Source organism: Lepisosteus oculatus, chromosome 26, assembly GCF_040954835.1.
Source record: "Lepisosteus oculatus isolate fLepOcu1 chromosome 26, fLepOcu1.hap2, whole genome shotgun sequence".
Lineage (NCBI taxonomy): Eukaryota > Metazoa > Chordata > Actinopteri > Semionotiformes > Lepisosteidae > Lepisosteus > Lepisosteus oculatus.
The window spans coordinates 7,122,583-7,684,697 of record NC_090721.1 but is presented as its reverse complement, the minus strand read 5'-3'; the positions used below and the strand labels follow the sequence as shown (position 1 = coordinate 7,684,697).

Genomic DNA, 562,115 nt, shown 5'->3' with positions numbered 1-562,115 from the left:
CACCCCAGCGGCCATAAAACTGCTTTACATGAAATGGCTCAGAGCACAAGGCCTGAGCGGGCTCGCTGAACCCAACCGAACCGATTCCAAGTGCAGGGCAAGAGCAGCGCTGCCACCCCAGCGGGTAGCGCCGAAAACTTTGTCGCGTCACAAATCGTCTCCCTGGCCCCCCGAGTTCGGCAGCTCTTTGATGTCTGTTTGCAGGCAGATGTCATTGTCAGTGTGGCCGGAGGGCAGGAAGAGGGACACACTCAGCACAGCTTCTTACTGGTTCTGTATTTCTACCACACAAATAAGCAAAGTTCAACCTGGAGGTTGTTTTGAGGTTTGAGGTTTTATTTTACTTTCAGATGTTAACAAGGGGAAGATTTAAAAAAAAAACTGGCAGAGCAAATGCCAAGCCTTTTTGGCTCCATGCACAGCATGCTCTTCTTTTTACTGGCTTTACATACGAACCCTAATTATCAAAGACTACAGCCATCCAACAGAGCATATGACATTCAGAAGGTTTTGGTTAATTTGGAATTATTATTATTATGAACTACAGGACATAGAGGGCACAGACTTGGGGCAAATACTCTAGATGGGGTGATGCACGTAATGCAGACATCGGTATGTGGACCACTGCTCTTACTAATGTATTATCAATGGTCATGATTCTGGTACTGTACAGCTAGCAAACTGGTTAAGTTTCCAGATGATAACAAACTAGGAAGAACAGCAAACGCTGTTGAAGTTGTAAAAGAAGTCCAAAAGGGCTTATAGCAAACCGAGGACTGCACACACACCTGGAGGGTGACAATTAATATGAACATGTGATGTCTATTGTGTGCAAGTAGAAAAAACAACTACCATCAGAAAATGGGAAACACTGAGCTTGAAGAGACTACTTATGAGAAAGGCTTAGGTGTTCATGTTGACATTTCGTTTTCCCAGGTTTCTTTGATCACTTAATACAAAGAATTTGTCACTAAAATATATTCATTTAAAGTTCGGCACCCAAACATTCAATAAATAAAACAAATAAACAGAACAGTCTGCAAATCATAATCGGCTAAAAGCCTAAATAAGGAAAAAATATTTGTAAGCTTACCTTACCTGTGCAAGACTGGACCCAGAATGCACCCCTTTATATACAGTACATACATTCTTTTGGGAAACTGTTTTGTAATTTATGCAGCACTTTCCAGGAAAGCATCTGTAGTGTGAATAGAGAACTATCGGTACCTGTATCTCTCTCCCTTTTGTTCCTAGATTGTCGGAGGCATGTTTTCCACTTTTAAAATGTGTACAACTACTTTCAATACACAAGGAACACAAGAACTAAACGTTTTTTAAAAATCGGCAACATGGAAAAGAGGATCGGAGCCCAGAGAGGCAGTCGGATCCCTCCTGCCCTGACGGCCACAGACAGCACAGTCCCTGCAGCATGCTCTGGAAAGGGGTTTGTGTGCTTAATTAAACAGTCGGTCAGTGCAGGTTCATATTTCCCTGCCAGAAAGATATCAATAAAAGCACCAGAAAGGATGAGACACCTTGCAGTGGGCCTGCTGTTCAGCTTGGAGTCCAGGCTCTACACAGCTTGCTGTGGCTGGCTGATGACACGGATTTTACCTTGGGTTCCTCCATGCACACACAGCAAGAACAGACACAGCAAGGACTACAGCTGTTGCAGATGGTAGGACTCATCTTCAGAAGATTTCAATCGGTCAATCATTTGTTCTGGTATTGCACTCTTTTCAACGCTTTGCCACAGAGCGCTTTACAGATTTCTATGGCAGTTAAGTGCCATTGTGCTTAATTGTGCTATAACACTATTTCAAGTTGCCATGCTTTTAAACCTTTCAAAGTAACTTTATTCTTTCATTCTAATTTGCTTTTACAGTGCACTTAAAATCCTAATGTTTAAGCACTTTGTGTAAAGGGTCATTGCATTGAGGATAAGAGCTTACAATTGTGTGCTACAACTACTGTAATATCAGTCTCATTTATTTAGAGAGTTAATTAAAAATCAGTATACATGCAATTTACAAATGCCCAACTTCACTCAAGGATTTTTGGTATTTTGAGTGCATTCTATCACAAAAAATAACAAATCCTAAATGTAGAAATTATTTCAGATATACATAACTAAAATCTATAATTGTTCTGCACAATCACGACAAATGCAGCAAAAAACTCTCAGTTCACCCGCTAGAAGAAGAGAGAAGGTTCTAAGAAACTGGCAATATTTCAGAGCACTTTGTACCTGCTGTTTTATTAAGTTAAAAAAGCCCACTGTAAACAGCACTGCAGAAATGGGAAATTGAAAAGGAACTAAGAAAAAAAGGAAAGGGAAGGGAAGAACGGGACTAAGGGAGACGAATGAACAAGTCAAAGAGCTGGAAGGAGTGAAAAGAGAGAGTGTGCAGGGAGAGGCAGCAGTGTGAGAGAGCAGATGGCTGGGTCCTGGAATTGTCATCTTCAGAAACACTCGGTTAATCTTCCCAGGACTGGGAACGGGAAGTCTAAATTCATACTCTCTAGCCACCTTTGATATTCAAGAGGATTACACCTTGTGTTCAAATAGAGAAAAAAGGGAGAAAGGGAAAGAAAGGCGACACGACACAAAATGGAATTAGTGCCTGCTTAAGGAGTTCTTCATTATTGTTAACTCCTTCCAGTTCATTAAGCCTAATCCTTATTAGGGTGTAAGCAACGCGCGCCTGAAAAGCCTGGCTCTGGCCACAGGGACATGTGTGTCTATTGTACCAGAGCGGGGCTAATCCTGCCCCCGTGGTGGGGCCCTCGCTGGGGCCGGGGGATGGCCGGGGGTCCCCGACTCAGCCAAACGGCCGCTCTCCCCCGGGGACCCCCGGCCTGGTCCGCTGTGATCCGCTACTCCGCAGAGCACGCGGCGGCGCCTTTGTTAATCAATCTGCCATTCCCTCTCCAGCCCGGACACAGAGGGTCATGTCGTGATGTTAATACAGATGTAAATGCCAATAATGCCTCTTAATAAGGCCACAAAAGAGAAAGAAATTGACTTTTTTTTTGAACATACACACGCTTATCAACCCCACCCCCCCTCCAAACCCCACCCTAGACTCACTCCTGCTCTGATACAGGTTTCTCCTTGCTTTAGGAATCACGCACAGCCCCGGCACTGGCCAAACAGAACAGGCCAGGCCAACACAGGCAATTTTTAATTAGGAAACAATCTTTAATCTTTTAATTAGGAAACGGACAGTAAGCAAATTAAGATTATTTGCACACTGTAGCTAACACCACTTGAAATGTCAATTACAAATTCCACATAAATAAGCCTGGCCTCTGTCCATTTGGCAAAGGCCTGTCAGTCATCTGGAGGGACAAAATCAACATACTAGGCTGTAAATTGAGTTTGTGTTCTATAGATATTGGAGGTTCTGGGAGGTTTATGGCACAGACTGAATTTTTATTCTCACTGAGCAGGGGACGTTTCCAGCAGTTTGCGCTGTGCCCGAGGCACGACTGTGTTGCTGTTCTCCACGTGAAGAGTCGACCTGGCTGCTCTGTCCCTGTTCCAGCCTGACACAGCTCAGGATGGGCACTGTGGCACGCGGCTGGCTCACTAAGCCAAGGAGCAGAGAAAGCAGAGAAAGCAGTGGGTGGCAGAGAGTTTCAATCCCCCTTGAGGATCCTCACGTCCTGAGGGAAACTGTACCTTGGCCTTGTCCGCTTTTAAATAATCTCTCTGCCAGGCTGGTAAAACACCACTCTCTACATTTCCCTCTGCTGCAAGGGAGACTTTCTAAAGTCCAACAGACTCATTTGACTCATTTCAACATTTTAAATGCTGCAGCGTCAAGGAGAAATTGCCCCGATGAATAAGAATAGTAAAGATTTTAGGCTAAAATATTTCCTCCATGTGTTTCTTTGCACGAAGTTTACTCACAAGAAGCCAAATCGCATGAATCACTCAACACTTGTTACAAAGCTGTAAGACAAAGCTGTAATACACAATCCAGCAACTTGGAAGCTCAAACTGCTATACAGTGGGAGCCCATCCATGTCCTGTTTTCCTGCTGAAAGAGGGCAACTCTTTCTGTGTGGTAGAAGGGAGAGAGAGGCCCAGAGATGCCATGAGCAGCGTGGAGCGCGCAGGTGCTGCTCTGACAGCTCATAACACTTAGTTTATCGCTGCAGAGGGGGGACTGATTGAAGCTCCTTCCAGGAGCAGATAGAGACACTGTTTATAGACAAGTGCAGTTATGTATTATGCAGCAGCCCCATCTCTGCCCCCCCACCACACACACACAAATATAGCCCCCCCAACCCAAGCAATCACACTGCAAGTTTAGCACCAGATATATATTAAAATCCAAGGAGCTATAAATGTTAAGAGGCAGCATGCCGACACTTGAACACATTCGGAAAATCCAACAGATGAACAAACACAAGGATTGCAGGCTGATGCCAGTGGTGTTTGATCCAGTTTAAGGCATCTCCCAACTGGGTACAGAGTCCCGACAGCGCACTCCGGACGAAAGCGAGATTTAACCCGGAGAGATGCGCAAAAGAGGAAACATACCGTACATAAACAGCACGGACACCAGCAATGCTGTACCGAAGAGGCGCTGGAGTCTCTCATGCACACGTATCTTTAAGGCGGGCTTCAATTCCCCTTCCCCTTCTGGTTTGAAAGCGTACTTGCAGAAAGAAGAAAGGAAGGTTGCCGGCCACTTAATCAGGCTCTAACAATGTCATTGGAAACAAATGCCTTTGAACTCCTATGAATCAACGCACGAATAAGAATAATGCCTTCGGAATTCAAACCGATTTGCAGCCATTATTTCAACATGTAACCAGTACGTGCATATTAAGATCATCGTTTAACACCGTTTAACAAGACAGAAATCCCAAGTTCTAAATTGGAAATTCATTCCCCCAGGTAATTTTAATATGAGAAGCTGGAAATGCATTTGATCTGCCCTAATTTCAATTAATTAGATGGGATGACTGTTTCTGTAGACCCAGAGGGTTTCTAATGTGGGCTGGGGGCTGGAGGACCACATTGGAAAGTATAAAAGTGCCATCAATAAACTGCTGGAGACTAATTATTTCACAAATCTGTTTCCCAAAGTCTCGACATTTTAACACAGGATTGTACCCTAATTACTGGTCACATCATCTATTACCACAGCTCTGCCCAGGGTGAATACTCTGCACAGACTTTTAATGACATCTCCACTGCCTGCTATTGCAAAGAGCCTTTTGAAGCAACAGAGCTTGGTGTAATAGACTTAACACTTTCACCTCAAGCCACTTCTAACACAGCTGCCAGTCCAGACAGAAAACAAAACAAAACCAAGCCAGAAAACACCAATCAGGTCAGTGTCCACCTCCAATCCAGCACTATTAATTATTATAATTCATTTGTCTGACACATGCTTTTATCCCAGGTGAATTGCATTTGTATCTAAATATACAGCTGGGTATTTTACTCAAGCAATGTGAGTGAAGAATCTTTGTTAAGGGTACAAACAGCAGCTCCACACCTGGGATTTGAACCCGCTTTCCCATTATAGATCTAATCACACTACCGCATACACATAATAGCAATACTGGTAATGGCGGCGATGAGCGTAGAAAAGACAGAGGACAATGACATTTTCAACTTATTGTAATTATTAACCTATGTACTTTAAACACTATCTTCCAGATGTTTAGATTTTAGCTGCATTTTTTCTGTAAAATTTAATTTGGCATCATCTGCAAAACATCAGGCTTACACTGGCTTTTTCACAAGAGCGGGGAAGGGGGAAGGAACCAGACGGGGCTCCGTGCTTGCACAATCCTGCCTCCCTGAAGTTCCCCCTTCCATTCAATGGGTGAAGTACTTCCTCACTTCTCCAGCTGACCTTCTGTGCAGTGGGCCAGCTGGCACAGAACGGCCTCCACGTGTCACCCAGGTGGAGCTGCACTTCAGGGGTGGGTCCTCTATATGTAAAGTGCTTTTAGGGTCCCTTGGGATTAAAAGCAAATTTATTTCAAATGCACAACACTATACAATACGAATAATAGGGGTGGCTTTATAATATACCGAAACTGGGTTAACACCCGGTGATTCCTGGAAGAGCAGCTTGGGTCGGAAATTAGGTCTGACCTGTCGTACAAAAGGCACTGCAAGAGTGGATAAACAGAACTGCAGCAGCAGACCTGTAGGCAGCAGCGCGGATCAGAAAGGAAACTCAGAAGAGAAGGGGAAGAAAGAACTCTGCGCCATACTGTGCTCTCAATTCTCCTGTTGCATCAAAACCCAGTGAGGCGGGAGGGGGCTCTTCCCTCCCCGGGGCTCCCCCATTCTCCTGTACTGAAGAACAGTCACCCACTTCCAAAAGGCTGCTCCTTAATTAATTGGGATAATTGGCTCGGTGTGTGAATAGGCAGCTGGCCCCAGCTCTGTGCTACAGTATGTGTGCGCATGTGTGCCGTGGTATAAAAGGCAGCAGCAGTCTAGAGTTTGCTGTTTTCCAGTATCTATTCATCTGCCCTGAAAGGCACTCGGGCTCCATTGAGAGAAAAAGGCTTATTCATTGGAAAATAAAACCTATCTAATCACAGCAGATTATCTGGCTCTAATAGTGGGCTGAGTGGTCTTCGTCCTTCTTGATTACGGCGTGACAAAATAAAATCATTGGCTTACAACAATGTGGGAAATGTGACCTGGTAACACTTGAAAATTAGAAAGTACAGTGAATTAGAACACACACCTGGTATACACAGCATCTCAGTAATGGGAGTGGGGGGTAACTGCTAAGACGTCAGAAAGACAAACTGTTGCTCTGAGTCCTAAGCATGATGTGAGCCCCTGGGCTTCAAGACGTGTGTTTCTGCAGCTTTACAGGAGGTACTGGGCTTCAGGCTGATTTCATCACAAATTGGCCGCCGTGTTTGAAATGGAACAGTCCGGAGTTCTGGCCGAAAGAGAGGCCTGCCTTTCCGTGCTGCTTCTTCCTCAGATATTTTGTGAAAGATAAAAATATAGGGATTTCTTTCACAAAATATGCGAATTGAAATAGGAGCCGAAAAACAGAATGGACCATCCTTCAGACCTGAAGTGGATTTATCCCACACCCTCTGGAGTGCTGCTGTCAGAAAGAATGCACACAAACTCAGACAGATGACAGAGACACAAAAATGTGTGTGCGCCCACACATACCACTGTACAGAGTGGTGCGCAGTAATCGGGCTCCCAATATTATCATTCATCCCCACTAATGCCTGGCCCGGGGTCTCCACACGGGGCACAGGAGCAGCCAGATCTCTTTACCTCCTGGGGTTTTCATTATCCTGACACCATTTTCTAAAATGGAGGTCATATGAGGTGCCATTTTCCACCCGCTTTTTTAAATGCACCATTTTCAGACAAATGACACACACATTATGCTTAAGTGGAGAAGCTAGACTGCAGAATGCCGAACTTCCACTGTGGCTTAAACAACAAAAAAGCATAAAACAAACAAAAAGGCAAGAAAGGCTGTATTACAAATGAGGGAAAGGGATTTTTGTTACACTCCAGAAATGCAAAAGGTCTGTTCAGCTTCCACACACATTTTACAGCTAGTGTATATACTAATGTAAGATGAATGGCATTACCTATATTTCTGATTTATAACCTTCACAAAAGCAAATTACAGATCGCAAAGCTACATACCAGCAGCACTGCTGTTCATATTCAGGGACAGTACACTGTCAGATGGCCTCAGGCTCTGCTTTTTAAACTGCTACATTTGTGACATTAAGACTCACAAAAGTAGATCCAAATTATATTCGGCCTCTCTTTTTAAAAAAGATACAATGCTTTGCTTATGTTTTTCTCTCTAGCTTCAGGTACATACTTTTCAGTTTTATTCAGTGGCAACAGAAAATCTCCCTGAAGCCACTTTTGTCCCTTTTGGAAAACAAAATCTTGACAAAGGGCACCAGTAAACCAGCACAGCTCCTAAGTGGAGCTCTGATGAATGCAAGCAATTTCCCTGTTCTTTACCACCACACCAGATTTCACACCATTTCACCACAAAAGACAAACTTCCATTTCACACCAGCAGGAGTAATTTCATTCCCTTTTTGTTGTGGCCTTACATCTTTTCCAACGCAAAATGTCCTACAATCAGTCTTTTCAAAAAGTGTCATTCACCTCTTGTGCATAAAGCCAATTAGCTATGCAAACATAGCTGTGCTCCTTCGGATGAGAATGTGAAAGAAATCAAATCACCAGCTCTCTCTGCATCTCCCTCTCTCTCCTAGGGTACCCTATGGCACCCAGAGCAAGAAGGGAGTCTCTGAGGAGAATCAGCTTCTCTCTTTATTGCTCAGTTTCATAATGAAGGGTTTGGACTCGTTTTAAATTGTGTGAAGCCAGTGTGTGTCAGACAATTAGAAGTGATAAGAGATGTGCAACAGATACAAATAAAACAATGAGCAAATGTCACTATGGGCTCCCACAGCAGTCGCCCCCCCCGCCCTGTAAAGTGATAGAAAAATTCAAGTCTGTAGATGTCACCGCTTATTGCGATGTGGATATGGCTGGCCACACACATGCTGTGCTGGTTTGTCACTCACCCTCCATGGCTCTGGCCTCCACAGGAAGAAAACAGAGTTTGCTACTCTGAGAACCTGAGAATGTCAACAGAGCAGAGCCTTGGGGACTTAAAAAGAAGTTCTCCCAAACACAGCGTCACCCCAAAACCTCCATGCCTTCTGCATGACGACCTGCGCCAGGCCCTGCAGTGCTAAAGACCACTCCGCTCTGTGCTTTGTTCCATGTTTCACATGCTAGTCTTTCAAATAAAATGTGGTACAATCGCCAATTATTTTTCTTAATACACCCAACACATTCTGGAGTCGACAACTGTGTCTTTGCATCACGGCTCCCCTCTGACCACCTGTCCTTAGTCTCAAGCCGAGGCGCTACAAGCTCTGCAGTGACACACAGGAGGCCGAGCCCAGGAGGTCACAGGGGTCACTGTTTCGCTGGGAGCCAAGAGCGATCTCTAAACCGATCCCAATACCTTTTCCATACTGAGCAAGGGCAGCAGATAAGGCTTTCGATATGTAACACAGTCTTCTGTGCTTCTGCTCTGATTTCAATGTCACATAACTTTAGTTGTCAGCTTGTACAATCTGATCAGTTTCACAATCGAATCAAGGCCACAGAAAATTTGTAACAAGGGTACGGGGAGGTTCATAACTACTAAACTGATGTCAACATCATGTGAAAATATACAGTACTGTGGCTCCTATGAATGTCAGATATTCCATATTGGAATTTCCTTACACCCTGTCACATTTTATTTTGTGACACAGTGCATTTAATTTCCATAAACTAATTTGCATCCAAAGTGAAGTGAAATGCTGTACGAATACAGTTAACTAGCTACAGATTACAGCTCTGCAGGAATCAAGGAAAAGTAATCTATGTAATTCTGTGTGTGCCTGCTACTTCAACAGACAAATATCTAAAGGCAAATACAAAAGTTATGTCTGTAACCTGGCACAGAGTAAGTGCATCTACAGCATGGCACAGAGAAAAAACATTTTTTTTAGTCGTGAAATTTAATATTAGCACCATATGGAAAATTGCTAATTTATCATGATGACACACTGTTATTTTTATGGCATGGCATAAACATTTGTCTCGTTATAATTTCTTGCTGCTTATTTTCAGCTATTTCTGTAAATTGTAATTGTGGTAAGAAACAGCAGGAAGGTTGCTAGGCTTGCACTGCATGTCAAACAAATGCAACATTATGGCTGCCCTACTCTGTTTTGTCACAGAGCACAACGGCTTTCATCGTGAAAGACTTTATGCTGCACTGGGTTCACACCTGTCTTTCTCATTAGAACAAAAAACAAGATATTAAGTGGTTTTTAATATTCATGGGTTTTTAAGTCCTTGCATAACTAAAGAAGTATTTAAATGGTTTCTTGTGCTTTTTGTAATACACTAACTTCCCAATGACAAAAGGAAAAGTGCAGTAAGTTCAGTTTGATTAAATCAGCATACAGTGTTCTCAGTCTCTGTTGCTGTAATACTGCAAGTATTACACGTATGAGGCTTTATCGATAAAAGACAAGGCAGTGGCCACTTAGGACTAGTACCTTTTTTTATCTTTTTCTTTCAATCTTCCCGCAATATGACCATTAACAGGTTTGTTCTTTCAATGTGATGAAAGACGCCTGAGAAATAAGAGTTTTCTAAAGCAAAGGCTGTGTTGGCCGTAAATAAATCTGTATTCCAGAACTCTGTGTCGCACGAGCTCTGCCTTGTGCTCTATGCAGACCTGTGTCCCTAGTCTAATAGAGCTGAAGGGTGGACAGCATGGCAAATCACTGCAGCGCCACTCACACTGCTCTCAGCAGCACATTGATCCATAGTTCATTCTGGTCTTCTGAAACAAGCGTGTTTCCAGTCATTTAACAGACGGCATTGTCTATTTAAAACGACTAACTCTGCCCGCTCAGTCTAATGGCTTTCTCAACCTCTCCCCGTGCATTATGTAGATAACCTGGGACGATATATATCCCGCATGGGTCAAACAGAGGTCGCAATCACACACTGTGACAGAGGCAGCCAATCACAGTAAATCAGAGCGCAGGGGGAGGAGGACCCTGCAGGGTGGCCGCGGTGTGCCTGTAAGGGAATCGTGCGGTCCGGGGGCGGTGGGGACTGAGCCGGGAGAGACCACAGGAAATCCGGTGGCAGCTTTGATCACTGAGGAGAGAAATTAGAAGGAAGGAAACCAGAGAAATAACCGTGGCTTGGAAAATAAAACCTGAAATGAACGAGGAAAATAAATAACGACCGACGGCCAATGAAATCTGTGATTTCGGAGCTTTTTCCCAAAAGGCAATTCCTTAATGTATCAACTCGCAGTATGTATGTGTTTATTTATACAGTATATGCTAACAGGACAACAAGTTAATCATATGACTATCCCCCACTGCAACTCACTGGCAAATGAATGCCAGTTGCTGTTAATAATTCTGATGATTAAAGTGCAACCTATATTAAGACAGCTTTTCATTTCAAACTCTGATATAAATGAAGAAATACTTGCAGAAGTGACAGACATGCATGCCTGTTTATACACATGGGAGTGATTTCCTATTATTTTAGCTTAATTAAACGGCAGGAAAAGGCCTTGGATGCTGGGGCTGTCTCCGTGAGATGTGACATACAGGTGCGGAATGGCAGGGAAGCCTGCGAGTCGGATTGTCCAGGGCTCTGGTCCCTCTGGTCTTCAGTGAGACCTGCAGACCGGGATGCCTGCTGCACTCTCCCAACCCTCCCAGACAAGCCAATGTATGACCACACTGGCCTCCACACTGGCTTCACTGTAATAGGCTCCTAGGAAGCAGAGGACAGAACCTGCCAAATGCGGAGCTGAAATTAGCATCTGGCTCTAATTTTCTGCACACTTTCTGGTTTATCTGCTTTGAACTAATCACAGACTGTGACAGCAGCGTTTAGAGAATGAACAACAACAAACCTGCTGCATAATTTTCACCTGCAAAAACTCTTCACTCAAAGACTGAGAACAGTGTTTGTGAAAAAAATGTTTGGTGTGCAAGGTGTGTTTATATGTACCACCATGTCAAATTTAAATATGCATCCCACTACTGCATACAAAAGAAGATAAAAAACAGGAAAATCTAGTAGTTTGGCCTTGTACCTCACGTAGATGCTCACAAATAAGACTGATGCTATGAAGCATGGAAGCACTGGAGAAAGCCATACCATTCCAATGTGTTCTGAAGACACTCATTCATTCATTGTAATGTGGCAGGGCTATGCTTTTCAACATTTATTTGTGAAACCTAATAATTGCTGGTATCTGCCTCCTTAGAGCAGAAATGGAGCAGCTGCTCTGTGTTTCAAGGAGAAGAGTGTGTTGGGACACTCACTGTGAAACCCCAATGAGCCAAATGAGAATTCTTCCTCTGTGGTGCAGATTGTGGTTGTGGCTCAATGGACACAGTTTATTTGCAAATTTGTTGCCAAATTCATAGTATTTTTAAAAGAAGAAAAGCTGAGTCTGTACACTGACACTGCTGCCCAGTATTAGTGCATCTTCAGTACAGTCTTGAGAGCACGATTGCTGTGTACTCTGCTGCCCCTGGTGGAGAAAGCAGACAGTACAGCGACAACAGAGTCATTTCCATTTACAGTAGCTGTTAAAGTATTTAATAAGGGATTCTAAGCGCATATTTAAGTTCAAGATGCTCCACAGCTCTCATTATTTGACTGATAATTACATTCATTTGCAGAACACCCAGAGAAAGCGCCATTAAAAGAGTTTCATGTGACTTTTTCTTTCTATTCCACTGAGGTGAGAATTGAAGAGCACCAGAGGAAAGGTTCAGGAGCAGTGCACTGGAGGTGCTCAGGGGAGACATTTTAGGAGGGAATAGAAGGATTTTTTAGCATCACCAGAGAATTTGAATCATCCACTTCATCACTAAGCACCCTGAAATAATGCATGCACAAGGGAAAGAAGCAAGGCTCCATTGTGTGGCAGTTTCATTCATTTCAGGTTTTAGCACCTGCCCATTTAAAATATATGATTTGAACTCTGCATGCCTATCTATGTAAATATATTTGATGAGAAGGTAACAAGGATAAAGTATCTAGGCAATATACAATATTCAATATACAATATGCAAGCTGCAGCTTGCAAAGTGCTGTGTCTTTTTGGAAACTCTTTTAATTTGCCTTAACATTTCATCGGCCATTGAACTTCCAAGCACAAGCACTAAGACGAAGACCCTCTCTTTGGGAAGTGTCTGTTAGCAAGTATCATGCTCTTCCCTACATTCCCTTCTGATGGGCAAAGTGGCCTCTAGCTTAAATGTGGTCAACCTGGATCACTGGCAAGTACATCCCAAGATCAAGCGCAACTTTGCATATTCCCCCTTAATCAGCCAGCAGAGAGCACAGAGCCTTAATCCTGAATTTTAGAGGAATCAGTGCGGGAGGATTTACAGTATTGGAGAGCAAACAGAGCCGGGTGTAATTAGCAGGCGAATTTGTCATGCTCTCCAGCCTGTGTGTGGATGAGAGGTGGTGCACAGCAATCTTCTGTCTGTTTGCTCAGAGAGAGAGCCCGTCGTCGTGCTCGCCGCTCCAGCCACGCGCAGATTAATATTTGATGCCGTGAGAGAGATGTGTGCTCTGTTCCTGTTTATTTAGGATATTGTGAAATACTCGGGGAAATTTGCAATTTTATTGGTTTTTGCCCGGCCGTCCCGCGGCAACAAGGACGGACCTCCCTGCTCGGCGCCGGTCTAACCCGGCGGCTCGCTCTCGGCCCACACGGGCCCGGCACCGCTCTGCCTGGCCCCAGCACACGGTCTCACAGAGGACAGAGAAAACACCTCTTTGTAAACTGCTTACTTCTGATACCTGGAAAAGTGTCCCCTCAGGAACTTGGGAGTTGGAAAGGCGGTAGCTTCAGTCATCACTTTTCGCTCATCAGTTTTCAATTCTTAATGATTTCCGACAAACAGAAAGTCACCCTCCCGCCATAGTTTTGAAGTTTTTCATTCATAAATACACAATCAATTCAGCATCAAGGCTTCCCCCACTGCTGCTCACAGCACAGCAACCTTAGCACTAGACGTTTTAAAGCAGTAAGCGGCTGAATGCAGTGCCTGTGATCAGTGCATGTCTTTACCTCACATGTATGTACACAGATACAGGTGAACACGCGATACTAAATCATATACATGACATGCTATTCAGCATTCATATATGAAACTTAATAATTGCTTGTATCAGCCTCCATCACTTATCATCAATTTGTAATTCTTAATGATTCTGAAGTGCTGCATGTCACCTTCCTCCATGATGCTGAAGGTTTTCATTCATAAATACACAATCACTAAAGCATCAAGATTTCCCCTTCTGCTGCTCACAGCACAGCAACCTTAGCACTAGACTTTTTAAAGCAGTAGGCAGCTGAATGCAGTGCCTGTGATCAGTGCATGCCTGTACCTCACATGTACAGTATTTACACAGATACAGGTGAACATGGGATTCTACTGTATATCATGCACTGGGGTGCATTTTCTAAAGCGCAGCAATTACAGACTGGAGAGGAATCCAAAACCATCAGACAGATCAGGGAATGACGTGGATTGGGGGAGGCTACAAGGGTCAATACAGGTTTGAAGAATCACCCTCAGATACATGTCAAACACTCCACCTTCTGCATTCTGCTAGTACTACAGCTACATAGACAATGGCGGGGTGGGGGGGCAGACATTTCACAAACAACCATAACAAAATTCTAATAAAATAAATAAATAAGAGAGTATCCGGCACCAGCCTGCATGTTATTAGTATTCAGGATACATGGAACAACCGACAGCAGTTATGTATTTTTGCAAGTATGCATATAATTTATTGTGGGGAACACAATTTACATGGGTAGTCAATGCCTGTTTTATAGCCTCACAAATAGATGTATGAACTGAAGCATATAATGGCTGAAAGCAGCAGGCGCAAATACGTTCTAAATCTTCCAAATGTGTTCCACGAAAAATGTAACCAAGGAATATAAAACAGATTAATTCTTGCATGTTATATATTGGTTTTTGATTTACAAATCTAATCTGGGAAATTTGCTGAGAAACGTGGCCGGGGTTGCTAAAACGACCTGCTGCTGGGGTGGCTGGTCTGCGCGCTCTCCCTCCGCTATGCAGCTTCACGTGCAATTTTGTGTAGATTTGAAATGATAATTTACAGGCAATATTAGGCAGAGAGAACAGGATAGTTAAATGGGCAATGAAAGCCTCTGAAATGATGCCTTTTATCCCAGGGTGCAATGATGGAAACAGTCTCTTTTCCGAGTGCTTTTCAAACGACATTCTGGTATTGTACACTCCAGTGAAATGCTCGCTGGAGTCATCTTCATATACATTATGACCTGGAGGGAAAGGACTGGCTCAGTGGATGGGGCAGGTCTGTTTGATTTTGACATTTATCTCTGAATACAATAGGAGCTCCGAGAAGGGTTATGGCTTTCTGACGATGACCTGTGACCAATTCCCATTTAATTTAAAATAAAACAGCCATAAACTGCCTCCTCTAAATACGAGGGGTGATGTGTGGAGGTGGTGGTGGTGGTGGGGGGGGCTTATTTCCATGTCCGTGAAAATTTAACAATTGCCCAGATTAATTCAAGCATTATCACAGATACCCAGGAATGACAGAATAGTGTGACTACATTTTTTTTTACTCTTGTCACAAATTGATTAAGGGAAGTATTTTCAATTTATGAATAGATAAAGGTTTACAACAGTACACACTTAAAAAAACTGTAAATCTCTTCCAGTATTCCCATTATGAAATGTGAAGGGATCCTGTCATTGGAAGAAAACTGCATGTGTTAATTGACAGCTTAACGGTCAATAATTGGTGCAGGGGGTAACCCCAGGAGAATGCATGCAAAACACAGGACTGGGATGGGTTGCAAAATTAATCACTGCTGACAACAAAGCGCGACTCGGCTTTACAAGAGACAAGTCAATCGTGAGCTCCATGGATAGCCCAGTCACTCTTCGCTCAGAAGGGTGTCAATATCGCTCAGGATCACAGCGCGCAAGGCCATAGCCAAAAAAGAAGACAAAGGCATTTGATGCAAATATCCTGCACTGGTAGGGATTCAAAGGAAACAACATAACACCATGTCAAAGACAAATGGATTCCGATAGACATAAGCAAGCCAACAACAAAGTCAGGCTCCAAACGCCGAAGCTTGCACACAGTGGACAGAGGGGTTAGCTGGAATCTCATCCCGGGGTGTCGAAATCCAAGTTACTGGTTTCATTGTGCAGTCTTTGACAAGGCAGTAGCAGTCTACAAAAAATGTGCACTACCTTTAGATGGGCCTGACAAAAAAAAAAAGGTCCAAAAAATTGCTTCTGCTAATACTACTTTCCAGTCTGAACATTGTACTTTGGGCTTGGCTCAAATTGCCAGAGCCCCTGCACCTACAGGCTTCTGTCACTCTGCAGATAACTGAGATTTAACCAAAGACCGCACTTCTATTTTCTCTGAGACACAACCAATCGAGACATTATCCTCTAAATAACACAGCTCCAGTTTACGAAAGAGTGAGACTCTCTTCTCACTCCTCCACACAAATCGACAAAGGGCCCCTGTAATGACAGGCCTCAAACAAAAAAAAAAATGCAGTTTGGGCTTCAGCTGGCTGTTCCTCCTTTTCCTCTGTTTTTTTTTTTTGAGGTCTCCATCACCGGTCTTCGCCACGCTCCACCACACTGCATATCTGTCCCTGATTACACCCACCTGCCCCGGCTGGCCAATCAATACTGGGACAGGATTCTATCAGCCCTTCAGGCTCTCTGCAGTGCGCAATTCCGCACCTTCCTCATGGCAGAAAGTGATCACACCTCTTCTTTTATTAATACTTAAAGAAGCAATTTCCCAAAACACTGGATGTGGGTAGGGGGGGAGGGTGTGTAACCAAAAAACACATGAAGATCAAAGACACATGCGAACTGAAACAGAAGCTTAGCTTTTCCTTTCACAGATGACTTACTTGGCTCTCTCCGCTGTACTCAGTGAGTGAAAGAATTTATTATGGACAATCGTGAAGTTTTATATCATACTGCGCCTTCCACTCTCTACTGCGGATTTGCTGCTGTTAAATTTCAAGGTTTGGGTAATAATTTCATCTCTTATAACCTTCTAAGGGTTTTTCAGGTATTCTTGAAGTTAAGATAAACCAGATTTTTTTTTCAAAGGGTTTTTAAGAGTTTATGGATGCACAGAGCTTTCCAAAAAAACATGATTCCAGATTTGTCAGTTGTGAAGGAGCTCAGGCACACAGCATTGTTTCAGTTTATTCTCTGTTGCTCATTGAGACCAGAATGAAACAATGCCTCACCAAGAGCACCATCTGCTGTGATCTCTTAACTAAAACAACAGTAGTCAAACTGTAATAAAATCAAATCAGTGTCCACTGTTAATACATTACACAGTGCCATATATTACATTTGGACAAGGGTGGCGTGGTAAACCTGAAATCAGAACAGGCACAGGGGAACACAGATGGGATTGTTCCTTTAATTCTAGTCTTGATCAATCACAGTTTTAAATTACACTTTGTCCTTATTGGACACCAGACTACTAACAAACTATTAAACTATTAAATGCAGAAATAAATTATTAAGCAATATTTCACCCACATTTTACTTTGAAAACAACATAATAATTGTGAAACTGTGCGTGCCGTGGTGGTAATTCTTGCTGCTTTACGCTTCTGGGTTGGATTAAAGATCCTTGTGTGTGGAGTCATTCAGTCTACATACATTCAGGTAGGGTTTCTCCAGGGGCTCTCCAGCTTCCTCACTCTGACTAGGGGTGATTGGCAGAACTAAACTCTTCTATTTTTCCAAGGCTCTGAGATGGACAGGTGACCTGTGTTTATAGGATATGCATTGGCCTGCCACAAACCTGTGCATAAGCAGAGTTCTGATAATGGATGTATGTTTCTGTTCATCTTCCAAAAAATCATACATAAAAATCAAAAAGTCTTTGATCAATCCCCTTTCCAACTTTAAAAAAGACATAAATAAATCAAAGCTAAATACTCTGTCTTGTCTTTAAAAAGGTAATTGTTTCTTTCCCCGATACAATTTGAAGGAATAATAACCCCCACATTAAGAGAGTATTGCTGTGGCGAATGAGTCTGGCTGAGCTCGAGAGCGAACAATCCTGTAATCTAGTGGGGAGGACCGTCAGCAAAATGAAAACGAATGGGAGTGTCATTCCGGGGAGGAAATCTATCCCAGTCTTTGCTATTTTTAGCCATTCATTGCTCCAGCTGCACACTTTCAGGCCTGAACACAATGTGAGCGCGCAGACACACCGGTTAGACACACGGCAGTGCAGGGCAAGACAAACACTCTGAATCTTCACACTACAGGCTCGGCACACAACCAAACCACATCTCCATCTGGGAATGGCTGCTGGAGAGGAACTTGATTGGTAAACAGACAGAAATAAAGGGGTGGCAGGGGCAGCGGTGTGGAGCAGGGGTTCTGGATGTCTAACAGGAAGGCTGCGAGCTCAGATCCTGTTTGAGACACTGCTGTCGAACCCTTGAGCAAGGTGCTTCAATCAGATTTCTTCAGTAAAATACCCACCTTTTGTATAATGAACAGGTGCAAACTTAACGTTGATGTGGATAAAAGCATCAAATGAATTAGCAAGAATAAATATAGGGTTAGAAATCAGGTATATTCTATATCAGTATTTCTTTCATACAATTTCTAGGCTAATATATATTATTTTTACAAAAAAGGTATAAATTACACATTGATCTGCCTTGCAGTCTGCACCTTCCTATGCACAAATGTCTGTAATTTCACTTTAAGAATTACTGTTCGTACTGAACACCTGAAGGGCACTGTGCAAAATGGGTGTTTCAAAGATTCAGTTTCAGATCAAATTGTCGCTTTAAAAATGAAACTGACAAAACAGTAAAGTGTGTATATATACAGCATATCTTCCACTTTCACTTTGTCCTGAAACCTCAAGCATCCTGACTGTGTTTCTGTAAAATAATTACCAAAATAGTGGGGGCAAAATGTTTTTGAAAAAATACAGGAAAAAACCCTCCTCATCACCCTGCCTTCTAATTAATTAATGGTTTAAATGTCATGATGATGGGAAGCACTTGACAGGAACTAAAGCCCAGCGACTGTGATTTACAGCTCTCGCCTCCAAGCTCTCTCCGCTCAGCCCAGACACCCCAGGGTTCAAACTTAATTCAAAACGTAAGGCACTCAATCCTCCCTCTTAACAACCTCTCTGCCAGCCAGCCCCATCTGGAGAGACGGTGGGAAGCTCTACCAGGACTGCAGCCTCTTCTCCCCCTCACACTGTCGCTCATCAGCAGCCCAAATATTAAATTAGAAATTAGTGCCTTTCGTCGCCTTGTTACCAGGTTTGTGGAGGATGGTAATCGAGGGTTTACCTGCTGAGTTGCTCTGAGTCTCCTGCCTGAGAAGACACTGAAAGGAGAGCCAGTCCTTTCTGAAAAACTGCGCGCCCCGGTGTAAGAGCCCTAATCTGCTTGAACAGGACGGCTGTACTCGCAGTGCAAATAATATCCCGTTCAGAACTGAAATGTATACACATATATAATACACACACAGAGAAAGCACGCTGCCATATTGCAATGAGGAGCTGTGACAGAAAACATACATACAGCTAAACAAAATGCAACAATTCATAAACTGACCAGATACGTTTTTGTAACTCAGAGGACATGGTTTTATGCAGACAACTAAAAAGAACACACATAAGGATTGGTTAAAACTTGGACAACTGCCCTGTTTTTAGCTTTTAAAACTCTCCAGTAAATGTACTGCACTCCATAGTCATTAGCAATGATATTTCATAAGAATATAAGAATGACTATGAGTAAGATGTGTATTTGGCTACTGATTAGTTGGATACGTCATCTAAAGATCTTACCTGGCTGTTTTATTGAAAGATAAAAGTCAACTCCAACAGCATGAGTGGAAAGGCTCATTCAAATGCCCATGACCCTTTCCATAAAGAAGTCCTTCCTGATAGCATGTCCACCTATGGTAGATTACAGCAGGTTAAAGCAGTAGACTTTCACCTTTCCTCCCTGAGATCTGGGCAAGAACTCCTGAGCTGGCCTGCTATACTGGGTAAAACTTTATTAGCAAAGTCTCAAAATGAGGTCAGATCAAGTCAAGAGTCAGATGGAAGACATGCATTTCACCATGTATATAGAAAGCGCAGTGTACTGGGCCTGTGTACAAAATTAACTCCTGAGTTCTTCTCAGGAGTCTGGGTCAGAGCAGAGTGAATATGTTGACTGGACCCTTCATAATTACTTCCTCAACACCACACATTCCAGTTTATGCCTAAAGGTAACTTTCCCAGATAGCTAGTAACAGGGGTAAAACTGTTCTTCTAATGCTAAATTCTATTCTGAAAATTGTACTGTTTTCTCTTCAATGCCTTTTAATAAAAAAAAATCAGATTTTTAATTTTTTTTTTGCTACTGTTCAACAGTTAACACCAAGCTTCATTGCATTTAATGCAAATACAGTAGCACCCATGTAGCAATATAAAATAAATAAAACTAACAGCAATTTACAAAACAGGCTGCTCTTTCAGCACAAGAAAGTGGTGAATAAGAAATCAGTAAAAGATATGATTCCAGCAGCACTTCGATTTTAGCAACAATAATATAAGCAACAACAATAATATTATAATTCCAGCCCATAGAGGAAAACGTGATAGAACAATGCACTGGACGCCTCTCACAAAGACAAAAGAAATTAAGTACTGGAGAAACTAACAAGCCCCAATTTCCAGGAACAATGGGTACACACTTTAAAACAGTGCCGGCTAGCATGCTGGTCCTTTAAAAGAGCGATTTTTATTCAAAGCAGGCCGATTTTTTTCTGCTCTCAGATAAGAGGTTTGAAAAACAGGAACCCAATTCACATTATCTGCTTCCCTTATTGTCTATATTAACCTTCCCCATGGTAACTTGTTCCCTGTAATGTTACACTTGTCTAGCCGCAACACATCAGCACAGAGAGCCAATTGTGTCATGCAAATGAATTCAGTCCCATTGTAAATGTTGCAGGAGAGCACTAGTTTATCAGGAACATGTCTCCCTGCATAGCCAAAGACTGTCCATTCACACTGACGCAGGAGGCAAGACTTGTGTTATTTACAGCTAAATGGTCATCGACTGCTGTAGAAAATAAAATATGTTGAAAAATGTGTGGTACTTGCAGTATAGTAATTCCTTGTTCTCCTGCAGGACAATATTATATTTTAAATTCTTCTTCTATTTTTGTGATTTGCAGTAGAAAGAGTTGCTGTCAAGTTCACAAGAACAAACTCGTCAAACTGTGGCTCAGTGAAATGCTGCGTTTCTGAATAAAGTACTGGAGAATCTATACAGTGTTTCTTAGAGAATTAGCTCTTTACTACACCACAGCTCCTGTTAAAAGTGTAGCCCACATGAGACTTCATCAGACATGTTCTGCGATGGCAAGAGTACAGTTCACCTCATAAAAACATTTCTGAAGTCAGTAAACTGCACAAGTGCATGAGTGCATAAACTCAATCTTTGGCCATTCAACTGAACACAAATCACAGAATGGATCTGATTTTAGTTGAATGGGTTCAGCATGAGAATTCTATTTTAAAAAATGAAGATTTTAAAAAGAAATTATTCAAGGGCCCGTATAGTTCCCAGACTTAACCCTGAATTGATGGGCAGTGACAGATTATACCTGTAGAAACCTAGAAAACCTCTATGCTGCTCAATTGTGGTTCCAGGGTAGTTACTAGGCTTTTTCACACCAGGGTTGAAGTTGTAAAAGACTCTTTCATTTTTGCAGGGATGTGCATTGTGTAGAAGTAAATTGTGTAGTAAATTTATGACTGCCCCAGAAATGACGTCCGTTTATAACCTGTTCTCTGTGAGAGGACACAGAAATGGTTCGGTCTCCTTTTCTCAGACCTGACCAGAACAGCCCCCCGTCGTATCGGACTTGAGGAACCCCATTTTCTCTCAGTGTTGGGGTTAGTACAGTTCCGCCATTCTAAAAACGCCCGCATCACACTTCCCAAGCAGGGTAGCCGGTGAGTTTTAAGAGTTATGATCTTTTGCCGTCCCCACGAGTCTAGAGTCCGCACTGTGGAGTGGCCCCGTCTTATTTCGTTGGTCCTCCGAGGCAGCGGGATCTGCACCCCTGCCTGGGGGAGAGGCAGGCATCAGGGTTAACCCACTGCCTCACCTTCCCTTCCCTGAGTCACATCCTGCTGCCTCCCCTCCTCACCCACCCCCTGCTTTTCTTTTTCCTTCGCCGCTTTTAATTTATGCCAGGCATACTAACCACTCAATACTGGCAGTGTCTGCAGAGCTGGAGATAGCTGTTAATGAGAAGAGGTCCCTCCTTTATCTCTTTTATGCTGGCGCTATTATCTGTGCGCAGTCTATAAGCGGCGCAGTTACCTAGCCACTGATAAAGCCCAAAAGGTAACAAGCTCCGATGAGCGTCCTATACAGTGAAGTCTGCACAATACTCTATCAGAGGAGCAGGCTATGGAAAACGGGGGAGAAAAAAAAACCGTGAACCCCCAGTGACAGACAAGCAGGGCAGGATTCCTGTGAATATCCAGTGAATTTACAACCAGGCCCCCTCAAAACATGACTTCTCTCTCTCCTGCAAGCCGTATTCTCTTCCAGCTGCTGCAGTTTCTTATCTGCACTCCTCCTCTTCTGCCTCAGAGATAACAGTAATTCTTCTCTATGCTGTATTTTCTCCGACAGCAGCCCCCCAACCCCCCCCCCCCACCGCCTCCACGCCACCACCACCACCACCACCCTACTGCCACCTCCCCAACACAACGCCAAAAATTACACACACAAAAAAAAAAAAAGCTCAGTGAGAAGATGCTGCAAATGTCTTTCTGCTGGGGAAAGATAAAGGGTTAAAGACTACAGTCGGTCTGCCTCTCTGTGAGACAAGGGGAGAAAAAGAAACGAAGGAAGGGGGAAAGAAATCAAGTATTCAAGCAGAGATTTTTTTTATCAGTTGTACAGCGTATAAAACAGTAATTTTTGCCTCTTTCACTTAGTTTTTTTTTTTATTATGAATGTGCCTGCTGCCTGGAGTGTTGAAGCCAGATAAAAGAATTAGCGGTTGCACAGAGGGACCAGGGCGCTAAGTACAGCCGCGAATTAGAATGTCTATCTCTGTCGCTCTTGGCTCATCCGCTCCAGCCAGCCAGGCTTCGAGCTCGTAAACAATTTAATCTTTTCAGTACAGTTTAAAAAAAAAAAAAAAAAAGAGCCGTGGACATTACTTCTCTTCTCTGCTCTGCTCTCCCTTCTTAGTGGTTTCTCTCTTAAACAAGAAAACTGACGTAAACATTTGTAAGGTGCGTGAAGATTGAATCAGCTTTCTTTTCTCTTGTCTCTTTTTCTTTCTTGCCTCTTCTGTCCCCGCTGTGCTAAAATTAAAGATGTGCTGCGGCTGCTATCGTGGCTCCTGCTCTCAGCTGGGACTTGTTTTGGAGCCCTAATGTAATTCATAGCCTATTAAAGTTCAGATTCGGGGATCTATCGCTCAGCCACACAGCAAACCCGTATGGAGTCTGTATGAAACAGCTCCTTCAGAGGCCTCGTGGAGCCTGGTCCTCCTCCTTCAGTGCTCAAAACCGACACCAGGAACTGTGGTGATGATAAAGAGAAGTTCTGCCATTTGTCTGCTAATAGGGTTGACCATGGAAAACACCCTTGAGTTGTGGCATTTATTTTACAATGGTGTAAATGAAGCACCTTCCATGCTTCTCCCTGAAACTATTCAATACCTCTTCAGATTGGCAGACTGATGCTATGCGGTGGATTTCTGTATCTTTAATAAGTTACTTCACTAGAACATTTTTATGGACACATTGCAGGAGGATCAGTGTCCACTAAGAAATGAATTAACAATTTTGGTTCAGTCACAGGATGTCAATACTTCATTCTGCAGGCATCTGTGCACTGTTCCTCATAATCATCCTCCTGAGCAGCAGTGTTATTACTACTCTTATAATTAGCATTTTGTTAAAACTGATTTGAATTAATGAATTATGAATTATAAAGTCCACGGCTTAACGCATCTCATGCACTTCTCACTTGTGAAGCACAGTTGTCACTGCAGAAGACCCCCAAAAGCTGTATCTCTAGAGGAAACCCAATATCACAATCAAAGACTATACAGAGCCACCCCACCCATTCCCCCTGCTTGGTAACAAGATGCTTTATTGGATGGCTGTAGCCTCCTAGGGCACAGACTACTGTACTTCTCTTCCAGGAAGTCGCCTCCTCCTGAAACGTCTATCTGCAAACCACCCACAATGGCCACAACTGTTGTCAAATGCTTCTTTCACACCATGGTGGTTCCTGCGATTTGAAGTTTGGAGGATTCATGCAAGTCAGACCTGTGTGAAGCGAGAGCAGGCCCCCCTGCCTGTTGAACCTCTCCTCATGACCAAACAGCTGTTGCAGAACCCCAATACAGACTTGCAGAAGAACGTTTTAGGATAGAGTGTGAACTCACTCTAAGGCTCCATATTCATGTGATTTTAGAACCCATACGAGCTGGCAAGCCTGGTTTCTCTTCTCCAACCCCGGTGCAGGAAAGTCTGTCTTACAACAGTGTCAAACTCCAGCCACGTCTGACAAATCCAGCCAACTTGCAGGATTTGTTTGCCAAACAGAAGACCTGGCGAGTTTGGGAAGAAGAAAAGCGAGCTGATCGATAGCACCCTGCGAGGTCCGTGATCAGGACGCTTCATTTTAAACGACCATTAAAGCAAAACAACTGGACAAAATACAAAAACGAGACAGGGGGGGGGAGAAGCCTGTAATGTGTCAATCTGTGAGGGCAAAATACACACAAGGGGTGTTGCTCAGGTAATTCCCATTTCAGATTCCCGTGTAAGGGGCAGTGCTGCAGAATGAGGGGCAGTGGGGAGCTCTGCAGCGGGCTGATAGGCCTGCCCTTCTGCGGCGCCAGAGGATTTGTGTGGAGGAGTTAATTTACTTCCCTGTTCACAGGCCGCGACTCCCGCCCCGCCGGAGAGAGAAAGGTGAGGCTACATACAGGCCAGGTGGCTTTCATTCATTTATTTCCAGGTCTTAAAAATATTTATTTATTTACACGCCCCCCGCACTCTTTCTCTCTGATTCTGGGCTGCTGTTCACACGTGCGGGCCGGAGCTGTATTCAGGTCAGGAGCGAGATGCGCAGAGAATGCGATTTCAGCCCCCTGCTGGGAGGACATGTTGAGGGTGAGAGATTTGAGGGGAACAGAAGCAGGCTTGGGGGGGGGGGGTCTGGTGGAGAGCGGAGCACCGCTGGCTCAGAAATATACCACAATGACGGGGTCTGCTTCACATTTTAGTGCTGAAAATAAATAAAAGCACATACAAATACAGACTTATTCTGGAGGCTAAGCTATGCAAAATACTACTTTCTGTTCCTCCCTACATAAACATATAAAACAGCATTTTGATTACAATGATGTCTGTTTTATTTCAATTTAAATGCTAACAGAAAGCTGAATTTTTTATTTTAAACTCATGCTTTTCACAAGGAATTATAAAACTTCAGCAGGTCTCTTATTCATTGCATTATACAGTATTTTTTTTAACGCAGCCCGTCTGGCTACATCTCTGTGCTTTCCGCAGGCACGGCTTAAGAGGTGGACAGAAAACAAAACACGCTGCCGAATCAGCTGTAGTTCCTGCAGGCTCCTGCAGGGGCAGTGTGGCCTGAGAGGTGAGGGTCAGCAGGCAGCCAAAGGTTAGCGTGGCTGCAGCGAGCTGGGCAGTGCGCCTAGCGTCAGGGGATAATGAAGTCGCCTGGCCAGGCTGAAAGGAAAACAGGTGCAGTTAAACCCGATCAGATCCCATCTCAAGGGTCAGCCCCTTTCCACCTAATCTCACTGCTGCTGATGAAGGTGCGATTTAAGGGGGGGGGGGGGGAGAACTCATTGCAGGAGTGGATAAGACTCAATTTGAAAACCCTGTTGTGGGAAATGACCGTTTTTGGCCCCATCATGTCATACAGTAAGAGCACTTTACTGTGCGGTTAGCTGGGTGGATGTAATTTTACAGCTCTTTCTGCAGTGGGATTTACTGAATGTGCAGTTAATAGTTTATATAGTTCACGTGGAGCGGCAGGGATTAAACTGTTGTTTGGAGCAATAGCATGGGAGATATATTTATCGGCAGCCAGCAAGGGCAGGAACTGCACAGCATGGCCCCATGACCTTCAGGAGTGTGGACATCACTTCTGTTCCACATCCCAGCAATTACACCAGCGCTTGTGCTCCTGAAGGAGCTCCTTCATCACCAAGCCCGCATGCATACGGCAGGAAGCTAAAGGCCATCATAAAACAAACATGCCTGACACCCAGTCTGACCATGAAAGGTGTCGCTGATTGTTTGTGAAGACTAGAGAAAATCACTTCCGACAGAATACCTCTGAAAGGACGCCGTACCTCAGTGTTAACTGTTGTAATGTTGCTGACAAACTTAACAGGGAGGATGCAAATTAAACAGTCAGGTTGTGTGTGAGCTGCTGGAGGTGGGAGGGGGGCAGGAGAGCCATGTGGATCTGCTTACTCAGGTCCTCACATCAACGTGTTGTGGCCTGGCTGTGTGGACACTGCAAATATGCTCCTGGCGCCAGATGAGCAAGACCCCAGCAAACAAGCACTTTCTCTCATGTTTGCTGCCTTACCCACCTCCGAGCCACACCAGACAGTCACAACAGCAAGAGTGAAGGCAGGCAGTACAGCAGTACCCCTGCCCCTGCCCCCAAACCACCCACCGCGAGTCTGTGGCACTGCAAGATGCCTTTGACCCAATGAGCAAACTACACAGTAATACAAGACTAAAAGTATTCGACAGCTTGACTGAAACCTGACATGGTTTTGGAAAACCAGTTCAGTAACAGGAAGTTGTATCAAAAACAGCCACCTAGGATCAGACAGCTACCTGAAAGGCTATTAAGATATTCACTAAGAAATTAAACACAGAGACGAACTGAAACGCAACTGTGTTTAAACACCAGTTTCACAAGAGCTTGATTCCTGACGGAATGTGTGCTTGATGTCGACAACCCTGCAACAACGCTAATGACCCAAAATTAATTCCAAGCTTTACAGTTGGAACCTTATGCGTAAAAGTTGTTTCCTAATTGCAAACTAAAAAGAACAACCACAACACAGATAAATTAACATCGAGGGCTGAGGTCTTCAAAATGGAATTAGTACGACCTGCAGCTGAGAGAACCTTTACTATACTGGCTGGAGACCTGAGAAGTCACACTGCACTTTGTACTTTTCAAACGGATTCAATTAAATTCTGCGCTCAAAGCTTTATTTTTATGTCCGTCTCCTATAAAGATGATTGTGAGCCGCATTAAAGTTTATATGCACGGGTATGGATCCCGGCATGGTGAAAAGTTAGTTGTCAAAAAACGTTATAAAGCACTTCTTTGATGGTGAATTAGCCAATAACCCAGGCAAGCGCTTTGAAGGTGACCCATATTTTATCTTTTTTCCTTTATTGCTGGCGTATTGAAAATGAAATATAGCCGGGAGTCAGCACAGGGCATATGAAGGGCACAGGTCTTTTCAAAGAACTCACGGTGCCGAGGTCTGTCCTGAACACAATAGCCACGGGGGTCTGTGGTGGACAGACTGCTCTAGCTCACAGGCTTGTCACCACTCTCACATCTGCTTTCTGATCTAGCTCAAACCTGAAGGATGCTCCATACTGTTGTGAGTTTTAGCATTCTGGCACAGGTAGTCCTGCAGTTGTCTAATGAGCTCAACTAATTCCGTCACACAATGCAGGACCTGGTTGTATCTTACGGTCAAGCAACACATTGCGAGATCCAGGGTTCAGCTATCCCTGGCCTCGGCTTTGAAGTTGCTGGACCAACAGTGTTACAATGCTGCTGGACAACCTGTAACAAGCAGATTCCTCCTGTAACGAGGAACTGGCAAAGGCCTATAGCCATTGGAAGCTTTAATTGTTTGCGAACCTTTATCTAGACGGGATGCAATCCCATTGGCACAGAACGTCTGCTTGTTACAAGATGGTTACAAAGGCAGGGAGGTCCTGCATTGCAGAGGTCACTTAAGGGAGCTTTTTCAAGAGAGAAAAACACACTGAAATGGAAGAATATCACCTTCAAGGGTAGACTGCGAGGAACAGCCTAGTATACCAGTGATCTTAAAATAATCATTAAAACCGTTACAACCTATGAATTTTAGCTACTAGGCCAAACTGGCTTAATTTCACTACCAGAATTAGAAATAACAGACTGCGTACTCAATGTTAAAATTCTTACAACACGCCTTTGTCAAACATGTGCAAAGTAAAAGAACACTGTTCTTCACTGAAGGCTGTGACCGAAGAGGAAGGGAAGCGGCGCTTCACCAACAGCCTCTGCCAGGAAGAAAAGCAATTAGAAGTCCCCAAAGCTCTGGAAAGAAAAAAAGAAAATCTGTGGAATTGACTTTTGAATCTTTTGTGCTTTTGTTTTTCTGTCCCCCTCTTTCTCTCTTCCTTTTCAAAAAAGGCTGGTGTGGAAGAAGCACTGCACGGTGTTTACACCGCACAAACCGGGGGTGAATTATGCTGTCACAGACACATCCACTGAAGAAGGGACGATTTTAAAATTTCACTGTTCAACACCTTTAATGACTTGTAATGCAAGAGGTGTGGCTATTCCTATTAAATGTGTGGCTGAATCAATAAGAGGCATAATTGGAGCTGTTAGAGCAAATTATAACACGGCTGTTATGTTGCAGTACAATGTTGCTCTGTAAACTGTTATTACTGGAGAAGAGGTTTTCTCTGCTCGGTGCAGGAGAAGTGGGGGGGCTGGGGGTGAGGGAGGGGGTATATGCAGTAGTTGCCACTTTCTGCTGTAATCACCCCTCGCTTTATTGATGGAGACCTCACTTTCCCCTCCGTCTTTTGTGAAGTCTGCAATTTCCTGCACTTTGCAGGTTTATTTATATATATATGTATGTTTTTATGGCTGGGAGTACTTGTTAACCTAACCTCTATGTAACTGCAGTGAAGTTTCTTTATGAGTGATTATGTATTGTTTGTATTTACTCTGCGTGGATGACATCTAGAGTGGAGCAAAGCTCCACAAATAGAACCTAACCTTTCTCCTCTCTCTCTCTCCCTCCATCATTATTTCTTCCTCTTTTTTGTCTCTCCCAGGCTGAGGGGGAGTTGCGGTACACAGAAGCTGATATTGTTCTGTTAAAGCTGTGCTGTTTGTAAAGGTTTTTGTCGAGTTGCACCCAAGCTCAGGAATCACCAACGGACACAAAACGGGATGCGTTTCCTGATCAAATGCAAAAGCACCGGAAGAACAAGCCAGAAAACGTGAAAATTACTACTGCAATATTACATTATTTAACAAATTGGTCAAAAGGCCGAGTCACTCTAATTATACAGCAACAAACACCATGATCCCCGAGTAATAGGCGTGTGATAATCATACAGCTATTAGGTTATGTGAGCCATATAATTTAATGCACATTCTACATTGTCAGCAGTATTAAACACACAGTAATAGACCCGAAACCTGGGTCAGATATTTCAACAGGGGGATGTAGCAGCACCGGATCTTCTGGCAGAAATCAATTCAGCTTAATTAGTGATGAGAACCCTTCAGTTAAGAACATCTCATTGACAAGGGGATCCTTTCAGCAAAGGCACAAAGTTACAGCAATTACTGCAATTATACACACGCAGTGCTACTCGTAATTAAGTAGTTTTAATACACTGAGAGGATGGATAACAAACGCACTTCACACGACAGGTAATAACGAGGCACAATGTGGACAGATTGCTGGGTCAGAAAACATTGCTGGACAATTGATACACTGACTTCCTTCCCTGATTTACCAGGAGTAACCTGTGACCTGCGCTAATAATAAGATGCTCTGACTTCAGGTCTGATTAGCAGATAAAAAGAATGGAATTCACCCTCATGACCGCCAGGTACAGTGATACACATAGAAACCACTAAAGGTGCACAGCTGTTATCGCTATCACTTATTTTCTTGTATGGAATTTACAATAATGATCATGTACAGTATATGAGACAAGCCAACAAGTCGAAAAATAAGGCAGACACAAGTCGGAGGAGCAGTGCGAGCTCTGTGCCAAGCAAAAAGAAACAGCACGCAGACTGAGTGGAGGCTGAGCAGCAACAGCAGCAGCCAGGTGGCCTGAACTCCACATCTACAGCCAACAGCAGCAATACAGACATACAAGAAACATACCCTTTCGCTGGACATGCGCCAGGCTTGGATGAAACTACAAAAAATCCAGATACAAAGATATAGTGATATACAGTACTTGTTTTTTTATTCCCAAATAGTCCGGAAGACTGTTACGCGTTCAAGATGAGATTAACTATAGAAGATGCCTTAATGCATCCTCTAGTTTCTCAAGCCCTTATTAGCATTAATCGAAAGGCTGCTTACCTACATTAACAAGAGGCCGGCAGAGAGCAGTGCTAATAGGTTTCTGGGGACAATGTACTGAGCTGTGTAGATTTTGTTTTGGTAAGGTGTGGCAACCTGCAGTCATGAAAAACGAGCATGTGAGGGCACTGTGTTTGCATTTTTGGGGGGTGTGCATGGGTGGGGGGGGTGGGGGTGGAGGGGAGACATCACAATTATTCAGACAACTTTCAAAGCTTTCTGCAAAACTTTACCAGGTTAATTCATCTTAGAATCAGGGTCCACATAAAATGCTCTCTTCTTCCTATTTCACTTTGGCACACCACACCTATAACCTGTAGCCTGCTACAAATCCCCTTCCTTATAAAGATGAAGAAAAGGGTGGGGTGCTTTCAGGTGTCGGGGCCTCCTGCAGCACGCACTACCCCACTCTCCATGCCCTCTCCCCCACCCCTCTGGTTTGACAGATCTTCTCGAGCCAGAAAGGAACGCCTCCCTCGGCGTTACAGAATTATAGCAGAACCAAACGGCTCATTATAGAGGAGAAAGAGCAGGGAGTAAACATCGTTCCCCCTTTGGGTCATTTATACAGCTGGCGCTAATTGCCACTTTGGCAATCCATTGAAATGAGTTCTTATATTAATATTTTACATTCAAAGCGCAGTATGGCACTTTCAGTATCTTAAAGATGTGCTGTGTGTGCCGTTGGAGGTTCACGCATTGCAGGGAATGGCTTAAGAAAACGATTCTGGGAAATGGCTTTCCAGGGCTTCTAAACTTTGCGCCAGCAACATCTAATCCTGCCTGAGAGCTGTGTGACAGAACAGTTAGCGGTGCCTTTATCTTCAGCAGTTTCAGCAAAATAATCTAGTCCAATTTAATTGAGTCTTAATTGTGAAAAAGCGTCTGAGAAAATATGACATATGATGAACAACAGAGTTTGGAGAAGGAATCATTTTTAATTTAATGCTGACATTGTGTAAATCAATGTGGAACCGGCCGTCCAATGTTCATCATGTTATGATTTTTCAGTGGAGTTAACTTTCTAAATACAATCCATAACTTGGTACTTTTTACTACCCCTATCATACTCCCAAATCAAAACTTGAAAGGTATTTCTTATCTTTACTTCACAAGAATAACCTTTTGTTATTAAAAGCATAAACACTCATTTGTTTCTGTGAAAAAAATATGTGGGGAGCACATATGCAACATTCTGTTTTCTATGTATGGCAAGCATTATTATTTTTGATTTAACTACTCTAACTGTGTGCTCTCCTGCCATTCAAGATGCTACCGTGTCCTTTGTATGTCGAAAATAAGTGTGTGCTTGAATCCATGCTCAATAAAGTGCACTCCAATTCGTTGCACTCTCTCCTCTCTCCTCTTCTTTTTTTGTCAGACAGAAGTGATGTCTGCAGACAACAGAGCAAGTGAACTGCAGAAAGGACACACTCAGATGAAAAGTTACCTAGCCAGACCACAGCGGTATTTGCATGCAACTATTAAGGCTGCATTTATTTCTTTATCTCCATTGGAGCCAGGATCAGCTGGCCAGTGTGTTAAGTGTGCGAGGGTGCCTGTGTGTTGTATGTGTGTGTGTGTGTTGAATGGGGGGGGTGCAGGTGGGCTAAGACTGGAAGGAGGGAGAGAGGCACACGGAGAGAGAGAGAGAGAGAGGTTAATAGCAAAGCTGAGGCTCGGGGCTGATAGAAATGCAGAGCTCGTCTGTTACCGCGCCGCGTGGTGATGGGTTCGAGCTGAGATCTGGCGCCTGATATAAAGGAGCTCATTGAAAATAATTCAGAGTGACGGCTGTGCAGGCAGGGATACAGGAAGCCAGAGAGAGAGAGATTGAGAGAGCGCGAGGCGGGGTGCATGGGGGAGAGAAGGGAGAGTCGAAGAAGAGAGAAAGAAGGAAAGAGAAGGAGATTAAGAAGGGGAGAGAGAAAGAGATCTTTAAAGAGACACGAGTGAGAGAAATAGAGGTGAGAAAAGGTTTGGTAACAGTACAGAGTGAGCACTCCTGGAAAAAGTCTTAACACACTTTAAAATATGGGAAACATGCACAGAGATTTCAACCATCCAGGAGAAGTCAAGACACACAGCCAAGTTTGAAAGAATTAAAAAAAAAAATAATTGTGGCCACAGCAATCCATTTTTTCTTGGTCTACTATGTCCATCATGTTATATTGGCATGTTTAACATGAAATGTAAGAAACTAAATGGAATAAAAAAATCATTCAAGTACAGACTTTATATGCAATTTTGGCAATAGTAAAGGATAACGTGTGATCAATTATGATCGGAGCACCTGCATTAGTGAATTACATTAACTTCAAAGACTATCTCCGCACTGAAATATTGTTAAATATGACTTTATTTGCCTATAAAGTTACTTTATCTTTCTAAATGATCAAAACCCCTGTATGAAGAAAAAAAAGACTGCTTAAGCTTGTAATGTAATAAGAATTAATGCTATCCAGAATGTATCGCAGTCCATGCCACATCAAGGCAATGATCCAGACCCGACAGGCAGACGTACAAACAGACAGACAGACGACTGCGTCACCATTGCTCACATCAGTAAGAGCAGAGTGTCACACTCTAGCATAGTCATTATCAGCCCTATAGGGGGTTTGAGGGGGGGACATTGCGCAGGTATCTCTCTCCTACTATATTAATGTGGACCTAAAGACCTCTATTAAACTGCTCAAAGCTCATTCCAGACACCAGGACATCTTTTATGATAACGCTGGTGCTTAAACACACAGCGGCCCCACAGAAAGCCATCCGGGGGTTAATGGTGCCTGCAGCTCTGGGGGGGTTTATAAGGTGACGAGCAGTGAAGCAGAGCCCTCTCCAGCTGAGACCACCCCCAACCTCCTCACCCACACACACTCAAACCTGCAGCAGGTCCGCGATCAGGGTTTCTCCGGACAGGTGGGACCCCCTGAGACAGGCACACGGCCCACACACCTCTCTGTGCGAAGGCCTGGTACCCTAAAAAAGGATCAGGCAACTACACTCTAACAATAAATCAATGTGTCAGGCACATGCCCTCTAACACCACTGTGTGGAACAAGCACATGGGATAATCTGAAGCAGCAATGCATGCTATATATATGCAGACTGCATTTGCCATGAATCAGTCACTAGTATTAAACTCACATCAGGTTTGCAAACTACAAACATTTGAAGTAGGGAACTGCGTTAGCATGCGTAGGTTGCAAAAAAACAAGCAAAGGTTTGTTTCATGCCGAAAAGAGAAGAAAATAAATGCAACGTTTCAGCTGTGGAGCCTTCTTTGTTGTGTTTCTTTTCTTCTCTTTTCAGCATGGAATCAACTACAAACATTTACTGAAATGCACAGGCATTGTGTGCTCTTGTAGGAGGCATAAGGGGAAAGAGTTGGACGTATTTTGCAACTGGACACAGCGTGGAGCGAAGCCATTTCAGCTCCAGACCATTTTCTCATCGCCTGGGCACGAAATTTCTATATGCTACATACTACTGGACAGAACGGCACATCTTGTGTTTTTTTACTGTGATAAAAGATTGAGAAAATTCTGGATTTCTGCACGTGTTCCTCCCTCCTGCTGTGAGTTTCACCTTTTGTTTTGCAAAGCCTTCAAAACTGCAGCAACATAGGGAAGATCTTACTGTGGACACTTTCAATAGAGACTACAATCTCAAAGGGGAAATAAGACTCCTTGATTGTTAGGAATCACTGTAACAAATCAAGGTATGTATTTCTTTCACTGAAGAATAGTGAAGCTAAACAACTCAACACAGGAATAGTGCTGGAATGGAATTTTGTTATGGAATCAATTAGAAATGTACTGTTTTCAAAGGCAGATCAATTTAGCATGCCCTAGAACATGCCAGTAAACATCGACAAAGTCATTTTCAGGGGTATTAATGTTTATAACCAATTAACATATGTGAGGACTGCACATTTCACTTGATGAAAAAGTGGAATGTGCTGAAGGCATGAGTTTACCAAGAGACCGAAGATAATTGATCGTCTGGAACCTTCTTCGTTTGAATGACTCTGTTAGTAGCACTTTTAAACATTAAGGTCTCAAAATGCAAAATATAACTAAAAAAATATCAATTTTCTTTCAAACAAAATTTGCCTGGAAAGTTCGGACGGTGAAAGCAAAACCTATCAAATGCCTCTCTCTCTCGTCAATTTCACTTCAGAAGTCAAAGCAAAATCAGCGTGCAGCAAGTCGATTTTTAAAATCTTGGCAATCAATGAATAATCAATGACATTTGTGCTGGAGAATGTGATGATGGAGGACGGCAGGACAAATAAAGATGCTGGTTCCCTCTGGAATTAGTCACCTGCCACACAAACCCGTTTCCTATCTCCACAGACAATGCCAGCAGCCTACTGAGGTAAAGAGGGCAACTGGAAAAATACCCAACACTGATTTAACAAAAAAAATTACTAGCAAAACAACCGAAAAAAGCATTCTGCCCCGACTTTATCTCTCTGTCCCCATGCACCCCCCCCCACACCCCCAGCCCCTGTTCTTGCTCCGCAGACTCGCCTTGCTCCTTGCTTCCCTCCCCGCCTGTGAAAAATCAGCAAATAAAAAGTTACATTAACCCCAGCCTGACCTCTCCCACATAATACACTGCAGGCTGATGGGCTGGCATGGGAGCTTCATCGAAAAGCTGTCACTCTCCAGCATCCCAAGCACTGCCTGGGGAACATTTACCGGATAATTAATATATTAAATGCATGAAAAATAGTTACACAGGGGCCTCTCGTCAGCTCTTCCCAGGCACAGAGGGAAGAGGGATACAGCCTGTGAACCATCAATATACAAGCATCCCCCTTCAATGGGCCATCATAAAAACTGCTCATAATTTTATGGCTTCATTCACGGCCCTCGCTGTAAAGGAAGGCCATATTTCCTCGTAATTCACCGGATCTCTCTCTACTTTTATTATTCTGCGTTTGATGCCGCCACCAGCCGCGCTTATAAGGTGGTCCTCACTTTGTGTGAAGGACATCCAGGGGTCAGTGGTGAGCACCATGATGACAGGACACACTGGGGCTCTGACGAGTGGGCAGTAAACCCAGGCCACGCTGCCGGTACGCATGTTGACATGTCCCGCACATTGCAACGTGTGCAGCTCCTGTGCTCCGGCCCTCCTCCTGTTGTCCACAAGCTGCATGTAGCACCAGCAAGATCATAATATTCCTTTCAGTTACACAGTGCTCCTATGGACACTCTGCTCAAATGCTTTGCACCACCAGTGCGTTGCCCCCACTTGGATGATGCGAAGGCATCCAAAGTGCACCAGTCCACTCCCCATACATCAGCTATCAGTGGGGAGGAGAGAAATGAAGCCAATTCCTAGATGGGGATTATTAGGAGACCATAATTGGTAAAGGCCAGGGGGGAAATTTTGGCCACGACACCAGGATAACACCCCTACTCTTTTCAAGAAGCTTTCTGGGATTTTTAATGACCCACTCTCCCGACGGAGAGTCAGGACCTCGGCTTTATATCTCATCCGAAGGATGGCACCTTTTTACTGTATGCTGTCCCCATCGCTATACTGGGGCATTAGGACCCACACAGACCGCATGGGGGGGCGCCCCCTACTGGCCCCACTAACACCTCTTCCAGCAGCAACCTGAGCTTTCCCAGGAGGTCTCCCATCAGGCACAGGCCAGGCTCACACCTGCTGAGCCTCAGTGGGCTGCCAGTGGTGAGCTGCAGGGCACGAGCTTGCTTGTTCTGAGAGTGCTTCTCAGCGGATTGATTCGTATGCACACAAACACCGATTCTAGAAATACAAGGACCCTTTTGTTGGAAAATCTGTCCACAAGCTGTTGGTATATGCAGGTTCACAGAACATAGGATGCACCCTTCAGTACATAAATGAGTTTATCACTATAATTTATTAGATACAAACGTTGTTTAATTATAGTTATTTTTAATAATATCTCTTCAAAGTTTACTGCACATTAACTCATCCTAAAGATTGTTAGTTGAAATTTCAGGCTGATGAACTAGGCTCAGACAGAGAGTAGCAACGCATATAGCTGCAGCTACACAATTATGTCAGTTTTCCCAAAATGTACTGTGGGTGTTTCTGTCGTACATGCATACAAGAGGAAAGTGATCGTTTGTAAAATGTTACCCTTTTGGATAGAATTTCAGTTATGCTCTGCCACGTCCTGCATTCCTGATTACTGTGAAATGAGGAGGGCTCAGATGAGATGAAGAACTGTGAACTGTAATTGAAGGGCTGTTTTAGATCCCCAATTTGTGCATTTTGCATTCTGAATCTATATCCTTGTCATTTAAAAAAGTAAAAAACAGAGCTAAATGCATGCTGATGCTTAAATCCTATTGTGTATTTCACTTTAAAAACTCATGGGCAAGTTTGTATGAAAATCAAAGGGCTCATGTGATTCAGAGGTACACTGAAGGCACATCAAGTTTTCCTTCCCCATCCCTATAAATATGCCATTTGTTTTTTTACAAATGAAAAATTCCTTTATTAGGAATATTTAAATAACTACCAAGTTCATGGGCTGCCTTTTCCCCATAGTCCGTAATTAAACTACTGCCTGCTACTTTCACGGAACATTAACTTGTGTTCCACGTGATCATCATCTACACACAGACACACTCTCAGACACACAGTGAATCACAGAGCGACACATACAGGCACACAAACACTCAGAAACCAGCGGAAAACACACCCCAGCATTCAACACACAGCTCAGTTTTCATACCAAGATGACAAACACCTGCCGACACGCACAGAGAAGAGCGATGCTCTCAAATGCAGCAGAAAATGCAAATATTCACAATCCAATCCAAGCATGTTAAAAAAAACCAAGCGCACACAGACTCACACAAATATAATCTTGTCTACGCCTATCGGTTACCTAGAAAGACCCCTAGAGACCTCAGCAATATTAATAGTCCTATTCATTAAATATTACTCTTGTCAAAGGAGTAGCATAATACTGGCCTGGAGACAGAAACGAGGCACGAGAAGTAAGCCGAATTAATTTTCTGGAGCAAACGCCCCAATTCCATAAATGACATTCTATACTGTTAGCATTTTAAATGTGACATAAATGGCACAAGACACAATTTAAAACCAAAATACTGAGCTGAATAGTCTGGAGACATTTGCTCAGAGTGAGCGTGACATGCTATACGGAAAAGCTACACTAATGCCAAGCGTCTGTAATGCCACTGCGATGGATAGAGAGCTCAGCTTTCGGCTCTGGCTTTCCAGGTTTCCTTGTTCAAGTCTCGCAGGATGAATGTGAACAGGCATCATGGCTGCATGCAAAGGACAAAGTCTTGTTCAGAATCAATAGGCTGGGCTATTGTGTGCAATCCCCCCCACCAATACCCCCATCTTTCTGTTGCATTGCCAGTGCAGTACAGACCCTGCCTCTCTGCCACTCTCCTACAGTACAGAAGGACTCTTTGCTCCCCCAAAACAAGTTGGCGAAGAGCTTTGCAGGTTTCAGGTCATGCTGAGGGAAAACAGACATCTTGTACTGTGAGGGCACTCGCTGCCGGCTAACCCTGCTGCTGCACTCAAACCCAAAACAGTCATTTTCGCATTCTTTTCCACCAAACGGCTCTTTCTCTATGACACTGAATAACGTGAACATCCTTTTTCTCCAGGTACAAGGAAAAAACTGAAAACTAAAAAAGCTAAAACTGAAAACTGAGCACACTGACAATCTAGCAGGAAAAAATAGTGGGACAACAGCTTTCTTAACTCGAGACGGCTTCAGCACAGCTGTCCAAAGTATTGGCAAGTACTTTTTTTAATTGAACAGCTTCCACGTAGATTCAATGCACAACAGTACCGATAGCAATGAACTACTAACAGCTATAAATGAGCATGATAACAGATGTATATTCACATGAGCATGATAACAGATGTATATTCACATCTCAAGATCTGCATGATCTTATGAGGTGTTGCACAACAGTGAAAACACACATTTGTTTTCTGCCAGAATTCTTTGGAAAGTCTGTTAATGTATCAGTGTTAAACTAAATTTCAAAGGAAAATGAGTGCACATTGCAGGCATTATTTGTATTGAGGCTGAATTTGAAACGCCATGTTTATTTCAGTACAGCCGCACAATGGTTAGCAGGGCTTGTTTGGTGTGGTACATTTGTTCTGATCAGTTGTCACAGTCTTTCTGCTGCCTTGTGCGTTTCGTTTTTCTTATGCTCTAGTCAATCACGTCAAAATAGTGAACGCCATTCAAAGAGGCTTTCCTCACAGAGCGGTTTTAAGAAGTAATTAAAAAAAAGGAAAAAAAACACTGACATACAACGTTCCCTTTTCTTTTTATTTAATCCTCCGGGCAAATGGAAAAATTCTCAATAACTATAAGCGCTTCTCAATTGTCATTTAAAACGAGTTCAATTTAAGGTAATTTTTTGTCATTTCTTTAAACCAGCAGGGGAATGCATTGTATACAGCGTGCCTAATGAACACAGGCATATATTTGGAGGCATGGTCTAATTTCTGAGAATTATTTTTGTAACCAACCCAATAAAATGAATTAAACAACAAAAAATCTTAGCCAAACTGGCGAGCCTGTATTGTACACAGACAATGCAGAGTAGAGGTTATCCCAGAGAGCCAGCAATAAGCAGACCTAATCCTGTTGAAAAAGAATGGGCACAGGGAGCAGTGCCAGAATGCACTGAGCTCAGTCTGCTAAGAGCACAGGGGAATTACTCACCAAAGTAGGGTGGTCCTCAAAGAGCTGCCTCTGGTGCCAGCAGGCACAGGCAAGGGGCTGGCAGACGACTGCTCTCCTTGCCCTCAGGGCCACCCTTTCCGTTACGAGCTGGAATAAGGCGTTTTCACAAATTACACCACGATACAGAGTTGCAAATTGCTCATGGATCATGATGTTTTTCGGGCTTGCCATGCTTTAATTAAACAGCCACAGAAGGAATTACCAGAGATTACAGGCCATCTTATTTGGCAGAGGCGAGCTAGAGCCGCAAGCACATGCCTGCGATCACCAGGTTAAAGCTGCCAGATGAGGGGAGGCAGCACTGAACCGAAAGAGTCCTTTCTTTCGCTTTGCAAATTAGCTTCTCTTTAAAAAGGGAGACCTCTGACAGACTTTGCAACCTCAAGGAGCCAGAGTGACACAGCGTCAAACTGCACGAATAAACATGTGCCTCACTTTACCTAGGATGTATAGAAACATTGCAGGTTGATGACTTTAAATCCTCCACTTTGAAATCTGTATCACATCAAATGAAGCCAGTCAGAAGGCATGGGGGCACCACAGACTGATGTTTTTTACAGCCTCCTGTCTGTCTGGGACAGTGTGCAGCAGGAGAGAAGCCCACTGAGGCAGGTGCAAAGCCAGCTGGGTGCCTCAGATACTAGTGGACAAGTCAGCACCAGATGGCGTTGTCCTTCTCGCTGGATCACAGTCCAGTGTAGCAGGAGAAATGCTACTGCCATGGTGTAGCACAGTGAACTGTTTCTGGGTTCAAGAGCTGCAGGCACCTGTGCAAATCAAGCCGAAGAAATAGAAAAGAAATATGGCAATAAAGGGATTTATATTCAAAGATCCTGAGTCCTCACTGTGATCTTTTAGGGAATTAGGCGTGTAAATGCTTCAAATGCAGTGCTTGAAGTTTGGATTAAGCCCATACGTCTACACACGTTTTCTCAAAATAATGTCAAAAGTAATAAATATCTGGTAATTGTTCTTTGTTTATATAAAAACGTTTGCAGTTTAGAAGATGCTAAATGGACCCAACTGCTTTGCAATGGGACTCCTATTTAAATCCCTGCAGTGGAACTTGGACTCGACCTGCTATGAGATTCTCTCTGCTTTATATCTCTGATACCCAGAGGCTGAGAACAGAGAGGACTGCGAGAATCTTCTCCTGTCTGTGGCAGAATGTGGCAGCGATTCCACTGACTAACTTGCAACACTGCAAGAATCACACCCTGATAATTTTACAATGAAAAATAAAAGAAAGAAAGACTGGTCTTGACATTAACTATCCAGGTGCATTGTTGTTTGCACAGCTTGCTCAAATAAAGTATGAGGCCCCTGTGTTCTGCGACTACACAGACTCATTTAACGGTACGTTTAACTACATCACAGCCAATTTACTAGGGAGGTTGACAGCAAGGAGACTAGAGTCCTTTTCCTGACCAGCAAACAAGAAAAGCCACATATGTATGTGCAATATATCCGATCAACATGAAAGAGGAGTAGATGGCAGAGAAGTGCCATTCTGTCCTGGCTTAAACCCCACAAGGTACTGTGGCATTGGGCATGAGGCCATGCTCTGCCCACCCAGAAATCCACCATCCTCACAACCTGACAATTAGGAAACATTTCAAATTTTATGCCACCTGACATTCCTTGCATCTAGATTGAGTTGTCTAGATAAGGCCACACTCCAGTCCACGAAATGCATGCATCATCCGTATCTGCTCAGCGTTGACTGAGGAGCACTGAGGTACAGCAAACTGCACTGCTGCACAGGGCTTCTCAGCATAGAGGGACTTCATGCTTAGCTTCGCAATGCTGTGCTAAGATTTTCTTAAGGCATTACAACAGTGTCACCATTTAATACGATGATCTAGATTATAACTATCTAGAATGAAAACTGAAAAGAAATGATTAAGAAAAGGTCTCCCATCCCTGCCATGGCTCAGTTTTTAAATTATGGAATATTAGCTGTTTAATCAGCTCAGCTCTGGGTTACGGAGGCTATGTACCAGAACACCTCCTTGTGTCACAACGAAAGCAGTCATAGGCCATTAGGCTACAGTAATATGTATGAGGGGCAGCGATTCCATGGGGGGCCGTAACCAGATTCTGCTCCCCCAGTTGTTCCCCATTAAATCATTAAACCTCCTGAATGTCCTTTATGAGGTGTGTCCTGATCTTTAAGAGGCAGCGCGGTAAAGGCCAGCAGTCTCACTTGGTTGCTCAGCCCCAGAGCACAAACCAGCCTCTCACAGATATGTGGGAAAGAGAGGGGCTGTGGGGGAGTACCCTCTCTTCCCCAACCCTAAAAAACTTACTCTTTCTGTTTCTCTGTTCTTACACATGACCGAAGACACTAGCAGGTCCACCCAGTCCCCAGGACACCTGGAGAAAGAGAACTAAACTACACACAAAAAAATTGTGCCTGTCGTTCCCTAAACATAGGGTTTAAAATCTAACAATATACTGCAGAAGGTACAACAGAACCAATCTTGTTTCCTGCAATTTCCAGTGCTGTCAGAACACAGAACCAGGCAAGTTCAGCTCACTTTGAATGCGGGGCTGAGAAAGAAGCATGATCACTGCTCTCCATTTCAGTGGTTCTCAACCAAAGGTCCCCAAAAACAAACAGACAAAATTAAACCCTCACACCAGCTGTATAAAATCAACACCGTTACACGGTTCTTTTTTTTTTTTTTGCTCTCATTTATGACTTAACTTTGAGGAATCTTAGCTTTGCTTTTAACATTTTATAAGCTAAAAAAAAAAAATTATAATTTACATACTAAAGAAACTGGGAGATCATACCAAGAAGGATTGCTTGAAAAAAAGATACCCATCTATTCACCTCAAAACAACCAAGTGATCCCCTCTTTGTGTCACTTCAGAGGAAGGTCTCACAGCATGTATTCAGTGAGAGATTAAGCCCATGAATGCAGTGCACAGAAATAGCCAACCAGCATTAATGTAAATTTAGCAATGGCAATTCAGCCCAAAATAAAAGTAAACAGCACTCCATGTTTCCTAAATGCTGTTTAGTTAGTTTTTATTATATAGCCACCCCTTCTTTGAAAAACGCCTTAAGGCTTATGTACTTCAAGAGGAGGAGAGGCGCTCTGACACTTTTATGCAACCTTTAAAAGAATCTTGGCCACCAACAGTAAGTGACCCAGGCTCAAACCAGAGACACCTGAGCCAGTTCAGCCCGCACTCTGACTGGGTGCCTTGCTGGAGGAGCCACTCAGGAGCCCCTATATGGGCTTATTTGAGAAAAGGTACACACACCCCACCAACCTTGCACATTCAGGGAGGGTGCATATCTGTCCTCCGTTTGCAGCGCCACACTCGCATGTGCCTCTCTGCATGCAAGCTGTTTAGCACTTCATCTGTGGTTCAGAGAAGCTTACTGGGTGTTATTCACTGCAGACGTACCAAAAGTTTCCCACACTGTTCCACATCATAGAGCAATACCTGAGGTATGAAATAATGGCATTGGATGATGATAGGTAGGATGGTGTGGTATGCCAGACAGAAAACAAGGAGGAAAAAGAGCAGTCATTCAAGCAGGTTATTTCACAGAGGCTTGAACTGCTAATTCACAGACTCTGCAAGAAATCCAGGGCTGCACAGCACAGGATCATCAAAAGCAGTAGAAGTGCATTTTTAAAAAGGCGAGATGGGCAGGGATGAATCCACAGAAAAGCAGGGTCTTTACCCTACAGAATCTCTACTGTACAGAAATACATCAGGCCACAACTGATTCAACAAACTGAACACTTCTGAAACTTACCACGGCAAAGATAAACCCAAAATATTTGGTAAATGGGCTTCATACCCCCTATTTCACTCTATGCCTTGATATTTTATGATTATTTAAGGGGTTATGTATCTCTTTTTTACATCAGTTATACAATACATTACAGGCACTAGTGTGTTCAAAGGAAGTGTAGCCCAGGCACAAAGTACGTCAGTCTTCCTGTCTGTCTGCCCTCACAGCAGTTAGGGTGCTGGGGTGGATGTGTGTTTGTAAAGGGGGGGTGGCACACTGCCTGGCAGCCATGAGCAGATGTCAGCATAAGTGAGAGGGGACCTGGGAGAGAGGAATGCAGTCCTAGGCCAGCCCTCCACTTCACGCCTGAGTGGAGCAGCACCACTGATATTTACATTTAAATTGATGTTTCAGATACTTAATTAAAGATGAGGGCCGGACACATTCTGTTCTGCGGCTGCTTCATCCTGAACTTCCTCTTCCTCTCTCTCCTTTCTTCAGGGGAGCTCACATGCTGCTGCTCGCTGGAACCTGGTGCACGACCAAGCCTGGGTTTACACTGTGTGCTCCACTAGAACCGTGCTTCAATTAGGCAACAGGGATCGCAACAGTAGTGCTGAATCCACAGTGCCCCCTGGTGGATCCCTCTTAACCCCTGCCCCCATAAAGACAAAGACATCCTCTTCTCTTCTCTATTTGCCCCATCTAGGGTATTCCCAGATCAGTTTCACTGAGATGTCCAAAATTATCTAGCCCAAATTGGAGGTAAGAAGTTTTTTTTTTAAATAGGCCAGTTTAAACAATACTTAACTTGCTGCAAATGGCTCTGAATTTAACAGGGCTCTTCTGTTTGGCTTAGAGACAACGGAGAGAAACAAGTGGAGCTTGGGGCCTGATGAGTCGCGATCCCAGCATGCTCCAGTCTTCTGCACTGTGCCTCAGAGGGCACAGCAGCCCACAGGACCTCCTCCTCAACCACTTCTTTTCCAACTGGCTTTTTAATAGATTTGAGAAGAGGGTTATTAACATTACCTGCTAATTATGTTAAGGACCTAATTAGGGAAAAAGGTCTATTTTTTTTGTCTAATTAGGTTTTCTTTTTAAAAGCACAGATAACCAGGGGAATGTAGAGATCTCTGTAGGAATGAGGAAGCAGTGAGAGAGTGAGATGCTCCTACGGAAAGACGTTAACCCTTTCATCAGAAGAATTGACTCCATTAACGGAACCCGGTAGAGTGCAATCACAGAAGAAATCGTTTGCTGAGAATGTGTTTATCTGGAGTGGGCTGCATCATTTAGCTCCTTATAAACTCAATACTTGGTTCATTAACGATTACAGTCTTTGGGTGGTAATACCTGCCTGATAGTGCTCTCAAGCCTGATGTTATCAGTTCACAACTGAATTAAAAGATGGGGTCTAATTTTTCAGCAGCTCTTCTGTTTCCTGTATGCAGAACTTCACCTAGGTTAAGAAACCACATTCAGAAGGGTAATGAGATCTGCATTCACTTTTTAATTCTAACACACGCATGCAAAATTTCACTCTGAAATGCTGTTTTGGTTTTACTAATAAAACACTTAGAGATCACAGGATAAACAATTAAACTAAATCAATCAGATCAATGACATAGTAGAAGAGATTGTTCTCTGCGCTAACAGCATTCTTCAGTTTTGATATGAATAGCTTGCTTATTCTTACACTCTGGTTAAGCTACATCAGACACTGCTGCACATAACTGGTGGGCTTTCAAGGCCATTTGGCATCAATGAGAGACAAGGTTCAATGATCAGACTCTTTGAATTTGTATATTTCGAATCACCATATCCCAAGTCAAACTGTGAATGGAAAGAAAAAGAGCTGGATGGAGACCCTGCTGCACTTTCATGTACAAGGAGCTTCGTACCCAAGAGGGTGCCCTGGTTTGTACAGTTTGCACACAGCACAACTACAAGGTGAGAAACAAGCTGGATACGGAAGAGCACCGAGTCTCCTCACAGACTTTCCCTGAGTGAAAAGAAGGATAAAAAAAGGAAAAAAGAACAGAGAGGAAAAACCCTAGCACTGGGAGAGGCCCCCTCTGAATCCACTGAGCAGACCTCGGCGACGGAGTGAAAGGGGAGCTTGTAAAGTGCTTCCTGCCTGATTACATGTTTAATTTGCTTCACATCTCAAAATTGTCTGGTATGACAGAGCCAATTTGTCGTAATCCCGCACAAGTGTCAGTGAAACTGGGGGGCTGCCGACTCCCAGAGTCTAATGGAATCTCAATGAACCCAGACCTGGAGGTCCGGCAAAGCAGATGGCCCTCCCTCACCTGGACACCTTTCACACACGCCTGTTATTATCGCTTCAAGATTGCGGGGTAAGGAGCCGGGCGACCAGGAGAAAAAACACAGAACAAAAGAGGTTACCATTACTTATCCGGCATGTACCTTGACATTTTCTAGATCTAGTTTGTGGAAATAGCAGTGTTTTAAATTGACACAGTGCCGGACACTGTGTTTAAAATGATAGCTGATCGCAGAGTAGCGGTAATGTCCAATTTTATTTTGAAATCCTGATTCATAAATAGACAGGTTTGCACTGATATTTATACTACAGGTGTCTCTTTGCTGTCATTTTGATATGTATTCTGTTTTTTCCTTTTTAAATGCAGTACTGCAAAATCCTTTCTTATCTGTTTTTTTTTTAAATCTCCAGTATCTCAAAATGATATGGAAATTAATGTAGAAAAGTAAGAAAACTGGCAATCAGATTTTTCATTTTCCTACATTTACAAAATAAAAAGAAATTGATGCACAGCAATTTAAAGCTGTGTTCTTATGTCATAGCTATAAATACGTTGTCATTAAAAATGTTCTGCACTTTGAAAGCGTTGTAAGTATTTGCATATTACTTTTTAATACATCACATACTGAAAACTCAAATTAAGCACAGCGTGCTTTTCCAGTGATGCATGAAGAAAATTAAATTAAATATAAACAAGTGTAAACAACTAAATATGAAAAGTTAAATATATGTAATTGAATTTTACTTTCTTTATCTGAATGTCTGCTAAGAAAAAACTTGCAATTAAATGCTGCATGAAACAAGGTATAACTCCTATTAAAAGTTATCACGCTCTCTTCTGATTTTTCAATCCAGAAATCAGTGGCAACCTTGAAGCATGTCTTCCTGCGTGTTCCTGCTTTAACACTTTCCTTCTGAGAGCTTCACATTGCCTCACTGCACCCCAGACAACGCTGCATATACAAAATCCAAATCAGTTCTTTTGTTCCTCGATTTCTAAGCCAGTTGAGGTGATACCTGGTCCTGCAAAGCCACATCCTCAACTCATCAGCTTGTAAAACTTAGGTCTCATGTGAGTTTTTACTGATCTTTCGTTCCTCAGGCTGTTGGTATTTTCAAGTAATTACTGAACTGCTTAACTGAGCAAATCACCTGTTTTGGGGGCGATAAAATACTGTTACGTTACTGTTAAGTGTTTAGAAATCAATCAAGTGCGACACATAGAAGAAGTATGATCAGGACCAGTGCTGGTCACCTCTGTTCTAGTGTACAATAATAACAATCACTTATAACTCCTAGATGCACACACAACCACACTCACAGCCTGACCCATTCAAAGTCCCATAAACTGCAGGCTCATGTACAAATGACACCACAAAGCAGACAAGCAAACAGTTTTCAACTTTGTATTTCAGTCTTTTTGGGGATGTGGGTGGGACAGACACCCAGGTGTGACTCCCTTGCCACCAGTGGTTTCACAAGCCAATCCAAAGAAAGCTCCACTGCCTACGTCAGCCCTAATCCCATCAGCCTATTTACAGTGAAACAACAGGGACGAGAGGCGTTCAATCAGTAGGAATGAACCCTGAACCCCCCCCACAAGCTTTCACAAACCCAGCTGGATTGTGTGACAGGTTCTCTGCCATTCTTTCATCTTCTAGTTGGTTTCAATTTTAAAATTATGTGTTTTCTATACAGCACCTGTATATAGTCTAACAGTGAGCCACTTCACATAAATAAAAATCTAGAAAAAGCTGAATGGTATCAGTGCACTACACGGAGAAATGCTCAACAGCAGCAGAATCTCAGACTGCAGAGAGAGGAACGACAAGGTTCTTTCATTCCAGAGGCACATGGCACTTCTGTCAATGCCTCCGACACTGTACCCCTCATACAGTTGTGTTTCCCCACAACCCCAAAAGGCTTCACTCCCTTTCCTGCCATGCAGGGCAGTTAATGTTTCAGCACAGAGAGCATATCAGGGTCTATGCCGTAGTGTCGTTAAAAATGTTTACTGTTTGCTCAGCCCAACCCGGGACTGAGAAGACAAGATGAATTTGACAGTTAATGTAAAAATAACAGACGATCATAAATCATGGAAGTGGGAGTAAGTCGATGATGAGAGTTAATCAATACAAGCCTGACTTTGCCATTGTGTGAAATGGCACTCCATTTATTACTAAGGACTTTGAGGAGAAACATTATTCACATTAGGATATGCATGGCAGAGGAGAAAAGCAGTGAGAGTGTGCTTAGTCATCTGGTCCATATGGGTCTCACGGCCCAGGGCTGTCACCTCACCTGCCCCCCCTGTTATTTCTGCTCCCCAACAGAGATGGGAAACATGTGAAGTGTAATCTGGGGAGCTGGAAAACCCTTAGCCACCAAATGTCTAAGACTATTTTTTTTACAAAAAGTTCCACCATTTGGATCATTATGTTTTTATTCTGGGCTTCTGAGGAATTCACTAAAACCGTAGGAGGCAGTTAAGGTTTTGAATGTCTCTATACCACAGCACACAGAAATGCTTCAGTATGATCCTGTACATCATTATCACCATATTGTTTTTCACATGTACAGCGCTTTTCATCCCAGTGGATCACAAGGCACTTTGACTATAGGAGAGGGCCCACGTCATGCACCACTGAAGTGCAGTACCACCTGGGTGATGCGCAGCACTCCCCACTTCTCAGCAAAATCAGGGGGAGCGGGGAGAAAATGTGCTTAATCAACTGAATTCAAAGAGACATTTAAGGAGGCAGGAACTGTGCAAACCCCCAAGAGAATTTAGCCAGAACACCATCGTTAACACTCTTGCTCTCGTGAACAGTGCCATGCGATCTTTAATGGCCACAGGTAGTCATGAACCTGGTTTAACGTATCACCTGTAAGACGCTGCCTCTGACACCACTTGACCACATTGGGCAGACTGGAAACTGTGGGTGAGAGGGAAGCGTGCCACCTACTGATGCACCAATAATTAGTGCTCGCAGAAACAGAAGTGCTCTGCTGGATTTCCTTACCAGGTACTGACGAGGCCCAGCCTTACTTTGTGGCATCCAAGATCTGATGAGATCAGACAACAAGGTTATTACAATTATGGTACTAATCCTCAATGGACTCCATTTAAGAACCATTTAAAATCCCAACATTCTCCGGTTCCATCCCTCCTTGTTAAGAAAACTGTCTGAGGTATTAAACACACCCTCTGTGTGTAAACTCCATATTTATATCTCTTACTAGATTAATTTTTCTGCGTCCTCATTGAACAGCAGTGAACTTACACTCACATAATCACTTTTTAACATGACAGAGTTAGTGCAGCTGAAAATTTATATGCTTTTGATTTCCCACTCAATCGAAAGGTAAAAGTTTTTTTTTTTCCCATCTCGAAAAAGTGTGGAAAGTTAGCTGATTTGAGTCCTTCTGGCTGAAGCCCCTCGGGAAATATAGCCCGGAGAGCTAGATGTGATTTACTCTGGGTGCGCTGTCCTTCTTAGCTGATGAGCTCGAAGTGTGAACAAGACACACCGAATGTGCTGGGGCAATATGTTCCCTTCCAGTCTAAAGGACAGGGGTAATGTGTGGTGCTGCTGTGAAATGCTTTTCCTCCCCATCTCTCTCTCTTTGTGCTATTGCTTGGTGGTGCAGTCATTTATTCTCACCTGAGTTTCATTCCCAGGTCTGTGGGAATGTATGGGTTTATTTGTACAGTAGAGTACTTTTATTGAATTCCTATTGCACTGCAACATGAGAACCCGTTTGAAATTCGTCAAGTGCCAATTTAATTCAAAATTCATGAAGTCTGCATTTGTCAACTTGGTAGATGAAATGCACTATATGCTCTCTTTTTGGCTATGGAACATCAGTAAAACCAGTAAAGCACACAAAAGTATGTTTTCCAAGCACATTATAAAACTGGGATTTATTTCTTATTGCTCTGCTATTATTCCTATTGCTTGGTAAAGTACCTTAACATATAGATAATGACAGAATTCCACCCTGAGCAAATTTAATTACTGGCCTTAGGAATTTGGTGTTGGATTCAGGAAACAAGCACCGAGCTAGCTGCACCATCTATAGAAATCCATGTATGCATATTGACTAGGGCGCCAGACACTGAACTAATTTATCTATCTCCCAATCTATTCCTGAAAGTCTATCCTGAAAAATCCATTTACAGATGAACATTGGCAGGCAGGGGCGGAGGAGTGCAGGGGACTCAATGAGGCCGAGCACAGGCCAGCCAGGAGAGCCCTCTCCTCCACAGAAACTATTTCTCAATATCACATCACTTGCAGGCTTTATTTCACAATGTATTAAAACACGGCAGTGCCAGATTTCAGTCCATCCCAGTATGATATTTTGTACATTCCATATCCATTATACTTACTAAAAAAATAAATGTTTTTTGCATGGACACCTTTAGAACAGAAAACCTCAGTGCATATATGTAAGCCCCAGCGCTAACATATATGATTAAGACAACATGGACAGTCAATGAAAGTACATCCTTGTGCTTATCTTATTGAGTGGTGAACGCACATTACCTTCTCAATAAGTGTCAGTGTATGACTAGGCATACTAACTCCAATTTTCAGGGGATTATTTATCTGCACCGAGACTCACCGAGCCTGCACATACTGTGTTCCCACTGCTGTTTGAACAGGGGAGCACATATGTCCATGGGTGGGATCTCAATTTTTTTTTCATCCACTCCCGATACTATCTGTGCTTGATTTCGAGAGCAAACCAGCTGCTGAAAGGTGATCATCAAAAGCCATTCATGTTGTGAAAGCATATTTAACGTATTGATCATGCTCATAATAGCTTTCTTGCATAGATTTATCTTGCTAATATTTTGACTTAACATGCTTTAAAACAGTTGGTATGGCCACTGCCTTGTCTTGAGTTATGATGTTCATTTGGCTTCTTCAGCCTTCGGTCTGGAATGCTCAGCTCTCTTCTTCCCATTAAGCGTGAATGCAGGAATAATGCTGGTCCCAAAAAATGACTGGCCCAGCTACCGTCTCCTATTCCATTTTAAGAGGCCCATGAAGCTTTCACAGCTGTCATACTTAAACGAAAAACAGTGCTGTTAATTCAGTTATTTCTCTAATTTCTAAAACTGCCTTTAATTAAAAAAGGAGAGATTATTGAACTGAAAGGCCATGAAAGGTGGGAACTCCTGCACAGGAAGCTCCAGTAAATTTGTAGTGCTACAAAGGAAACTAAGCTTTCCTGTTGCCTCATCACGGTGCCTGCTGGCTGACACCTGAAATATTAATGTCTAATTATACAGAAAGGGGTGGAATTAAATATTTACAACATTTCATTATACATACATTAGTTCAAATCACATCTTTTTTAAACAAAAAAACCTTTCACTGTTTTGTGTAAGATTATGGTGATTCTGAACACTTAGAATTTTCCATGTTGTTCTTTTCGGAAAAGGGGAAAATGTTTGTTCTGATACAATAGAAATATCCTCATATATATTGATCCTGATCAATACATGTGGAATTGGGGTTGGGGGAGTGGAAATGCCAAACTGCGAGGAGAAAACACCCCAGATGTACTCAGTAAACCTTTAAAGCTTCAGGACAATGAATAGGATGTCTTGCGTTGCAATGACTGGGAAAATAAACTGGGGAAACACAGGTGGGCGGATTCATCAGTAATTATGGCAGTTGTCGTAATTAATGCATTTCCCATATAGCTGCAGACCCACAAAGACGCCTTTTGCGGTGTCAAACTGTTGCACTGCTCCCCAAAGAAAAACAAGAACAAAGAAAGCGAACTTCAGATTTTGTTTTGCTGTGCGTTTCAGACGAGGCGGCATGAATGCTAACGCCGCCATCCCCTCACCGTTCTGCGTTAACCCCCCTCTCTCTGCAAAACAGCATCCCCCATTGCTGCCTCCTCCATCCTGACCTCTGAAACCTGTTAGAAATTTCACACAATTTCCCTGCACAGCAGTGGCTGTAACAACGCTGGGAGCCAATATGTTTCCATAATTGGGCCTGTAGCGGGGGCAGAGTCCAAGGCAATTAATCCTTTCCTCCTCTGTTGTTTGCACCCGAATAGCGGTGACAGGGTGCAGAGTAATTGGAAGGGAGCGCCCCTTGTCCCCTCCGCTTTACATTAATATCCCTCTGCCCTGTTTTAATCCCGCCCCAGCTACGGCCACTCGCCCCAGCCCCGAGTCAAGTGGCTGAGTAATCTGGCAGTGGTTACTTGAAGAAGGCAGGACGGGGGGGGGGGGAGAGAGGGTTGCCTTTTGGATTTTATTGCGAATCGCCCCAGCAAACAAACACATTCTCACACAACAAGAACCACACAGACCCGGGCACCACGGCTGGTTCACCCAGTCACCCAGTCAAGACACAGGGATTCTAAAATCGACACTACTGCGGTACGACTGCAATATAGCTTTTTGTACCCCTGCCCCTCTCAAGCCCCCTCTCCTTAAAACCACATCCTTAAAAATCACAGGCATACACGCTCTTCCATGCTCTTCCTTCAGCAGCTTGTGCGCAGAGGAGTAATTATTCTCCAGCTCTCTTGTGGTATGTTTGTCAGTGTCCACTCTGTCACCCTGTAATCATCACCCACGTCACTCCTCAAAGCCGACAGCCTGCCACGCCGCCTGTTTACCAATGAATTCAGAAAAAAACACACCATATCAGACAAACCATACTACACTCCTGCATATACTTGGGCTAAAAATGATGCTTGCTTTCACGGTGCTGGCAATGTAAATCGTAATTATACCTGCAGTTTGTTCAGGTTGACTCGGTATTGGCAGAATTTGTAACCTATTCTGTCACAGTGGCTGCCGCGACAAGAGAGTGATATTTAAAAAAAAAAATGTCAAGTTTAAAGATGTATAGAAAAAAAGTTACCCTGACAAGCAGCCACCTTGCAGCTAAATCCAATACCCTTATGTGCAAAAAAGAAAAGGTCACCTAGGGGTCTGAGTTCAAAGTTCAATCCAAACAGTGCAAGCTGCTGCAGTTCCCGGACTGCCAGGGGCAGCTGTCTGAGACACACAGGACATTGCAGCACAGCTAACAGGCGAGGAGGAGTGATAGTGGGGCTGCACTCCTCCTGCCTCTCTGTCCCTTTCTGCTTCCTTGTTTCGCCCCATTCTCTCTTTTCTAGGCCATTTATAATCTCCTCCAGCACCTCCTATTATTCCGAGATGCAGTTCAAAAACAAATCAATAGACGTATAATAATACCAAGCATGCTTTGTAATTTTTATATCATTAGTTCTCGTGGCCCGACCCCCCCCGACTCGTCATGCATCAAAAAAAATCTACAGCAGACTCGTAAAGTTTATTTAGTATTCTATGAATTCCAAATCAGTTTCGTTTCATAATGATTCAGGGGGCAGGCGGCTGAAAAGGGAAGGCAGAAGAAAAAAAAGAATCGATAAAACTAACACACTTTTCCCCACTGTGGCGGAGAAGGGATCTATTGTGGGGGAATTATGATTTATGTCGGGGGTGGACAGGCCGTCAGACCACGTCAGGGACTGAGGTGTTCGCCGATAATGATTAATGCCCCCTTCCGTACGACAATACCGGACGGCCGCTTGCTGCTCCTTCTCCGTCTCTCCCTCTTTGCACGCGAAACCCCGCCATATTAAAATGTGCGGTTTTGACATGGAGATATTACAATGGCAACAAAACACCCAGCACAAACCGGAACAGGCACCACCCCATTCGCATCTGGCTGCTTGGCTGCATATCTCAAGCAGGGACTGGCGTAGAAAGTCATGCAATACTGCTCTAATGCAGGGATCTACGAACTACAGTATATACCTCATCCACTACCTTCATCTCTCTTGCTTTGTCGCTAGTACCAGCCGGCACAAGCCAACAGTGCCAGATTCCCCCGATCAGCTCCCAGCTTTCCTGCGATGAAGGCGAGCGGACAGGAGCAGTCCTTTACATTTGTCTCTGCCAGCACCGTCAGCTCTCAGAATAGAAGACAGGGAGACAGAGAAGGATGGGGAAGACGGAGAGACAATGACAGGAGACAGAGAAGGTGGGAAGCGAGAAAGACAGGCAGAAAAAGATAGGAAAGCAAGACAGAGAATTGGGAGTCAGGAGCCGGCATGAGAAAGAGATAAAGTAAAAGGAGGAGACACAAGGGAAAGACAATAGGAGACCCACGTCACTCCCAAAAGCAAAAATAAATCATTTTGGTCTCCGTATGAAACTAGTGCACAATATGAAACTGAAGCCACTGAAGTTGATAGTTGAAATCTAAATGGTTCAACAGGCCCCACTGTACCATCAGTAGCTCGAATGAACCCTACACAAAGCTCGAATCACAATAATCACAACGCCTCCATCACCATCGCTTGTGAACTTCAACACACGCTGAACAAGCTTGAGGTGCCGAGGTCGAGCCCCAGTCCTGCACATGAACTGAAACCGTGCTGCAGTGATTCATCTCAGCCCCTAGAGGGCAAGCAGAGGTCACCAGAGGAAGGAAGGCAGGGATGGAGGAAGAAACAACAAGAAATATGAAAGGAAAGAAAGAAAGGAAAAGGGTAAAATAGAGAAGGGAAATAAATCAGTAAACACAATTCTCTTCTGTTTCATCAAATCTGGTCAGCTTATTCCACAGCTGCAACACTGTGGAAAAGGAGCAAAGCACAGACACAGAGGCACACACAGCCAGTCAGTCCTTCATCAGAGAAGAGAGACGGATGGACTAGGAAGAAGGGAGGAGTTGGAAACGTAGAGAGATGAGGAGTATAAGAACACGAGGCAGAGACAAAAAAGGAAGGAATGAGAAACACGTGTAAGGAGAAAAGGGAGAACGGGAGAGGTGGGCAGGCAGGCAGAACACCTAATTTCCACCTTCTGCAGATTCTCTCCATCTGGTGTAAAAGATCACCCAGCAGTGTGAGAACACAGCGCCGCCACCTCCGCAGGCGCGCCGAGGCAGGGAGGGAAAGCGGCATGCCCAGACGTGCAGAGGTGGGCACATGCTCACACAATCGGAAATCTGGCCTTCGCTATCATGCTAAAAAAAATACACAAATAAAGGAATGAAATGAGAAACTGCTGGGCATTTTTTTTTTTGCGATAACACTACGAATAATTCTTTCTAAATTTTCAGAAGCCACTGATACAGTACTTCGTTTTTACAATGCTGTCATCATCTTGCGTTCTGCACTCTGTGATGCCCATTTGGGGCACGGTAAGCACCAGGTCTTGAACAAGAGCATCCCAGAGGCGCCTGGAGCTCGAGACTGTGGGGATTGCAGCAGTGTGGAGGGAAGGCTGTCATCTAGGGTTCAACGGGGCCCTGCTGCTCTGTGGGTGCAGTACACACAGCAGAAGAGGGGAAGCAACAAGAAGTAGGATGGCTAATGAACACAGGGTCACCAATTTTTTCCCCCAACAGCCTCTCCGCTCTCGCACTCAGCAAATAACCTTCCAACACAAGAACTGAGGGATTTTGAAAGCAGTGCTCAAACTCTGCAAGACATTGTATTCAGAAATATACATTGAAACACAGGCCTTCCACAGGAAATTTAAAAAATGTCCCTCCTCTGTCTCTCCTTCACTCTGCACATTCATGGAGAAAATAAAAGAGCACAATGGCCAATCCAGGGAAGACAGAACAGACTCACGCTCTAGTTAGTGACAAAGATCAAGAAAATAGCTTCTTCCTCCAGTGTTGTCAATCACAGCAATTAAGAGATAGGGAATGAAATGTGCGCTGCGTAGACAGCCTCAGCCTTGAACTTCCAGCTTGCCTGATGCTGCATTGAGGGGTAGCGGACCCCACGGATCGATAGCAAATCAAGGAGGCACGGAAAGTGCAAAAGAGCAGGCAGTGAGACAAAGAGAACAAATCCCCCTAGCCTGCACAACAATTGACACTCTCGCAAACCTCGCCTGCTCTTCACAGTAATGGAAACCGTTTTTAACAGCCCTGAATACTTAGAAGGACAAGGAAATTCACGCCTAAATAATGGACTCTACTACACTCCTACCTGCTTTTAAAAGCAAACACTAGCTGTACTGTTATTGTCTGGTATCTTTACATCAATCCCTATTCTAGCCTTTAATTTTACAGCAGCATTGGCATTCTTTTGTCAAGGGCCAGGCAACTGCATTAGCACAGTTATTTCAGCCCACTACATACAGTATATGTAAAGGGTACAAAAATCATGGTATTGTTAGTGTTGCTGAAAAACAGCGGCACTGAAGACCTGTAAGATGCTTTTTCCCTTCTGAAATGTGTTTTTGTCCAGTGTTTGCATTCATTCAATAAATGTATTTTGCAGCACTAAAAATTAGCTCAAGGATTCTTCCTACATTATCAATACAAAAAAACACTATAACAAGGCAATAAATAATGCAGATCAGAGATATTAGTGCAGTATCAGCTATAAAGTGATCAGGCCTGCACTCTTACGTAATTATGCCCCTGGCAGTGGATTTTGTTGGCTCTCGACTGCTCTAAAAATGTGTTTTGACTGTCTTTATGTTTTGGTGGCAGCTACAATCAGTGTATAAAACTGCCCAAGCACTGCAGCAAAGCACTGCATGACTGAAAAGCAATCTTACCTTGTCCAGGATGAAACTTAATTTCAGTTTGCTGCACAAAAGAATTGAGGCACTTCAAAGCCCTGTGGAAAGACCCAGGTCGCTGTAAAGAGACCGCAGTTTGGATTATTTGCTCTAGGTCATGTAAACCAGTGGCCTTTCAACCTGATGACTGAACCCACCCTACAGTCACTATGGAGGAGCAGGCTGGGGCTACACTGCCATCCGGCCTCGAAAAATCAATCATATCACTGTAGTCACACATCAAACACATAGGATTTCTTCAAACAGACTCTCAACGCATTTTTAAATACTACATCTATTAAAAATGAACATATCCAAATAAGGTGATTATTTTGATGCAAGTTAAAAAAGAAGCATTTCTCAATACGAAGTGTCTAATATCCCATCAGTCACCACAAAATAATAGTGACAGCAAATTCATTAGGCATTCAGGTGGAGTAGGAGGAACTTATCTCATGCACTTTCTGATTGCAGGTACAAACCTTATCCCACACCTTCAACCCTCATCTAGTCCGTTACCCCTTATCCAAACCCTGAACCCTGATTCCAAATCCTAATCCTAAATGTCCTTCAGAAAAGGACACATGAGAAGGACACGAAACACATGAGAAACTCGGACAAGATTTCTGCTGCATTCATGCACTGTGATTTAGTTGCCATTGTTTTTAAAAAGCAACAGTATTATTATTATTATTGTTATTATTATTATGATAGCGTGCATCAGAGGAGAGAGGCGGAAGGCGGGGAGGGGAGTAGGCCAGCGCCTGTCAGTCTTCACAGCCCAGCAAGGAGCAGGAGAGCAAGAGAAAATAGAACGGATCCCAGCGGTAAAACTATTAGAGCCTGTGAATTATAAAACTATTAACCAGAATGTAACTCCCAATTAAAAGATGATTTAACATTGAAATCTGATGGATGAATTTTGATTAAATGGAGACCCCATTAGGAGCAGAGGGAAATGGACTTCAGCTGTCTGGAGCTCCAGTTAAAAGGCAGCAGTCTAATAAAGATTTTTTTTGGGTAAATTAAGGTTAATTACTTTAAATAACATAGCTGGAAGCACTAAAACGGAAATGTATTATATTCTCACGAGTTTTTAACTGAATAAGATAGGTGTCCATTCTGTTACAGCTTGAAGTCACATGGAATGGCTTGGATCTCAGCCACTGCAGAACCAGTCACACTGCAACGTTTGCTACTAACGCACAAACAACCCCACAAAGGCACATTGGAGATTTAAACCAGACCTTTACATTTCCAGTCAAGTGGAATGTGTCCCTGCTAACACGTGCTGTAGTCAGGAATGACTCACGGCCACTTTTCGGAGAAATTAAACTGGGGACTGACCGGTTGGCCTCTCGTTGTCCGCGCTGGGAGTCTTCTGCTTTCCGTGCCTCCAGCCATTCTGAACTGTTGTCTGTCCTCTCGCAGCAAACGCAGTGTCAAAATATAATTAAAAAGACAAACTCCGTTCCTCTTTCAGAGGAAGGGCGATCCGAGGAGACAGGAATTCAGAGGGGACGCTGGCGTGGCAAAAGAGACACCTAAATTCAGACCGTTGACTGGAAGTATGTGCATGTCGGCAGGTAGCGCCACAAAGAACAACTGGAGAGGACAGGAAGAGTGTAAGAACACAGCTGAGAGGGAGGAAAACAATCATTTCTAAGCATCTCACCAGGCAATTTACTGAACATGGAAAATGTGCACCTTGTAGCAGTGCTTTTCCTCTGTCAGCGACTGCACTGGCTCCTGACAGGGGATGGAGGGAGGAAAAGCAAGTCACCTACGAGCACCTGGACAGTGTTTTTGCATTTTATTTTGTCTGAGGGAGGCGAAAGAGTTTAGAGGTGTCGGGTGATTCACCGAGTCTCACCACACCTCACAAGGGACAGAGCACATGGCCCCAGCCCTTGGCTGAGTTCTCATGCCAGAAACAAAAGCAGAAAGACACAATCGCAGAGTTACGCCACAGCAGAACTTCACCTCTCACACAGCAGCACAGCAAGCAATATTTTAGTGGGCAGACAGATTCAGTGGATATCTGTGATAAGTCCCCGCTGTCATAAACTAAGAATTAGGATGGCACGTACACGGCAGATCTGTCTCAGGCATGTAAAACATTAAAAGCCAGGCATGTACAAGCTAGCCCAGCTTCTCTGAAGTGTCTGTGGAGCAATCTCTGTGGACAGCACATCGCACAATTATGATTGTTGATGAGGTCTGCCATTGATTAGCCAAACACAGGGGGAAACACAGGCACAGAACTGCAAAGCTCTGCCCGCCAGGCAGGTTTTGAAACTCATACAACCTAAAAGAAAGTCATTTCATCTGGCTGGGAGATAGAATTGTAGGTGGTATATCGTTCTATAGTTTATATTAACTTAGATTTTCATCTCTTCCATCACCCAACAGGGAAATATCATTATCACTATATTATTATTATTATTATCATTATATTATTATCACTAACTGTGATACCCTAAAATTGCTTAGTGCTGTTTTGTTGATTATAATAATGCTGTGCATTTATATAAAGCACTTTGCATGTATTTTGGGAAGATCCCATTTTATTGACTTTTGAAAAGCACCCACCTGGGTTGTGCACAGCAGCCATTATGCATCAGTAGACCCACCAAGATTAGGTAAAGTGAGCAACTGGTAAATTTAAACGAGAATAAAAACATCACTACTTTTTTTAAAGTGCAATGGGCTCTTCAACAATCTACTAGTCAAGAACTTGGTTTAACTTCTTATCTGAAGGATGTCATCTCCTGCAGCACAGTGTATCCTGTCACCACACTGGGTGGATAGAAAGTCTAGGTCTAGAGTGCTACCTTTTTATCCATACCAACACGACTTGCAGCAGAAAAATGGTTTTCACTACCTGCTACTGACCAGGCCAGCCTTACTTAGTGACTGAAATCTGGAATAGGCCAGAGCCCACAATACAGCACATATTACATATGAAACAATACTGAACTAAATGGGGGAGTTAATTAATAACTAATATTTTACTAATGTAGTTAAAATGAAACACACTTTAGCTTTTTTCATTGAGAATCTGACACTTATGCGTCACAATGAAAGTTTAAAAGGCTTTCATTGTTCTAGAACTGTCACCAGATTAACACACATCTGGTTTCTTCGATACATTTCATCTCCACAAGAACACGAGGGCCACATGAGCCAACTCTCCATTCGTAAAGGCGTGCCATCGAAGACGCAATAACTCACACTCCTTTTCAATTTGCTGGTGTTACAAAGCCTCCGTCGGGCCTTTCAGGGGAACGCAGAGGCATAATTGACAGTGACAGAGAGCAGTCGAACGCGATTAGCGAGGCCTCGGTAAGCATTTCATCATTTGCAAAGCAGATGAGTGAAACGGTGAAGGGAAGCTGCTGCTACAAGCCTCCAAGCCTCCAAGCCCCCAGGTGCACTATGGGAAAGACCAGGGTGCAGCAGCATGCAATGGTGCTCAAGGCTCTGGACTTCTGACACGAAGGTTATAGGGTCAGTCCCAGGTAGGACAGTGCTGTACTCTTAAGCATGGGACTTTAGCATGGTTTCTTTAGTAAACAAAACTGTACCAATAACAACTCCAGAAGCAGGTTGGTATAGTCTAGCACGATTTAATTTATGGGTTGTTTTGATTTCTTTTAAAGGTAGTTCTATTTTATGTACTTGAAATGTTATTTTAGGTGTGCAGACGTGCACATGGTCTTTATTGGCTTTTCTTTTTCTGGAAGGGCACAGTGACTCTAAATCTGTCGGTAAAGCTCTTGTGGTTTAGTGTTCATTTGTGTCATCATATCAAATAAAGCATATATGCTGGCTCTTAGGTTTGATAATAAAAATGACTACAAACCAAATGAGGCTATTTTTCCCATCTAGCCTGTTTGGTTGTCAGTAGCTAATGGATCTGAGCATCTCATTCAGCCCTTTCTTGAAGGAAACCAGAGTATCACTTTCAACACTAATCAGAAACAAAACTGACACTCTGAACTGTCTTCATCACTCTGCCCTCCTCCCCACTGAGAGCTGGTGTGTGGTGAGCGTTCTGGTGCACTATGGCTGCCGTCACATCATCCAGGTGAGGCTGCACACTGGTGGTGGTGGAGGGGATCCCCATTTACCTGTAAAAGCGCTTTGAGTGGAGTGTCCAGAAAAGCACTATATAAGTGTAAGCAATTATTATTAATTATTATAATTTGTAGATGGAATATGTAAAATATGCATGCACTGTATAATATTAATGGCCAGCGCTGTTCTAATGGTTCAGGATGATTCCTTCTTTTACAGGCTTAGAGCTTTTCAGACCATTCAGGTATATAATCGTAACACTACTGCATGCTGAAGGCTTATACATGCGAGTTATTGGAGCTGAAAATACAATTGAGTAGCATTAAACCCTGATGTGTCCTTTCTGATTTCTCCCGTCAGAGCAGGCTGGGGAAGGTGCCCGGTGGGTGTACTGCCGCAGCATCACCTGTTTGCACTCTGTGCTTGTGTACACAGCAGTGTGCACAACGCCCCCTCACTCGGGCTCTGTAATGGGATATTTCAGGAGGGAAGAAGGGAGGTGAAAAGGTGGCGGTCACAGCAGCCACTCAGCAAATAACTTATGGAAGTTTTAAATTAAAAATGTGCGCAATGCATGGGCAAATACCACTACTGCCATATTTACTGCCATAAATCACGCTCTAATGCACTATTTGCAATACTGGTACAGATACATCCCTGCACTAAGCTCCTGGCAAAACAAAGATTTTGCATCAGCGTATGTCATAGAGTGGAGCAAATAGAATAGGTCTTCCCTTCATACTGCTTCTTCCATGTTGGTACAAGCCAGGAGACATACCATTATCCCCTTCAAAATGTCATCCAAGCTGGGACAGTAAGTTAAGAGTTACATCACCTTTATAGACTGCATGCAACCTGTCTATCCATAAATGTTATTAATACGCAGATTAAGTCAGCAAAGAAGATATTAGTTAGACTGATGATAGTGAGTACCTGTTAATATACAGTATCTGTAAGTCAGTGTGTGCATGTTCAACACGTGACAGATAAGCAGAGAGTCTAAGACCTAATTCTGGGTTTAGTGTATTTCATTAGATATGGACACTACTTCTTCAGAAGAAAAGGAATCTCTTTGTTTGATACACAGTTTTTTTCTTCCATCTTAAATATCCAAACATATATTGTCATGTTGCTTGACAAAGTATAGAAAATTAGTCAGTAATATGGGATGTAAAAGGATGTCTGACTAATTATATGGATTGGCAAGGAAGCAAATAAGACTCCTTAGGTTTTAAGAGCTGTATGCTTTTGTACAAACAGCACCAAATGTACACCAAAAAACAATACTGTAGCACATTTGGCAATCTGATCCATATGAGCCCTGAGTGTTGGCAGTAGTTCAGGACCCAGTGGCAGGAGGCACTCCGGACTGAGGCGCGAGTCCGCTGTAACACTCGTTGGCACCAGGCCTGACAGCCGGCTCTGCCACCCTCGCTCACTTCGCCCACAGTGGCCTGGGACAGCACGGCAGCAGCTTTTCCACCTTGTAGCCTCTTGACAAATCTCAGACGTTAAGCAAGGCTGGGCCTGGACAGTACTGGGATAGGACAACTAGCAGAAAAAGCTGGATCCTGCTGTAAATGGGGGACCAGTAGGTGGCGCTCCTCACTTCGGACAAGCATTTCCAAACTAATGCCCCCGTATGGAGGCCAAGGGCACTGCACTGTAGGGGCTCTGATCTTTGGATGAGATATCAAACCAAAGGCCTTACTACCTGGTCAATAAAGTTTCTATGGCACTGCTGAGGAAATATAGGGGTGCTAACCCCCATGACTTGGCTAAATTTCACTCTGGGCTTGTACAGTCTGGTCTCCCTAAAGGTCCCCTTTACTTTGACTGGTGATGCAGTTTCTCACTTCTCCATATGATCTGCTGTGTAGGGAGGCTGAGGACACAGAAAGGCTGATACGACACAGGTGGTGCTGCACTGCAGTGGTGAATATAGTGGGTATCTCAGTAAAATATTGTGGGATGAAAGCTGCAAAATTACGAATTTAATAAATGAATTGGTGAACATAGGATTCTTTTTCACACAACACTTCTGCAATGGTGATCGAAACACAACGTCCGCAAGAGCAACTGTGTCAGGTCCTGCAGAGCACACAACAATAAGATGCTGTATGTTTGTGCCTGTTCCTCATGTTTAGTGTTGTGTCACAACAAACTGGTCCTCTTTGAGTGTATTTTATGGTATTATTGATCATAAAATAATACTGAGGTATAGCTTGGAATGGGCTCTCTTTACTCCAATTGTAGGTACAAGTCACACAGGCCTCCTAGCAGAACAGCTCAGGTTTCAATTGTGGAGCACAGGCTCCAAACACTAATCTGTAGTAAGGTTTTGTTTTCCTTTCCCCTTATTAACACTCTGTTCTGAGACGAGCTCTTCCTGGATTCAGGAATCAAGTTGGGGAAAAAAAGAAAAAGAAAAATAGGTGAGTTAAAAAGAGATAAAGGAAGAGAGAGAGAGAGAGAAAATAAGCATCAGTAAAGGCAGCTTGAGAAGAATTGCAAAGCCTGGCCTTCCAAGCAGCTGACAAAAGGCCTGTCCCGAACGGTTACATGATCTAAATTCTAATCAAACATCATTTACAGCTTGTTTTATTTGGGCCTCTTGAGAGACTGTCCCTCCTGCCTCTTTGCCATGGCAACCAGTGTCTCATTTCAGAAGTGTCATGCCACATTATCATCTCGCCAGCTCACACACTCTGCCTGACAACTTCTCCCAGCCCCTTGTGAAAAAACACCGACTCTCACACAGCCCTGCCTCTCTCGTCCACCTCACTGCCTCCCTCTCTCTCCCTCTCGTTCCCTCTTTTTTTTTTTCACTGTAGGAAATGCGGCGTGTTTCGTTCGCAATTAAAGAACGTGCCATGCAAAAGCACCTCACACTGATGAGAATTTGCAAAACACAGAGAAAACTGAAAAAAGTAAATAAGGCAAATAATTCTGAGTCACACCTAACACCGATAATGAAATGAATGCAACAAAAAATAAACACGGAAGTGTGTATTCACACATTTATAAATAACTGTATACTACGTCATGCTTTTGAGAAGGACCAAACATTTTAAAATACACATTAAGAAAAAGCAAACACATTTTTCCTGAACTATATCAGCTTAAAGAGTAGGTGCTAAATGTTCCTGCTGTTGCTGTAAGTACTGCACTGCTAACTGTCATGACTTGTTAATATTTAAATTGGTACAAGATCTTAACCCTTCTTATAACGGATTTGTCATCTAACAGCCTGCCAATTGACTTATTTCCCAGAAACAACGGCTGGCAGTTTCTCCTGAAAGGGATTACAGCAAAACTTTGTATTGAGAGAAGCCCCAAAAATTCTGCTCTCCAAAAAAAAGTATATGTGCAATAAAGGAAGCAAAATCAAGTTTTTCTTTCTTTAAGTGGGCCAGGGTGAAAGTTTTTACTGTGGCATGCAGATTGCATGATGTCTTCTCTACCTTCTTAAATAAGAAGCATCGTTGCAGGGCTCAGTTTGGGAAGAGGGGATAATTTGAGAAGATATTTGCTTACATGTGTATTGGTAATTTTGTGCATTAGGAGGCACCCTACGTGCGCGAGAGAGTGCGAGTGGAGACGTGTGGCCACACATCGCCATGCTGTGGGACGGCTGCTGTTTCATTCTCGCTCCGTGCAAATTAGATTTTCATCATCAGAGGCTGTAATTTTCACAAAACAATGTGAAATCACACGGCGGCATGTCTTAACAGTCCGCATCTCCCGAGGCGTGTGGTGCATATGCAGATTGGTGGATTAATGTCCCTGTCGTGTGAAATGAAAGGCAGGCGCAGCGCGAGAGGGCCAGAGCCAGCTGCAGAGGAGTGTGACGGGGGGCTGTTTCAGAGATGGGGTGCTGTGGGGTGCAACGTGGAAATGCGCTTCCACATGGCACCCTGAAATGTAAACTGGGCCTACGAGGAGGTGAATTCCTCACTGCCTCTGTCACCTTGAAGATCACAGGTTTCAAAACAAGCAGCAACCTGATGAGTCATGGGTTTTGCAACACCTAATTTGGAAGCAAAAACGAATCAGTAAGAAGCAAATGTAACGGCACAATGTCCAAGCGGTGCTGAATGGGAAAACTGCCACTTGTGAAATGTTAGGGGACGCTTTTCCCCAGCTTTACACAATGTGGTGCAATACTCCATGCTCTTTCTGTAACAGCAACTGGCGACTCATGGAAGGAAAAGAGGGAGGAAAGGTGGAAAAACGCTACTGATGAGATGAGAAATTAGCCAAGTGGCAGCAGACTAGCTTTGCTCTGTGTGGCAATCCACTGAGTGTGGGCCAGTGTCGAGGCAGACCAGAGCTTCCTCTGGTTTGGACAGGCCCCCTCTGCTGTGTGGTGCACAGCGCCAGTGTCCAAGCGGAACTGGGAGCACTCCTGCGAAGTAGCAGCGCCATGCGCTTTCAAGCCCCGCGTGGTCACGGCTCTTTCGCAGCGGTGCTTTTCCATTCGGGCTGGCAAAGCTATGCTCGTGCAGCTCCGGAGCGCTGGGACCATGGGGAGCCGGGGCTGTTCCAGGTCCCCGCTGTAATTTTCTTTCAGGCTGGCAGGATACGCCTAGCCCCGGGCCATGGCGGCTGCCTGCTGAACGAGCCTCCAATCAGGGATTGAACCCGTCACCCCGCTGACCCTCTGCGAGTGCTAAGCTGCTCCGTCGCTCCGAGAAAGAGGAGGGGAAGGGGGGGGGGGGTTGTACCTAACACCCTGATATTAGTGCCTTTGAGAAGAGAATGACTCACATTTAGGCAGCTCAGGCCCTTTACTGTGACCTACACAGCCAGCTCAGGTGTTGGAGCTGCAATCAGAGCAGCTTGCACAACTGAGCACTTTATTCTGGGGTAATGTATTACTCTTTCCGCTAAGCCCTTTCTAATGCCTCTGCCTTACATTGCATTGACACATTAACAGAGTGCGGGAAGAAAGAAAAGAAGCCTTTACCAACATCAGAGACAACAGGCTTAATACCCTTCCTCTCTCACTTCCTTTCCTGTCTAAGAAAAATCACTACTACCTATAGCTAGGGTCCCAGGCTAAATCCCCTGGCCTGAGCTCATCATAGTCTTGGGCTTGTCTCCTAGCAAACCTACATACCGTCAGGAAAATTGCACACCATGGATTAGAAGGTTAAAGGAATGGCAGAATGCTTCAGTTACAGTATTTTCCTAGAGTTCCTGGGCTACAGTTTAATACACCTCCCCCATCTCATTCCCATGCCCTTCTCAATCAATTTGATCAGTGCAGAATATTTCCTGAGCTCCCTGGCACAGGGTTTTCCAGAGCAGCAACTCTTCCCATCTCAAGGGGCTATCAGTTCCATAGAACAGTGAAGTCTGAAAACCTGCAACATCCCTGCTGCATATGACCACAGAAAATGACCACCAAACATTAATCAAGTACTGTATAAGCTTATAGGCATCAATGCAGCCATATAACACTGAGACCACAATCGTTCTGTTTAACAACCACTTTTATTAAATCAGTGTTTACCAATGAGTGCAGTGGTGTTCTCATTTAAGTAAAAAATTAACAAAATTATAAATGTCCATTGTTCACCTGCAGCTCCAGCCTAAGAGCCCATGCCTGGGTCAGCAGAGCAGGGGCTGCTGGGAAGGCACAAAGTGGGCGGCAGTGAGGACAGAGTTACAGGTCAGTGGCTGAGATGGAGCGCAGGTGCTGGGGGAGCACTCTGTCCCTCCGCTCGGCTCAAAGATTGATGAAGCCTTCGCCCTCGCCAACTGTAAATATACCAGCAGCCTTGTCAGAACAGGTTTCTAACACCCTTCCCTGACAGCTTGGGCTGCTCTACCCCCTCAAACTCCAAACATGCAGCACAGCAGAGCCCTGTACACACGGCACCTGCAAGAAACAGTCCTGTCAGTATCTGCACTCTCTCCTGCAGGCGGGGGAGCTCTCCATGACAGAGGGCAGGCTGCCTCCACAACCACACAATGATAATTATTCTGTTTCTCGTTAGAGTCACACAAAATTAAGCAGCAGAAAAGAAGAGGGAAACACGACACATTTTACAGTATATTGATAGACGTATTAGAGCAAGTGTAATGGATTTTGCTCTCCCCCAAGTATTTAATGACGTATGCAGTCTTTCCTTTTGGGTCTCATTTTTGTTTTTTCCAGGAAGCAAGTTACAGGCTGCGCAAGCTTTCTGCCACTGTTCTCCTTTCCTGGATTTAAAAACAAAACATGGAAGTTGCCGCCGATTTTTTTTAAATGCTTCAAAGATTATACTCTTCAGACAGTTGCGATTTTTAAATGATTCTAAACATCTCCTAGATCCAATAGGACTTACAGCCTGTTACTTAATCATTTCCAAAGAATTATTTGAAATGTTTACATTTGAAAGAAACTGACCCAGAATCAATAAAAAACATTACACATCAAAAACAGTGTAATTCTGAATAACAATCACATTGTTTCTCTTATAATGAAATATATTAGAAATAGAGAAAATACAGCGCAACCCTGGTTTTGCCCAGATCAGGGAAACAAAGAGCCCTCCCCACCTCAGTAAATCCAGCAACTGCTCCCTCCCCACTTCACAGCAACAGGAATCTCACACACTGCATTTAACTCATTTCTGACACACCAGCTCACTCAAATTGACTGCAAATTTCATGGAGCAAATTAGCTAATAACTCATGATCCGTAATGAACTAAAAAACTGTCATGTAAAATTTATGTAGTATTTTCAATTGTGTGTGAAGGAGTCATTTAACACAGGGAGTAGATAGGAGGGAAAAAGAGAAAGAGAAAAAAAATGAACCTAAAAGAGGTTCCACCCTCCTTGTGTCGAGCTTTGTGCGAAATCGTTTCTCCATTACTGCGAAGCCTTCCAGAGACAATCAATTATATTACAGTGCCTTCGAAGTGTGAACGGACTGTCTGTTGGAGTCGTTCTGCTGTGCGCTTCTTCCAGGCCAGGCACTGGTGAGGAAGCCCAGAAAAGTGGCCCAGCTTTCAGGGGAAAGGGCATGCTTTTGCAAAAGAAGAAGCTTGAAAACACACTGCTACTTCTGTAACAGAGCTGTTGCATACGATGCACTAGCCACCCAATGACAAAATGATGACAGTCAACACGCGCGTCACGTGTGTCAGTTACTGTATTGTACATAAAAGATATAAAGGTTAGAAAACAGCCTGGTCCACAAACAAATCACTTCTGAGCCACCCGAAAGAAGACTACTAGAAGCGCGGTTCTTTTTCTCAAGCACACAAACACATAAGAAAACACACAAATGCATGTGCTGGGGACACAGATACAACGAAAGGTGTAGGAGGAAGCCACTACAGCCATTCTGCCTGAATCCGTGGCAGGGCTGTGCCTTCAGGGCCCCATCAATGTAAATTTAGCCAGCGTCAACGTGAGGGGGGACAGAGCAGCAGCTCTCTCAGATTTACTGTGCATCTGAACGGCTGAAAAAATAAAAATATCAGTTTCAAAGAAAAAGCCCAGGACATGCACAGACAGCTATACTTGTTTCAATCAGGTGACATTTGTTAGTAACTAACACTGGAGAAGAGGCAGCCACCAGCTAACCTTTCAGCAGTGAATTATGAGAATTTACCTTCATGCCTCAGTGCTTTCGCTGTTCAGCTGCCTTTAGTATCTAAATCAAAGGCGGGATCTGCTACATCGGCACTTTCTCTGGCAAGGGCAGCCATCGCACAAGCGCCTGACGATCAGTGACATTTACCGCGCTGCACAGGCTGCTGGCACAGAACCCAGTGGGTTTGCACATGTCAGTTCACACTGCAAGCTTCATTCCCAAGAGCAGCTCCAGTCATAAATATATACAGTACATACAGAAAACTACAGGTTTTTTTATAGATGTGAGGAGAGAGAGAGATGGACAGACAGGGAAAATGGTAGATAAAGTGATGGACAGAACAAAAAAAAATACGATATATTAAGTATGACTAGAAGTAATTTTTCGCAAAAAATGGCTAGAGAAAATGTTGAGAATGGTCATCAGAAAGAATCCTGATTCTGCAGACATACTGAAACAACCAGCGTTTACATCATTCAAGTAAAACAAACAGGGTAACCAGACTAATCATGTGACGCTAAATGAGCTGAAACGGGGAGAGATGAGGCAGAATGTGGTCAAGCAAACCGAGCCCCTTTGTTCTGGCAAGACATGACGTGGTGGTCGTCTTGAGAACTTGCGAATCAGTTGTGCCTCGATTACAAGTTGGGTGGAGAAATAGGAAACGTTAATCTTTAATCGAGGAGGAGAGTGAGAGAGAGAAAATGGAAAATTCTAAACGTAAAACGGAAGAGTGTCTGCTCAAACAATGCTTAAGAAAGTTGCACATCTGGTTCAGTGAAGTCCTGTCCATCAGTCACCAGACATTTCTAATTTATTTATCAGCTCAACAGGTAATTTTCTAGTAAAATGCAGATTTTTTTCATTCTCTTCTCTTCAGCATGTATTCTAATTACCTCTGGTTCACTTTGATCTGCAGACTGCACTTCACACTACTTCAGCTTCCCCAGGATTTCATTTCATTAGACCAGCTCATTCCTTTTTGGCATACTACTTATTTCATAGATTCAAATTCGGTTACAGGCAGATAAAGCTGGCTTTATTAAGAAGCTGCACAGACGAACACTGTCAGTAAAATTAGCAGTGTTTCTGCATTTGCAGAGCTAGCAAGCAACTCTTCAAAACACTTCCCACTACATGAAGGGAAAACACAAGGAATACCATACAAAAATCAGGTTTAACTTCTAATTTAGGTTCTAATTGCTTTATCAAAAGATGGCCTAAGGACTGGGATGACTCTGTAAGTCCAAGGAAGTTGCTTCTATAACTTAAACGGCACGTCCTGTACATATAGACAAAAAACAGTCTGGTCAATGAAAGATGGCATTATTTCAAACTTCATGAACATTGTCATAACATTTGCACCTATCACAGCCACAACGTCTTTCTGAAAAGTGAGGGCATGTACAGATATCAAAGGTAGTGGGGACTGAAAGTGAAAAGTACCTGCTCTTTCAGTGGGATGATCTAACAAGATCGCTGCTTTTTAAATGCTAAAGAAAGAGAAAGAAAGTGCTACTGTGGCAGAAATTCAACTAATTACTTTATGGCTGGAGAAAAGCCTGTCAGTAAATCTGACTCTTGTAACTTTGGCACTAAAACACGCAACTCAGTTATGGTCAAGAGCAGAATCTACAGGATGGCAATACATTAACAAGCACCTTCATGCACCTGTTACACTGTCAGGTCTGTCTTTGAGGCCATTTATCCCAGCACTCTGCTCCTTGCTCCCTGCATACGCATCCTCCACATGGGAAGTGAACAGTCCGCTTAGGACAAATGAGAGTGTAGAGTACTGACACCAGCCACAGCTCCCATATGGGGTTAAGGAGAGGTTAATATTCTTGTACCAACTCGCAAGGTGTAGGACATCAAAGGGCGCTTCTGGCAAATTAGAAGAGCCTTTTGTATGATTTTGCATTAGCAGTGGGGCATCCCAGCAGCATGGAGAACAGCCAGGATTGAGCTCTGATGGAGCACGGTGGAGGTTTAAGACGCACCAATCAGTGAGAGACACGGGTCCTCTCTCACAAGAGGCTTCCTTCACATGTTACAGAGCTCCTTATAGAAACCTAACCAGGACTTTTCATCAACATTTTGCTGCATTAAGTCTGCTGACTAGCTTTCACAGCAATTTTTCTTTCTGGTTTTCCCATTATGAGCTTCACAGAGAATACAAATTTGATGTTTCAAGGAAAGCAAACTAATGAGAGACGTGAAGGCAAAGTCCCAGTCCAAAATCTACAGCAAAGTCGTACCCAGCAATTCCAGAGAGTCAAATACCTTGCACTGCATTGTCTCCATTCTTTCAAGGGTATATAGCTAAAAAAATCATTTTTCCACGGCTGTGCCATTATAAAACCCTCACACTGACACTGAGATATTCCACAATAGGCATAATATTACTTCAAGGCTGTTCCAAAGGAATGGTTTTATTTCCATCTTAACCATCAAGAGCTAACCCAGTTTCCACTCAGCAGCTGGACTGTGCAGGGTCTAGGTTTCGCAGTCTGTAGCGTACAGCCCATCTTATCTGTTGGTGACAGCCAAGATCCCAGCGCTGTACCTGTAACCTCACACCGTACAGCTATTAACACTGGGTTAATTAACCAGCAGCCTGTCTTGTTGTTGTTCTTGTGGGGGGGGGGGGCATAATGATGTTTCTTCCTTTACCATTTTATAAAATTTGCATTTACTGAGCATGCATCTGTAAGCTGAGCTGCAAACCCATGTCCTTTTATAAACAGCAAAACATTTTTTTAATCACTTCCGCTGTGCTCTCTCTCCTTTCCTTAACATTAGCGCTATGGTATTCTGTTTTGGTTTATTCCAGCACAGAAGTAACACACAGTAGGGATTCGCCTTTCACCTTCACCAACACGCATTTACCTCATCCTCATACTCTAAGCAGGAACTATTAAAATAACTACAGTATTTCAAGGAGATTAACATCACATACAGTCCATTGATGTTACCTTTCTGTTTTTTAAAGGGATGCCCAAGGACAGGTGCACATCTTTAGGTGCCGCCATTAATGCACGACAGAGAAAAAGGTCATTACTGTACAGAGAACTCAGTGCTCTTAATACACAGTGTGGTGTAGCCAGGCCCCACCACACAGTGAACGACTAGAAAAATGGGGCAGGAGGTCTGTTTTTCAGGAAGTGTCGCTTCCTGTCTGGCGCTCTGTCCATCTGCCAGTCTTTATCAGCGGACGGCCACAGTGGGGTGCCCGAGCCTCGCGCCCCTCTGGTGCCCAGTACAGTGCCACGTTGCCATGCAGAGAGGAGGTAATGCGACCAGTGCCCTGCGCGCTGTCAGGATATGCAAGCCTGCTTTACCTGCTGCGATTCCATTACCAGGCTGCCTGTTCCAGCACTCGAGTGTTTCTGTAGCATATTAAACAGATTAATAGAACAATGCTCCGGGGAGAGCGCGGCCTGTCAATCTCCGCTAAAAACACAAAACCAGAAAATTAAAAAAGCCCATGGCTGAACTCCAGAGCTGATAAAACACACTGGAATCTCACATGGAAAAGAAGAAAAAAAAAACACACACACAGATGGTAAATATTTATTCTATCTTTTGCTTGTTAAAAACACACACACACACACACACACACACACACACACACAAGGCGGACAACGGGAGCAGTTGCAATCTGAATAGCTACCAGGCACACTAGCCCAGGTGAAAGGGGCCAATTAACAGAATAAATATAATTCGTACAACAGTAGATGCCTCCTGTACTGGCCGACAGTGCAAAAGCCAGCAAAGACAACATTCTGGCCTACTGACCCTGATCCAAGTATGTAGTTGAAGTTCCACAGTTTCCCTGGTTGTTAAAACGTTTTAATGCATGAGGCAAGAATCTGATTTTAACCACCTAAAGCTCAAATTTCTATTAAAGTGACATACAGTAAGCATACCCTTATTGAGAAACAATCTCCAGAATTTCTGATATTTTACCGTTTTTACAGTTTTGCAAGGGGTTAGTGTTCAAGCATCACTTCAAACATGCCAGGGACTTACTCTCCTGATGGTCACTGTGCATTGTTTAATAAATTGACTTAAATCAAGCAAGCAAGAAAAAGCAGATCTGAGTCAGCAGCTGCCTCTGTGGGAAATTCCGACTGCTTCTCCAAGTGAACCTGAACGCGTGCACCTGACTTAGATGCAACATGGGAAGAAATGAATGACAATGAAAAAAAGTCAACATCCTCCATGCAGTGTAGCCGACACCTGTGTATTTAATATATGGCACATGGGTTTGGGTAACCTTTCTTTCCTCCATTTACAGACTCAAAACCAGCAAAACCAGCTCATCACTCTGATCTAAATTTTAAGGAGAGGGTTAACAGCCATCAAGAAACAAGCAGTGACAAGAAAAGGGAAAGAAATCCCGCTGTAGTTTTACACCGCAAATCATTTTTAATAGTCAAAGTCATCGGATGGCTCATTACATTAAACTATCTTTTCTAATATCCTATAATCCAGTGCCTCTCCCATGTCCTCAGGCTACGAGAAGAGACAGAGAGATCTAATAGCCCAGTGTATTAGTGGGTTAATTGCCCTGTTGCAGTCTTGGCTGGTTCATGAGTGGAGCCCGTTTTAGTTTAATTGTGAACCGTCCTGTTCTGTAACCCTTCTGAGCAGGCGGTCTCTGGGGTATCAATTCAAGCTAAATGACTAATATATACTGCATGACACGTGGCGCACCACTGAGCAGCATTTGGCAAGCAGCGCCACCTTATGGAAGAGCGGCGCGCCTCTGCTCCAGTTCCCTGGTTGTCACCTGCAGTCCGGGTGTTTGCTTTCACCAGCAGATAAACACACACTCCAGTCCTTAACTGTGCATTGTTTACTAACGGACGTGAGACAGACCCAGAAAACTATTACTGTGCTCAGCTGCAGCAGTCCCTCGGCATGCATTTGAGAATTTCAACATAGCTCAGAAAATTGGAAGTGCTAGCAATATCCTGCACAGTCGGAGAGGAGAGTAGATAACAAGCACTGCCTCTTTATATGTTCTGCATACAGTTCTCTGTAGGCTTGGGCTTGTTATTTTTAATCCAGATCCAGACATGTGCAGGCTCTCATCCCTTTTCGCTAAAAAAGGTGACTTATCATCACTTTCCCCTCAATCTCCTCTACTGTGCCATCCTCTCCCCATGCTCTCTTCTCCTTTTTTTATTATCCTCTCTTCTGCCTCTCCATCCCTCCCTACCCTTTCCTCATCCCTCCATGCCCTCTTCTCTCCCTCCCTTTGATTCTTTCCCTCCTTCTCCTCTCCTTCACCTCCTCTCCCTCGTTTGCATTCCTCTCTGCCTCTCCCCAGATCGTCCCTCTCTGCCCGCCAAGAAGGCCTGTCTGTTCTCATTCTCCTCCGAGGGGACAAGTAATTTGGGAGAGAAGAGAGCAGATGACCACTGGCTTCTGACCTTTTCTCCCTCAATTTAACTCCTCGGTGCTGCTCGGAGAAAGTGGCAATCAGCCTGGGCAGAAGTGACACCCTCATCTGTGCATCGCGGAGGCCCGTGCACAATCACAGTGTCACTTTCCATCAATAAACTGAACCCGGCGAGGTGAGAGGGGGGTTAGCGAAGATACCGCGTCAAGGCAGCAACCTCCCTCGCTGCTAAAAAAAAGGCATTAATAAGCTCTTGGAGAACTGCATCCCAAGTGCCGAGAAACACATTTAGCAGCACAGCCAAGCTCTTGTTCTTGCATGTTTGTTAAAATAATTTAGACAATATAAACCACACAAGGTGGGAACTTCTACACAAAACAGCAATGCTTTTACACCACGTGAGGTAGTTAGCTTCTTTTCAGTTGCCAAGGAGCTATTGCTTACAAATTTGTAATCACCTACGCTACTTCAACAGTAATCGCCCAAACACTTTTCATCTCCACGCAGTGGAACAGGGTAGATTCCACCGGGCACCCTGAAACACAGACAACACTCCCGCTTGCCATTCTTAGGACACCCACCATTCGGCGCCCCCTGACAAAGGAACAGACAGGTACTCACAAAAGGGCTTCCCATGGCCAAACCCAACACCTTCTTAATACAGCACCATCCATTGGCAGAGTCCTTGCAAGCAATCAATAACAGGATAAAACCGGACAGAATCCAATGCTCTACTCAACATGCTGAACGTACACTGGTATGAAAACTGTTAAATTTACAACAGGGACTGTGCAGCATAAGCCAGTGTAAAATAAAGTGAATATATCGTACTGAAGGGAGATGTAGAATGAGCAGCCGTGAAATGTATTGAATTTAGTGCAGATCTCTACTGGGTGGACACTGGCATGAAATACATATTGCACAAGGTGGCTGAGAAGACAAGCCAGACCCTTGCAGACTAGGGACTACTGTAAATTGTGTGCTTTTCAACAATTTCTGCAGGAACTGAGCCATGTGGCGCCTTCCTCAAAACTGTAATTTACATACAGAATTGCAAGCTGATGGATGATTTACACCTGACGAGCAGAAACAAGCATCCAGCACGCCAGACTGGATGTCTAAGAGGAAAGTGTCCTGATAATCGGCCAAGCACTGTCATCTCCATGCCATGGAAGAAGGTAGATTCTGCCTGGCACCATGATATAAAATTACAAATCACAGCAATGACTTACTACCACTGTACATCAGAGTTCACCGAAAAACGAGCCAAATATACATGCAGTGCATAAATAAGGAAGGTAACAAATGAAGTTCAGTTCAAGCAACACATTGCTATTCTTCTTCAGGCATGAGTTTGTATTTAAAAAAAAAAATCTAAATGATGACATGCCTCAAAGGGGGGGATTATCATTTGAAAAGATCCAGGCATTGTGTTGTGCGTCCCCTCTGCGCTGAAAATGAAATTGTCTGATGTGCAAGATTTACCTTTGCTGCGTTCGGCCCCAATCAGGGGAGAGGGTCGCGGCACAATGTGTCATCTCGCGGCACCATCGCCGCGGTTCCAATTTACACACAGAGCCGCTCTGCATTTCAAAGGAGCCCAGCGCGAGCCTCCTGTTAGCGATCGCTATCTCGGCCCCGCGGAGGGGAGATTAGGGCAGCTGGAAAACCGCTCGCTGCTTTCGCATTTACATTTTCATTTTCATATTAGATTTCACCCTGTCCTCCCCCTCGTGGAGACTTAACTAGCCTGCCTCGTCTGCCTGCTTAGTCACCGAGCATCAACTTCAGCTCCGCTCAGGAGACGGAGCTGGGAGTGCTGGCTGTTTCTGCATCCTGCAGTCAGCGATCGCCAGCACCTGTCACGGCACCAGCCGCAGGTTTTACTCCAATTAGACGGGCAGGGTAATTATCTCAGCGTAAAACAACAACATTTGGCAGGTGTCGACAAAATATTTACTGAAACGTATAAATAATCCCGGAGATTTGTATGACCCCTCTGATAAAATCTGTTTTGCAAAAGAGTCAAATCAAAGCTGGGAAACAGCCACCGGAAAACCCTGTTGCTTAATTATGCTATATTTTACGCTCAGCTTTTTATATAGATATGTTAAGAGTCTTTACAGAAGTCAAACAATAACAATATTTATTGGTTTTTATTTTCACAGATTTAATATTAAAATTACAGTATTAGTTAAAACAGCATTTCTAAGAGGTACGTTTTCACACTCACACAGAATGGCATATAAATTGCATGTCAGTCTGTAATAGACTTCAGAATATATGCAAAAAGGTTACAGCAACCCTGTCAGTTCCTGTATGTTTTCTGCTGGATTTCCATGGACCTAAGGACCACATGTGTTCTTCAGCAGACTTCAGAATACAGCCTTTCGAACCCTCACACTCCAACAAAATGGGGAGTGTCTTGCCTGCTTCTGCCTTCTGTACAATCATGGCAAATTTGCAGGAGTGATCTTGAGTAAAAAAGAATGTAGTGGCATTAAAAAACATAATTCAAAATACAAACCTGCTGTGAAGATTGTCTTTGGCTAAGCATTATTGCTTGTTGACGACTTCCAAGCAGCACAAAGCAATGCCTCAGAGCATATTTACATTGAAACCAGCTTGTGTGCTAACAGCTCACAGAGACAGTATTATTATTATTTGGCGGACTAAGAATTGTGTATTCTGAGCGCTACTGTCTCTCTGGCAGATCTTGTTTATGCTGTTCAGTCTGCAACCTCTGATTTAAAGCGGCATTCAATGGACTTAAAAGGCTCGAAAGGTACAGTGATGCATTGCACACATAAACGTCAGTGACTTAGCCAGCTTTTTAAGGGCAAAAAGCATCACACCCATGCATACACATATCCAACTAACAACCAGGAGGCCAGGCACTCATTCATGAGCAGTACTAAGACAGAGAAATGGCAAGAGACAAATAGCACTCAGTCAAAACACAGACAGCTATGAAAAACTCAGAGATCCTAATATCCATTCTAAAAATGTATTAATAAGTTGAATTAAGCAACCCAGGAAGCATGGCCCATTACATGAGAAATGTTTGCTGGAGCTTTTGGACATCGCATGTGAAAGTTTTAAGTGCAGGAGACTGATTAGGGTTTATTATACAAGCAATAAAGCATCCTATTCAGAATCAAGAATCTGAGCCCATTAATACAGCAGTACAGTGAACAGGCTTTATAAGAGATCTCTGAATCTAGCAATTGTTAGCAAAGGCACGCTCATCTTCCAGAGAAGCTCTACTGCAGTAAAAATGCACAACATGTTCCTATATCTGCTACACATATCAGCTTTAGTGTTGCTTCAGTGCTTTATTGAAAGCTGAGCAATACAACTTCATAACTTAGTTCAAATTTTGTTTCTAATGTCTCTGCAAATAAAGGTTTTTGAATGAACAGACAGAACACAGGACAGCACGATGGCGAAGTGGTAGGGTCCTGGGTTCAATTCCGGACCCCAGGTGCTCTCTAATTAGTTTGCATGTTCTCCCCGTGTTTGTGTGGGCGTCATCTGGGTTATAGGGTTTCCTCCAACAGTCTAAAGACATACTAGTAAGTTCATTGGCTTCTGGAAACATTGGCTCTGGTGTGAGTGCGTGTTTGTGTCTGTGAAAGACCAGCATCCCAGACCAGCCAGGGCGTACCCCACCTTGCACCTGGTGCTTGCTGGGGTGAGGCGCTAGCTCCCCCGTGACCCTACTCTGGATAAAAAAGGCAATCGCCTCTGTCTGCTTCTTTTTCATGTGGGCATGTTGACACAGGAATAAAAAGACTAACAGCATCACAGTGCAATATAATGAATACAAAAATCAGGCGGCTTCATCTCAATATTAATTGGCTGGTTTCCATGAAGTTGTCACCTATCTACACTGTGTGATCCACAAATGGACAAAATGTTCTATCCTGTCTGCACTTCTTGTAGCATTCACCTGCCAACATTCCCACTGACACTAGAACCCATCAGCTTTACTTTTCTGTCACCTGTTCAGGTAATTCCTCTATTGCACACAAGGACTGACATTTCCGGTGTTTATTTTTGATCATGTGACACCCCCTTCACCCTTACTGTGAGCCGAATCAGTTTGCTAATCAAAACCAAAAACTTCAATCCATTTAGCTTCTCCTTTAGTTAGAACACTGAGAGCCAACACTGATCACTCACCCCCGAACCATTCTTCATTTGAATTTCATTTTCCAGTAATTGTTAAGTTATTTAGTTTCCTGTGTGCGTCTTTATGCTTTTAGTTATTTTGGCCATAAGCTGTACAAAATACCACGGCTCACCTTTAATGCTCTGGATGGCTGGGTTCCTCACAGCATCAATACAATTCTAACTCCACACACCTCCGCGTCGTTTACACTCTTTGGACTCTGGTATCTTTGCAGTTCCTAAAACTTTCTGTCCTGTTCCACTCTTCTGTGGAATAACCTACCAACCCAGATCTGAGGTTGCAAGTTAGTCACATCCTTTAAATGTCTTAAGATTTACTGTTATTTCTGCTTATATTCTGTATTAATTGGTGTATACCTGTCCAATGTGTTCTTGCAAAGTGCCTTGAGGTGATGTAGCATGAAAGGCACTATACAAAATAGATAATGAGATCTGCTTTAGTTAGACACATTATTTCTGCGTAAAGCATTCATATACTGGAGTTTTACATTGCACAAAACTGAAGTGTTTAAAATTCGGAAGACCTAAAACACAGGAGGCATTCCTCTAAATAAGGACCCTGAGAGCACCGAAAAAGCAGTAATGACTGCCTAAAAGAGAGCTTGAAAATAAACACAGAAAGCCTCAAAACCAATGTTTGAGAAATATTGCCAAGAATCAGCCAGAAACCCCCCCCCCAAAAAAAATCTGCCTTCTCTCTGACTGTTCCTTCAAATCGTTGTCACAACAGTTAATCTCCAGCCTGCGACTTCCTCAGTGACCCCAACTCCTGATTCTGCTGTATTTACTGGGCCTTTGCAACCCGGATGACAAAGGTACGGACAGATACAGACTGACACCCTTCCATCTCCCACAAATCAAGCCAGCTTGCATACAAACACCCACATAGCCTCACATACATTCACTTTGGAAAAACAAGCACATTTGTACGTCAAACCAGTAATAGAATTTGGTCTAAAAAAGTTTACACTATTGCAACAGAAATCGGAGCAACTTGCACTACAGTTTTGTTCGCTGAGCAAAATCTATTTGGTCTGAGATGTCTTTTTCTGCTTTAATTGGTTTTTAAATGATCTGGGCTCCACTGAACTTACATGCTGAGCTCACACTTTGCCTCCTGGAAATCTGTGCTTACATCACATTACAAAACGACCACAAACAAAAAAAATACAAATAAAAAGCAGAAAATCCCCTTACTCTATAAAGTCCAATAAGGTCTTGAGTGGCAGGTCTCAAACACTGGACTATCAAAGGACCTACAAGTGGAGTAAAAAACAGCCAAGGCAGCAAGAAGGGGAGTAGGGAGCTAGAAACTCACATATGCATAGCTATACATAAAAATGCAAAAAACGTGAAATGATTTTTACACTCCACTCACACAGATTAAGAATCCAGCCATTTGGTATCTAAATATATATAGCAGCCCTGGGCAGGGTAATTATTCTGTCCCTGCCTGTACTCAAGCCAGACATTGTAGGCTCTACAAGAGAAATAAAGCATTACTTTGAACAGATAAATAAAAATAAATCTAAGAACAAAAGAAATTAATCGAGGCCTAGTGCTGAGCAGGTTCAGAGAGGACAAACAGGGTGATCACGGCTGTGCAGTTTGATACGAGGACTGACTAATTTACTGTACACATGTGACAGCTTGATTTTACATTTTCTGCATGTTCCTGTTCGCAGACAGCTGACCTTCAGTGCAGATACGCTTGGGTGAGTAACAGCGCTCAAATTACGTCCGTTCCAAAGGACTACATGAAACAGCCACAAAGCTTTAAAGTTGTTCAATTAGATTATCCTTTACATGTCTTTATTCTGGGGTGCAATCAGAAGACAGACACGTACAACCATACATGCACAAGCAAGCAAACACACAGCCATCTTCTTGGGGGGCTGTACCTTTTCTCTGCCTTACGAGAGAGATATTGCCAATTTTACATCAAAATCAAAATGCGGCTGTGTCTACATCGAAGGAGCACGGGCTCTTGAATTCCAATGGGAAATTCTTTTTAAGTAAAAGAAACAACACCAGAGGAGGGAAAAACTCGAATGCAATTAAATTCAGATCACGGGGAGCCAACTTTGAGGATTACTTAAATGAAGCATGTAACTAAAAATAAACACACACACACACACCCTACAGGAACGGTTTTAACAAATAAACCTTCAGAAACCGAAAATGAATATTTTGCCTTTCTAAATGTTGTCCGAAATGTGATTGCATAAGACTTCATTATATATACAGTAAGACATCATTTTCCTGTTTAAAGCTAAAATGTTGTTCTTATAGTTTTTCATAAAACTGCCACACGACTGTTGCCAACTTTGGGAAGGACAGTTTTTGTGAAGCGCAGCACAGCAGCGTGCGAAATATTTGGTCAGTCAACGTGTAAAATGCTTCAGGACAGAGAGTTTTGTCAAGAGCAGGCCAGTGCCATCCACACAGCAGCCCTGCTCTGCTCTTCCTCAAATTTATTTTTCCGATTCCATTTCGAATCATCTTCATTGTGAGAGCGGAGGCTCAGGCAGCAGCACATTACTATTCAGACGGGCGTTGTTGGGGGAAATTTTCAAGGGATTTGCAGTAATTATATGACAAAACGCTTGCAAATCTCACTCAGCGCTGAATAGAAACACACGGGTCAGAAGACTGAGCACTTTCGGCTGGGTAATTTGTAAATGTCATTCAGGTGGGGTCCTCTGTCAGCACGGCGGCATCGCGCACAAACCCACAGAAACCTTTCTCATGCAGATCGTTTTTAAACAGATGCTGTGTCCCCTTCTGCCAGCTTTGCTCCCTCTCCTCTCTGATTTTTCAAAGCCTGCACAGCCAGTGCGTTTCCGCAAACAGGGAAATCCAGATTGCAGAGAAACGTCTAGCATAACGTGTCCTGGATGGTAGAAGATACCATATCTCGAGATCTGTTTACTACAACAACAAAAGTGTTAGCATGATGCTGCACGGCATTTCTTTAGTTTTATCACTTACTTACTGGTAGAGAGCCTGCTTATCGCACTATTCCACAGAAAACTCAGAATAATATATAATTCTGCTGCTCTCATCTCTTATCTGTCAGGGTAACACTGTTTAGGGTCTTTTCTTATTTTTCTATTTCAGTATGCAAGCTCAGATACTGTAGAAGTAGGCCTATAGTGTAACAAGGAATCATTCAAGCCATCAAAAGCAATGTGGGAGTCATGATATCCAATTGGGAGACTATAAGCCGTGTATTTTGTTATTGTCATTTCTTCATAATTTCTGAAAGAGTGAGAAATGGTTTAAAAGACAGAAATCCATCAGTCAGAATAAAAGGTATGAGAATAGATGACCTAAGTAAATCCTGGTTTATAACTGTCCTCAGTATGAAATCATCAAGAAGAAAAACACAGGCTTGCAAAAACAAATAAAGGAACTATTTAAACTGAAAAAAAGTTTAAATGATTTATTTAAGAAAGTCTAAATACTTTATTTAAAAAGCTATTTAAAATGACTTGTTCACATAGAGGTAATTTTTAAATTGCTTTTAGGCCCAAGACATTAGAATGTAAATAAAATATATTCAATCAATAGGCACGCTTTTTGACCGATTTTGCCTTTTGTTTTATGAGGAAAGAAATCTTCTAGTAAAAGCAAAAATGATAAAAATGTTCATCATATTTTTAGATTGGGTGTTCAAATACAAGACAGTATTATGGAATGATAGTTCTGTTATACTCTGGGTAATAACTGCTTTCTTTTCTTTAAAAATATTATGGAGCATTCGCCCCTCATTAATACAGTATGGTGGTAAATGACACAGACTCAGCACATACTCCAGTCCCATGAACAACCACTATTTCATTTCTAGACATGAACAGCATCTGCAGACAGGTCTGAGAGGTGACACATTAGGTCTATAATCAGGTGGGGGTGAAACACTCCAACAAGGTGTTTGGGCTTCTTTAAGTATGTTGCTTCACTTCCAACAATCACTGTAACAGATGTCCGGGGAAATCGATGAACTATAACCATTATCTTTAAAACAGCCATCTCATTTTAGTGTAAGTGACCCATCAGCGCAGCCTCCCACCCGTCTGTTAAGAACTCCAGCCAAAGTTGTAATCTTTGCATCTCAGAACAAAGTACTGAAGCGCTTGTTTCAATGACTAAAGCCCCAGTACAAACCAGTTCAGCTACATCAAGATCATCAGTGCAGTCCCTGTGCAACCAGACTCTTCTGGTTCCACAAGCAAGGTTGTCGAGTGTTCAGTTCTGTTCAGAGCACAAAAGACACTATTTCAAATGCCTTCATTTAAAGCACTATGTCCTAGACAGCATTTTTAATACACGGATTTCTAATATCAAAAGTATACTTAAGACATCACATCAGATCTGTATTCTTATAATTCGCATTTTTTTCGTAGGAATTTTTCTACATTATTAATTAAGTCCCAAGCTCAGAAAATACTACAGGCTATGCATGATTCAGCTATATAGCTTCATCCTGATAGTTTCTCGCTTGGTAAGTTGTGAAAACAATTGCATACTTTCGGGAAAACCAGACAAATCAATTCATTAATTTAATTAATGTTCCACCCACAAACAGAAAGACCTCCATCTGTACTCTCAGTCTCATATAAACATACAATCTGACTGTTTAGATGCACAGTTATCATTGAATCAGCTGTTTACAATACATTATGACTAGTGTGTGTACTTTAAAAACTAAAATAGTAACCTCTGAAACATACAAAAAACAATAATATTTTTAAAAGATTGTGCTTTAGTGGAACAATCTGACATTTCAGAAAACAGCAAAGAATTCCCAGAGACACAGTTTATTTTGGTTCAGTGACCACATTCTCTTAAGAGTCCAGCAGAAGCTTTTAAAAAAGGCAATAATATGTATTACCTTTGTGATACAATACATATACACAGGAAAAGAATAAATACCTATAGATGTTTCTTTCTGCAATCTCAGTTTTCTCTATTGACCTTTATTGCAATGTACAATGGCAGGCCCGCACTGCAAGACTATTCAGTTTTATTAGACAGAATATAATGGGGATGCTGAAGTGATTTGATAGTTCCTCTGTTTATGAACACTGCACTGCTTTTTGCCATTTGCTGTTATTGTAGCGTAGATGCAGGCAATGTCCATTATACTGCTGAGCTTAGCCTTGACCATGTACTTCTTCAGAAACGGCTGTTGATTTTGCAGAACTCTTAAAAACAACCTCCTACACCTAAAAGTGCCTAAACAGGAGGTCTTATGGATTTCTAGCCCAGGTTAATCCTGTAGATACCAAACCAAAATAGACTGCAGTAAAAGAGTTTGATGCAATTATAAACAGAGTCGGGGGAAAATATTTTTTAAACCGATTCATAAGAATTACAAGTAAGGGATCAGTGTTTTAAATGAGTAATAAATTGTGGGGAAAATGCTTTTAAAGGTAACATACTACTTTGTATGGTAACTGTAAACAAACTACATAGAACACTGCAACTGACTGCTTTCCAGAATAATTATTTCCCCATTTGACATTTATTTTAAAAAGCTTTCGAGAGCTTTTTTACTTGACTAAAATAAAAACCTTTCCTCAACAATGACTGGAGGGCGGTCAGTCCTATTCCTGAAAGCTAGAATTCCACAGGTCTAATAGATCACCCTTAAATTCTCAATTTGTAAAGACTTGGAACATGTTGTTTTTCAGTACTTTAGAAGGTAGTTCAGGGAAGCCAGGCATGGCCAACTGTGGTCATTAGAGATTGGTGATGTTTAAGCTTGAAATGATCTATACAGAGCTTGACTGAATAAATCACCTGGTAAATGCAAAACTATTCCAAGTGTTTTAGAAAGTGAGGATTTAAGGGTGATCTGTGAAACCTAGTTCTCAATGATACACATCTATATTTTACACCCAACTGTTGAATTATATATGCAATAAAATAATATTCTCAGTAGCACACAATGTTGAGCCTGGTTGCGAACTGAACCAATGCATGTAGGCTTTTATGCCGTTAGATTAAAAACAGACTTCTTTTCATTTGAAATTGGAGAAAAGGAAGGGTTAATAAAGACGGAGACACTACCAGCACCCACCTTACAGAAAAGCCCTACCAAGGCCTGGTACAGTATACATTTAATGCCATCAGGGACCGGCCCATTTGAATGCGCTGGCTTTTTTTTATCAGTAGCACAAGTGGTGCAGAAAAATTGCTTGGGATTAATTTGGGGCCCTGTGAACACACAGCTGGGATCAGTGCTTACAGCTTTTTCGTGTGCAGCTCCTTAAATGCTAGGTTTGCATTGGGCTTTTATTAACGCTGGGCTGGGCTCGGATTGAATGGGGCTTTTGGTCTTAGTCAGTGGTGCAACTTTAAATGGCATTTAGGAAAATAATAACTTACATGCTCAAAACGATAAGAAAATTAAACCTTATAGCATTCAGTGCTGTACACGGAGAGCCTCTTAATGTACAGTCTTTCACCCTGATTGGCATGCATATTAAACATACACATTGTTTTGAAAGGTTTAACAGCAGATGTCAAATACAGTAAAATAAAATGGGTGTGTGGGCAAGTATAAAATCTAAAGAATTTTATCACACAAAGTATTCTGTCATTTGCCATGTTTTAAATGACTCAAAGTGCCAAAGACTCTTACCTGTCCACAATAAACTTTTTGAGCTCTTGCTTGTGAGCAAACAACTTTTCCAGACTCAAGCACATGCACTCTGACATCTGGCAAAAACAAACTAAAACAGACTTACAACAGATATGCCAAACCCTAAAATACCCCCTTCTGAAATACAAATTAGTCTATAAAACTCCCTTCAGCATCTCGTGCTTTTTCATTCATTCTCTCACCTCAGACTGAGCAAGGCAGAGCAGAGTGAGCGGAAGAACAGAAGAAAGGTGATGAATGAGATGGGGCCATTGCAGTCAGCAGGTCGGTGATCTGAGAATCTCACCCAGGCAATATCTGAAGGAAGCCAAAACATCAGCCTCACTCACACCCCTTGGCCCTTAACTGCTCCGAAGAAAGAATGGGTGGCGCACAGTGTAGCTTGAACCCTGTCCTGCAACCAAACCTAGTGTCTCTCTCATTCAGCCCCAAACGCTGGCCACCTCTCCAGGCCTCCGTGACCTATGCAGTTGCAATGGCAGCGCTCAGTGGCCACCAGAAGCCCATTATTTCCTTCCTCCTTCCTGCCTCACGTTCACATGCAGCTGACCCTTCTGGCACATTTGACTATATGGGGAGGATATCAAAAGAACTACCCTGGAATGGAAATCAAATCTGAGAACATTGTGTTTCCCATTTCAAAGTCATTTTCCCCTGATGTTTTTGAACACTTTTAATATCCCAAACACTTTTTTTTATGATGCAATGAGACACTCGGAAATCCCAAGCTCGTTGCCCTGAGGCGAGACAGGAAGATGTGGCCAGAGTCCAGACGGCATTTCAGCACAGCTCGCTCCACCAACCCACTCTGCACTGCTCCGAAAGGTCACACACAAATAAGCTTTGCATTGCAGTTTCCTGTACACACTCCACATATACATAATGCTGATACTAGTAAGCACACTTATGCACTAAAGTGGAAGGTAAAAAAACAGGACAGCAGAGCCACTGATTTCGATTACACTTTGTCTTTTACAGTAAATGCTTTGTGTAGGATTAAACCGACGAGAGGTTATTTCTCTAAAAGTTAATTGAAAAAGTCCCACCTCTAATTTCAGGCTTTTCTTACAATTAATTAAGAGTTTTAATCAATTATACCCTACACCATCGCACTGTAATCTAAATGTTTCATCTCTTTACAATTCAGCACTGGAAAAAAAAAAAACATATTGCAGAAAACCTCAAGTCACTTTCCAAAACTGACAAAACCTTTATTTACAGGAGGAGGCAACTGAAACAGATCTCTTATCTGGATTTTTAAATGGGCTGAAGGATGAGTAATTGATTGTTCAGCCAGTTAAAATGATAAAAATCGTGAAGATTACAATCCCCCCAATGGCTTCTCTGGAAACCACATATAGGATGAAGGCAGAGTCCAACAGACATTTAGGATAAACGGAAAGAAGGGAGTGACCAATGGTATCTTGCTCGCTCTCTCTTCTTGACTATGTAGAAATCTGACTCATTAGTCCTGACCTGACTTGAGCGAATTTTAAATCAGACACCTGTGATTCTACATGACATCTCAGAAATAGCCGAGAGATGGGAATAACATAATCAGGTATTGCCACTGGACCACAAGTGGTATGGTCATAAATTGGTCACGAACGGTGACGAGTCCGCGTACAGGGAGGAGGTAGAAACGCTGACAGCATGGTGTCAGGACAACAACCTCTTTCTGAACACCAGCAAAACTAAGGAGCTGATCGTGGACTACAGGAAGCATCGAGGAACAGACCCCGCACCCATTCACATCAGCGGGTCCGCAGTGGAGAGAGTCAACAGTTTCTAACCTGGACCTACCACACCAACCTCGTAGCCAAGACAGCACAGCAGCACTTATTCTTTCTCCGCAGACTTAAGAAGTTCGGCATGCCGTCACACATCCTAACACATCTTTACAGGTGCACCACTGAAATCATCCTAACCGGCTGCATCACTGCCTGGTATGGTAACTGCTCAGCTCGAGAGTGCAAGGTGCTCCAGAGGGTGGTGAAACTGGCTCAAAACACTACCGGCCTCGCGCTACCGAACATCAAGGATATCTACTCTGTTAGATGCCTCAAGAAAGCTGGGTCTATCCTCAGGCACCCCAGTCACCCTTACCACAACTTGTTCTCTCTACTACCATCCGGAAAACGGTACCGAAGTACACAGACCAAGACCACCAGGTTTCGGAACAGCTTCTTCCCCCAGGCAGTAAGACTGCTCAACAGCAGACGCCTGCAGTTACCCAAACGGCCGCTGGCGAATAGAGAACCTCCTTGAGCTGACAGGTGCACCAGCGCTGCACTCTCTGCAGTCACTTGCACTCTCAGGACACATACTAAGAGCGCTAAATACCCCCAACCTTGTGTTACTTTCGCACAATCTGTAAATTGTATTGTAAATTGCAATTGTGTAATTTATTGTATCCTAATGTAAATCTAATCCCTCTAAATTCCTGTCCTTCTACTCTTCTGTCCCTCTTAATGAGCTCGTGGACAAAGCACTTCATTGCTGACAACACCCCTGTATGCTGTACTGTTCGTGCATTGATAAATAAACCTTGATTGATTTATTGATTGATAAATCCCCATCCATGGTAATAACATAACAAGGATTTGGGGCTATAAAACCTTCCAGAACACTGTTGTAAACTGGGGCAACACGAGAAACATACCTTGTGTCTCCTTCAATGTTCGCCAGAAATAGCCATTTTCATCAGAATTAAACTCATCTCAACCCCTCACATCCCTACAGCTGCCAGGCACCAGCTCTCCCCTCCCTTTCATACACCATAGCCCCAGTCACCGTCACCTACAGCGCAGGTCAACCCACAGAAATCTCAGTGTCATCCACGCCAAATGAGCACACTACACATCTAAAAGACGAAATAAAGAAGGTGGAAAAACAATGTTGTTTTTTTTCTGGTGCGGCACCTCGAAAAACGGAGGAGCCCGCGTGCGAGGCGGATTGAGCAAATATGTCTGAGAGCAGTCAAACAATGTCTAGGCCGATGCCCGAATCATCACAGCGAGAGGCAGGAGTGAGGCAGGTTGTGTAACGGGCAGCTCTCTAATCAGAGGCCGGACCGCAGTAATTGCCTGCTACAATCTATCTCTGCCACTGCCGGTTCGCCCTTTCAGAAGCATTAGACAGGGCCCAGTTAATTTCAATACGCCGTGCGCCGTCAAGTGAAATTGGCAGAGTAAATAGGAACTGCTGTTTATTTCCTACTTCCCCCTGTCGTATTCAGCCTAAACACAGAGTAAAAGAGAGTGCTATTAGCTCAGGCAGAATCACACAAACCACAGAAATTACTGTCAGCAGGCAACCCACCACAAACAGCAAACAACGGAGAGCATCCAAATTAAACCACAATAAATCACGATGTGTTTAACTGAGCAGAGAGCGCCGGCACCCTCTTCTCTTTCTGGGGGGAACTAATAAAGGCTTTATGTTTCATACGCAACAGTCAGATACACTACTTGTACAGTTAACCCTGTGTTGTTATGACAAGACAAAATCAACATTAATTCACAGGGCTCCTAGGGGTGAGAATAATCTTCAGCGTATTACTCTCTGGGCTTATTTTCAATTTAAATATTGAAAGGATCGCTAATGAGGCAGGCATGAAAGCATCCGAGACACCATGGTGTGTTTGCATTTCTTCTCTAAACTGGAAGCTGTTGTTTTTTTATACAAAAGATACTAGCATGTACAGAACTACTTCTCTACATTAAAATTTGAATTGTCACTAAATAAATTCTTAAGTATTTTGGACCTACAGAAACAAACACAGATTATATTAGACATAGTAAAATTGAGGTGTAGTATGCAGGATTTGTCCATGTTACCACTTTATCATTAGTGCAAACACAAGGGTGGCACAGAATGTAGTATTTAATGGTCAAAACATGTTTTTCTCTGTGTCTCATAATGACTCTACAGCCCACAGTTGCATGACTGGTTTATGATCAGGCCCATGCAAGACCACTGAGCCGGAAGCAAGACCACTGAGCCAGGCTGAAGCAGGAAGGACTGAGCGATCCTTGACATATGGGAACAAGCATATACAGCTGTGAAAGATTAAAATATTACATTGTCATTGGTGCTGCTGTAACAGTGGATGCAGCACCGATCTCAAAAAGTGGACTGCATAATCCTAGTCAAGAGATTACCTTCAACAACAGCATGCCTACTTCTATGCTCCTAAAATTGGATTAATTAAGAACATAAGAAAGTTTATAAAAGTGAGGCGGCCATTCATCCAATCTAGCCTGCCTGGACGTTAGCAGTCTATTGATCAAAGGACCTCATCTAACCAGTTCTTAAAAGACGGCAGGGTACCAGCTTCAAAACCATGGCCAGCTATCTTAAATGTACACTCCAAAACCCTTTGGGAAAAGAGGTGCTTCCTGCTTTAAATTTTAAGAGCAACTTGCGCATACAGTAGGTTCCACTTGTGTTCTCTGGTTCATGATTCAGTGATTCTTCTGAAGACATTGACTGAGCTGACTTTGTAAATGCCCTTGAGGATTCCAAATACTTGAATGAGGTCTCCTAGTAGTCATGTTAGAAAGGTTCATCTCCTTCAGCTTCTCAATGTGGGGGATTTTCTTAAGTCCCAGAATATGTTTTGTTGATTCCAGAGCAGTAATACCTTTTCATACGCACATATGCCTTTGTGTGTGCACCATCTACACACTTGCAAACTTACGAACCCACATTTCCGACTATGAAAAGCAGTTTTTGTCACTCTTGCTTTCAGTTCATACTCAGTAAGCAACAAGTAGTTCAGAAAGGACATGTGGGCAAAAAGATTTTCGCAAAGTATCATTCATAACCATACGCCTACGGATAAGTATTACGTAGTAAACTAACAGGACTCGTTTTTCTGGATATGATCCTTAGAGAACAGTTTCTAATAACGTCAGACTCCAGTTTGTAAATATCTGAAGTGAGACACCCTGAATTTCATCACTGCTTGTTTTCTGGATAGCAGGGACAGGCCTGGTAGGTGGTGCAATATTGCTTTTAGAATACTCCAGGTATACCACCAATCTAGAACGTGTCAGTGATCCGAACTACATCTGAAATGGGTGAAGAATGAAAGACTATAAGACGTCTGTCCACCTCTTACCTGAAGAAGCACACTGTCCCTCCAGCTGCACACACGTGCGTCCTCTGGGGCCATTCTGAGCTGTCCAGTAAAGCTGAAACCGCAGCTGCTATCACTCTATTAGTGTAAAAGAGAGCGGCATAAAAGAGTTTAATAGTCCCTTTCCGTTATATATGAAGCTGCACAGAGAAAAATCACTATATAGACCGAAAAGGGTTTCTCAGTGAATTATTTCAAATGGCGTCACTCAGGACTATTTTACCAGCAGAAAAACTGACAAAACGAAAAGGAAAGGGACGCTTTTCCTGAAAAAAAGCAATCTTTAAAAGGAGCAGTAAACTGAAATAACCATCGGAAGGGACAGCGCTCTCACTCCCAGCCCTCTTTTGTCTCTCAGACAGGCGTACCAATAAAACAGCTTTTTGGGATCTAGTAATTTTGTTTGGAGTCTGGATGATGTGAACTTAAAATGTGCAACACAACATTTGGACAAGAGGGACAGCAGAGTATTTTATATCATTTTTCTGGGGCCACTCTAGTGGTTTTACAAGAGTCCTTGTGGTTTTTCAATCAGCAATAACGGGAGTATTTGGCAATTACTACTCGGAGAAAGACTGCAGCAATGATATTTGAACTCGGGGTTCAAAAGACCTGAAAATCATTTTGACGCAAGCGTGTTTTTTCGTGTGGTCGGTTGGCTGGCCGTTTGTTCAAATGATTCAAACTGAAATGTTTATTTTTGAACAGCATTATCTGTAGCACTTTCATTTTAAAACGGTTTATGTACTCCTCTTGAAGCTTAGTGCCCCTGAAGTGGACCGAACTGTAAACGTTGCTCTAGTCACACTGCTGGTTATTCTTGATCGGGATGAACCCCTTTCTCTCAGCACCCACAGGTCAGAGACACCCGGAAACGGACAGAAATGGCAGCTTTCTGTCTTGACAATAAACACTTTTCATCAAGCTTAGAGGCTTCAATCAGTTTTATAAGTGCAAAACAAACTAAACCACACAGTCCATACAACATCATTATTTTAAAAATGGCCTTTTTTGCAATAGGGGTGTTAACCCTGGTGCCCCGGCTTTTTTCCACACTGGACTTGTACAAATCTGGCACAATCTAAATTCCCCCCTTTATTCAACTGGGGGAGCAGTTTCTCACTCCTCCCTCTGATGTACTGTGTAGAGGAACTGCTGGAGCAGAATGGCCATCGGGCATCACCCAGGTGATACTGCTCATCAGTGATGGATGAAGAAGGCACATCCCATTCAATAAGTATTTTGGGACCTTTTGAAATGAACAGTGCTATAAAAAGTGCAGGAATTATTACCATCAAAATAATTACAATAAAACTGAGCTGTCTTTTTAAGATGTGAAATTACGTTTCACCAGCTAACTCTGAGCTGACAGCTAAAGCTCACCGTTATGAAAGACAGCAGAGTTATTTTGTCCTCTCTTAAATTCACCTAGCTAAATGGGATTAGCAAATGACATTATCTTGCTTGCTGATCCTCAGATGCCTCTTTAGCCTCTTCGGTATCAGTCGGAGCCTGATTTAGCAGGAGAACGTGCGGATTTTACGAGGAAAATGCCGAGGTGCAACGGATGAGTCTTCTGAGGTGAAAAGAGAAGGCTGTGTCGCCACTTGAGATCAGAAGTGCAAGAAAATCGGAATTCTGTCAGGGAAGATATCGGGGCCCGAACTGGGGAGAAGGCAGTTCAAAGTGCCACCAGAAAGACACTCAAACCGAAACAGCGCAGAAAGAAAACGGGGAACTTCGTCTTACCTCTGAGGAGCGGAGGGTGGTGCCATCACTCCTTTCCCTTTGCCCCGGTGTCCAGCAGAGTAGGTCGGGACGGGCTCTGTAGGCTCACCTGCAGGGGACAGGGACCCCAAGCTTAGCTGACACAAGCTGCAAGCTCCACTACCTGGTGGGCAAGAGTTAACTCAGCTGTGACAGGAGCAAAACCTGTCCATCCATGCCTTTTCAAGATCACAACCTGGCTCTCCCCATGCCCTCAATGGCTTATCTGGTACTGACAAAGATCAAAAGAGCAATTCAACACAAAGCAACAGATTCGGGGAACAGAACGCCGCAGATCCAGATTGTTGGCACAGTTTTGTCCGTTTTGCTTCAATTCTGTTTGGTGCAAACCCTAGCAGAAGGGAGATTATACTTGAAACTATGATGAGGAGAGTTGGATCAGTATTATAAAAACAGTAATGCAGCAATTTCCCAATTTAGGCAAAGATGGAGAAGTGCCACATCTGTGCAACACTGTAGTCTTTGACTAAAAAAGCTCAAATGTAGGTTTACACAGAAAAGCTTCAAAAACGTGATAGCAAATGTAAAGGGTGCAGGCAGGGAGTATGACCAGATGCACAACAGAGCCGACAGGTTATTGGCAGGAGCATTAGCAAAGGTGTCAATAGTTAACCTTGGGCCCAGAGGAACACCCTGAGAAGAGAGTCTGACTCCGTTCATGCCTTGCAGAAAACTAAAGGTATCAACACACAAAAAACAGAAGTAATGTAAATACTTCCAGCGGAGGCAATGTCACCTTGTGGCAATACTGGCCATGAAAAAATACCACCTGGATTATCTGACCACAGCCACAACATCAGAAAAATGCTCTGATGTCTTTTATCAGTGTGTGTTCCTTAGAATGATAGTGGTAAAGTGTTAAAACATATACAGACAGAAGAAGCTGCAGTTAACATAACCTCGGACTATTTAATTGTCACTAATTCCATAGTGAGAGCTCCGGCACTTACAGCAGTCCTTGTAGAACAAGGAAACAGTGCACTGACATGTATCCTAAATAAATCAGATTTTAACTGCTAAATCAATGCTACTTATTGTAAAACAATGGGCAGTAGTGCAGTTAAAGCAAGACTGCAGATTAGCCCCTGCTATCCTTTACAGGAAAGACCCCTGAGAGATTTAATAATACTGTCCTCACTCTATCAAATCCCCTGCAAATCCTGGTCTTTTCTACACATCAAAAGACTGGTAGGACGGAGGTATAAAGAGGAAACCCAGGGGTTCTTATTGCATTTTACGAGGAGTGTAGGTGTTGCATTGGTCCCTCTCACTGTTGGACGGCTTTGGATGAAAGGTCATCAGAAGATCGCTCGTGACTTTAAAATAAAGTAGCTCTGTGCTGTTTTTTTCTCCCCCCCCACCCTTAATGGCTTTAAATATCACAGAATCTTTGGGAGCAGCATCTTGCCCTTCTTCACCACACACAGCCTCTAGACATTTTAAAGACAGATTTTGGAGCGGCTGGGGAGCAGCAGATATCTGCTCCCATTTCACAGACAAAAACGAAGCCACACAGTTAAAGTGAAGGCAAAACAAGTTGTGTCTCATTTCTGTCAGCTGTTATCATCGCGTGTGTTTCCACAACAAAGACATATCGCGGGGTTTTTTTTGAGTAAGAATTTCGGAAAGGGTGCAAAATTCAAATTCTTCACATAATTGCACCCTTCAGGTAAGCTCCTGGACAAATACTGGACTGAAACCATTTGTTTAAAAAAAAAGAGCATAAGCAGTTAAGCATTTAAAATGCATTAAACTAAAATCCGCTAAGAAACATGCAGATGAAGCACCATTTTCGGCCAGATTTATTACACACTGACCAATCTTACATTAAAAAAGTGGAATATATACATTAAAAACTGCTACTTACATTTCCTTGCCATCACTTCACATGTGCTTTGGAATTACTGTAACTTTGACTGTAGCGGGTAAAAGCAGGAAGGGCAAAGGCGATGAGCCTAATAAAAACAGTACAGAAAACGTGTTAGCAAATCTGACGAACCTTTGTGTGAGTTTGCATTCAAACAATTTGGATTAAGCTGATACCTTTTACCAGATAAAATATCCCAGAGTCATTCGGGAGTTGAAATCTTTCTATACATCTCTCCTGGGACAATGCACATTGTGGCACAGATATTAAAACCTAGCTCAAGTTTGAAGCACTTTTTCATTCTAATGATAACGAGGGAATCCCCCGGTGGCCTTCAGATCCCAGCACCTCTTCCCTGCCCTCCGCTGTACGTGTCTTTTAAAACAGGATTCATTCTGAGCTCCAGCAATCTATCATAATTAGACATGCTATGAAGAGTGAAGCCATGTCAATACAATGAAAAGAGATTTTATTTTCATTTATAAAAATACAGTTAATGCACACCCTTAAAGTTTTTTTTTGTTCAAACCCAAGACCTCATGTCGAACTTATGTTACATGGTTTAAAGATGCAGTCAGACACACTGTATAGTGTACCACATGGGAATTTTGACCATGGGCTCTGTTGAGATCACAGCGCCATCTAGTGCATACGGAAAGGAACTGATGCTACTTTCTCAAGATGCTGTGTAAAATTGGTAAGTAGTCCTAATTTACTTACAGGATGTTTTTTCGTTTTTTTCCGAAACAATAGTAAAATCATAATTTACAAAGAACAGGAAAACCACAGATATCTAAGTATTTACCAAACTCCATGACGACGCCAAAAAGGTAAGGTCTTCTCTAGGGTATTTTTGGAATCCGAGTGTTGTTCTACAAACATAAAAAAAATAAACCAATGAAAAACTAAATCGTTTTGGGAGAAAGATAATGTAAATGCACGATACATATAAAGATACAACGAGATAAAACTGAAATAAACACGCATTAAAAAAATGACCGACCGAATAAAGCAACAGGTCTCTATAAAAACACCGGCGGGAAAAAATGCAACTAAGGAGTTTCTAGCCTTGCCTTTGGGGGGGCGAGATTCCTGTCGCTGTAAAATGGAAAGCGTTGTTCACTTGTGGGGTTTTTTTTGTGTTCTTTTTCTTTTCATACACATTATATTATTTTGTCTAAAGGTACTACGGTAATCCAGAGCGCCGGGTCACTGCGCTACAGGAGCGTGTGGACCCGGAGCGGGTTGCCATGGCGACCCTGGCGAGGCTCGCTCCGCGGAGAGCGCGCGCGCGCGCGCGCTGCGGGGGTGGGGGGAGAAAGGCGCGCGAGAGCGCTGGCACCAGCCCTGCCAGGTGTAGTCAGGAGCAGCGCATTGACAAAGGACCAACTCAAAATCCACCTTCATTCTATAAAGTCATGCATCCGACAAGGAATGCCTTAAACGTGTTTATGAAATATGCAGTACCGTACCGGAAAGTTGCAATACATGCTTTTGCTTTTTACACAATTATACAAATACTCAAAAATCCACCGTCTGCAATACCGACACTAGTCGGCTCCGAAGAAACAGGAAAATTAGGATATTCGCAGTGAAAGCGCGTTTCAGGAAATTTTCAAAAGCCCCATCAGGAGATTTGATTTTATCACTGAGCCTGAAATTCAAAGAGATAAGATAAACCCATTTGTTGTAGCTGTTAGGCTATCGAGAATATTGCGATCTATTACGCTGGGTTAGTTTTTAGAAGACCTAAAGAATATCTTAATTAACTTAGCGCCAAGTAACAGCCTTTTTAAACCTAGTATGCGTTTAATTAAAGATCTAATATCATACATTTAATTTTAATACACTAATCCGTACAAACTCGCGAAAACACAACCTCGTAGATTTCGCTAAAATAGTTTCTGTACAAATAACGGAAAATACAGTAATGCACAGTTTTTGCAGTTTTATTCTAAACGAATTATGTTTATATAACCAAACAAATCGGTGGGGGGGATGAGACAAACGGTAGGCCTAGGTCGTCTGGCGGGCCAAGTGAGCCTAATACAATTGTAAGTATATTTTAGATGTAAAGGTGTAAATCAAATTTCCGTTACCTGTCAGACAATCCGCTACGCAGCTTGTTTACCACAATTAATTAAAGATCATTTTAGAACATTTTTCGCCCAACCCAAACACCTCCAGCGTGCGACTGTTGTTTTGGTGCAACAGACGAAAATGTTCCCTGGAGTTTCCGTTTAATATTTGTTTGTGGCGAAAACGGAAAAACAAAACCAAACGAAATAGGAGAGCACACCCCCTCCTAAACCCTATAATGTTATTAGAACTCGTATGAAATGTTAGGGTAAATGGTTACTCCGTGTTTTTAATGCCTGGATGGGGCAAGGCCTTCGGGGCAGAATTTTTCAAAGTCAATGTCGGAACCAGAACGAATATCAGCTACTTCCCGGCTAAACTATGATTTCACCCACCTCAGATATCAACTGAATGTCTAACAGAACCCCCCCGAAACTGTGATTTAAATCCTGTTATCACATAACGCTTATCATGTCTAAAAGCATCAAACTTATACCAGACAGAACACAAAAATATTCGACAGGCAGACCTCAAATAGCACAATCAAGTATGGGCCCCCGACCACTGACGCCGTATTTTTAGTACAGCCAAATAACAAAATGGACACTTTTAGACTGCAAGTATCACGTCTCACGGAAGCACCTTAACGTAAGGACTGTGCAGTTAGGAGACGATGTCTCATGGGGAACGTGACCGCAGAGGTCTCTTTGATTCCTACGGAAACGGTTTCCTGAGACGTGTGCTCGTCTGCGGAGACGAGGGACAGGAAGGCTCTCCAAGCCGAGAGAGGGAGGACCCATCTGGCTGGAGGGTCAAGGTTATTGTATTCCTGTCTTAGCCAGAGCACACCAACAATCTCAGGGTCCCAGTATGAAAGCGGAGCCAGTTAGGAGGATGATGCTTATCTCTAATAAGAAAAAGACGGAGCGAACGAGCAAGGGGGAAAAAAAAAGACTCGCAGAGCAGGCTGCATCACAACAACACAATCAAAATGTTCTTCAGCGTTTTAAAAGAGCGGGGGGGAGCGTATTTCGACGGTCTTAATGCAATTCCAAAATACATCCCGTCCATGAGAAAATTAGGATTTTTTTTCTCCCTTTTTTTTGCAAGGAGCACACACAGCTGAGCCTGCGCTTCAAAGTCGCTCCGGTAACAGCCCGACGGTTCACTTCGGGCGGCGAGCAAGAGGACGGGCAAGGAATATCTCCATCTCTACAGCGCGCCCCCTCTCTCTTCACCTGCTGAGCATAACGGCCTAGCCGGCCCTCGTATGCAGAGGAGGAATTTACATATTAATAGATAGAGCTGGAGGAGCGAGGTGTATCCGAAGGAGGGTGCGCTCTTGGCTGAGCGGCGGGAGCGAACACACCACGAAAAGTTTGGACTGCTCCCCCTCCTCTTCCTCAATTATGCAAAAGCCTTTGTGCGAGGAAATTGCTCAACCAAAAGATGTAGGATTAACACGCGGGGTTCTGTCCGCCGGGGCCTGCCGCCACTGTCACATCGCACAGGGTTCTCGGGGGCTGCAGTATTATGGAGACGGCAAGAGGGTGGGGAAAAAAACAACAACCTGCGATGTCTGAAGGCAGAAAATGTGAAATTTGGGATAAATCATAATGGTTATAAGAATCTGCCGAACATTTTCATCGGCCTTTACTGTAGCCTAAAAGGTATCGAACTAAATCTAAACAGAAATACTAGATTCCAGCACAGCAGGGACCACTTGCATTCAACGTCAGGTCCAAGCACACTGAACATGCCAAATCTCAGGGGGTTCGAGAAAAAAAAAAGGTTTTCTCACTTTTCATGTTTACCACGGTCAGACATGACCAGATATTTCTTTCTCTTGTCGTGCAGGTGTAAAATTTCACAGTTCAGGGATCCTCTTAATATATACATAATATATATATATACACTGTGTGCGCACAAATGACAAAGATAAGGGCGGAGAGAAAAATAAATATGAAATATTTGCTTTCGCTGTTTGAAAGAAGAAAAAAAAGGCTAAGGCAGGGCTTTATGTAGCTGTCACACGAATGACCTCTGGTGTTTCCTTACAAGTAGGCCCAGAATTTTTTCCGCATCCTTCTCGCATATAAGCATATATACAGACACCTAAATCCATGCATATCTAGAAATGCCTATAGTATAATATCAAGCATCTGGCTAGCACAGTATGTAGATTTCACACGAGACCGGCCATGTGGTTTTCTCCCACCTTGGCTCACAGCCCGTGCTCACTGCACCATGACAGTTCCATCATTGCTGTCATTAACCACCAAACAAAGGAGGCAGAAATCGGACGAGAAAGAGAGGGAAAGGCTCATTATTACCACTGTACTGTCAGACGCCCCTGAGTCAACAGTTAGCAAAGGGCACGTTCTGAATCAAAGCACTCTCATCGTTTTAAAGGGCTACTGCCACCCGAACCAGAGGGCAAAACGGAGCTGGGTCTGTGCAGACTAACAACGTCCCGCGCCTGGGGGTCACAGCGCTCGAGGGAGAACACGTCGCCGAGCGTGCATGTTACAGACGGAGCCCCCTTTTCAGCACACAGACACTGGGGGGCAAGGGCCGATCACTGTTCTCCGCTTGCTGGCAGGCAGAATATCGCCTGTGACGGAGGTACGGAAATCGTAAATGTTTTGTTTGTTTTGACCCGTCTTTCCTCATGCAGGTGGATGCTGCACATTGGTGGAGCTGGAGGGGATCCCCATTACCTGTAAAGCGCTTTGAGTGGAGTGTCCAGAAAAGTGCTATATAAGCGTAAGCAATTATTAATTATTATTATTATTATTATGCGAGACGTCAAGTGGGAAGAGTTTGGCGAAGGCCCGCTGGAGCGGGCGGCCCAGTCCGGGTGCCGAGTCAGTGAGAGTGCTCAGCGAGGGTCTCCACAGGGTTCTTGAACCATTAAGCTGCCGACAACTGGATGAGCCAGACGGGGTGAACTGCTCTCTCTCGATTGGGTCTGCTTTACCAACGGCGTTAGCTGAACAATTTCCTGCGCAGCTAGCCCGCTGGGTCTTTAATCCTTGAAAATGACCTTTTTTGGGGTTAGCGGTTCAGTACATCTACGCCACACGTGGCTTGCCAAAGTAGGAAAGTGCACGAAAAGACAACGCTCGGGGCATGCAATCAAGTCACGCGCCCCTCCCCGCCCTAATTAATAATTATTGAACATGCTAACAACAATCAACACTAATTAAATCTGCGCTTGTTGACAAGTGTACAGGCCTTATCAAAAATCATAAGACGGAGGGAGATGATGGCTTCTGTTTTCTGTAATTAGTTAACGAAGCGCCCGGGGCAACGCTTTATAAGTCAAAGCCCCCGCGCCGCTGCTGTCTGCCACGCGGAGCTGTCAGCTGTCGGCGGGACAGGCCCTGCAGCTGCGGCAGGCCGCCGGGATCGCCGTCTCCGCGCCGCGGAAGAGGCCCGGGCAGCCCTCCGCGCAGCAGGGAGAGCGGCGGCCCCGGCAGGAGAAAACACACAGTCCCTGGCACAAAAGGGAGCAGCCACAAGCACCCCGGCGCCTCTGATCTCTGCGTGGCGCGCTGCGCAAGGCCTGATGCAGGCGCTCCCCCCTGGAAGGCTTGGGGGACATCTGACCGAACGGCAGATTTCGTACGCACCAGGCTCATGCTCAGACGCAGCTCCAAAGCACGCTACTGCCACGTTTTCAAAACTCTTCAATCACGAAACGGCTTTCGCTGACAATGGTGAGAATTTTTATTTTTTTTTGCCCGTGCAATATTACCTCTAACTCTTGTGGATGGAGGTTCGTTATTATCAGGGCTGCCTGGACGTGTTTTCAAGGTTCTGGGAAAACATTTTTTTTTTTAATTCAGAGTGGGAGTAAAATACATATAAAAGCCAGGATTACAGTAATGGAAATCATAGTTAGAGAGAAGGATTAGACTCTTACTTGTGTAGGCTTGAGGTGGGTCATGCTGAGGGACAGTGCTAAATGCATAATCAGATGCGCAAGAAGAAAGGGAAAATAGCATTTCTTAAATGAACCCCCCATGGCAGAATGCCCTTGACAGTGTGCTGTTGTGAAGCTGGGCTTGTATTACCATCCACTGCGCAGCAGAGCTGTGGATGACAGCAGTGCTTGAGCTCGTTGTGCGATTGCCTGTATCACAGTCATGCAGAGCCCTGCTGCAGCACACGCATATTCACATACTTCCGTCATGCAGGTCACAGTGCAAACACCTGGAGCCACCGGCGACTGGGCCAACCACTCAAGCCTACTGGGTTGGAAAGTCTGGAGGGAGTTTAAACTCACTCCCAAATGTTCTCTCGCAGCCTCGAGTAACGTTAGCGTTAATTTTGGGAGGCCGAAAAATGATCTTCGTTTCTGTACCTTACCCTCTTGTGCGGTGTCGTGATCTGTCTGGACAAGCTGTTCAGCTTTCAAGATCAAGCGTAAGAAGGGCTTTTATCGAGCCATGATGGTGGCGATACCGCACTCCTCATAATCTACCTTCATATTAGTCATTTACAATATGCAAGCAGTAATACAGGTCTATCTCTTCAATCTCTGCCATGTTTTGGCAGAACACTAACATATTATAGCTGTATAAAATACTAACACTCAACACAGACTATAGCTTTTGTATCTGTACAAACCCCGTCGGACATCAATACAGAAGCAACAGGTTTTTAGGTCAACCAGTGCCGAGACTGAGGTTATGCCCAAACGGCACCCATTTGACAAAAGAGCCTTCTCACTCTGCTGAATTCCAGGCTCTGCACACTGGACAGCACAGCCCAAATCCACCGGATTGCAACTTCTGACATTTTTAAAACTCTCTGACAGCTCTATCTTTTCACTAAAGCTATTAAACGTACAATTTAATTTTACTCCTGGATGTGTTGTGTCAGTCCACTGTGCTCTGTTTTTATTTTTTTTCTGCAACGTGCACACCCTTGTGCAGCAGGGCTTTGTGGTTTTTGAACAGGGGTTATTAATTATTGTTGAGGTTTATGACACTGCGCATTGCAGCATCAGAATGAGGTTAAAAGAGAGGGCCTCAATAGAGGAATTGAAAACTGACTACTGTATTCCTTTTCTCAGTGCATTGGGGACACAGTGGATAATGGAAACGGAAAAACCCAGAGAGCAAGCTTTAAAAGCTAAAGCCGGGCTTATTTTCCAACCACCTGTCTGAAAAGCATGTACTGTGCACCTCGGCACAGCATGGTGTCATCATATGTCATGCTTCACGGGACACGCTTGTTAAACTGTTTTCTTTTAATCCAGAGAGCAATCCGCAAAGAACTGGCAATTCCTGCCCTGTCTTCCGCAGGTCTCCGGCGTTCCCCAGTGAAGGAGACCTCGAGTGCAATAGCAGCTCCCAGAGGAGGATACATCAGTGGCACTCCAACAGATCCCCCAGATCCGCAGGGAAAAGGGTGGGGGCAGTCCGGGCAGGAATCTGCTGCCAAACCCGGAGTAATGCCGAGAGACAGCTACCACAGGGCAGGGTTAGCTTATCGACAGCAGGCGTTTGTTCCCATGATCGGCTCCCGATAGGCAATTGAATCTGTCAGTGACCCTAAACAATCGCCGCGCTGAGGCTCCGCCCCCCTCTCCTCTCTCAGCCTCAGTGCCCATCCTGATCAATACGGCCTGGTCAATACCCAGCGCCCGATATCGATGACTCTTGGCTGCTTGTTTTCCAGGAACTGGGGAGCTGCAGTGACATGTGTGCCCTCTCTCTCTCCCTCACTTGTTGATTTACAGTGGATTGAACACTTGCGCGCACACACACACACACACACACACACACACACACACACCTTGCCCACCGGAGCTCAACAGAGGAGTAACACCTTTATCTCTATAATCCGTGCACTCCCTCCGGTACGTATGTATTCCTGTTTTGGGCAAAACATTTTCTCCACTGTTATGCTAAGCGTGACAAATGTTTTGTAGGCAAAGGCAAGCTGCAACTGCCTTTTAATCTTTATTGAAAACGAAGATAAGGGAAAGGGTTCTGACAGCTGGGATACTGCATTCTATAGCTCCTATTAAAAAAGGAGTTCCGCTGTCAAAGGAAAACAATTAGCAATGAAAAAAAAGGGAATTATTTGATATCCAATATCCAGCCTTGCAAACAAACCCTCCGGTCAGGACTTCATTAGTTTCAGCAGCAGGTTGGTCACAGAAAAGGACCCATGTACATTACACACAACAGGATGACCTGAAATCACATTTCAAAATTCCCGCAACGTCATCTGCGCGAACTGCCTCTCTAATTAATCCCCTGTAAATGAGCACCATCTCCTCCACCCGAGTCAGCTGTGGCTCCGGACTCTTCTCTGCAAGCAGCGCCTCTTCGGAGACAGAATGCCCAGCCTCCGAGTCACATATGGCTGAGGATGTTCGCTTAAATGAGCTGTGAAGAAAAAACGGGATATAATCCAGGATTCCAACCTTAAATGACCAGGCACAGAAGGATTTGTACCTTCTGAACCCAGGTAAAAACAGCTAAACCAAAGCGCAAGAGCTACAGCACATGTGGGATAACCCAAGACTAACCCACTGAGTGCATATCCAACACTCTCCTGCACCACAACGATGAATCGTATGGACTGAAAGGATGCACTCTGGTAGGACAGCAAATATGTCCAGGGCTGGTATTGCTCAGGGTGATGCATATAACTGATATGGATTTGGAGAACTCTCAAGTGACTCATCCAGTAAAAACCTGCAGAGCACAGGTGGGGCAATACAGTCTGGTCACTTTTGATCCGAACCTGAGCGATTCCGATCTCCCAAAATGACTGAGATTCCCCTAAATAACAGTTCGCAACTGGCCAGGGCTGGGTGGGCTTCCAGGGAGCTAAGCAGATGTCCTGAAAGCCCACAGTCCCAACAGTGTGTCTGTGTCGCGTTTGTCGACTCCTGTGCTCATGCGAGAGAGCCGGGGGACAGAGAGGGCGGGAGGGATACGTACCGATATGAAAAAAAGAAGGAGAAAAAGTTTTGTTAACCAGGTGCTTGCGGATGAGGTGCTTTCCAGTGAAACTCTACCACACCAGCGAGTCCAGTCCAGGAGAGGGGGATACTTCCAGGGACACTCACCTGCTCCCTCTCCTTCCAAGCCCCTCGCTTTCTAAAGTTGCAATCAGAAGAAATGAAAGAACCAGCTGTGACCTTCAACAAAATAAACAAGCTTTTATTGAAGACACTTCTCAAGGATGTAGCAAACAGCTGAAATTAAACATAAAGACTTCTTATTCAGTACCTTTCTGAACGCCGCATCGCACTAATTGCACAGATGATGGCTAGCTTTGATCTTCTCTGGTCTGAAAGCACTACAGCCTTTCTTAACCTTAAGTGTAAGGCATAATTAGAGCACAATCAATAACCTGCGAGTTCTTTCTTGGAATGCTTGTGTCATTACGATCTAAATAAAACTTTTTTTTTTCCCCAGAAATATAACCTTGAGCGTCTCTTTTCGGACGGTGCAGTGATTATATTAAGTGGTACAGTACTTATTGGCAAAATTTAAACATAGCTGCAGATATTTTGTAAGAAGAAATTATAGGCTTCAGTTAGCATGCCATGATCTTTACACTAACAGAAATGAGAATTTAGGTAGTCATATAAATATTTGTTGAAGCCTTTTGTGTGAGGGATGTACATGACCGATGAATTCCTTTTTTGAAGATTAATTTTCTTAAAGCTTTCCCATTGTAGTTTTTTTATTCTACAATTTTTTACAATTCATTTTAAATTGTATTTACTGCTCCTGCTTTGGATTTCCATACATGTTCTATTTTTGGCACCTCAATTAGATGAGCAAATGGCAGGTAAAATAATTGATAAATTAAGTCATAAAAAACCCTTTGCTGGTACAACAGGCACAGTGGCTCATGAACCTCTAGGGACAGCCCCGAAGTGAGGCTTTCCCACTGTCCTAGCACAGACAGATTCTCTCTTCCAGGACAGCGCCCCAAAGACAAAGTGAGCTTGTGGCTTTCCCGGGCGCCACCTCCCGCAGACCGCCCTTCGGAAGTGGCTCTTCGGCCGTGGCCGTACCCGGCGAGAGGTCTACAGGAAAGTCGCTGAAATGCGTGGAAAGGAAATGGCCTTTAGAGGCAAAGAACGACAGCAGCCAACCGCCCATGACGACAGCGCCTCAAAGGCAGGGCCACCTCGCCACTCGCAGCTGGAGCCGTCACGCCACCCCGCGCCTCGTTCTGCTGCGTCTCGGGCCCACAGGATCTCCAGGATCTACAGCACCTTTTTACTGCCTTGATAAGCCCAGAACTAAGCGACACTCTCTCTGAAACACAGCTTTGCCCGATGATAGTTTTTGTTTCCCTGGCAGCACTAGAACCAGTCATTTCTCCGTTAGGCTTCTCAGTCTCCACTCCCTGCCAGTCGAGGGGAACGTAGAGGCGGCAGTGGGTTGTTGCTGTTCCCCTCTCAGCCCCGGCCTGGGTGAACAGAATTGTGGGTGCTCTGCCGCCGCACACACTGAGCACAGCCTGAAAGAGCTTTTATCGGGGCCGGGTTATTTCCTTCAGAACCAACAGTGAAACACCAACCAGACTGTGCAAGTGGAAACTAAGCGGAACAGCATTCAGATTCTGGAACAGGAGACACTTCTTCATACAGAGGGTGGACTTGCAAGTGTGGCCTCGTTCAAGAAGATCCTGGATCGACGAACTGCTATCTACAGAACAGGCTAGCTGGGCTGCATGAACTCCTCATGTCTGTAACCTTTCGGATCGTGCCTCTTCATTCTCCGCATGTGGACTGTTGCTATGAGCCCAGATGTAAAAACAATCTTTGATTCTAAACCAGGTGGTATACCAGAAAAAAAGCTGGAGATGCTAAATATAAAATTCACAAATATGTGAGGATTCAGGATCTTAAATATATCAAAATCCCCATTTGATTCTGGGGTGTAAAAGATGCAAAAAGGGATAAAATCCCTAGAGAGCTGGGGTCCAAAAAATGATCTAAAAATATTATCTAAAAAAAACATTTGCGCCAGTTTCTAAATACTTCATACTTCACTAAATTTACCTTCTTGGTGAGCAACGTAGGTCACTGATAAAAATGAAGCAAGATGCTACTGCACAACTCTCCAGTGTAACAGCCAGCATATTAAAGCATCTTCGTAGTTATGACTTACTTATGACAGGTTTCTTTATTGTCTTTTCCGTACTTTACCTTTGCTTCCAAACCCATGTCTGCAAACCGACAACCACTGTAGGGGAGCATCTCCTAAAACAGATCCTTTACAAAGAGCACAGCTTGGGGAATATCACCCCTGCAGCAGACTTTATACTCCCCGGTTTTATAAAGACTTCTGATTGTTTAGGATATTACTGCACAAAACATAAATAACGGGATACTGCTGTTCCAAGGCAGCAAATTGCCAATTAGTAATACAGTTGTGAAATTCAGTACTTTCCCCTAATTGATATCCGTTAACAATATTCGCCAGAGAGAGCCAGCTACACAACCAAGCTCAGCAAGCTACATTTCTTCATTAGGCTGCCGCAGGTTCATTTACCTAAGTGGTGCAGTACAGTGTAGGTTTACGAAGCTTTTATGAAGCCGACATTTCGTTAGAGCTCATCTGTCTTTACTCTTCTATCCCGGGCTCCCATGATGCCCGGTACGGCAGCGGCCAGGAAGATGATGGCTCCACTGTGCCGGCAATCTCCTTCCACTCTTCCCTGGTTTCTCTGGGCCCTTTCCCTCTTGGATTCCGCGTGTCTGGAATTTTCCTCAGCCTGGAAGGGAATAGAGATCCGACTGTTCACTCCCGGGAAATACCAAATCTCCAGCCGTCGTCCATTTTCTTTCCCTGACGTCCACAGCTGGTTTGGCGTGCTTTCTTTCTCTTGTGCTGACTTGACCTTTTGAGCACGCGCTGCCGGAGGGCGGGAGAGAGGGGGAATGGGGTCTCCTTTCCCGATTGTTGTACTCTGTTGGTGGGCGTGATGTTTTACAATAAAAAAAACAAACAATGGTTCACGAAAGGCGGTTGTCCAACGGGTGGACTGGCACCGCGTCCGCGCAAGCGCCGCAGAGAGACATGCCTTCCGTTACCCTGAGCGGCCGCAGGGCCCAGGCGACAACGGTGGCGGTGTGCTCCTAGGGGCTCTCCTCTGCACTGAGGGTGCTGTTCTAGTAGCATCCTGGTCCAAACGCAGAAAGAACCGGCGGGTTGGGTCCGATATCATGCGACCGGCACTGAAAAGTGGACCCAACCCGAGAGAGAAATCACCAGGCACACAGCTCTTCCTGCGCCATTCAGAGATCCACTGTGTGTGTGACAATACACTCCACACGGTACATTTTTCCTAACACAAATTATCCCCCGGACTGTTGCTGGACCTCTCCCGCCATCGCCAGGAACCCCATCCCAGACGCAGGCCTGCCTGGCTCGCTGACCCCCGAACAACTCCGCAGCAGCTGAGCCCGGATCCCGTCCGACACACACACAAGCGCACTTTCAGGAGGGTAAAAAAAATTAAGTTTGGCTAATTGACGCCAGGACGCCGGCCCACCCTCGCAGATGACAGGGCGTCCGGTGGCGAGAGGCGGGAGACGCAGCGATATTTGTAAACATCGTTAATCACCGGTGAGCAGATGGGAGACGTTAATTGCACCTGAGGAAGTAACAAGACCCCGAGGATGGTCCTGTTTACGGACGGCTACTGTTGCTGAGGAGGAGCCAGGTGGAGTGGAGTGGGGGGGCTGTGTTTGGCTAAAACAGACCGTGCTACGCCACTGCCCCCCCCAACCACCGCCTCAATCTTTTATTTTCTCATCTATCGCTCCTGCGTGGTAGCAATCCGTTAATTGAGGTTCAGTGCCCGCGTGGGCAGGCCACCTGCTTCCTGCACCAGATCGGAAGACGAGAGAGAAGCCGCAGAGGGAGAACAGGGACAGGTGACGTTCTCGGGCAAGCGGCGGCAGGACACGGCCCGCAGGCTCAGAACCGACGCCGGAAATGGCCGGAGAGAGGAGACCCAACAACACCGACCCCCTGCGTCTGCAAGAGGCAAATGGCATGAATACAACGCTTAAGCCATCCCGAAGAGCAGGACAAACGAACTCGACTTCGGTCAGCAAAACGCATCCGGTTACATGGAGGAAAAAATCATGTTGGCACTGCCGTTTCAGAACGACTCATTTATTTTGCTGTACAACGGCCGACTTCTCCTCCGTGCAGAGTTCAACAGGTAGAAAGTCCCGCACCATGCTCTGCATTGGAGGCTGTATCCAAGTGTGTACAGACGCAACATTTGCCCTGAAAGGACACAGGTCTTTCCCGACCTGCCCTGCACCAGATCGGAGGAGAAGAAGAGAGAGAAGCCGCAGAGGGAGAATAGGGACAGGTGACGTTCTCGGCCAAGCGGCGCCCGAGCGGCCAGCTGCTTTCTGGGTTCGTCCCCGGAGTGACGGAATGCCGTGGCTCAGCATTCTGGGACCGGCCCCATCACAGCTGTTCAAACAGCGCGGCCTGCAGCCCGCAGCCCCGCCAGCACGCCGCACAGCATTAGCAAAGTCAATCAATCAGGTCCCCGAATGCTCCGATTGCTAATTGATGCCGTAATCCAGTCTTTAAGCACTGTAGCGCGGACTGGGACCGCATCCAAAGCAAACACAGTACAGCGGTCAGCACCGTTCCTTCCTCCTGCTGGAGATCAGAGAGTGCAACAGAATACCTATGAGGTAATGAAAGAGGGAAAAAAAAATTAAGGATTAAACACTAAGGATTAGGCGCAGAGCATGGGGAGACCTGGAGAACACACCTGCAAGCCAATCTGGAGAGCAGGTTTCTCATAAACTCCTGCGCATGTGGAACCACTGCTGTGGAGCCAGGGAGTACCAGGTACTTTTTGACTGGTGCCTCTGACATCGGCCATAGCGGCAAGGCGATGCCAACCTCTGCGAGCCGCGATGAGGTTAAAGCTAAACAGCATCAGTATTTCGGAAGTCGTGTGCGACACTACTGAACCAGCTGGCGTTTCTCCAGACACTGCGGGTGGACAGGAGGGCACACCCGCCTTGGGAGAGAATCACTGCAGTAAAAAAAGAGCGAGCAAAGGCAACAGAGCTGCTCTCCTTGGCACTGCTGAGCCAGGAGTGTCTGCAAGTGCTTGACCGTATTACCGTAACCCTACACGCATGCATTTACTCCTCCCTTGTAGAGACTCCTGCGCTAACAGCGAAACCGCGGGCAGCAGCCAACAGAAGATACCCAGAGGGGATGAATTCCGGACCGAGATCTCTGTACAAATTGCTGGGGAGCAAGAAAATCCGCAGCTGCTCTAGTAAACCTCGGAGAAATGACTGGGTGGGATTCGGAGAACTGATCAGTTACGAGCAACAGCAGCCGCATGGTCTCCGGCCCCCGACGGCCCCCCGACAGACGAGTGGAGGGGTACCTGCGGCCACGGAGACGTTGAGGGACTCCACGCCGGGGTGCAGGTCGCGGCGTGGGGCGATGGTGAGGTGAGCCTGGCACAGCGCCCTCAGCTCGGGGGTCACTCCAGCGCCCTCGCTGCCTGAGGAGACACAGGTGCCGGGGTCAGAGCAGGCCGGCATGCTCACCTGACCTGCGCTGCCCTCTACAGGCTGCCCTGCTCCTTGTTTCAGGCTCTGGGGAGGAGCTGAGCTTCTTGAGGCACTTGTGTGTCCAGAACAGACAGCAAAGAAGAAGACACCCAGAGACCAGACTCTCAAATCACACTTGGTCATATAAGAACACAGGTCACATTTGATGGCAAAAAGCAATTCTTTCGGAAAGAAGTACGACTATTTTTTGCAGAAACCTATGCTTGTCTGCAATACAGTATACTCTTTCCCCCTTTCAGAATATCAATTATTCTCCCTTTCTCTTTGCGTGAGCACCTCCATTTCATTTCTGTATTTGTGTTAATTTTTAAGGCATTTTATTGAAGAACCAGGTAGCCATAGACAGAAGATCCTGCCACATTTTATTAAAGACGACTTTACTGAATGGTAATATGAAAAAGGAAGATGGGACAGCAGAGCTCACACCCGGGAGGTTACAGGTTCTAATCCCAGACAGGGCACTGCTGTGCCCCTGAGCAAAGGACTGAGACTCTCAGAGTGAAACAAGGTGTCTGGCTGTAGTCAGGGGTACTAATGCAACAAAAAAACAACAACAAAACCACACTTGAGATCACCTTGCTGTTCTCATTTAAAGCTGAAGGGTACCATTCTAAAACCTCTGTAGTTCACATGTCTGGCTGCTGCAAAAACTGCAAGTCACCAGTCTGGGTCAGTTCAAACTGATCACGAGAACATCAGGATATTCATTTAGAGAAGACTGCAGTCTTCCTCTTCAATTAGTGGTTACAAAATCATACAGAGAGTGAAGGCTGTTTGTCAACAACTGGCAGCGTTATTAATGAGCATGAGCAATCCCTGGAGTCCCCAGAAAAAGAAATTTATGTATAATAACAATAGTTCTTTACACTAGAAGTCACACGTTTGAACTGAAGAGCTGAATTAAAAGAATGTCGGGATCATCAAAGGCAGAGAGGGCGAGACTGCAACTGCGTTTTATTTCCTGAAGCTAAATTTTAAAGGATGAAAAAGAGGCGTTTCCAGTGGAAACTGTTGGAAGTTCCCTAACCCGGAAGAAAGGCGACAAAGCCGGCGTGTGAAAATGCAGTCTTACCGAGAACCAGCAAAGTGGGCTTGGTCTGCTGGAATTCAGAACATGACAGGACAGGGATGCCCATATCTGCCTCGGCAGCACCCACTGTGCCAACAACATGCCAGCCCCTGCTCAATTTTGCCTGAATCGGAGAAAAACAAAAATCGTATCGGACACAGACAAAACATGCAGATGATCAGACATTACCATGCAGAGTACGCAGATAGAACTGTGCACACCACAGATGAGATAATTACCATAAGAGAAAGGTCCTGTACCAGTATGGTAGTGTTTCAAGACTTAATGGAAACCAGTAAAGCACTCGTGAGCGACAGCCCTGCTGAAAGAGCCCAGAGGAGTAGAAGCAGTGTAATGACAGGTTGCTACTGGCCCCTGGTGGACACATAGGACAGCACAGCCCAGGAGAGCCAGACCACAAAATGAGCTGATCTTTCATGCACCTGTGAATTTTTCTGGGATGCAGTGCGTGACCGTCATTCATTTTGCTTAAAAATAACGTTAGGCCTGTTTACATACAACAAGGATGAAACAATCCACTCTACATAAACCCCAGAATTCAGACCTCCACCGTAGATCACCACAGGGGTGACATCTCACTGATGGTAAAAACAGCACAGCGGAAAGAATATCAAGATTTTCCAAAGTGATGCCTGCTGCAGTAGCAGATGTCAAGCACACCAGCCCTGTCCGTGGTCCCTGCTGATGTTCAGGGGGCTTCACTGCTCTGTAATGCAGGTGTCTTCTGTTAATAACTAGAGGAAATCTTTCAGCCAATCTAGCTTAGACCATGAATTCCTCCACCAGTTACACTAAGATAATGCACTTCATATACTGGAACAATTCCACAATGAGGCACCTTGTGTAATTAACAAAATGCCGCTGTTAAAGCAAGTTATCAGCCCAGTAAACGCTCCTTTCCAGCCCTAAGAAAGAGCAGCCCTGCCAGTGCAGTGAAGGCAGGAGCTCACTACCATGTGTCCGCAGGGGGAGGGAGAATCACCTTCAGCACATCCGCCAGGCTGTCGTAGCCGTAGACTTCAAGGACCTCCATGGCTCCCGAGCTGGCCTTGCTCACCACCGGGGTCAAGGGGCAGCTGAGGTGCGCACACAGCGGAGACAAGCAAGCACAATGCAGGGGTAGAAAGAGCACATGGAGGTCAGTGAGGTTTGCAGACTAGTCCACACATTAATGATGCAATGCACAGGTGTCTTCTTGTAAAAAAAGAGAAGCCCCTTAAGATTGCACGAGGTTGTGTTCACCTGCAGGCACTGCTCTCAGGGAAAGAAACACGGCTAAGGTACTTTTCCGCACTCGCGGAACGCGGTTAGATACTTGTTCTTGTCTGGAAAACCTGCTACACTGACCGCTTTCACTCTGTGGTACTGTGGTCATTTGTGCATGCACGTCCCGCATTTTGAAAAATAAAAAAAGAACCGTAGGGGGGGGTGCATTTAATCTTGTTCACCCCAAAACCTCAGATCTTCGCTCAGAACAAAATGCAATCTGAGCAAGCGACAGGAAGGGGCAGCTCACTGCAAGAGGACCTGCTGCCCAGGCTGTGGGTAAAGAGGAAGAGGTGCCACTTTTCCCCTGATGCAGTTCAGACAATATTCAAGGCGGACTGTAAGGCCATCTTTATATTTCAGGGTCAGAAAGAATCGGCATTTTTGAGTGCATTTCAAACCACAATGAAAGCACAATTTACACAGTAACTTGTAAAACCTCCAATTTACTTCACAAAATAGAGCAGATTTCAAGGTCTGCACAGCATCATATTCTGTGACTCAGAACAAGGTAACAATATGTACGGGAAGGTGAAGTGGCTCTTAGACATGACATACAAGCAGGCTTGTGAACACGTCTTTTAATCCAACAGAAATATTACGAGGAGGTTTTACTGACAAACACTACTTGTTCATTCCGCACGCAGATGACGGTGAAACACTTCTGCGGTGAAATATCTGCTACACAACCTGTATTTATTCACTCGTCCAACACATTACGTTAGCCATTACAGTGACTAGTGAGCAGGAAGGGCCGCTTCATGTTGCAGTTTGCACGAACTCTCACTCTCTCCCTGGCGAGACAAAGGGGTTTGCAACATGGCGACTTTTTGCTTCCCGGTTTTGTGCTCAATTCTGAATTTGTAAGATTTTGCGATACCGTTAATTCATTTATTTTGTGACCGAGATTTACCCCCTGGTCCGAGAAACTGGGGCTGCAGCTCCCCTTTGGAAAACAGGTCTGGAACGTACCTGTTCCGCAGGCTGCTGGCGATCCTGTCCACCCCCAGGAAATAGGCAGAGCGCAGAATGGCTCCCAGGTTCATCGGGTCCTGGATCCCATCCAGAACCAGCCAGAGAGGGGGCCCTGCCGAGTCCCGGCCTGGCTCTCCCTCCAGGGCGGGATCGTCTGTCTGGTAGCCCAGGGGACTGGCCTCCAGACACAGGCCCTGGTGGACCCTGCCTGAGGCCAGCCTGTCCAGCTCCTTCCGGTTCACCTGCTGGACCTCCACCTGCTTGCTCTGGGCCTGCCGGCACGCCTGCTGCAGGTCCGGCCTCTGCAGGGCAAGGCCCTGCTTCACGAAGAGCCTGCACAGCCTCCTCCTGCCCTGGGAGAGAGCCAGGAGGCAGGGGGCTGCGCCAAACACGATTTCAGTGCCCCGGAGTTCAGCCTCAGCCGGGGCTTTTTCCCCACGAGCCTTCGGCTTCCTCCTGGGGAAGTCCTCCTCGCTCAGGTTCCGGAGCTCGCTGGAGAGCCGGCTTCCGGTTCTGCAGCCCAGGTCAGCTGTGGCTGAGCCCCCGAACCTCATGCTCTTCCTGGAGGTCGGCTGCCCCACTCCCGAGCGCTCAGACTGACCTCCCAGCCTACAGGGGGCGCCATAGCCATCGCGGGCCCCTCCGCCGGGACCTCTCCGTGACCCCCCGTCCTTGTCTCGCGCAGAGAGGTGTGGCAGGGAGGCATGATAGGACTGCCAGGGGGGACTACGGGTTATTGATTCACAGATCACCCCCGTGGCTCTGTTCAGACTGCTCACACAGAGTACGGGTGCACTCCTCCCCAGCCACAACCTCATTCTCAGGACACGCGTCGCCGGGCTCAGACTGAAACAGAACAGCAGGCCACCTCTGAAACATGCGCGATTTTAAGCATGTTCCTTTGCAGCCTACGCATGCTGACGCAGCTCCCCACCATAATTAATCCTTTACACTTATATAGCACGTTTTCTGGATACCCCACTTCAAGTCACAAGTTTGAACTGAAGAGCTGAATTAAGAGGTTCATCAAGGGCCGAGAGGGCAATACTCCAACTGCGATTCATGTTCTGGAGGTAAATTTTAAAGAACCCCCAAAAAAAGAATTTCTAGTGCTTTTCAATCCTGGAATGCCTAGAAAAATAAATCATTCATGTATAATAATTATTATTAATTTCTTACACTTATATAGAGCTTTTCTGGACACTCCAACTCAAAGCACTTTACAGGTATCTGGGATCCCCTCCACCACCACCAGTGTGCAGCATCCACTTGGATGATGCGACGGCAGCCATAGTGAACCAGTACTCTCACCACACACCAGCTCTCGGTGAGGAGGGGAGCAGAGTGATGACACCAATTAAAAGATGGGGACCATTATGCATGAAAGATCTGCTTCAAATTTCTGTATAGTTTGAAATGACTACACAGCGGATCTTAATTCAGCTCCGTTTACACATACACCCACACGGACAAGGTCTGGCTCAGGTGAACCCTGTCATCACTCCTCAACAGATCTCAGTGAATTCACTCATCCCCTCTAGGATAGTCTGCTTGTAACCAACTGAAACCCTCATTACAACACCACCTTGTGTAACCTGGTTAGCAGGTTACTCCATACGAGATATCAAAGGAGGCATGTTCTTAAAGAATCTGAGCATACTATTTGTAAAGCAAGGACACCGAGCTCTTTATCGATAAAATGGGTCAGTCTTTGGCAATTGGCAATGTTTTATTAAAAGTAAAAATTAAAAAGGGACTCTACTAATAAATCAGATATACATGTGGACCCTTTTAGAGTACGTGTAAGGTTTAGCAAAGGTAGGGTTTAAACACATAATGTATTTTGGAACACTGCTCCTGATGCAATCAATGACCAGGACACCCTCGTACTTCTGTTGTTCAATTATCCCAGCAATTTTACACGTGGAGTGAAACGTCGCGCAATACAGCTATGCAGCAGCGTTTCTCGATCTCCGAGATTAGTCTTTTAAACTTTCTAACGGACAAACCCGGCACCTTTCAGGTTATTTGCCCATATTCCAATTTATGTAAAAGAAATGCCACCCCTTTTATAAAAAAAAAAAGACGGGACTCACACACATCACACTCCTTCCTGCAACACCGCCGCGAGGAACCGAGGAAACAACTTCCACCCTCTGCGCTCACGACAAATTAAACAGCGCCCTCTTCCGTCACTCCAGAGAAAAGACGCCCATTTAATTTACCCCATTGCCATTGACCAAACAGCAACAATTAAACACATAATAAAAATCAGGGTTCTCGCGTTTTTTTTTTAATGGTAAATGTTACCGGTTTGAAAGAAACTGCAGGAATATAATAATATTGGGTTTTACTTCACTCAGGCAAGAACATCAATGAGATGCCCAGTTTCATACAGGTAACTCAATAACACTGCTCCTCTGAATATTTCTGCAATACATAAAAGAGCTATATATTGTATCTGAACTGAATTGGTTCAACGTGAGAATTTACAGGATACTCTGCATGTCCCTTACCACTGAAAGAGTGCCCCTCGACTTAATTTTGTTCCACTCGTTACAATAAACGTGCAACAGTGCCCATACTCAGTGAAAATCAACACGAAGAAATAATCTAAGAGAAAATCAACTTTTTATTCAGTTTCAGCCACAGCCGCTGGGCAGACAATGTGGGCAATACAACCGATTTTTAAATTTCTAAAAAAAAAAGTCTTAACCCTCCTTACACGGAGAAACACGGGCAGAAATTCCAGGGTTTTTTAGCTTGTCCGACCTGGAAGAAGCGGACTTAGCAGACAAGACACCGAGGCAGAAATAACCAGACGCGTGCGGAGACAGAAGAATTAAGCACAGCAAGCAGAAGTAGCGTGCGGCTCAAAAAACAAAAACCAAAGTCTCCCCTTCTAAGGACAGCGCACCTTCTAAGACCTGAAAAACAAATGTCCTTGTGGTCACGGACACAGAGGTTTAGAAATGTGATTAAAATGCTCAGCCAGAAGGCAACAGTATGAGTGAATTTGCCACCACCCATGTTGGATCAAGTTAGAGGCACCATAAAAACTATGATGTATGCCAACAGGTAATTCCTAACCAGTTAGCAAAATAAAAATATAATCAAATCTCGAGTAAAATCTAAACTTGCTACATTCTTATTAAAGTGCCGCCCATCCCTTGAACAGCCCTGTGTTACAGGCCCATCCAGCACAACCGGAAAAACCTCCCACACTTGTCCCAGTGCCTCTCTGCACTCTTGAAACCTAGCCTGTTCGAGGCCCCCACACCAATTTCAGAAGAGCACCATGCAAAGGAAAGGCCGTCCATACGAGGAAGGAAAAACGTTTCATTCATTTACATCCACCATCCACATTTCGGGGGCTGTGGGCGCTGAGATCGTCCAGAATTCAGCTCCAGGCTGTGAGAGAATCGGCCAAGCCTGTTGTCAATCAGTGCAGTAATTGCATCACTACAGCCATGCTTTATAGTGTGCATAGCGGTAACTTTTCTCGTTTAATCTGGTCCTCAGCATTTAGGAAACTCAAGGTCCAAAAAGCCTGTTCTCATCATGAAATGTATGTAAACCCCAGAGATATATTCAAGTCATGTTTGACAAGAAGTCTACTCACACACTCTCTCAATTTAAGCATTTGAACACACATGGAAGAGTAGTTTCTCACAGCATTGCAGTTTCCCTAACCCTAAACCGAGCTCTGGCCAAATCCCGACGCCCTCTCCTCTCCCTCGTCTGCGGTGGAGATCCTATGTGCAGTCAGGCCAGGCCGGTCAGCCTCTCGCTGACCTCCCACAGCTTCCTGGCCACCGCGTCGTCCCGGGCCTTGGCCCCCACCTCCTGCACGGAGCAGCAGGAGAAGTAGCGCCCGCTGAGGGGCTCGATGCCCTCCTGCAGGGCGCAGTGCAGGGTGGTCTGGGCGCCGGCCTCCGCGTCCAGGAAGAACAGCCTGGCCACGGGCAGCAGAAGAGGCACCACCCCGCGGGCCAGCTCTGTGTCCACCACTCCTGCAGCCGGCAAGCACAGGACAGCAGGGTCAGCCCTCTATGTCACAACCACGACTGCAGACCGCATCACAAAAGAGCCTCCCAAGGCACTGAAAACGAGATGACTTCGTTTTACGCTTCTATCTCTCGTGCAACAACGAACAAGCTGAAACGTCTTTTTGTTCGCTGCTGATTACCAGAAGTCAGGCAGCCGAGACTCCTTGCTATCCTTAATTTAAAAACACACGTTAAAAGGAAGCTGCAGCCTCAGATTCTCAGATCAGCTATTAAATCTCGGCTACAAAATAAAATTCGCCGACGGTAATTTTACGAATTCTGAATTCAGCACAAAGTCGTGAACTTTGTGAACGTACTGTACGGTCGCCATGTCGTTGGAAACCGCTGGTCTCACCACGGGCGAGTGAGAGGATTCATGTGAACCGAGATGCGAGGCGGCCCTTCCTGCTCACTAGTCCCTGCGATGACTAATGTAATGAGATGTACGAGAAAAAGTATGGGTTGTGCAGCCGACATTTCACTGCAGAAACGTTCCAACGTGATCTGCAGGCGCAGTTAACAAGCAGTATTTGTCGTCAAAACTGTGTTACATAGTGAAATGTGTTACATAGACCCCTGTGACTTAAGCACAAGACATTGCACATTGCATTTTCAACTGTTGGCGGATGGCGTCAGCACGGCAGAGCTGAGATGAGTACACTGAAAGCAGATTTGGAGCAGTGGGCGTGTTGGGACTGCACTGACCTGGGTGAAGACTGTAGCAGCTGACGCTGGTGCCCTCCAGCCTGTTGGCCAGCTCACGGGTGAAGAGCAGGTTGCACAGCTTGCTGTGACAGTAGGCCCTGAAGTTCTGCCAGGCGGACTGGTGGGGCACCAGGTCTTTGTGGGTGCTCAGGGTGCCGAAGTCGATATCGCCCAGGCGGTGGAGCAGCGCCGCGACGTTGACCACGCGGCTCGGACCCCCCTCCTTCAGCCGCTCCAGCAGGAGAGAGGTCAACAGGAAGTGACCCAGGTGATTGACCCCAAAGGCCATGCCGAAACCATCCGCAGTCCTGCCTGGACCCATCATACCTGAGGCAGTCAGAAAGCCATGGGAAGACTGTTAAATACACAGACACATATCCTTACATACTGCTGATTTATGTATGGTAGCTTGACCTTATTCTATACCCCATCTCCCAGAAGCTAATTTCAGTATATGTGTAGTCGGAACAGGGATGTGTGGTCGTATCTTAAATTACCCTCTAATTTTCAAGCAACGTCATACGGTCTCATTGCACCAAGATGTTCGAGTACAGGGAGAAACACCCAAAGCATGCAAAAGCAGTCTAGATTTCCATGTTATGGGTGGGCCCTGCGTGCTTCTGCTCTGTTGCTGAACTCACGCACTGCCAGCACAGAGGAGTGTCGGCGGAGCTCTGTCCCAGCACACTGTCCGCTGCCTGTCTGGAGGAAGGGCAGCGGACTGGAAGCGTTTCGACCGAACAGACAGCTGTGCCTCATGTCCCTGGTCACGGGTCTGTGGTGGAAACCTATTTTGAGCGGTGTGTTCTGAAGGGCCGTACTGCAATACAAAGTGTGGCTCTACCCCTCCAGGAGCCCAGCTGTGTCTGCGAGGCCGAGCCCAGTCCTGCGGGTCTCCTCCTCCCCGGGCCCCACCTGCGTTATTGATGAGCAGATCCAGCCTGGGCTCCGTCTTCAGGAAGGTCTCGGCGAAGGAGCGCACAGACTGCAGGCTGGCCAGGTCCAGCTCCATGAACACCACCTCACTGCTGCCGGTTTCCTGAAAGACAAGCGTGTGTGCAGGCAGCGAGGCCCAGGGAGACTGTCACAGATCCAGCAGGCCCTCCGGTCAGGGGCTTTGACAACGGGACGGGTCACTCTTAATTCTGTAACGCGCACTGCCAACCCAGACAGAACTACTGCACACCGAATTCCTGTGACAAATTCCCAGCTAGTGCAGTTCTTCACTCCCCTTCACTGCTGTGTGAGACTGCCCGACAACACAAAGAGGAAAAGACCAGGTCTCTTACCCTCCTGATGTCATAGACGGCCGCCTCTGCCCTCTGCTTACTGCGGCAGGCCAGGACGACCCTGGCCCCTCTCCTGGCCAGCTCCAGAGCCGTGGCCTTCCCAATCCCTGTGTTGCCACCTGGAGGAGAAACACACCGAGGACATTAGGTGTCAGAAATCAGAGGTGGGGGGGTCAAAGGTCAGAGTTCATACATCGACACCGTTGCAAGACTTACCTCCCTTGTTAATGCGTGCAGTGGAAACGGACAGCGCTGCAAAAGTTTGCTAGATCCCAGCCTGGAAAGGTTATGTTCGAATGTGCGGGTTGTGTTGCGTTTTTGTGCTAACATTTTTAAGGTTGTGCGGTCCTCAGAAAAGGAGGGCGCGTAAATGGGTCACTAGACATGACTCATGTCAGCAGAAACACTCAACACTACAGCTACCATTTCAACTGCACAGGTACAATATCATCTTCCAGGAGTACGAAATCGCCCCTGACCGAACAGACCATGGACTTCAGGGAGTAAAATATTCGCAATACATCTTGTCATCTTAATATGAATATCCTGTATCCAAAAAAAAACTGAGAAAAAAAGTTTTAATGAATGAACTAAGAATTTTTTGGAGGTGAAAACACGCGATCTAGCTTTAGAAACAACACGCTGCAGAGAACAGGAAAGCACGGCTGAAGTTAAGGGAAAACCACAGAGAGTGGCATCAGGGCTTTCACTAGGAGAGCTGGTCATAGGAATACTCATTCACGCGTCTGGCATTATAATTAATAACAGCTTGGCTCACCTGTTACAATCGCGGTTTTTCCCTTCAGCACCGCGGTGCTTTTGCACACCTGACCTTTAAACACGCCGTAATAAATGAGCAAGTAAACAAAAACCACCAGGGCAATCGCAGTTAAAAAAGCGGCCATTTCTCCTTCGGCTCTTCAATCACCCGACTCCGCGCTGCAGAGTTTAACTGTGCTGTTTGGGTTGTTTCAGAAACACTGTCCTCCCAGTTTTACAACCACCTCCCTGCGAGTGTCGGATTCACTTCCTGTTTTCCTCTTTATTTACGTGTAACACTGCTTTTCTCCAGTAGATGTCCCCATTTCACACTTCAAGGCTACTCTCTTTCAAGCACTTGATTGGTAATCGCAAGATTTTGATCCCGTCTCACACACAACTGCATACACAAGTCTTCAATGGAATCGATTTGAATTCAGGCAGTTAAATCCGTCAAGAAGTCTTACAAGGCAAATAAAATTGGTTCCCGTCCTCAAAAGGTTCCGTGCAGTCGGATCGATGCTTTCAAGTCGAAGATCTACCACTGCTTCAGATAAACCATTTAATGAATTAAATTGCTATGCTGCATGATGAATGAATAAGCCAGTGTATTGCTGGTATATCCCAGAATAACAAAGACCACAATGAACCATGGTGCAGGGCGTGATGATCAATATCATAGCTTTAACCGTGGAAGAGACTTTTGATGAGTCTTATTAACCAAATTTTTCAAAAGAGGAGAAAATATTTATTGAGCCAGCAAGCAGACATGGAAGCCGCACAATTCTAACACACCCCACACTGTGGCAGTAGCAAGGGGAGGTCACTTCACAGCAAAGGGAGAAACATCAACACACAACTATGCAGCTCAGATACCAACAGCACGTAAAAAAAAAAAAAAAAAATCAGAGTGCAGGGCTTGGTAGTGGTTCTCCTCAGGGGGAGGAGGCAGTCCCAGGTGCCTCATTTAATCAAGGTATCGTCTGTGGCAAATACAATCATTAATGTCCCCGGTGCCTGGACTGCTAAAAACAGGGTAAAGATAGTGCTGCACATTCACTGCTGTGACTCTGCAATAATGGATTCACATGAACACACAGCAACCAGACCTGATTCAACAAAACAGAAGCTCGGAAGAACCCGTGTCAATCAAACTGATCTCAAACACACCGCATCCGATTTCCCACTTCCTTTGCGGATGTGAATTTTCGGTGGAGAAGGCGTGGGAAGCAAGCTCCCTGGCAAACTCCGGGTCCCCTGCATCCGTCACAAAGAGGACGGCTCTCGGGATTCAACCGCACTGCGGGCGCCCATCACAGAGGGGCTCGGCCCACCCATGCCTCCAGCTACAGCGCGGGCTCCGCTACGGCGCCGTCATCCCGATCAATAAACCCGATCAGGCGCCAGCAGCGTGTTCGTGAAGGAATGGCGGAGCACGGCAGTTCATCGTTGGCAGCACTTGTGCCACAGTGAGAGGTGGGTGCCAGGATCCGCGCCAGTAACCCCGGCTTGGATTGAAACGGGAAAAAAAAAAAACAGACGGACAGATTACAGACAGTCGGACGCAGCGGTAGTGAGACCGGCAGACATCTTACAGACTCGCCTGCCCGCGAATCCCAGCCTCGGACATCGCTGAAGCAGAACCAGGGCCAAAACACAAGGTGTGATCCGCGCTGTAAGTCCACTGCGTGCTGGCGGATTTGTAAAAAAACTTGTAAAACATTTATCACCAAGCAATCGCTCCCCAGATCTGAGATATTATTGCTGCACTGGCAGCTCACTCTTCCCCCTGTGATAATACATTTCCAGCTGTCAACATTTGTGCGGTTCCAAAAAATAAATGCATTTCTTTAACAGCCTCGATCGGTCACAGAAAAGTGTTTCAAAACAAAAGAATGATTCAAACGTTGTCCTCCGACAGACAGGCATAAATACGTCGTCAGCCCTCTTCTCAGGAAACTGGAGTTTGATGGTGCTGGCTCATCTATTGTCCCCTGTGTGCAGTCAGGCCAGGCCGGTCAGCCTCTCGCTGACCTCCCACAGCTTCCTGGCCACCGCGTCGTCCCGGGCCTTGGCCCCCACCTCCTGCACGGAGCAGAAGGAGAAGTAGCGCCCGCTGAGGGGCTCGATGCCCTCCTGCAGGGCGCAGTGCAGGGTGGTCTGGGCGCCGGCCTCCGCGTCCAGGAAGAGCAGCCTGGCCACGGGTTCGATGAACACCTTCTGCCACAGACTGACATGCCGGGACAGCTCAGTTCTCACTATCCCTGGGGGCGACAAGCATGCGCAAGGATCCATGACTATAAAGGACACTTTCCAAATTTGTTTATACATTTATGTCAGACGTGCTCTGTAGAAGCAGAATTTGATTAGAGCAGAACGTTTACTTCATTTTACTGGAACGGATATTTAATGCATCACAGGGGAAACCCAATGCATTATAATTAGTAGATCCACACTGACCTGGATGAACACAGTAGCAGGTGACATTAGTGCCTTTGAGCCTCTTGGCAAGTTCATGGATGAACAGGACGTTGCAGAGTTTGCTGTTGCAGTAGGCCTGGAAGAACTGCCAGCTATATTTGCCCGTGCCCAGGTCTTTGTTGCTCATCATGTTCTCAAAGTTGATTTTGCCCCAGATATGGGCAATGGAGGACACCGTGATCACCCGGCCAGAGCCTCCTTCCTTGAGCCTGTCCAGCAGCAGGCAGGTCAGCAGGAAGTGCCCCAGATGGTTGACCCCAAACTCCACCCCAAAGCCATCCGTGGTGCGCCCATCAGCCACCAGCCCTTGGACAGGAAGAGAGCAAAGGATGACACAAGCCAGCAAACCTCAGTGGCTTTAGTTATCTTCAGCAGCGCAGTTAACGAGAGGGAAAGTGCAAGATGTACACAGCCCCTGCAATGGTGTTCACCTGGCCAGCCGAGGCTGCTGTTCTCTTTGTACATTAATATCCTTATATAGCATTTTTCTGGACGCTCCTCTCGAAGCAGTTTGCAGGTAACGGGTCATCAACACCTGAAGACCTTTGAACAAGAGCTAAATTGGTCCAGCTAAGCTCGTAAGAAACTCACTTTAGTTATTAAGTGTAGTGGTGGAGTGAAAACCTTCACACACTGCTATCTTCCGGAACTGGATTTGCATACCACCGCTGTAAACTATACTACAGCATCGCAGCCCTCAGCTAAGATCCAACAGAGCCACACACCTGCACATTAACCGGGTTAATGGGTGTAAACACAAAAACCATTTAAGTAATTAGAAGCTCAGAAAGAATAAGAACAAGAACATGAGTCAGGAAACCCAGTGGAACTGAACTGGAGCTGCTGCCCCTCTGCTGCAGTCCAGTGCGATATCCTCTTTCTCTGCAAAGATCCCAGCGTGCTGCTCAGCGAGGCCGAGCCACCTCCTCCTCCGCCTCCTCCTCCCTGGGCCCCACCTGCGTTATTGATGAGCAGATCCAGCCTGGGCTCCGTCTTCAGGAAGGTCTCGGCGAAGGAGCGCACAGACTGCAGACTGGCCAGGTCCAGCTCCATGAACACCACCTCACTGTTGCCGGTTTCCTGAAAGACAAGCGTGTGTGCAGGCAGCGAGGCCCAGAGAGACTGTCACAGATCCAGCAGGCCCTGTGTGGTCATCGGGCGAGATGGGCCGAACGAGCACTTCCTGTCTGCAAGGCTGCACACGCCTGTGCCGACTGAAGCCCTCAGAATGGCGTCTCTTACCCTCCTGATGTCGCAGATGGCCGCCTCTGCCTTCTGTCTGTTGCGGCAGGCCAGGACGACCCTGGCCCCTCTCCTAGCCAGCTCCAGAGCTGTGGCCTTCCCAATCCCCGTGTTGCCACCTGGAGGAGACGTGCAACCCAGGTCATTAGGGGTCAGAGGTCAACTCCGCTGTTGTGCTTCTCAACAAAACCTCTGACCCCTATCCTTCCCTCTTTACCGCTTCTGGGTTTCAAACCGCTCGCTTCTGGACAAATCCGTGCAGTGAAGAAACGTTATCAGGGGCCTCCGACAACTCTTAAATCGCACAGCATGCAAACAACCCCAAAAATATGGCCTTTTTCTTTCGGCACGGATTGCTTAACCGTTTCGAAAGAAACGTACTCGCTTATTGTAATACCTGTATGACGCTAGAGCTCACTGGTGTAACTTGTGATTAATAAAAAAAACAGGACCGGTTTTTAAAAATAATCAGTATTATTCCCGTAACTGCAAGTTCCTACGTGACGTTCAAAAGACGCCAGACCCCCTCGACTGATCTCAAGGGTTAGAAAACGCACCGACTCAAGTCGTCCCAAGTTTATTACTCAAGCTAACAGTTAGGCCATCGTGAGATACTGAGAGACTTTGCGTTCATAAGAAACACGCCGCCGGACAAGACTAACGAGACGCCGGCTACAGGATGGTCGTCCATGGGGCTGTATAGAGCAATAGTACAAGGATGTTTCTTCACATGAAGTAACTGGTTCATTCTTTAGAGACTTTCTTGAGATAACTAGTCGCGTTTTATTAAATTTGACACAACCATTTTAATCACTACACTGCCAACGTCCCGTAATGTGAGGATAAACAGGACAAATTCCCACGAATAAAGACGCTAAGCAGGCCTTTCAGTGTAATATTATTGCCTGGACGATGAAGTCCGGAGTGTTTCGCCTTTGGTAAGCGATTCAGACTTTTAACAGAGCCTTTAAAATAGACAATTACTGGAAATCAGTTTCGGGCTCCACGCGTATGCTCTCACCTGTTATAATCACAGTCTTTCCCAACAGCCTGACAGGGCTTTTGCATCTAGCCCTCTTGAAGAGAGTTTGCTGCAAGAAAAAGTAAATGCCGACCAGTCCCGCCGCTATAACAAAAGCCGACATCGCTCTCTGCGCAGTGAGGACCAGCTCTGTGGCAGGCAGAAGCTCCCCCGGTAACGCCATAACGCAGTACGGACGTTGCGCACCTGCTTAAGAAGGGCAGATTTCTTCCTCGTCCGCGTTTGGCTCGTTTTACCAGTTTCTCAATCTGCGATGACCCCCTCTGTGAAGACAACCAGCTCAGCACTGCAGCCCAACCGGTCCCGAAGAGCTATGCGCCCCACGCCTCGCCAAGCGGAGCCGCGTAAAATTCTTGCTCGATTAGTCACAGTGGCTGTCTGAGCCAAGGTCTACGAGCTTCACACCCCCCCAGTCCAATTTCATACCTGGGTCAATGAATGAACTCTTCCCCAGGATTACAAAAGTTTATTTTGGCCCTGTTCTCAAAACAACTGTTCGATTGAAGTAAACGCGGCCCCGTATTGCAGTTGTTTTACCTGAATTAAAAAAAATATTTTAAATCTTTGTATTGCGTTCGCATCAATCTCAGTTTATATAACAATAGAATCTTCACCAAATATCGTCATTTTTCTGGTGAATGAAGACTCTTTTCCCTCATCCATATACAGTATATCGTAGCAATCTATATTCTTATTCAGGAACTATATTAAAATTGGTCTCTGTATTATTTTTGTAGTACAAACTAGGTAAAACAATTGGCATAATTATTGCCATTTACGTATTATTCATTTTACTTTTTAGATTAATTATATTTGTTTTTAGTTTGAATTCATAATGAAGAACTCTTACGATCTGCACGGGTTTGGAATTCTGCATTTTACTCCTTTAACCTATTTCTAATTTAATATGACGTATTTCAGACCAAAATGAGTCGAAGAATGTTTTTTATATACATTTTAATTAAGAATTCCCAAAGTATTCACCCGCCAAAGAACCCTGGAAGGTACAGCCAACTTATTTCCCAGGAAAATTCCAGGCTGGGAGGTGTGACTGTACTCTGGATCCTAACAATTTTGCCGAAAATGAACTCACTCACTTCTCATCAGCAAACACAGAAGGTCACTTACCTGGAGCAGTCAGAGTCTTCCACCAGACCAAACGTCTTTGTGAAGAGTGCTGTATACAGTATGTACTGTACACCCCTGTCTCAGCCCCAAGAAGGAAACCAGCCAGAAACGATTTTACTGCTAGCCTGGCTTTTCAGTTCTGAAGGTCTTGAATCCCCACAGGAGCCTGGGCAGGCCTTACAATGGGCACTGTGTACATGCTACCGTACATGAAACTGAAACACTCCTAAATCACAGCAGCCCGACTCGGTCAAGGTGTAATGCTGGGGTACTGTGGACAGGACAGTGCAACGTGGACCATGATGGATTGTTAATATAACAATAAATGTGATACAACTGCACAGGCAAGCGTGGCTGAACACCTTCTCTCGGCACATTTGCTCAGATCGCTGATGTTAGGAAAATGGATTCTCAGTCAGTTACTGGGTCTTAACCTTTGACATTTTAAATGCCTAAAAAAGGTCAGGCTTTTTACAATGTAACAGGACAATTAGCCTGGCCTTTTCAAATCTAACCTCTTGTTTTGAGTCCTTAGGGGTAGAAACGGGCGACTGCAGTGTAATATCAGCTCAAGGTTATGGCTCTTAGCCATGAAAAAGACAGGAATTATGTAGCGTTGCCCCGTGCAAGACCCCGAAAGAGCCAAATGGAGACATTCCATAATGACAAGACTTGACAGATTATGAAGCAAAGTTCCTGTCCCATCCAGACACACCTATGCCTGACAAAGAATTCGCATAGCAAAACCTCTGTACAAGCTGCCTCCTGCACTGTTTAAACATAGAGCGGCAAATTCAAATATAAAAAATGGAAAAGCAGAGCTCTCTGCTTCAACTTGCTTCAGTGTATGAGATCGCCATCTACCGGACAGGCCCGGTCTTGCAGCTGCACTGTTACAAAGGTTAAACTGAAGTTCAAAACCAGCTTTCAGAAAGTGAACACAGGCCTCCCTGTTCCTTGCTGTGCGTGTATAAGCCAAACAAAATGTTTTGATTAGTGAATTAAAGTTGTAGTGTTGTTTAGCCTAATCATTTAAAAAGCTCCACAAAAAAGGAACACAAACAGTACATATTAAACTAAAGGTCACCTGTAAGGATATATTTTGTTGACCTTTCCTCTGCCTTTAATACAACACAACCATTGTTGCTTGCACAGAAACTCCCAGAGAACTTCAAGCTAAACAGTAACTCGATAAGATGGGTTCTAAATGTTTTAAGAAAGAGAACTCAACAGGTCAGATTGAAGAACTGGCTCCGTTTTGTCCCCCTTACTGTACATTTTGTACACTATTGTGAAAGCAAACACACAAATAGACATCTCATTAAGTTTGCCGATGTCACAACCCAGGTTATCTTTTTAAGGGACCCAGAAAACTACCATGGACCCATTCTAAATGACTTGACTAAATGGTGTAACGAGTTCTCTCTGAAGGTAAGCGTTTTAAAACAAAGGAGCTGGTCACTGATTTTAGGACAAACGAAACGCAGCCTGAATTGAACTGAACTCAGTAATGCTAACGTGCCAAACTGGCTTCTCGTCACTTACACTTCAGCAGTTTGCCAGCTGCTCTGTGTGCATCCTGTGATGAAAGAGTACCTGCATTAAGAAACTGGCTCAGCACAGAACAAAAAGGCTAAATGTGCAGGTGAGGTTTTGGGGTGGCTAACACACAGGAACTGCCGTGGTTAAAAGCGTGCAGTGCATTACCTTATAAAGTAAGAAGAAACTGGGGCTGCAGCCACAGCTGCTGGGGTTCCTACAGGGGTTAGCACAGCTGTTTCTATGTAAGGAAATGGAAAGCAAGCCAATGCATGTGCAGTCTTACACCAGATGCCACTGGCAGAACACAAGAATGGTTCCAAAAGACAGGCCACGAGACCCAGATCTAACCCAGGTGGCAGTTTAGTAAACTGATCCCAGGATGTCATCCGGCTGTCTTCTGCAAGAAGTCAGGGTATCGGTTTCAACAACATGGTCGGGTAGCTTGTTCCCCACTCTTACTGCCCAGTCCTACGAAAATGAAAGGGGTTTTGGCTGGAACTGCGACAGTTGCCAATGGGTTTGTTAAAAGAGAACAACATTTTTTCCCCATTTCTCAGTGAGGTGAAGGCTCAAGTATTTCAGGAACCTCTTGGCCCAATGCAGCTTCTGTCAGGTCCAATAAATTAAGTCTACTGTCCCACCTGGGGGGGGGCTTGTATACACTGTACCCAGCTGTACTCCAAATGGGAACCCCAGCAATGCTGGCACTGGCTGCACATACATCAGGACTCAGGACCATCAGTCAATCAGATCACTCACATCCCCACCAGGGGTTGAACTCCGGTTAGTGTCCAGAGCTCTAACCTGCTGCTTCTCAAAGACTTCACTCCACAAAAATCCACCCGGGACACGCAAATCCCGACACCTCCCAGATGCCCGGACTCTCCACGGCCGATCTTCAGGAGAAGCAACAGGACGCGGGATGTTCTCCTCCTTCTGGAGACTGCCGCGAAGCTCCTGCTGTTTTCCGAATCAGGAAAAGGCCAGACGTGGTTTGAAACATGTTCTTAAAAAAATCTTTATGTATTTACACTGTTATAACAGACAGGCAGAAACAGAAGTCAAAGTTTGTTATATATGTACAGGATTTTCATGAAAGTGTCCAAATGTAAAATCTAAAACAATACAGTCACTATTTACACATGAACTACAGTATTGAAAAACCAGGACTTGGTACAAGTTTTACGACAATGTTTTTTTTAAACGCTACAGAAACATCACGACTGGAGCCCATGTTAAAGCCCTGAAGCACTGTACACATTTAAAAACCAACAAAACACCATTTAGGGTGTATATACATGGAATCCAAAGCTTCTTTGTTCTTATTGAAATCGATAATTCACAAATATCAAAGAAAATCTGAATTTTCTTTTTGTTGATTTTTATATATATATAACAATATACGGTAGCTACCTGTAGTGCAAAAGTAGCAAGAAAAAAATATTGATAGCATAATTTCACATACATTAAATAAAAATGACAAAGAGTAAATAAATGTTTCTGCTTATGAAAAAAGCATGTTTATATAAAAACTATCCTTACTGGCACAAAATAGACCAAGTCTTTTGATTACTTTACAAGTATAATGGAAACTGACTTCTCTTCTCAACGCAGTTCAGAATGTTGAGGACGATGAAAGAATCCCTTTTTATGCAAATCTAAGTAACTGTTAAGTTTCGCTTTTTTTAAAAAAAAAATAGAAATTCTATGTGCAACTTGCCCATAAAATCTGAGCCCCAAAAAAATACTTCATATCATGCAAATGTATGAACGATTCTTTAAAAAAAAAAAAAAAAAAACTGTTCCGCCGTCCTGGTCCGGCTGCGGTCTCTGGATCCCCGCGGGGGCTGGGGGGGGCAGTCCGAGGGGCGGTTAAGGGACCGAGTTGGAGCGCAGCACGGGCACTTGGGGGGGGTTTAGTGTTTGCTTGTCGGACAGCTCGGCCCCCTCCTGGGCCGAGGGCGCCAGCTCCTCCTCTTTGGGCTGCCTGCTGGCGAACTCGGTGATGCTGAAGACGAACTGCAGGCAGCCCAGCTTGATGTAGCTGCCGTGGTGGAGCAGGGCGGTGCCCTCCCAGCCCGCCCCGCCGCCCCCGATCAGGCTGGAGCTGCTGGCCTTGCAGTTGCAGGGGTCGCGCCGCCCGCCCTGGGCCTGGCAGCTCATCACCCCCACCTCCTGCGCCGCCTGCGCCGCCGCCGCCACGCACTCCTCCTCCGCCTGCTTCCTCTTCTTACAGCGCCCTGCGCCACACACACACGCCGTCAGAGCGCTCGCGGGACGCGCCCCATCGATCGGATCGATCAAATCGACCGATCGGGGGCGTGCCAGCTCGGGGCCGGGGCGAGCCTGGTCCTGCAGGGCAAGCGTCTGCCGGCTGAATTTCTTTTCTTCAGGAAACTCAGCTCTTAATTTAAAACAACTCATTAAGGGTTCAATGGAATCGGTTGAACAGCTTCCCCCCAGCGACTCATGCGCTGCTGGCTTTGAAGAGACCTAGGAGACCTGCAGGCAGACCGGCCCCCCCAGAACCAGCTCACCCCTGTTCTAACACAAGCCGACAAGACATACACGCACACACGCAGAACTATCACATTTACCAGAACTGAAAAGTCCCATTTTTAAGGTCTTGATTTCACCGAGAGGTGGTTTTAAACTTGAATTAATGTTAAACAACTACCCACATATAAGTGTAATAGAACTAAGTAATTCTTTATTCCCAAGGATATCAACCTGTTTAATCTGGATAACGGATTGCATATTTTACTTTATTTTTAAACCACGCATGTATCTTATGCATTTCACACATCGATGACCCAAGTTCATTGTTTTTTTCTAAATGGTGAAGAATACTTTAGCTGTTAACTTGCTTTTGTCATCTATACATGCATGTTTCTTATTTGTTCACGGATTTATGTTGTGTTGCACGTATAATGTATTCTGTTAGGTCTTTTTCCTGCTTGGAAAGCAAATTTCCCATCTGGGACGATGAAGTTAATTTTTCATTTTTCAGAATGGAAGTACTCACGGATAATACTCTGCACTTTGGAGACGACGCTGCTGGAGGGGCTGGGAGTTGTCTTCTCTGAGAAGTCGCAGGAGTACAGCACGTTGTCCACGGTGGTCCCATGCTCGCTGTAGTTGAGCAGCTCGTAATGCTTTGTGTTCTGAAACCGCGAACAAACTCACTCAGTATCAGCACTCAGAGAAACCAACTCTTCACTGCAGGCATCTTCTGGTTTAACTCGGAAAGACAGCCCTTTTGTACAATATTACCGAATGAGTTACATAAATTAAAGGCTACCTTGGATCTTTACAAGGTTTCAAGTTTACAAATTACACTGTAATAATACATTATTATGGGACATTTAACTTTGGATTTAGAAGCAGGCCACTTGGACATTCTGACATTAAAGTACAAAAATTCCAGAAGCTATAAGTACGACAGCATATTTATACATGAAAAAGGTTTGTTTTTTCTTTTTATTGTGAATAATGGATAGGAATAAAACAATAAAAAGGGTTAACAAACTCAGTAATAAAACAACTGCAGGGCTGCAGATTGGCTCAGCCAGTAAGGGGGCTTGTCTGAGCGCATGTTTAACTCTATAATGTTGCAGGTTCAAGCCCGGGGCATGTCACTGGCCAACTGTGACTTGGGATTCCCTATTCGGTGATGGTGACATTGGCCAAGTCTCCCCAAGGGTAGGGTGGGACTGGCTACACAGCGCCCCCTGCAATCCCACTGAGCACTGCACCCATGCGGTGCTGTTGGCGGGGGGCACACCTGTCCTCCACTCGGTGCTGAACGCCCTGCACGGGGCTGTGGTGCCTGTGATGTGTTTAAGAGAGTAGCAGGATGGAGGTCGAGTGTGGCGGGGGGGGGGGGTGGCATACACTTTGTCACTCTACCTTGTGTGCGGCTACAGGGTCACACCCATGAGCAGAGAAGGGGAAAAACACATCACTTATCATTGCCAATCAGGTGTGAACATAGCACAAATAGCATTCTAAATGTAAAACAAATCAAAATGCAAATCAAATCATTTCCCGCAGGAACGTCCGGTATAAGGCTAGGAGACTCGGGCGTCCTGCTCTGATCAGTTACGGAGCACGAAGTAAAGGATTTGACGGCCTACCTCATCGTAAAAAATACAGGCGTGCTTTCCCGATACGTAATTACAATGACCATAGTTTGTAAGGCACACGTCCATGTCAGCACCTGAAAGAGAAGTCAAGACTGTTACAAGAATCTGGACGAGCCCATGGAACAAACCAATCAGAGCACATAGACGCACTGTTGAAAGATCAAACGGTCCCCCAGGTGTGAAGCTTACCAGTTCCTATGTACAGGGTCCTGTAGCACATGTTGACAGCCACTCCTTTTCCCACCAGGGGGTAGAACACTGCCCGAGCCTGCACCTCTTTCCTTTGTGCTGCCAGGACACAGACAGAACGGCATCAGAGATTTCAGGTGCCACCCCGACCCGTGCCAGCAGGGCGGAGGAACCCCTGTTCTCCCCAGGGTGGCTGCACGGCCCGCACCGGGCAAGCGGGGCGACGGCGAGCGAGCGAGAGGGCCCCCTACCTTCCGCGTGCAGCGCCTGCGGCGTGGCGGCGCGGGCAGAGGAGGGCGGGCTGGCGCAGCCGGCCTGGGAAGGCGGCGCAGAGGGAGGAAACAGCTGCTGGATCCTCTGCCAGGCCAGGAGCTTAATGAACTGCTCGTCCAGCTTGTTCAGCTCGATCTCTGCCGCAGATAAAAACGACAAGAGAGGTCAAGGGCTTGAAACACAACACTCCTGAAAGTGGGGAACCTCAATAAACACCTGCACAATTCTCCTGGCGGGGAAAGGCTCCCCCTCCTAGACCAATGCTGCTCCACAATGCCCCGATATTGAGTTTATTGATATTTAAACAGCATTAAACATCAACTGTCGCTAGTTATTCTTCTCCTTTATACTGTCTTTACCTTCCTAGCTTTCGGGTCTTCTGCTACTGTTACACCTGGATCACCTCTTGCACTCTGGACTTCCTCAAAGGTTTATAAAGCAGGAAGTGGACAGGAAAAACCTCACTAACACAGGTGTAGACACTGAAGGCTGGCGATACGCAGGTGATGTATACAGAGGAAAGTGAATGTCACGCAGACAGACACCCAGACTCACCCCCATCGCCCTCCATCACCTCCTTCATGGAGCTGCTGATGTCGCCCATAGCAGAGGCGGCAAAGCTGGGAAAGGGAGTCCCGCTCCCGGGAGACACTGCACGGGGACTGGCTTTTCCATCTGGAAAGCAAAAGCGCAGGCACTCAGAAAGTCAGCCCCCCCCTTTGGGTTTTCTGGGGTGCCTCTCCGGCCTCCGAGGCCGATTCTGACTCGCTGCGCCCACGGCGGAGGGGCGGGCTGTCTGGGTCACTTCTGCAAGCCTCACCTGAGGGTGGCGTGGATGAGCTCAGCCTCCTGGCGGTGCCGGAGTCCAGAGCGGTTCTGGGCGGGGTGAGGGCTCGGGTCCCAGCGGTGGGCGACGCCACGCTGCGGCTCATCATCGCGGCGGCCTGACCGCCCCCTGAGCCGGGGGCCGCCCCATGGGGCTGCAGGGGGACAGGGGGGTCCGGGTTGGCACAGGAAACGGAGGCGGCCGTGGTTCCTTTGTGGGTGCACGGACTGCGGCCGGCGGAGCCCTCCGTCTTTATCACGGGTCCCCCAACGTGGTTCTGCAGCCCGGGGCCCAAGGGCGTCTGCGGCCGGGCCCACCCGGGCCCGCCCGCGCTGCTCAGTCTGTGTTGCAGCTCGCCCTGCCTGCAGGCCTCAGGACCGTCGCTGCAGGGGTGAGGGCCGTTCACCCTGACCAGGGGCTCCAGGGGTCCGTTGGGCGTCCCGCAGCTCCGGCAGGGCCTTTCCAAGCACGCGCCACAGCCCCCCCGCTCCTCGGCGGGGCCGACAGAGTTCAGCACAGGGGCCCCCTGGGGGCCAACGGGCGTGCCGCAGGGTTTGGGGCAGGAGGCGGTCGGGACTGTCCTGTCGGGGGCGCAGAAGGAGCTGCCGAGGGCGGAGGAGCTGTTCCCGTCGCCTCGAACGCAAGGCTTGACGTCAGCCTTCTCCGTTTTCTCCGAGTCCCAGTAAGAAGACGGCATCTGCTTAGCAGATAAATGTCTGAAAATGCTGCACTGGAGTGCAATGACGCTGCGAAGCCACTATGCAATAAGGGGGAGGAGGAAAAAAAAAAAGGTAAGACTCAGGAAGCGGCATTCATCACAAACACAACCAACTTCTAATTGCATTGAAAAGGGAGCAAGAAACATTTTGCATTTTAAGATGAAATAAAAAGACACTGAGCAAAGATAAATGTTAAAATAAGCGGTGCATTAAGAACGCTGGTGACTGCACGCGTTTTGCAGCAGCGGCGCAGCCGGCTCAGGAACAGGCCCAGTACCTCCTGCTGCTCGGCCTCGCTCGCTAAGTGCTGTGACAGGGAAAGGTGCTGGCGAGGCGCGCCGGGGCCCCCGCTGCAGATCAGCTCCCCGTTTCGGATGCCGGCGGGCGCCAGCAGGGGAGGAGGGCAGTGGTACTGAGACTTGATGGCATCGGGAACCTGCGGGGAGAGAACAGGGGGGCGGGCAGCCTGAGTCCACGGAACCCAACAGATCGAGAGTTCTTAATACGCAATGCGCATGCTGCCACAGCCAGTCAGTGTTTGGAGAATTATTCCCTTTGAAACTTTTTACAAAACAGATAACCCCTGCATAACTAAATGCCAGCAACCTGTAGACACGGAGCCCCTGTCCTCTATATTTCACAGCTCAAACCACAGCGTCAGCTACAATGATCACTCCAATGGGGGAAAAAAGGTGTTTGCGAGAGGACAGCGGTTCAGCACAAACTCGGGGCTCGTTCTGGCTGAGTGGCGCCCTCGCGGGTCGTGGGTCAGATACCTTGAGAGTTTTCTTCCTGTTGGACGGGGTGCCCCGGCGGTTGGGCGGGTATTTGCGGTGAACCCGGCGCAGGAAGTCCACCTTCACGGCGTGCTGCGATATCCTGTCCTGGAACTGGTCGAACAGCTGGCAGCGGTTACTCAGCGTCATGTTCTTCTGATTCAGCTGAAACGGCAGCAGATGCCCAGAGAACTGAGGACCAGCACAAACCTCCTCGTCTCTCAGCCGAGAGCCAGAAAAACAACTGGCGCTGAAACACTAGGGACTTCAACTGTTCACTTGAACAAAACAAAAAAATCACCAAGATTTGCCAAACTGAATATTTAGCACTCATGAACATCACACTAGTGCTACAGAGCCTGAAGAATAGGTCCTGCACAGACAAGTAGCAGAATAATAACCCTTCTTTGTAACGTCGTCAGTTCTATACAGTTGAGATCAATTTACACCTTTCAAAAGACTCTGTGCTTTTGTTTGGTCAAAAAAAGTTCTTGACTGTTTCCCTCCTGAATAAACATGAAACCTGTCAATTTCTATAAGCTGAGGTTAAGAGGATTAGCATAATTATCCCCCACTTACCGAAAGTAGCTATTGTACTCTCCATTCACAGTCAGCAAGTAATTACAGCAGCAGGAAATCAGATACCATTCATGGTGTCGGATGCAAACGCCGGGACAACTTACCACCAAGTGCTCGATGTGATTGGGGCACATCCACTTGCCCGTTGGCATGGCAGTGAGGGGGGGGTCCAGGCAGTCCATGTGGAAGAGGAGAGGACAGTAATCGCACTGGATCAGCGGTGCCACTCGACAGCTCCTGGGGAAGGAGAGAACCGAGCGCTTATTACCCCCAGTCTCGCCAGGAGCACCGTCGCGATGGCGGCAGGAGGCTTCTGTTCCGTTCCGGTCAATCGAGAGGCCCGAGAACAAGCTCCTGCGTTTTCAATTCACCCCCTGCAGAACTGAGCTGTGAACTGCCGGAGCTCTGACACTTGGTCTACTCTCACCCCCTGCAGGGCAGATATGGTGTAAGAAAGGTGTGGCGCCTTCTGAGCCTTCACCCTGCCGAGATCAGGCAAGGAACCGAACACAAACGTGCCACTTGCCAAGGGGAGGGGTCCTGCTGAGCTCGGCACGACGTTCTGCAAACGTGAAATCCAACCGAATCCCTCAGCCTTTATCTAAATCTCACTTCCCATTCCTGAGGAAAAGAATTCTCGAGCGCTATCGCCAGATCCTTTAAATACAGATTTAACAACCTGAGCGACTTTTTGTTGCACACCACAGATTTTCAGCCCCACGTCTAAGAGCCAGAGTTTTTTTTTTTGGGGTTGCAGGAAAATCTCAGGTATTCAGCTCCTTCTGGCCAACAGCCTGCGAGACCACCCGTCAAAGGGCACGTCATTTGGAAATTTGAAATACTCCACGCAGGCTTTCCTTTGTGCTCGTTTCTGCGGTCCCCAGGATTCCTCCTGCGGTTCAGAGGCTAGTCACAATGCCAGACACCCCTACAGCGCCCACATGCCAGGGCTACAGTGGCGCCCGACAAGCACTGGTGCCAGAGAGCCCTCAGCTGCGTTTCTAGGGATTTGGACTGTGTCTCAAGGGGACACCCGCTGCCAGAGGAGTTGGGATACCGGTGGCACAAACCCACATTAAGTCCTCTCCTGCATTGGCAAAGCCTGAAAAATACCGTGCCAAGAGGAGTTTTACCGCAAGGGCAACATGCTGAGAGATGGTGCTCTCAAACACAGGCTTCCGCATAAAAGCAGAAACAAAAGCTTATATTCACACTGCTGCAGAAAAAAACAAACCAGAGAGGCCAGAACTGCTCACGACAGTTTGCTTCAATCAGCCCAAACCAGGGGCTGTTCCATAGAGAGCCTTCAAATAAAACACTGAAGCAATTAAGGCTAACGAGCTGTGGGTCCCTACAAGGGCGCTCATTTCGTTCAAGCAGCTGTGCGGGATGGAAACTGTTGCTTCACGTTCTCCAGCAGAGCAACACAGAGACACAGAGGGGTCTACTGAATCCCCCAGGACAGCAAGGGCCGCTGACCCGAGGAGGAGGATAAAAAAGGGAAAAATCGAGCACGATCTCCGGCCTCCCCTGTATCGGCTGTGCTCCCTGGAAGATGATTGCCTGTATGATTCCTTTCTCTCCCTTTAAGAGTTTGCAATTTTCCCTGTAATTACAGCTCTTTTATCCAAAAGCAATTCAGCGCTAGTCAGCGTTTGCTTGATTGCTTTACTTACCAGCTAGCAAAACACCAGTCTACAATTTCAAAAATAAATTACATATTGTACACTTTTCTGATACACCTGTTAAATCATGCAATTATTTTAATGCATTTTTCATAAGTTTATAATAGCAGCAAAAAGCTGTGGGTAAGCTCAGAACTGCACTGAATGAGGACTGCATATACTGTTTTTTTTTGCTTCCCATTACTACTCAGAAATGAATTTAAAAAGGGCTAAAAGCTCCATTTCATTAAAATAAAATTAATGTAACCTTTTCTCATCTCCGTAAAAAAACGTAATGATTCGTAAAACAATCTGTGCCAGAGTGGACTTTCAAATGAGACATCCATGAAAAGTCTCCTAAAAAAAATTTGAATTATGATTTAAATTACACAGCTGTTACTTTATCACTTAAAAACTCAATTTTGGGGTGTATACGATTGGACCTGAAAAAGTCCTCACAATATTCTGCAATTGCAATGGCTGTTATGCATCCTGTAAAATTCAATTTGTATGTCACACGGGTATGACAGGATATATGACTGATTTTTGAAATATTGCACAAATTGTCTGGCAATCACAAAGGAAATGAATCATTTTGTTTGACTTTGTTAAACACAATGGGTTAAAAGGGTGTTTAAAATGCAATCACACTTTGACAGACAGAAAAAAAGTCTAGTTTTATCTTTTCCATTTTTTGAAGTTCAAAGTAAAGTTCCAACCCAGGAATAATCTCTTCCTGCAAATTTGTGTCCCATCCCAAATTCATCATCCAGTTGTCCCTTTTCACTTATCTAACGCAAGGCAGCATCAATCCTGCCCAGCAGCCATATCACCCTGCAACTCACAGCTGGCCGCCCACTGAAGGTCAGCAGGTGGGAGCCTGGTCAGTACTTGAATGGGAGACCTCCTGAGAAACACTAAGATTGCTGCTGGAAGAAGTGTTAGTGGGGCCAGTCGAGGGCACTCACTGAGTGGTCTGTGTGTGTCCTAATCCCCCGGTATAGTGACACTAATGGACACTAATGTAAAAAGGCGCTCTCTGTGGTAATTAAAAATCTCGGTTGTTTCTCAGAAAGAGTAGGGGCGTTACTCCAGTGTAATGGCTAAATTTCCCCCTAGCCTTTACCAATCATGGCCTCCTAATAATCCCCATCTCTGAACTGGCTTCATCACTCTGTTGTCCTCCCTGTTCTCCACACTGGTGTGTGGCGAGCAGACTAGTGCATCATCCACGGGGGGCTGCACACTGGTGGTGGTGGAGGGGATCCCCATTACCTGTAAAGTACTTTGAGTAAAGTGTCCAGAAGAGCACTATACAAGTGTAAGGAATTATTATCTGGCTACTGCAGAAATTACAATGAAAACACAAAATGTGTGTGTTTACCCAGGCTGAAACATACTCGAAGTCTGGAATACAAGTCTCAAGAACCTCAAGAGGATTCTAGAAGGCATGTGGTTATATAGGAACAAGGAATAGGTTTATTCCATGCTGAAAAGAGAAGAAAGGAAACAACTTTTCAGCTGTGGAGCCTTCTTCAGGTGTATGTGGTTATATATGCACTGCAATAAACCCATTGTCACGTCCTCTCATTCTGGACTCTCCGAGCTACTGTTAATACAACAGCCAATCAAAACACAACTGGCGCATGCGGCAGACGGCAGCGCGCGATTGGCCACTGGGGAAGAGGCGGGGCTTGGGCGCAGCGAGGACGCCTGGCCTACCTGCCACAGGTGAAGCACACCTTCACCGGCAGTGGGACCAGCCCGTTGTGGTCCAGCTCGTGCTGCGGTTTCTTAACATTCTTCCCACTTGTTTCCTCTTTCCTTCTCCTTTTACTGGTTCCTAAAAAAAAAAAGAGCAACAACACGTTCCTTAGACACCGAATACCAAACTCGCGCCCTCAGCGTCACTCACCAGAAACCCAGGGGAGAGTACGAGTCAATGAAACAAAAAGAGGGTCAAATAAAGAGCTCCGTTCACATGCGCAGGCTTCAAAGGAACAGTGTGCTCCTTTTCTTTACCTTTCAACACGGAAAGAAGCTTTACCTGATGCAATGACAGAACAAGGCTACACATTTAACACCAAGAACTCGGATATCTGACGTCAGTGAAGAGTGACCAGCACTCAGGTGGGTCCTCTCTTCATTCACAGATACATTAACACTCCAACATTCAGTTTCTGCAGCCCATTGCTTCACAAACGGGCCACTCTGACAATCAAGGCCTAAGGCTGCATTCGGCACAAAAGATGACCTTCGCATCATATTGGAAGCGCAGTGTTTAACCTGCAGTCTCATACTCTAGCGGACTATGTAGGAACGTTTCATAGTACAAGGATGCAAGGTACAGTAGATAAGCACAAGTTTTCTTTATAGTGTAAAGCCTTTAATTCTGGATGAAATATTACGTATGAACCAACAATGGAAACTTTCATTACTGAACAACTTTTATTTTGTGCACCTGTACAACTTAGAGAAGTAACGCAATGCTATTGTATTAAAGACGTCAAGAAACAGAACCCATTGTTCTTATGTGCACTTATGTGAGCGTGTGGACTATTAATGAGCCCCCAAGCCCAACCCTCCTCTTTCCCATGAATGCTCATGGGGGAAACGGAGTCGGTATCCGTTACTTCTCGGCGCACTGGGCGTTTCGGGAATGCAGGCCCAGTGCACACTGGGATAGCCATGTATATGAAACGAAGGGCGGACAGAGTGAACCCACACGTTCCCGATCCCAGCGCATCGCGGCCTGACCTGGAAGTGCGGTGGTGCAGGTGAGGTCGTTGGGGAGCTGGAACTGCGTGGGGTTCCTCTCCATGGCGGCGGCGATCAGCAGCTCGAAGGGCCTCTTGAGGTGCGGGGTGGCGCAGTCGGGCTCCGAGCCGGGCGCCTCGTCCTCCACGTCCAGCAGGTCCTCGTCCACGTCGTTCTGCTCCGAGGGCGTGGGCGTGTCCGTGCTGGCGTTGGAGGTGGGCGTGCCGGGGCGGCTGCTGGCCCGGCGCTCCAGGAGCCGGACTTGGGCCACGGCCACCCGCAGCCCCCCCGCCCCCGGGCCCCCCGGCCCCGCGTCCAGCCGCACCGCCCCCAGGTCCAGCTCCGCCGCCGGGGAGGACGAGCGCTTCAGCAGCTGGCGGTCCAGCAGCCCGTTGATCTGCTGCAGCTCTTTCCTCTGCTCGCGTTTCTGCGGGGGGACAGGGAGCGCAGCGGTCAGGTCAGCGGTCAACAACAGGGCCGGGGACGTTACTCCAGGCCCTCGGGGTCAAGAAGTGCCTCCTGTTCCTTGTTTATCAGAAACCGAGAACATATAGCCCCTTCGTAGTTATTCATTTATGAATCCCAGGATTTTATCCAGCATTTTCTTAAACGGAGCCAGGACATCGGCTTCCAAAATATGGCAGGGTACATTACACCAGGCCTTCAGTGTCAGGAAGTGCCTCCTGTTTCTTATTTATCGAAACTGAGGACGTGTAGCCCCTGCGGTAGTTCAAAGTCATTGAAGGCCCTGACAAAGTTACCCCAGCAGACTGCTTCAGGATCACCCGTGATCAGCCATCAATCCCAGGATCTTATCCGGCATTTTCTTGAAAGGAGTCAGGACATCCGCTTCAAAAACACATCCGGGTACATTACACCAGGCCAGTGCCTCCTGTCCTCGGTTTTAATAAATAAGAATGGTTACAAACACCAGGCGGCCTTTCGGCACATGTAGCCCCTCCGGCAGATAGCAATTTCTTAATCCCAAGATTTCATCCAGCATTTTCCCCGAAAGGAGCCAGGACATCGGCTTCAAAAACATGACTGGGTGGGTTATTCCAGGGCCACTCCATATAGGCATGCCTCCTGTTCTCCGGTTTTAAATGCTCTTCCATGAAGAATCCGCTTGTGTCCCCTGGCTCGTGCGTCACAGGTGATCCTGCAGGAATCTGCTGGGCTGGCTGTGTCAGGGCCTCCTATGACTGAGTCCTCGCAGTCCCCTCTGTTCATGACTAAGAGGTTCAGGAAGCAGCTGAGGGAAGCGTGGGATATTCCCCGTAAGCCCCAGTGTATCCGATTGCTCCTACAGCTGCTGTGAAATCAGTCCAGAGATCTTTTCCGCATCACAGTGTTTCACACCGTCATGACAAACAAGGAGTCCCCAGCTGTAGACACACAGCTCTAACCCCTGCTGTACGGCTCTCCAGACCCTGGGGACCACTAAGTATCAGTTCCCTCTACTGTGAAATCTACTTTGTTTCACATCAGGCCGGAAGAAGGCTCAGCAGCTGACACACTTATCTCTTTCACCTCCTCTTATTGAGCCCTGTGCTCAGCAATGTCATCAGTGTGCCCTGGTAGAACTGACATCAGTCAACTGGTAGGGTGGCAACGCTCTCACACCTTGAGCACCTGAAACCTGCCGAGATGGGCGAGTTTTGATGCCACCACCGGTTTATCTCTGTGATGTCAGCTGTGCCAACGTGTGGTTTGCTGGCTTGACGCAGCTGCTGTGCATGTTTATTTCTCGATAAAGGATTCAGCTGCAGTTTCCAAGCCACTGGAATGATGGGCTGTCCTGCTTGAAAAGCAGAAATAGTTTAAGGTTTAGAAACCAATTCAGTGATCCTGACGAATGTGGGCACAAGGATAAACCCTTCATGCTGACATTCATGAAGCAGCGCTGGAGGATTTTCCTTTACGGTTAGAAATGGCTGGAAAACACATGGCTGCAGGCAGGCCTGGTCAGAGGCTGTGCTGGGCCCTTGGGGAGTTTAGGCAAGAGGTTTGCTTGGCCTTTCACCACCTCCTTCGGCACCATTAACCCACTGAAACTAACAGGTGTGAGCCTGGCCAATACCTGGATGGGAGACCTCCAGGGAGAAGCCAAGGCTGCTGCTGGAAGAGGTGTTAGCGGGACCAGTTGGGGGCACTTGGCATACAGTCATACAGTCTCTGTAGGTCCTAATGCCCCAGTATAGCAATGGGGACACCGTCATTTAGAGGAGACGTAAGACCGAGGTCCCGATTCTCTGTGGTCATAAAAAAATCCCAGAGTATTTCTCTGGTGCCCTGGACAAATTTCTCCTTGGCCGTTACCAATCATGGTCTACTAATAACCCCCATCTATGAATTGGCCTCATCACTCTGCTCTCCTCCTCACTGAGAGCTGGTGTGTGGTGAGAGTACTGGTGCACTATGGCTGCCGTCGCATCATCCAGGTGGGGCTGCACACTGGTGGTGGTGGAGGGGATCCCCATTACCTGTAAAGCACTTTGAGTGGAGTCTCCAGAAAAGCTGTATATAAGTGTAAGGAGTTACCTTTTGAAAAAGAGGCCCATTTGTGCTATGCGGAAGAGCAGGCTTACCTTCCTGCGCACTGTGCAGCGATGACACATCCAGTCACCAGGGGGCAGCATCTCCTCACTGAGGGGGGGATTACTGTGGGTAGAAAAATCAAAGAGGATCAGACAGATAGCAAGCTCCCCAAGTCCACTCAAGGTCAAACCCCTAATGGTCAAGACAACTTGTGCAGCTTTATTCTTTGATATTGCAGTCACTGCTCCTGATGCAATGCCGAGTATAACCTCTTAAATTATTTAAAAGAACAGTTAAAGGGGATCTGCAGTCTCAGGTTACAGAATCTCGATAACAAAATTAATTACATTGACGGTATCCCAAAGTTTTGTGAAAACGTTGTGAAATTACTGTATAGTCACTATGTTGTCAAGAGTTTGCAATGACTGTGACGTGAGGTGGCCCTTCATGCTCACTAGTCACTGTGATGACAAATGCAATGAGATGTACGAGCGAGTAAGTGCAGGTTGTGCAGCAGACAGTTCACCGCAGAAATGTTCCAGCATGACCTGCATGCATAGTTAACAACCGAGTAGCATTTGTCAGCAAATCATCTCGAAGTTGATTTCCAATATTTCTATTGGATTAAAAGAGAAGTATTCACAAGCCTGGTTGTTAACAGTATAATAGAGCTGCTTCAAGTCACCGGATGTTTTGCTACCTTGATCTGAATCACAGAATATGGTGCTGTGCAATACTGGAAATTGAGTCTATTTTGTGACGTAAATTGGTGGTTTTACATGTTACTGTGTACATGTTACTTTCATTGTGGATTGAAATGCACTATCAATGCCACTTCTTTCTAAACCCGAAATATAAAAATAGCATTGTAGTTCTCCTTTGATAACCCATCTGACATTTTTATTTTGTGGAGAGACTACATGTCAGGATCATTAAAACCATTCTTGGAACACACTGTAGGCTTAACCTTTAAGCCGTAGTAATAGAGAGAGTTTACTCCTTAATCTTGCTTCACTATTATGGAAAAAGACAGACTATAATCACCACCTTGCACACCCATTTGCCCTGTCTCACTGTCCTGTAGACAAAAGAACAAGCTCTTAAATGTGATTTGAGGACCACTGATAGGTCATACACTGTATAGGAGATGATGAAGGGAGCCAAAAATAACACCCTCTAGTCATGCACACAAATGCATATGCTTTGACCAGAAGACCTTGTACAACAGGAATGCACAGAAGAGCCCACTGGGACAGCTTTCAGTGCACCAACTACATGCCTTCTGCACAGGTTGAAACAATGCTCACAAATTCCTTGGTTGTCTGCCAGAGCAGGCAGACGGGTTCCAGGCAGAGGACGCAGGAATCAGGCTGAGGGGTACATCAGCTCGGACGGCGCAGACGCTCGAGGACGTCCCAGGATTCCCTGCAGACTGCACTGCAGTGCTGCTGGGAATGCAACACGTGCAGTCACCCAAGCTAAGTCCGCACTGCCCTGGGGCTGTGCTGAGACGTCACCTCTGCACAAGCGCATTTTCCAAGTTTGCACTTCTAAAATTTGAAGGAACTGCAGAAGGGCGCAATGCAATGAAACGTTCCATAAAGAAAACCAAACTATTGTCTCCTTTCTCTCAAGCAAAAAAAAAAAATGTGTAATGAGTCTGATGTAAAGAGCAGATTGAGCTGCAAATCCTGTTTGGCCCAGGGCTGACATGTAGCAAAAGACACATTTGCTCTGAGGATATCTTACACATGGACCATGAACCACATTACCTTTTAAGGCATGACTGTTAAATGCTCCAAAATCAGAACGTTTTGAAAAGAATCGGATAAGGTAAATGGATGTTAGAAACAAAAAGGTTTAGGATTTCATAGTCCAGTTTTCGAGTATGTTAAATTTGCCAGATGAGCAGAAAAGACTCATGAGTAAAATTGCTTATGAAATACAGTCCTACTGGGAAAAGCGCAGACGCCCCCTATGTGTCACTAGGTGTCGGTGCAAGATAAAAATGAACTGTACCTAAGCTCCACATGAAAGAGCCAAGCTTGGTGGAATTTTATTACTTTTGCAAAACTAAACACATTTAGTTGGATTTTCTTAGAAATCTAGGGTGTACATCAAACCCTTCTGAACCTCAAGACCCACAATTAAACCAAAGAATATTTTCAACCTGTTAAGCATCTACTGTTAAATGCAGTACAGGAATTTCACATCAGTTTTTGCCATCAAGAAATTTAAAAAAACATCTGAGTGGCTACAGTAAAGGGTGGACATGTGTATTTTAGAAAGGGCTGTTTCTTTTTTCACCTTGTTTTTTAAAGGCACAATTCTAAAGCTTTTCAAAAGAATTTTTTTTTATTTTAATTAAGAAACTAGAAACAAAACAAGGCTTCAGAATTTCAAATATGCAGCCTCAGAAAAGATCTAAAAACACTAGAACCAGGAAAGTAAAAAAAAATCAACAACCTTCACTGTACAGATGACCAGGCCCGCATTTACAGACTAGGCTTTCTAAACTCCAAATCATAGGGTTGTGAGTTCAAATCCCAAGCAGGACACAGCTATTGAATTCTTGAGCCAAGGTAAGATGTAAACTCCATTTCAAAGGACAGAGGCTCATTGTAGTAATTCTGCTATTTCCTCTCCTTGTGTGCTTCTCTTTAAATCTTGCCGAGAAGGCACTATATAAAATTAAGTCATCATCACCACACCAGAGCTCATCCTGGGTTCTGGACCGTTGGACTAGACAGTGCACCCTCCACAACCCAGCCAATCTTGGGGATCACCCCCCCAACAATGCTGGCCTCCACTTGTACAGCTGAGTAGACTGGTGCTACTGGGAGAGAGTTCCTCACTTTCTCCAAGAGTCTTCACTCAAACTGCTGCAGTAAATCCCAGCTGTACTAATGGGTCTCAAAGGCGCAAACTGGGAATGAGAACTTTTTCCTAATTGGCTTATTGGGTTCAAGATAACCAGCAAATGTAGTTCAGCATTCAGCCTGCAGAGAAATCACTATATCCACATGGTTAATGGTTATTAACCCAGCCACTATGCCTCTCATTTTTCCTAACCTGGGAACCTTATATCAGACTCCCATGGTCAGAAGCCTGTAACTGAAATCAGGGAGTCAAAACCCCCCGTCCCCTTAAAACCTCATGGGGTACAGTACAGGCAGGATACATATCTAGTACCCCACTGGCCTGGTGAGATCCACACACAGGATGGCAAAGTTAAACTCTGCACGGCTTCACATCACAGAGGCTTGCTCTCCAAAATATCCCGATACCACCCTTATAAAGAGATAACTCTAAGGGCCTGAGGGTTAAATGAGAAACGGTTTCAGGTAGGTATCGTTGACAGAGCACACTGCGTCGCACAGATGTCTGCAAACTATCACTTTAAGAACAAACCACAAAAAATTATACCAGCTGTATGCAGTTTATGTTTGTTTTTCTTGAGAAGTGCTTATTACCCCAAAGAACAAAGTCAGTTCTTCACCACCACTTTCCTGTGCTACTTCGAGTTTCAATTACAGCTTCTTTTGAGGTACACAGGACCGACCATTACGCCAGCTTAAACCCGGCAAGAGCACAAAGCAAGTCTTTGCCGTTTCCAACCAGCGGTGATCAGCAAAAGTGATGTCACCCCCACGTGGCCACAGGTCGAACTGCAGCTCAGCCTTCACCAAAGGTGAAAAGGGAAAAACAAATTCTGACTCGCCATTATAAAATGATTGAAGCGGCCGTCTTCTCTCAAATCACCTCCTAGGCGATAGTTCGCGTTACTGCCCGCACCTTCCAAGCCTCATTTGCGATTCAGATTAATATACAAAGAGCACTTCTAAAAACCAAACAGGATGACAGTGCCCAACGCCAGCAGAATTTCTTCTTTTTAAAGAAATTAATGAAACCCACAAGGATTGTTAAAATGCGTCTCAGCCGCTTGCGTCTGCTTCTTGTGCTGGCACAGTGGGTTTTGTGGATAAAGAGCATTTTTTCCTCAAATTTGCATTATTGAAACCAGGCAAGAGCCAGACATTCCTTTCTGTTCTGCACAAAACGTGCGAGGCTCGGCCTGAATGATACAGTACTAACCAATACGGAATGGTTATTATCCTCATCCTCTACACAGATTCAACCATAAAGCCATCGAAAAAACAGTATATACATTTGGGAGAAATGCTACTTTCTCTGACATTATTAAGGGTAAAAGATTTAAAAAAGAGTCTTATTGCTGTTGCATGAAATGACAATTACATTTGATCACATGTTGCAAAGTAGAGCTCATTTCAGTTGTGACAGGCGGATTAACAAAGAAAAGCCTGCCCTTGAAATGATGTAGTTGGGGGAGGAAACGTAACAAATCGTAGTGTAATGAAAGAGACCACTGCCTGGATCAAGCGACGGTGCCAACTCAACAGAAGGCGTTATTTTCCCTAAGACACCCGAATGAAATCGGACAGTCTCGTCAGAGACCACTTGGTCCGTCACTACCAACGCTGTCACTGTGCATTTATTGTAGCACTGGGGCTTCTCTTGAGAAAAACAGGCCAAACTGCCCTGCACTTTAACTCGGATGTGCTGCAAATTCGAAGCTTCCGATTTTAGGAGGTAATTATACGGAGTTTCCAGTGTGGACAGATTTGTCTGTTTACTGTATACGTCAGCTGGTGCCACGGAAGGCACGTCCCTTCTCATCCAGAACACCACAGACACGCCACGGTATCTCCCATACCCCTTACACTGTCACTATTTTAGAATAAATATCACTAATACGCAGAATGACAGCAAAATGGCGCTGGAATAAAACATTTTAAAGGGAGGTCGCCATATTGTAAACACAAGCGCAGGCGAACCGCAGCGCAGACTCCATTTTTTTCCCCCAAAATTGCCAAAGCCCCGTTCAGTGAAACCCCGGCCAAGAAAGAAGAGGGGAGGGGGGAGAGAACTACCCCCGGGGATTAAAGCAAGGGCGCGGACACGCAACACTGATTAAAAAACAAAAACAAAATGAAAGTGGCTGATATTTCACTTATGGGTGGACATCATTCGGTTCCGAGATAAGGAGGCTCGATTCGCTCCGGCAGGGACTGTTGCAGCCTTAGCACGTAAAACACTGGAGCTCGAAACCTGCCCCGGCCTGCCTCCCCCCCCACACACACACACCCACCCGGGGGCAAAAGTCCACTTGCGGCGTTTCGATGGCAACCGAACGGAGCCATTTCCTTTCCGTAACCTCAACGGCCGAAACCTTGAAATCCCAGAACGCCAACACCCCCCCCCCCGACTCCCCTGAAACGCAACCGCCACACACGCCCGTATCTTTCCTCTTCCCCCGCGTCCCCAGTCTTAAAATTGAAACCGTGTTGTTTTGGTAAACGAAACCAGGGCGGAGGGTCCGTCTGGCCGAACAGGGGCCGCCGGCTGCCTCGGAGCCCAGAGCCGGCCGCACCGCCAGCGCGAGACTGGCGGAAGGGCCGTGTTTGCCGTCGCGCCCCCCCCCCCCCCCTCGCGAGGGGCGCTCGAGCCGGCGGGGAGAGCCGGTCAGCGGGCCTCACCAGCACTGTAAATGGAAGGCGGCCGGACAGTGGTCGCAGCAGAGCAAGTCCCCTCCCTCCCGGCAGCTGTCGCAGGTGTCGTGGTTGGTGGCCCTGCCGCTCCTCCGAGCCTCTTTATCCGGCTTTCGGCTCCTCTTCTCCCCGTCCTCGGATTTGGGGGGAGCGAGGAGGGTTTGGATTTGCTGAAATGTGACAGGGACACAGACACACACACAGAGGGAATCAAAAGTTAAGGGGAAAAGCGAACCAGTTCCTCCATACGCGATTTCCTACATATATGTAGCTGCACATATCGATTACCAGACCGCGGCTACTGCTGCTATAAGGGCTGAAGAGAGAAATTACCACGACTTTGACATGCCCGAACTTCACTTTTTTGAGTGACTCTGAAAAACAGACAATGAACATGGCGTTTGCCGTCTGGGGGCTCAGTGCCATTCAGCTAATGTTTAAATGTGCAAAGATTAAAAAGTTAAAAACAGCCGTCCGACACACGGCTCCTGGCCCGGGTGCGTAGTCCTATGGGCCCGGCGGAGCACAGTCGCCAGTGATGGTCCAGACCGAGCAAAACGTAGCTTGCCCTGTCAACATGTGTCGTTTTAATAGCTGTCACTCGGTCAAAGCCGAGACAAAATTCAAGGGGAATTACTACATTTTGAGAATTCGTGTCACCTGCAGGTTTGTATCACTTTTGCACGCCTAATCCCGATTTGAACTTTTCAAATCTAGCCGCTTTTGCCTACCTCTAATGCAAATTAACAATCCCAATTCTACACGACGGTGTTTTCTTTAAATAAAACAAACGCACTTGGGTCAGGATCATCTTTAAGGCCTTACCTCCATCAGACCTCCAGTGGTATCCAAATCGTATACAATCGTTGGGGTCTCCATTTTGTCCCACATTCATACAGCAGTCAGTTCCTTCGGTATTAAACGGAATCCTTACTGAACGCCGCGGCTTTCCAAGGTAAAAAGCAACGGTCCCAACATACAAAAGTATCCAAATGGCCAGCTGTATTTTCACCCGCAAACGTGTCCCACCGTGGGCTTGCAATCCGTGGATTTAGCGGGCTTGTTTACAAACGCAAGAATATGCAATATTTTTCCCCCAATCTGATGACTATCGCACGGCGGCGAGTCCTTTCTTGACGAAATCCACCAGCGAAACCAAAAAAGCACCGGAGCCCGAAATTCCGTCAGTTCCACGCTTCCCGACGGCTCCAGTTCACAATGGCGAAGGTGCTGGTCGCGGGACCAGGTCCAACCATAAAAAGCAGAAAGAAAACCACAGGAATACAAGAGCGTGGCCTTTGTGAGGCCTAACCTACATGGTTCTTGTTTCTGCTCCTGCAATTATAGCTGCTGCTAGCAAAGATGCTCTTCAGATCGGCAGAACCGTTCCCTTCCATAATATATATATATTTTTTAAAAGCAATAAAAATGCACCAGGGTAATCGATAGGCCGACCACACGTGGCTACAATCGGGGATACCCTTGTTGTTATTTTTCCACAGATCACTGCCGTTATTGCGAGATAAATATTATTGTTGTGAATCAATCCTGTGCATCTATCCCCGACACTGCTAACATCCTCTCCATGGAGTTGGCGCAAACTTGAGCAAAGCGCCGTCTGGGCATGCGCAGTCCCGTAATGGTGGATGAAGTCTCAGGTAGCCATCTTGGTAGGGTATCATGTCGCTTGAGCTTCCAGCAGATGGTTTACAAAACAACACGTTTCACTCCGTTTTACAAAAACAACCATTAAGGCCACAGGAAGTTTTCTAATTTACTAATCTTTATGTACCCGACAGGGGGATATTTTGCAGGAACAGGACTGACTGTAAGATTTAAAAATAGGAAAATTCCGCACATATATCTATGTCGTCATCATCCGGGTATCTGCCACCACTGCGCAGACGCTTAGCATCTTTGCCACTGAAGGTCGGAGACGCCATATTGGTAATGGCAAATTCCTTCTCGTCTGTGGAGGTGCATTTTTTTGGCAGTTGTTTTTTAACTGTCACCCGTCCTACAGAACAGTGACAAGCACACCAATACAAGCTTTGTACTTTCCGTGTTGCAGACAGGGGATTTAAAGCTGTGACCTCTTATCGGGCCGAAACACGATTTACGGCACAGACCCTGCTGCGGTGGCATACTCTAAAACGGAAGTGCTTTCTACTTCAGAGGGAAAGAGCCTGGTCCTTTCCGGTTTTGCTTTGTAAATAGCGTGAAAAAATATGAATATCCCCGATTTCTCTTTTTATTTAAATAATGTTTAAGAAAAATAAGTCTAACACCTTCGCCCTTAAAGGCGAAACCCGTTTCAAGACCAGTTACTGTTTTAATGATCGCTTTAAAAACAGTGACGTACTTCAATTTCAGAGACGGAGACCAACATTCGATTTAGGTCAACAGAAAATGTCATTCAAGGGGGACCACCGTACCTAACCCGCCGATGGTGTAAATTCAGATTAAACGAACGATGGGAAAGTAAAATTGACTGTGTTTTTCAGGCCGATGGGGGGGGGGACATTTCGGCTCCCCCTCCATTGGCGCTGACCAGCCTCTCACGCACGCTCGACGTCCTGCCTCGCTCCCGGCGCAGAAGCTGCGTCTAGTTCTGCGGACCTGGTTGTGCTCCTGTGACGCGTCACACGCGCGAAAAGCTCTTCTAATATAAAATAGTGTAGTTAGAAACGGTGTTATAATATTAGAAAACAAGTTACAGAATTATGATAGTTAAGAAATACTAGCGCAGTTTCGCACTTTGCCGGATTACACATAACATGGCCACAATTGTAGGGTTATTTTGTAACACTGTTCCAAGAAAACCCGTTATGGTCTTTTCTGCACGTAGACATATTGCAATGCCTTGCATCCATCTGTGGTAGTGTGATATTAAAAGCATTTGCACCTTGAAACAGATTACATAGGGACTTCTATTTCAGTCGTGTTTCGTCGAGATACAAGAAGTTAAGACTGGCACAGAATGAAAAAATCAGAACCATTCTCTATAGATTATTTGGAAAAAGTTTTTTTTTTCTTAAAATGAATGACACGTCAATGCTTTCTAACCATGAAGCTGACCTACTGCTGAGGTCACTGCAAGAGTAGGAGAGTAGGCAGCAAAACAGAGTAATGAACCAGTCTTTGAAACCAGTAAAGACGTCAGCGTTTGGTGTTGGTTTGCCCCCACGGTCAATGCAAGCATTTTTCACCTCCTGTAAGCATATACCATAAAAAAAAGTAAGTGTTGTGTGTTCGTTTAAAGGGTAGGATCTGAGAACACTTGATGATCTAATACACATCACAAGGCTATGTGAGGATTGTGTGTATCCACTACTGAGGGATTCCCACTTGAGAGAGTCTCTCAGTAATGGACAATGTCCTCTATTGTGGACATTTTTACAATTTGCCGTCTCACAAGGAGTATTGCCAAGGACAACATCCTGGTGTCTCTCTTTTCTCTCCCCCGCCCTCTGGTAAGCTTTATAGGAGTAAAAAAGGCACAAGATTCCAGATTCAGAGACAGCTGCTTCCCGCAAGCTGTCAGAGTATTGAATTCTACCTCTGCCACTCACAGTGAGGTTCTTTTGCAATTGCTTGTGCTGAATTTTAAGTAGAGTGTTATTTAACATTGTTTTTATTGCTACTATTGTTCTGGTTTTTTTTGGTGTTTCCTTAATGTCTTTGTATTGGAGCATACATGCAGTTCAGCATTCACACTTGTGCATATGACAACTAAACTGAACTGACTAACGTCTTTCTCAATTGCTGGATCTCAGCATCTTGAGCCACCAGCAACCTTACCCAGGTCATCGCAGGTCACTTTATCCTGGCTTTCCTTTTCACTCTGTGCCTTTTGCATTGAAAAAGTGATTTTGACATTGAAACAGTAAAACCCTTTGTTTTCAAGAATTAAAATTTTATTGAAGAGATTTTTTTTTACCATGATGTGGTTTAGTCATTACATTGTACAATGAATCAAAAATAGATACAGAATTGTCATTTTCATCATCATCAGTTTGTTTTGTGGTTTCTACATATTCCTTTTCCCCCAAGCCATTATAAAAACATTTTGGAACAGTTAATTAAATGTAACGATTTCATTACTGACTGAACTTTGCCGTATTTCCCGTCTTTTCCATTTCTGAATAACAACAAAAAAGTACCTGAATATCTCTGAATATAGTTATATTTTCTGTTTAACCAGCATTTTGTTGTTGTCACTTTAGAAAATATTTTACAATACCATTTGAAAACATATCCTGCAGTGGCCTTTTAAATCCACAGAAAGAGGAGCTGAATAATAAAATATATGACATCTTACATGGTATTATTCTGAGTACAGTATCTCTTTTTTGGTGCACAGGGTTATAGAGTACAATTGACTGCACTGCTTATGCCCTGCAATGAAGAGTTTGTGAGCATGAGAAGATTTTCATCAGATATTAACGACGTTTCTCGTTACCCCAGTTAACACCACGATCTATCAGGGCTGTCATACCATTAAAATAAAAAAAATGTAACTATGACGCACATATTTCTCAGACATCGCAGAGGTTACAAAAAGATCTGTTCTGAAGAGATAGTGGGTTATTTTCAAAAACATCTCGGCTTCTGTCACCCTTTCCTCCCCCAATCATAAAAAATCTAATTTGCAAGTAAAATGTGTCTCCAGCCATTCTGTGTGATAATAAGGTCTTCAGTTGTACAGTCTGTATCTGTGGATGCAGTTCAGAGAGGGCGTGTCGTGCCAGGCAGCCCGATGATGGCAGAACTCACAGACCCATCCTGTCCATCCATTTTCTCACCTCTTTCACCAACAGAGGGTCACAGGGCAGCTGGAGCCTATGCCAGCAAGCAACGGGCACAGGGCAGGGCACACCCTGGACAGGATGCAGGGTACACACAGACACACTCACACTGGGGCCAGTTTTCCCAGAAACCAATTAACCCACCTACCAGCCTGTCTTCAGACTATGGGAAGAAACGCTCGGAGCTTTCAACGACAAGCAGTAACACTACCGCTAATAGCCGCCACAGGCCTAGGCTGGAACACGAGAAACAAGAAGCAAGTTTAAGTGCTCTATATGAGTTACAGGAAAGAGTACGGTGGTAAGGCTATTAACAGAACTAGTGTGGTGACAGTCCCGGTAATCTTCTGCAGGGCCTATCGGCATAGTTCCTGCCGGGGACTTAATCTGTCTCTCTCTCTCGTACTCTGTAGGCTGCCTTTTCTTGTTTCCATATTTACAATTTCAGTTTTCTCTGCGGTTCAGAACAGCTGAGGGCGGGTTTCAAAGCGGTGTGGAAGCTGCACTGCATTATCGCGCTTTTTGCCTCTTGCGCAGCCGGACGGTGGAAACTCCGCCGTGCGATGCGCTGAGCACCGTCCTGAACACAGCTGTGTCTCAGCTTGCACAAGACAAGTTACTCGGGTATACTGGGACCTTTAATGCTGGATTTGGTTCATGCGATGTCACCGGCTCGATTTTCGTGGGAGAGTATTTGTTTCCTGCGATTTTTAAACATTAGTGGGGGGGGTATTTCCTGGGAGGTCGATTCGGAATTCGATCTCCTCAGGTATCCGTTTCGGAGGGCGTCGGCACCGCGAATTAGCGGAGTTTAAAGAAACACGCACACGCGGGACACGAGCTGAACAAAAAGATCGCGCCGCGCGGTGTAACCTTAAGAGCACTTGATATGCGTGTCGCGATGGTTTCGATTCGCATTTCCCGGCCTTGTTTGCAAGACACAGGAAACAGCCCTCGAGATAACGTGGTTCTGACAGGAGGGTGGCAGGAAATGAACAGGGTGGCAGTTTCGGAGCGATGTGCTCGACTGTACGCATGGTGAAGCCGCCCGTGGGAAAATAAACTCCCGACGCAACAGATAGGCTCACACCCGAGATACACGGTAAATGTACACGGAATGTTATCTCCTTCCACGGCAGGTGGCTTGTGTCGTTTGTAACAGTGTAACTGCACAAAAAACATCCAAATTCATGCATACCTCCCATTTTTTTAACTAATCGTCTCTCTCCCTCTTTAACAATACTACACCATTCTTGATTCATGTGAGAAGTTTTATTTTCTTACCAGACTCTGCGATTACCCCCCAACGGGCACAGCTGCTGGCTGTGGGTAATTAAGGTTTTTTTGCCCACGTGAAAACAATGACGGTGCTTCATTGACTGGTCACAGGTTTTTTCCAACAGCACACGCCATTAGGAAATAAAGTGATACACGACCACAGGGAATGTTACCCTTACTTTCTGAAAGAGCTGACGTTTTGTAGCAAGATTCCAGCTGAAGATTCTGTTTCCGGTTTATAAATCTCTGAGCTCCGGCACGTTTGTGAGCCACAGAAACTTCCCATATTTCTGTAATGTGTCTACTAAATGACAACGTGGGTATCAGGAGCTAACGGAGTTAGGAAGATCCTCACCAGAGACCTTAATGCCTGCTCCACATTTAATATGCTTAGATTTAGTTGTAGGATAGACGTTTGTTTCTCTAATACTTCCCTGGTATCAAAGTGAAGTCCAGGCCAGAGCCACACTGGCTCGTTGGCCTTAACTCATCCTGGTTTCTGTACTGTTAAGGTAACCAGAGAGCAAGACACCCCCCCGGCTGGTCCAATGTTAAAAATGATCACCCAATGATCACAGCTGGGGTAAGGTACCTCATTCAAGGTGCTTCAACTGAGCAGTGTCTGCAGAAACCACAACTCAAACCCACACACAACCCGTCAGAGAGGAGTCAAAGAGCTGGCTGCTATGTCATGCTGCTCTCAATGCAGTGGTAACTTTCTCAATTTAACCTTATCTCTTCTTTAGTTTTTATTAGATTTTAATTGACTCAGCAATTGTATATGAAATCTTTTTATAGGAGATTTATCACACTGCAAAGTAGATTTGTGGATGTAGAGTTTCTTGCATGTGGTGCGATATAAAAATAGTGCCTAACTATTGCTATATAATTCTCCATTGTAGGGGAAGGGTCAAAGGTGTTGACTGGCAAAACAGGGTGTCCACCCTCTGTCCACTGACCAGCCCTTGAAAAAAAGTGGAAGTAAATTACAGGTGATGCAAAAACATCATGCCAGATTAATTCCTCTTCCCTGTCATGCAGTCTGGAGACCACCATCTTTGTGGTCATTGCACACAATATAGCACTGCTTGGTTTTTGCAGATGAGACTGCATGTCAGGTCTACATACACATAGTTCCACTACCAGGACGAAACAGACTTCGGGATCTTCAGTTAGACTGGAGGACAAGCCTTTCAAAAAGAGAGGAAGTTTAATTTTATTCCCACCATACGAATTATGTACAAATCCCTCCCCCCCACCCCTTTATCCATCATCCACAAATTAAACAGCTTTTATGTACAATGCAAAACTACAAATTCACATGCAGGTATCCCATGATACACCTCTCTAAAATTTAGAGAAAGTTCTATTGCCTTGTTAACCGTGTGTACTGCATCTCCTACACACAGTGCTTAAAATAAAACACTCACAGAAAACATGTGCTCTGCACCAAACAACCCTTGAGTATGAAGCAATCAGTCCAATAGTCAGGCATCTCTCATTAGCTGTTAGGACGATAACTGATCTTGTTTAAATCATGGGAAAAAAATAAAGAAAGAAAACTGTTTTCCCGCCTTTAGGTAACACTTTGTATTCATAAGCTTTACCACAGGATCGTATTGGAAACGAAGTACAGATTACTGCAGCTAGGCATTGCTACTGAAGCGCTACAAAAAACATCACATTGTCCTTGCTCTTGGGGGGGGGGCTCCCAGGAGTCTTCAGGAGAGGAGAGTATTTACAGCAGACAGGAGACGGGGGGAGAGAAAAGAGGAGGACGGGAGACAGGAGTCGGTTGAGTCACAGAAGAGGAGAAAGGCGCTGAGCAAGTCCCACAAGGCAAAAAGGCTTTGATTCTCCCACCCCAGTGCTGAAAAGTGTCTCGTCTCTAAATGGAAACCTCGTATTCTCTCGTTTCCTGGAAGAAATCCAAACGACACACGTCTGCAGATCACGTACAGGCCGAGAAACCTCAGCCCAGGGTGAAAGGGGGTTTTACAACCACACCTGCTTATTTTTTTTTTTGTTTGTTCCTGGGCATCAAAGAAACATGAACATGGTGGATTTCCGAATGTGCCCTCACATGATAAAAACAACAGGAAAATTAATAGAAACTGAGGTATAACGATGGAACAAAAAACAAGCACAGAAATGTGTGTAATAAAGTTTCACCTGTGTTGCTACCATTTCATCAAGCCTGGCTACACAGTAATGCTGAAATAATACAGCAGGAGTCACCTGCGAGACAGGCACACTTTCCTTCCCCGGGACTTTTCATCTTTTTGTCAACACAGTCCTGCAGAACTGGATCTACCAACTGCATTAGAACAATTCAAACCGAGCTGTTCTGCTCAGGGACTTCAGGGAGTGGGTCAGTTAACTCAGTAAGGGCTAAACCTTTTCAGCCCTGAGCACAAAATACCACGAGAGCATCCTGACAGAGGCGCTGAGAAAGTCGGCACAGTCGAAGGGCGGGAGTGGAAATGGCCTAGAAGCGTGTTTAAAACAGACGGGAGGAAGCGTTTCTGTGCACAGAGGGCTGTGGCTGTCGGGAACAAACTACCCAGTCGTGTTGCCGAGACCCAGAGCTGGCTCAACGGGATGCTCTGATCAATTCATGGCATCAACCAAACGAGCCAGAGGGTTAATGGCCTCCTCCCCTGTCCCAGAGGGACTGAAGCCCTTCACATGTGTTGCTTAAACAGGTGAGTGCTGGAGAGCGTGTGATTGCACTGCGTTTGCGCTTGCTGTCCGGTGATGACCATGGCAGACCTCTTCTTCAGCACTGAATAACACGGGGTGGATGCAGCCGACATGGCGATGGAGAGAAACCACTAGGCTTCTGATGACTTAATAATAATAATAATAAATAATAATAAAGCCAAAAAAGGAATGAGAAAATAACAGGACATGTCAAACATATTATTTAATACTGAATTATTACATTGAAATAACAAGCAGAGATTTGGATGTGAAAACAAGAACTGAAAAGCACATTGATCACACAGGCCTGGGGCAGACTATTCTGATCATCACGGGTGGAAAAACATGGTAAAAAAATGCATGGCTATGTAAACAAGAGGACATTCCAGAGAGGCATAATTCATTCCCACCCCCACTCCCCCCAAGGGGCAGGTGCATGATGCCAACACACCCCGTGCCCTTTTGCGCATGCCAGGCTCTTCCGATGGGATGCCCATTTCTGGGTTTGCCACTGCTGGTGTCCCACCTGAAGGAGCAGGTCTGCCCTCCTGCCCTCCTGCTCCTTAAATTCACATGTGCAACTCCCCAGGCGAGACATTAGGACCCACACAAAGCTGACTGAATCCTGCCTGGGTGGCTGCTCTCCATTAACACACAGCTGTGGTCTGCCCACTTCACCTGCAAAAGGGCAGTGCACCTGTGGGAGCCACAAAGCTGTAAAATAAAACAGAAAGCTTGCAAAATGCATGGAAAGCAACAAGGTTTCTTGACTGGGATTGCTGGCCTTAGCTCCTCCTGAATTGCCGAGTGCTGGATTGCTGGATCTCGCTGTCTGAGCCAGCGGCAGAGACGCACAAGCCGACTTTGTTACATTGGTATCAAGCCTGGGGAGAGACCGCGAGTCAGTCTGTCGGTGCCCTTGTTGCTGCGATGGCTTCTGAGGAAGCTCTTGCAGGAAATCCCAGGCTCTCCGGTGGCGGTGGGGGATTGCTATGGGGGGGGAGTTTTCATTTGCAGTCTGGGCAGCAGCAGGGCAGGAGAACAGACACGAGTGACTGCGGAGAGAGTGGGCGATGGCTAACCTGGAAACGCTGCACCAGTAACTTATCTCACCTCATTGTTCTTCAATGGTCCAGCCGCAGAGAAACAAACAGACACAGTCGTTAACAAAAGAGGCAGGAACCTGGGACTGAGACGGGCCTTTGAAGAATGGAATGGTGGGTGAAGCAGTGAGTGATCTAGACTTGAAATCACCAGCCAAGAGTCGGAGGGAATCAGTAATGCGATATAGCTCAGGGAGAGAGGCTTGGCGCAGTCAACAACATATACTTGAAAACATTTGGTTGAAATGAAATGTGGAAGAACAGGCACGATGCTCACGAGTCACAGAATGAGGGAGATAAGCTGATAAGGTTCAAAGAAATTTGAATGCTTTGATGTATTTTCCTCCATCAAAATTTAATCTCCGATTTTTCTCCTTTCTTTTCGGTGTGTTCAAAAATGTTACACGTGAACTCTGTTGCAATTCAATAAACAAATGCAAAAACAAGCTTGAATTCTCCCTAACTCTGCAGCTTATATGGCAAAGCAGTTAGGTGATTTATTCTTTTTTCCTCCCAAACTCAACAAGCCTTAGACAAATACCCCTTACATGGCATTGTGTCACTGGTTTGTAAAAGTATTCTGGTGTTGTAAATGTATTGCACAAGCATCCAGGCTTCTATTTAATATTAAACTGGACGTTAAGGGAAAATATTAAGTAAATGCTACAGGAAGAATCTGGTCAGGGTGGATGTCAGTACTGGCATTGCCGATTTAAGTAGCTCAATAAAAATGTCCTTCCTGAGTCTTTACACTGCCGAACGCCTGAATGGCTCACTGTAGCGAATTATTTTTGGATGGTGAGTCTGCAACATGCTGACACATATCCCTGAAAGACAGCACCTGAAAGGAACATGACCCTGGGGGAGAGCACAATGGTAACATCGTGTTCAAGTCATTAAAAGGACATTTCCTTCCCTTCTCTAATTATATCTCACCAATTGCACTTGGTCTCCTGCCACAAATAACAACAGCAGTAATAGTAACTTACAGTATAAGCTGCAGCTTATGTTTACATAGTACTTTGTATCCCAAAGCTATTCACATACAGCAAATACATAATACAGGCAGATGTTCTGCACCAGCAACTCAACTGCACAGCAGATCAGGTGGAAATGATGTGAAATGACTCCACCAGTTGAAATAGGGAGCAACACTAGGCAGGTCAGGTTGCAGAAGTCCAAAGAAGAATTGGACAAAGGCTCCAGCATTTAATATCCCACTACTGTCACAAACAGTGCCATGGGATCTTTAAAGCCCAAGTGGCTGGGGCTTCAGTTTAACTTCTCAATTGAAGATGGTAACACCTTCAGCACAGTGGCCTCCTTCACCATAACGAGGTTATTGGAAGGTGAATTCTGAACCAGTGGGAACTGCACCACCTGCTGGTCTGACAATGCTACTTGTAGCAGTAAATCTGGTCTTGTTTCATTTTGGGTCTCCAATCCCAGTACTGACCAGGCCCAGTTTGCTTAGCTTCTGAGATCTGATTGCCTTCAGTAGGCAGACAACAAGCATATTGTTTTACAAGGAGGATGACTCCACAGTTAAAATAGTACCATCTCTTGCTCAGTTTTCTGTCAGTTTAATTTAAATGCATTTGTCATAACACTTTCATATTCTTTCCACAGTGCTGATATTGAGAATGCATCTATGCAAAATGTAATTATTGCGTAACACGCCACACAGCAGAGAATTTAAAAATCCTTTCCTAGGAGTACACACAGAAAACACATCCCTTTAACACACAGAGATAGTCTTAATACAACAACTGTTTCAAAATACAGTACATTCATAGCAACTGACATTTCAATTACTGTTATAAACGAAAAAATCAAATCTTAAGTGTGGTTCTTCAGCAAAACTACAAAATTAGACTGCAAAAATATGTAATTTATAAGAGATATATTACTTACACTTCTGATATACATTAATGCTTGCATGATATAACCTAAGTATATTTAATATTGCACAAATACTGTTTTACCAAACACTGCAAATCAATTCTTCAAGATTAGATACTACAGAAAATACATTTGTATTATTTTTAATACATTATTTTTAATTAAATATTCTAATATTGCTTTTAGAAACGTCAATCTCTCTACTACCTATAAACTAGCATTCTCCAGAAACTGCTCCAGATTACTGCAGGGGTTGATCACTTTGAAAAGAAAAAAAAATGGTAGCAGATCTGTAAGAGGCCAGGTTGACAATGTAAGAACAAATCAGGAGGACAGTACTGTGAAGCCACAGAACAGACAAGCCAGGTCACACAGTAGAGGAGGTCAATGTTAGGGGCTGTCGCTCAGTTGTAAACACAATTTGCATCACATGCATTGTGGGTGACCAAAGCTGACATAGATCAGCTAATATGATTACATCAGTACAGCTCTGGAAGGTGAACTATATCAGCTTACAAGTGTGCTTTAGTCATGCTAAGTAGCATTATTAAAAACGGATTTTCTGTAGCCGTCAGTAACTGTTCTACAACACTGTAGGAAAATTCTCCCCATCCCTAGGCCTGTGCTCTACTTGTATTCTGTCTGGTACTGTCCTTCATGTATACTGCCCATCCAAGCACTAATGGATAACTGCTTCCATATTCCTTGTGGGATCGCAGAAATCCGGAGCCTATTCTGGGAAGTACGGGTTCAAGGTGGGACAATGCCCTGGACATACTCATGCAATGAACCTTTGCAGGGCACATGTACACACACATACAAAATACATAGAGAATTGCAGTGTGCAGAACATCAGGCACATCCCCAAAGTCTGCTCTGGTGCAAAGGGTGTTAATATCATTGAGACAAATTTTCCGGGGTGTGAATACACTGTTGCCAAGCATTGCTCCAAAAGTGAGGGGCACAATTTTGGCTAAAAGGATCCAGAACGAGCTATGAATGCACCACATACAAGTACTGCAAAAGCTATCAACCACATCTGGCATTAAAATAAAGATTAAGCAGCAGTAGAGGGAAGATTTAATAAAAAGTCTTGTCTTATGCTGTGAAGGCATGAGGCTACACTTAATGCCTGTAATGACAAAGTGAAAGTGCCTCCGATGGGGATGGTAGATGCCCAACAAGGGAGCAGATAGCCGGGGCTGTGTGCTGAACACTGCGCTGGCCAGAGCCCGTGTAGGATAATCCTCCCTGACCTCCGCAGCTGACCAGCATGCAGGGGTGTGAGTGAGTGGAGCCCTCTGCTGTTCAGCCCTGAGATGGCAGGCAGGCAGCAAGCAGCGGCAGAAGAGGGGGTGATCAAGACAGGACGATGGTGTTTTGCGAGTCCACGTCTCTCAGGTGCATAGAGTCGGTACTTACTCCAGTCTCGTAGATGGGGTTATCGAAGGCCGACTCCACTGTGATGTGGTCGTACGGGTGTGAGGTGGACAGAGGAAGCCTTAAGGATTTGCCCTGGACCCTGAGGCACAGCGGAGATGGAGAGAGAAAGAGGGATGCAAAATCATTATGAAAAAAGAAGATAAGAAACAATCTTGTGTTCCTTTTCTTCTTTTTTGCATGGAATATACCTTTACTTGTTCCTTTGCAGCCTACGCATCTCCCTACTTGAACTACAAAATCATTATTGTGCTGGATGGCAGCTCTCCATTTAACATCTTCTGCTACCCCAAGGAAACCTGTCACCATGAATTTACAGCTGGCGTGCAGATGACTTCCTCTGAAATTAAGTGGGGACTGCACTACAGTGTTCTGAGCCTAAATCCTGACAGACGTGAACAAAGCCAACCCAGACAATTGATTCCATTGTGAAGCTGCGATAGTGATCGTAAGGAACTCACTCTGTGGCTGTTCACAGTGTGACAGAGGCCTCACACACAACTGTAGTCAAGTGCAGCTGTGTGTGTGTTTTTTTTAAGAAAGGTGCACAGATCTTTGCAGAAAAAGAATAAGGCATTTTTTGGCAATGCTACTTAACCACGTTGTGGAGGCTGTTTGAATTTGACTTGGTGTGGGTTGTCGCAGTCCTGCTGATGTCGGAGTACCAGGAGACAATACAGAGAGGCGACACTTACTTTGAGAAGTAGAGGTACATCCCCATGATGAGAATGGCGATGATCACCACCGGAATGAGGACTGCAATCGCGATGTTTGTCCCCTCCATAGGGTAGTCAGCTGATGCCTTCGCAACTGGTTCGATAAGCAAACAATTGACCAATCGCTGTCCGATCATCTATCTTATGTTTATTTTATAAACTGTATCTGTCTGACCTTTTTTAAATTTATATCTAATGGCATGCAATCCCAATGCCATCTCAGCCCAAGTTATTAGGATTATCTTTCAGAATGTGCTTATTCTGATGTACTTTTTATCACACATCACATGAGCTGTCTGATATCATACCTCTGTATTATGACTGAGGTGACCAGTCCATTTGAAAAAAGTTGTGCTTCAATATCTAATGACTCTATGATCTGTTATTCGAGGCTTTATGACAAGATCAGTTATTGTGTTTGTAGGTCAAGGTGTAGAAACGAATATCAATTACTTACCGTCTAATCTCCGTTCATTTAAATACTCGGAACTGGAAGCTAGGAAGGAGCAAAGACACTCGTGTGAGCACAGAGGAAAATGAAGTGAAATAAAGTGAAAGATTAATGTTGTCAAGGTAAACTGCTTGAGCATTAAATACAACTGGTAAAACTTTACAGCAGCTGTTGCAAAATCCATTTCTGAATTATTTATAGTCTGTAACGCATAAACCGATCATTAAACTACATAGTTGTGCACAATAGATTATTTTAATAAATATTTATTCATGCAGATTTTAGAGATCATAACGTAAAACGGGCTCAAGCAGGATCTGTTATGTGTGGGTCTCAATTCGCGGATTAATTGCAAACTTAAACTGTTTAAAAAGCAAAGAACAGGGCTATCTTGTCCCCTCAGATCCATCATTTCTCACTTCAAACAGAATTTCATTTGCTTGTCAGCTACTGAATTTGCGCACGCAATTCGGATGGGAAACGTGTCGCGCTTCGCGAAGGATCAACGAGCTCAGCGCGTGGTCGCAAGGATCACTCCGGGGAGGAAGTGACGGCAGAGGCTGGTCGGTCTTACCTCTGCAGGAGGGGGGCGTGCTGCTCCACTGCGAGGGGCGGCCGGGGAGGCAGCGGAGGGAGGGCTCCCCCAGCAGATCGTATCCATTCAGGCAAGAGTAGCGCAGCGTCTCGCCTGCCTGGTAGAAGCGCTTCTCCGTGCTCTGTACGCTGAAGGGCGAGACACCGGGGTTCCTGCAGGGCTCGTAGGTCTCTGCTACAGAACGGAGAGGGGGAGAGGGAGAGAGAATAAGGGCACAAGCCAACAGGCTGCTCCTTCTCCATGAGCTAATGTTCACAGCCTGCAGCCACATCACCCTGCAACTCACAGCCGGCAGCCCACTGAAGCTCCGCAGGCCACTACCTGGATGGGAGACCTCCTGGGAAAGCTAAGGTTGCTGCTGGAAGAGGTGTTCGTGGGGCCAGTAGGGGGTGCTCACTCTACGGTCTGTGTGGGTCCTAATGCCCCAGTATAGTGACGGGGACACTGTACTGTAAAAAGGTGCCATCATTCAGATGAGATGTAAAACCGAGGTCCTGACTCACTGTGGTCATTAAAGATCCCAGGGTGTTTCTTGAAAAGAGCAGGGGCCAAATTTCTCCCTGGCCTTTGGCAATCATGGTCTCCTAAGAATCCCCATCTCTGAACTGGCTTCAGCACTCTGTTCTCCTCCCCACTGAGAGCTGGTGTGTGTGTGAGTATACTAGTGCAGCACCCAGGTGGGGCTGGTGGTGGTGGTGGAGGGGATCCCCATTATCTGTAAAGCGCTTTGAGTGTCCAGAAAAGTGCTATAATGTGTAAGGAATTATTATTATTATTATTATTATTATTAATATGCCTGGATTTGATTTATTCTGGATTTTAGGTGTATATCCGTCCTTGTTTTCCTTTTCAATCTCTCCCATCCTTACCGTAACATTACGTTCCTTCCAGTTCAACTGCTCATGTTCTGCAGTCAGTCGCTTGAACGGTTATTGAAAAATCTTTCACAGAAGTGAGTGTTGTACCTCTAACGTCCAGCAGGTGGCAGAGTTGTTATTGAGAGAAAGCTACGACTGGCTGTACCTTCCATTTATTTAATCCATTTGTAAATGAAGAGTGAAGATAAAGACTTTAGCAACCAACAACTGTCTTGGGCCACAGGCCTGTTTTGTCCTCGGGACTGATTTCAGAGGTGCTGGGTTCTGTTATCAGAGACACGACAGCCCTCTGAGCTGTTTAATTAGAGCTCAGCCCAGTGGAAAGAAGCAGGATCAAGGCATCGAGGAGTGGTAAAGGCATGCTGGAAAGGGTGTCCGCTCAAACCAGTGCTTGCCGGCGCTTTCGGAATACAGAGCCTTGTGTTTGTTTCCTAAAACGTTAGTTCCTGCCCTCGTGAGCTTGCTGTGTGAACCGTGAGACAGGAGGGCGAGGCAGACAGGCCTGCCCGGGATCTGTCTCCTCCTGCTTCCTCTTTCCATCCGCAGCCGCGCTGACACGGAATGATCAGAGCACACGGGTGACATAACAAGCGCCAGCCTCTTCCCGGTTAGAGCAGTTACTGTACAGCCTTCAGCTTGCAGCCTGAATCGCCAGAACACCCTAACCCTTGGCAGTACAATAAATTGGATACCCACGCCTTTGTGGATGTGAACAAAATCTGATACCCAAATGTTTGTGGAGGTCAATAAACTGGATACCCCCATCATCGTGGATGTCAATAGAACAGATACCCCCATATTTGTGGATGTCAGTAAAGCAGATACCCCCATCATTGTGGATGTCAATAAAGCAGATACCCCCAGATTTGTGGATGTCAGTAAAGCAGATACCCCCCATATTTGTGGATGTAAAAAAAAAAGATACCCCCATATTTATGGATGCCAATAACATGGATACCTCCATCTTTAAGGGTGTCTCTTCATTTTAACCACCACAGCAGCTACACATGGGATCCACACCCACCCCTCTCTGCCTGAGACGCCCCCGGTCTGGGCTGGGGGGTTCGCACTTACCAACACACTTGGGCAGCCTCTCGCTCCACTTGGGGCTCCCAGAATCCCGACTGTAGCAGGTGAGCAGGCTGTTGCCCGACAGCACGTAGCCCTTGTTGCACACGTACTGCACCGTGGAGCCCACCGTGAACCGGGGCCCTGACATCACTCTGCGGCTGTGCTCCGCGGTCCCGGGGTCTGCACACGTGACCACTGGAGCACAAACATGGGAGACAATCCTCACTGCTGCTGCAGCTCCGCAGGTGGACCTGTCCTCACACACACGCGTGCACACGCGCACGCGCACTCACGTTCACGCTCAGACATACACACGCATACAAACAGGTGCACACACGCTCACACATGCACACACAAACATGCACGTGCACATACATGTACACACGCACGCACACGCTCACAATCTGCTCTGCTGCACAACTTGCTTGTTTTCAATCACCTCCTTAATTACTTATTTACTTAACTGAGCCAAGCAGAAAAAAAAACAGTTGAATTAAATAAAGGATGTTCTGGATTAAGTTGCTGTGGCAAGGGGTAGAACATACTCTCTTTAATAGCAAATGACGTGGGACCCGTTTCAAGTTTAAAAGTCCTGAAAGGCACCAACAAAGTTGGTCCAGTAGATTTCGAACAGTGGAACATGAACCAGAGAGCCCATGTGGGCACTAGTGGAAGGGCATTTAAAACCGAGCGCAGGTGGCACTTCTTTACACAGAGGGTGGTGGGTGCTGGTGCCCTGGCTTCTTTTCTGGAATAGCTGGATGAGATTCTAGGATCAATTAGCTGCTCTCGACCAAACGGGATCCATGGGGTAAACGGCCTGTTGGTTGTAAGTGTTCTGAAATTCGGTTTTGCAAACTCTCCATTTTGCCTCCAGTGTGTGAATTTGGTATTAGGTGGAGGTGGCAGAGCCGCAGATACACAGACCCAGCAGGCACCCAGGCGGACTGAAGAGGCCATGCCCTGCAGTGGGGGATTTAAGCACCTCTGCTCGCTCTGTGGGGACTGAGGAGGTATCTAAAGCATAAGCGATCATCGCTCCAACACAGAATATTACAAGCCTACAGCTCCACAGTGCACTTTGCTCCCCTGTTTTATAGCCATCGCATCTCCTCATCAGTCCTGGTAGACAAAGCATACATGCTCTAATTTCCCAGGGTTCTGTTTTCCATATGAGGACCCTGTTTCTGGACTTACAGTTTCAAGTTTACTGCATGACCCTGCATTTACTGCACTACATGTCCTAAATCTATATTTTAACAAGAACAGCGTTTTCCCATCCTCTGATGTACTCTAATGCAGTACTTATTTCTAAAACTCACTATTACTCAGCGTTTCAGATGTGGAACCCAGGCGTTTGCCTCAGGACTTTTAAGTCTTGAAAATGTCAAATCCATGTTGGAAAAGCCCGGTAGTACATCATATGACCACAAGGTGGCGCCCCTGCCATTTGAGTTTACCAGAGCAGAAAAGTGCATCGGCAAGCTGCGTTTCCACCACAGTAATTAGGCATACCCAAATGATTTACGGTTTTCCATTAACGTTTTGATTTTAAATGTCTGCTTGTTAAATGCAGCGTGACCATTGTTTTGACATAAATTACTTTGGTATGGTTATAAAACACTTTAAGCCATAATGAAAAAAATGAAGAGTTGTGCCCCCGGTGCTTTGCAATGGCCTTGTCAACACTGTTAATCCTTTCACTGTAATGGCTCAGGCTGGACCCCTGCCAGGGGAGGCCAGGGGAAGAGACCATGCTGTCGGGTGGAGAGTGTGAGCAGAAGCAGGGCTGTGCCCTTCTGCCTTGCAGTTCTGTGCCATCCTAGGGGTGGCATTGCAATGGAAGGGTGGGTGGGAGATAGGTGTATAACTGTGTTAACAGAGCTGGATCTATGGTTCATAGACTTTGCTGGTATGTGTTTCAAAATGCACAGCAATGCACTGAAATGCTGCTTCAACAGGGTTTGCAGATGCTGCTTGTCGCATCTTATTTAAAAAGCATGAACTGGAAAGGGGCTGGTTGTGTGTGTGTATGTGTGTGTGTGTGTGTGTTGGGGGGGGCTTGCACGGTGGAAAATGGAAAACATCGTAGATCCCACCCCCCAAGCTCACATCAGCCAGGGACAACAGGTGTTGCACACATAGGTAGTGACTTCGCCTTGCACCCCTGAGCTGGGACACCAAGAGAGAAATGGCATCCTTCTGTTCCTCAGCAGTGCTGAGCACTGTGCACATGGTTCTCCATCCATCTCTCACTCATCTGCTTGGCTCTTGAAGGGCACGTTACTGAGCGCTGCATACATTAAAGCACACAGCTCAGGGCTGCAGATGTAAATCCTATTCAGCTACTATAGTAGAACAAGCATGCAGGCCAATTTGAAGTCTATTGTGTACCCTTGTAAATGTCAGCACAACAGAATTGTTTTATACTAAGCATACATTTTATGGTTATAACATTGTTAAAGCATGTATTAAATTATACAGGGATCAGTGTTTAAACCAAGTCCATGATGTGCTTTTACAGTGAAGTAGTGTAAAGGAGCAGCTACTTGTCTATGCTTTCAGGACTGAGCTGCTGGCCAGTGACATATCCACTCAGCAGCGTGAAGGCTGGGCTTACTTGAATGATTGCAGAGGACTGTACCTGTCTCAGCTAAAACATTTCTTACCATAACAGCTAAGCAGGAATGGCAGTGCAAAGCAACTAAGATCCGGGCGGTTTCCTACAGTTTGAAAGCTAAAAGGTATGTTCTGAGACTGAGAATGTTCTTGCATATTAATTTGCCTGTTGCAATGCATATAGTAGACTGAGCTTTATGAGTTTTCATGAGCATGTACTGATTTATTCCAGACACCTTAGCTTAAGGAGGCGTTAAGTACAATTCATACCCCTGTTTCATTGCAGGAGTTCTGAGTGGTGTGCAGGAGTGAGGCCTGAGTGAAAACACTGAATCCTTTAGGTCCTTGGACTTCCTTAAAGAAAGCCACAAAGCTCTCCCCGTTACCTCGGCCAGGAGCTATGGGACCTCATTCTCAGAGAGCAACAGGCAGCATCTGGCCAGTGCGAGACGCAGGGGACCCCCACAAACGCAGAACAGCAGAATAAAGAGATTACCTTGCTTTCAGTCTTGGTTTCACAGCTGCAGCCCAGAACCCATTTCTCTGATCAGCAAGAGAGAGCCAGTGCATTAAAAATGCTGGTACAGGAAGTGATGACATTGAGCGGGAGTCTCTTGAGTGCGAGTCAGCTGTTCACATTTGCCTTTGTGCTGCCGCAAAATGTAATGAGATTGGCAGCAATGTCAAACTCCTGTAACCACCTCTTAGCTAAGAGAGACAATGGCGGGGAGGCACAGGTGCTAAGAGCAGCAGCTCAGGTATCTGTCTGGACTTATTTATTAGTTACTCAGTCTCACACCACTAGGGTATTACAGAAGAGTCACGAAAAAAGGAGTGTGCCACATGATGGCTATAGATCTACACAAATTCACAAGGAAAATGACAATATGTCCAGTAACAGCTGGATAGCTGACTTAAGTTGTTTTTATTCTGCACTGTATTGTGTACTTCCTAAAGGCCTACACAGTGGCAGTGAAGGAAGAAAATGTTTTTTGAATGACATCTGAAATAGAATGACCCAAACCTCACAAAAGCCGCATTGTGTGTCTGAATTACAAGATTGCAAGCGGTGGAGTTAAGACTTATTGAAAAGATGCATAGAAGTGTTGCCTTGTGGGGTTCCAAAGAAAACAGCATGTCACACAGGGACTGATGGCGAATCGACGGCTTGGTGATTGGAATTTTCTTTCCCTGTGTTTTTTTTTGGTAACTTTGCAGTTGAGTTTGTGTTATCAACCAGAAAACACTCATCAACCTGCAACGTCTGGCATGTGGGTGGCACTGGTATGTGGGCGATGGACAGAGCGGATATTCTCAATTAGAAAACAAATGCATGGGAGTAAAACGTACATCTGACAATCTGAAATGAAAAGAAACAAATAAAAGCAAATAACACGCACAACACAAGAACCCGACTGGGAACTGGCTCTTTCTTCTTGTCTGATGCAGCGCCCTGCTGTGTTATAATGACAAACGCCATTCAACACCAGGCACAAAAAAAGAGCATGCACAAACACTGCAGTTTTCTGATCTCCTGGAATGGGGTTGGTAGCCTTGTGGGGAAAACAGCTAGCGCTCCACCCTCCAGTTCATGCTTTTTTAAATAAGATGTGACGAGCAGCATCTGCAAGCCCTGTTGAAGCAGCACGTCAGTGCATTTCTGTGCACTTTGAAATGCATAACAGCCAAGTCAATGAACCCTGGATCCAGCTCTGTTAAACACCTGTCCCCCACAATTCCATTGCAATGCCACCCCTAGGATGGCACAGAACTGCAAGGCAGCCTTGCTTCTGCTCACGCTCTCCACCCGACAGCAAGGCCTCTCCCCCTGGCCTCGCCTGGCAGAGGTCCAGCCTGAGCCATGACAGTGAAAGGATTAACAGCTCAAATACAGCTCCTATAGCTGGGCTCTATGGAGGCTCCCTTACCTTTTTCACAGCTGGGCAGGTCCCCGCTCCATGTTAGATCCCACTGGCACATCAGGATCTCTGTCCCCACCACATCGTACCCAGGATAGCACTGGTACGTGACGACTGTGCCATGGATGAGCTCTGGGTGTGAGGTGGTCTTCCAGCCATTGGGAATCTCGGGGAGCTCTGGACAGGTGTCATTTCGGGGGACCTCTGAGGATGAGAGGAGAGGGGGTGACCTGCTGTGTCACTGTGGGCAGGGGCCACACGGACCCCTTTGTCACCTGATAGGACTGATGTCTGCAAGTCCAGGTGAAAACAGTTACAGACAAAAGCTCTGAGAACATATTCGAGTGCTACACATGCAAACCATGCTCAAAAAGAGACAAACACAGTCTCACAGCAAGCAGGAGGGATAAACGAAGCATTGCTTTTAAAACATACACTAACAATGCTGTTTTTTTAAAATGTTTTGTGCCTTCAATTGAACAATTTAATTATGTTGTCCTGTCTTAGCACCATAGGTTTTCTATTTCATTCAGGGTCAAGACAGAGGACAGCTGTTGCAAATTTCACATCTATCACGCTCCCCCTCCTGTCGGGCGCTCTGCTGCCGTGGTGCCTTGGTACAGCGTGTGTGCCAGCACCCACAGTACGGTGCAGTGCATACAGTAGGTCACCCTGACTGCGTGACTCACGATCTCGTGCGTTTTGATTCACAGCAGAAGGCCGACAAAGTGGAGCATCAATGAGTTTAATCGATTGGTGGATATTGACTCCTCTCTCTGTCAGGTATGGAATCTCCTTTTCTCTGCTTGTTAATTGTTCAAATGGGCTTTATGATAGATAATGGTGTTCGCGCTGCTGATTAGTAACAGCTGTCTCCACAGAGCTGACGGCCAGCCCTGGTGTATCACCTCACCACTAGGAACAAAGGCTCCGATTGTGTCAGGACACATGAATAGCAGCAAATAGCAGGGTGTTTTTGGAGAATTGCAGGACAATTAAGTTGCGCATTGGGCTTGCACAATCTCTCCCTTAATTCAAGTAGTGAACCAGGTTCCCCCTTCTCCACCAGATCCGCTGCATCACAAGGGCTTGTGTGGCACAGAACAGCTGCCCTGTGTCAGCCAGGTGGGTGCAGGATCCCCATTCCCGTACACAAAACCCTCTGGGAAGAAAGGTGCCACACGAACACTATGAAATATGAAATGCTAGAAGTTTGGAGAGCTGCTGCAAATGAACCTCGGACAAATAAAAAGGATGAGACCGATCTGTGTAATTGCGAGGGCTGCTGCGTGCCAGGGGAGGGGTGCCAGGTCGTTTGGCATGCCCCACTGCCCAGGCAGAGGCTCACACGGGTGGCATGGGCGCACAACCGAGCAAATATGGGTAATACTGACAAACACGCACTGTAATTGTGTTTGCACTGTGCATAACCTGCTGCACCTGCATAATTCAGTCTGCCTGTGTGCACTGTGAAAAGAATACAAAGTGCAGCCCATCTGTGGAGCTCGGTCTGCAGTTGCTCAGCTATACCCCTCTGCTATTGCAGCTCTCCCCTTTTCTTTTCCTCCTAACAGCCGGGCTTCCTGGCTGCCTGTATCCAGACAGTCCTGTGCATCTCTCTTCACTGGGGCTGAGGGTGCGAATCCAATCTGTCACTCCGCCCCCCACTGTAGCTGCCTCGGACAGCGGTCTGTTTCAGACGCGTGACGCCGCTCCAGTGGGTCGGGTTCAGCCAGGGGGAAAAATAGCCGCAAAACAGATGATAAAACGGCAAATGTTTATTTCCCTAACTGTCCTTCCTGAATCTGTGTCGATTAACAAGCACATTAGGCGGCAAGGTAGCTGCGGAGGACAAGGTTAACAGCTCTGATCGGATGTGCAGAAAACAAGAATAGCAAAGGAGGCTATTGTTCTGAACAAAATGACTCTTCTAGTGCACTGTTAAACTCTGATCCCCAGCTGGATGTCTGTCTAGGCCAGAGTGTGCAAGCAGCAGAGGATCAACTCGAGGTTAATTCCATGCTAAAAGCTAACCTGAAGAAAGCTCCACTGCTAAGTATCTTGTTTCCTCTTCCTTTTTTGTAGTTTTATTACAGCGCAGAATTAACCTCTGCATCCACCTGTCTAGTAGAATTATGGATCAGCATTTTACCCTCTCTGTTTGGTGATCCGCAGTCCTGTTTCTGACATCTTCCTGCGCGATTTCGTTATCCTGCCTTTGCAACCTCTCATTCATTCATTTTAGTTCACATTGGCAAAGCTCCAGAAGCTCAGAGGAAAGCGTCGTTCCCCCGGTACTGTGTAATTCAGCCCACATTACGATGATTGCACCGAGCTCAGCATTGCCCTGAGCACAGCCAGCATCTGGCCCAAGTCCTCTCTCTCGCCCCCTGGAGGCTGACGCATCTTTTGTTCTCTTATAGAGTGCCGCAGACATGCTGACACAGGCGAGTCCTTCGGCACCACTGCAATGAATCCCTGTACTTCGAGGGAACTCCCTACAGTGCTTCGTGCCATTTCTGTAATGAGCTTATAATTAAATACTTCACTTTAATTAGCTCTTACACAATATTTTGTGAATTGTTGCCACAATGCTGGAAGACTGGGACATTTTATGTGGAGAATGTAATTGTGCTCAATTAGTGCTAGTCAATGCTATTACCCTTCTACATGATTTATTAAGATTCAGATGCACAAATGTTAATATGCGATTTGAAATAAGAGAACAATCTTTCTGCAATGTCTTATTGTTTTGCCTTCGGTTCCTCATGAATGGAATTTTTCATTTTTCACTGCTTTTTAACCACACACCCTACAGCATGGCTCCTTCATCCAATCTTTACTGCATGTTAAATACAGCGGATGGCCTTACACCTGCTGGCCACAGGGTGGCACTGTCTACTATTTGACAATCATATTAAAGAAGTAAGAATTGCACTTAAATCCTGTTTTTACAGGATGGACGGAATCGAATGTATATCCCTACCAAAGAAGTGGATGACAAATCCATTGTGGTAGCCAAAGATGTTAGTGGCAGGATCAGACTGGAACTGGATGGTGACGTCAGCCATAGAGGTATAGAGCTTGAAGCGGCCATGGGTACCACTGTACTGTCCCAGGATCTTCGCTGTCAGGTCATCTCCATCGTAGAACGTCAACACGTCGTTCTTCCCCACACGTAGCCTGTTGACAACATGCAAAGGTCTTTGAATCAGCGTCCTATTCATACCAGCAATGCTTGTGTTATAAAGATGTTATCTCCCGCAATTACAAAACTATGCAAAACACTTTTCCCAGCTTTTCCTGGCAGCTCTGTCGAGATGCCTCGATCACCCTTTCTTGCGTTCCTCCTTTTAGAAGGACTTTCAGAATCTGCAATGTGGAATGACAATAGCTCTGGTCACCCCCGAGTGGAGTCATGTCAGGATCACAATAGACAACCCCATGGGTTTTTTTCTTCATCTTCTGCAGACAGACAGAATGTGATCCAAGTCACCTAGGTGCTGCTAGTACTATACACATTGATTAACGCAAGGGTTACTTCCCCTCTGTGTTTATTAAAGGGTAGAAAATCAATTATATGTGGTACACAATACTGGAGCCCCCTATAAAGCAATTTAGCACTACTCTTCTGCAAACTCCAGGAAACTGCAAATTCTCCGAACTGGAAATCGGAAGCAGTATTTTTCACCTTCACAGAATGTTGTCTTTCCCCATTCGCTCCTAAGATATTCACACTGCAGTGTGCTGTTATCAGGTGTCTGCTATGCTTCCTGGAACTGAAATTATTAGCAGAAACAGTGCAGCCGAAGTCTGTGCCTGAAGTAGGCACAGTGTGAGGTGCAGGAACCTGTAATTGGAATTTAAACAGGTTCAGGCTGGGACTGATCCTCTATTTTTTATTCCACTCTGGCATTAAGCGATAGTATTTAGCTAGGATTACTTGTATATGGTCTGAGTGGTATTTTGCTACCACCTTTTTTGTGAATTTTTCTGTTGGCCTGTATCTGATATAGATTTAGGTTTCTTAGATTAAGTCTAAGTCAGAAACAGAACCCTAAAATAAGGCTATGTCAAAGTTTCCAGAGATCAGTTCAGACTGATGACTAATGATCCCCCAACCCTAACCCTAGCTCAGGCCAAACCACAAGTTTCCAGTTAACACCTTTTCACCACTGTCTTTAATGTCAGCCCAAAAGTCACTTCTAAGATGGAAAATATTACTTGACAACAAAAGAGATTTAGTCTAAATGGTGTTAAACTGGTTTTTGAGCTCCTGAAGAATAACACAGGAAGTATATGGGTCAACAGTGGAATCCAGTACAGTTACAGATACTGATATTGCCTTTACAGCTGAGTTCACCTACCTTATTGGAGCATATTTGCTACCTTATTTGAACATTTTCATACAAATGCTCCTTTTTCACAGGCTCTTAGTTAATTCTTTAATCTCCCCACTGTGCTTCATGAAAGAAACAATTATTCAACAGTTTTGCTGTCCTCCAAGCCGTTACCAGCGCTATTCGCAAGTCCCAGGTCAGAGGGAGAGAAGCAAAGAAAATGAAAGAGTGTGAGAGAGACAGTGAAATGTAAAACATCTGCCTGGTAACTGACAGGAACTACAAAGAAGAAAGAGAGCTGTGTCTCCTATGGACAGTTTGCACTTCAGGTACTCTGTGACAGACTCTTACCCCTGTTGCACACATCTTTTCTTTAAATACACCTGGCTTTCAGTATCTCTGGGAAGCACGAAACAAACCATTTGCAGTTCAGAGAAGGAGGGCCGCCTTTCTAACCCAGGAGCGCACTCTGCTTAATCCCATCCTCTCCTGCCTCCTCTCTCTCATCGTTGCGTTAGGACAGGGACACTTATCGCTCAGATGATGGAGTTACTGTAAGAGCTTTCAGGTACCAGAGAAAAACTTTCACAAGAAGTCGGATTGAAAAGTTAAGAGGCCTACGCCCTGTGCCAGACTAGCAGCTGAAGTCCTTGATTCTGTTTTTATAAAAACTGACAAAGGCTTTTCTTTTTTTTTCATCCACTTCCAGCCTTCACACACAGAGGCAGGAGGATCTGAGGGGTTTTTAGGGACAGCTAAGCTAATGCAGCTGTTAATATAGACAAACACATTACACTCCAGTTGCCTGCAGCGATTTGAATACTGTTATGCAGCTGGATTTCTTTTAAAAAATTTGTTCTGTTGAAAATTCTAGATAAGGCTGAATAATTTATCATTAATTTACTGTACACAAAAGCTTTACTCATGAATACGTGATTTCAAAAACATCGACCCCATCTTTGCATAGATCATTTTAATGAGCAAACTTTAAAGTCAGAAAATTCAGCACCACTCTCTATTCTCACACATAAATATGAGGATGGGTAACACTTCAGAGATAGCAAGAAGCTGAGAAACTCTGTGAACTGCCTGCTAAGTATGAGATTTATCAAGGTTAGAGAGTCACGTTTACTGACACAGCAACTATTCTGTTAATAGAACAAATTAAGAACGAATCGCCCTAAATATCTTGGACAATGATGTTAATTCCCCAAGATAATGAAATCGATAATGGGTTATTTTCCTAACAACTTTTCTTCTCAAAACCTCTAGGCTATGACTGTATTTGCTGTCAAAATTAGTCAACCTGAAACTGACAACGCACATTTTGCTTCAAAGCTGCTGTGGAGTTCAGATACAGGCAAGGAAAGGGCCAAAAATCATTTTTGTATTTTTCCCCTACCAGAGAAATATTTTGTCCTTCAAAAATTAACAACAAACAGAAAAACGGAAAAATTCAGAACCTGAAGGCCGTATAACGGCGCTGCAGTGAAGTGTCTTAGTTTCTCACGTGAGAAGTGCAGTCTTTTGGGGGGGACTTTGTTTTAAAGGGGTGAGGGCTGTATGTTTGTGCCTTTCCAGTGAATGTGCATTTCCAAGATGCTATGTGGCTTCTTGAGATCTGCGCTGAAAAGGATGAATAATTACCCTCAGAGTATGAGCTCATTATGTAAAAAACATAAGCTGACAAAAACAGGAGGATTTGGGGGAATTCCAGAGTTAAACCCTTCACTCCATTGATCTGCTCCAAAGCTGGCTGTTCACAGTGCTGTGCCCCTGTCCAGCTCAGCCTGGCATATTGCAGAGTGCCACCGGCTTGTCTTCCTGCCAGCGAGGATCATGGGAAGGACCATAAATCTTACAGACACCTGCAGCACACCATGCCCACAGGAGTGTGGCTTTTCTCCTCTGTGCCTCCTGCAACACTGGGGACAGACGGAACTGACTCTTCTACTCTACTTCTTCCATTATAAGACTTAACTTCCACCAATTCGTTAATAAGCACATTGATCTTCATCGGTCCAAATTAACTGGAGACAGTGATAAAACCAAATCCTGGAGAGGAACAAACTAGCTGTGATGCAGCAGTTGATAAGCTTTAATTTCAACATCACTCAGCACACAGGGCTTTGGGCAACAGTACTGTTCGGATCGACAATTCCGCTAGGAAAAAAACCCCACCACAATCCCGGTAATTTTACGATCACAAAAATGAACAGGAGCTGACAAGGCGCCTTTCAGGTGTATTTGATGTTAGCCAAGCGGTCTATGAAAAAACATTCAATTTAAAAAGTGAAATAAAATAATACCGAAAAAGCAAAAACTACACAACCCAAGACATGCCAGACCACAGTACTCTCAGCTACATCATGAATTCCACCTCTGAGAATTTACTGATGTGAAAGGACAGCCTTTAACCTTGCGTCTCATTCTTTCTGCGCCTTTAAAGTCTGGCGTCATTTGGAGAATGATGTTCTGGGAGTGCTTACCTCTACTGAGACTGAAACCACAATATTGTATTCAAAACTCAAACAGAAAATCACCCCCTGCTCACACTGGATTTGTCTTGATAAAGTTAAGCAAGGCCGCAAGTAGTTGTTCACCGTATCTGCGGTGAAAATCAATAATGTTTTCCATTTGGTGGCAGTAATTTAATTTTATATAATCAAAAACACGCTCAGCTTGACTTGGTTTGCGAGCAGAGCTGCCAGTGCCTACCCTCAAAACGCATTAACCTTTAAAAATGGTAAAGTTAGGAAGGCATTTCCATTCCTGGAGCAAGAACAAAGCCTGCAAAAGAGTGCAGTTTATTTAAAAGAAAAAAAGGAGAAAAATAAGCAGTAAAAGGTTTTTGCCCGCCTCAGCTCTCGGTGGGTACCTTCAATGTGCTTGATCAAATTTCCCACTGTACCCCGCTGCAGGCATCCTGCTTCCCAGTAGCTTTGCCTGAAAATCTAAGCCTGGTCCAAATTAAGATTCCGCACACCTTTGTGAAAGCACTCTGGGGTTCCTGAGGGGGGCGCTGTTCTCCCTCTGAGTAGGAGACATCAGATCGGGCCACCTGCTTGTAACCAATCAATCATCTGTCATGAAAATCCTGTGCAAGATTTATTAAGCATCCAGATTGCATTTACATGACTGACTGCACATGACTTTTTGAGGAATGGATACCCAGAGGAGCAATCTTTAATGGTCATTAGGATTTTCTCCCCCCTTTATTCCCGTAGATTAATCTACCTGACTGACTGCGCTGCCGGCAATCACATCTCTAATCAATCCCCCTGGAACTCAGCCACCCTGACGGTCAGCGGTATTCTCAATTAGGGAATAGTAGGGACGGTGCAGTTCTTTGCTGCTGGCTGTGTCAGGGCAGAGTCTGATTAATAATAATAATAATAATAATAATAATAATAATAATAATAATAATAATAATAATAATAATAATAATTCTTTACACATTTGTGTTTTTCTGGACACTCCACTCAAAGCACTTTACAGGTAATGGGGATCCCCTCCACCACCAGTAGTGTGCAGCCCCCACCTGGATGATGCCCTGGCAGCCATAGTGAACCAGTACACTCCCCACACACCAGCTCTCAGTGGGGAGGAGAGCAGAGTAATGAAGCCAGTTCAGAGATGGGGATTATTAGGAGGCCATGACTGGTAAAGGCCAGGGGGAAATTTGGCCAGGACACCAGGGTAACACCCCTATTCTTTTCAAGAAATGCCCTGAGATTTTTAATGTTGTGAGATGTGGTGATATAACTGCTGATTGCATCCTTTTTCCTCTGCAGCTTATCATCATCAATCAGGCCTTTTCTTTAGAATGCCTTTTATTGAATTGTTGTGTCTGCCCCTTTGCATCTTCTGTGAATTATAAACCCTTCTTTGTGCTAATTTTATCTCCCGTCTTTATTGCTGTTTCCATTAATTTAACTTTTGTTTTTTTACTTTCCTGTAAAGCGCCGTGACAAGTTATTTTAAAAGCGCTGTACAAAATAGTTTTATTATTTTCTCACAGGTGTGCCGATTCAAACAGAGGGGTTTGTGTGGGTCTGAGTCACACTTGTCATGAAGGAGATCATGGAATGAACAATGTTACTAGGAAATGCAAAGCAGACACCAGTGACAAAATCATAGCAGGGAACTTCTGCTGACTCCTCCTCGTTAATAAATACCTTTGGCTGACAAATTGATTAGTAAGGAAATAAACTGGGTGATTTCCATTCTGAGAATTTTTCCTTGCTCTTCCATTATGTGCGATTCCTTGCAAAAGATGCTGAAAAAAACAGCTGGGAGTGCCTCCCCCCCCATCCCCATCTGCCTGGAAGGAGCAGGGTGCAGGATTTGAGACATGTCTTCAAACAGCAGGGAGCTCAGGCTGGAAAGCAAGGATGGCTTACAGCTGCCTGAGATGATGGAGGAAAAGCATTCTCAAGGAAGAAAAAAACCAGATAGCGCTTTGAACAATACGTTTCTGAGAAGGTACCATCGGGATGCAATCGGCAGGCTTTTTGTCGGCGAACAGGGTGTTATTATTGTTTTGTTGAAAAGGCAGAGGCCTGTTGAGAGAGGAGGCGTGGAGCTGTACTGAGGGAGCTGTCAGTGATGCTGTGCTTCTCACTGGTGCAGTTACACCGGCTGGGTAGAAATGAGCAGGTAACCGAGAGAGCTCGCTGGACTCAGTTTGTAGTGCTTGGCCTTTTTTGTTCCTTTGCTTTTAAAAAAAACTGCATGATACAAAACAAAAACACACATACAATATTGATACAAGGAACGGAGTTACTTCTCTTTCCGAAGTTTCACTGCTCTTTTGCAAGGTCTTCCAGAAAGGCGGACAAAATTGGAATGGCTTTTGTAAGGGCTTATACACCACTAAGCTGGACTATGTGGAGGACAAGCCAGCAGCCAGACCATGTGCTGAGAACTTCAAATGTGAGACGAGGCTCTGTCCTGTACCCATAATGTTAATCTCAGGGTGTCCAAGTCCTGAAAGTCTTGAACTGTATATCCCCCTAAATCATCTTTTGCTTAAGACTTCTGACCTTGCTAGAGATATCTGACCCATTGTCTGCTTCATTCAGCAGTTCTGATGAGATTGTCTAAACACACGTAGTGTATGTTTCTAGTGCATATGCCACTCCTGTCCGGCTTGATTCGAGATTCCAGTTACACTGCTCTCTCATAGTGAAGAACTGTTTCCTTTATCCTGAGCCTGTGTCCAAACACATCCTACTGGAACATCTGGAACATTGACCTTTTGAGAATTTGGTCTTCTTACAGTATAGCTGAACAGCATCAGTGTGAAGGGGTGTGTCTGGAAGGAATACATTGTGCTGGAAAAATGGTTTCAGAAAAAAACAAAACTTTAATGCATTTTTGGAGCATTATGAGGAAATTTCAACTTGAATGGGAGCTGTGTGTTCATACGTGGGGGAGGGTTTAAAGCACATTGGGCCAAGTGGTTAGATATGCGTGACACCTCTGAGAACCTGTTAGATGAGGCCCTTGTCCTAAATCTCCTTATCGTCCTCAGACGCAGCAGAGCTTCTGTTTAAATCGCCGAGCTTTCATCAGAACAGCCAAGCTTGGAAAGGTCAATCACCTAGCGACGGATACTGTTGGCTTTTGGAATGGACAGGTGAACACGGAACAATTTAATTTTTTTTACCGTGTGTGCATTACTGTCATTTAAACACAGAAATGAACTAGACTTTTTTTTTAAATTAGAAAGTTCAATATTGGTTTTAAAGTACAGCCATCTCTTGGCACACTGCCTGGTTTGGGTGGCAGAGAGGAAGTTCATTGATAAGATTAATCAGATGAAGAACTGTCCTACAGTCTAACCACAAAGTTGCCCTGCAACACTGCCCACAACTCCCAGCCGTGTCTGAATGTCTTCTCACCTCCATCAACGTAGAACATGGAGCATCAGTCATTAGTCCAGTTCAAGAAACAGTATTAGGAAATATTCTTGTTTCAGGCAGATGGTGAACACACTAATGTCTTCAGCAATGTGTCTATGTATACCATATATGAATAGGATTAAGAGCAGCACCAAGGGTTCTACAAGTACCTACAAGTATTTCCCATTGGCCCCTACCAATCATGCCCTCCTAATAATCCCCCTCTGTGAATTGGCTACATTACTCTGCTCTCCTCCCCTCTGATAGCTGATGTGTAGTGAGCGTTCTGGCGCACTATGGCTGCCGTCGCATCATCCAGGTGGGGCTGCACATTGGTGGTGGTGGAGGGGAGTCCCCATTACCTGTAAAGCGCTTTGAGTGGAGTGTCCAGTAAAAGCGCTATATAAGTGTCAGCAATTATTATTATTAAGTGGCAGCTAGATTTACATTATACCCGGTGAAACGGATCCAAATACTACCTGTACTTCACGACATGACCACCAGAGGGCTCTACCACCCCAGAGCCTTGTCAGCAGTTAAAAACGAGTACCATACAGAAGTCCGTTCCGGTTGGGGAAAAATTATTTTATTCCACTCTCCTTATTTATCATTCTCCTCCCTTTTCCCTTCTGTCTTTATATCTTCATTTTAAGCATGAAAACACTTTAAATTTGCACTGGATTGAAATGAAGCAGCTCACCATTAACAGAGGATACAGAAATGGGTTTGATACTTGAAACCACTGACGTACCAGGATTGCAAAAACGTTCTAAAGCATTCGTATGCTTTCGTGCACACAGGTGCGCTCTGCTTTGCTGTCACCTGCTCTGCTCCGCATGGCTCCTCATCAGCAAAGCTGCAGCTTATTAAGTGCCAGGCGAGCCCTCCTGTTTGTGTTAAATTAATTAATCAGCCGTCATTACGCACTGTGTTCCCTTGTAATTGCGTGCAAGGCTACAGTGATGAATGATTATGGAGGAATGAAGGCAGTCTCATTACCAGGGAAAGTGATCTTAAACCCCTGTAATGAGACTCCTCTGTGCACACTGCCACATGGTTGAAGTTTATTATTATTATTATAATACTATTTAATATCACCTTTAAAAATGGCTTCTTAGAGTGCTTTAGAATATGATGAAAGTAATAGGAGATAAAAAGTTAGCGCATTAAAAAAATAAATCTAGGGTTTTGAATGCAGGGTAAGAGGCAAATTAATTAAGTAAAAACTTTTCTGAAGAAGAAGAATTTGAGTATGAATTGGAAAGTGTCAGAGAAGGGGACTGTATGTAGACAACCCTGGGGGACAGACAGGAGACCAGAGGCAGACAAGCAAAGTAATGTTCCCACTAAAGACAAAGCCCGTCTGTATGGCACACTTCGGCATATAAAGTCTGTCCTGCACAAACAGCCCTGGTGTGCAGATTACTTTTCTTTTTTATAAAGGAAGGAAAACATCCCAGTAGGTGGGAAAGGTGTGATATCAGTTCACCTGTTCAAGATGCCGTGCAGGCCTGTGCAAAACGTACGTACTTTTCTGAATAGCCGATTGCTATCAGACGGGGACACTGGGCTCAACAATGTGTTCTGCTAAGAAGCCCAAGCACCGATCCACAGTGCACCCCAAGATGAGACTTGTATTTGTATCATTTGGGGTGCATATTTCCTTTGACAGATTTGGCAATTCAGAGACAAAAGAGGAAAGGAGGTTTGCTTTATATAGTTTGGCACAGACTCCATCTGCTATAGTTAATTCATTTTAATTTTGTTTGCACTTTAAAAATTATGGATCTAACTGCGCATTTTTCTATTTTGCCTTTGATGGCAGAGTGATAAATCCTAAAGGAAGGACTGCCTTTGTCTAGCAGAGCCTTCTTAAAATCCTTCCTGAAATCTCTTTGCTTCCCCGCAGGAACGCAGGAAGAACACAAAGGCCAAAGCAGGGAAAAGTGAAGTTTCCCTTTTTAACTTTAACTAAGCGTCACGCCGACAAGCAGCTAAAATCACATCAGTGCTGCAGAGAACTGGCAGAACACAGCCCAACGTCCCCAATTGCTGTATCTGGCACAATGTTTTTCTTCTGAAAACGAAAAGGAAATTAATTATGTTGACAGTTCCTTGTGCAAAACATTGAAGATGCCATTTATTATACTAGTATACAATGTAACACTATCGCTAGCAAAAAAAAACATATGCAAATGAGTGAATCTTAATTAAGGGAGCCAAATTATTGAACGCATGAATAATCTATCACAAACTGACACAGCAGGGCACTCTGTTCTAAACTGTCACCTGACACAGCAATCATGGAAAACACTCATTTCGGTGCCCGGCATAATTGATTCGGAAAAGGACTACCTTCGTACAACCCAATAAAATAATTAGTTTCCTCTAGAGTTAGTTATTAACCTCGGTGTGCCGGTACTTATGTGCCCCATTCATGTGCAAAATATTCTTTTCATCTTCTTTATTTTGAGACACGCGGCTGTTAGCACACAGCAATCTCCTCCTCTCTGAAGTACAGTCAGCGAAGAGATCAGGTTAGCAGAAGATTAATTAAGGCTCTGGCTAAAATCTCTTTCCGTTTAAAGGCTTAGAGGTGTTATTGCTTTGCTCCTAGTTCAGCAGGAAGTTCCTCGGAACAAGTCGCTGCACTAAACCAGTGTGGTATCAGATTGTTTTCCTTGCGGACACTTTCCACAGGGCCGTGTTTGAGTTGATGCATTTACTGTGAGTACAGGGTACTGTAGTCTACTGTCCCGCAACACCATTACTGTTAAAACATGGCTGGGAGTTTAGCAAATCTATTGAAATGAAAAGGTTAGAGGGAGGTCATACTCTAATCTCACCCCTCCTGCCCACCTATCTCTGAATGTTATACGTGCATGGTTCATTTTCACACCCCTGCCTCCACCTCATCTACACCTTTGCAACTGCTCCCTGACTCATCTTTCATTAAAGTTGGGAAGACAATACTCCTCTTGTATACATTAACCAGGAGAGTTAGCCCAGCATGACCTACATTTCCTCCACACGGGAGCTTTGGTCACACAGTCCCAGTTTTCCGGGGTATTCATCTGCTCAATGACTGTATGGGAAGGTTTCCGGAAACCACACAGCCCAGAGTCTCAACTGGGGACTGGAATCCAGTAGGGTTCGTATGTTCCTTTAAATCATGAGCAGCACAAAGCTAGCTAGAAGAGCTGAACTGGTCTGCTTAACCTTTAACTGCATCACTGTAGCTGTTCTACCAGGTCCACAGCTGTTCCTAACTTCATGAGACACAAAGAACTTGCTGAATTCTGGACCTTCACTGTCCGGCCATAGCCAAACCTTATCCAAACAGGTGCATTTGCAGACCGCACAGCTTCTGAACTGCATGTAAAACAAAAGTTTAGGGAACTGAGGCATTGTAACCACTGTCCAAAGTAATCACAAACGGTCAAAGCTTGTGTGTGGAGGAAATCAGGGTCCTGCTGGCTTTTGTTATTTAACAAAACAGAACATTAAAGCTACTGTATACTGCTGCACCCTGAACAGCCGCAGAATAAATGAAAGTGCAGCCAAACTGTGAGAAGCCAGGGAGAACGTTTGAGTGGAAGTGTATATTTAGTGGCACATTAATGCGAGTCCCTGCGCTATTGCATTGTCACGGGGTGCAGTCTCCTCTATCCTGACAGCTGCCTGAGTATCCATTTCAAAGAGAAGTGGTTGGATTTTTCATACTCGGGTGTTTTAAGGTTAATTTATCCTACAGAGGACCTATAAATACATATGTATCTCATATGTGTATACACAAGTCTTACGTATACAGTACATACTCAAGCTGAACTCATTTCTTATTTATATATACATAACTAAAAGTACGTTTTTTGCTTTTTTATTAAAATCCGTACCCTAGGGATTTTCATCGAGAACAGAGCGGAGAGAAATTCTGTCTGTGGTTTTCTCATGAGAAGCTCTAAACATAGTGCTGTTGAGGAATTCAAAGCTTCTAACGTATACGAGGAGTCAAATTCTTGAACTGTCGATGCCCCGCTGAGATAAACACTCACAATGCAAATTGAGCTCTAAACATACTATAGGGCATTCGAGGAGCACCTACAGAGCATTCACCCCACAGACTGGGGTGAGAGGGGTTGGGGAGGGACTGGAGAGCTACTGTATTTTACAGAACAGCAGTCCGTTCATCTTCGCATTAATGTATACAGCACCTAACCTCTAACCTTGCTGCCACATTATTTCAAATTTCTGTCCCCTCTCCAAAATCCTCTCCAAAAAGGAAATTCTCCACCTTTTCCATTGTTTTCACAAGGTCTCCTGTTTACTTCAGCCTCAGAGGAATGTCTCAAAGTTTAAAAATGTCTAAAATAAACATAACACTTGTCTGTACATGAACTGTTATTTCTACCAGTCTATGTGCTGTGACATTACCTGGGAATATTATTTTAAATTCCTGCACATCATCACCTAGGAGGAAAGGAAACCTGGAGGAACAGGAGCAGTGGAACAGGGCAGCTGTCGATATCGGGGGAGTCTGCATGGTTGTGGTGTCTACAGACTCCCCTCCTAGCTGGGCACAATGAAAAGCTTCAATGGTGCTGCACTTACATTTGGATGTCCAACATGATTCTCTTGTCCTCCTCGACGTGTATCCCCCAGATGCAGTCCTGCCCCTTGTCGTAAGCTTCTGGCCAGTTGGGAGAGAGCACCACTCCTGCAGAATCGGTGATCTCCCCACTGCAGACCGCTGTCACCCCAAGACACAAGCAAACACCTCAGGAAATGTGCAGGATGGGCTCAAGCCGGGAAACACAGGGCAAGGCTAACGCGGAGGAGAGTCGGGGAGACTCGGAAAAAGGGATCCTGCTTTCAGCTGTACCCTGCATGTGATTGTCTTCTGTTGAATTTGTCTTTCCTAGCTGTACTCAGAAATGGGAATACCATCTCCTGAAGCAGGCGGGGCTGAGTCTTGATGATTGCCATTAACTAAATCTGCCAGCTACAGTTGCTTCTCATGCATTTAATGAGCACTTTCTTTACCCACAAAGGGTGTGGTTAAGCAAGGTGTAGATCTCACTACGCAGGGGCTTTCCTGAAAAGGCAGCTGCTCTGATCCCATTTAAAACCACCAGAGTTTCACCTCTTACAGTGGAGAGAGGGCCCTCCACTTCTCAAAGGTCACAAGGCTTCTGAGCTTCAGTGCTCCTCAGCTCTCGATTCCTTTGTTTGGTCATTAAGTGGAGGGCTATGGCTTCATTTTCAAGCCTGTTGAATTTCTATTCACATATACAACATCCCGTCTCATTGTAACGAGCAGCCTGGACACCAAAATAACACAGGAAGGAAACAAAACACCTGGTAAACTCATTCAGACCCTCCAGTCTGTCTGTGTGGAACATAGTAGTTGTCTGCCGCTGACCTAGTGTAGGTCCAGATTGGAATTGAGCCCATTCGCTATGCCTGGACAGTTATTCGCAGTAGATACGTCTGTACATGGTGGCGACAGTGTGATTTATTGTGCAGTCTAAGCTTTGTCACATGGTCTTAATCTTGAGAGCACGAAGCAACCAGGTGCCTTAGTTCTCCAGGGATGATTACAAGTTGAATTGGGCCAGCCAGTGGCAAGCCCACAGACTACAGCAGGAGAATGGTAATGAGGGGAGAGGGAGAGAGTCATTCTGCATCTCAGGGAAATCAGATGCTCCTGAGGTAACCCTGCTCACCACGAGAGAAACCGCAGGTCCAGACATTGGGTGTCTGTGCTTGGTTGAGGAGCTGATGGTGTGAAGCAGCCATCCGTGGGATTATGCCTCCCACTAAAAAGTGTTTGTGTTTTAATTTCTGATTAAAATTAGAAATGCAACGGAATTCTTTTCTTCTCAAGCTCAAGCGTGAGAAATACCTTAATTTGTTTGGGCCTTAATTTGTGTGATGAACCCCTGCAGAGCACAAGTGGACTGTAAACACTACACAGCACATGGGATACTCCTGTCATTACAGCAGAAGTAGTTAACTAGTTATGTTCATTCCAATATCGCCACTTCATGCTTCTGAAGGAGCTCACCAGCATTCTGTAGCAATAAGACTTGACCGCTGAGAAAAAAAAGTGTTATTTCTCGGTCTAAAAACTGTCTGTTATTTCTCTGTCTAAAAACAGCAAGAGTTCTTGCTTTCATCCACCTTTGACAAAGAGATGTCAGGTGTCTTTTTGTGTAGTGGCAACAGTGGAGAGTGTTGCACACACCTGGAATTGGTAATTAAGGAATTAGAAGCAAATTAAACCCTTTGAAAGGAACCTTAAAGGACACAGCTCATAGGGAGTTTTGTGGATAATTTTCACTGTCTACATGAAATGGGAGAGGTTTGATGACAGCAAACAGTAATAATTTCTTCTTCCTAAAATAAGTACATCTATCTTTTCCTCCTTTTTTGTTAACTACAGTACATGATAAATGAAATGCTATTCTGTGACATGCTGACTTTTTCTGACTTTCACCAGGTCCCTGGAGATTTTAGATCATTGCAAATTCACAGAATTATACCGTATGTTTTCCCCAAGAAGGAGAATCAAATTCCCAATGTGTGACAAGTCAGAAAGACACATCAGACAGCCAACAGGGGTTGAAGTGCAGTTTAGCCTCAGGTGTCTGTGACACTTTATAGTACAGGTGCACAATGATTCTGGTGGAACTGGAACGAGGGGGAAACCTCCTGGGACACCCACCTCTGCATGCTGGCTCGGTCTCGTTCCACTGAGGGTTGTTGGGGTCCACACACTCGATGATGATGGAGCCCTGCTCCAGGGTGTAGCCGGGATCGCAGGCGAACTCCACCACCGTGCCCACCGGGTAGTTCACGTCGCTGCTGGTGAAGTTGCCATATTTCACGAAGGGCTCGTAGCAGTGTCCTGGGGCAAAGGCTGAAAAGCACATGAGAGGCATGAGCCCGGTTTTGCAGAAGACTGCTGATCCGCCCCACCGAAAGGCCAGTGATCCCAGCTGTCAGCCTGATCCGGCCTGTCAGCTCAAAGGGGACCCACCGCCTTCTTTTTTGGGGTCCGATGAGCCCATTGGCCTAATGGATCACATCGTGTCAAAAGGATACCCTGCTCTACAGCACTGACCGAAAAGAAGCAAAAAACAAATTGTGCACAGTCCCAGAGATGTTTAATTTCCCGGCTGTTCAAGATTCTAACAGAATTGGGACACTATCTCCTGTCCCAGAACAAGACAACGGGATATGGAGCTGACAATCAGAGCATCACCTGAGACCAGTTTTGGTTCAAAGGTGTAGCGCTGAGATAACAGTATATGGAAGTAGAATCCCATTGTCGCACTGGGCCTGCGATAGATCACTCAGGGGAGTGTTTGAGCAGGCAACTGATAACATGCAATAGGTGTTCTCCAGGGGACTCCTGGAGCAGCCAGGAAGAGAACTGCGGAAGGCATTCTTGGGATAACGATAACTCGGTTAAGTTTGACACGGGCCCTTGTGGACCGAGGCGACCGAGCCCGAGGACACGGAGCCGACGCTCAGCCCAGTGGCTGGCCAGTACCTTCGTAGCGGAGAGCGGCCCCAGTGGACGTTCCTGACCCGTCCGTGGTGAGCTCCACGAAGAAGTGCCGCGAGCTGCTGACCAAGCCCTCAATGGGAAGGTACTCCACCTCGTAGGAGTCGTACACGGGCGCCGAGTCGATGTTGTTCCCGTTCTTTATGAGCAGCCTGGAAACGAGAAGTGGGACACGGCGTTTGTGGCTTATTATTTAACACGCACGCCTCTGAGGAAGAAAGTAGCAAAGCGTGAGTCGTCCGCCAATGTCTCGGCCAGCGAGTTGGCCAGTGTTTTCCTCCCAGCTTTAGTCACAGTGTCCCGAGATTATAATAAGATCATCCTAAGAAACAGACAAGGCCACGTGCTCTGTAGCTTCAGGATGTTATCCACACTGTCCACAAACACAGGAAATCACAGCTCTCCGCACTTAATGGCTTTTCTTTATTTATTGAGGGAAGACAATTCTCTTTCTCATTTAAGCAGGGTGTGAAGCTGCTTGAATCCTTCCAGGGGTCCTGTAGGTTTTGAACCATGCCGAATATTAAGTGTAAAGCACGAGAAGTGATCACGATCTGAACACACGCCTGGTACGAAACAGCACTGGGACACAGATGAGCCAAGGGTGTGCCCAGGGTGAAAACTTCATCTGGACAGGCTCAACCAGCGGTTCTGCTAGGCGGTTTCCTTTAGCCGAGCGCAGATTACGGATGCGTTTCCCCGGGGTTTGGATTCGAGTAGAAAAGGAGCTCCCGTTTTCTCAGATGAGGGTGAATTAAAAGAACAGCGGATTGTTAAGTGTCCCCTCACGTGCCATCAACACAATCACCGCCCTGTCTACACACTAACACTTAGACGCTGACAAAGGTTTTTTGTTCTGCTTTCCTCACACGAACCTTTAAGACTGGTTAAGAGATAAGGGTTACAGTATGGGAGTTATTGAGGCCCCTGTACAACCAGAGTGGCCCTCTTCTCCGTGCTGGGCTGAGGCACGTGTGGCACAGAATACTAGCCAGCAGCCATATCACCCTGCAACTCACAACTGGCAACCCACTGAAGCTAAGCAGGTGTGAGCCTGGTCAGTACCTTGATGGGAGACCTCCTGGGAAAAACTAAGGTTGCTGCTGGAAGAGGTGTTAGTGGGGCCAGCAGGGGGCGCTCACCCTGCGGTCCATGTGGGTCCTAATGCCCCAGTATAGTGATGGGGACACTATACTGTAAACAGGCGCCTTCCTGTTTGGGATGTTTAGGGATGAGACGTAAAACCGAGGTCCTGACTGAGGGCGTTTCTCGAAAAAGAGTAGGGGTGTAACCCTGGCGTCCTGGCCAAATTTCCCATTGGCCCTTACCAATTATGGCCTCCCCCTCTATGAATTGGCTACATTACTCTGCTCTCCTCCCCACTGATAGCTGATGTGTGGGGAGCGTTCTGGCGCACTATGGCTGCCATCGCATCATCCAGGTGAGGCTGCACATTGGTGGTGATGGAGGGGATCCCCATTACCTGTAAAGCGCTTTGAGTGGAGTGTCCAGAAAAGCGCTATATAAGTGTCAGCAATTATTATTATTATTATAAGACCGCTCTGCCCGCGACCCTACCTGTCGTCGTCCTCGGCCAGCGCCACCTTCTCGAAGTGGACGTGCAGCCGCTGCCCCTCCGGCGCCTCCAGCACCCAGTGGCACGTCAGGTTGTTGCTGTAGTTGCCGGGGAAACCGGGGGAAACGATGCGGCCCACCGTGGCGTTCCTGACGACGCCCCCGCAGGCGGCTGCAGGGGTCAGAGGGCAAGGAAAGAGGGTGGGGGGTGGGGGTGGGGGTGAGAGAGGTCGGTGGGGGGGGTCAAAAGAAACAGAATCAACAAACGAGCTCTCTCCTTCGTCTCAGGGGTGCAGGCGGCACTCGTGCAAGAAGAAGAAACAAACGCTTTTTCTCAAAACCTCGCCATAAAAGGAAAAAAAGAGGAAGAAGGGATGGGGATTCTTGGGTAAACTAAAATCCAGCAGTGTGGGATGCGGAGCACATTGAAATCTGTGCGATACGTGACGTTCTGCAGCCAGATTCTCACTGACGGGTTTCCAGGTGAACAGAGCGAAGGGTAACCGGTATCGGAAAGAAACAGCTTGCAGGAAATTAACCAGCAGAGGGAAAGGCGCCCAGCGTGCCGGCAGAGCAGGTGAAGGTTACCCACCCAGACCGCGTTTAATTAAGGCCGTTCTGCTGATCGGCTGTCCTGGCTCATTCCTTGGCACTCTCCGTGCTGTCGTTAATCAGGTCCGGGCAGGCTTGCCAGGGAAATCTCTCTCTTCAGCCACAAAAGCATGCTGAAAACACTGACCTTTCAAATACTCCACTACCGATGTGCGTTTGCCTGTGATCAGGTTAGCTTAATTCTTGAAGAGCCAAAGAGGGCAAGTGAAAATAATGCCCGTTTTTACTTCCTCCTGCAGCTTGGGTCAGTACGATTTCTTCTTGTTAGCCCTCCCACTGCTCTCATGGGCATTGTAAGGTCAAAGAAAATCTACTGCAGGGTCCGCACCGCTCCTTTTGGTGCTCCTGTACTTCCAGTAACAAAACGTTTTTATCAATAGTTTCTAATCAAATGGCACCGTCGAGCCAGGTCACCACCCCTGCTCATGCCCAGCTCTGGGCTCAGAACGGTTTAACATCTGCAGGAGTAACTGTAGTTTCAGATATCTCCGGAGATATGGCAATGGCACCAGCACAATCTTTGGACTGCATGGGAGCTGGTCACATTGCATTTGAAGCTCAAGAAACACACAAGCAAAACCACATTGCAGATGACCCGTGAGCCGTGCTCTAAAGCACACACAGGCACCTGACATCATTTTAGACTGAAATCAATGGTTAAACCTCAATTGGCGTTTTTAAAGAAAAAGAAGGCAAATAAATAAGAGCTCATCTGAATCAAGTTTAATTACTCCAGCACGGCTGAAAATGTTTATTCAGTTATCAGTTTCTCCTGTAGTTCTAGAGGCTTATTGATGACTAGGCCAGGGATCGCTGGTGTGCTGCAGCTGCTTCCTGTGAGAGTCAGGCAAGAGCTCCCTGTGAAAACGCTCAGATCTTCCCCCATTGAAATATGACTTCAAAGCCAAGCAGATTAATGGCAGCTAAAGGTAATTCATGTGATTTGCTCCCATGAAAATCAATTCAGTCTTGCATAATTCTGGTACAATAACACTGCAGAGACACTGATTGAGTTGTGACAGATTACCTGTTGTGGATGCATAAAAAGCACACTATTAACATGAAACACATACAGTATATAGGATGTGATCAATCATTTTTGGAGTCATGTGTATGGCCATAAATGTAAATTGCAAATGTGTAAAGCCCACTGTTTATGGCCTAAAACATACATCTTCCCCAGCATCATCTTACTTTTCTCACAGCTCAGCTCTGAACGCTTTAATAGGAAAATTTGCTTAAATGCTAGTTGCAGACACGCAGCACATTTTTCACGTCCGTATTCGTGGACAAATCGGAGCTGCCTACAAAGGCTCCAGGGTGGGGGTCCGGCAGACAGGAGGGCGTTTAGGGAGGGGGGGGGGGGGGCTGGGTGGCTATTCGTATGGGGATATGGGAAGGCTCTGATGATGATGGATTCTGGAACGCTAACTCCATCCTCAGTGTCAAGGCCTCTGCTGCCTCCTGATACTTGCCCAGGCACTGGGGCTCCTTGCCGCTCCAGTAGGGGGTGGTGGCGTTGCGGCAGGTGAGCGTGGCCGGGCCCTGCAGCTGGTAGCCGGTGTAGCAGTAGAAAAAGGCCTCGCCCCCCGCGTGCAGGCTGGTCACCGACACGTCGCCGTAGGCTGGCCGCCGCGGGAAGGCACAGCTCAGCAAGTAGGCTGGGGGAGAGCAGGAGGGAAAGAAAGTGAGTTGGTTAGTCAGGGCTGATCCACAACAGAAAGAGCTGCAGGCTTCCCGGGGAAAATAAATAGCAAACGCAAAAACAGGATTTAGTAGGAAAGGGATAGCTCTGGACCCAAGCATACTATTCAAGCATACAAGGTTGCTGCTGGAAGAGGTGTTAGTGGGGCCAGCAGGGGGGCGCTCTCACCCTGCGGTCCATGTGGGTCCTGATGCCCCAGTATAGTGACGGGGACACTATACTGTAAACAGGCGCCGTCCTTCGGATGAGACGTAAAACCCAGGTCCTGAATCTCTGTGGTCATTAAAAACCCCAGGGCGTTTCTCGAAAAGAGTAGGGGTGTAACCCCGGTGTCCTGGCCAAATTTCCCATTGGCCCTTACCAATCATGGCCTCCTAATAATCCCCCTCTATGAACTGGCAACATTACTCTGCTCTCCTCCCCACTGAGAGCTGGTGTGTCGTGAGCGTTCTGGCGCACTATGGCTGCCGTCGCATCATCCAGGTGGGGCTCCACACTGGTGGTGGTGGAGGGGATCCCCATTACCTGTAAAGCGCTTTGAGTGGAGTGTCCAGAAAAGCGCCATATAACTGTAAGCTATTATTATTATTATTATTATTATTCTCAAGCACAGCGCTGAACTGTCCTCTCTGTGCGAAAGAGTATGGCTCAGTCCGGCCCAGGCCTTGCCACAGACATTGCCGCCTCTGTGAAAGCTCTGACTTCGAGGTTGTGAAGACGGACGACTACCGTTTGCCAACATGCCAACCTGACGACGAAGGCTCATTACGCTCGCTTCGGAAGTCCCCCCACTCGTTTTCTTTTTTGATCACGGGGGCGAACCCCCTGAAGAGCAGAGCTGACTGCTATTTATACCCTCGTCGTCGAGCTCCTCGGCAGCAGCCTCGCTGTCTCCGGAGACCGCGCGTCCCCCCCCCCCCAGAGGCACGAGGACGGGGACCCCGCCGCACGTGAGCTGCCGTCAAGCAGTATCCCCCGCCAAAGGAAGATGAATTAGCAGAAACGTGTAACGGGGGTCTTGTCAGGGCCCTGGGATGGGTTCTGACAGGTGGGATGTATGGTGGCACTCATTAGTTGCGCGGGATGATAAATTATGCGTGGCGCGTCCCTAATGGGAGCTATGAAACCTGCTTCCTTCCCTGCCAGGGGAGCCAGCTGCCTCCCCACGGCGTGTGACAGAACGTGCAGAGCAGAATCTCGCTCGTTCGGGTGGCGGGAGGAAGGGGCAGGGACAACGAAGAGATCTAGAAAACGATTTCGCGGAAGGCAGAGAAGTGGGCCGAAGAAGTTCCAGTAGGGAGCTGCGTCAGCATGCGTAGGCTGCAAAGCAACGCGTAACGGCTTATTCCAGGCTGAAAAGAGAAGAAAGGAAACACAATGTTTCGGCTGTGGAGCCTTCTTCGGGCGCGACACTTGTGTCTGTATTGTTGTGATGCGCACACCCGACGTGACGGGAAGTGTCCGACAGCGGCCCTGCCACGCTGACATTCTTGCCACAGGAACCGCTGACGGCGTCCTGGAGTAGCGGCGACTCACAGAGGAGGGCTCCTCTCTGCTCAGCTCCACAGCAGCCCACCTCTCGCTTGCGCTCACACAAGGACCCCGCGAGTTAGATATTGTAACGCTTACGGCCGACAGGCACTGTGTAAAAGCCGGCGTACCAGAGCAGGTGACGTCACCGCCCTTCCCTGTGATAGCAGGACCACCGCTACTGGGCTGTGGAGAAATCTCTTTGGCTCACCGGGCTGGGTCCCTGCAGAGAGACGCGGGAGTCCTGGGTTCGAGCCCACGACGGTGGGGTGGCGACCTAATGCGGCAAGGGCGCCCGCGTGAGCCCCCGTTGCGTTACAATATATACTGCAGCAGCAGATCATGTCGAGAGCCTTTACAGCAGGTTGTACGGGGGGGGGAAACATCCTACAGCTGATCCGCTTCCTTCTTTTCTGGCTCACAGCCCGAGTTCTGGACACATGCGGCAGGCTCGGCTCGCCTGCTGCAACATCAGGGCCAGTGCACGCCTGTGATCATCAGGCGCCACTAATTATAGCATCTGCTAACCTCCTCCAAGGCTCGCTTTTCACCTTCGCTTGTGACATCCTAGCTCCTCACAAATCTCGTGCTTTGCGGCTGCATCGCTAGACGTTTATTCATTGCTAACTGATCACCGAGTATAAATAAGCGCTCGCTCTTGCATTATTTTCAGCCTCCCTCAGTAGGCTGTGAGTGAGATACTGCACCGACCTGGACACGTTTGAAACGAGTGTAAGAACCATAACCAGTCTGACAAGACCTACCCAGAGAGTGCCCCGGACTTTAAAGTGACTGACAAAATGGCAGCACTCGCTTCATTTTAACGTGCCTTCAAACCTTCTTCATAAGCCTTGACTTTCATTCCGGCGCTTAGTTAAAACTCGTTAAATGAATGACTTAAAAATACCGACACCATAAATGTTCAGGTTTGTGTACAGTTGGTAACGTTGTAAGAAGAAAACTAAGGTGCGCTCCCCAGCACCCAATAACTGGTTAACGAGCCAAAGAGTGGAAGGTCTGTCAGAGAGAGAAGAATCAAAGGGCAAGACAGCTCTGCAGCAGCTGGTGTGAATCCATCCCATCCTGGACCCACACATGAAGCCATCATGGTAACAGGCTGACACACGTCTCACACGCAGAAGCGTTTGATGGCCACTGAAAACAGGCGCTGCAGAATTCGTGCATGGAAACAATAGCTGCCGTTGCAGTATTAGGTAGTTAATGGTACATTGTTCTGATTGCCTTTTGCTTCCTTACACTGTGTTACAAAAAGTGTTAAAATAAGGCCAGGAGGACACCTGGACCTTGAAACAGTTGTCATCCTGGGTTTGTATGTGCACAGATTTCCTGAGAACTCAACTTAAAGGTAAAAAGGTGGAAGTTGTCAGAAAAGACATGCTTAGCTGTGCTTTTTTTGTTATGGTGTCTCTTCAATAATTTAGGAACGCAACTGAACAGAATATGCTGACAGTTTGTGTGTGTATTCAGTACTCACTGTAATACAATACCATGTAGTTTTGGGTCACCAGTGCTTTACCAGAAACATGAAACTCCCTTACCGTCGTGAACTGAATGATTCACCAAAACCTTTGACCAGACTTATCTCAATTACTCTGCAGCATGAGACAGAAAATCCAGGACCTTTTCACAACCATTATATCAACACACGGAGGTGTAAAGCACAGTTCTTCTGCAATTAAATATGTTTTGCTAGTAAGTGCTGTGGATCAGCAATGCCTTTGGATACATTTTTAAATCATTGCTCTCAAAGTACAGTATGCCCTTCACTCACTTTACCATGTATTCAGAGACACTGAAGAGCTTTTAGTAAATTTCAGAGAAATTCGAAGATCATCAATCACAGACCTTAACTTATACTGGAAGCTTGCACTATATAATGCAGAAATATACACTCAAAGGCATATTTATCACTGTGCCATTAAGAGTGCAGTTGTGATCTGTTAATATAGTTCTCTCGCACATCAACAGCTGCAATCTTATGAGATCAATCACTGTAACACTATGTTGTGGGAGTGTTTTTACTGTCACTCTGTAATGATGGCAGTATTTTATTTCTTAATTTTTAATATGAGCTAAGGGAGACTCCGTGACAGCTTCATGTAGCTTTTGTGTCGAACAATGTCTAGGGCTTTTGTCTTAAAGAGCAGCGTGCCCTTCATCGACAGCATGGGGCACCTCTTCTGAGAGTTTCCGGTTGGTATTGTTGTGTCCATGGCTGCAGCCCCTGGCCCGTGGTGACTGTGGGGGTCATTGTCAAAGAAAATAAAAGCTTAGGTTTGTGTCTGACTGTGGAGGTGCGTTGTGCTGCCTGTTCAGCAGCATATGGAGCTTGATAAATAGGACCGACTTTTTTCTTCGCTAAAGCCGTGAGACATCAGCTAACGTGTCTGGGTTGAAACAGCTCAAATGAATGCACCGTCAAAGACAGCGCAAGAAAGAGTCAGCCATAACATGCATTGACCCTTTAAAGCACATCTCCTGGGATTCAATGCAGAGCACCTCTAATGAGCTGAAAGCTGTTCAGGATAAAGGCGTCCCATCACTGAGTGCATCAGTTAGTTGAATCACTGTGTGTGTAATGGGTAGTACAGTGGAGAGCCTGTTAGCTCTTCTGTCCCGAGTTCTAATACATCTTAAAAGGACTAAGATTCCAGGCAGGGTGTCGTCTCTCCTGGCCAACAATGATCCTCCATAGCAGTGGTTCCCAATCCTGGCCTTGTGACCCACACACCTGTTGGTTTTCACTTCGTACTGCGTTTATTAGATTATTGAAGGATTAATTGATCTAAGAAGTTGCTTCATTGGAATATTTGCGTTTGGTATTTTATTTCACTCACAAAACACAAAGGGTAGAGCTCCAGCACGTTTAAGAGCTGGGAACAAACAGCTCAAATGAAAGGCCTAATTGTGTCACTGAGGGCTCAGCTGGAATAAAACCCAACAGGTGTGTGGGTCACCAGGACCAGAGTTGGGAACCACTGCTCTGCAGGATGAAGGAGCTGTGGACAATGGGTAAATAGACGTCTGTGTATGTGGGCCATGCAAGTAGATGTTTTACTATGCAGGTAGGTTAGAGGATCATCACCATCAGCAGGCCCTGGTACGAATCCCAACAGTCATGCTAAAAACGAAATTATGCTAAAAAGAATAACCTGATCTTTACTTGCTGCTTCATATACAGTAGGAGGGGGGTGATGATAGGTTGGTTCTTGCTGAGCACTCCTTGACACCAGATTAGTCTGCTGTTCCTGTGCGGTGTGCCAGCTTTTACACTATAAATAGATTCATGCACCAGGTGCTCATACATGCTCTGCTTTATTTGAGCATAAGCTGCAGCTGTTACTGTGGACATCTGCCTGCCCTGTTTAAGCATGATCAAAGCGGTTTAAAGTAAATACGTGGTGTGGTGGGAACACTGCAAAAAAAATGTGACAGTTTGGGCCAAACTTTTAGACAGGTGTGGGAACCTGAGGATAGCATCATTTAATACGATGTGAAAGGGCAACCTAATTTACTCTCCTTTCACAGTATAATGCACTTCTCCTCCAATGACAACAGTCTGTACCACAAGACATGACTGCTCCCTGCAGCAGTGGTGACCAACCTGATCTGCTTGATTGTTTAGATTTTTATTGAAATAGTTTCTATAGTGAGTCCCGACTGAAGTTTCCAACAACAAATTCAAGTCACAGAATTTTACACAGCCTCTCCGTATTTACTGTTATTTCTGACTACCAGCTCTTACTAGTTGATCAAGGTGATCAGTTGACACAGGAGGAATGACTACAGTACAGTATATAAGATAAGCCCACAGTGGGAGTGGCAATGGGGCAGGCAAGCTCATAACTGGGGGGTTAACATCGTATTAGACACGCCCACACCAGGAAGCAACACTCTATTAGACACGCCCACACCAGGAAGCAACACTGTATTAAAACACGCCCATAATTGGAGGTGACTCTGTATTAGGCACACCCACAATGGCAGTGACACTTTACAGACTCTTCCAACAATGCATTTTATTCTTCGGCATAGATCGAATTCAGGCAAGCAGGACACCTAAATGAGGGTAGTTCTGAAATTGGAGCAGTGTTGGTACCAAGCACAAATCCTATTTAACCTTTAAAGAACTGAAAGCAAATGTGCAAATGTTTCAAATTGGAAAAAAAAAAATAGCCTGCGAGTAAGAACTCATTTGGAACAAAAACCAGACGATTCAGTGCTCCTCCTGGACCAGGGCTGGGAACTACGGTCTTCCTGAAGATCCAGCTGATGTGTCCTCCTTCCAGCAATGGAACAGCAAGAAAAGATACGAAATCGAGGTGCGGAACCCCCCCACCCCTCTCCCTGCCCCCGAACTGCAGCCTCTTTCTAATTTGACCACAAAATGAAACTGTTCTTGCTGAGCAAAGGAGCCAGCCTGCAAGAACTAAGACAGCCCCTTCAGCAATCCATTTTATTTATAGTTTATTACTACGATGAGAGCCCAGCAGGACACAGCCTGGCATCAGGCTTGTTATTGTAACATTATTACACCATCAAATCCATTTCAATTAGACTAATACAGAGGGGGCACAGGGCTGACTTTGTTTAGCCAATCCCACTGGTATCAAATTGCAGACGCTTCCTTCTTTCCATTCCATTGTAGCCTTGCAGCTTTATAGCCCATAAAGTGCTATTGTTTTGCTATTACAGCTAATGATGCCTTGTCGACTAGAGTCGGGGAGATTAGCCGCCGGCCAAACCGCAGGCAGAAGATGCCAAACCGATGTCTCCCATTATTTGCCTGAGAAGAAGTGCGGCGCAGTTCATCGTGGGGCTACAGTAATGTACGTCTTTCTCCAGAAAGCCCTCAACCCCTGCCCTCCTGCGAAAGGTTTCTGTACAAAAAAGCTACTGAAATATCTTGCAACACAATGGAGGATTATACAGTTTCAAGGTCCACAGGTCCTACATGTTTTAGATAATCAAGTTTTCCTCACCTATTTGCAGCGGCAGAGCAGTGTTCTGCACCTAAAGACATGTTTGTACCTGAGCCCAGCTGTGTATCTCAACGCAGGTCGAACTGAGTCGTTCAGGAATCTGAAAGGGCTGCTGCATAGGGGACAGTGTCAGAGGCTAACGGTGCATGAAATGTGCAGGACAGCTTTGGGCCAGGAGTGAGACATGTGGACAAAAGCAGACGTGAGCAATCCTTCTCTCTTTCTCTCTCGCTGCGTCGCCTCCACCCTGAATCAATTTCCAGACGGGCAATGAGTTACAATAACCTAAGAGGGAAGCCGCATTCCAAACAGGTAGAGGCCGCCTGCTAGTCCTTGTCAAAACAAAGCAGTCTTCATTAACGGGATTTGTAGAGGTCTATGGTTATTTCCTTAATAGCATTTATTGAGCAGTTGACCATTTCAATTGAGTGTTTAACCCAACCATATCAATATCAATACATCACAGCAGCATTGTAGTAAAGCTCCCCCAGTTTAATTTCTTTTCCCAGGGATAGCGTTATTGATCTTTGTTTAAGGGTAATGTTTCACTGGAGATACAGAGAGAAAGGACTCGCAGGTACTGTAAATTAGGGCTTGGTGCATTCAGTGGATAAAAATGCTGTCGCCACCACCACAGCTGCATTTTCTTAAGCCTGCAGCTGGGAACGTCAGTTATATAATCTTAGATAAAGTTACATAAAAGTTCTTATTATTAATCCATTAATTAGACAAGAGCTCCAAGTGCCCTGTGTATATTTCTTATATATAAAACTGTGGACTGTAGTGATGGTTAATTTCCTTGTCAGTAACCAGAAAAAGCACAAAGACGACACACATTAATACATATTGTTGTTCATGTATATCCCCATGTGAAGTACATCTGAGCACATTTCTCCTTTTTATTGTAAGGCTGCCCGCTCTGATGAAGGCAATGCTGACTGAAAAGCAGGAGTCCTTTTGCTGAAACAGAATGCAAGCGCGGGATCAGTCTCACGCTATTTGCTTTGTAGTACTTTGTGAGACGAGCCAAACGCCTGTTGCCAGCCTCGCCAGCTCAGCCTGGGCTGCTTTCTCAAACAGGGGAACGCAGATGGGTAGCGCAGACACCCGACTCTCCGCCGTGCAGGAGCGAAGCACGCCAGCTACCTTCTCCCTTGCACAGACGAACTGTCTATTAACACTCCTGTATTTTACATGACCTGATGAAAAATGCATCCCTCCCCCACCCTTTGCCTAAGACATTAATTATAAAACACAGAGGGAACGCATCAGCGCCGGGCTCCTCAGGCCTCGTGGAAGATAATTACGAGTGACGGCTCGGTTTGAAAGGACAGGCATATGGGAAATCTCTTTCAATTGAGGATCGGGTTTCATGCCACCTCGCATTAACCTTCCCCGCGCAATGCGAGCGAAGGCATGTGAAGATTAAAGAGATGAGCCGCACAGGTCTGGGGGATTCCTGCGGGGACACGCGCAGAACCTTCAACCACAGCGCACAGAGCAGGAATCGCATGCATTACACTTGTGATGCTCCAGAGCTGGGGCTCTGCATCCTGGATCTGGGGACGCAACCTTCTGATTGTCAACGTTCCCACGGAGGGGCTGGTTCTGCAATCAACTCCTTAATCAAATTAACAATCCGACTCATGTGAGTTCTCCATTGCCACCTCTTAGAAGTGTTGATGGTTTCCCATTCAGTGTTCCATAAGTGACTCGAGATCTCCAAAGCTGATGAAAAAACAACTTCTTGGCTCAGCTGGGATGCAACACCAGGAGGTGTCAGTGGGTGGTGGTGGTCAAGGGGCAGACAGCTTCATCACTCCCAGCCCAGGAGTCTGCGGGGCTTCAACCTTGCAACCTGATCCCTCAGTTAACCAATTTCATCCCCGCTGGTGAATACCGAGTCAACAAGCAAGCAGGATAAAAGGATGATAACAAAAAGGCCATGGGTCGATCGCATTTCAAGTTATTAAAAACGTGTTTTGGATTTGAAGAATAAGATGGTGGGAGAGATACAAAAAGAAATCTAGTGTAAAAGCAATAGATCCAGTGTTACACCAGAAGCTAACAGAGACCACCATGCATATTCATCGTTTGAATGCCTGCTGACCCCTTCCTGACACTGTAATGACCCTTATTGACCCTTGACCCCTTTGGGTCAGCTAAGTCACTAATGTCAGCTAATGCACCGACTGCAGATTTATGAACAGACCTTTTTCAGAGCAGTATAGCATTGCTGTCTCTATCTATTAAGTTGCCAGTGATCACTAGGCGCACCCCAGTCCTCCCACCTGAGACATTACACAAAGATCCTAACAGCCAGCCTCAGGTATGATTAGTTCATGGGCTGAAGAGACTCTCAAATGAAATGAGCATTTTTTAAGAGCTGCCCACACTTTTCCTACACGCTGTACTCTTTGGTGCACATTTGAGAAAAATTAATTACCTCCCGCTGTAAAAAGTACTCTGGCACAGGCATTAAATTAAAAAGTTAATACTTTGTATAAATTAAAAAAGGGAAACAAACTAAAAATAAATTGAGCACATGAATTAAACACAGCCTTAAAACACTACAACCGTCAAGTGCAGAAGAGCTTCAATCTGCTGATTAATTTACTTTCTATACTTCTGTCTCCCAGCAACACGGAAAACCTTTTCTGTCAAAATTCTGGAAGCAGCTACATAGGAAGAGTAACAAGTCAAAGTCAGGAAGGCCTCTTGCTCTCAGCCCATTATTAATTGCCTGTGTTCTCGTCTCTCCTTTCCCATCAGTGACACCAAAAGAAACATAGATACATTCAGAAATACAGGTAGCTGAGAGAGCTGAAGCTCAGTAAAACACTATCATGCAGGTTACAGCACAACCATAGGCAAAGAGGCAGCACAAGGTAAATGGACAAAATGCACTCTAGTTTGCTGCCTGAAAGACATGCATTTGGAGAGATGGTTTTTACAAAGTTCTCACTGCTGAGATATTAATGTGTTTCTCATTCCGTCTGCTATAGAAAACGGATCTGTAATCACCTGCAAAGCACACTGAGTCAGTGTTCAAACAAAACTGCACTCCTCCCACCTCCTGCTGAAACTGTATCAACTAGATGCCTAGTTATAGATGGATAATTAATCTTTTAATACATGGAATCAGGAGATGTTTACTGGAAAAAAGTCTGGACAACCGTCTGAGAGCTGTATAGAGTCTGGGGGTACCCTGCTTTTAAAATGTGTTAGGTGTCAGATGTAACAAAGTCCTTCTGTCTCAGTAAAAGGCCACATTATCACAATCATGTTTTTAACAGATTTTCGCTAGGGGAAAACACAGAATACTGTAGAACAGCAGAGTTAAATCAGTGTACAGACTTTGGGAAATCAACACAAAGGAAAGAAAACCAAATGTATTTCAGCATGCCGAAAACAAAGGAATGGTGTGCATTTAACTCGGCAAAGGTAAATTCTAAGACGTATGACATAAGAACTGCTAAAACCCAGAGTGTTTCATAGTAGCTTATTCATCCAAGCATGTCATCATCTGTTGATTGAAAGAAGCCAGAATTTCAACTTCAACACATGGATAGTTAGCATGTTCCACACTCCCACAGCCCCTTGTGTCAAGAAAGAGCTTCCTGTTCTCAGATCTAAGCACACGTTCATGTAGTTTCCTCTTGTAACCTCAGTTTTGTGTTTTTACTGTTGATACTGAAGAAGTCCACTGGGTTTATTTTGTAAATGAAATTCAGGGTTTCACATACTTTTACATATGTCCCTTCATAGCGGAGGAATTTCCTTTAAGACAATTAATGTAACATTGCTGCATCTGAGCTGCTCTTAATTGCTTTGCACACTTGGGAGTACTGACATGTACTGACATGTCCCGGGAGAATTCAAGTTCCTTATCCTGTCAGACATTTGCTGTGTGATCAGATGCTCCAGACATCAGATCATTTCTTGGCGGACACACAAAGTAAGAACAGGTTAATGCGCAATGGTGGGTCTTCAGTTTTCCTCTGAGAGAGTCTTTAATTACAAGCCGTTTCACAGTACTTCTCATGGAGGACTGGACGTGGGACAGAAGGCACAGAATGTGGAACCAGAGATGAAAAAAAGTCATTTATCTTCAGAAGTTTTTTCTTTGTGCTGCTTTAATGATCATTACAAAGCTCGAAAAATTAATAAATAGAAAAAGTCACAGTGACATTTATAATTAACCACAGCTTTCAGGAACTCTGTGAAGTCCGCCTCTAGTTCCCATGGAAATAACAAAACCAATCTCTCTAATTTCTAAAAAAAAACGTCAGCCCCTAGCAACTTTCTCCAAACGAAAGCGCAACTAAAACATGACAAACAAATCTGTTGTTGATTTTGTTGTTGATGTTTCTCCTCACTGGCGATCTCTTTCATTTCTTTTTCGTTCTTAACTGCAGATTCCAGCAATTTTAATGTGACCATCCTGCTGTGAATTATTCCAAAGCGACCCAGGCACCAGTAAAAATAATTTCATTAGAGAAAGCAAACCAATCAATACCTGGCAAAGCAATGCAATTATAAATCAGAGAAACTAGTATAATGCTGCAAATCCACATCTTATAAAGAAATAGTACACAAGCCGCTCAAACAACAGTAATTTAGGAAACAAGAGCGACTTGATGAACTGAAGGTGTACACACTCTGCAGTAGAGGTGTTCAGCCTTGATTATGAAGCATTCCACTACGTGAAAGCACCAGGTCACAGACGAACACGTCCTACATGAGAGGGACATGGTGTAGTGGTAGGCCCATGCTTGACATTTCGCTGTTGCGTAAAATGAAGGAAAGAGAAAAATTTAATCCCACTACCACCACCACGAAATACCCTCTTAGCCTCTGAGTCACCTCCTGGATTATTCGAATAAATTGTGCACCCCTTGGAGAGAACTGCTTGTCTGAAATGAAAACAATCTTTATGGACTTTTTGGATCACTGATTTAAAAAGCGGACATGCGAGTTCAAGTAGGCTGCTTATTTATCAACATTTAACTTGGTAAAGTTATTTACTAATTTAATGTAATTAATTTACACTGCAGCTATTAACTTGTCATTGTTACCCTATATACTGTACCAGATCCCTCCACAGTAAGCATAATTATCAACAATAGGCATGGGCAATCAAAACCATATTTATGCCACACCTGGCCACATAATTGCAATTGAGTGATTCACACCTGAAAGGAATTGCAACTTTATGTTTTTCGAGGACAATACAACCTTGTTAAAATATGTTGTTATACTGCACATGTAATCATGTCCACCAAGACACATTTATATCATTGCAATAAAGGCGTCAAAGCCTGCAGTAAAACGTTTGTTAGGTTCTGTTTGTTAGTTTTAGTTGACAGAACATTGCGTTGGAATGAAAACTTCCTCACACACACTCCTGAGCTACTAGTACGCTTCCTACCGCCTGCTCATGTGTAGCTGACCTAGTTTGTGAAGAGTCTGGTCAATGTAAATTAAAGATTGCTTTGGGTTTCTTATGACCCAAACTAAGCTTTTCAAATGGCAGAAAATACTAGTGGGACTTTAAAATAAATCCGTGATGCTCATAACACACATACACCTGATTGTTTTAGAGTTTTACATGGCAGTGTACATGAAGAAAAATTTGTGAGGTAGATAAATCACCCTCCACCTATCAGTTACACAGTGACAACAGAGGAAATACAATTTCCACCGAACTGCTTCAACAATTGTTCTTTTACTGCAGTCTGCCGTACAGTTCTACAGTGCATGCAGAGGCATTGTCCCCACTTTCATTACAAATCTTCCCTCTGGGCTCTGGGTGGCTCTGGGTGGAGGAATGAGGGGAAATGGAGGAATGTGTGTCCCCAAGCCTGTGAAGTGCATCTTTTTTAAACACGGGGACACAGTGCTTGAACATATAGGTCATGCTGTCAGAGGATTAGATGGCGGTAAAGAGACACTCAAATGCAGCTTGTCACAGTCACACTGCCATCAGACACTTGACAAGCTATCTCCTCACTCTGATGTGCTTTTACTGAAATCAGAAATCTGTCTCTCCTATGACACCGGTGAAGCACCCGCCAGTTTCTTAACAGTTTCCACGTATTCATCCCTCCTCTGAGTGAAAAGCTTTTTTACAGTCAGAAAAGCTCCTTCATTTTCTCACATACATCGACTTGAAATGTCAGATGCAAGTGCAATAAAATGGGCAACAAACCACTCAACAGGTGGCAGCAAAGAGCTTGTGCAGTTATTCTACAGTAACCTACAGTACGTCTAAGAATAACAAAAGTATCTATACCTTCAGTCTTTCAACACAAAATTCTAACGAAGACTCAATGGATACATTGTTACAACAACGTAACGGAGATGTTCGTGAAGCAGCACAATCATGGAGAGATTTGTTTTTGATGTGCTAAGTTAAATGTAGCAAATGATACACAACAATAATCATAATTTCTTGCATTTTACATACATTTACATAAGCTCACGAAGGGCTTTACATACACAGGAGGAAGTGACACAGTTCATCCAGCACTGAAGTGCAGCCCCACCTAGATAACATACAGCATTCTGCACCAGCAGCCCCATTCACAAAGCAGATCAGGAGAAGTGAGAAATTGCAATGGTTATGCACAGGGCATGAAATAAATATCTCAAACTGTATTTATCTGATACTGCGGGGCTATTGCTGTTCTGGGTTAACACTGGGGTGAAAATTGCCCTTCCCTAACACTCGCCCTCCCCTGGCAGGAAACTGAGATTTGAATCGACCCGACCCCGATATTGAACTTCTCCCGACAGAAGGCCAGGTGGAGAACTGGACTCTTCTCTGGACAGCAGAGGATTGTGGTGAGAATTGGTCTAGTCTACTGCTCGCCTCTCTCAATCAGATACAGGGGTGAGAATTGAGCTGCTCTAGTATTTAACCTTTCTCGACAGAATACTGCAGTGAGAAGGGATCTGACAGGGTGACAATTAGTTTGGTGTGAGGACTAGCCCACCATGCTGCTTTCGCCATCCTGGTATTTCCCACCTCACAGAGATTTTTATGTCTTTGGCTTTCAACTGCTTGCAATTTCTTACTACTGTAAATAAGGGCGCTTAGCGAATTGTTTATTTGGAGTCCAGTTACTGTCCTGTTTCTTGCTGCAGGCTCCCTTTCACACTAGGCCTTTCTGACCACAGCAGCTCTGCCCCTCCTGGAGCAGAAGGTGGAACAGATTGTCGTCTGTGCTCTGATGAATGCAGACTTCCAGAGCTATTACTTTGCAATTAAGAGGTGCCCAGTACTATAAAGTCTGAAGTCCTGCCTGCGGTTTGTGGAGATGTGGAGCAGGGCTCAGATTGAAATGCCATCTGTTTGGCTTCCTCACCCTCAGAAATGAGAGGGCCTCGGTCTCTGTGGTCCTTCCTTCGAGGGGCTGCTGAGCACGAACACGCTTGGCTCGCCTTTTACTGGCAACACAGGCAGGATCACTGCTGGTCTGCCCACTCTCACCCCAGACAGCGGCCTGCACGCAGACCAGACTGATCCATTAGAAAGGCAAAATTACCACATAAAACTGTTTTCCAAAAGAAAGATAAATAGAGCTAATACTCTTCAAACTGCCATTATCCTTTATCTAGCTTCCCCCTCCCTCATCCCCCAAGATGGCTAGGAAGCTCAGTAATGTGAGCCCCACTCTTTATGATGTGTGCTGTGGGATAATCGCTGGGTTTCTAGATGTGGTTCACACCTGAAGTCATTAATTTCATTTTTAATTAACAAAACACTGTTGCGCACTTTAACATCTGCTCTTTTGTTTTTGCTGACTTTATTAAAACAGCACAAGCTGCAGGAGGAGGGAGGTTATTAGTCAAGCACGGGGCCTGCCTGATGTTAATGGACAAGGTGCACTGTTGCTTATTTAAACTTTAAACAGGCGTGCATTCAAAGGCCTTTTCTGTTGAATTCAGGGGCAATTATTATGGCACGTTAGCACTGTCAGCAACTGTTAGCTGAGCTACTGTGTCACTGCGCTGACTAAAAACTGAGCATTTCTGTAATCCATTCAAGTTTATTTGTACAGAAAACTACAACATCAAACCAGAAAAATGAACCAGAATGCTTGGACAGATCTGAGTGCAGGAGGCCATGGTGCTGGACAACTCCATAACATTTCCAGGTCACTGCGTACATACTGTAACTTCTCTGCACTGGGGGAGAAAGCCATTGCTATAGGGTGCACAGAAACTTGTGGTTTTCAGTGCAACATAGCTTTCCATTTATTTATTGCTTACTTTTTATTTAATTGATAAACGATTGTTAACGGTAACAGTAGCAATGTTGCTAATTATAAGGACACACGGAACATGGCCTCTGGGCTCATATGTGGGCTCAGTTAACCAATCCTGCATTTATATATTGTGTTGATATTCTGGGATAATTCCCGTTTGAGGATTGCTTTTCCAGGAGAAGCAATTCCAGATCTCGGAAGGGATGAAAGCATCTACAAAACTGAAGCAAACCTGAAAACCCAGAACTACAATCCAGCACCTTATGCAATTCAGAGTTCAGAAGAAGAAGCTGGCTCTTTTACTAGCAGAACCTGCTCCCGGTGCTTAAAAAGCCTCAGGAATGAGATACATGTGCTCTGGTGAGTGTTCAGTAGACTCACAGGAACCAGGCTTGCAAGGAAACTATGGGTGTGTCCCTGCCTGTGTGTGATTTGTAAGAGAGGAGGGAAAAGCAGAGAATATACCCCCTTTTTCGCTTGGAGGGGAAAAAGAAAGATTTAATGGCCACCTTTTGACATGCGTAGTCATAAGAACTTTCAGGATTTTTCTGTCCTTAGGAACCCTCCGGAATTCACAGAGAAACCTCCCACCCTGCTGCAACAAGATGAAGACCAGCTCTGGGAATAGGAAACAGCACTGCTCCACTTTCCCGATGGGCTGGCCGTTCAACTACCTGATACGCGGGGTGACACAAACAGCTGTGCCTGACAGGACTGAGCCATCAGCCTGAGTGACAGCCCAGGGCCTCCTGGGAGACCGGGCATTTGTAGCTGTCAAACAGACCCTCCCTTCCACCCCTCTGCCAGCGAGTTGCTTCCTTCCCTGAACTTAACTAAAGGATGTTGGTATAACCAGGGTAACGCAGGCCAGTCACCACCACAGGGAGGAAGAGGTAACATCTCTGCCTGTTACCCAATAAACTGGCGCTGCTCAGAAAGTGCTAGAGAGGAGATGCATCCAGTCAGGAAGAAAATTGAATGCAACACAGCAAAATATTTCTGGTTTTTTTTGGTAAAATGTGTGATCTTATTTACAAAAAGACCACTTAATGCAGCAGAGGAGCCTTCAAAATAGTAATCACCCCCACAGGAAACAGAACAATTATTATTTTTTCTTGAACCACAGTTTGTGTTACTGTGAGAATTAAGCGCAGGGTTAAGTTTGTCTAACTTGACAAGCACATACCAGAACCTGCTCTTGTAGCAGGTCCTTTACATAGTGCTCTGAAAGGTAAAGTTTTTTTTATTTATTGTTGGACCATTAATCTTGTAGTTTAATTTCAGTTCTTCCCCACGCAACCTGCTAACAAAGCTGTATTTCTGATGGATGATAGCATTACTATATCATTACCTGCTGCTAAACAGCAATTCACATGCAATTAGGGTTTCTTTTTATTATTTGCCAAAATTAAGATGCAGATAAACCACTAATAACATGCTATTGATTTTTCCCCTCCTGTGCAGATTTAGGTAATTCTCAGTAATGGGTTTTTCCACTCCACATGTAGGGTATGGATGAAAGAGAGCCTGTGAAGTCCCACAGAGTTCAATTAAAACTATGAAGAACAAATTAGCAAGATTTAACATGATTTCAGTGTCCTTTCAGGCAGTACTGGGAACACATACTGTGTGGAGTTTGTATGTTTGTATGCGTTGTCTCTGGTTGATCTAGTTTCTTCCCACTTTTCCGAAGACGTGCTTGCTAGGGAAACTGGGGTCTCCAAATTGGCATCTGGGCACCTTGCCAAGGACTGGCTCTGGGCTGCCCTACCCCTGACAGGGAATAAGCAGCAGGTGAATGTTTTACGATTTCCCTGGGCCCACAAACAAGAGGTATGACAGGCGTGTCTGTGCTTACTTTCACTCTGCTCTGTTCCAGTGCAAGAAATGTAAAACAGAAGATGAATCATGGCTGAAGGAGAATTAAAGTGACACACTCTACTCTACCATCTCCTCTCATGGTGTATTTTTATTGTGTATATCTTGGGTATTTATTTTTCATTTGTTGATGGCATTCTGTAAAGCGCTTTTAGAAGTAACCTTTAAAGGCTCTATATAAAAAGGTTTATTATTATATTACACCTTCATTCCTATAGAATTGGGCTGTGCAGGACAATGGCGTTTTGCAGATGGAAAATCCACAGTACATGTGTGGGATTGCTAGCAGGCAGGTGGAAGGCCTCCATTTCTTCCAGAGATCCCTGAAGTGCCTCTAGGCACTCTAGTGCCTCCCATCATTCTCCGCTACTCCTGCTGAAATGACTCCCTGGAGTGCGGTGTGCTCCTTCCCGACTTTAACATAAAAACTAGCAGACAGACACAGAGCCCTCAGCTGCCCTGCAGAAAGACACCTGCATCCATCAGTGAGCGACTCTCAATGCTACAGCTCACTATACAGATCTTAAAAAACAGGGCACTGACTCAATGCACCAATGAACTCGTCAAGACCGCTACTCGGGCATCCTGAAGTGTGCTTCTTTACTAGCCTGTGAAGTCTGATGAAAGATGAAATTCACGAGAGCAACTGGGTTAAGTCACTGGCCAAAACATTTTCAAACGGCTGTGCACTAAAATTAATGTTCCAGTAACATAAGTACCAGGCTGAAAGGTGCAGGTTAAAAAAGGGCAGATTACACTAGTCTATAGGTTTAAATTCCACCTGCTGATCTGAAAATTAAAGAAATGCATAAAAAAATCATTTGACTAATGACTAGAGACTAGAGACTCGCCAATGAAGAACAGAGGCCATAGCATCCTTTCGTGGTGGTCCTGTTGGACAGACGTGACCAATCACGCTCCTCCAATAACAGACCCCATAAGGCCTTTCCTTTTATTTTTGACTGCTTCAGTGACTGAAGCCTGGGCCTAGGCTCAGGTGGTCTCAGTGTGCGTGGCACTACAGAGTGATTGTGAAACCGTATTCAGATCACTCCTCACAAAGGGGAAAGCAGAGCAGACGAGATGTGAACCTTTGTGTCTTAGAGATAATAAAGACAACAAGCAATGAAACATGGAAGCTAGAAACTTAATGAAGTATAAATACTATTTTATTGTGTCTGTGTCCGTGCAGTTGAACATTATTTATGGGCCCTCATGTTTTTTTATGAAATGATATCAGGCAGAAACTACAGTGTATATTTATACGTATTTTATTCCAGTAATTTTAAAGCAGTCTCGTAAAATGGGAGTGACAGTCCAAATACGCTCAGTCAGCACGTAGACGGGATTTAATGGCGAGATCGTAAAAGCATTTTATACCGGCTTTACGACAACGCTTAGAAAGTTTATCAATCAAAGACACAAGAGGTTCTCTCCGTGAAGAAAAAATTCCAATGAGAGTACCTCTTCTGTGATTGCATTTGAGAGAATATGGAGTAGATTTAAGCAGACAGGCAAATCTATCTTAAAACAGAAGGCTGAGAAAGCCAGAATTTTGCTGGGCTGTGCTAAAGCTGAGAAATGAGGGAACTTTTGGATGATTTTTGTGTAATGAAGATGTATAATACTAGCAGTAGGATATACTGTACCTTAAAAGCTCAACAGATTCAAGTTTGCAACTTTGTCAACTTGTGATCTGTCCAGGAGAGTCTGTACCGTACTGTTGTCAAAAACAAATTCCAATTGTTTTTATATTTCCAGATACAAATTGAATATACAAATCCAAGATGATAAAATATGCCTGAAACACTGTAAAGACTACTTTTTGAGCTGTAAAATCAAGATTCAGCAGGCAATTTCTAAAAAGTTTTTGAAAACTGCAAGTAAAAAAAAACCTGATTTCAAGCGTTTGAAAACTAAAAGTTTTATCGTCCCAGCTAAACCAAGAGAAAAGGGGCTCCCTGTCCATTTTAGCGTTGCCCGCGGCAACAGAGGCAGGGCAAGGAACGGTTTGTGGTTTTTAATTGGCTGATGTCATTGGGCACAAGTTTTTGACACATCCCAGGAAAAATCTGCTTTTATGCAATGCCAGAGCTGCAGATTCCAGGTGACTAGAGATAATATGGCAGTCCCCACCCCACTGCAGTGCTGTGACTACTAATGTGTGAAACGTTCAGAACAAGCACAGTCACCCTTAGTCTGCTTGCACTCCAAGTCATAGGCCTGTCGACAGTACAGTACCAGCAGGGCCTATTAAAATATTTTTTATCCCACTAAACCCGCCACAATTTTTTTTTTGAAATGTTAATAAGCTGTCAGTTTTTCTTCCGAGATTAAATGCACCAGTAATTAAGATCACCTAATTACTGTCTAATTATCAGCCGTGCCCTGAGAGTCATGTCTATGATATTCATGTCCATTTCCTCTAATTAAAAACACTGCCTTCATCCAATGTCTTTGAGGTCTGAATTCATTTCCGGGCAGCTTTACTCCTCAGATTGCAGGCATGATGGATCAGCGCAGCCCCAATTTAAATCTGACTCCGTATCTCGCATTCGTATTCCTAGTTTGTAACGTGCTTGCAACAATTTCGAAACAGGAAACATCATGGGCATGGTTCCTTGATGTAGCACAACTGGACCAGATCAGTTGTTTATGGCGGAGATTCCCAGCATTGGTTATGGGCATCCCCACAGCTACTGGTAATTATTCCAGATGAGCGGTCAAGTAAATAATTGTCTTCCTAATTGACCTTGAGGTGACTTTAATCTGCAGCATCTGAACATGCTGGACGATACCTTTGACCTACCGCATTATAACTAAAGTCACTCAACGTGTCCAGAGAAGGTTCCAGTCAAGCAGCTTGCTGCTTCTGTTAAGGATTCAATCAAGTAGCTCAGCTGGACAGAACACCAGGAGATGTGGGGTCACCAGGACCAGAGTTTTGATCCTCTAGATTCTGACAAAACATCTTGTATCTCATATGTGTTGTCTTGTATAGTGTAATGGATACAAGAGAAAAATAAAAATGCCGGAGTGAACATACATAGATACACATATATAAAACATACACACATAGGTGCTGGCTCACACACAGTGGAATTTGAGTGGCACAGAACTATTTGGAAGAAGAAATAAACACACGACTCCAGAGGATACAAGGCAAGCAACCTGTCTTGTCCGTGCTGTTCAAGATTCTTTGGGAAGGGGGGGAGGTTTTTTTCTTTTTCCTGGATGTCATAAATGCCTCAGCCCCTCATATTTCACAGCGTCACCGGCATCCCTCTGTGGGCGTGTCCGAGTCTAACACTCAACGGGCAATCTCGGTGCCCTCTGGACCGGTATCTACACTGGAACCAGCTCAGAGTGAGTTCAATCACGGCACAGATTTCCTTGTGTGGCTGCAGTGCCCATGTGTGGCGAGAGACAGTCTGCTGGTGGGTGTCGACCCGTCACTAAAGGCACTTCATGCTCTGGGTACCTGCGATTGCAAGCTTGCTTTGATGTTCTCCCCCCTGCACTCTGGCCAGTACTGCCCTATTAAAGCACAGACCACTTTGCTTGAATTGCGCGGTACTCAGGTTTCAGAACAGCTTCTACCCTGCTACAGTACGCATCCTTAACAGCTAACTGCATTGCCTCAGACTCAATGCATGTCTGCACTACACACGTTTTGCATGGATAAACGTTTTTTTTTCTTTCACTACACTGTACATATGTATTGTCCTGGTGGTTATTATCTATTATGTTGCCATGTACTGCCTACATTGTATAGAGCTGTCTGTTGTATTGTATTGTCTGCTGTACCGCGTATGTCAGAGAGATCACTGTGAATAAGAATTCCAATGTACCTGCACACACGGCAACAAACTCCTCTACTACTTACTTCCTTTGTTTTTTTTTTGTAGTCTTTTTTTGTAGATTACTGGGAGCAGTACCAGTAATACTATTCCTTTAAAAGATGTGTTTTTAATGCACCTACAAACACAGCTGCATCTCACGATGGACTTCTCCACAGTTTGTTTCCCTGGCTTTTGGGCCACTCTGCCTGCTGTGTTGGAGGTCTGTAAGGCAGCAGGATGCGTTGTTCTGTTCCCCTGCCGTGCCCCAGCGATACCCCACCTCCTGTACTGTTCCTCCCAGGAGAGCCCCCACACCAAAGCTCATTTTCACCTGGTTTGTATTCACAGTCTCCATGCTCCCAGCCCGAGCAGCTGGATTATTCACACTTAACCTTTAGCGATACTCGGCTTTCGGCGGTTTCCTCCTGTCTGTGTCAACTGCAGAGAGGTTTCAATTTTTAATTGGCGAAACTCCGAGAAAGGGGGCACGCCGAAATGTGCCGCCCATTAGATTGTGCGCCTCCGACATGGTATATTTAGCTTTGAATATCAGGGCTTTTGGACCCCGGGAGAACAACCAGGAAAAACCAGCAAAGAAATGAAAGGGTGGAAATCCAGCATGAGCAAGTCAACCTGGTTGCACCTCCATAATTTTCTAATTAGTGCCATGTGACAGGCAGCCATCAGAGCTTGGGACCTTCCCTGCCTGGGCCCTGATTATCTGTGTCATTGATTTTGACCTCAGTAGTTTGTCTCCGCTGGGGCAATCGGCCTAATAATTAACTCCGCACATCAGCTTGGTGTGCCAGCCAAGAACCGAAACGACAGCCTTCCATCAGAGCCTTACTCTGCAATTCAGGGGCTTCGTCCCTCTAATCACCCTGCAACTCACAACTGGCAGCCCACTGCAGCTCAGCAGGTGGGAGCCTGGTCAGTACCTGGATGGGAGACCTCCTGGGAAACACTAAGGTTGCTGCTGGAAGAGGCGTTAGTGGGGCCAGCAGGGGGCGCTCACCCTGCGGTCCACATGGGTCCTAATGCCCCAGTATAGTGACGGGGACAATATACAGTAAACAGGCGCCGTCCTTCGGATGAGATGTAAAACCGAGGTCTTGACTCTCTGTGGTCATTAAAAATCCCAGGGTGTTTTTCGAAAACAGTAGGGGTGTAACCCAGGAGGAGAGGAAGGGATGATGAAGATGAGGGGCCTGTGGAGACAGAACACCTGGCCACACCAGGACAAAGTCTGCTCAGTCTTTGTCTGAGCTGCTGCAGATGGGGAAAAAGATGGGGAAAAGATGGGCCAGGAAAACTCCAAGCCTCTCCCTTTCCTGGTGGCTGCACTGCGTTTTCTTTAACAAACAGAACCGCATTGCCTCTCCTGAACAGCACATGAACACTACAGCTACAATTAACCTTGCTTCAGAGTTTATGAACAAGTCTTAAATATTGGTTCAGGCTAGGAATGCTCCAATCAATAAGTTAATCAATCAGTACATCAGTTAAATTCAATATAACAATGTCAGGTCACAACAGGAGCTGGTACGAATTAGAGCAGGCCATTCAACCCATTTAGCCTGTTACGATGTCACTAGGTGACTGATGCAAAGATTTCATTAAGATACTAATACCAACTGGTCTTAATACGTGAACAGTAATATACTAACAGCAAAACTGAATTACAACTAAAGCTCTTAAAAGAACAGTTTTCTAGATTGTTAGTTTGAAGCAAATTGCTCAGCTGGGTTTGCAGAAATAAGAGCATCTAGGGTCGTGCACCTGCAGCAGACCGGATCTTGGCAACACGACTCCACAGCTGCTCGTCGGACATGGAGCGGCGGAGACGGGATCAGCGCGGGAGGGTGGGAGGGGTCTTTCACAGGGGCGCCATCCCCGAGCACCTCAGTCAGGAGGGGGACTGCCCAAACATCGGATGGTAATTGAGTTTAATGGGATGGGGACGTAGCCTTAGAGTAAGGAGTGTGTTGGATGGGGTGTACAATCAAGCACAGCTGAGCCTCTCCCAAGCAACCACTTGGCTCAAAGTGAGTGCAGGGGTCCGTCAAATCCGTCAAAACACAGGACCTGCACTCCATGAAAACAAGGACTGTATGTGCATGGAGTCAGTCCCCACTCCCCAGGTTGTTAAAAATCTTCCAGCACTTGTTCAGCTGAGTTGTACATAATAAGGTCCTCATACATACGGCATGAGCTGATATTCTCTCTTGCTGGACCCCGATGGCCTAACTTGGTCTGCAACTGGAATCTCCTTGAATATTAATATACGTCGTGTCACCGTTCGGGCAAAGCTTCGGAAAGCATGCCTTTTTTTTCCCCCCTTTCTTTTGCCGGCAAAAGAAACATTGTTTCGCTCTATTTTCGTCTGTCTGACACAGGGAAAATCGAATCCGGCTTGACATTAGGCATTCCGGCTGCACAAGCCGGCGTGGTGCGCCGCTCAGAGAATATTATATTTTACTGCTGTGGAGGGGGCCACAGTGTGAAGTAATTGGAAGTTTTGTAAAGAAACAGAAAGTCATTATCTGTCTTGTAAAGCTGGGGTCTTGGCAGATGATTGCAATGCAGTTAATAGAGGGATGAAAGGCTCACACATTAACCCATGAAACCCAAGCATATCGCCTATCACGCACAACTGATTACCTCCTACGCAGTAAGCTACGGAGAGAGAAATTGCCTTCTTATTCAATAGGCACATTAGTGGTGTGTAAGATTGTATTACTCCGCTACAAGCCTGTCATAGTTCATTAGTTAACAGAAACAAAAGAATCTGGCTTTGCGCTGAGTCATTTTTTTTTCCCATTACCCCTCGGAAAATCTCCTCGTAATGGGAAATAACAGGCCCGACATCCGCGCATTTTGCTGCTGTTTTCATTTGCCTTACTGTAAAAGTTGATTAGCCGAAACAAAAGTTCCAATAACCGGGTCTAAATAATTTGATAATCAGCTGCAGCCTTGTAGAGCAACATGCTTTTTGTCTCGATAAAGAGGCTGAGTGAAAAAGACCGAGGAGAGGGCTGTTCTCTTAGAAACAAATATCCGCTGCACCTCTAGAGTGCACACTTAATGGTCAAGGTCTGGTCCATAGGAAGGTTTGTCTGTGGATACTACAGGAGGCATGGATATTTCTGACGCATCCACAGATCTCTACATGGAACACGGCCCTAAATATAACCCTAATCCCACTGCTGACACCCTAAATCTAATCCCAGATTGGAAGCTGCTGAACTGCATTGACAGGAAGTGCAATGATTTGGAATCTCTTGGAAGGAATCGAGTGGGGAAAACAGTGTCTGGCTGGCAGACCCGGGAAGAGGATGAGGAGGGACATCCTTACCTTGGTATCGCAGGAGGAAGGATCCCGGCCGAGGCTGCTGCTCACTCTGGAAGCGGATGGCTATTTGGTTGCTCCAGCTGCGGACCACCAACCCCTTCGTCAGGATGGACTCGTTGGCCAGGACAGAGGGCTCCCGCCCTCCCAGGTCCTCCAGCGTCACGGTCTCCCCCTCGGACAGGCTGACGTTCAGCACCTGCCAACAGTGAGATCACGTCACCCAGAGGGTGGGGGGTGTGGGGGTGACGCAGTGCCAGTCAGCTACAAGTGCCTGGTCTACATTCTATCCGTGGGAGCCTCTGTGTGGAGTTTGCATGTTCTTCCCAGTGCTAGTGTGGGCTCTCCGATTTCTTCTCAGCTCATAAAGAGTTGCAGACAAGCTTTGCGACAACAGATGGCTTACAGCTGAAACATCAACACTCCGTGCCTTCTGACCTGCCACCAATGTTAAAAAAATTCTATGGTGTCCCTGTCAAATAAATAATAATTTGTAGCTTCCAGGCACGATATGCAATGGCAGCTCCCTGTAACAGAAACAATCCCTCTGCAATGATAAATATACACCCACGCTCACTGCACTGTTGATGTTAGCAATGCTACAATACTCAACAATACCAGCACACCTATGAAATTGTGTGGCTTCGTCATCAAGGGAATTACTATGTTCAATGAAGCACACGCTTTGATGCACCAGATTACATAACTTGGCTACTATTCCAGTCGCACAAAACTGTTTGCCTATTATTTTTAGTAAATGCTTCAGACTGGAGTAATTAGGGTTAGCAATTATAAACATCTTCTGAAGTGCATCCATTTCATAATTGCACAGGTAGTCACAAGGGACTTAAATGCGCAAAGGGAGATCAGGACTAAAAAGAAAATAAAAAGCACAAAATCACTGAAATTCTCATTCTTGATTCCAACGTGAAGGTGTATTTCCATTTGCAGGATGTCGAAAAGAGCAAAGTGTGTTTTAAAAAGTGACAGTTTGCTGCATCTGGTGCTTCCAGTGCTGTGGTTCATGTTCTGCTAAATCAAAATACAATTCTTCTCCCCCTAAATCTAAGATAGCAAAACTAACTCTTTCAGAGTAACAGCAAAAATAATGAAGGAGACAAGAGGACAAAGCAGAACACCGCTTGCACAATATGTCCTGAAAGTTCACCTATGACGATGGCTGTACTGCTCTAGTGGGGTTTCTTGGGACTCTTTCTGAGCACAAAGGATGGAGGGGAAAAAAATCAAACATATCCCAAGCAGTGATCCATGCTGTGACCTTCCCAGTGCCGGTCTGCTCTATCCCAGCTGCAGCTGTGTGTTCACTGGGGTGTTTTACAAGGCTGTAAAAGGTTATTCAAAACCACAGCCAAGCTGGGGGGTCAGTCCCATCCAGGGGGACATTTTCGAATGGCCAACGAAAAAGCAGCATGCCCGACGTCAACACAACCCCAAAATATGCAACAAAGGAAAACATGCTTGGCCTTTGCTGTCATTTCTGCATCACTTCACCTGCCAGATGCACAAAGCAGCTTGACGTTGTTGAACAAATCAGAAATGTACCTGCAGTCAGGCCCAATTCTGTATGCCTGTCACCCCCAGCGAACGCTGGATGCCAATTCAGCAAAACACATGTGACAAGCTGTTAAATTTGCATCGCAGTAATTCATGTTGTCGCGCTTCGCTTCATGTGTGATATTAATTCAGATGACAGCCCCCATCATACCGGGCTCATTTTACATCCCAGACAGTTTGCTCAATGTTTGCCTTAAGAAATGAGCCACTTGAGATATGCTCCCTTCTGTTAGATTTCCATTAATAAACTAGCAGCTGAAAAAAAAAAATCTTTTTTTGTCCATTTTTATAAAGGAATGTAATTTGGGAAGTATACGTGGTCTGCCCTTTTAGTACACTGCCTCTTTGTTCTAGGAGAAAGCTGCAGGTGGCGGAGTGCCCTCCTTCATGGCCGACTCGTTTTCTTCCTCTGCCAGGAGTCACAGACATGCCCTCCCTGTCTGCCCTCTACCCGTCTCCCTTCCCTGCCACCCTCACCGCCCCTTCCTCTCCACAGCTGCTGCACGGGTCCCCAACAGTTCTACGGCATCTGCAGCTGGCGATGTGGGCCCCCCTAATTGGAGTTCTGGTACTTGTGGAAATTTGCAAGCAAAATATATATTTCAGCAATAATTAAAAGCAAAGCAGGTTTGAGAGTTCCTAGGAGTAAACTAATTCCAATGGCATCTGGTGCAGATTCATTTGATATGTTTATTCAGCTTCTCCCATGTTTGGATGAGTAGATGACACGGCACAACAACTGCTTGAAAATGGTGGATTGTTTCAGGTTGGGAAAACAAAGACGGCCAGGTCCGTCACCCTTCCATCCATCCCATTCCTGACCACTTCCTCCAAGTCGGGGTCGCAGGGGGGAGCCGGATCCTATCCCGGCAGGCAACGGGCACAAGACAGGGTACACCCTGGACGGGACGCCAGTCCATTGCAGGGCAGACACATGGACACAAACACATACTCACAACTGGGCCAATTTTCCCAGAACCCATTTGACCTACCCTTCTGTTTGTGGACTGCGGGAGGAAACCGGATCACCCGGAGGAAACCCACACAAGCACGGGGATAACATGCAAACTCCACGCAGACAGTACCACGGGATCTGAACGCAGGGCCTCAGTGCTGCAAGGCAGCAATGCTCATCACGGCGCCACCCTGCCCCTCTTATTTTACATTTACTTTTTGAACAGTGCCATAGACCAATAAGAGCAAGAGAGAGCGTGGGCATGCTACCAGCCATCTTCACCGCATTCAGAGTGGCTCATCGTGGTGCCCAGTAGTAAGGAGTGTTTGTGCCACATGGGTACAGTGCCATCCAGAACTCCAGCTGCTGCACTGCTGTCTGTGGATAATACCCCAGTCCAATGTGGCACCTCTCCAGCTCCCAGCACAATAATTTCATACAGAGGTCAACCAGCTGGCAGGAGCATGTCTGTCCCATAGAACTGCTGTCTTCTCTTTTGAAAACCATTTCAGACATGCGCTCACTCAAGACTAGATAACACTGAATAGCCACCCCATAATCACTTTGGTGCAAGCCTGCTGCTGTCATTTACTAAGAGACTCTTCTTGTTCCCTTGTTGCATGTGTTCCCTGCTGGGCCAACTCATGAAGAAGGCCCCCTACAAGGCTTCGATACGTTTTGAAAAAAAAATGTGAAAGCAATGGTCTAAAATACCAACGCTTTCACACCACACACAGTTGTAAATAAATGCAGAGAGACAACATGTAGAAGTAATTAGAATGATAAACAAATGCATACTCCACAGGCCTGTCTTTGCCGTGATACATATCTGCTGGACTGCTGCATGGTTTATAGAAATTGATTACTTCCCATCCTTGTCATTGCTTGGAACGAGATCCTTGATTGGACCAATTCCTTTTGTGTAATGAAACTGTCTCCAGTCTGGCAGCCATAAATTAAAATGGCTCGGAGGATGACCCAGACAAATGCCCTTTATTCGACAATTTATTATATAAGCCCGAGTGATGCGACAGCATGCCACATGTCGTAGATGAAGACAATGACAGCACCCTGAGAGTGAACAGCTCTATTTCCTGACTGCAGAAACAGAGCGAGATGCTTGGTTACTTGTTTGAAAATGCCCACGTCTTTTACCCTGGTAGTATGATAAACGCCTCGTTTCCGTCTCTACAATGAGAACATTCTGCCTGCTCAGCATAAAATAATGACACTTTTGATGGAAACTGTAATATTAGACTTATCCACCTTGAGGGCTTTGTGTCAAAGTGGGTTTTAAAAAGATACCAGCATGCTGGATCATGTGTGTGGCTGCATGACGATATAGTGTTGTGTCAGTACTGACATAGCAGGTGTATAATGCCATTAAATAACAGCATCTTCTAAACATTTCATTCAAAAAAAGACGAAAGGACACCATTACATCTTACCTCAGATCTGAAATGACATATGGTATACATAGGTGACTGCTTGAAAAGAAACTTTTGCGGACATTAATGGTTCAGCTTGTATTCATCATTTTGGTCACAGAACGCATGATTTAATTCCTGGAGTCGCTCAGAGCAGTTCACAAGTCTCGTGTGCAATATGAAAAAGCTTCAATTTGAAAAACCTTGAGACAAAAATTGAAAATCGCTGCTTGCTGAATCCTAACTCACTTAAAACCTAAAAACAATAAATATGTAATTACGGAAGGCAAGCATCTAGGAGAATGTGAGGGTCAACCAGGAGGTTAAAAGTAATGAATCACATCTTTCTCTCTGTCCTTTCCCCCATACAGGCATGTTTAATGTTGAACACACGGCTGGAAGGTCCTGCATTCCTGCTCTGTTAGTGAAACACAGCTTGTTGAGAGCTAGCAGAAGCCTAGTACAAGCCTTATTGATGAAACTTGAAAGATATGTAATAAGAACCTAACCAGCCTTCACATTGGTGCTCATCATTTGTTAAGTGCTAGTTTGCCATTCATACATAATGTAACACGCTGCAGAACTGTATGACAGTTTGCTTAATGTTTGAATAAGAGTACACAACATTAGCATGTTGAATATGAAGCTCAGTGGTAAGAATTAATATGCAAGAACAATCTTTGTTACACCCAGAAATAAATGTATGCAGCACGTTTTGCAATAACATCCTTTGCATTACGAGCAAGGCATGTATTCCTTCATTATTTTGGAACAGTGAAACATCGCAAGAAGTCAAATTGCATTTGATGGGTAATCCCTTGTGGTTATAAGGCAAATTAAATGGTTGTTTTTAAGCATAATTGCTTCCGACAGGACACTTGGAATTGGTTTCACTAACACGATATTGACAACACAAACGGTGTATTGGTAATCAGACATGATGCTAAGGACACCTGATGTGTCTGACTTCGATTTAGCAGCTCAGATAAGCTGCCCATTGGATTAATATTGCAATAGATGATGACTGGCATACAGCTGTTTCTTCATGTGTTGACAGGGTCTGTAATTGCTTTTTTAGACATCAGAGCCCGTCAGCTCCACTTATAAAACTGCACAATGAATATTCATACTTGAAAACGATTGCACCTTTACTCTCCTAGTGACGCTTGTGAATAAGGAAATCGCCATCACCGGACTTTATTTCGTGATGTTGTGAACTTTTGGTTGACCAGCACAGCACAGATGGCAAGAGGTTCACCGAACTGAATTACAGAGGAGTGCACACTGCAGCCACTCAAAGACGCTATAGAGGGAAGACATTTTCATACTTCATTACATCCCACATTCAAGAATTTCAGCCTCCAATTCCAGCTACTTTTCACGTGTGTGTGTGTGAGGTTTGGGCCCTCTTTAACAGATTGTCCCCAGAGAGCAGACTCGCATTTCCACAGCAATGTTTCTCACAGGCAGCGGTTTGCCATTTACTTCCTCAGTTCAGCAGCGCTACCTGTCCTCTGAGAAGCTAAGCTGAGTGCGGACATAAGGCTCCTTTGGGACCGACTGGCACAGAGCTGCTGTCTGCATGGTACAGCTCAGATCCCGCAGGGGGACTCGTTATCTCTCCTACACCTGCAACCCTGCTGTTACAGCCATAAGCACCTGTCCTGATTAAATTATGAATCATCAGGTGGATGCCAACAACAACAAAAAAAACTAGACTTAAAAACTACCAGAATAGTAGGAGCAAAAGCGACTGTTGTTATGATAAAGCGCACATCTGGACTTATTGGCAAGAATGATTCCAAACATTTCTGTTAAGTAGCTGGTTTGGCCCAACACGTCAACAAAATGTATTTTAGCCGAGATTAACTACATTAATGACACGGCATGTGACATAATACGTATTGCACACTACATATAAGATGCTATAACAGTAAGAAGTGCTGCAGTTAATTTGATGGCATATTTGCAATGATAAAAATAAAAAAAATAAAAAACAGTGTAGTTTTATTATTACACAAATGAAATGCACAGTACCATTGGCCATTTGCCAGCAAGCCCAAATCCAGGTGACAGTAGTTCAATTTAATAAAAACAGAGGAAAATCAGTCTGGGATTATTTACAAGGAACAATACATATCATTGCCCAGACCGCCAGCTGTTTCCTATATTGCTGTACCAGTGTCACAAGAAAGAAAATTGAGATTTTGTTTAAGCACAGCATGTGACATCAGCATGTGGAAAAAAAAAAAAGAATAAATCAGATTTCCATCCAAACAGCAACTTTTCATCTTGCACAATGTCATTAGAACTGCAACGTGATCGAGTGAAATTGAAGGACTAAAAGGTTTGGCGGTGCTTTCAGAAAAATATTCCTAGGGAAAAAAAACAAAACAGATATGAGCAGCTATGAAGGTCTCTCTGGTATTCTTTTTCTTTCTTCTTTTCATATACGAGAAAGGACGTATCAACTTTGAAATAAATTGAGGTCGATTTGTGGTTAAACTCACAATGCATCATAGTAGTACACAACATGAGTCGTTTAACTAAAAAATAAATTGTAACACAACAGCAAGGCGTTTGAACCCTGCCTTAAAATGTTTGGGACAGATTGTAAAGTTCAAACAACATACAGGAGGAGGCAGAAATAGCTTCAACATGCATAATATCATATTAGAAATATTTCTATACTCAATTTTACTGAGGATGCAAAGACTTGTAGACACCAATTTTATTTATCGCACTGGTTTGTGTAAAAATAGAAGTCCGCCAGAATCTGGATGTAGGAAGATGAGAACTGTGTTCACCCTTAAATAGCGACTTAATAATACTGGAGATCTTGTAACGGTGAATAACACTGAGCACCGCATAACCTTGGGAGTCATTTTTTGGTTCTGAAATTTATTAAGAGATTAAGCACATTCCTTTGCGCTACTTATTTCTTAACCAACCCCCTAAAAAAATCGCGTCAATGCGTCAGTAGACACTAGCGATGTTGAAAATGACAAGGACAACTTGTTCGGAAAATGCTAAAGCGCTCCCCTGGGGCTAAGACAGTGCGAGAGAGAGAGACATTTTACTCATTTCCTAAATCCACAGCTTTCATGCGTTTTGAGCCGCTCGGCAGAAAAAGCCACATAGGAAAAAAAAAGGCTCTTCGCCTGTTCAAGCTTCGCCTTCAAACAGGCACCAAATTCGAGCCCTCCCTCCTAATCTCTCATTTCCTGCTGGTCTAAATCAGTCTTCTGCGACTCACTAACTGGTGGTGCCCAATTTAAATCAGAGAACAGCTCTAGATTTTCATATAAAAATATGCACTACGAGATCACACCTACAAGTCACATATCCAACAGTAGTGAAAACAAAGGGTGAAATAAACAGGCTTGTGTCCCTAAATGGAGCTTTAAAATGAAAGTTCGGGGGGGGCAAATCTCACCCATGTCTCACCCACATACCTGAGCAGAAGCCTCAGGTTTCCAGCACACCTGTCCACACATTGTCACTTTCAACCTGGGCACGCAGCCCAAAAAACACTGCCAATCGCATATCTTCATCCTTACAGCTTGCCCGGCGTTTCCTCAACCCTGGGGCCTAATCCAAGAAATTGCAATCTGATTCAATTGCTTCTTTCATTTGGTCTGGGTGGGGGGTGGGGTGGTGTCTAAACTACTGAAGCTTTGGATAGAGACGGTGTGGAAACACATACACATTGACAATACCGCTCCTGCTGGTGAACTCTGTTCGGTCTTTCTGCTGTGATCTTCTGCCATTTAAAAGAATCGCAGCTTGACCACACAGCTTTTACGGAACTCTTATTTCACTGTCATCAGCTCCAAAATAAATGGAAATTTTGGCATAGATGATAAATGCTCATCACCACCACCATCCAAACTTCCTTCCTTGAGCATTACAGATGAGCAAAGAGGATCAAAAGTAAAAATGCCATTGCTGGATTACGGTCTTCAGTTTCAGGCTGCTAGGAAGTCAACTGAAAAGGAAGGTGCCACACTGACAGGCTGAGGAAACTGAGCCTGCTTAGTCTTGAAAACAGCAACGATTACGACGGGACCCAATACAAATATTCAAAATCCTCCGAGTCATTAACGAACTCAACCCAGAAGACGAACCTGGTTCAGAATGAACACTGAAACGCATGAACCAGGAGCAGGCAAGTAGAAACTACAGGGAAGAGCATTTAAAACTGAGAGCAGCACGCACTTCTTTACTTAAAGGGCTGTTTGGAACAAGCTACCAGCAGTGTTGCTGAAGCCAATACCCTGGCTTCTTTCAAGAAACAGCTTGAGGGGATGTCTGAATCAATTGAGTACTAGCTACCAAACGAGCAAGGCCATGTTTGTAACTTCTTGTATTCTTAAGAATAAAGAATAGGCCAGCGATTCTCAAAACCATGGCTAGCATCAACTGGAGCTGAACTTCCCCACTGTGAGCAACCTGCCTGTCCCGATTCATTACTACGAAGTGGGCACTTTACCCACAGAGGCGAATAAAGATCCCAGTGTTCATTAGTCTGCGCAGACATCATGAGCGCTGTCAACAAGATGACGGACGACAGGCAGATAAAACAACAATCGGAACAGCCTGCAATTTCTTCGAGCGCATTCCGCTGACAAGGATCACAAAGCACCGAGCAGTTCAGCTGTTTCAAGAAGTCAAACTATTACAAGTTGCAAGTGACATGCAGGCCTCCCGGACAGGCGTGCAATGCCCTGCCATCCTCCGCATGAGTGGGCATTGCCAGGCTGGGGTTAGCCAGGAGGGGCAGCCTTCAGCCTGCAGACTGTCCATGCAAGCAGACAGCACCAAGAGCCCTGCCCTCGCTGGCACACATGTCGTGCAAAGATCAGCTGCATTCCTCATTGCTCCCTGCCCTCAGCCCACGTCTCTGCCATGGAGCGATGTGCCATGGTGTGCAACTGACTGTGGTATCTGAAGGCACAGCGAAGGGGCTGAGTTGCTACAGCAGTCACTGGTCACTTATAAGAAATGTCATATAGACCAGTAGTACCAATTTACTTAAAAAAAAATATTTAAGAGCTATAGTCATTATTTAGTGGTATGCAAAACATGATCATATTAATAACCACGGGGAGTCAGGACCTCAGTTTTACATTTACCTTTTTTTTTTACAGTGTAGTTTCCCCATCACTGGGGCATTAGGACCCACAGACACCGCAGGGTGAGTGCCCCCTACTGGCCCCACTTACACCTCTTCCAGCAGCAACCTTAGTTTTCCCCAGGTTAGAAAAGGAAGTGAAGAGCACCTCCTCGTGGTGTTCAGCACAGGTGAGCTCATGTTCGTCACACAATGGCGCCTGGCCTTAGTTTTTCCCCAGGAGGTCTCCCATCCAGGTACTGACCAGACTCATACCTGCTGAGCTTCAGTGGGTTCTCAAAAGAATAAGGGTGTTACCCCCTGTGTCCTGGCCAAAATTACCACTGGCCTTTACTAATCATGGCCTCCTAAAAATCCCCATATATGAATTGACTTAATTTCTCTCGTCTCCCCACCACTAAGAGCTGGTGTGTGGGAGTGTACTGGTGCACTATAGCTGCCGTCACATCACCCAGTTCCCATCATGCCGTCCCCATTAACAGTAAAACATGTCAAGTGTCTAGAAAAAAGCTAGATATGTGCTGGGATTATTATTTATAATATTAATGGTATGCCTGCTGGTGAGATATTGCGTCCGTAGTTGTCTTTTCCACCCAAGATGCAGATTTTAAAATCCCAACAGTGAAAAATCACCAGGGATCCTTATATAAATCTTTGTTCTGAGCTGAAAAGCTCCGGCACCAGCTCTCTCCTCCCACCTACTCCTCTCGTTTTATTGTCTAATAGTGCAAAATCCCCCGAGCTTCACGCGACACTCCTCGCTCGTCCCCTCCTGAGCCAGACAGCTCTCCGCCCCGTTCCTGCAGCCTCTGTGACCCTAACTCTGCTCCTTTCCTTTTTCTTGGTCGGGGAAAAAAAAAAAAACGCTAATTAACCAGTCCAGTTCTTGCAGAACAAGGGGCCCAGTGGGAAATAGCAAGAGCGTAAGAAAGCGTTGTGACTGCTAATTAAAGGGTGTAATTAAGGAGGAACGGACTAAATGATGTAGCACCACCAGCATCTGTTCCATCAGCAGTTCTGGGACATGGCGAAACTCGGCCTGTAGCCTAAACGCACAGGTCGACAGAGGTAAATGCCAAGCTGCTAAATATAGGATTCTCGACACTGGGCCTATGCCTTCTCTTCCCAGCAGAAAAAAAGCTCGCCAATAATATCACCCCGATCCACAGCCTGCCTCCCATGAGTCACGCTGAAAAGAAGGTTGTGCTTAAGTCTTAGACCGGATCAAGAAACCCCAGGACACAGTTTAGCATAATTGTTGCTGCTTATCTGTATGCAGCAGCATAGAATAAAACAATACCCTAATCATTTTTTTTTCCAGTTCCAAAGTGATTAGTGAGCCCAAGAAATGAATCTGATAAAAAAAAAATTCTCACGATTTTGACTTTATTCCAGTTCTAGATCGGCAATCACGAATATATCCAGGGGACGCTGGGATCATGCAGTTCCCTCTCTTTAGGGATCGATTCCAGAAGACCATTAAAGTCCCTCACAATCCGCATCTACAGCGCCGGTTCGCCATGCAGGTCGTGATTAAACTGCCTTCTGTCAGTCAAATGCAATGCTTGTTTAGCAGTGGACTGAATTATGCCTCTTTAATCTTTGAGCAAGATAAAACGATTTTCAGATTTTCACACCTTTTACACAGCAGAAACCTCCTTCAAGTGGGGCCGGGCAGCGCTGCCCTACCGGTCCACAAGCAGACATTTCCATTTCACACACTGGCATAAGTAAGGGGCCGGATTTTGTATCAGACTAAAGCTCAGCCTTATCTCAACACTCATCACACAAAGCTGCTGGCGCTACACAGAGTACAGCGGGCGATACGACTCACTACAGTTTGCTCTTCTTAGCCATAGTGAAAACAGCACAGCCCTGAATTGTACGAGCTTTACAGCAGGCGAGGAGATACTGAACTGACTGACAGGAGTGGGGCTCTCTGTTTAGCTGCAGTTTCAGAGAGGGAGAGCACAGGTATCAAGGGTGTTATAATACCGCACCACTTCTGCTTAAGTTCTCCTCCGTTATCATGCATTAAGGCAGTATTAGTTGTGATTGTTAAAATACCCCCGATTTACCTACATCCTTGCCGGCCTTTCAGAATCTTTTTAATACATGCAATTTAATTACAAAGGTTTCTAAGCTTTTGGCGAAACGCATCTGGATTGCATTTCCAGATGCAGACACGAGTTTTTGTAAGTTTTCATTTCTGGTTTTTTGTTTGTCCGGAAAATCAGCTCCGCGTTTGAATCCAAAAGGTGCAGAACTGCGGGGTTAATGGTTTTCTGCAAAGCGAGGAGCATTCCCATTATCGAGTGCTTATAACACCTCCTCCGATCAGAGCACATTCATCACATGCCTCGTGCATCCCAATGTTTATCACATGCTAAACACGCTCCCGTGTCACCCACCCTATCTGTTTCCAATTAGCCTCCCCCTGCTCTCCCAGCTCCGCTCCTGGAGGAGCCCGCGCGGTGCCTGCATCACAGAGGCGGCCTTCCCGGCGGACTGTGCATTCAGCCTCTTTTCCATGGCCGCGGTTATCTCGTCCTAACATTCACCTCGCCAATTCTCTTTTCATTATCGCCGCAATCCCCGCACGCCGCACAGAAAATTGGTTTTACGCGATGCGCTCGAATAAAAAAAAAAGGCAAAATGTGAGGAGTGGGGAGAGGAGGAGGGGGGATATGTCAAAACAAGAGGGGTTATGTAAAAAAAAAATGCAAATGCCCTGCATTGTATAAATAATAGCATGGTCCATTGTGAAGCTCTTAGAGGCTTGGACGCCCTCCGTGGTTAAAGAAATTGCAGTATTGCGTGTCTGGATGAAGCTTCAGAAGAAAATAAACCACGTACTGTACTGAAAATAATTATGAAAAACTGGGCATACAATGCAGATTCTGCACTGTTAATTAATACCTTTTGTGTGCCAATGGAAACGTTGCCTGACACTCTGTTGCACTGACATGCGACAGTGTCATTGGTTGTCAGGCAACCCATCAGAAAGTGTCGCACTGCCTCAAGGCCTCTGTAAGTGTAGACATTGATAGCACTGTAGCGTGTTAAATATGTATGAACACTCTGGCTTCGGGGAAGGGGATTTCAGATGCCTGATCTCTCAAGCGCTGGATCTTGGAAGCTTAGCAAGGGTTGTGCTCGGTATTGGGATGGGAGACTTCTATCGAACCCCCCTGGACCACAATTCCTAATCTAATGCCCCATTATCGTGACCTGTCAGCAGGAGGTGCCATCATTTGGTGGCGACATTAAGCCGAGGTCCAGACATGAAAGATTCTGTGGTGCTGTTCATGTGGAGTTTGGGTGTCTGCCGCATGCAAGGGCAAGGAAAGCGTGGGGTGCTTTTATAACAGAGCTCATTCACTAAGCACGTTGCAGAAGTGATGTCACCCCTGCTGAAACCTAGATTTCTGCTGGGCCAGGGGATCTATTCGTTTGGTGTAGCGCAATTACTGGACTTAGTTTAACTCTGAGCCTGTAAGCTAAAGTGATCAAATCCTCACAAGCACAGAGCAGAGCCACATGCGTGACACTTACAGAGGCTGCACCTAGAGAGCAAGCACACAGCGGCGAGAATCATTTTGGACAAATAAAGTAAGGCAGGCCACTGACCCATGTCAATAACCAGCCCTAGTCCTCTCTCTGCACGCATCGCCAGGACAGGAGTGTGAGAAAAACATGGCCCAAACTCATTCTAAACATGCTGCTTTCCCAGGAAATGTGTAATCAATACCACATATTTGTTTTCCAATGTCGGCGATTCTGAAAACAGAGCAGATCACTTCATATAATTTCTCCCATGGCTTCTTCAGTGCCATAGCCTCTACGCTGGTTCTACATATGATGTTGTACAGTATGTGAGAATGTCAAGCCCCTAACTCAGAGTTACCTGACAATATCTTCTTTCTCAGACCAGTCAGAAGCTTGCACCACGCCATCACGCAACTCCACAATCCCAGGGAGCTGCACACTTTTCCCATGGCAATCAGTCCACGTTTCCTGATTGCACATTACCTGTAAAAACAACTGATTTTTCCAAAACAGCTCAACAGCTCTGCTCTCTGCTGCAGCTCAAGTGTAAAGATCCCTCTCTTCCGCAGTCGCGCCCCGTTAATTTGTTTACCGAAAGGAGAGCAGTACATCACTGACAAACCCTGCCACATTTTATTCTTCATCTCTCACAGCTTTATGGGAGGTCAATGCCAAACACATTTAGCTTCCACTGTCAGAACGGACTGAATTAAAATGAAAGAGCTTGAATCGATAAAGCAATTCGTCCCGCATTAAAAAGAAGCTTCTTTTTGTCAGCTAAGGGCAGCTATGTTTATTAGCAATGGGTTATTGAACTCTCAACCATCAGGGTGCTGGCCCCACATGGTGCCAGACACAGATCCTTGCCCCCTGCTTTCAGCTTTAAATATGTGGCAAGTGGGTTAGAAGCTAGTACAAGAGTCTAGGTCAGCCAGCTAGTAATGTAATACATGTGGTACAAGTCAAAGTTGAAGCACACAAATGACTGAAAATTGTCTTCAATGAAGGTGAAGGTGTGAGAATAGAATGGTGCTATTGAAAGTGGTGAGTATCACCTTGGAGCTCATAACTGGCAGCCCACTGAGGCTCAGCAGGTGTGAGCCTGGCCAGTACCTGAAGGAAGACCTCCTGGGAAACCTCAGGTTGCTGCTGGAAGTGGTGTTAGTGGAGCCAGTAGGGGGTGCTCACCCTGCAGTCTGTGTGGTCATTAAAAATCCCAGGGCATTTCTTGAAAAGAGTAGGATTGTTACCCTTGCATCCTGGCCAAATTTCCCATTGAGCTTTACCAATTATGGTCTCCTAATAATCCCCATCTCTGAACTGGCTTCAACACTCTGTTCTCCTCCCCACTGAGAGCTGGTGTGTGGTGCACTATGGCTGCCCTCTCATCATCCAGGTAGGGCTGCACATTGGTGGTGGTGTTATAGGTAAAACAGAACTAGAATCTTGCTGCACTCTCTATTAACTGTGCTGGGACACTCAAGACTTCGCAAATCGAGTTCCAGAGGCTCTCTGGCTCCTATAATTTTCTTTCTGCCTCTGATCTTAATTATTCAACTATTTATTTGGATTAGAAGCTGAGCCCACTGTGATTTTCAGGTTTTAATTAGCTGCTGATGGAAAAGTACCAGCAATAGGCTCTTGCTCTTGAGGCTGGAGCTGTCCATCCTTGATCTTAACAATATTGCTCTCAAATATTTAAAACTGAGGTCCCGCTGTTATTTTTAAGTTTAAGGTGGAAGAAATTGTCCTCTTACCGTAAAGAAAAGAACAGATTTTATAAAGGGCTCGACTGAAGCCATGACATCTAAGTCATCTTCCCCACGGAGGTCTGGGAAAGCACAGGACAAGGACTAAAGGGAGATACTCTCAGCAGTGGGTTTGTACAAAGGTGTTACTGCCTTGTAGCCTGATCCGTACTGGGATGGGAGACCTGTGTTTTGATGCAGCAGAAGGTAGTCTTCCCTCTGGACCAGAAAACTTCAAACCAACAATCCAGAGGTAACTTGGAGACATCATGCTTACAGGAAGTGCTGTCCTTCAGATGATGCTTTATTCCGGGGTCCTGACTACTTGGTCATTTAAGATCTTGGGATTTAAAGAGCAGGTGTTAACTCCAGTCAGCTGGCTAAATTCCACATTGGCCCTGCTCAAGTTGACCTATTGTACTTCAACTTTCCCCTTGATTCAGCTGAAGAAGGAATCCCTCGCATCTCCAGCTGTTCTGCAGCTTGTCATACAGGTGGATGCAGCACTTCAGTGCTGGATGACGCGGGTTCCCTCTTACAGGTGAACGGTTGAGGGATTTTTAGGGATAAGAAGTGCTCCACAAGTGCATGCTATTATTATTCTCCCAATCAATTCCTCATGGAGTGGGGAACATATGGGACATCTCTCACCCAAGGCATAACGACTTTATACCAGAGAGGAAAATAAAGAATTGCATCTGAGAAGGTTCGATAAAGCTCCATTTTAATTGGCACCTGTGTCCCCAAGAGAAATCCCATGGTGCACTTCTGCGAAGAGCCAGAAAATCGATCAATGTATTGATCCTGCACAGGACATGCGAGGGAGGGAAAGGAAGGGTGATTACATAAAGGAGGCTTGCTCATGCACCACTTTCATGATGAGACGGCAGCTGGCCAGGACTGATCACAGCCTGATTGCGCGATGAGATTTCCTTGACCTGAAATCAACAAGTTGTAGTCGCTCATTCTCGCCACTCAGGTTGTGTGTAAATTACACTGCCCTTAGCTAATGGAAGCCTCTTGAATCGGCCTTTCTGTGTTTTCTCGCCTATATAGTGCTCAATTCCCCTCCACTGTAAGCTCAGCTCTTTTCTCTTTCTTAATTCCCCTCTCTCCCTGCAGCCAGGAACAGAGGGTTCTCAGAGGGTGCATTTTCCCGCTCTTTTATAAAGTCAAAATAAAGGCGAGAGAAATCTTGCAGGATGAAGGAGAGAGAGAGGAATCAGAGATAGGACCATCTGAGAAAAATAAATCAAAGACAGCGATGAGGTCTGGCGACAGCAGATAGCTGACCTGCCAGGGCAGCTTGAAGTTCCAGAGAAAACAAGGCTTTCATAGCTGATTCAGTGCTCTCCGGCACTAAAAGCCCTTCTAGAAGCCAATTATAGGAACTTAAAACTCCCTCCCAACAATAACAAAGTGTAGAAAAAAGCCAGGGTGAAAAAGTGTGGCAGTATAATGGCTTAATAAACTAGTCTTTCAAAACCTATCATCTCAGCTGACTAGTCTTGCTCCATCTTTGCCCCAAGGACACTAATTGTTGCTCCCAGAATTGAATCCCCGATAGACAGGTTTTTTGGGTAGGCAGAGATACGTAGCCTCTCATGTTCAATACATAAGAACGTTAGGAGAGGTCACAAACCAGGAGAGACCCTTCAACCTCTACAGCTCATTTGGTCAGTAGCTTGCTGACCTAAGGATCTCGTCAAGCCCTTTCTTGAAAGACATTAGGCTATCGGCTTTGACAACTTGGCTGGGTATCTTGTTCCACACCCCCACAACCCTTTGTGCAAAGTACCTCCACCCGCCATTTCCATTTGTTTAATTTCATTTTTGTTTCCCTGCTGACACTGAAGAGATCCTTGGAGTGGTCACTGTCAGTGCCCTTTGGGATCAGGGCAAAACATGAAACGGGCACCTTAATCTTCTCAGCGCAAGATTAAAAAGATTAAAAAAATATAAATGGTGTGGTAACAGCTCAGAAATAGTATAGCTTCTTCAAACTATATGGCAATATGATTGTCATGCACTAACAAGGGCACAACAATATTTATGATGTGGAGATGTTCAAGAGATGTTTACTGTACATGCTTTTCATCCTTGAAAATGATTCTAATGATTAAAATAATTTCTATCATTAGAAACCTTAGTAGTAATTTAAAACATCATAACAGATAAATTAATACATGCATGTACTATACATAGTGCTAGTTAAAAGTAACTAAAGCTGATGTTTATTATTTGAAATTCCAAGCATGTCACATAATCAGACGGGATAAACAATATTCACACTGTTATAACTAAGCTCCTAGACACTAGACACTAGAGAACTGAGAGTAAGCAGCTTACAGAAAGGGAGATGTCATTAGGTTGTACAGAGAACAGCGCCAGCAAAATCAAGCCAATCTTATTTTTTTCTCCTTAAAAAGAAATTGGAATTATTGCAAACGTGATCCCAATAATTTCACAACCTAGACTCACAGTGACAGATTCCAAAGACGATTCCAAATTAGCAGGATTAGCAAACGCTGCGAGTGAGATTGAGGGTGACAGGTTTTTACATCTAGGCTGCAGAACAAGATCTAAATACAAGATGGGAAACACTGAGCTGGAAAACAGAGAAGGCACACAAAATGTTGCGACAGTCAAAAGGGCAGAATTCAGACCAATGGATGTTAAAATTGCATGAAGCACCAGGAAGGCCTCATTCAGAAGGCTGTGTAGAGTTTGGCCACTACACTGCAGAAAATATATTGCTGCTTGGGAAGAGCAATTGCATGTTGTACATTATAGAGGTTAGGCAATGTCCTACACAAGAGCAAGAGAATAAAAGACATTGCGTGGAAGAGTATTTCAAAACCGAGGCACGTCTCAACAAAAGAGGGAACAAGAGACCCAGCCATGTTACTGAAACCAATACACTGGCTTCTTTGGTTTCCAAACTCTAAAAGGAAGAAATTCCAACCATAAAATTTTCCTCTCACCGATGTCCAATTTCCATAAAAGTAATTTCAATTGCCCTTCACAGAGAAAAACAAAATAAGATTGGCTTCCCAAACTTTCTTTTTTTTTAACCAAGGTCTGTGTCCGTTTGCCCTATATTCCATCTGTATAAACTGTACGCTTGTTTTTCTTTTCACTTTTTTTTGGTGGTTTGTTTGTGCATCGTCCTTGGGTATGGAAAGGCACGTTTAAAATAAAAACGATCATCATTATTCTTTCGTGAAATGGCTGGATGGAATCTTACCAACTCTTACCTACTAAACGAGCTTGAGGGGTCCAATGGCCTCCCCTTCTTTGTAACCTTTCTAATATAGGAGAGCAAGTGATGCAGCAGAGTTCATTACAAATAATCCAGTCAATCAAACCTCCTCACCCTATGGTAAATGAATACCAAAGGGTATTGATTTAATCTACTTCTGGACAAATGTTTTATTTAGTGTGATTTTATTAAAACATCTGCCTGAAAGCCCAGGGAACTGTAATAAATTGTTCTTTGGGATAATGGCATTCAAGTTACAAATTTGAGTGTCTTAAAGACTATATGCTTATCTGAATAGAGTGGTTCATTACCACTGTTGCTTAATAGGCTTAACTTTAATGGGCTATTGGGCTTGTGAATAGAGAGAAGCATGTGATCTCAATGACTCTGGCTCCCAGGACTCTGTGGAAAAAACTTGTGCCGCCTCTGAAAGGAGAGAAATGACCCATCTATGCTCAGTTCACCCTGTTACAAAATAAATCCATCAGCTCAAGTATTTTTAACCATTTACTAAGTTTTTTGTATGCATTGCATTACAATTTAACCCACATTTTAGGAAGAAAGACCATTCTTATTGAAAAGCCCAACACGAACACAAGATGCTTCATACACTTTCTTCAATGTCAGCTCCCTTTGTTTCTCCCTGCTTCCTGCACTCTCTGTAATTGTGTGATATTTAAATGTGAAAGACAATCTACAAATAGCAGTGCTTCATACGAGGGGTAATCAAGGGCATATTGCAGCAAGTCCTCCAAGAAATTAGACAAGTGTTATCAATATTTACAACAGGCTTCAGGTCTTTGGAAAGGATAAATCCTAGCAAAGAGAATATGCAAAGGTCTCTTCTGGATACTGTACAGCTCAGCTTAGTGGATGCTCTTCAATGACACTGCATTAGTGTTTGCATTAAACCATAGGTATTTAGAATATTTGTAAAGACAGGGACAAGCTTTAGCTGGGACTGTAAAAGCACGGCTAAACCACCGAAACTCATAATCATACTGTGTCCTAGGTATTACTTGTATAAATTCATGATCGATCAGCTGCACAATCTCCCCTTTGTGTTTATATGCAAGTAAGTTTGGAACTGCGGAACGTGCCTTCAATATGATCAACCAAAGCCCGGGGTTACGTTTGGTCTGATCGGTGTCAGGTTGATTCTACATCACTGTCAAAAACAGGGGTTCAGGCTCCACACTGCTGGAGCTCACAGAGCTTGTTGGACGCCAAAGGCATTCCCCGTCTCTCTACTGCATGGCTAGATAGATAGATTGAACAGGAGCGCAGGATGCACCCAATGGGACAGGCAGCCAGAACCATTAGGACAAGCCCGTCAAGATCAAAGCAGCCACCGTGCTTAAGTGCAGCCTCATGTTTGCATTCTCCCCCCATGTGGTGCGGACAGCATGTGATATTCTACTCAGCCTTTCTGAACCCAGGAAAGACCTCCTGGGCAGGCCCTTTTCTTAGTCAGGGACAGCAGAACAAGAAACGCAAAAAGCTCTCATCTGGGGAAGATGCGCTTGTGAACAAGAACTGGGTAGACAGCTTCCTCGACACGGGGGTGACAAGAGAAACAAGAGAGATCTGCTGTTCAAATGATGAACTGGTGTGGATGCTGTTGTTCAGTACAACACACACACACACTTTTAGTTGTTTTCCCACCGTGTTAAGGTCGGCTTTTGCATGTTTCTCCAAGTTCTGCTGAAAACGGTTTCTTCTATGCAGAACAGGTCTATTAAAAAAAAGTCATTAGTTTAATTTATGGTCTGTTAAGTAACATGTGACTGGAATCACAACCAGAAAACACATGACTGCCATTATATTGATATGATTGCTTTTAAAGGAGCTAAAGTTAATTACATTAAGATAGTGTTTTTTATTATTTCTTCCATTGGAACAAAACTGTTCACCCCAAAGCCCATCAAAGCACTATCCATACATTAGTGGGACACAGTGAAACTGAAAGCTGGGACTATTATAAAGTTTCATATCTTAGTCCAGGTGCTTCTTTCCCACTCTGTCTAGAGCGATCCAGCTGAAGGTTAAACTTAAGCTCCACACAGCCTGTGCAATGTCTTTGAACAATTGCACTTTGCATTTCCAGTGAGATCAGGGGCCTGATGTTTTCTTCCCTGGAATGATTTTCCTGGTGTCTCAGTCAGGGACGCAGACAGCAGGAGACGATACGTAACCAGGCAGCTGAACTCTGAGTGTTACCGAGTTCCGAGAAAATAGTTTTATTTATAACTCACTGTAAAACACTGGAAGGAAGTGACAGAGAGAAAACGTGGCTTATTGCACATTAATTTCCCATTAGTGGCTTCTGGAGCAAATCACTATACAGTTATCCAGTGTGTCATAAATAGAAAAACTAGTTCTCATGTCTCTGCAAGAACATACTGTATAGAGCAGAGTAACTACAATCAGCATACATTAGCTGTAAGATTACAGCAGAATTTGGGAAGTGCCATTTAAAAAATATCAGACAACTCTGAGCTGGAGAACTGCAGGCACATCAATATTATTCGCCCACAAACCATCTAAAATGTATTGCTGGCACATGTAATCATTTAAGCACTTTAAGGTAATTTTCCACGCGTCGTATTGGAAATGCAAGGGTAGCCTGCTGAGCTTTCCTAGCCACATTTTTCGACCTTTTCTTAAGATCTGTCATCGTGATGAGCACTTAGCCATTCTTCCTGTTCCAACAGCAGTGCTGTATTGCTTCCCATACGCAGTCTTTCAAGTAAATGTGAATTCCCTTTGGGTCCAGCCAGGTCAGGGGATGTGTTTCCACCCAGACACTAGACCGTCACGAAATATCTCATAATCTCATCATTTGTTCGTCTTTGAAATGGGGTCTAGAAGAAGCCGATGGCCCATGCACGCTCAGAAGCTGGTAAGAAGTGGATTCCTGGACAGAAATGCAGTTTTTCTGAATCAAGAAATATCTTCCAAATCTGTTTCCAAATGTAAGTATTCTTCTCTGCAGCTATAAAGGCCAGGAGCAGATTTTAAACTTTTGCTGGAACTCTGGAATTTTAGGTAGCAGCATGAGATGTAGAATTGAGCCTTCTGCTCACATAAAGGACCGGCTCCATCATACTTCATTATGAATTGTCATTTCTTCAGTATGACATTAAATCTCATATTAAATTGCTTCAGCATCATGGAGTGTCAATATCATGCCTTATGCCATTAGCAGTAAGTGGTTGAGCATTAATTTGTCAATCAAATGGTCAGCAGGTACGTTCTACTTGTGCAGAGAGGATTGCCTGCCAACCCACTGCAGTATAAGGTGGCCTTGGGTTAGCAGGCTCCAGCTATGATGTCTTCAGCTTGATCCGGAAGTTGATGAGGATGTTCCCAGCCTCAGCGATTGAACCGAAGGACCCAGGATGAACCATATCAGCCGCCATGTCCTGGTTTCTCATTCATCGATTGGCCCGCTCAAGAGTGCAAGAGTGGCTCGGCGCCATGCTGCCAAGGTCACCCAGAGGTGCCTTTTGGCAGGATGGGTCTCGTGACCCGAGGTGGTCATACAGGAGGTGGTCTTCCCTGTAGGAGGCATGGCTGAAGGAGCAGCAGCTGCTTGCTTGTGGGGGGGAAAAAACCCAGGACCATTGACCAAAAAGGAAATGATATTGAACACGTAGAGCAGTGGACGGAGGTATACTTGATCTCCAACACACAAGATTCCATAATAAATAATAAGAAAAGGATTTCTGCTTAAAATCCACGATACAAGCGATTTAAATAAGTTACAAAATATCTTATGCTATAGATGAAAAATGGCAACAAACAACTTAATATAAAGCAGGTTTAAGTGCACACTTCAGCAGCTCTTAGCATGTCAGAATAGTGCTGTGTTGAGGTTTTTTGTAGCTAGAGTACATTTTTGTTGTTAATCCAACTTGTGAACCAAACGGAAAAACTCATGACTTTAAAGGTCACCTAATTTTAAAATTATTCTCCCAGTAGAGTATGCACAAACGACTACGTATGACCATGAAGCCCATGAGTACAGTATTTCTGTGACAAAGCTAAAGGCTAACAAAATACTATGAATTGGAGTAAACATGACCACAGGCATGAACAAAGAAATAAAACTAAAAAACAGACTGGAAAAAATGCATCCGTGTTCCCAGTTCACCAGAATTACGGTATCTAACCTCTCTCTCCCTTTCCTGAAAAACCGCAGTCAGTGCAGCGCACAGAGGTTCCTCTGTGATGAGTAACTATCAGCAGCCTGCCAGCCACATGTGTTCCCTTCCATCAACTCCATCAATCCTGCTCCATGTTGTCAGTCTGGAGATGGAGCAGAAAGAGCTCACCCAGCCCCTGGGATAGCAATCAGCAGGGCAGCGCTGAGAGGCAGAGAGGGATGACACTTCATTAACATCTCCCAGCCGTGTCTCTCCATCACACAGTATGCACACTCACCCCCTCACTCTCCCCTTTTTCCTGTTCCCCCACCTGACACACACACAGTGTATAAGATCTCAGCGCATTGTTACAAGTACCCTGATCTCTCAATGCTTACAGTAGATACAAATTACGTACACTGCATTGATAACATAACAAACTAACATAACTCTCAAATGCTCAAGCACACACAACCAGACACTTCCACACTTGCACAGAGCTGGACCATGACAACACACTATAAGGACATGTAGAATACAGACTCTATGCACAATAGCCCAGAAGGCTAGACAGACTACAATGGGGCTATCCCCTATATCAAAGGGGCTTTAAAATACTCAGGGTAACCTTCAAACATCAAACTCCAGCTTTCTGGAGACATAGGGAGATGATGGCAATAGTGTCTGTTCAAGCATGACATGATGCCTGCTCTGTGACTGCAAATAGATTTGTTACAAAGGAATGAAGAAATGACTATAATGCAATAAAAACTGCCAGAAATAACCTAATTAACAAAGGGATCTGATACGATATGGCTCTGCAGTGTGTCATTTTGAAGCCTTAGAACTATGCCTGTTATCTCAGTGATTGGCTTATCCCCAGAAATGTGCGCCCTATTTGAGTGAGTCATCGGGCATGCGATTTTCATGCCCTCTCTGTAATTAATTCAGATGGACACTGATAAATGAACTGTATCCACTTGTTCAGGTCTTCAATGCATTCTAATGCTGTCTGCTCTGAATTAATTTAGGTCAAGTGGTGGGTGACGGACCGGTGGGGTCAAGGGTATCTGCAGGTTATAAGGATGGATCTGAACTTGCGTTCACCTACGAGTTAACACTGGATAGTAAAGCTCCTGTAAACGTGCTCTTTTCACAGAACCACTCACTTTGTCAGAGTGCAAAGAAAAAAAAACTATTGTCGGGGGTTTCTGTGATGCTGGAAGGCAAAATAAAAAACATTAGCTAGAATAATAAGTGGTTATTGCATGTGGTAAGTAGCACAATCAGTCTGAGTTTACGTTAGGACACTAAAGTTGTTGTATTGAAATGCATAGGAGGAAACAGGGCTATTTTTGCATGTTTCTGTCAATCTCCACCTTATTCTAAACCAATGAGAATGAGGAGGCTGAGGGTGTACAGACAAGGGGAGCTCAGCAAACGATACAACCGTATCGCTTCACCCTTCAGTGTGGGAACTTTTACACAAGAAGAGAAGAACCTGCCCCTTGTTGAAGAGGATGGCAAATCCCTCACACTACATTCCCCTTTTCATGATAATTCATTCACATTCCCTGGCCCAGAGACTCAATTAATATTTTGAGTGAGGGGAACTGATAGTTTCCTTAGAGCAAGGATACCCCACAATCCAGTTTTTGGAGGACCACCATGCTTCTATTATGCTTTGCCCTGCACAAAACAGCATTTCACCATCCTTCGGACCTCAACCTGGCCTTGAAAAGGCCAATCAGCAGTCAACATGTATGGGCCTGGATTTAAAAGGGAGTGCAGCTAGATGAGGGCTTTATTATACATTATGCCCTGATCCACTGATGTATATACAGAAATGCAGGCTGGATAGAGGGGTGGATTATAGGAGGAAAGTAAATGTGCTGTTTATTATTTGCAAGAAAAATAATTGCAGAGAAGAGTGCCTGCAGGATTTAATTCTCCCTGAGCAGAAGCACATTTTTCATTCTTCGGCTCCTTTTGTTTGTTCCCGACGATGCTCAGTGCAGTCCCTGGCACTCAGACCCCTCGGGATGAGGTCGGACCCTGCCTGCAGAGGAAACGCCGCCCCCCCCCACCACCATGTACATCAGCACAGCTCCCACTTAGCGTCAGAACCTAAACAGATTGTCCCTTCCCCTGGCTCAGAATTCACAGGTTCACAGATCCTAATCTCCCCCGGCTTTTGTCTTATTTTTAACTGCAGTTTTGCACCGTGCAAATCCTAACAGACTGATAAGCCTCTCAAGTTCCATCCTCCACCTCCACGGCTTTAAAGATTTAGCTCTTCCTAGCTTTGCAGAGGGCACTGTCTCTTGTGTTTTAATTCTGACAAGAACTATTCCTGGACCCCTTGGTAGCTGTTGGTGGTTTTTGTTTTTATTTTTATTTTAAAAGGTTGATCACGGGTCATTTTTAAAATTTTATTACATAAGTCGTGCAGAAATTTACAAGGGGCCATGTTTACTCTAAGGGCCAGCCATATATATTTGATGAGCCATGACAAGGTTCAAAGACATGAAAGTAGTACTAAAAATGACTGGCAGAGGACAAGCAATACTGCTTGTATTACAGTTTTCCCCTGAAGAACTTCAGGGCTAAAGCAGAGGTAGAGTGCGCTACAAGAGGAAAGTAGACTAGGTTCTTATTTTTGTTCTCTCTGTTCTCATTCGCAGAAGGTACAACTCCCTTTGAGTTCTGACAGGTAATTAACAAGCCCTCATTTTGATTTACTTTAAGCTGCCGTGATGTGATCTAATTGTGAATGATCAGAATGCGTGCGTGGTGTCCAGAGGTATTGATTCAGGCTGCGGAGGAGGGTAATTGTCTCCTATCTCCAGAAGGGATAACGCTGAGCCACAAGCAGCACAGCACTTGCTGAAACGAACCCTGTTGTGGCCCTAGTCTTCTTGAAGTAAAAATGAATGGCAAGCAGAGGCTACACACATACGTCACCTGCAGTACAAGTGAGGCAGTGCAAAGCCTTCCTAAAAACAAATTCATCCCATAATTTATCAATAAAGCAACTTAACCTCTCATACAATTGCACATTGTGTTAAAAACTGAAGGCTTACGATGTAAAGCCGAAAATGGCAATGTAGAACTATGTGCTTTCCCAGTAGCTACAATTGTGGTGGGTGGACAAAATGAACAGTACAACTCAGCCTAAACAAAGAGCTAGAATGTGACAGTGCTAGAATTATACAAGTTGGGCTAATTCAGAACAGTGGGCCCAGTGTGGCCATTTCTGTGAGGCTGGAGACCCCTTTGATAGGAGCCTTTGGGCTGTACTGTAGCTTAGGCAGCCCAGGAGTAAAATCAGTCTTCAGGCAGAGGGGGTTAGTTGAGCTGTTCCCTGTATTAATGGATACACAGCTTTCCAAAGTCAGGGATCTTGATATGAATTTGTTAATGGATGATGATGTCAAGCAAGCTGCTAAGTGTCCATGCAGCCATTTCCATTGTGAGGCGACGTTTCTCCAAAGGTCAGCCCCATCTGAAAGGGTTTTGGCCTCTTAAAGTGACGGGATCATTATACAGTCCGCATTTACACCGAAATAAACAATGAACGAGAACAGAATCTTAATAGCAGGTTCTGTACTATCTTTACAGCTTCTTGAAGGTTATTCTTCTAGGACTCCATCTGGTGAGCAAGAGAAAACAGAAGTTTCTTTTTTAGTTTTCTGACGGTTTGAATTATTGAAGTATTATTCTTTTTCTAGTATCCTGTCTCCATTGTGAATTTAATTTGGTCAGCAGGAGTGCAGTTCTCTGCTTCCCCCACCGCTCGGCATGTAGCCTCAGAGTCTGTCTGATTGCACCTGTCCTTCTTACTGTAAATAGACACTTTATGAGCCCTGAATAATTCAGGTGAACTCCAGACCTTGGAGGAACGCATTATGCAGTCAGCAGATGCACCTTTTGGCCTGTGCTTCCTCCAGACTTAATCTTCGTATAAGGATGTGCATATATCTGGCCTGGCAGCTGTCTGTGCCAAACGGAGCCTTGCGAGTTAAACTTGTGAGATAACAAGGCAAGGGCAGTGTAGAGGCTTGCGGAACACAGTGTCAGGAGCGCCCCCAGATCACACTGCTAACAACAGCCACGCTCAGCAAATATTCCAGGGCTGCCTGCTGTCGGAGCTGCCTTCGGCTTCAACTGCCTCCGCAGTAGGGGAAAAGGGTCGCAGGTGGAAAAGCTGGCTTTTGCTTAAGTGGCTGATCCCTGAACGTTTGAAAGGAAACTGCGAAAATCAACACCGCTATCCGCGCCAGGGGTGGGCACCATCCCAGGCAAGGCTGAACTAAAAGAACAGTTATGAGAGCAGTGCTTTTTTTACACCCCCATGGAAGAGTTTTCCCCAACTGGGATGAGTTTCATTAACTGCATTCCTCCGTCGCGGCTTCTCAGCACCATTTTGCTTTCCCCCGATAATTCTGAAATTATTTTAGCTGTATGCCTACGGGCTGACATCTCCTCCATCCATATGGCACATTGACCAGAGTTGAGAGCAGGGGAAGGGTGTCTCCTATGCCTCTCCTCTCGGGGGCAGGTCATGAGTTGGGAAGCTTATAGGAGAATAGTGCTGGGTGGGGGGTTGGGGGAAGAATTTAAAGTTGCCAACCTGCACGTCTGTGGGAGGTGTGAGGCATCTGGAGCAGCTGAGCTAATCCCAACATAAACATGGGGAGAAGGAGAAAACTTCATTCCATAATCCAGCTTGGGGACCTGGAACTCGGAGGAACTCAATTTGAGGCTTGGATACCTGGGTGATGGCATGAATGTCAATTTTAACACTGAACCAACCAACCAAGCCCACACGAAGCACTTCTTCTGCAAGCAACATCTCGCCCTTCCAGAGTTACAAAATATTGCCTGGTGACTGCCTGGTTTACTAACAAGGGACTAATTTAAATTCTGCATGGCAATGTATTGGTACTGCATGTGCATGAGAGACACCTACTTTGCACCCTTGGTTTCTAGAAACCTTGAGTAGGACAAACTAGCAAAGTTTTGCCCACTTTCTAACTTGGCCCAAACACAGATTTTCAAAGGCAATAAAATCACTTCAGCAAATAGATTACACAAACCGGCACATTCACAAGAGAGGTGAAGTGGGAAAGACTAATCTTGGAGAGGTAATTACACAAAAGGCAGGGATGCTTCTGATCTGGGAGGTTCATTCATCATGCCTGTACAGAAGCAGAAGACTAAACACAGGAAAAATAACATACTCAAGTAAACAAGTGCTTCCAACTCATCTAGGTCCTTCAGAACAGACCTAGGCAACTGCAGTCCCTATGGACCTTGCTGTAAATAGACTGTTTCCAGGTTGAAATTTGTTGATAAACCTTAGCAGTGGATGCTATTAATTTCTTACACTGTATTTTTAACATTTAAATAAACCGCATTAAAAAAAACTGATCAATTTCACGGTTCTTCATTTAAATACAGTATCCTCTAGTTTTTTTTCCTCTCATCTAACATAAAATCACACGAAAGGTACAGACAAAAGGAGCCCAAACATTTCTTTATAATTGTACTGAGATTTTGATTTGATTTTACCCTCTCCAGACAGCAGACCTGACCCAAAAAAGTAATGTTTTTAAACAACTGCAGTCACAAAAACATTGGGCAGAGAGCTTGTTTCTGTTTTGGATGTAAATCGGAGTTACAAACAGCTGGAATTTGCCGGAGACAGAAAGAGAAAAAATATCCTTGGCAAAGTTTCTTCCCGCTGGGTGCTGCAAGTACATTATAACCCCACTAACGCCTAAACAGTGTGACAGAAGACCCCAAGCCAGCAGAGTAGTATGGAGAACCTGTGGCCATATGGTGAGTGGAACATAAGGGTGGCACCCGTGAAGTTAGATCTGCATGATATTGGAAAGTCCACCATGGAGGTGTGTACCAGATAAACCTTTCTTTCCCATCTACTGCTGCCAAGCTAGAGTGGACTGTGTTGTTCAGATGGAGTGTTTCCCCGAATCTAGGTTTCCTTAAGGTCTCTGTTATAAAGTGTGTTCATTCACTGACCTGATCTTCATAGGGTTATCTGCAGTAATTCCTGTACATACCCAGAGAGCTGATCACGGCGAGATAGGTGAGGACTTACTATTTTGGTGGTGGTTTTGGGGTCAACCCCTGCTGGTAAATTATGATTTTTTCTTTGTTGCAAAAACAAAAACAAATGCTGCTGATAAGGTCTCCTCCAAGAAAGTGATTTGCTGGTTTTCCATAAACCAAACCATATGTTGGCTGAACCAAGAAATGGAAAGAATCTTCCATCTGGCAGGTGAGAATAACAATGGGCCGTGAGCAACAGTTCTCTGAATGCAGTTTTTATCAAAAGAACCAAACAAAAAGAAAGTATGTGAAAGTGATACTGTGATCATTTAATTTGTGAAATGTGTTTCAGTTAGACCTAAATACACTGCTAAATATTCCAGTTGCTCTGCAATTAATATTGCAACTTCTGTGCCAAATATAGTGCCATGCATGAACCAAACAAACCTTACACATCTGGTGCTGTTCACTGTTTGGGTAGAATGTGTTTGCTCAGACATATAACATCTGCTTTACAGAAATAAGTGAGATGAAGGAACTGAGACTGCACGTGCTGTTCTCTGAAAACGGTATTCCAATGGTCTGAGTCTCTTCAGAAATTGCAGTAAAGAAAAACCTTTTGCTGTAGGTTCACCTTGAAGGTTAAATCAATTCTAACCTATGTACTGTAAATACAAATGCCTTAATTGGTTAAAGTAGGTCACGAAGTGTTCTTAAATGCAATTGTGACCTTTACATTATCTCCGAATTAAATATTTTGTGTCTCTTGGTTCCAAACCCAAGCCTTTTTAATTAAGTAAAGAGTTGCTTGAAAGGCGTTTTAATGGAAGGATGTTTAAGTGCGTCGTAAACAAACAAAGGGAGAGGACAGCTAATCCATAAGCAATTAATTAGGGGCAAAACTCAGCAGCCTCTCTTATGTATCAAGCACTTGAATGATTAAAAAAAAAAGAGGTGCAAGATATTTATACTGCGTCCCACTGCTAACAAGCAGGGGGAAGGAGATGTTGCATAATTTTGGACTTTAGTCTTCAGCTACCCTGAAGGCATCACTTGCTGGAATGAATCACTGGTGAGGCACTACAGTACACACTCCTCTTCATCCAAAATATATTAGCCAAACCATCTGGAAGGTCAAAGGGGTAATAGCAATTGTAAATTTTATGAGCCGACTCTTCTGAGTGCAAGGCAGAGTCTGCAAGTTAATCATGGAGAAAGGGGTAGCTGAGGTGAAAAAGCACACTCCAATGAAAGCACTACGTCACGCCACGTCTACACAGTTTTACTACAGCATAAAGATCCCACTGCTGATGGACCTCTGGAACAGAATGGGACCCCTACAGCTTTTAGCTTGTTGGAAAATGTCCATCATGCAGTCGGCCTTATAAAACTCTTTAAAACTCGGTATCATGTGGTGCTCCTCAGCCATAAATAACCAGCTATAAGCTTAAAGTAGAGGAGAGGAAAGTGTGCCTGCATGTTTCTGTAGGCTCAAGCTGTTCTGGACATGACTAGATTATATTACTGGTTGTCAGGGTGTAGTCGGAGTGGCAACATGCACACAGAATAATGTAAATGGTGTCCGTTTCAGCTGATAATCAGGGATCTGCTCAAGTGCCATTGCAGCTGTTCGAGACCTCAACGGCAGAGAAGTCTCGACTTGTTCAAGGCACAGCTTGGGCTAGTTTTGCGCTGCGATCATGCCGACATCGGAACTACGCCTTGACTGTTTGTTGTACACGTCAAATTAATTCAGTTCTTCTTTTTGGGTCAATTGCTTTACAGTAAAACGAAATTAAATTTAAGCCCGTTTGCGCTACCAGCTTTATTGATAGGCCATCGCTTTCCACGTCATTCCGAAAACTGGAGCAGGGTTACACCGATTATCTCCAGGGCTCTCACCGTGTAGCCGAGCATTTGTCTTTCCTGACTGACTCCTGCTTGCAACTAATTGCTTCGACTGGCTGAATTCACTTATTTACCTCTCCTTTTCACCTCTGTTGCAGCAGAGCTTCGCAGTAGACACTGCTACCGTACAGGAACCAGTGGATTAATTCAGTGCAGACCAACGGCTGTTGAAATGTACTGTAGGCAGATGGCCTTGTGGCATGATGTGAAAAGATAAGGTGTGTGACCACAATGCATTGCTCTGTAGCACAAGAGGCACCAACTGTTCGTCCTATTTTTTATTATTTTCCAATTAAATGATGTGGAAACTATGAGAAAATGTGGGTTTTTTTTTGCCAAAGGAATACAAAGCACAATGGGGAGCACAGTTAGCTGAATTATACTTTCCCCATTTATGTGAGTCCTTGCAAATGGCCGCTTACTAATTGCTCTGCACACAATCACCCAAAGAGCTACGATTTCCCAGGGTTTGCTTTTGAAAGGATAAGCAGCAACACAACCTAAAATAAGCCAACATGCACCAAGCATGTGGTGCTCTTTACCATTCAGGAATGCTGTTGATGGAAGGAAGGGGGATCGCTCAGGTGCTGTAAGTGGGTCACGGGATGGTTTGCAAGGAAAGACTCTGTGCTCAGGTGTTCAGCCTTCACGCCCTGCCATCTTCCTGCAGAAACGAGCCACATCCTTTCCCCTCATTGTCATAAACAAGGCTGCCAGCCAGGAGGAGGGATGGAAAGGGAGGAAAAAAAGGACCACTGACCTGGATTTCCACTCCGTATCCCAGGAAACTTGTGACGGAGTAAGTGCAGTCCATGCTGGAGTAGTACCAGACACTGGACGGCCTGGGTGACTCAATGTAGCCCTCTGGGGCAGTGAAGTTTGAATTACAGGGAACTGGAAAGAGAGGAAATGAAAGTTATTGACTTCCCTGATCCATTCACAACTCCCCACTGGCCCCACATGGACCTCTTTCAAGGTGTCCCATACTCAAAACAATAAGGACTCGCTTGTTGTCTATTCTTACTTTCTAAACAAATCCCTGCTTATTTTCTCTTTTTAGATTCTACACAGATCCCTTCTGTTGAACTTGGGGTTTCTGCATTAGAATTAAGTGCAATCTACAAGTGCTATCTGCGCGGGGGCGTATGTAAGTGTAGAGCCTCATAATTCTTGATCGTTTTTTGTTCTCAATCTTGCACTTTAGGCTGTTTTTGGGAGGTTAGCACATAGGTGTCAGTAGGGGGAGCTACAGGACGGCTTAGTAGCTCTTACAAACAGGAAGTCTCACCATTTCTGGAACCTCCTCCAGAGCAGCCCGACAACTATAGCCCAGTCATGGTGAGGCTGAGTAAGCAGCTTTGCCACATGTGAACTTTGGTCAATTTTCACTTGTTAAGGAAGAGGGATATCCATGCCCTACTTCTCTTGTAGTGGAGACTCACCCCAGAGTTTAAGTAGAACAGTAAAATAACATTAACCACGTCCCTCCATTGGTGTGGCCCTCAACTTGTTGTTTTTCAAGGTCTCTCTCACATGGGACTGTATTAATGTGAAACTTCTTCCATCAAATAAAACTAATTTTGGAAAGCCCTCGTTTTAGAAATAAAAGTGTAAGTTATTGTGGCAGGGAACATACCCTTTATTTCCAGTATAGCAAATCTCTGTTATAAAAGGCCTCTCCTAGTTATTGGATTCATTTTTAGCCTGAGAACAGAACAATCAACTGACACTCTGCAGAAGCTTGTTTCTCCTTGTTTCTCTTAACTCTTGAGGACAGCAACATATTTAAATGGCCGCTAGGCCTACAGATGCAGCCTCGAATACAGCCTCTCAAAAACGCGCTCCTCGGCCTGTTTTTCCTGAACGTCACTTCAGCTAAGAGGTGCTCGCTGGAGACCTTCAAATGGATTGCGCTTGCACACGAAGTGGCGGACTCCAATTCGCGGGCCTGTCCCAGGAGAGCTCTCCCATTTCCACACAGCGTGCTGGCTCCCGTCTGCTCACGTCCGTGACGGAGCCCCGCAGAGGACAGAAGCCCTCGCACCCCCCGCGCGTGGGGGGGCTGTCAGTCTAGCCACTTCAGCTCTGCAGTCTCATTTCGCACTTTCCCTCCCCAGCTTGATTCTTAAGAAAATGTCCAATTCTCGAGGACAGTTTGAAGGCCTAGTGGGTAAACTATCAATTAGGACCCCCCCCCCCCCAACACTCCTGCTTTAATTTCATTGCAATCCAGTGACATTCCGGATTGTTCCGCAATGGAACTTTTTTTTTAAAAAAAAGGTGGCTTAAGATCACAAGCTGCAATCTTGTCTCCTCCATTACGTTACAGGAGCACTTGATTAAACTGGCTGAGTGAAGCCAGAATACTGATGTTATAATTAATTTAAGCCCCAAGGCTGTTTAGATATGAACGGCACAAACGCAGGGAATTCAAAGCAGTTTGTTCCTGTGGTTTTCAGAGGCAGGGCTCTGTGTCTGACTGGACTGTGGCTTTTAATAGCACGGAAAGTGAAAACATCTTTGCTGGCTGTCAGAGGGGAATCAGTTTATTAAGAGTTCTCCCACTTTGGCATTTAATGCGGTATGTTTGTACTTAGGTCACTTTTAAGATTTTTAAACTATGCAATACATCTAAAACATGCATATTTAATTCTGTGGCTATTATAGAGCTATTGGTATCTTTTTACCACTATACAGAAGAATAAAATGCTTGAGTTTTGGGAGTGCAAATGTTTTTTCTATGGATCTGGACAGTCGTACCTGGCGTCTGCATTGTGGTGATGATGGTGGTGGTGATGATAGTGGTTGTGGTGGTCTCTTCGTCGGTCTCCCCCGAGGAGGAGGACGACGTCATTGCTGTGATCTCGCTGGCAGTACCCATGTTCTGCTCAGCGATGGGCTGTTGGGTGTGAGCTGCTTCACTTCTCACTGACTCGGTGAGGGCTGAGACGGCAAGGCTGGTCGCCGCGGTTACCCCGCCGGTACTGACAGGCCCCTCCCCAGTGGGTGTGGCAAGGGCGGGGCTGTTGCCATGGACGTTGGAGGCAGTGAGCTGGATGACGGGGGTGGTCAGGGACTCCAAGGTCATTTCCACCCTCTCCATCTCCATCTCCGTGGGTCTCCCCTGGTTCTTCCCTGCTCCACTCTGGGCCAGGGAAGCTGCAGACTCCTGGGCTGTGGTGGCCATCGTGGTCATGGGGGAAGTAGTGGCCATGGTGGTGGTAGTGGCAATGTCCGAGAAGGCTGGTGCATCCTCGTGTGGCACCAGCTTGGTCGAGGGGTCCCCGCCCGCGTACGAGTCGGCCGTGGGAAGTGTAGGACGCCCAGCAGCCTCCCCATTGGAGAAGAAATGCTGCTGGCCCAGGAAATCCTTCTTCAGCAGCCTTTCGTGGATGAACTCTCCCAGGAGCGGGTGGTGGCTGTGGAAGCTAACCGGAGGAGCTGTTGTGGCCGGGCTGATCTCACCTTCCGGATCCTGCGGCGTGGGAAACGGGCTGTGCCCTCCTGCTGCCCCCGCGACCCCGCCACTGTTCCTGCTCTTTCCTGCGGAGCACACACACACACACACACACGAAGAGGTCACAACAAATCCTGGCAAGCAAGAGCGTGCGATTTCTGCTCTCCTACCTGAAAACCTAGAGCATGCCTATACATCTTAGACTGGAGGACAACATCATTTACAGTATAGTATTAACAACAAGGAAACTTTGTGAAAGTACTGTGAGCCGCCATGTTGTCCCAAACCCCTTGTCTCGTCATGGGCGAGAGGGAGAGCTCCCAGGAATCGCAACGTGACGCGGCCCTTCCTGCTCACTAGTGTTTGACCCTTTTCTCAATAAACCACATGACTCTGGTAAATCAAGCCGGAGATATCTTTATTGCAATACAGAAGGGGGGGCAGGCAAAGTTCACAGGTTAACCTCCTGTCTCACTCACTTTCCTAAGGATAGCCGTAGGCTTTTACTCTTGAAGATAAGCAAACTTTTCACACAAAAACATATATTTATGATAGGTCAGTAGCAGTGTCTTACCATACAAGGTGTTAACAAGGTCAGCAATTAACCAAAACCCTAATCAGCTAAGACCCCAGTTCACTTTCATGTCGCTAAATCACACATAGGATACATGAGTTACACCTCCACTCAAGAGACCTTGAAGACACCTGGCCAGCCGGGAGTCTACCAAACAGTAAAACAGTACTTGAAGATCTAATTGTGAACTCCTCACAGGTGTAAGTTCCTTCACTAGTCCCGGTAATGACTAATGTACGAGTGAGTAAGTACAGGTTGTGCAGAAATGTTCCAACGTGATCTACATGCAGAGTTAACAAGAAAATAGTATTCGTCGGCAAAACGGTCTCAAAACCAAGAGCGATGTTTCTGTTGGAATAAAGGGATGTATTCACAAGCCTGCTTGCTCACAATGTAATAGGGCTGCCTCAGCTCACCGGAAGTCTTGTTGCCTCATTCTGAATCGCAGAATATAGCGCTGTGCATACCTGGAAATTCCATCCATTCCATTTATAAATGCAGGTTTTACAAGCTGCTGTGCACATTTTACTTTCATTGTGGCTTGAAATGCACTCATCAACGCCAATTCTTGCAATTCCCCTTTAACAGAGAAGGCTACCAGGGGACCCAATTCAAGTATTCAAAATCTTCAAAGGCACTGAAAACGTTATCATGGTGGATTTCTTCAGAATCATCAGTTCGGCTCCAACCAGGGAACACAAGTGGAAACCATGCGAAAGGGCATTTGAGTGCATCTGGGAACAAAATGTGCTTTTTCTCCCAGAGGGCTGTGGGAGTCTGGAACAGGCTGCCCCGCCATGTTTTGGAAGCCGAAACCTTGGCTTCTTCCAAGAACTGGCTGGGTGAGATCCTTGGATCCGTTAAGCATTACCATGGCTGAACGACTTACTCTCGCCGAATGGGCATTTGTTGTTCGTTTCGATCTCCTAAGAACAGTTACAAAACAGAGGAGACCAATTCGATTCATCCAGCTAGTCCTGTCATACTGTCCCACAACTCTTTTCGTGTAGAAGCGCCTCCTGTTATCAATTTTTAAGTGCACAATAAAAAAAAATTGATGAATTGCATTTAAAACCAGAAAGGTAGAAAACTGTCTGTGAAGTACCAAGGAGTGTGACTGATATAAAGGGTGATGGAATTTAAACTTCTGTTCAGCCTCTTGTATTAAATGGGGCTCACAAATGAAGACAAGGAAGTGGTAAAAGCACAAATAATGAAAGTAGATGAATTGAGACCTGCAACCTTTTCAAAAAGATGCTCTGCGCATGAAGCCGAAAAGATAACCTTTTCTCGTAATAACTCCTCATTTGAATAGCTTTTCTTCTCCCCTCTCCAATTAATAAAACTAAAGAGTTAGCCCTGAACTGCTTTAATTAGCAAATATAATAATTGGAAGGATGAAAATAAATATGCCCACCTGCACATAGCTAGATCTAATCAGAGGCCCTTCAGGATGACTAGTGTCTGCCAGAGAACATGTTGATTTCTTCACAATTATTCAATTCAGCTCTGATAGAACTCAATCTGCTTCAGACAATGAAAGTCATTGTATCTGTGGTAGAGTAAAAGAGCCCTGTGGAACGCTACAAACACTAATAGCATACACCCCCACCCCCCAACACACACACACACACAAACCCACACTCACTCTCCCCCTTAGAACATTTCTAGTCCAAATGCAGTACGCTCAAAATGACTGATGGTCTCTCAAATGCAATAAAGCCTTTTTTTTGGAATGTCAGATGTAAACGCACAAATCTTTCCCTGCAGAGCGCTGAGATTTCTCTGAAGGATCAACATTTTTTTTTCCCTTTCAGCTGTTTCAAAGCAATCAGCGAGACAATACCAGTTTGTTTTTTTCTTCTTCTCCATGTCAGCTAAATTGTGAATTTCATAGCTTGGGAATACAGCATGGTGTGGATCATTGCTGATATAACAAATATTTGAAGTGTCAAAAGATTTGGGATTACCGTTATTCTTTTGTAGACTACTTGAATGTTTTTTTTCCCCCCTTATTAATCATGCCGGCATTTTACAGACTTCAGATTCGTGTATTTAAAATTATTTTTTTGTGCATATTAAATTGCAAGAAAATGAGTCTGTGTAGGTGATGGAAAACTTTAGAGTCTGTTGATCTTTCTGTGCGCTGAATTACAGCATTTCCCTGTATGAAAACAGGCTATGTGTAGCCAGTAAGTTTCCTGGTGAGCTTGATAAGTGTCCTTATTCCATTTAGTAAAGAAATATAACCTTTTTTGTGCATATGAAATAAAACCTCATGTGTTCAAGAAGTGAGACTACTGCAGAAATATTTCCAAGTGACAACAGAAACATTTTCCCAGTACTTCCCACAATAACATTTATTGTGGAATGACAAAGTGACTGACTGCATCTAAAACTTTTTCCACCCCCATCACAAACTCTCTCCTCGAGTTTAACAACCTTGACAGTACGCAATATAAATAAAATAAGGCAAGGGTGAAGTCATACAGAGATAAACAATTTCTCCGATGCAGAAAAAAAGGTCTTATTCAAAACCCAGGATGACCTCTGAGACAAATGAAAACTGAATTGGATGAGAGATGCCAAAATAGCTCTCTCTGCACAGAAACACAGATTGTGTTTTCTCTCAACCAGCACAGAGCTGAAATTCAAGAAAGCTTCCTTATTCTTTTTATCCATTACATTCATTTGTGAGCCGCAGAGACGCACTGCCTCTGCTCTGTGATCAAAGAACATAGCTTTAGACCTGTATGTTCCGCAGAACTGATTTGACTTTTAAATTGTTTAGTTCTTCAAAGTTTGGCACCAGAATGTCATTTTGAAACCGGTGTGCCTTTTCTTAAAAAAAAAATCCCTGGATTTCTCAGTTACTCCTCGGAATGAAGATTTGCTGATCTGACTATAATTTGTGCTGCTGAAAACAGAGCTAGAAAAGTTGATGTGCACAAGAAGAAAAAAAAACAAAAAGGTCAATTTGAACTCTCCCCTACTCCCCAGTTGTTTTTCTTCACAGATGCAACTGATCGCCATTCCTCAATTCTTAACATTTTTGGTAATTTTTCGATTGTTCGTCTTTTAAAACAAAACGATTCTCCCAATATAAAATTCACTGAATTCTTCATATGGTAAACTTTTGAACTGTGGTAGTCCATACAAGCAACAACAGCCTTAGAGGGCTTCTACTGGATTTTTCAAAGATGCCGATATAAAAAAGGACTTCAGATACCAGGCAGACTTAACCATGATTGCAGGACACTGCGGATTTGAAGCAATCCTTATGCTTTCCAAAAAAGCTTAAGAAGTGCAGCCTCAACGTCAGCCTTTTAATCTAGGCCAGCCACAGTATGGGAAAAATCCTAGAGCAGCTCTATTGTGCAAATTCCTATCAGAAGAGACCAGCATGTTTGTTTCTCTCTCTTCTCTCTCCAGAGCCGAGGCCTGCTACATGTATTTATTTGTTAGCCAGGAGGGATTTCAGCTTGCAAGGCTTATAAAGCAGGGGGCAAATCTTTTGGGTTAAATCCCAGCAGTCTGCAAGGGGACACTTGTCGGTATTGCACTGAAGGGTAGCAGGCTGTGCTTTGCAATTATAAAGCCACGGGGGTAGAGGGGAGGAGAATGAATTAAAAGCTCACGCAGAAAAAATGCTGCATAGTGCCCCCCCCTCCCTGCAAAATTCTCAGGCCTGTGGGATTTTCTTTCCTTGCTTCAATTGCTCTGCAATCTCTACTGAGGAGCCAAATTCAGGAGGAGTTCTGAAAGTGATCAGAACCATCCAGGTTTCTTAACTCTCCTTTACAGGGCGACAGAATAAGTTGGTTATAGAATCCTTATCGGGCATCAATATTTTAATGAAACCATCTCCGAGTTAGACGTGACATACAGTATCTCAGGATCTTAAGGACAAATTTATGCCATAAACTTACCATAATCCCAAAACACAGGATAGAATAGAATTTATAATGAAGGACACCCAGTCTTGATGAACTCTACTACATTTCTACTCTTATTACCCATTTTAATAGTTTGTTGCATGTACTGTATACACCTGAAATGTGGGGAACACACCTTCTCTGTGTCCCCATTATGGCCTTATATCTACACTGCTTACAATTACGATGGTGCACAAAACTAAAATTCGGTATCCTTTTATTTTGTTAACAAGCATTTTCTATTTTCTATGCCAGCATTATTGTCCTTGTTCTTTCTTGTGGTCATATACCTTGTTTCCTTTTTTATCTGCACTTAACGTAACAATTTCTGAACATTGTAAATTGCCCTGGATATTCTAAGAAACTTAAAATAGCAATAACAAAAGCACTAAAGTGTGTCTAATAAAAGAAAAAAAAGTACAGAGACACTTCACAGCATGAGTCTTTTGCTAGACATTGTCAGCAAGCTGATAGACAATTGTTTGCTGCAAATTATTTATATGTACCGCTTAAAAGGGTTCAAAAAGCAGTCATGTCCATCAAATCACTTGAACATGGAAAGGTGCTAAAAAGGTTCACTGCAAAACATCTTTGTGAATTGATGAAAAGGTGTGAGTGGCTCCAGAAACAAATTTGGTTTATCCAAAGCAAACACTATAAAGCTAACTGCCAAGCAACGTTTCAAAGCTGCCTTCAGGCAACAAAGTGGAACATCCGTGACTAAATTGAATCCGATTTTCGTCGATAATGCTGATTGCTTAATCAAGAGGATCCCTTCTCCGGTAAGCAGGAATAAGATACACTCAAACGGGCTAATTGACATTGCAATCAGTACTGCTGACACGGTGCCCTCACTTTGTTCTGAAAGATTCCTACATGCCGTTTACGGGTTTTGCTGAGCCAAAACATTTGTCTGAAGTTGATGGATTATTTTTCGAACCCCCCTCCTTTATTCTGGACATACTGTATCAGTCTGGCACTTCGCGGCTTGTACTGGTCACAACGCTCCTGGGAGGTGCTCAGAAAGCCTCTTGTGTTCGGAGTGCATTTTTCTGTATTATCCAAAATTCATCATTAAAGAAAGAGATGGCTGAGATTCTTGGATCATTTGACTACTAGCTACCAAATAGGCTAGATGGGCTGAAAGGCCTCCTGCAGTTTGCTGCCTTTCTTAAGTTCCTTATCGTTATTCTGTATTATCATCTTAAGCCCCAGGTCCCTGAGAGGATAGATGCAACAAGAAAGGGAAATGCTCCCACCTTTGATCAGCTTTCCAGTGCCTTTGCAAGCACTGCAGTTGTGGTGGTGGGGGTCTGTGTCTCAAGGCTGTTATGCAGACTAAGACTTCTGTTTTGAGCTTTTCTTTGTTCCTTGCTCCCCTGCAACCTTCTGTTTTCACACTGCCTTCTCGATAAATCAGTCCAGTTCAAACACATGGGTATACATCAAACCGGTTCCACCCATCTGGACACACCATCAGTAAAGCTCTTTCTTTGAAGTCCACCACCTCTAGCAACCTGTGCTAGAAATCATTAGATGCCTTTCTCCGGAAAAGAAGACCAATTCTCTTTAAATCTCGTGGGCTGTCATAGGATATGCTGGAGAAGAAGGCACCCCATTTCAATGAAGCACAAATTCAAGGCATCCCAGAGAGACGCCTCTGGTTAGTAATGAATTACACATTGGTTTAGCAGGTATACTTGGAAGCTGTGAGGAAGAGGTTAGTGTGTTCAGGCTAGTATAAGAACAAGACAACTCTCTGAAAGAAAGTTTGTGTTTCACGATCATGGGGACTGGAGCACTTTCGTTAGTCAGATTTGTCCAGCAGGTATAAATCCATAGTCTAGGGTTTTTTGAAATTTCATGGTCATGTCCAGAAAGTAAGTGAAATGGAATCAGGAGTAGAAAGGTTATCTTCAAACTCAAGACCTACTATGCATGCAGTCTATCTCAGTCTATCTCTCCTGCAAACATTAGAACTGGGTTTACCACATCAGAACTCTGTCCTTGCCTTACCCTTCCATAACTTCTCCCGATTTCTCACAAGAAAGGAACATACAGTATTAGCTTGGTCCATTGCCAGATGCTTCATCAAGTGTTTGACATTTCTCAAGGCAAGGTGTACCCCCTCTCATATGAATGAAAAGATGCTTCCCCACTATAAAGAACACAGCACAGCCATTTGGCACTTGCGGGATATCATGCACTCCAGCTTCATCTGGAGAAGCAGGTGGGATCCCTTTTGGTTTATGAGTCACATGCAGCATAAACTCCTTTAGTAGATTAATAAAGGCTAACATTTGTGGAATGGCTACAAAATAAACGCGTTTCAATTTCCTCAAAGTAGCCTGCAAGATCACAGAATTGTATCTGTCAAGCTCCTGCATTTTTATATTTATTGTGCATCACAGCACGATAAAGCCCAGCCTTCTCCCAGCAGATCAGGATAATTCAGAGAAGAGAACAAGTGGTTTTTATATTGACTCGTACACAAAAAGATGGAATTTCGTGTTCAGCTATTAAGACTAAAGCTATGACACAGCTGCTTGCCTGCAAAGCAGCAGCAGCCCTGAGCAAGATTGACACTTCAGCAGGAATGGGGTGGAGGCCAGCAAAAGAAAAGCTGTGTTAAATGGCTCCAGACAGCAGACTCAGAGACTCGGACCTGTCTGAAGAGGAGAATGGAGTTGTCCTTTAAATGCACAGGTAACAGGACTCATGTCCCCCCCAATTGAAAGTTACTGTAGGTCTCTGTCATAGCAGAGAACACAGTCTGCTGGCAGTTACCTGCTCTCTAGGGAGTGGTGCTGACTATGTTCAGAGCACACAGGTGAGTGGCATCAAATTTGCTCTGGGACAGGGGCAGCAAGAGTTGCACTCCCCACATACGGTGAAAGGCATCTTCACCTTTGCAGGTGCTGCACAACCTTAGGATTAAAACAGACGGAGGCAAAAGAAAGCCCTCGGTGCCTCTCCAATTAGATTTACGGAGTGTCTGATTTCAAAGTTTGTTTAACAAGATTAATTGCATGTTTTTATTTTGTAATTACATAACTCTTTAACGTTGGGAAGCAATTAAAAAGCGCAAAAAAAGGATGACTGGATGAGTAATGAAAAAGGGTTTAGAGTCAGATCAAAGGAGGCAGTACTAAAACTGTAATCGAGATTTCCAAGTCGATTAAAAAAATATATATTTTTTTGGTCCATACAGTTAATCTGGGACATGTGTTTTGAATAAAGTAGACACAGTAAGAGTCTGCTGCCAAAACCCGTCAATCTACCCCCAGCATAGAAACCTTGCCCAAATAGCGGTACACATGGAGATGGAGCCATAAAGAAATTCAGAATGGACAAAAGGTGTCTGGAGCACATAACCAGACCATCCCTGCTGGATGAAGTTCAAGCACTAAAGGCTAAATGACTTCCTCTGGTTTGCAATGTTTCTCATGTTCCTGGAACATTGATCCACTCCCCATCTGGGGTGAGGATTAGGATACTAACTTGCTAATTTTTTAGTAATTTATTTGGCTTAGGCTTTTAAATCAAGGCAATTTACATTTGCAGCCATTTATACAGACGGGTATTTTACTAGAGTAATCTGGGGGAATTGCTCAGCGGTGCTTCAGCACCTGGGATTTGAACCCACAGCCTTCCAATTATAAGTCCAGGTCCCCATCCACTGCTCCACATTGCTGCCTGCATGATAGTATCGATCCTGCTCTGTAGGTTCCTTCTGGTTTCCCAGAGGGTTTCATTAAACAAATAGCCAGAAAAAAAACTATGTGCTAGAGTCCCATTACAGGAGACCGAGTTTCTTTTGTACTGTAGTTGATGTCACAGCTTTCCTGCTGTTTAACCTCTACTTTTGTTTTATATCATGTTGTATGAGCTCTGCATGACAAACTTTAGCTTCTGCTTAGACCACAGTTTCAATTTCACATGCGGGAATGACAAGTCAGATCTGTGAATGCTTAAAACGGCACAGAAAATACTTTACCACCTTGCTCAGAGAAGCCATTGCAGATTATGTTTGGTGCAATACTTTGCTCACATTAGCAGAAATCCCCCCAGGATGCACAAACAGGTTGCACAGAAATACTTCTTTTGCTGTCACTTGTAACACTGATGTAAGCCAGGAACAGCAGCAACAGCTGCAGAAGACTCTTCCAAAACAATATAGGGATTAAAAAACAATCCTACTTCTGCTGAAAATTGTGTGCTGTCACTAAAGCTCGTAATTGCCAACAGATGTAGGAAATTATTCAAAAAAAAATGAAAATGTTTTCCTGTGCAGGGATCAACAATGCTTTGTAAAGCTCTCCTATGCCACTCTTTACAATCAAAGGGCTTAACCTCTTGTCCATAGCTTTCAATGTAAAGATGCTGATCTTTCCAACCAAAGAGAGTAAATTTCAGACTTCCACAGTACTTTCTAAGAGATCCATCCATCCAGCATGTGCAGAGAACATTTAATGATTTTCTCTCCACACTCCCATGAACAAAGCCTCCAATTCCCCAAATCTTACTTAAAAAAAAAAATATAACCAAATAAATCTAAGATCCCAGCTTAAATGGAGGATGATGTACAAGGTTCCGCAAAGGAGCAGTGAGTCCTATCTACAGCTCCATCAGCTCGGAACTCTCCCAGGTCATGTATTTACAGACTTGCCAGACATGACTGGAGCTCAGCTCATGAACCATCCGCTAGGTCATGACCTTTCAGGGGTTACATGGTCGCCTCATTGCAAGGCTGCAATTTGTGAGCTAAGCTGCACATCCTCTCAACGTGCCCTCAATCACTATAACTCTCAGGATTTTGTGAACTTGTTCTCAATATTCCTCTCATGCAGCTGCAGTATGCATTGCCCAAAACATGAACCTTTTTTCTTTCACCAAATAAAGGTCTCGATTAAAATGAGAGCTACTTCTGGCCAATTCACGGTCATTGGTTACCAGTGTTTGTTAGAAATAGTTCATCTGCGCCTTTTCTTGCACGGTGGAGGAAGCTGAGGGATCAGCCAGCCAAGGAAGGGGGCTCTCGGTCACTGTGTGTGCGGCAGGATTAGAAAAACAGGAGAGGCTTCCAATTCCGAAAATAATTTCGGATGCTACCCTTGCCCTTCGATGGAGCTGTTATTGTCAACGCGATTTTCTCCAGCCCCGTTTGCACTGATGCCAGCGATTCCTCCCCTCCCTCGATATCTTCTGAAGAAGGGGAGGCGGGGGGATAAAAGCTGGCAGGGATAACGCAGAGAAGCTCCACATCTGAAAAGGCTGCAAGCCATAACACACAGAGAGGATTAGAGGGACCCAAACCACCGCACGGCAGAGTTCCTCTCCTTGTGCGTACAGCATCAATAATGCAGGAGGAGACTAACAACACACTGCTTTCTTCAAAGCCCCACATATAACAGCTGATCCCCCTGCTGCCGGTCGCCTTCTCAGCACAGATGCCCACTCACCCAGGGAAGGAGAGCCACATGGCCCTTCCGGAAGAACACCGCTTAACAGGTTGAGAGAAGAGGAAGGAGGAGGAGGAGGAGGAGGGGGACGACAACGTAAACGAGAGATGTGCCACCCAAGTAATTCCTGATCTAGGGGATCTGGGAGAGACCAGTCCAGCAGTGGGCTACCTGTAGGGCTGATTGACCACCTCTGTGGGGGCTGGCGAGGGCTGGAGCCCCTCGTGTTGGGCCTGGGGTGGCCGACAGGCTACACAGAGGGAGACTGTCCACAACCCGGGCAGCAACTGACAGCTGCTTAGTTTCATCAGCCTTCTTTTTGCCTCCACCAGCTTGACTATTTCCTTGCTTTCTTTCCCCCCCATCGAGTTTGGATAGCTCTACACCCTCATCCAACACAAATGACACCCGCGTGTCATAGACTGGGGTGCGGGTTAGAGATCTACATTTTGGATGCGGTGGGGTTATGGACTGAAGGCTTATGGGAGCTGCTGAAAGTACAACTGTGAGACAAGACCGCTTCCTACTCACTGTCAGCAATTGCCATTAATGGGGGAGGCTGTTGAAATTGCACAGGATTGCCTGATATAAAACTGATGCTAATCCATTACTGTTTTCAATTGAGGAATTGTCAATGGGCTTATCTTGAACAGACCATGAAGTCGCTACTCAAATCCTCCTGCTACTGTTTCTTTGACGCAGTGCTTTGCATGCGGACTGTTGCAAAGATGGCTGCAATATGGAAGAGCCACAGCAGAGAGAAACAAACTCATGGATTTATCTCAGAAAATAACTATCGAGTCTTGATATACTTATCAAGTGAGGTGCTCTAAGGAAACCGTAGTCCTTGAGGGCTGAAAGGCATTCAGATCTCAACCTTACCCATCACCTATTTATCTTAATCACAAATTAATTGCTCCAGATCTTTAGAAATTAGATTTAATGGTGACCTAAAACACCAGCTGGACTGTGGCTCTGCTGGACGACCATCGCTGCAATTCACTGCTGCAGTATAAGACATGGAGCATATCTAGAACTGACACCCACATGTGTTTCACTTGAGATGTATTCTGTTTGCGCAGCTACAGTGTCTTGTCCCTACCTTGTAAGACATGCAGAAAAGGACCTTAGGTCATGATTGTGACTTTATGGCTCACCACAATTCAGGAGAAACATGCACACGAATCCTCAGCTGTCCAGAGAGGCTCAGTAGCTTGTGCTGGTCTGAACCACGGCTGGATTTGAGATTTGGTTGAGCTCAGCTGAAGAGATTCGCACCCCCTACTTTTTCCTTGCTGGGATTTTCATACCTGGGCCCACTGTAAATCAGAAAGCCCCGGCCTTGTCTTGAGAGTACGAGCTAGGAGATGACAAAGCGTGCTGCCAGATAAATAATATTTCGATAGAAGGAGCCGCAGCTCCCCAAGAACCAACAAAGCGCCCTCTCTCCCCTTTGCCGTAATGAAGAATTATGCAAAGCGATTCTACAAAAGACAATCCCATCATGAGTAATAAATTAAAAGAGCCTCCTGGAATAAGGCAACAAAAAGAAGAAAAAATGGGCTGTTTCAAATTGAATTTCTTTGATTTGTTTCTTCTCCACAATCACCTTTCCCACTTTGTAATAACAGATACAATGCTTCCTAATTAATCATGCTTTTAGGGCACTGTGCTGGCCGTGCAATTCTATCCTGCTCTAATTACGCTTGGTAAAAGAGCAGGAACGGAGAGTGCAGTAATGTAATCATCTCTCGAACACAGGGTTTATTATAGTTTGCAGGGATGCTAGGATCTCTCATCCCTCTCCTCACTTTTGACTTGCAGTTCCGCTGGGCTGAAATGACTGCAGTGGAGAAATCCCTACAGGAGGGCAGAGCAGGAGGAAAGAACTTACCCCAACTTCACCGAAGAAGGGGGGGGAAACTTCCTAATCCCAGAGTGCAAAGAAAGGGCTTCATTTTCTCCAGCCTTTGGTCAAACATTAGCATCGTAAATGTATGAGAAAGAATTCTGCAACTTTACGTTTCACAGTTTAACTCTTAACTCTTTCATATAAAGCTTACAAATTAACCCGCTTCAGTAACTAATTCCACAAGCCCTATGAATGGAGACTGATGAAGGAAAGAATCAGTTCACTTAAGTATTTGGAACAAAAAAAACAGAAGCTTTGTTTATCAAACAGAAAGTGCTCAGTTTTTTAGCGATTTTAAGAGCTTAACCAGATTAATGATAGGAGCAAATATATTATTGTAAGCTTGACCTATGAAACTAGTCAAAGCTTTTACTCTGTATGTGTTCAGTAAAACTGGGACAGTACATTTGATTATCTTTAACAAATAAACTTATAAACAGTGAGACACAGTGTAGCAGAACCAACTCCCTCTTGAACTGGGTCTCTACATCTGCAGTGACTGATATTCATTCATTTTTGGATGAAGGGAAAAATAAAAAAATATTTCAGCATTTCCTCTGACACAGGTATGCAGATGGGCAAGATGTTCCACCTGGCTTCCATTTAAAAATCTCTTATTTTCCAGTTTCCCCTTTTTATGATACAGATTGGATTTTAATTACAGGACTCATAACACATAAGAATCAGCTCATTAACAGTGTGAAATGATTTTTTCATAGGAATTTTATACAGCGAGTGGCAGCTGGCATTAACAAGGTTAGAATTTCTTTCATTATCATCTTAATTTTTCATACAAGAAGAGGATGATAAAAGATCCTGGCTCATATAGACAGGCAGCAATGGAGCAGGAACCCATTGAATGAAGACTAAAGATTCATGTGAACTTTAAGCACCTGCAAGCATAGTGAAAGTAAAACAAATCAGGCTAAAAAGTGATTTCTAAGGAGGTTTTTGAGATGTGGACCCTTTAGAAATGGGACAGTTAGTACAATATTAAAATCACCCCCCTCCTGAAGATCTTTCTTTAAAATAAAAATGGCAGAGCAGTGTAGTTCTCTTTATGGATAGTTTCACGTAGTAGTAATACTAGTAAAAGGATTTTTTTACAGGGATCAAATAATGCTTGAGACCGCTGTCAGCAAATGTCAGTTTATACATAGGGAGTTTTATCAAATTCACTTTATGAATTTTATTTTTTCATAGCATGCCGAAGTCCCAGTGGTATTTGTGCAACACAAATTGAATTAAGCTCTTAAGACTACGGTTTATTATGGGATAATAAACAACCTTGTTTTTTGCAGTTCTAGATGTAAAGGTTAACTGAATAGTACAAAAAATAAATCGAACATTTTCATGCCGTGTCACCTCTCTACTGTACTTTTCAGTGTGGAATTTACTTTTATTTTTTCCTTGCATCCAATGAGTTCACTAGAAACTCATGTTGTAACATAGTTGTCCATATAATACCTGTTGGTTTTTGTTTCAGCCCTGACTTGCACAATCAAACCCTTCATTGACTTAATTTGACCTGTTTGCTCCCAGCTCTTACATACTGTATATTGGAGCTTTAGTCATTGTGGTTTCTAAGTGAAACAAATTAAGCAACTTCTTAGATCATGCAGGGCTCCAGAGACCTAAGAAGGTAGGATGGAACGAAAACCAGCAGGAGTGTGGGTCACCGGGATTGGAATCAGAACCACAGATATAAAAGTTCTCACATACTATATGTCAGCCTCAGAGCTCTAGATATCCAGTAAAGACCTGGTTGGCTGTTGAGTTCCACGTTGCTGTATTTGAGTTTCATGTACTTTTTAATTAAGGGCATTAGAACGCAGAAAAGGCTGGAAACCAGACACGGCCATTCTGATCATCTGACTTGTCTCGCCGTTTGTAAGGTATTGATCTAAAGGAAACGGATTGCAAGTGATGTTCTGGATGCATCAAAAACTTGCCATCAAGCAAATGTGTCTGCAATAGATTGTTAATACACACATTCTTTCAATATCAAGTGCAGTACAAATAACTATGTCTATAAGCCTGGGGTTACTTGATTGTCTACTGCCTTAAATTGCTAATGAGTTATAGACACACATGTCAGACTCGGGATGCGTGCTGTCACTCATATAGATCATAGATCGTAAAGCCTTTATTTCTTCATCGATTGTGAAACACTCTCTTTACCACAGAAAGAATCCCAGACATTTAATCCAATTAAGCCCAAGGCTAAATGCTCACACTTGAAATATTCTTTTTTTTTTCCATTGATCTTTGAATAACATCCACAGCAACACACGCTAGGCCATGAAAGCCAAGCCCACCTCCATTTGTATTTCCATTGCGACGAGAGTAAAACGAGTGCCACCTCATTGATTTTACAGACTCACAGCCGGCTGCCCCACCCACGTGCCCCCATCAGACACCTCATGCGACGTATAAAGTTGGCAAAGAATAAAATTCACTGTTTGTGGTGGTGATGACAACCTGGTGGTTAAAGACAGGTACTGCCCAAGATTAAACAATAAACTTAATATCTAGAACAACAAGATGCCATTCAGCTGCCCTCTGTCAGGATGGGCATCACAGGTTTGGGAAGCCAATTGCTTTTTTCCCCTCAAAGGAAGGTTAGTCCTAAATGTGGCACAGGGCTTAGGGCTAACAGAGGAGGTGAGTGCAGGATTAGATATGCAGACAGTGATGCATATTCGGTGCTGTGGAAGCAGTTAAGGTACAGTATAATTACACAACTGTGGACTCATAGATCCATTGATCGCTGAATTATTCCACAAAATGGCCTTGATTGCTATTTCATCTATATTAATGACTTTAATAACCTTCCCATAGCATGTTTATATAGATTGCAATATATACCTCTTGCACAGATAACCAAAACAAAAAAAGGTAATGTAAATCTATTAATCTTCCTGTCACTGAGCCCATTACATTGAACGTGTTTTGCTCCAAGCCAGGTTGATATTTTATTGGTCAAAGGTGATTTGGAAGACATTTTTATTTTGCACCTCTGCAGATGGTCCTAGTAACTATCCCAACCAATGCAGCATATTTTCTAAGGATTTGTATTTAGTTGCATTCAAACGATGTTAACCACTGGAGCTATACATCACTTGAGTTTGCACACTCTTAAAAATGTCGAGCAGTATCAATTTCTTTAGTCAATTACATTGTTAGGGGTTGCAAACCGGTTCTAAACATCAATTACAGCAGAGGAAAATTTATTAAAGGGCTCCTGCAGGAACAGCGAGCAACGAAGAGCACAGAGCTTTCTAAAGAGACATCCGCTATCCGAAGTTCTCAAGCCTCCATCAGCACCTGTATTAACCTGTGGCCGATAAGATCATGTTATCTCTACCGATATTCAATAATTCATTTATACGATTAAAAAAAAGTACAATGGGGTGTAACTAGAGTACAGTCACACAGCCAACAGGATTACATTTGCGGCGTCTTTTTATCAGATTAATTCAGTGTAACTGAGCCTGTAGGTATCCATTTCTCAATTATTTTTAGTGACAAGGTAGGAAGGCATCATGTCAAGATAGCAGGGTGATTAGTGAGGCTTCGTAGGGGAGTAAAGAGGACAAAGCTCTAGGTTTCTCTCTCCTGTAACAACAGGAACTAATCTGGGAGCTGTGCTCTTGAGTGAAGATGCATAGAATCACTCTGCTTGCCCACCAGCGCAGGCATATCTGCTGTGTGATCTGGTCCATACTCCATCACACCCCACACACAAGAGAGAGGTGAGAGCACCAAAACCTTTCTGCCCATTGGTCCTGAAATGTCTTGTGTGCTCAATATGGTACAAAACATTCTGCAGTCACTCAAAATGTGGTGTAGTAAAGTCTTTGTATGACAGCTATTAACACGTTTCCATAACATGCATACTGTAATATGGCTCGAGTGGCACCAAGCTTGTTACAGGAAATGACATCATCCCTTTGGCTCCTGAACAGCTCCTAAATTCTCCTACACCAGGAAGCTTGTCCATTTTGTAAAGGGGGATTCTCTGCTTTCTAGGGAGTTATGCTGCATGACTGAAGCAGAGGTGCCCGTGAACAGATGCAATCAAATTGCAGTAGGCGCAGAGCCACACTCATCACGTAAGCAACCACATTTTTGCTTTGTCAGGTTGTGGAAATGTATATATGAGCTACAGCAAATGATCCTTGATAACGTTCAACAATGGAGTTAAATTGGCTTTTAACCCTATCTTTTCAGATCATAAGCATGATGTTTGAGCTGTGTGTCTGAGTTTGGCTGGTTGATGCCTTTATCCACGGCTATTTGAAAAGGTGCCATTATCCAGCCTTTTATTACAACACCTTCTCCCATTGTAAAAATAAAAAAATCTATTGTTCCCCTATTTCTGCACTTTCCAGAACTGAACACTGAAAAAGCCATTATAGAAAGTTTAATTGCTCGATACAAGCACCACCATAAACTATTTCTTCACAAAAGTTATTTCACTGTGACACGAGCCAGACACATGCAGCTAGATTTTCCTGACACATTCAAAAGACTTCATTAATCTTCCTCTGTGACAGAAGTAATTCAAGGTTCTTTCGAAACTGAGGAAGAAAAAAAAACAATCATTTTCCTGTAGCCTTATTCTGTCACAGCAAGAAGCATCCCAAAGTTTTTAAAAGCAGTCTAAAGATTATTTGACATCTTTCACTATTTATAAAATAGAAAAAAAATAATGGGTACAATGTAAAATTTCTCACAGGGCACCTTTCCTTAACCAATCAATACAAGAAAATAAAAATATCCCCAAGTGCATTCTTAAACTAACAAATGAATTGGAGCGTAACAGCAAGTAGGACCAAATTTATGTTTTTCACACATGCCAATTCAAAGACTAGAATCTAGGCCCCCCCAAACACCAAGTTCGATCAAAACTACCTTTCTTCATTCCACAGTAATTGACCAATCTCTTGAATAACATCAACAGGGCAAACCAGCATGGGAATACGAGATGCAGTTTTGATTTTTGCAAATTAGGAACGTGTTCTTTCTAGTTGCAAGTATACTGGTACTTCCAAAATGCAGCCACATGAATAAACAAAGTTACAAACCCATCCCGAGGCATTTTAACCGAGCGCTGCCTGGAAAGACAGAGGCAGTGTCACTACATACAGGGGACATGCTGTGCTATGCTGGTCTGACAAGGATACATCGATAATTTTAAGGGCAACTGCAGTGACCCACAAGACATGTTTCAAGATCACAACATCGTAGGGGGAAATGTTAAGGGACTGTGGAGCAACATGGGGTTTGGTCACCTGGAACGATGTACAATACCTCCAAATCATCTGCAAGAATAAGCAGACATGAACAAAGTGGAGTCACAAGCCATCCAGAAAGTGGTTACGAGGTTTGACACGCTCGACCTTTTACACTGCATTTAAAGCATTTCACCTTTGATCAGTTCTGTTGCAAACCTAAAGCAATGCATGAACGAAAGTTGGGCCCGATGACCAGAACTGGAGAGCAGAGTGAATATCTTTAATGTGCACAGCACATGAGCATTGACCCAACCAACAGGGGAAGGACATGCATATTTTATACTGCTGCTGCTCATTAAACTCTTGCCACATCCCCAGGAAATAGGCCTTTTTTTCCCCCAAAACTCCTCAGGAAAAGGTCACTATCCATCTCATTTCCATAACGACCTGAGAGACAATGGAAGCAAACGAGCAGCCTAAATCAATGCAACAGCACCTGCTATCTCTTGCACTGCATTGATCCATTTCTGTGAAGCGCCCAGCTATGCAGTCTGCCTTCCAGTGTTCTTCCAGACGGATCGGTTTTTTTATTTTAAAAATTAAGGTGGGAACCTGTAATGAGAAGCCGGCACTGAGCGCCTATTCCTTCTGCACATTTGCCAAGAGGTATGACAATTGTCTCCAATAAAGAATTTAGGACAAGATTAAAAGTGCCTCGGTTCAAACGCTTGTGCAGTGTGTGAAGAGCATTATTCATGAGTCTTAAAGCTCTTAGAAGTACATCATAAACTATTCAGTCTGCGCTAGAAAAATGAAGAAAACAAACCAACGCAACAAGAACAAGCAAAATATTTGCTTTCTGGTTAAAGTACAATAAATGAATGACTAAAGTGTGCTTCTCCCAACACAGAAATACGATATCATGCAGCATAAGGCCAGACTAGGCCACCAATGCCCGCCCAATTTAATTTAGGATTTGAATTGCATGAAAATTTAACAACGCATCTGTGCACCGATGACATCTGAAAGCCTATCGAAATAAAATGCAATGGCTAGGCAGGAAGGCATTTTTTTTTTTAAATGATGAAGCCGATTTAATCGCACTCCGCTTCCAGGTAAGTCGGCACAAAAGCATTAAGATCCGGGCAAATTCAAAAGGGGGCTGAATGAACCCCAGACCCAGGCTCCCCCTGTAGGTTGAGCATGGGGTCAGGCAGGGTGCTGGATTGCTGCAGTGGTGCGCTGTGGAGAGGAAACCCACCTCAAGGGTGCACACAGGAAGGAGCCACGAGGAATGGCCATGGCTGGACTCCTTTAAATCGATGACTTCCAAAGGTCAAAAGGCTACCATGTTTCTTATTTTTGTTTCTGAAGATCTCTTCCGCTCAGTGTGCAGGCTGAACATTAAATGAGTCGCTTGCCTTGAGGTACACAGCCACGAATTTCCAACAAAATTATGATCACAAAGAGATTAAGGCACATGCATGATGTCGCTGGGACTATCAGGATTTCTTCAATAGAGCCGAGCACAAAGCAATCTTAAAACAGGCACTGTTCAGCCCATCTGACCTCTGTAAACCTCAAGCAGAACAGTTCCAAATCTGACAGCCCTCGTGCAGTTCTGGGTGAAGTCCAAACCTCCAGGAGAACAGGAGAAGCTGTCTGCTTAAACAGTGGGCATATTGAGATCTAACTGGTAGGGGGACTCCATTTGCCTCCAGCCTCATTCACGCACGCAGAGTCAGTTCATGTTAATTTCCCCACTCGAGCTGCATCTTTTCCTCCTGATGCGAACATAAATCATACTCGTTTCTTTCATAATTGCAGTTTATGACAGAACTATACGATGATACAGACATTTTCCACAATGCACTTAAACGTCTGGTAGCAATTTAGATCAGAGTTTGCAAATGCCATTTAGAAACTGAATATTTAAAATAAAGACTGACAATTGTGATGACCAACCTTTAGTGCGAATTAAGTAACAAAGCTTTAGTCCTGATCATAGCTTGAATCACACTGCTTAGCTTAGCTCCAGGGTTACTTGCAGAAGATTGTTCCACTAATCATATTTTAGAAATATACTATCATATGGATTATCATTAGTTTAGAAAGTGGATATTTGCCTTCCTGAGTCTGATGCCTTTGAACTCCAGTTCTGTGGTGCCTTGAATCAAAAACATGCAATGCTTTCAGAGAAAGAGGAATAAAAAAAAAAATACTGAATTCGTTTTCCACTGGACTTGTAAACTGATCTACAAGGCTGTTGATTTCATGCTTGTCCACTGGCGAATGGCTTTCACGGTGTTGTGCAATTTTATCTGATCAAATTTACAGCAGGAAAGATGAAAGACTCAGATCTTGCGTCTGATCGTCTCCTTCACCCTCATCCTACAAGAGCCCTTCTGCTACAGGCTTTCAGGAGGATGGGATCATTTCAAGAGCAGTGGGAAGGACACAAACAACTCAATACGCATACCCCTGAACAAGTTAATGGACCCTAGCTAGTTAAGCTATGTCACTTAAGGTCGGCAGGTGTGCTGAACAGATTCAGTGGAAGAGGCTGCTTGTCCGTTTTCAGAGCAACATATCCGACACCACATAATTGTGGGATAGGATCCTGTAGGGAGGAAATACGGGGAAATGAGGCAGAATGAGTTTTGGACAACATTGATTTAACTAGTAACACTGCAAAACAATTCCATTGTACAAACTGTCTTGCCTGCAAAACAAATGCATCCAAGTAGCTCTTGTGTCACGCAGTAGTAAAACAAGCTGTGGAAAGGCCAGGTCTGGGAGGAGAGCAGGGACTAGGGAGCTGTTCTGCCCATGCACAAGACTCTCAGGGGCTCTTTTGGAAGAGGTGTTTGCAAGTAGCAACTGCAGTTTCAGCATCTGCTACCATACACTTGGCTCTTCTTGTTAATAAAAGATACATTCCATTGAAGCACACTCCGCAGAGAGCAAGACAGCGCAAGTACAACGAGGAGCACCTGCATCCCTCAATGAGAGCTATAAAGGTGTCATGTTGTGCCGATCCGCAGCATTCACATTCTCTCTGGGAGGCAGAGCGGCAGAATTAAAAAGCCACAAGCAAATTAATGACACACAGACCAACAGAGCAGGACATTTGAAAAGGCAAACGATACAGATTCCTGTGAAGGGTTAACAACATTTAATTAAAAAAAGAGACTATATCACATCAGTCATTGCCAAGGCTTTCTTTAAGATGTCTGAAAGCCTTTTCAATTTTCATTTTTATTCAGATGGAGAAAACATTACCCTTGAGCGCCAGCTTAGCGATGGTAGCTCATTGTGTACCAATCAATTAAGGACTTCCCTCCCTTAACGAGCTTTAATCCAAGCATGCTTCCATTTCTTTTTTTTTATTTATGCCATCCCAAAACAGCAAGATATCACTCCTGCCAAAAACAACAGAAGAAAATAATATTGCACACCAGTGTGAGATTTATTTTAGGAGCTATGTCAGCAGATGTTGTAATATCTCTAGATTTCTCACCGTTAACCAGCTTCAGTCAGGAGAACAGGGGACTTGGACAGTGTGCACTCAGCCCTGAATGTGTGATTGAAGGAGCACAGCTGAATAAAGTCTCCATTTTATACAACATTACCGACTGATGCAAGTCTGAGAGCAGCCATGAATTCTCTTCCAAAGGGTATCCAAGTAACCTTCCACACTGAACTGCTCAAGATCTGTGTTGCAGCTGTTAAGCTTTAAACTCGTGCGTGTTCAAAGCCAACATGCAAAGCCATCTGCATGCATGTTTTAAACGGAGGTATAGAGAAGTAATTAAAATAATCGGGTAGCTTGGAAGCGAATGCCTGAGGTGTCAGCTCAGGTGCAGGTTGGCAGTAAGCACAAAGTGTACTCGTGCTGGAACATGAAGTAAGGTGTGACATTGTGCAAAAACCTCCCCACATCATACCCATCATTCTTTAGTTAGAAAAACTTATGCAAAAGTAGTGTGTAACCACCCTCAGGAGACTTTGTGCTGTTATTGTTTTCAGAAAGAATATGCAGCAGGTTTTTACTCAACACACTAGCTGCATATTAATGTGGTTGTCAATGAGCACTTTCACATAGAAAGAGGACTAATCACGCCTGTTAGGCAATGCTCAGAGGAAGCCATTGAATGGCATTAAGCTGCTAATTTCCAGGCTTCATTATCTTATTATTCCAAGAATGCAAAAGCAAAATAAAAATAAAAAATAACACGACTATTTCCTTGTCTTAGACGCAAAAGCGAGCACAACGATATTGGTTTCCTGCTCCTCTAAAGGCAGCTGAACACCACATAATAGGCTTTGCAGCACTTAATGTTTCTTTGAAGGCAGGAATGAAAAGAAGAGAGCAATGAAAAGATCCATTAAAGAGCGATTTCGCCCCACATGTATAATCAATTTACACCATTAAGTTCTCATCCTAAACAAGAGCTCAGCTCCCTCTCAGAAGGTGTGGTTCCCATACTGTACTCACTCATTAGGTTTTAACAAACTAGAGTGTTGTTATAAATACCTTATTTTTGTGCAAATGTGGCATGTGATGTTTATTTTAAGAAGCACTTCTTTTCACAGTTAGATTCTACCACTCCTGATTGGTAGTCAGTTACTTTTCTGTTTTTCCAGATGGCGACTTAGAATACCTTTTTCTTTAAAGTTCTGCAGTTCACTTGGCAGCTGGCTCCATTGAAAACTTCTCTAGCAATTAAGCTCTTAAACTATAGAAACGCGAGATTGATCGAGTGTGACCTGACAATTACACTAGCTAAGAAAGTGCTTACTGTATCCACGATCTACAAAAAGTAACGAGTGTGCACTGAAACAAAGTTACAAATCTCACATAATCTCCAGGCAAACACAGAAAACCAGCTAAAAGCAGTTTACGAATAGAGGTAAGGGGAAAAAAACACATTCAAACTCGTTGCTCAAGAGAGCTCAACTTTAGAAAATAGAAAATGTTTTAGAAAATGTCCATTTTTTTTTGTCTTCTGACCTGTAGTGTGTCCAGCCCACAGACACAAAACGGCAGAGGAGAGAGGCTGAAAACCTCAGAGGTTTAGAAGTTAATTGCTAAGTTTTGTTGGCTGTTGGTGGCATTTTAGATCTACATTCAGTTGGCAAAAAAAACCATTGACATTTAGAGGGCATTCTTGAGAGATGCAACCACTTACCTTCATATTACATGACAGAAGAGGATCACAAGGTCCTCATCTATAAAGCATTTATAGGTCAACATCATGAGGTCAAACGTGGCTTAAAATACAAACTGCGGGAAAATGATAATGATACTGACAGTTGAATCCGAGGTTTGCCAAGTCTCGGAATTAACATTTTTAAACTGCCTTGATTGAATCAAGGAGGAGAAGAAATCAGGCTCTCATGGCTTATTAAGGCAAGATTTCAGTAGACAACACATTCTCCCCATCAACTTCCTGTTGTCAAAGGAATTAATTTACCTCATTCCCTGGAACTGGAACAGTATTTGCTTATCCCCTCTTCCCTAGGTTTTCCAGTTCATTGAGCGTTTCCTTCAGCAGCACTTAAAGCAAACTGCATCTTAATGGTTGTAATAGCCTGATCAGATATGACCATTTATTAGCTGAAGCTACAGTACAGCACTATGCACTACATTAGGTTTTATAGATATAATACAGATTGCATTCTGGCCATGTAAAGTCAGCTACAGCAACAATGCAGAGCACTGAGCAATAAAAGAGAGCTCTCTAACTGGCTAATGCCTATTAATGAATTATTTTTCAATAATAAAAATAATAATTACTCCTTATACTTACAGTATGTAACGCTTTTCTGGGCACTCCACTCAAACAGCTAAAGGCCACCAGTACACTCACCACACATCGGTTATTAAAGGCCAGGGGGGAATTTGGCCATGAAACCAGAGCTTACACCTTTACAAGCCCTGGGATTTTTAATGACCATGGAGAGTCAGGACCTCGGTTTTACATCTCATCCGAAGGACAGCGCCTGTTTATAGTATAGTGTCCCCATCACTAAACTGGGGCATTAGGACCCACACAGACTGCAGGGTGAGTTCCGCCTACTGGCCCCACTAACACCTCTTCCAGCAGCAGCCTGAGCTTTTCCAGGATCCCATCCAGGTACTGACCAGGCTCACACCTGTTAAGCTTCAGTAGGTTGCCAGTGGCGAGCTGCAGGGTGATATACCTGAATAGTTTAAGATTATGTACTTTACTAGGCAGCAACTTTTCTCTTGTGGTACAAAAAAAACCCTGCCAAGTTGTACAAATTGGCTCAGTGGGACTTTTCAAGGAACAGCTGGATGAGATTTTGGTATCAATTTGCAGACAGCAACCAGAATGAGCAGGAGCGTCGGATTAGCTCCTCTCATTTGCAGCTCTCCTCGTGCGCTTGTGCTTTGATGCCCTCGTGCAAAGCTCCACGGGGGATCTGCCCCACACCCACACTTACCCCAGGTGCAAAATCAGTGCCTTTTAACTTCTGAACTCCGAGGGCAGCAGTAGTAGCAGGCAGACTAGACACTCACTGCAAAAAAACCCACAGCTCCTAATATGGTTCATTTATTTCCCTGTAAAAGTTAATGAGTTTATTCAGAGGGGGTTGCCAAAACTCCTTTTATGTTTTAATCAGGATTAACACTGGCGTGCATCTCCCACAATACTTTATTAATCGTCTCCTCTCACGGTTCATTACCTCCCTGGTTCTTTTTTTGCTGTGGCAGAGATACTGAAGGGCTTTGGGACAGACAGAGCTTTGCATTAACCAACCCATTAAAGCAAAATCACCTAGAGATCGTTGCATGCGTTGTGTTCATTAAGCTGATCTGTCTTTGAGCGCGAGACTGTTTCTCTGCGTGAACCAATGGGAAGCCTGCTGCTGTAAACATGAGTTGGGCTTTAAGGGAGGTGGAAAAAGAGTCAAAGGACTCTGTTGTTCTAACAAAAGCTCAATAAATAAGAGTGAACGCATTAAAATATCAAAAATGACAAGCCTGCTTTGCAACAAGGAGTCGGCAGCACCATCAAACCAGTGCATTTGATGCATTGTGAGCCCTGTATTGCATATAACATGTAATTACATTGTAATAACTGGTCACCTGCAGATTGTAAAATGATATAGCTAGGATACTTGTGGATGATCGCAGAGTGATTATGAAAATTATTTGAAAAGTAATAGCAAAAATAAGTCCTTATACCTACGCAATTACAAGAAGAATCAGGGGAACTAGGTCTACCGATTACATTTGTTTCTGAGCAGCCTTAGCCTTTTCTGATGGTGGAAAAAAAATCATTATTACATTATGCAATGTTTGTTTTATTCCTCAAATGTATTAGAAAGGCCTGCACATGGAGATTATAAAGCATCGTTATCTAAAGCTCTAGGAGCCAGGCATTTATGCATTTTCTTCTCTAAATGATTAATCAGTCTGCTAAGAATCAACACAGGAAGCAAAATATTAAATAAAACATCAAAAGCTATCGTTCTGAGTTTTTAAATCAGAATTCCAGACACACTCGTCTGCTAATGTTCACTTACCCCCTCCAGCTAATAAGATACAGACTGAAAGGTATTTGTTCTCTGGGATATCTGTCTAGCTAGGCACAGCAGTCCCACTATCAGTGCTGTGAAGAGACACACACTGAAGAATGCCCCTCACCCCTTAAGTTCCCTTTCTGTGCATTGCAGACAATGTAAGAAAATGCTGGGAAGCACAACCACACATTACAAGAAATAATGTTCATTTAATACAGATTAACAGCTAGGGATGAAAAGAGAAAATTACTCTGAAGCCCCTAGAAATGATTCAATGAGTCCTGTGCCTCAATACTACAATGGGATAACACATATCTGAATTCAGCACACTGAACTATAGACCGGGAGCCGCTAACTGCTAGAGCTAACAGTTTGGGTTTCCGTAATCAGTGCCACCATTCCAGGAGATTCTGAAGGCCAACCCATTTACATTTGGAATCACAGCACCATTTATTTTTTTCCGACCAAAAAACTATTGGCTATAAGTTCCTTTCCTGCAGCAGCGCAGAAATCCCTGGGATTTCGAGACGGATTTCCTCCCTTCAGAGGCAGCAGAAACAAGGATGGGAGGAATGAACACAACGAGTGGGTCCGGTCTCTTACATAAAAATTAAAATGGAGCAGTAGAGCATTTTTGCTACCCTCCTGTTCCCCTGACTTCACCCAACAAATGTGCAAATTCACACACCACCACAAATGCACAAAAATAAGACTTCAGTGCTTACAAAAAGTAATTAGAATATAGTATATATATACAATAAATCAAAACAGAACAGAGCAAACATATTACCTACTTTACATAAACCACATATTGATTACTTATTTAAAGGGGAACTGCTGTCCCAATCTTTCAAAGCAGTTATTACATCTTGGTAACAGATTTATTGACAGTATGGAAACATCTACTTATTTCAAGTTCAGCACAAAACTGTGAAATTTGTGAAAGTATTGTATGTCCCCATGTTGTCGTAAAGCCCCTGGTCTCGCCACGGCGAGAGCAAGCGTTCATGGGAACTGTGACGTGAAGTGGCCCTTTCTGCTCACTAGTCACCGTAAGGACTCATGTAATGTGATGGACGAGCGAATAAGTACAGGTTGCGCAGCAGATATTTCACCGCCGAAAGCTTCCAATGTGACCTGCATGCAGAGGTAACAAGTAAGTTTCATTTAACAGCTAAACCGTCTGGAAATCGCGAGTAACATCCTTACTGGATTAAAAGAGATGTACAGTATTGACAAGCCTGCTTGTTTACAACATGATATGGCCGCTTCACCTCACCGGAAGTTGTGTTACTTCATTCTGAATCATGGAATACGGCGCTGTGCATACCTGGAAATGGTCTATTTTATTGTGTAAATTTAAGATTTTACAAGTTACTGTGCACATTCTACTTTTATTGTAGATTAAAATGCACTCATCAATGCTGATTCTTTTCAACACTGAAATAAAAACAGCAGTATAGTTTTTGCATTTTTCAAGTATTGTGTACACAGTTTACTGCTCTCTACATTTAGATTATATGGATTAATGAGTTATCCGTTGTATACAATTGATTAATACACCACTTAAATATTTAATTGGAAAAGAAGGCTTCTTTTCACATGGCATACTTTTTAAATGAATAAGTTATTATATACAGTATATTGAGCAAACTGTGTATGTCCTAATGAAGGCTTTTTTGTGCCAGAACTTTGACAACGTATAATAAGTTATTATGGAGCAGAGCGTGTTCTGCTCTTTCCTTTATTTTGATTGATCTTTGTGGGCCAGCTCCTCAGTTACTTTGTGTGCATATTCTCTTCTCATTTAGGATAAATACAACCAAGCAGACTGGAGGAAAGCAGGAAAGTAGCCAAAAAGCCAGCAGATGGAAGGCATCAACCCAGAACGACCTGTCTGGGCTACGACAATACCACCATCCATGACAGAAGTCCCTGGAGGCAGAGAGGAACAGAATTTACCTGCTCGACAGCGTGCAACTACTGCACCAGGAAAGTTATTAAGAAAAGAAGAAAAAACACAGATCCTGCCAGAATTATTCTTTTTGTATTTATGACTGGTGCGCTTAGATACCTGCCATTATCCTATCTGAAACAATTCCACCACATCCAGGTCATCTTGTTTTGATCCTCGTCTTTGTTCTTGAGCAGAAGCAATTTAAAACATAAATGAAATGGTTCTAAATAAACATAGCCATTTTCACACCTCAGCTAATGATGCAGAACGACTCAGAATTCACATCCTTCATGCTTCTGAAACCCTCAAACCTAGGATGATGATGTCCTTTGGAAAAAACTGCTCGATGGCAGGCTCTGGAGTTCACATAGCCCTGAAGGTCACAGGTATCAAAACGCTCTGAGTAGCTACTTTCAGATCGGCAGCAGAGGCACAATTTGGTTCCCGTTTCACTCCAAGAGAGTGTGTTCAGCTCAGGGTTTAATTACTCACAGGCATCAATCTGAATCCTTAATACGCCACGAGCAGATGCTTCGCCACTGAAGAGCCAAGGGGGGCTTTGCCGAATGATAGGCAATAAAACATTTTCATTAGGTTCAATGGCTTGAAGTTAACCCCCCCCTCCTCCTCTGTTAAAGAGAACAGCACAGATAAACATTATTCATTTCCATTCGCTGAACTGAGGGGTAGAGCACTTGGAACAGGAAAAAAATAAATTGCATTTTCCTCTTCATCTCTTCCTTCTGTGCCTAGGAACTGCTGGATAATTGCAAGGGAGGGAGCCTCTCTCTTCTGGAAACAAAAACCCGAATACCTCGTGCGTTTGTCTCTCCTGGGCTACCAGGTAAGAACAGCCTCAGTGACCCAGTTCCCAAGGCCGATATCTGTTGGCCGGGACTGGGAGAGGAAAAGAATTCATGGCACTTGGAATGACACCACCTGGCATTTAAGTACAAAGATTATTGAGTGGTTTTAGGCTGTGGGCCGACCACCAGGCCAGAAGTCGCTGCACAGGTGGAGTTGGGGTGTAGGAGGGAGGCAGAAGGCGAAAAGGAAGATATACAGGATTTTTTTTTTTAATGTAAGGAAATGACATCAGGGATGATTATGAATTAGGGCAGCTGAGGCCAATTGAAGTTAGCTGCTGCCATCTCTCCTGAACTTTCATTATAAACTCCACATAAGCCTTTAGGTTTACAGAAGAAGTAAGGGGAGGACGAAAAACCCCAAATTTGGAGTTGGAAATGTTGTGCCAAACAGGACAGGACTGCTGAACTGCAGGAGGCCTAAATACACATACAGCACAGATGTCAACACTTCTCTGATCCGTGATATCGGGTGATGATCTGTTCCATTTAGGCTGAAGGAAGTCCAGCATGGCTTCCTTAATGCATTCAAGAAAGTGCCACATGGTGCAGTGACACTGAATTATTCACATGTTTTTGCTTTACTTACCATATTCTCTGTAGCCTTTGCAGCTTCTAAACCAAAAAAGGGGTTTATTTATTTATGTCTGTTTACTCAGGGCTAAATCACAGTGGTCAGCAGAACTAATGAAGTGCACTGTTAAGGAAAAAGCTCTTGGGGGCATAGATAAAATATTTATATCATCAACTTTTATTCAGCTCAGCACTTCATGAACTACGGTTGGCCACATTAACAGCAAAATGTGTGCTTTCCAAGAAACTCCCGGTTAAACACAAGAGCATTTATTTCAGATAATGGGTAATATCACCCTATGTCTCCTGCTGCTGCCTCGCTTTCCTAAAATGTCTCACTTTTTTCCTTTCCTCTTCTCGAATTATTATGCTAAACGGAAAGCTGTTATATACCTGGGCACGGATGAGCTGATATCCTCAAATTATCTTCTTCAAATGCTTCACAAGAGCTCTGCGGGAAATATGTTTACATGAAAATGTAAATTTTCATATGGGATAAACTCAGAAGGTAATTGCTTTTTAAAAGACAAAGGCAGTCCTTTAGGTCACTGCTGTATCGCTCACGTAAGCCTCTTCCCTGCTGTGATGGAAAACGGTCTTCTTGGCTTGTGGGTTTTTAGGTGGTTTTTACCTTAATCTTTTAATGCCGTCAATCTGAATGAGCTGAACCTTGGCCACGTTCCACTATTAACAGCTTCAGGGCTTTTATCACAAATGGCTTCACAACCAAAAGTGTAGACTTCCACCGTTCGTGGAAGTCGATTAAATCATCCCCCCCCTCCCATTAGGAGATCTTCTGCCTCACCCAGAGGGATCCCCTCATGCAGGAACCCGCGCCTCGAGTTTGGACCCGACACTTGCTTGAGCCCTAAAAATCAGAGCAGTCTGTCTGTGCTCTGATCTCGGGCTCTGCTTGCTGTGCTTTCTCCTGACACGCAGCGCCATTGTGATCAGGGCTGGGGGGGGGGGGGGTTTCATTAACCTTCCTGTGACTGCCTCACTGGATGAGCGCAAGGGCTGTTTATTTACAGACCAGACTGCCTGACCTTTCCTGCTGCCTGCCTGCCCACGCCAGGCAACCAGGGATTTCAATTGATTATTCAGCATCTCTTCTATTTGCTGACATTATTCCACCCCTGAATCCTTTGTTACCTGTAGAATACAGAAGGCAGGAGTTTTTCTCTGGCTGTCTTTGGTAAAGGGGGGTCTTAGCCTTTTTGTGCTCGGATGGATGGGTGTACTCTGCGAGGAGTGGCTTCTGCTCTTACTTACACAGTCTCAGAGTCCACTCCTGCAAGCAGCGTGGTGAGAAACTACACACTGAGTACAGTAGGGTCTTGACATTCGTAAGGGTTCCGTGTAGAAAACCATAAAGAAAAGACAAATATACACATATAAAGTAACCAAGTCCACCTCTATACCATCACATGATGTACTACAGTTTATAGTATGTATGGTAAATAGACAATGAAAACTATTTAACTTAAAATTCAACAACATTGATCAACTAACAAACAGTAATCACAGGGTTATAATAGTAAATCGGTTAAAATAAACACTGTGAATCCCTCCTCTGCAGCCAGCCTGCACTTGATCTCTCTGCTTCCGTGATTAACACGCCGCACTGTAATGAAACAGGCGAAAGAAAACCTGTCAGTGAGCCTGATTCCCCCTGCTGCTGACACAGAACCTGGAGCGCTCGTTGAAAAAAACAAGACCGCGTCGAGATGCAGATGCAGATACATGAGCGAGCCTCCTCCTGTCACCTGCCCCCTGGCTAGATTCGTCTCACGACCGTAGCTTTACCCCAGTTTCATCCTTCGCTGTTATTCTTTCGTTCAAGACCCCCTCGGCCAGGTCAAATCACAAATGAGCAAATTTCTAAATGTTACATTTGCACATGACAAGACCCTACTGTATTGCACACCTGTCAACAGTAAAACGATTTGTATCTTACATGCAATTTTTAAGGTGCTCCTTGGGCTCCTGCAAAGCATGACACCTTTAGAGAGGTTTTTGAAGTTGCTCTATGACTGAAAGCAATAAGCTCTACACTACTGCTGACTAAATAAATGATCCTGCCACTGCTCAGACCAAGATCAGCCCTTCTACCAGTGTTTGATCTGGAGACTCATGTTGCTTAGCTCTATGATGACATTTGAGCAGACAACTCTTAAATTATGGCGACTGACAGCAAATAATTTAAAGATATCAGTGAATTTTGTCCTCCTGTTGTACAAGACTGTACAACAAAAATCTAGTGCTTAGTGTAGTCATTTCTCTGTCTTAGAGCAATTTAAAAACTCCAGGAAAAATTGAAACTAATGGCCACCTAACATTCTGCACCTTCACAAGGACTGTGAGCGATTTCAAGAAGTTACGAAGGAATGATAAAAAGTATCAGCATCTGCTGGAAAAAAAAAGTGATCTGTTAGTGATAACCGGGCAGTGTTACAAAGAAGATTTGTACTGGGCACAGACTAACAGCAGATGAATCTATTTACCCCCTCCAACCCCCTGAAACATGCTCGCCTGGCAGCAGCACAGTTTTCCTGATGTCTTCAGCGCGCACGCACATACTGCTCTCATCACACAGACAACTCACAATGTGAACATGTCAGCGCTTGGCTGTGCCACACTAACTGTTGACTGTCCCCAGGAGAGACCTGGAACCAGTTACCACAGCAACTACCCAAAATCGCAAGTTGTGTTTTACCCATATGGCTTCTGTTGCTTTCTAAACACCACACATTGCAAACACAACGTGAGAAAGAGAGCCTGACAGAGAAAAAGATTGGCTTGCGCATTTTCAATTTTAACTTGCTTCTGTCAAAAAAAAAAGTCCCTATTTATACACTGCATGTCAGTCGGCCCTTAAATGCTTAAACTTATTTTATAATGTAGGTTTTACTTCTGCTTCATCTATTAAATTAGGATTCATATTTTTCTGCTTTGGGTTAGTTTTATTGTAAAGCTCCTGATGATGATGTTTATAAAATGTATTAATTAAAGCTTATTAGTTAATTGAAGTCAATTTAAATTCAATGTCCTCTGTTGACCAGAAAAGGTCAAACAGGCTAACTATGCTGACATGTTATCTGACTAATAAGCAAATTAATTGCAATGCAGGAGTCAAAGATGCATACAGACGTAATCTTATCTTGTATAGAATGATCCAGGTTTGTGACCACACGGAAACATACATTTTATGAAAACTAATTAATGTGTAATTGGCAGGGTATAATTATGCCCCCAGCTGTGTTACCATTTCATATGCTGTTAAACAGCAACCAAATTCAGTAAAATCGAGTTTTTTCAAACTCAGATTAAACATCAGTCGTTCATGGTCTTTTCTGGGTTAATTGAGGCCGTTCCCAAACAGGAAGTCCTGGAAGATGACGGACAACTTCATTGTTCTCAGCACTGGTGAGAGATGAGCTCCGAGCAAACCAGCCTGTCTGAAAAAATAAACGTTGTAAATAAAAATGCTACCTGCCTAATGGAAGCATTGCAGGACAAAATAGGGAAGGTGACATTGATGGACACCAGACGTCATTGTGCGGGTCTTCTTGCTGGGTCCTTCAGCTTAGGATGACAGCATGGGCAGAGGAAAAAAAACGCAGTGTTTTGAAAAGCGAGGGACATATAGTGTGAAGTGGCAGGTACTTCATGTTCTCCGTGCTCAAACAATGCAGACAACCCAGCCAGAGGCAATGCCAGACCTGGAGTGCTACACCACCAGTCTTTACAACAGGAGGGAGATTCTGAGAGCAGAAAGCTTTTGATTCTGTAGGATCCTTTAGGTCCTAAACAAACTTGGCCGCAGAAACGTAGAAAGTATTTGTGTTTTTGTCATCATCGTTACTGTATTGTGTTTGGAGCACACTTCAAAACCTAAAATCACGATGAAATACTACATTAGGTGGTTTAGCATTACTAACACTGGAGAAAACGCTGTGGCAGAACTGTTCTGTTCTTTGTAAGGGAAGACGTCCCTGACATGTTTTCCAAGCAGGCCTCAAACTTGCATGAACTCGACAGCACATCAGCAAAACAGCTCATGAGTGTTCTTACTAATGTGCCAGTGCACATTGGCCCAGTTCAGTCAAGGGGAAAGCGATTTTTTCATTACGCTCCACCGGTTTGAAAGCAAAAACAAAATATGCTACACATGCACGAAGCACCAAAGGACAAGAACAGCAAAAAGCCGTGAACGGAGATTATTATTACGAAAGCAACAGTGTTGAAGAGATTAGCCTCTGGGAGAACACAGGGCCAAGTACATCGAGCCCCGAAAGGGGACCTTCGTAAAAGTAGACTTCAAACCTTGCAAATCCAATACAAGTACAGTAATATATTTCATACAAATGTTTTGCGTGCATCTAACATTTAAAGCTACATTTGCAGCAGATGCCCTTAAAAACAGAGTTTGTTCACTCATTTCTAAATCCTTTTTTTTTTAAGAGCAGTTGCTTCTGCACTGAGCTTTTTTTTTTAAGTGCTTCACTGGAGAGGAAACAGGTTGGTAAGGAGACTGCAATTCTCTTGATTGCATCTTTACTGAGTCATTTCTTTCACAAGAGAAAAACACTTGGTTAGGATGTTGCTATCTGTAATAAGCAAAGAGCTATTTTTTTTACTTTGGCCATTTCATAAAGCGTACGGAACTGAATTGTTTGTTTTGACTGCAAACGTGTAAAAATGCTGTACCTCAGAAAATGCAGATTTCCCCAAAGTTCCAATACACGGACGTAGAGAACTTGCACAGGCACAAGAAACATCAGAAACATCCAGGAAAACAGCTACTTTTTTACCCAAGTGAATGTTGTGGCCATTCTCAGAGATGGGTTTTGGTCGCCTACTCATCTGTTCATTTTTAGACGTCTTCACACACACCCACCCTGAGCTGCTTTCTCGTCCCCTGCCCTCAATCACACCTCCCCCTGTTCCATCCTTGCCAGGCATCATCATTGGGGCTGCAAAATCCACAATCGACAGGCACACGCAAACATCAGAAATAATAACCTGTCAGACCACAGGCTTTGCAGCTACCTTTTCCGAAAGGGAGATGTTCCGAACAGGATATATGTTACTCTACGTCTAAGTGAAGTTTCCAGAGGGATTTGTACTGCCATTATTTGGGAAAAATTTACTCCATTCACTGTTTGCACAATTGCAACATTTGAGATGAGGTTAAATATCTGTGGAGAATTCATTTGTGAATTTCACTGTCTACAAACCATAACTTCTGCATATAAACCTACTGTTATATGCATACTTTGCACCTTGATGGCATGCTAGCAGTCACTTTGGATAAAAGTGTCTGCCATTTATTGTTTGCCTTGGAATCAAAATCTATGCATCTGGGTATGTTCCTTATAGGTCTATAAATATGTGGTTAGCACGAGTACAGAAAGCTTCAACATACACAGATTCCTTCAGGTCTAAACAGTAGCAGTGGTGCCAGCCAATGTGATCTTGAGCATAGCTCGTAACAATGGCTGCCATCTGACCACACCAGCAAAGACCAGACACGGAAATCAGTGCATCATTACTGAGAAGCAGACCTCATTGAGGAGCCAGGGAAAGAGAACAGGACCGCAAAATGCGTCACCCAGAATCACGGATCATGGCTTTGTGCAAATCAAAACAGGGAAAGGAAGAGGAGAGAGTTACATTCAGACTGCAGGCATTGAGCTGCCCAGTGCAGGAGGCCCACAGTCATAGAGAAGTGGACGCCGACATTGAGAATAGGATACAAACTGCGTCCTGACGGCCTGCAAGACAACGAAATGAAGGAATATCAAGGCTGATCAATAGGGGTGGCAGACCTACAGCAGGGTGGCAGGTTTATGGAACCTAATGGTCCAGCAGACAGAGCTCTTGCAGTCCGATACACATTATCGCCTCGTGTAGATGTCGCAGTTTGGTAAAATAAATGGCTGGAGTGCCAGCATTTTAATCTCATGGAAAAAGAACAGATTATTCTGAGAGAAAACAGATACTAGGCGTTGACTGAAACTTTAACCTTTTCACAATGCCCCAAAGCGCTCACAAACACTTTAGCATGTCTGTACCCCCGCCGACCCCCCACACCTCAGCTCTCATTCTATTTTTATTTTCCATTTTATACTCAACAGAAATGATGCTCGACACAGGGCGAATGTAGACCTGCAAAAAAATCCTTTTCGGCACTTTCAGACTCCAAAGCCATTTTGATTTATATAAAAAAAAAGTAATTTTCCTTGCGACAGCCACCTCCTCGATCTTCACAAAGACTGTTTCTCGGGAGGTAGCATCACAAATATAACACCCGCACACACACAAGTGTGTTTGCCTGAATAACAGGATGCTTTGTTATTTTTTCTTTATTTTGCAGTGAAATGTCTTTTTGGTCCAGCTCAAAGAAAGTACAGGTAGCAGAATAGCCTCTGAAAAGTCTCTGGGCTCATGACGGATGGGTTGCGAGTTTGGGTCCTTATTGCAGACACTGCTGGAGTGGTTCAGCCCCATGCCTCCTGCCCACCCAAGTGATGTCCTGGCGTCCCACCCCGGAGACCCGACTGAAGTCCCAGCATCCCACCCGGGGGCCCTGAGTGAAGTCCCGAAGCTCTGAACTGATCTGTTGGCAGTCAATTAACACCATGACCTAATTACACAAATGTACATACTCTTTTTGTCTTGACAATTCTCCCGTTTTAATTTTTCCATGTTTTCTGATGACAGAGGTGTTCTTCATTTCAGAGAGAGGTTTGAAGTGCCGTGCAGGCATCAGAGTGGGTTAGTTTCACAGTCACTGGCCTGCTCCACCCTTGCTGGTCTTCTTGGTTTGTGGAAACCTTGGAGATACCATCTCTCCAGCAGTGAAAGCAATTTCCCAGGGCCATTGAGTGATGAAATGGAAACCTTTTGGCTGGCCAGACAGGGTCTATCAGAGTGTGTCTGTTCTGCTGAGTCTCAGAGAGAGCTTTCAACAGTAGTCAGAGTGACAGCCAGGAGAGAGAGGTTTGTGTTGACTAGGGTATGGTGTGATAGAGTCCCACACCTTGAATGTGGTGGAATGGGCCAAGTCAGTGGGCATCTGCATTAGCCTGCAGTTCCACCTCTATTCATTCAAAGGATTTTAACAGAGACCTGAGACATGTTTTAACATTGATGGTTATTTTCTCAAAGATTTGTGCTAGTGGGCAACAAACCCTGATAACATGCTTTTACTTTTTTTCCTCATTCGCTACACATTTCACTTTTTTCTTCAGCTGAAACATTGTGCCATTCAACACAGACAAGAGTCCTAAGCTGTGTGGGAGGAACAGGACAGCACAGTCAGTCTGTTGTGTAGAAAACCACTGTTTTTTCCAATTTCTATTTGGCTACCAAACACAACGGCAGAAACTATTTCAAATTAAAGCAAAGACTATTGCACACTGTAATATCACTGATGTTACTACTTGAAATTCCACTAAATTAAAGTCTCTTGGCATTGGCACAGTTTACAACTCGGTACTACTCGTTACCTAGCGGACACCTTGATTGCGTCAGGAATCTCTTTGCCACCATGAAAATATTTTTTTTTGTAGGAGCAAAAAGATTTTCTGCCTATAGTATGGCCAGCTCTCTAAGAAACAGCGCTGCCAGAATGGACGATGAACACAGCTCATTCAGATCCACATCTTTTTCAAGGAGGAGTAAGTTTTGAACACACAGCCATGTCATTCTCCAAATGTGTGCGATCTGAAAACAGTCCCCTCAGGCAGTTAACACAACATGTCTCAAGAAGCCCAGATAACTCCAGAAGATACATTTCAGATAAAGGACAGGAGAAGTGAACAACTTGAACACAAAGAAATGGTCTTAAGACCATCCTTAAGGTGACACCCCACTGAGGTTTTTGTATTTAATTTTGTGTCCCACTTTAAGTGTTTGCAAAGCGAGGTTTTTGTGGTCCTAGCTGTATTCAGAACCAGTTCCTTCAACGTGGATGGAAGCATCACGGTTTTTCTTTTGTCTGTCTTGATTTCTCTGGCTTGTGCGAGAGAGAGCGAGCTCCACCTTCCAGGCATATCGGAGTACCAGGCAAAAAAAGAAAGAGAAAAATCAATTTCACTGGGTTTGAAAAAAAAAACACCACATAACCACTGAATCAATATGTGGCAGAGTGTGAGAAGAAATAACATTGTTCCCAATGAGCTGGGTGAGAAATATCTTACATAACGGGGGAGCTGCTATATTTTTGCAGCTGAATGTGTAGCCGATAGTGCTGTTACACATGGATGCCTGGCTTCAATAAACTGACAGAAACAAAAATGAGAGTTTACTGCTTTCCAGAGGAATGAGATGAGCACAGGGATGGGTCTTTTTTTCATTTCAGGCAGGGGAAAAGGCTGTAATGCAGCAAAAGCAGCTCTGTAAATGAGAGCTAACGAGAGGCTCTGAGATTACTCGTTTCTCTCTGCGAGCCAGCTGCCAGCAGTGTGGCAAATGCAGAACTGACAAGTCCTCTGGCGGGGAGCAAATCGAATGATATGGAAAAATCAGTTCTCGGGCAAACACGCACGAGCAAGACAGGTTAATGTCATGCTTTGGGTTAAGGGGGTTGTCGATTGCACTCCATGAAAGTTGAACGCATTAGAAGTGCACGATGCCTCCAAAAATGACTGTTCATGGTGATGCTGGATATTTCCTTTGACATTCTAAATGTCTTGCCCACATCCAACAGCACCTTTGTTTAGTTCTAACGAGCAGCAGACTGCAAACGGAAACATCCACAGAAACATCGGTGCGTCGTGGCCTTCACTCTAGCTAAATGAAGCTGTACAGTGTCTGATCAGAGTGCATCCCATTCCCCCTTGCTTTTACCTCTCTCGCCGCGCTTCAGGAGCCGAGGCAGCGCGGTACATAAACGCAGAGATCAAATATATTGAAATTAATTCACGGGCAGAGATGCACAGATGAACACTGAATTGATCTAATTTAACTGATGGGTATATAAAAAAGGGGGGGGAAAAGGCTGCCAAGGGATGTCAGAACCACTTAATAGAAAATACAGTACACAACATACAGGATACCATCAAAGACACTTCACCGGGAGCAGCTGTTTCTGACAAACGGGGAGCCAATCTAATAGTAGATGAGCGTTACAGCAACACACATTGCATTCTGCAGCAACAGGGCTGCTATCAGAGAATGGACATGCTTTAGCAGAAGAATCCATTTACAAGCATCTTGTAACCCACTATTAAATACATTTATGCGCATTAGGAAGAGATAGCAACATATCACCATAGAATTTTACTGGCTCAACCATAATGAGAGGAATCATGTCAGCTTAATAGGCATTTTTTGTTACAGAGAAGGAACAAAATTGCTTTTCAAGCCTGGCTAACTCTGTGTGGAGAGATGTAGAAGTCTAATTTTCATGCAAAAGTTCTTAATAAAGATTATAGCACACATGCATAATGCTCTTATACATGCATTATTAATGAGTGATGAATAACCCTGTTTCGCCATCTGCCTATGTTATTCCTGTCACTTCAGGGCTGCAGTAAAACCATGTAAATGAAGTCAAATGGGTGTACTTGAAGCAAAAGACGAATCACAAATAAGGTGAAAGCAGGAAAACCTCTACAATGAGGGATTCCTGAACACACGGCACATGGCCCCACTTGACGTCATGCTTAGTTACTGTTGGGCAAAGACAGGTGTTACATTACCAAACGTTCAAGGCAATTAGCTCTAAGATGCATAGCCTGCTTTGCCCATTCAGTTTGCACTTTGGCCGTGCTACTAACCTTAGATGCTAACAACGAATCCTTCTTAACAGTGGCTTATTAAGAGGTGTGTTGCACTATACACCACCAGAGGAAAATTATCTACAGGGCTGTCCTCACAAGAGATTCCCAATGTTAAAGAGCGTAAGATCTATGAGTGCTTATCCAGACAAGAGGAGATGATGTGGAAGACCATTTAAAGCTGAGAACACGAGGCATTTCTTTAGACAAAGGGATCTGGGAGTATGGAACAAACTGTCTAGCCATGTTGTGGAGGCAGATACTCTGGCTTCTATCAGGAAACCGATGAGATTCTTGGATTACCAAGATACCTGTATACAAACTGAATGACCTTATCTTGTCCACAACCTCTCTGATGCTTGGGCAGAAAAGGAAACTCACTGCACTTAAGCAATAGGGTGTCCACATGTGAACAATGCGGATCTTCAATAGCAAAAAAAGAGTTTACAGAATTGCTGTTCCCTTTCATTTTTTTCATTAGTACCTGAAGTGGTACTTTTTCTTAATTTCCCATGTGGCTGTATTACCATTAAATTGGCTGAGAAAAGGGAGGGGGGAAAAAGCATTACAAAAGCAAAACAGCAACAAAAACTACCAAAAAAATGTGACTGAAGGCAATACAGAGAGCATTTCATAATTTGAATTGGAGAAGAGGGAGCTGGAATAAAGATGGAAATGTTCCGCAAATGTGATTAAAAAATTCAGAACAAAACCCATTCTGTATGAGAAATGGAATTTAAATTAGATGTAATGTAAGGAGCAGGAGGTAGAATTCCTGGCCTCAGGCAAACCCAAAGACTGCTGCAATTCTGACCTGAACTCACATGCACTGCAAAGGAAGACAGTAATTTATGGGGGAGGCATACAGAGCCTTAATCAATCAATTAATTCATTATGTTGTTTTCCAAAGCCAAGGAGACAAAGCAGTAGCTGACTGCTTGTTTCAGAGGCGATGGCTCTGGTGTTGGACAGGAGGTGCTTGCTGGTCTGGTTTTAGGGCACATACATTTCAAAGAGTTTATTCCATGAACAGAGGGGAACAAATAAGCCTTTAACAACAAGGCTGATGTGTTACCACGGTAAAATAAAACCTAAAAAAAACAATCATTGAGCACGATCCCCTGCACCCTTACAAAATAAAATACGACATCTGGAGGGAGAGGAAATCAAGAAATAGTTTCTGATATACACATCGCAATTTAACTGTCTTTTCAACTGCGTGTCAGTCACACAGTCTCTCAGAGTGTCAGCTTGCTATGACAGATATTGATCACCCACAAGTTCCCAATTTCAGTTCAGGCAACATTCATCTCAGCTCCCCGATCCCCCTATTTAACTTTCCCTGAAAAGGTTACCATCACTTCGCAGCACAAACGGACACAAAACACCTGTGATGCAAGATCGGCAAATGTTACAGACATGAAAATGTATTTTAACGGAAGATCACACACTTCCCAGCCTTAATATCAAAAGATTTTTTCAGTATGTGGCTCACTAATGGAATGCAACCTTCTTGCAATGCAACAGATATTCCTACAAAAGCCCACAAAAAGGACAGCACAATTATAAATTCTGTTTGGATCAGGTGATGACTGAACATGCACAGTTCTATCTAGTGCTTTGCCATTTATTATCTATAACTGCAATATACATACTGTGTTTTCATCACTGGATGAGTCATGTTCTTTGAACTTAACCAGCTATGTCATCAGTGTTTCCTGTGATCGCAAAACAAATTAACAGGTCTCTAAAACGTCATGCAGTTCCGGACAGTGAAAATGTAAAAGTTGTCAACAGGATTTTCAGGCCAGCTATGAATTGATGAAGTGTAATGAAAAAAAAAACGAAAACTAAATACTATACACTCTCACAGATTCCCAGATGATATCTGCCTTTCCAATTCACCCAATTCGTGAATCATGATTAGGCTGTATAGATTTTCCTTGGATGAGCTGCTAATTTGAAAACAAAATTTCAGGGGCAATTTCTTTAGTCTGTGCATTGTAGAGCGAATCCTGCTATTGACGTTTTTGGAAAGCTCTTGGCTTCTGATTTGCGTTGGAAGCAATCTGAATGTTGAGACGCCGTGATCGATTGTGTGCTACATTGGAAATTCTGCAGGCTCTCTCACCAGCTACCCAGGCAAGAACGGGCACAACAGCAAAGCATGCCACTTCTCTGGAGGCTTTTAAAGGGATCATGTGACACAGAGGAATAGGAAATGGTGTTGATCACATGGAATAAGACTCAAAAGTGGGGGAGACAGTGTGCAAGTCATACAGCAGTCTTCTTGCGGGCTTCATGTTAATGAATGTTAACAGGCAGAACCACAGAACAGCAGGCACAATAAAGTACTGTGCTCAAGTTTTCATTTTGTGTCTCTCAGCACCAAAGCCAATTTCTTTAGTCTTATTTGTAAACAATGTGTGTGCGTGCATGTGCGTGTAGAAGCTGGTCCCAGATTCAACCACCGACTGCAAATGCAAATCTGGCCTTTGATGGGAGCTTTGTATTTTGCCAGAGGCTTCCACCCAGTGGAAACCAAGTCGCCAGGCAATGGGTTGGTTCTTTGTTCAAAAATGCCTGACAGTGTTTTGATTTTGATGCAGGCCGTCTTCAGATTCTGCTACTAACCAAACCCCGATGGGGCTTGTTTAACAGAAAGGTCTCCTTAAAATCCACAGACCTTATTCCCCAGAGTCTTCCTTGGGTGGAGTTTATCCTTTGAGAAAGATCAAAGCTGATCAAAGGCAGAGATACCATTCCTCCTTTAAGGAACGGCAAACTGGTGTTTAGCATTTGCGCAGTTGGCTTGATGTGTGGGGACCAATTCTCAGTGGACTGGTGAGATTTAATAGTATACAAGGCCTTGGCTCGTGTGGATAATAAAGATCTTAAAACCCAAAGCCGTGACCTTTCAAGAGCTTTACAAATTCAATATGAGAACTGATGAATTAATTAATACATAAACTGAGAAAAATGCTCAGCGAATAAATCTAGCGTAATGATTCCGATAGCTCTGCACTCATGATTAAGGTGAATTGCATAATCCATACTCATTTTGCCATTTTATTTAATCCATCTGAGAAAAGTTTTGGTACATCTTGCCTGCCCAGAAACCCATCTCTGGTGTACGCATGTGTAATTTAGGGAGATGGGAAAATGCATCTCCAGTCCTTTGAAAATGGACACAACGTTTTAATTTCCTGAAATCTGAAATGGCAGACTGTACATTAAGACTCCATAACGCTATGGCAATATATGATTCCCAATAGGTAAATCAATACTTATTTCACTTTTTGAAACTTTTAACTTTGAGATATTCTTCATAGTAAAGTGCTCTAAACGCATGTCAAAAAAGATTAGTTATACATCCGAGACAAAAGTGGCAATTTGCCCAATCAGTGCCAAATGTCAGCAAGAAGAGAGATTAAAAATTGCATATGCACTATATTGGTGTTGACAAAGTGGATCTGGAGAACTTATATTTTGATACAGTTTCATTAGCTCCTGTAAATGCTATATCTGTTATAAAAAGCCTTAATGTCACTATAGAAGTTTTGGGTGTCTTTTGATTTGACTAATTATGCAAATGAGAAATGATCACCAACAAAATCTCTCATTACATCTGTAGGCTTTTGGAGTGCCGACCCATAAGAACAAATTGTGTGCTCTGTTTCAGAGCTTCTTGTTTTAAGTTTTAAGATATTAATAATTGCTGAACATAATAAAAATGATATTGCTCTGCAGACTAATAAGTCATCACACAATGCAAATATAATCAAAGACAAAACCGCACTGCACCCTCAATTAAAATGTAACTTAGTTTGTAATTCAGTTTCTTATTTTTTAATCCACTCACTTTCTGCCTTTACCCTGTAAGCAGGATGCTGGCAAATGATTGTAAGAGATATCACCACTCAGGACACAATCAAATTTGCAGACTGACCGATATTGTCATTTTGTTGCAAGCAGCTGAGTGGGAGTCATGGGCCAGTTGCAGATGAGTTTTCCCATTTAGTGTCATCAAAACTATTTGAATCAGGAACATCCCTCAGACCCCCATTCAAACCTGCATTGGGGGAAATTGTAGACAAATGTAGGTAATCATGAGACAAACGTCGATTTTAATGTATATTTTATTTAAAGAAGCTTATACATTTTAAGGTTGATAATGTGTTGTTGATCATGTTTTATCAGCCTGTTATTGAATCAGCTTTATCTTTTGCCCTGATCTGCTGGTTAGGGGTTCTGAATGCAAGGACTAAGAACAAACTGGGGAGCATGGTCAAAGTAGATCAGAAAGTCACTGGAGCTGATCTTTTTTTTGGTGAAAAGCATATTTCATCCTAGAGGACCCCTCACACCTTTTGTTTCATGAATTCCAACAACACCCCTCAGATTGCAGATACAGATTTCCCAATCTAAAAACATACAGGCTTAACGTCTCATTTATACCTGTGGTCATAACCCTGCTCAGCAACTGATTCTCTTGTGCATGTACTGTATGTGTGTATTGTATGTGTGGGTTTTTTATTATATTGCCTGCTGCTGTAAACCAAATTGCCCCTTGAGGATAATAAGGACTACCTCTGTCTCTCTAAGTGCTTCTGTTCCACAGACATAATGATGGTCTTCGATATAGCTTGAACAAGATTTGAAACAAGGACTCTGGAGAGGACAGGCCTGTAATCCACTGAACTCGCCATCTTTGTCCAGAGCCGTAGCAGAGTATTTCTGTGGGGATGTACAAGGTGCATTCTGTGGGGATAAACAAGATGCATTGACGGACTATTGGACTCCAGTGACTGGCTGCAGTTTGGAGTAACAAGCCGAGCTCCGGATCTACTGGCAGGTTGCTGGTTCAAATCCCAGGAGGGACAGTCATGATATTCTCATGAACTAAGTGTCTCTCTCAAATTGCTGCTTAAGTGCCTACACGTATAAATGGAACTGGCTTGAATAAAAGGGCTACAATGAACAACACTAGACCGGTAGAAACTAGAATGATGGATAAAAACAAAATACATTCACTAGTCGGAAAACGAGATATTTCACAGATTCGGTCAGCACCACAAGTTGAAATGTCAGTGTTTGTGTTAATAGGTTTTGGTCTTGACTTGAAGAAGAGACCGATAGACACACAGCCAAGAGCGCGCGTCTACAGAGCGTGAACAGCAGCTCACAAAGGGGTCTGTATAGGTTGTGCAACGAGAACGTTGATCTTATTCTTTTAAAAAAAATCGGGCAAACAAAGCAAGCGCCAAGCGGCAGCCCTGACAGTCAACAACCCCCGGTTTGCTCTACAGAAAAGGTGAGGAGCGCCAAAAAAAAAAAAAATCACTTTCAGGAAAATTGTAAACATGATCTGTGCGCCCCTGTGCTGCCACCACAACCTGCTTCCACCCTCCTCGGTAGAAATGTCAAGATGTACCAGCGAAATGTTATTACAAGGCCAGAAACAAAGACCGCTTCCGCCGAAACGCAAACCCTGGAGTTTATTTACACTTTAAAGTTAACCTTTCGTCTCACGGCTTGGTGCAGAGACGGGCTGCACTCCCCCCCCCCATCGCTTCACTTGTTGCTCTTTAAACCAGGCAGTTGCTGGGTTCTTACACCACCAGCATCCCCGGCTTCTCATCTGCAGATCAATCGATAACTAAACAAAAATACTTTTTCCAGCTGTGGCTGTCAACACGCACGTGCGCAGGGACACCAGCTTGATTAAAGTTAAATAGCTGAGCCCCGATCCCGGTTCAAGAAAACAAACACGGTTACAAAATCAATTACACCGCTCTGATTACTCTTCACATATAATTATCATGCTCCGCGCCACGTCCGTATTCCACCTTAATTCATTAAACCTGTTTGTGCTCATCTCTCTAACAGCTCCCTAATTCGCTGCCATGGCTCTCCAGGTGCACATCGGCGGCTCTGTGCCGGGAGCTAAACGATCCGAGACTCTTTAAAATCCTCTCATCCCACATTACCGTCCGTCTTCGGAAGTCGCTCCGGCCCATCTCTCTTTCTGGCGTCCCCCTAGGGAGCAACAGCAGCATGTCAACTTCGCTACAGCTCGCCATTACCCGAATAAATCTCACTTCCCTGGTCAGTAGAACTGTCCACCCCTAGGTCTTAAGTGGTGGCGGTTAATTAACCTTCCCTATAACGCATGGAGGGGATGAAGCAGGACGGAGCTGACCACTCCTACTAAAGTAGCCAGTACTAATGATTTTCTTCCACGCAATAAAGAGAACAAAAAAAAAAAACTTTAAGAAAAGAATTAAGGCCGTTCATCAGCGCTCGTCCACTCTAGTGTCTGTAGATCAAGAGCTACCCATTACTCCCGGGGGAAAATTTCACATGGCAGGCAAACTCTGGGATATAATAAGGGCGACTCTTTTCTCACAGCAGGCACACAACACATACAAAATTCTCTGTTCAGTCTGCATATTCACTTCATTTTATTCTTTCAAGTCAGCAGCTAACGGGGGTTCAATACACGTCTGCAACAACGCCAAGAGTGCCAATTGGTGGGATTTCACTGAGGACTCAAAGAGATGTAAGCTTAGAGTACTGTACAGTGTATGTAATTTTTTAAACAGAAGCAAGCTGGTAACACTACGAGGACCATCTGTACTGAGCTGCCAGTCTATACTACAAACAAAAGGGATAATATTGCCTACCAGTCTCCAGAGTGCAGCTGTAGTATTCATGAGCACAGCTACCCCCACACCTCCTTCAACATGCAGCTCCATTCAAAGACACTCACTGCCATTGCCACAGCTAATACGAAGGCTTTCGTCACTGCATGCCAACCGGGGGCTTTAACAAGGGCTCTGAAAACAACGCTTAATACAGAGCTTTTTCTTCCATTTGTCTTCAAAGTGATTTAGACTGACATCTGTGCTATCAAAGGCTTTAAGGGCCTGAATTATTCATGAGATTTTTAAAAGGACAAGAGGTAAAGGAAGCAATAACTTGTCAAACTAAGACAGAGCCCTGGTATGAAGACGGAAGAAAAAAAAAGAGGCGAGATGAGAACGCTCAGTGAATTCTCTCTCCTAGGTGCTAGCCCCTTCTTTCTTGTTTACTTCTTCAACACAAAGGGTTTTTTTTTTTTTTTTTTTGGCACTGCGCGATTCAAAATGTTGCAGGGGACTGTCAAATTCTTAAACCCGTCAGGTCACAGGCTCTGACTTTGAGATTCTGTCAGCTCAAGGTGAGGCTGCGCTTTGCGGTTCAGAAAAAGTCGTTTGTAAAAGAGACAAAAACGAAGGTAACATCGTCTGTGATTTTCATGACTCATTCTTGAATGAGGCAATGAATTTTTGCTTACAGCCGTATTGAAATATTCAATAATCTGCGCTCTAAAACACAGAGGGGAAAAAGTAGAAGAGGAACACCCAGCACCCACTGCCTCAATGCAGACACTAAGCAAGGAACACTATGGACTTGCATCAGTGATAATCAGGTAATGAACTTCAGCTCTGCAGCTACATTAGTGCAATTCATTGTGTGCATGCCTGTTTGACTCCCATCCACTGCACAGCAATAGGGAAAGAGAAAATAAACACCCTTTTTGTTTGGGTGTAGTAAAATATGACCAGGGTGTTCTTTAAAAGGCTCCAGCTTACTTCACAAGAAGAACCAAAGTCAACACAGCTGTAACAGTCCTCAGTGAATCTTACACACTAGCATGCGTTGCTCATGTTAAAGTTCTGTCGGCAGCTATTGTAGCCGACCAGCAAATGTGTTGCATGTGTATCATCAAGAGAAAAAGCAACACTCCACTCAAAGCTCTTTCCAGGTAATGGGGATCCCCTCCACCACCACCAGTGTGCAGCCCCACCTGCATGATGTGACGGCAGCCATAGTGCGCCAGAACGCTCACCACACACCAGCTCTCAGTGGGGAGGAGAACAGAGTGATGAGGCCAGTTCAGAGATGAGGATTATTAGGAGACCATGATTGGTAAAGGCCAGGGGGATATTTTGGCCAGGACACCAGGGTAACACCCCTTCTTTTTTCAAGAATTGCCCTGGGGTTTTTAATGACTACAGAGAGTCAGGACCAGGTCTCATCCGAAGGATGGCTTTTTATAGTATAGTGTCCCCGTCACTACACTGGAGCATTGGGACCCACACAGACCGCCTACTGGTCCCACTAACACCTCTTCCAGCAGCAACCTGAGCTTTCCCAGGAAGTCTCCCAACAGGTACTGACCAGGCTCACACCTGCTGAGCTTCAGTGGGTTGTGAGTAGCAGGGTGACAAACAGTAGCTTCTGCCCTTGGTCCTTCCTGTCACTGGTTCTAGGTTATAAAAACAAGCTAGAAGTCTAGATTCCTAACTCCCCTCATCAAGATACTCAATCTTCAGGAGCACATCAATTCATCTCCAGAGACTGTTGCCAGTGCAGTGATCCCAAAGACATGCAGGCTTCCTTAGATGATTCTCACAAAGGGCACACTGAGCCCACCCTGGATACAGTGGTTTGTAATTCCAGCGATTACATTCCCCAGCTCCACTGCAATTTTGCACTGCCCATGTGAATATATGCTATACTAAAAAACAAAAAGGTTTTTTTTTTTTAAAAGAAAAACACAAACCTTGCTTCTAGGATTGACCTCCCTGATTTTAATCCATGGTTCCTGGGATTTTAGTGTGTGGGCGCACAGTTCACATCAACTCATTTCAAGGGAACAACCTTTGACCCAACCCTAGGCATAGAGAATTTGAAAGCACATCAAGAACTTCAAGCTTGTTTTTTTTTAGCCGAATTTAAAAATTGAACTGCAGGGAAAAGACCATCTATTCCAATGTTATGTGCTTTTGAAATTCTAAGAGCAACAGTGTGTGAATAGTGTGCATGTTCTCCTCAGAAGGGGGGTGGAAGGGGACTGCAAAACAGAACCAAAACACTTTAAGAAATTGTAGAACCCCCTTAAGCAAAGAAAGCAAATGCAATTGCACCTCTTGAGGAAAGTGCCTACATTCTCTACACCCTCTGCTTCAGATTGACGGTAGTCTGATTAATTCTTCTGTTTGCAAGACGTGAAACTTCTCGCTGATGTGGAGTTCTTTCTGGCAGAAAGTTCTGAGAGATGCCAACTTCAAACAAGTAGGAAAAAAACTAACATACATATTAAAAATGTATGACCGGGCCCCGTATTCATCTGCAACATTGATTCAGTCCCTTTAGAATAATCACATCAGAGAGAAGTGTTTGTGTGCAATTCTTTTTACATCTTAGATACTTTTCATTTTCTGCATTAACACAAATACTTATTTTTAGGAATATTATACAAACAGACACCATCCCCTCACTATCTCTCTTCAACAAAAAACACTTAAACAGTACAAAATAGGCTTCCAGAAAGAGTAAAGCACACATCTGTGCTTCATGTATTATGCATATACAATGGTCCTTTATCTATTGTTTGGCATGCTCTTGTATCTAGAAATTGCAGATCTGTATGCACCTTTTTATTACATTTTACTATGGCTGAAGACTAACAGATCTTATCTGTTAAAGAAAAAAATAACTCATAGCATTGTGGAAGGTCTGATCTTTAATACAAATGTACTGCCCATGGAATAAAAGGTCCTCTAACTTATAACAAATCCAATATCAAATTCAAAAATCAATAGAAATTGAGAACAAGGAATTAAGACCATTGATTAAATGCTTGGGGAACTGTATGGAACAGGAATGTATTTTTTAAAAAAAATTAGGTTTAAAGCAGTTCTTGATCCACTTGGCCTCGGCATTTTGATCAATGCTCCTATAGGGCTAACACAGAGCTTTGCTAATATCTAGGCTTTGCCTGAGTCGGTCTGGTGATTTTAAAAGTACTTATATGGAAATTAACTTGTCCCAGCTTATATTCATCTTTGATTGCCTTCTCATACAGACAATTTCTCTGGCCACCAAAAGTGACACTGTTTTGTCAAATTCATTAAATCTTTAATACATCCAAGACTTAATCATATAAAGCCTCAATATAAATTCATCTCAAAACAGCACTTAATTTAAGTTGTAACCAGAAAAGGCAATAGCTTCTTCAGTGATGGGATTCAACCTCTTTTTTACATTCTGACACATAGGAAAGCTATTATGCAGAGCATCTGAATGTCGGGCAAATTAAGGGAATGTCAATTACAGCAGGACCCGATGGTGCTGGAGATAACAATAACTCATTTTTAACATGAAGGGTTTGGACCTGATCTTTCAAAAGGGGGTGTTAAATAAAGGGCACACAATCAAGGATCAAGGGAAGGAAAATGCTGCCACAGAACTGGGGAAAATGGAACTTACAGTCTGGAAAAGCAGAAAGGGCTGCTCAGCTTGAAGAAAAGAAAAAGATGTGAATAAATGAACTGATTGATTCTGTAGATCCGCTGACGAAGAGGGGCCTTAGCCTTGAGTGATGTTTTATTTGTAACGGCTACACCTACGCATCGTAACTGTCGCTGAATGCCAGGCGTGCTTGATTATTCCTGCCTTGAGGAGGCTCGGCTCTTTGTGCCACTCCGGCGATTCAAAGAAACACAGATTACGGAGGCCACTGTGCTCCTGGAGTCACACAGACACAATCCTGCAAGCATCCGAGCAGAATGCGGCTACACAACACACAAAAGGCGTAAAACCACGGAGCGTGCACACAACACAAGCGAAGTACGAGACCCCTCCTTAACTCCCTGACCATGGTTTCTTTGTGAAGCTGGAGTGTCCACAGATAATGGCCCTACTTTCACAGAACGCAGCTGGCCAATTATCTGGTCTCCAGTACATAAATAAACATTTACAGAAGCACAAGCACCGGGCTTCTGCATCAAACACAAATGCATAAAAATCCAATGGCTGAAATATAAACGCTGCATTCATGCAAGACAGTAGAGCCTCTTGATTCAAGAGGTTTTTTTTTTCAAACCCACACATGGCCTTCACATGCAAAATCATGTTTGTTGAGATCAAATAATCGGATGCAATACTTCTAAGTAACAGGTTTGTTTTTAAGGGCAATTCTGAAAAATACTTGTCAGCAAAGAATTAAGTGAGCCCTTAGACTTCGGTGCCATACTCTTAGGAAATCTCCTGCTCGGCCTCTCTAATTGTTTTGACCTTTAACAGTGGCCACAGGATGCCACTCACAGCAACAGGACACTTTAAAGCCTAGTTTTTTTTTTTTAGACAAAGGAAAAGCGGGAGTTTAATTAGGCACAGGCCTCTTGTTAAGCATTAAGACCTCTCTGTCAATTTATTCTCTCTCTACCCCATTGATTTCAATTGGCTCTCTTTTAATTTAACAGCCCCATTTTCAAGAACACACTGACTTCCTTTTCTACCCCACTCACTGAAAACAATTAAGAAGCCACCTTGTGCTTTTCTTTGTAGCGTTAGGTGTGCTACTTTGTTGGAGCTGCTTCATTTCCTTTATTTTTGACACACATTTACTGAACACACCCCGCGGTGTTCTGCATTCAAGTCTTCCTGCTGCCAAATGGTTACCGGGGAGGGTGCAAATATCCAGCATGCTAACAGATCCTTATGCAGCAATGCCACTGAAACAGCCGAGACATTAATCCTGCATGCTGACAGTCCATATGGTAAAAACCCTCCTAGTTTTCCCATAGTTTATGTTGACCTCATTGCTCACATCTGCCTTCGGTTCCAATCGGTTCATAATGTAGAAACAAGCAACAACCCTGTTAATGATAAAACTCGTGCAACAAATGTTTCTGCAATGTTGAGACTGCAATTTGTAGGCGGGATTACAAATGTCCTTCGGGAATGGATACGGAAAGCAACTTAATCTCGGCGGATGTTTTTGTTGTCGCATTGCTTTATTGAGACGGTGCATCGTGAGAGGTTCTGTAAAATAAAAATGTAAAAGATAAGGAGCTGGAAAAAGTGTTCCTAACCAATATCCTTGGCTGATGCTTCAGACAGGAGGTCTAACAACAAATGCATCTTCCTTGATCCGGCTCTGTCACCCATATTGACTATATCCTGGGGCGACATATTGCAATTAGGAAGGCACGTGCCAAGTCGGAAAACCCTTTATGCCAATATTCAGTTTGGAAAACTGAACAGGGAGAAACGCAAAACACGTCTGTCCTAGCAGGCCTTTCCCAGTAGATAGATAGATAATACCTTATTGATCCCGTAGGGAAATTGATGTGTTACAGCAGTCCAGCCCAAGACAAGCAAAAACAGACATCAGAATAGTTATAAAACAAAAGACAACAAAATAAATAAAAATTAAATACATAGGTGTGTGCAAAATGTGACGATCATAGTCACTGTAAAAACAATAAAATATGTGCAAAATGTGCATAGGTTTATACAGACTGATTGTCCAAAAAGTACGATGGAGTAAATATGCTGTCCATAGACGAGCAAATGAAGGGCTAACAGTCCTGGCCTAGGGCAGCGTTATACACCCTGACAGCCGCCGGGAGGAAAGACCTGCGGAAACGTTCCCTTGAACACCAGAGCTGAAGCAGTCTGTTGCTAAAAGTGCTCCGCTGCCCAGTTACAGTCAGTACATCCTCATCCCTGGTAAACAGTAATTCCCATAAGCACCTTTTATTAAGAAAGGGGGAAGAAAGACTACTTTGCACATCTTTCAAGCCACTGGGACATTAACAGGTGTCGCAAAATAGCAGTTTTGTAGGTCGAGCTGTGGGATATGGTAATGACGTCCCTTCTTTATGAACATGATTTTGAGCAATGCTAACACAAAAGGTGGAGTTTTACCGCTACAGCAACATCTAGATAAAGGAAAAGTAATATACATTTTCCAGCATGAAATTTTAATTGCAGTGGCAAGTTCTTTCTAAAAAAAAACCAGCAAGAGTATAGAATTCTCTGCTAATTACTCAGCTTGATACAATGTTCAGAAAAAGTTCTCCCCTCATTACTGCCAAAGCGCCAGGGCTCTCTCTGTGGGTTTGAACAACTCTCTTCAGCTCTTACTTTTAACCCTGGGAGACCCGAGCATTGATCCAATTGAGAATGGAAATCTGACTTCATATATCTCATAATTGTGTTGAATCTATCAAACACAGCAGGATCTCCCTGCGCTAAAATGACAGGGATCTTCTGAGAAACACTACCGCTGAATAAAGCAGGCTGTTTATTAAGAGTCTCAGCTGGGATCATGCTAGGAACAGCAGACAACCACAACAACAAAAATCAAGCAACAGACATGAGCAATGTGTCAGGTTTTTTTTTTGCTTGTGTTGTTCTGCACTTGAAATTAGATATGCACTCTCTCTGGAAGCAATTGCTGCTTTAATAAGCAAACAAACCGCTCGTGTTACTTCCCAACCTGGTGTTCTGAAAACAACAGGTCTGCCAAAAAAAAATCAACAAGCTGACAAACCCATTTGATTTGAGTGAAGGGTGAAGGCTGTATCTTGCACAAGCATGGACATCCAGCAGTTTTCTAACACTTTATGGTGCTTAACTATGCTGGAGTCACGTCATCCCCTCCACCTTCAATATCCACTTAGAACAGGAGTCTAACCTGGTAGACACTGAGCACAAGGCAGGATACATACAGGATGGCAGCCCTTTTACAGGCGCACACACAGACATTGAACCCAGACCTCTTTGGCCTGTAAAAAGTGATTGCTTGTTCTCAGACAAGCAGATACAAAATCATAGGTCAAGGCAGGTTGACTCTTCAGTTCTTGCCAAACCTCTAGCAGATAAATCACCTTGAATGATTTTCTCCTTAATGCTATTAAAGCAATTGTGATGTATATCGACTTCATATATGGATGTGGAGGTTCAGTATCCACTGCCCAGTAACTAAGTAAGGACTCGCGGGCTCATAAATCCCACGTGTGGTCTTTGGACAGTCTGTTTTGTGGAGAGCCTGTGCTGTCCAGTCAATGCAGTTAATACCGGCAAAAAAATAGCAACTGAAGGTTGATTAATTACATTATAATTGGTCTTTCTGGCAGATCTTCAACCCAGGCACAAGCTCTTTTTGAACTTCTGTCCAGTGTGGACAAGCTCTCAGTGAACCTTCAATAACACCTGGTGCCGAGACGCATTTTACTGAAGATAATAAATCACAAAGTTTGCAAAGTGTAAAATAAAAGCTGAATTTATCACTTTGTAAATGAATTTTAAGGATACATTTGGCTAATAATGTTTTGGCACAAAACTGAATAGTTAGCAGTTCATTTGAACTAACCTTGAAGAATACAGGGAGAAGTCTGACTCATCACTCTGCATATCGGTAGGGTTTTGCTAATAGAATAACATTGACCCAAATATCACAGAGTTCTTTCAGAGAATGATTTGCCAATATACCAAGAGTTCCTATCTGACTCGTGAAAAGAGAATTCCTACAGCCCATGTCATAAAGCGTCTTACAGGAAGATACAAGAGATAATGACAGAACACAAACACAAACTTGACTGCATGTATGTCAGCTTAATAACACTTTAGGGACCTGCTCTAAGTTATTAGAAACATTATATTAATTACAGACTAAAGTTTACATATTACCAAAAACATTTTATACAACATTCACTTTGTTGCTGCTATAAACAATGAAAATGAGAAATTGCAATACTCTAATTGTTCAAAGGACTATTAATTTTGAAGTCTACTACAGGTTTACTCCAACAAAAAACATTGATCAAGATTGAAGTGTTATGGTTGTATCTTTATTCACTTATAATGCAACTTCCAAACAAAGGCTAAAGGAAGTGTTCTTTTAAAGTGAGGAAACTTGGGGAGTTTTTACACAGGGACTTTTTTACTGAAGTAAAACAGTCATAGTCCTGGATGTCCTTGTCTTCAGAGTTTACCACCTGAAATAAGTCAAAATCCAAGGCATAAATATGTCTCTGCTGCTGGCCTCCATACCCCCAGACCTTTCCCTGTGCTGATAATGGAGGCATTACAGTGAGTGATGGCTCTGCCGGTGCCAGTACATCATCCTCGTCATTAGTTCCCATGTCAGCTCTAAGTGACCCCCCAGGGACATCTTCATTTGCCCGATCTAACCTTTCCGAGAATGTCGTGCCAAAGAACAATATATTTTTCTTACAAATCCAGCCTGGTTCTCCAAGGCTGCTGCAGTTTGCACACTTCTTCCTTCTGCTCCCTTAAACACTGAAGACCTTCGGCTTCTTCGCTCATCGCGTTCCTCTGGGGAGCGCAAAATACAGGATCCCTTGTCTGCATGTGGAGAAACCACCGTGGTTTCACACGGCAGAAGTGGAAAGTGATAACCGTGCTCAAGGCGTTGCTGACAACAAGTTAAAAGGGTCTCGGAGACTGCTCAGAGCAAAGCCCGATTCCCTCGCTGTTTTACAGTCAGACTCTTCCCTCCCCTGTCCCACTTTCAGAGCCCTGCCAGACAGGAGATTGTACTGTAGAACAGGGGAAAGAGGCACTTAGTTTATAATCTGCTTAGCTACTCACACACATGAAACACTTGAGAAAGATTTTGAAATGGAGGCTGTGAAACAACTCCAGACAGATCTTTCTCCTTTTATGAAGTTCAGAAAGATGCATCTGAAAGTTCTACTCCCAATAGGTGGGATTTTCCCCCCCCACACACACTGTACAGTATTTCCAGGGATTTTAACTGTGAGCCACTGAACTGGCTGCTTCTGGGCACCGGAAAGAATAAGAGAAAAGGGAGCTCTGGGATAAACACTTTGTTTGTTTGTTTTGTTTTGTGCTGTGAGAGCACAGAAGCACAAATTCTGTCAAAAAACCTTCCCTTCCGTTTGGGTTTAAAATAGCAGATTTTTCAAACACAGTAGGATCTGAACAACTGTAGTTGGCAAACGCAAGTTTGAAAGCTGGATCCTGGTGTGCCCTTCTTGTCCCTTGACGTCGTACACATGGAGATCTCCACTGTGCTGGGCAGGAGCGCCAGGGAGAGACCTGTCTGAAGCTGGGGTGCCCCGCCAGACAACATCACAAAATCCTCATTGACCTCGTCCCTAAATGCCACTGTAAGAGGATTTCAGAGGTTTCAGGTGTTGGGGAGGGCAGGAAAAAAAATTTTTTTTCCTTCGCTATTGTATAATATTATTAATCGGGTTCTCCAAGAAAGCCGGATCTGAATAGTTTATCACATAACCTTCCTTACCCAGGAACCAGTGCTTCTTGCACTCTCTTAGCTTGGTTGCTGATTGTAGCTAAATCTCTGCATTGTTTCCTGGGCCTCACACATTCCCAGTGAAAGCCTAGTTCACCTCCATGTGACAACTTGGTGCAACCAGCAATGGTTTCATTCCTGACCGCCCCTTCCTTTTCTTTCTTCTGAATCCCGGGGTCTTCCCAAAGGATTCTCCCTGCATTCCACTGCAGACGTCTCCCGAAGAGGCAATCGGCTGATCACTAGATAGCTGAGGGCGCGGGATCTTGCGGGTGTCGGCGCCAAGTGCCGAGGCAAGTTATGAGTTCTACCTGCTTGCTCTAATCAGCTCCAGCACCTTGCCGCTCATTTATAGTAACAGTGACCTTTCTGGAGCAATAAAACTTGCCTGCCAATCTCTGCGATTTATCAGAGACCTGCTCTGTCTGATACCTCCTGTTATCATAAACACCTCCCCGAAGTCCCAGATAAAACTGGGAGCACATCCAAGAAATAGAGCTTACTTTCCTTTTCACTTCAGAGGCACCCTCTCTCTACATATACTGTATATTCCTCTTTAATAAGAATGCCATGTCGCCAAACTCCTAGAATCCATCCATCCACTTTCTAACTACCTTATCCAATTCGGGGGAAGCCGGAGCCTATCTCACCAAGCAACACCCACAGGGCGAGATGCATCGGCTCCATCGCAGGTCACAACAATCCTGATACAGGACAAAAAGTTAGTTTAAAAAACCTCACTGAAAAAAAAAAAAACAACAAAATATTAATTTTGCATTCCAACTTCTTAGTTACCCCCTTACGAAGAGGAACCACAGGTATGCATGAATTAAGTGATAAGCAGAAGGCGTGAGGAATCACCAGCAAATACAAAACAAGAATGACATGGCAAAAAACTGGACTTTTAAATCAATCTGGTATTTATCCCCTAAACGATCAAGCCTAGTCTCATTGATGTGTTTCCAGATATGCATTTTCTATCTTGGTTTAAAAAGAAATTCAAGACTCTGTCACAGCCCAACAGGAAACAATTTAAAAGTTGTCTTAAACTGAAAGAAGATTGTTCCAAACTGAATTTCCACATCATGAACACTCAGTTGTATGGAACAGTGCTTTAAAATGTAGGCTACGCCAAACACTATCATTAATCAAAGTATTCCAAACTGTATATGCAGTAAACACCACTGAAACATGCATCTTCCTTGACAGATTGAGAAAGAAGTGTGCTAATTAGTAGGACCAGATTTTTCCCAAAATTACAGCCTTTTTCTGACAAGTCAGACTTTCCCACAGTGCCTTGCGTCAGTGTGAGTCGTTCACCTCCACATGAGACAAAAGTGGCTAAACCTGAAGACTATGTACAGTTAGACAAAAATAAATCTTTAATATTTCTGCCTTTACACAGTATCTTAGCCTGTCTATAGATCAGAACAACAGTAATTCAGCCCATTGTAATTCCATTGAAATCAATCCACTAACTCACTAATAAACTCCTATGTCTGCAAGTTCTTTAGCTCTCCAATTCTGTGCAAGTTGACAGATTGATACAAATGATGTATGTTAAAGGCAAATAATGCTCCATTTGCTAATTAGGGTTTATTAATTAGTTAAACTGCTGTCACCAGTATCATAAAGGCACACTAACACAGGTGCATTGAGCTAATAGATTGAAGCAGACTTTTTTTAAAAGAAACAATCTATTCTTGAAAGAAGTTATTGCTTTTCTGAAGACCCCAAATTCACAAACCGTTACCTTGTGGCACAAGAATGACCCAACTTTTTGTCATGATACCGACATACTGAACATAGAGAGTACTTACTTTCTGTTCAAATAATGCATGTTAACACTTAGAAATACATTTTTTCTAAACATTTTGGCAATGAAAATTGAAATATACCACCTTCTGTTACTGTAACAAATATTTTCAAGTACAAATCAATGAGACCTTTCAAAACAAGTCCCCTTTGGACAAAGCAAGAAGAGATTTAAAGGGCTAAACTATTGTATCTCATGTAATAAATACTGTATATAACACAAAGAGTTGAATGCTTTGGATTTCATAAGAGCTGCTGGTTATGATGACTTAAGGGAGTATGTTATTTCTCTCTGAAGACCTTCCACAAAACGTTTGGCCTTTTCCCCCTCATATAATCCTGTGCAAACATTAGAAAGTACTGAGCTTGGATCCTAGGCCAGGTACAAAAACACATGCTTCGAGACATCCAGCTGAACTCACACAATTACTTTTATTTCAGAATTCTTTTAATATGCACCTCCAGATTGTCATGTTCAATTCAACAGGTGCTGGAGGGTGGTGGGGGTCTCTTTGTATATAGTACTCTGTGCCCTACAGATAGCAATTACTGCAGTAACCTCAGGGCTTGAATTTTTTTCCACCCAGAATAAGGGCATCAATTCATTATAAAAGGCATTTAAAAAAATCTCTGTATCCTTGTGGAAAGCACCTTTAGGAAAGATAGCTATTTCCCGTGAAACTGCTGTGCAGGATCACTGGTGTTGCCAGAGATAACGTGTGAAGTTTAACTGTGATCGATGACAGCGTGCTAATCTGCCTGTGAGATACGACACCTGCAGTTCCCCCTGAACTGCTCTCTCTGAAATGCACCTGCCAGGGTACACAAACTGGATTTTTGCAGCCAAGCTCCAGGACGAATGGGCACCGAAATGCTGAACAGAGCAGTGTTGGCTGCGATCACATACTGCAGAGGCGGGTCCCCCACAGGCCATCTTTAGGCGACTCAAAGGTCACGATCGGCTGCAGAAGGGTTGTGCTGACAATCCAGCTATTTTAACTGCAGTTCACAAGCACGACTTCCGCTGTGCAAGGGGTCAAGCACAGAACTGACTTTTCTCCTTCCATGGCTTTCGGCTGAGCGATCGTATTAGTAGTACAGGGAACGACGCTAAGGCGGCTTCTCCACGGCACTGCTAGCACGGCTGCCGTTTCCCCAGTGTTAACTGCCGAGACCGACAGCATTAAGAATATCACTCGTGATTATGACAGTGGGGTCTCTAACAGTGTTCCGATACAACAAGGAATGGACGGATAGAAAACGAGTGCTGTCTGCTGCCTTCAATTTGTGTTAAGAGAGGCGTCAACTCCGGTGGCAAGATTGGATTCCGAGGACAGCAGATGCCGGGACAACCTCCACAGTCCCCTCTCCAGCTCCCATCTTCGTAATTCCATTAGAGGAGAAAGCAGGCCGGGCTCGGCGATAAAAATAACACGCGGCTCTTGAGCGTCGTTAACACCTGAGACAATAAAAACCTTTCAGCAATGGCTTTATTATGCGCGGCTCCGCTCCCCGGGACGTGGCTGACCTTGCGTTCGCAGCTCTCCTTGAATCGAGCAGTCATTTACCAGCTGACGCGTGTCAAGGACTCCCGCTCCGCTGCTCCCCCCGGAGCGCCGAGGAGAAACATAACGATGGCGAACGGCGGCCGACGGCACGGACACGGCCGTTTCGGAGTAGGAGCCGAGCGGGGACGGCGGTCGACACGGACTGGCTAAACACGCCGGGATCTCCCGTGCGCCTCTGAAATGAGCGGCCGCGCGGCAGGGCGTTAACGAAGTGGGCGCGGGGGGTTGGCTGGAAAGCGATTTTCCGAGGCCCTTGTGCTAACGAGCAGGGCTCCACACTCGCAGCGCAGGTGCCCTGAGCTCACCGGCTGAAGCAGGGCTCCTGTTCATGCTTGCAACAAAAGGAGCTGTCGCTTGTCTGAAGAATGCATGAATGGTTACCTGGTGGCACAAAGCAATTGCCCAGCTCTTTGACATACAGACATACATTGAGAGCACTTACATGCAAATAATGCAGGTTACTACTTAAAAAGAAATCGAATCATTCAGGCAGTCAACATTGAAATATACCATATTTTGTCGCTGTAATATGCAAACATGCATATTTTCAAGTGCAGGTAATCAACAAGACCCTTTGAAACAAGTCACCCTAGGGACCTTTAATGAAGCAAGAAGGCATTGTTGAAAGAGCCCTCTCTCCCCGGTTCCCTTTCACATCAGCTAAAGCACCAGTGGTGCGGAAATTAACCAATCAAGAAGGGGCAAAGCAAGTAAACAGAAGTCCTTACAATCCATTTCCCCTGGAAACCAGAAACGGTTCTTTGAAATATTACCATTCAGCACTGCAGTCTTTTGGAGGATAGTTATCTTTGAAAAACCCTTGTCTGAAGCAAATCCCAATTTGTTTGCACACACTGTATATTCTAGTGTCGCAATTACAGTATTTAAGAAGAGAACACACGACAGTACCCATGGGAGGGAGGGGGAGGGGGGTGTTTAAAAAGAAGAAGCAGGAGGATGAAAGGCTAAGTAAGAACTTTTGACATTTAAATCTAACAGAGTAACGAACCGCCAACCCTAGTTCTTCAACAGCGCTATAATCTCTTTCATATAGCAACCCCAGCTTCATTCCGAGTCCCAAGACGGGAGAGCTCCATGGTTTATTTAGATCCCTCCTTTACATATTTAATAACACGGGATGAAAAAGATTCAGGCGGACTGCACGTTTACACAAACACCCACTGATGAAGCCGTATTTCAGAAGCGTGCACGCATCCAGTATGACTAGAACAGCACGCAGCTCTCGCTGCGCTGTCACACTCAATAACAGGAGCATTCGCTTCAGGCTTGGACAGCAGGACGGAGCTGAATTTTTCCACTACGAGGACAATATTGGTCAAATGGATTTTATTTTCCTGTGCTGCACACCCTACGTCTCGCCCTCTGTCAGTGATGGATGAGACCGCGATAAATAGCGAAGTTGTCTCATTCAGCTTTGAGTACTCGCCACAAAGTGAGCAAAGTCGTTGTGACAGAGCCAGGGTCTCTCTCTCTCAGCGGAGACTAATATAATAAGTCACAGGCTTTCGCCAGAGTTAAGAGGAGGGTGGTCCCAGTTTTCTTCAGAAGCAGGCACAGTGAGAGAGTGTTTCCCCTTGAGTCCTGCTGGTAAGCAATCAGAGTTAACTCAAGGTGTGCAACATGTAACAAAGCTAAGAAGCTTCTCTGAATAAAACCCTCAAGTCTTTATGCCTAAATGGGTAGACGCAAGAACTGAGCAGCACAACAGAGGAGGGACATTTATATTATGCAGTGCCAGGCGACTGAAGTTTGATATAATTTCTAGCGGTCTATAATAGCGGCTAATATCAACGGTATTAAAAATGACCAAGTTCAATGCTTTCATGATTTTCAACGTGATGGCAAAATGAAATTATCATAATGCTCCTGCTATTCTGAACACTATCACTATTAACAGCGTTATTCATAAATTATTTAGAATTTCTTTCCGTAATCCAATCACGCAGTCAGTGGCACTTTCCAGACTCTGACAGTAAGGCTAAATAGCAAATGCTTTTCGGTGAGGACTGATTGCGATCCAGCAGAAGGCAGTCTTAAGTGTTTATGGAAATTCCCCTGACCACCTTATTAAAATGAATGAGAGTAGCATCTACAACACTTATTGCAACTTATTGCAATAATCATCAGCTATAGTGAAAAGGTACTGTAGCCACGGGCACAATTTGGTTTCATTTTCAGATCAGTAACCATTTTGTTGGAGAATTAGCATATCATGAAGATAAGAGTGGCATCCCAGTATCTATCAGATCTGCAAATTGTTCAACGTTGTGTTTTCTTTTAGCAAAAAGAGGAGGATATATCGTGCGTCTTTCAGATCCAACACAATTCTAATTACTGGGTCTTTGCCTCTCAGCTGCTAATCCAAACCGCCGTAGGATTTGAAACCAACTGATACCAAAATAAAACTTTATCAGGGAAAAGATAAAAAAAAAAGAAAAAGACCTAATGCACAATCCACTTAAGCCTCTGATCTTTGCAGTTTTAAGTAAATCTGTCTGTGGCTGTAGTAGCTTTTCACCTTATCAAACCTTCTCCATTTCCTACACTCGAGCATATCATCTTAATTAAGCACAAAAATAAGAGTCCACAGGCTCTCAGACATATCTTTGATGATGGAGAGCATTTCAATATTTTACCAAATAGCAGCTGCTGATAGCGCATTTGTACCAGATGCAACCTTTCTGCCGTTATAATTGGCTCACCTCTTTTCTCCGCAAAGGAAAAGGTTAGGTTTGAGGCAGGCAATTTAATTTTTTCTTTGGCAATAATGAGATCCATGCTGCACGGCAAGGCAGACCACTGCTCAAAGTCGAATTGTGTGGATGAAATAAATACAGTCCATTAGAGTGACATTTGAGGTTTTCATTAGGAAGGAGCAAAAAACACCGCGTGTAAAAAAAAAAAAACTTCCAATTTGTTTTATTAAGGACACAGCATTACAATAAACAATCCACAGCACTGATCAAGTGACTGTCCTGCCCACTGTACCAAGCAAGCATCAATGTTAAAAGGTTCAGTATCACAGCAATTAGGACTGACTGCACATTCCAGAAAGAACAATCACCTAGCAGCAGTGTTTAAAGGACCTGTGTCTGGCAGAAACTCAAATCGCTTAAGGAAGTCAGAATGTCATTTAACCTTGCAAACACAATCTGCTATATTATTAGCTGTGACATGATGTGGACACACACCTCCTACATTCTTTGGATTGCCCGTCTTTTCTACCGCCCATCTCCTTATTTTATCCGAGGAGATGAAAAAGAAAAAGAGCAGAAAAATGCACGCTTTTCGACTTTAAAATGATAACACACAGAATTTCATTTTTGATGCAGCAAACCTCACCCAGAACCTGTAACTCCCACAACTGAAAGGGAAAATACCATAATAGGGGTGCAAACTCTAAAGTCAGGGCTGAGTGGCAAAGGACAAGCAGTTAGCCAGGCCATCACAGGAGACTGACAAAGGCAGAAGTATGACTTTAGTTAGGAATGCGCTTTGTCTCAGGAAATCTAAGGGGCTTAATGGGACTTTACTGCTATTCACCAGGGGCAGATACTGTAAATCCTTCCCTTCATTCCTGAGGTTAAATGTGCATGATAGCAGCAAGGCTGAGTGGAGATGCTCCCTGCATGCCAAGGTACAGGTGCACAGAGGCACGGGACAGGGGTGGGATGCAAGTCCATTGCACGGCGTTCACAAGGGCAGAAATGCAAGTGAGGGGGAACTCCGAAATGCCAGTTAACCTGGACGGCACTCCTTTGCACACTACGGGGAAGAAGCTGGATCACCTGGAGAAAAACAACTCACAAGAACATGACGGGGGACATACAAAGCTCCACCGCGAAGGTGCTCTGGTCCAGAATTACACCCCGGGACCCAAGTGCAGGGAGACAGAAGTGCCAATTGCCCTGCTGCCCCCCTGTGAGCCTGTGGCGATGCTGGAGAGAGGAGCTCCTCAGTTTGGCACTGGGGAGCTCAGAGCACGTCCTACTGACAGAGCCAATCATCACTGGGCATGTTGTAGCAGGAACATATACAGGTCCTCAGTACAGGAGTGGTAGCCATATGGGTGGGTATAAAATAGTGAACAACTGGCAATTCCAAAATACAAAACATAAAAATAACAGATAAATAATAATAATAATAATAATAATAATAATAATAATAATTCATACCTCACTTAAAAAGACCATAGTTAGATGCCTTGAATTTTCTGTTTTTAAGAGTTTAGAATTGATGAAGCAGACACTGGTACACTGCGCTATTTCTGTATTCTGTGCTATATCACTGGTCTTGGGAGCACAGGAAGTCCAGAGCTCTGATCTGCTTTAAATGAGTTGAGGATTGGAAAAGGCCACGGGCAGGTGTTACTTTATCTATCAATCCTCATGTACGATAAGGGAGTCCTCATGGTGACAACACAGTCCATCCTTTCCAATCCATCTCACACTGGGGCCCAAATTACTGCCGCGCAGCTGGGCAGTTTTCAGTCTGTGGACTGCCAGTAATTAGTCCTGGGTGTCAGGCAGAGAACCTCAGGGCAACGCGGCGCATGACTCCAGAGGAGAGAAACACTCAGCGCATTGCATTCTGCAGGGCACAGACGAAATGACACTGCCTCTGCAGAATGTCAGCTCATGCCTTCTAGTTAGTTATGGGGCTGAGCATCAGAAAGGACTGGACATTAATAACAGGAACCACTGCCTGGAAAGCCAAAATAGTCCTGCAGGGACTGTCAGCTTGGGAGGTCTGCTCACTCCATGTGGGTTTTGTAACCCTGGACCACATGTGTAATGAAATGACAGTCTCAGAACAGAAGTTCAAGGACAATACTTAAAGAAAGAGTTAACAGTGAACTGTATTACAAGGACATACAGTAGCTAGGGCCATGTACGTGTACTACTCAAACTATTCATTTACAATGCCATATTCTGTTAAGTGCTTTCATCTGTGTTCCAATTAGCTTAATCAGGCATTGTGAACTGTACTCGTATTTGAATGCAATTTATAATATGTTGACTTCCTTTTTTTATCTACTCCAGTAGCTTCTCTGCTAACAATAACAGCAAAGAACAGAGAAGAGTTTCTGTTCCCATACGCCTGTCATTATATCTGCTGCCTTTTCACTCTGGCACCTAATTCTAATGTATTTAGAGTGCTTCTTGTCTCGCTCACATAATTATGGTTGAGTAAACTGATTGGAATTGCAGCATTATAAATTTATCATGCAAGCAATTGCTGTTCTCCTTCAGAGGATGCAAATATATACTATGTACAGAGTCCTCCTACTAAATTGCCATAGTTACAGCAATTTCACACCATTTTATTAACATAATAATTACATGAACAAATACATACTTCAATGATATCACATTTTGTTGTATATAGTCTGTATACACAGAGCTCTACATGCTCAAACACCAGGAGAGATGCATATGCACTGCACGGTGTCTGTACATTCCTTTTATTGAAGTTATTTTTTTATATGCTCCAGTAAACAATAACTTGTTGAACCTTTGTGGCTTTGCGATACTAATTATTTCAGGACTTCAAGACGACTGCGCAGCTCTATCTGATCTCATTATGGATATTTAGAACGCTTTAAGGCACAGCTTCCCTTTTTTCTGTGTTGGCTAAACAAATCCTAAAATAACCAAGCGATGCAAGACGCTGTGCTTTATGTACAGCCTTGCATTCAACTTGCATAAATATTCGGAAATTGGGCTCCAAAGCTAATGCATTCTTATGGGTGATTTTCAAGAGCAGCGACGATGATAAATTGCACGCCGGCTGCGATTTTAAAGCCCGGATTAATGCAAGAAGGTGGCACGCTCCCTCTCCTGACATTTTCACCACTCACCAGGATTAACAGGAAAGCCAGTGCTGGGTAGAAAACTGCAGCTAGGTTGTCTCTCTCCGTTAATCCCGATGACATTTTGATAGCTAACTAATTCTTATCCTTTTATCCAAAAGGAGAATGAAATACATATGAAGCAATGTGCAAGCGGGACTAAAATTCACCATACTGACATTTCCTTTCACAATACTTTTACTATTTTGCTGCACCGGTTTTGGGTCGTACAGATGGCACCAAGATACAGCCAAACAGGACAGACATCACGAATACCATTCATGCACGACAGGCAGTGGTTTGCACTTGCACTGGGGTCACAAGTTAAGGGCAACCATTACAATAGCTCACTGCAAATTCAGCGTTTGTACAGAGGTTTTTCCTCGCCTGAATAATTTCACTCCGCCTTCTCGAACCAACTCAAACAAACATTGTAACCATCGGATAGCTGGAAAAGTGGCACTGCCTTTCTGAAAGAAGAGAAGCTGAAGCAGCAACTGCAAAATTGTCTTTCTATTAATTAACACAAAAGACAGTGGATACCCAACCTTCTGGGAGTCAAGAATCTGTAATTATCATTTCCAGTATATCTGTAATTATTATATTAGTTCATTGGTCCCGTTCCAATAAATTATACGTTAAACCTCAAAAACCGAGTACAGACTCGGACCAATATATAATTTCCAAGACCACAGGATTCTGTAAAGCCATTCTGAACAGTCTTGGGATTTTTTATGGCTTTGCATTCTCATTGATGAAGTGCACACTAACAGAATGATTTGTCCTTTCAAGAGTTAGAAATGACATGCTAACAGATTCTTATTATGGCAGATTAAAACTTGTCATTGTTGGTGTGCCTCCATAATTTTGGAGGTGTGCTGTAAACATGTGAACAAACATTTTGATGGACTTCAAGCCGTGAAGTGTATTTAATAAAGTAAGTGACACCTGTAGAGTACTGTGCATCACGCACTGCAGACTGAAACACATTATACTGCAATTTATTAAGCAAATGCCATCTCACCTGCAGTAGGTCTGAGATGTTTAAGTGTCGACATGTTCAATTTAAGTTATTTTTACATAATCACACAGGCCTACTTCTAAAGGTGTAAAAACTCACCCTTCTCAATATGCCATTAAGCATGTAAGATTCACACCTGTAGAGATGACTTCCTGCTAGTAGATCTGAGCAGTTCTTTTTAATTAATAATCAAAATTTGTCAACAAGTACTACATACTAAAAAACTGGCTAATTAACACTGTCTCAGTGAGGTAGTACAGCACCTTATCTCTAACTGCTAGTACATAGTTAATGGAAGTTTAAACTTTGAAAAGACTCTGAAAAGACTTTAACCATGGGTCTGTTTATAAAGCAAATAACTTTAGTTCACAGTTGGCTCAAGGTTTTGGAAATTAAATCTTGAAGTCTTGCATCTCATGTATTTTTAAAATGTTGAGGCTACTGAAAGCATGTGAAATAAAGGTATTGTATGTTTATTGATGCTTCCTCTCCATTCGCTGTTTGCATTACCCTCCATGTACAGTACCATGACTACTGTGCTTTAAATGCTACAGCACTGCATTTCTCAAAGGCGCCCACAGAGATTGACATATAGGAGGGTGTATGTGAAAAGGAAACAGCCCCCACCTGGGCGATGTGAAATAGCCATTCTATGTCAACAGCCTCGTTACACAGCAGATCAGATGGGTAGAGTACAAGGCCAAAATGGGATTCAGACAGAATGCCAGGGTTATGTCCCTTACTCTTGAGAACAGTACCATGTACCCAGGAACTGTTAGAGACCAAGTAGTCAGTTTTACTTATCCAAAGGACATCATCTCTCAAGGCAGAGTGGGGATTAGGATTTCAGGGCTGAGAGGGAAGAGCACCACCTACTGGTCCACTGACACCACCATAGAGGAGTAAAGCTTCTCCTTGGAGGTTGCCCATCTTGGCACTACTGTGCAGCTGTTGCTTTCTACATATAAGTCTGGCATAATTGGAAATAGATTTTAAGATTGCTTTAAATGAATGCATGACTCAGAAGAAGCCCCAGAAATATGACTTGTACAATGATGGCACATCTGCTACAACACATCACAAAGCTGTCTGTGGACATGAATGTTATACACACTATTAAAACCTGTCATGTAATAGATACCCCCAAAATGGAACAATTCAGTCTTTTTTTCCCCCTAGGAAAACATTTGTTATGTGAAATGTTAAACCTGTAAAAACTTAAAATAAACCAGTAAAAGGCAACTCAATAGACAGGTGTGCTGTTCATGGTGTATTCTTGCCTCATGCTCCCCAGTATTGCCTACAGGTTGGCACAACTCTTAAGACAAATACTGTAGCTGGCTCTGTAACAGTAGATGAATGGCTGCCCTTTCCTTGAACAACTATACATTTTGTTTCACAGCAGATTTACAGATGAAACAAAGAACCAAATTTCTCCCAAGATATTTAATAAAAAGTAATTCGATTGATAACTTTGCACTGGTAAAGAAAGAAAACCCTGTGTGCCCGGAGCAAATGGGAGACAGGCAAGTTTTGCAGACAAGGCATTTACTGTAGGTCTGACAGTACATCACTTATTAACACTATATTAAAAAAAAACAATTCTGAGGACTCGTGCAACTTGATTAAATTTTCATGTGTATTTAAACTCTAAATTCTCTCTTTCCTGAGCCCCCCATTTACACCAGGTTCATTAAATGAATTTCTGCTAAATGGATCTACTGAGCTTGTTCATAGCATCGACTTCAGCTTTCCAAGTCATTGTGCTCCACAGTTATTTCCATTAATTAAACCGCCTATAGATCTCTCAGTACGTCTCCTGAGAGTTTCTACATCCGAGCTTTGCACAGAAAAAGTAAAGATCTCAGAACGTATGTTTGGATTAAACAGCTTTCAGATTAGGCGGACGTTCTGAAGGCTGTGTGAGGACTAGAAAGTTTAGATAAATGCATAAACCCCCACAGAGTGGCTAAGAGATTTGAGTGCGACTTTTTTAGGTTTTGCTCATTCTTTAGAAGTTCCACCTAATCCGGAGAGCTGGAACTGCGATACTAAAGATTACATCTCATATCCCTCAATGTGGGAGCCTTGTGACAGGGCTCTGTCAAGAGCTAGCAGAATGGAGAAGCTGTTTCTTAGATTTCCATCAGCCCGAAATGAAAGCAGGCAATGAGGTGAATCCAATAGCTCTTTTAAATGGAAGTAATGGGGAATGTCTTTATGGCCACTGTGTTCCCTCTCCCTCCTGGTTCTCCTGCTGCACGCGATGAGATGGCCGGGGGCCAGCGGGTATAGACTGACGTGCATTTCAATCTGGGATATCTCAAGACAGCTAATGGAAGAGACCTCAGCATTTTCCCATTAGATTGCAATGCAAGAGCAATACATCACATTGGCCGACAAACAGAGTGCCGGCGAGCTGCAGAGATACACCTGCGCGCCTTTTGATTTACGGCCCAACACAGCCACACTGGGTTTTTAATCTTCTCTTCGGTGTGGTGGAAAACTGATAGCTGGCAGAGAGCGAATGTGTCTGAATGGGGGCTGCAATGGAGGGTTGAAGTGAGCAGCAAACAGATCAGGTCAGCTGACACCCATGAAGGGCAAAGGAACTTTTAAGCGGGTCTTTTTTTTTTTGGTGGGGAGGGCGTTAATGGAAGTTCTAATCGATGTTTGACAGGTGCTGTCTTCACATGGTTTCTCAAACTTCAGGGCAGTGCAATGACGCCCAAAGAAAAGGACTTCTGAAATCGTAGGGCAGGACTTCATAATCCTATTCCTGGAGGGCTGGTGTCTGTGGGATTTTGAAATCTATTTAAAGCAGCGGCACCTGAAGAGCTGGAAGCTGATAAATTGGTCCAATTAAGCCAGTAATGAGCTGATTCAGGTCATTAAAAGCTGCGCTGGAATAAAAACCTGTAGACTCACAGGCCCTGCAGGTCCAGAATTGGGAATCTTTATCACAGGGTATTGAGACACTTTGTCAAATGGCACCAGTGTGACTGCTTGGAGTATGTGGAGCAATATGAAAAGAAATTAAGCTCGTTGCACAGGATAAGCAAAAACACACACCGGATCAGCTCTATTACTACTGCAGAGCTGAATGTTTAGCACTGGTCTTGAGGAGACTTGAAGTCTCAGGTCCAATCAATGCACTAGGACCCAAAGAGAAAACTGGTTGCTCACAGAAAATCACCAGTAAGAAGGGGGTTACGTTTAACAAGCGTGGGAACACCTCAAAGACAGGACAACCTAAACACTCCCAAAAAGGCTGCAGGATGTAAAATGTGTTTTAAACCTTGACTAAAGGCTTCAGTTAGTGAAAACTGACCACAATGATGCTTGGGACAATCCACAAGTGGTTATTCTTATTTTTACAGAAACAAGGTGTTCTTGGCAGAAACAAGCATTTTTACCGGGAATACATACAGTACAGTAGTAGGCATAGGCCATTCAAGGAAGGCTGTATATAATAAGATGAATATGCTTAAGGCCAGTTAATTACTGGCTACATGAGAAATGCAGGACGCAAGAACCACTTGTGTACAAAATATGACGGGCAAATTTGTCAGTATATTTAACTTGCTGCAATATTACTCATTAACATTTCCTTTATGGTACATGAAGATCTTTCATAGTCTCTTCCCCAGGATAAATACTTATTGAAATAAAGAAGTAAGGAAGACTAAAAATTGCCTTATGTTTCATGTTTTGTTAAAATATCCAAGTGCATAAGCAGGTGTGAAAAGCAGGAAAGTCAGTTTGATGTATAAGCTCAATATGGCAACAAGATGTGGGAGAAGTCAGCATCTACGGTCATCTTTCATCATGCCCATGAAAGACTCCAGTGACTGTACATCTTCCCTCTTCCTTCACGTAAAACTAGTTCCATCCATCCATTCCCTAACTGCTTTATCCAATTTAGGGATTATTATCCAACAAAGGGCCAAAGTCTATCCCAGCGAGCAACAGGCAGAAGACAGGATATACCCTGAAGGCAGACACCCATCCATCACATGGGAAACTAATTCCACCACAGGTAAATTTGGAAAGGCTGAATTTACAGCTTCAAGACCTATTTAGGTTCACAGTTGTTGTTTGCTAAATGCAAAAATCGAACAATTCAGTACAGTAAAACCTCAGAAATCTAACACCAAGCAAGAAAATTGGCACAGCGAGGCTTTCTTACCTTCAAAGGCTGAAGCCTTCAAAATTATTTACTTCATGAAACACAGTATTGATGTCCCATGAGTTGAAGGGCTCTCCTAGCAATTGTTTTTTTTATGTCTGTCAGGAGAAGTAAATAAGTCCAAACTTGGTGTCATATCTCAATATTGGTTTAGATCAGAATATACCACACAATGTATGATTTGGAAAATTACTTTGTAACACCCACCATGGCAGGGGTACCCCCGTAACAGATCCGCTGACAAGTGGGCTCACATGCTCAATTCCTGACACTTGCGTAGCACTTTTTTTGGATACTCCACTCAATGTGCTATACAGGTAGTGGGGACTCCCCTCCACCACCAGATGCAACGGCAGTCAAAGTGCACCAATACGCTCCCCCACACACTAGCTAACTGTGGGGGGGAAGAGCACAGCCTATTCAGAGTGGGGGATTATTAGGAGACCATGATTGGTAAAGGCCAAGGAAACTGTGGCTGAGACACTGGGGTTAACAGCTCTACTCAATTCGAGAAGAGCTCTAGGATTTTTAACGACCCACCGTCCTGATGGAGTCAGGACCTCGGTTTTACATTTCATTCGAGAGGACGGCGCCTTTACAGTACAGTGTCCCTGTCAATAAACTGGGGCATAAGGACCCACCACAGACTGCAGGGTGAGTGCCCCCTACTGGTCCCTCTAACACCTCTTCCAGCAGCAACCTGAGCTTTCCCAAGAGGTCTCCCATCCAGGTACTGACTGGGCTCACACCTGCTGAGCTTCAGTGAGCTGCAGGGTATTAACTGCTGGTGCTATTGCCCCAGGTGCCGACCAAGGTCTAGGTCTAGATTGGAATTTTCCTTTTGCACAACGCTTGATTATATACTCTTTCTCCTCTGGCCCCACTCCAGATTGCAATGGAATTCTGAATTTAGAAACCCTGAAATCTAAAATAAACGCATGCTTGAAAAAGAAGAACCATTCATTTCTGCCTTCCTGAAGCCACGTCATTCACCTGCAACTGTAATGATTATTATCTGAACATCAAGCTCTTTCATTAGAGAACATTAAAGGTTACAGCATATTCTGCTTAATAAGAAATGTTACTGCAAAGGTATTGCTGGCGATTTACAAATCATTTCTTTACAGATATATTTCTGATTAAAGCCTTCTTGTTAAGGAGGGAATGATTAACAGTGTTTATTGGTTTATTTTTTGTCCCTGGTTCCCTGGTAAAGCCTGTTCTGAAGCAGTAGTTAAATATCTTAAATGAGATCTTCATCTAGCTGACTTGATTTGTTTTTAATCTCCAGATATTTCTGTCTCATTACTGTTGTGGGGGAATACGGGTCTGTTGTGCTCAGAAACAGCTGAGTGGGCCCATGGATGGGAAATAATTAAACAGCATATGGGCATTGATTTTGGAACCCATAACCTCCTCTACTCCGATATGTTGATAAGATTAACTATTACTATTCTTACCATCCATTTTCTAACCACATCTTCCAATTAAAGCCTCTAGTGAAAGTACAATTTTCCTATCTTGTGTTTTGTCAAGATCACTTCTGTTTTACGCAAAATGAGTTCCATCCATTAATTCATTTTGTAACTTCTTTATCCAAGAGGGGGTGACGGGAGAGCCTGAGCCAATCCCAGACTGATGAAAGACAACCACCCGAATTAAAATGGTTTTTAATTGATTAGTTTAATGACTGGTTAGACTGGGTACTCATTGTAAGATGCCTATTGTGTAATAAAGTTTATTTTGATAGAAAAAAAATCTTAGCATTGCGCACTGTTATTACTTTCATTAGGATAGGTTTCAGAATGGGCGAGCAATTTGTCAGTAGGCTGCAACATACGCTAGATGAATTGAATGACCCATCCCATATAGCATGCCAGATAAGCTTTTCCTCCATGTCTTCCGAAATGGAAGGATGCTTAGTGGTATTTCCACAGCGAGTATCTCTGGCAAGGCCAGCTCCCGCCCTCAGCTCTCGTTTTCACACAAAGTGGAATGATCCAGCTGAGCCTATGACTGCGGCCTGCGGCTTCGTCACCCCAGAGCCCATCCAGTCTCATTATGGCAAAGTCACTGTGCCAATAATGGAACTGGTGCCTGTCTCCAGTGGGTTCAGCCTCACAGATCACAGGTCAGAAAGCACGACGGTTGGTTGAAAACTTAAAGAATGGCTTTAAATTAAAACCAGGATGCAAAGGTCGAAGGGCAGTGTTGGAACCATTTTTATTGCTCTGGTTTCCACCCCTGTTTTGTTCTGGATGTTTATTCATTTTCTTTTTCCTCTTTATAGTCAGGCAATTAACATCTTGAAATGACAGCCATTCATCCTGGGAGGTAGGGGGTCCTTCCACAGAAGCATCCCTTAAGATTGCAGGCGAAGAGTTGATTGTGTAGGTACACGCTGCTCAGCTGAAAAGCAGAGGCGGCACGGGTGAGGCTCATTCAATGTTGAAGGTTGGCAGCTTCCGAGTGAAAGCCAATGTTTCTATTCTTTCTTTACATTTACAGACTTCGCTTTTTTGTATAGCGAGAGCGAAGAAGATGCCATCTCGGTGCTGCTGCATTCAACCCTTCAGAAAGGCATTTTTCCCCCATGATTTCCCTAGGAGTTGATGCCATTGATTGCTCCCGCAGAATTAGATTGATTGCACACCTTCGAGTAAAGAGAATTTTAAAAAATGAGCTCCGGCAAGAATAACCAGGTCTGAAAGCTCCCCCAGTGGAAGTATTCAACACTGTATTATCCAAACACTTAATCAGGCTCCAGTCTCGACAGCCTCTTAGCACTGCATTGGTTTTTATTACGGCCTTGTTTCAATCACACTACAGTCTGTGCTTTCCCAAGGAAGCAATAAAAGGCATCCCTGTCATGTATGTTACAGCGAGTTTTCCCATATGAGACCAGGCAGAACAAGCACTAAACGCCACTGTCGAGAGATTCCCATGTTATGTTTAGGATCACCGTGCTCTTCACTTAAGCGGCGGGGAGAAACGTGCTAATTGCTTTTCGCTGTACTCACACAGTGGCGAACTGCAAGATTTACAATCAAAACCCCAGTTTTCTTCCTGCAAGAAATAACACAGCTACGGCAGGATGGGCAAATAGGAAATGGTGGGTGTTGAATCAGTTCCTTCCATTGCTATTCCTGATGCCAGGGCAAAGGGGGGGGGGACTTTAAAGGAACCTGAATGAGTTGCTTCCAGTGCTCCAGGAAACTGGCACCTGTCCCTCAGCAGCCCCCCTTCCCCCCCACCTCCCCTGTGCCCCCCCCCCCGGAGGCGCCCCGATGTTGGCACATTTCACTGCTGATCAGCGTGAACACAGGACCCCTTCCAACCAGGGAACAGGACCTGAATAAAACATCACTGGGGCTTAATCTAGCAAGGGCATCTTGTACTCTTCGGTCAGAGGCAGTCAGGCAGCATTGACAATTTATTAATTCACAGCCACACGCAGGCTCTCATATTAATGAATAACTGACAGCAGATCGGAGGGCACTCCACCCTCACCCCCTTCTTTTTTTTCCCGACTTTAATCAAAGGCTTGTCATTCATAACATTTATTAATTAATAGAAGGGCTCGTGTGGGTTTCAGCAACAGTTTCAGCCTGACGGAGTGATGTGTTCTGAGCTCCCATGAGCAGCATGTAAATGTACAGAACGGAGCTCCTCCGATCTCCATTGGGCTGCTTTTCCCCATGAGTCTGCAGGCCCCGGGCCCGGCAGGCTCACACCCTGCACTCTGCAACTGTGAAGGCTAGGCCCGTGATCTCACCTAGCCAGCCAGCACCAGGCTGCTGGGAAACCACGGTCCCTAGGGGGCGCAATTTCAGTTTCTAGCAAAACACGTACTACTGAGGAGTGTGATCTGTGCTGTGTGGGGTACCAGACATTCACAACTATGAAGGCGATAACCTGCAGGAGAGGGAAGCTGAGGTCGATTCTATTTGTCCCATTATAGATTGTCAGCCTCTGACTGTCGCCACCCCAGGTGAAGCGGTCTTGTTATTATCACCTATTCCTGGTGCTATATTAAGCCTTGTGCTGGGGTAGGGCTTAGCGTTGAATGGAGATTGGAAAAAAATATATATTTTGGTTTTGACGGTTCACACTTCTGAACCTTGCTGTGACGTATAAACGAGGTGTTTCTTTCACGTCCTCCTTGCAGGCTCAATACTGTTAAAATGGGTTTTTTAACGATCAGGCACTTGCTTTTGTCACCCCCGCAATACCACTCTGCTGCATTTCAGCACCAATATTTCAGAGGTCACACATTCTGTGAAGTGGCAAAATACAATCCCAGCTTCTGAAGCATCTCTTAACTTGGTTCCTCGACTGCCTCTCTGATCCCAGAACGCTGGACTTCAAAACAACAGCTGGTGGAGATTCCAGGTAGAGAGCCTCTAAAACACCAAAAGACTTATGCAAAGGATATCTTATTGGGTGCATTAAAACAAACTCAAAGGCCTTTATAATTTAGCCTTCCTTAAATTTCCTTTCATTCCTCAGCAGTATCATTTCCTTGTCACTGTCAATTTTATTTTGTTACTTTTAAAGTCATAAAACTGTTTTAAGACAATTTCTATTTTTGCATTATTATAGTTTTGTCCTTTTTGCAAAACCTTGGAAGCTTCTGTACGGTTAGGTGCACAGAGGAAAAAGAAAGCAGGTTATTCAGCAGTTATTCTGATATCGTAACACCACTTAATGTTTCTCTCAATTGTCCAAACATTTCACCACAGATGTCAGTGCAAGAAAGTGTTTCTTCAGACAGAGTGCTACTGCAGCTGTTACATCACGAAGCTCACTCACACAAAACCTGCAAATTCTATATGACGTACATGGATGTTTGCCATCTTCTGTACCAGAACCACCAAGGTCACTTTAACAAATCTGCCCTCGCTGCAGAGCTTTAAGCATTTAATTAGCTTTGTAGTCTTCCTTTTCAAAGGCAAAGGCAGAGCACTGACTCACAAGGCTTGCTGCTTCCCCAGTTTGTCTCCAGCCCCAGGACATGATCCTCTCATATACTTACAAGGAAGATACCTGTAGTGACATTTCAATAATGAACGCTGAACTTTAAGCATACTCTTAAGTCTTACGGGCTTGGCCCTCTGCATGCTAATCACCTGGGTTAGCAACATACCCCAACCACTGCAGTATGCAGTCTTAAAAACGTCTGAGGGAAGAGATGTACTTAATACGAAGAAAGGAAAACCAGGGAAATCCAAGTAAAATACATTATGCAGAAAGGTGACGCTACATTAACCTTCACACTGCATGCTTCTTCCCCTAGCTATGCTCACTGATCAGCGGCTATGATTCCACCAGAAAATTATTAGCCCTGTCCCTTTTCCTTCCATTCTGTTTTTTCAGATGCCATTACCCACCAAGCGCATCGTTAACACACTCCAGTCGACTAAGGCAGATTGAATTAGCCAAAAAACCCGAGAGTTGGTTTTCGCAGCTCCGCGACCAAGGTAAACAGATGTTTGGGCAGCGCACGGCGGACGCATACAGAAAGAGCCGAGGTCGGCGCAGGGAAGGGTGCAAAAAGAAGATAAAAGGAGAGAAGGATTTATTTCAGTGCCCATGAACATCCAACAGTGTTTGGGACACTTGACAGGATAAAAACAAAACCGCACACAAAAAAACGAAATCAGAATAGACAGAAATAAAGAAAGAGAGCAAACTTAAAAAAAGGAGAAAGGCAGACATTAATTCAAAGCGTTCTTTCAGAAATCTCAATTCAGAGTCTAGATCTGAAAACGTCTTACATACAGTAGTTAACAGTTCTCAGATTGATGAAGAGTGAGCTCCTGGAAGCCCATGCCCAGAGATGCTTTTAGTTTATTTTGTTAGAAAAAAAAATCGGTATTTCACAATATACACCTCACAATGAGAACACACTCTAACAAGCCATGCAGTCTCGACTACAATACAAAAAGTTCTTAAAAGGGTGATTGTCCTTCTTCAGTCCGAGCAATGGGGATGCTTGTACCTGTAAGAGAGAGCTCCTGAAAGGTGAGCCTCTGCCAAGCATACAGCCCTGCTTGGTATGCAGGGAGTAACAAGACGTGCCAAGTATTGCAGGAATTTGGCGTGTAGAGCTTTAAAAGATTAAAAGGTAAAATTTTAAACTGAATGCACTGGGTAACAGGTAAGCAGTACGCAGCAGAGACATTTCTGATTGTTCGGTCTTGTGCATCATACAGAACCTGATGCAGACGCTCTAGCAGAAGGCTGATACATATCCGACAAGTATGCAAAATGAAGAGGTAAAGTGGTTCGATTCCACAGTGGTAAGAGGCCCCTAATTTGAATTTTGCAAATCTGCATAAGCATATACAGTACACATCTCTGGCAAATTGCTCAAAACCCACAGGAGCTGTGATGGCATTCAGACAGGATACTTTCATGTCACTGGTTCATAAACAAGAAGTCCTGTACAAACACACTTCTCGTCTGCCTGCCTGTTAGTCACATAACAGCCAGACCTAATATTTCAGTCGCAGCAAGACGAGACAGCAATTTTCCCGCCAGCGGTTAGATTTCTAATGTGTCATCAATCAAACATGCAGTGTGACAATGTTTAAACAGCAGTCATGGCCCACTTAAACAGTGGGCTAAGACTGTTTTGCTTTTTACAGGGACTAAATTATTGAAAAGCTAAAAACTTGCTAATTAATTTAAAGATGAGATTTAATACAAACAACATCCGGATTAATTATTTAAATCTGCTCTGCAGATGCATATCAAACCTGCGCAAAAATTAAAATTTGATGCCTTCTGGAAGATGGCGAGGGGCTCCTCTTCCAGGAATAAAATTAAATACTGTTCCAGATGCTCCGAGTTCTCTGAAGGACGAGGTGTACTCTTTTACCAGGCTTTCTTTGTACAAACCACAAAATTACCTCTAGTCATTTTATATCGGCACTACATCAACACTAAAACTTTGCAACTTAAGACATTGGTTTATCACACCTGCTTTCTTTTTGCACAGTTTTTTTTTTTTCAGGAAATGGAACTGCTATACCTTCCTATAAAAAACTCACAAGGTCTTAGATTCTACTAGAACAGATTCCCCAAGCTCCTGTGCCCATATTCCTAACACACAGTACCACAAAACATAAAACTTTACTAATTGTGTGGGAAATGAATTTTTAATTGCAGTTATGCAAGTTCATTCTTTATTCTGTTTGAAAATGTAAATTGCACGCATTACAAATAACTCTGTTGTACTTTTCGGCCATTTTCCTCACAAATAACTGGTTGCAATAACGCAGCCACGCCATGAGGGGGAGAACTAGTGTCCTGCATTCACGTTTTACGATGGCGAGGCAGGAGGTGGCAATCTCCAGGGTGACAGCAATAAAATGAAATACAACTGGTTGCACTTTGTGTCTCAGCTACCCTCTAAATCAGCGGACAGTCGAGCCTTTTTAAACCAGCACACATCCACCCGCTAAACTTTCAGTTTCCATGGTAAAGCGGTAAATAATTCAGAGGATTCAGTATGTAGGGAGTAGTAAAGCTCACAAGCAGTCAGCAGGCTTTAAATAAACAGCCTGATTAACCTCCAGCTTCTTAGTATTCTCCACAGCTCTGCTCCTCATATGCTGCTGGCCTACTGCAGTGGGACCCAGCACAGGGGACCTCAGCTAAGACTCTCGCACTCTGAGCAGAGCAGGTCAGAGCCCCACGCAAAAGTCTAAACACTGTTGAGGGACTTGTTGAGGAAGGAGCATGGGCAGCACCACTGGCAGGCCAATAAACATCACCACAGCAAACCCCGTGATCATTACCATGTACTGCTCAAGACCTCCCTTTAAAACCACTTACAGCTGTGATAAAGACATGCCGGAAACTGCACTTGGATTCCATGAAACATGTTTGTGCGTACGCATGTCTTTTGAGGTGCCGTTCACGGAAGTTCCACCCCACACTTCCATGAGCCATGCCCAAAAATCAAACCGGATAATGCAGAGCTACATGTGCACCACAATTCTGTTTCACATACAGAACCTCCCATCCATTTGGAGCCTCTGAAGTGTTAATGAATGCAAGTTAAGATGCATTACAGCGGTACAAACGGGGTCAAGCCTGGACACAGCTGACATTTGGTGTATTGCAGAAGCTCATGGCAATGGTTTCAGAAGGAAACAGCCCTGTAGAGAAAGCTGGGAATTTTAAGACCAGCAAAGCTACATTTGGACACCTCCACCTGCCGCCTGACCAGCTGTCATACCGAAAATAACTCAACAGACTATGTGGGGTTATGTCTGAGCACTTTCCTTTCAACATCTTCTGTGTGGAAAAAGAGCAAGCTTTGATCTCAATTCCCTGTGCATTTGTGCAGTTAGGAGTAGACTCCTCTTTATAAACTGAGATCAAGGGGCCAATTTACCTTGAAATGTGAGGGGCACAGTGCCAGCAGTCAAGACCCTGCTGGGCAGACAACAGATTTTTGTTGCACTTTGAAATACAGGGCCTTGACCTTCCTTTGTTGTCTTCCTCCGGGTGCTTTTCGGCTATTGGCTCGCCAAGGTACAGTTTCCATTACACAGCCTGCTAAGGAAGATGGTTTGCACAGAGTACGTAAACCTTCTACCAACGCCCCAAATTCCTCAGTTTTAGAAATGTCAAAATAGAAGATGGCATCGAGCACTCAGTTTGCTCTCAGTAGGGGTACTCTGAAGAGGTCCAGAAACAGTTCATACGCACAGCTAACATACCGCATGGCCTCTGGTCAGTCTGAGCAAATGATGACAGCTCTTGTCCTTTACGGGACAACATTACAGGATGAACTGCAAATCCGAATATTATCAAAGGCATTCCTTTTTGTTGAGAGACCCTAAATAAAACTCAATTACTGCCTTACTAAATGCATTAAGTGGATAATCAATCAGCCATCACAAAAATCCCTTATACTCATCTATCTGCAGCTCTGTTCTGAACAGGTTTCTTTCCCATTAACTCTATACTTGAGCCCAGTAACCCAGTTTAGAAGGCTGGAACTCACAAGTGTACACAGCCAATTTTCACCCATCAGGCCTCATCTTAAATCAATCTACAATCAAAGACTTACAGGTGACAGATCTGGAATGTGGAGCAGGAGGCGTGGTCTGTTGATCCACTATTCACACCAGACATGGAGAGATGCTATTTACAGTTTTGCATCACATTCGTTGAGCAAAGACTAGCTAACTCTTTTTCCAGAGGCAAATCTACAGTACCATGTGAGAGATGGAAGCAAGTCTCTGCTTACTTGTATGCACCCATTTCAAATTCAAATCTTTGCTGAAATGTGGACTGACATTAAAAGCACTCTTGGAGTACCCAGCAACATTGCTCTGAGCAAACCACAGTCAGACTACCTGGCTTTGCAGACAGGAATGGAGAAACAAATTGCAGCCTAAGGTTGGATAAATGCATTTTATTCAATATGGCTCCACCTTTGTATTCTTTTTCCATCATCAAAAGCTCCCTTTGGACTCTTTACTGCTAGTCTGATTCCCAAGTTATAATCTGCTTTACTGATAGTAATTAATCTATATCCTCTTTACTGTTTTTACATATACCAATCATACAATGTTTGCAGTGCACTACTGTTTCTTCTGAGGTGGATTAAGACAAATGAGAGGACATTCAGCCAGTCCAGCCTGTTTGCTAAGTCTTGGTTTCATCCACCTGTTTTCAATCACGTGGTTATGATTACATTTTTATAAACAAAGAAATAAGACATCCCCCCCCAAATGCATATAAATCATGGATTCCCCATGGTAATGAGTTTGAGAGGCTTTGTTCCTTGTCATCTTCATAAAGTTTGCAACTCTATGAACGAAAGCTCCTTGATTCAGGCTTTGCTGTGTTTGCACGCAATGTCACTAGAGATGTGAAGGGCTATGGACTTGGTGCGAGGCATCAAATAAAAATCCAGAATGTGTAAATAAGCGTTTCTCATTTTGTACTGATCTCACTGAGGATTTGTTCGAAATAAAAGGCAAAAGAACAAAGTAGAAACTGGGTTTCTTTCACTCCTGACATTAGGGTAATTTAAAGACAAACAATGCTATTAAAATAGTAACACTGAATAGCAGCCTGGAGGGAAGCTGCATAATCACAGAAGCCAAATCCTGCAATTCAAGGTGAGACTAAAAAAAAAAAAATATGAAGACTTAATGAGATTGTCTGTAAAGGTCTCATTATACGTTAAAATGAAAGGCGATTTTAATATTTACTCAAACACACAGTAACATTTTGTGGCATCAATTTTAAGGCCGTGTTTGAGAGAAAGCTACAGGAGGAGGAGAAAGAGAGAGATGCATTTAGTTTTCTGCAACTAATGACACCTTAATGGGAAGTTGATGGCGCCTCTTCGCAGATCACGGTTTGTGCAGTGTCCTCCGAAATTTCTCCACCTCGAAAAACACACATTGCAAATGTAGCGTGAAATACAGGCTAATTGTAGTTTGTATATCGTGGTGTATAAAAACCATCATTATTCCACGCTGCCCTGGCTTTCAGCCTTGCACAAGGGTTAAATGTGCTCTCAGCCAGATGACAAGAAATGTAGCATGAAATGCGAAGATAACTTTCCTTCAGCACAGCCCTGGCTAAGCAGTCATGAGGGACAGTTTTGGTTTCACCCCCAGAATATAAACTTTGGGAACAGCTGGGTTAGTTTCAGGGCATATCGGAAAAGATATGACACCACTCAGACTCTGCTGGCGTTTCAGCATTTCAATCAACCTCTTTCTCAACTAAACCCCCGGAGGACAGCTTTTACAAATATATCTGCGATATTGTTTTGTCCTGAAGTTTACAGTATTACATGACAGAGGGGGTTAAAGCTGCAGTCTGGCTACGCTCAGTCCAATAGGGACTTGCTTGTGAAAATGCACTGCCCAGTGTATTCTCACTTTTAACTGAAAGGATTCTTCCTGGAAAACAAAAGCAGACACTTTCGCAGAAGCCCATGTGAATAGGCAGTGTAAAACAAACCTCAGCAGTTCAGCTAAACCATTTTCTGCATGGCCTGGAAAAAAAAAGAAATCCATACAATCAAAACCACACTAGCCCCAAGACTAAACTGTACCTGCAACGGATATCATTAGGCAGGAGGAAAAACAAAATGGGGAATTGGATCTTTTCCTACTGCTCGGCAGACTCCAGCTGTCAGGGATAGGTAGGTAAGCTGTCACTCACAAACAGAAGTTTTCCAGACCGCTCCAGGGCACGCCTCCCAGAGCAGGCTTTCAGGCTGGTCAGCCAAGTAAGGTAGTGGGGGGTGGGGGGAACTATCAGGCAGGATAATCACTGTTCTCACCTGCGACGAGACCCCTAACCTGCTCCGTAGACTCAAGAGCTGGACCACATTGTCACATCAAGCCCCATTCGCAAAAAAAATTATCAGGGACGTTACAGATGAGAGGAGGCTATTTAGGGCTGCCTTGCTCTGCTCATCTAGTTGTTGCCTAATAACCCTCAGGTTCCTCAGCACCTGCAATGCGATATCGCAGGGACGTCTGCACGAGCACGGGCCCAGATATCCAAAGAAGTGCACTTTGAGACCTCAATGCCACAGTCTCTGCATCAGGTGTTGAACGGAGGGCTAGGGTGGCTTTCTAGAGTTGGTAAAAGCTTGAAACAGCCCCAAAAGACCTATTTGTTCCAAGCTACAGCTACGTGGTTAGAGAGAGGACTGTTAATCCCCTTAAAAACCAGAGGTTAAAGCTGGGTGATGGATGGTGAGCACACCTTTAACGATCCTAAGGAAACACGGAAACGTTCATCATCAGAAGACCAAAGCTGAGGCCATGCCTGAGCTAGCAGCAGTGAAGGAAGAAAAAAAGTAACCTTACTGGCCACTTTTCAGAGGGTGATTATCAAGGATGTAAAATCTATTTTTAATTTCAGCTACATCAGGCTGCTCTCGGCCATGGTGATTTAGAGATCTGTCCGGCCTCTCGCAGTGACACTCCATAATCTTCCATCTACAAGCCTCCTGACACACAGAAGCCTGGGCAGGTAGCAGGGAAACATTATAAAAAGCATGTTTGCACAAAAGTACCTGGGATAAAAATAGAATGCCAGCAGAACAGAACACAAGGAAATGGTTAAACAAGAACAGCAAGATATGGAGCCCACTACCCTCCCTGCCACTGCTTTCTGGGGGGAAAATAAATTAAAATAGGTAGCAGCAATGAAAAACTACCCTTGAAAAAAAAATATTTTGTGTATACAATCCTTCTTAAAATACTATTTACACATTCCAAACGATTTTCAAATACAACATGTAATGATTTTAAAAGACACTTACAAATTCAAATTAGAAATTTAATTCTGTGGATGTGTTAAGCTGCATGTTCGATAGGACACCTAGGTAAACTCTTACCTTTTCCTCCCTCAGGACTGAGCACCGATTCGCTTTCAAAATCCGTTAAAACTCTGGCAAAAATGCAATTTGTAGTGCAGGTGATTTTCTATAGACCCTGCAGCCAAATCAGCTCACCTGCTGTGCCTATTGGCTGAAGCTCCACAGAGCTGCCGTTAAGAACGGGCCTCTGTAATCAGGCAGCGCTGACCTGGGCTTGCAGACATGTGAATTGGCCTGCCTGCCCTTCAGTGCTGGGATGGTCTCTCATGGCCTTCGCCTGGGGCTTGCGTCAGAATCCATTCGCACATCTGCTCGTGCAGCGATTTGAGAACAGAAGTCGCCGAAAGCAGAACAAAGCTGTGGTGCTTCTTACATTAGCAGACCACCAGTGCAGAGGCAGTCCAATCTTGTTCAAAGTGTTACCACAGATCCTTGTGTGTGGACACAAGCTACAGCACAGACCTCCTTTTTCAGTATTGCCACAAAAGTTCTGCAGTTTCCCCAAGATATGGCTTTATGGTTGACTTTGGGGGAAAAAAAAAACATGGAGCAGTGGTTGAGACTCTGGACTAAATATAGGACGATTGTGGGTAAAATTATTCACATATTCTGAATAAAATGGCATATTACACTAGACCCTCAGATCTTAAGTATTTTTTGAAAGGTTGAAATAAAAATGCAGGTGCTTTTTCACTATTTTAGAGTGAAAAGGGAAGAAATAAAAGCTTTTCAGTACCATAGTTTCGATCCGCTAATGTACTGTCCACAAAAAGCACTGGAACAGTTCGTCTTCACACCTAAGGTATAAATATCAGCCTTGACAATGATAATGAGCATCTGCATAAGACCCTGCATGATACAGAAGGCAGCTAATGGATATACAGGCATCAGTTCCATTGTGTTCTGTCACAATAGTATGAGCTCTTGATCACGACTGCTCATTGGAATATGGAATAGTTCTGTACTTTCAGCACAATGTGCTTTAAGATCTGCACAAACTGTGCATTCATAGGGGTTTGATGCTATGAAAATTGCTTTCCATGCTTTCCCCAGCCTGTGGGTTTCAGACTCACTTGGAGTTCGAGTTTGAGCATTAGCAGTGATTCATGGTGGTCAACTCTGTAAGATTAGTGAACCCATTCTTCACGCACCACCTGTTACAGGCCAGCAAGACTCTGGGGTTCCCATTTAAGCAGTGCTTTCTCGCCACACTGAGCAAATGGAGGTCCTGTCACTTTCAGGGTATAAATCACAGGAATTAATCTAAATGTGAACTGCTTGGACACCACAGCATAGTGACTCTGGCACAGAGTGAACTAAAATAAAAAGAGGACAGAGGGTACAAACAGGTGATGATCCTAATAAAGATCTAGAAGCCCAGGCTCAGGATCCACTTCTGAATCACTGGCATGGCAAGAAAAAGAGTCCGATTCAAGACTCACTCTTGCAGGTGAGCAGACGATACTTAAGCGGCTACAAATTCTTCAACAGAGTTGAATCCATAAAACAGCCTCCTTTGCATTAAAACCTTTCAGTTACTCTAGAGCGACATTGCTCACCCTTCACCCCTATAAACCAAGCGGCTGAGCCAAAACTCTCTGCCACAGATAATCTGTGAAGCTCCGTGCCCAAACCTGAATTGGCTGCAAATGAGCACACGGCCTCACGTCTCTCGAGAGCCCCTGCAGTGTGTAGTTTACCAGCAAAAGAAGCAGAACTATTAGCTTTCCTTCAGCTCTTGCAAACCTTGTTTTTAAATACACTCCCTCGCTCTGCAAATTCACTTGCAGGATTTATTTTCAACATGGGTGGATTGCAGTGTGCTGGGATTAAGACTCAATCTGAATTAAATGTCCTCAATAATTGATTCAATAATGGTGCCAAGCTCCCATTTCTGTAGGAAGGTTCAGTACACAGCTGCATCTTCCCAACTCCGTCTTCCAGTTCTCCTCAGGTCAATTTCCTTACCAAGCCTGAGTGATTCCAAAGATTACCATGAACATCCCAGTGGATGCTGAAGATGAATATGAAGTACTGATTTCTACAATTTGACTTTTGCTTTGCAAATGTGTCAAGTCAGAGAGTGACAGTTCTTTTTTTGGGGGGTTGGATAAAATAGAAATTACTCGTTAGTTCTAAAAACAATCAAAAGGTGTCACAAGCAGGAAGCAAAAATAAACTAGAGTACAATGACAAAATGGGAACGCGGAACTTGAAGAGGCTATTTTTTGGTTAATGCAAATTGCAAATACTAAGCTCAAAGCAAATCATGTCAGATGAGAAGATAAACCAATCATTTTGGTCTTGAAAAGCATATGATGGAGAGATCCACGTCAAGTGTTTCAAACTCCCATAAGGCACAAGTGGAAAACATAGGGAAGAGGAATTTAATGGCAAAGAGACGCTTCTTTACACAGAGGGTTAGTGTGGAACACGCTGCACAGCCGTGAAGCCAATATGAATGAGACCCTTGGATCAGTTGGATACTCCCCCCCCCCCCCCAAAGAAAAACAAATCAAAAACAAATTGAATGATCTCCTCTCATTTGCAATGTTTATGTTCTTAAGGGTTTTTTTCTGAACAGATTTCACATATGGGTTGCAATGAACTCAAAATTAACAGAATTCATATTGTGGCAGTAAAATAACTATATTGAAAGGTTATCAGAATAGTGTTTCAAGGCCTTACCTAATACAATTAAAAGTATAAACAAAATGTCCATATACAGTAGCTTCAGTTTTACAGCCAAGATGTGACTTTTCCCTTTAAAACAGTAGGAAAAATACTGCATGAAATAAAAACACTACATTTAATCATGGGTAGCTTTGTAATGGGCATTTATGTAAGTGTGAATGGTTTTGTATGAGGCTGCATGCACATTTGCATGTACTTCGGTTGCTAAAAAAAAAAACAAAAAAAAAACTTTCTACCAAAGCCAGAAACATATTTGCACCACCTACTGGTGCACATTATCTGTCCAGTCATATTTACTGAAAACTGGACTTTTTTTTTTGCTCAATCAGGCAAAAACAAAACAAATCTCTTTGTTAAAACAGATCTGCACATGAGTTTACCAAACGTTAGAATACCGCTTAAGCTCTGCTGTTCTGCTAACCTGTTAACAGATTTAGCTAAATATTCCTGTCTTCTTGACATTTCTACCTTAATCCATACTTGCAGGTCATTAATATACTAGACATTATGAGGACACTCTTGTTAGCACACGTGATCAGCAGTTTTTCAGCCCCTGAATCTTTTCTTCTTGTTATTCAGCATTTTCAGCGCATTCACGATGGGTCTTCTTTCTTCGGCTCTAGGAGCACCAGATTATGGTGAAATGAGCTGGTAAACTGGGGTGTTTTCCATGGATCTGCGATGTGACATAGCCACATCACATAGCCTTCTCTGGATTAGAAGTTGCCATGCATTTCATCCATGCAAGTCGCCGTTTCATTTTGTGCGAAGCACTCAGTATAAACGAGAACCACGTCCACTAGCTGCAGAATTCCCCTTCACCCCCCAAAAAATAAAAGTTAATTCGCTTCACTTTTGCTCCTCCCCCCATTTCTTCCTTCCTCAAGATCCCTTGGGTGTGAAAATGTGGGTTAAAAAGTCGTAAAAGATACTAGAGACACCAAAAACAAAATAATCCTTCCGTCAGTGGCCATTTCCACAGTAGGCAACGCGGGGCAGCTGACGGAGAAAATCCCTACCGTCAGGAAAGAAAAACAACCCCATTAAGCCGCACACGCACAGGGATGACCGATATCACCGTGTCCGCTTACTGAAGCGGCGTCATCTATTACAGACACGGGGGGAGGAAGGGGGGTCCATCTGAGTTGGTGTGAAAGTCTGTAAAAAAAAACAAACGTCAGAGCTTCAGCAGCGCAACGCAGAGACAGTGCACCCCCACACCCCAGGGCTCCCACTGACGTGAATTTATTTCACACCAAAGCCGGCCTGAATGACACACAAACACATTCAGTAAAGGAACATTGTTCCGTTGGGGTGCACATACCGCCTTAACAACAGGCCTGCAGTCTCGCAATACCCATCCGCTTACCAAGATGTGGAGGATTTCGTAGTTATGAAACGTGAGAAACGGATCCTTTCTGGCCCTGTGATACCCTACAAGGGTTTATGTACCTATATATTAAATAGACTGGACTAGGAAACTGAAACGGAGCGGCATTGGAGTCTATTTTACAATGGAAAAGACTGAAGTCACCGTCAGGCCGTTTTAAGGCTAAACGGATTACGGATTTTAAAGGGGATTTTTTCCCCCTAATTTTTCCGTCCTTCAGGATTTTAAAACTAGTCGTAATTGTGTGCAAAGCTGCCCGGTGAGGCGCTGCTGTAGTGTTGTTGCGATCATCCTGTGAGAGATAAACCAGCCCCACACTCCGGAGACAAACCTCCTCTCTGCACCTCCAGACCTGCCGGAATTCCCTGCTGCTGAAGATCCCGGCTATCAAAACGCACCTTACTATTCGTGCTGTATATAGGTTTCTCAAAATAGTGTACATATTTTTGGATTAAATGCTTTGGACGTCATTTTGAGGACACGATTGACTGCGATGTACAAGTGATTTACATAAATTGCCTAAGCTCTACAATCACCTCATTTGGCAGTTTAACCAGTTGAATGTCAGACCTGGTTAAATAAAAGAGAAAGGGAACGAATACTGTATGTCCACGTATCGAGACAGCAGCATGGTCACCTTTAGGACTCTTGACGAAGATCCGGAGAATAGCTTGGTGCATCTGCTGCAGTTACAAGAGTTCTGTTTCTTTTGATTTGGTTTATTTCAATGTACTTTTTATTTCTACCCAACCCTACAGCTTTAATAATGCAGGAGAGATGTACTGGTTTTCACCACTAAGAGTTGGGGAAGGTGTCATGTCACCTGACAGAAGGGAAAAACTTTGATGCTGCAAATCAGCTCTGTGTAGGAGAAACCGCTGTCCTGCGAGAGGGTGAGGAGACAAGGGCTGACAAGCAGAAACAAGGAGAACTCCACCAGTACAAAGACAAAGACAATATGGGCCGATTGTATTTCGGAAGGTGGGAATATGTCCGACAGAAAGATTATTCAACACTTCTGGTGGTAGAAAATAAGCACAAGTCACTGGCATGTAACCCATGTGTCCCCCATCATTCAAGACTGGTATTAACATATCTTTACACTCTCATATTCGATCAGGTGGATGATTGTTTGGGGGAGAAATACTTTTTGCAGAGCAACTAGACGGGTCAGACTTCCATTTCCCCCGTTAAATACAGTATACAAATGCCGCAACACCCTTCACATGTGGAAATTACTTGAGATAATTGAGCAAGCCTGGGCTTTCATTACTCCAGAACACCACCCCGTGATCTCTAGTAATCCCTTCTCTGTTCTAGATTTTTACAGTTGAAATAATCCGCGAAGGGCAAGGAAACAACTCAAACCCCAGTGAGCGAGTCTTCAGCTACGGCGCCGGCTTTGACCGCATAGCAGAAGGTCGGAGAGCAAAGCACAGATAATTCTGCTTTAAATTACTCGCCCTTCCAGACACACAGCCTCTAGCTGGTGATTAAGACTGGAGTGGGTGGGGGCAATGCGTCCACGGAGCTTACCCGGAGACGAGACCTATCGGCTGCTGCGAATTCACCCCAATCTCCAAACTCCACCCTCGCTGACCTCCCCACCGAGGCACTGCGGCTTAGAGAATCAAGTCATTACCGGCTGGAAATTACAGCAAAGCTCCACTCAAAAACACGGCACGGGAAACGATTATTAAAAAAAAATCTTGAAAGAGCTGTAAATTCATGATCAACTAGAGCTGCAGGGAATAATCAGCCGTTTGCTGAAATATCCATTTATTTACCACAAATGTCAAGACTGCTTCCCAGAGTCAGCTTGAACATGGCTTTTAGTCTCATGCCAAGAGAGTTTTACAGAGGGAGGCAGCCCAACTGTGGTGCGCTGCACATTTTTTGGTGCTTGGCTTTTTCTTCATTTCGGCCCATAGACGGAAACGAGAGAATCCTGTTACACAGCCAAGAACCCCCAACACACTGCCAGTGTTGTCGAACTCCGTTTGCCACTACCGTGGGAGAAGCACAAGCACTCTTTACATGGCCTAGGATAATGTCTGCTGCACTGGTCATCTCTCCCTTTCCTTTATTCAGGTTCAACTGATCTGCATGACCATAGTGTACTTGAAAATATTTGAAATCGTCATTCAGAAAAGCTGGATCTCAGTGCATTCGAGTGTCTGATCCCCAAAAAGAACAGCAGAATTTTTTTCCTGCAGTGATGTAACGCGTCAAGTTTCGACCTCATTGCAAAGCGATTGCCTGGGAACAACCACAGTTATGGAGCAGTGGCTCTGTGGCTAGGGATCTGCCCCTGTGGCTGGAAGGTTGCCGGTTCAAATCCCACAGCCAGCAGAGGAATCCTACTCCATTGGGCCCCTGAGCAAGGCCCTTCACCCCAATTGTTCCAGAGGCGCTGTACAATGGCTAACCCTGCACTCTGACCCCAAGCTTCTCTCCCTTTCTGTGTGTCTGTGTCTCATGGACAGCAAGCTGGAGTATGCAAAAAGACGAATTCCTAATGCAAGAAATTGTATAGGGCTAATAAAGTGATGTTATGTTATGATGGTAGCAGGGAAATCAAGATATTCTGACTGTGGCTGTACTTCTCCTCCACCTGTATGCAAAGCAATGCCTCAGCACTAGTGAGCTACATATCCCTCTTGCCTCTCACATTGAGAGAGAAATAGGAAGGCAGTGTTTATGCAGCAGGCTCCTACCCTGAGCCAGAGAGCTTGCAGTATTTAACGGCAGGTTTACAAAAACCTAGGAAAAGGGTCACAGAAGCACAACAAGAGAGATGGCAATTGTCTTCACAAAATCAAACAAGTCTGAAAGATGAAAAATCCAAAGGATAAAGCAATTCTGAAGGATAAAAAGGCAACTTCAGAGCCGTTTTCTGCTGCCAACATCTGCCTTCTTAGCTTTTATGGCATTCGTGTCAGTAAGACGGCTTTTGCATTTTCTCAAATTGATTAAAACCTGCCCACACTGAGCTTCTGAGAAAATGCATGCCTTGCAAGAAGAAAAAAAAGACACTACAGCAGTTTAAATAATTGGTTTGTACAAAAATTGGCAGCTTCTGGTTTCTTTTGGTGAGCAAAGGGTTTCAAGTGGCACGTCTCAATCTGGATATAACTACCCGAAAACATCAAGAGAGAATCCCTTTACCAAACAAAGGGAGCATTGTGTTGTTTTATCCTAGCTCCTCAGTCTGATTATAATCCATTGACATGCATTTACCCGCACTAAACACACTTTCAGCTGATGAAAACTCTGAGGCTAACACAGGCGTCTGATGAGAAGAAGCACTCCCAATGGTCCTCAATGAATTGTTGCAATCTGTATAGGTGGAAATAAGCAAGAAAAGCAAAGCCAGAGGAACGACCCGCACAAAAATGAAAAATTGAAGCACATCGCAGAATACCATTCAATTTATTGTGACGCTGCTCATTGAGTGGATCAAGGCCTTGTGTATGAATTCTGATGGAGGAGGGGTGTCAACAAATCGCTTCTTTTCTGAGGTTCAACATAATGAGAACTAGCAAGGGCCTCCATTAACAGTGCATGAGACGGATTTTTACAAGCTGAATAACAGCTCTCTCGCAGTTTCTTTTCTCAGTTGCATTAAGCGCAGCCACGTTAATCATCTTGAAAAGTGATGGAAACCAGCGATTAGAGAGGTGCACTCTGACAGCAGGGCCTCTTGAGCAGCATGTAAGACCCAAATATCTGGACATTTCAGAGCACATGCTGTATAAAACGCGAGAACAAGCAAAAAGCTCATGCTTAAGAGGTTGAATGGGAGGGTATGAAATATTTACACAAGAAGAAAGCTTTTAAGAAATAGGTGCCCCTCTGGGCAGGCTGGTGCAAGGAAATAAAAGTTTAAAGTGTTACTATTTCATGTCTCTACCAGATTTTTCTTGTTATCTCCTCGATGCAGTGAAATAGTAAAAAAAACAGTTTTTTGAAGGAAAAATATTCTGACTGCAAGCTTAAGAACATACTTCACACAGTACCCCCTTTATACATGTTTTTAATAGCAGAGGCATTGCAGCAACCCACAACATGTGGTTGGTCAGTTCTGCTGTAAAGGTTTACTTCTGCATGACGTATAACTTCCAGGCACAAAAAGTCGCCTGATATTTACAGAAGGGATCAACAGCCTCATCTCATTTGTAACCTACCTTGGCGATCAGCTTGCAAGTAGCTAATTGATTAGAGGATCTCTTCCAACTGTTTCTTGAAGGAAGGAGAGCTGGAGTCTTTCAAAACAGAGCTGGATGAGAACCTTAGATCAAGAGCCTCAGTTCGTGTGTAACATGCAACATCGCTTGCTTGTTCAGTTGCTCTGTCCTCTTAAGGCTTGTCAAGGGACTGTGATGTCAACATGTGTGAACATCTCATCTCTCAGGGTTGGGGGGGGCTTGGGAAGCCCAGGAGGAGCAGCAGGGTTAGATTCCAGGACTTGACCTTTTTAAAAACCCTGTACAAAAACAGACCCAGTGAAGCCCAGGGTCTGCAAAGCCCCCATTGCCAGATTGTAGTTAATATGGCCCTCAAGTCAAAGGAAATGTAAATTCACCAAGGGTACTCTAAGGGCATGCTTTTTCCCCGCACTGAATCGCAGCATACATTTGTCAGGGAATTAGTACCAGGAATAGAAAATAAAATCAAACAAGGAGAACAGGACAGAATCACTCCCAACGGCCTGAAGAGCATTTGGTCTACCTTAAACCTACATTCCCGGCCCAGCATTTCCATCAAAGGAATGTTGCAACCGTCTATCTAAGCACGTTACATGTGTTATAATAATGAGTACATTATCTCATACTAACTATGATAATCCTGATAGTTTTAATTAGAATTGCAGAAGCAATACTACTATACAATTGTGCAACAGCTGGAAAACTTCAAAAATATTACAATGAAAACCAAGAGGAGAGGAGCTGTGGTATTACTGCGTGCCTGAGCACAAATGGTAGAAGTGGTGCAAGCAAGGACATACTGTAGCAGCTAACTGGAATATTTCTGGTGAATAGAGGCTCTCTGGATTTCGGTTAACCTCTTCAATGCCAGCAACACAATGCAATAAAATCCAGGTACACTTCTACGTACGTAGCAGAAGTCCTTCTCTTCATTTCATTATTCAATCCAGGCGCGGTTAGGTCTAGAAAGGTTTCCATGGCAACTCTGCGACTAATACAGCTCCATCCATATTGATACAGGAAATCATGAGATTGCAAACACTTGCCAGTTCATGGGATGAGGCCAGGCCCCCCTGCGCAGCAGGGTTTGTTCTGCCTGCTGAGTCAAGATGGTGAAGCGTCTGGTTTCACCAAAACGTCCTCCAACTGCTTACCGCGGCCCACAACACAACAGACCGATGGCTTGATGGGCTGTAAGCGACCTTCTCTTCAAGTTCTTTGAGCTCTGGTACTGGAAGAAACGCCAAGACCCAGGCCTTTCCGGTGTTGGCGTTGTTGTGGCAAGCTAAATCAGGAGATGGCCGTAGCCTGTAACACACATCCCTCTTTAGCTGTGCTACAGTACTGCAATTAACAAAATAGTCAGGTTACTGCCTGAGCCTTGTGACTCATCAGGCTGAAGCATATCCCGGGTTTCTGCAGTATTTATCAAGCAGACTGAGGATATGTGGTTCCCACCTGGATAGGACACTGTTTCAATGCTACCCCCAACAATGATGGTGTCCATTTTCACAGCCGAGAAGACTAGAGTGAATGGGGTGAAGTATCTCAATCAAAAGGCACAACAGCAGCATTGTGAGTTCAAGTCTATTCTGCCAATCTCCTTGTCTGGAAGCCTAGACCACTGATAGCTGCACTATTCTACACCATGCCCAAGAATACAATGGGGTATCATGTCTTCAATGAAGTACTATGTGGGTTTGTCAGTGGCGCAAAAGCCCCACACCCACAGAACAGCTTCCAAAACGGTACTGTAGTACTACTCTTCTGTGGCTTTCCTTGTCTCAAAGAAATGAAAGGGTAAAAAGTTCGCTATTTTGTCTTTCAGCACGTTTGCCGTTTAAGGGATCAGAGTTGTTTCCCGCACGGAAAATACTGCTCTCTCATGACAAAGAAGGTGAACATGTTACCCCCCTCCGTCGTGGCTATGCTGACAGACCCAGGAGGTAATAGGCGCCTTACTACATTGAACACAGCGTGGCAACAGATTACATTCGGCCATGGTCACAGTGCGGCCCAGAGGGCTGTTTGAGCATCGGCACAGGGTTTAATGGAGGTCCTGCCAGGTTGCTCGAGTAGCTGGAGTGAGCAGCTGGGCAATTTCCCTGTGAGCTGAACTGTTCAGACCCCAAATTTCCAAAGGTGATGGGGGTCGGCCTTTCGGCATTATTACTTTCAGGCTTTACCTCAATTTCCACAGACCTCTGGAACTGCGCGAGCTGGGAAAAGCACGACAGCAGATGAACAGACCTTTCATCTGACCTTTCCTGCACACAATCCTACAAAAGTCCAAAACTAAACAAACAAAACTAAAAATCCTCTCCGAACCTACAAGCCACTAGATGGCAGTCTTGTAGAAGTATGGCTCCAGTAGGGCATCTCATTAGTCTAATCATTTGCAAATAACTCCATTTTAATTCTAGTGCCAATGATAGTTCTAGTCCATTATAACTGCACACATGCGTATATAGAGATGTAAAACAATTCGGCTACAGCAGATCATTTTCATTGAGTTTCAGTAGCATCGTGCCTGAACAGGAATACAAATGTATGTTTACAAACATTCCAACCTTTTTTTAGAAAGAAGCAGTTGCTCAGTTCAGTACTTGAGGCCAATCAGAAATTTACTGCACTGAAAGAACAGAATTGCCTTCTTTCATTACAACACTTTTACATTTAAATCGGCAGATACAATGAAAAAGAATACACCTGTTTAAACATGATTTTTTGGGCAAAAAGGGAATAACAAAAATGACACTCTAGATGGAGGGTAAACCCTGTGGTTCTCATGATGCAGGAACGCTCCCAGTTGCTATGGCTGTGCTATGATAGCTCCCGTTCAGTCATCTGACTGATTGCACATCAAGCACAATTTAAATGACGGTTCACAAGCCCGCAATATTTTCTGAGCAAGAAGCCATCAATCGGCTCTGTTGTGCTGGGTGACAATATGACAGGATAAGGGTTCACACAACAGATAGACATGAGCATGATTTCTGGAGCAAACGGCACAGTAACCCACAAACTGGCCACCAGCTGCACTTTATACCTATCTAATACATCTAGGTCAGTCCAGTCACCATAGGAAGCCTTATCGCATTGTCATATTGAGTTATATCCTCTAGCCCCCAAGCACAGACATTGTTTAATTATTCCCATAACACATCTAACTCCATGGTATAAATATTAGTTTTCAGCCAAAGCATCTACATTGGTATCTGTAGGATACATAAGGCAAAGCTCATAAAAGATAGACGCAGCAGTAATCTGGCAAACCCATCGTCCTGGCCATGGTGACGTGCATAGATACTATTTCTAAACACCCTATAGTATTGCAGCACGCATTACACTCATTACAAGCTCTCGCAGGCTTGCCTGTGCTAGTTAAAGAGCTGGAAGAAATATTAAATCGTACCAATTAAGTAATTAACTTTTAAGTCTTTTAAGCACCAGCTCTGGTAGAAACACCCCAACCACAGAATCTTTTAAAATATCGAAGATTACAACAATGGCAATTATTTGGTTGCTTCTAAATGAAGTCCACTCCATTGCGTAGCCTGCTATATCAATGACACAGAGGTGGTGAAATTCATGACAAGTGTATGTGGAATTCTTTCATTGCATGTACCTTCGAGTTGTTTTCCCCTTGAAGGCAAAGAAAAGAATGAGCAAGGTCTTTGTTTTTCTACATCTATACCTACGCCTGCAAGTCTTGTTCTTCAAAATCCCAGGCTATTCGCTCTATGAATCATTAATCCGTTTAGGATGCACTATTTAAAAAAAAAAAATGTTGTTACAGTAAGGAACAAAAACTGAAAAACAAATCTCATCCCGTCAATACCACATAGCCTCACTTGAAAAAGTCACCAGTACATGAAATGCAGGATGTATCAATGAATAAATTGATGGATTTGAAAGATACAAAGAGGTTAGTGACGCCAACACATTCATCACGATGAGGACTAGTTAGTGTTGCTTATTTTAATAATCAGTGAGGGTACATTGAGTCAGACTGCATGAGCACGCAAGGTCATTTTAATCAGGACTAGTCAGTGAGCATGTGTGAGTGACAGATTTGTTAACATTTTCATGTTACCAAATCGTCATTGAAATAGGATTACAGCATTTTTTTTTTGCAGCAGAGACCAATTACAGAGCGCTCAGGAGCTGGATACATCCCCAAAGCACAGCGGCTCAGAGATGCCTTTAAAATAATAAAGCAAACTTTGTTCTTAACCAGCTGCACAGCTTCCCTCATGCTCTCTTCTCCGAGAGACGGCCCGATACAGAAGTGCACTAGCTGTGAAGACAATACCCCCGAAATCAGCAGTGAATGGCATGTCCAGAGAAGTACAAAAATGTAGAACTGTCACAGGTTGTCAAAGAAGAGCAAAACATTTTCATTTTATAAGTCTTGTTGAATCAAAAATAAAACATCTCAGAATACTGTATCTTCACATTAAAATTCTCCTAAACGAAGGGATATCTCGTCTCTTGACATTATAAATTTATTATATTATGAAATGGCATTAAAGATTTATTATATTGGTTATGTAATATGTATGGGGAGGGTGTTTCCACGCTATTACTGGTTACATTGCATTGTTCATTGTACCTTTTAGAGAAAAACCTGGCTGTTTGCCCAGCTGGGCTAAAAAAAATGGGCTAAACACACTTACATAGCATTAATTTTACCATCCAAATACAACTTTAAGCTTTAAAAAACAAATCTGGTCAAGGATAAATAGCTAAGCAATTTATTTGCTCTCCAAAGACATGCAGCCGTTTTGTAATGTGTGTTTTGGTGAGTGTAACACGCACTGGAGTGTCTGTAGGAATAGGAGATAGCAATAACAAGCTCTGTCTGCTGAATAAAAACCCCATTAGGGAGGATTGAATGAGCACAAAGAATTGTGCTAAAATATATTATTTGTTTACTAAAAAATCTTAATCATCAGATTTAAGCACGCAAACATGTCACTTGAACAAGCGCTTTCTGAGCTCACTCTTGTATGAAATAGAACACGCGGAGAAAGATCTTGTTCATAATCGGGTTTGTTATCTGTAAATACAGATCATATCACTTCAAAAGAAACCAGTATAATGAAGCTCTTCAAAAGCTGATTTGCCCTTTGTCCATGCATTATTCTCTTTTCTGTTTTAACTGCTGTTAGATGATGACGTTAGAGAAGAGATTGTTAGAAAAGAGCGTTTTCTAAAAGAAATGGGCAAACTTTCCATTAGAAAGACACATGGATACTCCACTGCTTTTTTCTTCTCTCCATGGAGAAAAGAAACGTGTAGCTTAAATGTAATAAGCTTCAAGCACAATACCTTAGGAGTCCGATTACCATATTTATGAAGGCTTACATATTCTGTTCTTCCAAGAAAGGCCAATGCTAAAGAGGGCCTGTGGTCAGAGCATTAAATGTCATTGAAGACCTCGTTGAGATTGTGCCTTGGCGTATCTTCCTCCGCCATCGTTTTTACCAGAGACACCACCCCTCTGCTCCCAGGGGACAGGAGGAAGAGGAGTTTTGCATTTCAGACACGTTGGCAACATATCACTCACACAAAGCATGGACCCCCCATGCTACAAAGCAGGACAATTAACATTCACAAGAGATCAGAACTAGAGCTGCTTGTAAAAAGCATGCGTGGTGCAAGACCCATGAAGATTAAGACAGCAATCAGACAGGGAGAATGATGTACTGTAGATGAGAACCAGACTGCTGGGATGCGAATTTTATTGCATGCCACTAGGTTTTGCCCAAGGGCATTGCTCGGCTGTGTCTTATTCTAGAAGCCATATTGCTTATATCCCATGATATCCTTAGTCTAGGACTGTACAAGCTGAAAGGAAATTCAAATCCACGTCACCCTAGGGCTCTAAGCTTCCCCTCACACTTCAGCAGCTCGTGGGTTCCTTGTCTGCCGAGGGTGGGTGTAAAGAGGGCAAAGGTCACTGTGAGTTCTGGGGCTGCTCTGTGAAGTTAAGTGTGTTGAGGATATCGGAGGCAAAAGATCAAAGCATACTATTGACAATATCCAGTGCAAAGGAAACTCCCACAGCCATCTGATTTTTTTTTAAGGGAAAGAAAGCATTTTGCTCAAGAAAATAAATCATCCTGCAGGTTTAAAACTGTGCAAGAAATGCTCAATATCTGTTCTAATCATACTAGGTGCGACTGCAAACAGGGGTCAGGGGGAAATACAGAAATCGAACCAATCTGGTAAATTCTTAACCATCACATTTTAAAAGGTCCGATTGTATTTTCAAGCACTTTTCAAACTTGCTAAATCCTTGTTGTTAAGTTCAACATTGATCAATTCGATTATTCTGAGTTACATACTCTGCAATCACACAGCACCGCACAGAAAAACACAGTTTGGTAGACTATACCCTGCAGTGTCAGTGTAACATTTAAACCTTGCAAATACCCTTTTAATCAATCACACCGCTTTGCCAATGTGTTTATAATTAATTAAATGAATGATTAAAGGACACTTCAGTGGTCATTCATACACTTAACAGTTAATGCTGTCAGTAAAAAGGGTAATCAATATGATAGATGCCATAAGGCGCATCTTCATTAATGCTCAACTGCATCTCTCGTGTTCGTTATGCTTTCTAGACAACCTGCCAAACAATGTCAATTAGATTATGATGTAAAAAAAAAAATCAGACAAATTGTACTTGAATAGTACTCCTTGTGGCAGCATTTAGAAAAAAAGGAACATAATGAAACAGATCAACTTGAATCCATTCTCTAGTTCCAGCTGTGCCAGTCTCTCTACACACATACAGTACTTACCTGTTGTACCAAATGCTGTTCCTTAATGCCCAATGCAGGCACACAGTTATTATTCCCATAGCATCTGCATCCCAAAGACTTAAAGTTTCTGCAATCCAATTTAGCATGCCTCAGTATCTCTGTAGGATAAAACTCACCAGCCTGCTCCTAGCAGATTTAGAGCTGTTTGGATTGACGCAAGCAGGACTCTGGGCTATACAGTGAATGATGCTTAAATCTACTCTTGCAACACAGGAGGGCAAAAAATATACAGGCACTATTTTGAACTTCTAATGCGGCAGGAATCTGACAGCAACCCCCCCAGCACCTCCTTCCTGCAAAACCAGCACTGTGTGCCCAACAGCCCCATCACTCCTGCATGTGTATTCCAATTTACACACAGTACCAGCCGAGGAGCTAAAACACAAGAGAACTGTGTATTTATAGGGATAAAAAGCAGATTTATATGCTTGTATATTTGACACACCTATTATGAAAGGCGTGCATGATTAAAGAGAAGCAGCTTTTCACTATATGATCATGACCAGAAGTGCCACAGAAGTGGATCAAATCTTTCAAGCCTTTCACTTACCAATACAGACTTAAAACTGTCTTAAGGAATAAAAGGGGGTCTTCTAAATTCATCCACTGGCTTACACGATTACACTGCAAGTGTTAAGTGTGAAGCTTTACATTTTAAAATTGCAATGTGCTACAGTTTTAAAAAGATAATTAAAAGGGAAATTTGTGGGTCATTGGAGCCTTATAACTCATTTTGTTTGCACCATATTCACATCTCATCAGATACGGAATTTTCCCTGGGGTGGCAATACTTTCCCAGTGTGTGGTAAATAATCTTGTTTATTAAGGAAGCCATGACAGCTCAGCAGCCCCAATGATCCTGTAAAAACTGTTTTTTTCTACCCTGGTCTCCCACCATCCTCATTTTAACCTTTTCTTAGGAAAATGTTCCGAACAGTTTCCCCATCCAGGCGTTCTAGTGTTCTGAAGGAATAGACGGAAAAATAAATGTAACGAGGTGGCACTGTGGCACAGTGGGTAGCTTTGCTGCCCCACGCTGCTGGGGCCCTGGGTTCAAATCCAGATCTGGGGTACTACTGTATGTGTGGAGCCTGTACGTTCTCCGTGTATTCGCATGGGCCTCCTCCCATAGTCCCAAAAAGATAGTGGTAGGCTAGCTGCCTTCTGGTAAAATTGTCTCGAGGTGTGCGTCATGGACAGGAATCCTGTACAAGGCACGCCCCACCTTGAGCCTGTTGCTTGCCAAGATGGGCTCTGGCTCCCCTGCGATCCTGAACTGCAAGAAGCTGTTCGGAAACAGATGGATAAATGCAAACGTCCCTGGCCTTTGTATGTTTTAAAGAGGCGTTTCTGAACATAAGCAGAACCAGATATTGTTCCAATTTAAACCTCATCTTTCATGCGTCATCTGTCCCAAGTGCGCCAACCTGCTAACAGTTATGTGCTTTATCTTGATGCTCTTAATACATCCGTTCACAATCAAATTAACTGTTCATAGCAATACAGCCACAGGAAAATTCCGACTCACTGTTTTTCAGTGGTATTCTGAACAAAGAGCAGTTGGCATATTCAGCGTGCCCTATTCATCTTTATTACTGCCCTGTCTCCTGGTTTTCAGTAGCTTAAATACAAGTAGTCATTACAGATGAAAGCATTAACATCCCGAGTGCTATTCACTGCAGAATTTCCGACGACATTCATTTGTTAATACAAGACTGGACTCAAGCCATAGTATCAGAAACCTTCAAAATCTTTCAAATGGTAACACTTCCCCGAGTTTTCATCTTGAGCAAAAGTGCTTATAGACGGTTAGACTTCTTGATCCAGTTTGACACACATGGTCCCTGCATAAAGATAATGCTAGTGTGCAATCTGTACTTAAACGACTGCAAAGGAAAAATAACTGAAAGATTAGTCACACAGCGATTTCATGGTCTTTATTAAATACAATTAGCCACATAAGATATTTACACAAAGGAAAAGACACTAGTAGGCAGAGATCCAGTTTCTTCCAAACACGCCTACACCAAGGCCGCCAATCTCTCTGCAAGGAAAATGATGTGGGAGTCAAATGTTCCTTGGTTTTGACCTTCTTACCCCAGTGAGACATTAATAATACTAATTTGGCTATAGTGGTCAACAGCTTCATGCACTAAGGCTCTTGGGCTGTGGTTCCCTGCCTCTTACACTATGATTTAAATCCATTTGCTCGTCAGTTTTAATAGTCTAGAAACAGCAATGTAATCTTTCGGGTGCCAACTGTATAGAGTGCCGCTTACAAGCGCACAAATCCTTATACTTGTGTTGTATGAATCCACACTTGAACCCGAGATTAGGGCAGGACGTATCGGATCCTTCCCCTGCAGGCTGAAATAATCAGAGGGGGGTGCCTAGCATTTAACATACCCAGCACGCGTTAAGTTGGCAGGAGAAAACCGCAGCTCCACGTGAAAACGTGTTTTTTTAAAAACTGGAGGAAACATGAAGTCACACCAGACAGAAGCCCCCCCCAGGCAGAATGAAGCCCAGGAAAGTTGATCTGAGTGGTAGCCGTGTCTACTGTACCATCACCCCACACAAAGCCTTGTAATACATCCGCACAACTCGGGGCGCAAGAGAGAAGGTAACGGAGGAAGTTCTGTTGGCTAGCCTTTCCTGTATTGCGGTCTGCTGGCAATCATGCCCACTTCAAGCCCAGTCTTTTATTACAGCAAGTGTTGCTATTTGCACTGACTCCAGGGGTTTAGTTAGGGGAAACCTAACAATACATGTAGAAGAAAAAGAAAGATTGCTTTGAATTAGCCCCTCGCAGCATGAACTCAACCCCCAAAATGCGTAGCATGTAACCCCTAATTTAAAGCTGCTCAGACTGCGGATGGGAGCCAGAGATCAGGAGTTGTGGGAGATGGGGTTCTCTCTGATCTTACAGGCCCCACGGACAACCCTTTTTTCCCTCTCCTCTGGCACCACCCTGGTGGTGTTTAATCTTTTAAACCCCACGGCCCTCCGTTCCCGTTTTTAAATGACGCACGTCGCGTTGCCTAGAGGAATTCGGCTCACACAACACAATTTAAATACCTTTAAACACACAAGTGCACGCCGCGTGCCAACGCCTGCACCTCATCCATCAACTTTTCATAGAAATTGAGCCGTGCACAGTTAACGCCGAGCCTTCTATGCGACGCGAAACGGTTTTCCTGCTGAATTGAGCAAGGCAGACAAATTAAGGTTTTTAAAAAACTGGTGCACCTGCAACAGCTAGGGTCCAAGGGATGAATGGAAAAGCATAAATCAGGAGACACTGTATTTCAGCTGTATTAAATTAGAGCAGTACATATAGGACACTGGTAACTCCAAGAAACTCAACCAGCAAAAATGCTGGGCAAACATCAGTAATCAGTGAGCCCCAAAACATTAATTTGCAGCTTCCTCAGCAGTAAATCATTAAAAGGCTATTGTCACAGAACAGCTCATTTTACGTTCAGGCGGTGTGTCTTCAATCGCACAAAAAACGGCTGTGATCACATTGCATTCATATCCAGAAAAGTGCACAAAATCCCAAGCGTAAATGGAAGATCATTTTTTATTTTGATCTTTAGTTCCGTAGCATTATCTAAAAAAAAAAAAAACAGTTTTCCTTCTGCCCGAGCCAAAGGTACAGAATGAAATACTATTTGGGGAAAAACCTTATTATCGCGGTACTGTAAATTGCGTACGGTACTGTACATAATTTCACATGTTCGTATGAAACTAATAAATATTTTATGGATGAATGTGTAATTAATGCCTTTTATTAGCTTGGTTCAAACGTGAGCCATAAATAACAGTTTACACACAAAAGCTTTCACGGACTCCTGCATAAATAAATAGTCACAATTTCTTCAACTGCAGGTCTCTGAACAGGCGCGCTGCAATACACCGTACCCCTGCATGCATTCATCTCTCCGTGCATACATTTCCACTTCAGACTAATGACCTCTCACAGGTGATGGGCTAGTATAGCACAGTCTTAATACATTATTTGGAGCCAGGCTGCTGTGATCTTTGATTTATTGCTGCTCCGAGATGTCACAGAGAAACAGTTTAGCGTGAAAACGCATTACCCTTGGCGAGCGAGAACTCAAGGGGCTGTCGCGTCTCGCCTGACGACGCCGATCCGACACCCGCAGACCGCGGGCGACCGCAGGGGGGGGCATCCCGGAGAATAAGCCTCCGTCTTCCATGCTTAATTTTCGCGCTCTGAGTTTTCAATTAGTTTTGTTGACACTATCTCTTTGTTCCTCTTTCCCCGCTTCATCATTATCTGACTCGCTACTTGAAACACGGGCTTTCCAGTGGATTTCGATTACCGCTTTTTTAGAACAAATTACTGGGGGGGCAGTTTATACCAATTTACTAAACAGGTGATTACAGTACCTTCTGCCCTGTAAGTGTCGCCCCCCTCCCCGGATGAAGTGCTTTCTAGATAAAAGGAGGCGTTGCAAATGAAAGAAGGGGGAGCTCAAGATGTCAGTGGTCTAATCGTTACTGAGTGCATGCTCCTCTACATACGAAGCAGGCGCCGGTCCTAATTAGTAAGGTGCACGCAGTCCGCCAGTGCATGAAAACCAAGAGGCCCGAGATCCGCCGCGCTCTGTTTTGCCTCTCCAGTGGCGGAATCGATAGAACAACAGACCCGAGAGACAAACAGAAACCGACCTACTGCACTACCACGAAATCAAAAAGAAAACCGAAACCTTTGGCACAAGAACACGTTTACAGTTTAGTATGCTGCGAGAGGGGCAGTGACCTTCCGGCTCTGAGGGTTTACTGAGCGAATACTTGCTTTTATTTTATTTTTTATTTTTTTTAAAAGCCTGTTGACCCTGGTTTTGGCTTGGGTTGTTTTTTTTTGCCCCTGCGTCCGCTCCATGCCCGGTTTCTGTGGCTTTGGGGGTTTTCTCATTTGGAGGCCGCGATTCAAATGTGATGCGTCTCTTTTCTGCATTGGGAGTTCGTCTTGCGGCCAGTGCCGTGATGACGTGCTGGTAAGATGAAGAAGGGTTGAGCGTCCATCTGCAAAAGCCGAACAAAAGTACAAAGACGCTATTTGTCGACTCTGATGGTAAGAAAAAACCAAAACAAAGCAGATAAGTGCGGCAGAATCTCTTCAATGTTTACCGTTTCTCTTTGTTTTAGTGAGGGAGGGTGTGTATTGCGTTTTACTTTTTACATTTTACATTTGGAACACCCCTTACAGATGTGTGGCAAGGGAAAAAAAACAAAATGCCTATATGAGTGAAGGTCTATTAAGACATTCCTATGACGTGGCAGGAGAGGAAGTCAAAGGCAGACAAAAATGACAAATGTGGATCTGAATGTTACTTTCACCAAAATCAGCTATGACAAGCAGGGATAAGGGCTCTTCCTTTTCCCCTGGTCGCTCTTATTTTCCTTCAACCTCCAGAATAACATCTGTCATCAATTGCACATGCACAGGAAGGCAAAAAAAAAAAAAGCAGTCCAAGCTTCTGAAAAGAGAGACTACAGGAAGCCCATTTTCTGAATGACGGCAACAGGGAAAAAGCACGTCGCACCACAGCCGGCTGGAAATGTTCAGCAAGAATGAGAAATCATTACCCAGAGATGGAAATGACAGGCAAATGAGCAGATTCCACCACATCCTCTGAACCCCCTGCGAAGTGTAGAAAACTTTATTTTGAAGCTGCTCCCGGAGAGGGGGGCGTTTTTGTATAATAACCCTAATTTGCAATTGAACAAGTTAAAGTGACTAAAAAAAAACAATTAGGAAGCTATACAGCAGATGAATAGCACTCTGATGAATCCAGGGAGCAAACTGGAATAGGTTAATCACCAGCAATCCGAAAAACAGGTGTTCAACATTTTAAACCCCCAAATTATATGATCATCAGAACTCAAGAGCATGTCATTTAATTAAAAGGGTTGTCCTCTTTTTTTTTTTCCTCCCCCAATGCCATGAAGCGATGCTGATTGCGTTGGCTCGGCGAGAGTAATTTGCGTCTCCTCCGCGTTCTGAGAAAGACAGAGGAAGGGTCTAGAAGCTATCGCGTCATATGAGCCTCCAAGTGCCAGCTGGGCCCAGCACATCCTGCCAAGATTTATCTGTGAGCAGCAGGGGATACTGGCCAACAGACAGGGATGATAACCCTCACTGTACAGCAGGCTACCAGAAACAACCTCTCTCTAATACACAACACAGAGAAGGTCACAGATCTATTCCCTTGACCCCAGTTGGGTCAGATCCCTCAGTGGTCTCTTTCTATCCATACAGAACACAATCCTAAAGGAATTTCCACATGGCCCACATAGGGAGGCAGCCGGAAGCATTCGACTGCGCCGTCCAGTCATCAGCAGCCTGAAGGTGGGATTTCACTCACAGCAGCAGACTGAACCAGCTACATCCTGTGACACCCTGGCGAGAAACATGGTGACAAGAGCTGATGGTTCACATACTGTGCCAGCAGAGAAAGAAGATAAAAAACGCTAAGCCATTGCCCAGCTCTTACTGCAAACCTGACGGCCAGCCATTCGCAAGGGCTAGTCAAGGCTAAACAAGAAGGTCAAGTGTACCAGCTGAACAGCACTAGTGGACACACCTACAAAATAACAGCCCAGATCCCCGAGGTTGCTGGACTGGAAAAGGTTTCAAGTGTCACTTTTCAGGACCAAGCAGTTGGCTAGGAACAACTGGAACAACTTGGACACCATAGTTATGGATGGCTGGTTCATTTCTACAAAACGGATATCGGCTCAAAGATACGAGGTATGCTAAATGGAAGTCATTGCAGAGCCTACTAAAGCCCACAGCTTGGCTCTGCCCCTCAGTGCTCCTGTTGTCCTTCGATTCCAAATCCCACAGTGGATTTCATCACCACACCTTAGGAAAGAGAGCATTGACATACCAATACTTACCACCCACCAGAAAACTTGAAGACGGGTGTTGCACTACTGAGCTTCACAAATACACAGGGCACAGTGTGGCACATGGCAAAGATATCCAGGGTTTTTCCTTTGGGTTGTGACAGTTCCTGAAGTGTTCTTCACAGGCTATTGTGCTAGCTGAGACGCCGTGCTCTCTGCAATCTCTGTGACCTACCAACAACCAGGTCCCACAAGTTCATTCATGTTTGCTGTCCAGCTCAAGCTCCATCATTCTAGGACCAGACCTTATGAGAAGCCCTGACAAAGCTTGTATACCGTTCTAGTTCATGGTGGCTCACACAGAGTCATGCTGAAATGGCCTGAAGTATGTTTCACCTCCATCCCTGCCAGATAAGAACTGAACAGCTCTATGCAGGCTCAGAGGTTAATACCTAAGCTGCCTTGATGCAGTTTGGAACAGCTTTAGACAAGAGAACAGTGTCCAAGTTCATAAATCAGAACCAAGCAAGCTGAATCAACAGGGGCAAAACCCTGGACCTTGGACCCTTGCCTTGTCACACTCGCCAGTGGCTGATGTCAAACAAGCATCGCCCACACAACCCTTGGGCATCCAGCCAATCACAACCCGTACTGTACATTTAATCCGGATCTCTCCTTTCATTTCCTCTCTCTGGTTCTCTGTCCTTGCAAACACCACTCCCCCAGACATCTGAAGAGAAAATTCCTCCTTAAAACTCAGGAGCTTTCTAGCAACTGCTGCATTCAGCACAAGGGCATCGTCTCTTGGCTCCACAGTCATGCATTCGCTAAATAAACCACAAGAGTCTAATCATGAGAATAATCTCAATGCTTGTTAAACTACTAAAAGGGGCTTTTGCACCATCTTAAGTAAATATGTATTCTTCGGGAGTTAAAAAAACCCTCTGTAATTCAAACAAGACAGAATTAATGACTAGGAAAAGCTCCTGCTTCTTCAGCACAGATTGTAGGGCTTTCCAAAGAAAAAGATCACCAATCACACTGGTCTGAAGAGATAACCACCAGAACAGGCTGGTGTGGACCACGAGACAAGGTTAAAAAAGCAGCACCTGATGCATTCTAATGATGAAGTCTTTTGCCCTAAAACAAATGGCTTTTCTTATCACCTGATATTAATTTTGATCCTTCAGTGTTATTAAAGTATACATTTGACAACAGCTGGTGTAACACATTTTTAATTGATCCAGCAGTAATCTTCAATTTCCCTCAAAAGTCCACTGTGCACCTCAGTCAAACGCTTCATTATTTTAATCACATGCTTTGATCTACAGTACAATGCTCTCACCAGCACTAGAGTGTCAAGAAGAATCTCACAAAGGGAAAGGGGGCTCGTAATTCTTTTAATGATCATCAAGACACATAAAACATCTCAGCTCATTCTCTCTCACGTACATCTTCCACAAGAGGCAACCCAGGCGCAAACAGCATGTCAGAAATGTATAACTTGATTTCATCCCCCAAAATGAAGCACCCTCAGCTTTTAATTGGTTTCTCGCAAGCCGTAGCAATGTATTATTAATTTTGGGAGGTTTCATTAGCGTTAGTGAAATGATTTTATGTTTATTTTATACAGGGGACATAAATCAGCGTGTGGTCTACCCAATTCATAACAATTAAGCAGTCACACATTCCTTTAAACAGACTAGCAATTAAAAAGGACCATGAAAATATATTTATATTGAATATTGCAGTGCATTAACTGCCATAGTGGAACTGAAAGGTTGTGGTTCATTAAAAAAAATTGCTAATACCAACATTTTAGTGAAACCTAACCACGACCTTTATCTGAAAGGGAGGATAGGATAAGATGAGGGATTGCATTAGCGTGCTCGTTCTGTGTTCTTGGTTTTATCCACAACAAGAAAGCGTATCAAGAATAATTAGAAACGAATACAGTATACGACATATTCAGGTCAGGTGCAAGCCTGGTAAAGAAAAAAAAAATAATAGCAAGTAGAAATTAGACTTTTACAATTAGGCAGGCTGCCATGCTTGAGTGTTAGCTGGAGATGTATGCTTGTACTCACCCAGCCAAAATCGATTCCAATACCAGGTGATTGACAACGTGTTCAATCTAGCAGACACCCACCACACACATCTTCTCTCTCTCTCTATACCTCTCCCCTCCCCCCCTTTCTCCGAGGAAGGATGAGAGTCGCTCTTGAGGGAGTAATTGATCATCTCTGAGTCAAACACTGTCTCTCTGGATGTTCCTTACCCCTCAAGAGAAAGGGGAAAAAAGGACAAGAAGAGATTTTTCTCTGCCATTTGGTTGAGCTTTTTAGCTTGCCAACCTCCAATCAGTCACATTTAAGGGCCTAGGAATGTCACACCTGAAATACTGCCTGTATTCTGCTTTGACCTTTTCGACTTAAAAGTCCTCTGTTCACCCCGATTGGTTTTCCCAGTAGTGTACTGCTCTCCTCGTACAGTATATTAAGGGAGTGCATCACATCCCTCTGCATTTTTGGATAAGGGCTGCGGTCAGAGATACAACATTATTTGATGAGGAATAACACCCAGTAAGTAAAAGCATGTAGGATTGTTTCTAGAGAAGTCAGGCTTAAGCAGCTTTGACTTCACTGGCTTGGCTGAGGACGGACCCCCAGGCCGGAGCAGGAGGAAGTCAGGACCCCCTGGAGAGGGAGGAGTTACCCAAGGGGCAGCAGCACAGGTGGAGACGGAGAGGAGGAGGGAAGCAGAATGATGACTGCGAGGATCAGAGACGGGCTCACAGTGGTATTTAGAGTTTTATAGGGGATGTCATTGAGGATTAGGAATCAGGGGAGCAGAGATAGAGGAGAACTGGGCTGCAGTCATCCCTCCTGAACTTTCATTTAAAACTCCCTTTAAACTAACATCAGAAATTGAAGACTTGTGCATCACGCCCGAGTCTGCACTGTGTTTGCACTCCTACGTTCAGGAGCTGCGTTTCATTCTGTACAGATGAATTTCCCTCAGAGGTAAAGCTGTAATATATAATGCATGCAGTGCATGTGAAAGACCTGGATTGTTTTCTACCTTCTCCAGCGGCCAAATCAACAGAATCGTAATCAAATACAAAGCTGGGCGCATCAGAAAAAATGGATGCATAGAGAAAAATACCAGCGTCAAAGTACTGGTCTGGGTATCACCTGTCTCTTGCATATATTGATCAAATGCCACAGAAGCAAATTATTTTAATTCTCTCGGTTTCACACAGGAGCCCCTTTTGCAGAGGGTGGCGCGGCGGGGCAGACAGCGAAAGGTGTCCCCCAGTGACTCAGGGGCAGCGGATGAGAGCAGGCCTGTACAGAAGCGAAACACACGCGCACGGGGGTCATATTTCTTCCAGCAGTCGAGCTGCGCGGTGGTCTGTGCGACTGTTAGTCAATACGGGAGTCTGGCACCACACCGGCACAGTGCCCAGAGCTGCTCCAGCCCATCCTATGGGTCATCAATCTCAACCTTAATAAGGAGCAGCCAGTAGTGGGGTGAGGGCTGGCTGAGAACCTCATTCGTATAATTTACCCTCACAAAGCACTCTTTCTCTCTTTCTTTCTCTCCAGCCATCTGCTTTGCTCGGGAAATTGATTCAGCAGGGCAATGTGCAACAGAGCCGATGTGGTGCAAACCTGCAGAAGCTCAACTTTTTTACCAATGCAGTTATTGCTGCAATATTCAAGGGGATGAGCTCCATGATGGCTCGCTTTTGACTCTCCCCACTTGTGACTTGAAAGCTTTAAATAACTGCAGCACTAACAATAGTGTCCTGATCAAAGTATACAGTATAATCATTCTGATGTTTATGCAAAACAGTTGACCTGCCTCCTGATTTCACTTGCCACCTTGTAGTGAAACAGCAAAACATCAACCCTATAAACGGGAGGTACAGACTGGAGCTGAGGTGTCCCAGGTGCATCTTGCAAGATCCTTTAAGGTTAGGACCAGGGATAGAGATCCACAAAACAGAAGGTTCTACAGTTCAGCTTTTGGTAATCATTTTCTACACAACAAACAGCAGTCTTGCACACTGAAGGAGGCAATTAGTTCAAAGTAGTAGTTAATTTAGCACTTGAAACTTTACACACCCACAGTCGTTAATGCCCAGAGCTGGCCATTCCCAGCTGAATCGAACCCAATTCGAACTCAATTAAATTTATCAAAACCCATGTGTCTCAAATCGTTATTTTACGGGTGCGGTAGAGGACCTACTGAACCGAGGCTCTCTGGGAGCTGGGCACCCCCCCACGATAGCAGAACTCCCAGCAGGTCCCAGATCATCCCCTCGGCTGAGCTGAGGCTGAGCCCTGCGATCGCGGGTTCGAGGCTGGGTCACGACTAACCACCTGCGGCTGGGATTCCCCAAGCGGCAGCACACGATCCACTGAGCGACGGTAAGGGATAGCGGGGAATCCGTCAGCCTGGTCGACCCCTGCGGCCGGCCGTCTGCAGGCACGTGGTACAGATTCGGGGCCGCAAGGTGTTAAAGGATCAGTGGCTTGAAGCAGTCCGCCCACACCTCCTCCTTCTCCCCCGTGGGAGGTCTCACGGCTCATGGCCATCAGCCAAAATTTAAAATACACACCCGGCTGTCCTAAATAGGGAAATGGGGGAGCTCTTCACAATTCTATGTTGTTATTGGGGGGAGGAAAAAATGCAGGCAGGGAGATAGCAGGCACGCTTTTCGCTTCTGCTCCAAGAACGGTAGCACTGGTGTGACGTGGGTAATGAGAGGGCAAAGGTCAGGCACTCCCTGGGGAAGGGTGCTACCTCTACACAGGTTCAGCAGGGCAATATTATTCCCTCCTCAGGGACCACCTTAAAAATAATTGGCGCCCCTGTCAAGTTGATCCCTAGCCACAGCCCCCAGTGAGGTCACCTTGCTCTGCTTGAGTGCCCGTTGCCCAATAATACCTCTTCGACGTGGCTCTGTCTCACATCACAGGCTTTTTCACAGCACTGTAACACCCCTCCGTGATCATTGTCATCGTTATCGAGTCTTTCCTGGAGCAGCAGCAGTCAGGATTTAAATTTATGGTACTCAGGGGTCAGGTTTGAAATTCATCAAGGAGCTAGATTAGGTTTTTGACATGAAACAAAAGAGAAACATCTGTGGAATCTACTGCTCGTGGATTCTAAAAAACTCCACACACACACCTTTGCATTTTAACATGAGAGAAGCAATGTGTCAACCTTCATCGTCAGAGAGCTTATGCTTTTTAGTAGCTTCAGTTTGTCTCTGCTGATGTTACAGGGGATATTTATAAATCAACCTATTGACCTTCACCCATTTCTGACACAGCAATATAGTGTCATCAGTCTGTGAGGGTGCCTGCGTCTAACAGGCTCAAAGAGCTTTGTTGAGATTGATGGATATGTGCATTAGTTGGAGTGCTTTTCAAGGTATTGGTGCAGTAGAGTGCAATATCAGATACTAGAAACCCCTGATGGAAGTTGACAGATCTAGATTTTAAGATTGAAACGATGGAGGGGCACAAGATACAATCAATAGAGTTACATTTTAGAATTCAGAAACTCCTAAGTTACTTTTATAATAAATACATCAGTTCCAGAAAACAAAAACTACTACTAAAGGATGTGGCATATTTGAAGACCTATGATAATGTTTTATTTCTTCATTAAAGAGTAAGATCCTTCAGTGCAACACGAAGAAAAACAATGACAGCAGTTCATTAAAGTTACAAATCTTTGAAAAAAGTCTTGAGTCCCTGTCTACAAGAGGAACAAACTTGCACACACTAAACATTAGCATAAAAAGCATTTGCTACACTTTACCCAATAAAGAAAAAGTGGTATTTACCATGCTTATCACAAGCCTTGCATAATTGCAGCCCTGACAGTGCAAATGGAAAATGCTAAAGGTTACCGTCTTACTAAATATGAATTATATTCAATTTTCACTACAGCTTCATGCTGGGAGTTCTCAGTTTTTAATTGGTCTGCAATTTATGGATCTCAAAATGAATACATGCTATGTGCTGTTACTGGGCAGCTAATGCACAGTCTTCTGTTCAGTGCAGCTACTGTAGTCGTAAGATTTCATTCAGCACAGAGATCAAATAATGAAGGCTACCACATCCTTTCCCATTCTGAACCAACAAAAATAGCTTCCCAACAACACAAGGCCCCTCTTGCTAACATTATCTGAGCCCAGAGCCGTTCTGACAACTAATCACCATTTTTACGCAGACTGACATAAGAATTATGGAGTAATACAAAAGATTCTCAATCACTATATTGAACAATTGTGTTGTAATTTTAAGCAGTTTTTTTAACTGTTCATTTAAACTATTCAGCTAAACTCCACATGGGCTTGCATGACATATGATTCAGTTTTTGCCTGTTATGACTACTGTAGGCCATCATAACCTCAACAGCAGTTCGCACACCACACACTCTTTTTCTTCACATCTATGGAATAATTTTATACATCCATCATATAATGTAGGTTCCTGCTAATTGTTTTTCTGAAAAAATGTAGCATAAATTGGGGTGAAAAAAAGGTGATTTATTATTGGCCCTCCTTGACAGAGTGTTGCTACAAATACCGGGCTATCTTAGCTTTTTCTTAAAGCTGTGAACGTGTGGTTACTGTAAGCCGGAACAGTAAGGAAAAAATGTTTCAGGTCATACATCGTTTGTATAAAAAACGTTGAGACTTTGTGATTTTATTTTGTTTTTTGCTTTTGTAACAGCAAAGTCGTACCCCTCGCGAATGCAGGAGGCTGTCGCCAACTTCTATCTAGAGGAATCCCGTCTAGAACTCTCTGGGCAGTGCCGAGGTATGGACGTTATCACGGCAGAAAGTTCTGGACAACACCGGTAGTGTGTTCGAATAAACCGGTGCGGAAAAGGCTGTTCATTGCAGTGTTGTCTGGCTGGAGATTGCGACAAAGCAATCGGCGGTGACATTCCTTCATAAGGTGACTAGTGCGAAATACTGTACAGTATTTATACAGTAGGTCCCGAGCACACTGAAATTGTATAGGCTGGTGCACTGTAAATGTGCAAAGCTCGAGTTGGTCTTGAAAAACTGCACTGCATCTTAAAGAGGTCAAGTGAAAACAACAGACAATGGAACTACGGATCAAAAACATTTTGCATTTCTTTGGAGTTATTCACAACCGCAACAACATGTTTCCCCAGCCCGTACATCGTAAAACGTCGTCTTATTTAAGGCACACTTGATGTATTCTATAGATCTTCTTCGAATTAATCGTTTTTGCTGTAGAGTTGTTTTCTGCGTATTAAAACATCGACTCGTGTTAACCTATGACTTCGTCTGAGAGCGTTAAAATATGGTAATAAAGGAGATTCATCCGTTTAAAATGTTTAAAGTACCTGCTTCCAAAGGGAAGAAGGCTAATGTATAGTTTCCATTACATAACTGATTATATTTCGCACATTTTTATTTTTCGGAATGTATTCTATAGCTAATAAAAAAGACGTTACTTTGTAGTTACATTCAATCGTTTTTTAAATAAAGTTATGAAAATAAGTCGTTTTTTCTGCATAAAACAGGATTGCATATCATTATGAGGATCAAAGATCCGATTCGTATTTGAGAGTAGTGCGAATGTAACGCTTAAATCATAAAGCGTATTTTTAGTTACTTTTTATACTATTTTCAGCATCTAGGTTGGCCACCACACTAAGAGAAACTAAGTTCAGGCGAGGACGAATTCTTTCATACCTTTAAGGATGAAGGAAAAGCGATTTTTTTTTAGTTTCCGGATTTCACAGTAAACTAAAAAATGAACACCAAATTCTAAACTCGGACGTTCGTTAAAGAAGTAGACTATCAAGGGCACTATGGGTTAGAACATGTTTAATAATGAAAAGGTGCGATAGGAAAACACCGAGAAACTTAAAGCATTTTGAAGTAAATAAACAGCGGCTGAATTTAACACTATTATATGGAAAAAAGATATGCAATAAAATTGTTTCAGGTCGAATTATACACAACAATATGGTGCACCTGTTGAACTTCTTAAAGTTTTCGGTTATTTTTTTATTTATTGTGCACTGTTTCATAAACTATAGCGATAAAACAATGCAGGGCACTTGTTGGGTTTAGGTTTATTTATTGTAAATACTGTCATTTCAATGGGGACACAATGAACGCTTATACAAATGCTTAATGCAAGCTCTCCATAAGTGGGATGCTTGAACTGTCGCCTCACGGTGACATTTAAGTTGAAAGCGTTTTAACGTTTCGCCTTTGAATCGAGTTAAGATTGCTTTGCTACCGATGGGGTTCACTGAAGTTCTTCCCCCCTCATTTTAAGCTCGGACTGACTTATTGGATCCTATGCAATACAGATCTAATCGGAAGACAGAGCTAGCTTTAAGCCTCCAAGGAGCAGAAGACGAACAGTTTTCGCGAACAGTTGAACAGCCACGAACCCGATCTACATACAACCAGCTCCACGAACGTCCAAGCGAATAACTGAACGCAAGCCGATAAACAGAGTGCGGGTTTCGACAAAGAAACAGTTGTACACACAGTGCAGCAGGGAGTGCACGACACCGTACTACATCATTGAAACACCGGAGACTTCGGTCGAATTATAAACATCTTGAACGATTATTAATATCGAGGACAGTCAGCGGAAACCTTACCTTGACCGCGGGTCTCCGTCAGCAGAGAACCGAAAATCAACAGCAGACCGTACACGTTTAGACGGTAATCTCTCTTCGGGCACATGTCTGCCAGAGTAGACTCCTCCGTTTCTAGAATAAAATGCCCTTGTGTTACAAACACTTTCCTAACAAAACAACAAAAAAAAAAATAAGAGGGAAAAAAAGCTAAGGACTTCACCGGCCAGCCACTCGCCTTGAGACCTTACAGGCACATACCACGCTTAGCGAGTCGAGCGGAGCGCAGCTTTGTAATTGGAATCAGCTGAAAGGCAGAGAATGTTTAATTTCAACGCTCAGTAAGCGGATTGCTAGCTCCAAGTACTGTCAGCACCTTAAAGACAGCGCACCAGTGCCGTTTCAGCACCGCGGACAGCTCCTAGCGTCAGCAAATGGAACAACTTCAGCGCTGTAGAAAGTTTGTACCGTACATAACCTAATACTGCCCTCATTAAAATGCCTCCAGCATTGCACAGGCTATGTAATTCTGGGCTATTGATTACGGACGCCAAGGGTTAGAGAGTGCGAATTCATACACAACCAGAAAAAAAAATGATTCCGTCTTCATCTTCTTGATCCGCATGCAAGGAGGGAGGAAAAGCAGATCGGAAGGTTTCAGTAAACGAGACTTCGTCCTGAGCTATTATTATGCCAACAATCATTTCATTATTAAATCTCAAGTATTAGACAAATCGCTAATGAACAAAATTAGCGGTTTCTTAAAAAGGGCATATCTAAACTCTATAATCCCGGAGGAGACATTAATGAAGCCCTGTCTCATTAATTGGAGTGCATACCTGTGGTTTTGAATTGAATTTACAACAGAGCGCAGAAGAAGTCATTTATCCTCTTCAACACCGTGACATTCCCCCGACGACATCACTACGCACTTCTACAGAATAGTACATATATATCAGTGGAATCCGCAGTCACTCAGCTTGCAAACTGTGAATTTTAAAACAGGACACTGGTAAAAACACACAAATCAATCACTTCAAATAATCACTTACTGTATTTTACAAACACCGGACCCCCTCTCCCCTCGTGATACCCTGACACTTTTACGTGATTCGAGTTTCTTATTCTATCGATGTTCATCACGTTTATCACAAAAGCTAGCTCAATACAACGGCACAAGCAGGACATATACAGTATGAGGCACAATAAATGTAACAGGAACGTAAAATTCAGACGTGTACTTTAATGTACCATATAATTTCTGGCTGTGGCAACAAAGCCTGATTTCATTTTTGATAGCGTACTTTGTTATCACACAGCATGTACGATCCCCTGGGGACACCCAGGACCGAACCCTGATTTGACAGTCAGAAGGGACAGGCAGATCACATCTCCGGCATGGTGTTAAACAGTAACTTCCTTTTGTCATCGCGAGCTCTCTCTCCCTCTTCGTATTTTAAAACATAGCCTTGGCCAGCCGAAGGCCTGGCTACGTACTGTATGTCTCGTAATGGAGTTATCAGGCGACGGCGGGGAGAGGTGTAAAATATGATTGGACCCGAGGACAGCCTCCACATGACTCAGAGTACATTGCAGATATCAGCAGAGCGCAGGAGAAAAAAAAACGAGAAAAACAACTTCAATCACATTTTGATTCAGCACTTTCAGACTTTTATTTTAATAAAACAAGTCTAAACGCTTTAATAGAAATCCCGTGCCTTGCCATTTGTGAGTTAAAAAAAACACATTTCTGCGTGTTCTTCGAGAGAGAAGAGGTGATAAGCCTTCACTGTGTGCATGGTGAGGCTGGGTATTCATTAATCTTATTTTTGCATTGCACAATATCAATATAGAATTTTATATCAGAAGTGGGAAGAAATTTGAAGCACAAAGTTGCTTTCCCTTACAGGTATCCCACCCTGACACAGAGATAGTTTTGCCTACCCTGATTAAAAACAGCACACATTACTCATGTACATATTCATTAGGTAGTCCAGAATTAGTTAGAATTAGGGTCTATGACAGCAAATAGATAATTTTTAAGTCCCTATCTAAAAAAGAAACCCAAAGACAATGACATTTGGAAAAATGGCAGAAAGCTGCTGAAGTTTTGCAGGAATCATCTACTGTCATTAATGAATAATGTGTCAAACCGAAGACATAAAAATCGCATTTCAGAGCTCATTACATACGTCCTAAATTGGTAGAGGAGTAAAGTATCCATAGAAAACTCACATGTAATGTCTTAAAGAAACACAAAACCTGGCAATGAATATTTGTGTTGGACATAGATGTGCTCAGATTCTGTCTGAATGCTTGAAAACCAGGAAGCCTGGGAAACCAGCTTAATGAGAAGACTGACACACAAGTTTGAGAACAAGACACTACTTCACTGTCTGACATTGTTGAGATTTTTATGTTCCAGGCTGGTAACGGATATTTTCTGGATCCCTTTCATTTTGTGTGTCTTCAAAAAAGTGCAACATCCTTCGTTTCCACAGCTGACACTGATGTATGGGAATCAAATGTTTTCATAATCACAGGACCTCTTTGCTTCATTTGTTGCCGGTGTAGAAATAGAGAACCCCTGGTCTGAATGTGTTGAAGACCTACAGCAGTCCACCCATGGAATGAAAGTACAGAGTGGGTCTGTTTCGTGACTATATATCTGTGTACTGGAGGGCACTGTGGTTAGCTTTGCTGCATCGTAGCGCTTAGTCCTTGGGTTTAATTCCAGACTTGGGGTGCTATCTGCGTGGAGTTTGTATGTTCTCCCCATGTTTGTGTGGGTTTCCTCTGGCTGCTGCTTCTTCTAAAGTCCAAAGACATACAGTAATAATAGACTACTTTTTTGGGGGGAAAGTTGGCCCTGGTGCGCATGTGTGTGCGCGTGCCCTGCAATGGAGTGTTGTCCTGTTGCTTGCTGGGATAGGATCGGCCTCCCCCGCAACCCTGTATTGGATAATGCAGCCAGAAAATGGATGGAATGGATGTCAGTCTACCAGAGTGTAGTGCACTAAGCCAGTTACAGGAGTGACAGCACCCCCTATGAAACCTAGACAGTGAATAGCTCTGTAGAGCCAGAGGAGCCTGTGGTTACCTGCTGTGTGGCGCTTCTGTGAGTCTCAGCAAGGGCAGAGACAGCTGCACGTGTCACATTTAGTCCAGCTTTAAGCTCTCAAATGGGCTCTGTCCAGGTTTGATCATGAAAACTGAGCCTGAGCTATAAAAGGGGGCTTCATGAAATAATGGAACAGAAACCCATAGAGAGTGTTCATTACTAACTAATAAATAGATTAGTAACTCTTCTATTATATTCGATATTTTAAACAAAAACAGTCTTTGACAAGCCGCTAAGTAGCAGTTCAAATTCTAAAACAAGTCCCGCTATCGGTAATTGTTTTGTTTTTATGTTTGGGATTGATCGACACCAGAAATAATCTGAACTGCCACCGTGAGTGTTATTGAGAGTCTCTATTTTTCAAATCTGGGACTCAGATTTAACCTTCTAATTTAAGAAGCTCATATACTTTGCCAATAATGGTTCCCATTCACATAAAGAGTGGTTTGTACTGCATGAGCGCAATATTTCTGCTGATCCTAGATGTCTGGAGAAAACCAAACCCCGAAACCACGAGGTAGAGTTTCACTGCTCTGCTTTTACAGATTGAAAAGCCCACGGAAAGACCCAGTTCTGAGGAATATGAACCCGGATTTTTAAGATCAAATGATCTCATTCTTTCTCCCCTGTCTCATGCTCTCTGCATTGTTAGTCTAATTTGAAACGTCATAGCGAGTATGAAGTTTATCTTTTTTAAATCCAATGTATTGATTTATTGAAACATTTCCTCATCTGCATTGTAACCTATCTTTTTTTCTGCCCTATAATGGTGCTACCAACCACATAATTTTAAAAAGCTTCTCCAATAATGGTGAGAATAAGAGGGGCTGCATTTTGTCCATAAAACTGATGTATGATTCGAAGGTCTGAAATGATTTCCGCATGTACCCCGGAATTTGTTTTTCTTTGGAAATGTCGCAGTTGCGTTTTAAGGGCTGCTCTGCGAGAATCCGAAAAAAATATGGAAATACTTCCAATTATATTTAGATAAAGCGTGTCTAAGCGAGGCATGTATAATCTCAATTCCACATGTAGCAAATCCAAAAGAGGTGTATTTGTGTGTGGTTTTTCAATGAGATAACATTCTCAAAACACTCAAAGATTTAAGAGGATATACAGGACCAAATGGGACTATCGAATGTATGCAAATATCTCTTAATGAGTTTAAAGGAGAAGAGGAAGCAAGCACAGTATATTTCAGCATTCCTGCCATTGCACAAGGAAACCCAGAAAAGTGTAATGCTTTTAACACTTCATCCTTTAAACTCTGAGGATACCAATTTTCTCTCTCTCATTTGTCTGCTGCAGAAACCACCCCACTCACTATGTCTGGTTCATTTCTTTTGCACTTACAGTCTGTCAATCTCATCGCATTCAGGAGCTGAGTCCTTTAAATGCGGGATATTTAAATAGCAATCCATTCAGAGAAATAAGATCTTCATTTTACACTGTAATGGAAAAGCATTTGTGAAAGTTTTTTTTAAGGGTGGGGGGGGGCACAGTGGGGAATGATGGTCACCCACTGCTTGAATTAAATGCATTAAATGTTATAGTGATATCAAACCCCTTTGTTTGGACTGGTAAAAAAAAGATAAGAAAATAAAGAGATGTGATTTTCATTGTGCTATAAAAAACGAGATTCTGCATTTTCCTTCTTATATAAGCATATAATTCCTCAATAGACAGGTTCTGTCTTGTGCTCTGATTTGCACTTGAAAATCTAATAACTTCTGACTGGTGAGGAGTTCTATTTAAACCTAATATATGATTGAGAATTGAATAAGGCAGAGATATGAGTGTTTTCATTCAGTCTCCAGTGGCTACTATTGAAGCTCTGGTGCTGTATGTGAACATTATGTTGTAGCAATAAGTATTAATGTTTTCCTGTCTCTTCAAGTCAGCATTCAGACACACTTAGCCTTCTTGTAATGTCTGCAATAATGAGAAGTAGCAGAGCCCAGAAAGTCTACACACACATTCAGAACACAAGAAGCCCAACAATTATCAGGGTGCCAAAACTCCCATCCTTGATAAGCATGCTCACTGAAGGACAAAATCAAAGGGACTGGGGATCCCCCATGCAAATTTACTGCAGTGCAGCATGATTGAAAATGTACGTGTAAAAACCCAGTGAAATCATATTAAAATTACGGTAAAGCAGAGAGAGAAATCTGACAAACAGTGATTCATTTTTGCATTTTATCCCTAAAGCCAGCTGGGTTGGAGGTTGAATTACTTTTTAATAAATCTGTTTAAATTTTGCAGCAATGCATTTCTTGTCAAACATGTAATCACTTGTATAACATGATAAAATGGGTAACCACGGTAAAATTAATCACCCATCAGGGAAAACTCCAAAAAATAATGTATGGATTTCCCTCAATAGGCTTTTCATAAGGGGATTTGACACCTAGAGTAAAGTTTACAATTAATAAATGGGTCTCAGATTACTCAAATGCAAACAATTATTATTAAAAAAATATTAGGACTCTTTAACCTCTCTTTGTAATCACCCCATTGAAAAAGTTAATTAATGTCACCTTTTTCTTCTGCGTACTCTACTGGGTAGTCTTTGCATCACCCTGTCTGGCTGTCTTATTTACTACTGGTTCATGGATGATTTACTGGTGGTGTTACAGTCTCTGATGAGGAGTGTGTGCTAAATATTTTATAGGAAGCTGCTAGGTGGTCAAGTCACTGCAGCTCTAGAATATCAGTGTATCCAAGTCCACTATACTGTTCTATCCATGGCCAAAGAAAGTAGGATCTATGCAGACAAATCCTTCACAATCATTTCTTGTACAGTACAGACACATAAATACTGTTTCAGACCCTAATTCAGAGACGTACAATGAATTACCCTATTGTTTCATCACTTTTGGAAGAAAACATCAGGTTCTAATGATGAAGCCATGCTTGAAAGCATACAAGAGGTCTGTAAACCACAATAAAGTCCATATAAACAGGAAGAGGAATATGTGACACGCAGGGCTACTGTCCTCACCTTTCGTGCTTTCTGCACTTACTGTACCTGTGAAATCCACCTCAAACTGTAATGTACTGGGTTTGCCCGTTTGCCTGAACAGTTCCCAAAGGTAAAACACAAAGAACCACATTATCTAGCGCTTGTTCCCAATTCCAAAGTACCCAAGTCCAGTCACCCAGGTACAGTATACCACTGAAAAGGATTTCTGTGTCTCTTGAAAAATGTGGCTTCTTAACACTCAAGAACTGGGGCTAAATCGTCTGCCTTAAAATTCAATTGTAACTGCTTCATTCAGATCATGAACTACTGTGGATTTGAAAATCTATTTGCACCTCATGATTGAGGACCGATTGTCTTGGGCTTTACAGCCGATGTCCTGGTGGCAGTCCTAGAAATGAATAGCTTGGGGGTGTAGGGCTCAATATTACATAAGCCTTGAGGAAATCATGACACAGCAGAATAGGTCAAATGACCCCCTTCAGCTAGTAATTTCCCTTAAGAAATAAAATGCTTACGTCATGGCATTTGGATACATTTCAGGTTCTTAAAAGTTACTACACAAATTGTACCAGTGAAACAGGAAAGCAAATACACATCTTTATTATTATTTTAACTCCATGTCTGTGTATCCCAGTTTATTCAAGATAAGTAAAGTAACACAACATAGCCAGCCCTCAGCCCTGCCACTGGGGAAACCAGAGAGGTTCAACCACAGTGTTTTATCTCTGCTCCTGCAGAACACCCTGCATCAGTGCCAGCGTCACTGGAGAGGAAACTCCAGCCTCTGCTGCTCCTGCAAATTCAAAAAGCGCCTCTCTCTGCCTTCTGCACTTGCTGGTACTTTCTTACCGAGTGATTTCACTACAAAGCCGTCTGACTTCATAGGGATGTGCGAGGCTGTTAAAAGACTCTTCTCCATCTGCACTTCTCTGCTGCGGACTCTTCAGAGGTTCTGCATCCTCGTCTTGGGCTCATGTTTCCCAAGCAGGTAGGAGGCTTTCTGACTTCACCACCCTATCAATTCCTCAGCACCAACAGAGCTCAGCGACAGGCCTTTCTTTGAAGAAAAGCCGGGACATGAACTTTGCACATACAGGTAGAGTATTTGAATAATACAGTGTGATGGTGAAGCATGACTTCAATTAATGCATTTTTTTTCTCTATTCCAATCGAAATGATTTTTAAAACGCTGCCACCCAATTATTAGATAATGGCACATAAACACTTCCATGGCTGTAGGGCTTATTTGTCTTAATAAGCTCGACCTCCCCTCCTTTCAGAGAGAATACCCTCGCAGACCGACTCCATTAAACCTCCCTTCTTCTGACTATATTTCAGTTCAGCACAGAAGATAGATCACCAGGCACTTCGTGATGAAGGCATTCTAGTTACAAAGGCCATCTGTTCTTGCAGTTTGTAAGTTATGCCTTTCAATAAAGATATTTCAAGCAGAACAAGTTTGAAAAAGAAATCAAACCGTGGCCCCATTCTGTAAATGCTGATGATACACTATTTGGTTCAACTCCATTTGTGTCCTTTTAACAACTGTGGGTAAAATGGTGTCCTTGTCTACAGATGTGATCAGCTGAATGGATTCATATTAAGTAAACCATATGTATTGACCTGGAGGTTAATGGAATTATTATTATTAATTTATTTGGCAAATGGTTTATCCACAGCAACTTACGTTTATGCAGCTGACCATTTTAATGTAGCAATCTGAGTGAAGTTACTTGTCCAGGGATACAACAGCAGGGTCTTCCCTGGGATTTGAACCCACAGTCTTCTAGTTATGAGTCAAGAGTCCTAGATTTGTAACATATGGTGTTTATTGTTCCAAGCTCTGTGTTAGTAATAATAACAGGAATAGTCGAAATCTCCTGTCTGCATGTAAAGAGGTATACAAGAGTTCTACAAAAGTGAAAAGACGGAGCATTAAACGTATTAATAGGAAAGGGAGATGAGACCTCTCAAAATTATTTTTAGTAGTTTTTTAACATCAAATAATGAATTGTTCCAAAACACAACATTCCTTCCTACGGCTCTGTGGGAATAGACCATCAGCTGATGCCTGTGTTTGGCTCTTTAAGAATCAGTGACAGGATTAGAGGTAGGGACCTGTAAGAATCTGTAGAACATTTCATAATGCGGCTCCTGCCCTTCTGTTCAGTGATTATATCACCCTGTTAAGGTGTGCACTATCTGAGCAGGGATAAGGAACTGTATAAATGCATTCTGGAGGCTATGGTAATCAGTTTAGAGCAGACAATATTCTCTCAGAGATGAGCATTATGAATGCAGTACCGAGATGGGGAAAATTTATTAAAATAATGCTGGCATAATAGAGTAAACTAAATTTGTGCCTTGCTTATTTTGCAATGAAAATGCAATTTGCTTTTTTCAGCCTCTGTAAAAAAAAAAAAAAAAAAATCTTTTTCACTTTCCAAGAGTTTGGGATTTAAACAGCTTTTTGGGTTCTTGTTTTTGACATCTGAGCAGCGGTAAAAACGGCCTAATAGATTGTTTTTATTTGCTTTGATTTGCATTCTGGGTCCACGAAGGGAACTTTGTGTGGCTACAACATTTGTTTTTCCCCAGATCTCTCACTGGCAATGTGTGCATCACGTTTTGAATGATTGTGGAGAGCAGATGATCTTATGTCATGGGTTTCAGCCCCCCCCCAACCCTAAATAAATATGTAAAAACAAGATTATGACTCATCAACCTGCTGTTAAACATGAATCAGCTGTCAGTCCAAAGAGGAGAGGATGTGCAGCTGGGAAGATACTAGCACCTGTCAGATGCTCTCTTGCTTATATCCATGGTCTCCCGGCAGAATTACACTGCCAGAGCAGCCCAGACAGGAAGACAGCTTGTCCCCCCCGGGCAGAGCAGAAAAAAAAAAGTAGACTGACAGTACAAGAAAAGAAGTCACCATGACATCACATTCCACCAGTGACCTCATAGTACAGGATGACCCTGCACTTAAGAGCCAGCTGAGCCCTGCTTGATTCCTCCATGATTCTCCTTTCCCACCTACTGAATGATTCTTCTTCCCTTTCAGACACCTACTTTCAATGTTCAACGTTCAACAGCCCAGCATCAGAATGCTTTCCCACACCCTGTGTAAGCTTCTGTAAATTCACTTATGGTATGATGCGCTTGAAAAACAACATTTAAATGTCTTTAAATTCCATCTGGCAATGCTGTTCCTACCCACATCATCACCTTACCCTGCTGTGTTAATTTAGTTGTTCTCTTATTGACACTGAGATGGTGAATACTTTGGTCCTGCCAGTTAAGCCACTGCACCAGTGATGACCTAAAACAGAACTCAATTCGGACAGCTTCCTCATCTTAAGGGCTCTCTGGACTCTGAGCTCCACTCGTGAAGAGGCCAGTGCATTAAGGCAAAGCATCAATCCTCCAAGGACTGCAGGTCCCCAGTGGTCGAATATTTGTTCTGCTGACTTCTGTTGGTTCGGTGTTCGTGATAAATGAAGAGGACACAAAGCCATTTAGTTTGGAGAAATGTGGGGCCTTGCAGCGTGACGACATCTGTCCCGAAGAGTAATTGTTCCATGTGCTGCCTTATTTTTTTTCCTGTAAAAAAATTGGAAACAAAAATACCGAACCCGCACCTTTTCATCACAGAACTCATTTGTTTCACACGAATACTTCAGAGATCATATTCAATTTTTTCCAGTAACCCTCCTGTTGCGACAGAGAGCATGTGGATCCTTTGATCTGCTAATACCTGCACCCTCCTTGTCCCACAGAACCTGTTTCATAGCCCGCCTCTCATCCTGCTTCATCTGGAGCCTCCCTGCAGAGGAAACTCCGGCCTCTGCTGCTCCTGATCCTACGAGTTCAAAGAGCGGTTCTCTCTGGCATTTGTACTCGCTGGTACTTTTTTAGAGAGTGATTTCACTACAAAGCCGTCTGACTTCACCGGGATGTGTTAAAAGACTCTTCTCCATCTGCACTTCCCTGCTGCGGAGTCTTCAGAGGTTCTGCATCCTCGTCTTGGGCTCATGTTTCCCAAGCAGGTAGAAGGCTTTCTGAATTCACCACCCTATCAATTCCTCAGCACCAACAGAGCTCAGCGACAGGCCTTTCTTTGAAGAAAAGCCAGGACATGACCTTCAGCCATCCAGCTGGTGCGTCTGAAAAAAATTACATTCAGAATATTCAAAACACAGACCGCATTTCAAGGTAAACAGAAAACCTTTTTGGAAAGAACATTGTCTCTTTGTGATTGAGACTTAGTCAGTGAGTTGTGATTTAGAGTGTTTGGTTCTCGCAAAGTAAATACAATATCTAAACTTTCGAGGTCCAAAGGGAAAAAAGTACTATTATAGTCCACACGGCATTCCATATATACAGCAAATTAAAAAACCAAAAGTCTTTAAAAAACATGCCCCCAAACTGTTTTTTGTGTTTTTGTGAAAATGAAAGAAACAGAAATGAACAGAACTGCAACTAAAAGGACCCCTATTTGATGTTGTAATCTGGTTTGAAATGATTTATGAACGGATGATGAGAGGATGTCAGGGCTGTGATCTCCTGGTTGGTCTCCCCACCACAGCTCCTGGGCCGATCCTCCTGTTATTGGCATTCTGGGATGTTGCCTCTTCACTGGGGCTTGAAGGGAGTCAAAGGTATAGCTAGACCCCAATACAGTCCACCTCGCCCCCTAGTGTACAGAGAAGAAACAGCAGGCTTTTTTTTATAATAGGTACTGTATGTGTCTACTATGCTTTGCGTGTACCTTGGTGGGGGTGGTGTAGGTCATATGAAAGAGGAGAAGAGTGGGCGTTTATAATAATAACATGAGCAATAACAATATCACCTACAGTTATATTCTGTTTTGGTGATCCGCACCCCTGAAATAATCCCGATGAAAGCAATGAGACACACACTTGCACACCCTTTAGAGATACTTTGTCCTTTAGAGAGATCATTATCGCTTTCTGTTTTTGCCTAGACTGGTCTTTAAATTGTAGAGCTGTGCAATTTTGTGGGTGGGCTGACAATAAGCAGTAGGATAAGTGCCACACAACAGGGAACGGATGCTGTTGGGCTATGCCTCCTGTGTTCAAAGTTGGCTAGATTCAAGCCGAAAATGACCCTCTCCCACGCAGTTTCATGTCAAATGATAATATACAGTATTGCACGTACTGTGACTTTGGCCCATATTGTTTCATTACTACACTGGAGCTCACATTGGGGAATAAAAAAAACAACAGCCGTAATCTCCCAGACAGCAAATAGAAGTCTGCATGGGTCTGCAGAAGGTCTTGTCAGCATTTGCATTTTCATTGTCTTCAGATTTCTACCCTGGGATTTCTGCTGACTTGAACACATGACCTCCCACACAGATTGGGAGGAGGAGGCTGGAGAAGCATCCTGTAGTCAATTATGGTCTGGGAAGCAAAAATTAGAATTTCTTTAGAAAACGACAATCTCGTTTCAGCTCACCTTTGAACACTTGCGTTGCGTGTGGTATTTAATTTGCACAGCCCAGATTCCAAAGTGTTCTGTTCTGGCTGTGGCATGAGATTGGCTCTGACTTCTTGCAGCTCCAAGTGAAAGATAACTGCCCAGCTCTCCTGTGCAGCTGATACAGCCTCAGGCAAGGCTGCCTCACAACCAGTCGCTGCTCAGAAAGCATTCGCACTGGTTACTATTAGCTGAACACTTTTCAGACTGAGAGCAGTACACCTTTGCCCAAGGTATTCACACACAAACTTTTGCATCTAATCGACACTGAAAACCTCCTAATTTCTGCCTTACCTTAACATTATTTCAGACTCTGCCCATTACAGAGGATGGCCCCAGGGATGCACCTTGCCAGGCGCAAACATTTGAGGCATTTAGAGTGAAGTTCTTAACCTCCTGTTTCAGGCTCCCACAGTAGTAGCTTTTATCTGTACACGCCAGCCCTGTATCCCCTGTTGGAGTCTGTGAAGATTAAATAAACCAAACACACAAAACCCAGCTACCTTCACTTGCAGTTCAAATGCCAGAAAGACTTAATAAGCTCATTTTCATGAATTACTTTCTTTTGTTAAAGACAGACATCAGTGCATCTGGCATCACTGAGCCAAATGGGGATCTGAATTGTACATTCTTCAACTCTAAAATTTAAAATAGGACATAGTTAAAAGTATAAAAACACAAAGGTACTGTATGACGCAAGACTGCAGTAGTTCAAGCCCGACGCTTCTTTGTACAGTTAAATGACATAAAAAAACATGTATATCGTTCCTAGACCTTACAATAATAATTCCGTATACTAACTGTATATAGAGCTTCTCTGGACACTCCACTCAAAGTGCCTTACAGGTAATGGGGATCTCCCCACCACAATGATGCAAGGGCCCCCAGACTGCACCAGTACACTCCCCACATACCAACTCTCAGTGGGGAGGAGAACAGAGTGATGAAGCCAGTTCAGAGATGGGGAGTATTATGACTGGTAAAGGACAGGGGGAAATATGGCCAGGATGCTTGGGTTACTCCCCTACTCTTTTTGGGAAATACCCTGGCCAGTGCCTTTTGTTACAGTATAGTGTCCCCTTCACTATACTGGGGCACTGAGACCCACACATACCACAGAGTGAGCGCTCCCTACTTGTCCCGCTAACACCTCTTCCAGCAGCAACTTAGTTTTTTTCCCATGAGGTCTCCCATCCAGGTACTGGCCAGGCTCACACCTGCTGAGCTTCAGTGGGCTGCCAGTTGTGAGTTGCAGGGTGATATAGCTGCTGGCTAGACCTCACACCTGGCCCCATTCACACCCCCATTACAGACAATAATGTAGCAGAAGTGTGTGTCACAGATGTGAAGCGTGCACCATAGAAATGAACCTAGCAGGTTTCATGGACATTTTCGTGACATTCATGAGAGGGTCTGTTAAACATAATGATCATGCAGTGAGAACAGGGTGTAACAGCCACAGCAGTGAGTGGTTTAATTCGTCAGTGCCATCAATAAAAAGCATTTTCAGATAAACAACTGCGTGATTGCTGTTTCATATGAACTGCTTGTTCTAAATTACTTCATCGGAAATAAGCATGCTCCAGTAGATATCCAGACAGCTTGATTGGACAATTAGTATTTCTGCTCGCTCTTTAATCAAAACACATCTATGCAAGCCCAAAACTGATCAACTCTGACTTGTCTTTACAGCGTTTCCTAGAATATAACCAGCACAGAGTAATATATTGTACTGTACTGTAGTGCCAGAACCTGTGTCTGGTTGTCTGTATTGAAGAATTAACTCGGCAACCTTGTCTCTTTCCAAGGAGCCCATCAATGTATGCATGAGGCCAAATGAGATTGTGACCTGCTCTCTGCATGTCAGGAGGGTCTTGTCCACCAATTCCCATCTGTATTTTATAATTCATCAGTTTATGCCCGACGGATCAGAGTAAGCACCATCCCAGTGATGTATTTCAGAACAACCCAGAACAATTCAGATGTGTCTCCTTTTCATTTGAATTTTCAGCATCAGGTTAAACAGGGGAAATGCACAGCCCTCTACTGAAGAAAGGCTGGCTCTCCACAAACTCAGGGAGTCCTAGGGGATCCCAGGGACTTGGAAAGATAAAGGCAAATAATTAAAATGATTACAAATGCATTTCAGTGGCAACGACATTGTGCAGTTCAGGCATTACAAAAGCTTTAAGGAGGGTAGTGCATGTTTTTTTAAATGTACTTCATTGTTAGGATAAAATATTTTACACCCTTTTCATGGACTTATCTGTGTAACAAAAACATTACTGTATCGTAGTATTTATAAACAATAGCGGCATATTTTCGAAAGTGCTAAGATTTATTTGCCAGATGAAAGTGCCTGGATTACTCTCTTCCAACTTGGGAGATTTTTAGGGGACTAAAATAAGCACAACATTGACACCATGTATGGCAATCGCACTGCTGTGAGTCACTGGCTGGAGCACTCCAATGAATTAATACTGCAGCTTGTTCCTTCCTGCAGATAGCGCCAGGCTTCTGATACGAACAAGATGTAGCCGCTACGTCTGATCGTGCTCATCGTCTGGGTAAAAATACCTTGACATGTACAGCACACAATATGGCATGCACATCTTGTTGCTGTATCTCCTTTCCATGCAAAGCTACTGTATGCTTTGTCCACCTTTTTTTAATCAGAATCTGATGCAGCTCAAAAGTGTCAACCAGTGTGCTCATTGATCTCAGGTGTCTGCAAAGCATGCAGCTCAAAGTAGGCCTCAAGAAAAGGTTGAGCATTTTTTCTGCTTTAAGGAGAATAAAAACAACTGCATTATAACCACTACCCATCTGACCATTTACTAATGGCTCATAATGCAGTATGAAAAACATCCAAAGACATTTTCAAAAGAAATTGCTACAGCGCTGAACAATGCGTTTTGTGTGTCGACAGTGATTGTAAACTCACAGGTTTCTTTAAACCACATGCAGGATAGAAAGGGCTTGCCTACTATTGCAGCGATAACGTCAGTGATTGATTCCACACTACATGAATGAGCTAAGAGTAAAAGATCTCAATTATAGAGCTTAGTTGTTTATTGTTCATCTGTCTGGATGGAAATTAAGGAGTACCACCTGGGTGCAGTGAAAGTATAATTTGCTATCATCTCCAGTCAGCTCTATACATATGTCTTTAAAGAAATTCATAAGGCCAGGCCATATTAAAACTAACAACCATACAGATATCATGAACACATGAATCAACTAAGAAAGTAGCACCTCAATGTTGGCCCTGGTGGCCATGCAGGGCCTGATGCAGACGTTCATGTAGGAGGCTATTTACACCTCAAGTGTAAAACTATGGTGGAAAACCCAGCCAATTTCATTGCCATAATATAACAGCATTCTGTGGTATCTGTATGAGAATTGAACGGTTTCAATCTAAACCCCTTCGCTGCAAATCTTCATTTTTAAGCAGAATGTGAATAAGTGAAGGCAGAAATTCACAAATGATTTTTCGTGATAAAGAACACATGCAATTTTCACTGATGCTCTGTACCTCTCATGCCTACACAAGGCTTCAATGAATGAGTCCCACTCCATCTGGAGTGATTGTAGTGCGAGGACACACAGCTGTCACATCTCCTCCTCCTGTGATTCCAGCCATCTTGCTGAGGAGATGTACTCTGTGTTTCAAATTACTCTGTGATATTTTAATGAATGTGGGTTAGAGACGCACAATGTAGTTTTGGCGCTTATAAATAATTCAGGCAGTAGTCTATCCATTCCATATCAGCTTGCTACATTATTACAGTAAGAATTTCTCTTTTCACAAAAGACCCAGACTCCTAGCAGGCTGTGCAGACATGCAACGTTATTATATGATTTCATTACTGCTATACTGCAGCAAGTCAGCTATAGTTTTGTATCTGCTTGTTTATGCATATATTACTGTGCATGTGGAAACATAAGGAGTTTCTAAACTAATTATGTTGTGCTATACTTGGCACTCCTGCAGATCTGTGCTTAAACTGCAATATGTGTAAGACTGAAAGGAAAATAAAAATAAATGCTCTTATGGCTGCAATTAAATAGTTCTACTGCAGACAAGATCGGTGCTGAGAGATGAACACCAGCTCTTGATTAATACAGCAATCAGGACAGTTCTTTAAGAAAACAGACTGGTAATTTAAAAAGGGACTATTTATTGTACCTTAAGAAAATGTTGCAGCAGAGTAAAGAATAGAAGCATCACAAAGTAACGGCATGTTACTGGGATGTTAAATAATTTTTAAATACAATAAACAGCTATCAAAAGCATTGTTCTGAAACTAACAGCAGGAGTGCGCAATTACTATAGTTATAGAAGATGGAGAAAAAAACGTTGTTTATTGTCAGTCGTTGCACAGGGAATAAAGATGTCAGACTTCTCAAGGAAGGATACTTTTGATTTATAGAGCGGAGCAAAAGTACCGTCTGAAACGGAGAGGAACAAAGGAAGATGCATGTTGTGAATTATTTGTGGCATTTGGAGTATTTATTAGACAAGGCTAAACATCTCCTGAATTAACTAAGAGTCATGAATATGCAGACTGAGAACTTAATATTTAAACATGACAAGGATGAACTAACCTGTGCGGAAATACCTGGTAAATGGCAAACTACCCCGCTGGAGTATCGGAGCTTGTGATTTACTATTTTGGGTTCTGACCTTTTCAGAGCAAAGCCCATTCAGAATTTGCATTCTGAGCACACTGACTATGCAACTCATCAGGGGCCATTAAGTTTTTACGAACACACACGCTGAAGAATGTTTAAAACATGGTGCCAAATGCAAGAAGGCCAATAATCACCATCATAAACTGGTTTGCTCAGACATGCACTGGAAGCCAGCAAATACACTCTCACTGAGGCAGAATGCCCAAGGCTGAATAGAAGCATATCTCCTGACTGCTAATCTTTATAGTTGGAAGAACTTTTCCATAGTGCACATTTCAAAGGGACATACCTCCACCAACCAGGCCCAGTCTGCTCCTCTCCCACGTCCTCTTCACCCACAGTAAGTCTGGCACACCTGCCAGCTTCAATACTTCCCACCCTCATTGGTCTGATGTCTATGGTCAGGTGTTACTGGTCAGGTGATGTTGGTCAGGTGTCGCTGATCTGATATCATTGTTCAGGTGTTACAGGTCAGGTATCGTTGGTCTGGGCGTCAATGATACCCCTTCTACCAGGGCAAGTCCTCATCTCACCCACTGTCACTTCACCTACAGCAGGTATCAGGACTCTGGCTCACCTGCCTTCTTCATCACTTCACCATCCATCACTGTTCCATTGTCATGGGTCAGGTGTCATTAGTCAACATGTCTTTCCCTCAGCCAGGTCAGTTAAGCCAATAAAACAATCTAATTCAAGTTAACTTTTATCCTAATTAGGACTTTTCCAATCAACTTAAGCATTATGTATAATTCCTACAACAGTATTTTTTCTACCATCAACTATAATGCCTGTATCAGAAGACTCTTGACAATATTATAGTTGATTCTTTACTGTTCGATCCCAAGCCTCTCAAGACTTAGAAAACAAACTAGTAAGCACTAGGAGCCTGTGGTATATTGGGTTATTTGAGGCTACAGTGCTTTACGGTTCTCAGGCATTGTGCTCTGGGCTGTTGGGAAATAAACTTTCATTGCTGGCAGATGGTAATTCTCTCCATAGTGCCTGTTACCCAGGAAGCGCAGTGCTTGTAAACAACAAGCTGATGTCCTATTTTATTTCTTTGCAGAGCTTCCTTCAATCCACTAGGGATTCCACACAGCACATTCTCATCTTCACCTGAAATATTATTTACCAAAGCAGCTTAGACATAAAAGCCATGTTTACTGTGTTAAACACCCACATACCCACTCATAAAGAAAAAAAAATCTTAAAAGCGTTTTTATGAATTGCTGCATGAACCAGATGTGACAGTGGAAAGCTGTTCAATGTGTAACCATTAATGGAGGACTGTTTGAGATTCCAGTGTTTTTGCGGATAATTCCAGCTAATCCCTAACAGAGAACACCTATGTTTTGTCTGCTGGTTGTCATACAACTCAGCACTCAATTAGCTAATTGGCACTTTATCTGAAGTAATGATGACCTGAGCCAGAGGTTTTCACATCAGAAGATATGGCACCCTACTGGGGTCACCGTTAATGAACCCAGCTTCCTCAGATTCCAGAAGAGCTGGAAATCAGTCAGATCCAACTTCACTGTGAAGAAGAGTCAAGACATCCTTCCACCTGTTTTCTAACCACTTTAGCCAATACAGGGTCACAGGGGAGCCAGAGCCTATCCCAGCAAGCAACAGGCATGATGTACCCTGGTCCAGACACCAGTCCATCACTGGGCGCACTCAGACACTCACAGATGGGGCCAGTTTTTTACAGACTTATAGATCCTTATTCTTAATTACTGGAAACTAAGAGGGAGTAAAATGTAAAGCTGTGAGGAACACAGAGTGTAGTAAATTGTAGTAAAAACCAACCAGGGTCCTAAGCGATTCTCATGTCTGGTTCGTATTGTTGCCTAGTGACCAGGATTGCCCAACACACAATCAGCTGCTTACTGCCAAGGGTCTTGACTATCAGCTGAGCCCTATGGCCACCAGGGCACTTGCACTGATGTCGGTAAAGGACACTCCTCTCCTCCAATGAGCACCAATCCCCGTGCATGGGGCGGTGCTGCCTGTGACGATGACGAATGAAGTCCCGAGAGGCTTGAAGGTGGGGGAGTCAAAGGAGTCTTCCTACACTTCTTCATTCTCCCCGTGTGCAGTCACAGGGATTGCAGCTTCGGCCAGAGTTGTAAGACACATTGTTGACTATTGCAAATTCGGTGAGAAACAAAACAAAATAGACAGAGGTCTGGAAATGATTAACCAGCAGTGGACTAGTGCACTCATCTATGGCCAATATCCTGAATGTTCTACTCGTACCCTTTAATTAGCAAAAGATTTGAACTCATATGATTTGCCTTCTTATCCAAATAACCCATTCATTTATCTAATTGAGATCAGAGTTGCAATGAGAGCCCTGCATTTCTGAGGACTGGAGTTGTTCTTTCTGCCCAAACCTGGGTAGAAATCGATGGACTAAATGAGGTTTTGTGTGCTTTACAAGTAGCCATGTATACAGTACATACTGTACATATGCCACCTCATTTATAACTTTTCATTTCATTTCGCATGTTGGAGTCCTCTGAAATCAAGACCTCAGGTTCTAAACTTGAAACAGCCCAGAGTTCATTTAACACTATAATACAGTCCTCTTCTCCTCACGTTTCAGTGTTTGAAATAGAGAGGGAGAATGAGACGCACGCACACAGACAGGGATTAGGGCATTTTGCCCAGTCTCATGAAACAAAGCCCTGAGTCAATAAATTAAACCGAGATGCTCTATAGATTCAACACAAGCTGGATCAAGCTGATCAATCAGGAAACACCATAATAATCTACCCATTTTATTAGAACACGATTAATTATTGCTGCCACCTCACTTGTTCAGGATTGTAATTTGTCTGAAAGATTTGAACTCATTGCTACACTGTAAATTGCATTTCTTTGTCATTTCTATCTTCATCTGACATGGGCATCTAAAAGACAAAGCTACAGACATTTTTTGTACCTTTGTGAATATTCTGACAAGCTGCTTATTACATTTCTTCTACTAACATTTTTTTATTGTTTTGAAACTAGCCAAAGCAGTTCACTCTCATTACCTCCTGTCCTGCACACAATATGTCCTATCTGAAGATCACATTGTTTATTTTCTATTAGATTTGGAATAATTCATGATCACATACAATATTTTAAAATAAGAAAATAATGTAAGGAAATATTTTGTTTGGCAGACATTTCTTCCAAGAATGATAAGAGTCAAAATAAACTTAAAGATAAAAAATAAAGAATACAATTACCCCACGCAGAGGAAATAAAGAGGCTACGGAATTTTTCTGGCTGGCAATAAGAGCACGTAAAGAGATATTTACTTAAGTGGGGTGCAAGGGCTAATTGTACTGTCTTACAATAAAGTACACTGAAATTCTAACTTGTCATGTGCAGTACAGTAATCTATTGCTCCAGAACCAGAGACATTAAATGCAATATTCATAATTTATCACTGTTAGAATAGCCAGCAGGTCTATTACAGACTCTGTCCCTCTGAGTTATGGCAATTTTTAAGAATCTAAGAAAGTTTACAGATGAGGGGAAGCCATTTAGCAGTTGGCACTGTAAAAAACAAACTAGGCATATTTATTTTTCAGTCAGAGGCAGGAATGACACAATGGGGAAATCTACCATACAGAGTTCAATTATTTTAAAATGCCTTCACGCCCTATTTCTTCTGTTAAGAAACACGCATGCATGTTGCAATATTCAATGAGCCATTACAGAAAGTCATCCTACAGTAGTTGATGTGTCAGGAGAGCTGCTGTGGCTTGTAGGAGCTAGTATGACATGTGTGAAGGTAGGCCGGACACAGAGGCCCTGGGTGACCCACGCTAGTCCTTCCTGGGAGCCATCTGCCTAGCCAGCTGTCACATGGTTAGCACGAGCCCTCTCAAAGCTAGCCGCTTCTCCCTCCCAGCTCTCTAATCTCCCGAGTCCATGCGCAGAGGGAAAGAGAGAGAGACTGCAGCGAACCTGAGGCAGCTGCGCGTTCCAGGGCAGGTGTCTGGTGGACAGGAAATTCGGTCATCATGTCAAACCAATTACGCGTTTAAAATATCCCACAGCAGCACTGGAGAGACAGTAGATACATACAGTAAAAGTGTGCATGAGAGCTGTTTTGACATCCCACTGTCCAGCAGATTTGACATTCATATAGAAGAGCTGTGGTGGGATTCTGCACTATGGGAATAGCATTATACAGTACATTCATGTTGCATAGTTAAACAGGTAAAAATGTAGCATATATACTGTACTGTATATAGTAAAGGGAAATGTGCCGGTATGGGTGGTAGTTACTGTAGAAGTTCTAGATGTACTTTTATGTTCAAATTCATATTAAATATTTTTAATACATGTGTCAGATAAACTACAGCATGTTATAAGAAAGAACTGATGACAGTTCTGAAACCCTTTCTGGAGAATGACCAGAACTATTGGCAACTGTGAGTCTTGCACTGACTTAATTAAATTCAGCAAAGGGCAGAACGGAAGAGTGCTTCACACTGAATATGTATTGTCAGTACTCTCCCTTTCAGTTTTCAGACCTGTAGCATGCAGCAACAAACCAGCTGTCTGCCCATCTTTTAGAAACGTCAATCACCAAACTGACGGAGGCAAAGGTTGAACTTATATTTGTCGTGAATCTGACTTTCAGTGCTCGGAATGAGAGTTTCTAAAGTTTCACATAAGTTCTTTCGTAATTGATGAACAATTGCAATCAGTGAATTGCGAATTGTGAATGCAGTGATCAGAATCAGAACTGGCATCACATACAAGCAAAATTAGATATTGCACAAGTGATTTATCCAGGAAAAATGCTTTAGTGCAATCCTACCTGCAACAGGGTGCTCGGAAATAGTGGGGCCAGATCTTCTGTCTGACTCATCTCAGCTGTGATGACACTGCAAGTTCTTCTGTCTTTGTAACCAAAGGGTAACCGATCTTAAAATCAATCCATTGCAAATGAGCCTATTCAGAATGACACTCTAGATGCCTGTAGCAAAAGCAGGAATTGAAAAAAGAATGAAAGGAAATAAAAAAATCAATTAAATCATTAGAGCTGTGCATTGTCTACACTTCCTGATTCTCCCCATGTGGGTTCAGGCAGCGTCCCTTTGAGCCGAGACAGAAAGACGTTAGGAGTGATTTGAAAATTTGCACATAATAAAGAAAATCGCCAGTAACAAACACTAAAGTCCTTATACCCCAGCGTTCACTTGAATTAATTCAAAGGAGAAAACTAAGGTTTAATGAAAATAAATCTCCTACTGATATGTTTTGCTGTTGCCGGAGCTGACAGGAAGACAGAAGGGAAATAAAAGGTAACTACATTATGCATGTCAACTACACAGTCACAAAGGTGCATTAGAAATGTCAGCTCCTTTGATTGCAGAACAGTGGCTAAAAAAAATAAACTAGCATCTGGCACAGGAGCAGCAACAATAAAAAAGTACAAGTACTTCAGAGTTATTTATTTGTTGCTGTTTGACTCATAATGCAAAAAGTCCACAGAAAGGCTTTTAGGTGGGGAAGAAAGGACTCAGATGAGGGGGTACTGAGAGATAAAAGCATGGAGAAAGCACTATTCGTAATGAAAAGAGCAGCTGCTCATGGTCGCACAGCTAACAGGAGAGGAGCATGCTATGTGGGTGAAAGTCAAAGTGCCCAGATGGCTGACAGAGACAGATCACTCAAGCACTCAGGGCATCATGTATGAGCAACCTGCTCAGTGCCACACTAGAGCACTTGTTTCAAAATCTACAGCACTACAGAAGCCCACAAAACAGAATAATAGTCATATGTTCCCCACCGGAGGACTTATGCTTTCTGCTATCCCAAAAGACAATACTCAAGGAGCTTCGAACATGGTGCTGATACTGGGGTGTCACCCGTCTGTGTTCCCGTTAAGGAAAGGAAGATTGGAACCCCACCCCACTTATCCTAAAGTGGAGAAAAATGCCTCTGGATCCTCTTTAAAGCCCATGACCTGAAGATGTTTTTGGAGGGATACATTAACTCCTGAAAGCTAACAAGTCACTTAGCAAAAAGTATAGAACTGTCCAGATTTAGATTGAGTCATGTTTCCTGTGCTGAAGATGCTACACCAGTCAATGGATAAACACAATGTTAATGTTGACTAATTAAGCCAATTAGTGGTGTAATTAGGTAGGTGAGAGATGGATTAGTAAGGATAGTTAGGAGACCTTGTTGTATTTATGAAAAGAGCTGCTTGCAGTGTGGAATAGTATGAGGTTCTTAGACACATGTGAACAACCCCACAGTGTACTGAGCAGTCCATGTTCTATTAAAAAATCCCCAGGCTGTACCGAAGGGAACCATCTGCTTACTCTGGATTGTAACAGATCTTCCCCCCTGCATTCGAGTTTATTTCGAGTGAATAGCTAGTGAATGTCTCGAACAACAAGAAGAGACATCATTTGAAATATATATATAATGACAACTACCTTTTTCTTCTTATTGAACCTCATAAATATTCTGACATCTGCTTTTTGTTTTTCATTTTAGAACCAAGCATTCCAACATCTGTCAGGAAGACACTTTGACTCTCTGTCCTAGTAAGCGTCTCTCAGATAAGATTTAAGATATCCACAGGGATAGAAATCAGTGATATTAAAAAAATGTGTATTAAAGCTGATGCTCTCCAGACCACGATGGCACTGACTTTAATAAAGTTTGATCAAGTGCATGTCAGATTAACAGGAAATTACGGATGATTCCATATGTAAATACATGAAAAATACAGGCGCTTATTTGAAAGTGCTACCACAGTCGTTTTGAAGAGCAGGTGTGTGAGATAGCCCCATGCCTTGCCTCGGGCAGCTGCAGAAGTAGGGCACAGCGTAGCACCACGACGTCACGCTTGTTGCATAACTGCGACTTTGACCTTTGGACACAGTTGTTAGGAGGTGGAGCCAGAAGACTGTGGAGAGGCTTTAAACTTGGAGAAAACGTGAGCGAGAACAGATTTCTGACCATGGCGCTCTCCCACTTCGACTGCATTGTGGTTGGAGCAGGAATTCAGGGTTCCTTCGCGGCTTATCACCTTGCGAAAAGTAACAAGCAAGTGCTCCTCCTTGAACAGGTCAGTACTGAGGGAGCAGCTCCTTGTCCGTGTGTCTCACCCAGCTGGGCCATACAGCGCGATCCGTACTCATGTACAGTATGATCTGTACAGAAGTTTGCATGATCTGTGCAGAAATGCCACCATTCTGCTCATGTTTCCACACAGACTCAGAGGGAAAAACTATTTGTAACTTTAAAAAAAAACTGTCATTGCACTTAATTGCAATGATAGGTATATTAATATCCATATACTAGGTAACCGATGTATGCTGTAGCAGTCTGCTCTGCAGGACTAAATGAACAGTGAACGGGCTCTTTGGCAGCATTTTAAAACTTCTAGTGAATGTCACAAAAATGGCATGTCTTTCATATAACAGTATAAATGTTAAAAGATGATGTGAGTGTTTTGGCCCACCAATAAGAAGCTAGAGATGTTTCTCATAAAAAAATGTGATTTTTTTTTAAATGAGGACACATAAGGGCAAATGAAAAGATATATGATTTACCAAGCACCCCTAACCATTTGCAAATAAAATGTAGCTGCTGTTGTGCTTGAAAAGTGGATGTGATTTTGAATTGTGGAATTTTAAAATGACCCTACCCACATGCATTATCCACCAGTCTTAATAACTCAGATATTTCTCCAAGGAAAAGACTTAAACTAGCTCTCACAGGTTGTGGCACTTCACCCATCTTTGTGCATTAGAAACCTGAATGATGTTCACCTCGATTCTTTCCAATATTATATCACCTCTGAAATATGAAAGAAAGACGGAGCTCGGCTGTCACAGGAGCACAGGGGCAAAAGACAGGAAGAAAAACCAGGACTCTTGTCTCATTCCACTGGCGGCAGTGCTGTTTGGTGGCCTGGATTCTCAGCTCAGGGCTGGTTTTGTGTTTTTGAGACCTGTCCCCGGTTTAATTTGAATCTCTCCCCTCGCAGTTTGTTCTCCCCCACTCTCGGGGAAGTTCACACGGACAGACACGCATCATTCGGAAGGCCTACGAGCAAGAGTTCTACACACGCATGATGGAGGAGAGCTACCAGCTGTGGGAACAGCTGGAAAAAGAAGCCAATGTGCAATTGTACAGGTGCCCCATCAATCTGCCTTTAACCCAAAGGACCCAGACCCTGCAGAGTGGCTTATCATTTTAGTTAGCCAGGCCAATTATTTGGTGAATAGCTATGCTACAGCAATGATCGGTCATGCTACCTCATCAAACAGGCATTTCTGTAGTTTAAAGTAATTCAAGTAGGGGGCCGCGTCAGCATGCGCAGGCTGCAAAGGAACAACTAAAGGTTTATTCCGTGCTGAAAAGAGAAGAAAAGAAACACGATGTTTCGACTGTGGAGCCTTCTTCGGGTTTGAGCCCTGTGTCTTTACATTTATTTTGACACCTGAAGAGGGCTCCACAGCCGAAACGTTGTGTTTCTTTTCTTCTCTTTTCAGCGTTGAATAAACCTTGACTTATTTCTGTAGTTTAACCTCTTCACTGATCAACGGAAAGTGTAGGATCCACTGTACAATAGGCTTCTTATCAGCATAATACCACAGTTTATTCAGGGATAGGATCCTGTATCCATGTAGACCTTGGCTGCATTACCCAAAGCTTGAAATGAACTGGACTCACAGGAAACGACCCCCGTGTCCTTGCATTCATTTTTCCATCTCTCCCTTCACAGCAGGACAAATGGCAATCAGGCATCTGATTAGATTTTTTTGGAGAGGGATTGATAAGCCTTCTGTTAAAGGAATGATTTCTTTACATAAGTGTAAAATCTTTCTGTACAGTATTAACATCATGAAATCTAGTTCTCTCATCCCGTGCCAGTGAATTATGGCCCGGAGTTTAAGGCAGTCTGTGGCCCTGTAGCTGTGAAAGCTTGAAGTATGAAAACTGTGGTGAAAAGTCAGTATATCTTTGTGAATGATTCTGTGTGTTGGAGCCATATTTCACAATCGGGTAGGGACCACTGGACAGACAGAGATATCCCAAATCTCCATAACTATAACCTCACTCAGGGCCATTCTTTAGCTCTAGAGACATACTAATCATTCAGAGGGGTATGACATCAGAGCATGGATCATATTTGATCCCTCCCCCCCTCCACCCCACTCTTCCCTGGGAGAACAAGCCATCATAAAATTCCCTGATGGACTGTGGAGTCATGTCAGCTGAAATTGCCAATTCATCAAGCTGGCTGGCGGATCCGGAGTGATGCTGAGATCATGCTGTAGACAGGGCTATGAATCCATCAGCCATTATGGGCTGCTGAATTATAACTCATCTCCAAACGCTTTAAATAGACCAATGGAGTGTTGATTGCAAACCGGCAGAAAAGTTAGCTGTGCATACCTTTGCTCTTATTTCAATTGCATTCTGCGATGTGAAAGTTCCTCTTGAGGTTGTGCCTACACACAACACGAGAAGAGTGATATTCACCCTCGGTCAAAGACCGTCCTAACCCTCCCTGGGTTAAAAGTAACTTGATTTGTTTACTTGATTTGTTACCCAGAAATGGTTCTAATTTTTGCTCCTTTATTGTTTAGTATCTCTATTTATTTTTGTTATGTCTAGCTGTGCATATTTTTCACATCAGCTTGTAACTATAAATCTCACAACTGCACACGGGGAGAATGAAGAAGTGGACTTCTGACCTGTCCAGCTTCTGGCAGTCCACCTTCAGTGATCCGAGTGATTCGATTCTGACTGGAGGAGAGGCACGTCCCTCACTGCCCACCTGCAAATAGAACCTGGCTGACTAATCCCAAAATACCCCCATGGACACATACAGTATAGAGGAAACCATAGTCAGGTTGTGACATGACCCAGGCTTGAATCTGTGATAATAGAGGTCATCCTGCAGTCAGTTGAGCACCTTTACTGGTTGAGTCTATCGGGAGGCCCCTGAAAACCCTCAGGGGTTTATCCACTAAAGTCACAATTGCACAAAGATCTCAGATGCACTTAAAGGCAGAAGCTCATTGAACCATAAAAAACCAGAAGTGAACTGTGCCACCCAAGACAGAGTCACACCAGGAGCTGATTACATTGCAACTGTTCTGTTCACATTTCTCATGCTGTTGACACACGTGTGCAGAACATCCTGGCGATTTGTCAGCCATGTTATTTTATCCCTGCCTCCAACACCGGATCATTTATTCTGGCAATAGATTAGATTTCCATCTATGTTCAACCTGCTTGAATCCTCTCGGTGTTAGTGCAGAGATCCGGACTTTATTGATCTGAGGTCAGATCAGTTTAGCTGCTCCAAGAGTCATTTGCATTTCGTTTTCAAAGGCTTTGCTCACAGCCCTTGCTTCCTTGGGAAACGTGGTTAAGAGTTATTTGAAAGAGTTCAAATCCCACCATCTCTGGTCTCTCCTACAGGCGCACGGGGCTTCTGGTCATGGGCCAGGAGGAGGGGCCTGATTTTCAGATGTATAAAAAGACACTGCTGCAGAATGGGGTGCCCACTGAGATTCTGGACCCGGTCCAGTTTGCCCAGCGCTTCCCCAGTGTGAAGAGAATCAGTGGTGACGGGGCTCTCATTGACAAGACCGCTGGTGTGCTGTTTGCTGACCGGGCGCTCAGGGCTGTGCAGGTACTGCGCACACTAGCACTGTTCTCAGCTGTTCCTAAAGGTGCACTTAGAAATTGTCAGGAGTTAGCTCTAAGAATCTTTTACCATGGTAAAAAACTGCAAGGTGATGCCACTCACACTCATCAAGGTTTTGTTTTACTTAACACTCACTGTGAATTCCTATAAATATTTCTCTAAATATTACTGTAAATATTTTTTTTCCAGCAAAAATCATCATTTACATTTACAGTGGTAAACCATGGCAGTAGATTAGAGCAAAAGGCAAAGGAAACATGTACATGAACAATTATGCATAATTCCCAAAATAAAATGTGCATTGGTTTGCAGTCAGAATTGAGACGACTGAAAAAAAAAACATGTATACATGATATGAGATAAAAATACGAGGCTTCTGTACATTTTATGATCACAGCATCGAGTTTTGCAGATGAAAGCTGTGTTTTCCCATTAGAGTTCCGGTAATCCCCCCTCTGTTCCTGTGATCTGAGTGCTGTTTATTCCAGGTTAATTCCTGGAAAACACAAGAAAAGTATTTGATGGAATCCAAGGGGACATCCCTATTACTGCAAAGCCCTGTAGACTACAGACTGAAAACTACACAGTATGGAGATTAGATCAACTCCCACATGAAGCAGAAAAAGAAAAATGTCTTGATGTAAAATCTTTTTTTGTAGTCCGATTTAATGTGCTCCCTCTCTCGGACACTGTTTTGAAGCATGTAGGAAAGATAGCAGGTTACTGACAAGTTATGACCAACACTCTATTGCAGCCTATAACAAAATTACTGATGAAGTGTCAACTCTCCCTCCCACACCAGTGCGCCAAGAGTGATGTGCCCATCATCTCCCACTCTGCAGCTATCCCACACTGAGCAATGAGACAGGTCAAAGTCAGTCCTGGAATTCACAAACCCACACACAGACACAAAACAGCACAGGACTGGTTACATTTGAGTGTAACTGTTAATTGTTCCACAGAGCTGGCTTTGCACACATTTATTACTGCATTCAGGATTGCTTAGCAAACCAGAACATTGCCCCTTTCTTCAGAAATCAAGCCATCCCCCCCCCCCCCAGCTAGTTTATTCCATGTTTCACTTACAGATCTGCTGAAGAGGAGCATGTTCTCAGGTTTACAGCAGGTGCAGGTTTCTGCGGGCACAGACAATGCAACTGTAATGCACAGCCATCATCCCTCGACAGTAGTATTTCTATTAGTATTATGTTAAAAAAGAAATCAATGCTCATTCACAAAATATGGATTAAGCTACTTGAGCACTATGGAAACAAATGCCCCTCATTTGGCACTATTTCTACAGCCCATTGATTTATTTTCATCTAGTCTTAATACATTCTGATCCATTTTAAACATCAACGTAGCAACAGATTGAGAGAGATGTCAGATTCCTGTTAGGAGAAAGCATGATAGGGTCATTATCATTGATGTGATGTACTGTACCTGGGAGGTGCTTTGCAAAAGAAATAATAATGTAGCCCTCCTTACTCTAAAACAATGTATCTGCAATTAAAAATTAAGTACTGATGGACACAGTATAAAATAAAGATACAGCTTTCTTAAAGAGATGCAATTAATCCTAAAATGCAGTTTGTAACACAAGGCTGACATCTCTTTTCATTTAAGAAGCATACAGAACAATCGTGTTCCCCAACTCTACTGTTTTTTGTTTTTACCCTAGAAATCCCCTTCTCCACATTGCAGAGGACCCTAAGATAACATGAAAAGTGAACATTTTTTACACCACAAAATTAAGATCTGTTCTCAATAATTCAACAACTTGAAAAAAGGGAAAATGAGGCACACTCTAGCAGAGAAGACAGAGTCTATACGCCATGAGAGATGAGTCAAGTGTAAATGTATTCCAGGAAAAAAGGATTTTTCTGGTGAAGAATATACTGTAAATGTATCCAATAACCTCTCTAGTTATGATGGTTAATACAAGACTTTAAAGTTTTTAATACAAAATCTAGTGATGAAGATTTCATTTGACATAGCAGTGTCTCAATACCGAATCAAAAAAGGAATCCGGCTTTGAAATGTAATTTAATGTGAAAGAACTGACTCTGAAGTGCTTCTTTCAAAGGCTAAGCGAGAATCCAGCCTGCAAGTTTAAACTCACCAGTACCGGATATTGCACAGAAGTAATCCTCATCAAAAACCTTTCCCAAAAGTTTTTGGAAGGATAAAAAGACTGAATTGAATTCAATTGCAAAATCTGAACTAAACACAGAGAATTGCATGAATAAATAATTAATAAACGGGGCAGCAGTCACCAGGACCAAGATAGGTAAACCCTTCATTAGGCAGTAAAAACACTTTCGTGGCACAAGATTTCTCTGTAAGCTTATAAAATAAATTTAAATAAAAAAGGCTAACCATTACAAAGTAACTGAAAACTAATTAAGACAGTGAAAGAAACTAATCTCGAGTAGGCAACAGCTATTCTGCCTCCAGTGTTTAGATGCAACAGATTATCCCTTTCTCCTCTCTTCAGTCTCCAGATCTGCACTACATGCATTAACCAAAATAACTTACTAGAGACAAGTGCTCTCTGGCCATGGCAATGAACATGCCTTTAACCCTTCACAAGGAGTCCTCTTTGTGAGTCAAGGCTCAGCTGTCCTGTTGATTGAAGCACAGGGACAACACACAGATCCCGCTCATGAAGTAACAGTTCTTTCTTCCAAAACGAACATTATATAGTCCAAAAAAAAGAAAAAAGAAACAAAAACAAAACAGACGGAAGGTCTTGGATATTGTGATGTATTACTGCACCCATGGACATGTGGCTCTTTAAACATCATTATTACATCCACGCAGAGCACTCTCCTCACAGCAGCAGTAATAGAATTCCCCTGCGATGTGTTGCTTTTGTACACTGTGATTCTGTTAGGCTTGTGGCTGTGTTGTGCACAGGCAGACCATTATGCCTGTTAGCTGAACCCTGGCCTATCTGGACCCTTGCAGTGAGTGGAGCAGGCAAGGACAGGCGTAGACAAATGCGTTGCTCATCCTTCTCCTTTCTCTTCTGCTAACTGCCTTGATCTGGTACGCGCCTCACTCCCCAAGGCGGTGTTCCAGCGTCTAGGAGGAGTGATTCGGGATGGGGAGAAAGTTCTCGACATCCGGCCTGGGTCTCTGGTCACCGTGACAACAGGCCGCGGGACATACAGTGCGAAGAGCTTGGTGATCACTGCGGGCCCGTGGACCAACACCATGCTGAGCCTCACTGGGCTGCAGCTCCCCCTACAGGTACAGTACCTGCTTGAAGACCAAAAACAGCTGCACACCTCCACACCTGGATCTGTTCTTACAGTTCCAAGAAAACGTTAGTGAGCTAGTCCGAATTCCTGTATATTTTATGCCTAAAATTCAAGTAGATGAAGATTAAACATATAACGCAAAAACATAAGATATATCTCCTCCCCACTGGTATCTGGTATTTGGTGAGTGTACTGGTGCACTATGGGTTCCGTCACACCCAGGTGGGGCTGCACACTGGTGGTGATGGAGGGGAGTCCCCATTACCTGTAAAGCGCTTTGAGTGAAGTGTCCAGAATATAAGTGTAAGCAATTATAATAATTATAATTATATATGGATTATTATAAATGATGCAACACTAAATATCCTAATGCAAATAAGTGTCCAAAGCTTTTGAGTTAGTAACCGGTGGCACCTCTTTCAGTAGTAATGACTAAATAAATTTCTTACTTTAAATTTAGCATGGCAGAATGACACTTTAATAGCCTGACCTTCATACTTTGGTAGATCCATAAAGAAGGACAGTGTACTTCACTGTAGAGAGTAATGACTTAAAGGACCCTTGAGTTCCACTGGAAAGTTCCCTGTAGATCTGAGTTGGCGTGACTTTGGGCTTCTTTAGAAGTGTCTGTGAGGAGACTTTCATTGCATACAGTATATACACTTTGCCCTTAAAAGAACTGGAGCTCATCAGTCTGTCTCGAATATCTGGGAATGTCTTATCAGCACCCAGTGATAAATCAATGGAACTTAATTAAAACAATCTATTTTCGTTGTGCCTGTGCTGCTTGCCTCCATCTGGACTGTTTTAAAATTGTGTTCTGGTTCCTGCTCGACTTAATCGCGAACGCAAGCACTCCCTTTGCAGAATGAGTATCACATCTGAAGAGTCTCGATGTGAAATACATAAAATGAAAAAAGAAAGAAATAGAAATTCTAAAAATAGCTCAGTCCCCTGGCCATAGGCGATGAATTATGACTAGCCAAGTAGCTGATAGAGTCAGCAGACCTTGAAGGAATGCGTGAGGCTCTGGAGGAAACACAATGCTTTTTACACTTAGAATAAACAGCACCCTCCCTCCTGCACAGCATGGTGAAAAAACAAACAGTAAAGCTCTTCATTATCAGCTCCTTAGGAGGAATGGGGATTTAAATGTGATTTCACGTACTGTAGTTGGGAGCATGCAAGCCTTGTAGCTTTAGAGAGCAAAAAAAAAATCCTGAATCTTCAAACACTCCTAAACGGAAACATTTTCCGATGTTTCGTGGCCGGCCTTTTCCAAAGACAGCAGGTATCTGAGGAAGGAAAGGGAACAAGAAAGCTAATGTGAGAAATTCTATGGAAGCCAGTCACTTTTCTATCTCCTCGGGTCGCCTACATTACTAGGAACACATCAGTTCATTAAACGCGCAGCTACAGAGTGCAGAGCTATAGCTATCAGAAAATTTGATTTTTAGAATTATTGAGCACATTTCATTAAATCCTGATTGTCATGCAGCTACATCGCTACACACGGAATTGCAGTGGGATTGGAGGTAATTAAAGTGATGCAAGGTAAACAGCGCTGCTTAATCAGGCTGGAAATGTTTTATTTATCTGTTTGCCTTTCAATCCGAGCACCCGACTTGATTCTTAAATCGGACAGGTGAGGAGAATCAACGTGTGCTACTGGAGAGAAAAGGTGCCGGGCACCTATGGGATCAGCAGCCAGTTTCCGTGCTTCATTGGGGTGAAGTCGCATGGAGCCAAACATGATATTTACGGTCTTCCATCCAATGAGTATCCAGGTCTGATGAAGGTGAGTGACCAAAGACACCTCTCTCTTGGCAGACAAAGAGGCACATACACGCGTACACTAAAAGCAGAAAGCATGTATCCTGCATCACCAATGTACACCATATTCTCCCCTTTTAAAAATATCTTTGTTGGTACTGTATGACTATTTATCCCTATCACTTACATATGAAGTCAGCTCTACTGCACTTAACCATCAACTCTCCCTTTTAAGTCTTACACTAACATTCCATCTTATCTCGTCTTTTCTGGTTACTGTACAGTACTGTATGATCTCCTATGTTTTATCCTACATGGCTCTCTGTCTACTAAGTTTGTTGAACGTTTTAAACAACGAAGACACCTCTCTGAGTCTCCCTGACATGCAGCACTGAGTTGCCCAGTACACTGGAATCCCAGTAGGAGTCCCACTGCTGAGAATATGCCGGGACAGCATCTGCAGGATATTTCTAAAAGAACACCAATAGCAACCGCAGATGTGAACTGGAGATGGAGAGGTTCTGATTTTACAGTAAATCACTTTCCTTGGATGTTGTCAATTGTGAAATAGTTTCAGCATTGTACATCAAGTATGTATATAAAGGTCTTACTATTTCAAGGAAATTAACTTAAATACAGGGCGCAGATATCAAATCTGGGCGAGAAACGTCTTCTGTTTGTCTTTCTAGAAAAACCAGTGCATACCTTGCAGGATCATCTTTAAAAGTCATTAGATGCACTTTTTAGAAATTACACACGGTCTATTAAATGGAAATACTCTTCCTCATAACACCGACCGCAAGCAATTTTCTTCCCTTCTGAATTGCAATGTCCTTAATACTTAATCATCAGAATTTTCAAATTTAACATACAATGGCTCTGAAATGGCACACAGCATGGTTTCGCTGTTTAGAGAGCTCTTTAAGACCAGGCACTTTATTTATTCTGTAAACTGATAGCTTCAGAATATTGAGGAGAGAGATATGCATCAGTGACTTTTACAAGATATTTCATTTAATTCAGAGATGAAATGAAATTCTAGCGCTGTCACTTAGGAAACTCACAGCATAAAACTGTTCTGAGGTCTGTGATAGAGATCCATTTGGTCTAATATGCTTTGACGGTCCTGTTTGTTTTTCCGCTGCTCTGACGCTCAGTTTAAACGTGCTATGCCCAGCAACAATTTAGAAGTAATTTGTGCACTGCTTGTGTGTACAGGAGCAGCAGACAGCATAATTGTACCAGGCCACTCATCCTGTATATATGTCCTTCGCTAAACCCACACAGTGCTGCAGCACAAGTTATGTGAGGACAGTAGGGATCTTCAGCCTGATTCAACTCAGACTGAATGTGAATATCTAGCTAAATAGTCCCAATTAAGGAACAAATATTACATGAAAAGTATTTTAGAGTTCATTGATGTGTGCAAAAACTTTCTTTAATGGTTCTTTAATGAAAGATTAATGCCAGTGATGGAAGACACTTCTAGAAATCTTTATGTATTGGGGCTCCAGAATTGGAGGCTGTCAGATCACACCAAAACCTGGTGTATTCCTGATCTTGCTGGCATCGTTTCAGATTTGCTATCACAGCGGCAGCAAGACCGACGCCGACCAGAGGGACATACAGACATCCCGGGAGGACATTGACATCCTGTCCCGATACGTGTCCCGCTGTTTCCCAGGCCTGGTGTCCACGCCTGCCATCGTGGAGAGCTGTTTGTATACGGTGAGCAGGGCTTGGAGAGCAGTTCCGGAAATTAGAGTAATACATCTGTATTCCAAATACAGATGGTCTCGTCTCTCACTGGTCCTGCCACGATTGTTTGGTTCGAACCATGGGCCTGAGCAAATCTTTCAGGAGGCCTTGCTGTACGACAGTGGCCGGTGAAGTACAGGCCTGGGAGGGCTCTGGCAGTCTGGGGTTGGCTCCGATAACACCAGAGTCTCCGGTTCGAACCCTGACCAGGTTGGCCTTTGTCAAAGCAAACCCTGGCTTTCACTGTGCGATCTGTGCATCTCAGCCTTGCTGGTTTTGGAGTAGTGAGAAATGCGGAGATAGAAAGACAGAACATATGATTCTGAGGATGTTTGCTTCCTGCTTAAGTAGAATAATTTTCATCGTTTTTTATATGCCGGGAAAGGAGGGCTCAGAACACCCCATTTGCTAAACGCTATGAGTTCTTACACTCTGAATCCAGCAGACTTCTTCCAAGCACAGCTTCACTGCCAACTAACACATGCAGATCCCCGAGACGTTCCCTCACAGACTCCTCTCACTTCCGACAGGCGGGGGCAGATCATTTAGCGCCCTCATTTTCATATCGGCTTCTGCCTCCCCTAGCCAAAACCGACTCTGGAACAAAAACCGACTCTGGAACAAGAAAAGTTGCAGCGTAGCGCAGAAATGGCGACCAGCCTTCAAAAGCAATGAACAGAGGCGCAGCAAAGAAGCGATCGTGGCAGGCTGATATTGGTGGGTTGTTAAGTTGTCACTGTGGGTTACAGCTCGGCAGGGGCTGCTGCTGCAGTGAGCAGGGTCTGTGGGAGGAGGGAGTGTTCACATGCGCAGGAGCCAAGGTCACTCTGCTCTGCTTCCAGAAGACTTCTGCACGCTGGCAGCTCATGATTCCAAGTGCCGTGAGACTGTGAGAAACAAAAATTTAAAAGTGCAAAGAAATCATACTTCCAAGGGGGTATGGCACACTACATAACTCTGCAAGGATAAATCATACTGTAGATAGTCAACAACAGAGTTTTGCTGTTTATCACTCGCTGTTCGTCCATCTTTGGGTGGGGCCCATTTGTAAGCAATTTAATTGACATTTCAGCCATTTTATTTCAAAGCTAACGGATCTGGACAGAGCTTTACAACACAGAGACATAATATTGACGAAAGGAGTGAAGAAAAACGTATCTGAATGTCTGAAGTGGAGCAGAAATGTGAAAGACTGTCTGCAGCACCACACATTCTTTTTCATTTTATTTTTTCTCTTCTCTCTGCTTCTTGTTTCATGCAGGTCACTCCCGACTCTCATTTTGTCCTGGATCGCCATCCCTCACATTGCAACATCGTCATTGGCGCGGGCTTCTCAGGTCAGTGCCAGGATAATAATAATAAGGCCCCCCCTCCCCATCCCTGACTCACCCACAGCACAACAGCACATCATCGCTGCTCATCACAGCCTGATTTGATGGTGCGATTGCTGGGGGGAAAAAAAAAGTTAAATGTCAACAAACTGGAATTGAGTGCATATCTAGAAAATAAAAGCAAGATTTTTTCAGTCAGGCATTAGAGAAAAACAAGAACCTCTTTACATATTTGTAACTGGGAGATGAAACAAAGCCAACAATGAATATAGGAGAATAACTCTCTTGGTCCCACTTATCCTACCTAATGTCTTTAATTGAGCCTGAGATGATCCACACCAATGGTGCACAACTCCTTTCCTCCACAGCCAAAGGATTTTGTTCCATCTGTTCTGGTACTCAGTTGAACTGATTATTTCTCTAATTGGACTCATTTGTGGCACGTAGTATCACGGATTACTATTTAAAGCATGAAAACACAACAAATTTATAGAGATACTTACTGTATGATTTGGATGCAGTTCCATCTAGTATTCTTAAAGGTACACAATTCCTCGATCACAGAATAGCCCAGCCTGAAATGTAAGAATTCATGCTAAAACAGTGTTTTCGGAAACATGTAAGCAAAGTTTGTGTCTCTGTGGCACATCCTGTACATCCATCTGACCCCTGCGCTAATATTTCAAAGACTAAGGATTTATTGCAGTTATTCAGTAACATGGTGTTATAACACTGTTTTGATTTTTCACCATTAACTTTCTTTATCATCATTGTTTATAGCGGTGGTAGGGTTTAACAGTATCAGGGCAAAGACTACAGTTTAGATGATTCATGTTTTGCTCACTTCCTGAAAAAGCAAGCCCCATTTTTCCTGTAGAGAAAAACTCACATTGTTGCTCGATTTTAAAAGGGTAATCCACACAACCAAAAAGCCACAATTTGCCCTTGTTTCTGGCATGTATTGTAATCAAAGCTGGGCACAATTGTCTCAGTTTTCGAAACGAGTTCTAGCTGTTGCCATAGTTACACAGCCACCAGTGGGCAGGCCCGTATTTAAGGGCTCTTGGCTCTCTCGGTTAATGTATTCGTGTTCTTTTTTCTTAACTTTAACAAGCCTGGGCAATATTCAGGACTTGACTTCTTTCTGAACCCATCCGAGAAGCTCCATAATGTGGTGTGCCCCACGAGTAACCTTCAGGTTATGTGCTGTACATTAACGTAACACAAAAATGAAATGAGATCGATTCCCTGCCACTTGCAAACAGGAAAGTGCCTGCACACAGCTATTTGAATGTGTAGATAATTGGGGACCTCTCTGACTTTCACTGTCTGAATATGACAGTCATTCACAGGACCAGCTCCTATTAGGTTCCTGTTTGACCCACACTCCCTATGAAAAATTAACAATAGAGCCACATTTAGCGGAAAAGATTTTGCAGAGACACAGAAAACAACCATCAAAAGTTTTCCTGGACTGTCGGGGATAGACACTGCACGTTAAGGGTGGAAAGGCCAAAACTTTTGAAGAAAGCAGTGTGATCTTTTAGCTGCAGTGTTTGTACTTGTACAGTTTGTGAGAAAACAGGAACTCCTTGCTCTGAGGTACAGTATGTTGATGTTTAAACTGAGATACCCAGGGCTGTAATGGTAAATATTTCATACAAAGGAAACGTGACGGGGGAATATGATTTCTTCTAAAACACATTTTATATTTACAGCCATAAGAAGTCTAGCTATTTTGTTCACTGACTTACTGTACTGTAAATGACACTGGCTGGTGTGACTATTGTAGGTCAAGTGGCATACTGACAAGAGTGCTGTCGTAACGCCACACATCGATTCAGAGAGAGTCGGCTCGCTAACGTGATCAATATCAGCACGCAGTCAGCTGACACCTGAACACAGAAACCCAGGCTACTTTTGAAAAATAGGCTACATGATAATGCCAGACCACATGCTGCAGGCTTTACCAGTGAGAATTTACAGTGTAAAGGGTGGGAGATGTGAACCCCATCACCTTAAATAAGCCCCTTTCCAGCTGTCCAGCGTATAAACTCGCAAGGAACAAATAGCAGGCTCATGAGTCTGGACTTTTTTTGGGGGGATTTGCATTATTCAATGGCTTACTTTCAGGCTGGGACACATGTCGAAAAAATTTGGAGAATATGAAAAAGCCATGCATCCCACAAGCTTATTACTTTTTACATCTGAAGCTGTGTATTACAGAAAATTATTTTTTATGGCAGCTTTTGCTTTAGCTATTGAAAAAGAATCACACTTGACAGTATGTGGAAACAGCAGTGGAACAAAAGGAAAAAATGTTTGAAATGATCACTCTACCTTGAGATGGACAAAGGGGCTTTTGTGGTAAAAAAAAGACAGATTTTGCATTTCTGATCCAGAGCTTCTCTCTCCATCTGCTGGAGAAAAAGAACAACCTCTTCCTGCGGTGTTTCCGCTGCTCTGAAACAGCTGGTTTTGCTTTCTCCCAGGTCACGGATTCAAGTTCGGTCCAGTTGTTGGAAAAACCCTCTGTGAACTCAGCCTGAATAAGACGCCCTCCCATGACCTTTCACCTTTCCAGATCCAGCGCTTCCAGCCCCAAGTCAAATCGTCCTTATAAGTTACAAACCTCTGCTCCACCTCTGCAGGAAGAGGTCTGATGAAACAATGGAACGGGAAACTATGGATTTATAATAAATTTAAGCTTTTAAAAAATGCAGAAAAAAAACCCATTCCAGAAACCAGCTGGGCCTCTAACCAGGAGATGCCTGGATGGAACCCTGATTGGGCAGTTACAATCCTGGTACTAGTATGACATACAGTATCACATTATCCAGTGAAAAGCATGGTGAAACCTGAAGTGATAGCGAAAACACAGTTAAGTGCAGAAATACACTGTGAAAGCAAGGTACTGTAGATGTTCAGCAAAGGCAAAGCAGAAAAAAATACAATGGTTCAGAATTGTCGTGGTATTCCTTTCCAACTGTCCCCATCCATAGTACAGAAAAGTCCGAACACCGAATGACCCTGTGGAAGGTCACAAGGAGCTGTCCTGCCCTACACTCAGCAAACGGGCTGAGCCATACTCATTTCACAGGATAACTGTGGGAAGAAGAAACTGGAAGGCACACTGGAGTGTCTATGAGGACAGAAGAGTTCCCCAAGGCCACTGCAGGCTGCAGCAGACCACCGTGAGGAAAGGCACGTGCACGTTGCAAACAGAAGTAACGAAAACCCCAAGATAAGGAGTTGTTCTGAATTTCTGTTCAATTCATGCGAAGTCCCTTTTGAAAGGAGCAGGCGTTATCATAACTCGAGGGCTAGCGCCTCTGCTGGACTCCCACACGTGGTCCGACATGCAGGAAGAACCACAAAGCCTTTATATTATCAGTCGAATTATCAATGCATCTCATTCCCACTAAAAAAAGTAGAAATTACGCTCTAGTTTGTTATTTCTTGTGTTCCCCACAGTAACACACACACACACACACACATTCGTCTTACCTCTCTCTGTTGAGAAGCTCTTTCACCGAGTAAGCAGGTTGTTAAAAAGTCATCAGCTCTGGAGCCATTCATCTTTGAAAGCCGACTGCAAGCACAGTTGTTTGTTGGTACCTTTTCCCATTGTAAACATTTTAATCACTAATCATCCAGGCTGTTAGGACGAAGCACGACCGCAGACATCAGCTCAAATGGGAAAATTATACAGCCTTCCTCCAGGAGCTCGCTGGGGCTATTCATTTTCCAGCTGTAAGTGAATTTGTATTGATAGAACAAGAAAATGGCAGAATTAAAAGGCCATTAAACATGCAAAGCAAAATTCATCTTCTGAAAAAGCCGAAGTCCCAATGAATGGCACTGGCCTGCAGATCTGCTGTCCAGGTTTTCACCTGGTGCTTTAATCGGATTTGTCTTTCATTTCCATTGCCGTCCCATGGTATGGAGATACACAAGTTGTGAACAGTTCTTCTCGCAGCATGCCTTGGGATATACTCTACAGCATGTGTGTTAGCATCATCACTAGTAGTAGTATTATATAAGAAGTGGGATGAAACATGGATATCTTTATATTTATTTGGTATCCTGAGGACAAATGGGAAACACTTGAGAGTTAAATACTGCAAAGCCACAGTAAGCCTAGAAACTGATGAGAAACCGCTGATGCTGACTGTGGCATTACAAAACATTTCAAGAGCCCAGGAACTCAGAGAGCTCCTTATTCCCATGAAACTAGATAGTTAGACCACGGGTCTAGTCCAGGAGAGACACATCAGCATGAGAAACCTGCCCAGTCAGTCACTTTAGAAATAAAGGAACTGGTTTTCTGATTGACTTATTGATGGGTTTTTAATTTCCAGCTTTTTGCCTTAATATTAAAATCCAGAAAACTGAATGTTCATATTAAAGCAAAACCTTAACAGCCTACCTTCACCATTATACTTTGAATAACCATCAGATCTACAATCCCCAATGTTCTTTATATGAATTTAATGCAGAAGTAATGCAAGCAGATGTAATGAGCCTTATCTCTGTTAAACGATTTATGTTTCGCTTTCTCAGTATTATCTAAGCATTAAGGCACAACGTGTGAGCAGCGGCAGATCTGAGCATAGGTGAGATCCGTGCTAAGTTTTAAGGAAACACAATAATCGTCTTGTGAACATGAGACCTAATTAATTTTGGAGTATTAATTTATTTATTTCAGGATACGACGCATGCCTCTGGAATGAGTTTGCCATAGCTGTGTCGGTGGTTCTGTTATTTCGTTGCCAAGCAAAGGAAGAAACAATTAGCACACGCAAGGAAAAAAAAGAGAGGGTTTCTTGCTTGCTGCGCAGGGTGCATTCAATGTAGCTATGGAAACATCTTTTTTTCCCCCCAAACCTGTCTCACTGGGCACTTTGTTAATGAAATACAAAATATATGCATGGTAATCAGTGAGGCTCTATGCATTATTACATAGCAAAGGGTTTGCTGGAAGTGGTAGCAGAGTTACTGTCCAGGACTATTAATAGATACGGCGCTACAGTGGGCTTACTGTCGCTTGTGCGTCGATGGACTGTTCTTGCTCCATTTTGCTTTGTAGATTTTGTTTTATGCTCCAATCTCATTAATAATTAATACATTCCCCACCAATGTGACACGCATTAATAAGGTTTAAAACCCACGGAGATCACATTGCCCATCTAAGATCTGAAGAGAAAATTCATAAATAAGTATTTAAAAACTGTTGTCAGCAGTCCCCCCACCCCCCAAAAAAAATCTGGCTTTCCAATTAGCTTTTCAGCAGGAGGGCTGTCATATTACAACACACTCTAACCTTAGATTATAAGCACATTGTAAATCAGTCAATGATAATATGCCTCACTGAGACCATTTGGAATTCAACCTAGACTGGAGGTTTAATGACTTCTCTTGGGCAAATGTACTACATAAATGTACTACACAATTCATAGCATGATCAACCGTATAACCTAACCATTTTTAAAAGAATGATTGTCAATGCCACTACAGGATGTCCCACACGTGTGTCTGCACTTTTACCATTAAATCAGGTAATACTTTTGTTATCTTTGAAATGTTTGAAGTATTGAGAAAAATGCTGGGAATGATGATAACAGAACGCAGGATACTTGCCGTTGTGCCTGCTTGTTAAATACTGATCCAAGTGCCTCATCAAGCCACTTTCTTATCAACATCTCAATGAATCACCTTCCATTGGCTTGGTCAGTGTGTCCTGAGTGCTGCCAAAAAGCATCTCCAGGGCAAGCTGGAGGAATGATGAAAATGTACTTGAAATTGCTGAAGCAGAGCTCCAGTCTGGGCCAATCCCTGAATCACTGGGGCTCCATTGCCAGAACCAATGAAAACAAATGGCACTTATCTTACTGCATGAGTCTTGGTGATTTGTAAATCAGACCAGAGCTCCATGAGCTTTCTGTCTGGGTTTGAGTCAATCCAATGCATGGGCGTGCACACACCATTCAAGTCTACACCCTGGGGTTACAAAGTTAATGACTGAAACACCAGAGTTTCAGAATAAGTGTTCTCCAAAAAAGCTGACTTCAAAGAACAGCAGGGTGTGTAATATCACAAAACCTAAACTATACAGACCACTTCTTCAAAAAAACACATAAAACAGCAATTAAACTTAGTCATGTATTTCAAAAAGAAATAAAATACCTTTAAATTGCCAAGTGGGCTCAATGGCCACCTCAGGATTTCCTTCAGCTGTGATAAATGTATCCTTATCACCGGGACAGAAAATAGTGCTGACTGTGCTTCCAGAACACTTTCATCCTACTCCACGCTAAACCAATTCTCTGTAAGAGGCTCCTGCAAAGGCAAAACATGGCTTTTAAATTCCCCTCGCCTGCAAAAGAAAGAAACCGGAAACAACCGATACCAATCACCTTTTGAAATTAGGGGCGGGGCGGGATGGTTTGTATGAAAATGGAAACCGTAGAAAATTTAAAGCCGCGATCAATCACAGACACACCCTGACAAAAAAAAAACCCTGGCATTTCACAGTTCTATTGGTCAAACCCTGGGCTTCAACACGATACCTGGAGAGAGGAGAGGGACAGAGCTGGAGGAGGAAAGCAGGAGTGTGAGAGAAGGAGACAGAGACCGACAGAGAGGCTGAGAGACTCCGAGAAGAGAATGGAAGGTGTCCCGTCCCGGCCAAGAGTGCCGCCGCCAGCTTCAGGTGTCAGCTGTGACAACCATCACGCTAAATCAGGGCCAGAAGGGCCCTCCTAAGGAGGAAATGCAGATTACAGCTAATTCAAATTGCTCCTTTCTAGTTTCCTAATTGCAAAATGTCATGTGGAAAAAATAGATCGACTCCAGATGCTTCAAGGACTTCTTATGTGTCTGATTTCTTAAAAATCCGATCAAATTTACAGTACTTATAGCTATTTCTATGTATGACCTGTAGTACAAATGAGAGACTTAAATTCATTCAGAAATGTGTGATTGGAATGCATATAGCACTGTCTTCTTGACTGATTCCTTCTGAAGTGAAAAGCATTGGTACGTGGGTATGCTTTTTTTTTTCAAAGAAAAACACTGCAGCAGGCACTGTCTGCTCCACACTGTCATTGTCTCTCTAAAGCTGTCAGCCCCATCCAGTCCTACTCTGTCAATATTCTCCTCTTTAATTGCTTTGGCTTCTCCAAACTTATAGCAGACTGCACTTAGCAGTCAGTCATGCAATTTGAGGAAGCATTCATGCATGGAGAGGAGGGAAGGAAAAATAGAATGGCACAATACATCATGGGGAAACGGGAAAAGAAATCCGCCTCTTTATTCTGGAAGAGCTTTGCGGCATCAACTGAGAGAATGTTTGAGCACGGCATGCGCTTGACCCGTCCTTTTGACCTTCCTGCCCTCAATCACACATTGCCAGAGCAGGCTGTACATTAGCTGATAAAAGTGTTCGCTCTGACCTTATCCGTGAGGTCAATCCATACATGCATCTAGGTGATTCCTGTGCAGGGTGATTGCCTTTATTACAGCTTATTCTCTTATGCATGACGCTCGACTCCTTGACCCTCACAGTTTTAGCTGATCAGTCTTTGCAGGACACTGCTTGTTTAACACACACGGCTGAGGGACATGGCATCCTAAGACAGAAGGGAAAAGCTCACTTTTCACTGTACCCAGGACTAAATCTCATACTTTCAGAGACCAGGCCTCTTGTGTCGCTGCTTTATTGTTACGGAATGCCCTTCCATCAGACCATACGAGAGACAGATTCCGAGACTCTCCTCGAATCCAAAATCAAAACTCATCTCTTTACCACGGCACATTCCATCTGTATAAAGATGTATGCTCTTGTTTGTTTGTTTTTCTTTTACTTTTTTTGGACTTCTCTTTTTTATTTATCACTATGTACAGTGATATCTTGAGTTTGGAAAAGCACTTTATCAATAGAATGTCTTCTTCTAGATCTTCTTTTTATTATTATTGCTGGCAGCCTTAGTCATGAGATCCTCCCCTCTCACTGGAAAAGCAGGGATTGGTTGATTGCATGCTCCCAACATCCTGCTTTCTTAACCCAAATAAAGAGACAAGAAGGAATGGTTGGTGTGCAGGATTTGCACGTCAAAAGAAACTTCAGGTGGTCCGCACAGTGCGTGTAGCACCAGCAGCATCTGCAGTCCACTGGCACCAGTCACTTCTCCTCTTACATGTACACAACCTTCCAGCCTAAAGCACAAGGCCAGCCCACCTTCACCTGACACCTCACCTTTCAGATGCAGCCAGCAGGAGCACAAGTCAAGCAGAACGGAGGAAAAAGAAACTGTCATGTGGCAAAAAAAAAAAAAAACCCTGACAGAACAGAAATCATCTGCCATTTGGAAGTATAATGAGCTCAGTGGTGCTCTGCTGGGAATGGCACTCTTGAGTCGGATCCCTCCAGCAGGAACAGCGCTCATCTCTCGCTCTCCAGCTTCCAGCCGGTGGGATCGTTCGTGCCAGAGGGTGGGAAATCAGTTCGGGTCTCGAATCCTGCATTTCCCGCCCCGCCCAGGATGACGCCGACTAGCCCGGTTATCATCAGGTTACTCGACACTTCAAAAACAGGGGGAGGGAGGCCGGGTCTTGAAGCGAGGGGGAGTTGGAGAAAAGTCATGGTTCAGACTTGCTTACCTCGAAGTTCTGGCCTTTTATCAGCATTTCGCCTTTTAAATCTCTGGACATCTGAAGTTCCCAACATCACTGTAGGCATTCAGAGGTGCCCGGACATCTACGAGTGTCCTCTCTTAATGAAATCCATGATTGCTTCCCCTTCAGCAGGTGCAGGGGAGTCTGCACTGCGGCGAGGAGAATCAAGATTTCATTTCCTTGTGTCTTTGAGGCTTCACCGGGGAGATGGAGATTGCACTGGGGAAGGGACACTGATCAGGAGAAAACCATGTTATTCCGACAGGCTTGTACTGCACCTTCATGTTTACTCTGCCCTGATGATGCCAGAGAGGTCTGGGCTCGGAGGCTTTCGGCGCAGAGGAAATAAACTGCGAGCCCCTCAGAGCAACCATGCCATACGCTCGCTTTTCACTGCTCGCTCCTGGATTAATTATGCAGTTCCTCACCTCAGCCTCGCGGGAAGCAGCGGAAGACCACAGATCACACATTTTAATAACAACTCGCTGCATAAAACAGCCTGCCAGAGTTAACTGTGGGGAATAACGCCTGGTCTGAGAGACGTGCTTTAATGTGTCCCCAATGAAGAACACATAACAGGAACACATAACAGGAACACCAGAAGGCACCCTACCCAGGAACAGGGTCATCTGAAGCTCAAGCCTGTGTGTAAACACCAAATAATGAGAAAGAGACACAAGCACACAGCCCACACAGGCAAATCATTTTTAAATACAACAGGACCTGTAAATTACGTTAGGCAAGCAATTTTCAGAGCTTTATAGCACAGGATTCATTATTATCTAACAACCTCTAAACACATATTGCTTAATCATATACAGTACGTGCTTCTTTGAAAAACAGTGGCCTCGCATGGGCGACTGACTTGCAATAGTATTCCACACAAGAAAAGCAAAGCAGTTTTGAAAGCCCCCATAGATGTTACCGTGTAATGAGCACACAAACCTTTCGCCCCTGCTGTGTTTAATTTCAAGTCAAGGCTGGAGGTCTTGCAGGCGCAGAAAGGGACAGTATGTGGGGGACAGGTCTGCAGAGGGATGAAGATGCTCTGGAGGAGGATGCTAACTAAAGCTGGCAGATGTAGTTGGAGCAGGAGAGCCTGGAGGTGGGAAGAGGACTGGATTGTGACGAGCCTGCTACTGGGGCAACACCCTGCCCTTCCTGTTTTCCTAACCCTGACACTGCCGCTGGAAAAGGGGATCAGGGACTTCGGACATAAAAGACTGTGCGATCTACAACAGCTGCTTGTATCCTCAATCAAGATTACATGTTCATTAATTACTCACCAGCTTGTTAAAGTGGATGCGTTTCAAAATGAATGAGCTGGGTGGTGAGATCTGTTTGACGGAAATAAGTAAAATACCCCCTTCTGTCTCAGGAATGTAGATCAAGGATAGTGGTGCATAGCTTTCATGTAAGAGGAAAGCCAGGCTGTCCCATGGCACCTATTGTACCCCCCAGTTCACAATAACCAGCTGTGAGTAAGCTCAGTATGGCATGTAGGACATTGCACACCTCCTCCAAAATGTGGTGCAGGGGCAGCAGCAGAAAAAGCCCCAAATACAGAAGCAATACAGTGGGTCTCACTAGCACAGCTACAGAATCTGCTGCCATTCAGCTCATCATAGGGGCTGTTGTAGGGTGACAACCCTGAACCATCTCAAACTCCCCCAACGCCAGGGATCGATAGGAGCAGTTCACAGTCGTTGTCTGCGGAGACGTCTGAGTGTCGGGACTCCACGTGTACTCCAACCGAGCGACTTTGTCACAATTGCATGTACTCCCTCCTCTGCCTGAAAACACATCTCATTTCGAATTTACTGCACTTCAATGGCCTTAATCTCATCACGCCTGAACACAGCCATTCTGCAGACGTTATCTCGGGTTATAAACACCAGCCATCCTAATGTAGTGGGGGGGGGGGGGAGGGTGCAAAAAGAGGGAGGCTTAAGTGGGAGGTGGGGTTAACCTCCCTCCTCCAGTATGGTGGCTGAACACCATTTACACAGCAGTTCAGAAACCCCCATGCTGCCAAACTGCACATTGCATCCATCTGTATGGAGAAAATGATAAGGACTCCTGCAGCAATTTCCTCCTGATCTTGTCGAGAGCAATCTAACTACAGAAGGCCCTTCCATTCTCTTTGTTCAACTGATGTTATCTGTGCCCCCAGCTTGCTGAACGACATTGCAGCTCCTGTTTAGGAATCAGAATTGGAGTTTAATCAGACACTTGGCAGTGAAGCAGAACTGCTTACAGTATTAGTGTTAACTTTATTAAAATTATTATTGCTGTTCATTTCCTATCAAATTAAATTATGTTAGTAATACTCCAAACCTAAGCCATGCAAAACTTACAATGGGCTGGGGAGAGTTAACCACAGCCTCTGTTCATGATCCAATACAGAACACCGATCAGCGGCTGAACAGTTATTTAATTATTCTGTTGGAAAAAGAGCCCTTTAATGTGTCAGCCTTTAATGTACAGCCCCCAACCCTTTAACGGATGAACCAGTTTTACTGCAAACAGTGCAAGTGTGAAGGTAGCATACAGAATTAACACTTACCAATGCCATTCCAGTCTCACTGATCCCACAGGACACAGACTTCCAGTGTTGATGAGAATTCACACCAGAGCAGAAACCACACATTTGCTCACAAACTGATGAGGAGGATTTAGTTAAGATGCAGGTGTTCACATCTGGAGCGCAAACTCTGATCATCTTGACCAATTGAAACCCACCTGCATTTCTAAACCTCCTTCAGGCATTTCTCTGTTTGGGCACTTCTTGCATTTTACAGCAAATGTTTGATGCCAAAATGCGGAACAAAAAAGAGCATTGTATTTATAAGAAAGAGAACTTCTATTACTTGGAATAATTCCTTGCCTTTTCATAGAGAGCTTTTCAGCCACTAACGTACTCCAAGCACATACAGGATTTCGTCCACCTCTGAGGGGCAGCGCCACCTGGGGGGCGAACAAGCTCTCTATAAAGACAATGGCGAGAAATGAGAAACTGCATCACCAGTAGAATTAGCGGAAAACTTCAGGCAGGCCTGACTGTGTGGGTCCAGATTGAGTTTTAGCCTGTATCCCTGGGTTTACAGCACTACTCTTAAGAACTCAGTGTCAGAGGATCTTTTAATGACCGATGTTAAGGCTTCTTTTACAGCGCGGTATCTTTGGTCACAGTACTGGAGAATGGAATTGGGAATTCTAGTCCACAGGGAAGAGCCCCCCCACACTGGTCCACCAACAAAACTTGTAATAGCCAGTTAGTTTTCCTACTGTAGATCTTACCCAGCACTGACCACATCCAACCTTACTTAGAAACTGATGAGATCAGGATACAAGCCACAGAGCATGATGCAACTTTCAGCCAGACCTGTGAGCTTCACACAGAACAGAGAATGCCTCTCCCCAAAGCTGCACAGGAATCACTCAGCTCCTGTACAGCACAAACATCCCTTACCTAACAAAACAAAGTCTTTGACGTTTAAAATACAACCCAAGAGTTTATTTTTTTCATAAATAATCCAAAAACATCTTACAGAAATACAGACAAGACATTTTAACCGTTTTTTTCTCCTCCTTTTTCTTTTTAAAAATGGCAAATAAAATTCACAAGTTCTCCCCTCCATTTTCTGTTCTGGCATTTCATACAACTAGAACACTTGAAGCTAGAGCTACATTTTTTTTTTCATTTGCACAGCAGGAGTTTGTACATCAATGCTTACAATGAGAGTTTAATGAACAGTAAAACGTATGGTACCATTTACAATAATGCTCCAAGTATTTGTAAGATTAAATATCGATCAACACTTACGGTCCATTCCATCATTCCCCCATCTCAATGTTTCCAACATGTCAAGGAAAAACGGTGCAGGAAAGGCAATGATGTATGAATGTAGGCTGAGCTCTTTGCTCAGGTGTTGGGGGTTCAAGAGTGGGAGTTAGGTCACCAGCTGACTCGGGTCAGGATTCCCCAAGCCTTTCCAGCTGCTGGGGGGTGAGGCACGTGCTAATTTGCACAACCCCCCCCCAGCATGGGGCTGCGCTGCTACTGTACGTGTTAATGACCGAGCAGCTTGATAGAGGCCGTGTATGAAGAGTCTCCCCCCTCATGTGCAGGGATCACAGAGATGACACGTCCTTAACACACATTTGGCTCTTCCAAACTGGGCAGGAATTTAACAGAAACTTCCATATTATGTTACAGGAGAGGGAGCCCAGATATTCCAAGGTCGGCATGTAACTGAAGCCCTAGATTTATTTAAACATTTACCTTACAATGTTGCCTGTGACACATCATTTGACTAGGTGTGTGTGTATGATGCTTTTGCTTAAAACATACCCGTCTACCAGCCTCCATTATTTGTATTTTAAATATCTTAAGAATAGGGATATCAGCCCTGCAGCAAAATATTGGCTACATTTTTTATGTATAATACAATTTCAGAGCTAATTTATTTGGCTGATACTTTTATCCAAAGCGATCAACATTTGGACACATTTACACAGCGGGGTATTTCACTGGAGCAATTCAGGTGAAGTTGCCTCAAGGCAGTGTCTTACCTGGATTTGAACCCACAAACTTCCAGGTACCCAAACCCCTGTACTGCACCCTCAAAGCTCAAAACTCAAATCTAAATTTTCTATCATAGACATCCCCTTTATAGCTATGTTGTTGCAGTTAGTTTTGTTTTCCAGTACCTACTGTAATTAATAAAGAGGCTATTTAGCATTTGTAAACGTATACATTTACAACATAACAGAGACTCTCCTAAACAAATCTGCATTACAGATCAGCTGGCACATGAGGGGTTAAAATTGAAGGAACTGTTGCAGGTTGCTCATTATTAAGGCTGTGACATCCATAATTATTATGTCGTGCAGCACAATCCACAATGAGCTTGGTTGCTTTTAAATTACAATGCCCCCTTTGAAATAAACCTTATTGTGGAAAAATGCTGCTTGCTGAATTTTCCTAAACTATCATTTGTCTACAATTTGAGTTCTTAGTACAGATAGTTTAAATGCAACATTTCAAAATGAGGCCATCACTGAACCACGCATAGAAAACTAGATAATAACCACAGTTTTACTGCCGAATCCACTCCCACTGCAAGCAAGCGGAGGATAAATTTATGTTTCTGCCCTTTGGAAAGGCCGAAATGTGTGAACAGGAGAATAATGCACTGGAAACACTCAGAGACACCAGAAAGGTAACAGGTTAAAAGCAGCGAGCAGGACTTCAAAGAAAACAGAAAATGATCTCCTGTCCTTTTCAATTACAGGATCCTGAAATATTCCTTCCAGGAAACCAGTTTCAGATTTTCTGAAGTGCATGTTCAATCGGTCAATGCAGCTCTAGTCTTCAGAGTGTGCCTTACACGATGAAAGAACCCCATTCAAAAACAATTCTAAAACAATCACCATTGTTTATTTACAATATATTAAACCGTACTGCAAAATTACTCTTAACAAGTGGTCATTTGTTCAATACAGAAAATAAACAAACTATTTTGAAAGCTAGAATGAATCATACAGACATTATATATTTATATGTGTACAGCCTGTAATGTTATGCCTGTTGCACGCATGTATTCGTCTTGCCTTGGATTTTGTACTGCGTTAGAAAAAGCATTACCATCAAACACTCCCCTGCTTTTAATAATAATGCAAATATTGAATGCATAGAAAAAAGTAAAGTATTAGACCTTTTAAAGGATAGTGCAGAAAACAGATCTCTAAAAAGCATGTGCACAAAAAAATCTAAACTCCTGTCTTCACAATCAAGTGGTAATGAAATCCTTTCATTCCTGTGCCACAGTTCATGTACAAATATGAATATTGTTTTTGGTGGGGAAGGGAATCACCAAATTTCTTCATGCTCAAATTTATAAAGATCACCAGTGCGAAGCATGCCAGTAACATTTAAAAAACAGACATGTTTTCTCGTAAAATTCCAGAGCATTTCATAGCTTCTTGTGAGGTCTAAGACCAAATCACTGGCCAGTCTTACAAGACAGTACGCTGGAATATGAAAGGATTTCACAGCGAAGGATATACAAGTTGCGCAAGCCTGTATTTCAAATAAGTGTTGCATCTAGTAAGTTGTCTATAATAGGCAATTGTCAAGTATTAAAACTCTACAGAAGATGATGAAAGCCCAATGTTGTCCATAGTGGAACTACCACTACAGTAGATGAGGAGATGAGGAAATTTTAGAAAATAATTACAACAAAGCACCGTACCCAATACCAAGTACATTCCCTTTGGAAAACTGAAGAATTAGGCAAAAAAAGGACCTACGATCCTGAGCCAAAGACTCTTTACCAAAACCATTACTGCAAGTACCTAGTAAATTCACGTGAAATAAAATCAGGATGAAGGCATCGGTCCCAAATACAAGAAAACAACGTGATCAGTACTTTACTGTTCTCACTCACCTAAAGAAAGCCGTTATTTAGATTAGTGCACAAGAAATTATATTGTATTGTGTATTCATCACTTACTGGATGTTCTGAAATTAATTTTATCAGTTGCAGTGCTCCAAAATAATTCATCCCAAAAATAATTTATCTCAGCAAGTGAGGAAATAAAAAGTGAGATTTGTAGCACAACTGCAGACATCTATAATCAATGGCACTTATCCTCTGTAGTTTTCTTCTTCCACAACCCGAGGACTCAAAGAACAGAGCAGTGCAGTCGTACTTGCAACAAAGGCATTTTGGTATTTATTCGACGGTGTGTCTAAACACCTCAACGCAAACTAAAACAGTTCTTTGGCTCAGTAACATCGGGGATGGAGGAAGCTGGGAAACTGGGCAGATGGCGTGTGTTGGACTGGCTGAAACCCAACACCTTTGAGAGGGTCAGTTTCAGACCTTGGTGAGATGGGCGAGCATAGTGGGCTTGTGTGTGTGGTTGAGTAGGGGGGATTGCTTTGAAGAGACAAACATGGGAAACCCAGGCTAATTATAAAGGAAATATCCTGACCCTTGACCCCAAAATCTAGGTGGATGCCTCACGGCATGCAAGAAAACAACTGCATCAGTACTTTCCTGTCTTACAATAGTGGTACGTTTCTAATGCACCCAGCGTCTCGGTGTAGCCTCATTACAGACGTTACCCACCCTCCTTGCCGTATGCATTTTCTTGTATTCGTTTTTTTATGGACAGAAAGTGGAAAACAACAGGCTTGAGATCTCTTCCAGCTCGGGAGTGCTCGTGCCGCCTGTGGTTTCTGTGTGTGTCTTAAGGGTGCTCGGACGCGCTGTGGTTGTGTGTGGGGCAAGGCTACGCTGTGGTTTCCGGAAATTTGGTGTCGCCATCACTGTCGTTCAGGTAGTTGCGTCTGGAATATCGGGAGCGGTACGAGCCGAGAGTCGTGCCCTCTTCATCCTCCTCATCGGACATCTGGGATAGGTGTCTCCGATAGGTTGGGGGGCTGGAAACGGAGAAAAATGAAGAGATTTTAACTAATAAACAATAAAAATGAAATGCTTACAGAGTCCCTGCTGCCAAGTTTAATACCTGGGGAGCTTAATCATGGAATCACTTGAAAAGAATACTTCTGCATTTCATATTTAAAAGCAGTGTTAAAGTGATTTTAAAAATTGATGTGCTAATTCTCTGTCAACATCAATAAGGGGATTCAAACAAAGAGTGCCTGAAAGGTTTTCCCTTGAATTATCAATATCATAGAAACATTTTTAGGTTTACAGAGAGATTCTGAAGGATTGCCAACAAGGTTCCATTGTACACAATTCTCAATTGGCAACGTCATGTCCTAGTGTGAGGCAGAACGAAACCTTCAAGGTCAGAATGATTACTAAACAACACTGCAGTTTTTAAATGAATAGCAGATGCCACCTCCTGCTAGGACTTTTTAAAAAGCAAGCAGTCCAGATTAAACGGTGATGCACCATTCTCCTCAGAGCAGTGGTTGGAGCACAAGAGAAACTAGAGATCTGGCGTTGAGGAGCACTGGGACAAGCAGAACGTCTGCATCACTCCTTGCTAGCTAGCATGTTCACTCCTCAAAGTTGATGCTGAAGGTTATAAAAAACATAAAAGCTCTTTTGAAGAGACAGCTTCCTCAGCGGAACATGGTTATTTTCATTTCACTGTCAAAATCGAGAGTTGCTCAGATCATCTCGGCAATAACTCCGGAACAAATAACGTTCTTTTCCCCAAGATGACCTAGACACTACAGTTTTCACCTGAGACGTTTCTAGCCAAATTCATCTTCTCCTCTTTTAAGCTTGCTCAAAGTTCTTTTTGAATGGTGTTGATGCTGTTATTTAAAAGCAACCACACATGAGGCTCTAAGACACAACGAAAAGGAAGCTGCTTTCCAAAAAGGAACCTAGTCTTCCAAATAGTGCAGACCTGAGCCAAAAGAACACAAAAGAACCAAAAAGAGCACAAAAGAGCCAAACGAACACAGAGTGGTCCCAGGTTACTTATAGTACTGGAAACTGTGAACCGAAGGTGTGGTATCTTTGCTGTAAAGCATCTATGTACAGTATATTCTTTATGTTAATTTAAGGTAACGTATACTTCACGGTAGAAGGTTTGAAAAAAAATGTTGGTGGTGTTGGCTCAATTGTTGGCTTTAAAGTTATTTGTTTTTGAGCTATAAAATCACAAAGGCATTCCAGTTCCTGTTAGTAATGACACACGCATGCATCTCGCTCACTGACCTCCGCTTCAGAACACGTCATGGCTTAAAAACCCAGTCTTTTCCACAGTCACTATTATTAAGGCAGGACCTTCAGAATAACTCAAAATGATATGCAGATCTCAATAGGTTTAACCTGTCCTCAACCTGTACATAGCACTTTATTTTGCCATAACAGAATTGATCACCAAATGAATTTTCTTTGTGCAGATTATACTCCAGTACATTATACTACAGTCTCAAAATGCAAACCTGGGTCTCAAATTCATAAAAATAGAAATGATTCCTTCAATGTCCTTATTCATTTTCAGTCACGTTAGTAATTAAAAAGCAGGGAGTTTCTGTGAACATGCAGAACTAGAGTAACCCCCCCCTTCCAAATGATGTTGTGATGATGTGGTCGGTTGTGTTTCTGCTCCTACTGGAGGCTGCCGGTTAGTCGCACACCATGCCTCGCCACGCCTCATTCCACAGGCTGCACCTACTGACTGCGTTAGTCGCTCTCGGGTCTGTAGAGGTATTTCATCATCAGGCTGTCCACCTTCTTCTTCCTCTTCTTCTCCTCCTTCCTGGACGCGGGTCGCTCCTCAGCGGGAGCTGCCTCCTTCTCCTCCTCGGAGCCGGACGCTACCTTGCGGGGCCCCTTCTTGATGCTGCTGGAGCTGCGGTAGGAGATGGTGGATCCTCCCGAGCTGGAGGAGGACTCGGAGGAGGACTCGGAGGAGGACGAAGACGACTCCGAATCCGTTTCCTTCCTCTTGGATTTCTTCTTGGACTTCTTGGATTTCTTCTTGGAGGAGCCCCTCTTCTTGCGCCCGTCTCCGGAGGAGCTGTCCGACTCCGAGCCCTTCCTCTTGCTCTTACCTTTCCGGCTGCTCCGGCTGCTCCGGCTGCTCCGCGTGCTGCAGCTGCTGAGCGGGCGGGAGAAATCCAGGGCCGAGGCCGAACGCCGGACGCTGGAAGAGGAGGAAGGGCGGCCGGCGTCTCCGTCCGGCTGCAGGCCCTTCATGCTGCGCACGCTCTTCGCGTCATCCTCGCCCTCCTTCCCCTTCTCCTCATCCTCCTCGGAGTCCGTCTCCAGGCTCTTCCGCTTGAATTTGATGGGTTTGTAGCTCAGGACCTCGTTGATGGCGGCCTCCAGGTCCGGATCCAAGTAGTTCCGATGCCCGACGGGTTTGACATCCGTCGCGTCGGGCTGGGTCTCATCCGACACCGACGACTTCGGCTGGGGAGGCACGGAGAAGCTGCGGCCCAGGGAGTGGGGGCTGTAGACTGAGGACCTGCCCTCGCTGAAGGCGATGCTAAGGGCGTCGTCATCGAACTCGCTCAGCCGGCTCCGGGAGAGGGAGAGCCGGGAATCGGCCCGGCTGGCAGCGCCGGGGCTGCGGGCACCCGAGCGGCGGCCGAGGGCGGGGCTGGTGGCCGTGCCCGACGTCTCGCCGCGGCCGCCGTCCAGGTGGGAAAGGCTACGCCGCAGGCTGAGGGGGCTGGACGGGCCGAAGCTGAGGGCGGATCTGGAGTCGTCGTCCGCCTCTAGGCCGCGCCGGGCGGAGGCTCGGCTGGCGGGGCCGGAGACGGCGGACTCCCTGTCGAAGTCGGGGCTCACGATGGACCACCGCCTGTCCAGCCCTTTTCGAGCGCGGCTGGTGGCTTCGGAGTAGGCCTGTGATATGACCGAGCCCCTGTCGTCCAAGTCGTCCCCGGCCTGGGATTTCTTCCAGGAGCTCACGGAGTACGTGTCGTCCTGGTTGTCCACAGAGGAGTTGCGCTTGGATTTGCGGAACGAGCGCTCCTGTGAATCCGAGTGCTCCTTTAGGCTGCTGAAGAGGGAGCTCTCATCCCCTGTACCCCCTATTGAATCTTTGAGGTTGGAGCGTTTCCTATAGCTAAGAGAGCTCATTACGGACACGGGCCTGCTCTGCTCTACCTCTTTGCCTTCTTTGATACTTTCTTTTCCTTCCTTTCCTTCTTTGGCGTCTATGTTTACAGCGAATCTGAAGGAACAGCCGCAGCAAGGCAGGGTAGGACAGAGGGGGGCGAAGGGCAGAAAGGAGCAGCAGGAAAGAAAACAGAAAAGAGAGAAGAGATGGATGAATTGCCAACTTGAAAAGAAAGAGGAATGACATCTGAATATTTGAATAAGATGACAGGAGATGGGGAAGTAATGGTGAAAATAAGGCAGTGCCCAAAGAAGAGGGAATGAACAGGCTTAAGATGCTCAGCTGCATACAAACCCGAATTGCCGCGTTATGCAAATGTGAAATATATATACAGTATATAAATCACGCTGGATTTCAGATCAACCTGTTACAGTATGTATTTGTCAAAACAAATACAGGACGGATGTAAAACCTCATTTTAATCTCCTCCACCATTTAACAAAATCAAATTCAAACAAGTCAGCATAATAAGTTCTGGATGACTGAGCATGAGGTAGACGGGGGGAAATCAATCAATTTTAATAAACTAGCACCAGACCGATGCAGTCCTGAAACCTGAAGCTTGTGATTTCGAGCTGTTTGGTACTGCCTGGTGGGGGAGGGTAATGCACAGGAGTGACAAATTCAGGTCCTGGGCTGCCTGATGTCTCTTGGGTTTTGTTCCACCTTAGCTCTTAGCTGGACTAGTTGTTTACAGCATAATTCTTCATATGGAACAAGTAATAGGTATATTCCACGCTGAAAAGAGAAGAAAGAAAACACAACGTTTCGGCCGAAGTACACCCGAAGAAGGCTCCACAGCCGAAACATGGTTTTCTTTCTTCTCTTTTCAGCATGGAATAAACCTATTACTTGATCCTTGGCAGCCTATGCATGCTGACGCACCTACTCACCTGAACTAATTCTGATTATACTGTATCTACCCAGGTTTTAAGGTGTTTTATAGGTAACTGTATTTTAAGTAAGGTGCATTTTTTCAATAAACCTTAAGTAAAATCCTTCAGCAAAATAAAATCCTACATAAGCCAAAAGAGCTCAGTGACTACTTAGGTTGGAGATGAGGATGTGCAAGGCTGTAGTTCCCACTAGAATTATTACGCCTTAACAGATGAAACGTTTGAGCTTAAGTTCTGAGGAATGTGCACGGGAGTGTAAAGTCTTTTGAAGAAGAAGACAAACGTAGGACAATCACAGTTGTCCGCAATCAGGCGGACCCATTCATTTCCCGGGAAAGGGAAATCAGGTAGGCATGCCAGCTGGCTACAGGGCACGTCCATAAATCTGTCAGCAGCAACATCCTCCTACAGCTCCCTGTTCAAGACACCGCGACAGCCGAGAGAACGGGAAGCAGACTGTGACCAGAGCACCCGTCCTTCAGTCTGCCTGAGCTCATCTTCAGTTTGAAAGCCTCTCCCCTGCTTGATTTATATGCAGGCGAGGACTTGCCGATGATTTCTGAAGGACGGGGAAGGACCGCTAATTGAAATGGGATGATGTCGTGTCCACCTCCCACCCCCTCCCCTCCTCCAAGCGTGCTCCAAACGTTGCGCTCACCTTGAGCCTTTCAGGCTCCCTTCATCCGAGAGGTTCTTGGATGAGCCTTTGTTCTTCGACAGCCACGATTTGACCCCGTCGACCCGATTCTCCACTTCCGAGTCTGTGTCCGAATCCTCACTGTGGGGACAAGGGAGGGGTTAAAGGTCACGGGAATGGTGGGGGAGGTGGGGGAGAGCCTTAAGCCAGGCAGGCAGGCTGGCTGGTTAGTGGGCTGCAACGAGAAGCCAAGGAGGAGAGAACAGCAAACACACATGCAAGGAATGATGGATCATCCTCGACCCGAGAAACTGTTTCTTATTATTTTCACTGCCGTTACAAATGCTATCGCAGCTCTGTGGCTGCAGTTAGTTAGCGCTAGATGCTGTCTGAAACACAGGAGAGAGGCTGGGTTTCATCTATTATATTTGAAAGCCACACTTGGGTTAAGCTGGTGCAAAGAAGAGGAGGGGAAAACACAGAAAATCCCTGGAGATTTTCTCATTTCAGCCTATTTCATTTCATTAAAACCTTCATTTTTTTCCCCCCTGGAATAAAAAAAAAGGACTGCATTGAAGGCAAATTCTGTGTGCACACTTTGGAGAACAGATAAATATTTTCTTCTTAACGAATTGTCTTTAGGCAAACTGTTAGCCACAAAGGACGAGACCAAGATGACACGGGGGGGGGGGGGAGAAATGTTCAGCACTCCACAGCAGGGGTACAACTATCTCCTGGACATTCATAGAAGTGTTAACCGCTTTTTGAGAACCTTAAACAGGTGGAAAAGAAAAAACTGAAAATACTCAAAGGATTGCGTATCCTGGCAGACTGCATAATTCTGCCACTTTCAGGGTTCGGAATCACCGCTGTCATTTCAGAAAGAGAACGGTAATGACAAGGGTGAGAAATAACAGGGATCCATGCCAAGTAAAACACAATAATAAACACCAGGACAATGATGTCAATAGAGAACAGTCTTAAGAAGCATGAACGAAAGTTGGTTTCTGAATTTCCACACAGCTATCGGGCTGTTTTGATCCTACCACCGACTCCAGCTCAAGAACAAACACGAAGCCTCGCGTAAATGAAAATGTGTGCCCAGCTACTGTCCTTCCCCCTCAAAAGGCACGTAATAAGTTACAATTGGGCAGCAGAAGCGAGAGGGGCCTGCTTCAGGCCAGGATGTAAATCACTCTTCTGAAGCTATAATTAACTTCGGACACTGTGCTCCGGCTATTAAACTGTCCAGAACAAAAGCAGAGTGTTGATGTGGCTAACTGCTGGCACGTCTTTCCACCCCAGTGGTGTAAATAAGAACTATCCCGCAGGAAGATGCGCTTCCTTGGTGCTTTGGCGTGGGTTTTAAGAACTGTAGATTTTATAGCAATTGCTTAAATTTCCATGAATGATTTCCTTCCCCCAGCCAGGGCGAAGCTCTGTCCTGCTCTGCTCCCTTTCCGTTGAGCTAATCAAAGATGGACAAATAAAAAGGATTTGCAGTGAAACGAAACTGCCCGTTTCGCCGAACCACAAAGGAGGTCATGTGGCTTGATGGATCTTCCTGTTCTGTCGCACTAAAGACATGAACATTACGCGTCCTGATCAAAACCACGCGCCAGTCCCAGGCGCATGTGGTGGCAACAAAGTAAGAGCTGCTTCAAATCAAGCCTCCATGGCGACTGGGATCTGAAAAGGATTTTCCATTTAGGGTTCTCCAAATTTGATTCCAGAGTTAATGATCCATAATTTAATTCTTCTAACTGGTTGAGACTACCATGTTTTCACAAGCTGCACATTATTATAACAACATAACTACTAATCATTCCTTCCTTCAATTGTGCCAAAGGACCCCAAAGCACTTCATACTGTATATACAATAGGAAAATACTCCCCTAATCCTACCACTGAATATACTACGGCTCAGCATTGAACTTAATTGATTTGTTTTAGGTAAATAACTAGAGCACATACATGCTTGATCCAGCTGATCAATCCAGACAGTGCAGGCCCAAGGCTGTATAAACAAACACATATTGGTAAGAAAACGAGAACGAGGAAATACAGAGCTGAGACTTAACAGACTCGCACCTCAAACGCTCAAAGTGGGCATGATCACTCACTAACTGCACCTGGCTCTCCAGTACCAGCAGACAGCCCCTGAGACAGAGGGGCAGACAGCAAGGCGAAGCCTCTTTAGAATGTCAGTGTGTAATGAAAGGGCTCCCGCGAACAAACTTGTAAGGAAAACTGTGGCACGACAAAGGCTTGTAATCGAGCGCTTTACACATTGTGTCACACACAATTTATGTCCTTGGCTGCATACCATTAGTTAAGCGGTTCTGAAACTCGAGGGAGCAAACAAACAGAGACTCTGCAGGGGGAGACATTAATTGTCTGTGACAATCGGGCTCCACTGGCTCTGTATCCCTGTTAGAAACTATTACATTTATCATTAACATCTATGGATTCCCCTTCTTTTTCTCTCACCTGCATTTTCACATTCTTCACTGCTGCCTGACTTTACTTTTAATAATCTCAAATAATTAGGTACTGAGAGTCGGTCCTGTAGGGGATGAAGAAAAAGAGCCCCTGGAAAAGCCTTCAGAGGAGAGGCAGACTTCCTGCTCTTGTTTTTGAAAGGGGAGACTTTTTTTGGTGCTGTAGCTACAGGGCCGACTTCTGACACTACATGACCAAATACATCGTCAAGGTAGCCATCTTCAAATCATTCCTGTAATTTCAACTGCCTGACAATACTACTGATTAGTACGGCTGACCGTTTACACAGCTCAACAAGTGCAATGCCCTACCTGGGATTTGAACCAACAACCTGCATGCAGAGCCCTACCCACTTCTCCACACTGCTGACTTTAAAAAAAATACAATTATTAGATCAGCTCCTGGTTCTTCTTCGCATCCATCTACTTTTGTTTTCAGGACATGACTATGCAAATTCATTTTAATATAAAGGGAACTCAATTCATTTTTCCCCCCCTAAGAAGGATGGAAAGTTGGGATTATCCTTTAATTTTTTTAATCCATTAAAACTGCAATTCATGTAAGAATTTATTACGGAATTCTGTAAGAATTACTGATATAATAAAAAAATCATTCCTATACTAACCATGCCATAATACCCTGCTTGTAATACTCAAGAGACTGGCTTATGAGAATCATTTTGAAGCAAACCGATATGCATGCTTACAATACTGAATCAGGTGCAATAGCACGACAACTCAATCAAGCTATCCTAAATTTGAATCCAATCACATCTTGTGTTAATTAGGCACGTGGCCCATATAAAAGTATAATCCCTGCACAGAAAAAGTAAGTCATGCCATTTATGCAAGCCAACATGACAGATAAAGAAAGTCTTTCTGCAGGCAACACCCTGAAATTAATATTTATGCAAATCAATTTTAGTGCTTTACATTTAAAGTCAGGCATAATGCTTTTTGATATGTTGTGTTGCCTGCTATTTGAGAGATTTTTACCATTTCCATCTCGGATCTTTGCCTTAAGACAAACATAATTCCGCTAACCTGACAAAGCGTTATAACTGGCTGTGCTGTATTAAGAACTTCCTTGGATAAAATACTAGTTTAATTATGGGGTGACAGAAATAGCTACAATAATAATGACTTTTTAGAATGTTTTGTTACAGTAAATAAGGTGTTTGTTAACTGGATAAGAAAAGCCAGCTGTTTAAAATACAATGGTCGATTACATCCAGGCTGCGCAGTTCCAGTTGTAAGAATCAGTTACCTTGTAACAATCAAACCACCTGGGACAGAACTGATTCCTGTCAGCAGAGTTCACTACAGTTAACACACTGTTCAAAAAATATACAGCGTCACGTACCAGCTGCTCAGTAGTGAGGGATTCGGAACTATGTTAAACGGTATTAAAAGATAATTCGAGTAGGTAGCTCTGGAGCCTTCTCCAGGTGTGAGATGGGAAAAGAAATGGGAAATGACTCTCCTGAAACATTGTTTCTTTTCTTCTCCTTTCAGCATGGAATAAACCTTTACTTGTTCCTTTGCGGTCTCAAAAGATTCTGTACTTACACACCCGGCATTCAGCAAGATAGCAGAGCTAGCTGTAAACTCACAACAGGGCGTCTGGTCTAGGGCAAAGCCAATGGCCTCATCCCTAACACAGCCCTAACTCCATCCTTCAGTTAAATGCCAGCCACTACAATGCACCTTCATGTTTTAAAAGAGCAGCTATTACCCGTCAAAATCTCTGCCTTGACACAGTAACAAAAAAAGAGGCAGGACCCAATTAGAAAAATAACAAACTAAACTTACCTTGAGTGACAGACATTGTACCTGCAGTAATACCTGTCTACTTCCTTGAACCTACAGCTTTCAGGTGGAAAAACTGGGATCAAAGGATTTAGTTATGTTAACAAAGGCATCTTCTGAGATGCATGCATGTGTTGCAGGATGTTTCATCATGCAGAGGGTTTATGAAGTAAAAACCTGGATTAATGGACATGCCACAGACAGAGATGCAGTATCCCCAACCTTGCAGCACCAGCCTCCTGGCTATGTTGTGCCTATTGGCGGTGAGCTCCAGTTAGGCTCGCCAGGTCTACAAGAACTGTTGTCTTGTTTCAAAGGGGACTCCTTGCCTTTCGACAGAGTGGAGCCAGCTCTGCAGTCAGTCTTAGTGTTGCTCTAATGAGAGCATTCACATGTACACTACTGGAAGCCAGGGAACAGCTGTGTTTGAGAACTAGAGATCTACTGGCCAATTCAACTCCTGTACTGCACCACTTCTGCATATTTAAGATCCTTCAACTGCTTTCAGATAACTGAGTTCTGGGTTTTTCTTTCCAGGAAAATAAGTGTTTTGGGATCAGTGCATACATAAATCCACATTATTTATCATTAATGTATAATGCATAACTTATGATTGTGCCCTGCAGATTAAATACATTTCCATTCCCTCAACAAGCTCACTGGATACTGCATCTTCATCATGAGAAAGCCAGTGTCCGATTTTATGGGCACAGGATAAAAATGGCAAAGGATAAAAACGGATGTGCAGTCTGGTTCTCACGTTTTATTCTTTCTTTTCTGATACTTTGTCACCATGTCTTGTAAACTGGAGATGGATAAGATGTAAAAGACAAAAAAAATGACAAAAAGTGAGAGAAAGTCACATGAAAAAAAAACAATAAAAACATACAAAACAGTGGAAAAGGAACAGATGTGAAATCCAAACTGAGAGCTGTGTTTGGCTGATGAAAACAATACAGGTCACACTTGCTACTCTTAATCCTAAGTGTCAGTCTGGTACTTCTGGTTAACAGACTGTCTAATATTCTCCTGAAGGCCTGAAAGTGACAGTATCAGAAGCTCACATGGACTGCCTTGCAGTTTTATCAGGGACGGCTCTTTTAAAACAGCAGAATGGCAAAACTAAAGTAAGAAACAACTGGGCACGCAGGAAGGTGAAATCAGCACTTCCCAACTTGGAAGCAAGAGACTGAGAGCAGGTTTTAAATGCCGAAATGAGAGACTGCTGTTTTCCAACTATATTCAGAAAAACGTAATAAAAGAGGAGACAGAACCGTGCCATTGAGCAGAAGCCCTTGGGCTTCCAGGATTTCTATTCAGATTTAGACAGATATGATAATGGCAGCAGCAGGAAAGACACTTGCTGGAACTTACCTGTAACTTCCAGGCAAATGTCTTGTCATTTGTTTTCTAAAGCCTTAAGAACAAAAATCTCTTTATGGCCTGTCAGTCAGATAGTGACTCACCTGCTTCATCTCACCTGCTTGTTTTTAACTCTGACATGATAAAGACCACAACGTTAAAAAGGGGAGGACATGAAGGCACTGCGAGGAAAGAGGGAGACCATCAGTACCTGTTAATAAGATCCTCATTGTCGTCGCTCTCCATCTCATCCTCGATGGCAGCCTGCAAGTCCCCGATCCGCTTAAAAGCCAGCTTGAGATCTGCCTGTAGGCTCTGATTGGCTGCTTCTAAACTCTCAATGTCCATCTCCTGTTAAGCAACAAACACAGGGATCAGTGCTACACACCGCTCTGTTAACTGCTGCTTACGTTAAAAAAAACAACAACCAGGAGACTGAAATTTTCGTCTTGTAAGGCGTTTTCATTCAACGCAAGCGTCCCCATAAAAGGAAAACCCACATAATAATAATTCCTTACACTTACAGTATATAGCACTTTTCTGGACACTCCATTACTTTACAGGTAATGGGGGTCCCCTCCACCACCACCAACGTTCATCCCCACCTGGATGAGGTGACGGCAGCCATAGTGCACCAGTACGCTCCCCACACAGCAGCTCTCAGTGGGGAGGAGAACAATGCAGCCAACTCAGAGATTAGGAGGCCATGATTGGTAAAGGCCAATAGGAATTTTAGGCAAGACGCTGGGGTAATACCCCTACTCTTTTCAAGAAACACCCCGGGATTTTTTTTGACCACAGAGAGTCAGGACCTCTGACCGCAGGGTGAGCGCCCCCTGCTGGCCCCACTAACACCTCTTCCAGCAGCAGCCTTAGTTTTTCCCAGGAGTCTCCTTTCCAGGTACCGGCCAGGCTCACACCTCCTGAGCTTCAGGGGGTTGTCACGTGGGTGGGTGGCGAACTGCAGGGTGATACGGCTGCTGGCGTACATGAACAGGCTGGAAATCTGGGCCCTGACTTTGTCAACACTCCTAATTGCTTTCTCCTTCTGTCCCCAGCTGCAGCGTGGAAGAGGCCGCCCCTGACACCACGACCACCTGCTTCACGATGACGTTACCTGAGGCTCAGCCCCGGATGCTTACCAGCTCATGTTTCTTGCGGCTGGCCTCGGCCTCCTTCTTGGCGAGCTCGCCCATCTCCTCCTTGATGTCTCGGATCTGCCGCTGCTGCCTCTTGTTCTGCTCCTTCTCCCGGTTCTCGGCGGCAGTGCGCTGGTCCCTCTCCTCCGTCAGCTTCTCCACGTTCTCCTTCAGCCGGCTCACCAAGCTCTGGGGGGGGGGGTTAAAAATGAGCGCCAACATCAACAAGAAGAACAAGCAAGCTCCCACAACACACCTCGAATAACATCAAGATATTGTAGCAAGCACAAACTGGGAATTCCAGGGATAATCTTCAAAGACTGGGCTGTGGTCAGCATTGCTGCCTCGCAGGGCTCAGGCCATGGGCTCACACCTGGGGTGCTTTCTGTGTGGAGCTTGAATGTTCTCCTTATGATCGCATAGGTATCGTATGGGTGCTCCACTTTCCTCCCACGGCCCAAAACGGTAATGCCTGGTGAACAGGCCTCTGGGAAAACTGGCCCTGTTGCCCGTTTGTGTGCGCGTCTGTGATTGGGCCTGTCCTGTGATGGCCACCCTTGTGGGACAGTCTCCTGCTCCCCTGTGGCTCGGAACTGGAAGAAGCAGTCAGGAAGTGGAAGGATGGATGGAAGGATCTTCAAAGAGGAAGGCACCCTCCCAGTTCCAGTACGCACTGACTGCTGCACGTCAAGACAAAAAATCTGGCTGAATAATATACGTCAAAACACTAAGAGCCAATAGCCTGGGGCAGGTCATGTGTTCTTTGTAAAACGCCTGTGTCCCCCTGACACGTACTGGCACACGTGTAGTCTGCACAGTAGTTTGCATGGAATTATTTTTTCTCCAGACTGCACCAGTACTTCTAGGAAACTATAGGTTGCCTCCATTATGAACTGCGGCTGCAGCAACAACCGTTAAACAAAACAGGGCTCTCATGGCTACAGTTTATATAAAATATGATTCCTAAATCGCAAAACTGTCTCTCACAAAGGCACAATTATTAATCTACTCAGGGTCTTAATGGGAGTATTTGGTGCTGACAAGGCATTTGTATAACTAATGAAGTTGAGTGATTGAAATGGAGCCTGCTCGCTGGTGGTAAATAGAAGCTGATGCACTTCGGAAGGGGTAGATTCATTCTTGAGGGAGCAAACTTTAATTACAGCAGCCTTGTTAAATTGAAAAACGATTCACCTTTTGTCTCAAGTAATTATAGAATGTAATTCCGAAAAGATTAAATTACAAAAAGGACATCATTGACTGAATATGTTATTAGTTGAAAGGCTGATGGAAGACAGACAGCCTACTGGGTAGCCTGGACCAAAGAATTCATTCTTTTCTGAACTGCTATTCAAAAAACGGTACAGCTCCGGCGAAATCAAATCTGAATGACCCTCTTGACAACAAACTCTTTGTGATACAGACTGTACTGAAAACTGCAGGCCAGAACTACAATGTCCCAATGCGGACTGGAGAAGGTTTTTTAAATTAGACCACAGACCACAGTCAAGAATAAGCACCTCGAGTGCCATCTAATTTGAAAAATCACTCGCGTGCTTTTCTTCATCGAGGAATGTGCTGGACCCTGCAGGGGATGAGCACAATACCAGCTGTTCTGGGGGAGACCTGAACTGCTGTGAAAAGGCAACTTTCATCTGAGTCCCAATGGAAAAGAGGAAGTCTAGCCTGCCTTTTAAACTGCGGGTTTGTTACCAGTGTTCTCTCTGCCCATTCATCCATACCATCCACTGACCACAGACCTTCAGAGCAACTTGGATGTGATTCATTGGATGACATTAAAAAATCAGTGCTTCTGTTGTGCAGCAGACCTCTTGATTTTCTCCTATTTCGCCAGTCCCATCTTTCGGCTCACCCACCTCGAGACGCTTGACCTGGGTCCTCTCGAACTCCAGCTTCGTCTCCAGCTCCCGGATTTTGGCCTCCTGTCGGCTGACCAAGGATTTGTCCACCATGGACTGCTCGACAAACTCCAGCTGACTCTGCAGGGACTGGAGCTATAGCAACACATGCAAAGACTAGAATTCAGGGACGAGCACTTACAGTATACTGCATTTATTGGATTTACAGAACTCCTTGGACACAGAATCTCCGAATGCTTTTGCACAAGAAAAGGAAGCTAAAACTAGATAGATGAGCCAATTGAAGCAAGACATATTAATAGTCTACTAAATGAATGCTGAATTTGTATGTTTAATTCAATCAGGGAGGGAGGTACAGATCTTAGTGGGATAACTGCATGAAGCTCCAGGGAGGAATGGCTGAAAACCAGCTCTAGGGAGTTGAATTCCTGCCAGAACGGATAATGGGATACACTTTGGGAGGTACAGGAGAATTCCAGTAGGAGCAAGACCACATAGCAACAGCTACGGAGGGAGAGACACTATATTTCTAGGTCCTTTTAAAGCTGTGGCACCTGAAGAGCTGGAAGAAGCTGACAGATGAGTTCAATTAGACTGCTAACAGGTTGATTTAAGTCATTAGCAGCAGAGTTGGAATTAATATCTGGAGAAATGCAGAGTGGGATCCAAGTCACCACACTGTTTAAATCCACAATGTAAAAATTCACATTATATCTCCTACTAAGCCCTGTATGACATACAAAAAACATAAACAGACATCCCTTTGTTCCCAAGCCTACACTAAACTAATAAGAACAAACACTGCCAACATCTTTAATAACAGTGTATGCACATTGATTTTCAGCAAAAGGAGATTAATTTAAAGCCTAACAGCAAGTCTAAGATACAAGCTTGCATGCCTGAGTGTACAAAATCCTGCTCTGAATCTGGAGCACAGAGTAAGGAGCAGGGTTTAATGGCAATCTCTGACCCTGTTTTGTGGGAGGTCAATGTTTTAGAAACTCATCACTCTTCGCTGGAGAAAAACAGCAGAGTGTTATATTCATCTGCATAGGCAATTTAAAATGCAACAATTAGGGTGATAGTCATCAAGGCTTTTGGAAATGTGCACCACCAGTTTTGCAAGAGAAGTCAAGTATTTTAATGATACAAACTGGGAATCCTAAAAAGCTATTTCAAGATCCAGAGATACTCATTACTCAAGGCCCTGACATTTAACTACTGTTTTTTTCTTTATAGAGTTTTTAGTAAAGTGCACATTGTGAGCTTTTACTGGTAAGGCCTTTGAAAAAAACAATTTCTGAAATCCTTTTATCCCTCATCACAGTCCGGAAAACTGAGATTTAAAAAAAGCTTCAGACACCTTTTTCCATTTCAGTTTCCCTTTGATTCCAATAAAGTCGGTGAATCCATGAGCAAACTTTACTAATACTGATACAAGAGGAAAGATGAATACTGCATAAATGCATCAATCCTTCCTACGGCACTTTGGGTGAGAGATGCATTAGTCACAGAGAGTCAGAATGCACCACACTTCCCTGCTGTAAAGCCAGCTGTTTGGGTCTATTGCTGGTAAGTAGCAGACAGGACTCTCTCCAACACAGTGAGGCAGATGATGTAATCACTGGAGCTCACTGGAGAAGTGCCGACACTGTGCAGAGCATTAGAAGAGGACTGTACCACTACAAATGAGAAACCCTATAAAACTGCACAAGTCACTATGTATGGGAGGTGTTCTCACCAAAGAAGGCTTCCAAGGACTGGGAATAACACTGCACAGCAATGTGTTTAAAATGCACAAAATGTCTAATGGGTTAAACACCAACGGGGTACACGATAAGGACACAGGCTATAAGGATGCTTAAAACTGACATGCCTATGCACATGTTCCACAGTCCTGAAAATATTCAGCACTTCTGGTTGTTTGTAGTATAATGTCTAAAGAATTATATGTTTCCTTTTTTAATGAAGAGTCCCACAAAGTCAGATTCAAGTCACACGGATCTTCTGCATTGACATGCCTTTGAGGATTCTGAATAGCCGAACACAGCCTTCATGCAGTCTTGCCTGTCTCGGGTCTGAAAGATTCAGCTCCCTCATTCTGACTATGCCAAGAGGAATTAGCAGAGATTGTTTCCTTTGTACTATACCACCTATTGGATGACCAAACCTCAATCCAATATTCAAAGTGTGGTTTGAATAATGTAATGATAGATTTTCCCCTTGATTTGAATTTCCCCTTAAATAAACTTTACACTCTTAATATATTCAGGCACCTTTTGCTGTACTGTCTAGCAGAAAACAAACTCCTAGATCATTTGCACCTATTGCCTCTTCTGGTTCAACTCTAAAATTGCACAGTGTGCAAACTGCACTTGTGGCACAGCAGCAGATGGATAACAGACGGGGTTAATGGGGCTAACAGACGATTGATCCCTGTGGTTTGTGGGTTTACCTTCTCCTGGATCTCCTGTTTTTCCTTGCTGGCTTCTTCCAGCTGTGCCTGCAGATCGCTGATCTGAGCCAAGTCTCGAGACGACTGTCAGCAAGCAGGAAGAAAAAGGATGCATTTGAAAAAAAAAGTAGAGAATTTCTTTTACAAACATAAAGGGGACTTAGCTCTCTGTACATCCCCCCCCCCGAGTACACAACAAAATCGATGCTGGAGGCACGAATCACTTTGCATGAATCACTTTGCTAATGAATCCAGATCACTGAAATCACTGAAAATTTTTTTAATTAAATTCAAAAAAAGTTTCAGAGCAAATTAATAGGTTGGAAACCGGACGGCTTCATTAAGGCACAAGAACAATTTCTTTTTATTTTAATAATCACATCAGTGGTTTAACAAAGGCTTTTGTACTATTCACATTTGCAAAGTTATTTCAATGTTAACCAAAAAATAAAATCCATGGTTCAATTTAGACAAGTGTGCTCTCAACTAAATGAAGGATTCAGCTCTCCAGTCCACAGGGAATCCTCAGCATTGCCGTGAAGAAAACATATGTACATGAAGCAAGAGGCAGCAGGTTTTCTCTCCCACTTCAGTTTTTTAATTTTATGGACCGTCCCTATCAAGGCGTCCTTACAGCGTGACAATGAAGAAAAAACACATCACTCACAGACCCGTACAAATGCCCACTAGCACACCTTTTTAAGGTTGCATTCCTACACCTCTCGGTTATAAAAAATAAATCCAATTCTAAATTAAGCGATTGATGGGCATCACAGCTCAGAACTAATTTGACTACGTTAAAAAAGACGGGTAAATTGCTTATGGCCAGACGCTCTCTGTTCTATACTAAAGCTGAAAACAAAAATTATCGATCTGCCGCTGGAGAGAAGTCGGCAGGGCTGTTCCGCACTGTAGCGATGAAGCACTGCGCCTCTTGGGGCTGTGTTGTCAATGCGTCCTGACAGAAGGCATTCTGGGAGAAGAGCAGGTAGCCACAGTACCTGTGCCACAGCAGCCTTGTGCTTCTTCATGAGCTCGTTCATGTCCTCCTGGTCCTCCTCCAGGCGCGACTGCAGCTCGTTCTTCTCGCGCTGCAGGCGGCTCACCTGCTCCTCCAGCTGAGAGAGAGAGAGAGAGACGGGAGACGCCTTCAGACTCGCGCGCTGGCTGGGCACACTGCGTGCTGCAGGCGTGCAGTCCCACGCCTATCCTACCTGCTAGCGCTGGAGAGTGGGCCAACATTACAGGGCTGGCCTGCGAGGTACTTTCCCTTCTGAAAAGGATTCAAATAACCTCATAAAAATGTCCACAGACAAATAAAGGTATCAGATTACACCATTATCGAAAGGAGATTCCCACACCGCTGTAAAATAGGTTCAGTGTGCACAGAGGAAGAACCAGCACTGTTAGCAATGAGCCACACAGTGAAACTTCCCTCTTCCCTGTAAGAGACACTCAGATTCCTAGATCCAGGGAGCTCTTTGCACATGCAACAGCAGTCGTTACCAGGGGTACTAATTAGTGGCTTAACAAGCAGCACCGCTAATGCACTTTGCTACCTTCTTAGGAAAATTAAAACTGTAATTTTATTTCTCTAATCATCTTAAAATACATAAAAATGGGTTTAGAGGAGCCCGTGACAGAGAATATTAATAAGGAATGAAAAATGTGGGTTTAAAAAAAAGCTAATGAATCCATTAGCACAAAAACAGGGAAGCAAAATGACTTCTAAAACATGCTGACACAATGACATCCATCTTATTAACGTGTTGCAAAAACAGATTGGTGGAATGTATAATGGACTAAATGTATTAAACTCTACTTAAATAGAACATAATTTTATTTAAAAAAAGTAATTATTCATTCAAAGTTGATTACCTAGAACCAGGTGAGGGCTGCTTTCAAACACACGCAAGTCAATGCAGATTGGACTTTTAATGTTCATTCGAAAAGGAAAATCTGTCAGAACGTGTGATGGCAGGGAGTCCCATGGAACTGGGACAAACTTTTAGCAGGAATGCTCTGAGTCCATCACACAGCTCAATACAGGCAATCAACACTACACCTTCTTCAGTGTATTTTTATACAGGTGAATCCATTTAGAAAATGATATGAAGTTGTTTAACTCATAAAAAATCATGGCTTCACCTCTGAAGGGGTACAAATGGATATTGTTAAACAATCTGCAGCTTTGGCCTTCTTTTATGAGCATTATTATGTACCTTTGTTTTTTTTTTCCGCTTGGTTTTAGTCAAAATCATTTTTTTCTTAGCAGCCGAATGTTACCGATGCTGCTGATAAACCAAGAAGCTGGGAAATTATCTAGTTACAGGCCAGATGTCATAACGCAAAAGTAAACAAACACTGACAAGTGTTTCTGGATCTTTATATGGAGAATAAACCGAAAAAGAGAGGCAGTAGAGTGATTAGTAATTATGTTTGGCCCAAATGCATTTCTAACTATAGCAGCAAATTAAAAAAAAACACTCATCCTAAAAAAATGATCACAATAATTTCCCATAATTGCAGAGTTCAACATATAAGCAAGATATGGAAAAATTGCAGCCTTTGTCAACAGTCTCTCACTCACATTTAAAGAAAAAAGAAAAAACAGCTATTGTACTGCTGTCACACATGCACGGGCGTTTGGCTAATGGGTCCTGACAAGAAAATCACGTTCCATTAAGACATCAAGTGTTTGGACACAAAATCCCATTGGGTGCAGCTGCTCTGCGCTGTTGGAAAGACACTTTCCCTACTCATCACAACCGAGAGCCCCTGTAAGCAATGAATAAATACATACCTAACGTCAGCGGGGCCTGAACAACACATTTAACCTTTGGCGTAAGAGAAGAGGGGGGATCTCGGAGCAGATAATTCCAAGAATAAAGAATTTAACAGTCGTAATGAGTGTGCCTGTTAAGTAGATGGATGTGCATTTGCTCCTAATTACAGACTCGCAAAACGCTCCGAGGAGTATTTGCTTTAGTTTAGCTTGTGGATCTGATGCCGCGGTGCCATCTGAAAACATAATAAATTAGTTTCATCTTCCTTCCCATGGAAGGCCGTTCCATAAATCATCGCAATACAGATTTGGAAGTCAACACTTCGTACATAAAGGTAGCAGCCTAGATTACTGTATAAACAAATATATTTTCCCTATAGGCAAGGGAAAACCAACCAAACTGAAATATTTTATTTCATGGAGATGGCGGATAAGCAATGAATTTAAGGGAAAGAGCCTTTGATCGCCAATGGAGTGGGTCACTAAGAGGTGTACAAACTGCTCTGCTGGACAGTGTATAAATTACCTAGAGGTGCCATGATCCATTTAGGCAAACAGTGACATACAAAATGGACTTGGGGAAAACAGCACTGAGCAGAAACCTGCTGCCAAGTCCGTCCTCTCACGAGACATAGCACTATCACAAAAAGATCACTGCGTGCTCCAGGACTGCTGCATTTGATCATGTTCAAAGGCCACCCTTCATTATTCTTCTTTGCTCAATATTACTATCTATCATTAATGGTAAGAAATTACCCGGCAGCTTAGTGCTGTGCTTCTCACTCGAAAGCCACTGTGACTTCTGGACTCCCTCCTACCTCCGCTCTTAATTACTTAATTGAATCAATCATTGAATGAACCGGACTTAACCGCGGCAATCGTTAACTGTCCGGAAATTCTGCACACTGTACAACAATGAAGACGAATAAGAAATAAACTAAAGAGTGCCACACAATGTCAGCATATCACCATGGAATCCACTACCTCAACATCTGACGGTGCTGTTGACCTTAGGTGGAATATTTAATTAATGTTTATTATTCATTTCAGACCTGCTATGAACTGCATTCAGTCATTCTATTCTGAAAAAACAATGAAATGCAAGACCAGGAAGAATGTTACAGCATTAGACAGTAAATCTAGAATATACAGTGAATGGTTTACAATTAACATTATGTATAAAATCTCTTTTCTTTATCCTAAAGATGCTGAGCTCCACAGAAGAACCAAAAGGAATTTGAATCCTTCTGCTCATAAACAAAGGCAGCTCAATAAATAACACAAAAAAACATCTATATATCTATATGTATATTATACCAAAGCTCCTGCTATTATGTGAACTCAATTACTTTTTTCCCCTAGTCTAAAGATAATATTCAAGCTAAGATAGCATTATTAAATCGAAATGTATTTCCCGGTAATATGTCTTGCTCAAATTAGAAATGGATTTCAAAACAAGCCATTACAAGCTAAGCCATTTCCCGGCAGCCTATCCTATAATTGAACTTGTGCCCCGTGCAGCAGGCTACAGGAATTAGATTGCTACCAGGAGGCAGAAATGCACTTGAATTCGGCATCCCCTGGAGTCGAGGCAGGAGGGAAGACCAGCAGGCTCAGACCGCCTTGAGCGACTGCCTGAAATTTCTACATGTTCCTTAGGACCACTGCCCCCGATACAGGGACCTCTGCAGCGAGATGGAACCAACTGTCAAGGTCTTATTCAAAGGCGGAGAAGAAACTGAGGTGGCACCCATACTTCCAGTCTTTGACTTCTTTAGTGTTAACATGGTCCTTTGTAGATGTCTGTAAGGCTCATCCCGATTTTTCAAATGCCGTAGAGTTCCGGTTAAAATTAAACTCTGCAGCTTGCGAAATGTCCGTCAATAATTTTTGGTGGTTTCGTGAAACTGAGGGAGGAATACAAACCAGGCCTAAAAAAAAAGGGCCGCATTTTGGTAAAAAAAAAAATAGTGGGCTATCCGAGCTTCTGGGTTAGATCTACGCCGCGGGGCTGTTAAACAGATACTCACCGCAATTTTGGCCTTGGAGATGTCGTCCATCTGAACGTGCAGGTCCTCGATCTCCACCTCCATGGACTTGCGGGACTTGACTGCAGCGGCACAGGTGAACTCCGACTCCTCCAGCTGTGCACGCCGGGCAGGAGAAGGGCAGGGGGTCAGAAAAGACGAGCACATCTGGACAGGCAAGCTCGGACCACTTGGAAGCAAGACTCCCAGTAGAGCAGCCCGATTCATTTTGTTTCTGGTTCTGCTTTATTATTTAGGATGAAATGTTAGTTGGTACTTGGAGGAGTGCTTCCTAAGCGCTTAAATCATTCTTAGGCGTGTCAGGCCTGGGCGTACCTGGTTTTTGAGCTGGGCGATCTCCCTCTTGCTGGGCGCGTTGTTCTTCAGGTGGTCCAGCATGATCTGGGCGTCTGCCAGCAGGGCTTTGGTGCGTTTCAGGTCCTTCTTCAGCCGCTTCTCCGTCTCCACGTCCCGCTGGCACACCTGGGGCAGGGCAGGCAAATAACACATGGTCCCAACACGGAAAACGGCATGTGGGGAAGGGCTACACAACCTGTGCGTGTCCTACCTGCTCCTGGGCAGCCAGCAGCTTGGCCTCAAGATCTCTTCGCTCACGCAGGACTTTCTGTTTGTCATCATATTCCTCCTCCAGCTGCACCTCCATCTGCCTCAGCTGTACAACAGTGGGAATCCATTTGTTCATGTAGTCACACGGGGATAAGCAGTTTCGACCGTATTTGTGATAAAGAGGTGCAGTGCAGCTCAAGGGAAGCATGCAGAAAGCTCCTCTTTTATATCTAAAACACACTTCAAGGTTGACCTTAAGGGCAAAGGGGGCGTCATACCTTCTTGTTGCAGGACTGTCTGATCTCCTCTACTTCCTCTTCCTTGCTCTCGATCTCCTTGGAGTGCGTCTGCCTGAGCCGCTCCATCTCCATCTCCAGTCGCAGCTTAGCCTGGAAGACAGATGAGATATTATGGATAAATACAATCACCCTAAGCATCATCAGATGAACATCTGGCTTGAGTATGCCAATGGTTACCACACAGCACCTGGACATAGCCATACTAAACTATACTTTTCGAAACAGCTGGACTTAAAGCCCATTTGCAGCTTCTCTAACATCTGGAGTGAAGTTCTAGCTGCTGTGTCATCTAGACTTAGAAGCCTAAGGTTTGTAACTGCTCCAATATCTGGACATTGCCATATTAAACTACATGTGTTGAACTTTCTGGAGTTAAAGCCCGCTTGCAGCTGCTCTTATCTACACCTGAAGTGAAGTGCATTCTGCCTGCTGTGTCACATGTACTAAGAAGCCTAAGATCTGTACCTGTTCCAGCATCTGGATGGTTCCAGCCTGTTCATCCAGTTCCTCCTCCTGGTCCTTGACCTTTGCTTCCAAGTCACGCAGCTGTTTCTTGACCTTGGCTAGAGAGGCCTCATCCTTGGACTCCTGTGAAGAGAGGTCCTGCAGCTCTGCTTCCAGCTGCTCGACCTTCACGTTCAGAGCGCACATCTCCAGGTCCTTATCCTGCAGACACAAGACAGGTGTGAGCCAAGCACAGAATCCCCACCAGAAGCCAAAAACATCTTAAGAAATTAGGAGGATCTTAAATTAAAAACAAAATTCATGGCAAAGAATCAAGACATGTCTGCAGGTTTTAATAACACAATCAAACCCTAAACAATATTGTCGTGCTGGTAATAAATGCAACATTTTGGAAAGATAGTACTGTATAATGCACAGAAAAACAGTAGCTCTTCATTACTCAGTTCTTGTTAAAACTATCAATGAGCTGTCCTTCACACCTACAGCTTCATTAACCTGTACTGGTTGTAAGGTACCGTGCTGTAACCTGTAAGGTTGAGATCCAGTCCTCTGGCCAATTAAAAGCATGATTTAACAATCTAAAGATTTGCAAAGAAGTTATGCAATCTTTCTGAACACAAATCCTCTGTGACAAAATCCCACTGACAAGGTTCTCCTAGATGTTTTGAACAATGTCAGCTTCTTTGCTGGTTCTAAATTATTGATGAAGTGATTTCAGAAAGAACCAAGAGAAACCCCTTGACCTCCATTTGAGCTGGAAAGGCTGTGATCACTGCTGTGGATGAGTGCAGTATACAAAGTGGTTGAAAAGATATCTGTTATGAGCAGACTCCAGGTTAGAACATGGTAGCAGTACATCTACACTAGTAGATACTAGTGACTGCCTTTTCCCCATAAACAGCTTTTAACAACAGCTTGTATCTTCACTAATGTCCTTCATTTACTTCATTTAACTTTTAAATTGTCCAGGCAAAGAATAACATTATGGAAGATGATGTTGGACATTAGAGGAAAGTGTCTGTGTGGTGTGTCTGTTACATTCTCTTTCAGATGGACGTAGCAAGCAAGACATTCAAAGCATTTACAGTATTTACTTTGATAGTAATAACAGGTGAAAAAATCTAAGAGACTGTTACAATGAAAGGTGCAGAGAACAGGAGGTACTGCGTTATTTAATGAGTCATTAATGCTGCAATTCTATACATGCACTGGATGAAAATATCAAAAGGATGAGGAACAAGCAAGGAAAAGAAAAAAAGACAGCAATGACAAACCATGTTTAACAAACGCAGGAAACACAGCCCAGACACTAAGCAAGCTTCTTTGCATAGCATCACCTTGAGCTCCTTATTGCCCCTCCACTTGGGAGAAGAGCAGCCGTTTCCTGTCCCCAGTATATAAAACCTGCTGGGCCCAGCCTGAGGAAGTGCTGGTGCTGCCCCCTGGTCTGTACTATCACATAGAAATCTAGGGAATCAGCGCTAACAGAGGCAGTTACAACCTGTGTTCTATGGGATCTGTTCCCAGGAGCTCAATTTCTAACACATGAGAAATGTATGGGGGCTTCACTGGGGTACCTGTAATGGCATTAGTGATATCTTTCCCATAGAATAGCATTGAAAATCAGTTTTAGACAGGAGGGAATTTACTGCTTACTTTTAGGTGCTTGCATGCACATCACAGACAGACAGACAATCTGCTCCTATACAGGTGTATTTGGAGGAACTAAAGTAACGTCCTGTATTGCAATTGAACCAGGCAAGCGAGGCGCTGCTATGCAATGTTAGCTTGCCCCCGGCGCTAGACTCCACTCCACTCCCCTGTACCTCCAGCTGCTGCTTGAGGCTGAAGGCCTCCCCGGTCAGCATGTCCTTCTCGCGGCTCAGCTTCTCTCGCTGGGCCCTCTCTCGCTGCACCTCCTCCTGCACCTGGGCCAGCTCCGCGTCGAACCTGCAGCGCCGGCGACAAAAGCCCGTCAGCTCCTTCAAAGGGGAAAACGCCCTCCTTTCGGACAAGAGGGTCATGTCGCGCAGCGCCACCCTGTGGTCTTGCAGGGTGCTGATGAAAATCAGGTGGGGGGGGGGGCGGGGGGAGAGAAAGCTGGAGGCATCTTTAAATATGCCTTTCCAGTCTGAGCCCCACTCAGTCAGGCTGTAAATCACAATGTAGTGGTTGTCATTGTCTTTGTCTGCAGAAGAATAATGTATAAACATTCAGCTGAGCCCTCTTGACCTCTAATAATGCTTAAACAAGACGAGTTTCGACCTCCAGGTCTGCTTCAAAAACCAGACATTGCCACACTAAAGCGTTTCAGACAGAAGATGGGTAAAATGACCAGGAGGAATAAAGGCAATAACAGGCCAGTTATGAGGAATCCTTTGCAGAAACTGCAAAATTAGCCCCCTCACATCATCATCTCCACACAGGGAGCATGCCAGAAATCATTTGGTCTTCAATAGTGCACTGTAGTGACCTGTCCTTAAAACAGTTCAGGATGATTTCGCTGCAAATTATGTAAGGTTCAAGCTCGGGATACTGCAGTTATTTTGAAAAGCCAGTTCTTTGAAGAATTGAGCCACTGAGCGATGCTAAGGCAACAGTAAGTGCCACGCAGGTACCCAGGCTCCCACTCCAAGCCAGCCTTTTAGCGAAAGCCGTACGAAGAGGATTGGTACCCTGCCAGACACTCCATCAGGCAGCTTCTCTACCTGTGTTTTTGCAGTAATAGCCATTTCTAACTACTGGTTTCTACAGAGGGCAACTCATTAGAGAAAAAAAAAGAGACTGTTCCAAAGCTCTTAAAATGGTTATGTAATTGCAACTTTACAACAGCTTCTTTCTGGCATCTCCAGAGAATCTAACATGGCCTCCCACAAAAGCCCCATGCGGTAGGAAAAAAATTGAGCTTTGTTTTCCCATGCATTTTCATAAATCCATAATTCCTGGTGAGGGTCCCTGGCAATCTGGAGCCCATCCGGGAAGAACAGGGTGCAAGCAAGAACATATCCTGGATGGGACAGCAGCCCGCGACAGAGGACACGCACAGGCACACAGGGACAAGGGGGAAACGCCCCCCAACCCAGCCAGCCCTTCTGTGGAAAGTGGGAAGAAACCAAGGCACCTGGAGGAAACTGCCAATCCCAGTCCAGATCAGAACCCAGGACCCAACAGCTGTGATTCCCAGTCCAGACCAGAACCCAGGACCCAACAGCTGTGAGGCACCACGGCATCTTCCTGCATAGCTTTGATTTGCTTATCTTGTGCAGGGCTTTTCTTTTTAAAACAGCTCCTCATGCCAGAGAGGCAAACCTATCCCAGAAATGAGTAGGGGAAGCACATTCTGACTGATAACGCACACACCTGCATGCACATAGCACATAGCAGAGGGTTGTTGTTGTTTTATTTAAAAGTAAGCTTGCTATAAGCATCTGACAGTGCATTGCTGACGTGCTGAAATAAAAAGGAGAAGGCCTGGAGCTAGACTCTGAGCAATATCCTCCTAAAGTCTTCCTGACATGTCCCAGGGGAATTATACCAAAAGGGCGACTGATGAACGATGATCCACTGCAACAGTATAACACACCACTTAACACGCTAATCTCACCGCTTACTGCAGCCTCCCACAGTGCTCTTTACCAGAACTCCAGCTCCCTGATAAATCAATAGACAAAAGAGCTCCTTGACTGCTCGTCAATGTGCATGGATTGAGCAGCCACATCCTGGCCAGGCCCCGCCTGGACTGAGCACTGCTCCATGCTCGCTCGTTTGTTGAGGAATACAACCACTACTCTAAATTAAGAGTTATCTTTTTTTGTCCCCCAAAAAAGGGAACAATTGGGTTTTATCAATAAATCTTCCTGGAATTACACTGCAGAGCTCAATCTTGATCCCTTGGCTGTTTTCATGCTGCTTATCTTTTGCTTTTATTGAACAAAAAAAAACTCAAATCACAGCACTGGTCCCTGGGTAAATGCTTTGAGAACACAGCACCACATATGGTACGGCAACGTATCTGGGAAATGGACCAAAAGAAAAGCAGGACGTTATCTCAAGAGGGGTTTGCAATCTACAATCCACTCAGATATTTGGCAGGTCATCACTGCTCTAAGACTGAACAAGCCCTTCTCCACCCGGACGAACACTGAGGCACAGTGCCTCCAGCACACTCCATCTTCAATCATTATAAATGGCACCGCCTTGCGCCACAGACTTGCAAACTTACAGCAATGCTTCTTTTAAACGCATTGGCTCTCAAAGCTCGCCTTTCCTCCTTCAATCAACCTGCACACATTTGTTCTGCTACGGCAATTCCAAGCTCCCGAAGCCGGCCCTGTTATAGCAATGGATTACATGTGGTACAATCCGTCTCACTACGAGAGCGACCTGTTCGTTTCAGCCAATATCGTTCACGAGTATCAGAAAAGCTATCGTTCTCCCGTTCTGCCTCACCATCAACATCCACTGGCCTCGGGCTCAAACTATCAAAGGGACACATTCTGATAAGGAGCAAATAACAGGCAGAGAAAAAAGGTTAAACTGAAACAATAATTCTTTAAAAATAAGCGATACAGGACCTTAACCTTAAAAAAAAGGTTCTTCTTTCTATTAATACTTTCCTAGAAGATTTTGCCATATTGCACTTTAGAAGACACTGAACAGTGACTAAAGGCGACGCACAGCCGAATTTGTCACACAGGAAGGAGGAGACAGACAGGCAGGCCAAGGGTACTGCTCTCACTTGGCCACCAAGGGGTGCCGTGGAGATGTTCTGAACTGCCTGGAGAGAAACGGGTCAGTGAAAGGAGATATGGGAAGATTCCAGATTTTCCTATTGCTTTCCTGACACCTTTGAGGCCTTGGGGTCAGTGGATTGGCACCAAAGCGGAGAATGAACGGCTGTAAATAAAATGAAGGAAGAGAGAGAGAGGGATGAATCCAGGGGCAGAAGGGGCAGGGGGTGGAGCTCATTCTTACTTTCTCTGCTTCTTCTCCAGGTCATGATTGCGGCTCTGCTGGCCCTCCAGGTGCAGTTTGGTGTCCTGCAGCTCGGCGGTCAGCCGCTGGCACTTCTTCTTCAGCTGCTGCACCGTGCGCTGGACCTCCTCGCTGTCCGCCTGCAGGTCGGTGAGCTGGAGGGAGGAGCACGGAGCCCGGGTGGGGGTCAGCCTCACAGCCCGGGGGCCGGCGGGACCAAGCATCGGGACAGGGCGCGGCAAAACATGCAACGTGTCTGTTCTCGCCACAGAGGTACCAGCAGACAGGAGGCAACAGGGTGTGGCTTCTAATGACTGGCTCCGAGAGAGCATTCAAGACAAAACTCACTATTCAATTTCCCGATGGCGAGGGCGGGGAGGTTGGTCAAATATGAAAAATATCAATCAGATTTAAACCAAGTTAATTAACCTCCATGCTGTCCACCAGCAGCCTATATCGGGGGACTACCAAGAGTGAAAGGGCCACAGGAGGCTTATGGTAGGTGCCCTACCCTTCTCTCCAGCTGTCTCTTATTCTGCTGCTCCACCTCCAGTTTGTCATCAAGCTCCTGCTGCAGCCTCTTCTTGGTGAACTCAGTCTCCCTGATGGCCCGCTCGTACTTCAGACGCCACTCGCCCCCTGAGAGAGACAGAGGGCAGGACATGAGCTTCGGAGGCGCTCCGCCCGCTGCAGGGAGACCCCGGGCTGGCGATGCCCGCCGGCGCCTGGGACCCACCCGAGTCGTCGTCGTCCAGCTCGCCGTTCAGTTCCGACGCCCTGATCAGCCGCGCCTCCATCACCTCCATCTCCATCGACTCCATCTGCTTCTTCATGGCATCAAACTTTGCCTGAAATCACACACAAGCCCTCAGATCCTCTGGGAAATAATGGGGCCATCTGTTAAAAGACATGCTCAGAGAAGCCTGCGTTGATACTCACATCATTTCTTCCTAATTAAGCAGTTTTATTTCAAATCAAAAATTTGTTGTCAGCCCACCTGTGGTCTCCTTCATGCAGGATTCATTAATAAACTCCCTCTACCTCCAGGTCCATGTTATCTGTCATTTCTAGCCAGTTAATGTAGACAGGGGGCAGGAGGACTTAACGAAATGTTTAGAATTCAGATAGTTGCCCTGTAACTATATTCACAGATTACAGATTTCACATAGCAAAGTGAATTATTTTGAAAGCTTGGTATTCACTGCCAAGGCATACTTCTTTAAAGAATATTCTGCTTTTAATCTGATACAATTAATTATAATACAGAGAGAGGGGGGTACACAATGAGCGCCTGCAGTATTCATGACACGACTGAATGAGGACTCTTTTGTTTCTTCGAAGACTACCACATGCCCAAACCAGGTACGCCCTCTGGTCCTCTGTCATTCTCAGCACAACACTTCCTGCTTCTCTTATACAGAAGTCAGAGGGCTGATTCTGTGTCCCAGATGCAGCACTAACGGCCATAAAGAGTTAATAGAGCTAGTTCAGAGTGATGCCGCTCACAAGTTGAGATGATCATACCTAGAGCAGTGGACAGTGGTGAGCTGTCCACCGGTCACAGCTGGAGCACATGTAGTGGACAGAGCGAGCGAGCCAGGGGGCAGTGTTGTCATGTGAACTGTCTGCTGGTCACAGCTGGAGCACGTGTGGTGGACAGAGCAAGCGAGAGAGCAGTGTTGTCATGTGAACTGTCCACCGGTCACTGGTCACAGCTGGGGGACGCACAGTGGACCATACGGGTGGACGAGTGCAGAAGCCTTACCTGCAGCTCCTTCATGTCCTTTTCCAGGCGCAGCCTGTCCGAGGTCTCCGACTCCAGGAGCTGGGATGCGGACTCCCCACTGTTGCGCTCGTCGGTGAGCTCCGAGGACAGCTCTGTGATCTGAGGAGGAGAGGGCAGGCCTTTGTGAGCCGCCATCCACAAAAAGCACATGCTCCACTGACACAGAACAGGGACTATAGCTGCGTTTCCCAGAACAAGATGAAGAGCACCAGAGCTTAAAGAAATCTCCCGTGGCCTTAACAGGAGACCTGAGAGCGCAGCTGATCAGGAGCAGATTTGTGAAAAAGATCTTATCTGAATCATGTGGACTTTCCAGTTTCATTCATCCCTCCTAAAATCAAATGCAGCCATTCGCTCACTAGAGAAACATTTCATAGCAATGCATCCATAAGCACACTCCCACAATACAGCCAGTTATTTCAGAACAGGTTAAAGATGAAATTTTCAGATCCAAGAACAGAAGCCAGATATCAGTATTTTACACCCGACAGGAAATCTAAAACAATCAAAAAGATTTTCCAGCTTTTCTTAAGCTTTTTTTCCCCCAAGACCCTTTCTGGGGTTTGTCCACAGGTTTCCTTCAGGGGCAACATGGCAGTGTGATATCCTGGCTGTGCAAGAGGAGACAGCCTTTTAAAAACAGCCCAAATTCATCTTTCCAATTTGTAAAAAAAAAAAACAACAAAATACCACAGCTGTGTACCAGTAATGCTGTAAGAGAAAAGATGTCAGAAATGTTCTAAATGACAACATCTCACCGAAACACAGTGCCCTCCGCTAGTTTTGAGACAGTGAAGTTAAATGACTATTTTTGCTGTATACTCAAGCAATTCAGGTTTGAGATGAAAAGACGAAGATGAGGCAAAAGTACAGAATGTCACCTTTTATTTCTGGGTACTTCTGTGCTTATATCTTGTACAATTTCAGAATAACAGCACAGCAGAATAACAGATTTTGTGTTCAATCACCCCATTTCAGGTGAGCTTAAGTATTGGGACAAATTGACTTAAAAGTAAGTTGAAGAACTATAAAACTTACTATTTGGTCTCAAATCTTTTGCATGCATTAACTGCATCAAACCTGCAAACCCCTGACATCACCATCACTTTGTTCTTTTGAGATGCTTTACCAAACCTTTGCTGCAGGGCGGGGTTCTAACACCAGTCTCCTTTTCGGAAAGTTGAAATTGCTCGACTGGATGTTAATCAGAAGGCTTTTGCCTCATATACATATTTTCCTGTCAAATTTGAATTGCTTGAGTATACAGCAAGTATAGCAAATTTGACTTCACTGTCCCAATACTTCTGCAGGGCACTGTAGCTCTGCAATGTGACACTAAACAACTTCCTGAAAAAAAGCAACCTTAGAGCACAGGTTGCCACTCACTGACCAGCACCCTGTGCACAGAGTGCCAGCCAGGGTTGGCTTTTGCATTGCTCGTCTCTGCTGCAAATCCATCAGAACTGTGGTGACTATACGCAGATGGATCTAGACACCCCCCACCCTGCCAAGGGGCCAGTGGCCAGGGCTGTGGTCCTACCCTGCTCTCCAGTCGGTCAGAGTTCAGTCTGAGCTCGTTCCTCTCCTTCTCCACCTTCTCCAGCTTCGCCCGAAGCTGCTGAATCTCCTCCTGAAATGACAACAGGCACAACAACACACTTTAGATTTCAGAAAGGCAAAAGAAAAAAAACGTGAATCATTGGTTAATCTGAATAAAGATGAAATGATGAAAAGTAAATAAAAATATAAAAAAACAAACTGCTCAAAAGCCTTGTCTCTTGCCTAGCACTGCCAAACGCATGCCCTTGTGCAGTTGTGCTCTGACCTCACCTCTGTTCATCTAACAGGTTGCTCTGGAACAGCTGAGCCTCCTGTACGGACACTAATCAAAGCTCCCAATCCACACTGAAACTTTCTTTCTAGTTAGCAAATCGCTGCATGGTTCGAACCACGCGGAGCCTGTATATTTCATTTTCCCCACAGAGACGCAAAAGCAGAAAAACGAATTTGCAATATTACTGCGCAAGTAATAAATGCATCCCCCTTGTGCAACACATCCCCAGCAAACATGAAGGAATAACTGAAATGAGTAATTTGTGCAGTTTGCTTAGATTACAGTGAATCTCCAACCCCCACAACATATTTAAATGTGTATTTAACCCGTGCTTTAAAACTCAACTAGAACTGTGAGCACAATTTTAGTTTTGCTTGGAATATCCAAACAAACATAAACCGACAGGATGCTGTAGCCGAGCTTAAACGTCAAACGTCATTTGAAAAAGAGGGGCTCACTAAGGCCACTTCAAGCAGAGGAAAAAAAAAAATCCATATACTGTTAAAGCTGCTTTTGATACTATGGATGTGAGGCAGGTAAAAGTCACATCACACTGAATCCTCAGGTTATAAAGTGTCGTAGAAGAAAAGATTTGATCAACTTTGGATCTATGTTGTTCACTTAAGTCAACACATTCCTACAGACAGTCCTGGAAGGCTGCAGGTTCTGCAAATCAAAACATTGAACAAACTACAGCCTTCAGAGGTCAAAATCGAACACTACACCGCCTTCACAGAGCCTGAGCTACACGAGCTGTTGCGCGCGGTCTGCTTGCTTGGCTCAGCCATGGACACTCACGTCTTTGCCTCGGATCTGCTCCTCGGTGAGCTGGACCTCGATCAGCGGCCGCACCGTGGTGAAGAGCTTCCACCAGGGCCAGCCCTTCACCCCCCGGTTCTTCTTGATGTTCTTCTGGATGCAGCGGATGGCCAGGTCCTGGATCTGAAAAGCACAGGGGTGGGCTGTGCCTGTTAGTGTCCCGTGTAAACGCCCAGCCCAGTGTCCAGGTTGGCTGGGTTAGCATGTTGCGGCTCAAACTACCACTTCTGTGTCGGGTGGACATCAACAAATCCGAGAACCCTTCAAGCGTCTTTTCTTTCAGAGGGGGATGGAGGCGATGGTACCGAGCAGCGAGGAAATGAATGAACTAGTTTTCATTTCGCTTCTGTTAAGATATACTGGTCATCACAGTGGCTTTCTATCCTAGCCCTAAAGGGGAATGCTAATCCACCACACACTGTGGCCAGGGAACGTCTTGGACAGTCTCTGCCTGGGATCACTCTGGTGGGTGTTATATCAAAAAGACCCAGTCAAGTACACGATCTTTAGGCTACTTTACTTCATGCCAAGCTAGAGGCAGACAATCCCTCCCTAGACTGGACAAAGCAAAATACGTGTAAACACCAGTGCTCACCCTACGTACCCTCATCTCAAGTGAGGAAGCTGCAAGCAAGAACTAATCTGCTGCAGCTACTTTTTCACTTCTCATCTTCGCCAGAGATATCGGAGTCTCATTCACAGGGGTTGAAATGAGCAGGTGGGGTCAGAAAAGCTGTGCAAACAGCAGTTCATTCCTGAAGCAAAGTGGCACTAACTGAACCTCACCTCCCTTCTCCCCGCATGGCGCTCTGTAAAAGTCTGTAATTACATTCAGGAGGTTTTCGTGACCTCCAGCACCTCAGTTTCCACATCTGCAGGGAAGCAAGAGCACGAAAACCAAGGGCCAGATGGCAGAAAAATGGAACTTTGCTTGTACCACAATTGGCAGGCGTAAGAGCTGCCCAGACGCCCAGACGGCCAAGGAAGTGGACCCTGTGCAGCCACCAACAGACTAGGAACAAAAAGTAACAAACAAAAGACTAAATCCCAAAACTCCAAGAACAGGCCGAGATCAGAAACCAGGAAGGCAAGACAAGGAAAAACAACACAAAGAGCAGAGGAACAGAAACTCAGAGGAGAAAACAATGGAAGAAAGAAGAACAATTGGACCAGAGAAAGGAACAAGGAAAGAATCAGGAAAAACAGGGAACTAACTGTCCAGAGCGCAAACAAGAGGTTACAAGCCTGAGTGCTCAATATATAGAGCTGGGGAAGGGTAGTGTGAAATCCTAGGTACACTGGTCACTCTGTGATTGGCTAAGACTTAACGCGGCCGTCTGCATAGTCTGCGCCTCTGTTGCGCAGCCAAGCCAGCAACCAGTGCTGGAGGCTCCCTCTGGTGGTGAGGAGGTAGCTGACAGTGGCAGGGTGCTGGAGTGTTGACACAGAACAAGGGACATCCTGGATACACCAGCCCAGGATTGACAGAGGCTCAGGGAGTGAGGAATTCTGGACAGCCCACAATGCAGTCCCCCTGTTTTAAATGCAGAGGCAGGATCATTAACAAGGGCTGCCCTCTCTCGGAGCTAATGGGCGTCAGACACCATGACAACGTAAGTGACAGGCAGCACAAAGCATCCTTTCATTTAACCCCAAACCGCTTTCACAATTAAATCCACCAAAAAAAGTATTAAATAAAGTGCTCTCGTTTTTAAAAATAGCTTGGCTGAGATTTTGAGAGTATGCCTAGCCTTTAAAAAAAATACTTGTTCAGAATATGTGGAAAAAGCTCATCAAACTAATGGGAATGGTTTAAAATACTTTTCAGTTTGAAAACCTGTGAAAGATGTGCACCTTACACTTGGTGAAGTTAATCACATGCAATTTTGCACACCATGGCTAACATGCTATACGTACTGTATGGGTGCAGACGAATGTGTGTCTCGTCAGGCAAAGAAATACACGTCAATCTCCCTGAAAAGACTCTACCAGATTTCTGGAAGCTGTGCAAAGACAGTTAAGCAGAGACAGTAAGTGTTCCAAGACCAGCAACTCCGGAGTGTAATTAAATCAAACATCAAGAAATCTTGGCAGCCAGTTAACAGTTTTATAAGATTTCCATGTCGCTTGTACACAAGCATCTCCAATAACAGAAGATTATCTGGAAACCCAATTAAAGCTGCACAATTCACAGCATCAAGTGGATTCAGCGTACAATGCAGAACAAACCTGTGTACCGATTACAATTCGTCACACTACGAAAGCTTTAACATGCTGCAAAATTCAAGAGAGTCTTTCAATGGTGCTGCAGACAATATTCGCCAGAGTTAATTTGTGAATTCTGCCCAGAACGAATAAGGTAAAACAACAGATTACACAGTACGCAGGGCAATAAAAACAAAACGAGAGAATTCCTAATTAAAATCCCAGCTCCTGCAACAAGCCTTTGTGTTTTGATACAGTAAGCAGCGAGACAGACAACAGTGTGATTATCGCAGCTCTTCCATCGAGGAAACAACAGCGCAGAGATGATTACTGAGAAAGCCACGCTGCTCTAATCTCAGGAAACTCTGCTTAAGGTTACAGTCACAGTTTTCAGCGAGAGCTCTAAACACAGAAAACCCCTCTTTCCTTTAGGGGCAGCTCCTGCAGGTTGTCACACACTAACACAGACATCCCCAAATCATTTAACAAGCGAGGCCAGCCAGGCAAGGAAACTCCTCCCGTTATCCACCTGTTTTCTCCCAGCACGGAGGTTTATCTTAAGGCAATAACTTAATTAGACACACACCCGTCTGCCGTATCAGTTAATTCCCAATGAACATCAGCAGCACAGCAATCACCTGTCAAAGAGCAATTCGTTTTCCGTATTTATTTTAATTCCCAAGGCAAAGTTGACCCATGATGAGATCATCATTCCTGGTTAGAGAAACCTCTTCTGATACAATATACACACTCCAGGACGACAGCAAGGCACTGCAAGCCATATTTAGACAAGCTGTTTGCAGCATCAAGTGTTTGGCACAGTATCCCTTTCTCATTAAAACAAACATCAGAACTGTTTTCTGCAGAATCGAGTGAAGTTCTGTAAGGTTTCCAACACGAGCCATTCCCTACTGCTTGTCAAAAACTTTTTTTTAAAAAAACCCAGAGGATGTTAATGCTGTCACTGCAGTACACTGCAAATCTAATATCAGCTAGATTAATTCCTGTCCGTCATTAGCATCTCCTATTAAGAAAAGAATACTTAACAATTATGATGGAAAGGGACCCTAATCAAGTTTCATGACCGGCAAGGTCTAGAACGGGAATGATTTCCATTACACAATCATTATCATAAGGGGGGACTCTGGGGACAGAGATGCTCGGATAATCTCTTTCCAAACGGGAGGAGGAGAAAGGGCACAAGGAGAGTTTCTGATCACGTAGGAATAAACCTTCCACTCCACGGCATTCGTCTAATAAGGCGAAGCCTATGGACTGTATTGGAAAAACGCCACATGCAAATTTGCCCTTCGACTGATTAGCCACACATAGCCATAGACAACCATAGTCTCAGCCAGCGTTAATTGATAACTAACCTCTTATCACTACAGCGACTTCCATTTACAAAGCAGTTGCTAGGTTAAAAAATATGCATGCACAATATAGGATTCATTTTAAACTTTGATTTGATCCTTAAAACTTTTAGACATTTCCGGAATGCATTCGTTTCTAAACAGTCCTTATGTGCTTGCATGCGTCCTGTAATGGACTGATGCCCCATCAGGAGTCCCACCTTGTGCCCTAAGCTTCCAGGACAGTCTCTGGTCTGCCCCAGCCCTTACCAGCCACAGGCAGTTTTCTGATAACAGAAGGATGGATGTTCGTAGGTATCAAAGCATACGAGAAGTGCACACTTCCATAATGGCAGATTAGGAAAAGGAGCCAAGTAAACAAGGAGCCAATTAAAATGAACAGATGAAAAGAAAACTAACCTAATTTTACCAGTGTAAAATACTGAAGTTTCTAGGACACCGTAACTAACACAAAAGTGAGAGAGCACTTGGAATGACAATTCCCAAATTGATTAGCTGTACCTCCAAAAACCCTACTGTGCTGACAACCCAGCTGCCTCTTCTCTCTCCCTCCAGTCTGCTCTGTACTAAACAGCAGCTGTTGCTGCACCCAGCCAGAAAACTACAAAGAACGTCTTTTTACAGTCCAGGGAAGGTTCTTTTCTTTTTCAAGCATGTATTGTTTGAAGTGCTCCTTAAAAATGTCAATAGAACAAAACATAAAAAAAGAAATAGTACTTACACAGAGAAGCAAGGCACCAACCTTAAAGCCAGCCAAAGGCTTTAAAAACCAGGATGGCCAGAGATATCAGAGTGGGACAGAACTGACACGAAGGATGTACCAAAGAAAAACAGCCAATCCACAAGGAGGGCGAGTTAGGAAGAGAGCCCCAACGCCTTGTACTCGTTTAGCTACCTTTGACCATTTTAGGGTAAAAGACTTGTCAGGAAGGGAAGAGTGGGTGCCATACTGTAAACTGAGCCGCGGAGCTCAGCATGGGGTGGGCTTCCTCCCTTGTGATTAAGTGCTGTAATTATTACGCAACTCCAGACGGGCTCTCCAGTCTCTGGCGGAGCAAGAGCTGGCCGGCCGCGGGCGGGCCGGGCACCGTGACCGCGGTCATGGACCGGGCAGAACCCGAGCCCAGGGGAGAGGTCGAAGGGAGAGCGCACAGGGAGAAAAAAGTCAACGGGGGGAACGAACCGAGACAGAAAAGAGGTATAGTGCAAGGAAGGTCATTGTGGTTTTCATAAGGAATCCAATGAGCTGAAAATGTTCTTGTAGCTGAACAGGGTGACATGTCTGACAACAGGAGATAGTCTACAGCAGGGAAGGCCACCCCTGGTTCTGCAGGACTACAGCCCAGGGGGTCATCCTTTCATCATCGGTTTCTAGAAAACTGCAACAAGCTTTGACCACTTAAGCATGTGATTTCCTCAATCAAGCAGTTTAGCAAGCATTTGAAATGGAAATGCCAGCCCCCCCGCAGCTCTCAGAGACAACAGCCGGCCACTCCTGATTGAACTAATTAACTTACTCTATTAATTGAAGCTCACATGCTCCAAGTCATTACCAAGTCATGACTGAGGGGCGAGTACTGGATTGTTGGCCAACGCCAGCCCCTGAGAAAGGGCTCTCACAAAGAGACGAGACTGTGAAGACTCCAAACCAGGTCTAGCCGGGAAAAGCAACACTTAGGATAAAAGCTAATAATTCTTCTAGAAAGGGAAGAATTTCTCTCTTACGCCTCCCCTTGCCAGCGGGGGGCCCATCAGCACCAGCAGCCCAGCCCTAAGACGCACAGCGCCATCCCAGAAGGGCAGCCTCACCTTCCTCTTCTTGAAAGCCTGCCTGGCCAGGTATCCCCTGCAGGCTGCCTGAAACAGCGTGATGTTCCGTCTGGTCTGCTCATCTCTCTGCTCCTCCAGTTTCGCCAGGGTGCCCGCCCTGAAGAACACCTGGCAGGGGGAAACACCTGTTAAATCACCGGCGGACCACTGATTAACCTTTCCCTTAATATTAAAATCATATTTCAAGAGTCTCGAGACAAATTCTCTTTTGCAAGGATGTTCTTGGCATGGAGGGACTGGATTACATTAGATTATGAACAAGCAAAAAGAATCGATCCAATGCAGCTGTTCCACATATTGCTTAAAGCAAATCTGAAAAGGTTATTTAGTAGATCTGGCTGAAGAGGGAGTGTTGCTCCTGATAAGAAGACCTATGTTTTTCCACCTTCAAGAGCAATCTGCCAGATCTAATTAAACTAGTAATTAGTGTATTACCATTACGTCTGCAGTAATGCACCCACATTCTAAAACTCTTTTGCTCAGAAGCTAAAGCAGTGTCAGTGTACTCAGAAAGTTTTTAAGCAGTAAAGAGAAAATGTATTCAAAGGGAGGCTTAAGCCTTTTCATATTTTATCACTGAGCTCTTGAAGTTAGATGAAACATGAAATTTTGCTCTGTTTTTTTTATAGTAGTGACTCAGTGTGCATGGACATTCTGGTTGAAGCAGATCCTTAATCAGTGTCTTTTAATTTCTTAATTAAAGCTCAAAGAGATGAGCAGGTTCTGTATCTAATGATTAAAGGGTAGAAATGGTCTTGGAAGCTTTGCACACATTTATTTTTTGAATAGCCCCTCTCCAAGTGGCTACATTATTTCATGTAAGACTTTAGCAGTGAAGAGCAGTAAAAGCCTATTTCATCACCGCATATTCAGATTGATGTAGCATGATTTAGGGGGGCTGCCTGCAGCCTGCCCCAAGCCCAGGATGATGGATAATGATGGACAAGACATCTATCTGAGACTTGGAGAGCAGCTTACAGCACTTAGCAAATTAGAAGAATCTCCAGTGAAAGATTGAGGCCTCTGTTGGAGGAAATGCGGAGGAAAAAGACATTTTTGCTTTCCTGGCTCCAAGCAAAGATTTAAGAGCTTCTCTCTGGAGGAGTGCGCAATAAATTCAGTTTTTTAATCACAGCAGGTAACATATGTCTAAAATGTGACAAGCAAGTTTAGCCGTTCCAGCCATGTTGTGAAATTAAACTCCACCAAGAAAAACAACACTTTGCAAAAGTTCTTTTCTAGTTCAGCCAGCACGAGCCCCACCCCTCTTCCACTTGTTACAGGTTTTCGGAAAAATGCTGAGCAATGCTGAAAGAGCTGGTGGCATTATCATCACACACACGGGCCCCTTCCCCTCCCCATCCTCCCACGTTCAAGTTGCGGCACAGGGATAAAGCAAAAGGGGGAAAAAATAAAGCTGCTTTGTTTCTCGGAGCGGTGCAGAGATCAAGTGGACTTGAGCGGAGAAAAGACATTCTGCCGGCGGCACTCTCCCCTCCCTCCCCCCCCAGTCTCAAGTTCTGCCAACACGGATCCAAGAGCATCTCTCATGCCTAGCGCCTGAGCAATCACAGGCACACGCAGAAACATCGGCGAAACGCATCGGAACAGGTAAAGAATTATTCCATGCTGAATAGGAAAGAGAAGAGACATGACGTTTCGGCTGAGGAGCCTTCTTCAGGTTTGAGGCCGACGCAGCTGCTTACCTGAACTTCGACGAAATGCATCTTCTAGAACTGAAGATCATAAAGGCAGTAAACAAGTTTCTAGCCGGTTAGATGCGATTTAATTTCGGATTGGTAATTCAAGGTCAATTCAAGACCTAGGGGTCTTAGGCTGCTGCCTTGCATAAAGAGCAGATCCCTTAAGACAACTGTCACTGCAGTCACCTTTCCTCGTCCACATCTCAAATACCAGCTGAGATGTAAAGGCATGGCCTTTATCCCCCAAAAAACTTTTGTTTGGGTCGATCAAGAACTTCCAAAATGTTTCTGAAGTGAGAACAGTTAAAAGGTTGAAATCAATCCTATAAAGTCAATGAAAGTTTCAGTAATGTTGCAGAGCCCAGCTGGAATCAAAGCTAGCAGGTGGTGGTGGGCCCAAGACCAAGGCTGGGAATCCCTGGGAATCTTCTAGTTGATTTCTGAATGACTCTGTTGAATCTTTAATTAGCAGAAGCCAAGACATTTTTGAGATTTCTCATTGGGAAAGCCACCTGTTCGTCCTACAAAACCCTTCAGTCCCAGGTACTCACCCTGCTCAGGCCCATGTGATAATTGCTGCTCTCCAAATCCAGCGACTCCAGCAGTTCCTCCACGGCCTAAAAACAGATCAAGACCTGTGAGTCGAACACAGAGCTGTCTTTTGTCGGGGAAGAAAACTACCAGTACAGGCGTGGTGCTCAGATGGCAACCATATGATAACCGTCCAAAGACACCAGCCTCTGAAATATCACAAAAACATGTTCAACACAATTGTATTTAGAGAAAAACTTATTTACTTCTTTTTCAATCCAGTTTTTCACCAAAATTAACAATTCTGAGCTTCCAAACAACCGTATTTGTTTTCAAAGAAAGTTTCCCCCCCCCATTTCTGAAGCACGGCCCCCTCTTTATCTGTTCATTTCTGACAAGTTATGTAGTCTATAAATCAAGAGACCCATCACGCTGCTTACTTTGTGAGCTGAGCTACAAATGGAACCTCCAAGATTAACTACACCAGTGGCACAGCCCCTCTCTCTCTGTAGTAAACAGGTTGGCGGGGGAATTCAGCATGAAGTGCCCCCATCTATGTCACACTATAAAAGGACATGGCAGGCCAGCCTCACTGAGAGCTTTGTTTTCTTCAGTTTCCAGAGAGACCTCTCCTTAGATGCTGACGCATGGATCACTTCTTTCTTTCTCCCTCTGCCTCTCCTCCCCCTTTTCTGTATCATTTTCCACTGCATCGCTTACAGAGTTACTCCTGTTTAGCATTTCGACAAGCCCCTCGCTGTTTTCCATGTTAACCTCCTCCATGCCAACTCTTTCACTACAGAAGAAAGGGCACAGATGCCAGCTGGCACAGTCTGAAGTGCAATCTGGGAAATCCAGCTAGATGTTTTTTAAAAAGCCAATTTATTTCAAAACATACCTAGTTTTTTTTTAATACGTTTTTATAATGGTCTTCCACACTCGTCAATGTTTTTAACTCCCCTGCCTACTTCATAGGGACTAATAGGGCCTCCTAGCTCGCCGTCCTCTCCTATCACTGCAGTAAAACGCAGGCTGTCCTCCCCGGAGCCATTCACTCAAGCTACACCAGACTAATTGTCCAAGAGATTAAACAAAAGAAAGTTGGAAGCACACAAATGTGATTAATGATCACTTTAAAGTTCAAGGCTTTTGTGAGTTCTAAGCACTGGAACAATTAAAGCCTTATCCCCGTCTACAAGTGTTGTTAATCTGAATTGGAAATGTTATTTAATAAACCGAGGATTCAGTATATAAAGTCATCATAGCCCTGATTAGTGGGGGTTTATTGCTCTGTCATTGTAGCACCGATGGGAAAACAAGAGTGCTCTTCAGTTCATTAATCAGCAAAACAGCTTTCTGCTATCAGCATATTCATAATTATAAACAGGAGGACGAACACGGCTAATAAAGGGGCCTCTAATTGTGCAGGAAGTGAGGAGACGGGAGACTCACCCTCTTCTCGTCCGTGACGATGTAGTTGCGCCCGTGTTTTTTGGTCAGGTGAGGCGCCAGCACATCAAAGCGGCGGCGGAACTCCGAGAAGACCATGTGATCAGGGTAACCTGGGCAGCGGGGCCACAGACACACCCATTACGCTTTGAACACCCCTTCCTGCTTCTGTGCGATCCTATCATTTCACCAGGCCTATATTAGTCCCAGTACAAGAGTCCCAAACTACAAATCTGACCTAATTTTAGGTCTAACTCATTATTTCCAATCCCATTTTGGACTGCGTCAACGTCAATACCTCCACCCACATCCCACCATGACTGGAACTCTAAGCACTAAGAGCTCTTACTCTACTGAGCCCCTGGGCCAGTCCCCAAGCCCCAGGACAACTCCTACCTTGCCTGTAAATCCGCAGGGCATCCAGCAGCTTGGAGCCGCGCAGCTGAGCACGCAACAGGGGCACGTCCAGCTGCATGAGGCCAGGGTCGCAGTTCTCGCCATGGGGCTCCCCTTCCCCTGCCCTGGGGGATGGCCCGCCCAGTACCCTCACTTCCCCACTCAGCGCGTCAGCCTTGGGCAGCAGGCAGTGGACAAAGTGCACCTTGGACCTCCTGACTGTGTCCACCAGAGCATCCTACACGACACATTCGGTTTACAGTTCAAGGGTACACACCAATACGATAATCACAATTACATGCATGCTCCCACCAATTACCTTCCTCAACAAAAGCAAAACCCTCCATTTTTGAGCACTCTCATGCAGGGCGTTGTAAGATAAAAGGAGAGGTCACCATGCAAGACCTCACCCTCCCCGTGAAAGCAATGGAGACATTCCTTTTGTTTGGGCAAAATCTCATGAGGACACTGCAGACGTGGACAGATGCAGAGCCTCCGACTCACCACTTGCAGTTTGATCTGGATGCAGAGCGATTTCTTCTTCACCGCCGCAACGCCTGTGGTGAAGGTCTTCCTCATGCTGGTGGCCCTCCGCAGGACCAGCTGCGACCCGCCCTCCAGGCCCGCGATGGAGCCCGACAGCACCGTGGCACTGCCGGTCCTCCCCATGAACAGGCTGCTGATGTTCTTCCTTCGAGAAGGAAAGCGGAGGAGGGAGAGAGAGCTTTGAGAGAGGGCAAGCCAAAGATTGGCACACTCTGATTGCATTTTCGGGATCCTTGTATGCCTGGACCTTTGTGCAACATTACATGTCGCCAGGCTGTGAATAGATTCTATATGAACCAGAACAATTATTACTTCTGGGAGTCCTGCAGCAGAGTGACGGCATTCTGGGAGGCAGGGTTCTGCTTGGCATGGCTCAGCCAAGCGCGGGTATCATACTCCACCCAGTCAGTGCCATGGCTGTGACCCAACAGGAAGTGAAGCGACTTCTCGCTCTTCATCAGCGAAGACGGACCTGAAAAGAGAAGGATGAGGCAGACAGGAGTGAGGCAATGAAGTAAGGTAAACAAACTGTTTACAGTAAACAAACTTATTGTTTACTGTTCAAACAAGGTGGATCGTTCTTGATGCTCACTTATGACTATTTCAGTTTCCTGTATTCAAATGCATCTTTGCAAGTCATGTTCAGATTAGTCATTGGGATATTTGCCAACACTAACTCAGGTGATGCACACCTGAGGAACACAGACAGACAGGTATTAAACAGTACTGGTGCTGCTGTACTGCTGCTGGATGTTGCCCCATCTCCCTCTCACCTTTGCCGTCTCCCTCCGGTGGGCCGTAGTAGCTGAAGAGCCTCTCCAGCAGTGTCTCCTCGGAGCCCCCAGGCTGCAGGGCCTCCTCCTCCATCAGCCACAGGAGACCCCTCGCCTCGTCTGTCCGGGCCAGGGTCCGCACCTGGCACACACAAGCCCCGCTCAAGAACCACTGTCGCCACACTCCTCCTCCCCCCTACCCACAAATAACTCTGCTTTTTCTGCATGGCTTGCAAATCGCCTTGCGACGACGAAGAAGGCTGATATTTATATTAACTAGTGGATGCCCTATAGGGGAATCTTTTGGAGAGAGCTCATTTTAACCCGACGGGCCGGGGACGCAGGAATATCGAAGCCGTTGATCCTTATCAGAAAAAACATGGTGAATGCCTTGACAGACCGAGGGAGAGCTCAGGGAGTCTGACAATCCAGCTGTACTGCTTACTCGGAGAGTTAGAGAAGTCGAAGCTGCAGCCCTTAGATCAGACTCTGACAGGACTCTTGCTCAGACTCGCCGATTGTGGACTGACACAGTCCCATCACACAGGGGCTGATGCACAGCGACACATCTCAGCTGCGAAAAAGACTCACCTGCGAATTAACTCGTGCATCTTGTTCACTTAGTGTATTCACTCCTTTTTCTGACTTTGAATATACCGCAACACTCCGGAGATGCTATCTTCCTGTAATGCTTGTGTTGCTGGATCCTTGAATAAATATCCATGCAGCACATTACAGGCAGGCTAAGCTGTATTTTTGTTGGCAGATAAGCAAATTTTCATTTGTCATTATGTCCAGCTGTATGAATGGGCCTCCAGGCTATCTCAAGAGTACAACAGTAGCTTCCCACCTGGCATAGAAACCTCCAACCTTTCAGTCCAGAGTCCACAACAGTCCATTCTGCAGCCTATATGCAAACCCTTTAACTTCGTCTCAAACACCCATTTACATCATATAGGGTTTCACTGCCTGTACAATTTTGCTTTACCCATGCGTCGCCTTGAATAAACAAATTAAAGATCCATCAGATTTTTGTTTTTTTAAATAAAGCAAAATAAAAGAAGCTTCATTAAACACTTGATTGCCATGTTTTGAAAAAACAAAACGCAACACCCATAGCTTTGTCATTAGTGGGTAATGTTAAAATAAGTGCTCAAAGGCAGTCAAAAATTCATAAACTTGACATTCGGGCTGTCCACTTAAGCCATTAATGATAGTAATGGTCTGTGTGGAATTTCTGTCTCATTCTTTTATGTAATACTGAGCTCAGTTTTTGTGCAAGTCTTAACGTCTCAGGGGAAAGTTTAAAAACGTGCACTGTGCTGTCAGTTGCCTAGAGATAGTTAAATCGCATCAGTGTCTAGTATGACACCAATAGGGCACTCTGTTCCAATCAATCTACCTACCGACAAGTTCTTTGCACTGTGGGATTCATACACTAGTCCTAAATGGTCTTGTGGATTCGTGGTCCAAAATCGTCCTTGATCATTCGGGTATTTTCCAATACTTATTCAGTTAATGCTTCATGAAAACGCAGACAAGAACTTATTAAAAGGGGACTTGTAAGTCCTGGTGCTGATCGATGCTGGATGTACACATGACATGAGCACACAGTTTATCTCTTTGTATTCAACATTTTAAACCTGGAAACATGGCCCTGTTAGGAGTTCTAACCCATCAGAGCATGCAAAAATCTTTAATAACAGTCTAAAGAGTTGCTAACCTTGAAGGTCATCTTTGGGATGTTTCAGTCCCAGTGAATATTCACAGAACAGATTATTTGTTGTACACATGCTGATAAACCAGAGAGCTTTATCTTATCACAATACAAAGAGGAGTTGTGGAATGAATTATAGAATAAGGGCAACTGCATTGTCTTGCCTGATTTAACAAAATGCCACCTGAATCAATTTTTCACTATACCTACAGACTTCAGTATAACAGCCAGTCAGCGTGGCTAAGATCTCTATTTCAAGTTTGAAAGCAGAGCGTGTACTTCAGATGCACTAAACCTGGATTTAGTCTAAACAGGAACAGAAGCTGGTTTTCACTCACGTCTCAGGAAATTACGAGAAAGAAAATCATTCTCAACACGTTGCTGTACCCATGAAGGTTTAGCAGCTGGAGCAGCGAAATCAGAAGCTTTAACTAGAAAAAAAACTTGGGAAGCATGGAAAACTTATTTACACATATGGTACTGAATCAACAGCTCTGACAAGCTGAAGTGCACGGCCAAACCTTAACTGAAGGCCACAGCAGCTGAAGGATAAGTTCAGTTTGAGGCAAAACCTCCAAAGCTGTTTTAATGCCACAAGGACAGAATGGTAAGATTAGACAAGAGTGTGATGACAACCACCATTATTCAGCACTGTTCTATGGTCATGTTTTAATGACACTTTTGCTTTATAGCTGTCAGGCAACTTGTGTTTTCCCCTACTCTTACATCAAGAATGCTATTAATGCAGTACTTAGAATAATTTGATCTTTCATGGAACAGACAGACACTCTGGCACATCCAAGGACAAAGCACGTCCACCATTAAATTGCCTTTAAAGATGTGGCTAGGGGAATGTGCAAGGAACAAAGCAAGAAACACCTTAATATTCTGCAAATCAGACCCACGCAGGGTTCCGCCCTGCCCAGAGACATGAGGTGCATGTGTCTGGAATATTTTACAGGAAGCACAGGAGTGGATTACAAGAGGCTGGACAGGTGGATCTGGATGACAGCCGAAGGGGTGGAGACCCAGAGGATCTGAGCAAACAAAGTGCCCTCCCTCCCTGGCAGTGACTGGTGTGACTGGCAGAAAGGAGCTGCACAGAAGCTAAAAAACAGGCATGAAAGAAACTCTCTTACCAGAGCCTGATGTGATGTTTGGTCTACAGCAGCTACAGACAGTGATGTGCTGGACTCTATGTCATCTAATGCAAGCTCTATGTTTTCCTAGATGGGGACAGAAGGTTGATTAGTACCTAAAATCGCATTATAATTTGAAGTTATGGCTCTGGCTGAAGTCAGTCTATTAGTCATTGGTAAATCATTTTTATTATTTAACTACAATTCCCTAGTTATCAAAAGGTTTTTTCTTCAGCGGGGGAATGAATGCCTATTAAGATGAATCGCATGAAAAAAGAAATTTAGAATATTTTGTTTGAGGGGGGATCCCTCATTAAAATTAAAAGCTGAGTCTTGGTATTTAAGCTGTCCTTACCCGCTGAACAGCGAAAAACATTTTGATAAATGGGACACCAAAAAACAATTTAATTTTCACACAGAAAACAAATGATTGTCAAATTAACAAATTACAGTTCATATGATTATTATTTCATTGTTATGAACATGTACTGAGATCAAGTATGATTTATTTTATTTTTTACAGAGACAGTAGACAGTCAAATTAAAAAGCTTTTGCGAAGTTTATACTTTTTCTGCACCAGTATAGCTGTCAGGTGTATAAGACTTGTCGGCTGTTCTACTCTGTAAAGAGGGAAAAGACGTTTAAAGATTTCATCCATGTATCTGGTTACACATCAGCCAATGACACTTTTTGAGATTCATGCAATGATTATCATATTTTACAGACAGGGGGATTCAGTACACTGACTGATCTGTATGCATTAGCTGCCACCTTGTGAAAAAAATCAACTGCACTAGTTAGGATGGGAATTCTTTAACACAATCATGTTTTCAGGTGTTACGACGTTCAATTCATCTGTCTCAAGCTCACATCTCTCTTAGTTGAAATCAGTGGCACTTGGTTGCATAACAGCCGACGCTCAACAACTAAAAGAATGGGACAACATCTTTCCCAGTCAGTTGCTTCCCTCGTCTTCCACTTGAGATCCAATGGGGATATCATGAATAATCATTTCATGCAGTCCACGTCTGCACAATCCTGGGCAGCACCCCAGGCATGGCAATTCGACAATGGCTTTTTCTGGACCGGCTTTCAAAATGAGATGGCGTTAACTTCCGTTTAACAGATTCCAGGCCTGGCTCTGCGCATAGGGCCCTGTAACATCAGTAGCACAGCAGCTGATGGAGTGAGATCATCGGAGATGGAAAAGCAAAGGCCTGCCTCAGCAGCCCGAGAGCAGTGAGGTGGCTCTCTAGGAATACGGTCTGGAAAAGTATGCTTCAGCTCAATGGGGGGTAGGGCTGCCTTTGACCACTTCTTTACACAGCAGCATGAATTCATCACATTAACTCCGACAATGTGCAAAGCGTGGCCAGTTCTCTTATTATGATGGCAACTTGAAACACAATTGGATGCATACTCATGTGCCTCACAGGTGCCACGACTAGGCACCTACAGGAATTTTACCAAAACAGGTTTGTATCTAAAGAGATCTGCTCCCTGGTCAGCAAGGGATGGCAAGTAATATAGCAGTCTCCTCCAGAGTAGACAATACCATGTGCGCCTGTCCATTCTCCTGCATTGCACGGGGCAATAGGATCACGCTCTGGGGAGGAAAACGGAACCGCTTCCCTGTGTGAGCCCAGTGGCTGCACTTTCAGCAACGGAGTCACTCGAATAGATAAAAAAGGTGGGAAGACAGTTTTTCGTTACTACGCCAGGTGGGACTCACCAGCAGGGCAAAAGCCCTCCTGGGCTGCAGGGGAGCCACGGACAGAGCTGCCCGTCGTTGTCACCTAGTTTCTGGGGCATGTGCCAAGAGGGGGCGGCTGAAGGGTAAGGTTACTTCACAATGGGAACACATACCACGAATTCCCTCCATAGCTCATCATCACTGCTGGGGAACGTCCTCCGGGCCTCTTTGACCTGGTGCCCATTCTATTTGTCTAACGGTGGGGCACATCATCACAATGGGCCATTGCCACACCAGGGCAGGCAGTGACAGCTGTGCGTAGGAGACAGACTCCAACAGCACTAAAGCTCTATTGTGAGAAAGAGCGTTCCATTGTGCTTCACTAGTGAGCCCACATGGCTCAGGGAATCTAGCATAATTAGCCTAGACCCAGGAAGGAGCAAACTCCCTTTCCTCAAGTCCCAGATCGGGATTTAACCTCCAGGGGAACCTGAAAACGGCAGGGCAGCGGGCAGCCGATACCTCCTTGTATCGCTCCATCTCCTGGACGAACGTGCGCTCGTGGAACAGCGTCTGCAGCCGCTCCTGGGCGTAGTTGTGGCAGAGCTCCTCGAAGGTGGCGCCGCGCTCCTGCTTGGCCAGCCGGGGGTTCTGGAAGCCGGGGGTGTCCACGATCATCACCGAGCACAGGGAGTGCTGAGTGGACTTCAGGGCTCTGAGAGAGCAGGGGCAGAGACGCCGAGAGACGAGTAAGAAGCAAGGCGGCGGAGGGGGAGACGGGGAGACGATTGCGATCATGACATCAACATTTACATAAGACGGCAAGAAAAAAGGACATCCTTGGGGATAATGACTAAAATTTCCATTTCACCGCTTCGCCTAAGATGGCACTCATATATATATATAAACGCACATTCAGCACACAGATGCAATAGGACTAATAAAAACGTCTGGGAAACAGGAAATGAAGAAAGATGTTCCGCGATTTATATACTTCGGAAAGGAGTTTAGATATTCCCTGAGGTTATCGGGAACATAATAAAAGTCAGCTAGTGCCAAACAAGAGAAACTGTGCCGTTCGCAAGTTATATGAAACAGAGGGAAATTAAGACTTTTCTTAACCCAAGCATGAGATCGCCGGTTTTGGTTTTTCTATCTTCAGAGCCTCCTGAGCACACAGCGGAAGAACAAAATACCACTTTAACGGGGGGAAAAAAAGCAACTGCTCACTGACCGGTTGACAAGTGAAATGAGGAGAGTGAAGAGCTCCGAGTACAGGCCTGACACCATGGCCTCCAAACACTCCAGCGCTGTTATTTTGGGTCCTGGGGGGAGAGAAACATAATTCCGGGACAAATATGAAATGATCACAAGCAACACTGGGAAGATCACATGCTGCAGACAACAGATGAAAATGCAAAATGACTCCCAAGGGAAGGACACGACTCAAATTACTGCTGTAGTACTTGTAGACAAAATAGAAATTCATATTTTATTCAAGAAACGAGAATCTCTGTTAACGTAGGGGCTAGAGCAGCTGCACACAGTGTGTCTATCCCTGTCTTTAGGCAGCGATCTAATACTATAACACACCCAGCTGTGAAGGGAACACACTGGCGCGCTGGCAGGTGACACACTGCCCTAGTGCACAAGTCATGACCATGACTCCATGCTAGCAAAATCTGATACTTCTCCTTTAACAACACAGTGCATCTCGCATGTGTCTAACACAAAGTCACTCATGCAGGCTTGGCACCTTCCTACATGTAGGTCGTCTTTCGAAAGGTCACACATTCATCTGGCGGGGCGCCGACTGCACTGTGGGTGTGAGCACGCTCCGTTTCCTACCTGAGCCGTCTCCCGAGCCCAAGTCGTCGGACCCCTGGCGGAAGGAGGTGGACCTCTGGAGGGCGCCCTTGGGCTGGTGTTTGAAGATGGCGGAGGAGAGCTCCTCCAGGGTGCAGCCCAAGAGATAGGCGGCCTTCTGTGCCCACTCGTGGCGCGCAAACTGTCTCCGGCCAGCTGCCAAGTGCACACCAACACCGGGCAATGTCAGTTCATTAACATATGAAACCCCCCACAAGAGCAAATGCATAGTGAAATTGCAAAGCCATGGAAAATGGTAAATGGAGAGTAAACTACATTGCAAACCATAAACAAGATAAAGATACGGCACTGATCGTTAAATATTTACACAAAGCTCACACGCAATGAGTGTTCTTTGCTATATTGAAACAATACAATTTCTTAGAAAGCCAGAAACAATTTAGTATTTAGTATTAAAAGGTTAATGATACAACACTTTCTGTAAGGGGAACATATTTAGGTATAAAGTAGTCGCAAGACCTCAAGTGATTTGATTCCAGGGGTTTAGAACTGGAATTTTCAATTCATATTCATATAACATATTTGGAAAAGGAGCACAAAAATAATTGGAAGAGCAAGTGTAGAATAAAAAAATAAAAAAGGAAAGTATTTCCCTTGGGTCTATATAATTAATTGTTAAAAATAAACTATCTGTTAAAGGACAAGCTTTCATTTCTGCTTGGGGTCCAACAGAATTAGCAGGAAAATGAATGTAAATAAGATTTCCGACATCAAAGAGCCGGCTTTAAATTTTAACATTGCGATCTTGCAGTTTTATCTACATGGGAGACAGTGACAGCCACTGCCTTAGGAAGCCATGGAAAGTGTTTCTGAACAGGATGAAAGAACAAAAAAAAAATCAAAAGGCCAAACGTCTGGTTATAAATGATAATATAAAACACAAACAAGGAATAAGATTTACCTTCGTCTGCCTCTGCATTGTAACGGAGCAGCATGCAACATGCAAGCAAAAAGAGGTTGTTAGAATAATACCAAAATACCACGGCTGTCATTCATCTACATCAAACAGACACGCAGGGTGCTAGTCTGGACAAGTTATAAACTGCATTCTGTACGTAGAACACAATGCCATGCACTGAAAATGCTCACAAAATCACACCTAAGAGAAGCAGGTGAAGTGGGGCATGCTTTCAGCAGACAGAAGAAACAATACAACTTATGACAAGTACACTAGTGTCACTTCTCTACAGACTGAATGAATTAAGGGTCAATATAAAGTACAAACTTTGCTCAAAGTTCTGTGATCCTGTGTTCGATACAGAATCTTAACTGCAGCTGAACAGAGCACTAAACTTCCCGCAGAAGAAAACAGCATTTTATCCCTCCGGTAACAACACAGCAGACCATTGCTGTCCCCTAGTGGTGTGACTTAGTATCCAAGGCCTGATGGAAAAATGCTACAAAGTCTCAAATAAGCTAAAGATGCTGGCAAGATACACAAGAAGTACAGTACATCAGGCACACGTAATAGCAAGTAACTGTTTGATACAGCGCACAGAGCTGCAAAAGGAAAAGAGAATTCTGTGGTGTAAAAGTCTTTACTTGTTACAGGTTATCTTACAGTGCCCATTTCATTGACAACTAACTGAGAGGGATAGGGTGGATATATATAGATATATGCATGCATCTTTGTGCACATGCAATGTGTTTATTTGTGTATGTATATGTATTCTATATGCTAGCACAGCTTCCACGACTGCAAGCTGTGAGGTCAATGAATGCAGCATGTACTACACCCAAAGTCTCTTGTTTCTTTAGTATAGACACTGATTTTCTAAACTTTTTTGCACCAGAGCAAACCTGAGTCCCCATTTGCCATCGTCATCCATTGTCAGCAAGCCATTTAATCCTGGCAAGGGTCACAGTATTCCAGAACTACAGAACTGTGGAACTACAACCTGAAAGAGACCGCAGTCCATCACACAGCACAGGCACAAATTAGAGGAGGGAAGAAACTATAGCACCTGGATAAAAACCCAACAGGCACATGGGAAGAACATGCAAATTCCACACAGAAGATACCCCGGAATTGCTGGAATTGAACCCTGTGACCCAAGAGCTGTGAGGCAGCAGGTTTACCCCCTATGCCACTACAGTAAGCTTGCAAGGTTAAAAGGTTGAAAAGTCTAGAATATAAATATTTTCCCATAATCCTGGGGAAAACACCTGCTAGGATATGTCTGCAAAGAAAAAAATGGGACAAACTTTGCACTGGAGCAAAAGGCTTTGAAGGTTGAACCATATACAGTAAGCCGAGTGTGGTGAATTTGTTCAGGTGCGAGTGACAACGAGCAGCCCTTTGTAGCAGGGGACTGTGCTGAGCTGACTGACAGGGGCTGTTTCAAGAAGCCGCTGTTCCACAGAGTTCCCTCATGAAACACACAGACAATGGTGGGAAAAAAAATGCCAAGACAGAATAGTCTGGAACCGAATGATTAAAAAGTTCATTACCGAATCCGTCTACGACCGAAACTGCAGGAAAGGCAATATTAGAGGCTATGAATAAACATTCCTAGTGGGGAGACATCCATCTTCATTAGAACAGAAGAAATCTCTCTCCTCATTCACAAGCTGCTGCTGAGCCAAAACCCAGCCACACAGATCTATAACCTGGCCACTCTAACAAATTAAAAGAGCTTCAAGGTGGTTTTCTCCTCCTAAAGGAGGAAGGACTAATGTTTTCTTTGTGTTTCCCCCCCCACACACACACACATACAGTAATTGATTAAATCTGTATTTGTTAGTATCTTATTTAAATTTAAATCAATACACCTCAGGGAGGCTTTTTAAAAAAGATAATTGGAAAGAACATCATTTCACTTAACTTAAAACCATATTTATCTTGCAGTTAGACCATTTTGGTGGGGTCAGTGGTTTGAGCACACAGATTACTAAGCCTTGAGTGACCTGACATTTAAAGAGTACCTTGCAATAATGAACACAGTGTGCTTTTTGGGTCAGTACTTTGCTAACAGCAGGAAAAGCACAAATTGTTAATCAGATCTCTTCCTCCTCCTAACCACTTGTGTGCCTGTGAAAACACCACTCCCAATTAGCCACAGAGAGCCATCGACAGTATTACAATGGGATCAGAACACATCCACAGCACGGAGAAGTACTGCTCTCCCTAGATAAAGAGGCAGTGTGCCTGAGTCTCATCATTAGAACTCACAACCTTGTCCAAAAAAAAAAGCTAAAAACATTTGCAAGGTAATTGGAGCACTTATTTAAAGAAATATACAAGCTGATGGTGTAGGTGTACGAATTTATCTACTTTTTATTTTCTTGAAAGAATTTCAGATTGTTTGCTGTTCCATTTTTAAAGAGCCTGCCCACTTCCAAAATACCCTGGCGCGGGGCTGAAAGGCAGCGTATCTCGGGACACAGCACATTAATCAGAACAACAGCCTTGTCTGTCTGGCGTGCTGCGACACAGGCTCCTATCACAGGAGCACCTGCAGCTCTCCTGCTCTCTCATCTTCCCTCCAGGAGACAGGGCCACACGAGATGAGAGGCTCTTACCTTTGGTGGCACCAGCTGCCCCTAAGTGGTAGATTGCTCCCAGGACGAGCCAGAAGGCTTTCTGCTCCTCTGACGAAATCCCGAGGACTTTCATCGCAGCTTGCAGCTTAGTGAACTGCTGGGATGCCTTCTGTTTATCTTCAGGCTATGAAAGCATGATTATGGAAATTAACCGTTTTTGTGCGTCTGTGGGTTTTTTTTTTTCCCGGTTGGTTTTAAACTTGCAAAGGCATCTTTTCCAACGCCACAGACAAGCACACTTACATATGAAAAACAAGCTATTTGAAATTCAGAGGAGGACGGGATGCATGATCATTTCAGTCGAATGTAGCTTAACTCCGTCCCCCGGTGAAGTTCATTAACCAAGCCTGACAGCTCTGCTGTCTGGCCTCGGAGAGCGCTGCCTCATGTGTGGCAGTCTGCGCCACTGCGCAGGGGCAGGGCAAGGCATTTCTCAAACATGTAGGATGCAGAGCTGCCAGCTGGAAGACAGAGACAGCTCCCGCATAACAACTTACCAGCCCAGTTCCGAAAAAGACGTCTTCTTCCATTCATTAAACAGAAAACATTAGAACGACTGCACCAGAGTGGGCTTGGCTATCGAAACGCCACAGGACAGAGTGTAGCGGGAACTAGCCTCCATCTCGGTTTCACATTTCCCAAGACTATTTTAACAGGAGGTGGCTGTGTGAGGCTTTATAAAACAGCCCTTTGTTTCAATGCCTTGCACACAGCCACTGCCCAGGGCTGGCAGGACTCCGTACCTTGGAGTGGGGGACAATCCCGAAAGCGCTGTTCTCGGCGAAGTGGTTGAAGTGCAGCTCAGTCCTGTGGGAGAAACGGAAAACGATCGTGAAAATGGCGTCCTGCCCTTTCTAGGTGTCGCGCTGCACCGTTACTGCGGGGCCTGATGCACGGCAGCTCAAGGAGGGGGATCAACGCAGACGGCCAGCAAAGCCAGCTGACAAGCCCCCGCGGGTTCTCAGCAACCCTGCCCTCGCCTGGTGGGGGGGGGTGAACTGCACATGAGGGAGTCAGGGGGCACCGAGTACTCCAGTTCTCAGCTAGCGAACAGCTTAACCCCCTGGGTGTAGACAGGCAATGGAAAAGGCACTGAATGACACCGCACTGAGCCAGTTGTTTGTCCACTGTGTCATCTGGTCTCTCTCACTAGAATGATTCTTTATCACAGATATTTCACCTAGGCATGACCAAACAAAGTTTCTGATTTTATGTACAGGTGAAAGCACTTCCTGAGTTATTCACTAATCATGTGCACTTGTTTTGCAGCACCTATTTCTAATTACCTTCTTAGCTGATATGGAAGCAGTAAGGGTGCACTTTGTCTCACAAGACTCCTGAATGTTTGCTGATTTTCTTGTTTAATAAATAATGACAAAGTAAAATGAATGTTATTTGTCACATGATTTAGATTTACCTATTGTTAGGACTTGGTAACGACTAGCCTAATACTTTGGACAAACACGAAGAAGCATACAGTATAGGCTGGCAGAACAATCAGTTCCACCTATGAAAAACACAAAAATAAAGCACAGATCAAATCATTTCTGTAAAAATACAAGCAGTCGGGTACCTGAGAGAGCTGTCGGCTCCGGCCATCATGTAGTAGAAGACATTGAAAGTGGACTCTCCCTCGGGCCGCTTGGCCACTCTGAGCTTCTCCAGCAGCATGGTCTGAGTGAAGGCAAGGGCACCCAGTCAGCACCCAGTTACACCTTTACCCCCTCTCAAGCAGGGGCTGGTAAGCCGTTTCAGGTGGCACTCATTGGAGCAATTACAGGCACAACTGTGGGTGAGGCCACACAATTCGGTGTGCTCCAATAGGTCTTAATCACTCAGCAGCCAGGTGAGTTTTAGAGAGGGCACAACTTCACTCTCCTGGCAATCCACAGCCTGTCCCGGAAGTACAGGGGACATCCTAAGTGGAATGCCAGTCCATCACAAGGCACATTCAGACACAAAGAGACAATTTAGAGACATTGATTAAGCCAGCATGCCAGCATGTCTTTGGAAGGGGGCAGATCCCTGGAAAAAACACGTTTGAATGTGTGTGTGTGTGTGGGGGGGGGAGAGAACTGCAAAATTCTTACTGAAGAATCCCCAGTTCAAAATCAAACCCAGAATCCAAGAGCCGTGAGGCCACAGCACTGACCACCACGCCATCTGCTCTGCCTTTCTGATAAAACTCAAATTCAGTCAGTGGTGTCTTTGAAACGATCACCAATTTCAAGTTAAAAAAACATTGTAAGAAAGATGGGCACCTCATGGGTTATGCCCACAGTGTGTGCAGGGCCGGGCAGTTTCTGCACTGGATTGCCCAGGGTACTGGGCGTGTCCTCTAGGCTCTCACAGTACCTGGATGGACGCCGATGCCACCTGGCCAGCCTGGTCAAAGTCCAGTGACACGATCTGCGAGAAGCGGCTGGCGTTGCTGTTCATGGTGGTGGCGCTGTTCCCAAAGGCTTCCAGGATGGTGTAGACCGCCTGCCACTTCTCCGCTGGAAAGGCATCGGACATTAGCGAGACATATTTTGTGCAGCAAGGAATCCAGACCTCTCTTTAGCATGGTGCACTTCCCACTGTGATCAGTGAGGAAGTAGTTACAAGTTAGTGACGCATGATAAATATCAAACTTTAGGGCATCTTTTAATTTGCAAGCCTCTTTTGGCTGTGAGATCTGCAACGGTGTAGTCCAGGCCCTGCGGAAGGGCATCAGCTGATGTACCTCTACTGAGACTGCAAGGAAGTCTATGATACAGCTGTGCAAATCTAATGCAGTTTGGAGTTCCTCTGTGAGAACTGTGCGTGCAGAGGTGCAGATTTTGGTGAGTGTAGCTCCTGCAAAACCTGGACAGGTGAAGCAAGGAACACACATCGGACCAGTGCTATACAGCACAAGTGCACATACTGAAAACCAGGGAGGGGGTTGGGGCAGTTCTGAATTGACTTCGTGATTAAAAAAAAAAGTTCACACATACTTCAATTCAGTGCTCAAAACCTACACAAGATTTTCAGTTTTTGTTTCGGTTACAATTTTTATTAATTTGAGCAAATAATGCATATGTCTACACTATATGTCATCTTCTAAATATTGTGTGCCTGGAAGGTATTTTTTACACCGTACATGTTTATGAAAACTAGACACAGGAAACAGGAATAAACTCCATTTCCCAGAAACAGGTCATTCTTCACAGTCATGTTATTTTTATTACTTCTTCCAGTTTCACACCTTGGTGTTCAGTGTTAATCACAGACAGACCACTGACAGAGCTGTTTAGGTTTCACTACCTCAGAGCTCATGCCCACAGTCAGCCGTTTCCTTTGCAAACACAGATAACAACACATCACTTAATGGCACAGTTGATCACTGCCGCCAATTTCATTAGCAAATTAAAAGTTAAAAACTACTGAAACACTTTGATAAGCACAGCTAATTATCTGAGCACTCCTCTGCAAGTCATTACCAGCCACTCATTCATCACTGCTCTTCAATGACAGAAGCACCCGATCGATGAGCTGGCGCTTTTACGGGCTTCTCCCCATCCCCTTGGAAAGCTGCATCGCCACAGCGATGATTGCTAAATTTACAGAAATCAAACACAGCTCTGCGTGTGGCGATCAGTCAGGCAGCTGAGCCCTGATTCGAACAGCTAGGAGCACAGAGCTCCGGTCTGTAAGGAACTGGCTCAATCTGTGAAGGAGGAAGGGCTGCTGTGCAGTAAAAAACGCAGTGACTCTGCCACGCTGGAGGAAGAGAGCACATAGCAGCAGGGGCCAGAGAAATGTTTCCTTCACACCTGAGGACAGGGGTTAAAATCATTCAGGTGACCAGCAAGAAGGAGGTCATTCAACCCCTGGTGTTATCAAGCTCAGCTAAACAAGCCATTATGCAAACACAGATCAGAAACTGTAACAAGAACATCCAGATGTGCTTTTATATGTTGCCCTCCATTATTTATAGGCTGCCCAAACTTTTTTATTAATATGACTTTATCTGGCAGATGTTTGTTATTTTCCAAGCACCTTAAAGAGGCTAGAGCTACCAATGTTTTTTTACTCACACAGTTCAACTACTAATTTAACGGGCTGGGTTTCCTGGAGCTATCTGGGTGAAGCCCCTGGCCTGCCAGGGATCTGAACCCAGGGCCGCCTGGTCAAGATCCCAGAGCCCCCAACCACTGGCGCCACCTGCCGAAGCACCAGCATGATCCGCCACGTTCCCGTCAGGAACAGCATGACCTCGCACTCCCACACGACGGTCAGATTTGAACTTTTGCTTATTCAGTGAAAAATGCAAAGAGTGCAAATCTAGCACGGTGGGCTGGCAACCTCATGCTGGCCTGGCGGTGCCTGCAGTGGGTCGTGCCTGGGGGCACGGGCGTGCGTCTGGGCGGCTGCCCTCACCGGAGAAGGTCTTGCCCGTGCTGCCGGCGATGGAGACCAGGTACTGCACCAGGTGCTGGCAGTTGGTGGTCTTCCCGCTGCCGCTCTTGCCCAGCAGCACGACGGACTGGTCCTGCCGGGTGGTCAGCAGGTTGCGGTAGGCGGCCTGGGCCACGGCGTAGATGTGGGGGGCGGAGTCCTCCCTCCGGCAGCCCTTGAACATGTGCATGACCTGTCGGTGGGGCAGGAGGGGAGAGAAGGTAAGGGCGCTTTGAGTGGAGCGTCCGGAAAAGCGCTGTATAAGGGTAAGGAATTCTTATAATTGTACACTGGGTAATGAATGAGGAGCGAACCGGCTGGCAGACAGTGGAGCAGGCAGTACCTTCTCAGAGTACATGGAGGGGGCGCTGATGGGGTTGATGACCACCAGGCTGGGCCCAGCGTGGGTGTGGATGAGGTTGCCGCCGTAGCGCTGGCGCAGGGAGTGCATGACGCTGGACTCATTGAGGTAGAGCAGAGCAGCCAGGTCCTCCACTCTGTCATACGCAGGGGGGTTCGCCTGTTGGAGAAAGCGGGGGGGGCGAAGGTTAGCAACCACCATGCGGGGGTGGAAAGGGTCAAAGTCACCTGACTGCTCCTGAATGCCCAGGCGGTATCGACTCTTAAACTCACACTGCCTGGCGTTTCAAAAGATCTTGTGTTATCAAAGCGGGGGGGCCGGGAAATATCAAACAAGAGGAAAACCAGAAACTTTACATCCACGGAGAGAATCACAGAGTTTATTAATAAGATTCTTAAATTATTCATTTCAGTTTGTCAAGCTGCCAAGCAGAAACTTGCGAGATTCTGAAGTCCCCACTAGGTTGTATCACAGCAGCTCTCACAGCCCTCAAACAGGCTGGACTGGAGCATTTTTCTTCCCCCCAGTGACACCAACACTGAAGAACACTGTTCACTAATCAACGCCTTCCCTGAAAAATCAGTGAGCATTTCTGCAGGCCAGTCAGCTGAGCCCAGCCAAGGGTCCAAGCAGGAGACAGGAGCTGTGTCCTATAAGACATGGTCTTCCTGCTTCCAATAAGTCATGTGAATCTCCAAAAGTCACAGAATAAATTCAAACTGGCGTACTGACCATGCAGCTGCGTGTCTGAGGAAAAGGAACAGAGGAAGAATGCCAGCAAGATGAGGGAGCCAAACTGAGCAATCCCACAGAAAAGCCTCACAGCACTGCCCTGCAATTTCACCACCTTCTCTAGAGGGACTTTGTAACCTGTTTGTTTACTACACCTCAGAGCTTAGTGACTCTGGAGATCTGTCCTGACCACCACACAGCTGCGTGTCAGACAGCTCTGATGATGTGTCATCATCGCGTTTAATTTCATTTCAGAAGTGACCTTCTCCACGTCATCCTCGTCCACGTCCAGTATCGTCCCGTCATGTTCCAGTTTAATCTTCACTTTTCCTTCCGGAAGACTGCCCTCCTCCGTCTTCAACAGCGTTGCTAAAAGAAGAGAACGAGGCAGTTACACAGGTGGCAATCGGCAAATAACTGCGCCTAGTCTAGAGCTGTTTGGCATTGCGGCTCTTTGCATTCTTCTGGAATAATTTGAAATTTCATGCACACCATGTTTCTTTGTAAACATTTCATGGAAGATCAGACTGCTGCAGACCAGCAGGGCCAAACTGCACCAACACCCCATCTCCTGTGCCCCCCCTTTTTGAACAAACCCAGGTGTCCCCCATGAAGAGCAGGCGCTCTGGGAGAACTTGACTTGGCCAGTCAGTGGAAGAAGGCAAGACAGCTGCAGTGAGATGGCAGTCTGTGCTGCACCGCAGTGCTATTAATTACCCAGGGAGAATCCATCCTTGTGTACCAGCCACACTTTCTCTGTGCCATACCAGGCCTGCTCCGCCACAATCTGCTCCTCCGTCTTCACCTGCAGGAACAGAGACGAGGGTCCGTCACGAGAGAAGAGGGCAACAGCATCCCGACACCCAGCACACGCTCAGGGATAAACGTGGGAGGAGGAATGAAAACTCATTTCCTACTGTCCAAACCCTGAGCCTCTAGTCTTCTTCACCTTAACTTGCACAAAGACAGCAGGACTCTTTAGTGCCCTTTTTACTCAAAGATACCTGCACACACCAGCAGTTGTGCAGAAGTTACTTCCATTCTTTTTGTAATTCATTTCCATTCCATTTTCCATCGTTGTAAATAAATGAAATGCAAACAAGTGAAAGTGGTAATTGCTTCAATTAGCAAATCACAAGCTGGCAATGTAAAACTGTTGTTTACGAACATGTTAACAATGGCAAAGCTTTCATTGGCCAGTGGTTAGGATTAGGATACACAGGAAAAGACCAGGCACGATATTTGTAATGAATGCTTCTCCTTTTACTGGACACCTATTCCAAGTTTCCATTCCTCTCCAGAAGTCACCCCCTGCCCTACACTGGAAATCCCATCTCTCTCCTTCCGTATTTAGAAGAATTGGGGGAAAGAGTCTGGGCTGCTGTTAAGACTGAAACAAAACTGAACCGCTACAGAAAGACACTCTCTCAGGCTCCTGCCATTGCAATTAAATTGCTAAGACTACAAAAATGGAATTAAGGGAAACATTTGCTGTCTGGGAAGTTAAAAGAGGTAATTAATGCTACTTTAAAGAATCACAGCACTTACACAGCTGGCAGTTTGGCCATTGTGTAAGTAGCTGTAATTCTGAGGTAAGTGTGGATTATGTAGTGGGTTTTCATCTGCATTTTTATCTTGTTGGAGAGGACCAGAGCAGGTGTGGGTGAAACCTGTTATTACAGGCAAGACCTGAATGAGAGTCTCTTGCCGCAGGTAAAAGGCATCATGCTGCGTTTCTGCACCTTCCCTTGCAGTCTCTTCCAATGACTTTTTGCCTGAGAGCTACTTTTAAGACCTCCCTAGTACGGAAGAGCAGGTCCACAATGAGGGCACTGAGCTGCCTTGCGACCTGACACTGGGGTAAGCCCCCACATCGAGGGCACAGGAAGAGGGCAGTCGGTCATAAAACAAGGTCATGCCAACTTAGTCACTACAACATACACAGCTCACGTCAATAAAACAGCCACTCATGGCAGACGGGCAACTTTAAAACAAAAAACACACACACCAGCTCCTCTGGTCCTGTGCATATTCGAACACATCTGTGCCAGAGGTCAGGGATACGGAATTTCAGTCCTTGAGGGCCAAATTCTTTCAGGTTTTACAGGTATTTTTCGACTGGCAAATGATTAAGAGAGCAAAGAAAACAGACAATCTGACTTTTCAGCCAAATAATTCGGTCAATGAAGTGATTCAGATTAGCTTTGGAATAAAACCCAGTACCCTGGCAGCCCTCAAGGACCATACGTGCTCATTCACGAGCGGCGTAACAAGCTTTTAAATAATATTAACTACAGCACATCTGAAAAACAGCTTTGACATGCAACCAGAAGTGAGGTCTGGTTAGGAATACACTGCAAACCACGAAACACTCTCGGAGTGCACTTGCCTCACAGAACCACACAAAAACAGAGCAAACACCAAACAGTGTAGAATACTTAAGAAAATTCTTGTCGCTGCTGCATTTGTAATCGAAAACTTGCAGAATTGTAAAATTCCATTGCATGTGTTTCTTTTTTACAAAAGCGTTTACCACTTTTTTAAAACACAAAGGACGCTTCAGAAATATGACATATCATCTTGCTTGCCAGTCGGTGCAGCTCTTTTTTTTGTTTGTTTTGGTGATTTTAGTAGTATTCTACTCATTGATGGGTTTGAAGGGTTGGGAGCAACAGCCACACACAGAACTCAGGGGACGAGGAGAGCCGGGGTCAGGGGTCAGGGGTCAGGGGTCAGGGGTGAGCGGGGAGCTGGGGCAGGCTCGAGATGGGAAGCTCGGCTCGCTCACGGTCAACGCAAGGCAGGGGCACACCTCGGGCTTGGCAGCAGCAGCAAGGGCAGCATGAAGGACAGTAGCAGGGTCCTCATCTACCTTACCCTGGTGGGAAGCAGGCGAGGAGGCAAAGCAAGAGTTAAGAGATTAACCACGGCTTTCAGTCAGGTATCAGGCACTCTAAGTGCCCTGCACAGGCTCAGAGGCCAGACCGCAGCCCAGCCTCTCTCATACTGCAGCAAAGGCTCCAACGCTACAGACCACTCCCATGGTGAGTGACACCCACTAAACAGACTCTACTAACAAAGAAAGGGTTAAATGGCTTGTTTACATGGGATGTCTATTCATCTATGTTAAGGACTTCATTCTGAACAATACAATCTCGTGAAGTGTTTAAAGATCACTGGAAATACAGTGCAATAGCCTGCTTTTTGTTCATTATTTTTCCACCGATGTGGTGGAAAACTGGGACTCAAGGCTGAGGCCCGATACAAGTGGGAACTGTACCACCCAAGAAGAGCCCTAACACCCCGCTGCACGGCTGTCATGAGGGCAGGGCTGTGCAGCCTTAAAGAGCTCACCTGGAAATGAAGTTTCTGTGTTAATCCACTCTGAATGTCAGGACCTCCTCTGAGAGGCTCCCTAAGGGCACCAGGAAAGCTAAGCAAAGGAGTTCCTGTGTCATCCAGAGACACCTGATATTTTACTAGAAATACTAGAAATTAGATGGGTATCTTTTACAAGCAGATGCATTATTGCAAGTCATAAGGAGGCGCGTCATCAGGGAGGTGATCCGAGAGCTTGTGTGATGGTCTGAGCTGGTGATGTGGATGTGGTGTGATGGACACTGAGATGGCACACGTAGAGACAGGAGGCCTGGAGAAAGTCATTAGGCAGCAGCCTGGGCATTCGCACCTGACGCACACAAATCACTGTCCACTGCTGACACTGCTCCCAGGGGTCCACACACTCCTCTGTATCGCACACACACTCACTCCAAAAGCATTTAAATGGGCGGCGTAGGGCCAGAAGCTCACAGTGCTTTTGCATCGCATACTTTTTCCAAAGGGGAATCATCTGCCCCATCATGAAGGCAGACGGATGCCAGAATAATAAGCATTAGTAGGGTCTGTCATTAGCTAACCATTTTGTGACGTGACCAATATGTCAGTAATAAATATAGTATAGTACCTGCTACGAAGCACACCTTAATGAAAACACATTCCTTTAGGTTTATTTAAAATAACGTAAGATCTTTTTTGAAAAAAATACTGATTAAAAAAAGCCTTAATGATGTGTTATTCATATCAAGCCCTTCAAACACAAGCCTAGCAGAAGATAAAGTTTATAAAGTGAAGGGAGAGCCAACACACAGGAAATGGTGGAACAAGACTGGATTATAGTTTTAAAAAGAGTTAAAGGATCAATAGGTTAATCACTGGATTGCAGGATTATACAAGTACATAACAGGAGAACACAAGAGTGTCTTGCTGGGGGTGCATTTGTCATTGAGTGTACAACGGATGGAAAAGGTAGACGTGATGGGTTAAAGAAAGTTGGTGCTAGAAAAATAACTGGGGAGAGGTGTGCAGTTGGGATTTCTAGAGTAAAGTATGGCTAGAGCTGCCCATCTAAAGCTTGGGAAGTCTAAAAAAAGGCTCTTCCTGAGATGGGTAAAATCAACAGGCAGTTCTCCACACAAATTCAGAAGAGTTTCAGTGTTGATTAATGAAGTGTAAAGAAATGTCAGTCTGGTACAGGTTAGTCTGGAGAAATGTGCATGTGGAAGAGGTCAGTCTGGAGATGTGTCAGTCTGGCACTGGTCAGTGTGGGAGATGGGTCAGTCTGGGACTGGTCAGTGTGGGAGAGGGGTCAGTCTGGGACTGGTCAGCGTGGGAGAGGGGTCAGTCTGGGACTGGTCAGTGTGGGAGAGGGGTCAGTCTATGACTGGTCAGTGTGGGAGAGGGGTCAGTCTATGACTGGTCAGCGTGGGAGAGGATAGGTTAACAGGTGGGACTTGTCAGCATGGGAGAGGGGTCAGTCTGGGATAGGTCAGTGTGGGAAAGGATAGGTTTACAGGTGGGACCTGTCAGTGTGGGAGAGGGGTCAGTCTGGGACTGGTCTGTGTGGAAGGGTAAGTAAAGACAGGGGGAAGTTTGGGAGAGGAGAGTTACACAGGTAGATCTCAAGACAGGAGGGCCCGACACAGGCAGAACTGGGGTGGGTTAGTCCAGGAAAGCAGGCTTACACTCCAGCACGACACACGAGCGCACACTCCGGACAGGCCGCAGGCTTGGGCTGCAGGGAGCCGGCTGGCTTGGGGGCCGAGGTCCCGAGAGGGGTACAGTACCTGGGAGAGGACAGGGGCCACGGGCTCCAGCTAGCACACACAGCCACAGGGACAGCAGCAGCCAAGAAGCAATGAAGAGAGAGAAGGAGAGATGAGAAACAGAAATGCGTGAAAGAGGAAAAAAAGGGAAACAGGTACACAACACGTACTTGTGCAAATGGGAGGTGGGGATTTCGCACTTGCAGTGCATCTGTTGTAAAAGAAATCAATCTGACCCAAAACCTGAACCCTCTGTACAAGCTTGTAACAAACAGTGTGACACCCGCAAGAAAAACCGTGCATTTTCCTTCACGGGCCAGGAGTGTAAGCACAAAGATTAAAAGCAGATGTGCTGAAAATAAAACGCAGAAAAGAGGCAAAGTTAACAAAAATCACTGTCATTAATTCTGCAATATGTTTGTCCTAATTATTTACAGTTAAAGGGGACATCTTTAAAACTGCTGATTCAGTACAAAGTACAGCCCAATTAAATATTGTACATGGAGGTAAAATGCATATTGCTGCATTTCTAGGAGAAATACAATTAGCAGGCAGCATCGTTTCCAGGTCTTCTTTCTGTAATGCAGGCCTGGTCTAGCAAACCTTTTGTGGGGTGCAACACCTCCTACAGGATACTATCGCAAATGAGGCAGTGAGCCTCTTTGTCACAGAGGTATTATTTCTTTGCTGACAGCCCTGCAATGAGGTAGGTAACTGCAAAGGGCAAAGCACTCAGCTGTGAGTGACTCCCAGAGAAACACATTTGAACGCTGATTGGATTTCTCATCACCTTGAGCTCTGCATGCCCAGGAACAAGAAATAAAAGGCTGGAACAGAGGATAAAAAGACTAACTGAACAGACTGAAACGGAATTTCGGTGTGTGCCCTTATGAAGGTTTACCTTGGAAGTTTACCACGGCATATTCTACCCTCTCTACATCTACAATAACATACCCTGCTTTCAATATTCTTTCCTACGGTTTTATCATCCTGGATTTGCATTTGCCAGATTAAAATGGTACATCGATTTAGCACTGTAAAACACATGCCTAGGAATAGTCCTGCAGTGTTCAGATGTTACTAACAGACAATGGAACCATTGTAAAACTAAGTAAAAATGGAACCAAGGCAGTATTGTAAAATGCAGTGCAAAGCCATTTTAAAAGTTCACGTTTGTCATGGTAAACCTTTATAGAGGTGTGCACCGGGGAAGGAGAAACTGAAGGTTAGTCATGCCTCACACTATACAGTAACACTGCATTGCAGAGATGGTCATTGGCGTCAGTGGAGTTCAAAAGATACAACATTCCTGTTTGTCAGATACATGAGTGAGAACAGTCAGGGAAGAAAAAACAGAATGAGGTTAATGAGTTACGAATGAGGAAGCAGGAAAGGATTAATATCTGAGTGAGTGTCCCAGCAGTGAGAGAGAGCGGAGACAGGGAGAGGATCAGTGTTAATCGCAGGGGCGCCACGGACGCCATGCTGACATCTGTACAACTCTGAGCAGCAGAGCTCTACACCCCACCTGGAGAGAAACAGCGAGAAGCCCCCCAACACACACACACACACTGCTCCTTTGTACCAACTACTGCAGTGTGCAGATCAGGAACTACTGTGTGCCCTCTCATTCAACAGCAGACACCTCAGTAGTGAGGCAGTGCAACTCCCAGAGCATCTGGAAAACACTCCTGCTGCATCACAAAAAAAAGTGGTGTGGGAGGTTCTAGTATGTTTATATCTTTACTGAAATCTCAAGAATCTTTTATCCTTGGAGGTTACAACACATGGGGCACGCCGATGTCACACTGAAGTGGTTAGTGGAGGAACCGTGCGACTTCAGAGCCAGCAGGAGTGTGGCAGGGACAGGCAGAGAGGAGGAAAGAGAGAGAAGGGCATTACAGACGAGGTGAAGATCCTCTCCAGCCGCTTCTGAGCCTCTTCAGCAGGAGTCAGCGGGGTGGCCTAGAGGGGGTCAGATCATCAAGACACTGAGTACTCACAACTCTACAGTCGCACAGCTCTGTCTGCTATGTGCCTGCTTCTGGCCCAGACTGGGCACTAGGCTGCTCGCTCACAACCAGACTGAACAGTCTCTCTGGCTCTGAACACTAGCTAATTATGTAAAGGTCCATTCCGCGCTGAAAGATAAAAAAAAGCACAAAAACACAATGTTTCAGGTGTGGAAACTGCTGCAAGTGACATCTGAAAAGGGCTCCACAGCCAAAACATTGTGTTTCTCTTCTTTTCTTTATCTTTGTGCACGGAGTGAACTCTTACCTGCTTCTTTGCAGCCTGCGCATGCTGATGCAGCTCCCTGCTCAAGTAGAAAATATGTACTCATTCACGCACTGTGTGGTCAGAGGTGCAACATCTGCAGAATGTATGCCGTTGGAAAGAAACTGCTACACTCACCCCTGGGCCAAAAATCAGATGGTTGACAAGCATCTATTTTTTTAAAACTAAAAAAAATGTACTTTCCCATCGCTTCCTGTCAGCTACCCTTTTCGCCACACGCACCTGCTCTGCCACGGGAGGGCGGCGCTGACCCAGCGAGTCCGAAAAGGATGTTTTCCCAGCTGGGGCTGCAGGTACCCGAGACACCGCCTTCTCCTTTAAACAGGCCACAGACCACAGGATGGACACAGAGACACAGCAGAGAGCTCTCTCAGGACTCAAGCACTTCACTACTGACAGACACCCCCCACCGCAGTGCAGAGACGTTCCCAAAGCAGGGCTTTGTCTCCCTGAATCGTGTTGCAAATGACCCCTCAATTACTTGATTTACCAAGTCACTTGCTTCACTGCAAATCTGGAATTGCTCCAAGTACACAAAGTTAGTCCCAGTACAGCCCCTTCAAGCAGTAGAAAGCTGTACCTTAATGAAATCACCACCATGAACAATTAGTCTCCTCCAGAACACATGTATTGTTAACATGTCCATGCCCAGGGTTAAATTAAACCACAACACAACAGAAAAACACAGCCATCAGACTTCCCTCATACTACAGCAAAACCCCTCTCTTCTTCAAATAAACCGGACCCTTAAGTCCTATTTAAAGCAGGGGTTTAGCATGCTGTACATTCCTGATTAGAGAGAAAAACAGTTTACACAGTCTGCTTTGCCTGCCATTCTCCCTGCTTTGTGCACCATGATCAGAGCCACACTGACAGAAACTGAGCTCTTTTCATTATTCATTCAAGACGTATTATAGATGTTGTTATTGGCTTCAGTGAGCTCCTGGGGACTCTGGAGTACAGCCCTGTTTGAGAATGACAGTGCTTTTATATTGCACTTTGTTTCACCACAATAAGCAAAGCTTTACTGCCCACAATGCAGCAGGCCTGGATTGACGGGACCAGGCCTTACAGAACTAAAAATAAAAAACAGTGGCATGAGGGGGAATGGGCACAGAATCCCACTACATTAAGACCGGGAACAGTACAGTACGTGAAAGGACTTCATCCCCCCAGCGCAACCCCAGCTGTCATAACGCAGCAAAGGAATTTACTTCTGAGCAGCAAGCACGCCGCGGGAGATGGGGGAGTGTGCAACAATGCTCCACGTGTTTTGAAACTAAAGAAATACATAAATATGATCATTATAATACAGAGATTTCCCACAGCCCAATTACTTTCAGGAAGTCGCATTTATCAGGGAAATACTTGAAAATATAAACAGATGGATCTGCAGTTTATATACTTGCAAGAACTGAACACGAATCAACACCACATGTCCACTTGAGCACACGACTGCCGACCTAGTGACACCACTCTGCATACACAACTACGAAGGGTTAGAGACAATAACAAGCCATGCGACACCCTAAAGAAGGATAAAGGTGAAGCTGAAAATGCTGCACGAAATCTAACCCATGCTTTACTAAGGTGATCATTGGTTGAATCCAAACGCCAAGCTGTGACTGTGAATTCCACCCCATGCACACGGCAGTGTCCACCACACTCTGTACCTCCGGTGTCTGCGGCGCTGGCTGGGGCACAGGAGGGGGGGAGGCCGAGGCGGAGGCGGGGGGAGGAGGGGAGGTGCCGGGCGGGGGGGAGGCAGGACTGTCTTTGTCTGACGAGGGAACTGCGGTCCGGTCTTCGACTTCCTCAACTGGGGCCTTGGCCTTCTCCTCCTCGGGATTCCGCACGTCCCCCTCCCCCTCCTCCTCCTCCTTCTCCGGGGGCTCCTCTTTGCGCTCGGGGGCGCGGAAACGGGGTCGGTGTTCCTTGGTCCTGGCCCGGCCCATCAGGCTGGCGAGACCGGCGGAGAGGTCGTCCTTCGCCGGCTCCTTCTTGATGGTGTCGTGTTTGAAGGTGAAGAACGGGGGGGCCTTACCGGGTCCGCCCGCGCCGCTCTGGGGGGTCCGCGGGGTCTCCGGAGCCGGGGCTGGCTTGCCGGATGGACCCGCTGGACCGCTCCCCATCTGCGGGGCTGGGGGAGACTCTTTCTGTGCCCCCTCCTCCTCCCCGGGCACCACCCTCCTCACCACCCGCTTCATCACCTTCACCACCTTCTTCCGGATCGGCCCCTTGTCCTCGGCCAGGTCCTGCCGGCTGCCGGACAGGGGGCCGTTGAGCGACCCATTGGCTTTGCTGTCTCCATTGACCACGCGTTCCGGGCTCTTTGGGGAGGGGGCCGGCTCCGGGCTTTTGAATCGTTCGGGGATCTTGGGGGGTTCGGGGCTTCTGAATGGGGAGTTCCTTGGGGGTTCAGGGCTTTTCAAAGACACTCTGGTCACGAGAGGCTCGGGGCTTCTCACAGGCTCCCTCTGGGGTGCCTGTTCCGGCAACTCGGGTCGGAACGGACCTTTTTTCGGTTCTGGGCTCTTGGCGGCTCTCGTTCGGTCACTCATAGCACTGGCGGTGTCGTCGGACTGCACGCAGGGGACGCACCATTACCACCGCAACAGAGAAAAGACAGTCAACACCAGGAAACGGTCCCAACAGCCATGGCCAAAACAAGACTTGAGACGAGAAAGAGGAGCTTAGTCACGTATTGCTACGCAGGGGGTTTTAAAATTCTGTCCTGCCACAGTCCTCCCTCAATTAAGGAAACTGACTGCAAAATGACATAGGCTGATGCTCACCTCTCTCAGGAGGATTCTCTGTTAATGCGTTGAGCAGAAATACAAAATAAAATTGAATAAAATCAGATAAAATGGCATATTCTCCCCTGAGATGCAGGAATGGCACCACCATTGCTACAAGCCAGTAAACATCGCCTGCAAAATTTGAGAGCTCCTCTTCACTGTACTGTAACATACCAAGATTATCTTTAACAAGCACAATTACTGAGGAAATTCCTGTTTCTCTACAGCTACACTGATCCATGCATTATTAACCAGTAAGACATAATTACCATAATTACTTCTGCAGTCAGTCGGAGTACGGGTGTGAATCACAGGAAATACTACAGAAAGGTTAGTGTCTGAGCGCTCAATAAAGAGGTTCCTGTCTGGTACAGCAAGCTAGGTCTGGTTCACAGGTCACAGATTTCTAGAGACTTTGGCTTATCATCTTTTTGGGAACTTTTTCTCAAGTGAAATCCAAGACACTGCAGGCTCTGTGCTTTTTTTTTACAAAAAGACTCTCACAGAGCTGATCAAGACGTTGTCAGTGGTCTGACTATCTCAAATAAGAGGAAGAAGTGGGATCAAAGATCAATTTCCCTTCTGAGTGTGTCTCTGCAGCTCTAATCTTCTGAAAAACTTCTTCCATGCTATATCAGCTCTGCCTTGAATTAAACTCTCAGGCGTTAAAGTTTTACAATTTCTCTAGGAGTTAAACTGCTTTATCCACTACCAGGAGAAGCATTGCAAATGCTTATCTGATCGTTTTTACATAAATGCAAATACCATTTCATTTATTGAATGTTGGATTGCATTAAATAAAATAGAAGGAAAACACACAAATCCCTTAGCACTTTCAGGACTCCACCGTAATCACTTCAATTAATAAGCTTATTGTGCTAGACCTCTCCAAATCACTTATCTATATGCATTTAACTGAGGTGAATCATTGTATCTGGTATTTAACACAAGGCATGATTCAATGCAAGCAATTTAAACTTAAAAAATTAAATGATTTTAATATAAAGCAACCTTTGCATGACCATGTATTTTTGTAATACAGCTCTGCACACTGAAACAAGAGGTGCCTTGGGAAACAGAATACTGAACTGCCACCCAGCATCTTTACTGTACAGTAACACACTGCACTGCAGCAACATCCCGTTTCAACAATGTCATGCCACACGTGCAACGCACTTGCTGTCCTCACGAAGAGCTTGACCTTTAAAAAGTAACAGCAGCACGAATGCTGCTCTCTGTATGCTACCTGCTGGCTGATCCTCTTTTCCTGGCTGAAGTCAGCTCCGTCAATAGCACAGACAACCTTCGGAGCTGTAAGATGACTGCAAAGAACTGTGTTTAAGATCTTAAGGAACTCCAACCTCCAAGACTCAAGTTTGTGGTACAGAATAAAAAGAGACATGCTTCTCATTTAAAGATCTGGCCTTTCTTGCACTGCGACTGAGCTTAATATGACTGCTCCACAGTGGATCAGTGACCCTCTTTACCGGTGATGATGTTCCATTATACTGTTTCTCCTTTCCAACAGACCTCCATATCCTCCTCGATGTAGGAGTGCCTTCAGAGCTGCCTTCCTCACTCTGCCCTGGAAACTCCACTGTGCGCAGCTGGTGCAGGACAGAGAAGTCGTCTGCACTGCAGGGCCCTGATTCTCAGCTCTCAGCACTGCAGACCCACTGAAGAGCTGCTCTGAAACTGAGCATTAAAGACACACAACATCCTTTTTTGCCCAGGCATCCAAAAGGACTCTTTAGTGCTCTGAAACCTCCTTGGCCTTCTCAGTCTCTATACTGTGCAACGACAACTATAACTCTTCTTCCCCCTACCATACTTACAACATAGGAAATTACTAAACAAGTGCGTCTAACACACTCATGAAATACTAAGCACAGTACATTAGCAGCATATCAAATTGCACTCAATAGTAATGACTGCTCTCACACTCAAAGCACGCTACTGGAAAATGGGTGCATCTCTCAGTTTTGAGAGGTCATGCAACTAATCAGTTGTCTGACCTGGAATTCTGTGCCTTCCCATTAAGTGTTTCAGCAAATATTCCCTTTCCTCACTCTGCCAATTTCTTTCAGGGTCATCGCTATAGGTGAGGATGGCTACAACAGTGTTTACTGCATCTTGATTTTTTTTCATCAGCAATCTGTTACATATTATAAATTCCTGATTTAAAGCATTACTGAAAAGATTTGACCAAATAAATGAATAAACTTGTTGTCTCTATAATCTGTACCTTACATTACAGCACGGAAAACTAAGAAAGAGCTTCTCACCTGATAACCTTATCAAATTACAGAAACCTTTCAAAACAGAGAACCACAGTCTAACAGTGAGCATTAACACAGTTTTACCCATAATCCACATCCCAGGTCTCCCAAATCCCTCTTCTACAAAGGGACCTCAGTGCATATTTTTTTTAGTTACACAGAGATTAATAATAATTTATTCATTGAAACAAAAAGAGCGAGTCTCTGGAAACCTTTTCCAGCAGAATGTCAAACACTTGTATCAGATTAAGGGCAATTTGTCAGGGCTTAGTGTCTAGGTCCGCATCAAAGGAGAATATTGGAATGCAAAATCTGGAGGGCTGGTTTTATTGTTTGCTAGAGTTTCTGTTCACTGCATAAGTACCACATCGAATCTAAAAACAGGGATTTATCTGATCCCTGGCTTCCTTTACACTCCGATTGAAATATCTTAAAAACCCGCCATTCATAGTCTTCAGACTGTAGGTTGATTTGCACTCACAGACGAAGGAAATAAACTAATTCCTGCAATTACCACTGCACCATGTTCGCAGCAATTATAAGCAACAAACCACAAAATGCTTCCAGGTTTTTACAGCATAATTAACAAGTATAGCTATCTGTGATATTCCCATCAATTTTAAACAGAATAAAATGTAATTTAGTCCATTTTGCTTTTGTTAATTTCTATTGCCTAACTCAAGAATGTCGATAGCTAAGCAGGATACATAATTCACACGGCGTCTTTCAGGCTTTAAATTTCAACTGAAAACTGACAAAAGCTTGTGATGAAGTACTGCCAGCGCTATATATGTAAAAAGAGACACTTTTTTGCTTTCCAGCTTTATCCTAAGTGCTGTTGCAATGTTGCAGATGCAGGGTTCTTGGCCTTATTAGACAGAGCGAGCAATGTCAAAGACACGAAGCTACACTGTGCTCTCATGAAACCTGTGACCTGTTCTCCCAGACTCTGGAGGACATTAGTAAATTTGGGTTGCCACACACACACACTCCTGACACTTACGCTGTCTTTCGTATTCTTGGGAACGATCTTGTCCTCGTCCTTAACCTAAAGGTGCAGCATGAGCCAAGAAAAGTAGGTCAGCCCCAGAAAGCAAAGCCATACACAGTATGAACTATTCTTATATCACACCGAAGCTCTACCAAGAACGGCCCCTTACGGTCCTGTCTTGAAATCACCATGTCTATTTAAGAACAGGAAATTCTCTATATCTGCAATACTGGGTGTGATAGTGCAGATGGCTCCGCTCAGCCTTTCAGTTTCACTAAAGACTCTTTCACTAAAGCGTTCACCATGTATTTGGTGTGTTTCCCGATCACACTGCACACCTGTATCACTATTGACTGACGGACTCGGTTACCGACTCCATCTTGTTTTTAACTACAGCTTCCAAGCTGCTGTAACACAGCTCAACAAGTGCAGCGAGGTGCGATGTGACATCATCGGACAAAGATAAGGTCATGAGTGAGCAGCAGCAGCAGCTAGGCCTGCCTGCAGTCTTTTCCAATAATAGCAGAAAACGAGAAAGAAAATAATTCCATATCGATTCGCGAGTAGGTCTTCAAGACGCTCTAAAATGCACTCCCTATTTTTGGGTCAGAAATTTCGATAGGTCTGCACGGACTTCCAGTATCTCCATTCTCCATTCTAGAACTCCATTCTAAATCCGTGATTTTAAATTGTGTTAAAATCATCTCCTCTCCTTGTAAACGTCTTTCCCTTCTTACTATAATGCACTGTAATGAGAAGCTACTTCTAACGGCGCTATATAAAATACATTTTATTATGATTAATAACATAAGCCAAAGTAATGCAGTGACTACATTACTAGTGAACAGGCAGGATATCTTAGCTCAGCTCGCGTTGGCTCTCGTGATGGTAGTGAAGTCACGGGACCGAGCGATGAGAAAAGCTCAGGCAGAAAGGAGGGCTGACGTTGCTGTAAGGATTGTACCCCAGGAAGGAAGCCTGCTCTGACTCACAGAGAGGGTTTAAGGTACTGACAGCATCTCCCTATTCTGCACAGTAGCATTTGCATCTTAGATAACAGCACCAGGAGCATGAGCAAGAATACACACTGCTACGTTCTTACTGTTTAAGCAATTGAATAGTACATTACAGTGGTAAAAAAAAAAATCAGTTGACCACAGAATCACAATCAACAGCAAAACATGGAAACATTCCTAAAAGCTGTCACCTGGGCGTTACAAAAAACTCCTTATGAATAAGCAGATGACTGAACTCTATGGCTGAGCTCCCTGAATTGCAATCAGAAGACGGCACAGATCAGATCTTTTCGGCTTATTACAGCTCCCAGGCTTCTGCCAGCCCTCATCATTTCTCCTTTTTATTTCCTTCACTTTCAAGGCTTCGGCAGAATAAATTCAGTATGATAAAATATCAGGACAAAATAAATGTTCATACGCCACAAACATCAGCAGAACACTCCCATGAGCAGTTATGCTCAAAAACATTACTTGCGGGTACAAATAATTTTAGAAAGTTTGTGAAACCTTCAACTGAGCATTTTAATTTGAATAAAGTGTACAGCACCTAACTTACCAACTGTTTTTAACCTGCACACCCCACATTCTCAATCTCTTTTGGGAAATGAATGTGCTCTTCACCGAGAATAAGCTCATTTTGAATTTAGGACTGGAAAAAAAGAGCCGGAATTCCCTGAGCTGTTTTTTGTCATAATAGTTCCTAGAGCCAGAGTGTTTGGTTATATCACAAAGAATATTAAACAAGACTTCCCTTTTGCTCCCAGAATGCAAAGCGCGATGAGAATGCCATGTCTGCGGCACTGTGGTCATGAGCCGCACAGGATGGGGCGGGATGGACAGGGCAGGACAGGGGGCGGGGGAGATGAGTACTGGAGGATGAGGGTTTTTTTGTGGGGACAGTCGGCAGCGCTGAGGGTCAGAGGTCTTCACACTAGCGACCAGTACCAGCCGGGCTCTCGGACCATGCAGCACTCTGGAGACAGGATGGAATGGACAGCTCTAAGTACAGAGAAAAGTGGAAAGCAGGAGAGTCACAGAGCGTCAGAACAGGGCACACCTGATGGTGCACAGACCCACACAGCTGTCAAAACAGAAAACAGAAATAGCAGACGCCAGGTTAAACAAGGACGACACCCCTTGATCTGATAGCGTCCAGGATGGCCTTCTGCACACCGACTGATTTGTTTTGAAAGGCACAGAAGTTGAATTTTCTGCCAAACTGCACTTATTCCTTCACTGCAACACGTAGGTCAAATGAGAACAAATTCTCAATTACAGTGATGACCTGAAAACCCAGGCCATTTACACAGAGGGCATTTTATTAGAGCAGTCTGCGCAACGTGCCACCTGGGATTTGAACCCATTACCCTTCGGTCTGGAGTCCAGAGCCCTGACCACTCCTCCACACTGCTGCCAACTTACAAAAATCTGGTCTGAAACCTTTCTGGCGTGAGGACCTATACAATATCAGAAACTAGAAAATGTGCACAGCACATCCAAGGTTAATCTATAGGAGTAAGCAATGCGATATTCAAAGGGTGCAAATTTAAAATAATTTGGTAAAATCCCTTTTAAACCAATGAGATTTCTCAACGTGCAGCTATACCACTAGCAGTGTCTGTCAGAATCTGTAGAGTAAGTGTGTTCTGAAGCTGCCACACAGTTTTTGCTGCTTTCCATTTTTGCCCAGATGAGAATGCAGTTGACAGAGAGTCAGAAAACTGCAGAATACAACACAGCAGCCACCACCGCAGAAGCCAAAACTGCAGAATACAACACAGCAGCCACCACCGCAGCGAATAAGACAGCAGAGAAGAAGCAGCTTTATTCAGGGGCAAAGACTTGTGAGGTCCCAGAGCTGCAGCTCCACACACATCACAAGCACTGACACACAGGAAAGCATTCACGGTGTGCGAACACAGTCATTTAGTAGTACCACAGCATACATTCAAAAACAGACAAAACCCTGGATTCAACACATCAGGTTCTCATCTCATCTCTCTCTCTCTCCGTGATGTGGAGGACTGGAGGGCGCTGTGACCAAGATTCCCTCAGCAAAGCTTCACAGCTAGGCTCAGCACTGCCAGGTTAGGGCTGGGACTGATCAGCCAGGTCCTCGTGCATTTAGGTGCGAGAGCGACCTGGGCCTGTAGCAACATCAGAGAGAGGAGTCGCTCCTCCTGGCAGGTGCTGTGGAGCTGTCAAATGAGGAATCGCCCTCCAGATGGGCACATCTCCATGCCTCATTCTTTCCCAAGCCCTACAAGACTCTCTACCAGAGAGTCGAGTCTGGAAAAGCACTTGGCAAGTCCAGCTTGAGTGGACATATAATAAACGATCCCATTATAATGACAATCAACGATCCAAACTGTAAAACAAAAAGAAGACAATCCACACACTCTTACACACACACAGACACACACTACACACAGCAGTGATGGATTAGACAGTTAAGATTGCAGTGAAATGGGCTGGAAAGGTGCACAGCACCTGTAAAAATAACAGGCACTCCTGACAGAAGTGGGAGGAGCAGGTCTGGCTCCTCCCACTTCCTCTCTCTACTTCCTGTTGATGACCTCTTCTGAATAGCATAGGCACAGGCTACCAAACACAACACCATTATTACACAAACGGCAGAAAAGAGAAAATTAAAATCAAGGGTGAAGGCCTGCTAAACCACTTTATCACTTACTTAATAACACTGTAATCAGATCCCAGATTTCCAGAATTGTATGCGAAAGGAACAATAAAATACACACAAAGGCTTAAAGCATGGAAGCATGGCTTCTGCGCAATAGCCAACTGTCTCTAACAGTAATACCGTTCAGGAAGAAATCCTATACAGTCACTCAAAAGGGAAGCAAAACAGGAAGAGATTCTACTTGACTCAGGCTACTGCAAACAAAAAGTGTGAAATGACACTGTTTGGGATTCTCACACCAAAGAGTGATGCTCTATGGCAAAACTGCCACCATGCAGGAGGAAGCTGAAGGAGAAAATAAAAACGTTCAATTGAAAATTGATAATCCACAGGCAGCCTCTTTCAACCCCAGTGGCCAACTTCATTAAAAGGCGCAAATACAGAAGCACAAAAGCGAGGCATCTCACGTTCAGCACTACCAAAGAGGATAGGAAATGTGTGCGACACACCCAAGCCTGTTTTCGTTTTGCTACTGCTCATCTGGCTGCAAGCCAGCAGGCACCTATAGTCTTGAGCCACAACCCTCGCTTCCACCCAGAATGTATTGCAAACTGGAGTAAAACCAAGCATAGTTTTGTCAAATGTACCAAAAAAAACTCTGGAAGAAATGCAACACATTAACCATTCCGCCTCAGGACTGTCTGACGGGCCACAGGCAGGCAAACTCCCTTATTTCAGATGCTGAGGCTGACACTTCACACCTCGGCCCAACCTAGTCGGATCAGCGCATTGCAGCGCCAGATATACTGCGTCTCGGGAGACCCGGAGACGGAGCCCATTCCACATCCTCAGCGTGCCAGGGTAAAACAAGCCTCAGAACTCAGAACTTTAAAAACTAAACTGCATTTTCAGGTTAGGATATAAGAAGACTTGTGCATCTTTCTCTCCAAATACAGGTTTTAATTTCATTTATTATAAACTACTCATTCTCCATTTCACCATCCACTGTTAAAAGAAAAGCTCGTCTGACAAAGTGGCTCCAGACGGTAACAGTTTCAAAGAGCTTGAGCCATTCAAGTTGTCGTGGGCAGAGGAAAAGCAGTACAATACCTTTAGCTCTTTCCTGAGCTGTAATTAACATCTGCTTTTCAACTACTAAATAAGGGCTCTGATGTCCCTTTATCAGCGTCACACCTCTTCATAATCTGAGGGTGTCCTGTTTGGCGCAAGATGAGGAAACCGCCTGGTTCAAGGGGGCACAGCCCGGTTTCAGAACCGCGAATTCTGTTTTCAGAGTCTGTGTAGGGAAAAAAAAAAATCTCACTCCCCAGAACGTCGGAGTAAGTCTCGAAGAACTGCAAAAAACCCGGTGTTGCTTCATAACTTAAAAGAACACAGACTGAAAACACTTCTTAAAATAAGCAGATGGCAGACCAGAAAAAAAGACGTGTACACAGACAGGGAAATCACAGAGGCAGCGGCATGCTATGTAGCACTGGACAAAATGGCTAGCACCGCTGAACCCGTTAGGAGACGAGCCTGTCGCAACTTTTTCCCCCCCTTCAACAGCAGCTACACTAAAAATAGTGGCAGCAGCAGCCCTGTGCAAAGGCAGCCAGGGCCTGATCGAGACGGCACACTTAGCCTACAGATCTCAAAACCAGACTCGCTGCCGGCCCGCACCTACGACCCGGCTCCTCCAGCCCTCGGACCCCGGAGAAGGCAGACCGGTGAGCCGGGTGACCCGGCGCTCGCCCCCCAACCCCCCCCACGGCTCTCTTACCACAAGAAGAGGCAGACGCGGTGCAGCGGATTCCCCCCCGAGAAGAGCACAGAAAGTGGCAAAGGAGAAGTGCCCCAGCGAGCCGACGGTGATGCAGGCTTCCGTCTGAAGAGCAGCGCAGTAATGTGATAGGTCAGGAGAGTGTTGATATTCCTGACGCTGCACCGGGACATGGGGGGGGTGGGGGGGGGACAGCTGGTCTGATACCGGGATGGCTAAAAATAGCCCCCCCCTGGCCTCTCCACCTCCTCCACCCCAAGAATGCGGAGAGGCGGGCTCCCCTCTCAGACACCAGTTGCTGTTTCCCTTCAGCTGCTGCTGGCTCTCAGCGCGGCGCACGCTGTCTGGGGGGCAGGGCGCGCGTGTGTGCGGTGTGTGCGCGCGGCTCCGGCTGCCCCCTGCCCCTGCGGGAGGAGGGGGCTCTCCCGCAGTCGGATCCGAGGCCGGTTGTAGCAGACCAAGACACGAACAAGACAAAATATATATGTATAAATGCATCTCAAAACAAAGGCAAAGGGAGAGACGCCAGTGCTGAGAGGAATACCCAAGAGGTGAAGAGCAACAGCAGGGCGAGGAAATGACGGCCGTTTCATCACAAGTTAACGGTCTTCCTGTCCCCCGAGGAGGAAGGACATTACACAGAGCTGCGGACTTGTGTCTGACCCCCCACTTTCCTTTTCACCCTTTTCGTCAAGGGACTGAGCGCAACTAACAAAGCCAATTACGCACCGCTGGAAAACGTGACCTGGCAACAGCCGGAGTTTACTTGGAAGAACACCTTTGGGGTCAATTTGTTTGGGCCGAGCAAGCAGAAAAACAACTTGAGAATTCCACCAACGCCAAGCGTCTGGCTAAGAAAAAATGCTAATAAATAGAAATCTGCATGAGGATGATCAGTGCCGTCATTCTTTATGTGAACGTGCTCTTTCATTTGTCTTTTTCTAGTTAGTCTGACAATATCATCAAACGTGACTGGAATTTGGACCAGTTTCCACAGCTGGGTATTTTATTGGAGCAGTCTGATTGAAGTACCCAAGGGGTACACCAGCAGTGTCCCACCTGGTAACTGAGCCCACGACCTTCTCATTCTGAGCCCAGTGCTCTAGCTAAACCTCCACACTGATGGCCCACATTTATCAGTCCTATCGTTTCATAATTAACTCAAGTGTGGAAACAAAAGTGCTAACAACCACTGGATGTGGACTCCGGGAAGTCTCTCGACACCACACAGGAATTGAGAACACCTAAATTAAGCAACGTCCCCGATCAGGAGAGAAATTACAATCAAGATTAATTCTGCCCTAAAAACACAGATGAAAAAGTGTGTGTCCTGACACTTTCCTATACACGGAAATCTCTTGTGGGGAAAGAAGAATGAGCAGCAAAAAGACATTTCTAAATGTCTAATACGACGTCAAAGTGAGGGGTGCAGTTTAATTCAATGAGAGAAGGCAAAATGTTTCCGCTAAATTCTTGTAAATGCAGATTGTTTAGAATTCAGGCACAGGCCACAGCATTTTTGATTGCATTTGGTCTGTTATTGTTCTTCATGCCTGACTGTTCATAACATTCTTTTACTGCTGTGCAATTTATAACAAGCTTTTAAGCAGGAAGGAAAAAAACCCAACAAAATACGGTATGCCAGTGCCGATAAAACACAACTACATTTTCTTTAAAAGGTCAGGAAGGTAGAAAAACACTAGCTTTTCATCACGTGAAGTTTTTAAGACAGAAGGGTGTGAAAAACATGTCGGCAGAAACGCTGATAAACCTGCTCTTTTGCGACTCCGATAAGCAGCACACATTCACTTTAAAAATGAACAAGATTTGTTATCGTGAGATAAGTGGGGCAAAGAAGATTGGTTTCCCCCTAGGAAGTCCACAAATGTGCGACAGAAAGGCACCATTTTGGACAGACTGGGATAAGACTGGACAGACTGAGCAGGAAGTCTATGGTCAGGAGGGAACTTACGTCCATCATATATGCACTTCAGACAATAGTTTGAAGCTTTAACAAGAGATCAGCTCCCACCAGTAACAACTGTTGTAATACTACTGATACTCTACTGTTGTAATACTGCTGTGGGAGCCTGGAACAAGGTTTCTTTCACGAAACAGCTGAGGCAGAATAAGCTCCTTTTGTTTGTGACCTTTTCTCAGGTTCCTGCATACAACTACTTGAATAATAATACTCAAATCAAAAGTACTAAAATGATCATGATGTAATAAGAATAAAAGGTAGTTAACTTCCCTTTTAATTTGTGTTTTGTTCAGGAGCTGTGTATTAAATATTACCGACAGATGGCCACATCTATGGAAATCCACACTGCTTTTGACTGCAGAATCACACTTCACCACTAGAGAGACCCCATTTCCGGCAGAATACCTGATTTAGTGCACTTCCCCAAATACACCACAAAGGGGCACCATTGGCTTTCCAATACATCTGCGTTTGTTAGTTTTGCCCAGGCTGGCCCACAAAATTGCAAGAGCTCTCTGTTCAATTCCATCTGTGATTCACATTTAAAAAGCTCTCATTGGATTTCAGCCAATTCTTATTAAAAACAGAATTCATCTGAACAAAACTATAAATCAAACCAGGATGCTGTAACTCAGGTGCAAAAAACAAAGCACTAAGCACTGAGTAATGATAAAACTGCTGTGCCCTTGCTTCACTCTTGCACTGCGACGTTCTGGGTCTGATAAAGTAACAGTGAGACCAAGTACAAGGTCCTGATGCCATGTGCACTGAAAGGTGGTGCCAGGCCTGAGGAAAATCAATCACTACTACCTGCCTGAGGTGGGCTCATTTGTGCATGCGGTTCACAATGCATCCTGCATCACTATCAAAGTACTCCATCCTTTTGGGCTGCAGTGGCCTGTACAGGGTAAGTATAGAATAAGCAATTGTAAAAAGCAATATATTAACAATATAAAAAATGGTCCTTTTCCAGACATGGCCTCTTAATAACCTCTATTAACTGGTTTCATCACTCTGTTCTCCTTCGCACTGATAGCTGATGTGAGCGTACTGGTGCGCTTTGGCTGGTGTTGCATCATCCAGGTGGGGCTACACATTGGTGTTGGTGGTGAAGAGTCCCCATTACCTGTAAAGCGCTTCGAGTGGAGTGTCCAGAAAAGCGCTCTTTAAGGAATTATTATTGTAGAGTCCAGCAGAAGTGACTGGGAGCTATCTCTTAGTCCATGCAACCGATCAAATCCATCTGCTGAAGTCACGAACAAATTCGAGACACCTGACCATTAACCGAAATCCAAAATTGAGCATAAGGATGTACTGTCAGAGATCACAGTGAGCATAAAACACACAGCCCAGACTAACAAAAACAAACAAGGCATTAAGAGTTCATCCCCTTATTTGCCGAGAATGCTTGATTCTGTATCTGGGCCTCTATAAGCAAGTTGCCTTCAGCTATTTTGTGATTAGTAATCAGGCACCCATGCAGAGGCCAAGTGTGGTGAAAAATACAGGGGTGTTACTGACTCCTAACAAACAAGATCTATGGGACGTGGTGCATGCTGTGAGCTCCCACTAATGTGACTTGTGACAAATTAGAGACCACACCTCTTTATTTAGTAACCCAAGCTGGCTGTTAAATTGCAGGCAATCCCTCATGTTCGAACAGTCAAACAGGGCTGGCACAGGCTCACCTGTTCTAAACAGAGCTCTGACCAAACAAAGCACAGCTCTACATGCCCAGCATGGATGGTATCCTGGGTGGGGCAGGGAGGCTGCCTGAGCCTCACGAAAATTCCTGAGGATGTCCTTCCAGACAAGACTTTCCATTCCCGACAAAAAAACAATCACTAGAGTGCGATTTAATAGAGCCAGACGCTCCTTAAAATTCAGACGCAAGACCGTAGCCCTAGGAGACCCGAGATCTGAAAAGCTTAACACAATGTCGTAGTCCTGTATTTACCAGGCATACTGCTAGGAATATAAAAATGACTTCAATAGGAGAAGCAACAGCAGGGATGGCGTCTGTCATCCATTATAAAACAACAAAGAACCGCTCGCTGGTCATGATACAGTTCTCCACAAAGCAAGCAGAACAGTCGTGCGGCGTGCTTCTAGTTTCAAAGAGGCAGACTGCTTTAATTCAGTAAGCAGATTATCACTGCAACGTGCGGATTCCGGCCACTCCGAAACATATAGCACTGGTGGACGCCTTCACAGGTTCATGGGAACGCCAGGGCACTGGCATGAGCAATGGAGATGAGCTGGTAGCGGTTGGCACAGCAGGAGGGGAAGCTGGTCAATACACTGGGTATTGTTTACCATGCTTTCCACACCTGCTGTTTCCAGGCTAAAGCATTGCCACCCCACCTGCACTGACCTCCAGCTGACCAAAGCCTTATGCCGTGGACAAGAAGATATCCGTGCAACAATTCAAAAGTGTACCTGAGTCGCAAAGATCAAAGTCAGTGGTCTCCGATGCAGTACAAATGCACTCTAGGAAAAAAAAAGCAATACACAATTTCACTATATGACAGCCAAAATAACCCTGTGACCCTTCAGGCACCACATTCACAGACAGCATCACATTACCTTGAAGAGGAGGGGGGCCGGTGTTGGTCATCAAGAGGATGTGTTTAGATGTATGGGATGTTGAAGGTGGGGGCCCAACGTAGGTGTGCATCGAAGATGCCTGAGTAAAATTAAAAGCTTATAATAAATCTAAAGTAATAAAGATTCCTCCCTGGAATCTAGCAGTGCTGGCTGCTCAGCGCTCATGATCCACAGCGCTGAGTCCAGAGGAAGAGGCCCAGGGGATTGGTCGCACACCGCCCTCTGACCCTGCCTTCCCCTGGAAGCAGGGGAAGTGGACATGTGCAAAGATGTTTGGTCTGGTCGCTTTCATCACAGTGATGTGAAGAGCCATTTCTCCCTCTGCCTGGGAATCCTGAACTTCTCTGTGTAGAGCAGTGGCCTAAGAACACCACCCCCACACACACACACACATCCATCTCCCCATCCCACAGCCCCACGGCCTCAGCAGGAGCTATTATTAGCATCAGGAGGATTTACAGCGCACTGCTCTGATCTTGAGCCCGGCTAATGCTTCGAGATAAGATCGCTTCTCTGGGACAGGAAATGCAGTAATTGGAGTTGTCTGCGTCGTGGTGCTTAAGTTCATTTTCTAATTACAAAAAGGAAGAGAAAGAGAGGGCAATCAGAAAAATGAAAATGGATTCTATTCACCGCCTCTCAAGCTTGGCAAGTTTACTCTTCCGGCCCGAAACCTTGCTGGCAGACATGGTCGCTACAGGGGAGCTGTGCGGCTTCATCTGCAGATGTGCAATACAGCAGGAGAGAAATGATGGGGTCTGTGGAATGTCTGAGAGCACCCCAAAAAATTCCCATGTACTAAGAAAGATTTCTTCAAGATAAAGGCTGCTGATTTATAGATTTTCTTTGTGTCTTGTTGCTACACAATGTTCCTAAGTTCAGTGAACATCCCAGACGAACAACACCTGGTCACGATTCGTGTCAACTTGTTCTGTTTTACCTAGGCTTTACATAGGTTAGCTAACTATGTAAAGCAGCTAAGCAGCTGAAGAAACTGAACTGCAGTTGCCCATCAGCTCTCCATGCATAATTTGCTGTAAAAATGAAATGCACTTTTTTCAGCTTGGTCAAATCCTGAAAATAAGGCTCTCATCTCAATGGACCATTTGCTGCATGTGGGTAAAATAAATAAATGGCCAATTGAAAATCTGCATCACTGTGGGAGATGGAGACTGATTCGCAGTGTACCACAGCACAAAGCCTGACTGTACTTGTAACAATTAACATAGTCGTACGCTCTCCAAAGCCACAATTATTGTTTGTTTCCATGGTGAACTAATTCTATTTAGCTGCAGTAATCTGTGCGGAATGCTGATAAACAGTGCTGAACTTACACTATGGACATAAGCTCAGGGATTAATGCTGCTGGTGAACTTTCACCACCACCTCTCCCAGGGTTAAAGGTCAATTTGCAAAGCTCCTGGGTTCACGGGGCAGGAAGATCTGGGAGAAAGCAAACGTGCAGTGAAAGCCGCAAACGCACATCTGTCTCACAGCGGGGTGCACAGCTGCCAGGGACGGCCATCGATTCTGCACGCTCATCTTGAATTCTCGCTGCTCTAGAACATAAAAGCAACTATGCTGCACGGCTGTTGCACACGGCTGAAGGTTTTGTCATGCAAGCATGATGTCAGTTGCTTCTCAGCGTGCTGTAGGAATGGCCGGGTGAAAACAACCCACGCGAGAAAGAGACTGCAGGGACTGCTCGGGGGCGGTGCAAACGCCGTATTATCCCCGAGACGTCACTCTGAGAGACCGGACAATGTAACCTCCTCTCGCTAGAACTGTGCTGCACAGCCCCTTGAGGTTTAAGTGGACTTGTTTCGCTCCCAAGATATCCTGGCAGTGCGAAGAAGCCTCATTTGTAGCTCTCGTGAGCGGAAAGTCACATTACAAAAATGAAAATGTGGCAGGGTAGGGGGGTGGGTTTTTGTACGTGTTAAAGCACAACTGGGAGAATCATTTTCCTTTCCATTCGAATGTGGACGAACTGCAGGTGTAGCTGACTGGGAAGCTGTGCGATCAGAGCTATACACCCCTTGCTGTAACAGCACAGACTATACACACGGCACACCCCCATCGGAAATGGAACACCTCATCCCGTCCCTGTTCAATGCCACCCGAGCTTTGCACTGGTCACCACCCACCTGTGAGGGCAGCCAACAGTGACGTAGTCTTCAAACCAGCCTACTGGTTCTTCAAATCAGACACATGCTGGGCACAATGACTGGGGCGTGCCACAAGCGCCCCCATCAATGGGAATGGAAGATGCATGCATTGCACCCATCTGTACTTTTTATCCACCTCCAATATTAAAAGATCTAGGAAATTGGGTGAAACACAGGAAGGAAAATCCCAAGTTCAAGAGGTCTGAATGGAAACCGGTGAGGACAACCAGGCAATGAGGGGGAGGGAGGGAAGGCTGGGAAGGTGGGGGTGAGGGGCAGAGGTTCCCCATCTGTCTCCTGGCCCCGGCTGTCCTTCCCCGGCCCCCCTTCTCTCTAATCGGATGAACAGTGGAAAGCACAAGCTGCTTACCTGCAGCCTTCAGCTTACATGGATTTCCTGGCTCTGCTCTCAGAGGAGGCCAGAGACTCACAGGGGTTAAAAGTTACAGAGGCAAGCAGAGAAAGCCGCCTGGATTACCCCGATCACCGGGCCTGGAGACGGGCGAGCCGGCCCCGGTGAGGCCTGGCACAGATCCGGGGTCATCACCGCTGACCGGGGGGGTCACTTCAGGCTCGATAAGACACAGAAACGTTCGTTTTCAACAGAAAGAGAGAAGGACAAGGGGACTGAAAAGGCAGAACAGACTGACCAAAACAGAAAGCTCCTGTCACAAAGCAGAGGTTTTTTTAGCTATCCTTAAACCAAAGCAAAGACAATGCAAAGTGTCCTGGTGCTCAGCCGGCAAAAGAATTGAAAGGCATTAAGCTTAGATAACCTGAATTCTCAAACACAGGTTCAACTTACTTCTTCAGTCTAGAAAAGACGTGATCCCTAAGAGCTATACTGTAGGTAGGTTCAACCCCTGGGGACCTGTTCACACTCAGTAGTGAAAGTAGAAAATGGAGGCATGATTGGAGACTTCATTTAGGACACAGATTTGGAGACAATTCTTTACTTCTTTTCTAAAAGTACTCTGGGTCAGGCTTCCCAGCCAGCTGGTTGGAGCCCAAACTGGGCACTTTTAAGAAGACGAATGATGAAAATCTGGATTCTCTCAGCTACTTAACTACCAAATGAGCAATATGGGCAGAAAGGCCCCCTCTTCTTAGCAGGCTTTTGTTATGTTCTTATATGCTGTCAGCAACCATATTCTTCTATCCACAGTTCAAGATATTTAGATTAAATTCCTCACACTTATATAGCGCTTTTCTGGACACTCAAAGCACTTTATAGGTAATGGGGACTCCCCTCCATCACCAATGTGTAGCCCCCACTTTCCCATCATCTTCAGTGCATCTTCATATACAAAGGGACAGCCTGTTCACTGCCTCATCCATTCTCAACTTGACTTTGAGAAATAGAAGAGCAGCAATTCTAACCGAATGGGTTTCAGGTCAGAGGTTTCTTTTCCCTCTGTTTAATACCAATGGGTTTTTATTTCTCTGTGCCATAAAATGTTGGAGAGAGTGCCGCTGACCCCAGAGTAAATATCTGTGGGCTCCATAATAGACTGAAGGATAAGGCAGCCTGTCATTAAGAGGTAAAACCATCGGTCAGAGAGAGACAGGAGATAAATTCAGTCTATTTAGGTTTTGCCCTTCAACTACACTGAAACCTCTGGTAAGAGGCTAGGAAAACCCCTGGCAACACGAGAAGCCATAAAGGAGCTCTCGCAGAGTGTCAAACGCAGCACGCCGTCCCGCGGACGTCCCGCTCTGAAAACAGGAGACGGGAAGATTCCCGAAAGGCCCGTGAGACGAGTCTGAGCGAGACGCGTGAGGCCTCGAGTAAACCGTTCACGACTTTAACGTCACCGTGGGGTCACCACCAGCCCCAAAAAAAAGTGATAACGAAAACGAAATAACAGGAAAAAACACTCGAATCAAATCATCCGGGGCAGCACAGTATCCAGATGCTGGGAAACCAGGCTTGTCAACATCAGGCATCCAGTCAAACAGCAGCACTACCTCCTGGATAGCAGGCAAAATCTTTCAGCTCCATTACCTCTTTGCAGCTAATACTGCTCCACGACTCAGTGAAAGGCTTGTTGCAGAGAGGTCCTGCACCGCAGCGGGTTTTAAGCCTGTCTAGATGCAGAAAAAAGAAAAGCCGAGACCATACCCCCACTGGAGGTTTCACTAGGAGTGACAGGAATTAAGCGTGTTGAAAGGATTATGGAGGGTTTTAGTTGAAAACCTGGCTTCACCCGCCTGGCTGAGGGCTGACCTCCTGGCCCGAGGATGAGGAGCCCGGGACCCCCTTGCAGAGTGAGGAGTGAGCAAGGGGCAACTGCAAAGGTGGAGATGGTGTGGAGGAGGGATACAAAAAGACAAATATGAGGGAGAGAAGGGGATAACGTGTAATGCTTGTAATGTTTTAGCTGAGGAAATGACATCAGGAGTCTGAGGCTGACTGAATCTGGCTGTTTTCTTTCCTCCCGAAAGTTTACTAGATGCTCCGTTTAAATGTGCTTTTCTTCACACAGAATGTAAATTCGTCAAGACTAGATTCAGCCTAATGTCGATGTCAATGCAGCGTCGATATTATAGGAAGCCCTTTATAGTACAGTACATCACAGGTGGCTGTCACGCTGTCCAGCAAGTTCAGGACTTACAATAAGCTGTAAGTAAAGGTCACCTCTGACTCAAGAGCTCAGGAAGCCCTCCACCTTGATTCATTCCCACTCAAGATTACGAGAGCAAGTTCGAAGGAAAACTACAGCTTGCAAGGCTGTGAGTAAAGATCACCTCTGGCTCACCTCAGGAAGCCCTCCACCTTGACCTGATTTTGTGCTGTGGCCTATCAGACGTTTCCGTCAATACCCAGCCTGCTCAGACACATGCGCATACCTACAAGCAGAGCCACAGCCCCTGCGCACGGAATGGCAAACACGTGCCCTGCTTTCAAGAATGCAGAGATTGCAATCCAAGCAGGAGACCTGTATTAGGTGAATGACGCACACTTCTGCTGGGCGTATCCCAATGATAAGCACAGAGAGAGCAAGCCTGACGAGTTCTCAACAGCTTCCTGTTCCTGCCAGGTACAGTATGGATCTCACCGTGAACCTCACATCAGCACAACAGAACGCTCCTCATTACTCAACCGTGCTGAATTTGCCTGTCCTGACTACCTTGTGAGCAAGACCAAACACGCTTTGAAGGCAGCTCAGTCTCTTACGGGTCAAGACTTACACAATAATTCCTGAACTGGCACGTTCACCTCTGGGGGTTGAAGTATGATAACCTTGAGCTAGCAGGCAACCCGAATTCGAACAGAGAAAGGTAGAGGACAAAGGAGAAGACTGGAATAAAAAAAAACCTTTTTTTCAGATTCCAAGAGGTTTGACAATCAGGCAACCAGTTTCATTTTGGGGGGGCGTCAGAGATTAACCCTTTGCCCAACAGAGCAGTCAGGTCAGGTGATGGGAGGCTCGTTTGACAAAGACTACTGCAATATTGCAGGGGGAAGTGTTTAATTCTGCACTCGCAATTTTTATTGTAGGAGGTTCCACAATGCATCCAAGACCGACTCCTAGGTCTGGTGGCTTAAGCACTGAAGGCCTCTTTAGAAACATAATCCCTTTAATGAAATGTAATTCTGCAAAGAAAAAATGATGAAAATGCTGAAGCTCCGCAACACAAGGGGGAATGAGAGCTGGTATTTGAGCTGGGCAGGGCTACAGGAGGCCAGATGTGACACAACGACCTCCACGCCTGAAAGGGTGCAGGCAGGGAAAAGCGCTACACTACAGCGCTTGCAGGCTGCAGAAACCCAGTACAAATCAGCTGTACTGACCCTGCCTCTGCTGATCTCTTCTGTCATACACAGAGCCAGGGAGGGAGGGGAGGAAAAGGGACAGATCGCTGCTGTTAAAGGCAGGGACGAGGAGCCACAGCAGCAGCTTTCAGCCTGTCAGCTTAAAAAAGAAAGGGTCTTCCAAGAACACCCTGCTCTCTGGTCATGAGTTGTACAGAGGATGCCCTTAAACAAAGGGACAGCACGTAGAAGTAAACAGGAAATAACTCGGAGACCAGGAACGATATTTACAGGCATCAGGAAATCCACAAAACATTCCTTTTAAACAGATATCTTCATATGAGCAGCAAAAAAAAATATCTTGAATTACCCTCCTGCTCAGAGTCCAACACTAGATCATTGACCGGCAAGACAGAACAGCTTTTCATGAGGTAGTCCTACAGAGACAAAACCACAGAACAGAGCAAGAATCACAAGCACCAACAGGGAAAGAGGAACAGATTAATCTCTGTACAGCATGCAAATTCAGATTCTGTGTCAGCCAACAGACTGCTAAAATTAAAGGTACTGCATTGGTCTTGAGGAAATAGAACACAAGGCAATTTATTCCCACTTCTAATGTCACAGCACTAATGCAAAACCAAAAATCAATCCCAGGACAGTTTAGCCTTCTCTAATTGCTTTTAAAACAAATCATATTAATTATATTTTTATGTGCTTAACATTGACAGGAGGGCTATAAAACTCGATGGTGATTGCACAGCAGTATTTGCCCTGTCGTCTAGACCTCTACAGAACATTCTGAGCTAGGCTGCCTGGTAGGGCACTGTCAGCAGGTCAGCCGAGTCCTGCACACTGACCAGAAAACACTAGGCTGGTCCCTTAGGCAGCTGTACAATCTCCACTTCCATTTCTGTACAGCTTGCAAATTCAGGACCCGTCTCGCACAAATCACTTCGCAAACTAAATGTAATCTCTTACCTGTTTGTCAAATTGTTCTTTTTTTTAAACTGGAACGTTTAATTATGCTAATTTCATTTAAAAGTACTTTATGTATAGATGGGCCTTCAAGATACAAAATGACCAAATATTTTGGTTCTTGTAAACATTCGAAATGATGTACAAACATTAGGACAGCACATAAAACACCTCTTCGGTCCGCCCTGGCTCCATGATTCGGATGCCTGATTTCTTTGAATGTAATGCCCATGTTCTAGGCCCCGGAACAAGCTGGAATAAAACGGCCTGCAAGGACTACTATGTATCTGCAGACCTGAGGGAAGCCCCAACACAAACTCACACAGCCTACCACAGAAAACATGCACGTGATGCCACGCTTTCAGTCATTCACTGGGCTTGACTGCAGCAGCTTATGAAGTAAGAGCCGTGACATACTACAGTACAGGCAATAGAGAGGCGCAAATCCAGCTTGTTTTGTGGTTAGTAGCTAACTGCTCTAAGGATCTCACCCAAGTACACCAGGGTAACAGCTTCAACAATATGTCACATGTTTCGGCAGCCTGTGCCTGACTCCCACGGACCTATGTGTAAGGAAAGCACATCCTGTTCTCAGTTTTTAATGCATTTCCCTTTGGTTTCCATTTGTGACCTCTGGTTCTGCGTTTCACTTCTGAAACCTGCGCGGCCAGTCAGGTCAGTGACAGTGGTGTAAATGTTGTGTTTGTTCAGGATTATGGGTTTTGTTCTCACTATAGAAAGGTTGCAGGTCTTTTGTTTTTTTAAAAGGCCAATGACCACATTTCTAAACAATGAATGAACGGGCTACAGTAAATTCAACCCCTGCGGTGCACAGGAATGGAAGGTGTGCTATTTTACCAGGTCTCCTGTGGAGCCTTAGATGGGGCAGGGTCTGAGGTTAGGGTTAGGTTTAGAGGTAGGGTCATGGTTAGGGTTAGGGTTAACTCATAAGACATCCACACGTCTTCACCTCAGCTCAACCCAGCCCATAGTTCACAGTTGCTGCTGATTGGTTTGAATAAAATGTCAATAATTTGAAGTGGATGTCAACATGTTTTGTTTTCTTAAAACAGCACGAGATGAACTGCAGGGAATTTGGATAGCTCCTGTGATGTGTACTGTCTTACAGCCATCTCCTCAATTATTGAGCTGGTATGCAGCAAATGCCTTTAAATAATTAAGAGCCTAGATTAACCAGTTCCAGAATAGAATTGAGAAGAAGGGCTCTGTATCACATAGAACTGGGCCTACTGTGACTAAAAGGAACCAGCCAAGAAACGGTTACAAAAGTAAAGATTTGATCCCTAACACAGGAGTGAGACCACATGACTAGGAGATGGATAAGGAAAAAAAAGTCTTGTAAACATTTTGTCTCAGCATACCAAAAGAGAACCTCAACACCCCTGTGTATCTCACCAAAAACAACGTCGCCTTTGCACTGATCTAAGAGGGAAGAAAAATAAAAAACACGTATGAAAGAATAATCTTATCACTGTGAATTCTTCACCTATCTTGAGAGCACCACACCTGTCTTTGCCAAAGACAATCCTGCATTAATTGGTTCCTGTTCACACCTGCAGTTTGCTGAACGAAGAGAGGAGGGATCATTATCGCTCAGAGCAGGGCAGACATCCGTGTGCAGACAGGGAGTTCTGACAAGTGTAAAAGGTAAATGGTTTTACTAAAGGCAGCGAATGCTGCGTCAGACTGACTAGCACATTCTTGAGCAAGCATGCAGGACTGTAGTTCATCCGGGGGCGTAAAGATTATACCGACGTGTTCATCCCTGCCAGCACTCCTCCAGCAAGGAGGTTCGGACACAAAACAAGCAGTCTTCACCGAAGTCAGAATCTTAGCACTTCTGGCTCCAAAACGTACAAACCGCTAAAACTAAATCAAGAAAATCAAATTAACGACAGATGCTTGCATCTAAGAGAATGACGTGGGTCCACTGATTACTAAGAATCTGAAATATGTCTCGGAGAAACCTCAGAGGGCACAGAGGATGCATTTTCCTGTTGCTGTTGTGCAAGCACTCGTACATTCCACTTTTCCTGCTCACACAGGGGAAATCAGTGTATGCAAAGCAGACCACAGCCCGCCTCACGTCAAACAAGATGGAATGAAACGTGTGATTAGACTGTAAGCGAGAATTGCCTGGACACTGAAGACCAACCGGAAAGCTGCATCAATCCAGTTTTTTGTTCGCCAAGGATTGTGCATTACATTTTATGGAGATTTTAGATTGTGTTGCTCAACCCAAGAAATTATTGCGTTTTCAATTTTTTCTTTTGCAAGAAAGGATGTGAAGGTATGTTACCCTTCTGTATGACCTCAAGTGCACCTTTGAAACGTACCTAACATTTTCTTTGTTGTTGTTATGCAAGGTATAGCCGACTGATGTCTGTGTTCACGGTACTCATCAGCCCTGTTACTCACAGAGAACATATAATCATGAGGGTGTTTGTGAGAAGGACCTTGCCCAGTGTTTTGTAACAAAGTCTGCGTTTACCAACCACAACCAGCTCAATTAACTCAAAGTACTGTGAGCAAACAGACCAGCTCATGCTGCTCTCGGGCCAAACTTCAGGAACCCGGACAAACATCCTGATTATTGTTCGGATTTCCCCACTGTGACGAGTCAACAGTTTTAAGAGTGCTCCTTTTCGCAATTAGAAAACCAGTTCCTGACTGATGGATTCCATATCCAAAATATCGAAACCTGAACAGGACAAACAGTGACTGTAATCAGGCCTGAGGAAAGTATATTATTTTGGACCTTCCTTCAGCAGAAAGTATTGCCAGAGGACAGCATGGGCTCCTGGAGGTTTAACAGCCTGCAAAACAATATTACTGGGGGGGGTTGTGTATTATGTATGAAACGACAGAAGCTCAGCAAAGCAGCTTTAAATCAAGGGACCACAAGCGACTCTCCGTTTTAAGCAAAAGTTAAAGGCTACACTATTTTCAATACCCATCTGCGAGAGCTAGGAATAACTGCATTGTGCACGCCCCTAAACAAGATGAATAAAACATGGGCATTTTGTTTTCCTTTATGATAATTAAATTACATGGTATCTGAGCACAAACACTGGTACAGATTATGATAACGCCCTCACTACAGATGGAGGGTTAAAAATAAGAGGAGGTAATTGGTCCACTTTGCTTATGTGGTTGACAATAGCTTGGTGAGTTGTCAATATCAGGGTATATGCTTCATAACCTGGTTGGGCAGATTTTTCTACACCCCTGCAACTCTTTGTGTAAATGAGGGCCCCCTGAGCTCACTCCTAAAAGCACACCCCGCTAGTTCCTACCTACGTCTTAAGGTCTTTGTTTCACTCACAGTCCTAAGGCTTTCTTCTGGATTGACTGTATCACTGTCTTACAGGATTTTAAATTCTTGTATGAAGTCTGCTGTGGTCCCCTATGGTGATGACTGAAGAGATAAAGTTCCCTTAGCTGTCTGCATGAGTCTCATGTTTCTCCTTGGGGAGAAACACATATACTGGTAAACATAGGCTTAGACAGTACACATACAATCTAAGGGTTTATTATGAAGGACAAAATGTGACACAATTCAACTTTGGTTTACTGTTAACACACTCTAAGCTGGCTTAGTGATTCCTCAATTATAAAGTAGCAAGACTCATCCAACATTCGTGACGCACATCCTTGTGAAGTATACAGTGGGGTCTCCAAAATAAACCTTCTCAGCTTCCTCTCCTGAACACGTTCTCGGCACCCTACAGAGCGGGCATCAGTCTGTCTGCTTACATACCCGAGTCCATGCCAAGAGCTTTCACTGGCAGGTCCCTGGCCGCGCTCGGTTTCAAAAACTTGAATAAATATTCCTTGACAGATATTTGCATTTTTCAGCTCTGGAACAAAATAACACACTCTGCAATTTCCAAAAGCTGGCTTTCAGGACTTTCCATCCCAGAAGCCACAGAGCGAGTCTCTCACGTTTTAGCGGTGCAGGGAGTTCTGAGCTGTGCTATCATCAAAGCCGATACCAGCACGCCCTCAACGCTGCCAATTCGGCAGTCAGCGCACTGCCTGCACGTCTGTATCTCCAGCCCACACTACAGGGCAGGGAAGTCTCCTGGAACGGAGCAGTAAAACTGCAGACACCCACGGCACACTGGAATCTGATTCACTCAGCTTTACAGAGAAATTCCTGAAGATATTCTGAACTACGGTGCTTTGTCCAATGATACAATGACTGGCCCTCAGCCTACACAGGCTGAGCCACCATGTGCCACCAAGTCTAAACACATCAGCAACCCAATTCATGCTTCAAACCCACAGACGCAGAAATATCACAAGACACCAAACTTGTTTCGTCTAATTCCGTGTCGTTCCATTTCCCCAAGCCATTTTTTCTTGCTAGCCTTAGAAAAGTGCTCTGGAAATAGAAATGGTACAGTATTTGTGACTAGGAAATGAATACAAGTTCAGTACTAGAATATGTGGGGTCAGTATAATAATACAAATGGGCGCAGAGTGAACATGAGCAGAAAAGGGGTGTTTAATCTGCTCCGGACAGTCAGGGCCTATGTCCAGTCAGAACATGAGTCCACTGTGAGCAGGAACAAGAAGGGCAGCAGTGGGACCACACAGAATTTCTCATGGCACTGAAAGAGAAGCCTTTTCTTAATGGGGAAGTTTTAATTTCCTAAGAAGCACAGAATCACTGGGGAATTGTGTTTTCTGTTGTTTTCCTTACAAATTCTCTTTTTTTCCCCCCCAGTTTCCGGATAAATCTCACTTCCACAGACCAAGGAGTCTGGACAGCTGCGGTCAGTTTACCACCTAAAGCCCTTGTTCATACACAATGCTCCAAAATTTCAGTCTTTAAGGACTCTGCATTACAGCTTCACTGTTTTCAATAATATAAACCACTTTGTTTTCTTGTTCCCCTACTAATGTTTCACCAATCCTTGGAATAAAGCTTATTTTCTTTTACTTCTCAAGTTCCCAAAATCCTAGTGATGTATGCGCTGTGTAATTTTGAACAGATGATGTTCCTGTCATCTTTCCAGTATCACTTATGCCCAGTGTTATGAATTTGGAAAACTGATTCTGGGTGTGTAGCAATGTGTTGTGTCAGTGAATCACTGTATGTTGCTGTGTGGCTTAATATCCCCATCTACCCTCAACTGACCTGACATCAATCATGACCCTTCCAGAAAAGGATTACAGTGAAAGTAGAGCCAAACTAAAGAACAAAGTAATGTAAAAGCAAAGTAGAAGCAAGATAAAGTATAAAGATGGAAATATATGAGAAAACAAAATATGGGAAACTACAGCAGAGGTTAGGAATAATGAAAGAAACAATGGAAAGCTAAAAAAAATGGAATTGGAGTTTCCTTTGATAAATTCATTGGAGATGGGTTAGAGACAACAGTATCAGTAGATTCAACTAACAGCAAAGTAGCAACAGTGCATCCTGTGGCATACCTGTGACGCTCACACCTATGGCTACAGGTATGTCAGGTAGGAATACATATTACAGATATTCACGGTTGTAGGATGGAATAATATAAATGCTTCACTCACAACAGACCCCGTTTTGGTCACTGTGCATTACAATGAATCCTCTGTCCACACTGGGGGTGTAGATCTGACAACCTGTAGTCCTTGAAATTCATCCTGGAGCCAAAGAGTGGCATCACTCATGACAGCAACACAGAGCAGCATTTGCCCAGCCTGTGTCTGCTGAGCAGGGTGGCACCTTATCATCTCACAGGTACCCAAATCTGAGGGAGGGACTTAAATCCAGCAGCGACAGGGCTCTGCCTGATATCCACAGTCGAAGAGTGAAACCAAACAGCTCTGACTGCACATAACACTGGGGAATCAGCAGGAACAGGCAGTTCAGGTTTTCTTTTAAAGTTTAAAGGGCAGGACTAAACAAAAAGTGAAACCCGGAAGGTTGAGGTTAAATGCTTCTCTAGCGGTGTAAAAAACAGTCAGAGCAGGGCTGATTTCACATTTCTGTATTAAACAGTTATGACATCCTTTTCCATTGTACCCAGATAGGAATTTACTACAGCATGCCTTTGTCTGTTTTTTTTTTTAGGAAACACACACATCAGGGCACAACACCTCGAATTAGCAGCTTCATTTCATTTAGTTTTGTAAATTGTACAATTCTCAGTTTGTAATCCAAGAAGGCTGGATTCATAATAAATCCGAGCATCTGGAGAATGCAATGTCGAAGCAATGTGGACCCGTTCCCCTGGCCAGGCCCTGTCATCCCAGGCTGCCCAGACTTAACCCTGCTGCTCTCTCAGAGCGCCATTCTGCATGTGGGAAGAATTACTGTACCTTAAGCTTTAAGCTCCCTGACATCTGGCATTAAAAGATACTTTTCTACGGAGTAAAAGGAATGGCACCTAACTACTGGGATTCAGCCAGACCTCATGAGTGTGCAAGTACCGACGGAAAGTTGGCCAGTTCCACGATTTCCGAGCTTGCTTCCCCCCCCAGTGTGGCAAGGCTTTCTGTACAGCCCTGGTCCGACGGATTCATTTCTCTCCGGAGAGCGCGATCGTAGCTCTCGCTCTCTTTCGCTGCCCAGGCGCAGCCCAGCGCACCAGGCCCGGCCCTGCCTTCTCCAGAGAGGGAGTCAGGAAGCGCGATGTTGGTTCCAAAGCAGATTCCACAAATACCAGAAAGGAACTTAAGGGAGGAAACTTATCACAGCTGGAATCATTCAGTCTACTACTGGAATACACAGCTCCACCCCAGAATACACACACACAGAGTGACCCTGCCCTCAGCGGCCGGGACTCGCAGTCTTCATGCCAGGCCTGCCAGCCTCGCCACGCGGTTTCCACTGACTCACCAACAGAAAACCTCCCCTTTCGCTAACATCTTCCCCTCCCCACTAGACACAGCTTTCTAGGAGGGGGCCGCCCAACCCCGCTGGAGGGGGGAGGGGGTTGTAGGCAGGGAGTTCTCATACTGCGTTTTTCCCCCAATTCATTTCACTGCACTTTTACATGTCGTAGTGTTAAAGTTGGGCCTTTTCTTACAGAGTGCCCGTCCAGAGTTCGCCACTCTGACTTACACACACACACACTCACACAATGTAATGTATAAATACACAAATAAAGAAATACTGTCCCTTGCTGAATTCATTCCCCTTGGTTTCAGGATTAAGAAGTGCTTTGCAATGTTATTTTTTTTTCCTCTCGCGCGTTTGGCATCTCTTCTCTTATGAAGCAAACTTCTGAGCTTAAACCTGTGATACCTTGCAGTCTCGGAATGAGAAATAGCCCAGTGATTCACGCATGAAACAGATTAATTGCATCTCTCCCCACTCGGCAGCCCTTACTGAACCAGTTCAGTTAACTCGTCGCTTCTTCTGCAAGAAGAAATTATCAGTGCACCGCAAACAGATCATAACTCAGTCCGAGTTACTACACGTACTCCTGTAGTATCCTGTATCGGATGCAGCTCTCCTTTCACTACTGCGTCAATCACACGACTGAGTGCCAAAGCTAATCAGACAAAACCGCAGCTCTGACGTTTGGCAGCTACAGCACCAACAGTGCCCTCAGCCCCTCAACACCAGCCCAGTCAATTACTGCTTTCATGTACAGAAGGCAGCACAGCCACCTACCTGGAAGAAACCCGCCGAGCCCACCTGCTGCATCATCAAAGGAGCCAACGGCACCCAACAAAAACTGGTGTCAATCATCCGGTGTCTAGTCCAAGCCTCTGGACTTCCGCGCCAAAACTCAATTGCTTCCTAAAGGCAGCCGCCTGTTCAAAAGCGCTGATTTATTATGACCATTTTATCTACCCCACACACTTCCTATAACGTTCTTATTCTGAACAATAAAGAAGAAAAAGGAACCGACTGGTCTGAATTCAGGGAAGTCTCACTAACCCCTTCAAATGCTGCTCTCTGTTCCAGAACAATGTAAAAGGAAATCAAATGAGGGCAGTGTGTGTGCCAATTGCTATGCGAAGTGTACGTCTACTTGCAGTGTGCTCCCTTTTTGGCGATGGTGGGTGTTAGGCTTAAAACAAGGACAATGGTGCATATTCATGAAGGCGGGACCCTAGGCCATGAGCGAATCTAGGATTTTTCCTGAAAAGCAGGACAGAAAATATGCAAGACAGCTACTGGAATGAGGAGTCTTCTTAATTTTTCATAGAAATGCTATAGAGCCTCCCTGGGACACAAAACCCCACTGGTTCTATACTGTCAGGGTCCCAAACTACCACCGAGGATATGTGGGTGGTCTTTAAATGTCTCTCCTCAGCCCCAGATATGAGTGTGCCCCTGGAGCAGACTGTGCCTACCCACAGATACTTGCAGGCTGCAGGCTCAGCACAGGGTTCTTTGCATTTCTCTGCTGGGGTGCGATATTGTGTCGCTCATAACGGGAATGGCAATGTTTCGGTGAGGCAGGATCTGCCGTTCCAAGCACAGGAGGGACAAAAGCCCAACTACCATGCTCACATCGCACACAACAGCGTCATGAGTAAAAGGGGGGGTTTTCTAGGTGCTTATGAGGACAAATCGCACATAGGGAATGAGGTTGTGTGCATTTCAACACCCATCCCTGCCCCAGGGATGCATTTAAAAACGCATTTACAGAATAAGCAAATATATTTAGGAGCAAGCAGAGGTTAATTCCAGGTTAAGTAAAAAGAAGAAGAAGCAAAGCTTTAGGTGTGGATTCTCTCATTGTGTGGGGGGGGGGGGAGAAGGGAGAGAGCAAAGGGGGGTAGGGAAGATTAAAGTAAGAAAGACTGAAAATGAGTGTAGAAAAGGAGGCCAGATAAAAGGAGATAGTATATAAATATATATAAACGTGCATCACTCCATTGCTTTTAAAACTGTACTGGCAGGTTATCAGTGAAAGAAAACTGCCTCTCTCTTGAATTCCACGTTTTGTTTGTTGTTGTTTTTTGGTTGGTTTTAGACTTTTAACGCCGACTGTTCGAGGGGGAGAAGGAGGTTTTCCGAGCTACGGAAAAATACGCTCAAGTTCAGAGACCAGTAATGCCGAGAACGTTTCAATACAACGCGAGCCAATCAAATCAGGATTACCTCCTCGGCCGGTGCTCGCTCTCTCCCAGAATGAAATAATAAGGCCTCAGCCAAACCCAACAAAGACAGCGCCAATTTACCACGCAGAGGGGGAAGGGGGTGAAGACGGCAAGATTTTTTAAAAACCAGGGAGCGCCAACAAGGTACCCAGTTAGGTACACGTTAAGGCCTCAATTCATTACCAGAAAGGAGGACAGGTTCAGACTGCCTTTGTGGAGACAGTGCCCTTGAGGACGATACATCTATTTTTGTGTCTTTCTGGGATAGGTGCGCGCAGCAATCCCTTGCTACGGAGACAACCGCTATACGAGTTTTCATAAATATAAGATGTGGTAGTTCCTACCTGTTTTATCATTGAACAAGCAAATTTTCATTCTAACGAGCTGCGCTCACGTAAAGCATTGCTGAGATTCTTCTTCTTCTCACATCTTCTCGGAGGTATTTATTTCTTATTACATTTTAACTTCTTGTGTGCGTTTAGTGCATATCGTAAAGTACGAGACAGTGTTTAATGCTTATGGATTTGCTCATGACTGTTTCAACTGTAAATGAGCAGGTGTGTTACTACTTTCCTGCCTTTAGTTCACAAATCTCCTGAAGTCTTTAGGCACTTTACTCAAATAATTAACTAGCAAAGTTATTGTTTTCATACTTAGGCAGCATTCTGTGTGGTATTAAGGTAAAGATTGTGAGCTTAAGGGAACATTTTTGAGTTCTGGAACCAATCGGGAAAAAATGACACAGGAGGAATGGAAATTTAATTTCCTTTACATGAGTTTTCACCTTACAAGCAGTATTCGAGGAACAAATTAAACTTGTATAACGAGGGATTACTGTACTTGATCAGTCACAAAACACCTCCACTAACAATTTTAATACCCAGAAATGGCGTGCACTGTTGGTCTTTCCACTGCCTTGGGGATTCACATGTGAAGGTGTAGGCCATACTCCTGACTTGCTTGGGAAATAAATTCATACTTCACCAAAAAGGTAAAAACTGGAATTGCCTGCCTGTTTCTCGACTGCGATGGATGACTGTGATTGATCATGCAAACAGAATTGAACTGATGCTGATCGTTGGCTCCATCATCCCACGAACACATTAATGTCAACGGGTGGCACAGCTTAGGGCCAGAGCGTGTGATGGAAAATCCCAACATCAGCATACAAAGACCGGCAACATTTGTCTAGTGAGTATAATTCATTTTAAGGAAGGAATCACCGCTACCACAAATTTGTCTAGTATTCTGGAGCAATCAAGGTGAAGCAATTTTGTTTAAGGGCGCAGAATGCCTCCTGCCTGGAATCTGAGCGTGTGATCCTCGACTGTGGCTAGGATTAAGGACCAGAGGATCACAGGTTCAAATCCCAGGCAGGAAACACCACTGCGTACCCCTGAGCCAGCTGTTTCACCAAGTATGCTCCAAATCCCACCTGGGAAATGTTTTCCAAAAATGTGCATGGAAATAAAAAGAACTGTACTCCTTGTGAGTTTCTCTGAATTATAGCACTAGCAGGAAATTAATATATTAGTAAAAAACAACCAAAAAGCATTGCACAGTTTGGAAACAGAGAACAATGACGGCAATGGATCTAATTAGCTAGGCTACATGTAGAATGCTCCCAAAAAGACAACACAACAAATCGAGGAACTTCTCTGAATATCTGAATACTCAGGCTGACAAAATTGTTCCCACATTGCGCGGAACAGATGCCAAGGCAGCGGAAATACCATATCCCACTGCCAATAAGAAAGGGATTGATAGGGCAGGATCTGGAGGAGGGGGCAGGAAGCTTTAGAGAGAGAGAGAGAATGAGAGATGCCCAGAGCTAAACAGCAAGCCTCCTAATGCAAGAGGAGGACAAAACCGAGGCAGAAAAGCAGGGCTCTCACTGTAGATATACACTGTACATACGGATATAGCAATCATCAACACATGTCACCTCCTGCGCTGCAGTGCTGGTGTCAATTGGTGTATCCATGTGGTAATGATGGGTAGAAAACATTCAAAGCCACAACGCGACTGCCCTCCCCAGAACAAGGGGGCAAATCCCTACTGCAGGACTTCCACGGGCCTGCTCCTCCTCTCGCCAGCGAGGGAAACAATTTCCCCGGGAGCGTTCTCCGCACGGCTGACTCGAACTGCGCCGCGGGCCGGCCGGCCGCGAGAGCGAGGGAACCGCGGCGCCGGGTCTCCTGGCCGCAGCACGCACGTCCCACTGCCCGTTTTATTGGGTGTGAAAAGCCCACAGAAACCTCAGATCGTAAAGGCCAGGGCTCTTATCCCTCTTCTGAGGCCCAGCGGGACGGCTCCTCCGGGTTGTGGCAGGGTGGGGCGCACTCCGCTGACAGGACACAATAAAACGGGGAGACCGCACTCCTTCTCAGTGGGCTGAGAAGGCTTGATCCGTCCCTCTTTGGCGGTTTCCACGTACCAGTTGTCCTCAGAAATGCCCCCCCCCCCCCCCCGACACAGACGCTTTCCTCTCGGCCTCTGTGCTTTCCGAACCCAGGAGCCCCTGTGCTGAGAATGCCTAGTGCAGTCTTCACTCCACTCCTTGGATACTGCACTGACCGCCTGAGATACCTACTGGAGAAAATTCTGGGCAAGGGGCAACATTCATACTGGTACTCAGGGTGACACAGAAGGGCGACAAAGTTAATTCCTGGATCTTAACGAAAGTCTTACACAAACAAGATAGAGGAACTTCATGTCTTCCGCCTAAGAGGGAGGACCACTTCGCTTCTTGACATAGAGGGCTGCAGGAGGGTCTAGAGCCTAGAGCCCCGCTAAGTAGCTGAAGTCAATATCTTGGCTTCCTTCAAGAAACATCTGGATGAGATCTCTCATGGGATCTCTCTCGCTCCCAGCGGACCAAACAATCTAGATGGTGGGGTGACTGCCTCTCGTGACTGACCTCACTTGCATTCTTATGGTAGGGTGATGGGGTTGTGATGGGGCTGCGAAGAAGGTGAGGGTTAGGTTTAGAACTCGTGTAAGATGTGGAGACGCAAAGAAGAATTTCAACGGGATCCCGCCTGACAAGAGACCCCCGGAGCTACATTTCCTCCATTAGAGCCGCAGCCGCCTTCTGCCGACCTGAGGAGCCGCCTGCTGTGCAGGTGAGCAGCGGATCTGGCGGACAGCTGCGAGTTCCCTCTCCCAGCCCTCCGTGTGCAGAACTTGGAGGCGGACTAATGAGAAACACCCATAAACACTGGATTTAAAGGGAAATCAGAGCCGCTATGAAACACGGCGCCAGGATTGACAGACGGCCCACGATTTCCACTCACGCTGAGCGACCCAGACAGGCGCACACGGCGGCGAAGGATGAAGCAGGGACTGAGATCAAATTCATGCCTCCCCGGACTCCACTTATTGTGCAGCACATGAAGGAACTGGTAATTTTATGAAATGCAACATGCACCAAATTAGAATAACCAGGAAATCCGCCATCACACCAGAGCAGTCTGTGTTTTTCCTAGGTCACTTTTTTGATTTATGAACATTTTCCCTGATAGCTGAGCTCTTTAAATTAAAGAAGTTGAGGCTAAAAAAAAAAGTTTAGGCTACACTAGAGTAAGCACAAAAAGTCTTCATGATTTCCACCTTCATCAAGCCACATCAGGTCTCACAAGAAACTCAGGAATACTGTTTTTAATGCTGGATTTTGACTGTGTGTATATGTGTACTACTCTGAGAAGTTTCATTTACAACCGAGAAAAGAAGGCCTCTAGCAAAGCGCTGTGGGACTTTAGAACAAGCTTCTTTGAGAAAACAGCTTGATGAGATCCTCAGATCAATTAACAACTTGGTATCAAACAGTATTATCTCCTAATGATTACATTACAAAACTCAATCTATGGACATCAGCAATTTGAACCACAAGACGAACTCTTAGCATCTTTAACTATACAAAACTTAAAATTCACAGGTAAATTCACAGGCTCTGTAGAAGCAGCAGCAATATTGGTGAAATCTGTAAGCAAAGCAGTCAAGCTCCGCAGACAGTATGCCAGCTAGTCTCCGAGGGGGTAGTCATGCAGCTTAGTGACACGCAGGTAAGATCCTCATCTCTTCCATGCATGAGAAGAATCTACCGACCTCTGGACTGTCCAGGTCATCTCATGCTAAAAACAACATGTATTGCATTTGATTCAAACGCTGCAGACGAGTCCCAGACCATTCAGTTTCACATTCAGGTCACCTCTTTCAAAAGAATGATGTCAGGATTGGTGATCTATTCATTTAAGAGAGCTCTGGATCTTGAGAGCTGAATTTACCACTGTCTTAAATCACACTGATCTCAAAATCTCTTAATTTTACAGATCTCCTGCTTAACTGATCACAGTCCAGTCATTCCAAGTCTTTAGAAACGGGAGCTTTTAGTGGTGACCTCTAAAACCTGTTGGATAGAGGCTGACCAGCACCAGGGCTGAAGGGCCCTCCTCTATGTGCCTATATAAACAGCTCTATCTTTAAATCCATACATGGCAACCATGGTTTCAGGCTAAACTAGATTTCAGAGCAACTGGAATCAATCAAGAATGAGAGCAGAGCTTCCCAAAAAAAAAACCAAGTAATTCTAAGTATTTGGGGCACACATTTCAGCACGCATTATCCCAAAAGGTTTAGCTGTAGCATTAAGGCCAGACACAAACAAAGCACAGGGAGAGATGTCAGCTTCAACACGACACCATGGCTTAAGAATGCGAGAAAAGCTACAATTAAGGAAAACACTCTATTTGCTCTGCTGGCTCATTTTGTCAAGGAACTGTTAATCTAATACCCAGGTCATTTCCTGACAGATCTCTGGGAACTTACTGTACATCCATCACGGCACTTTTCTGAACATTAATCCCCTTCACTTTCCTCTCTTTGCCACCCTCCCTGTTCGAAAGCTGCGGCCTGGGTCTACAGGTCCGCCCTATAACATGGGACTTCAGTCTGGACAAAGTCAACAAACAGTCACGCAGACATTGCCTTGAGGAAAAACAGAAAAACTCCACAATCTTTAAAAATAAACCGAAGCCAGCTCTGTAGGATCAACAAGCAAATGGAAAGTACACATGCGCTTGGCTAAAAACAAGGTAGGCGATTGCAACAGCAACAATACTCACAACACCACATGGACATTAGGACACAAGTAGAAATTAAATGTAGAAGCACTCAGGTCTAAAAGCAGGGAACACTTGTTCTCACATGTGGATTATGGGAGCTCCCTGGCCACCTTGTTGAAGCTTGAAGCTTGAAGCTGACTCCCTGGAATCACTGAAGAAGGATCCAAATGAGCAAATGGGCAAAAGGGCTTCTTCCCATTTATGATATTTGTTATGGACTGTGACAGCCATCCGGGAACCCTGAAACCATTTGTAACTGTATATTGGTGACATCTTTCAAATCTACGATCTGAACGTCCTACTTGCACTGGAAACAAGGACTTCCGGTCTCAGCTTTCTGCCTGCCAAGAAACACAAAAGCATCCGGAAAGAGGTGACAGAGGGACTCTGCTCTGGCCCTGGACCGATGACCTTGTCTGCATTGCACAGGACCTGAGGCACAGTATTTCTGGGAGCCCTTCCCTGCCAAAAAAGTGAAAATGTACCTTTGAAACACAGCAAAAAGTTCAAGACTTAGAAAAACGCCCCTACCCCAACCAGTCAAGAGACAAGTCCGAGCAGTTCAGGGCAGAATTTAAAAAATGATAACAGATCAATTGCACAGGACATCACTCTACGGCTAATAACAGAAGGCAGAAAGTTACTGAACACTCTTCAAGAGCAGATGCACTACTGTGTTTATTTTACTGTATATTTTCGTTAACATAGGAGTAAATGGATCCCCTGCACGACCTCGCAGCTGGACAAAGCAGCCCTGGTAATCTATTTACAATATCTATTATTTCAAGAGACTTGGAGCTTGCCAGGCAGCATTCCATCTCAATTTCTAGAGCCTCCCTTTCCACCCTCCTGCACCTTTCTTGCCTCGTATGAAGCTGCTGTCCCACCTTCTAAACAATAGCATTTATCCCAGGAAAACCTTTTTTAAGTGGACAAAATAAAGTACGGTCCCTACTGTAATCGTTGAAGGAAAGCACTCACTGATTGCCAAAACAAAGAATTCCAACTAAAAATTCACCAAAAATCTCTTTCTAGAGCAGTTAGTTTTCACTTAAGTGGCACCTTGCTAGTAAAGAGCTTATACAGGCAGATAGGTGGGCTGATTAACAGTTAACAGCTGGACACCTTGGGCTTTCAACTCCAAGTCATTTAGGAGCACCTAGAATCCCAGACTGAAGACTCGGTTAGCCTTCTCTTTGCTTGCTGCCGAATCCGAAAAAAAACTTCAACTTCTGGTTTTTGGAGACAAAAGGACTCCCTCCAGCAGCTGGAAAAAAGCTCATTAGTAACACACTTCCTTGGCAGACTCATGTTGTTCACAAACAACCACCCCATCGTGACATCCACCCCACGCAATGGAGCCCTGGCCTGCTCCTGCACTTCCTGGCCTAATGAGAAAGCTGCCCAAAATAGCTCTTCCTGCTATGCTTTTTTCAGACCAAGACTCCCAAAACCAGGACTGACACAGGGTGATCTTTCAAAGTGTTTCACTCCTCAGCAAAATGAGTAATTGGAAAGTTTTAAAGCTGATGATCTAGCCAAAGATACTGCAGGCACAAAAAGACCAAACTATTTTTGTTATTGCCTAAGCGTCCTTAAGGGAAACTAATTGTCATCTTTAGTAGTTTTCCAAGCATAATGCAAAAGAATGAAGTCTAAGAGCACCACTTTTAACAGATATAAAGTACTTCACACATCAGAGCTCTTCATTGATAAACTGAATGAACTCACACACTGCAGTGCCTTTCATTATAACTGAGGATCACATGGGGCTCTGGAGAAGCGCCCAAGCTGAGCCAACTCTTGGGCAGTGAACTGGTGCCACCCTTGTGGTAGAGCTGAATCGAGTGCTGAATAACTGTTAGCCCAGAGCGACAGACAGGGAGATGAATAGGATGGGCACCTATCTGCAAACAAACGACGTCTGAGCAGCTTCAATGCACAATGCGAAACCAGCAGCCTCCCACCAGACAGAGCCCCGGTCACATTTCTGATTTATGTCAGCGCATACGGCATCGCCGATCAGCAGCCCCTCTGCAGCTGGAAGAGAGGCACTCAAAAGCACAAAAATAAATCACGAAACTCGGGTCTTTAGCTTTGTTGCGGCAGTAAAAGAAAACACTCTCCCCCACCAGAAAGTATTTATTTCACTGCATTGCTATGATCTGTCTTTCTGGGGAGGTGGGAGGAACAGGGAGAGGAGTCTGCCTTTATCACTGTACCGAAATACACATAAATCCTTACTGTACCTCCCCTTTGACCTATCCACAAATACTACAGATCCTTTGAAAACTGCTGACTAGGCTTTCCTGCAATCTCAGATGAGATAGAAAAATCCAACTAGTGTGCATAGGCATTAGATTTTTTTCAAAAAAATTCAATATTCAAGGTGAAATCCAAACTTCCCAAACTCTCACCACTCCAGAATATATCCCATGTATAATCTCCTCACAAGGCAAAGCGCTGTGCTCTTTTTAGAAACCAAAGACCATCACCCTAGCATCCGAGTTTTATCCAGATGGGCTATCAGACTACAAACAGCATCATTGTGAAGTCCTTGCAAACAGAAATACAGACATGACAGGACCTCATGAGTGGCTCAAGTCGTAAAGAAGCTTAAAGTTTAAGCTCTGTGATCTCTGGGATCATGTCTTTCTGTAACCATGATTCCTCAAGTGGCAGTTATCAGCTGGCACCACCAACAGTAGGATGGAATTAGTTGATCAGGGCTCTCATGGCTCAAACCAATACAGCGGCCCAAGGCATTCTGGGTACTCCCCGGAATGGGCCGCTGGAAGTGATGGGCCTGCCTCTCCTCCAATCAGCACTGGACCTCCAGCATGGGTTCCTCTGACCCGCGACTTGACAAATAATGAGTGGCTGGAAAATGGGCCTTCTCAGAGGAGCCTGGCTGAACTTCCTCTTTCTCTCCCATGTGCGGTGGCAGGGTTTGTAGCCGAGATGGGGGAAAACACACGACTGACTAGTCCACATCAGCTGGGTGTAATAAAAACTATAACAATACTAAACTGTTTCTAAAAAAAGTGCACACCTTGCTTCTCATTCCCTGATCATAGCCGGGATTTGCCCCGTACTTGAAATGCAATCAGAATCCTTAGGGCTTGTGAAAAAAAAATGCAGCAAAACAGAAGATTAATTCCACTTGATTAGTCATTAAACAGAAACAGACCATTTTTAAAAAAATAAAACTGGGCATTAGATTTTTTTAAAAAGAAAGAATGTTTGGCTGCAGGTCCTTCTCCATTCTTGGCACCAAACTTACAGACGTTCACAACAGGCTTTGTGGACCTGGCAATGGAACAAAAACTCCACGACCTCTCAAACCCTGCGGTCTTGAAACCCACTGGCCGGGCCAAGACAGCGCTCGGTCTCGCCAAGACATACTGAGCATTTTTCACCTAGGGGTCAACCAGCGTTTTACACACAGCACAGCCCAAAATGTGCTCCAGGGTCACATACCCAAGTGCCTGTGCTTACAGGAATCACCAGTTAAACATGATGGGCTTGCCCAGCACACTGATTCAGCAATGCGGACGCCTCCTCTGCTCCAAACAGCCTCCTTAACATTCATCAAGGCTTCTGGCACCTGCAACTTAAGTGCCAATGATGAGAGAGAAATGTTGCATTCTGCAGCAACCCAGATCAGAATAATGACCATCCAAGTACAAGCACTACAACACCTTACACAGTCCTGATACCTCCATTGGAAACTATGATATTTATTATTGCTCTTTTCTGCAAATGTCACATGCTTCATGAACGAAATGCTCACAACACAGAAATCAAGTATAGTGATGATTCTCCCCAAAGTCAAGATGGTCATCTGTGTGCTGGAACACTGCTATTTCTCTGCAGGCTCATGAATATGTGGCCTATAGGACGTGTGCAGCACAGTGCAACAGCAGCTGTTCTTTGTCTCCCCACGGCAAAGCGCTGCACAAAGAGAAAGGGGTTTGTCTGAGCACGCAGAGACAGACAAGAAAGAAAGAGGTTCCCCCAACCCGCCACCCCCCTTTGAGCTCAGACCCAGGAATGTACAACTGCACAAGAGAAGCAATACAAAGCAAAATTTGAAACTGGCCACAACACGACAGATCAATCAGTCTGGAAAACGTCTGCGAAAGTGTATTCAGCACGTGTAGACAGAAAACACAGCATGGAGCTCATCTGTATAATTCTGATTTGAGTCCATTAAAAAGGCTAAAACAAATGTGTTATTATTATTTCTATTAGCATTACAGCTTTTTTTTTTATTTTCACACAAGAGTGCAACAGAAGGATGAAAGAGAAAAAAAGCAATCATAATAATCCAATTTTGTGAGAGCTACTCAAAGACCTCAAAGCGCTGATAAGTAAAAAAAATCCTAATTTTCAACGGTGTGCTTTGCTCTTGAGTGTTAGAGGAGATTCTGCGTGGCGTAAAAGCACTCCACACCCGTGTCAGGCTAACGCAATCAGCATCCTTCTCAAAAGCGGCGATGCATTCAAAATCAATAAGAATTCTGCAAGAAGCTGCTCGCCGATAAAAGACCGAAGATGTTCCTTTGCACCACGAGTCTCCATCACGACCCTGCCTGACATCTGCATGAGACATCATGACCAGGGTTTGCTACTTTTCTTGGAAAATCCCTCCACCAGGACCCTGCAAAAATGGCATCACTACTTATACTTGAGGGGCACTTGGAATCATGCCGGGGGAAGTCCATTTTCTACTTGCTTTGCCTGATAGCGGTTGTTGTCGCTAGTAATTTGCCTTTCCCAGAGGGCGCAAGCAGAAACTGTGGCAGGAAGTGTTTCTTCACCCAGAGGGTTGTGGGAGTTCAAAACAAGCTACCCAGCCATGTTGCTAAAGCCGACACCCTGGTATCTTTGAACAGAACAGCTCAATGAGATCTTGGGATCAATTAACTATTAACTAAGGAACGGGCTATGGCCAGATGGTATCGTCTGTAACTGTTTTTACCTTCTTATAAACATAGCAGGGAAAGGGTCTAATTTAGGTGATGAGAAAGAGTATGAAGCATGAATACATCCAAATGCTCTTTAGTTTGAAAGCAGGTCGTAAACAGAAATAGTCCTCTGTTATCACTGTTTCCAGACCTTTACTCATTGATGATTATGAAACCAAGTGGACTGCACTTCTTCAGAATCACTGAAGTAGGCCACTATCTCTACAGGCATAATATAGACTCCATCAGCCAGAAGCACAGTGAATTAAGACTGTTTTGGCCTTCATAACTCCTCAACTCTATAGTTATTAAGTATAATAGTTATAGTATTTAACAGCTGCACTTAAATAACGCCACCCACAGTCACTTGGGGTTTTCCAGTGGTTTTAGAGCACTGCTGCCGAAATGATGGTTCGAATGGGACGAATGGTTCTTTGTTCTTAAAAAAACATGAAGCAAAAACATTTCTGCTGTAGGACACAAGGAAAGCTGGTTGTCTAGTACATCGAGGTTTCCTTCGTGGCATTCATGAATAAAATGAGATTTTCAATCATCAAATTACCCTATTTAGCATGAAAAACAAGCGGTTAAAAAAAACAACAAACGAGGGGCTTCAAACAGTTTTGAAAGGTAAATCAAAGTAAGAACAATTCTTTGGTGTTTTCCAATAGCCAACAGGGATGTGTAAAGATGAATATTTGACTGACACTGCTGAGCCTCCAACCCTCCCAGGGTGAAGCAAGTGCCCACAGTCCTGGTCTGGACTGACCTGCAGTAGCTGCTGTTACAAACAAAATCTCGTTCTTCTTTTTTTTCCCCATAGAAGCAACTCTTATCTGAGACCCGAAAACGAAACTGAGAGCATATAACAGAACATATGTTAAAAAAGGTTTTCTCCTGATATTAACGGAGAGAAACACCCATCAGCCTAAATCAGTTAACCACGAACACACAGTGCCTTTACAGCAATCTGAACACGACAGCCATCCCTCAAGACTCCTCGCCCTTGTACCCACGAAAACGCCATGTGGGCAAGATCAAACCCCTGTCATTGTGACAGGACTGTGGAAAATACAAAATCTAGATTGTTAAAGTATCAACATTCTTCAAGATAACTGCATTGGCACAGTCAGCACAATGTTCTCCTTCAAAATCGATAGTGACAATCTCAGGATGAACTGTAAGTGGAGAGTATGAAGGAGCATTTACAACTAAGAACAGAAAGTACTGTTTCTGCACAAAGTGCAGTGAGGGTCTGGTACACAATTCCCAGACACACTGCTCAAGACACAGGTGAACGAAACCCTCAGGCCTTTGGCTGTTAGCAACCAAACAGGTTAGATTAGCTGAATGGTCTCCTCGCTGCTGTGCACATTCTGAGGTTTTTATGCTCTCGACTATGCTTATGGGAAAATCACGGAGCTCAGCTACAGGCTTACAATCAGAGTGCGTTTCAGGTAGAACTGGCAAACAACACTTTTATCTTTTTTCAACTGCAATTTTGGCAAGAGGTCCATAAAGCAGAGGCTGAAACGGCTACACATTGAAAGGCTCCTTAATAAGTCAAAAACCTTGAAATACACTCCAAGCTCACAGATCAAGCATACTCAAATGTTCACACAAGGGGAACAAGCAAGATGGGACACAAGTCATCCCGAAAACAGTGAGACTTTCTCTTTCTCTCTGAAGCGTCCTCCTCTTGCGTCCGGGCGGAAGTCCTGCAATGGTTTTTCCCCCCATAAATCTCACTTCCCACTTTCATTCTTTTTTTAAAATCACCAGTGTCTACACCACAATGCACCCCACTGGGATTAACTGAACATTGTGCGACAGCCCTGCTGCATCTCCGCAACGCAGGCTCAGCATTTAGCAGATCTGCAGAGTACCTGCAAGAAAGCATTACACGGACAACACAAGGAAAGGTGGGGAAAGGTTAAGAGGAGACATCCGCGGAAAAGCGGGCCGCCCTCAGGACGCAACAGCCACTCCCAAGGACTTAGATCCTGCAAAGACTTAATGCATCACGCCAACATCTCGCAACTTCGAGCACGTGTTACACGGGCTCCGAGTTTCTTCATGCACACCGAACGTGTGTTTTTCACAGATGCAGCGAGAATAAACTGGACGTTGGAATGGCCCCTGTGTGTGCAAACTGAGGGGTGGGTACTTACATCCAGCGCCTCCCTGCGCAGCCCTTCGCCGGTCCTCAACCAGGAGCGGCTCAGCTCGCTCAGCTCCAGGATGGGCTGCACCTTCAGCTTGACGGTGTCCCCCGACTGCCGGATCATCTCCACGATCTCGTCCCGGCTCTTATTCTCCACGTTGCGCCCGTTGATCTCCACCAGCCGGTCCCCCGGCACCAGCCCCAGCGCCAAATCCTTGGTGCCGGCGCCCGGCTCCGCGAAATGCACCACGCGCCGGTAGACGCCGCCGTCGGCGCCGCGGTCCAGCATGGTGGTGCGGCGCAGCGAGAACCCGAAGTCGCCCGTGTTCCGGCGCTGCAGCTCCAGCTCCCGCGGCTCGGGAGCGGCCGGCGGCACCACAGCGGGCAGGCGCAGGTCCGCGGGGAACACCTTCTCCACCACTTCGGGGACCCGCACCGCGGGCGCCTTGGCGGGCGGCGCGGCCGGCCGGGGCTGCTGGGAGTCCTGCTTGAGCTGGGCGTCGAAGACCTTGGACTCCACCTGCGGGGAGGGGGCGGCCGAGTTCTGCTCCGAGGGCGTGGAGGCCTCCGACGGGCTCTCGTCCTTGCTCCGCTGGGAGAAAGAGAAGCGCTTGATGATCTGCCCCACCTGGGAGTTCTGCTTGGCCAGCGCGCCGAACTTGGCGGCCCGCTGGAGCACGGAGCTGCGGTGGCCGTCCAGCCCCTCCCCCTTGATGTCGTCGCTGGAGCTGGCCGTGCTCAGCTGCTCGGCGTCCAGGATGACGCTGCCCCGGTTGCTGGCGCTGTCCGAGTCGATGTCGGCCAGGCTGAGCTCCGCCGTGCTGGCCACCTTGATGGGGATGGGGTTGGAGATCTCCAGTTTGGCCTTGGAATCCCGCTTGGAGGCACGGTTGAGGTGGAAGAACCCCCTCCGCATGCTCATCTCCTCCAGGCTCCTCAGCTCCGCGGCCGACATCCTCTCCTTCTTGTCCTTCTTGTCCTTCTTCTCCTTCCGCGCCCCATCCCGCTCCTTGTCCTTCTTGATCAGGTTGAACATGGTCCCGAGCTCCCAGCAGAGCCTGCCCCCCGTCTGGCTTCAACTTCTTCACTCGGGGAGAATCTTTCCATACAGAACCCAAGTCCCCGCTCTCTTCAGGTCCAGCCTCTCAACTTCCCAGGCAGTGGAAACGACAACCAGCTTCAATACCCTGAAGGAGGACACAGACGGTAATAAGGACAATCATGTGTAACCAGATGTCATTTACAGTAACAAAACAGTTAACAGCACGCCATGACCCCAAAACATGATTGGAAATTACATTCCAAATAATACGTCATTCCCTGTTTTAGGGATGAACTGTCTGAGCCCAGCAGGGGAACAAGAAACATTCCAAATAAACACATTTTAGTTGACTTTATTCTCACTCCTATAGAGCTCATAATTAATGCTCCATCACACTGCAAACCAAACAACTTTTAAATGCCTTTAAGCTCAAGCATCACAGCGGCGACGATATTTTGCTACCCTTAATTAATACGCAAAGAATACAGAAAAAGATTCCACATCACAACTGAAGAGCATTAAACTCTTGGCCAGAGATGGCATTCCAGTCTCCTATTACAGGCATTTACAGCCAAACCCAAAAATCAAGGGAAATATTCACAGAATTTAAACATTCTAGACACTGCGCAGGAAACAGAAATGCATTCTCCCCAATGTGGCTCTGATTACTTTTTTTTTAAAAAAAAGGAGCAGCCTGTCAAATATCTTTTTCTTCACAACTTAATATTCCACCTACAGACACAATTCACTATTTTTCCACGCCGACAGTAACAGTACCTGCTAACGAACCAGCACACACACCAAGCCTATTCAAACACTTAACCACTCTGCACTCCCCCACCCAGTAATTAACAGTCTATTTCGCTGGTCCGACAACAGCACATTGTTTCTAAATTAAGGAGGACCCCTAGGTGTCCCAGCACTGTGCACTTACAAAACCTGTTCACTGGCAGTATCGGTTAACTGGCTCACCTGTCTCACTTCACTGTACTAATCCTGTCAGCATTGTACTCTACAAGCAAGCGGACAGCTCCGTCTTGTTCCAGAAAATATTTCACTTTCTGCTTACTGCTGTTATTTCCACAAGCTCCGGCTAAAAAAAACAAACAAACACCCAACCCTTCATCTGATGAGAAAATTCAGCTCATCTGCCATTCCACTACTTTTCACAGGCGACGCAGTACAGAGGGTGGAGGGAACAGGGGAGTGTTGTTGTGATGTCTGTAACAGGTCGGAGAGCCTGCTGAAGGAGGAGCCCTCTTAAGAACTCCAGTCTTGTCCAGCAGCATCTGAAACTCCCATTCCAAAACTGAGTTCCCACCAGCAGGAGAGCACAGCATCTAAACAAACACTGCTGATGAAGGAAATGCTTTGAAACCGGCAGGAAGAGGATATTTCTGCCCCTGGACTCCAAAAGAAGAGACTAGCAGACAGCAGTGGGACAAGGACTTTAAAGGCACTATCCCATGTCTTTCTTTTTTCCACGAGGACTATAGAAGCACAATTATTTTAATTATGGCCAACAAGGCAAGGGCACAGCAAACATGACAAACTGCGAATGTATCAGCTATCCTTCCCTGCTGCCTGAGAAACTAAATACTACTGTTGAGCACAAAGTATCAGATGCTAAGAGTCCACCCAACTTTGAATATTTCAACTTTTTTATTTTCATAGATAAGACATTAAATTGCTTCCTTTGCGACAATCTCTTTTACTGTTGGGAACAAAGGGAGAGTTCTCCCTCCACAGCAAGCTTTAACAAATGTTAATAATCTGCCTCGGGGCAGCAGGACAGGCACTGCACACATCACGTGCTGTAAGAGTGATCTTACTGACTGAAAAAAAGCAATGCATCTCCCATCACCACCAGGCCACCCTGTCTAAGGTTGGAGGATGAACACAGCATGTCAGACTCAAGCACCACCAGCAAGTGAGCACTTGCAAGAGTCGTTAAATTCCGCTGCGACATTCCAGGGTACAGTGACAGCTGGGCCGGCTCCCTAAATGCTCTTTAAACACGTTTACACATCCGCAACTTCAAAGGCTCCATCCCAACATCTGCAGAAAAGCAAGAAACTAATTGAGAGGCTCTCTGATCTGACAAGGCCAGGCCAGGGGCCCTCGGCCGTAGGTGACGAGGGAGAAAAGGCACTGTGTTATTTAAGTACCTCTGGCCCCAGTGTTAAGAGACCAATGAGAGCGCTTTAAAAAACGAGCTGTTCAAAATCCCTCTGAGCAAGAACTACAGTATTCTTGCAAAAAACAAGGTGGGGCGGCTGGTGCAGACTGGGTGCTCTGTGGCGCCCCAGGTGGGGCGGCTGGTGCAGACTGGGTGCTCTGTGGCGCCCCAGGTGGGGCGGCTGGTGCAGACTGGGTGCTGGCTGAAGTGGGTTCTTTTGGGATCCTTTGGGATCAAAAGCCTTGTACAAATGCAAGCAATCGCCACTGATGCAATGACTATTATTTTGTCCAAACCTAGACCATGAAAGTGTTCAAAGGAAGTGAGTTGCCGCCTGTTGGTGATGATGGAACTGCCCTCTCTGATACTATGCAGAGAGAAAAACAAGGACAACGTAAAGAATAAATGATGACAGAGCGCACATGCATATGTCATACAGACCATAAGTTTCGCTCAATAATTTATGAAAGGAAACAATTAGAAGCAGCTCAGACTACCAAAGCACGTGTACTGCAACAGACACCTAGCCATTCATCAGGACTACTACGCCTACTCTGATTAAAACAATGCTTATGAACATGGTTCCAAAAAGTCTCCATTTACAGAGCTCATGGAAACATTTAACCTAACTAAAACACTTAACATCTACAGTAACAGCCAAGCCAGTACACAGAGCACAATGTCATCATCAGTGTCTGAAGCGCGTCTTGGCTGTAACAGAACAGATTCCCCAGTAAGAACGCTGATACAGTCTTAGTAACATAACCTGTGCTTACCAAACATAAAACAGGATCTCAACACCAGTAGGTTCCTTTCACTTCAAATACACGCACTTTTGCTTTTGCAGGACAATAGGAACAAAGTCAGGTTGTATCATATTTTTTTAAAAAACAATGCATTCATTGAACACTTCAATTTCAGTTCTGATCCATTAGTGTCGGCTGGTCTAACAAAAATGATTTATGATCCTTTCTGGACAGAAAAAAACAAGGACAGAACGGGCTCAGTCGTAATGAACATTAATCATTACTCACTCCCTTATAACAAACATTTATGAGCACTAAAACAGATGACATCTGCTGAGTGTTTAACTCCAGCTTTAACACAGTGAATGCAAATTCCAGCCGAGCTACCTTTGAATACGTCACATGAATAACACCTGAGTATGCTATATACTCCAAGTTGCGAGGTTACTCGGACATGTTTAGGATGTGATATGTTTAAAAAAACAATCCCTAAAGACCTGTTTTACCTACTTCGAGCGTGTTTTGTCGCAAGGTTAACAAAAGCACTTGTTGGCGGGCTAAGCGAGTCTATGCCGCAGCTGAATGAAAGTCGTCTGACGTTCACAGTTTTAACTCACACGTACCTTTTGAGTGAGTGAGTGAGTGAAAGACACCTCGTTCTGACTGTTTCAGAATTGGATGCCAGTGCTGGCTACCTTACTGCAGCCGGACAGTACACCTCGCCAGGTAGCCCTGTAGGCCACGGGAGCCTAATATTATTAAAACGCTCATACTCCGTGCGTGGTTTTGAGCACACATCGCCAGCCCCAATACCGTCCCTAAGACAAAAAAACTGATAGTACATACACATCACAGAAACTGAAGGATATAAATCACCCGTCTCCGGAAACGAACCTAGGGCGATAGTGTAAATACAGAGACGATAAATCGTATATTCTGCTCTGCAATTCCGCTGTGGCAGCTCGCCGTCTTCCAATCAGGATACAGCGCAGGACAGACTCACTTCCTGGAAGCACTGGGCTTCGCTGTTCAGGATCGTTTCCGAGGAATTCTAGCAATTTCACCGTCACGGTTTTTTTTTTAATTTAAACTCGGGAAACGCAACTCCACGGCGAAACAATATTAAAAATAAAACGTGGACATGTACGGGTGTGTTATTTTGTTCGCTCGTGGAACCTCGATTCCTCCTCCCCCCCCCATTCTCATCCCACGCGAACCCCCTCGCTGGCTCCTAGTTTTTTTTTGTGTGTGTGTTTCTACCCTTCCTTCTCCCGGCTCCCCTCTCCTGCACGGCTCGCAGGGGAGGCTGCTGGATTGACCTGAAACCGCGAACAGTCGCGCAGGACGACTCCACGGCCCCGCGCGTCCCGGCGTGGGGGCATTGTTCTGTCTCCCTGACGAGCGCGGCGGCTGGACGTGCTTGCGAGAGCCCGCTGGCCACTTTCCGCTCTGACATCGCCTTTTTGCAAAAGGACGTGGTTTGCCTTCCCAAGCACATAATAAGGGCAGGGAGAGGGGAGCTGCGATGGCTACTAAAAGCACCAATTCTGACCACAGACGGTGGGGAGGGAAACGTTTTATAAAGCAGAGCATCACGCCTAAGCCACCACGAGTGTATATATTCCCGAGTCCTGGCGTCCGCTGTTGTACAGTACTAACCAGCTAATGAAAGCACTGGCTAAGCCTATTTCGCCCTCATTTCCTCGCCGTCCAGCCGGCAGCAATTGTAACGTCCCCCCCTAAAACGCTTGTAGTAGCGAAAAGAGGCCAGCCCAGGCCATGCGTGCTGCATTCCTCCCAGTGCCGGTCCGGCTGTACTCACCGCTCTGCCGTGCGGAGCTCGCCTTCTCGCTGACAGCGATCCCGCCCCGGTGTGCGAGCTGCGAGCGCAGGCAGCCTCAGTGTTGTGTGCGCGTCGGTGCTGGGGGGCCGACTCCGGCGCAGCGCCGCAGATGGAGACCGAGGGAAAGGGGGGGGCGCCTACAGCGATCCCTGCTGGACGGTTGGTGGAAGCCCAGCACAGCCCTCCGCTGGCTGAGGTCCAGATCCTTTAGGCCGAGAAGAGGCGACCCGCCGGCCCTCGCCCGCCACTGCGGCACCGCGGATCGGTTGAGAAAAGCGAGACGCTGCTTCACCGACTGAATTAACGGGGATTTAACTAGGACACCAAGGTTAATACCCCTTCTCTTTCGGAAAAGTTGGATGCGGGCTCACAGCAGACGGCACAATGGAAATGCTGGAGTGCCAGTGCCACCTACTGCTCCACCGCTACTCAGTGTGTTGGTTGTGGGATTTCAGCTTGCACTGGCCGAACCGCGCCGTCTCCAGCGTTTTGCGACGACCTCGTTCAGTGTACCTTTCCGATCGTCGCTGTGTTGGCAGCTCGGCACGTGTTTCTGTGTTCCCAGCCGTCCTGAGCAGTGCAAGACGACGGGAGATGGACCAATTCGTCACTTTAGTGGTTGTAGAGATGTTAGTAGGTGAGAGAAACGACGCACTGTTCTCCAGACCCCGAGCAGTAGAGATGGGGGAACGCTGCTATAGGTTGTTATCCAGATATCTAAAATAAAAGTCACCATGTTCAAACTGCTTTTACACGCCGACTGTTCTGAAAATCGAGTACTGCACTCCTTTCGTTATTGAGCAACTTTGCAATGTCTCAGTGGGGTTGCTGCCTACAGAAATGGAGCTATCCAGTCCAGTTACCCCGAATTCAGAACACATCCAATTCACCCCGGCACGATTCCACAATGTGGGCATAATTCATGCATCAGCTGCATTTCAGAATGAGAAGATGGAAACAGTCAAAGAAAACATTTCAATTCTGAAAGAGCTCCCTAAATAGATAAAGGGATTAGAATTGGTTGAGGTTTCGGTATTGGCTGAGCTTCTTTTCCCGTGGCTCGCTTTCCGTCCCTACATCGCCCTCTCGTGGACAAAATATGGTATCGCTCCACCATACCTGGACTTTTTTTAGTGTATATGAATGTCCTTGACGTGATATCGCAGATTATTTAGAAAACCGATCAACACACCGCTTGTATTTTTATCTCCGCATGCACAACCGATAAATAATGACGACGTGCTTTAGTTTTAGTAAGATGGATGACGTTGTAAAATTCAGAGTAAGGGTTTTCAGGGTCGAGATTCAGGCTGTGGTTTATAGTTAGTGGTTGGGTGTATTTGGGGTCAAGGCTAGTTTAAAGGTTAATCCGAGGCGGGTGGGATTCAGGAAATACGTTTCAGAGCTCAGCTCGACTCAGAGTCAGAGGCAGAATCAGAACAACTCATTTATTTTGTGCTTTTACATGTTTGCCATTGTGGTTGAGAACAAGTTCAAAGTCTGAACAGTATTTGGAGGAAAATTAAAGAAAGAATAAGATGGCACGCACAGGATGGATATTAATTTTTGATATAATTTGATAGCCAGGTAAGGCGCACCCAACAAGCTCCTCTACAGTTTGCACTTTGTCTACTGCGCATGGACTGGATTTCTTCTGAAAGGGTCCAAGCGAAGGAAGAGATAATGGTGAATCAGTCAGATCATCAGGACTCAAGATCAGATCTGCAGCACCCGCTGAAGAGGAGGAGAGAGTCTGTCCCAAACCCTGGTCCAACCAAAACCTTCTATCCGATAGGAAAGGTCAGAACAAAAGCCGTGCTGACATCTCAGCAATTATACCTGTAGGTATGGGAGAAAGGGGCACCATTTCTGCCTCTCTGACTGACAAAAGAGAAACCTTCTTTCATGTAGCAGTTGTGGCTGGTGACAGATGTACTGTAAGTGCTCAGTTTCTACAATAGCTTGACAAGACAGAGAGGAGGGACAAAGGCTGGTTACCCCTCACTTCCTGAATTCCAGAGAAAGGTTTGCAGGATCTCTCACAGCAATGTGCCCCGAACACACGTTACACTCGGCTGATATCAAATGATTTGTGGTCCAACAGGCAGAGAGAATCTCCCCCAGAAGCATGCTGGAGCTTAATAAAAACGAGTCTGTTTTCAGCTGCTGGCTGTTAAGTGCAAGGAACTGTAGCCTTTGACAGAAAACACTGTGACTGTGAGAAAAAAAACCCATCAGAAGAGGGTTTTGAAATGCCTGTGTGTCCAGATTTCAAATCGGTATAAAATCTCTAAAATACACACCAAATTAGATAAGATGCCAAGTCATACGTCTTAGAATGTATGTACGATCACATAAATTATCATAAATATTTCTACACAAAACATTCTACGCAGGTCTCCCATTTGGACTTTATTCTAATCCTTTTAAAATAAAACACTTAAGAAGTTGCACTGCAAACGAACTACCTTTTAACACCATGCAGTAACATGACGCTGTAAAAAATGGAACCCGAAATAATGACCGTGGAAAGGAAAACTGAAATTAACGGGAGGTGAAGGAACACTTTTCAAAGCCAGGACTTTATTCCCCTGCCCGGGTGGGGCTTGGCCCTCTCCTTGTCCTCTGGGCCCCTGCCGGACGTGCGATCGGCGGTGGAGTCTGTTTCAAGGGAGATGGGGGGAGGGCAGGGTGAGAGGCCGCCCAGCTTCTCCCTGGGCGAGGGCAGGGAGCCTGGGAGGGCCAGTTTCTCCTGCAGGGACTGCCCGAGCTGCAGGAACAGGGGGCTGTTGCAGGAGTAGAGGCCCACCCCCACGAGCGAGCCCTCTCTGGGTCTGCAGCAGGCGCAGCAGGCCGAGCAGAGGACCCGAAAGGTGTACACCCAGCCCAGGTAGTGCAGCTCCACGATGTTGAGGACGAAGCAGCCCAGGCTGACGCCAAACATGAAGTTGAGGAAGATCGTCTTCTCGGTGGCGCGGGAGACGAAGCAGTCCGTCCGGTTGGGGCAGGGGTAGGTCTCGCAGCGGAACAAGTGCGGCACCTCGAAGCCATACAGGTAGTACTGCCCCACCAGGAACCCGATCTCCATCAGAGAGCGCAGCACGACGTGGACGATGTAGATCAGCAGGACCTTGCTGGACAGGTGGGTGGGATCCTTGCTCACCTCCCCGATGTCCTCCCCCAGCAGGGTCTGCTCCACGCCGTTGGCAATGCGGAGATTCCACTCCTCCTCGCAGCGGGAGGATGGCCCGCCGCCGCCAGGCTCTCCCGGCTCCCCCACGTCGGGCTCCTGCCCGCCCTGCACCGCCGCCTGCGCCTGCCCGCTCTCCAGCTTCTCGTCCTTGGCGATCTTGTGCAGCACGTAGACGATGTAGAAGATGGAGGGCGTGGAGACCAGGACGATCTGGAAGACCCAGAAGCGCAGGTGGGAGACGGGGGCGAAGGTGTCGTAGCAGACGTTGTTGCACCCGGGCTGCAGGGTGTTGCAGGTGAACTTGGACTGTTCGTCGCTGTAGACGGCGTCGCCCACCAGCGTAACGAGCAGGATGCGGAAGATGAGCAGCATGGTCAGCCAGATCTTGCCAATCACCGTGGAATGGTTCTGCACCTCTGTTAAGAAGCGGCCAAGAATGGACCAATCACCCATTTCTTAACCTGGAGAAAAACAAAGGAGGAAAAAAGAAAAGCAAAATATCAGGTGGCAATTCTCTGCCTCCAACGTCCTGCACTCAGGAAATCACCTATCCAGGCATTACCAGTAGTTATCATAGCTACTGGTGGTCATAGACTGGCTAACAATAGCTCTTAAGATGCTGTAAAACTCTTTGCACGTCCCACTTAATTAACATTGCAGGCAAGAAAATAATGTGGAATGGCATTCAGATTTCCATGAGTCTGTTTATATTCCAGACATCAGGATTGTTTTTCTTTTGTAAACCACTCCAGGATTTTTGATGTCAAGGCGGGATGGTGGGGTCTGATGGTGTGGAGTCCCAGAGTCTCTGACTGGCTGCAGTGAACAGGAGTTAGGACAAGTGTTTCACTGTGTGTCAGAAGGGAAAGTGAGGAACAGCAACTGGCTCTGGCTGGGGTGGGAGGAAGCTGCATGGGGAAGCGAAAGGGAGCTTAAGAAAGACAATCAGGAAAGACATGATGGTACACTTGGCATAGTTTATTGGACTGAGCTGAGTGACAGGACAGAAAGGAGTGTCTCTGGGATGTTGATGCCGCTGTGGAGCTCCCTCAGCTTGTGGGCTACTCCCAGAAACAATGCTGAATGGAGGTTCCCAATTGATAACCCCTGTGAAGTGTCACATTCCAGTCACTCTAGCTGATGTGCAGAGGAGGCTGTGTCTTATTTGATCCCTGAAGCCAGCATCATGGCTTCAGAGTGTGTAGATGCACCATGGAGGTCACCGGCTAATCCCTGGAGCCGCAGTGTGTGCAGATACACCAGGGAGGTCACCGGCTGATCCCTGGAGCCGCAGTGTGTGCAGATACACCAGGGAGGTCACCGGCGGATCCCTGGAGCCGCAGTGTGTGCAGATACACCAGGGAGGTCACTGGCTGATCCCTGGAGCCGCAGTGTGTGCAGATACACCAGGGAGGTCACTGGCGGATCCCTGGAGCCGCAGTGTGTGCAGATACACCAGGGAGGTCACTGGCGGATCCCTGGAGCCGCAGTGTGTGCAGATACACCAGGGAGGTCACCGGCTGATCCCTGGAGCCGCAGTGTGTGCAGATACACCAGGGAGGTCACCGGCGGATCCCTGGAGCCGCAGTGTGTGCAGATACACCAGGGAGGTCACCGGCGGATCCCTGGAGCCGCAGTGTGTGCAGATACACCAGGGAGGTCACCGGCGGATCCCTGGAGCCGCAGTGTGTGCAGATACACCAGGGAGGTCACCGGCGGATCCCTGGAGCCGCAGTGTGTGCAGATACACCAGGGAGGTCACCGGCGGATCCCTGGAGCCGCAGTGTGTGCAGATACACCAGGGAGGTCACCGGCGGATCCCTGGAGCCGCAGTGTGTGCAGATACACCAGGGAGGTCACCGGCGGATCCCTGGAGCCGCAGTGTGTGCAGATACACCAGGGAGGTCACCGGCGGATCCCTGGAGCCGCAGTGTGTGCAGATACACCAGGGAGGTCACTGGCGGATCCCTGGAGCCAGCATCATGACTGCAGTGCGTGTTGATGTACATGAGAGGTCACAAAACCTCTGTGTAAGTCGACAACAAGGAACAACTTCAACTCCTAACAGAATAAGGGACCAAATGGCCATTAGCACTGCCTCTTCTCCCATGTAACCCTTATAATGTTCCTGTCATTAAGAAGCCTCAGCAGACACATCAGAAGCCAGAGAAACTTGCTTCTGGTTGAGGATCACTGCCGAGAGATCAGCTTCATACCTTAAAACATCTATTAAAGTGAAGTGAAAGTTTATGACAATTTAATTGTTTCGCCGATCGTCATCATTTAAAATTCCTTTGGAAACGTTTTCCCCCACTTTGTCTCAGTACCTTACCTATCTGTGATTGTGTGTTAGTCACAGTCTGAGGTGGAGCTGCTCCTAAACTGACTTTCTCTTTAGCAAGAAAGAAAATCAAGTTCGAGGCCAGAGCTGTGCAGCATGCAGTCTCCTTGTACCTTTCAGAGGAAGGTCGTAAACTCAGATGAACTCCTTGTTTAGTTAAGGTAAAGTAGTTAATTCATACCAAAAACCTACTTTATATAAGCGTCGTGTGGATCAAAATACATTATCTGGTAAAATTGTAAAGCCAGCTGTGCTCATCTGCTATTTCTTTCTGTACAAACATTACTTTTTTACAACACAGCAAAGGTCTTTTTCTAGAAAAGGCCATACTTACTAGGTAAACACTGTGTCTGTCACCATCCTGTTCGCGACAGAATGACATATTATTTGGGTTGATATGGTTTTATACATATTACTGCATGTTTCCTTTTTTGTTAATTTGTTATTGCTCTGATTTTAAGGGGAAAAAAATCCTTAAAGCAGTAAAGGTATGTCATGCTTAAAATAAAAAAAGTCCTAAATGTTGATCTTAATTGAAACAACAGCATAACCATGTTCATCTACAGCACAACGCAACAACCTGAGCCCTGCCCTTGTCCCGGCATCAGCCTGTGAAAAACAGGGTCACTGCTACTGCATCTGCCTTGCTTTTTTGTTCCAACAGGAGAAAACAACAGACCTGCCCCGCCAGAGAGACACAGAAAAATTCCCCTCAACAACAAAACATAAAACAGAATAAAAAACCAATTATCCGGACAAAACCCAGAGGCACTCACCTTTGGGAAAACGTATCTTATCTTTCCAACTCAATTCTGGAAAAAGGCCAAAGGCTTCAATCTGCATAACTATATCTGAAGTGGAGGTGTGCTGCTGGGGTCCATTGATCTGGCTGGTGGAGAATGGGCTGACCACACATATTTACTCCCTGTGTCCGCAACACTCATTGTACTGTATGCAAACAAAAGCTTTCAATGTACAGTGTGACAAAGATTTAAATACACGGGGCCACCTTTACCAGGGGCTCACTCGCTGTCAGGCACAAAGTTCAGGGAACCTGCTGGAAAAAATGATAGCGGTGCTAATTTGCCAGTGGGACTGTTTGTTTGTTTGCATTCTGATTCAAATGAGATGGGAAAAATAAAGAAAAATATTTAAGGTAGCAGATGAGAGCAAATGATATCATGCAGAGATGTACAGTAGGTGTGAGGAATACTGTATATATTGTGCGTTTCTTTATTTCCTTTCAAATGAACATTCAAAGCTGAGACTATAGTTGTGTTGTGGCCACCAACAAAGAGAGCCTGAAAAGCTCTTTTTCTAACTTGTATTTCTGCACCTACAGCACTGATTCCTCATTTTTATAGGGACTATTAGACAATGAGCTACATAAGATGGAAGACACACTCTCTGATTCCGTAAACATGTCAGTGAACTGAAGAGCAGAAGTTATTGACAGCTAACTCACGTTTTAGGGATCTTTGGGCCCTGTGCCTTTCTAAAAAAATAAGTATCAGTCACACGAGAGTGACTGTGCTATATCACTTCTGTCACAGAAATGACACAGCAGGTTCATACAAAAGACTTGTCTTGAGGTGCCTATCCTCAATTCAATGCCAGTACCTACTCCACTCTAATACAGGCACATAAAAGAGCAATTGAATGTTTAAGATGCAATACCATACCAATATACCATTGTGTATACAGTAAGCCTAATACATTTATAATATACTCCATACTGTATGTGGATGCTGCCCATTTAATAGAAAATTGTAGTCCACTGGTCAAAACCCCATGTTTACTTAGAGAAGACTATAGAAAGAATAAAACAAAATTGCCAATTGGAGCGATTTTTCTGATATTAATATTCCAAACTAAGTTTTCTTTATCATTATGTCAGTCTATCAGTTTTTCTTCTCTCCCTGTTTTCAGCAACAGAACCGTTAGTGTATCAGCTGTTCGTCAGTGCAGTATCTGAATATTGTTTTCAGTACAGGAATCCTGTTATTATTTTTAGCTGTTAATTAATCTGAAAGCCTGGGCTAAACGCTCATCTGTGTCAGTAGACACTGCAGGGTAATGTATTTACTTCAGTATAATTAAGTGTTTCATGTGTTAAGCCAGTGGTTACAGTCCAGCCCTCTCTGTACGTTTCTACTTCCTGTACAAGAATGACAGAGTCTCTCTTTACACAGCTGAAAGCTTGCATTCATCAGAAGAATAAAATAAAAACAGAGCTCTTAATAACTCAGCTCATTGTGTAACTGTTGAGTGATGCTTTGAGATCATCACCTACTTATTAATTTAAATATTGCTTACAAAGCCAGTGTGATATGCTTTCTGAATAATGAATAATGCGTCAAAATGTATCTTTATAGGAATAACTGCTATATTTGCACAAATAATGTATGCATGTGTTCTATTTTATCTAGTTCCCTTTCAGGGTTAGAAAGGATAAGATGTAAAATTTGCAGGTGTACTGTAGTGTGCTTTCACTGCTGTTATTCCACTTCACAGTGAAACTCAGAAGTAATTATAACTGTCAATACATGTTAATATACATGCATTCACATGTTGTACAAATGCTGTGCAGTACATGACCTTGGATGTCTGACAATACTTGGCTCACATGTTGAATTATTATGTAAAATGGATTCTTCGCATATTTTTACTCTGATTGGAGCACGCCTTAATCCCCTGGTGTAATATAACCCCTGTGGACTTCACGGTTGTGCAAGAACTCGCCTGGGGCTCCAGCTTTCTCTGTTTTGCCTCTCCTGCAAGCCGGAGATCTTCTGGTCTGGTTTACTTCACACGCACACCCTGTAGAAATCCATCTCCCCAGCGTGGCGGCGAGAGAGTGATATTTGCGTCTACCTCGTCTCCTTTCGCGTGCCTGCTAACACACCTCGATTAGAGGAAGAAAGACCCTCTTGCCTAATGCTCCAAGCCCCAGACTGCACTCCAACCAACCTTTAAATTATTGCACTAATTAGTTAAGCAGCTGTTTTCAAAACACCTAACAGTTGGCAAACCAGAGCAAAGCAGTCAAAACATAAAAAGGGCACCCCAATAAGAAGGCCCTGGCTCCAGATTGAGTTATTTTAGTTATTGTTGAATGCTTCTTTTATAGTCAATTAATGTTAAATGCATATTTTTTATGGAGAAAAGATGTAAGTCCTTTGCCGGGCAATATTCAGGTTTGATATAAAAGGTGACCCACGTGAAAAAAAAAGAAACATACAAGCAGGCATACGGGACAATCCTGCTTTATCCACTAGAGGGGAGCAGGAGCCCATCCCAGACTGTGGGAGGAAAGCAGGGTCCCTGCTGGAAACCCACACACACATGGGGAGAACATGCAAACTCCACAGAGATCGCACTCCAGGAATTGAACCCAGGGCTCCAGTACTGTGAGGCAGCAGTGCTAACCACAGGACCACTTTAGATCATCCTACATAGGAAGCATGTCTTCTAAAAGGAGGAAGGAAACCATAGCGACCAGGGAAAACCCAAAGCAAACGCAAGAAGAACACAGGAAGAGATACAGTTCAAAAGTGAACCCAGGACCCAAGAGCTGTGAGGCGCTGTGGGACCACACCACCAACCAACTTCTTTCCAAATCCCCTTTCTGTTGAAAAACAATTTCTAAGGAACAGAAAAGGCTGAGGTCCAGACAGTAACTTTTGAGGACATATTTTGGGGAGCAGAAGATTATTTTTCTATGCCTTTTGGACTGGCCCCATGTTATATAGCTTTATACTGAATCTGATCAGTGCCCATGAAAGGAGTCTCAACTCCTTAACAATGAATTTTTTGCATTGTGTAAAATTTTCCCAGAGGTCTTAATCAATGGCTGTTGACCTATAAATGTAGCAGAATGTGGTATCTGGTGAGCTATTATTCTCCACATGCTCTGCACATCTACAATGTAAAAAAACATGAGTCTGACATGTAGCCTGGAGCAAATCCAGGTCAGTGACATGTTGTTGAGCATAACAGTGACCTCTAGTGACATATTGCCTCCACTGCAGGACCTGTTAAATCTAATCTACTGTAGCAGATCTGCAGCACTCAGTGTAAGAAAACGTTATACTGGGTGATTTACACGTTTGTAATGTGGAGGATATGCAAGTCACCTCATATTAAACCACTGCTTTGTGGGTCTTACTAAAAGCTGAAATCAATTACTTCTAATTTCTAAGATATTACACTTCTGGTCTTAGTGGTGGGCACGGTGGATTGACAGGTACTTGGAAAGCTGCAGTACAAAGAACAGAGGCCCTAAAGATTGTAGGTCTGTAGGCCAATGTGCTCAGACAGTCAATTTATCACACTCAACACAGAGACCAACTGCATCAGAGTGTGAATTTCAGGTCTGATACAGGAGGGACTTAATGCAGCAATGCTATGGGTACAGTATGTGACACAAAATGCTAAGTCATGTTGCGAATGGTGGGTCACTGAAAAAGCTCAGGAATCCTTCACATGATTTACATTTATCCCTTTATATAATGTGGAGGACATTCGAGTCACCTCATCTTAAACCACTGTTTTGGGTCTGGCTAGAAGCTGAAATTAATGACAGGTAATTTCCAAGATATTACACTTCTGGACTTTGCAGTTCCTGGTCTAGGATTTGTAGGTGCAAGAAAGAAAGATCCTTTCTTCTTCACACCTGTACATGGCTGCGATATAAATAAAAGTATATGTAGCCATTATGGGAACATAGAATGACTATCAAAATGTGCATGTATGTAATATGATCTGCTTGTTTTCAGATCAGAATCTGAGTTCATGGTTCCTTCCCGAAGATCCTCTGCACCTTCTTAGAATTGCTTCTTGCAGCTTCTTCCTACAGGCAATTGACTCAAAGTCTAAACACCAAATCTTCTAATCCATCAGTTACTGAAAATCTTAATACTAACAATTTCTCTTACAAGTGCTTTGCAAGAGGCATTCTAAGTGTGCTATACAACAGCACAAGCAGCATACATCAGAAGTAAAAAGAAAGTGAAACAAAAAACAGCAGACTGACTTTGTGAAAGCACCTGTAAGACCAAATCACGTGTTAAAATATTTAGATCAACGATTTTTTTTTGAAGATTTGAAATCGTTGACAATGTGGGAGATTAAACATTATACTTAAAGATAGAATTAAACATACAATTGTAAACAGGCTATAGAACTCAAGTACTGACGCTATGGAATTAAATACATGTAGAAGTGTGGGTAACTATAAAACGTTTTAAAGCTAACATGAATGAAAATAGCAAATGCTACAAACAGCAGGGCACAAGAATATATTGGTAGACTAAACTGTCTTAGAATCATACTGGAATATTTTCTTATTTGAATAGTATTTAATAATATTTCATTATGTTATTAAACATACACAAATGCTTTGGGTGAAAAGCACTATATACTGTAAGTGTATCAAAGTAATCAATCAATATGAAAGGTTTTACTAAACCCTTCTTGAACACCTGGGGCCTAAAATGTGTTACTGTAACAACTCATTGTATCTGGTCCTTTATTTGAGAATGTAATTATGTTTTGTATTATTTATGTATAGGATTTCCTCTTATGCCAAATGTAACTGTATTTGAAAACAGAAACATGTATTTGCTTTTTGAGGTCTTCCTCCAACATTACTGTTGTTGTTTTGATTGAGATGTACAGTGTAAGGAACAAACATATCATTTTATAATCTGAGAAGATCAAAGTCTCAAAGCCCCAAGGGCTGGGAATACATTTTTGCAATAAAACCAAAAATGCAATAAAAACACAAATAAAAGGATTTGTCAACAGTCACTCAGGACAGGGGTACATATTGACCTGGATCACCCTTCCATTAAAAGGACAAAATTGAACCAAGGATTGTAATTATAGACCAACAGGATTGTTTCAGGTCTTGTTTCTATTACTTGTAAAGTTATTGAGACCTGTGACAGTCTTTAGAACTAAATTAGAGGATCATCTGTGGTCTCATGGCAATAGGATTCTAGAAGATAGTCAATTTAGTTAAAAGTTAGAAAAGGCAGGACTTAATTAAATTGAAAGCGTTCTTTGAAAAAAAGCTACAGCAGTAATGGGTTCCAAAGGAACATATGATGTGGTACAATTAGATTTTCAGAAGGCTTTAATAATGTTCAGCATACAAGATGAATGCTTAAGCTGAAGGCAAAGAGCATCCTGGGTAATGTATCTATCTGGTTTGAGAGCTGGTTGAAGGACAGTAAACCCAGAGTACAGATGAGGGATGAATGCTTAAGATGGACAGGTGTACCAAAGGAATTAAACTCCACATGACTGGTGACGTTTGACCCTGATGTTAAACTTGTATGACCCTCTAGTCAATATAAAACAATAATTTAGAAAACAATATTTAGAAAATTATATTAAATATGATTTTAGTTTGGTCGCCTCCTTAAGAAAAATATTTGCTGCTCTGGAATGAAACCAGAGAAAAATAGTGAGTGGCTGAAAGGAATATCCTGCACTGATAGGGTAAGAGGACTGAGCCTCTTTAGTTTTGAACAGAGAAGGCTTCAAGTATTCAAAATCCTCCACACCTCCATGGACTTCCTAGGAATCAACTCTGTGACATGAAACAAGTGCTTCCTAAAGGGAGGCTTTTCCTTACATAAAGAGTTGTGTGAGTATGGAACAAGTCACCTGGCCATGTTGTGGAAGCTGGTGATCTGGCTTCCTTTAAGGCTTCCTATTTGTTTTTTGGGGAAATTCTATTCACCCAAAAGGAACAGACCTAACGCTCTGCAAAATTGACTTTGCTTGTGTTTTTATTCTTGGGCACTCAAGGAATAGATATGGCTGGCACACCATGCATTAGCACCGTAATCCTGCTCCTTAAGATCTTCCACACAAGACAACATTTGACGCTGCCTCCTCACTGTTTCTGACCTTGTTTTGAGCCAATTTGCCTGAACTGACATGGAGTTAAAAGAACAGTAGTTACAGAAATAGTTTTCTACTGGAGCAGGGCTGAAGCTGATATCCTGACATCCTTCGAGAAACAACCTTTCTTACATTCTTAATAAACAATTACGACACTAAATCTAAAGAGCTGCTCAGCTATGAAACGATGTGATTTTTAGACTGCTAATGGCTGTTTTTTTCCTAGTTACTGTTTCATCACAGTTCATGATATTGCGTGTGGACACAGTATGAATACTATTTATATGAATACAATAGCCTCTTCACTTCAGAAAAAAACTGATGTCACTCTACCAGGGCATGAATGGAAAAGGCGTCAGCTGTAGTCGGGAATCGGGGAGTCACACTTGATCCTCTCCTGTCCCTTGAGCCCCATGTGAAAAAAGTGATTTAAATCCTTTTTTTGCCTCAGACACATTGCCCACGTTAGGCAGTTACTATCAATGTTCGATGCTGAGTGCTTGATTCATGCATTCATAACATCAAGGCTTGATTTCTGCAGCTCTTTAATCCATGGGTTCCCTATCACTCTTCTCAGTACGTTACAATAGGTCCAAAACTCTGTAGCTAGATGTCTAACACACATCAGGCCCTGGTAGCAAATCACCCCTCCACTTACAGCTCTACATTGGGTTGCCTATAAAGTCATGCATTCAATATATGATCTTGATCCTGACTTTTAAGCCTGTAAATAATCCAGCTCCATTAGGTGCTGAACTCCTCCATGTGTACACCCCCTCCTATAGATACCATTCATTTGAGGCTGATCTTTTGCACTCTTTATCTAGGATTAAATCTAGAGCTCTTGGTGACCGTGCTTATTCTGTTATCGATCCATTGTTATTGAATGCCTTTCCTCCGAGTCTTTGAGCAACAAATTGTTTGACTTGTTTCACATCTCAACTTAAAACTCACCCTTTCACTAGAGCCCATGTGTGATTGCCTTCCATTTGATTCTGTATGTTCTTGTTTCATCTTACTGACTTTTTAAAAACTTTCACCTTTACCACCATGTACAGCATCCTTGGGTTTGGACTATGTATAAAGTGAATTATCATTATTATAGGTGGGTAGCTGCGTCAGCATGCGTAGGCTGCAAAGGAACAAGTAATAGGTTTATTCCATGCTGAAAAAAAGAAGAAAGAGAACACAACGTTTCGGCCGTGGAGCCTTCTTCAGGTGACACCTGAAGAAGGCTCCACGGCCGAAACGTTGTGTTCTCTTTCTTCTTTTTTTCAGCATGGAATAAACCTATTACTTGTTCCTTATCATTATTATTATTTTTTATTGTTAAGCGTGTGTAACAAGGAAAACTGAGATCATGAAAAGGGTAAATACAAGTGACTCAACAAAATGGAGTGTGAGAGATTTCATCTCGAATCTCCTGTTGATTATCGGGCCTGTTGGCTGTGATGCAGGACATGGGGAATGAATGTCCAGACAGGAGCACCGTCCTGACAGGAAAAACACTGCACAGTGATTGTCCTTTCTTTCTGCTGAATAAGATCACTTTATTAGCCATTTACAATCTGTTGTATTAAGAATTTGTCTTTTTTCACATACCCCAACTTGCTCTCCATGAGTCACACAGACAGGGAGAGAAACTTGGGGTCACAGCGCAGGGTCAGCCATTCATACACCACCCCTGGAGCAGTTGGGGTTAAGGATCTTGCTCAGGGCCCCAACAGAGTAGGCTTCCTCTGCCAGCCACAGGATACGAACCAGCAACCTTCCAGCCACAGGCGCAGATCCTTAGCCACAGAGCCACCACAGTGCCCAGACTGACATCATTACCAAAGCCAGGGGCAATCTCTTCATTTTTCCCCCAAGTAAAATTCACTAAAAACCTCTTTCAGAGGTGAATTGTTACCAAAAGCCACAATATGTTGTTGGGCAGGTGGTTTCTTTGGGAACACAGTCACCAGTCTCTGCTCCCTCAAGGCCACAAGTCCATTAAACCTTAACTGTGTGAATTTAAATCTTTATTGATCTTGAGCTGCTGAAGAATTAAAGAGAGATGGAAATTCTGCCCAGCTTTGGGGATCTGTTTCACAGGAAAGAGGAAAAAAAACTTTAGAAAGGCAATCAACTAGGTTCCTTTAAATTAAAATGTAGAGATGAAAATGAACTGTCCTAGGCTCCTATCCTTTTATTCTATACCTCCTCCCAATAAACAATAAGGAGAGTTTATTTATTTTCAACCTACATCAAAACGGGTTAGCTCTAACTTCATGTTGGAAGAAACTGTATTTTTTAGGCACCTGCAAGTTTGTTTTTTTTGCGTTCAGACTGAATTAATTAGTTGTGCAAGGCTTGGCGATGATGGCTTTACAGGGAGTATAAAAAAAATAATGTTTTTATTCTGAGAAAAAAGTGAACAGTCAAGGACTAACAGCTGCTCAGTTAGGACACACTTCGAGTTTATACATGGGAGAAAGAAATAGCGGCAGTTTCCAAATTTGATTTAAAGTTATATTTTTTATTTTAAAATCCTTAAAAACCTCGGAAGGGTTCCAATTTTTAACAAAACTTCGTTTTGGTAGCAGTTTTCTACCGTGTTTTAATGTCGGAATACAGTCCCGCAAATTGCCAACTGATTTATTGTAATAAACAGACCGCTTAAAATAGACGCTTGCACGTCTGTGCAAGAGAAATCCCCCTATCGATTAGAACGATCTTCTCTCATCTACTATTTTAAACCTAATTCGATTTACACAAAACAACATTTTAATTTCCATAACATAAATTTAAAAATTGCCACGTATTTCCCATTATATTATATTCACGTATTTAGCTAATCCGACAAGTCGCGCCTTAAAAAAACAATTTGGCCCAGCGAACAACGGTCACCACGGACTAACTTTAGCATTAGTCACGCAAACAGTGGGAACGCGGCCCTTTTTTTTTTTGCTCTGTATTTAAATAGACACATAAACGATAAAGGGGGGGACATATTCGACGTATTTTCTAATAACGAAACCCCCCAAAACATTTCGAGGATCCTTTCCAACAGCAAATTGAAAATGATTAACTCTTTGCCATGTTTCGAATGCCCCCTGCCGGACCACTGAAACATGGGCAAAAAGGGGAGCTTTGGTAATTTAAAACCCTAATTCAAAATAAATATTTCCACACAACAGCATTAATCCACATATTATGTACTATAAATTCAGAAATTGCCGTTTAAGACTAAACTCATTTAGGAAAATAAACGTATTCCTTAGACGTGTGATGGAATAGCTGCGTCGTCTCCCCCAAAATCCGTTTGGAATGGTTCGCCCCAAGGGTTACAGGAAGTTGTAGCAGCTGCCATGTTTAGCTGCTTTGTTGTAGATTTCTTGTAGGTTTCCTGCAGATTTTTTTTTAAGTGTTGCAATGGAACCGAGCTGGAGTACATTTTTATTTCAGGTAAGCTGGCTCATCGAAGCGCGGAAGAACCCCTGTAAATTAATCGGGAGCCCAACCCCGCGAGTCCCGCGGTCCGCGTTGGTTTTTAAAAGGTTTAATTTTAGGTAAAGCTATCCAAGCAAAACAATGGTACATCAATCCCTGGTTTCCAGCTGTGAGGTGTAGGGCATGACGCTTGGAAAAAAAAATCTGGACTCCGTTCTTTTCTCGGGGTTTTTTGGCCCTTCGTTGATATTGTTAAGACTGCAGTGCTCATGAATCTAGCTCAAATGAGTCGAATATCGGAGGTATTGGCGTTTATTTTGCAGATCAAAGGTAAACATGATCTCTCTCTCCGCCGCCGCCACCACCAACGGCAGCCGCTAGCTACAGTACTCTCCGCTTTTTTTTTTTTTCTCCTTCATAACCGTTGATCTGGTTTTGTCTGATCGGGTTGAATGCCGCCTCTCTCTCTCTCCCCCCCCTCCCTTTAAAAAATGCATCTTCCCTAACCAAAATAAAATCAGTGCAATGACGGGGAGGGGAAGGGGGGGTGGTGTGGAGGAGAGCCCGGACTTCCGAATCTTTTTAACTTTTTTTGCACCTCTCCTTTTCCACGGATTCATTGAAATATGGAACCGCGGGTTAGCGGAGGAATTCAAACTATGCGTCCGGCGCTGTAATTTTAGCGGCGATGTGCTTGCGGGTGAGCGGGGGGCTGTTTTAAAAACGCGGCCTGGGCGCCTTCTGGTTGACGCGGCCACATGAGAGAGAATCGGGCTCGAAACGGGACGAGAAGTTGCCCTGCGAGCTCACGCTGGTGCCTGATCAGCGAGCGGAGAGCCGCTATTTTGTCTGCTCTTTGCAGCAGCAACAACACACAAAAAAAAAAGATGCCAAGCTGAGTAACAAGCTCGTTTGTGGTTAATCTGTTTAATGTGATAATGGTGTTACTTAATGGTGGTGGTGGGGAGATAAAATGAATTTCAGTAAAGGGGCTAATATTATGCATCGCCCTGGGCAAATTGTCCTTTCTTTTTAAAATAAGAGCGGGATTGGTTTTGCACGTCCCTACGATAATTTTGTCAAACAAAAAAAAAAACTTCGTTCAGGTTTCAAAATGGGAGTTAGGCGCTACACGCTGTTGATGTGCGGAGAGCGACATGGTTACATGGTGTTCCCCGGCGATCGGTTTTTGATTTTTGCGACTGGGAAACGGGAATCGGGCAAATTGTTGATCATGGGGAAAGAGAGAGGAGCGCGGCTGCGCCAGCCTTCTCCTGCCCCGGTAACCAGACGGGCAGTCCGCACTCGTCGTTTTCGAGGAGGGAAAAAAAAATGAAGCGGGGGGGAATCCTCTTCCCAACATCTGGAGCGAGTGCCAGGCGCCTGTTAAAAATGCCGTAGCGGAATTGTGAAATCCAAGCTCGCCTGTAGCTGCCGAAGATGACTCACGAATACGTGCTCCGGGGAAGGAGGCGAGGGCAGGTTGCACTCGTCGAGGTACCCCAGAGGAGACTGTAGAAGTCGGGTGGGCTGGTCAGGGGTTGAGCATTTTCGGCAGCCGCCGGGTCTGTACTTTGTGTGCGTGAATGTATATTTTTGGGGGGAGGGTGTAAACTTTCTTGCTTCCAAAACGCGACTGCAGGTGGGCTATCCCTGGTTGTACCAGGCCCAGAGCACGGTTTCATCAGCCTGGACTCGGATGATAAAATTTGGATGCCTTTATCACTGTACTATCTTCTGTGTCTCTCCTGTGAGCATCAGCAGTCTAAAGAACACACCTTTTTTTAAAAAAATCCCCAATTCCAGCCTGTCTTGCAGTTTATTTTCATATGTAGTTGTACATACACCTGTAGGATAATAGATCTTTTGATGGATTTTGGACTGTTGTAGTCTATATGATACAAATTCTACCCTAGTTTCTTGTTCGTTTCCAGTTACAAGGAAACGAAATCTTCACAGTGTCTGTGCCGGATATTGTTAGTGGAGAAAGTGAGGGAGCTCTTGATATTGTGAAGCCACAGTTGGGTCACCATGTTGAGTTGACCTTAGAGCTGTTAAGGAGGTAGTGAGCAGCAATTGCGTGTAAATGCCCTCGTGGGTAAAATGACAAGATGAAAATGCTCAGAATGTTTTTTTTTTTTCGCTAGCAGATTAGCGGTAGTTCCGTTAGAATCCCATGAATTGTTTTGTGCTGCCCAGTCCTTGGTTCAGAAAAAGCTGGATCAGTTGACCTTAAAACTCAATTACACTTTAATCACTTTTCACGTCAACTACTGTTGAATCTTCTGACACCCCAATAACGTGGGGCTGGGTGGGGTGCAGTTCTCTGCACTGCGTGTCCTTGGCGGAGATCTGCTGCCAGAGCAGTTGGCGCATGAAATGCTGAATTTTAAAAGACTTTTGTTTTCCATATAACGCAAGCGCAATCAATCATCGCTGATGGATTGTTAAAGAAATGCCAGGGAACTTCAAGAATAGGTTTCATGTTTTTTTTTCACTTGTTTGAAACTGCAGCTGAATTACCCACTCAGGATTTTAGCAGGAAAATGCAATTTCAGTTGCCTTGATCCTCATTCTCCTGGACGACTGTTTATTGTGGGGGGGGGCGTCTTTTATTCCTGCTGCATTACAAATTAAGCAAATATTTCAGAAGAAATATCAGTTGTGGCAGCTTGGCGTTCCCATAGAACAAGAAGCAGTGGGTGAACCGTTGTAGCTGAAATTCTATTACCAGCCCCAAGGACAGCTGAAGTATCAACCTCCATCTCTTGACACCTGCAGCGTGGTTGAACAAGACGAGCCCTGCGATTGAGCTGATAGGAATACCGTGGTCTTTGAGGAGGAGGATCATTTCATCCTGCAGCAGCCCTGAAGCCAGATATTAAAGCTGATATAGTCTTGGCTCTTTTTATCTCTGGGTGTTGAAGTTGACGGTATCTTCCGAAGTTTTCCACCCTTCATTCTGTTTGAATTATTCATCAAATCAGATTATTCAGAGCGTTTGGGTGGTGCATGTTATTGCCTGGGGGGGGCGTGCTACTTTAATATCTGTCCACACTCCCCCCCCCTTTAATTATACTTACGAACTGCAGTAAAATCTGCAGGTAAAACTATTCCCTGCTTGCTGAGGAACTGCAGCTGTTACCAGCTAATTGGCAGCAGCAAAGTGCCCATGATACTTGCATTTCATAACCACCCGGGCGGAAATTTCTGAAAGCACCATGAATAAAGAGCAGTGAAGGGGGGGGTGGGGAAAAGGTTCTATTTTTTTTCTCATTCCAGTGCTTGCATTGAATCAATAGGACAGTATTTGACGAGTTTACAGACCTGCGTGAACATGGTTTATTGTCCTGTAGGCCTCTGAGGTACATCGGAGAAAAATCAGAGGGGCACAAGTCTGCCTGTATTCTTAAGGGTTGATAATTGAAATAGTTTTGGTTTAAGAAGTTCGCACTTCTGGTTTTGTGTGTCGTGTAGAAGAACAGGAACCTCAGATGTCATTTTGGTGCATCGCTACAGAGAAAGTGGATGTCCCGCACAGAAATCCGATGTAGTGGAAGAAACCCGATCATTACGACTCCTTCACAGTAGAATGCCATGATATTGAAGGGAAGCCGAAAGGCAGACGATGAAAAGCCAGGTCAGCTTGGGTGAGAACTCGTGTAAGAGAGGCTGAGAGGCTCAGATGGACCGGTCTGTGCTGTTCCGTGTGGTTTTTAAGGCTGATCCTACAGGCCCCATGAATATAACCCACGAATGAGGTCATGCTGTTCAAGACTTGGAAAGTTTCAGCCAGAGGTTGGACTTGCCTGAAATTCATAACTTGCATGCAATAAATAACTGACACGGCTTACAGGGCTGATCCTGTGATATATTAAAGAGGGAGCTGTACTGTGTGCAAGGCAAAATCTTACTTTTCTAAGTCCCTCCTCCAATACAGATCAACTGGAAGTATTGGGATTGCGCGGACACTACCGTGAACAGTTCATTTGTATGTTTAACGTTAAGATCGGTGCACAAGTAATGTCTGATCGGCTGTTTCAAAGGAGGGAAGAACTCCGTTAAAATCCGCAAAATCCTGTTTAAAACAGCACAGTAATGCGTTCCCCATGACTCATTTCGCCAGGATGGATCCTCACTTGTCTGCACTCTTACTTATCGAATTCTCTTCGGGGCACGGACACTACAGTGGTGCAGTAATAAGAGGCTAAAGACTTAAACCCTTGTGCAGCAGTCCTGCTCACACTGTAAGGCTCAGCTGGTGTGCTCTCATGACAGCTTTTGACGAGCTGTTCCATTGCTGCAGTACTGGATGTATACAGTGTTGTATCAGCTGCAGGAAAGGGCTTGTTTATTAATGACTGTCACTTTACAGTGCTCCACCAGGCTATTGAAAGGCAGTGCATTGGACAGTCGCTAAATTGCTCCCGTCGAAGGCAGAGACTTATCACAATAATGTACCTGCATTTTTTTTTTTGCCTCGAGAAGTAGATCCCACATCTTGCATGCCGACTGCTCCTCCCACGAGCAGTTTGGATGCCGGCTCTCCAGGTGTATCGTTTCCCGGTCATTAAAAACCTGAGCTCCGGACCTTGCCAATTGAGCATCTCGCATAGGAGCTTAGGACGGACGAGAGGTGGAGTGTTTGGCGCTAATGTTTAAAGTTTTATGATCTAGGGCTCAGCAGACCAAAAGCACGTGCTTGCAGGTGTCCCTTTGATGCTTAACCCCTGAATACATTAGAATTTAATCAATAAACACCTTCCAGCTCCTAATACAGCACACGTACACCTCGTCTGATGAAATGGCGCTCTTCTGACGGGTGTGTTAGTGCTGTCGCATTGCTCTCTATTCATGCTTTTGCAACGAAGGATTTCTTTTTGACTTGTATTTTTCGTTTCTCTTTCTGGTCTTTTTTTTTTAACAACGCTCCTCTGCAGCGATACCCATTCCCCAGGCTGCATCTCCGAGTTCGAGGAGGCGTTTTGGGTTTTTTTTTTTGCTGCTGCTTCTTGTTCCTCCTCTCCCCTGTTTTGGTGTTATTTATCTTGGAATGACCTCAGCCTTCAGAGTCGATTTGGATCAAAACCGGCGGAGCGGCATGAACGCACAGCAGGATCCTGTCCCTTGGCCCCCCCAGCTCCGGCCTGCGCCGTGCCCCATCCTGGCCGAGAGTGAGGGTATTTCCCCCTTCTCCCTAGACGGGGGGGGGGGAGAGAGTGCGGGGCAGGTGCTGTGACAAAAGGGAGTTAAATGCCCACGGCCGGTCTCCGGGTCCGCTCGCAGTCTGCAGAAACGCAGCCCCCGTGAATGGCTGGGGCACAATCCGCCTGGAGCGTCTCACAAAGACCCCCTGTAGGGGCTTAAGTGCGTCGCCGCTTGGATTTGTGTCTTAATGGCACACATAAGATACGGAAAAGAAGCAGAGTTGATTTTCTTCCCCCCCAGCCATAAATAAAAAGGCCCCTACAGGCCGGCCGATCTTGAATGGGGAAGAGGTCAGGTCTTGAACCCTGCGTGCCGCGATGAGGGACAGAGGTTTTGTCTTAATTGCTCAGGTCTCGGAGATTTTACCACGCCGGAGTAGCCCATTAGCGCGCCGGATGTCCGTGGGGAGCCAGGCAGACGCGGTCGGGTGGAAATGGAGATCCTCCACTCCGGTCCTTAACTGTGGCTATGGGGCACGCCAGTCTCTCTTGTTTTATGTTGACATCAATAGCTGAAATAGCAAGTTAATCCTGTCTCCTGTCATAATGTGTAACTGGGACGTCTGAACCTTCTCTTTGTTGCTTCTCCTGTGATTATGTGCCCTGTACAATTAGACTTCAGCCTGACGTGCTTTGTTTTTTAATGTTCCTGTTAATGCGTAGTCGTAGACGCTGTGTGAAACTTGGTGTTTTTCTGTTGCTGGGGGTGGGGGGGCTTGACTGTGATAACTCGGCGCTTCTGTATCTGAAACAAGACGTTTTATTGCGCCTAAGTGCAGCTGTCTCTGCTCCTGGACACGGCCTGCGTGTTTTCCTTTTCGTTTAATGAAAGCCAGAGCCGGCTGTGTTATGTACACATTAACCTCGTCTTGAATCTAGAGCTTTATAGATCTCTTGCATCTTATTTCTACACCTATTGCTGGTAGGATGTTCCCATTGACCCCTGAAGATGAAACGCCTCTGTTGGGAACGTGTTCCACACAGTAAGGCAAATCTGAACCTCTCTTGCTGTCACTGTTGCCTTTGTATTAAGCTCCAACCTGTGGCTTTGATCAGCCTTGCCTTTTCCCAGATGAGCCCAGTGAACACGTATGGGGGGGCTTTCAGTCTGGGGTGGGGTTTAGGGACGATGGGGTTTGAGGATGGACCTGATCAGCCCGGGTGCAGGAGCTGTCTCCCATCTCCCCCCCCCACCCTGAATAAAGTGTGGAATTGTTTTGAAAGGGATATTAATAGTGGTGTCGTAAGATGTGTGCCATGAGCCATCTTAAGAAACTGCGGGAGTCGCATTTCACTTTGTGATGAGGAGGTAATGTTACCGTTGACATCAGAACTGGCAGAGTGCTCCTTAACTGCATGGAGGTTCACTGTCTCTCTGCTCCTGAGATGGCAGCAGAAGTAACAGTCAATCTCCACCCCTCCACAGTAGTTTTCTGTTGCTCCCAGATTGCGTGTGTGTGTGTTTGTACAGACCTGGTGCTGCAGTGTGGTCACTTAGCTTCAATTTCTAGCAGCTGCTTAATCCAGGGAAAGGGGGAAAAAAAAGAGAGAGGAGCGGTTGTTGAACTGACGGAAAGTGAAAGTGTTTCTCGTCCGTTCTTTGAAGAAGAAAGAGTCAGATCCCTCTCCGGCGGGTCTGAGCTCTGCGTTTTGCTTTTTCCGGCCCCCTTCTCTTTAAAGTGCGTTTCTGAAAAGATCAGCCTGTGGGAAACTAAGCTCCTCTCTTAATCTCCTCTGGATAGAAACGGGCCCCGTTGCGGAGGAGAGTTCGATCTGCTCTGAAAGGCAGACTGCGGTGTGCTGCTCTTTCTGCCGGGGCCGGTGTTTCCTGCTCCCTGCAGCGGCTCGGACTGCCTCCTTTGGCGTGGCCGCTCTCTTTGCCAGGCCCGTACGACGGGACGCCGGCCTGGCAGCGATTTTCTTTGCCAAAAAAAAAAGAACGTGACAAGACAGTTCCTGATCAAGCAAATCCGTTCCCTCGACTTGCTCCCTGCAGGGCCAGGCACAGACTCGGCACTTTAAACCCCAGCCCGTGTCAAGACTCCGTTTTCTTGTTTTATTGTTGGGACCTTTGAGGGCTCAGAAGTTAGTTTTCTGCCCCTGACTGCCCTCATGCCTTCCGGAGCTGGTGGAGTTCATGGACAGTCAGCGGCGTGTTGCTGGAAGCCCTGCTGGCTGATAAAAGGTTGTAGTCGGGCCTGAGCGGAGTGCTGTTGCACGTTCATGTGTCGTAATGCGAAGAGTTTATCAGCGCTGCTCTTCCAGGTGCCTGGGATTATTGGGATTGAATCCAGTGATCTCACTATTGGGGGTATAGGATGCCTAAAAACGCAGGGCCTGTTTAAGGAATGAGTCGCTGTGACTCTCCTGACTGCATGTGATTTGCTTCTCTCGGTGTTGTCCTGAACTTCTTGGCTTGTTGCCCTTTGTGCGTTCCCAGATCCGAACCGGCAGGCTTAGAGTTTCAAAAGTGTCATTCGTCTTGAACTCCGGCCCGTTTTTGCCCGTTCTGTGATCTGCCAGTGTCCGCAGGTCTTGAAGGGTTCTGGTGTGGTTTATTTCCCGGCATGTCCCACCACCCCCACCTCGTATCGCCAGGCCCCCTGCAGAGCGTGTCTGCCCGCAGTCACATGGAGAACCGTCTTGGTCCCGGCGAGAGATCGGTTTACACAGCACGGATTTAGATGCTTGAGTGGCAGCGCGCTGTGTGCATGTCCCAGTCACGTCCTCTCCCTGGCTAGAGGGAGCTAAGGCGTCTTTCGCTCACAGGACAGAAGAGCAGAGCGATCTCTTCGCCCGCACTCTGCACAGCAGCCTGTAACTTTCTAACAATGTCTCTGCAGCTGCGCAGGGTTAAAGCTCCTTAATACGTGGGCATTGTTCAGCTAAAATACACCGAGCTGCATTTGCTATAATCTTCCAAGGTAATGGCAAATGAATTAAAAAGAAAAGGTCTGTAAAGAGTTTCACAGGGTTGAGGATGTGGGTGTGTGCTCTGCGTTCCCAGGCCTGCAACAGTTTTGGTAATTTTCCCTTTTTCTTTCAGAAGTTTGTTTTTCATTGATATCTCTCCAGCACATTTCACTACCTACCTTAATGTGCACTTACATTTTCCCTTTCAGAAACATTTTGAAAATGAAGTTTTCCCTCCTCCTCCTCCTCTTGTGTCTTATTACTCATAGGGAGGCTTGCAGTAGCAGCTGACTTCTGCTACTGGTAAAGTGCTTTCAGGCTGCAGTCAGATCTGCATTGTTGTCTTAAAGAACACAAAGGCTCTGAAAATGAGTCATTTTCTATTTTTGCTCGGTTATAGCACTGTCACTTTGGTAAACCCGTCAGTTTCCCTTTTAGTGTTCGGCAGAGTCTGTGAGAGCTTTGATCTGAACAGCCCTCGATGCAGAAAATCATGCCAGAGTTACATTGTGAAATGAGCACGCAGCTGGCAGTGTTTAATCTTGAGGCATTTTAGTAGCACAAGAGGCCTGGCAGAAATTGTACCTTTTTTTAAAAAAAATCACCCTTACATACGAGGCTACCTCTGACACAGGTTGATGTCAAAGCCGGTATTAGAAGTCACAAGAACGGCAAGGCCTGGCACAGCCTTTGTAATGTATGTGTTTAGTGGTTCTTTCACAGGTTCGGGTTCTTTGTTTGCAGTGGGTTCAGTGAATTGTTTTTTTGCATTTTGCAGTGGTTATGAAGTGCTCCTCCGAGTTGGGTGGGGTATGAGCCTTGAGGAATTGGAAATACAGTAAAAAGGGCAGCCAAGATAAGACAATGGTGCCATACGTGGTGGTGTGTGGAAGGACTTCATTATGCAAAATGGCCAACTTGGTAAATAAGCTCTTGCGTTGAGAGAGCAGGGTTAAATGAGACAGCTGGCCCTGTCCAGATGTTATCCGATAGGGGTTTAAGTTAGCACAGCTCTGGAGCCAATCTGTGTGTTCGTTTTGCAGCGCAGCTCCTGTTGCAGTGCCAGCGGAGGAGCCGGGTCGCCTCTGAGTTGGTTAACCTGCCTCTCGAGCCTTGAGCCTGGCACCAGGCGCGCGAGAGCTACCCCCACAGTCCTGCCGGGGGGACAGGCCGCCTCTTGAACGCGCCCCCGTCCGGCTGGGATTGGCCCGGTCCTTTCAGCTCGGTCTTCTGTCTGTCCCGCAGGCTAACGAAGCGTTGCATCACCAGCACCAGGTGGCGCAGAACAGCCTGCTGCCGCTCTTGAACTCCGGGGCGGACCAGCAGGACCAGAAGCCAGTGCTGCCCATCCCCCTGGACCAGAAGCCCCCGGCGAGCGCGGCCGAGCTCCTCAAGGACAATGTGGCCAGCGGGACGGGCGGCGGGACGGGAGCAGGCGGGGGAGGCGGCGGCGGCGGCGGGGGAGGCGGGGGCACCGGCGCCGGAGGGGGCGGCCCAGTGCCGGTGGTGAAAAAGGAGCAGAAAACCAAAACGCCCTTCATCTGCGGCTACTGCAACAAAGCCTTCAGGGACAGCTACCACCTGCGGCGGCACGAGTCGTGCCACACGGGCGTCAAGATGGTGTCGAGGCCAAAGAAGACGGCGCAGACGGCGCCCACCATGGTGCCGCTCATCTCCACCGTGCCCCGCGAGAACAGCACCAACCCCTCCTACGTCTCCACCATCGCCGGCATCCTCACCACCGCCACCACCTCGGTCTCCACGGGCTCCAGCATCATGTCGCCCACCTCCATGCCCAACGTGCAGCAGGCCCAGCAGCAGCAGCAGCAGGCCCAGCAGCAGCAGCAGCAGGCCCAGCAGCAGGCCGCCCCCAAGAAGCCCGCCAAGCCGGTCAAGAAGAACCACGGCTGCGAGATGTGCGGCAAGGCCTTCCGCGACGTCTACCACCTGAACCGGCACAAGCTGTCCCACTCGGACGAGAAGCCCTTCGAGTGCCCCATCTGCCAGCAGCGCTTCAAGCGCAAGGACCGCATGACCTACCACGTGCGCTCCCACGAGGGAGGAATCAACAAGCCCTACATCTGCTCTGTGTGCGGGAAGGGTTTCTCCAGGTACGGGCTCCTTTCTCCGGGAGGGCGGGAGGGCGGGGCGGGTGGGTTGGGGTGGGCAACAGCCTCGGTGATTGGCTGTTGTAGGACGGCGGGTTTTCCCGCTCCAGGCCCTGGCGGATTCTCCTGGCCAGGGCCGGCCTTTTTTACGTCTATTTGAAATCCCTCTTCCTGAAAACCCCCCCCACCCCACCCTGCTCCTTGTCGGCAGAACTCCGGCCGCGGCAGGAGTGCTATCTGGGAAGGCAGAGGCTTGAAGGGGAATCTCTCTGGGGGGCACGGGACAGCCCTGCTCCAGTCCCCCGGGGAATTAGGAGCCGTGGTGACCCCCGGTGCGAGATTTCGGTCCCGGGAATTGTCCCGTCTTTGTCGGGAGACGGCCTGGGGTTCCGCCTGCCGCTGCAGTCTCAGCCGGCGCGGCGCGGTCGCTCTCTCTGATCTCCGCGTGGCTGTGTGCCTGAAGTGCGCTCCTACTTCCTGGAGGGATTCTGCTCCGGCAGGAAGATTTGCCGGTTGAAATGTACCAGTCTGGGAGGGAGGGAGAGGGGGAGGGGGGGTGTTTCCTCTTACTCGTGTGGGAGTCGGCAGTCGCTGAAGAGCTGATCTGAGAGAGGAACGGGAGTCCCGCTGAAACTGCGTGGTAGGTGTCTGGAGCCTGGAGCTGGTGTACATCCCAGAGAAGAGTGAGACAGCGCACGTTTAGCCCTCTACTGGAATAAGAGCATGCCATTTCCTGTCAGAAGACTTAGACCTTTATTTCTCTAAATTATAAGCAGAACTATGTGCACTATTTTAATTTCAGCTTGGAACAATAGCAAAAACTCCCCCCTTGCATAGGCAGCTTTCCACTGTTTCAACAGGGTTGCTTTCAGAGTTAGCAGCAGTCCCTTAAAAACAGCTAGCTGTATGCATGGGCATTACTGAGCAGAGGGAATCTTATTTACTCTTGCCGAGTTCCTGGTGGGAGCTCAGTGAAGATTTAACTCCACCCCAGGGATCCCAGAGAGATTCCCCAGCTGTAAACATGACTTTTTTTTTTTAACGCCGTGCTTTCCTGTGAAGAATGGACTATAATTATTATTCCCGTTACTTTTGTGCTGAACGAACCGCGTTCAGCTTCCGCCGGCGCTGCCTGAAAATAGTAAGCAAGGGCTTCTTGCTCTGCCTGTGTCGCTTATCTTCTGTTGGCCTGGCTTGATGACGCCAGAGTGGAAGAATTTGAATGGGATATCCAGCTTTGTGGCTTGTCAGACGTGTACATGTCTTTTCAGGTTTCACAATTGCTAAAAGGAATGCTGGGTCCTTTGAATGGATCCTCAGAAGATTCTCTTCCCTTGCAGAATGTGGCATGTGTCAATACTGCTGCCCTGGAGATGCAGCCATATTGTGGCCCTTCCGTTCCTGCAGCAGACATTTCACCGCTGCAGCGTAATTATAAGTTGTTCATTCAAGTTTTCTTTTTTCTTCTAGGCCTGATCATCTAAGCTGTCATGTGAAACATGTTCATTCCACAGAAAGACCCTTCAAATGCCAAGTTACAGTAAGATGTGATATAATAACCATAGCCGCTTATTGTGCGTCTTCGACTATTGGTGTTTTCAGTTTTTTTTTCCAAATCTATAAATGCCTTTCTAAAGAAGCTGTCAGAAATAGCGCTTCGAGCATAGCAGGTAGCAGAGATGTCTCCAGTGTTTGATGGGATCTTTTGACCCGAGCTAGCAACCCGACTCTGCCAGTGTCTAATTTTTTAGAATAAATTAACCTGTGATGTGCCACATTGAGAGGACGATGTGTGCCACAAACTCTAGCTTAGATCTTGCTTCTCATATTCTCTTGCTGTCATCCCTCCTTTCGTAAGGAAACCAGTCATCTGTTAGTTCCAGATTTTGAGCGATGTGCAGGGGCTGTGGCGTCTCGGTTTGCTCTCTTGACAGAGATCAAGGGTGCAGTGCGCGCCAGAATTAAATGCCTTTTTGTAACAAAAAAATTAGGTACGTTAGTTTCCGAAATTAAGCTGCCATTTCAAAAGAGCTACTTTTTTTTAATGCCCTGTGATGGTGTTAGATATTGCAGGAGGGTGATGAAGTGTGTGTGTGACTGGATTTTAATGATAAAGTGTGAAGTGCAGTTTATAGAAGAATTTTTATGCCAAGGTTTTGGCAGCATATGAGTTTAAGGAATCTACTTGGGCAGGTTATTGCTGAAATCTTTTTTCTTCAGTGTTTCAAGGTGGTTTGTTAAAAGATTTATGAGGGTATTTAACATTTACTAACATTTACTCAGGTCTGCACCTTCCCTTCCTTATCAGATGTCGTTTCCTCTATCCACACTTCAGTGCAGATCATGGCCAAGGTTCAGTTCAGTATCCTGCAGTGTCGAGTTACTGCACCCCACAGTCGTTCATGCTTGTGTCTCTGGTTTTCAGGCCTGCACAGCTGCTTTCGCTACCAAAGACAGACTGCGCTCGCACATGATTCGACATGAAGGGAAAGTGACCTGCAATATCTGTGGCAAGATGCTCAGCGCAGCATACATCACCAGCCATCTAAAGACGCATGGGCAAACCAACTTCAACACTTCCTGCAACAAAGGTGTGTGAGCCGCACAGCCCTGCCCTGCCTGGCGTTGTCCTGACATGACCCTGGTGTTAGGTGAAGATTCTTCCGGCAGAGGTGGTTGGCTCACATGAGTCTAGAATTAAGACAAAACACATTCTTGAACGGCTAAATTGTTTACAGAGTCACGCCCACCAGTTGCTAGCCGAGTTTGATCACTGACATTTCTGCCATTTTTTTTACAAAAGAACTGAGAAGGGAGGAGCTTTTTTTTCTGGTCTTTTGTCATTTTGTCATCCTTTGCGCAGATTTCTAATGCAATACGAAGCAGCCTCAGCAGAGAGAAATTGCCTTGGAGATAGAGGAAAACGTGCAGCCCTTGAATGGGTAGTATTTTGCCCGGGATCTGTTCCTGTCGACATTCTTGTATTCCTGCTTGTTTCGGGTGTGTTGTTAGTGCTGGAATGGAGATTCTCTTGAGCACTTCTGGCCTGCGCTGGTTCCAGGTTTGCTCAGAGAGCAGCCCCTCTGGCACAGGATGGGCGTTCAGGCAAAATGTGGGCGTACTGAGACGGCATGCCCTGGCACTCTCTTCTCGCAAGACAACTTTTTCTTAACCTGTTCCATAATCGCACCACAGCTGGTGGTGGGGTAGTCCACCGAGATCAGGACTTGCAGTGGGCTAGCTATGGTGCTCTCCATGAAAGCCTTTAAGTTCCAAGGAACTGACTCTCCTTCTGTGGGCAGAGAGGAACTGCAGAGCCAGGCAGGGAGCAGGTTTCCTATCACCTGTGTACCTATAGCCCTCCCAGCTTGGGAGGTCAGGTTTCTTCCAGGCCCCAGTCTGATGGCCGACTGCCGGTGGGCTCTGAGATTTCCCATAGCTGCTACCCGCTTCTTGCTTGGGACCTCAGAGGTACGGCAGATTTCTTGCAGATAAGGCCGCGTGCCTGCATGCAGAACCTCTTCATTCTGCTTAAAACTAAACATGCTGCTCAGAATCCGACTGCAGGCCCCTTGCAAACTGAATGCAGCTGTTCTTGAAACTAAATCCAGTCCAGAATATTCAGCAGGATCTGCTGGGAATCAAGAGAAACTTATTCTTTCCATCTGGGTCTGCATTAGGTGATCTTTCGGTTTCCACGATAATCAGAATTGAGACGTCTAATTTTGTTTCCCCTTGCTGTTTAGATAATTGCAGCAAAGTTAATGGCAGATTTTTGCCATGAGGGGAATGTGCAAGTGCAGTTAGGTATTCCAGGATCTTTTCCGGTTTTAGCACACTGAGTGGTATGGAGGGAGATTCCTTACCTTAACAGAGGTTTGTGCCACATGAGGGGAATTCTCATGAGGCGTATCATTGCTGCCTGTAGCACAGACATCTGCTGCGGTGTTCTGAATTTTAAACTGTTTCATTCTCTTTTTTTTTGCGCATGCAAGTATTTGATCCATCCAAAACTGCTTCACTTCCACTGGCATTTATTGTGTTTAAATGCAGTGCCCACAGTGGAGCCACTGAGGTTATAGTGTTCTTAAATGGAGTGTTCCCACTGCTATTCCATAAGTCATTCAGTCCAACTCATGTTAACAAAAATCTGTTGTTCTATGATACCTCACTCCTACAGAGTTCCCACTCAAGTATCATGTCCTAGAAATAGAATACTGAGTGTTAAAGTATCTCAAGTTTTCAATATACTTATAAATTGCCTTTTGATAAGAGAATACATTTCTGTGGGCTGTTGTGCCCTATGTCTTAATTTTCACTGTTTATTCCTGAAATGCCTTAGATTTGTCAACAGGTCCTTCATCTGCCCTGAGTGCTACCTGTGGGCTGAATTCCCCAAATAATCCTGATTTTTCCGATTTGATTTCCATGTCGTGTTTATTTTTTCAGCCCGCAAAAGTGACAAAATGACCGAATCCCACTTTGTGTGAGGGCTGAACCTCGCTGCACGGTTTCTAGTTGCGTCTCTGTCTGGTTTTACAGCCTTGTTTTCACATCTGATGTGGACATCTTCAGCTGGCTGGGAAACCCAGCCCAGCTCTGCATGGAAACACTACACCGATGAGCGTGACCATCGATCTGTTCCGAAATAACTGCGTTACGAAATGACCAAAGAGCCAGTGACAGCAATTCGGTTTCCTCCGAAACGTCTCCTGCCCTAACTCTTTAACTGTGGTATTTAAACATGAACACAAAATTTGACCACTATCCTCTGCACCTGAGCTGTGCTAAATTAGGTAAATACTGGAGGAGGGGAGGGAAGACTCTCTCTCTCTCCATTCACCATGCTAATGACATTTTAGAGAAGCCAAGGTTCTAGGAATTCCTTGCACTGTGCTGTGTGTTCCTGTCTCTCGGAGCTCGCCATTGGTAATGGCTTGCCGTCTGCAATCCCTTGCCTTGAGTCCCCTCGGAAGACGAGGCCCTCAAGAGGTGGGGTGCAGTAGCGTCTCGCCCTCCCTGCCTGGGGAGTGGAATGATAACCCTGTGTGTCTGTATTTCTGAATAGGGCTAGGGGCCTGGCAGTGGAGCACCACAGGGGGACACAAAGGTAATATTGTAGCTCGATTTGAACAGAGCCTAAGCGCCTGAGGTGCGGCGTGCTGTCTTAGGACAGGTGGTGCCTCAGTGTGTCTCGGCGTGTTCTTCATGTTGTATTAAGCTGACCGTTTCCTCCCAGGCTTTCCCTGAAGTCACTGCTCTGACACCCCTTAACTCTTCCATTTGGAGTGCAGCTTGACGGTGTGCGAGTTACAGGGCCTTACACAGCAATAAGGCCCTGTAACTGGAATTGCAGTTACAGTGTGATGTAATTACATGGCCTGTATTCTCACAAAAAGGTCAGCGGGTGGCGATTTGCATAGCAAGCAATGTGGCTTTGTTTGTGCCGCTTGTTTTTAGGGAAGTGATCCCAGCGAAGCAGGGACCGGGGTTAGTAACCAGTATTCTGCTTTTTTAAGAGCTGCATTCTAGTCTTTAATAAATTCCGTGTCCTTGATTAAAATTGAATTCTAAAGCTGAGTCACTTTAGTGAGTGGGTAACTCAGCTGAAGATGCAAATTATAGGTGCATGCGCATATCAAGTTAAACAGTTGCAATAAGTAAATACACAGGTCTAAATTCACCAAGAATGCAAAACCTATGCACTTTATGATAATTTGATAATTTTTAAGGAACAGTGCTGCAGCGATCCCTGGGTTTCACTCGGGTTTGGGTATAGGATTAGAACTTGGGTATAGTATAGAATCCACATCATGTGGAAAAAAAATGGTTTTATATACTGCCTAAGACCATGATCTTTTTAAAATTCGAATCATGAAAACATGAAAAGGTGGCTTTAAACAGAAATCAGAATTTTATTTTACATAATAAAGCAAGGTTCTGTGCTTGGTTACCTGTTTACCAGAAAGAAAAAAATCTTCCACTTGCATTTCTACAACCAGCTGTTGGTCACATATACAAAAGGCATCCAAAGTTAAACTTCATGTGGTGCTTGTAACTGCAGTTTCATACGTAATCTACGGAATGCAATGTTTGCAAGTTGCTGAAGTGACATTCCATGTTGGTTGGTTTTCCAGCATTTATTTAAAAACAAAAATCTGGTCTCATTTGTGTATTCTCCACATTGCCGAAATTCTCAAATGTTCTGTCTGGGCCAAAAATGCATTCCTTGGGTCCCTAATTTGGACTTTGTCATTTTAAAAGAATACCAAATATTAAACCTGTCAATTTGTAGGCCATACTTTTTATGGAGTGTCTGCAGCATTTGTTAAGCTTGAGGTTGTGACCAAGTAACATTTAAAGGTTTAGGTATTAATTGCAAGGGACAGCTGAGCCCTTTACTATAAGGGTGCTTTCTGTGTCAATAAGTCACAAGCTTGGAACTTGCCATCGCTTGTCTCATTTATCCTGATGCTCTTGCTTATCAGGTCTCCCAGTGGCATCAGTGCGTTGCCTGTTGTAGTGGCTGCTGCCTGGGTCCTGTTTGACTTGAATAATTCATTTAGGGCAACGACAGAGGACTGGCTAGTTTTTAACATTGCCCACTGCTGCCTCAAATGAAGGCAGAGCAGAGGCTGAAACTGTGGATCTGACTAGTTTAAAGGGGCATGATTCCTTGAGCTTCTTGTCTATTTTTTTAAACAATCTAGCCCATGTGGGCTCAAGCTCCTCAGTGTAATGTTGTCCCTCTGACTTATGATCCATAATCACATGGGTGTTCCCCCCCCCCCCTCCTCCTTCTCCTCCCCCCCCCCCCACCACCCTTGTTTTGTTTTCCAGACACTAGCGAGGTGTGCAACTCGGCCTCGGCGACGCCCGTCACGGCCTCCGCCCCCATCACCACGGCGATGAACCGCGGCAACAACATCAGCAGCAACCCCGTCACCATCGCGGCGCAAATGAACATTACGACCAACACGGTCAACATCACCTCGCCCGTCAACATCCCGCACCCGGTGACCATCACCGCCCCGGTCAACATCGCCTCGGTCAACATCCCCGCCACCGCGCCCATGAATATCGCCCACCCTGTGGCCATCACCACGCCCATGCCCATCTCCACTGCCATGAATATAACGGGCCCCCTCAACATAGCCATGCGGCCCATGGAGAGCATGCCCTTCCTCTCCCAAGTCCTGCCTTCCTCCCCGCCCTGGTAAAACGCCCCATCATCATCATCATCATCATCACCCCCCAGCGCCCCATCCGAGTCCTCCACCCAGATATTAACGTTTACTTAGTACCGAGGGACAAGGAGGAAGGTCGATCCTTTGCTTGGCTGCAGCACGACTGCATTTTTGCGTAAAAGAATGAAATAATGAATTCTGTAGGAGTTAGTTAGGGATTTTTGTTTTGGTTTTGTTTTTTTCCCTCTCTCTGAAGGACTTGTGGGCCCCTCCCCTCCTCTCCTGCCCCTACCCCACCCCACCCTGCCCCGAGTCTGTGCGTCAAGCGGCGCGACGTTGCAGTTTGCGAAGAAAAGCCGCGAGTCTCCGCTTTTAGCATCTCAATACCCGGACTTTTCTTTTCGGGGTTGGAAAAGGAAAAAAAAATAGAGAGAAAGACACATTGCAATAAGTGTGCATTTGCTGGTTTCCAGACTACACGGAGCAGTGTTTTCTTTTTTTAGTAGTTTTTTTTTAACTATAGCCTGCTAATCAGTATTTAATAATGTTTTAAGCGTTTTTTTTAAAAAAAGATAAAAGGGACAAAGGCTTCTAATGGGAGGGAAGAAGATTTTAACTGTCAAGCATGAAAACTTTTAAATATACGAGAGAAATTCTGCGATGAAGGTACAGTCGTTGTACCTTAGTTGCCTATGATAATTAATTATTTTGGAACACCAACAACTGTAGCTATATTTTTATTTTTCTAAAGAGTACAATTCTGGTAACGGTCGAAGGTGATTGCTTTTCAGAATTGTCTAATTAGTAGTACAAATGAAAAAAATATTTGGGATAGCGCGAATGTGCTCCCTTTACATATTTGTAAATGGACGTTGGTCTTTTTACAGGAATTGATCGAGGAATAAGAGTCTTGCACTGAACGCATATCCCATGTGTAATTTTTCTGAGAACAGCAGTATTATCAAAGATCAAATTCTGAGTGTTCACTTGTTAGGTAACAAGTCTTTGCTGTAGATTACAGTGCCATCTAGTGGCTAGAATTCAATCTTGCTGAGAGGTTGCTCCCAAAGTTCACCTGTTTTCATCAACATGTCGGTGATGGATTGTAGAGATTTGCTAGTTATTTTATACCCTTGTTTTATTTGATTTTATTTTTTTAATTTGAGGACCCTGCTAGTATGGACCTTACACTCAGGAACTTTGCTGAGAGTAGCCCTGTAATCTGGTTGTCTAAAATGTCTAACACGTAACTTTATCTTGGACTTTTTAACGTTACTTTGTAAATATTTAACACCATATACTTTTGCTGAAATGAAAAATAGAAGCCCTTCACAGGACAGGGATCCAAGAACTTCTAATTCCGCCGTCCATGTGAGAAAAACAACGAAAAAAAGAACACGGGAAAACTGAATATCTTGCTTTGTTAGCTCCATTCCTTGCTGGTCGTCCAACTCAAACTGATTCTCGTACCAGAAACTGCTTTTTCTACCCATGCCTGGTAATCAACCCGCCGAAATAAACAGTGTACGCGCCTACCAGCTAAAGAAAGACTGTAACCCCCCATCGAAAAGCAGGTCGCTCCATTAAAGAAACCCTGTGCGGAGTTAAATGGGGTGGTGTTGCTCGTCCCTGACAGCGCTTGTGACTGGCTGGTCGTTCACCCCAGTGGATTTCCTGATGCACTTGTAGTCTTGGGGTCACACAGAGCGCTCCTGGAAAGGGGATGAGAGTAACCCTGGATTAGCCTCTTTGTGGGCACCTTCTGCCAGCAAGAGGGAGGAGGGGATGGGGGTCCATCCTTGTCCATTGGTTAGATCCCCCATTCGAACACCTGGGCAAAAATGGTACTGGTCTTTGTGCCCTGGGGTAGGATGCAGATGGGGTCACGCTTGCCGTTGGCATAGTTGCCACAATGCCCTGTGCTTAGCAGGGCAGACGAAACGGTATCGGTTCGCTAATTAGGGCGTAGCTTTTTGAAGGAGCCTGTAAATTGAGGGTGGGGTGGGGTGGGAGAACTCAAGAAGTTAAATGGCAATAATGGTTGAAGAAAAAAAAACACTAAAATGCTTCAGTCAGGAAGATATGAAAACCTAGAAGTATCAAAATGTCAACTGCTGTGGTGAAGTCATAATTAACTGGTTGCATGGTGTTATAGGAATTGATCATGTACTCTGTAAAGGGATGCCTTATGGCTGGGAGGGCACAGGAAAGCATTGAAGATCCCTCACTGGTCTTGAAGGCTCACCCCTGTACTCGTCTTTGCAGTGAATAAAGACTGGGGAGGGTTATAAGCAGCATATAATCTTTTACTAGAAGTCTCCACTTGTCGTAGTGCAGTTGGTTCATAAGGCTCCCCTGCATACATTCGACACTGCTGTAACCAAGACAGTCCTGTTAAGAAGGGACACAACAGCAATGTTTTGCGATTGAGAGCTGTCTCACCAGGTCTCTGCTTGAGAGAGAATGGATTGACGGATACATTGTGTGTATGTTTTCCTTCTGCATTTGCAGTTTGCTTTGAAAAACAAAAATTGGCTATTTTTTTAAACTTTTGTTTTTACGATCTATTTACAAAGAAAACTGATCACTTACTGCAGTTTGGAGGACTAAAAATGATGCACTCTTCTGCATCGGTTCCCATCAGACTCTTTTCAATTGGCTGATCTTGGACTCCTTGTGAAGGCAGATGAATGTATATCTTTGTACAAAACCATTTAGTTCTGAGGACGTGGTAGTTATGATAGACACATGTGCAAGATAAAAAAAGTAAGATAACCTTTTATAAATCTTTTGTATTAGAACATTAACAATGGTAATTTTTGTATATATGAAGACTAGGCTTTCTGATTAGCAGAAAGGTAAAACATTCCTACATTTTTTTTAAATGTATGTTTGTCAAAATAATTATGTAAACATATGCCCAATGTTTTATGTGCCTTTTATTTGGGTTGTCTAAATAAAAGAAAACTATAAAACGTGACTGTGGGTTGTTCATGATTCAGTGCAGGAGGGTTTGGTTAATGTAATGTGTTTGACATGCAGGGGAATGGATTAAAAGAGTGTGATGTGCCTCATTGTTCACACTCCTGTGTGTAAAGAGTCTGTACTCTGGTCGTGCATGTGCAGATCATCAGATCTCTGTCCTTAGAGCATTGTGTCATGCTTTATAATCAGTGCCTGTTAAGTGCTAAGAGGGAATAGAAATATTATGGTTAGATTGAGCCAAAAACATCTTTATACCTTATAGTTTTAATATGAGAAGGAATCCTGTATATATTTTTGCAATTATACTTGGAGCCAATGTCAGTTTAACCAAAGTTTCTCATGCCTGTTTCAAGATGTGTATTAAATGTAATATTCATATACCACCAAAGTGAAGTGAATCTGATATGCTACGGTACTTCATACATTTTTAGAAATGACTTAATAGGTATGCGTTTATTTCCTGCTTGCTTGCAGACTAGAAATCCTGTTGGAAAGCTGTAATTTGTTTATTGGTAGCGGTTGAAGGCAGTGGCTGAGATTGGGCTGGCAGGGAGAATGCAGAGTGCTCTCAATTCTTGCCTCTGGACAACTTCCAGGGAAGCCCTTTGGGAAAAGAGAGCTAAACACTATTCTGTCCATGTCGTGTTTAATCCATGATTCCAAAGTCCTAATGCCTTTAACAGCACCGAGAACGAAACCCAAATAACTCAAGGAAGGTCTTATATGTGCACTGTAAAAAAAAATGGTTCCTTAGGTGAAAGTTCTTATAATAAAAAGCAAAACAAAGCTTTTCCTCTTGTAGGGGGTTTAGTACAGCAGCCTAGCTGACGAATTGTGTATAGTACACAACAGAGGCCACAAAAGACCTCAGGCTTCAGTCTGCCACCCAAAGATGACTCCCTGGTTACACTGTGCCAGGAGTTCTCTAAAAAAAACACAGGAATGGATGCATTTACCAAACTGGTCTTAAGAAAACGGATTGATGCACATTGGGTACAATTAGTGCAGTCTACCATGGCTGTGTGAAAATGCTCGTGCCTCTCCCCAGAACAATCCTCATTGTCACAATATTGTCTGATTGATCTCCGTGAAGCGCAAAGGGGTTTGAAATTATCCTTGGTAAAAAAAACCCACCAACACATGCCTCTTCCTTTGCAGAGGAAATGTGTGCCGATTTAAGGATTGAATGGATGTCACACAGGTGCAGGGAAGGAAAAATGAGACAATGGGGCACCAAATACTGGAGGCGATTAAAATGAGTAAGCAGAATATTTTTTTTTTTCCGTTTTGCTTTGCTTTGTTTATTTAATGTCCCACTATGCTGCAGACACATCAGAAATCTGGAGGTCCCGCAGGCTGAGCCGTTAGTGAAGTGCTGCTTTCCTCCCGGCTGTTGAACAATTCGTTCCCCGGCGCTCGGTGGCCGACATACTGCGCCGGTCTCCAGCTCTCAGGAATGTGAAAGGCAGGCCAGCTGCTGTTCCTCTTCACAGCTTGCGGAACACGAGTGACGTGTGGAATAATGGCACCATTCACCCACAGCCAATCCTCTCCGCAGCTCGCCGGCGGGAGTGGGAGCTCAAACCGCGGCCTACAAAAGCAAGCGGGGTGTGCAGTTGCCTCCAAAAATCAGCACAAACGCGATGACCGCGTCTCTAAGTAACCCAGTAAAATTACAGCGTGGACACTGCTTTTTTTTTTGCAGGATGCAAGTATGATTTTTCGAAATCAAAGAAATGTGAAGTATAGGCGATTTCGCTTTAAGATAATACATTCTCAGTAGCGGTGGGATCGTTTTGGATATGCTTTTTGCGGGTACTGGATATCCGGCGCACACTGACGGATTTATTTTCTGAAAGTATGCGGTTGACCTTTCACCCTTCAGAGAACAGCTGCTTCAGATTATAACACCGAGGCTACGTCACCGAGGTACTGGCAAAGACACTCCACTAATTCTTCACAGATAATTCTGTCAAAATGTGGTTTGAGGATCACGGATTAAGAGAGAGCGACGAATAAATTATTCGCTGGAGAGACAATAGACCTGTGTCAAATCCTGTTTTTTCTTGCCTATTCACTCAATTAAACGTCCACTCCAATCTCCTCCTTTAAAAAACAAAAATCTGCAGACCTATTCCTTAGACGTTTTTAATGTTTAATTTCATTTTGAAGTGTTTAACTGAAGTTTTGGTCTGTGTTTAAAATGGGATTTTTCCCCCCAGAAGGTGCGTTTCATCTCTGTCAAGATGCGCTCCGCCATCGCAAATGATAAAAAAAGTGATCGTTTTCAGCGTCACACCTGTAATGTTATTCCAATTCAAGGAATAAATACCGATTTCAAACAAAGTGCTTCTGCGTTTATTTCTGTGGTGTAGATTTTCTTTATATTATTGGATTGTTCAATAAATATGTCCTGAGTGGGGGGAAATTGTGTCTGTTGGTGGACTTGGATTGTCTTTAGATATAAAACTCGCGTTATGCAGGCAGTACGTGACAAATGCGCAAGACCTGCCACGTAATAGCAGCCTCTCATTTATTCGGCGAAGGAAAACAATGCGGGATTGACACTTCATACCTTCAACCGGATTCAGATAAAATCTCAAAAAGTCAAGGTGATCGAAGCCTTCACGATTTGTAGTGCCAACTTGCGCAGTGACTGTTAGGTGTGAATAACGCGCTCTTCACTTGCTTGTGCAGATTGATCAAGCAACAGAAGTAAGGGATACAAATAGGGCGACATTTCATTTAGGTCCTTGCCTGCGGGCAGCAGCAGCAAACTACAAATAAATCGAGAACTGATGTTGAAGAAGCTACATATGGGCAAAACAGGTTTTTACAGTATGTTGACGCGTCATGTTCGCCTTCCAGGTAAATTTG

The 562,115-nt window shown here is 44.5% G+C and overlaps 9 protein-coding genes and 2 long non-coding RNA genes across 49 annotated transcripts; 2 read left to right on the top strand and 9 right to left on the bottom strand.

The window, feature by feature from the left end:
• Positions 1-105,552: 105,552 nt before the first annotated feature.
• On the bottom strand, positions 105,553-112,871 carry mrm1 (mitochondrial rRNA methyltransferase 1 homolog (S. cerevisiae)). 3 transcript variants are annotated; one of them, XM_015367879.2, is made up of 6 exons: positions 112,444-112,871; positions 110,345-111,193; positions 109,089-109,182; positions 108,089-108,209; positions 106,827-106,946; positions 105,553-106,103 (listed from the first exon to the last, which is right to left on the bottom strand). In XM_015367879.2, the coding sequence occupies exons 2-6, from the start codon at positions 111,163-111,165 to the stop codon at positions 106,054-106,056; spliced, it is 1,206 nt and encodes a 401-aa protein (XP_015223365.2). In that variant the 5' UTR covers positions 111,166-111,193; positions 112,444-112,871; the 3' UTR covers positions 105,553-106,053. The 3 variants fall into 3 exon arrangements, with proteins under 3 accessions (XP_015223365.2, XP_069040226.1, XP_069040227.1); XM_069184125.1 differs by having other exon boundaries at positions 112,448-112,871; XM_069184126.1 differs by lacking the exons at positions 105,553-106,103; positions 106,827-106,946 and adding an exon at positions 106,999-107,068.
• Positions 112,872-112,961: 90 nt separating this feature from the next.
• On the bottom strand, positions 112,962-117,788 carry LOC138225120 (dehydrogenase/reductase SDR family member 13-like). Its single transcript, XM_069184128.1, has 5 exons — positions 117,169-117,788; positions 116,391-116,509; positions 116,017-116,140; positions 115,102-115,428; positions 112,962-114,360 (listed from the first exon to the last, which is right to left on the bottom strand). Exons 1-5 carry the CDS (start codon positions 117,293-117,295, stop codon positions 114,113-114,115), a joined length of 945 nt encoding a protein of 314 aa, XP_069040229.1. The 5' UTR covers positions 117,296-117,788; the 3' UTR covers positions 112,962-114,112.
• Positions 117,789-117,874: 86 nt separating this feature from the next.
• On the bottom strand, positions 117,875-122,092 carry LOC102686381 (dehydrogenase/reductase SDR family member 13). The gene is made up of 5 exons (XM_069184127.1): positions 121,894-122,092; positions 120,873-120,991; positions 120,587-120,710; positions 119,610-119,936; positions 117,875-119,413 (listed from the first exon to the last, which is right to left on the bottom strand). Exons 1-5 carry the CDS (start codon positions 122,075-122,077, stop codon positions 119,154-119,156), a joined length of 1,014 nt encoding a protein of 337 aa, XP_069040228.1. The 5' UTR covers positions 122,078-122,092; the 3' UTR covers positions 117,875-119,153.
• A 3,494-nt stretch (positions 122,093-125,586) lies between these two features.
• On the bottom strand, positions 125,587-146,237 carry phf12b (PHD finger protein 12b). Its single transcript, XM_006641051.3, has 15 exons — positions 145,446-146,237; positions 144,609-144,790; positions 139,101-139,173; positions 136,513-136,939; positions 135,478-135,598; positions 132,196-132,328; positions 131,513-131,677; positions 131,014-131,172; positions 130,012-130,774; positions 129,747-129,866; positions 129,170-129,328; positions 128,919-129,017; positions 128,721-128,803; positions 127,610-127,748; positions 125,587-126,824 (listed from the first exon to the last, which is right to left on the bottom strand). Exons 1-15 carry the CDS (start codon positions 145,509-145,511, stop codon positions 126,457-126,459), a joined length of 3,057 nt encoding a protein of 1,018 aa, XP_006641114.2. The 5' UTR covers positions 145,512-146,237; the 3' UTR covers positions 125,587-126,456.
• Positions 146,238-148,521: 2,284 nt separating this feature from the next.
• sez6b (seizure related 6 homolog b) lies at positions 148,522-357,332 on the bottom strand. Of its 5 annotated transcripts, XM_069184230.1 has the most exons (18): positions 356,469-356,869; positions 244,228-245,010; positions 242,228-242,361; positions 211,693-211,885; positions 187,582-187,767; positions 185,498-185,666; positions 183,905-184,071; positions 183,074-183,268; positions 180,958-181,096; positions 169,090-169,286; positions 166,113-166,307; positions 161,569-161,760; positions 159,596-159,790; positions 159,028-159,066; positions 158,550-158,664; positions 157,837-157,936; positions 154,492-154,531; positions 148,522-152,624 (listed from the first exon to the last, which is right to left on the bottom strand). In XM_069184230.1, the coding sequence occupies exons 1-17, from the start codon at positions 356,551-356,553 to the stop codon at positions 154,514-154,516; spliced, it is 3,102 nt and encodes a 1,033-aa protein (XP_069040331.1). In that variant the 5' UTR covers positions 356,554-356,869; the 3' UTR covers positions 148,522-152,624; positions 154,492-154,513. The 5 variants fall into 5 exon arrangements, with proteins under 5 accessions (XP_069040331.1, XP_069040329.1, XP_069040328.1 ...); XM_069184228.1 differs by lacking the exon at positions 154,492-154,531; XM_069184227.1 differs by lacking the exon at positions 148,522-152,624 and adding an exon at positions 357,284-357,332 and having other exon boundaries at positions 153,615-157,936; positions 356,469-356,579.
• A 22,341-nt stretch (positions 357,333-379,673) lies between these two features.
• On the top strand, positions 379,674-395,906 carry pipox (pipecolic acid oxidase). The gene is made up of 8 exons (XM_006640891.3): positions 379,674-379,844; positions 380,769-380,917; positions 383,219-383,432; positions 386,520-386,702; positions 388,359-388,511; positions 390,065-390,214; positions 391,506-391,581; positions 394,068-395,906. Exons 1-8 carry the CDS (start codon positions 379,737-379,739, stop codon positions 394,196-394,198), a joined length of 1,164 nt encoding a protein of 387 aa, XP_006640954.1. The 5' UTR covers positions 379,674-379,736; the 3' UTR covers positions 394,199-395,906.
• LOC107079896 (uncharacterized) lies at positions 383,862-386,056 on the bottom strand. The gene is made up of 3 exons (XR_001480805.2): positions 385,986-386,056; positions 384,534-384,583; positions 383,862-383,943 (listed from the first exon to the last, which is right to left on the bottom strand). It is a non-coding gene; the product is annotated as an uncharacterized lncRNA (long non-coding RNA).
• LOC138225153 (uncharacterized) lies at positions 391,498-394,099 on the bottom strand. Its single transcript, XR_011183733.1, has 3 exons — positions 393,916-394,099; positions 392,079-392,150; positions 391,498-391,691 (listed from the first exon to the last, which is right to left on the bottom strand). It is a non-coding gene; the product is annotated as an uncharacterized lncRNA (long non-coding RNA).
• A 7,840-nt stretch (positions 395,907-403,746) lies between the features above and the next one.
• Positions 403,747-523,089, bottom strand: myo18ab (myosin XVIIIA b). 32 transcript variants are annotated; one of them, XM_069184245.1, is made up of 48 exons: positions 484,325-484,415; positions 480,654-480,899; positions 478,897-478,943; positions 474,490-475,398; positions 473,039-473,131; positions 472,421-472,483; positions 470,438-470,569; positions 468,229-468,294; positions 466,134-466,221; positions 465,679-465,785; positions 464,667-464,843; positions 464,306-464,516; positions 462,257-462,399; positions 461,475-461,575; positions 460,645-460,708; positions 459,881-460,025; positions 456,320-456,493; positions 455,706-455,796; positions 454,994-455,186; positions 452,778-452,864; positions 449,922-450,063; positions 449,461-449,620; positions 449,107-449,293; positions 448,603-448,840; positions 448,210-448,319; positions 446,778-446,843; positions 444,503-444,631; positions 439,095-439,238; positions 438,003-438,092; positions 436,442-436,561; positions 435,413-435,524; positions 435,188-435,315; positions 434,677-434,831; positions 431,529-431,652; positions 429,703-429,903; positions 429,217-429,327; positions 428,940-429,044; positions 428,708-428,854; positions 428,375-428,488; positions 424,561-424,677; positions 423,560-423,643; positions 421,102-421,239; positions 419,228-419,413; positions 418,297-418,436; positions 417,484-417,528; positions 412,435-412,554; positions 409,430-410,934; positions 407,612-407,704 (listed from the first exon to the last, which is right to left on the bottom strand). In XM_069184245.1, the coding sequence occupies exons 2-47, from the start codon at positions 480,688-480,690 to the stop codon at positions 409,434-409,436; spliced, it is 7,842 nt and encodes a 2,613-aa protein (XP_069040346.1). In that variant the 5' UTR covers positions 480,691-480,899; positions 484,325-484,415; the 3' UTR covers positions 407,612-407,704; positions 409,430-409,433. The 32 variants fall into 32 exon arrangements, with proteins under 32 accessions (XP_069040374.1, XP_069040375.1, XP_069040346.1 ...); XM_069184243.1 differs by having other exon boundaries at positions 407,613-407,704; positions 409,426-410,934; XM_069184247.1 differs by having other exon boundaries at positions 407,613-407,704; positions 409,426-410,934; positions 468,205-468,294; positions 470,540-470,569.
• Positions 523,090-524,397: 1,308 nt separating this feature from the next.
• LOC102683622 (gap junction delta-2 protein) lies at positions 524,398-529,383 on the bottom strand. Its single transcript, XM_069184276.1, has 2 exons — positions 529,268-529,383; positions 524,398-526,611 (listed from the first exon to the last, which is right to left on the bottom strand). The coding sequence occupies exon 2, from the start codon at positions 526,601-526,603 to the stop codon at positions 525,527-525,529; it is 1,077 nt and encodes a 358-aa protein (XP_069040377.1). The 5' UTR covers positions 526,604-526,611; positions 529,268-529,383; the 3' UTR covers positions 524,398-525,526.
• A 9,358-nt stretch (positions 529,384-538,741) lies between these two features.
• LOC102685774 (vascular endothelial zinc finger 1) lies at positions 538,742-561,584 on the top strand. Of its 2 annotated transcripts, XM_015367450.2 has the most exons (6): positions 538,742-538,853; positions 548,204-549,069; positions 550,537-550,606; positions 551,492-551,657; positions 554,135-554,176; positions 555,907-561,584. In XM_015367450.2, the coding sequence occupies exons 1-6, from the start codon at positions 538,821-538,823 to the stop codon at positions 556,284-556,286; spliced, it is 1,557 nt and encodes a 518-aa protein (XP_015222936.1). In that variant the 5' UTR covers positions 538,742-538,820; the 3' UTR covers positions 556,287-561,584. The 2 variants fall into 2 exon arrangements, with proteins under 2 accessions (XP_015222936.1, XP_015222937.1); XM_015367451.2 differs by lacking the exon at positions 554,135-554,176.
• Positions 561,585-562,115: the final 531 nt, after the last annotated feature.

Coding starts and splice junctions, on each gene's coding strand:
- phf12b (XM_006641051.3), bottom strand. CDS start 145,511: ATGTGGGACAAAATGGAGACCCCAACGATTGTATACGATTTGGATACC. Junction 139,174..144,608: donor GCCTTCCATTTACAGTGCTG/GTGAGGCCCGCT, acceptor TTCTACCCACAG/TAATCCCCCCCTCAGTGAGG. Junction 129,018..129,169: donor GCAGGCGCTGCACGCGGAAG/GTAGGGGGCCCT, acceptor GTGTCCTGGCAG/CACAAAGGAAAGAGGTGCAG.
- LOC102683622 (XM_069184276.1), bottom strand. CDS start 526,603: ATGGGTGATTGGTCCATTCTTGGCCGCTTCTTAACAGAGGTGCAGAAC.
- pipox (XM_006640891.3), top strand. CDS start 379,737: ATGGCGCTCTCCCACTTCGACTGCATTGTGGTTGGAGCAGGAATTCAG. Junction 386,703..388,358: donor GGCTGCAGCTCCCCCTACAG/GTACAGTACCTG, acceptor TAAATCGGACAG/GTGAGGAGAATCAACGTGTG. Junction 390,215..391,505: donor TGGAGAGCTGTTTGTATACG/GTGAGCAGGGCT, acceptor TGTTTCATGCAG/GTCACTCCCGACTCTCATTT.
- myo18ab (XM_069184245.1), bottom strand. CDS start 480,690: ATGGCATTCTCATCGCGCTTTGCATTCTGGGAGCAAA. Junction 464,517..464,666: donor CCTCCATGTACTCTGAGAAG/GTACTGCCTGCT, acceptor CCCCACCGACAG/GTCATGCACATGTTCAAGGG. Junction 456,494..459,880: donor GGCAGCTGGTGCCACCAAAG/GTAAGAGCCTCT, acceptor TGCACTTGGCAG/CTGGCCGGAGACAGTTTGCG.
- mrm1 (XM_015367879.2), bottom strand. CDS start 111,165: ATGAGGTTGTGGCTGGGGAGGAGTGCACCCGTACTCTGTGTGAGCAGT. Junction 109,183..110,344: donor GCCAGCAGCCTGCGGAACAG/GTACGTTCCAGA, acceptor TGCGCACCTCAG/CTGCCCCTTGACCCCGGTGG. Junction 106,104..106,826: donor CAACGTCTCCGTGGCCGCAG/GTACCCCTCCAC, acceptor ATTACCTCATAG/GTATTCTGTTGCACTCTCTG.
- LOC102686381 (XM_069184127.1), bottom strand. CDS start 122,077: ATGGCGTTACCGGGGGAGCTTCTGCCTGCCACAGAGCTGGTCCTCACT. Junction 120,711..120,872: donor CCATCTGCGACATCAGGAGG/GTAAGAGACGCC, acceptor CTTGTCTTTCAG/GAAACCGGCAACAGTGAGGT. Junction 119,937..120,586: donor TCTGCTCATCAATAACGCAG/GTGGGGCCCAGG, acceptor TTCCTGTCCAAG/GGCTGGTGGCTGATGGGCGC.
- sez6b (XM_069184227.1), bottom strand. CDS start 356,553: ATGTGCCCGAAGAGAGATTACCGTCTAAACGTGTACGGTCTGCTGTTG. Junction 187,768..211,692: donor CTTCCTCCTGCGATACCAAG/GTAAGGATGTCC, acceptor GCTCTCCCCCAG/CCTACTTGCTGAGCTGTGCC. Junction 161,761..166,112: donor CCTGCCCAGCTGTGAAAAAG/GTAAGGGAGCCT, acceptor TTTGTGCTCCAG/TGGTCACGTGTGCAGACCCC.
- LOC138225120 (XM_069184128.1), bottom strand. CDS start 117,295: ATGGCCGCTTTTTTAACTGCGATTGCCCTGGTGGTTTTTGTTTACTTG. Junction 116,141..116,390: donor CCGTCTATGACATCAGGAGG/GTAAGAGACCTG, acceptor CTTGTCTTTCAG/GAAACCGGCAGCAGTGAGGT. Junction 114,361..115,101: donor CTGCTACAGTCTTCACCCAG/GTCAGTGCAGTC, acceptor TGCCGGCTGCAG/GAGTGGTGGACACAGAGCTG.
- LOC102685774 (XM_015367450.2), top strand. CDS start 538,821: ATGGAACCGAGCTGGAGTACATTTTTATTTCAG. Junction 549,070..550,536: donor TGCGGGAAGGGTTTCTCCAG/GTACGGGCTCCT, acceptor TTTTTCTTCTAG/GCCTGATCATCTAAGCTGTC. Junction 554,177..555,906: donor CACCACAGGGGGACACAAAG/GTAATATTGTAG, acceptor TTTGTTTTCCAG/ACACTAGCGAGGTGTGCAAC.